Source organism: Toxorhynchites rutilus, chromosome 2 (assembly GCF_029784135.1).
Source record: "Toxorhynchites rutilus septentrionalis strain SRP chromosome 2, ASM2978413v1, whole genome shotgun sequence".
Lineage (NCBI taxonomy): Eukaryota > Metazoa > Arthropoda > Insecta > Diptera > Culicidae > Toxorhynchites > Toxorhynchites rutilus.
The window spans coordinates 314,713,257-315,279,118 of NC_073745.1; the positions used below are offsets into that span (position 1 = coordinate 314,713,257).

Consider the following 565,862-nt stretch of genomic DNA (forward strand, 5'->3'; position numbering starts at 1 on the left):
ACGCCTAATAATACGTCTCGATTGTACTTTGAATGGTAACACGGAATAATTTTCTTCGATGAAAGATCCCTCGGCCAGAACGGGATTCGAAACCGAAACTCCCATCACGATATGTGAGACGCTAGCCACTAAACCATGGGAGCCACCGAAATAGCTCTTAGTCTGATTAGAATCACGAAACACCAGCCGACAAATATTATCTTTGTGAATCGACATCTCTGCGGGTTGTTCCGTAGTTTGATATTGTAGAAAAACAACTACAACAACAGCTTCTATTCGGTAAAGATAATAATTTGTTTAATGATATCTTCGAGCGAAACAAAGTTGAACACCAAGTCATTTACGCAACTGCCAAGTTGCTGATGTGTTCAAATATATCGCCATCAGCTTCTATTATCGTTGAATTTTACTATGGAGATTGCGTTCGTTATTTTAAGCATTATATTATTACTAAGTCCGCATGTGAATGCTAACCAAACATGTAAGGAAAGTTAGTGTTCGATATTTTTCAGAATAAGTTATGAACCACTAAGAACATGAATATTCCCCAGAGCGATACAGCATCGTCTGCTACTTGGCCAGCTGGTCCGTGTATCGGGACGGATTGGGAGCATTCAACATCACTGACATAATACCATCGTATTGTACGCATCTCATCTACAGTTTCGCCGGACTGAACTTGGACGGTGGGATAGATTCCCTAGATTGGTACAACGATATCAACGTGAACAGTTTGTATTCGTGGCGGCTTAATCGGTGGTAGATTTAGTGATAAAATATCTGTGGAATATTTCAGAGGGATACAATAGGATTATCGAACTCAAGGAGGAGAATCCTTGTTTGAAAGTATTGCTTGCCGTTGGTGGATGGAATGAAGGCTCGGAAAAATACTCTTTGGTAAGTGATGAGCACTCCAAAATTCTATAAGCCTACGAGAATAATTTTTACCCAAGATGGCGGAATCGGAGGACACACGAAATGCTTTCGCTGATCATGCGTTGAAATTTATTGTCCACTTTGGGTTCGATGGTTTGGATGTTGATTGGGAGTATCCTACGATGGTTTGTACTCTGAGATATGTGTTTGAAAGGTTCATTGATGTTATGAATTGTTTTATTCAGCGAGGTGGTCTACCCGATGACAAGAATAACTTCATCCTTCTTCTTGAAGCGTTACGTACGAAATTTCAACGCCGAAAGAAGCTCCTCTCCATTGCAATAAGCGGGTCAACATCAATCATGGAAGCAGCCTATAACCTTACCGCCATCTGTAACATATTGGATTTTATCAACCTCATGGGTTATGACTATAGCCAGAAGAATAAATTAAGTATAGACGCGCCCCTCTATCCAGAATCTACTGCAAACCCCGATTCCGTAGATAATGCGGTTTCCTACATCCGTAAAAGTGGATGTCCGTTGGCGAAAGTGAATCTTGGTATTCCAACTATGGCCAAAACGTATACCCTTAAGCCTGCACACGTAGGGCGTTTGCTGCCGGGGGTTGATGCGAAAGGGCCTGGTCGTCCGGGACCTTACACTAAAATCAGTGGTGTTCTGGGGTACAATGAACTGTGCAGTATGATCAAAGAGGAAAAATGGAACACAAAGATGCTCTGGAACATTGGAGCTAAGATTGCTACCCAAGGCGACCAATGGGCGACTTTCGATGATGGAGAAACTGTTGCAGAGAAGGCAAAGTATGTGATTGGAAAAGGGCTGGGAGGGGTTATGTTCTGGACAATCGATACGGATGATTTTCATGGCGATTGCCATAATAGGGTTTTCCCGATGGTTTTATCCGCTAACAGAGAGTTTCGTTATACTGTTTAATGGTTTTTGATATCACGTATCGTTAATCCTCTGTCATCATGACCAATGAAATATATTACTCTTATAAATAAACCAAGCGTTTTTCATTATCATTCGTAACATAACTGTCCACATTGAAACTAATTTCGTGAGATATGTCTCAATCGTGCGCTCTAGATTCGTGTCAGTGGTTTACACACACGAGATTTTTTGCATATTATCAGCTCGTTTCAAACGATATATGAATCATTGAGATACATTGATTAGCATAATATAGTACTGGAAGTGATAGCTGCTAGATTGCTTTTGAATGAAAACGGTAGTCAAAATTTGTGTGTTTTATTTTATTTAGTTTTGCGGCGTATCATGCGTACGTAATCCACCTGCGCTTTAGGTTTCGTTAGCCTTGAATCCAAATCGCATTCAAATGCACGTTTTCAAGGTGCACTAAATACTAATAAAAATTACGCAAGTAATACTACCTCGCGTAAATTATAGAACAGAAAATTTATGAAATTTCAATACTTGGTGAAGTCCATTTGAGAAAAATAACATAAGAAATAGAAACTACTTAAAATCACAATTTTTATTATAATAATACCAATTTAAATTACGGCCGATTTTTTTTAAAGGGCGTGATCGAAATTATTGGTCTGTCTTTAGAAAAACACGTAGTTTAAATTCAGATGTCTGATTAAAATAAGATGTTTGACAAAGTTGCTGGAAAATTTATAAACTATTTAGGAAAAATAACATTTTATGTGCACTGTTAAAAATCTTACTCAAAAATTTAATTTATTATTAAAAAAATTGTAGATTTTTTTATATATATTTTTATGCTATTTTTTCTAAAAAGTTAAACTTTTTCAAACATTATATTTTAATCAGACATCTGGATTTGAGTTCCGATTTTTTTCAAAGATGAACCAATGACTTTGAGCACGCCCCTTTGAAAAAACAGTTGCAATTTAAATTGGTCATTTGATAGAAGAAATTGTGATTTTTGTTATCTTTCATCATATGTACCAAGTTTCAATAAAATCGAAGAGGGTCGCGTTAAAATTTGTTGCTTTTCGGCTGATTGGCCACGGAATTGCTCTATAATAAAAAGTACGCTTTTTTCGAGTTGCATTTATACCCATGATGTTTTTCCCGAGTTAGAATATTTCTAGTAGGCTATTGTGACATGTTTAATCACTTTTGTCTCAAATTCCGAACACCATTTTTGTCACTGACTCATATTCCGGACACTTTTGTCTCAAATTACGAACAGCAAAAATGCAATTTTAAAGAAAAATCATAGCTTTTAAACTACTGGACCGATTCATATGATGAGTATATCAAATTAAATTCAATTGGCTAGTCTATTCGGGAAAAATATTGGGCTCGCAAAAAAAATGGATTTTGTTTTTGTAATTATTGATTGTATTTGTTGTTTTATAGTTCACATGGTTTCGGGACCAAGGGCGCTATATCGGTATAGATACCTGTAAATGATGTTAAAATGAAGTCTATAACTCAAAGAATGTCAGGGTATTGAATATCAAATTATTTATGACATTGAAGTTCAGTAAATTCACATTTAAAAATGAAGTGTTCGCAATTTGAATTATGCGTAGAAACTTGATTCATATTCCGAACACCAAGTTTAATGAAGATTCCTGCATAAAATATCATTTTATTTCATCCATTCATTGTAGATTCTTACCATTTCTAGCATTTCACATGAAAACAATAAAACTACAAAAACTGAAAAATTAACGATGCTCGTTTTTTACAGAATTTGCAAACGCAAACATTTTATTATTGGTTTTGACTGTCATTTTTTTGCAAATGCTTAATACTATAAATTATAGGCTGTATCGATAACTGTAAATGATGTTAAATTGAAAGCTATCACCTAAAGAATTTCAGAGTTTTGATTAATCAATTATTTATGACATAAAAGTTTAGTAAATTTACATTTAAAAATTAAGTGTTCGGAATTTGAGACTGTTCGGAATCTGAGATAAAACGGTATTTCCTTCACGATGTTCCCTATCACGCGAGAATTATATGCGCTGGAGTTGCCATTCTAGTTAGTAAAATACTGGGTCATGCAGACTCAATCAAATCTATTTTTCAAGTGCCTTTTGCCTGAAAAAAAAAATTCTTGTAACTTTTTCCTCCATGTTGTCTGTGACACGCTTGAGTTTCTCAAAACAAACATCCTCGTTTGGCAATTACCGGTGCGAAAAAGAAAGTAGTAAAATGGTAACCATGATAACTATGACCGGTGCGAAGATGGGTTGCTATCCAAAATAGCAATGATTGAAGTCGTGAAATTACCACCGTTTATAGCAACTCACCGGTGGGGATGCTCTAATATGAGTGAAGCATGACAAAAAGTCCGTAAAAGTAAGATAAATAAGTTGGAAAGGCACTTGAAAGATACAGCAAGGTTTTGCATGATTTTGACGCTTGCTGAAGGTTGCAATTGTAAAAAATCGAAATGCTAAAGTTTATTGCAAAATGCACGTGGTCGGTTCTCTAAATTCGATGATTAATTTTTTTCCATACCTTCATTGGCACATTGTCCCAGAAAATCGGTTTTCGACTAAAAATGTTTCTCGAGATGACACCAGATCTCGACGTTTTGTGCATTTTTAAGTCATTTGGTACCGATTTTTTTTTCGATTTTCCAAATTTCATGTGCCCCCACTCAACGAGCTTGAAGAAAGTAATTTGAATAAAATATACAATTGTTCACGTATCAACCCGAAGCAACGAAGTTTTTTAACCCGTGCAGAGATCCGATTGAATGAAATTGCATTCATATCGAAATTTTAATTGAAAACTCGAGAGTTGCTAAACATATCCTTTTACAGTTCACGGCGAAAAAATTTTCGGAATGCCTTGGGACATTCGAACGTGAACATGAACGGAGAAATATTTTGACGTCTATATTCACCATTGTTTTCACGTTCACGTTCACCGAAGTCGGTGAACTATGGTGAGTTTACCAACATCTCGATTCCACGGTGGAAATTTAGAATCGTTGTGAAATATTGAACTAATCCACTTTTATCAACATGAACCGCGTTTAAATGTGTTTTCCAACTAGAAAATGTTTCTTCCTATCGTTTCAAGATGTTTTCCTCGCGTTTTATATATATATATATATGGATAAAAAAAATATTAACAAAAAAGTGTTTGTTCACGTTCACGGTCACGGGAACTCTAAACCTGTCTCAAGCTAAAACTTGGCACAGGTCATTTTTTGGGCCAATTAACAAAATGTACATGGTTGGTTTTTAAAATTCGATGATGATTTTTTTCCATCACATCTATTGCCACCCTAGATCAGTTATATCCGGCAAACATGAAATGTTTCACGTGCCCAAATTTTTCGATCCGGATGGAGCCGGCAGTGCGAACAAAGCGTCGAATGTGGTTGCTTAACTTTTTTCGCCATTGCTGGTGCAAGTCAACTGATAAGGTCGTCGAAAATACGTAGGATTCAAAGAAAATTTGTTCCATTTAATTATCTTTTACTCTCTTCGCCGTCCGAAATTACTACATTTTCTCAAAGCATACGTTGAATTCAAAAATCATAATTCGGTTTTGTTTCAGTTGCTTCGTACGATTCTTGTACAAGAGTCCACATGCATTTCAATCGTAGACTTTTAGATTCAATCTCAAAAGGTGTCGAAATGGTGTTGACATCTGGATACGATATTAGTTTGTATGAGGCCAACTATTCTCTATCAGATTAGTCGGCGCTAAGGCAGTTTTTAATTGCTAAAATTTGTATGAAATTTTTTTCTTGGCGTTATTTACCTGCTAGAAGTTCGTTTTTCTGACCATTATTTGAACTATTTTCTATGAATTTTCAGATATTCTCACCAAAACTTACCATTATAATACAAAATTATCTTCAGACACAATTTTTGTATGATTTTTTTTCACTACGTGCAAGTAAAAGTGATTTTCATTTACATAGAGTACTAATTTAAATTGGGAATAATAATTTTTATTCATAATTTTTAATATAAAAGCGTGTTCATTTCTTCTGCAAACCCATATTGTCATGCCCAAGGTTGCTAGAAGTATATCCTAAGATGGGCCAATTTGCTAAAACCACTCTGCAGTCATCTTGGGAGTCTACTGTGTTTTGTTTGTGAACAAAACACGATACGCTTGTGAACAACCTTGCTTGTGATCAGTCTGTCTCGTTCACGCTTCAAGCAAATAATTCCCCTTCTGCTTTCTTCCGTACTGTTTTCATATACCGCTCCCCTAACCAATTTAGTGACGAAACGGCCTCACCTAGTACCATAAACCCGTCTTGGTCATACCTACTCCCCCATTTAGCTTGAAGCCAGCGCTACACGATGCTACGAACACCCTCGAATGCTGGATGCTCGATGATTTGACGCATCGTGTAGTCGACTGACGAGCTACGAACCTCCAATGTCGAGCGTCGAATATTCGCGATGGAAGGTAATCCGTTCGTTGTGGATTACCTTCCAACGCGAGTGGCACGAGTCAAAGGATTTTTGTCATTCGTTGATTCGGCACTCGATAACATTCGATACACCGCTACACGATTCGTCCGAATCTATCTTTGACAGATTGCTTTGTTTACAAGTTTTAGATGAAGGACCTATGAAATTGATTCATAAAATTCAAAATATTCGGCAAAATATTTTGCAGTTTAATAATGTTGATTTCAAGCATTTTTAATTTACAGCCCGATATCAGTACAATTGCTACGGCAGCAATTTCAATACTCGCATCATCATCCAGTTTTCTAACGTTTTTGATGGTAAATAAAAACAATAAACATTCGATCCAAATACTCGCCGAATGTTTGGACCGAGTGCATTGAATCGAACATTCACTTCACCGTGTAGCAGCACATTCGTCACAACATCTGTCGATTCATCGAGCCAAATGTTTGAGTCCAACATTCGAGTGAAACGTTGGACGAATCGTGTACTGCCGTAATCTCGCAAAGTGACGCAAGCGCCAGAGGGAGAAATTTTCAGTACGAGACTGTTCGTAAAATTGGATGTATAATCAGCATACGCGTACATTTCGAAAATCTGATCTGTACAAATTGTGTACAATTGATTGAAAAACATTGCCATTGGCACGATTTTTGAAAAAATGCAGTTTTTTTTAAAGATATGTTACCAACGCCAGTTTGTTGAGGAAACAGCAAATTTTAATCGCTGTTTCCACAACCGATTGGCGCTCATCCACATGCCACCGTTGAGTGGAGCATGAGGTAGCATCAGAGAGAACACTTCTACACATTTTCCGTCTTTGTAGCATGTGTCGAGCAGGCCAACGTAGTTGAGAACCCGATTGTAACAACTATCGACAGAACCTTCTTTTCCAATCCAAAATGCAATTGAAAACATCCGTGTTGAATAAGATAATGCCGTCCGAAATTATCCGATGTAAAGCAAATACAGTTCACGCGAGGATGTTCTGAGTTCTGTTATAAGATGCGTTTCGATGGAGATTGTAGAAGAGTGCAGCTGTACAGCAAATCCGACATTTACCCTTCGAAACTCTCAGCTTCAATTCATCCGAAAGAGACATTGAGCAAGTGAGCTAAGTGAACATCGTCAAGATGCTTTGTCCCTTGATTGATGTTGTTATTTGAAATTTGTTGTCCCTTCTCGTTCATTCTATGCCATCAGAATGGATTAAAAATCACATCGCATCAGATTCAAATTACGTCACATTATAAGGGAAATGGCACTTGCGCCGCATCACTGTGGAAATGGCGCTTACGCCATTCCGTTTTCAAGCTTTTACGGGGTCATTTTTTCACATTTCTATAAAACTTCGCAGTCGTTTGAAAGGATTTGGTATTCTTTATCGATCTATAACATAAAAAGTAATATGTCAATTTTGGCGCTTGCGTCACTTTGCGAGATCACGGCAGTATAGCGCCCGCATAAGCTTAAGCGTGGAAACACACTAGACGGCTATACCGCGCGATTTTCACAATGACAAGTCGCAGCAAGAGCTTGATGTAAAACACATTCAGCGGCTTTCGACGGTTTCACTATCCGTCATTATTATATTTTTATAGACGGATGCAAGACGAGTCTATAGTACAAGGTACAACTGTTTGGACAGTAAGCGGATAAGAGGGGCGGTACATAAAAACAGAATGATAGGAAACGGAAGAGGAGATGTTTACCTGAGCGAGAGGGAGAGAGAACTTGATCACAAACGTCTGAAATATTGCATTTCTCGACAATTTGGATGAAATACGATTATCCGCAGCTACATGACCAGTATGGCACGTATTGGCTCACCTGAGAGTACATTTGTTATTGCTTGCTTTATTTTCACCTTTCAAAAACGCATTAACACTAATACTCTCACAAAACCGTTGCGGCGCATCATCTCCATGGAGCCACCGCAGCGAATGAGGAACCATACAACAGTGATTTTGGAACCTTATACTTATGACAGACATACAGCTGTACTACCGTTGTACTTCGAAAATTGTATGTCTGTCACCATGTACAGCGCTAGAACCATGCAAGCAACTCGGTACAATCGCTGTACCTGTACCGACCTATTTTACCGCTGTACATGGCTACAGTTGTACTGTGCGCAGCGCCATAGACGGATAGTGGTGGGTAGCAAGACCAAATCGAATCAAAACACTTGGTAAACATTCTTTTCATTGACTTTCTCTTGAGTCAATAACTCAGATTGGAAACATGATTGTTGTGTTTGATAGTTTAGACGCTAAATAAAAACCTTTTTAATTGAAATATGAGGTGAAAATTGGTCAATTTTCTGATTTTCAGTTTGACATGCGATACAATGCACAACCAAAGTATGTCTGTCATGCTACGGGGGTACCTGTACAACGCTGTACACGTACAACGCTAGTACAGCTGTATGTCTGTCCCTGGTATTACACACCCGCCCCGCCTTGTGTGTTTTATATCATACACATTCCATTATCGAGGCTACAGTGGATCAGAGGATCTACAGTGTATTGTGAATGAGCCATGTCACACAGAGCGGGGCGGTTTTGGAAGCGAATTCAATTCGAGAAAAAAACCGTCGCGATATCTGCGGCGGCGAATCCGCCTAATGTGACATCAGCCTTAGGCAGATGTCATTAGGCAGAATCCGAATGACATGGCTCATTCACAATACACTGTAGATCCTCCGCTGTGGTTTTACTCGCGGAATCCGCGGCGGCGTATCCGCCTAATGTGACATCAGCCTTACGGTTCTTACGCTAATGCCGTCAACACGGGTAGAAAGTTACTTCATTAGCTGATATTCCATCGACCGACCCCTTGGCACCGACCGAATGACGTTATCCGAAAACAACATTCATACGAGAATTCATTCAGAGGTGACACACAAAACCAACACACATATCTAGAAGGGGAATTAAAGTTTTCGTCAAACTGCGGGCTGCGAATGTTATCGAATTGAAAAATATCGTCTGGAATTGTGGTTCATTTGTGTGAGCAAGTGATTGGTTCAATCAACTTCAGTTAGGTGAATTTGATTACTGCTAAATTGCAACCGTTCTCGATAGATTGTGAGCGATAAATCGCCTCTGTTTCCACCCGGAGCGACGGGGCAGAAATTAGCCAACCCGTCGATAAGTGCACAATCAAAACAGACACCCAGCCAGCAAAAGCACAGTGAAAGAATATGGTAAGTCTACTGATTTTGTCTTATCTATTCCGTTTATTGTTTTCTGCTGTTAGTGTATTGTAATTAGGCGAGGAAGGGAGGAGAGCAAATCGCACTTATCAGTTTTAAGTGAATGTTCTATAAGCATTGATTGATCCCGTTAGTTGCGGGGAAATTTCTATCCATTGCGTAGTTGCAGTTTAGACGACTTTTTACCATGTACTTTTGGAATGCAACGAATTACGCTAACACAGCAGGGCTTCATCGGAAGGCTTCCTATGCAGAGGAAGTGATAAGAGTGAGTTGATGGTGGATTTGACGGTGTTGCTGGTGATCAAATTTCATGTACTCGATGAGCTGTTAGCAGAGTTCACAGATCAATTAACACTTTGAACTCCAGCCGAACGATGTCACCGACAATGAACTTTCCGTCTGACTCACGTCGGTCTCTGAGGACCGATAGATAAATCGTCTCGCAGTTCAGATTTAGTGTATTTGAGAATCAATAAAGATCGATATTATGTACTTAGTAACGGAATATGTCTAACTAGATTGTTAGAGTTTAAGGCATTAATGCTAGCTCATTTTTTCCTTTATTTATTTCATTAGGCTCAAGTGGATAAAGAGCCATCATCTAGCAATACAATTTTAAACTTCAATAGATTATAATTACCTAAATTATTAACTTAAGTTTAATTAGCCTATAACTACAGAACAACATTTCATTCAAAATGTAATGTTTTCCTTCCTTGCTACGTCGGTAATTATCCTTGTCTGGAACTTGTCTGTACTACTCGAACCTCAGTTTGATTCTTTCATTGCAAAATTGATTACATGATCAAACAACGTGTTCGATGTCATGATATCCTTGACCACAATTGCATGAATTATTCTTAGCAACTCTATGCGACAGAGATGCGCATTCAGCATGGAATGATTGGATATCAATCTGGACATCGATATAATGAAATCTAGAAGATCAAGGTCTAACCCTTTTGAACCAGGCCTTCGTCGAAACTCTGCGAATAATAGAGTATAGCCATTTTCGAAGATTCATTGGTTTTATCAACTGATGTGTAACTGATGTCCGGAAATGGAGAAGAATTCCCGATACGCTATGTGTCTTTCAAAAACTTTGCCATGCATACTATCCATTTTTGCTAGGAATAGTGCAATGGGAAGGAATCCAAATGAAGGTGATTCGGATGCTTTTATCGACAAGAATATTCAATGCATCCCTATACCCAAACTAGCGTTGGCAGAAAAATATCATCTCTGGGAGAAAAAAAATGGTTTGGTTATAGCTTTGATATAACCGCAAAGTTGACGTGGGACTAGCTTAGCTTAGCTATCATTTGTTTGTATTCATTAAATTTTTGATTGAATTAAACAATCTCCGAATTCAATCGAATTTAACATATTTGCTTTATGAGTAAAGAGATTGGATAAATGCCATGCAAGGTCAATTCATGCATTGTGATAGATTATGTTCTTCGTTACAAGTAAAGTTAATGACAGTCCTTTCACGTTTGGTATGATGCCTAGGACAAAATATGTGAACGGAAGAATTATCAAACGATTATTTTATTTTACATTTCCCTCTGAAGTTTGCATCTCTCAAGTGTACGTATTTCTCGAACCGCGAATTTGCTTGATTTGATGAACTTCAGGCACTCAGTGCTAGAAATACAGTGAGCAGAAGATATGAAGGCATATCCTCCAATGCAATCTTCAATAACCGAGCCAAAGCGTTGTGTTCGTACCCGTTTTTGTAATCCGTGTTAGGAAAACACATTTCGGAATGAAAAAAAAACATGCGGGTGAGGAAAGTACCCCCTGCTTGCATATAACAACAACTTTAACTTATACTTTTTATATTATAGAGCCTTGAAAGCTTCATTCGCCTCTAATGTCTGCTGACTGACTGATGATGAATTAAGAGGTTTCAAACTTTTCAATTCATTCGCCTCCAATGTCTGCTAGATTTTCCCAGTTTCCTAAGCTTACCGTGTTAAGGAAACATATTCTTGTCTGCACAAAGGCAAGCGAGTACAAAAGTACTCGCAGTTTGCATTTATTTGCAAAACGATTTTCCACGCTCCTTGGATATAAAGTCTGTGTTAGGGAAACATATTTCAGTCGGAACAAAAATACCCCCGACCTGCATGAATTTGCAATGCCAATTCCTCCAGACACCTTGGTTTTGAAGTCTGTGTTGGGTAAACACATTTCGGTCGGAACAAAAAGACGGGTGGGTAATGTCGGGGACATAACCGGAGTGACGTAGGACTATACAAAGGGGACAGCTTTTCCTAAATATATATTTTAAATATATTGTTTTACCTTCTTCTTATACATGAATACCTACCTATCTACCTGAAATATGGATTAGTTTACTGTTTGCTCTTTATGAACATGTTGGGAGTTCTGGAAAGAACCTTTGGTGTTGTGTTTTTGCGTTTTTTTACAAACTTTCTCATTTTTTTCTCACTGTCTTATAGTTGATTCTTGATTTTTTTCTGAAGGCTTTGTCCTTATTAAATGTTCAACGCCGGGTATCTTTTGGCGTATACACATATCGTACAATCAAAATGATGGCTGTGATAGAGAATGCATAGGTAGTCATCAGCTCATTCACTATCATATATTTCATTATTGAGCACATTACCGTACCTTAAACTGTGGTTTCGGAGACGAATGAATTGTATGATTTGTAGTCTCCGCAAACAAAGTAAATAAAAATGAAAAAGAACTGAGGTTTTGGAGACGAAATCTACGATCTGTCGAGAAATAAACGAGCTATAAGCGTTCTGAAAAACCAACAGTAAATACAGGGACGAATGACCTTCGGATTAAAGTCCTTTGAAATAAGAACAGAGCAGCAGGAAATACATAGCTCATTATGTTGCTCCCTAGTTATGTTTCTATACAATGCAGATATAACGTCAGTCAATTTTCAACATCAGTTATCAACCAAAGCTGAATGATCAATTTAAAAGACCCTAACCACCAATAAGCTCAAAAACAAGCATAAACAAAAAAATTCAGTTCATATTATATGTCATATTATGTCACTTCAGAATGCATCGGTATTGTGAATAACTTTTAACAACTCTTCTTTGAAAGGGTCAATGGCCCTGAAAAGCGCCGTGTTTTACGGTGGCTGGTTTTACCACCAAAGCAGTCTGTATGAACAAACTTTTTCCTTCTTCTACCTGCTGCCGTTTTGCGATTGCGTTTGCCACTCGCTTGTGTTGCTTTGTTGATGTTATGCGATGCGATGTGAAACGATGCCATACAACCACACTGATTTACGGTTTGAAAGAGAATGATATATTTTTCAGCGGGTCCGCGCATTTTGTACTTTAGTGGTACACGCTCACAGGATAGAGACAAATCAGCAGACTAAGCCAAAGGGGCGAGTCCAACGAGACGAACGAATGAGCGTTAAAAGGCAGCGATGGCAAAAAAATATATATTAATATAATATATACTTTCATACTCACATCTATCTTTTATCCATTACATTATACTTCAATCAACTTCCTATTCCTACAGCCAAACTCACCAAGGAGGATAAATTCATTAAATAAACCTCTCCATTTTTCAGCTCTACTATATACCTTTAAATTCAAAACCACTATATTTTATTATCTATTCAAACTGTATTTCATTTCATTTCACCCCACCCCACATCCCACTCCTCCCCTCTTTCCTTCCCATACCACTCCCACCCCCTTCCACTCCACTAATCCCACCCAAATCCTTTCCACTCCTTTCCTTCCTATCCTCCTGAGAAGGGCCTTTTTGTTTTTTTGTTTTTGGAACACGCCTTTCGCTGGGTCACTTGTGCTTCGTTACCGCTTTGGTCCTCGGATCATTAAATATTTACTTCCCTTTACAGTTTATATTAAATATCTTATGAAGCATAGGATCCCTTCCTACCTTCTTCTTGATTCGAAAATCGAGCGGACAGATCTGATGGATGTTATTTTGTTTTTGGTTTCCCTTTCGCCAGTTCCCTCTGGGCTGGGCTTATTGTGGCTCTTCACTGGGCTAGAGGCGAATGAACTGCAAAGTTTAAAGCCTCTTAAAAACAAAGAAGATAAGATAAGATAAAAATATATTCATTACGATTTGTTCGCTCGTTGGATTCACATGCAGTTGTTTCTAACAAACACGAAGGTACCGAAGACTAGTGGAATAGTGGAAAAGCCGCCAAAAAATTCGGCACAGCGCAGAAGAATATCTCAGAAACCGACAAGAAGAAGGAGAAGGAATCATATGCTATCTACATCATAAGGTGCTGAATTAGGATCATTCCGACATCGGTTTTTCATCGAAGGCGATGAGCGTCATGAGCTTCGTCAATGCATCTTTGAGCGTATCGTAGCGGAAGCCTCGCATCTGACCCACTACAATAAGCGGTTAACCATTACGGCGTGGGAAATTCAGATCGCAATCTGTCTGTTGCTGCCCGGTGAACTTGCATGCGGTTTCCGAAGGTACCAAAGCGGTGAAGAAGTATACTGGCACCAAATAAAGATTCGGAAGCAAACCCAAAAAGGACCACAAAATCATCTTTAATCTGAAGAGTTTATTGTTTTGTTATCACTCGATCACTCCTCATCTTGTTCGGCTAAACCTGTTTAGCGATTTCGTTTGCTACTCGCCACAGGATTCACAGTTGGAAAATTTCTTCCCATCCAGCTTGGGACATGTTGGGTCATAATTTGGCCCCCAACTCTATGTTTACAAAAATGTCCAACTAAATATGTCACATTACAGGTCCGTCCAATTAGCTAAATGTCGAACTAAATGTAAATTACTGTACTTTCAATCTGGATGCAATTTAATTGATGAAAATTGAATAATCGAGAAAGTCCCCAACCATCAATAAGCTCAGCACAACTGCTCATACTCATCATATCCTGGCAACAAATTATGAAAAAATCAATTTGTGTTTTATTATTATTTTGGATAATATTTTAGAATGCATTAAACTGTATTTCGTAAACTCTTTTTTGAAAGGTTTAATAGCCCTGATAAGCGCCGTGTTTTATGGAATGGTTCCAATTTAGAAAACTTAGTACTCGTGGTTTTGAAAAAAAACCATTTCGAACGCCCTCGATGCCGCCTTGTTCTGGATTTGCCACCAAAGCAGTTTGTATGAAGAACAATTTTTTTTTCTTCTGCTACCTGCTGCCGTTTCGCGATTGCGTTTGCCACTCGCCACTCGCTGCAACTGCCTGTTGTTGTCTTGATGTCCACCGAACCGAATGTGGTCTGTTCTGAATGCGGGTTTTCTTATCGTCGCGAGCAGTTTTGCCAGCCAACTCGATCACTTCGGCGGCCGAAACTATATAACGGCGGCTAGGTGGACTGGTGCACTGGTACTAACGCGCTCGGCCTAGCTACCCTTGCGGAGCAATTGGCGGATACACCTACGGGGAACTGGAGACCAACACTGTTCGAGCGGGATTTTGCCTTTCCTTCCACTTTTCCTCCTTTGCCATGTCCAGACATGGCTGCTTGTGTTGGTTTGTTGATGTGATGTGATGCAAAACGATGTGGTGTATGGTTTGGATGAGAATGATCGTTACGGAAGGAAGGAAGGAAGGTATTGTATTATAGAGACTTTAAACTTTTGCAGTTCATTCGTCTCTAGCCTTGAGAAAGGCCCTTTGAAAACTCTACTCTATTCTACTCCAGCGCTACCACCTCCGCCCTCTTGCCTTGAGAAAGGCACTCGATCCCTCGCCGTCCCGCTCGTCCAGCAACGATGTTGTCCAGTCGGTGTCCACACAAAGAATGGCTGAAAAAAAATGATCGTTACGGCAGCGGAGCGGGGATTTTTAAGCTGAATGGCTGGCTCGAGAATTACGCATGTGTGAGACTGCGACCAATGTTTCGTTCATATTTTTTCTTTTTCCTTTCCAATCGTGCTTCGTTGTATTTCGCTGCTGCTCTGGTTGCCCGTTTTGGTCGGTACGATTTGAGGAACACAAAATGGACCAATCAAAAATGGGCACATAGTGCATTTGGACAATGCTTGATATTTCACAATTATTCAATTGTTTATCTCAAGAAAAATGAAATGTTATTCGTTATGATAGATGCGTAGATATATTTCCTATTGGTATTTGCAATGCCAATTTCCCCACGCTCCTTGGAGTTGAAGTCTGTGTTAGGAAACACATTTCGAAACACAAAAATCCCCATGCTTTCATGTATTTGCAATGTCGATTTCCCCAAGGTTGCTTGGTTATGATGGCTGTGTTGGGGAAACCGTAAATCAAAACGAGGTAGTTAGGGCGTTTAGATAACGCTTAACATTTTACAGTTATTTAATTGTTTATATAATGAAAAATAACATTTTATTCATTGCGATAGATGCGTAGAAATATTCCCTATCAATTGATGCAAACATCTCTCCGATACAGTAAGAAATGTTCGAGTTATAAGCATTCGGAATGTTTCATATTTTCTTGCATGTTCTGTGTTTATGTTTTCATTTGACCCCCCATATACTCCGGTTAGACGTAGTCCCACGTCAAAATATTTTTCGTGTGCTGAAGGGTGAAATGAACAAATAAAAGCACCTTCATCAAGTGTTTCAAAATGTTTGTATGTGTGGGAGCAGACCTCTCTTTACCTAAAAAAAAAGGCCAAACGATACCAAGCAGGGATCGAATCAAGATCCAAAATATACACTGGTATAAAAAAGGTAGTGCATGTTAAGGTAATAATGTAATTATCAAATATAGGTGTGACGAAAGCCGAGTAGCCAATATCTCCACATTCTGGATGGGCACCCCACCGTATGCCAGTAACTGTCCGCCGGAAATTTGTTCTCTGTTGACATTGTTTAATTCAGATACGCAATACGTTTTCCCCATGTACATTTAGAATCAAATCAAACTCCAAGATATTTGAAACTCACGGATTGAACGATGGATTTGTTGAACAATTGAAGCTGAAATTTGAGAGGTTGTTGCTTCCTAGAAAATACAATCATTTTTGTTTTCCCGGTTGAGAATTCAATACCTAGCTTCAAAGGCCATATTGTTATATTATCTGAGAAAATTTGTAGTAGTCTTTGCAAATCAATAGTTTTAGTACCTGATATAGATACAACATAATCATGCCTCAATATACATTTATCTCCAACAGTATTATCTGTATCAGCAATATAACTTTTGCATTAAAAAAATGGACAAATTTCTGATGCCGATAAAAAAAAAATACAAAATATAATTCAATGAACCAAATTTTCCTTAAATCCTATGTTTGTTGGGCCTTCTACAAAAAAGCATTGACGCGCTTATCAGTTGATTTGCAGCAGTCTTGACAAAAACTGTGAAACGACTATATTCGATAGTTTGTTCGTGCTGCCAATTTCTCCCTTTCTCCCTCTTTCTTCAAGAGAATGGCGAGAGCGTCGTAAGGAAGCCTGTTTCTGATCGTCCGACAGTGCTGAGCCATGCTGAGTAAGAGCAGCAGAAGCAAGAGAGGGAGACCGAGAGCAAGGTAACTCCATCGTCCCGCGCCTTGTAGGGAGATCGAAGCAACCAACCAAACTATGAACTATGAACAAGTACATTTATGCGGAAGCGTCAGTCTAGGCCGGTCGTGTCTAAGCACCAGGCAATCACCAAGAAAGAGCGGCTGAAGATAGACGTTCTACCAAAGCCCGCCAATCCTCCCAAAGGCCCCAGACGTGACCGACAGAAAATTGCTGGGACAAACGGAGGACCTACTCTAATAATTTTGTGGTTAAACAGAGAAGCAACTAATCGCCAAGGTCACGAAAGATCTGAAGAACATACTGACAAATATCTTTTCATCAATCATGGCTAAGGGCCGGTTAACTACCATAAGACTGCCGGGCAGGGTGTTGAATATTTTTTTAGAAAGCTTAATAAATGTAGCATTCATCAAATTATCAAGGAAAATTTAATCCATTGAATTATCTTTTGCTTTTTTTTTCCATCGCCAAGAATCTTGAGGGAGACTCATGTAGCTATTTCTAGAAACGACACAGTTTCCAAGAGAAAAGTAAATGTGCTTTTCGGATTGCAGATTAAACAAAAAATGGTTTATAATTGGTGAAAATCCTTGGCTTTGTCGGGTAGTATTCTTATAGATACTGAGTCAAACGCCTTATTATTGTCTAAGAAAACAGATACGAGGTTCAGAATACGTCTTGAAGGAAGCTGCTTCCTCTCGTGGGTACTGGATGACTCCTTTGCGGTTATCCTCGGTGTCCACTCACGACCTCTTCCGGTTGGGTCGTCTGTTTCAGCGATGTCTCAGATGATCCTCCTCTGTTCCCGAATCACACTCTTAAGAACTCGCGGGACTACAACAAGGAAAGCAAATTCCGACAATCTCGAATTGGAGATCGTCGATTAACGTGTTGACTCGCTCACGGCTCCATCCAGAAGAACGAGTCACTCGTTGCGTTTCCCCCATCAGGACTCTTCGCCCCGTCATGGCTGTCTTTAACGAGCTTTCGCCGAGGAGAGTCATTTCACAAATGACAGCTTATGTAGGAATAGGACTGTGAACTTGAAGTTAGGGAATGTAGGGATAAGGAGATGGATCGGGAACAGTGGGCTCACCATCACCGTCGTGATTACTTCCTCGTTATCCTCATGGATTGTGTTCCTAGCGACAGGATACAACAGTCCAAGCAACAGTCCAGTCCAACGTGCTAATAATCACGTCACCAATTCTGTTCTCAGAAGCGTTACAATGTTTGGAAGGTTTTTCAAACGTTTGAATTTGATTCGGATTCAGGGGCTGAAATATTGCACGAAAGAAGTGCAAGTGAGAATTCAGTAAATGAAAAAAATCACTCGTTAATACCATTTAAAGACGATGTATTACGAGATATGTCCTCTGCAGGGACGAAATCCGAACATACTGTGTTGGTAAAATCTAGAATCCATCGGTCGGTATACTGTTTTCGTTTGTATGATTTTTGTTTCGCATACACCTGACCGTGTTCCAAAGTTTGCTCATAGATGTTTCCTTTGACAAACCATTAACATATCGTCGCCACCAGGGTTCAGCAATGTCATATTCAACTGAGGATAGTCAGGGAACTATGAGGTCATCGGCCTACATATTCAATTGAAAATGAGTTTTTGTTTCTTCCAGCAGTTTCTCTGTCGACATAAATTAAAAGTCATTCGTTCCATTACGTCGCTATCTGATGTTACTTTGTCCGTGTTCGTTCAATTATTCACCGTCAAATGAACTTCACGGCATACTGACGTGAAAGTATTACCAAACTGAATTCGTTTCTCTCTTTTATTCGCAAATTGTGGACGTTAAAATATGATTGTGTACGCGGGCAGCGAGACACATGTCAGGGTGGATCAGTAGTGGTGGGTGAAGTCAAATTGAAACCATTTGCTTCAACTAGAAATGAATTGACGTTAAGAGCGAGGATAACTGGTAAACTAGTCATCTGGGCGGCGAATGCCGAGTTAGTCCTACTCGAAACGAAGTGACTGAGAGGAGAGTCGATTTTCACGTTTCGTCTTCGAAAATTTTGGATCCTGGTTGCCGATAACTGCGTTCTTTGGATCCAATAAAATTTTTGAATTTTTGAATCCAAAAATTCATGCCTGTCAAAATTTTCCATTAAAAAAGTTTTGCGAAAATTTTTGAAAGCAGAAGATTTTGTTTGAGCTTGAATGGCAGTGCTGTAAATCAAACTAACAATGAAATCATATTCTTCGAGAGGTGGGAGTACAGGTGTCGAATTGATGCAGTATATCAGAGCAAATTTCTCCCAGTCAATATTGTGGGTAAGATCGTATACAACTTAGACCAATTTCTCTGGGCACATCTCATTGGCAATAGAAACAAGGATTGGCAAGTGATCGCTATCGTGAGGATCTTGGATTACTTCCCACATACAATCTAACGATAAAGCGGACGAACAGATAGTCAAGTCAAGTGTACTTTCTCTAGCAGGGGGTTTGGATACTCTTGTAGGTTCGCCAGTGTTACAAATTGACGTATTGAAATTATATAAATACATGTAATAAATAATAAGTTAAAATCCTCCCTATCCTTTCTTCAGCCCCAAACACCAATCAACTCCCTGGACGAGCAGGACAAACTGCTGAGCGATGCCATAACGGTGGTGCGCTCGCAAGCATTCCAGATGAAGCGCTTCCTGGACAAGGGTCGGCTGATGGAAGCGATGCGCTGTGCGTCGACAATGCTCGGCGAGTTGCGCACCTCGTTGCTTTCCCCCAAGAGCTACTACGAACTATACATGGCGATCACGGATGAGCTGCGGCATTTCGAACACTACCTGCTGGATGAGTTCCAGAAGGGCCGCAAGGTGCCGGATCTGTACGAGCACGTGCAGTACGCGGGTAACATTGTGCCCCGGCTGTATCTGCTGATCACCGTTGGGTTAGTGTACATTAAAACAAACTCATCGCTGAAAAGAAGCATTTTGAAGGTAGGTAAAAATGGTGTTCACGAATCCGCGGCTCAATGTATTTCAATCTTTTTCCAGGATCTCGTTGAAATGTGTCGCGGAGTTCAGCACCCGCTGCGTGGTCTGTTCCTACGGAACTATCTCCTGCAGTGCACGAGAAATATCTTGCCCGATGCGTTGAGTACCACCGACGAGAACGAGGGAACCGTCATCGATGCGATCGATTTCGTTCTCACCAATTTCGCCGAAATGAACAAGCTTTGGGTTCGCATCCAGCACCAGGGACATTCCAGTGAACGAGCAAGGCGTGAAAAGGAACGTGAAGAGCTGAAGATTCTTGTGGGAACGAATTTGGTACGATTGTCCCAGCTCGAGTCGGCCAGTCTGGAAGTTTATCAACGATTGATTCTGCCGGGTATTTTGGAACAAGTCGTCAGCTGCCGCGATGCAATTGCCCAGGAATATCTGATGGAGTGCATTATTCAGGTGTTCCCTGACGAGTTTCATCTGCTAACGTTGGATCCATTTCTCAAGTCCTGTGCCCAACTGCAGTCAGGGGTGAACGTAAAGAACATCATAATCTCGTTGATTGACCGTTTGGCGCTGTACAACCAACGTAATGGGATCTCTCAAACGACCACCGGAACGGAACCCATCTCAGCTATCCCGCCGGAGGTACAACTTTTCGAAGTATTCAGTGTACAGATTGCGTATATCGTGCAGCTTCGAACGGATATGGCTCTGGAAGACACTGTTTCGCTGCAGGTGGCCCTCGTTAGTCTTGCCCAAAAGGTTTACCCTGATCGGGTTGATTACGTGGATAAGGTTTTGGAGACGACATCACAGATTTTCGATCGGCTCAACATGTCCAAGTATTGGTAACTACTTCTGGCGTCAGATGGGTCGAGATTGACGTAAATCAATCATTTCATTCATTCATTTCAATCTAACAATTTTACGTCAATTGCGTATGTGACGCCAGCAGCTCAAGTTCTGCATCGTACTGCGGAACATTTGCTAAAACGAAACAATTTTTCTACATTTACAGCATTTCACATTCCCTCTCGGTGAACCAGGAGCTATCCCGTCTGCTGCGGCTCTGCGTGGACTTCTACAACAATGTGCTTACGATTCTCCAGCTGCAGTACTTCACCCCACTGCTGGAGAAGTTCGACTACACCTCCCGGAAGGCTCTCTCGCTGTACATCGTTATGAACGTGTTGGAAAATGAGATACTTATTCCCACAGCGGAACATGCAGACAGCGTGCTGACAATGATCTCGCCGTTGATTCGTGACCAAGACGATCAGCCGGCGGATAAGGTCGATCTCGAGGACTTTGCCGAGGAGCAGGGAATTGTTGGTCGCTTCGTTCATTTGCTGCGATCGGATGATCCGGATACTCAGTACAAAATCCTGACCGCTGCCAGGAAGCATTTTGGGCTCGGTGGTCAGCAGAGGATACGCTACGTATTGCCACCGCTGGTGTTTCAAGCGTACCAGCTGGCTTACAAGTACAAATCGATCGCAGCAGAGGATGAGATGTGGGATAAGAAGTGCCAGAAAATACTGCAATTCTGTCACAGCACAATAGCCGTGCTAGCAAAGTCGGAGTTGCCGGAATTGGCCCTGCGGCTGTATCTGCAGGGCGCCCTCTGCATTGGACAGATTGCCTACACGAATCATGAGACGGTGGCGTATGATTTTATGACGCAGGTGAGTAGGTAAACGTTTCAATCGTCTAAGGCAGTGGCGTTCAACCTCAACCTTTGTGTGCTTTGTGCTTTTGGAAATATTACTCGAGAATCAAAATAAGATCGAAAAAAATTATAGGAGGTTGTGTCCAAGATACGACCGCATTGTTGACGTAGAACTACGCTGTAATTTTATATAACCATGCATTGGTGGCTTGAATACGCTACTAGGAATACAGATACTTCTCATCATTTTGCGCTATTCTCAAAAGAAACGCTTTTGTTAATATTACTGGCCTCAAAAAAAGTTGCATTACTCTCTCATGCTCGAGAGAAGCGCAGCTGTCACCCTTAGTGGAGGAATTTTTGCTACTGGTAAGAGAAACCACATCACATACAAAACTCCAGAACGACATTTACTTTCTTGGTGAAAAAACAAGCGAAATAAACTCTTTTTGTTAGTATCAACAACCTCGAAAACAGTAGCAATGCTTCATTATGATCAATATTAGCGCAAATGCAATCCTAGTTGAAGGCAGTTTTGCGACTGGCACGCGAACCTAAATAACTTATAACATTCCAGTAAGACATTCAAGATGCGTGGTATTTCCCAAATATTTTTTTGGAGCATAACCTTAACGCCTGCTTCGCCATAACGTCAGTTTAATGCATTGATGCATTCTCAAAAGCACCAAAGAAGCCGTTTACATTTTCGACCGACGCGCCGAAATCGCCTATTTTGCTGTTGTTCGATGCGGTGTCACACTCGCGAATGCTCGGTTCAGTGCGAGCGCTTTTCACCACACCAACATCGCGTGCATCATTAGATGACGCTTGCCTCGAAATTTCATTGCCCCTGGCAATGCGTTCGTTTTTTGCAGGGCTAGAGCCTGCCTCCCTCTTCTTGCTCATCATACACTACGCGAAACGTCCAATTTATGACACGGGAAGAAAAACACACGATACGAATAACGCCAAAAACGAACAGAAAAAACAAACGAAGATATCCAAGTTGGATTACCACTGGTGGGGTTCAATCTTAGATCGAAGCGCAGCAAAAGCAAAGTGGACTGGATTGCTCAACAGTCCGATGCCGAATGAAAGTTTGCCTCAGCGAGATCCACTAGTTATACTCAAGGCAAATATTCCCCTTCATTCTTCTACTTTTCCTTTGTTCACGGCAACTTCAAATCCTACGATTTCCCCTTCGTTGGTCGTCGATAAGTTGCTCGTTATTGACAGCTCTGTTCGGGAAAGCACACAAATGGACAGAACAAATGTATGGGAAAATGGAAACGCTGAAAGTTTTCATGAATTTTAACCATTTACAAACCAGGGGATTCTAATGTATAGCATATTAAACAAATCTTAGGGAATTTCCGATTCGTTTAGTATGTAAATCGCTAAAATCCGTTCGCGACAAAAATAGTTATTAACGTTAACTTTATTTCATAAAAACGTGACCTGTTTTCTGATTTGGCACCCTTAATGAAAAACGTAGTTCTACGTCAAAAATCCAACTGGCAGTGTTGCGCCGATCCGAAATCTCTGAATTCTTTGAAACTCTGAAAATTCTGAAAATGAAATCTGAAAGTTCAAAAATCGCTACCCGATTTGACACAGGATAAGCTTTAGCGATAAAATAATTGATTGATGCTCTCGAACCAGTTCTGGTCGCTGTTGAACTGCTATGCCGGAAGAACTGCAACCTTTATGACGTCAGCTTAATTATTGCCAGTCACGATGAGTTGTCTTTCAATGTTTTCTGTTCAGTATGTAAGTCAGTTTCGAGCAAAATAATTAATTGTAATGTAAATTATCAATAAAAGCCATTTCATCAAGAAAATGGTTTATTTTAAAGTATTGTTTTTACCGGAAATTTACCGGTTTCACCGGTAATGAAAGGATCATTACCGAGTAACCGGTTATTGAAGTTTTGGCACGGTAATGCAATTCCTAGTTATAACGGTTATCTTTTCAGGTTTCCCAAAAATATCTCTCGGTCACCAGTACAGATGCAGAAAACTTTCCACTAGACCCGCATGAAAATCGACGCGGTGTGTCCACCGAAATTGCACCACTGTGTGCGATAGTTGAGAATTTCTTTCAAGAAACAATAAATTTTACCCTAGTTGTCGAAACGAGAAACTATTGACAGCGTTTTGATTCGGATGATTTGTTTAATCAGTAGTGAAAATTTCATCAAGATTGAACGCGAAAGGCGGGAAAACATTCCGCACGCTCACGTTGATAACTAGAGATGGGCAAACCGTTACTGAACTGATCAAAAGAACTAGTTCACCAAAAAGAGTGAACGAACTGTCGTTCTTTTTTGCTGGACAACAGTTCATATGAACTGTATACCCAGTTCAGAACGAACTGTGTACGGTGAACGATGAACTGATAATACAGTTCAGAACGAACTGACCGCTGACTGAACTGTGTTCGGTGAACGGTGTATAAGAGGAAACGGAAACGAACGAATGATAGATGAATGGTGCTGCAAGGTAAATAGTCCTCAAATGAACGAATGGAAACAAACGATAGCCCCATGAAATAACAAAAATAATATGTCGTTTTCATAAAAAAACGCAACATATTAGAATACGATTGTTTTAAATTGGATTGTTTGATTATTTATCAAATAAAATTGTAATTTCATATTTTGGAGACTATTTAAATATTTCAGTAAGTAAAACAGTTGAAAGCGGAAAGATTCAAACAGTCTTGTTAATCAGTGAAATTCGCGTAGCTAATATGAAATATGTTTTATATTATATCATATTGTGCTCGATAATTTTGAGATGAACGTTCGCGGTTTGGGTACAGTTTTGCTATAGCAGTTGTCGCAATGCATCGTAAGCAAAACAGCACAAAGCTAGTTTGTGTTGAAAAAAAAACGGCGCTATAACGACTAAAACAAAATCAAAATTTCAAAATCAAAGTTTGATTTTCTATTGTGTTATAATTGTTTTGTTGTCTTGTTTTGTTATTTCTAACAAAAATTCGGACGAATAATCATTAAAACATCATTTTATGAATTAACAGCCCTATATAACATCCCAAACTTTTTATACTTGCTTTGACATATCCCTCCAATGTACGAAAGAGTGAGTGTACTGCTCAAAAGAACTAGTTCATTTAAGTGAACGGTTGGTCACTGAGCGGTTCATTAAAGTGAACCGTTTTACCCACCTCTATTGAGAACCCGACGTGGTCACGAGGAAAGATCGCAAAATTCCTTAAAATTTCAAAAAACGACAGTAAGTACCGTACTCAAACGTTACCGAGAGATCCTTACCGGGGATCGGGCGAAACCAATCAGGAACATATGACCGGAATCTACGAGCAAAGGTTGATTCGAGCAGTCCACAACAATCCTGATTACTCCCTGAGGGTTTTAGCGAAAAAACGGCGAGCCACAGTACAGTTCGACGAATTTGTATGCGAGAGGGCTTGCGGTCGTAAGCAAACGCCTCAACAGGAGGCTGAAACAAAACCTGGTTGCTAAAATCCGTGCAAGGAAGCTGCGCGAGGATGTGTTGACCAAGTACAAAGGATGCACTTTGATTGACGATGAAGCATACGTAAAAATGGATTTCGGACAAATAGCCGGTATCAAATTTTACCTTTCCAAGCGCAAAGGGAGTATCGTGGGTAGGTTCAAATTTGTTTACGCATTTGAATTTGCCCGTAAGTTGATGATTTGGCAAGGGATCTGTAGTTGTGGAGAGAAGACAAAGTTTTTTATCATGAATGGAAATGTTCACAAGGAAGAGTGTCTTCAGAACAAGATTTTGCCATTCATTCGATCACATAAAAATCCGATGAAGTTCTGGCCTGATTTGGCAAGTTGTCATTATAGTCGGGATGTTCCGAATGAAGATGGTGGCAGAGTGAAAAATGATCCATCGTGCAATCTCACAATTGCTTGCTGCATTCTGTTCGCCATGATTATTCCAAGCAGATACAAGAGTGATTTATAATTAGGTGTGGAGAAATGAGCGAATGAACTTTTCCATACTTTTGGTAATAATTGCATCCTAAGCTAACATTATTTTTGCCCTCACTCAGTCGGGGTCTTGTTCATACGATTTTATAGTGTTATTCATTGTGTCTGTCCGTAAAAATGATTATGGCTTAAATTATACAGGATTTAAAATTTCACAATTCATTTGTTCATATTTTTGGACGGTCTTTCCCATCCTTAATTCTAATGTTTTCACATTTCGTCGATTTCGTCAGCAACGGGATTTTTTTTCTTGAACCAATTTGCCTTGAAGTTTACCGGATATCCGGTATCCGGCTAAACTACTATTTGTATCATCACTAATAGATACTAATTTCACTTAAATTTTTTAGACCTTTTCTTATACTTAAAATTGATTATGTTTGTCTACGAAAATTATCTTAAATGAGCACAAAAAAGGTTTATAAATACTGCTGGCGATAGAAAATTAGATTTTACGCATTTGCATCAATAACAAAAAAAATTTGCTTCGATATAACGTAACTCGATATAACGTAACGATAAAAAAAATAAAGCTGCCTTATATCGAGGTATAACTGTAGTATAATCCTCCTATATTCGTGCATACGGTCTCACAGACCGGAAAATCAATAATTCTGCTTTGAGAATGCTGAAAAAAATGACTATTAAAACTGAATGAAGCTGAAGAGAAAAAAAATTCTGGAGTTTTTCATTCAAATATATTCTTTTCTTTAAATAAATACTTATAAAGCTTAAAAAGTACACAATATCAATATTACAGAGAAGTTCAACTTTCGGTCTGTGACACCATGCGCGAGTATACGAATTATAGTTCTGCGTGCGAGTACAGGAAGATTAATTAACTCAAGCAGTTATTTACAGATCTCTCAAACGGTTGAGATTCACTCAATAGCAAGTAAATTGTCACTTCCATTGAGAGATGTCTTAAATTCTGCTGAATGCCAAAAGAATTTACTATAATTTCAGTTATAGTAAATTATTTACTACAAATAAAAGCGGAAAAATTAACATCTCGAAAGGTTGCAGTTGCTTCATTAGCTTGCTTGAAGGTTTTTAAGTTTTAGAAGAGTGAATTAAAGTTATTATTCTAAGTTTATTGAATGCTCAAAGATCGTAATCCTCACTATCATTGAAGGAATTTCCTTATACTCCACTATATATGAGTACATATTTATTTATTTATTTACCATCTTTGGTCACAGACCACACAGACTATTTAGACATTCTTAATTCTATCTTTAAAAACTAGTCTACTTATGTTGAAATCAAAAATATCGTGCACATCGTTAAAAAGCCTACAGCATCTATCTAGCGGATTGTTATATCCGTATGTAGTACGGTGCCCTTGAACTCTGAGAAAGGAAGAGCTTCGGAGTTGGCGGTTAGGAACGTGAATATTAATATTTTGCAGTATGCTGCCGCAGTCGATGTTGTTGCTTAGTACGTCGTAGATGAACAGCCTTTGCAGAAAACTACGCCGGCTCGACAGAGTTTGGAGTCCGATGAGCGCGCATCGATGTTCGTAAGGCGGTAGATTGTCGGGATTTGTCCATGGGAGCCGCCGTAATGCACTTCTTATAAAACGTTTCTGGATTTTTTCGATACGTGTTACGTGCACACTGTGATACGGGGCCCAGATCTGCACTCCATACTCTAATACGCTGCGAACCAGAGAACAGTACAGTGACTTCATGGCATGTACGTCGTCAAATTGCGCTGTATTTCTTCTCAGGAAGCCAAGCATGGAGTTTGCTTTATTACACCCATACTCGCTATACGGCCGCTCTTTATACGGCATTTCGCTATAACGGCCCTCTTCAATTCAGGCAAGTTTTCGATTTACGGCCTAAAATGTTTCTTTATAACGGCAAAAAAAACTTTGAGGATTGGTTCAAGAATCACTAAGCAACAAAAAAATTAGGTATGTATTTCATGTAACATGGAATTGTTTCATTTTGACGTGCGACTACGTTTACCCGGGTGTATGGGGGGGGTAAAATGAAAACCTAAACGCAGAACATGCAGGAAAAAATGAAAGATCCAAATGCTTATATCTCGAACATTTCTTACTGTATCGGAAATATGTTTGCATCAATTGAATATTTCTACGCTCCTATCGCAATTAATAAAATGTTATTTATCATTAGATAAACAATTGAACAACTGTAAAATGTTAAGCGTTATCTAAACGCCCTAACTACTTTGTTTTGATTGGCCCGATTCACAGTTTCCCCAACACAGCCATTATAACCAAGCAGCCTTGGGGAAACCGGCAATGCAAATACATGAAAGTATGGGGATTCTTGTTCTCATCGAAATGTGTTTCCTAACACAGACTTCAAAACCAAGCAGTGTTGGAGAAATCGGCATTGTAAATACATGAAAGTTGGGGGTATTTTTGTTTCGACTAAAATGTGTTTCCTAACACAGACTTCAAATCCATGGAGCGTGGGGAAATTGGCATTGCAAATTCATGTAAGTCGGGGGTATTTTTGTTCCGACTGAAATGTGTTTCCCCAACACAGAGTTCAAATCCATGTAGCGTGGGGAAATTGGCATTGCAAATTCTGCAATTCGGGAGCATTTTTGTTTTGACTGAAATGTGTTTCTCCAACACAGATTTCAGAACCAAGGTGTCTGGGGGAATTGGCATTGCAAATTCATGCAGGTCGGGGGTATTTTCGTTCTCGACTGAAATGTGTTTGCTTAACACATACTTCAAAACCAAGGTGTCTGGGGAAATAGGTTTTGCAAATAAATGCAAACTGCGAGTACTTTTGTACTCGCTTGTCTTTGTGCAGGCTAGAATATGTTTCATGGACACGGTATAAGTTGAAGTTGTTGATTCATGCAAGCCGAGGGTAGTTCTACACCCGCATGTTTTTTTTTGCACTCCGAAAAGTGTTTCCCTAACACGGATTACAAAAACGGGTACGAGCACAACGCTTTGGCTCGGTTATTCAAGATTGCATTGAAGGATATGCTTTCATATCTTCTACTTACTGAATGTCTGGCACTGAGTACCTGAAGTTCATCAAATCAAACAAATTCGCGGTTCGAAAAGTACGTACACTTGAGAGATGCAAACTTCAGAGGGAAATGTAAATTAAAATAATCGTTTGATAATTCTTCCGTTCACATATTTTGTTCTTGGCATCGTACCAAACGAAAGAGGACTGTCATTAAATTTACTTGTGACGAAGAACATAATCTATCACAATGCATGAATTGACCTTACATGGCATTTATTCAATCTGTTTACTCACAAAGCAAATATATTGAATTCGATTGAATTCGGAAATTGTTTTATTCAATCAAAAATTTAATAAATACAAACAAATGATTGCTAAGCTAACCTAGTCCCACGTCAACTTTGCGGTTATGTCATAGATATAACCCACCCATTTTTTGTTCATAGATTATTGTTGGTTTTTATGTATGTATGTTGTATGTATTTTATGTTTTACGTTTATGTTATGTCTGTATTGTTGATTTAAATGAAACAAATTTGAATTTTATTTTTGATTCAAATATAAAAATAAAAATAAAAAGATAGAATGAATGAATGATAAACCCTGTTAAATATTTAACAAATTTGGAACCTATCTGATTGAATTTGTATTAGAATAATTGATTCCTTAATTGATTGCGGCCTTTCGCTTTGCGGCCGAATTTTGTGGAACGTATCTAGGCCGTAGAACAAGGTATGGGTGTACTGTATTACATATACAGCGCGGACTCGATTATATACAGTTTTTGATTTTTTTTAACTGTAAATAATCGAATCCTGTACATAATAGAGCCAAAAAATTTTTTTTATTAGTTTTTTTTTGCATGTATTTTTTGTTTTTTGAAAATGACTTGATTTTTGATCAAGTCGGAAAACACCTTTCTCATATGAAAAAAAATAAATTTATCCATATTCTCTCAGGAGGTGAAAGACGATTTTTTTTTCCAAACTGTATATAATCGAGTCCAAAATTGTATATAATCAGATCACATATAATCGAGTCCGACCTGTAATACCTTTCGAATACAGGTTTTTTTATGCAGAACGGTTAATGTTCATGCTTATTTTTTATTTAACATATTTTTTATCAATAGCGTTTTTAAAACTATGTTGTTTTTCGCTAAAATCTTCATTTGTTTCATACTTCTAGACTGCTTATTTCACCTTCAACCATATAAGTGCTCGTCTCAAGACAGTACAAGCAAACCTTTTTCAATCTTTTTTTGTGCGGGGGATAGGGACCACAGGTGATTCTCTAATTTTATTACAGTCCAAAATAATATCCAAAGAGACAAACAAACGAATTGAATAAAACCGTTTACATAATGTAATGTTGTCGTGTCATGGATACAAATGATTTCCCCGATTACTTGATATGTACAGTATTTTACACAAATATATTTTGCTATTATTAACACAAGATTTAAGGATGTTGATTTTATACCTATTTTTACTGAAGTGAGCGAATATGACTCACACAAAAAATTTAAAGTTTTTGCAAAGGAAGTAGTTTCAAATCAAATCAAATAAAGTGTTCAATATCAAAAAAATCATGGAAAACATTTTTCACATATGAACTCTGTTTTCGAAACACATTTTTAATGAGTCAAATTGGCTCGGTCCGTAAATCTAGTGTGAATCTTAATTTGTATTTTTTCATTTTTGTTTCAGGCATTTTCACTTTACGAGGACGAAATCTCCGATTCCAAGTCGCAGTTTGCCGCCATCACTTTGATCGTGTCTACGGTGGAACAGATGTCCTGCTTTTCAGAGGAAAACGCCGAACCCCTGCGTACAAATTGTGCACTCGCTGCATCGAAACTGTTGAAGAAACCCGATCAGTGTCGGGCGGTGGTTACCTGCGCCAGCTTGTTCTGGAGTGGAAAGTAAGTAGAATATCCCTGCAATCTCACATGTGAAAGGTCACTATCAAAGTAAATTATCACAGACAGAGCGGCAACGAGCTACGCGATGAAAAGCGCACTCTCGAGTGCTTGAAGAAGGCCGCGAAGATTGCATCCCAATGTCTGGATGTGGGAGTACAAGTACAGCTGTATGTTGAACTACTCAACCATTATCTATTCTACTACGAGCGAGGGAATACACAGATCACTGTGTCGATGTTAAATCAGGTAAGAGCAATTATTTTCTAAATCGAATTCTATTTTTGGGACTAAATCCATTTTGTTAATAGTTAATCGCAAAGATAAACGAGGAACTCCCGAATCTCGAACCGACAGAGGAGACAAAACAAATCGAGATGCACTATCAGAACACTCTGGCACACATCCGAAGTCGGATGGAGGCCAACGATAGTGGTCTAGAAATTTCGTTCGCTGGGATAACACTGAACTAGGGGGGAGGCATGGCGGTCGAGTCCTATCATGTACTCGAGAGATCGGTTTATATTATCGCTTACAAATTCGAATATCTATAGGAGTTTTTAGTAATGGGTTACACTAAAAACACTAAACACTAAAAAAAAGAGCTAAAAGTTGAATAATTGTTTATCGTGAACACCGCAAGGAAAAGTTAAACGACGAGAAACTGAAAAAAAAATAAAGGCATTGGTCTAATTTTTGAGAAGGTATATCTAGTATCAAATATACATGTATTAGGAACTAAGCTGCAGTTAATAAACATAGCACTGATTTGCAAGCATCGTAAAACGATCATCGCATCTAATTTTATGGTTCTATATTGATGAGAGAAATTGTCCATTTTGAGTTGAATTTATGACGCTCGACTCTATCAATCAATCGCGTGATCATGAAAATATGTAGGGAACGGTAGCCCTAATAATCTGACCGGTGGTCCTGAGACGACCACTCCTTGGACCTGATTTTGGTTTTGATTTTGGTTTCCGTTGGGGTCCTGAAGTCATTGGAAATGTTGGAAAGGCGGCTCATGGAATCTGGGATCGAATTATCTCATATTAAATTTATTGGACCGCCGATTTTGTCCAGCTCAGCGCTACGAAGTTAAAACTGAAGGGTTCTGAAAATATCCGAAAAATATGGACGACACAAGAACGTTGAGAAATTTGTATTTCTTTGTCACAACCAAGAAGAGTTGTTAAAAATGGTGTTCTATTTCTTGTATGGACTATTTATGAAATCATCCATATACAAACCCCGTTCGGTTTTGGCAACACGCCCGAATATTTTGTGTTGCCAAAATCGAACCGTGCCTAAAACTAACGGTTTTTTCATATTTTTTAAAACTTTTTAGTGGCTAAACATATTTAGGGATCAACAAAAATGACCCGAATATTTTAGTTTTTGCTTTCCTCGGGTACACTATGATATACACTGAAGAGTCTACTGATCCGGGGCTAAAGATGGCAAAACATAGAATAACCCTCAGACCATGCGCAAATGCTACGGATACTCACATATTGCCGATGTTTATAATTGAAAAAACTAAGAAGCAATAGGGCTTTCAAAAACGTTCAAATTCCTGTTGAATATGCCGCTTCGAAAAATGCATGGAATATTCGAAAATTTTCCAGTAGAGTGCTAATCGAACCAATGGCCGTTCTTCTTCTTGAAAATTGTACGGCCCATCATTTCCAACATGAGCTGATTTCGGATGACGGTTCGATAGAGGTAAAGTTTCTACCGCCCAACGTGACCCCTTTACTACAGCCCATAGGCATTCAAATTATCAAAACAAGATACCGAGACAAATTACATCTTTAAATCGCCAATAAATTTGACTTTAAGCAACGGATTAATAAAATCAACCTCAAAGACGTTTCTTTTTGGCTGCATGAAGCATGTGGATGTCTCCGAAACAGCGGTTCAACGATCTTGAAAAAAATATAGGCTGGATAGTTGGGACTGCTGCACGAAGATGCCGTTCCTTTGCGTATATTGTTCAATTCCCAGATGGACATGGACAAAGTAGAAACAACGGAATACCCCGAGGAAGAATTTTGTGTTGGTGACGTGAAAATTAGCGCTCTGGTACTGAATAAGGACGACAAAGGCTGCGACGCCATAGGAGATGACGAACGTTTCTTGGATAAACAAGGAGACGAAGATTCGATTTTGGTGGACATCGTACTTCCAGGTCCAGATTGACCCGAACCCACCATGTCGCTCGAGTACTGGCCCGTTTAATCGAATGGGCTGAGGACAAACACTTCGACATGGCTGATATATTGACCCTCGGAAAGATTCGTAATGCTGCGCTGTTTTTGGCACATGTGCCAAACTCGAACCGTGGCAAAAACGAAACGTGCCGAAATCGAACGGGGTCTGTACAACAAAGAAATCATAACAAACCAAAGTGTTTTTTCATAACTACTTAGCATTATATTTTACTCGAATATATTTTATTTGTTCAATCAAATAACCTGTGCATCATCGAAATTTTCTGACCAATGTGGGATTCAAATGAAACACAAGCCAGCGTTTGTTTTCAATCTGTTTTGTTTTTTATTATTTGTTTTCTTCAAATACTGTTCAATTATTGCAGAACGATTAAACTCCCCGTGTACATTATCCAATAAATTAAGCATATGCACGCTCTCTATTCACATTTTCTGAACCCTCTATTCACATTGCTCTCCATATACATATTTTTGAATGCTATTCTGTGGCTTCGATTAATTGTTCCATTCATTTTTCCCCGCTCCAATTAAACACTATGCTCTACCGACCGAGTTGGTGTACAATGAGGGTTTTGGTGTAAATGGGAAAAAAGGGATTCGATAATGGAGGGGAGCGTTACATAACATTTATTTGTTTGTGGTTATTTCCAAGCTTTTTTTTCTATTTCCGGTTGAACGCATCCCTCCATAATCCAATCCTTCGTATTACCATATCAAATGTCGTAATGTTAATATATGCTATCTTACAGAATGTATGTGTGTGTGCGATTACAGCTGGACCCAAAAATGTTATTATTGTGAATATGTATATTTGCTTCACATCTCATGTTTGTATGTATTCTCAACATTCGCAATTATCTCATCGTTCAGCGCTTGAAATGTGAACATGTAAAAATATGAATGAAAATGTGCTCGCCATGGTTTGTCGCTTACTCCAATTAATCACAATGACATGTATATGAATGATTAAATATCAAAAACAGTTTTGTGTATTCATTTGATTACTTTCACATGGCCTTTCTTTCTTGTTTTTTTGATTATACATCGATTTTGAACATTGAATGGGGCTGTGTGTACACGCAGGTACGGATCCGGATAAACCACATTGAAAACTTATGATGGTTTTTCAACTCGAATTTCTGCAATAAGCCAGCTATCTTGAGATTATGTTGGATTGCTTTTTCGTACGTGTATTCGTTTATTTCGTTTTTTGCTGTTTCTTTTTATTGAGTGTTAAATTGTTTGTTTTGTATTTATCGTCCCAGGATGAGTACAAAAATCTACCAATTTGTTGTAATGGATTATAAAGTTCAAGGCAGGACTGGACTAGGAAATGGTCTCTTCTATCGATAATTCGTTTTTCGGTTTTATTACAATGAATTATTTGCAGCATATTATAGTGTAGATGTAGATCATATGTATTTGTATGAATGCACGTTTAATTACTATGTTTGGGAAAAGTTGGTTGCTTGGGTTCATAATATGGACAGGAAAGGTTTATATTGACAATAGAATAAGCACGTTAGACATGGGATAAATCTAAACTAAAAGTGTACTAAACTAAGCAAAATTTTGTCAGTGTTCAACCAACGTTACGCAAGTATAATTATTGAGATCTAAATGTGTCCCATTGTGAAAAATAGACTAAACACGATAAAATTCCCCATGAAACACAGCCAGTTGCATCCAAATCAGTGTATTCTTCGAAGAGTTACGATTAATTGAACATTGAAAAATTTTGCCAGTCTAATTCTTTTTGTCAATTTCCTGTTTATTAAACAAGGCATCAAACGGTATCCTCAAGTAAACGCGCTATAGCATTTCGATGGTGTATTTCACGAGACTTGAACCGTCGCGAAATTGCAGTATTGTTTTCCAATCTAAATTTTCAGACTCTCTCCGTATAGCGATTGCTATACGTGATCAAAATTCATCCATCCGTTTTTAAATCAAATCATACAGGTTATTGAGGTTATCAACGCCGACCTGATATCATCAATCAGACCAACCAGCGTCATCACTGCATACTGTTTCCATCAATTAAAGAATGGAGCAAGCTCGAGCCTGCTACTACAGAAAGGCATCTTCATCAACCTAAATACTGCACACATACTTCGGTGAAATACGAATCGTAGAATCGTAGAAATTAATGCTGTCTACTCGCTAGCTGGATTGTGACTATGATCTTGAATCGCGAATGTCTTATTTATACCGAATGAGTTAAAAACGGGCCTAAACCAATGAATTAGTAAATTTCTTTATATCTTCACTTATTTTCCGTCTCCCTATTTTCGCCAGTTCAGTGTCAATCACCGAAACCAGGGAGGCGACTCCACCTGTATCCTACCTATCAGATTTAGAAACTCATGAGACGCGACAACTTCACTTCCCGTCCAAAGGAAGACGTATACAGAGATTTTTCGACGCAGAATGGAATCACTAATAGATAAATTTAAATCTAAATCCGTGAGATTGGATTGAATTCACAATTGAATCGTTTGTTTGTGAAACCCCATAAGTCCATTTGACGCGCTTGCGAGAAAACGACTAAAAACTGGTTTTCTCAAAATTTTGAGCTGGTCTTCCTTATTTCCTATCAGGTTCGGTTATCATACCCAAAACATATTTGAAACAGCTTTTTTATCAACATGACAGTTTAAGCTCAGAATATAACGTTTTAAAGGAGGTGAACTTCTAAAACAAACAATAAATCAGTGACGTATTTATCGGTTTGAAGTGATTCAATTCGTTTTATGTAGGGGTAGCGGGGGTAATGTGATCTCGTGGGGTAAAGTGGTCACCTGCTTGTTTGTTAGTATAACTATTGACTATTGACACCGTATTGATAGTCATCTTATGTTTGAAGAATTTCATGACTTTTGAGTCACCCTGTACTACAGTAGAGCTGTCGTATGTCAAGATATAAACAAAAACAAAAAACGCTCTCTCGGTAGCCATTCGGCCGTAGTTTTGTGCGTTTCGATCTTAAGGGATTTTCAGTGAATTTAGTTTATTTGACCTGAAATTTGTGACAAGTCAGTCGTTTGGACGACTGTTCACATATTCTAGGGGAGGTGAACAGATATTTTGTTCAATTTAAGTTTTAGAATTTTTTTGTTTATATCAAAATTCTTTACCTATTTCGCATTTCGTTGTTTGGGGGGCAAAGTGGTCAGTGGAGGATTACTACTGACAATGTTCTGTTTCTAAAAGCCTTCTGCTCCTAAAGGGGTCCGTTTTGTGGTTTTGTCCCAGGAAAAACATGCCACCCCAACTAAAACCAAGCCTCATTTTGGAAAACGTTTTGTGTTTTTACTACGTTTTTACATGCATGAGAAAATTTGAATTACGACTCTTGGTGAATAGGCCTAGCTCATTCCATAAATGTACCTACTATTTCAATAATGATTTCAACAAATTTGTCCAAGAAAACACGCTTAAATCTATGTGCCAGTGACCACTTTGCCCCTCACTAAAAAAATGTTCGATTTCTCAACCTTTTTTCTAATAATGAAAAATATACTATTTTCAATAAAAACCGCTTACTATTTTGAACTACAATAAGTTGAGCTACAATATTCTTCGAAGAACGGGAATTTTAGTGGTATGTGGACACAGGAAATGGGCATGTTCCTTAGGGTGACCACATTCCCCCCCAGTTCTCCTACTTTTAATGTTCATAATGTTCGTACCAAGTAAGAATGGGGTTGTTTATAAATTATGCTCTGTATTGAAGGAGGGAGGGAGGCTAACTATGCCTTTCCAGAATGAAATCATATATTGTTTGTCAAGCACAACGATATGCTTATTGCTCAAGGGCCGAACGAATTTCCAACCCGAAAAATACTCAATTTTCCTTATGTTGATCGGTATTTTAACATTTTAAGGACCGCACGTTTTGGGGAAAACTTGAACGCTTCATTTGCAGAGGCGTTTCGTCCGCCTGTTCAAACTGTTCATAGGACAGGTAGACAATCTCAGAATGAAATGTATATTATTTCACATTTGTAACATGGATGAGGAATTACCGAAGGTATATTTTTTGTGATTTCCATATTATCACGAATATCCTTATTTTATTCTCTATTTTGGTGGAACTCAAACCCACCGTGAAGACTATAATCTGATAGTTACATTTGACTTCACCCCAATCCGCGCGCAATACAGCCTTAACGATACAAAATAAGCAGTGATGACTCCCGGTTCAAACCATTCATCTGAACCCGCCGTCATCCAAACACAGTCAACTACGTATGAAACGATCCCTACTACTAATGCGCCGCCTTGCGTAAAAATGACATTTTGGTTCAATATTTCTGCTGAACAAAACCGGTGCAAACGATGGAAAATACACACCACCATTCTTCAGTGTTTGTTCATAGTTGTCATCGTTTCCCTTTCTGTTTCTCTTTCTATTCCTGACGTTATCAAAATTTGAAAGGGCACGAGACCGCGAGAGTATACAGCACCAAACACCCCGATTCATTCATGGTTTCTGTGGATGTGCTGGTATTCTTTCGTTGAGGTGTGGTTTTAATTCGAGCGTTCTTATCGATTTTGTTCATTCGACAACTTGAACCCGGTACATATAGTACACATATACTGTCTGCTTACGTTTCAAAACCTCCGCTGCATTGGTCGGTCATGTGAATGAAATAACTGCGTACTTCGGTCTTAATGCTGACAAAATTGTGGCCCAGAGCTATGATGGCGCTACTGTAATGTCCGGAGATAAGTCTGGTGTGCAAACATTGGTGAAACAACGGTTATTCATTAGATATATCCGCTGTCACGCACACGTATTAAAATTCTTGCTAAAACTTTTTGCGAATATTTTTGCACATACGGATGTTCTATATCAAATTTAGTAAAAAAAAGGAATTAGACGTAGTAGAATTTGTGCGTAACGTGCCTTGCTTCTATAGAGAAGCTCTAAGCAGATCATCATTTTGATAGTACGCTCAAAAATGCAATTGATGTATCTTGCGAAACTATGAATGACAGTAGCGTCATCAATTGTCGTCGTTTATATGAATCGATTATAGACAGAATTATTGACGAAATGACGAAACGGCTTAAGGAACTAGATGAACACAATTTCGTCCCTTTGTTGAATCACGAAAATTTTGCCGACTACGATGTCGCATTACCTACTGGGAATTTGAAAATGCTTATTTCATACCACCATTCGATTAAGCGAAGCTTAATAGTCATTATTCCGATTATCGTTGGACAAAACCTGCATCAAACCTTCTCCGAAACGGCTGGCCAGAATGATACTGACATTGCCTAATACAACGGCATCCGTTGAAAGAACTTTTTTTGTTGTTCGACGGATCAAGAATTATTTGCGGTCGAGATCTGACCAGAAACGGTTATTCGGAATCATGATGATGACTGTGGAAAAAGATTTCCTTTATGAGATAATGTAGATACCTTTATTTTTTGAGGAAACCATTGATAAGTTTTCGCTCATAGTTCACCGTAGGATTCTTTTGTTATACAGGCAAACCTGTTTTTGTACGGGAGATAGGGACCACACAAAAAAAAAGTGTTCGTCAAACAATTCGAAGAAAACTTTTTGTTATTTGGTGGATAGGGACCACATAAAAAAGTCTCCTTAAGAAAATAACCCAAATCCTAATGATTCCATTCGTAATTAACATTCGATTTCTTTTTTTCACTTTCATAAGCGGCCTACTCACTTGCGCAGATCATAAAATAAACTTTTTGCTCCTGTCAATAAGCTCCCACTGACACCTTAAAACAAACAAAACAAAACATAAGAATGGGAATTAGCTGACACAGTCCCTATGTAGAGCGATAAAATACATATCAAAGATAGAAAAAAATGACCGATGACTTCAGTTTTGCAAATACCGCACAAAAAAAGTCGCACCACAAAAATAGCACAAAAAAAATTCGCATAAAAAACCGCACAAAAACTGGTTTTACTGTATAGATAAATGTTGAGAAATAAAAATGTTTAAATGTGTCATCGCAATACTGTTGTGTTATTTCGTGATCCATCCGTAATAAACGGAACGCGAAACACGAGAATTCTCGTGAGCGGTCAGCAATGAGTTAACATCTGGTTATGCGGGATTGGCAGGGATTCAATTGATTAGAGGCAAATGAACTGCAAAGTTTGAAGCCTCTCAAAAACAAAGAATGGAATTCAACTGACCTGGTTTCGATTTCAAAAGCCAAAAAGTACTGCTGTTGGCATCACGTATGTGATTTTTTTCCACCACCACTACCGTTCTACGCATAGTTGTCCCATGTTACTTTTGGATAATTTTCACTTTTCTTCATAAAACGTTGTTTTTATGCATAATCTTACAGAAAAATACAAAAAAACATATAGTTTGTTCCCAGTTTTCCCAGATATGTTGATATTCTAGGCATATCTGTCCAACTATGTATTTATTGTAAATCCATAATGAGTGAATCGGTTCAAGTACAAGAATTTTATGTCACGCTTTCAGCAGTGCTAATGCACTCGTTTTTGGTTTGGAAAAACGAACAACATCAAGTTCAATTGTCATTCTTCGCCGATTGCCCGAAGTAACCAGACGAAGGAAAGTCGCGTCCAAGTTCCGTTATCGGTTACCGCGTGATTGTTGTTTTTTTGCCGCTGAAGAGTTCATTTCACTATCTGGATAGTGAGTGAAGTGCCCTGCCTGCAAGTGGATAAAGGCTTTCATCCTCGGAAAGCCAAGCATTGGTTTTTGTTTTGTCGCTGCTTCGCCGACATTGGAGATTTCGCCGAGTCATCGTGCCAACAGTGACAGTGCGGGTAAGCTTTCACCGACGACTGTGTGTAGTGGTGTCGTAGGCACATTCCCACCACCAACGAGCTTTCAGCACGCTCCCGTTCATCTGCACTGGAGTGCGTTCATAGGTGAATAAGATTGAATATACTGAGAGAAAATATTTAATAATTATAAGTTTTTTTTTTTTTTTTTGTTTTTGTGAATTATTTTATTGTGAAATATTGTTTAAAAAAATACTTAGAATATAAGTGAAAATTTAAAATGGCAGAGAGTGGGGGACCTTCGGATATGGAGGTCTCTGACTCTAGTTCCCTCCTAACAGATAAAAAAAAGTCACTCAAACGTGTTCCAAATACGGAAGATACTTCTTCTGGGGACGAGTCAGCTAACCCTACCAAGCCTCCCTCCAAAAAACTAGCAAATCTCCCATCTGCCCTTAACGATCCCACTCTACCTTCAACCTCGTCTTCTCCCTCTGTTCTTCCCGCTCCTTCTCAACCTTCGCCTTCCCACTCTCAATCCCCGTCCTCGCCTTCCCCCCCTGTTATTCCCACTCCCCGTGTAAAGGTCTATCCAGAAGATGCGCCCGGAACTGGTCCCTGGGTTGTTTTCTTCAGGCCTAAGCCAAATGGAAAGGCGTTGAGAGTCATGCAGATCGCGAAAGATCTGGCAAGGTATACCTCCGTTTCGGAAATTTCGAAGGTTAGACCAAACAAATTGCGAGTTGTCGTGAATGATCGAAAAGACGCAAACAAGATTGTTGTCGATCAGCATTTTACAATTGAGTATCGGGTCTACATACCCTCTCACATAGTCGAAATTGAGGGTGTGATAACCGAAACGGGCTTGACGTGCGAATACATTACGAGTGAAGGTACCGGCCGTTTTAAAAAACTGCCCTCGACGACTGTTAAGATCTTGGGTTGCCGCCAGCTCGGAACAGTCTCCCATGAAGGAGAAGAAAAGAAATTTACGCCGTCCAACTCGTTTCGAGTCACCTTCGCTGGTTCAGCTCTCCCTGACTACGTGATGGTAGATAAATTGAGGTTAGCCGTGCGACTTTTTATTCCAAAGCCAATGACTTGTCTAAAGTGCAAGTCAGTTGGTCACACGGCTGCTTATTGTGCCAATAAAGAACGATGTGCCACTTGCGGAGAACAACATGAGGGGAAATCCTGCAGTGCGACTGAGCATAAGTGTCCATATTGCGGGGGATCCCCACACGTGCTCTCAGCTTGTGAAACATACAAGGCTCGCTGGGAGAAACAGAAGCGCTCTTTGAGGGAACGCTCTAAACGCACTTTCGCAGAAATTTTGAAGGGCGCTTCTCCACTGGCTCAAGAACAACAACCAATCAATACACACAATGTCTTCGCTACTTTGCCAGTTGACGAAATGGAAGCGGATACAGCTAACGGGGGCACGCCGTTTATTTCTCAAGGGAATCCCCGGCGCAAAAATGTGACCACTCCCAAAGTTCAAGGACAAGTCCCTCCGGTGATACCCCCTGTTAGCTTGCCCAAAAAATCGAGTGCAGCGGATAAGCAAAATCAGGTCCCTCCTGGCCTCCGTGGTAATAGTTCACCTTCGAACGACCCAGCACTCGAGGGGACATCAAAAACCCCAACTGTCCCTGTTTTTCCGTCAAGTTCAACTTCCCAATCGGGATTTATAAAGTTGTCTGACCTTGTGGATCAAATCTTCACGTGTTTTAATGTTTCCGACTCCATCAGAACCATTGTCACCGCAATGCTTCCAGTACTAAAGACAATTTTGCAGCAATTGATGCAAACATGGCCCCTCCTTGCAATGATTATCTCTCTTGATGTCTAATTTAAATAGAGAGGTCGGAGATATCACTGTTTTACAGTGGAATTGTCGTAGTCTTATCCCTAAATTGGATACATTCAAATTTCTAATTCATAAACTCAATTGTGATGTTTTTGCTCTATCCGAAACCTGGCTCTCTTCTCAAAATGATCTCTTTTTCCACGATTTTAATATAATACGCTTGGACCGTGATGACAGATACGGAGGGGTACTATTGGGGATCAATAAGTGTCACTCATTTTTTAGAATTGACCTTCCACCTACTGGAGGGATCGAAGCTGTTGCTTGTCATGCAAACATCAGAGGCAAAGACCTCTGTATAGTCAGCTTGTATTGGCCTCCGAGAGCTGCGGTTAGCCGCAAGCAACTTGTTGACATGTGCTCACTCCTTCCTGAGCCACGATTAATCTTGGGAGACTTCAACTCTCACGGAACTGCCTGGGGGGAACAGTACGACGACAATCGTTCATCGTTGATATATGACCTTTGTAACAGCTTCAATATGACCGTTTTGAACACTGGGGAAACAACACGTGTACCTAAACCTCCTGCTAAACCAAGTGCTCTTGACCTCTCGTTTTGCTCGAATTCACTATCGTTAGATTGCAAGTGGAATGTAATCCAGGATCCCAACGGTAGTGACCACTTGCCAATCAAAATTTCTATCACCAATGGGTTGAATTCTTCTGAATCAATAAACATGGCATACGACCTCACAAGACACATTGACTGGAAAAAATATGCGGACGCGATTGCTCTAGCCATCAATTCCAGAGATGGTTTGCCTCCATTGGAGGAGTATAACTTCATTTCTCGTTTGATCTATGACAGCGCGGTTCGCGCTCAAACGAAACCCATCCCAGGTTCCACTATTCGTCGAAGGCCTCCCAATCCATGGTGGGATGGCCAGTGTTCCAAGCTTTATGGAGATAAATCGAATGCATTTAAAGCTTTTCGGAAACGTGGAACCCCTGAAAATTTTCAGAAGTATTTGGACCTTGAAAATCAATTTAAAAACTTGATCAAAGGGAAAAAACGTGCTTATTGGCGAAATTTCGTGGGAGGTTTGTCACGAGAAACGTCAATGAAAAAATTATGGAAAGTGGCTCGAAACATGAGAAATCGCTCTTCATCCAATGAAAGCGAGGAATATTCACATCGATGGATTTTTAATTTTGCACGAAAGGTTTGTCCCGATTCCGCTCCAGTGCAAAGAATTATTCGAGATATACCACAAGATAGGTGCGATCTTGATTCCGAGTTTTCGATGGTAGAATTCTCTCTTGCTCTCCTTTCATGTAACAATTCTGCTCCGGGATCGGATAGAATTAAGTTCAACTTGCTGAAAAATCTCCCTGATGTGGCGAAACATCGCTTGTTGAATTTATTCAATCGGTTTCTGGAGCATAATATTGTTCCAGATGATTGGAGACAAGTACGAGTTATAGTTATTCAAAAACCCGGAAAACCCGCGTCCGACTTCAATTCGTACCGCCCAATAGCAATGCTGTCTTGTATACGGAAATTGTTGGAGAAAATTATCTTGTTTCGCCTTGATCGATGGGTTGAAACGAATGGCCTACTCTCAGATACACAATATGGGTTCCGCAGGGGCAAGGGGACGAATGATTGTCTTGCGTTGCTTTCTTCAGAAATTCAACTGGCTTACGCCGAAAAAAAACAAATGGCTTCAGTATTCTTGGACATAAAGGGGGCCTTTGATTCTGTTTCAATAGAGGTTTTGTCAGACAAATTACAATCTCGGGGTCTGCCGCCTCTATTGAATAATATGTTATATAACTTGCTTTGTGAGAAACATTTGAACTTTTCTCACGGAGATTCGGCAGTAAGTCGGGTCTCTTACATGGGACTCCCCCAGGGCTCATGTTTAAGCCCCCTTTTGTACAACTTCTACGTAAGCGACATTGACAATTGCCTTACACAAAATTGCAGCCTAAGACAACTTGCAGATGATGGAGTGGTGTCTGTCGTAGGATCAAACGAATCCGACCTGCAAGAATCCTTACAAGATACTTTGAACAATTTTTCAACCTGGGCCATTGGGCTAGGGATCGAATTCTCCACGGAGAAAACAGAGATGGTGGTTTTTTCTAGGAAGCATAAACCAGCAAAACCAAAGCTTCAACTTTTGGGTAAACCGATCACTCATGCTATGTCATTCAAGTATCTTGGGGTCTGGTTCGACTCTAAATGTACTTGGGGGGCCCATATTAGGTATCTGAGTAAAAAATGTCAACAAAGAATAAACTTTCTCCGTACAATTACCGGCACCTGGTGGGGAGCCCATCCCGAAGATCTTATAATGTTGTATCGAACAACTATTCTCTCAGTGATGGAGTATGGCAGTTTCTGTTTTCAATCAGCTGCCAAAACACACCTCATTAAACTCGAGCGAATTCAGTATCTTTGTCTCCGTATCGCGTTGGGATGTATGCCCTCAACGCATACCATGAGTCTCGAGGTTTTGGCAGGCCTACTCCCACTAAAAGATCGCTTCAATTTATTATCTCTTCGGTTCTTCATCCGGTGTAAGGTCATGAACCCATTGGTGATCGGAAATTTTGAGCAGCTGATCGAGCTAAATTTTCATTCTGGATTCATGAGCTCATATCATGAATTCGTCTCCATGCAGGTTGATCCTTCTTCGTATATTCCCAACCGTGTTTGTTTTCCTGACTACATCAATTCCTCTGTGCATTTTGATCTGTCCATGAAGCAGGATATCCATGGAACATCAGATTATCTTCGATCGAGGATCGTTCCAACGATCTTCGATGCAAAGTATGGGGATATCAATTGTGATAATATGTACTTTACTGATGGGTCCTCTATGAATGAGTCCACAGGATTTGGAGTGTTCAACGAATTTTTTAGCACCTCACACAGTCTTCAGAATCCTTGCTCAGTGTATATTGCTGAATTGGCAGCGATACACTGGGCGCTGGACAGCGTCGCCTCACGACCTGTTGAACACTATTACATTGTAACGGATAGTCTTAGCTCTGTCGAAGCTATCCGTTCAGTGAGGCCGGAAAAGCACTCGCCGTACTTCCTTGAGAGAATACGAGAAATTTTGAGTGCTTTATCCAGACGCTGTTATGTCATTACCTTTGTCTGGGTCCCTTCACATTGCTCAATTCTGGGTAATGAGAGGGCTGACTCATTAGCAAAGGTAGGTGCAATTGAAGGCGATATTTATCAGCGTCAAATCGCCTTCAATGAATTTTATTCTTTAGTCCGCAAAAATACCATAGTTAACTGGCAACGCAAATGGAACGAAGATGAATTGGGCCGGTGGCTCCACTCGATTATCCCTAAGGTTAGCCTCAAACCATGGTTCAAAAGTCTGGACTTGAGCCGGGACTTTATTCGCACCTTCTCCCGACTCATGTCCAATCACTGTTCGTTAGATGCGCTACTCTTTCGTATTAATCTTGCCGACAACAATCTTTGTGTTTGTGGCCAAGGTTACCACGACATCGAGCACGTTGTTTGGTCGTGCGAGCTGTATCTTGTCGCCAGATCGAATTTAGTAGTCACCCTTCGGGCCCGAGGAAGGCAGCCCATGGTGCCGGTGAGAGACGTGTTGGCTCGGTTAGACCTTGATTACATGTCCCAAATATATGTATTCCTTAAAGCTATCGATCTTCGTGTGTGATTGTCCTTATACCCTTAGTTTTTCCTTTTCCTTTTCCTTTGTGAGAGATCGGATCCCTTCTTAAGAATAAGATGAAATGTAAATACATATTAGATATAAGATAGGTTTAAGAATTGAGTGTGATGAGTGTGATTGAGAGTGTGATTGAGAGTGTGAGTGTGATCAATGTCAACATATCCTCATATCCCCTCCTTTTCCTGAAGAAAATATGTCACCCTTCTAAACTCGAGTTGACCGCGAGTAATCGGTTTCCTATATTATTAACATTAGAATTAAGGAAAAATGTATATATACTAGTAACAATACAGTAAGGAGTTCGGCTCCTTTAAACCTATGTAACTGAGCCTGTAAAAATAAACGATTTAAATAAAAAAAAAAAAAAAGTTCAATTGTCCCATGTTGATATTCCAGGCATAACAGTCCCACCATGAATTTTTAAACCCGTATCAAGCATGATTGATTCAGTGAGGGGATCTCATCACATTTCATTGAACACATAGTACAGTGCTTATAAAAAACCCAGTGTATTGCTAAATTGAAATGTTTAAAGCTTTTGGTAGACAAATATGCGAGAAAACTTTGATTTCGTTTTCCTCAGTTGCTGATTTTGGAACATGGGACAACTATGCGTAGAACGGCAGACCATTTCCTTGAAGTTTATTTAGTAAGAAAACTGATTGAACTGCGAAAACTTGAAGTGCATTTTTTTGTCTATTGGGCGTTTTCCGGTCACTGCTTTCCAACGTAATAGTTGTTTTCTCGCGTAGTTTCTCATACTTTTCTCGACGGGGATGTAGTGGGACACTTTTACGGGAAACAACAAAATGAGTTGTCCAACAAGGTCAATTACAGTTTCCGGGAGATGATTTGCCTCACATATCGTTAGGGTAATGTCGGAACATTTTACCCATGAGTATTTCCTCTGGATGGCTTACCTAATCCATCCGAGGTATTTCTTTTCTGATGGCCTTTGATAACGATGAAGTATTGCAAGTATCAGTCCTGTTCACTTGTATTTTCATCCAAGCAAACCTAGCTACGGGCGCAATCCGCTCCTATTTTCACAGCTGGAGCATCTTTTCCCTTCCTATTTGTGTATACCGTTCCATTGAATTTTGCCCATTTTATGACTCCCGCTTCCGCTATGCTGTCCGCCGAACACCATGCTTCCATTTCGTGGTCATGCCCCAATACGAATCAGAAGACATTCCGATTAAATTGAGTAGCACATGTTTCTTGAGTACGAACCTTTGTTTCCATCGACATGTGTTCTCTTACACAGCCATCTAAACCAAGGGGCCTTACATTACATGGCGTTTGTTCAAATTCTTTACTTACACAGCAAATATATTGAATTCAATTGAATTCGAAAATTATTTCACTGAATTAATAATTTAATCAATAGAAACAAATGATTATTAAGCCAATGGTAGTCCCACGTAAACCTCATCGGCTCGGACGGAAAAACTTGGGTCCATCGCCTATTAGCGCTGAGATGCCACAGTATACCATGAAGACATTCATGCATGCCGGAACATTATGGCGTGGGGGAACATTAAATGCATGGAGGAACATTATCCACCAGTACAGGTGACAATCCCGTACCAGGAGATTGCCCCCCTGTACAGGGTGGGTAAGATCATGGATCAGTACCTCTACGCCCATATCTTTAGGGATGTTATTATGCCATACGCATAGTGGGAGATGCCGCTGAAATGGCAGTTCATGCAGTAGCGATCCGATAATGATGGTTCCAGGATAACAAAATCTACGTCATGGAATGGTCAGCGCAGTCACCGGATCTGAATTCTATAGAGATCAACCTATGGGCGATCGTGGACAGGTCGGTATACGCTGTGGGAAGCTTGTTGGTACGCCATTCCAGTCACCATGTGCCGTATGCGTTATGTCGTCATGCGTAACAAAGGTTACACGACAAAGTACAAACCCTACAAGCTTTTCACGGTATGAAGTTTCTTGTTCTAATTTTTTGTAACCATGAATTTTAAAACCGGTCTTAATTTTTGTCGTGTTATTCTAGTTGTTAAACATGCTTAAAACGCATTTTTAATGGATGACTATTGTTTTAACTACATATGTTATACATTTCTTCCAATAATGCAAATAAATTATTATAAATGGATTGAAGCACTGGATTGGATTATATTTCTCAAAGTTTTGTCAATTTCTTTTTGACGTCGTCGACAACAACCGCTGCGGCACAAATTTTCACCTTCGTTTTTCACCGAAGAACGCATACCCGGTAAAACAAATACCACCTTCATATCTGGCTTGAAATACGTTGCACTTTGACTTCATTTTAACCTGGATATAATGTTCGAATTCACAAAAAATATTGATCGTTCGGAAAAAGTCACCAATAATAAATTCACGTTTTATCAGTCATCCTGCTAACAACCATATGCCAGTAGCGGTAGCGAGTGTAGTATCGTAACCGTTGGCAATCAAGGATAACGTTTCGGGTAGGAAATTTGACGAATGCGTTGAATCCTATGTACACTGGGTTGCCTGAAATGCAATGCCGGTAGCTCTAAACATCACAGAAATTGAGCAAGCCGCGGAGTCGGACAAATCGATTCAATCTGTAGAAGATGGATTGGAACAAAATGTTTGGTCGGAAGATGCTAACCCGTATAAGATATTCGCTACGGAATTGTTCTTTGCCGGTAAGATCTTGCTACGAGGAACACGTATAGTCATACCAGAGGCCTTGAGACTACGGGTATTGGATCTGGCCCATGAGGGTCATCCTGGTATAACAATAATGAAACAGTGGTTACGCGCCAAGGTATGGTGGCCGAAGCTTGACACACAAGTCGAACGGTATGTCAAAAACTGCCGAGGATGCATGCTGGTAGCAGCACATCCTGCACCTGAGCCGATTAAGCATAGAGAACTGCCATCAGGACCATGGCAGCACATAGCCATCGACTTCCTTGGACCACTTCTCTCGGGTCTGTTAATTATTGTTGACTATTTCAGCCGCTATATAATGATTGAAATTTTTACTAAGACAGCGGATTCTAGCGAGACAATCAAACGGCTTGACCCGATTTTTGCGCGGTTTGGCTTCCCATTTTCGAAAACTTCAGATAACGGTCGTCAGTTTTCTAGTGGGGAATTCCAGAAATATTGTGATGGGCACGGTATCGAGCTAATCACCACAAGACCGTACTGGCCGCAGCAGAACGGTGAAGTAGAGCGGCAAAACCGATCTATCTTGAAAAGATTGACCATTTGCCAAGCGACGAACGGTAACTGGATCGATGAACTGAACAAATACCTGTTAATGTATCGTTCTTCACCGCACTCGACCACGAAGAAGACCCCTTCGGAGATGTACCTAAAAAACGCGAATGTACTGAAAAAGTTTGAGGTAAAGAAAAATTCACAGGCACTCTCTTCCAGTAAAAATTATAAAAAAATCATTCGCTTTTGATTACTTCGGATATTATTTTAAACTGTATCGGAATTTCCAAATAATTCTTTTGACGGAAGCTTTGATGATCTTGAAAAGGACGCGTTTGCGTGGTGGTTTTGAAGAAGCTGTTCAAGATGGGTGATTTTTGATTCATTATTGTTCTCGCGGGAGCAATTCACGAGATTTGTGCCTTTATTGCCAATGCACCTTGCGCACTCAGTATTTCTCGCGTAAATTCTTCTCGTGCTATATACAGAGCGGCCCAAAACGATCATATTTTTTCCCCCGGCTTTCCCCCGTTATGTTATCCGCATAAAATCTAAAACTCGTACGTGGGATTCAATCATACACAGCCAATCTCTACATAACGGTATTAAAACTGACGCGGTAAGTTATGTTTAACTCTTTGTGGTCGTTTGTCTGCTCTCAACCACCACAGCAAGAAATCATGCTAATCTTAAATTTTATTCAACCAAGTATCAGTTTATGCTATTCCTAAATGAAGCCTGATGCCTAGTGAACCTGTTCACGAATCAATACGGCGCTCCAATGAGTAATAGTTAACGGTACTCAGTATCAAACAAAGTAGTATCAAATACACACAAGACAACGCACAGTGCGTTGAATGCATAGAAATGTGGGACAAAAATCATAACAGCAGAATTTAGTCATCATTACACTTTGGAGTGATGGAAAAGATTGTTCATAATTCAGTACTACTGTTTGCATAATTGTCTCATGTTAATTGAATAATCGCATAAGTGTCTTATGTAATCCGAATAATATTATGTAAATAAATCTTTGTTTGTTAAAAGAAAAAAGTGAAAAAATTACATTAAAACACTCTGTTAAGCCAATACATATATATAGTTAACACGTTGAGCCCAGCGTCGGCCGACGTTGAGCTTTTTGGTAGGAAACTGCTGACTGGCTGGGACTGACAGTAATAAAATAAAAATATATACGGTTTGTTTTCAGATATTTTACAAAATGTGACCACTTTCTAGTCGAAATTGCTCCCTATTTTTTATTTATACAATACGTGGCTTTGGGAACTGGGACCGACATTGATATTGTACAAACGCTCTTGATGCGCGAAAAAATCGGGGCTTAACGTGTTAAAAAATAAAAAAAGGTTTATTTTCCACAATCTTGCATGTATCACTGCTTTTTAAACCACCATGATGAAAAGACGCCAAAAAATTAAATGCACCAGTCGCACCATGATTAAAAGACACAGAAAAAATAAATAGAGATTTCTTAGATTTTCGTTATTGTGACGCATACGAAATTGTATGTCAGAAGAAGCTACTAGGGTACAAGCGGCCTGTGGGCCGCAGGTTGGGTATAGCTGCTCTAAACTATTCTCTGTATGTTATTCCTGACAGAACATGGTAAGTTTGAACAAGAACTACTGCCCCAAGGATTTATTTGAATATTGTGGTGCATTAAAAATCACTGCAAGTTCTTCTTCAATGCCAAACTCTAAAAGTTTAAGACTATGGGAAAAGCCTTGGGTTGTAGAGGGTTAATGTACGGAGGAATACGTTTTATCAAACACTCCTCTTCGTGCATTTTGGGATCCATAGATGTCACAAAAGCATGGGTTTGTCCGCATCTGCAAATACCTTGCTTTCTTCCGAATTTATCGGCATATATCGACCAGTTGATTTATAGAACTTTTGTCCGAGTAGCTGCCCATAACTCATCATCATATCTTCACGTACGTTCCGTCCTTTTGTACTTCGTAAAAATCTAATTGTACAACTTCCGGCAACCGCTTTTGGCCAATAGATAATATCTCAGTGTCTTGTTTGGTTGCTCAATGACCCGAAAAGATGTAAATTCTTGTCGCAGACAAATCATTCTGATGGTACTTTGGCTGGCATCGAGTTTCTTGGCGGTATCGTAATCCGACAGCCCTGGGTTGGCCCTAATCGTTCTCAACACCCTCAAATGTAGCTTCCAATCGATTGAGTCATTGCGCCTCTCGGTGAGATATACCATCAGAACTTCAGAACAGAATGGGATTTATTAAACTAAAAAAGGCACTTACCGTTGATTAGTGGGCATGATAAATCTCTTCACTAATTTAATGATCGATAATCCGACCTAGCATTTTTAAACGATTAAGCTTTGCCGAAATTTTATTTGCTCTATCTATGTCGATCTACCATCCCCTTTTATATCATCGGAACTCGGTCGAATTATCGAAGGAATCGTATGTATCGCCTAAAAATGTTCGGGAATGGATTCTAGGAAGAAATTGTTTCGATGACTTGCGGTCCTAGCATTTGCATGTACGTGTGTTCGCAATGGCGTTGTGTTGTGTGTGCCTTTGTTTTTGTACCGTTTCATTTAGATTACAGAGTGGGACAGAGGAAATGATAAATAAAGCGCGGTAAAAAATAAAAACAGATGAAATGATGTATACATTTATTACATTAAAATGGCCAAGACTATGACTCTCGATTTGTTCAGTAGCATCAAATAAATGCTCGCTAATTCTAATGTACGATAAAATACTAATCACCAAAGATTGAATATAAGGAGTGGACTGTAAAACGCAGGAATATAAAACTTAGAATATTTTCAGCGTAAACTAAATAGAAAGAATATATAAAAAATCGTAGGAAAATCGTATATCTTGCTCACTTAGCTCGATTAATCACCTAGTGTTAAAAATGATTTGCGTTCTCCGATATTACCGAACGAGTTTTGATTCGCATAAAAAGGAACCTAAGCCTAACTAATCTGTTTGAGGAAACCAATTTTGTCCGTTCAGTTTTGTTTTTTTTTGCTGCTGTTGCTGCTTATCTAACTAAATAAAATTGCAATCGAGATTCGTCGTTTGCTAAAAACTCTAAAATAAAGTCGTCCCGACGAAAAGTGTTTGCTTCCCAATCACTATAAAGTAGACGGCTTAATTTACAGTACGTGCAAGTTCTCACAGCTTTTGGACTTTGAATCGCGTGCCCAGACGCGTCCGAGCAGTCCCTTCACCTTCAGGCTGGCCGAGGTGCGGGAGCCACGATACTTGCGGGGACTACTGTGGGCACTGCCGGGCGGCGTTTCGGCAAAGCCAGCGGCAGTCGGCGTCGCCGACACCGGTGTGCTAGGATTGGTCCCACCGCCGATGCCGGACAGACAGATGGCGCCACCGAGGGGCGAGCAGGCACGTCGTTTGGACTTGCGGATCGAGCGCTTGCGGAAGAGGTCTCTGTTGGTTGAATGGAAAGAAGAATATAACGACTTAAACAGAAAACTCTGACATGTACACTAACCTGGATTTCTCCGGATTCTCCAGCTTCAGTCTAATTTGCGAGAGTAACCCGACTAGCAGTTCATCCACATTGTGATTGATTCCAACAGAGGTTTCGATAAACTTGCAGTCGTATTGTGTCGCCATTTGTTTACCGTCTAAAAAAAATGCAGAATCAAAAAAGCTACTTGAATTCGCTGACAAAGATACCAAGATCTTCTCTGTACATACCGTCTGAAGTAACCATCCGGCTGCGGGCCAGATCTGCCTTGTTTGCCACCAAGATGACCGCCTTCTGGGCGATGTTTTCCGTCGTCCAAAGCACCTGGAGAATCTGTTCCGCTATCAGGAAGCTACTTCGATCCGACGAGGAGTATATCACACAGTAACCGTGGGGATCATACGTGGACATACAGTTTTCGGGCTGCATAAATGCATGTTGTGAATGGTCTTGTTAAATCATTGGAGTAAAGAAATGCAAAGGGAAGCCTACCGTCATTTCCATATAGCTGTGATCGATGAACGTCAGCTCGGATTCTTCGCCGCTGAGGAGCACGGAAACGGTTTTCTCACCAGAATCGTCATCTGGAAAAAATTTAAAGTAAAAGAGATGAAAATTTGTCACTAAATGAAATCAGTGAATTAGAATTAGTTCGTGGATTCCATAAAATGAAATAGGATATTTATATTGGTTTTAAAACTACTGGATTTTTTCTCAAACATTCATTTTTAAGGACTGTGAAATATTTTTCTAAGATTTAATAAAGGTTCTGATGCAATGTGCGAAGGTTACTATTTTGGTTTGGTCATTTTTTATAGGTACCGTTTTGTCTCAAATTCCGAATACTTAAGCTTTGATGGACATTAAACAGTGTCGCATTACTCAAAATGGTACTCTTTCGCGAAATTAAATTGATTTTTGGATACAATAGAGCCTTCTTTTTCATTTGACTACAATAAAATTTATTTACAACTACATATTCATGGTAGGGGGTCTCCGTAGCCACATTGGTTGCGCGTTCGCTTAGTAAGCGATCGATCGTGAGTTCAAAACTCAGGGCCCTCATTGACCATCTTTGTGTTGTTACAGAATAGCTACGTCCACGCAACAATCATAGCGATGGAGATCGATCCACGGTCGAAATAAGATCGATTCATCCATACAACTGCTCTGCTCTGCCAGACACATCGGGCTACTGTTCTATAAATAACTCAACAATGATCAAACAACTGTCTCCGCTGTCCGGTGGTCCAACTGGATAATGGAAGAACAGAAAGAATACCCTTACGCCTAAATGGCTACTGTGTGAATGTACCACCATATGTAATGGTATAGAAGGAATACTGGCGAATGGCAACTGTGTAATGTGCTAATTATAGATATGATAACCATGTGACATGTACACGATTAAAATTCGGCTCTGTTACAGCTAAAATACTAATGAGCCTTAAATAAATAAATGGGATAAAAAAAAATACATATTCATGGTGAAAAACTAAAAATATGTTTAATCACTTTTGTCTCAAATTCCGAACGCCATTTTTGTCACTGACTCATATTCCGAACACTTTTGTCTCAAATTCCGAACAGCAAAAATGCATTTTTTTAAATCATATCTTTTGAACTACCGGACCGATTCATATGATCGATATATCAAATTAAAGTTATTTAGCTAGAAAAATGTTATTCTCGCTAAAAAATTGGATTTTTCTTTAGTAATTATTGATTGCACCAAGGGCGCTATAACGGTATCAATACCTATAATACCTATAAATGATGTTAAAATGAAATCTTTATCCAACATAATGTCAAGGTTTTGCTTATTAAATTATTAATAACATTACAGTTCAGGGAATTCACATTGAAAAATGAAGTGTTCACAATTTGAATCATGCGTGAAAACTTGATACATATTCCGCAAACTAATTTTCATGAAGATTTCTGAATAAAATATCGTTTTTTCATCCATTTATTGTAGATTCGTACAAATTCTAGCACTTCACATGAAAAAAACAAAACAAAATAGTTTAAAAAACTACTAAAACTGAAAAATTAACGATACTTGTTTTTTACAGAATTTGCTAACGCAAAATTTAATCATTGGTTTAGACAGTCACTTTTTCGCAAATGCTCAATATTATATATTACTAGCTGACCCGGCAAACTCCGTCCCGCCCAAAATTTATTTTTCGTTTTCACATCCACGTTTTCTTACTAAGCGCTGTTCATGGGTCCAATCGCAGAATTATTCATTGATTGATCTTCTAATCTACCCTTTAAAATTACCTTTTACTATAAAATTCTTAGTACTTCTACCAAAACTCGACATTATAATATCAGATTACTTTCAGACACAATTCTCGTTCAAGATTTTTCAACCACGTGCAAAATAACATGTTTTTCCGTTACGTTACATGCCAAATTTTTATTTATGGTTTTATTTGCTTGATTTCATTTGTATGTCAGCCCCCTTAGAGAGGAGGGTGGAGTGTCTCACTACCGTAAAAACATTTATTGTGCCCTAAAACCTCCACATGTCAAATTTCGTTTCATTTGCTTGATTGATTCCCGAGTAATGCAGAAATTTTTGTTTAATTTGTATGGCAGTCCTCCCTTAAAGAAGGTCACAAACTGTCACGAAAACTTTCCCCGGCCCCAAAAACCCCTACATAGCAATTTTCATGTTGATCGGTTCAGCAGTTTCCGAGTCCATAAGAATCAGACAGACAGACAGACAGACAAACAGAAATCCATTTTTATATACATACAGCCATTCCATGCCAAACCGATATAGTGTCTCTCAAATTGTCGTCAAAAGGGGTAGTTTTGTTCTTTATCGCAAATCATTAGAGTCGTATTTATTTATTTTTTGTTAGGGTGACCATTTCCATTTTAGGGTTGTCCGAAAAATCCATTTTTTCGCATTTTTGCCAAAAATGATTTTTTTTTAATTCATAACTTTTGAACCACTGTACCAATTCAGATGTACGACATATTAAGTTAAAGCTGGTCTTTTTTGGAAAAATACTACAGTTGCAGAAAATTTGAATTATATTTTCGTTGAAAAACCTTAAGGTAAAAAACCTAGAACTTGTTTTACGGTGGTTAGGCTGGTTAGACACTCCACCCCCTTCTCTAAGGGGAAGCTGCCATACAGATGAAAGACAAATTTCAGCATGATCCGAAAACTGATCAAATTTGTGAATGAAAAATAATGAAGAGTGTTCGCGCGCAACCGTTTTGAATTTCGGATACTTGACAGTAAAAAACATATAAATTTGAATTCAAACACAGAGCTTTACGCGAACACATATATTTAGCTGACCATGTACATTTACCGACCATACCATTCAGAATCCCTCTATTGCTCTTTTGTCCTGTCTGCTATCTACCATCAGCTGTTCTATTTCTCAACGAAATAGCGAACAAAGGTAATCTCCAAATTCAGAGAAATGAGCGCTGTGAGTGGTCCTCGCTCAACCTGAAGCATACCAAGCGATACTGTGTGGGTAATAGGAACACAGTATCACTTGACCATTGTGGATCACGTTCGTTCGGGATACTCGAAACTATTCTGGCACGAACAGGGAGTTTACTGCCATACAAATAAAACATACATTTCTGCAAAATTCAAGAACTAATCAAGCAAACTGAACCAAATTTGGCATGTGGAGGTTTTAGGAGGCAAGAAACATTTCTAAAGTGGTTCAACACTCCTCCCACCTTTCTGAGAGGGGGGGGGGTTGTTTCTATGATTGCATGACACCCCTCCCTCCTCTGGAATGGAGAGGGGTCCCATAAAAATACTACACATATTTCAACCAAACATGACAATTGAAAATCTTCGGAAAACTCTGAAGGAAAAAGGGAAAATTCGGAAAATTTAATTCCCATACTACAATTACATAGTGACAGGTGCTGTTAGTTCATTTGATGTTTGCGCTAGCGAAGTGGATCTTTGTTCGAAACTGGAAATGGTTTTTAATGTGATGAAACGCACTCCTATATCTTCTTCTATCTATAATAATAAAAAGTATCGCCGAATGTGTTGATAAGAGCAGAACTCGAAGAAGGAATTGTCCGAATTAGGGCTGTCTTTATTCTATCATATTTTCTGTATAAAACATTTATTCCATGTAACGGAGAAACATGTTATTTGCAAGTGGTTGAAAAATCTTGAACGAGAATTGTGTCTGAAAATAATCTGATATTAAAATGATGAGTTTTGTTAGAAATACTAGGAACTTTATAGTAAAAGGTAAATTCAACGGGGTCGATTAGAAGATCGATCAATGAACAGTTCTGCGATTGAACCCATGAACTTGATCATAGTAAGAAAACTGAATGTTTGAAGGTATTGATAACAAAAAAAAAACAAATTTAGGGCGGGACGAAGTTTACCGGGTCAGCTAGTATGTAATAAAAACCCTAACGTAATTCTACATCACCTATGCGGTGACAAAAACTTCCTTTATTTTTTTGTGTATATTTGGCAGGTATGGATATAGGTATCTTCATACAGTTAGATGATGCAGGAGTTACATTTTACATCGCTAGGCGATTAGGATGTACCTACAAAAAAAGTTTAATCAAGATTATTTTTCGTGTTTTTTTATTTGGTATAAAAATATCTATAACCTCAAATTTTTACTCTCTTATCCCCATCCCGCTTTTTGTTTTTGATAATAATGATAGTTAGAGTAAGAACACACTGGATGGCTCTCCCGCGCGGATTTTGCAATGACAGACCGCCGCGGAGCCTCGATAATGGAATGTGTATGATATAAAACACACAAGGCGGGGCGGGTGTGTACAGTTCCAAAATCACTGTTGTACGGTTCCCCATTCGCTGCGGTGGCTCGATGGAGATGATGCGCCGCAACGGTTCTGTGAGAGTATTAGTGTTTATGCGCTTTTGAAAGGTGAAAATAAAGCAAGGCAATAATAAATGTACTCTCAGGTGAGCCAATACGTGAAAACCACTCTGCGGTCATGCAGCTGCGGATAATCGTATTCCATCCAAATTGATGAGAAATGCAATATTTCAGACGTTTGTGATCAAGTTCTCTCTCTCGTTCAGGTAAACATCCCATTTTTCTTTTCCCATCATTCTGTTTTTATATACCGCCCCTCTAATCCGCTTACTGTCCAAACAGTTGTACCTTGTACCATAGATTCGACTTGCATTCGTCTATAAACATATAATAATGGCAGATAGTGAAACCGTCGAAAGCCGCTGAATGTGTTTTACATCAAGCTCCTGCTGCGACTTGTCATTGTGAAAATCGCGCGGTAGAGCCGTCTAGTGTATACAGCGTTGCCAGTGTTCCAGTTTAAACTGGATTCTTCCAGTTTTTTTTTCTCAATCCAGTCATCCAGTCGAACCCTAAAATCTTCCAGTTTTTTGGAATATCGTCCAGTTTTATCCAGTTTTTCATATGTGTGCCCTAGTTTTATCCGTTGTATGTAAAATAAATTTACAATGATAAATATTATCTGTCCCTCCCTCTTCCTATCCCTCATGTAATTTTATTTTCGGACATTTATCATTCGATCTTGGATCGATCTCTCTTTTCTGCGACAGGCGAGGTTGTAAGTCGGTTCTTTCCATTTTGTTCAATCAGTCGATGTTTTGTCGAAAATTCCGAAACGAATAGCTTTCCCGAATGGTGGAAACTTTTAAAACTACTTTAAAAACAGCGTATCTCAACTCAACCATTAATCAATGAATCAATGTGCTATTCTGTGTTTCAATTCTTATAAATATCGGATGTTCCAAACCATTCTGAAGTTCAGACCAATTGATCTACCATTCCATTCGCGACTGGTAAAATGTTCATAGAAAGAAAACTAATAATTTAATTATAAAGAAAAAAATAAATAATTTAATTAATGCAAACAAACTCCCCTAAATAGCTAATGCATACTTTGTATAAAATGCATGTGAACCATAGTGTATATTTTACAAGAAAGCATACTATGCATATTTTTTCAAAAGTACTTTCTCGAGCTAGAGGAAATATTTAAGGGTTCCTCATCTTGATCTTGATACCGAAATTTGGTTTGTACAAGGCTAATATAAGATGTAAATTAGTTATACAGTAATTACAGTTACAGTTTTATGAACTACATATAAATACTACACGAAGCATAAAAAAATCTATTTCTCAAGCATTGAAATGGGTGAAAAAATCAATTTAGATAAATCATAGGTCTTCCTAAAATAAAAAGGTTTTACAGGATCCAGTTTTCTTCCAGTTTTTTTAAGAGCAAACTTCCAGTTTTTTCAAAAATATTATTGGCAACCCTGAGTGTATATCTAATCATATTTGATACGGAGAAAAAATCATAAAATGTTTAACTCGAAGAAAAAAATACAATTCCCATGTTTTACAGTGACATCGTGGTTGGCGAGAAGACGGCATTGAGCTTCGTGCTTTGTTGGGGTGATACGAAAATGATAATAAATTTTCACGTGTAATAACGCACTTTGAAAATGAAAATAATTTTTCCGTATCAAATATGTGTTCCATGTGATAGGGTTATTTTTTTATGCAAGTGATGAAAGAATCTTGATCGATATTTGTGTCTGATAATATGTCTTATTATTGCAATGATGAGTTTTGGTGGAAATATTATTAAATTCACAGCAAAATGGTACAGTACGGATCAATACTACATGTTTTAAGTATTCAGATAATGCCAAGTTATAATTTTCATTCAAATTTTTACAATTTGAAACTGGCTTGCTAATATGATAGGGGAAAATTGTTTCATGCCAAGGTAGATGAGATGGCGACACTGTACCTTCGTCATCGCGAATTGGTTGGTTGATTATTTTTTCAACTATAGAGAATTTAGACTACAACGTTCATTGGCCTATAGCTTTTTTAAAGGCACATTAAAATATTAATCAATGAGTGTTCATTATTTATTCCTCATAGAAAAATATTTCACATTTCAAAACATCGAAAGTCTCTGCCATCAATTTTTTAACTGAGTCGCTCAATGTGTACGGAAATACTGTTAACATTGATTAAATCAATCTCTGCTCCTTGAAATGCAGACTCCCTCTCAACTCTTCACTCGCTCGAACGTGAATATAGACTCTCATCCTTCTCACACTTTTCACCAGGCACCCGAGACCGATTGACGGTGGTGCGGCTCAAAACAGATTCTTCTTGGAAAGAGTTGATGCCGCGGATGCTGCTGTTGAAATTGATTTGACATTGTTACGTGCAGCAGCAGTATTGGCGCGGTGCCCAGGAGCAAGTTTTTGCTTGGGTAATGAATTTCAACCAGATGATAAGGGTTTGCCAGTTGATTGATTGATTTACTTATCTTCCTCGATGGGATATTACCGAGTGGGCGAACGAGTCGCAATTCAGCTGACGAGCTGGCGGAAATGTGCAATTTAGACGACAGCTTGAGCGATGATACGAGTATAAAGGATAATCTAATTTTTATTTGAATTGTTTCTTCGTTGCTAGTACGATGATGCAGGTTGATGGTAACGAGGCATTTTTGGCTCTCGATATTTTCATAAATATCCGTGCTAAACTGTCCAATATTGACACTCATTTTCGGTCCAATCATTTTTAGTACACATATTTCCGTGATTTAGCGGTTAGCAGCATCGGTGTTCGTTTGGACTCGATTCCGCGTTACATTACCACGCTGAGAACATGGATACTTCACCATGGAATGTCATGCCATTGAAGCACACGAGAAAATATCCCGAACCTAGTTGTGTACTTTCTCGTAAATAAGATAGGAACGTCTTTTATGGCCGGAACAGGCGCACGCTCCGAGCCGTTAATGGCTAGAAACAACCGAGGAGGTTCGTAAAATTTGACGCTTTATTATATTGTGCAGACGGTACACGAAGAGTGCGGGGTGAGGGGTAAGAGGACATGACCGTTCCGTCAACATCTTAGATGATGCTTCGAGATTCACTTCACCAATTAATTCAACCTAATTAAATATTTCATCGCTTTTTTTATCTTCATCTTGGAGACCTCTCCATTGTAATGAGGAAAGATACATCGCGATAACAAGTTGTGGGGGTGGAACTGCGTTGATAGAAATTACATTAATAGCCTCTTCGGAAATTGTGCGCTGGATTCTGAAGTGCCTCCTTCAGATTGAACGAGTTTTTTTTCCTGTGGAAATTTCTATCGCGTCGTTTTTATTTGTTGAAGAACAAGTAGATATAGGAACAATATTGTTTTACATTCATCAAATCGATATTCACTATCTACCATGCGTCATGCGTTCGATTAATTAGGACCGTTAAAATGGGGTTCAATCATCGTTTGTAGCTTCCGGTCAAATATGATGAAATTACCACCACTTGAAAGGATAATTTCTTATTACTTCATGCGGACAGTCGGCAACACCAGGTATCTGTTCTACGATTTCTGGGGGCAAACAATTTCAAGTTTTCTACTCCATCGAATACAGTTCTCAAAATGTTTTCAATACCATCATCTGCTCCCTCCACTTGGATCGTAATGTCACAATGATAATCGCAATCTGAAAACAAGAGGTCTGATCAATCGAAATATTAATAATTGTTTTATTTTTCTAGTTGAAGAAAATTTATCCAATTTCATGCGGCGAGTTCATAGTTCTCCGATCGGACGACTCTGAGGCGAATCGGTTGGGTTACGGTTTTTGTGTACAAATGGTATCGAATGGACTATTCAGGAACAGGTTTTTGAAGAAATAGAATAATTTTTTTCTCCAAGCAAGCGTTCTGGCAAACATTTCCATTGATAGCCAAACTGCTAGACTAGAGACCATGGGGCTCAGATTCCCATTTCAGATGTGGCAATGTACAGCATCACTTTTCGTTCAAACTTATATTGAAAGGGCCTGACTGGGTAAGGAAATAAAAATTGCACCCAAACCAATCCACCAGTTCTATGGAAACTATTGTATAGGTATGAGTTTTTTTTTTATTCGAGATCCACCATCCAGAATCTTCCGAGAATTGCGCGGTACATTAAATTTTTCATTAAATCTTTGACTATCCGCAGTTTTTGTATTGTCCTAAAATCAAAGGTTTAGACTGTATAAATAACTTTAAAGACTGTATAAATAACTTTAAAGGGTAGTCACGTAAAAAGTGCCACCAAACCTTATCACCAGCATTATGGAAAATACTGAAACCGCTTTTACGCGGATTTCGGATTTTACGCAACACGTATCAACCGCGTAAAAAGGTCAACCGCCATCCTCTATAGCAGGGACGTCCAAACTTTCAGGCATTACGGGCGACTTATTGTCCAAATGTTTAGTCGCGGTCTACCAACGATGACTGTTTCAAAAAGGCATTAGAAAATGAATGTAGTACTAGACAATAAAACATAGTTTTGAACCTTCTGTACTCACGCGCAAAATCATAACTCTTCTGTCACAGACTGTGCGTGTCTCTGTAATTTAGCAATTTTATTTTTTTTAAAGCAAAAACAGATGTAATAAAATGAAAAAACTCGAGAAAATATTTTTCTTTTACTTCATTCAGTTTCAATAGTCATGCAATTCAGCCTTCTTGAAGCAAAATAATTGATTCTCGGTCTTCGAGACTTAGACTGTGAGAAGGTTAATTAAAAGAAAAACATAGGTCATAATTACGGTCAATTCAATGGTAAATTATTTTATAAAATAAAAATGATCGGTTACTAAATAATTGATAAATATTACTTTATTTTCTGTAAAGTTTCATCAATCAATATCGTTGATTTCTTTTAAGAAGATCGTCATTTATGCACATGTTTTCCATAAAAATACACCCAAGATGATTATTATATTCCTCAATTACCTAGAGGTAAAGGGTCATCCATAAGCGGCTTGACAGTTTTGTGTATTCGTGTGAACGAACCATTAAAACATTTTAATGACCTGTTAATGTCAAAACGTTAGTCAAAATCAAAATTTTCATCAAAATTACTAGCGAAATTCGGTTTCAGTGGTTGCAACTTTAAGAGCGCTTACTCCAAATCTTGGCCGCAATAATCGTCCCAGCCGGCAGGCTTTGTATAGTTTACTGACCAAATTTGAGTGCCAACGAGAAGCCGCCCTGCACGAAGCAACCAAAATATCGCAATCGCAAGTAGTGAATCCATCCGATATGACCCAAATCAGTCAATTGCACGGCGTTCTCAAGAATTGGGTATCTCCCAAATCTCATTGTGGCGTGTTTTGCGAAAAGATCTTACGTTACATCGTTACTCAGGAACTAAAGCCACTTGACCATATGAAGCGCCGAAACTTCTCCGATTGGGCACTGACAAATCTTGAAGAAAAAGATGATTTTTATCACAAAATCATCTGCAACGATGAGACTCATTTCTGTCTAAATGGCCATTAATAGTCAACAAGCAAAATATGCGTTTTTGGTCAGACGTAAACCCAATTGTGCTTCAAGAAATTCCATTGCATCCGCAAAAATACTGTTTGGTGTGGTTTTAATGCCGGAGGAGTGATTGGCCGTATTTCTTCGTCGATGAGAATGATCGTCATGTTACCGTCAATGGAGTGCGCTATTGCGACATGTTGGAAGACTATTTTTGACCAGAATTGGAAGTTCCTAACATCAATGATATGTGATTTCAACAAGACGGTGCCATTTGCTACACAGCGCACGTTTAAATGGATTTATTGAAAAGTAAATTTGATGAACGTTTTATTTCGAGAAATGGCCCCCTTCGTCATACGATTCGACGCCATTGAATTTCTTTTTATGGGGCTATGTAAAGTCACTAGTCTATGCCAACATGCCAGCAACTTTAGAAGTGCTCAGAGACAACCAGAATAAATTTCAACACACTATTTCAAAAAACCTGTGTTTTTTTTTCTTAAAATTACAAGTCCTTAATGAAACTACCGTTCTGAATCATATTTCGGACACTTTGTTCTAATATGATATGCTTGATGCACTGATGAAATAACTATAAAATCAATATAACAATTGCTTCTTTAGAGTAATCCCTTGGTTTCACTTCATTTAAGAATTACATTTGGATTATATATATATAGTAATATATCCTATATATTACATATATAGGAAAAAATCCATCCAAAATCCAAAATCCACTCATTATTGTTTGTGTTTGACGTTTGATTTTTTTTTTATAAATGGTGTCCGAAGTTTGATTCTTTTTCGCTTGATTTGAAAAGCATTTTATTCGATGATTTTTTAATGTTATCAATCAAATAGGTACCGTTCTGAATCATATTTCGGACAACATCATATTTCGGACACTTTGTTCTAATATCTTGAAATGCTTCATGTACTGATGATATAACTATAAATTTAAAGGGTGTGTCACATCAAATTGCATCACGGAAAAAACGCTGTAGAAATTTAATTTTTAGGAATTATATCTTCAGCTTTCGCTTATAATCAGATAAGAGTGTATAGATCACGTTGGCCATGCTTCACTGTCAATTTTTCGTAAATTTGGAAAAATGTCGTCGAACGAAAAAGAGCGTCGTGAATTAATCCTGTGCACTCATTTCGAGAATCCGGAGTTGTCACATCGGGACATTGGTAAGATGCTGGGAATCGTCCAATCCACGGTCAGCAGAGTACTAAAACGATACTTTGAGAACCTAACCATCGACCGGAAGGTGAAGAACGGCAAAAATGGATGCTCCGTCAGTGAAAAAGATCACAAGCGCGTAGTTAAGCAGTTTAGACGTGATCCGAGAAGTTCGGTCCGGGATGTCGCCAATAAGCTGAATTTGTCAAGTTCATTCGTCCAGCGGACCAAGCAGCGGGAGGGCCTGCGTACATACAAGGTTCAGAAGGCTCCTAACCGCGACGAAAAGCAAAACATGGTGGGGAAGACGCGAGCCCGGAAGCTGTACACCGAAATGCTGACGAAGCCGCATTGCCTGGTAATGGACGACGAAACCTACGTCAAAGCGGACTTTCGTCAGCTGCCGGGCCTGTTGTTCTTCTCCGCAGAGGATAAATTCAGTGTTCCGGAGGAGATTCGCAAGCAGAAACTATCCAAGTTTGCCAAAAAGTACATGGTGTGGCAAGCGATCTGCTCTTGCGGAAAGCGGAGCGCCCCCTTCGTGATGACCGGCACGGTTAACGGGCAGGTTTACCCTCAGGAGTGCCTACAGAAGCGCTTACTACCACTATTGAAGCAGCACGAGGGCCCGACCATTGTCTGGCCGGATCTCGCTTCGTGTCACTATTCAAAGGACGTGTTGGAGTGGTACGAAGCCAACGGGGTCACCTTCGTGCCAAAGGAAATGAACCCGCCCAACGCGTCGGAGCTTCGCCCAATAGAGAAATATTGGGCGATTATGAAGCAGGCCCTCCGGAAGAACCCAAAAGTTGTCAAATCGGAGGCGGACTTCAAGAGAAAATGGATTTCTGTTCAAAAAAAACTACAACCTGACGTTGTACAGAACCTTATGGACGGGGTAAAGAGGAAGGTGCGAGCATACGGGCTTGGGCTCGAAGTATGAATAAAAAGAAAATGCCAAAAGTTGTTTAATAGTTTTTATTTTACTGTCTAAAATTTTCAAAAGGATCGGTTTACTGGGCGAATTTCTACAGCGTTTTATCCGTGATGCAATTTGATGTGACACACCCTTTAATATCACAATTGCTTCTTTAGAGTGATCCCTTGGTTTCACTATCACTTCATTTGAGGATAACATTTGAATTATCACATAGTAGGAAAAAATTCAACAGCACCACTCATTATCGTTTGTGTTTGGCGTTTGTTTTGCGTGAGCATGTAGAATTTACCCGTTCATAAATATTCAAATTTCTCCCGTGTTTCATCAGTTCTCATCATCGTTAACAGTTTACAGTGATTGCTTGGTAAGTGTTTCACAGTTGACTATAAAATATAATCAAGTGTAATGTAATTTTCGTCCATAAAATTACAAAATAAAGTGTCCGAAATTTGATTTAGTTTCCGAAGTTTGATTCTTATTTGCTTCATTTGAAAAGCATTTTATTCGATGATTTTATTATGTTTTCAATCAAATAGGTACCAAAGTAGAAAGCTTGAAAGCATATTGAACTAATTTATTAAAAATATCTACCAAATAATACCTGTGCATAAAGTTTAGATATGTTTTCTGCATCTTATGCCTTAAGTGTCCGAAATATGATTCGGAACGGTACCAAAGTAGAAAGCTTCAAAGCATGTTGAGATCTGTTTTCTGCATCATATGCCTTAAGCGTCCGAAAAATGATTCAGAACGGTATCTATCGAAAATATTGGTCTCTTTTTTGTGAATTCTATCGAAAAGTCGATTCGATCCTCATAACTATCACACCGAACAAATTTTTGTATTTTTCAAATCGATAGAATTTTATCGAATCTAGTTATTTCTTCGAATTGCCGAAATGTTTCCTAAAGCAAAACATCAGGAATGCAACAAGGAAACCAAACAACTCGAAAAGTTATGCTGACAACTTTCACCTGACTGTATCTATAACAGCAAAATAGAGCTAACGAGCAAAATTCAGTTCAACTTGAATTACATAACAGTTCCCGATATTCAGTTTTAGAAATTTCCAATTTCTCATTCACTAGTTGCTCTATTCGTGACTATATTTCTTGGAAGAAATCTGCACGATTGACTCACATTATACTGAATTCTTTTTTTACGCGACTGAGGCGTACGCGCAAAAAAAATCACGTAATTTCGAGTAAATTGCGTAATTTTGAGAGAATCGCGTAAAAAAAGATTGCCCCATCACAGGTGCACTTTTAGTTTTAAAATTAAAGTGACAATACTTCATCAAAACTCGCAATCGATGTCTTCAAAGGCGATGTTTTCTCCAAAAATTTAGTTTTTATTAATCTTAAGGTTTCGAAAATCAATATAAACAGAATTGTACTTGTTTCTGAATGTTTCCTCCAGAATTTTCAATTGTTCATTTAACAAACGATATGCGTGGAGAAAACATTGTTTAAATTGTTCCTAGTGACAATTGTTTGCTTTATTACAAGTTATAGTCGAATAACTGAATGTGTTAATTTTAATTAACTAACAATCTGAATGGAAATATAGAAATATAGAAAATATGAACAAATATCTACTTCTTCAACTAATATGTTTTATTGAGATTAGCAAAAGGTGATATAGATCAAACTAATGGTCGTAGTGGTTCAATTCTCCTACAGAAGTGGTGTTTACCTTATAAAATGATCACGACAAAAGGTGTAAGGATATTTGATCCTTTGCGTTTGGAGGTGACACTATCCTAGCTGGCGGACGCCTATGAATTACTACGCGGGCGACCGGTAGACCGCGGACTACCTTTTGGCCATCCCTGTTTTTGAATTTCAAAACTCTATTTTGTTTTAATTGAGTCTTTTTTAAATTTACTCGTGTTTTTGTGGTTTTTTGTGGTATTACACATAATATACTTTGCTGTATCCTTATGCAAGATGACTACCTTCAGCTGTAATGAGATTGTACTGCTGTCCGTTCTCTCTCTCCCTCTTCTCTCTCATTCTCTCATCTTCTCTCACTTTCTCTCTCTTTCTCTAGCAAGGCGATGCTGCGCACACATTCGTACTAGGCACTAGTAAAACTCGTGCTCACTCACTGGTGGATCACACCATTGAGAAAAGATGGCGGTTCCTTCGCCTGAAGGAGGCCTGGATGATAGCTCAGGACTTTTGATACTTTTTGGTCTTGTGGAAGACCGAACCGTTTAGATGTGGCACAGGAAAATTGAAACACTTTGGAAACTTCTTACATAAACTGGATTATTCACGCGATGTAACATGCTAAACGGATGGAAATAGAATGGATATGCTGTTGTCGTAGTGTCGTACACCACACACTGCCTTTTGAATGGGAGGGAATGATTTGGATAGGAAAAGGGATAGCGACGGACATTGAAAATTGGAAATTCGGAACACTTGCTCAAACTTCGCGCTTTGGTCGCGAACACTCACTTGTAGGCAATGAAATTTTTTTTGTAAAATGTCAATGTCGCTATCAGCAAAAGACGACAAAAATCATCTTGCCTATGGAAAATTACTCTCCTCTAAGATGAGGAATCGTCTAACTGGAAATTAAGTACATATGTTAAAAAAACCTTTGCTTTCTTTACACATTAAAAAGGGGTCAAAACGCATCGCAATTTATGGATAAAAATACCAAAAAAAATTTAGACTGTGGAAGATAGGAAAAAATGGTTTACTCAATCCTCAAAACATTATGAAAAATGCTCACAAATATAAATTTTTCTATGATTTGTCGCGGTATATCATAGGAGATGAACTTTGAGTATTATTTTCTTATTTTAATTTCCAAACTTTTGAGAATATCGTGGAAATAACGAAAATGGACGTTTTTCACCATAGCTCTTATAGTGAACCACATAGCGATTCAAATAAAACTTAAATTTTTATTTTGATATCCTATACAATATTTAAATAGTACTGGTAATATGGTTCGAGAGCATTTTCACATGCATGTCAGAACTTTGAAATTCACGAAAGCAATAAAATTATAGATTTTCAAATACAAATTAGAGCAGTGTTGCATTTTCAAATCGAAAGAAAACTGTTCAAAATTTCAAAATACAAAAAAAAAGAATTTTCGATGATTTTTTTAAAATAATAAATACTAGCAGATCCGGCGAACCTTGTCAATCCCAAATTTTTTTTATATGAAATTATTCAAACATTCACGTTTTATAACTGAGCGAACGTACGTGGGTTCAATCGCAGAACTCGCCATTGATTTATCTTCTAATTGGCCTTTTATTCTAATGTTCCTATTGCTTCTACCAGAACTCGTCATTTTATATCTCGTATAAATTTATTTTCAGACACAATTTTCGATTAATATTCTTGATTTACTGGCAAAATACATGTTTCTCCGTTACATGGAATACATTTTTGATACAGAAAAGTAAGTGTACTTTTTAATTTTTGTTTTCAAAACGCGTTTTTTCACCCGAGAATTCGTTGCTATTTTCGCTTCACATCAACGGAACACGAAGCTTAATTCCGCAAACACGGAATACAATTGGGCTACCAATGATGTCATTGTAGAACACATGGGGATTGTTTTTTCGAACTTTGTTCCAAAGCATTTCGAAGATTTCAAAACTTTCCCCGCTACATAACATTGATCTTCGGGCAGAGACGAGTACAACAAAATAAAGACGGCTTAAATTGGACCATTCCTTCCTCGAGTTTTGCGTTGGCCTTCCAATTTTATTTATATAGATAGTAAGGGATAGATTTCTTTTTACTTCCTTCCTAGATAAGCCCTTTGTAATATAAGCTGTTTATAATCATGATTTGGGATGACACCGTAAAGCCTATTGTTATGGTTGACTTTAGAAAATGTTGTTTGGAAAATAATATTATCTTTCGCACTTAGCAGCTCGTAGTTTTGTGTATCGTGCTATAAACTCGTTTGAGGGAACTGGTGCAGTTTAAAATCGTAACCGTCCGTACGGCCGAATGCAACCAAAGTCGAGAAATCTAACGATTTTGCTATACTTCCTTACGGCCGCACTGAAGCGAAAACGTAAGAAAAAGCCAAAGCGCGAGATACATTTTTGCGCAGAATAGTTGAAAATGTCGGCTAAATCGTATCAATCAAACATCTTCAAAACCATTGTCAAATTCCACGTCACACCAAGCACAACCATCCGGCGATAATGCCGATTTATAATGGTCACTGTTTCCAGAAAAAATCACCAATAACAGCACGAATCCCTACACAAATCTGTGTTAATTGCTTGGACGAAGTCCGACTCCCAATTAGTGAAAGGATTTGATGGTGAGGAAATTTTATTCGGCATGGTCAGAACAACGCAATTCTACGATTTCGTGAGCTCTGTTAACAATTTATGGTCGACATGTACGCGAAAATAGAGAGCAATCGATCGTAGTCGATCCTACAACACAATCAACAAAAGCGGCGTGAGGACAAGACGCAAGACGCTATCATGAGCAACGCCGACACTGCCTTTGCTTTTGCCAGGTCAAAATGCAATGCATCCGGTTGGTTTCGGTCGCACATATAGCTGGATGTATTCGGTTGAATGGAAGAAGCGAGAATTACCTCATACACACATTTTTGATTAGTTAGTCGTGTAGTCGACAAAGTACGTCCTGAGGAAATCGATAGTGTAATCTCCTCAGAAATTCCAGATTTGTCTACTGATGAACTACTCATCCGTATTCTGAAATCGGATCGAGTCAGAATTACCTGAACGGATTGCGTTTTTGCATTCTGTAACCCGTTCGACTCAAGTCCAATTGAGTTGTGCAAGTGTTGCAAACTTGCCACGCAATTCAACATAGACAACATGTAGCTTCGTGCTCCATTTATGTAGAGCAAAAATGGTAATGGATTTTCGGGCTCAATAAAGACGCATTAGACCAAAAATTATGAATGAAAAATAGTTCTACATATCAAATATGTGTTTTATGTAAAAAAGTAACACATTCTCTACAGGTGGGGAAAAATTATGAACGAAAATTGTGTCTGATGATGATTTTATTTTTGAAGAAAGTTCTTGTGAAAATGCAAGAAAGTTTTAAAAAATAATTAAATACGGTCAGTATTATGTCTTCTATGTTTTAATTAAACGACATCAAGTAATAATTTTCATTCAAATGTTGACAATTTAAATTTGTTTTCGGGTCTGTCAGTATGATAAATCGTAAATTGCTCCACAAATACGGATTAATTATTTTGAAGTTTGTTTAATGGCAAGGCAAGGTTGCAATAAGAATGCAGAAGTCGATTTCGATAAAGATAGAAATCAAACATGTCAGTTACAATAATGAAATACATTGAATCAGGAAACATCATACAAACTTCCGTTCAAATTTTTTCATTCGCTTTTATCGATCACATTCGATTAATTTTATAGATCGTTATAACATTCCAACACATTTGACCTTTAACGAATGAGCCCATTTTTCTAGAACGATGACCAGTTGGTCGACGGATTTTTAAGAAATTAAGTGCTTAATTTCCAGAGCGAGAAAAGGTGCTCGGAAAGGGATACTCCAGATCACACTGCATACATAAAAAAGGCATAACCTAACAGAATTCCTGAAATATAACGGAATGCCGCATGTATGGCGGCATTCGATTTTTTTTAGAATATTGGCAAAGTCGCGAGTATGGCGGCATTCGTTCGCTAAGTATTAATGTTTAGGAGTTTTAACCCACATTTCTTGAAAAGTTTTTCAATGTAACTCCTTAATTTACGATAATGATGTATTTGGAAAAGTTGTTAAAAATTATATGCAAATTCATAAAATTTCATTAACATGACGGTATAACACGACAAAAATATTAAAAAAGCCTATTTACTATACAGACAATAAATTAGAAATGTTTTATTCAAATATCTCGAGAATGGCTGCATTAAGAAGGGGATTGATGAAGAGCTTTTTTTGTTTTAAATCACATCAGGATTCATAATTTGTGGCTAAAAATGATTGTTAACGTACAAAAATTCGAAGTTACGAAAATTCATAAAAAATCGATGTTCCACAAAGATCGTCAAAAATGGTTTTACCATCTTGGACTAATTTTTTAAATTTTCTATATGACTTCTATTTTACAGTTCTGAATCATATTTCGGACAGCTTCATATTCGGACACTGTTTAATCACAAAGCGTTTCTATGGTGAAAAGACACTCCTCTCCTCTCTAAAAGGAGAAGAGGGGAGGGGTCTGTCTTTATTCTATCATATTTTCTGTATCAAACATTTATTACATGTTACGGAGAAACATGTTATTTGCAAGTCTTTGCAAAAATCTTGAACGAGAATTGTGTCTGAAAATAACCTGATATTATAATGATGAGTTTTGGTAGAAGTACTAGGAATTTTATAGTAAAAGGTAAATTCAACGGGGTCGATTAGAAGATCTATCAATGAACAGTTCTGCAATTGGACCCATGAACTTGCGCTTAGTAAGAAAATGTGAATGTTTGAAGGTATTGATAACAAAAAACAAATTTTGGGTGGGAGGAAGTTTGCCGGGTCAGCTAGTACATATATAAATAGAATATAAATTATCTGCTCAAGAACCCATCATGATCGTGATCGATGACCGTACATTTTGTAATTATTAGCTCAAAATATATTCATAATCTTGCTGTTTCAGTGCTCTCCCCGAATGGCATTTTGATTCCATTTCGCTAGCGTAAATGCTGATTACTAGAGTATCCCTGTCCATTTATACAATCATGCTCTGTGACCGGACGTAATGTTCTACGAGTAATTTAAGTGCGCAACAACTGAACTTCAACCTTCACTGTAATCGGACAGACTTGACCGGTCGACCGGTCTCAGAATTAATTCTGTCAATCGATGTGATAGGCAGCTCGCATCAGAAAGCCATCACTGTCATGTAATGTAACACGAGGGTGGTGGAAAACAACGGAGCTTATAAGCAACAGAGAGGTCTATTCCCCTGCCATCTCCTTGTTGAGCTTGTTATGAATATGGAAACACATTAAAGCAAATGCGATCTCCTCTGAATTTGTCTGGGAAGCTCAGGTGCATTAATTAGACCAAAGTTTTGAGCCTAGCAAGACCTGGAAAAACTAAAGCGTAATTAATTTATAGATAATTTTTACAAAAGTGGACATTGGAAACATTCATGGATTAAGATGTTGTCAGACACCACGCGTCTCCATTGGTCCAGTTGTATTTTACTTCACTAATGGAGATGCGTGGTTGTTGTTTTATCAAAAAGTAGGATATCATGTTTTTGAAATATATTTGTGAAAAAGTTTGAATTTTCAAAGTATATATCTACACAGTCACTTCGTTATCGGCGATGTCTTATTCATTACATTTTGGAAAAAGTTTGCTGTTGTGATTTAAAATATTTAAAATGTTGGTTTAGGAGAATAATTCGGGATCGTATAAAAAAAAAAGAAATTACTCATACTTTTGCGTTTTCGTTAAGTTGCTGTTAGTTTGCGTTTCGTTGATTTTATATGAGAATGTGGTTCAATTGTTTCAAGCCATTTCAACGATACATTTACGACACAGTTGGCATCATAAAGTATCATTCAGTTAAGGTTAGGTATTTCAGTTCGCCACTTGCTATTCCAATAAATGTGATGAACCAATGATGAGGATTCAGTTCATTAAATTCACACTCGTGGCTCGAACATGATGTAGAAAGCAAATTTATTGATTGATTAATGGGGATTGATATAAATACCACCAACGGTTAAATTCACAATAAAATACAACTTGAATCGAAATGGAATTCAAACATCAAAATTCTAGAAACAGGTAATTAAATCCAGTGAGAGTGTTTCCCTTTTTTAAACTACACCAGATGTTAATATTTTCAGATACTATTATTAAAATTATTTTTTGTAATGCAATTGCAATTTATTTGTATCGAACGAAATCGTTTCATCGGAATGACAATCCCCACAATTATGGGATCATTCCATCACAAGTATTGAAAATATCCAGTGCACATATCATCAACCATCGTCAGCCAGATACGGAGTGTGGAAATTACACAGAGAGGAGACATAATTGAATTTAGTTTCAATTATCTTATATTGTGCTTGAGCTGAACTCATCGCTCATATCATTTCTTACCGTCTACCCAGACAGCCTCAATGGAAATCCACCTGTTCAGAAGCTCATACCATAAGTTCAGTTTTTCTCGGCGTATTTTCTGTTATTTTATATCTGCCTCTATTATTCTGTATAGTGCATATAAATACAATATAAGCGTTGTTTTTTTCTATAATTGAATTTTGAAATATCCTATTCATTCTGATCGCAAGAGACAAAACTTGGTATGAATAGGTTAATCCGTATGAGTTATTCAGCAAGCAACATAAAAACCGTCGATTGTGATACGAAAAACATCTATCAACTAAACAATAATAGAACAATGATGGGTAGAATGCAATGGAAATTTATCGATTTTTCTCATCTATCTCTATCTATCTATATATATAAAAATGGAGTGATGTCTGTCTGTCTGTCTGATTCTTATAGACTCGGAAACTACTGAACCGATCGACATGAAAATTGGTATGTAGGGGTTTTTGGGGCCGGGGAAGGTTTTCGTGATATTTTGAGACCCCTCCCCCATCTCTAAGGGGGGGCTGCCATACAAATGAAACACAAATTTCTGCATTACTCGGAAATTAACCAAGCAAACGAAACCAAAGTTGGCATGTGAAAGTTTTAGGGTGCAATAAATGTTTCTATGATGGTTAGACAGTCCTTCCCCCACTCAAAGGGGGGGCTGCCATACAAATGAAACACAAATTTCTGCATTACTCGAGAATTAATCAAGCAAATGAAACCAAATTTGGCATGTGGAGGTTTTAGCATGCAATAAATGTTTCTATGGTGATAAGATACTCCTTCCCCCTCTCTTAGAGGGGGCTGCCATACAAATGAAACACAATTTTTTGCATTACTCGGAAATTAATCAATCAAACGAAACCAAAGTTGACATGTGAAAGTTTTAGGGTGCAATAAATGTTTCTATGATGGTTAGACAGTCCTTCCCCCACTCAAAGGGGGGGGGGGGCTGCCATACAAATGAAACACAAATTTCTGCATTACTCGAGAATTAATCAAGCAAATGAAACCAAATTTGGCATGTGGAGGTTTTAGGATGCAATAAATGTTTCTATGGTGTTAAGATACTCCTTCCCCCTCTCTTAGAGGGGGCTGCCGTACAAATGAAACACAAATTTTTGCATTAACCGAGAATTAATCAAGCAAATTAAACCAAATTAGGCATATGGAAACTTTAGGGTGCAATGAATGTTTCTATGGTGGTTAGATACCCCTCCCCCCCTCTCTTAGGGGTGGCTGCCATACAAATAAAACACAAATTTCTGCATTACTCGAGAATTAATCAAGTAAATGGGCGGGACGAAGTTTGCCGGGTTAGCTAGTATATATATAAAATGTTCTGTTCGTTTGTGTACGCGTCAAAAACTCGAAAAGTACGAAACCGATTGAGCTCAAAGTTGGGCACAATATTCAATCCACTGCAAGGAGTGTTGCTACAACATAAAAAAATGAAAAATTCAATTCAACCATGCAACCATCATGTGCCACAGCAACGCGTGGCATGGTACACCTAGTAATTTATAGAAATGCAACTCCCGATGGAAGAAGTATTTTTTTCTCATACCACTACAGTCAATCATATGAAAATTATCGGAAGCCCATTATACCCAATCATCTGAATCCACATTAGAGCTTGATTAGATCATAATTGTGATTCCGATTACTGTTCGAATATTCTATTTCATCCTGTTCTTTGATCTCAGTGCATCGAATCAATCGTGATTTACCCACCCCGGAATAATTCTCTCGTAATCGCTCACGATCGGTGAAAAGTTTAATCCCACCGCATAATGTTATACAGGACACGTCGAACAAAGCCTTTTGTTCTCGGGTTTGTTTTCGTTGTGGCGCGAAATTATGCTCCACTAACTGCTCATCCTCAGTCCCCTCATTCAGTCCTAGCCTTCAATCATTATCCCCGTTTGTCATCGTTTGCGCGGCGGACGTTTGCATAGAAATGTGTGTGTTAACACCTGTTACATGCAGATTAGATGGTCTTCTCTGGGATCAGCGCGGTTCGGGATAAAAGTGTTCATATCCATTGTCACGTTGTGGAAATTAATTATGCTATATTGTGTCGTGTGGATAATTCTCCCGCCGGTGGCGGTAAATTAAGACGCGTTGTTGGCGGTAATTGGAAATCTGGGAATATTCATTATTCTGTAGGTGAGAATCACAACTTTTTAAAGGTTGCTTGTTCTCAAACATTTTAAAAATATGGCTCCCAAATGTGGTGAGATTCATCATTGTGATAATTAATTACTGTTATTGGAAATCAATTATCTCGGTTCAGTTGCAGTTGCAGTTACATTGGCAGAATGCAGTTTCCGAGGCTAGGTTCGTTTTCCGACAGTATGTTACATCTGGCACACATTGATAGCACTTTGAAAGCATGGGCATTTCCAGGCAACGAGCCAATCGGTATCACAACACAGCAAATGCTATACCTTCAACCGATACCAACTAATCCATACTAACTTCATACTCATTCGCTCTCAATCATATCCTGATTCGGTGGAACTGTTCCAGTTCCAAAACTTTCAAAAGAAACACAAAACATGCAGCCCCAAATACAGCTAATTTTCAACCGAAGGTTTCCAAGCAAAGTTCGATTCAAACAGTTTCACTTGTTTCTGGAATTGTTTATCGTATGAAGGTGAGGTAAAATCGTGGCAATGTGTTGCACTAATAGCGATTGAACTTTGGGAAATGAAATTTCCACCGAACATGTGTTAGGGTTCTATTTTTCCAGTCATCGTATGGAATCTACGTTCCTATGTGCTGCGCCCCTCCTCGTGAATGAAACGCATCGTGGACCCAAAAAGGCATAAAAAAAAATCGATTCGTGGCATTTTTGCATTAAAAGAGGAAGACCTTCACCGTAACGTTATTAGAACAATATTTTGTTGCAGCGGACAGCTAATGACATTTTTTGCGCAGTGCCCCAAGATGGATCATCATCTTTTTCAACAAGGCCAATAAATATTTGTGTTTTCTTTATACTTAAAACTAGCTGACCCGGCAAACTTCGTCCCGCCCAAAATTTGTTTTTGTTATCAATACCTTCAAACATTCACGTTTTCATACTAAGCGCAAGTTCATGAGTCCAATCGCAGAACTGTTCATTGAGAACCGAACCGTTGAATTTACCTTTTATTAAAAAAGTCCTAGTACTTCTACCAAAACTCATCATTGTAATATAAGATTATTTTCAGACACAATTTTCGTTCAAGATTTTTCAACCACTTGCAAACAGGTTTCTCCGTTACATGGAATGAATGTTTGATACAGAAAATATGATAGAATAAAGACAGGCCCCTCTCCTCTTCTCCCCTTAGAGAGGGGGAGGAGTGTCGAACCACCATAGAAACATTTATTGCATCCTGAAACCTTCACATGTCAAATTTGGTTTCGTTTGCTTGAATAATTCTCGAGTAATGTAGAAATTTGAGTTTCATTTGTATGGCAGCCCCCCCTTAGAGAGGGGGAAGCGGTCTCGAACTATCATGAGAACCTTCCCCGACCCCAAAAACTCCTACATACCAATTTTCATGTCGATCGGTTCAGTAGTTTCCGAGTCCATTAGAATCAAATAGACAGACAGACAGACAGAAATCTATTTTTACATATGGTGGACGAAACCGATGTTTCGAACAAGCAAAACTATTTTGCTGCATTGAAAAAGCTGGACCCTCAACAACACCTCCGGAACCTCGTTGAGCATATTCCAATGCGCTATCAGTTAGTTATCGTGGGCAAAGAGGTTAGACACTCCTCCCCCTCTCTAAGAGGGGTTGCATACAAATAAAACAAGAATTTCTGCAAATGAAACGCAAACTTCTGCATAACTCGAGAACTAATCAAGCAAATGGAGCCACTTTTGGGATGTGAGGGTTTTTGGGTACGAGAAATATTTCTATGATGGTAAGAAATCTCAACTAAGTATTAATAAATGACGCTAGTTAATGCATACGTTGAGACGGCACAAATTCCACAGGGAACGTTAACGCCATTCAAGAAGATCAGAATTTTTTTAGTAAAATGTAATTCTAAAGGGTATATTAGTTGATCAATCAATGAATAGTTCTGCGATGTGACCCATGAACGTGCGCTTAGTAATAAAACGTGGATGTGATAACGAAAAATAAATTTTGGGCGGGTCGAAGTTTGCCTATAAATTCTTCAATTCAAATTCAAGTCGAAACTGTGGGGTGGCCACACCATTGGTTTGTCCGGGACGATCGGAATAATGCTGCTGTTTTCTTTGTAGTATGCTTCGAGTTGTTATTTTGCTGGAAGGTGTAGTCCCATTCAGCATGGATTCTTTCAGGTTTTCGCACAAAACGTCGATATAACCATCGGCAGTCATAATACCGTCAATCTGCGCTTAGTTTCTCACCCCAGTTCACGAGAGACAGCCTCACACTATGATGCTTCCACCACCGGGCTTCATAGTCGGTTGTAGATGCCGATCCTGGAGGCCCTCGTCGTTTTTCCGCCACACTCGGAGTCACCTTTTCTTGTAAACCAGCCCGAACTTGGACTCGTCCGACCAAATAACGCACTTCCAGAACTCCAGTGGCTTGTTGACATGGTCCCTCGCAAACTGAAGTCGTTTCCTTTTGTTGGTGTTGCTGATCATCGGTCGCTTTTTGGCGAAGTAGCTCTTCAGTTCCCGTTCCACCAAGCGTCGTCAAATGGTGCGATTGGAATGGTCCAGATACAACTTTTCTTAAATCGCCCGAATGGCCATTCGTGGATTTTTCTTTATTTCCCGGATGATTTTCGTGTCCATTCTTGTACTAGTATTAAAGATACATAATATCTATCTATCAGTCCTTGGGAGATATAACTGTTTTTCTGGGGAGACTATCTCAAAACTAGTTTTTCAACTGAAGTATAATTGAAATTAAGAAGCACATACGAACACATTTAAATTTAAATTAAAACAGTACTATAGACCGTTCCAGAAAGTATGGGCACACTTGGAAATGACTCTAACATGCGTATTTAACGTTTTATGAAGAAACTTTATTCAGCAAATATGTTCTCTATTATCTCTAGATACAAAAAATAATAACAAAACCTTCATTTGATTAATCATATCCAAGATGGCGAACTTTTCCTCGTTCGTGCGCCATAAGATTTTGCATAGATGAGTTTCCGGCGCTTGCGGCTGCTTTCTTCCAGTCTTTTTGAAACTGAGTCACTGTAGTCGATGGCTTAACATGTTTCCTGAGGTACGCCTTCACTAGAGCCCAAAATGTTTCAATTGGGCGTATTTCCGGGCAATTTGGAGGATTCATGTGCTTCGGAACAACATTGACCTCATTATCTTCAAACCACTGCAGCGTAGCATTGGCGTAGTGGCAGGATGCCAAATCTGGCCAAAAAACTACGGGATCCTTGTGTTGACGGATCAGAGGCAGCAATCTTTTTTGCAAACACTCTTCGATGTATATTTGTGTATTCAAAGTAGCAGTTGTGACGAAAGGTTGGGAAAATTTACCACACTGACATATTGCTTGCCACACCATGGCTTTTTTACCGAATTTTTCGGTATAAATCGATGTTTCCGTTTCCTCAAGACTTTTCCCTTCCTTTACCGTATAAAACTGCGGTCCCGGCAATCCATTATAATGCAGTTTTTATTCTTGCTCTTGCTCTTGTCGTACAACTTTCTGGCCCTTGGTTTCACTGATGCGGCTTGTTGTGGACTTCTCTTTGGCTTCTGTTGCTTCCTGTATGTCTTTAGGCCAAGTCTTCCCTTAGCACGCACAACATTTGAAGTAGATGTTCCCACTTTTTTTGCTACGTCGCGTACCGATGCCGAAGGTTTGGTAGTAAATACTTCTTGTATCTTTTTGTCGAGTTTTGGGTATACTGGACCACGTTTCCGGCCAGTTTTTGGCAGATCCAGAAAGGAATTCTCCTCAACATACTTACGGATCGCAGTTCGAACAGCTTTAACGCTTACGCCTTCCTGTTTCGCCAGTTTTCTCAGGGACAATCCAGGAACTGTAATCCATTTGTGCACAATTTTTTTACGATGTTCTTCGCATTTTGAAAGGATGTGATAAAAATCGACTGTATTTGCACCGAAATGAAGCAGAGAGTGTAAACAAACGGACGTATCCAAACACGGTCACAGAAAATTATTTACAATTGAACGGCAGCGTTCTTCCAGTGTGCCCATACTTTCTGGAACGGTCTATAAGTCTCAAAATTCTAAAAAAAATCAAAATTTTATGAATATATAGATTTTTGTACCGCGAACACTGCTGAAATTCTGAAAAAAAATCACAAATATCAAGAAGAAGCGTATAAACACATTCTAAACCTTCAAAATTCAACTTGAAGTGAGATCAGCAATCATTACGTTTTTGTGAGATTGCCTATGACATCCGACCCTCTGATAAGCAGCTTGCGAAAATGAAAATCTAAAAAGGTCTAATTGCTATCACTAACTGCAATAAAACTACCGCAAAATAACTCAAATTTGAGGTATGATAATGAGATAGAATCGGAAATTGATTTATATATTAATATAATGCAAATAAACATCAATAGTAGATAAAGTATGAAGAAAACAGAGTAAAATTGAGTAAATTGCGCTGTAAAAATTGGTATAAAAAGTAATGTTCCCGAGAGTTCCCGAGTTCGAAAAGCAGTTTGCCGAATACTTTGAACCCTGATGAACAAAATGACGTTGAGTATTGATGCACAAACGTGCACATTTTTGAAAAATTTAATTATTAAAAGTCACATATTTTTGCTTTGTAACCACTGTACATCGCAATGGTGTCAACAAGTGTCGCAAGAGAAATCGATCAAGTCACTTACACCCCTTGCATTCTGAGCCCCTCAATTATAGTTGGCAACCCTGTTTATGTCAGATGTAAACAACCAACTGTTAACACCGAGGGGTGTATCGATGAAGAGAACACTGTAAAACAAATTTAGGTAAGTGGATTTTCTATCTCATGCCCTAAAGGTACCCATTTAGAAACAAAAGCCATTCAGCGTAGGGATTGTTAACCGGTTTTACCGTTACCGGTTTTAACGGTAATACCGGGTAATTTTCCATTACCGAATTACCGGTAATTTTACAATCGATAACCGGTAATTTCGGTAATTTTAATTTTTACATCATAAGTAATATATCGCTTTAAAATATTACTCTAAAATATAAATAAGAACGAAAAATCCAACTAGCAGTGTTGCGCCGATTCTACGACCTCCGACATATTGTTCAAAAATAGCTGCTCGATCTCGATACTCGATGCCCTCGAACCAGTTCTGGTCGCTGTTTAACTGCTATGACGGAAGAACTGCACCCTTTATGAAACTGACGTCGGATTGCAATTTATGCTAGAACAGCTATCTGCATTCTGCTCGTGGTCTTGGCACAATTAATGATGACTTCGGCGTCTTCTATCAAACTTCACGTTGAACAAGCAGGCATTTTAAATCGTTCGTGATTTGATTAAATTTGACGATTATGGTATTGGTTCAGTAGCTGGATAATAGGAGGGAAACCCCCACTGGAAGATGCAGAATCTGTTGAGCATCAAGGAAAAAATTGACGATTGCAGCAATCAAAGGTATCACCGTCCAGCCCAAGCTCAACGTCTATAAACGGATTGATGAAAATCCTCAGACATGTTTTTGTACAGAGAGCATCAGAGGCAAATACATGGCAATGGTATTCGATGCTCTTCGTACTGTACGCCTAACATCATTGGACTCTGAACGTCCGTTTTCCTCTTCTGGAAATTTCGGTAGAGGGAAATCAGGGTAAACCCGACACCTCCTGATTTTTCCAATTAGAAGACATTTTTTGCAAATTTTCCGATGTCCCCTGTACTGCCGTTCTACGCATACTTGTCCCATGTTCCAAAATCAGCAACTGAGAAAAACGCAATCAAAGTTTTCTAACACATTTGTCTAGCAGAAGCTTCAAGCATTTCAGTTTAGCAATACACCGGGTTTTTTATAAGCACTAAGCTATTGTTTAATGAAATGTGAAGAGATTCCCTCAATTGAAGCAATCTAAGTGGATTAGGGGCTTGAAATGCATGGTGGGACAGTTATGCGTAGAATATCAACATGGGACAGTTGAACTTGATTTTGTTATGCATAAAAATAATCTTCTATGAAGCAAAAGTGAAAATTGTCAAAAAGTAACATTTGAGAACTATGCGTAAAACGACAGTGTCATAGCATAAAAAAGTATACATAATTGGTGCCGTAGCGAGTGGCATCGGTATGTAGTATATAGTAATGTAGTATCCCTAGTATCAGTACTGGCTTAAAAGTCGCAATCGTATATGTTATTTTCTTGCATACCATAAATAATTATAGCAAATATTATAAAGCATGTACCAATCCAGCATTCTACCTCTTTCATCGACCAACCATTGTAGCGAATTGAAGTTCTGTTAAAGTTCATTTGTTTGAAAATAAGTTCGTTCTTGAAAATCAGAAATGAGTGCATTAGCGCTGCTGAACACGTCGTACGCGAGTGATGAAAGCGAAGTGGAAGGTGATGATGTCCGTCCATCTGGGCTGGACGCTACAACGGATGACCATATGCGTCAGATTTCCGACCAGAATACGCTGAGCTTAACTCTGATGACAGCTACGTTGGTACATTGAGTAGAAAACGAAAAACGAAAAAAGAAATTAAGCGTGAGGATTCCATTAAAAAGCATAGGTTGGCGCACAAACGTATACTACAAAAATGCGATTGTCCAAAACAGTGCATTACCCTTTTGTCGAAAGATGACCGAACGAGCATCAACGAGTTGTTTTGGAAACTTGACGAGGAGGAACAGAGCAGTTTCATACAAACTTTTGTACAACCTGTTATTCCGGTTAATCGACGCAAACGCTGTAGTACTCATATGATGGAATTACGCAAGAAGAAATCGTACAAATGCAATCTTCCCTCATCCGCCGATGACCAAATTCCTGTATGTCGAATGTTCTTTTTGAACACACTTGGTTATAGCAAATATTGTGGGTATGTATTCAACATATTTTAAAAACACAAGCTATAGTTAGATAATATTTATTTTCCTTTTTCTTTAGCATCATCATATACCGATGTATCAACCAACCAAAAAATAGTGAACCTTATCATTCCGAACGTGGCAAGTACATCAGGTCAGATGAAAAGCGGAAATCTATCAAAAAACACATTTTGACCTACGGACCGTGTGTCTCGCACTATCGTAGGGAACACGCCCCAAATCGTTTGTACTTGCCATCCGACTTGTCACAGAAAGCAATGCACAAGCCATGCCAGTCCTGTGAGTTATTCACTGTTCTCCCGTATACTCAATGAAATGAACATCTCATTTGTTAAATTGGGCCACGAGGAGTGCGAGACTTGTGTGTCATACGAGCAGCATAAGAAGCTCAATGACGAGACCGAATGCAGTAATGAATGTACGCTTTACAGCGGGTACAAGCAACACATAGAGCATGTGAAGGTAGCTCGAATTGAGTACAGAAAGGACGGAGATGAGGTCACCACAAACGAAGTGGTGATGGCAGTGGATCTACAAAAGGTACATAATTTCTTTTATTCTTATTATCAAAATTTTGTCTAATATTTTACTTTCTGTACTTTATCATAGGTCATTCAATTGCCTAGGTTGGATGGATTAAAATCTATCGTGTTTGCACAGCGGATTCTGGCGTTTAACCAAACGTTTGCACCAGTTGGAGCATTTACGCGAACGTTTCCGGTTGTTGCATGTCTCTGGCCTGGGTCAATCAGCGGCCGTACTAGCAGTGATATCACCAGCTGCTTCCATGCGGTTATTTTAAAATACGGGCATCTCGACCGGATTACGTTTTGGCTGGATAAATAATTGTTCGGCGCAGAATAAGAACTGGAACTTTTTCCTACATCTTGTTCCCATATTGAACGACGATAAAGTTGACGTCAAGGAGATTGTACTGAAATACTTCGAATCCGGTCATACGTTCATGGCGGCTGACAGTTTTCATGCTGCTGTTGAAACTGCCATGCGACACGACCGAGTAGAGGATTTCGAAGATTTCAAAAAGGCTGTTGGAGGGGCCAAGAAGCGCGTCGATGTGATGGACATGCAGAGCATAATTTTTTTTTAAACTGAAGTTGCCGTTACTCAATACATTCTCAATAAATTAAATTCGCGGCCATATATTGAGAATATTAGACGGGTCAGAATTGCTAAAGGTCGGTATCATATCGTCTATTCTGATGTTGTTGACAGCGAGCAACTGAATTATTGTGTTTTGCTATCTAAGAAACAGCGAAAGATGCTTGCAGCTGGTCACTTTTCGTTAGATGGCAGCATGAAGTGGCAAAAAGCTCCGAGAGGAATTCGAAAGCAACGGAAGAAATTGTTATTGGCAGCAATACTTGCAGTTGTTCCAGAAGCCAAGAAGGTTTTTTTCGAGAACATGCCAACAAATTAATGCTTATATACTTCTTCATTTACAATGCGTTTTATTTACCATTTGATAGAGCTTAAAATGATAGATCTCCTAAAAATTTTTTTAAAAAAACTATGCCAAAATATTTCAATGTTTATTATGCTGCCGTCACATTCAATTTACACATTACACTTCCATTAGATTATACCAATTGGGGCTATTCATAAACCACGTAAGTTCATTTTCAGTCAATTCAGTCCTTCTCTTCTTCTCTCTTGATGCATACATTTCTGGATTTTTTTTACAAATCGTATACTTTGACCAAATCTCCTCTTTTCCTGAAAGTGTACGTGGTTTATGGATGACCCTTTTCTTTCAAAAGCACTCCTAGCAGTTTGTATTATTACATGAATAATACACATAACATTCCTGTACTTGAATCGATTCATTTATTATAGATCTACATAAAATACATAGTGGGACAGTTATGCCTAGAATATCAACATGGGACAATTGAACTTGATGTTGTTTTTTTAAATACTAGGAACAAACAATAAGGTTTTTTGTGTTTTTCCGGAAGATTTTGCATAAAAAACATCGTTTTATGAAGAAAAGTGAAAATTGTCAAAAAGTAACATGGGACAACTATGCTTAGAACGGCAGTGTACACACTTGTCATTTTTTACGTTTCGATTCACCCTACAGCTGCGGAAGTCGTTTCACTGTCAAAACAAACAACACAACAGGAGCGGTCAGCAAACAGGAGTTAGTCCGTGTAAAATTTCGCTAGTGGAATTTAAGTGTTTTTGTCGGAAATTTAGGGAAATTTGGGGATACTTCTGTGAGCCTAATTCATCTTAGATCATTGTTCAGTGTATTTTATGAGACAGTAGGTGGTTTTGTTGATTATCGATGATGGAAAACGTTGTTTTGAAATTTCGAGCCCATTGAGGGTAAACCCGACACCTTCAGTCAGGGTAAAACCGACACCTGATTTGTGTTCCACTGACAAGAAAAATGCGTCCTTGCTTTTTGTAGATGTCTTGTGTTTATATTTGGAAGACAAAACGACAGAACTGGATTGATAGAACAGTCAAAACCAACGTTGAACAGGGCTCAACGCTCATCGGCACAACCCCCGTGGTTGTTCACCAACTCAACTCAAAACTCTCGTGTTTACTCCGGACCAGGAGTAGGAATTTGTCCATCACATGCTTATTGTAACAATTTTACATTCGTTTCTCTATTAACCCAACAGGGTGTCGATTTCACCCGCACTCTCATTTATTTCACCTAAAAACATCAGTTTTTGTATTCTATCAAAACTCGAGTTCTATTGAAAAAATAATCAACAGATACTGGAGAATAGTTCATGAATAGTTGAAGTTCTGTAACGATTTGAAGTCGGAGGAACATGGGAGGTCTTGGAAATATGTGGGAATCCTTAGGGTGTCGGTTTTACCCTGATTTCCCCTAATGAGATCGGATTTAGATTAGAAGACGATAAAATTAACATTATTTGTGTCCCTTAGTGTTAAGTTAAACAACAAACTAAGTTGCAAAATCCTGCAAAATGTTTTCTTGTAAACTAATCATTATCAATAAAAGCCGTTTCTTCAAGAAAATAAAAATAAAGTATCAAAGTATTGTTTTACCGGTAATTTACCGGTTTTACCGGTAATGAAATGTTCATTACCGAATAACCGGTTATTAAAATTTTGGCACGGTAATGCAATCCCTAATTCAGCGTAGTTGTCAATTTTGATTTATTAGAATACACATTGTCATAGTATTGAGCGGTTGTTACGAAAACAGTACCGCCTGCAAATGTCACATCATTTCGAAATTCATTTGCAATGCATGTTCACTTCAATAATGGTTACCATCCTCCCATCGAATGAACATTGAATTGGTTTTCAATTTTCTCAAAACAAAAGGGCAAACGCTCCCTTCGTTTCCCCAAGCACAAACAAGCCAACTGGAAACAATTGTTCCCCATATGCGCCGCTTGCAGTCTAGCAAGCAGCTCGGACAAGCTCCGAACCGATTAAGCCCTGGATTGATGTTGTAAAATTCATAGCCCGAGATGAGGGCATAATGGAAAGTGTCAACACAATCTGCATTTTCATTCGAGCGCTCCCTGCCGCTGCCACCTCGAGCGTTACTGAACCGGTTCCAGGACACGCACGAGCAGGCTGGGCGACCCACCGAATGCTGGAACCAAGCCAACGTTGAGTGGATGTCATATTTTATCCTGGCTTTGGTGTGCCCTCCGCATGCACCCATCACACCCATTACACCAACCCAGTATACCAACATAGAATTGTTTGCATATTACAAACCAACATAAGCATCCACCCTCAGTTCTCACCTACGGCTGAAGTTAGTGGATGCAGGTGTAAAAGTGTAAGCATAGAACAACATAAAAAGAATAATTATGAGCACACGGCTGCTCCTACTAGGACAACACAATGGCACACCGCTTGTCACAGTGGCTTGTTTGCATTGATGCTGTTGCCACATTGCACTCAACGCCCTGACTAAAAATGCTCGCACAGGTGAATGTGAGCAACGGAGAAAGGGCGGAGTTAGTTTGAAAATAATGATGATGAATTTGGATCCATGTTCAAGATAAGTTACTCAATGCTTACAGCAATTGGAAATTTCAAACGTTCAATTTAGTCTCACACTAAGCCGATGCTTCTGACAGCTTTGGACGCGTTGGCATTCTTCAGAACAAACTTTCCATACGATGCAATTTGCATGAATAATAAATTTTCCATTACACAAAGCACACCCCCACGTCCAGAGATACCACCACACATTTTTCGAGCGAACGGGCATTTAATTCTGCAGGTCGACAGGAGATTTGGCGGATCATGTATGTATGCATGGCGGTGTGACTCTGGAGGCAACATTGTGTAGCAGAAGGTTGTTTTTCCCCCCGAAAACAGTGACGCTCTATTTGCCATGAGCAATGTATGCTGTCAGTAGCCAGTAGTGCATATCAGTTCCTGAATTATTCTGGTCTGGATGTCCCATATATTACAAACAATTGGAAGGTCGTTTTCAGGACCACCTGAAGGCCACATCACGTAACGATAACGGATTTACGTGTGTGAACAAACGTGAGGAATGCTTCAGTGGCCAAGATTTATTGTTTTGAAATTTAATGGTTGTAACAGGAAGGTCCGTTCTTTGGCTTTGATTGCCGCCAAAATTTGTAGAATGGAAATGCACAGAGTAACTAGTTCCAAGTGCTAGCAATTTGAAAAACTGTTATTTTATTATTTTTACAATTTCCAGCGACACTCCCAAGTCTCGGATTTCATTTCGAATGTTCGGCGCATCCATCTTTTTCATTGTAGCTTATCGACTTGCATCAGAGTATCGATACACTGGGACCTTCGAGCACTGATCATACCCTGCAAAATACCCGAGTTGAAGTATTCCAATGTGTTAACGTCCGGAGGTTAAGCGGGAAATTATCAAACACGGATTGTTGTTTTTGGTTAACACGCAACATATGGAATCACACCGAGTCCTTCTGTAACATCTACCTTTTCCGTCCGAAATATCCACGTACATACAGCTTCAGGGCATATTCAAGAAGATGCTCCTAGTACACGGCGAAGTCAATCACGATATTCGCGATCTCAAGTTACCAATGGACCAATGGCAAGAGTGGTAACATTAGTGAATTAAAATCAGTCACCCAATAGTAGATAATTTTTATAGCTTGCATTTTTTCTCAATTTGTATACTCTAACTGATTTACAAAATATTGTGCAGCACGACTTTGATCATTTTGAGAATTCGATAAAAGGCGCAAATTACAAATTTTCCAAGGATATCGTAACATCTTTTTCAGACCCATTCCATGCACCAGAGCACCAAATTCCAAATCTAGTTTTAGTAGAAAATTGAGAACGTTATATGAATAATCACTAGTTGTATCAAAAGCTTTTTGGAACAAATTTAATTTTTATGCACCAATCTTTGAGAGAGGCGAGTTTAAAAAACTACATAATTGTATTTAAAATATTTTGGGTTTTCACTATTTTTATGTTTCTTGAGATATCTCTGCAAATGCTTAACACGATGACTGCCACGTCAGTCATCGGTGACTGACACCGAGCTTTCCGTTCAGGCCGCGTCAGTCACCGGTAACTGACAGTATAAAATACGATGATAATAGCAAAAAAAATATTTTTTTTTCACAGAAATCTTACTGCTTCCGAGCAGAAATACCTTCTTACGATAAGAAACGATGGCACTAAAACGTTAAAAAATTTTCATCGAGTAAATTCTAATTTTCCAGTATTGCGTTTCGCATTGCTGTACTACGATATATGCGGGTAGCCTGACGGGAAAGTCGCTGTAGAACCGCGTGGCACTCAACGTGTTAACCAAACTTCAATGTCTATATACCATTGAATGGGTGATTAAATGTTTGTTTGAAGAGCCGTAACCTACGTTTCATTTTGTAATTTATGATAAACAAGCATTTGAAAAACAGGTATTTTGAAACGTCACAAAAATAGAGCATTTTGTTAGTTTATCAGATGAACATAGGTTCAAACATTTTTATACTTCGGTTTCTCTGAGCAAACAATGAAGATCAACAACCCACAAAATTTGGTTGAGATCGGTCCACAAATAGTCTCCAGAAGTTGTTGTCAAGTCCACAAAAAGTGACATTCCATTCCAGTATGACGTAACAACATTTTAACTCGCTACAAACACTTGTTTGCGTTTTCATGAATAAAGTACACAAAATTAAACGATGCTATAGTAAAATTAAGAAAATTTCCAACAAGAATCATCAGTTGGAGAATATTTTGTAGTTAGATTGGCTTGTTGTCAGTCAAATACTTTTGTGACGTGGCAACACCTGACTTTCTGCTTTTTTGGACTGTTGAATATTTTTATATTGATTTAATTAATTACAGTTCCGTCTCAAAACATACAAATGATCTTTCTACTATGTTTTATCAACAATATATGAACGTAGATTACATAATATTTATAAGATATAATCTTTTTCCAACTTCTGGTTTGCTGATGGTAGTATTGAATGCTAAAAACATAAAATACACATACGATAAGGGCTTACCAGCGGAAGTCGAATATCATATTCCGATGCCATTTTGGAATCGAGGATGGTGACTTTCGGTTCGTTAATAAAAAAAGTAAAAAAAAAAATTAAGTTAAACGGTTTAGTGTACTAAAAGCTAGAAAATAATTAGGCAAGTAGCAGTTAATAGTTATCACATCCCTTCCTTCATTATTCTAGGGCAATGATGAGACTAACATAGTCTCTAGCTTTTAGTACACTAAACCGTTTAACTTAAAAAGTTTTTTTTACTTTTTTATTTTCTAGTTTTTAGTACATTATCTGTATGATTAGTATACTTCTCTACAATAAAACCATTTGATGATGTATTGTATTCTATTAGTCAATTCATTTCATTCGATACCGATATTGAGGGGATTACAAAAAAATACACCTTTTTGAATTTATGTTGTTCATAATGTAGTGTGTTCTCCACGTCAAGCCATTCAGCCATTTTTTACCGGCGGCAAATTGGATTTTTCAAGATAATGGAATACACAGTATTATAATGACAGCAGAGATAAAGGTTTGTTCCGAATTTCAGATCAAAAAATCAAAAGGTCAAATTTTTATTAATGTATAACAACCCTACAGACATTCGAACATACATACGAACAGGCCAAGTTCAATGAAACCGTTTAAAAAAGTAATTGGCTATTTTGTTACAGCGGCCATCTTGGATTTGAATTTTCTTAAATAGCTGTGATCTACTGGTCAAGCTCCTTCACTTGATAATGGCGTTAACGTTCCCTGTGGAACTTTACCCATCTCAACGTATTTACTAATTAGCGTCATTTGCTAATACTAAGTTGAAATTTCTTAAGCCAAATAACACGCCTTGAATGTATTCCGAGGGGCAAGCTCTTGAATACGTGTGACCACAGTGCAAGTCGAAGGAAATTTCTTTGACGAAAAATCCCCCGGCCAGAACGGGAATCGAACCCGAACACCCGGCATGATAATGTGAGACGCGAACCACTCGGCCACGGGTGCACAAAAAAAATCATGAAATACGCAGTTTTATAATGGCTGCAGAGATAAAGGTGTGTTCCAAATTTCAGATCAATCGGTCAACAGGAAGGGGTTCAAATTTCTTTTAATGTGGTTAAGCGCTACAGAAAAACATGTTACAAACATACAAATTACAGGGCAAGCTAAATAAAACTGTTTAAAAACGGATATAAAAGACCGGAAATGGCATGAAATCCCACAATACGATCGTGGATGGTAATGTTGGCATATATCCATGGGGCGCGAAGAGGAATAAAAAATAATATTGTTTGATAGTGAGAGATAGGATTTAAGTGAGAGGGAGATAATGTTTGAGTGGAAAGACCTTAGCATTAGAGTGCCGTGTGTGGAGTTATATAAAAACAGTGCTCATACAAATGCACTCGCAAACATCAACGATCAAAGTCAACGTCAATGTCAAAGTCATCTTCAACACGCAAACATAAACGCCCTTGCACAGGTATGTGCGCGGATGCATACAAAGAGTTTATCAAAAGTATCTGATAGCAAAATCAAATGCGTTCCCCCTGTATTGAGCGCCACTCGATGAACCAGGATTGTGCTAGTCATTGATGGCAAGCGCCAGAGTGAACATGTTAAACAATCACGATCAGGGTTGCCAACTATAATTTTAAAAAATCAGGAAGAATGAAAATAAAGATCAGGATAAATCAGGAGAGCTCATATTGGGTTGTCCGAAAAGTTAATGTCGATTTTAGGGAAAACAAAAACATCATTTTTAATCTGTATCATGTATCTTATCATTTAATTTTATAACCATAGTTCTGTTTCACAATCATTCGCATTCTTTCACACAGGTTAAATATTCTATCCTCCCAGAACATGTTTGCTTCCTCGTCGAAAACTGCTGCGAACCATACATGTAAAAAGCAGGATGCTTGGTAGTAGCTCATTATACAGAATCCATTCCAAATCCCACCAGAAACAGAGTATATCTTTCTTCGGGCGAAGACCGAATATGTAAAAGAATTAATAAGTATGGTATAAATCAGGGGTGGCCAAGGCGTAGTCCGCGGTCTACCGGTCGCCCGCGTAGCTTCTTGAAGGTGCCCGCCAGGTGATCTTGGATAGTGTATCTTACTATGCATCACAACTGACGTATTTATTATTATCTCTTCTATATTTTGATAACATCAGTGGAACACGTCAAATAACATTTTTAATTGCACATTTATTTCAATTTTACAAACAAATACCTGTTGTGGTTGCCAAATCTGGATAACACGATAAAAAAGGTGGTAATTCAAATGGCAATACGTATAATTTTATTATTATGGCGATCGACTGCTAGCGATGTACATTAGCTCGATGAAAGTGGAGTTTTTAATTTTTTATTCATCCTTCAATTGTTCTAACAACGTCATATTTTTTCCGCTGATAATAGATGTTATACCTCTCTGTAATTAGGGAGTATAACACTCTACTTCTGTGTCCTTGAAAAAAAAATCTTTATAAACATACAAACATACGATTTTCTTCAAACATTCTTCGATATTTAGCTTTAAGACTCTGAATAAAATAATGTTTTACCTATCAATTCTATTTTAATCGATAATTAATCTATTTCTATAGAATTATTTTCATTGAATAAGTATTACTATTATTCATGTTTTTCTTTTAGTTTAAACTTTGTTTCAATTTTTGATACTAGATACATTTTCTAATGAATCATTGATACTGTCATCGTTGGTAGACCGCAGTCTGACATTTGTTCAATTAGTCGCCCGCAATGACCAAAAGTTTGGCCATCCCTGGTATAAATCATCGCATAAGCGGAGATGCTTGTTTCCGAAAAAACCCTATAGCATCACTATAGTCATTTGCAGAGAAATCAATATTCAAATTTTCACTGAATTCATTGTCCATGCTTTGAGATGAATCTTTTCTAAACAAATGAAAAAAGCATATCAGCAGTGGAAGACTTGTGGAATTTTTCCTAATTTTTATGATATTTAATACGATTATAGATATATTTACCATAGTCCCATCATTAAAGTTGATTCTACTTTGAATCAGACGAACAAATTGCATACAAAATCTTTTTATATTGACTGTGGATTGAAAAAATTTCTCTTGAATAATTTTACACTCTGAACCGTATTTCTACATTAATATCTCTGGGGATACATCTACATACACATTATCCTCAATAGAGCAATGTTGTTCCACAAACTTAATCTTCTAATTTCATAAATTAGAAGCTTTTGTACAGCTTTGCGTCTAGAAAATTTGCAAGATTGTAAGATGCATGAATACCAGTATATATATTACGAATAACGTAAAGAGTACAAAAATCAGGAAAAATTAGGATCATTTCACAAAAATCAGGATAAATTGAGTGTTCGTCAGGATATCAGGGAGCGTGCTAAAAAGTCTGGGAAATCCTGAAAAATCAGGAAGGTTGGCATCCCTGATCACGATATAAAAACTGGAGGTCGGTTTAGGACCACCCTGACTTTTCCCAAATAAAGACATACCGTGCATTACAGGTGACAGGTAGATTCAATTTATATAGCTCATTCTGATGAACACACCATAAACAATTAAAATTGCCTTGTTTCGCAATGTTTCAAAATCTAAAAGAACAGAACTCATTTTGCACACAGGTCGAATATATTTCTTCTCTGTTTTTGAAGGAATGAAAACGTAAAATGGCGCTAAAACGCTAGAATGAAGAGAGCCAGAATTATCAAATTGTACCATATTATCAAATTGTAAGCGTTAGGACATTTGACACTATTGAAAATTCAGCAGGAAGCACCGTTCCTAAGATACAAAGGAGGGTAGGTTCTGGACCAACGGTTGCGTTAGGACCACCTTCCCCTATAGGATGGACTTTTTGAAGGGGAAGGTGAGATCTCAGAGGAAAGTAAGAAGTATTCAGAGTAATAAAAAAACATAAAAAATAGTATATCGCATGATACAATACGATGGAATTCTTATTTGATACAACTTATTGATTGTGTGACGTGACAACGCTTCGTGGAGACTGTTTATTCGCACAGAGCGCGTTGTCACGTCACAAAATGCATGCAGTCAAAATGTATGTTCTTGCGAGTTTTTTGAAAAACTGAGTATACAGGAATCTATGTTCATCTATCATTGACAAATCATAGAAAAAAGTTCGTTTGTATGTTTTGAAACGGAACTGAAAATACAATTTCAGTGTTCAAAAGTCGAAACCCGCAAAAAGACAGGTGTTGTCACGCCACAAAAGTATTGGGCTGGCAACAAGCGAATTCAACTGCAAAATATTCTCCAACTGAAGATTATTTTAGGAAATTTGCTCAATTTCACTTTAAAATCGTTTACCATTTGGAAATCGTGTGATACATACATGAAAACGAGAAAAAACCAGTTTTTAGTGAGTCAAACCGTTGTCACGTCACGCTGGAATGGGTCATATACATTTAATGAAAATAAATACCTAGGAGCTTTCACTTATAAAATCAATCATAAAAACGAGCCGTAAATAAAAGAAAAAAAGATTTTTTTTGACAGCGGTGGGATTCGAACCCACGCCATTTCTGACTGGTGCCTAAAACCAGCGCCTTAGACCACTCGGCCACGCTGCCTCTCGGGAGCCCCGGAATTTAAGTGTCAATAAGTATCGCGCGCAATATCGTAACTCGTATACTCACAGACTGTGGTCGTATGAATAAAAAAAAGTATTTACTTATTCTGCCCGTTTCCAAGTAAAGTAAACTTTCCTAGTATTTACTTGAATCCGTATGAATAAAAGTTTACTTTACTAATTTGATTTTCGAATTCGAACATTGTTTTTACTTTGTCAAACATCTATCAACTGATTGTTTAGGTTTCGTTTCAAAACGTTTTTTTGGACAAAGCGTGAATTCGCGATGAAAAAGGAATAGTGTCGACGTCTGGTGGCGACTTTCAATTAGGGACCATAGTTTGGGTCCCTATCTCGTTAGTGTAATACCTATCATATTAAAAGACACGAAGCCAGTTTTCAAATTTGAATGAAAATGTTCACATCATATTATTTTATCACTTAAAACGTTTTTTTTCCGACTTTTATTTAACCCTTTGTCTATACATTTCCAACATCATTACTGAAACTTTTCACTATAATATAAAGTTGTCTTCAAAAACAATATTCGTACAAGAGTTTTTCACCACCTGCAAACAAAAGTGTTTTTCATTTAAACAGAATGCCAAATTAGTACGGAACATTTTTTTACGCTCCCCTAAATTAGTAAACGAAGCTCAATGCCATCAATACGGATCGTTAACTTGTATTGTTATTAGGCCGTATGAATAAAAACAAAATTCACCTTTACTTTACTTCATTCGAGCAGTCGAGCAGTGAGATTAAGTTTTTAATACGTTTGGTATCAATAAAAGAAACAACAAAGTGTTTACTTTTCGAAAATGGATGTTTAGCTTATTTCGTATGAATAAAACAGCATTCATCAAGTATTTACTTCGTTATTATCAAGTATGCTCATGAGCATACTTTGGATCGAAGGTGTTTTCATTCATTCGTTCTGATGTCATATCCGATTTATGTTTAATGCTGCTATCTTGCGCTTGAAGTTAAACAAGTTAACGATCCGCATTGATGGCATTGAGCTTCGTTTACTAGTTTAGGGGAGCGTAAAAAAATTGATTGATTTTCAGGCGGAATGAACACGTTTTTCAAATTTAAATTATGAATGAAAAATAACCTTTCCGTACCAATTTGGCATTCTGTTCAAATGAAAAACACTTTTGTTTGCAGGTGGTGAAAAAATCTGGTACGAATATTGTTTTTGAAGACAACTTTATATTATAATGAAAAGTTTCAGTAATGATGTTGGAAGTGTATAGACAAAGGGTTAAATAAAAGTCAGAAAAAAGTGTTTAAATGTAAGTGATTAAATAACATGATGTGAACATTTCCATTCAAATTTTATCATTTGAAAACTGGCTTCGTGTCTTCTAATATGATAGGTATTACACTAACGAGATAGGGACCCAAACTATGGTCCGTAATTGAAAGTCGCCACCAGACGTCGACACTATTCCTTTTTCATCGAATTCACGCTTTGTCCAAAAAAAAAAACGTTTTGAAACGAAAACTAAACAATCAGTTGATAGATGTTTGACAAAGTAAAAACTATGTTCGAATTCGAAAATCAAATTAGTAAAGTAAACTTTTATTCATACGGATTCAAGTAAATACTTGGAAAGTTTACTTTACTTGGAAACGGGCAGAATAAGTAAATACTTTTCATTCATTTCATTCATACGACCTATTGTGTATTTTAAGACGTTATTGGTATTTATTTGAAGAAAAGGATATAATTGTATAAAAAACTCCAAAAGACTTCATTTAGTTTTAATAGTCATTTAATTCAGCCACCTCATTTACTCTCGGTCTGTCAGACCTATGCGCGAGTATAGGAAGGTTAAGAAAGCATCATGGCAATAGATCGTATAAATACTGGCATCCGTGTGGAATAATTGAAGTGGTTTTTTGATTTCGTTGGTGAACATTATTCTAAATTACTGATGCATGCCACGATTCCTGTCTACGGACCATGGACAAAAAAATGCCTTGTTGTACTATGCGATTTATTTGAAAACCCATTCCTCAAACTATGATTACGTTTTCCAGAGAACCGTTAGTAACCTTTCAAACCTTTCAAACATTTATTGGCCATGTAGAAAGAGGTGATGTATCTGCTCCTGAAATTGCTGGCAATTTTGATGATAAAGGGGAAGAAGTATTTTTGGCTAGTAAGGTGCAAAGTGTTCTTAAAAGTTTTTTTTCGATTCAGATGGATTACGGGAGTCTAATTTCATAGAACTGTGGAAAATTTTTACGATTCTCGTTGAGGTACACTGAAAAATGGAGGGCTTTAAGAGAAGTCTAGGAGACGGACAACACTCCTGAATTGGCAGAGAATCAATGAAGCATTGATATAAATCTTCCTGTTCACATAGATGGTTCCTGTTCGCATTTTGGTTGATAAGTGATTAATTAATAAAAGAATTAGAATGAGATGAAAAAAAGAAACAAAGAATCCGTGCAAGTAACAAATCGTTGCGTGCCAGTATTTTTAGAAACAAATTTCAAATTTCAGAGTGTAAGAAATTCGTGAAACTTATTGATCATATTTTGTGTCTGCCTAGCAGTACCGCATCAGTTGAAAGGATGTTTCGCGATGAACGATACTTGAACAAGGGTCGGAAGTCTAAATATAATTGTCAAACAAAACATTGATCTGGAATATGACAAGTTTTATCATGAAATTTCTAAAAATGATATAATAATAAAATACAATATTCCAAACCTGAACTATTTGGTTAGCCTATGCTTCATTGATTCTGGAGTTTGTGGACTCAATATATTCTGCTTTGACGGGATCGCTAGGTCGTTCCACAGATCAGCTAACGATTCCCCTGCATACTGAAAATGTTTCGTTTTCACTTCCGGATCACTTGTTTTGAGGTTTTCTTCCAAGTGAGATCCGTAACGATCATGAAGAAGTGTTAAACTTGAACTGCAACGTACCATATCCAACTGCTTTAGCATGACGTAGGTATTCTAGCTTTATTCTGCATCCTGGGATAACATATGGAATAGGATTATGTTTGGCAGTCTCGACAAAATTATGAAATAAACGTAAAATAAACGCGTTATTCGAAATGCGTTAATCGGTGCCTGGTTATTGGTAGCTGTTAAGCCTATTACAACAAATGCTTTATCATATTGGCTTAGGAAACATACCCCGTTCGGTTCCAAGATCGAAGTTGCTGAAACATTGAGTGGCGCATTGATTTAATTAGGAATAAAGGTGGACTTTTGTTACGTAACGATTACGGCTACACCCCGCATCTGTACACCCCCCCCCCCCATATCCCAATAAGTAACACAACCTCAAATCACCTAATTTGTGCATGATGCCTTAAGTTTTAGTTTGGCACATTACACCATTGTCTGAATGATACCGCAGTTGACAAAACCATGTGATTTCATCATATAGTAATAGTAAAATCATTTCATTCCTAGTATTCCTAGTCATTCCTAGTAGTATTGATCGTTCTTTCCATAATTAATGTAACAACTACGAAAGCACGTAGGTTGACTATGAATCAGATGCAACCATACTGTACTTGAGATATTACAGAACAAAAGTGCCAGGAATTATTTTTAGAAGACGCCTAAATTCTACAATAACCAATCCTGAACAGCTCAAGCCTCTTTTGTCCATAAGGAGAAAATGGTCTCGATCTCCGAAGGAAATAAAGATATTCTTTTTACAAAAATCTATACAAATAAAAATGGAAAAAAGCACAAAACCCGAGAAAGTAATGATCAGATTTGGGTCGGCTTTATTTTGTTGTATTTGTCTCTGTTCGTAGATCAATGTTACGGAAAAAATATCGGAACATTTTCGGAAAACTTTGAGAGAAAGTCGCAAAATTGAATTCCCATATGTGATAACATTACATCGGAATAAACTTTGTTAGTCTATGCAATGTTTGCACTAACGAATATTTTGTTGTTCATAAAAGGAAATAGACTCTCAGGTTTAATAACGCATTTTTAAAATGAAAATTATGATTGAAAATTTACTTTTCTGTATCAAACATGTATTCCATGTAATGAAGAAACATGTTATTTGCAAATGAATCAAGAATCTTGAGCGAAACTTGTGCTTGAAAATAAATGTATAGTTCAATGACGAGTTTTGATAGAGGTACTAGGCAATTTATAGTAAAAGGCAATTGTAAAGGGTCAATTAGAAGATCAATTAAAAAGAGTTCTGTAAATAGTATAAAAATCTATTTTCTCAATACCAAGTGTTTGAGTTAGTTTTTCAAATTGACGTTTTTAAGCCCTTTGGTGAATGAATTGAGAAAGTCTGAGAGGAGTCCGAGAAAGCCTTTACAATTCAAAACATCATCACCGTTACACCAATAAAATCGAACACACTTCTAAATTCCCTAAAGCTGTCTTTCAGCGAAAAGTTGTAAACATTGCTTTTGATTACTTCGAATATTATTTTTGAATGCATCGACATTTTTTTAATGACTTAAGAGTGTTGAAGAACTTTTGGTGCTCATGAGAAGAACCGATGGGTTTGCCTGGTTTTGTGGAAGCAGAATTCGCGTGTGGTCCGAGGTGTTTACATATTTATTTCCCCACCACCGTTAACTGTTTGATAACGTTTAAAATCTTCAACTTATGCGTATGAATAAATCATACACAACCAATCTCCACATAACGGTCTGGAAACTAACGCGGTCGTCCTGTTTCACATTTTTCTTCTACTGTGCTCCTGTCTGTCAGTGCAAGCTCTGCATTATGCTTTCTTTGCTCATATTCTGAGGATGCATTCTAAGGTGAAAAATTTTGCACGTTCGTTCAATACGGTAGCAAAGAAAACTAAGGTCGACCAGGGCGAGTACAATATTTATAGTGCTTTCACGGTCATTCGACGACATGCATCAACCGATGATCAATTTTTACTTCGGTGGACCTTCAAGCATATTTATTAGGCTGTCAAAAAAGTCCTGCGGTATTTCCGCGAGGTGTCGTTGTAAGCGCGTAGTTCTAGTTGTATTCATTGTATCGAGTCATACTGTAGCTTGTTGGAAAGGTATTTTTGCGCGCTATAATATAGTCCTTAACAGTGTTTTGTTTGGTTAAGTCGCTCGTGAGTTATAGTGTCGCAAATATGGAGCAAAATAAAGAGAAAATCCGACATATTTTACAGTACTACTATGACAAAGGTAAAAATGCATCTCAAGCTGCCAATAAAATTTGTGCAGTTTATGGACCCGATACAGTTTCCATTTCCACCGCACAACGATGGTTTCAACGTTTTCGTTCTGGTGTAGAGGTCGTCGAAGATGCGCCACGCTCTGGAAGGCCTGTCGTCGAAAATTGCGACAAAATCGCTGAATTAGCCGAGAAAGACCGGCATAGTAGCAGCCGTAGCATCGGCCAAGAGCTGGGGATAAGTCATCAAACCGTTATTAACCATTTGAAGAAGCTTGGATTCACAAAGAAGCTCGATGTATGGGTGCCACACACGTTGACGCAAAAAAACATCTTTGACCGTATCGACGCATGTGAATCGCTGCTGAATCGCAACAAAATCGACCCGTTTCTGAAGCGGATGGTGACTAGCGATGAAAAGTGTGTCACTTACGACAACGTGAAGCGCAAACGGTCGTGGTCGAAGCCCGCTGAAGCGGCTCAGACGGTGGCCAAGCCCTCATTAACGGCCAGGAAGGTTCTGCTGTGTGTTTGGTGGGATTGTCAAGGAATAATCTATTATGAGCTGCTTCCCTATGACCAAACGCTCAATTCGGACCTGTACTGCCAACAACTGGACCGCTTGAAGGTAGCACTCATGAAGAAGAGGCCATCTTTGATAAACAGAGGCCGCATTGTCTTCCATCAGGACAACGCCAGGCCACACACTTCTTTGGTGACGCGCCAGAAGCTCCGGGAGCTCGGATGGGAGGTTCTTTTGCATCCACCGTATAGTCCGGACCTTGCACCAAATGACTACCACCTGTTTTTGTTCATGGCGAACGAGCTAGGTAGTCAGAAGTTAGCCACAAAAGAGGCCTGTGAAAATTGGCTATCCGAGTTTTCTGCCAATAAGGAAGCGAACTTCTATAACAGGGGTATTATGAAGTTGGCATCTCGTTGGGAACAAGTCATCGAACAAAACGGCGCATATTTGACTTAAAACAGATGATTGTAACTAATTTTATGAACAAATGAAAATTCAAAAAAAATACCGCAGGACTTTTTTGACAGCCTAATATATATTTGTGTGAACTCAATAGTTTGATTTTGAAACAGTTTTTAAATTTAAATTTCGGCTCAGTAAGTAACAAATATCACTCATATACTTTTTGTCTTTCGAAAGTGATTGTCATACCACTTCGTTCGGCCAGTAAAGAGGTATTTTCACTCAAATCCTTGCACCCCAAACGTAACACTCTCGTTTTCAAAATTTTGAACTCACACTTCAGTATAGATGCAGCAATGATGTAGTCAAAAACTACAAAAGCACTCTCCACCAGATGGCATGAAAATCGACACGGTGCTTGTTCTGAACGAAATTACACCAGCAGCAGTATGCGGTATCAATTCATTAATTGTTTCGGGTAAAACAGCTATATCTGACATCAGCAATGAGAAAGACTGCTGCCTGCTAGCTGGAGCGAGACTGTGACTTGATTATTGATAATCGTCATGGTTTGAATTAAAAACGCTTCTCAGTTCATTCGAATTGAGGCCAAAAGGCCAATTTGGAAAAATTAACCAAACTCTCGGCCATGAGAAAGGCTCGCTGCCGTCTGGTCGTTAGCTGGAGTACTACTGAATCGTGAAGTAGCGGTGTATCGCAAGCAAACCTGTGTTCCACTGATTGCCCGGTTAGTTAGAAACATAAGATACGATCCATTAACAATGCCCGACCAATATTTAGCAAGTGCCGGACAGCAAACGTTTGCCTGGTGCATTACGTTTGCCCGCCTTATTTTTGTTTTGAAATAAAATACCGCGCCACAATATTTCTATCCTACTACACTTTTTCTGAGTGGTTGTTTCTGTTGCAGTCGTTTTCTGCGGCGATTTATTCCAGGAACCGGCTATAAGAACACTTGCTGTTTTGGTCGAAATTAATGTGGCCCTCACCAAGTCCATATTACAATCGTTTGAACCTTTCTGTATGGCGCTTGATAAAATCTTATCCATATCCTAAGCATCACTTGAACAAAACTGTGCTCAGAACCTGTCGATGTTTTCGGAAGCGTATTGTACACATTATCGATGAATAATTCAAATAAATTTAAAAAAATAAAATAATCGTGTACAAGGATCGCAAAGGAGTAGAAAATGGTCAATACCACCATCTGCGCAGTGTTTAAACGTTTCAAGGAACGTTTGTCTGTTTCCTGGAGGGTTCAATCAAGACGTTCAAGTGGTACAGTGGATCGGAAATTGCGTCAGAACGCCATGAAGGCTTTCGAAGCGACTTTCCAGGACTTTCGAACGTGGAAGTGGTCAACCAACAGTGCAGATAACGGATTAGATGTCATTCAGAAAGGGATGATCCCCGAACTGCCCGGAATACCGCCCAATTGATATTTGTTTGGGTATCATCAAAGCTAAACTGGAGAAATGAAGTGAAATGGCTAAAAATCCTACTTCAACGGCCAAATACTGGAACAAGCAGCCGATGAGATTGACCAGTTCGAATTTTCATTCAAAAGGATTAAAAATCGCAAAACCCGTTTTTTCACGTAGGACTACGTCTTTCATTTCTATATAGGGGGGTCACTCTACGAAAAATGTAACGTTTATTAAGAGTTTTCAAATGCATACTAAGCAGAATCGTTCTTAGGATATATGTTATAATATACACCATTAGACGGCAAATTTATCCAGCTTTTTTTTTGTCTGAGGCATCAAAAGTGGAAATAATAAAACAAGTGAGCAATTTAACAAATAAAAGAGGTATGTTTTGCGAGCTGATGCGAAGGTAAATCATGTATTATGCATTCTTTCTTCCTACTTCGTTCCCATGATTGTTGTATGCAACACAAAATTGTTTGCAATAATTCGTTCTATCAAATAAATTAGCAAGACCGTTTTCGAATGTAAACATGTTGAAGTGATCAGATGTAAGATATCATGCATCACTCAAATTTCATGCAAGATTTCATCAAAACAACGAGGAAAGTGTCATCCATACTGTGATCGTTCGTTAATGGGGCCGGAATTCAATTATCGAATTTCACTCGCTAACTGGACTGCAAAACAGCAAAAGTAAAACTTCAAATTGAAGATGACATCTATTATTGATACATACTTGCTTTGCAGTCGAGTTAATGTACGCCCTGTTATAGATAAGTCCAATTGAAGATAGTCCAGTTAGTGAATGACTTCTGTATATGAAGGGGTGACGAACATCTTAAGCCAGTGTCTTCCGCGTTGCGGCAACATGGGCAATTATACAGTGAAAAATGATATCAATACTAGGAGGATGCCAGTGAATATTATGCGAGGACTTATTGAGAGCGACATTACATTGCATCACAAAAAATGGAACGCACTAAAATATTAATAATTTTCATGACTCATATTCATAATTCTCAATGACTCAATTTCTTCTATGATAGATTGAACAGTAGAACTAATACGACTTGATTTTGATAGTCTGTAAACGAACATTATTTCACCAAATAAAAAAACTACTGCTACTGCCTTAGAATAAGACTAATAATATGAATAAGAATAAGAAATCACACTACCAGAGTTACCCATCAAAATTAAAGCAACTTCATGTTTTCATGTGTATTTTACCTCAAAATATCACGAAATTGTAAGTATTTCTCGTTTCTGCTCCATAAACTTCATATTCAATGTAATCAATGGCGATATATTTTTTTTATTCATTGATCCACATATACTTTATCTGTTATGTGTTGTGTCACACTGTTAATCATTAATCATTTTCAATTAGACAGTTGAACTGCCTGAAGCTTATTTTCTTTTTTATGTTCATTCCAAACCATTTGACGATTTGAAAACAGTTCTCAACAATCACTTTGCTTTGCGGAGCCACTAAAGATTGGTTCATACAAAACTTAATTCTATGTTTAGTGGGATTCGACCGATTACTCGCGGTTTACTCGAGGTTAGAGGGGCAACAAAAAAAAACCCGCATTCAAACCAAAATAAGTACAGAAAATTTTCTTCTAATAAACTATAACGTTTTTTAGTGATCTAAATTTTGTCGCACTGCCGAAAATATTTCCAGCTTCCAGCAGCTTTCGAATAGCCATTATAAATTTATTAGTGTGAACCGTGAAAATCACTGTTCAATGTCACGAGTTTCGAAAGAGATTCTAAAAATTTGTGACAATCTTGTTTAAAAAAAATGAAAATTTTAATCAAATTTGAGTTGCTACTGTTGAAAATAATTCAATAACTATTTTCACTTCCATCCCTTGTTGGAAGCATTATCGTTTTGACTAGTGCTTTCCTTCAAATAGGTGTTTTTGAACAATCAGTTTACGAAATAATATGACTGTGGGTTGCGATAAGTTTCAAATTAATCACTTCACTCGGGTTTATACTTTCAAACATTCTGCCGGTTTTCGGGTGGAGTTTCTATCGCTTTATGTTGTTCAAGGGATTTTAATCCATCCGCATTTCACTGTTACAAATTAACGATCAGATTTAGTCAAGGTCTCAAGGCTGAATAACAATGAATAACATCGAACATTGAAGCATGCAATTTGGAAAGAAACTTTTACTTACCTATACTGGTGTCGTAAGCATGCAGGTATTCAGACGTCATAAATTGCGACACTAATGAACTTTTTCCGACAGCGGCACCACCCAACATAAGCACCCTGTGTGTGTGTGTATTTGCGCCCGCCAAAAAGTACACCCAAAACAGCGAAACCGGAAGCAACGATCGATACATACACCGTGTCCGTTTAACGCCAAGGTTGGGCCGATATGAAATGAGAGGAATAAATCATTATGAAACGTGGGAATAGTTTTCAGCCACTTTGTAGCAACACTCATCCGATGGACTCGGCTGTGGCAAAGTGCTCTCACCTAATGCACACAGGATACTCACTTGTACGGACCTGACGCTGGGTTCGAGGTGCTGCTCTCCCTGCTGGACGCGAGGCTGCATGTGGCTGAAGTTCGGGCGGAACCTGCCCCCACCGCTGTCAAGTGCTCGGTGCTGCAATGTATAACACAGACACACATATTTTAAAATGCACTTTTCAAACCATCTCCGACCGTCTGTGTCGTTGATGAATTCAATTAATTAAAACTGTTAATTAAATCTGTTTCATATGCTCGCTTTTGTAATGTACGGATATGTGTAGTGTGTTTATGTGCGCCTAGGGAGAATATTTTAACACTTCCTCTTTTCTGACTGTATATCAGTTTTCAAAATAAAAATGTATCTCTGTATCCATCTGGGATTCATCCATTAAGCAAATTAAAACTACTAAACCAAAATCCCATCATCAACAAAGGCATCAAAAGGTTTCTTCAGTTGTCATCTTTTGTCTTTTTGGTGACAAAGGAATGTATTTTTTTATTTTGTTTCCGTTGGCAAGATGGCTTTCCTCCATTGTCTCTTTACTATTGGAACACCGAATTTTCTCCATCCATTACGAAAATGTGTTCTTTCTTCTGTGGGGAAAACGGTCCTTTATTAAACGTTTACCGTGCTTTAATAACTTTAAAAGCCGCTTTATTTCGACAGGAAATTAAGCGAAGCCAACGTTTTCTCCCATTGCTTTTGTTCCGTAATCCTCTCAGATAATTGAACGTTATTGGACTCGGTAGAAGTTGAGCGACGGAAGGAGGATGGTACATCAACGTGGCTCAAAGATTTTTTTCAAAGCCAACTTTTTTAATTACTCAAAATTTGTGTTGTATTAAGATGGAGAGGGCGAGAGAAGAAAAAAGATCCTAATGATTTTAATTGTAAAAGAATGTACTGACAGCTTCACATCCCGGAGAAGAACAAAAAAATCTTCTCTCTGTCCCTTTGCCGTAAAGTAAATATTCCAGTTCAAGTATTTTCCGGGAATTAAACATCATACTAACCTGGAGTTGGAACTGGCGACACTGGTATTGGATTTACTGCGACGACTTTTGAGAGAATCGCCTCGATTTACAACTCCTTTGCCCGTGATGGAAAAGTGCCTCAGTCTGTAGTATTCCTCTTCGACACCGGTGTTTGGCATCGATGCCACCCTGAAAAATTGAGAAAAGGAAACCATATGATCGATAATTTATTTTCTGTATATATCTTAAACATTTAATGTCTATATTTTGAAAAATAAACTCAAAATTCAAAATTATGAGTCACGTCATTTAGAAATATAAAACAGTGAGACAGGGACAACACTATTCGCTAAAGCTAAGACATCGATGTACATCGGCACGCTCCAGCAGGACCAACTCAACGGATCTGTCACGGGTGGCAAGCGAATAGAAGGAATGTCAATCTGCTAGGGAATGATTAGTCACCATCGCATTTTGACTAATTATTAGCTGATCAGTCGTAGAAAGAGTATTTCCGGGAAATCAGGCCCTTCGTCGAAACTGAATCCACCGCTATCCAACACTATTCGAGAGTAAATCGTCAGAAATCTGCGATATTTCATTGTAAACCTTAACATTGAGTCGAACACCGATCAGCACTGTCCGAAGTACCGAATGTACCTCGACAAATGCAGAGAGATCAGCAAATTGCTCATGAAAAAACGCAGCATAACCTAAGCTGTCTACTGGGCCGATCAGAAATCGACCCCTAAGTCCCCAGGGCAATTCCGCGGTTACCACCTGATTTGACAGCACCGCCAATAGCTCTAAAGCAAAGTCACATGGCATAAGTGATGGGAATAGAGCTGTCGGAAGTTAAGGGGTGATGAATAAACATGATCAATAAAAAGTAAGGTAAGCCATGTGTAGCATATGACAGAGAGTAGTAGAGGTTGACAAATTCAAATCTTCCTGTTTAAATGAACAAAGGAAGGTAGTCCTTCAAGTTCCATTAAGTCGCAACCAAAAAGGTGTCAACAGCCAATGGAAGTAGCCTTCTAAATTCTGGAAAGGTTGTTGTCGTCTATATTCTTCAGAGAAGAAGCTAGACAGTGGCGTAGTGTGGAGGGGGGGGGGGTGCGATCAACACAACAAAACAAAAAATCCGTATCCATAGGGTTGTAGACAACTCTTTGGGCTTTTGAGGACAATATGATTTTGCTAAGAATCTACAATGTGTGACATTTTTAGAACTGTTTAATCTGTTCACTCGCTTTTCGCAGTTCCAACTGATCACTGAGAAATGTTCCTGAGCGTTTTTAAAGATTGTCGCAAGCTCGATGGAGTGGGACGAGCTGGACCCCCAACACCTTCGGAACCTCGTGGAGAGTATGCCAAAGCGTTGTCAGTTGGTTATCGAAACTAAAGGGGGTCATATTGACTAATAATTATTTGTTTTATTATTTTTTTGAAATAAACCATGAAGTGGATTTTTTTATGTCATACCCTAAAAGTTCCCCTTTTAGGAACAAAAGCCATTTTTATTTTTCTAAAAAAAATTAATCAACGATACTGAACTCTACTAGTTACGTACTTTTACGTAGTATTGACTGGAATACCGAAAAGTTCGAAAAAAAATTGATATTGGAACACTTTGATTTTGAAGGGGGGAGAATTTTTTTTGCGCCCATCACTTTATTTTTTTCAGACGCACATTGGTATTTTGGATCTCTAAAAGGTTTACTGTACGTTGCAAAACTATTTGTTCGTGTAAATCAAGGGAAACACCCGGGTTTTCCGATAGCGATGATTATATTTCAATCAGCTTTAATCATCTTCCTAACCTCTATTGTCAATCACTTCTATTCACGTAGAATATAAAGTGTTTTGATCTTTCAAATGTAGAATGCTGTAATTTTAATATTCACTCTGTTGGATACAAAATTATACAACTCGTAATAAAGCTGTCATACTCGTAATAAAACTGCTGTCGGAGCAGTCATATCTGTTGGAAAACATTTCGTGCAACGACTGTGGAAATTTGAGGATGAAAGGGGAAGGAAACTGGATTGGGATGACACATTTCCCACAAGTGCAAGCAAGGCAAAAATTCCAAAGACAACTTCCTATTTTGAATAGCATAACAACTGACAACGTTCAACGTTTTGGTCCCCAATTCAATCACCATTCAGCTTCATGCGTTCTCAGATGCTTCGGGGAAAGCATATGGTGCCTGTGCATACCTAAAAAAGTTGCAATTCACATGGCGCAACTAAAATAATATTGCTTTCGTCGAAATCAAAGGTAGCACCGTCAATCCATTCCACGACTAGAATTGTGTGGAGCGTTGCTAGCAACGCAGTTATCGGAACAGATTCTAGCGGCTGTCAAACTTAGCCCAGCGGTATATTACTGGACTGACTCAACATGCCTTTTACAATGGATAAGGGCAACTCCGTCTACATGGACAACTTTTGTAGCCAACCGAGAAGCGAAAATCCAACAGATTGCTGAAAATCGTCCTTGGAATCATGTTCCTGGATGCCAAAACCCCGCCGACCTCATTTCAAGAGGTGTACTTCCCGAAGGCACTTCAATCCACCTAGCGCCCCACATTTTGGAGGTTTGTGGGAGGCAGCGGTAAAATCGGCAAAAATCCATCTCATGAAAGTTATAGGCGATACGGTATTGTCCTTCGAGGATATGAGCACGTTGCTGGTTCAGGCTGAAAGTTGTCTGAATTCGAGACCTTTGATTTCAATGTCCGATGACCCAAATGAACTGGAGCCTCTCACTCCAGGACATTTTTTGATAGGAACTAGTATGCTAGTTCCAACTACCGGATACGAACGTCAGCGAAATTCCAATGAACCGAATAAAGCAACGGCAAGCCACCCAGAGGATATTGCAGTGTTTCTGGAAGAGATGGAGATCGGAGTATTTGGCACAGTTGCAGAAACGTACAAAAAGGTGTCAACCACCACTTCCCATTGCTGTAGGACAGTTAGTTATTGTACGCGATGAAAACTTACCACCAACTCGATGGAAAATGGGTCGTATTGTCCAATTACATCCTGGTATGGACGGAGTCGTCAGAGTAGTTATTTTGAAGACAGCTACCGGCCATTTCAAAAGATCAGTGGAAAAAATATGTTTATTGCCTCCAGCCAGTCATCCTCACGATATTGAATGAAATTGCGATCAATCCAGTTTTGCGAGAGAATTTTCTTTTCAGAAATGTATCATTTCAGCGCGGGCGATTTTCAAAACTGTTGAAAGTAAAGATGACAAAATAACGAGTTCAAAAAAAGTAATGGTGAAAGATACCATTATATTTAGAGTAGTAAATTGAGGAACCCTATGAAACCTAGAAGAATATGAAGATTGCTAAACGCAAAGAAGCGATGAAAAATGTAAAAAAAATAGGAAGGTGGTGTCCGAGCACCGATCGCATTGTTAACGTGGGACTTCAAGGCTAAAATGAAGGTACCATTGAATCACGCATCAAGGCCACCAAAAAATGAATAGACAGGTACACATATGCCAACATTCTATGTAAATCAAAAGCGTTTTTTTAAGTTTATAGCAAACAAACGTAGCAATGATACACTTTTTTCAGCTCCAAAAACATCTTTTATTTTTATTTGGTGTTAATGAAAAGTAACGAAAGGAGATACGGTTCATTTCTGTTTATGTAGGATTTGCCATCTGTTGGTTTCTTAACCATTAGAGACTATTGGAGAACATATTGTGTTTGAGAAAGTAATCGAAAACCGGTATCGCACAATAAAACTTCATCATTAGTTACCCTGCTGAAAACTCGGAAAACAAATAGTAATGACCGTGTAAAAACAATTTCTCCCTCTTGAAGTTATAATTAACTCATTGAGAAAGGGTTCACAACACCTGCAATTTACACGTTCTAACTAGGTTAGCTAGGTGCTATTGTTCTTTTTCCTCTGGGCTCACCACAGGGGTTTCCCATAGTTCCACAAAATGACCGGAAGGTGCTAAAGTGAAGCCACGTGTACGTGCTGTATAATTTGCTAATTCATTATAGCGGACCACGCCATTGCACTATGTACCGTATGATTTAACACATCTAATGAACCGTTTCGTGTCTGGAAAAGCTACAGACAGCGGAACGGAGCGACCGCAATCAGTAGCGAGGAATGATGAAAGATGGATAATCAAATCGGGGAAAAAACTTCATGGTGGGTTTTCATTTTCATGATAACTTTTTCCTGGGTCCGATAAAGCATATCGCGTGACGGAATGGGAATAGACCATATCCGGTGTTAATAAAAGTTTGTTTATGGCTGAGCAGAGCTTTCTGCTCACACACGGTCGAGGCAAACTCCTGCTGAGAATCGTTCTATTTCAACTGATGAGATCTTCATCTGTCATTCACGCATGTCAATTCGTACTAACCTGGACCGCTGCTGGGGCAAACAGAGTTGATTTGGTCGACCTGACGCTCGGCTGCCGGGTGTTTTGACGGACTGTGACCGGCTGTGATGTGGACTCCCATACCTGGAACGAGAAGAGAAAACAAAAGCCGGTCAAGTACAGAACAGTAAGTGCAGAACCCCACCGTAAAGCGGATTTATTTCCCACCAGAGGCAACTTCGTGAAGATTAATAGGTTGTTCGAAGTGTAATTTTCTCGGTTAGTGCAGTTTTCCACGCAGGTGTAATGTGAACGAATGGCAAAAGGAATCATCCTCGGGAGAGATAAAAAATCTAAAGAGATTGTAAAATATGCACTCGTAAGAAAAAAAAAAGCATTTCAACCCAGTGAAGAGCAACGATAAATATGGGATTACATTTGCACTTTTACAGCATATATTTTACAACGTTTTTTCTTCGGTACTATGCCAACGATGGTTGTACCTTCTTGTCTTCTAATTTTACGAAGGGTGTAATAAGTTGTTTTATTAAAACTTTAATTGCTTGGTGACACAAATGTTACGAAGATAAAGAAATTAAACAAAAAATCAATTCAGTTTTTATTCCCAGAAAGCTTCGAATGCTTTTATTACATCTAGACAAAGCAACGGTTCTGTGTGGTTCAGATTCCTAATCTATATTGATAAGAAGGTGAAGATTGGGCAATCGGATCTTCAACATGGAACAGATCAATTTTCAAGAAGTAAATGTTAATAAATGCTATTTATACAATTTATACAGGGTCCGTCATTCTCAGGAACAAATGCAAGATTTTTAATTACATTTTTCAACATGGTCCACAATGAGCTCAGCAATTATGTTGCTTCACTGAGTAAACTTTTCTTTACAACTCCTGACTGTTCATTCGTGTTGATGAGAAGCTATCTGAATAACAAACGTATTGCCTCTCTTTAGTGCAACAAGTTTTCACCTCCAGTTTTTCACCGAAGAACATAACTCTCACCGCAACAAAATATCTTCTTCACATACGGCTTGAAATGTGCTGCACTTTGCACTTGTATTTCTAATCCGGAAACAATGCTCGAATTTACGAAAATTGAATGATCGATCGAAAAAAAGGCACGAAATATTCCAAACACACTCCTAAATTCACAGAAGCTATCTCCCAGTTAAAAATTATGGAAATCAATTCGTTTTTTATTACTTCAGAATACATCGAAATTTCATTAAAAAAAACAATCCTCTACAATAAAAGTTACGATTCGGTTATTCAACGAATACGCATAACACTTTGTACTTCTGGTACATATCGCGATGAAATGCTCCTCAGATTTGCTCAAAGCTTTGATCGATCGGCTCAGAAAAACGGCTGACGTATCGAAGTGAAACGTTTTCAGAGGTTTTTCGGGAATCTAAAAACTACCCTTCTAACATTAGTATTAACTATTAAGCTTACCAATTTACAGTTCATTTCTAAAAACCTACAAGATACCTGATTTTGACACTTTTTGTAAATAAATGTAGAAAATTTCAATAATATTAGGTTGGGGAAAAAGTTATCCATTATTTCCTCGTTGGCTGGCTTTGGTGATCAATATCTCGCGTAGTATCGATCATTCAATTTCAAGTTTAGGCTCGTTGTAAAGTTGGCACTTCACACCAAAGAAAACTTTTTTGTTGTTTTGTGTTTGTTCCATTCAGTTGTGAGTAACAGGGTGGTAACAATGGAGGTCAACAAAGAGAAAATTCGATACATTTTTTACTTTTCATTTTATAAATGCGAAAAAGCAAGCCAGCCCGCTGTTAATCATGTTTTTGGCGCCGATGCTGCAACAATAAAATACGTGCAATTTGGTTTATTAAAAAAAAAAAATTTTTTTGTATAATAAACTAAATTCAGATCTCTAATGTCAACAAATAGACCGTTTGAAGCTAGCGATTGACCAGAAACGCCCAGAATTTACCAACAGAAGAGACGTTTCGTTCTTTCAGGACAACGCAAGGTCACACAATTCCGAGGGCTTGGTTGAGATGTTTCAATGCATCCACCATATCCTGGCACCAAGCGATTACCACCTTTTTCTCGCATTGCAAAATTTCCAGAGTGATAAGAAATTGGGATCAAAAGTTATGAAGTTACCTTTAGAATGGCAACAAATTTTACAACAGAACGGTGCATATTTGACCCAAATCGGACAACCCGAAACAAAAAAAATTATGGATAATTTTTTCCCCAATCTAATATAAGCATAGTATATTTTTATACTAGAAACATAAACCTTTGGAACTGGAACTGTTGAATTTGAATTTTAACAAAGTTACAACATTTCGAAAATCGTTCAAAAAACTCGACTCGTGTTCTTCTAATTTTTTGTCGAGTGTACAGTCAGTCAATCGTGAAATTGTAAAGTTGTTAAGGTGACATTTCACACTAAAAAAATCTTTTGCTGTTTCTGTTTCCCATCAGGACAACACAAGACCACGCGTGTCTATTAGTCGCCCGGCAGAAACACTGGGAGCTTGATTGGGATGTTTTATTCCGGACTAGGCACCAAGCGATTACCACCTTTTTATCGGATTGTCGGTCCCTATCCCCCGCACAAAAAAGGTTTGCCTGTAGAATCTTCCACCGGACACCCTATGTTCCTACTGTGGGACACAATTCGGTTCCTCTACGGGTGGCGATGAATGGAACCGGATTATCGATGCCACTCGTAGGGGAGCTGCGGGTAAGACGGACAGTGGGGGTATGATGGACAGGTGGTTGATTTGTATAGTTGCATTATGAATTTCAAATTTCTGTTGATGGGAAACCCTTCTACATGCTATTCTATAATATTTAAACCATCCTATGACAATGAATACTGATCAAAAGTGGAATAGAGAAACAAAAACCGAAAATTGCAAAAAAAAAACAGTCACATCCAATGTATGAAGGAAAGTGAAGGAATGAATATTCAACTCTTTTTTTATATTGCTTTTTCTTGTTCTATTTCAGTTACTGGACGCACAAACACTGAGAGAGAGTGAAATTATTCCTCTCGCGAGCAATAAACCTCTACGCTTCGTATATTATGAACCTGTCCATATACCCCCCCACTACATGTCCATTATGTCGGAACCGATAAAAATGTTCTACCTTTCGGCTTGTTTTAATTTCAGTAAAAAAATGGATTTTTATAAAACATTCGGCCAGTTATTTCGAAAACCAGTATATTGAACTGTAAGAAACTGCTTTTAAATTTTTGAAAACATGAGTTTCCAAAGATACAATTGAAGTTTTCCTTAACATGTCCGTCTTACCCCCATCTTACCATTCATCTCCCATCTCGATCAATAAGGTTTCAAATCGTGAGGTTTTCACATGTAGTATAATTTATAAAAGTTCCTACACGATCTAAGACGTTTCGTTCTTAGGGGGACCATATTGCCCCTATCTACCATATATCGTTTTTCACACGAAGGAAGTTCTGAACTCAAAATAACGAATCAATCAGGCGTGTATGCTAAATTTTGTGATTGACTGTATATCTCGAATGAATCCGTGCCAGATTGCACTTTTATATTCCATTTGGGAACAAAACAAAGGTGAGCAAGTAAAACGACTCTTCATTGCTACTCGAGATGGAATCTATTCAAGTTACCACGGAATGGGCCATCAGTGTCTATTGATTTTAACTAAAATTTTAAATCCTCTCTACATCCGTCCACGCGGTTATTTCCACATTACAATTAATTTGAATTTTCAAATACAGAGCGCGCATGGCGCGCAATGCGACTGCGCGTCGCGCATTTCATTCACTCACCCACAGCAGGAATCTCTTCGCTGGTTCTTTCTCGCTCTCGCTCACATTCGCACGTCGGTCGGGTCGATCCACTGAACCAAAATTATGTAAACGTCAAACGTGTTGAAATTTGCTTCCGAAGTGAACCAGCTAGCTTGTTTTGTGCGAGGAAGAAAGGGTTTCAGCTGCTGCAGCAGCAGCTGAGAAGAAAAGTGTTTTTCTTAGTCTAAATGCCCAAGCTTGGGGTGATTTAGTTTCGTGAACGCACTGGAGAAGGATTACTTGCGTGGATTGGGGCGAAAAGTGAACGATTTCATGGATTTCGGGACGAACAGTGTGACCTAATCGCGGTGGTATCGATTTGAAGGTGAAAGTGTTTTTTTTTTGTGGTGAAGTTTGAATCGGGTAGTGGGGGCGAAATAAACAAACATTTCCTGGTTGAGTTAGCGGATTATTACAGCTGCTACTGCTGCTGTTGCTGTTTGGAAATAGCTCAACAAACCAAAGCAGGAAGTAAGTTCGAAAATGCGATCTTTTTGTTTCGCATTGCGAAGTATGTATGAAATCGTAAAATCGAGGAATGGAAAGTAAACTTAGCTTAGGAAAAGAATATTTTACGTCATAGATTTAATCCAATCCCAAGATTATACGAGCAATTAAAGTCAATTAAAATGCTTACAGATTATATGTATTTCATTCGCAGACCACCAAGGAAGCGAAATGTGCTGAAGCTAGAAGCCGCAAGCTGGTGAGAACATGGAGCACAAGGGTCGCAATTCGCTGGCCATCGGAATCGATTTCGGAACCAGCTTCTCGAGTGTGGGTGTGTATCGCTGCGGTAAGTTCGAGATAATCACCAATGCGTCGGCAAGCCACCGGATCCCATCCTGCGTGGCATATACCGACAAGGAGCGGTTGGTGGGTGAGGACGCGTTAGCGCAAGCCGATCGGGATCCTGGCAATGCGGTGCTGAATGTGAAACGGATGCTGGGTGGGGATAAACAAAGGAAGCTGCAGGTACAATTCAAGGGCGAAACCAAAGGTTACCATCCGGAGGAAATATGCGGAGTGATGCTGGCCAATTTGAAATCGATGGCCGAGCGGAAGCTCGGGCAAGTGGTGGGTTCGGCAGTGATTACGGTGCCGGCGGGATTCACCGATGGGCAGAGGCAAGCCATGCTGGATGCTGCGGCGATAGCCGGAATCAATGTGCTGAGGCTGGTTAATGAGCCCACGGCGGCGGCAATCTCGTTTGGGATCAACAAAAAAGTGATCGGTGAACAGTTTGTGTTGGTTTGTTCGCTGGGCGGAGGCTACCTGGATGTGACCATTCTGACAATCTACAACGGGGTGTTCCAGGTGAAGGCCACATCCGGTGACACTCAGCTGGGTGGGACGGATTTTGATGACCGATTTTTAGCGCATTTCTGCAAGGAATTCAACCGAATACACTCGCGTGACATTTCCTCGTGTAAGACGGCTTTGAGGAGACTTCGGAAAGCGTGTGAACAAGCCAAACGGACACTTTCCTACACCAATCGGGCGACAATCGAGATCGAAGATCTCTTCGAGGGGCAATCGTTTTCTTCCATTCTGAGCCGCGAATTGTTCGATGAGTTGACCCGGGATCTGTCGGATAAGGTTATGCTTCACGTGGAGACGGCACTGCGCAGAGCGAGGAAGGATCGATTTGCCATCCACGAAATAATGCTGGTGGGAGAGTCCTCCCGGATACCGAAGGTGCAGGTGATGTTGAGTGAGTTCTTCGACCGTCGATCGCTTTGCAGTTCCATCAATTCGGACGAAGCGGTTGTCGTGGGGGCATCGATTGCGGCGGCTATTTTGAGTGGGGAACAATCGGCGGAGATACAGGACTTGCTGTGGCTGGATTTGGTGCCGCGATCGATTGCCCTAGTGTCGGAAAGTGCGATCGAAGGTTCACCAAGGATATTGATCAGTAGAAATTCGACGGTTCCCTTAAAGGTGAAGCATCGAGTGAAGAGTTTTCGTGAAGCACAACTGCTGTACGAAGGGGAAAGTGCCATTGTTAGTGATAATGTGATGCTGGGGAAGTTGATAATCGAGGGGTCATTTGGGGATATCGAAGACGTGGGGCTGTTGTTCAGCACCGACACGAACGGAGTGCTCCACGCCGTTGTCGAGGGGAACATTGAGCTGAAAGCCACCCTGGACAAAGGAAGACTTGAGAGATTCGAAATCGATAGGATCGTTTACGAACACAAAAAGGTTCTGCTGGAAGCCGAAAAGCAGGAGAAAGATGCAGAAGAGCAAGAATCGCCAAAGGAAACGATTACTAGCTTGAAACCGCTTGATTTAGATGAAAAATTTGGTACCTGGGATCGATTCAGCGAATGGCTTCACTGTATTTGTATAGTAACGTTTGATCTGGAGCTTGGCCAAGCCATGGAATTAATCTACCCAAAACATGTTACACTCACCGAGCAGGAGAAAATGAATATCTGCTATTTGGCATTTCCGGACTCCAATTCCGGCTGCATGGGAGATTCCCAGTTCCACATTAGGTTACGAGTTTCGCCCGGGTCAGAATCTTCTGCGCTTCGCAAGGAGCATTTCGACTTCAACTGCCATTGCCTACCGGTGCATCGGGCCGATCCCGGACACTTCTGGGGGTTCGTGTACTTCCGCCAGATCAAAGATGCCACCCTGAAGCGAGGTTACTTCCAGAAAAGCTTAGTTCTACTCAGTCGCCTTCCGTTCGTCAATCTGTTCTATGAAATTTGTTCCTTGATCGCTCCCTCGTTCTTCGCCAGCGGCGAGCCAACGCTGGAAGCCGTCTGTGACAATATTTGCCACTGGCCATCCCTGATGGCGGGTGAGAATCTTTCCCTGCACATTCTAGGCAGCGTTTACGAGGTTGCTTTACCAAAACAAAACACCAAAACACCCATCAATGAAAAAATCAAATCCGACACTCCAACATCTCCGGGCTCGCAAGCTCAAATAATCGCATCGGTCCACGAGATCGACATCTTCAAGAGTCTCCAGTTTTTCCTGCCACACATTTATCTGCTCTGGGAGCTTGTCCTCACCGGTGAACCCATTGTCGTGACCGGCGCCTCGCCAACCGATTGCGCCCACATGGTCCAAACCCTCATGAGCCTGATCAGCCCACTGTCGTACTGCGCCGAGAGTCGCCCCTACTTCACCATCCACGACACCGAATTCAAAGAGTTCACCCAAAGCAAAACCGCCGGTCACCCACCGATCATTCTCGGCGTAACGAATCCCTTCTTCGCGAAAACCCTCCAACACTGGCCGCACACAATTCGCCTGCAGGACAGCGTCGAAAGCCAACTGCAGCAAAAGCAAAAACAATCACCCCTTCCCAGTGGCGGCTGCGCGTCTTCGACCTCAACTTCCTCCGACGCATCGAGCACTCCCCAATCTAAGCTGTCCAAAATCAAACAAATCACCAACAAACTCCTGGATTCGTCCCCCGGGGTCTACACCCAGTACAAACCTTTCGTCTCGAAGGATAAAGCCTTCATCAAGAAGATCCTGCTCGGCATCAAAACCGAACGCCCCCCGTCAGTACAATCCGCCCTCCTCCGGCGTCATCTGCTCGAGCTAACCCAAAGCTTCATGATCCCGCTCGAGCGCTACCTGGCCTCGCTGATGCCCCTCCAGAAAGACATCTCACCCTTCAAATCCGCCCCCCTGCCGAACCCCTTCAAGCAGGAGGACTTCCTGGCCACCCTCGAGGAGTGTGGCCCCCAGCTGACCTCCACCTGCAAGGGTGACTGGGAGGGACTCTACCGGCGGTTCTTCTCCTCGCCCAACTTCAAGGGGTGGTACGAGACGCGGTATCACGAACTCCAGCAGACGCTCCAAGCACTGCACATGCAGACCCTGTCCGAGTCCAATCTGACCGATTGGGTCAAGGGTAAGCACGAGGTCGAGATCGTCGATATGATCCTACGGCTGAAGCAGAAGCTGACGCTGTGCAGCAGTGCGCAGATGAGTGCCCTGCCGGTGCCGCTCAACACCAAGGATACTCGCGAGCAGCTGCTCCGGCATCTGGAGAGCATGAAGCGCTGCCTTCCGAACGATCTGAAGCAGATTTTAAACAATATCTGAATAGTTTTTTTAAAGAAAGATTGTTTTAATTCTAAATGAAATATACAGCTAAATAGGGTAAATAATAATATGAAAGGTTTTTAGTCCAAGTGTTTGTGTTATTCAATTCACAATATCACATTCTCTTGTGTTCGTTCGCTATTCCAAATGAAGTTGGACAAAGTGGCAAAGGACTGTTTACTTAGTGGTAAAAATTTCATCAGGAGTGATACACTGGTTGAAAAGTTATGGAACGTGAGAAAAAAAATCTGCAAACTCACATTGAAACCCTGACCGGAGGAATGATCGCCAAGTCTTTCCAATTTCCTAAATCTATTGTGAATACCGTACTCAAAAATTACCGGGAAACATTGACGTTGGATCGCACAAAGCATAACAAACGTAGAAATGGAACATATGATCAGAACCGACGAGCGAAGATCATCAGGGCTGTCCGAAATAATCCTGGGATAACTAGACGTGATTTGGCGAGAAAGTTCACTGCGGTTCACAGTACAGTTCGACAGATTTGTATGCGGGAGGATTTTGTTTTGTGCCACGTCAGCAAACATCCCAAAAGGACGCTGAAAAAGAACCTGGTTGCCAGAAACCGTGCAAGGAAACTGTACGATCACTTTCTAACCAAGTAACGGTGTTAAAAAAAAATAAGTTTCATTTCAATACCTTTCTGTAAAAAAGTGAAGCGCGTGATTTTTTATCAGCGAAGAATTGCTCCCTGTGCTCCCTAAAAACGGGATGCTCGTTTTTTTTGCTCGGGTGCTTTCAGTTCGATCAAAGATGGGGTCGGAACAGTAAGCACTTCGCGAACGTGTTGTACAGTTCTTCGAAACGCGTGAAAGTCAAGGAAGTAGACCACGAAAATGTACCGGTGAGTACTGTTTACCAGATCCTGGCAACCCAAAACGTCGAGCGGAAGACCGGTAGTGGCCCTCCGGTGAAGATCATAACGAAAAAGAAGAAGGAATCTCCGAAAAAGCTGTTCGACAACAAGGACGGTACGAGTTTGCGTGACACCGGCAGAAAATTTACCTGCTCCCATTCCTAAATCCACATAACCAGAAGAAGACTAGGTCGCCAGAGTACACGGACGAGCAGATAGCGACCGTGAAATCTCAGTGCCGGTGGATGACGAAGAATTATCGAAAGAGTCACACATTCCCGGCAATGATCGATACAATACCAGCGACAAAACGCCCACTTCCCACTGGGTGAAGTAAAAATGCAAGCGTAAGTTTGAGAAGAAAGTTATGCTGTACATAGCAATCTCGGACAAAGGGATTTCAAAGCCCTGGTTTAACAAGCAGAGCGGACTTGCCATCAACCAGAAGGTGTAGCAGAAGGAGTGCCTGGAGAAGATTCTGGTTCGGTTCTAAAAGGAGCATCATTCTGATGGAAAGTTTGTCTTCTGGCCGGACAAGGCGTCTTCCTATTACGCCAAGAAGCCGTTGGCGTACCACGAGGAAAAACAAATACCGTACATACCCAAGGAACGGAACCCGAACAACTTGTCCCAGTGCCGTCCGATCGAGGATTTTTTCGGCTCCCTCAGTGCCCTATTGTACAAGAATAATTAGCGTTCCACGGACTCCAAGCAGCTTACCACGAGGATCGGAATGCATCCGGAAGATGGATGTCAGTGCCGTCCAGCGCTCTTCGGAGAGCATCTCCACCAAATTGCGCCGTACGATTGAACACGGCCCCTTTGCCAATATTCACTGACTTTTTTTTGAAGAACAACCGTTATGTTTTTAATTTGAAATACTGAATTGCTTGAATTTTTTGACGTAGAACTACGTCTTTCATTAAGGGTGCCAAATCAGAAAACACGTCGCATTTTTATGAAATAAAGTTAGTGTCAATAACTATTTTTGCCGCTAGCGGATTTTGACGATCTACAACGAATCGGAAACCCCCTAACATTTGTTGACGTGGGACTACGTCTAACCGGAATATATGGGGGGTTAAATGAAAACCTAAACACAGGACAGAACAGATGCAGGAATACATGAAAGAATGCGAATGCTTATAACTGGAACATTTCTTACTGGATCGGAAAGATGTTTGCATCAATTGATAGGGAATATTTCTACGCATCTATCGCAATTAATAAAATGTTAATTTTCTTTACATAAACAATTAAATAACTGTAAAATGTTAGGCATTATCTAAACGCCCTAACTGCCTCGTTTTGATTGGTCCGATTTACAATTTCCCCAACACAGGCATCAAAACCAAGCAGCCTCGAGAAAATTGGCATTGCAAATACATGTAAGTCAGGGGCATTTTTGTTTCGACTGTTTACCTAATACAGACTTCTAAACCAAAGTGTCTGGGAAAATCGGCATTGCAAGTACATGCAAGTCGGTGGCATTTTCGTTCCGACTGAAATGTGTTCGCTTAACAGACTGCATGTTTCCCGAACATGGTCTTGGGAAAATAATTTACTAGGAACCTGGGACAATCGTGCAGACACTAGAGGCGAATGAACTTTCATGTTTAAAACCTCTATAGTATAAAAAGTAGAAGTTGAAGTTGCTGATTCGTGTAAGCCGGAGGTACTTCTGCATGTTTTTTTGCACTCCGAAAAGTGTTTTCCTAACACGGAATTCAAGAACGTGTACGAATATAGCGCTTTGGCTCGGTTATTCAAGATTGCATTGAAGGATATGCCTTCATATCTTCTGCTCACTGAATTTTTAGGCATACCATTTGATGATTAGACAAAATGTTAATAAACATTTGCTGCGATAACGCCTATTGATTAAACAATATGCGTTCGACGTACATGTCAAAAACGAAACTGAGTACCTGAAGTTCATCAAATCAAGCAATTCGCGGTTCGAGAAGTGCGTAAATTTGACAGATACAAACTCCAGAGGGAAATGTAAAATAAAATAATCTTTTGGTAATTCTTCCGTTCACATATTTTGTCCTAGGCATCATACCAAACAAAACGAAGAACATAATCTATCACAATGCATGAATTAACCTTACATGGCATTTCTTCAATCTTTTCACTCACAAAGCAAATATATTGAACTCAATTGAATTTGGAAATTGTTTCATTAAATCAAAAATTTAATCAATACAAACAAATGATTGCTAAGGTAAGGTACCTTTTTTCCCCCCTGTTGGGCGTGAACCACTGCTAACTATTTTGGTAGTTCAGAATAATGGACGCAAAGTGCCACGTCAACATTGCGGTTATATCATAGATATAACCCACCCTTTTTTATGCTATATATGACAATCCCCTGATGTGTAACGGGTTCTAATTGATGAAAACTAGAAGCATTTTCAATTTCCCATACATTTGTTCTGCTAATTTGTGAGCTTTCGTACCCATGACAGCTTAGCTAAACCAGTTGCTTTAAGGTGAAGGTGGACGCTAGCCAGTGTAGTAAGTATTGGTAAACCCACGTGTAAAAATGGGGTAATAGTGTTTGTGAGAGAAGAGCAGAGCACACGTGCGAATTGGAACTCTTTTGGTATCAACAAGTTCTTCCGCATAGTAACTCGATGTTTATAATTCCTTAATATTTTCCTTCGTTGATCGTATTGTTTTCACATACTCACGTTGGAGAGCCTTAACCCTTCTCTTCGTTGGCCGAGGCATTTTGATTGAATGTAATACTTTTCCGTTTACTGTTTTTGAAAGTATGGGCAGCCGTGGCAGTGTTCCGAGCTCTGATGACATTAAACGCTATGACTCAGGAATAACATTTTATTGAGTGGTTTTTATAGCTGTTTCGATTATGTTGTCTGGCATCAGTGTCGAAAAATAACGATGCTTTCACCAATACAAACACCATTGCCGAAGATTGAAAAATGAAAATTTCATTTTCAGAGCAATAGCACGAGTTTTCCGACGTTTTTCACTATACAGTGCGACAGCGGATGAAAATTTAATATCTTGTGAGTAATCGATTAGAGTTTGGTTGATATTACTTGATGGGAAGTGTGCGAAAACAATCATTTTCTTCACACTGTTTCGCAAAATTATTGATTTTCGGGCGAGGGGTAAGGGAGGGAGATGAATGAAATGAGCGCCATTGTGGCAGCCATTTGTGGCTAGCTTCCACCTTCACCTTAAGCCATCGATATATGGCTTTGAATGCGTACGTGCGTGAATCTTAACCCATATATACAAATAGCATCGTCGCTACGTTGGATTAGTATCTGCTCACGTGTGCATTGGCCCTGTAGAGATGTAACAATCACCTAATATGTTGATGCCAAATGGACGATTGCTTTTTGGTGCAAATTTTGCAGCAGCGATAATAAATATAAACAAAGAGGAAGGTAGCGGAAGATGTCGCTGCATTATAAAATAATATTCGATGTTATAAACAAGCGACTTGAATAAAATAACAGCGTAGTTCTATGTCAACAATGCGGTCGTGTCTTGGACACAACCTGGTATAATTTTTTGACTTTTTTTTTCTATATCACTGAAGAAATTCTCATTTTTTATTGAACACCCGTTCAAATGAGTACATTCCATACCAAAATATTTTACTTCTTATATCAGGCATGTCCAAACCAATTTATGGTACCAAATTAAAAATTAGGTATCCTTTACTATTTTCTCCAGCTAAAGAAAGTATTTTTGGAAAAAGTCACAGGAAGGTTGTGTCCGAGACACGACCGCATAGTTGACGTAGGATTCCGTTAGGCTATCTGTTGATATTGAATATGTTTGAAGAATTACATCGTTAAACTTTTTGATAAAGATTTGATTTTAATGTCTCTATTAGGGAACACATTTCGGTAGGAACAAAAGTGCCCCCTACTTTCATGTATTTGTAATGTCAATTTCCCCCAGGCTGCTTGGTTGTGATGACTCTATTAGGAAACACATTTCGGTGGGAACAAAAGCTCCCCCTACTTTCATGTATTTACAATGCCGATTTCCCCCAGGCAGCTTGGTTTTGATGTCTCTGTTAGGGACCTGCCGCATGTATCGTCAATTTCGACCAATCAGAAGTGGGTATTTCCGTTAGGATAGGGGTTGACATGTTTCAATTGTTCGATAGTTAGTTTCATGACATATATTATTTTCTTCAATACAAAAAATTGTTATGGAGTGCCGAAATCGAATGACGCAAAAATTTCATCAATCCATCATGAAATGACTGAGCAATAAGCGTTTGAAATTGGACAGTTTTCACGGTGTGCTCGATATTCGATTTTCAATTTGTACCCCAATATGTTCCCGAAAGACGTCAAAGGACAACCACATTGAGTTGCATTGGTGTGGTTACATTGCTTCGTTCGAATTCGCCAGCCTCTATCGAACAAAATTATTTGTTTATCTTTGTTAGTTATCGTACAATCAAATTTTCGTGCGTACTCCGAGCCAATGTCACCTTAGCCTTAGCAGGGGCGTGGATTTAACTGTTTGACTGGATTGAGGAAAAAAACTGGAAGAATCCAGTTAAACTGGAGCATTGGCAACGCTGGGAGTAACATACTTGATATTTTGTATGGACGTTGCATATCGCCACTCAGTTCAGTTTCTGACAGACCAGTGTAGAGATTCGATATGAGACTGCTAAGTTAAATATTAATTTGAAAATGTTTCTTGATCTCATCACATCACATTTCAAATTGGGATCGTTGGTTCACCTCATCTTGTATGCAGTGGCGATATATATTATTCGCGATAAAATACTCGCGAAAGTCTATGGACAGTGCAATCGTTGCGGTCATACTGGACATCGACCCTCCGCTTGTTTTTTTTTTATTAAATCGCTTATTTTTACAGGCTCAGTTACATAAGTTTAAAGGAGCCAAACTCCTGACTGTATTGTTACAAGTATATATAAACATTTTTCCTTAATTCTAATGTTAATGGTGTAGAAAACCGATTACTCGCGGTCTACTCGAGTTGAGAAGGGTGACATATTTTCTTCAGGAAAAGGAAGGGATAAAAAGATATGTTGACAATGTTCACTCTCACATTCACACTCACATTCATTACACTCAATTCTTAAGCCTATCTTATATCTAATATGTTTTTACATTTCACCTTATTCTATTGTTAATAAGAAGGGATTTGATTTTCGCGAGAAAAGGAAAAGGAGAATATAAGGATATAAGGACAATCAGACACGAAGATCGATAACTTTTAGGAAGACATATATACATGTAATCAAGGTCTAAACCAGCCAACACATCTCTCACCGGCACATTGGGCTGTCTTCCTCTAGCCCGAAGAGAGTTTTCTAAATTCGATCTGGCAACAAGATACTCCTCGCACGACCAAACAACGTGTTCGACGTCGTGGTAACCTTGGCCGCAGGCACAGATATTGCTGTCGGCAAGATCAAAACGAAATAGTAGCGCGTTTAACGAACAGTGATTGGACATGAGTCGGGAGAAGATGCGAATAAAGTCCCGACTCAAGTCCAGACTTTTGAACCATGGTTTGAGGCTAACCTTAGGGATAATTGAGTGGAGCCACTGGCCCAATTCATCTTCGTTCCATTTGCGTTGCCAGTTAACGATGGTATTTTTACGAACTAAAGAATAAAATTCATTGAAGGCGATTTGACGCTGATAAATTTCGCCTTCAATTGCACCTATCTTTGCTAATGAGTCAGCCCTCTCATTACCCGGAATTGAGCAATGTGAAGGGACCAGACAAAGGTAATGACATAACAGCGTCTGGTTAAAGCACTTCAAATTTCTCGTATTCTCTCAAGGAAGTACGGCGAGTGTTTTCCGGCTTCACTGAACGGATAGCTTCGACAGAGCTCAGACTATCCGTTACAATGTAATAGTGTACAACAGGTCGTGAGGCGACGCTGTCCAGCGCCCAGTGTATTGCTGCCAATTCAGCAATATACACTGAGCAAGGATTCTGAAGACTGTGGGAGGTGCTAAAAAATTCGTTGAACACTCCAAATCCTGTGGACTCATTCATAGAGGACCCATCAGTAAAGTACATATTATCACAATTGATACGCCCATACTTTGCATTGAAGATCGTAGGAACGATCCCCGATCGATGATAATCTGGAATTCCATGGATTTTCTCCTTAATGAACATATCAAAATATACAGAGGAATTGATGTAGTCAGGAAAACACGAAGTAGTCAGGAAATATACGAAGAAGGATCAACCTGCATGGAGATGAATTCATGATATGAAGTCATGAATCCAGAATGAAAATTTAGCCCGATCAGCTGCTCAAAAATTCCGATCACCAATGGGTTTATAACCTTACACCGGATGAGGAACCGAAGAGATAATAAATTGAAGCGATCTTTTAGTGGGAGTACGCCTGCCAAAACCTCGAGGCTCATGGTATGCGTTGAGGGCATACATCCCAACGCAACACGGAGACAAAGATACTGAATTCGCTCGAGTTTAATGAGGTGTGTTTTGGCAGCTGATTGAAAACAGAAACTGCCATACTCCATCACTGAGAGAATAGTTGTTCGATACAACATTATAAGATCTTCGGGATGGGCTCCCCACCAGGTGCCGGTAATTGTACGGAGAAAGTTTATTCTTTGTTGGCATTTTTGACGTGGGACTACGTCTAACCGGAGTATATGGGGGGTAAAATGAAAACATAAACACTGAACATGAGGGAAAAAAATGCAAGATTTCAAATGCTTATAACTCGAACATTTTCTACTGGATCGGTGAGATGTTTGCATCAATTGATAGGGAATTAATATACACATCTATCACAACTAATAAAATGTTATTTTTCATTAGATAAATAATTGAATAACTGTAAAATGTTAGGCGTTATCTAAACGCCCTAACTGCGTCGTTTTGATTGGCCCGCTTTACGGTTTCCCTAACAAAGACTTCAAAACCAAGCAGCGTTGGAGAAATCGACATTGCAAATACATGAAAGTAGGGGGAGCTTTTGTTCCCACCGTAATGTGTTTCCCTAACACAGACTTTAAATCCAAGGAGCGTGGGGAAGTTGGCATTGCGAATACATGCAAGTCGGGGCATTTTTGTTCCAACTGAAATGTGCTTCCTTAACACAGATTTCAAATCCATGTAGCTTGGGAAAATTGGCATTGCAAATTCATGCAAGTGGGGGGCATTTTTGTTCCGACTAAAATATGTTTTCTAAACACAGGCTTCAGAACCAAGGTGTCTAGGGATGTTGGGATTGCAAATTCATGCAGGTCGGTAGTATTTTTGTTCCGACTAAAATCTGTTTTCCCTCTAAAGACTTCTAAGCCAAGGTGTTGCAAATACATGCAAACTGCGAATATTTTTGTACTCGCTTGCTTTTGTGCAAACTAGAGTGCGTTTCCCCAACACGGTCTCGTAACGTAAATATATTGAATTCAATTGAATTCGGAAATTGTTTCATTCAGTCAAAAATTTAATCAATACAAACAATACTAAGCTAAGGTAGTCCCACGTCAACCTTACGGTTATATCATAGATATAACCCACCCATTTTTTACTCAGATACCTAATATGGGCCCCCCCAAGTACATTTGGAGTCGAACCAGACACCAAGATATTTGAATGACATAGCATGAGTGATCGGTTTACCCAAAAGTTGAAGCTTTGGTTTTGCTGGTCTATGCTTCCTAGAAAAAACCACCATCTCTGTTTTCTCCGTGGAGAATTCGATCCCTACCCAATGGCCCAGGTTGAAAAATTGTTCAAAGTATCTTGTAAGGGTCCTTGCAGGTCGGATTCGTTTGATCCTACGACAGACACCACACCATCATCTGCAAGTTGTCTTAGGCTGCAATTTTGTGTAAGACAATTGTCGATGTCGCTTACATAGAAGTTGTACAAAAGCGGGCTTAAATATGAGCCCTGGGGGAGGCCCATGTAAGAGAACCGACTTACTGCCGAATCTCCGTGAGAAAAGTTCAAATGTTTCTCACAAAGCAAGTTATATAAGATATTATTCAATAGAGGCGGCAGACCCCGAGAGTGTAATTTGTCTGACAAAACCTCTATTGAAACAAAATCAAAGGCCCCCTTTATGTCCAAGAATACTGAAGCCATTTTTTGTTTTTCGGCGTAAGCCATTTGAATTTCTGAAGAAAGCAACGCAAGACAATCGTCCCCTTGCCACTGCGGAACCCATATTGTGTATCTGAGAGTAGGCCATTCGTTTCAACCCATCGATCAAGGCGAAACAAGATCATTTTCTCCAACAATTTCCGTATACAAGACAGCATTGCTATTGGGCGGTACGAATTGAAGTCGGACGCGGGTTTTCCGGGTTTTTGAATAGCTATAACTCGTACTTGTCTCCAATCATCTGGAACAATATTATGTTCCATAAACCGATTGAATAAGTTCAACAAGCGATGTTTTGCCACATCAGGGAGGTTTTTCAACAAGTTGAACTTAATTCTATCCGATTCCGGAGCAGAATTGTTACATGAAAGGAGAGCAAGAGAGAATTCTACCATCGAAAACTCGGAAGCAAGATCGCACCTATCTTGTGAAATATCTCGAACAATTATTTGTACAGGAACGGAATCGGGACATTCCGTGCAAAATTTAAAATCCATCGATGTGAATATTCCTCGCTTTCATTCATTGAAGAGCGATTTCTCATGTTTCGAGCCACTTTCCATAATTTTTTCATTGACGTTTCTCGTGACAGACCTCCCACGAAATTTCGCCAATAAGCACGTTTTTTCCCTTTGATCAAGTTTTTAAATTGATTTTCAAGGGATAAATACGTTTGAAAATTCTCAATGGTTCCACTTTAAATGCATTCGATTTATCCTGATAAAGCTTGGAACTTTGGCTATCCCACCATAGATTGGGAGGCCTTCGACGAATAGTGGAACCTGGGATGGGTTTCGTTTAAGCGCGAACCGCGCTGTCATAGATCAAACGAGTAAGGAAGTTATACTCCTCCAATGGAGGTAAACCATCTTTGGAATTGATGGCTAGAGCAATCGCGTCCGCATATTTTTTCCAGTCAATGTGTCTTGTGAGGTCATATGCCATGTTTATAGATTCAGAAGAATTCGACCCAATGGTGATGGAAATTTTGATTGGCAAGTGATCACTACCGTTGGGATCCTGGATTACATTCCACTTGCAATCTAACGATAGTGAATTCGAGCAAAGCGAGAGGTCAAGAGCACTTGGGTTAGCAGGAGGTTTAGGTACACGTGTTGTTTCCCCTTGAACACTGGGGAAACAACACGTGTCATATATACAACGGTCATATTGAAGCTGTTACAAAGGTCATATATCAACGATGAACGATTGTCGTCGTACTGTTCCCTCCAGGCAGTTCCGTGAGAGTTGAAGTCTCCCAAGATCAATCGTGGCTCAGGAAGGAGTGAGCACATGTCAACAAGTTGCTTGCGGCTAACCGCAGCTCTCGGAGGCCAATACAAGCTGACTATACAAAGGTCTTTGCCTCTGATGTTTGCATGACAGGCAACAGCTTCGATCCCTCCAATAGGTGGAAGGTCAATTCTAAAAAAAGAGTGACACTTATTGATCCCCAATAGTACCCCTCCGTATCTGTCATCGCGGTCCAAGCGTATTATATTAAAATCGTGGAAAGAGAGATCATTTTGAGAAGAGAGCCAGGTTTCGGACAGTGATATCTCCGACCTCTCTATTTAAATTAGACATCAAGAGAGATAATCATTGCAAGGAGGGGCCATGTTTGCATCCATTGTTGCAAAATTGTCTTCAATACTGGAAGCATTGAGATGACAATGGTTCTGATGGAGTCGGAAACATTAAAACACTTGAAGATTTGATCCAAAAAGTCAGACAACTTTATAAATCCCGATTAGGAAGTTGAGCTGGACGGAAAAATAGGGACAGTTGGGGTTTTTGATGTCCCCTCGAGTGCTGGGTCGTTCGAAGATGAACTATTCCCACGGAAGCCAGGAGGAACCTGATTTTGCTTGTCCGCTGCACTCGATTTTTTAGGCAAGCTAACAGGGGGTATCACCGGAGGGACTTGTCCTTGAACTTTGGGAGTGGTCACATTTTTGCGCCGGGGATTCCCTTTGGAAATAACCGTTGTGCCCCCGCTAGCTGTGTTCGCTTCTATTTCGTCAACTGGCAACGTAGCGAAAACATTATGTGTGTTGATTGGTTGTTGCTCTTGAGCCAGTGGAGAAGCTCCCTTCAAAATTTCCGCAAAAGTGCGCTTCGAGCGTTCCTTCAAAGAGCGCTTCTGTTTACCCCAGCGACTTTTGTAAGTTTCACAAGCTGAGAGGTCATGTGGGGATCCCCCGCAATATGGACATTTATGCTCAGTCGCACTGCAGGATTTCCCCTCATGTTGCTCTCCGCAAGTGGCACAGCGCTCCTTGTTGGCGCAATAATCTGCTGTATGACCAACTGACTTGCATTTGTTGCAAGTCATGGGCTTTGGCACGAAGAGTCGCACTGGAAGCCTTAATTTATCCACCATAACGTAGTCAGGGAGGGCGGAACCAGCAAAAGTTACTCGAAACGAGTCGGACGGCGTGAATTTTTTTTCTTCCCCATTCTGGGAAACTTTTCCTAGTTGCTGGCAGTCCAAAATGTTAATTTGCTTCAAAGGGAGCTGTTTAAATCTGTCATCTCCCTCTTTTATTATTTCGCTCGTCAGACCCGTTTCTGTAATCACCCCCGCAATTTCTACGTTATGGCAGGGCACATATACGCGATATTCTATTACAAAACGATTGTCGACAACAATATCGTTAGCGAGCTTCCGATTAGCCACGACAACACGCAGTTTGTTCGGTCTAACCTTTCTAATTTCGACCACGGAGGAATAATATCTTGCCAGATCTTTAGAAATTTGAATGGCATTTAGAAATTTTCCTTTTGGTTTGGGCCGGAAGAAAACAACAAATGGGCCTGATCCAGGTGAATCTTCTGGATAGACATTGACACGAGGAGAGGAAACAACTGAGGGGGAGGACGAGGTCGATTGTTGAGCGGGATCAGGAACAGTAGGACTGGGAGGCAAGTTCGGGAGTTGATCGGAAGCGGGAGCAGGAGATTGAGGGGGTGAAGAGGAACGGTTTGCAAATTTTCTTGAGGGGGGCTTGTTTAGGTGACTTAACTCTCCCTCTAAAGAGACATCCGAGGGGGGAACGCGTAGATATGGAGGGGTAGACAGTGGATTCAATCTCCATGTCAACGGTTCCTTCTTCATCTGCCATTTAAAGTGCCAGTACACTTTTTAGTTAATTTTTCAATTTTTTTTTGTTTTTTCTTTCTTAACCTAATAAAATTATTTATACTTATAATGCACACCACAACAGTGCGGATAATCTCCAACGCGTATCAATCCTTCGGTGCAGCTGAACCGGTGTATCGCACCACAGCACGATAATGGTGTCGATGACGAGAGGCGATAAATTCACCAGCACACAGCACACAGCGCCCGCGCTGCAGGCCTTCTTCCTCCTGCTTGTTGTGTCCGCTTCAATGCAATCCAGTTACAATCTAGGGAATCCCGTTAATGCGCACAATCACTTGACCAGTCACGAGAATAACGGTATCACTTCAACGATACACGATAACGAAATATATGCGTCCGGCGGCTTCGAACTTAGGAAGACGAATGTGACCCTCCGCTTGTTCGCATCGTTATAAATTTTGCCGAATCTGTCGCGAGCGAGGCCATGTTGAATCGGTTTGTTCCCAGCTGACACCACTCGAGCGATGCCCTTATTCCGGCTTCTGGGGAGTCCATCTAATGGAATTTGACGTATGTTGTACGTTGCTTATTACACGAAAAGAAGGCGTTCGTCCAAATGTCCCGCATGCGGGAGCAAAAGTCACCAGATATGTGCATACCTGAACCGAAGATGTGGCCGATGTCGCGTGAGAGGACACATCGCAGTTGAATGTCAGGGCTTTCGACTCTACGCGAAAATCGTGCGGACGACGAAGATAGTTTTATTCGTTCATTTATTTTGTCATTTTCATTCAGTTCTTTACACTCTATCCTCCGCGCATACGGTCTCAGACCGAAAGTCAATAAATTAGTTTTGATGCTGAATTAAATAACTATTAAAATTGAATGAAGCTGAAGAAACATATTTTCTGGAGTTTTTTCATTTAATTATATCTTTTTCTTTGAATAAATATCAATAATGCCTATAACTGCACAATAACAATATTTCAGAGAAACGTATCGTCTGTGACGTCGTGCGCGAGTAGGGGAAAAGGGGGGGAACTCGACCACCTATGCAAATCACCTAATATTTCCAAACCAATACGGTCTAAATAAAAAATGTCACATTGTATACTAAGCTACACGTGTTTTCTCTCAATCAATATTGTTTAATCATTATATCAAGCTTTAAACTACCAAATATATCATAAAATAAAAGAGATGAGATGGACATTAAAATTTGATACAGGGTGATTTGGACCATCTGTGGGGTGATTTGGTCCAGTGTGTGTTTCATCGAAAAAAATATACTTATGTTTATGTAAAGTATTTTGGGATAATGTTTCAATCAGTAACAGTGTTCTGGGATCGATACCAGGTGTCTTGGCCAGATTCCAGACCAGAAAAATTGGATTGAGACCATCTCGAATTCTGCATGGATTTTTTCACTGTTCGAGCATTTTTAAACAGTTTCGATGCTTGGTCAAAGAAAATCCGTTCTTGATGGCCTGCGTTGCTCTTTCAAGCTCCTCCTTCTTCCAAAGTTGTCTGCCCATCCTCTTTTTGTAATTCAGCGGCATCTGGAATCAATTAGACCAAAAAAACCTCAAATCTGTAGGACCAACTCACCCCACAAAAACGTGTCCATGTCACCCCACACAACATGCAAAAATTAAAATTCATAAATTTCATTTATTTTTATCAAAATTCAGTTTCGTTGCATCAAATTGTTCCTCTTCTGTAGGCGAACAGAATTTTACTGTACAATACACGAAAAGTTTGTATTATCAGCGAGAAAAACCTTAAAACCCCGATCAGAAAATTCACAATTTTCGACAATCAAAGTGCCTGCTATGTTAATGCTACCACTTTCTTCCACCTGTCGATTTTTACCAAAGTTTTTTTACGTTAGTTACATACGGTTCATTAATGGAAGAAGATGACATTATAAAAAATCCAAGTTAAGCCGTACTTTTTGAGATAATGGGGTGGTTCAAATCACCCCGTATGTTCAACTCACCCCGTGTTACCCTATACGAGTTATGATTTTGAGCGCGAGTACGGGATGGTTAATTTTGATTCTTTGTTCGAACACTATTCCATCTAAATTGTTTCTAATAAAACTATGCTGCAGAAATACGGTTGTTTATTTCTACGTATGTAATTTGTTTGACCTTGAAGCTTATCACAAATGAAATCTGCAGCCATTTTGATGGTGGCAATTCTCAGATCAACAGTATACAGTATATGCCAAGGAGATGTATTCTTAGGCAAGTTTTAAGTGCTTTAACTTCGTTGAATACTATTCGTTTTCAATTCATTTACAGCTACAGTTTTATGTACCGGCGACAATGTTACTTGGAACTTGCGCAATTATATAGAAATCAAAGACAGTCCTTCGTCAAAAAGAAGAACAATTTATTTTTGTAATAGAATTTTATTGTATTTAAATTAAATCCTCACCGAGGAAATGGAGTTCAAAAAATGTGTATCAATGCCCAAATGGCACGGAGTATCAATAGGATCTTCACTGTTGGCGCGATTTTCCGGTACAGTCGGAAACCCGGACATACGGCGGCTATGTGTCCTTTTACGTTGCATCGGACACATCTCCGGTTCGAGTATCTGCACGACGTGTGGTCCCTGCTACCACATGCCGTACATCTGGATGAACGCTTGCCGTTCGTGAAGTAATCTACGTAAAACAGAAGAAATAATATTTGCCAGACACCGGCGTAAGGGCTTCGCTCGTCCGGTATCACCTGGGGACAAACCGATTTGATGTGGCCTTGCTGGAGACAGATAGTGCAAACTTTGAAACGATGCCGGCAAGCTGATTGCCGATGTTCAGCATGACCGCAGCGATTACACTCTCCATCGGCAATCGTGTAATTGAAGTTTCTATCCCATATTATGTACACCGCCGCTGCGGAGATGATCCAAATTAAAATAATTGAAAGGTACTTTTCAGTATCACATCGGATCCCTACACTGGTCTAGAAGAAAATGAATCTAGTTGCGAGGCGTAGTAGATTAAGATTGTTTTTCAACCCTTCACAATGAAGAAAAGTTTGCGCGAATGTTTGCGTATTCTTTCCGCCAACCAATCAGAACAAAGCACAGGATCACTTCCGAAAAAGCGAAAAAAGATACGAATTCACGTTGTTTTGACAAGGTATCGCGTTAAATACAAGGTACTATATCCCCGACAATGACACTTGCGTGAGGTCACTTATATCGGTTTTGTAAACAAACGCTGGAATCTACGAGTGTAAAAGTTCAAGCGAATGCAGTGTAGTAGCGTTGTAAACAATGTTTTTCAATGTGGTATGTGCGATTCACATAGCACGTTACGGAGAAGAACGTCTACGCTCCGTCAACGTCTCCACCAATTCACACATGCAGTCAAGGCTTCCACCAGCACCGTCACGTCAAATGCCAAACGAATGATTTATTTAATTTTATTCATGGTGTCGCCACCTACAACAATTTTAAATTGCAATGCCCTCTTTCAAATCAGCATGCCTAGAATCAGTTCTGAATTTTGAAAAATTCAATGAGAATCATTGAATTGAATTATTTAAATGCTTAAACCCCGTAGTCCGACCCTTATGCAACAATAATAATAAATAGAATAATTCTGTCAACTAGTCGCGAATGATTTTCACTCCGAAATTTGGAGCTAAGAGATATGTTGGCATAAAAGTCACAGGAGGGTTGTGTCCGAGACACGACCGCATAGTTGACGTAGGATTCCGTTAGGCTATCTGTTGATTTTGGATATGTTTGAGGAATTACATCGTTAAAGTCTTTCATGAAGATTTTGTTTGGTTGTTGGGTATTGTTTGTTCACTCCACCAGTGTTTACCGAGTGATTATGACAAAAGTATGGTAAGCAATAATTGGGTGGTGCGTATGAGATAGAAGATGCCAAAATGGAATGAAATATGATGAAAACCGCCTACATTTGTGCTAAATTTTTTACAATACACAATCGGTCATTGATATGAAATTTCACGAGGCAACCAACATTTAAGTTCCAAATTTACATTATATTTGCTAGAATTAATCGTATCACTCACCCTACTTGCAATATAAAAATGCCTCCGGCTTGCATATATTTACAATGCCGATTTCCTTCGGGCACCTTAGTTTAGATGTCTCTGTTAGGGAACACATTTCGGTAGGAACAAAAATTCGCCCTACTTTCATGTGTTTGCAATGTCGATTACCACTAGGCAGCTTGGTTTAGATGTCTCTGTTAGGGAACAGCCGCATGTGTCGTCAATTTCGACCAATTAAAAGTGGATATTTCCGTTAGAATAAGGGTTGAGATTTTTCAATTGTTCGATAGTTAGTTTCATGACATATATTATTTTCTTCAATATGAAAAATTGTTATGTAGTGCCGAAATCGATTGACGCCAAAATTTCATCAATCCATCATGAAATGACTGAGCAATGAGCGTTTGAAATTAGACAATTTTCACGATGTACTCGATTTTCGATTTTCAATTTGTACCCCAATATGTTCCCGAAAGACGTAATCCTACAGTAAGTTACTTATAAAGCGATATGCTAAGGCACCACTCAGTGTCGCATGGGAGTCGATTTTGACCAGTAATTGGACATTTGCGACTGGTGGCGACTTTCAATGTGGGACCATAATTTGGGCTCCGAACTCAATGTTTACAAAAATGTCCAGCTAGAGGTAAAAATGTCTAATTAAACGTGTTGCATCACAGATCTGTTCAATTAGCTTAATATCGATGTAGATGCAAATAACTGTACAACCAAATCAAAACAAAACCTGAGAAACAAAGCCAAGACAAAAAGCAAACGAGCCGTCCGTCTCCGTCAATTATTCTTTTCTACAAACCCTGCCGGTCGTTTTCGTTGAACGTATGCTGACGGGGCGTTACGTTGCTGGTGTATGTGAATGTTTTCATGAGAATTGCATGGTAGAATCATTGACGTATCGTGACGTGACGGGACGTGAACGTGACGTGTATGTTGTATGTGAATCGCACTTTATGCTTCACTCTACGTATATAATTGTTCTATTCTGCAAAACAAAGTGAGACAAAGTGACAAGGTAGTCTGGACTGACTAGTGCATCAGTAACAGTGAGGCTGTGACGTGTTATCTTTGCGAGCATCGTGGAGCGGTGAAATGAATTTACCTAAATAAGTTTATTTCTTTCGTATTTTAGTTAAATGTATACATTTAGTTATTGCAGCGTAAAGATAATCTATTTAGATTTTCTTTCTAATCAAAACCTAGGGTTGTGGTTCGGTAATTCGGATGTTGGCTTCCTGAAGTTCGCTGTAGCTTTCCGATACCTCCTGCTGCAGTGTTTGAATTAAGCTATCAGAACCGGCCGAATCGCTAGGTTTATCATTAGAGATGTTGATGGTGCTGCTCCTGATTTCCTTTGACGGAATATCCCTCTCGGGATAGTCTTGTTTCGTTTTATTAGAAAACTGTACCGATTCCACGGATGTTACGGATATTCTTACTGGATTTAACTCTTGTTTGATGTCAATCGAGACCTTTCGGCGAGCCGTTCGGTTTTGATTCTCCGAGGCATGAGAATCGTTGGCCTTTCTGACAGTAGGAACAGCTAAAAATAAACTGTTTTGTGTACTCTGGATTTTTTTAAATTTACCTGTTGGTATCAGTTTTCGGCGATATTGTACTTCCAAACCAACGATATGCTTGAAACAATCTGGACTGAAGTGAACCGAGCAAATGAACATGTTTTTGGTATTGCTGTTTAGGTCTTGTCCGAAGAATCGAAGCCATTTCTTCCGAATGGTCACATACCTCGGGAATCGATGAAATGATAATTTATGGGATAGGTTTTCATAATTCGAGTTGGACTCGAGCCCGGCATCGATGATCGAACGCTCACGCATCCGGGTGCCATACATCGAGCCATAGAGTTGTCTGAAAATGAAAATATTTATAATTCCGTCGCAGTTGAGCCGCCGCTCAGGGCACTAATTCCGAAAAGCCTTTAACTTTAATGGTTCACTAACTCCTCTATCTCACGTATTATTAGTGTATTTAAAAAAATTGCAAAACAAGTATTATATGCAACAAAAAAAACCTTATTATGAATTGCTTTGCGATCGCTGCTTTTCGTCAAAGCTAAGACGTCATAGTTGAGAGGGTATAAGTGACTCATGTCGCTACCCACTTCGAGTCCAGATTACTTTGTCATATGCGTACCCTGGCAAAATTTCAGCTCAATCGGACATAATTTAGGGGTTTCGCAAAGCGCTCAAAGTTTTGATTTTGTGACCCTCGAAAATTAATCGCTACTTTTCATGCAATTTAAAGACATTTGGAGTTTAGGTTTTTTTTTTTTTTTTGAAAATCCCGATTATATGTACCTTTGGTGATTTTTGTGTTTTCAGAAAACTCACATTTCGACGTCTGCGACATTTGAAAATGAAGAACGATTGAGCCAATATTTTGCATAGGGTATTGACGAACTCACGTTAGATTAACAACCAAATGGAGTAGCGAGTAAAATTATGACGTTTGTTTTGTTTGGTTTGAAATTTGTTTGAGTTTTCTGGAAAATTCAGATTTTGTCGTAGGACTACGTCTTTCATTTCTGTACCGGGGTGTAAGTTCAAAGTTTCGGAAACGAGAGAGTGACGCTGGACTGCAAGGTTTTGAACGTTGATACCTCTTTACCGGCTGAATGGAGTGGTATAATAATCATTTCATCCGAAAGAGAAAATGTCAACGAATTATATTATTGTCACTTATTGGTCCAAAAAATCGTTTCAATAGTTTAAAAATTGCTTTGAAAGCAAGCTATTGAAATCATAACACTCTAGCTCATTGATGATGATTGGTGATCGCAATGTGTTCCCGAACACGGACGCAAAATCTAGGCACCTGGAGAAGCCGTCATAGCGAATACATGCAAGCTGTGATTCGTTTTGCTCGCTTGCATTAGGGTATGGTGACATTGACTCGGAGTACGCACGAAAATTTGATTGTACGAATAGAAACAAACAACTTTGTTCGATAGAAGGTGACGAATTCGAACGAAACAAGGAGAATGCAATGTAACCACACCAATACAACTCAATGTGGTTGTTTACTTTTACTATTACATACAATTCGTACGACCACTTTTCTGCATCCAGTGTCACCGCCGCCTTAGTGTTTGGGAAACCATAGCGGACATACGCAAGGCGTGAGTACCTCCACTCGCATCAGTTTCTGTTCTGCTTTCGCATGGAACAGTCATGAAAAATTGGCGATCTAACGTACAAATCTACACCTAGGCGGCGCTGCGGTGAAAGTGATGATGGTTTTAAATTTTGCAATATGAGTTTATGGAAGATTTGTAGTTCTTTCCATAAATCACAATGTTATAGTCATAAAAGATTATTTGATTGCGATGAGTTTGGAAGAAAATTAATTCTGCTCAATTTTATATATAACATGTTATTTTCTTACCTCGTTCAGTAGTGAAAATTGTATAAAAGTTGACAATGGTTGAATCAAAATAGGAAATTCGAGAGCACAATCAAAAACAAGTTGAAAAATGCATGGTTCCTGCATGTTAGAACTACCTTGGAAAGTCCGGAAGTAAAATATACCTGATTTGTTTCTGAGTTTTAGGTTAGCTTATCATCATTTTCTTAGTTCAAAAACAAAATCCAGATATCTCACCGATCGTTTGCGTTTTGCGTTAGATCGCCAATTGCCACATCACGATAGAAACGAAATGAATTTTATGCAAGGTTATATAGACTTTATTTCGTTTTCACCGTGATATGGCGCCGTCAGTTTCTATTCTGCGTATGGAGTGATCATGAAAAATCTCGTGTCATTCTTACGAAAACAAAAATGAATCATATATCAAACATTTTCAGTTGCTTTTACAAGGCCACTCAAATTCCATCGGTTCGTTTCGGGAAGAGTTGAATTTTATGCTAATAACAATTCCATACTTATACTCATCTATACACAATAACAAGAAAAACTTTCAGCAATCTTTCAAAATATTCATTCATTCATGCATTAACCCTTTCGTTACGAGCGTCGTCTATAGACGACATCCGCGCGACGAGCTGTGTGTACGAGCGTCGTCTTTGGACGACAAGAAATTCATACTGTACTTCGATCACACCAGCGCGATGTGCATACTTTTCGGCGCAGTGCTCCTTATAGGGGTAGCACTTTAGCGGAGGACACTGCCGTAATGAAAGGGTTAAGAATTGGTTCAGATCCAATTTCAAATAAATGATTGCTGAGCGAACGGTAGTCCTACGTCTATTTTGCGGTTATATCACAGATATAACCCACTTCTTGTTTTTTCTTCCAATTTCCCGGTTAAAAGTATTCATTCTAGTTTGCCAGGATTCACTCACTCTCAAGCTGGAGAGGATACAATATCGTTGCTTGCGTATAGCCATGGGGTGTTTGCATTCGATGAGTCTCGAAGTCTTGGTAGGAGTATCCCCACTTACTCTTCGGTTCCCAGAATCATCCTACATATTTTTCATTTTTCATTTTTTATCTGCCCATGCGTCAAAAAATCCATGGAATCCCAAAAAAAAAAATGGAGTTAGATCTGATAGAATGTTCTTCACTAATAAACGGGTCCACTGGCTTCGGCATCTTCAATGAATATTCCACTGCCTCTTTCAAACTCAGAGATCCTTGTTCCATGTATGTCGCTGAGCTGGGTGCTCTTTACAGATACAAACGACACGGGCCGAAGATTGTGCAGGCCACTGAACATTCACCAAGAGCTGAAGATGATCAGAATTGAGGTCCAATAGAAGGTGGATTTTATAATCTTTTAAAATATGTGAATCCGTAAAAATATACTATAAAACTACTATAAATAATGAAAAAGACAATTTTATTTATATTTTTGAACATTCGAATACCTGATTTGACACAGGTGCGCTGAATTAGAGCATTCAAAAAAAAAATGGACAGGCCATGATAATATGTTCGACAGGACTAACCAAAATCATTTACCTTATAAGCATTCAAAATCTTTTATTTTGGTTTCACATACAAATGAAACACATGAAACACATATTGAAAAATTTCGGAAACCCATGAAGGAAAATGAGAAAAACCGGAAAATAGAATTCCCATATGTACTACAATTACCTCGTGATAAGGGTTGTTAGTCCATTTGATGATTGCGCTAACGAAATTGATCTTTGTTCGAAAGTGAAAATGGATTTTCAGGTGAAAAAACGCACTCCTAAATCGTCTTCTATCTATATAAATAAAAATGGATCGCCAGATGTGTTGGTAAGCGCAAAAGTTCTGCGATTGAACTCTCGAACGTTTGCATAGCAAGAAAACATGTATGTTTGAAAGTATTCACATCAAAAAATCAATTTTGGGCGGGATGAAGTTCGCCGGGTCAACTGTGCTAAATGATTCTAGGGAAAGACCACCTCGATGAGGAAATCGCAAAATAATTTAATTTCGAAACATTGTAAATATTTGCTTGACAAAAGTCTCCATTGGAGTGCTGCAAAGCTTCAGCAAAATCCGGCTCAAACACTTGAGGGAAATAATTTGTCGCGCGAACAAACAATTCATCCTAATCCAATTGATTTTCAGCGGTTTAATCAAATACACTCTCTCTCCGTTGCTCATTACTACTGTGTTAAATTGCCCTCTACGGACATCAGGAAATCGGAGTACCTCTGAAATCAAAATACAAATCTAAATACCGTCTCCGGTACACTTGACTGCCATCGCCCGCTGCTTGTCCTCTCACCGTTGGCTTTGTAGATCCGAACGGACAAAGTCTTTCATCGTCTTGCTTTTATGGAATCACTTCTTTTCAATTTCCGCCGCCCCAATGGATAGCAAATGAACATCAATTCCCCCGTATTGGATCAAACGACGTGGGAATGAAATATTGGAATCGGTTGCCAAGGATGCTACAGATGAGAGTACCGGTGGGGACACGCAAAAAAAAAAGATTATTGATGGATGTTTGCAAATAAACAAATTGCGCGTGGTAAAACATAAATGCACTCCTGCTGCCACAGTCGGTTAATATCTATTTTTGTGCGAATGACATGTAATCAAATATGCACACTTTAGCCATTTATCTCTGTTTGATGACGGATGGCTAGAACTGATGTTTGATTGAGAGGTTTGCGTACACAAATAGTTACAATAATCGATCTAATCAGTACATATAACGGAATGAATAATTAACATGATGAAGTACATTGTCGACTGATGACGCCAATCCCCGGAACCGACCGGTGAATGTGGGTCATATTCCACAGGGCGCAATCGGGTATCAACGGGAACAAAAACCATAGACTGGTTTAATTAAATTAATTATTATACAAATCCGACATTGAGCGTTGCGTCAGGATCGATCATCCTGCCGCCAGATAGTAAACAGTTGAATGTGGTCATTTATTTGCGGACGAATAGAAATAATAAATATATGAACGTGAAAGAGGTAATTGATTGCTGACATGTTGAACAAGTGATAACAACATCAGTAACGAGTTGTTGCCGTTTATTCGATAAGAGTATGACCAGCGAGCATTGGCTCTGATGGCCGAATGGTGGATAGCGGTGTCAATGCTGAGAAAAAGAGAAATGAGAGCTTAGGGTTCGATGCATGCTAAAAAACATTCTTCGAAATTTTGGTATAAAAAATGTTTGAATTTATAATAATTCGCAAAATACAATCATGGCAAGTTTTTCAGCAATCAAAACATCGCAAGAACTGATGAAAATCATTACCAAAACATCTCGATTCGGTTTCAGAATAAAAATGAAATTGAAATGCTCGATACACTCGATACGATTAGTAGATTTTCCACAGGTATCTGAAACCATCATTCATGAGCATCTGGTGAAGCTTGGTCACGTAAATCGGAATGATACGAGGGTCACTATTTATATTTCGGGAATAGGAACAAAAACAAATAGTTAAGCTGCGAATATATTTTTATTGTTTTTTCAAAGTACTCGCCACGATGATCGATACACTTTTGCATGCGCTTAAACCAATTTTCAAAGCATTTATTCCAATCGACACGAGCCTTTTTTTTGAGCGATTGTCAAATTATGTGGGATCCAACGTGAACATAATTTTCGCACAACTAAATCATGTAAAATCGCATATATGCTGGTGGAACTAATGCTTAGGGATGCCTCAATCTCACAATAGGTTACATGACAATCTTGCTTAATCATTTCGTGCACAGCATCGATGTTTTCTGGCACTACAGTCGATTTTGGACGACATTCACGAAACTCGTCGGACAGCGAACTACGACCACGATTGAATTCACTATACCAGCGATACACAGTGGTTTTTGATGGAGCTTCATCACCAAAAGTCAAATTAAGTTGATTGACGCACTCTTGTTATGATAATCCACGTCGAAAGTCGTAAAAAATCATCGCACGAAAATGTTCACGATTCAGTTCCATTTTTTTGCCGAGACCAAACATTCAACTAAATATAAAATAAACAAATAGCGTCCGTATGACAAAATGTTCTGAGTACGTATATCGTCAAAAATGTCAAACTTTACGATGGAACCGTCAGATGGACTCACATGACATCAGTGTTGCCAATTCCCGAAATATAAATAGTGACCCTCGTATATGAGTTCCGCATAATTTGGTCGAAAAAGATTTCATTGAATGCATCTCCATCCGTTATTCACTTTATAAACTAAACGCAAACATGTCGTTTTTGTTAGAGGTGTTCTCGTGGTGACCTTCTCAGGTTTTCCAAACATAACTCTCGGTCGTCGCGATTGGAGTTCTACGAAGCGTACGCGCGATGAATAACAGAACATATCGCTGGGTCGATTGCCTTCACGATTGAAGTTACAAATACGGAGTGCGCGCGACGAATAACGGAAAACATATATATCCGGTCCGATTGATCGATTTAGTTCTCAGGTTTCCATCGCCGCGATTAGGGTTGAACAAGGACTACACGTGTTGAATATATTTTTGGTATCATTGGTTTTATAGGAGTTCTCTCGGTTATCTTCTTAGGTTTCCCAAACATAATTCTCCGTCGTTGAATTTGAAGTTCGATAATAACGCACGATGAATAACGGAATATTTCGCCGGTCCGAATTATTTTACAGATATCGTTATCGTTAGGTAATAAAATTCCATTTTCTTCCTTAAATAAATTCACGCGCCCCAATATACTTGATCAGCAAGCTTCGATTCTGGGACCGAAAGACGTGCGTTTTCTGAACCACCGATGATGTGGTGAGATCGAATATAATCAAGACGCTTGATCTATACTGATCGGTAGTTTATTTGAAACTGACTGTTCTTAACATTTCGTGCCCTATTTATATGATTGGTACCATAGTCATTTGAATGTGGAATTGTTGTATGGGTTGCGTCTTTTCGCCATAAACAATTACACTTTTAATAGCGGGTTCGTTTCCATCTGCTCCGGTCGTTTAACAATTTGCTTGTTCGTTTGTTGTGATTATCTATATGTTGTTTTGTTGTGTTGTTGTATTTTGTGATATGATAAGTATTATGTGCAGTATCAATCTAATCAATGTTCTTTACAGGTGATTGTTTCTGAAGCCAAGGTAAGTGACAATAAATATTCATTGAAAAATAATGCAATTATCCATCTTCTATTCTAGGCACGGATTCCTGCGGCTAATTTCGATTAAGTCTTCACATTGTGTTTTTTTTGTATAGTTGTAAGTAAAGTGTATAGTTGTGTAATATTTTGTTTTGTGAATAAAGTGTTTTTTATAAATAAATTCTGTGTATGTTTTCAATGCTTTCCGTCTCGGCCGTACCATTGGCCTTGATAAAGACGGTTTGGATATAGGATTACACTGGAGGAATAACACACTTTAGGAATTTACTAACGCAGAAATACTAACTTAATAACGGTCAGATTACTATTGCGATGCTTCGCACACATAAGTTGAGTGTGGAATGAATGAATGGATTGGGGATTGATTCGTATTCGTGCTTATGCGTAGGACTTCAGAAAACGCTTCCAAATCCTAAAGTTAGAGGCTCTTAAAGAGGCTTTTCAAAGTTGAAACTAATTAAAAATTATCTGCAGTCATTGATGCTTAACACGTTGAACTCCGACCAAGCTAGGGGTTCAACAAAGAATTTTCCGTTTGGCTCACAAAGGCCCGATAGATAGGTTCGATGCTGAAGCTGATTCTGAAGTTACTGATTATGACGCCAGTCGATTCTCATTTAACTCAAATACCTTGCATAGCTATAAGAAAACCATCATAGATAATCACTAAATCATGCTACAATTTCAATTTCACGCGATCGTAACTGTCATTATCAGATGATTAAAATATCAACCCGATGATGAAGCGTCTATTAAGTCGGTACACACACAGGAACCGGCTTGCTTTGACAAGAGGGTGACACATTTTACAACGTTATAAAACTGCTCTCGAGAACGCAAACCCCCCAACTGTGGCTGTATGACGTATGCACACACACACACACACACATACTCAAACCCGTGAGACTCATCTATCAGATGCTGCAGGGTTGCATCGCGAGAATTTTCACTTTCCTAAGTTATTTATATCCACATATATTGTCGCGTGTGATACACTTTTCATTCGCCCGCAGTTTTTTGTTGTTCATTCTTCAGTTTCGGGTTGAATAATAATGGATGACGAATTTACGACGCGGACGAGGATTTCCCTCTGAATTGGGCGGGTTTTACGAGGTTTAATTATGAACAATGAATAAAGAGCGTGTAATGACGGGGATAAATTCGAACGAATATTTTAAACTCGGTAGTAAACGTTGGTGTGAAAAGCGGGCGGGAAATGCAACGTGCGAATGGATGGGAAATGTTTCGTGTTAGTGTTAATAACAAGACTCGTTTCGAAGATGGAAACATGATACGTGACGACAGCAAGCGATTAGGAAACCGTCTAACAGTGAACCGTTCCACATTTCAAATTAACATTCTGTCTTAATGTTTTGTGGGGTCAGAATATTGAGTTTCATTTTCTAGCAAATAATTAGCAAATGAACGAATCCTAGAAATTTTTTTTTATCAAAATCTATGTTGTATCTTTTGCGTTCACTCAACAAATATAATCCGTTTTGTCATGATTCAATTCATATCGCGCATTTACATCTGTCAGTAGTTTTCCGCCCAAGATTTTCCGGCAATCGGTTAAAGTGAAAATGTGCTGAAAGTCGTTTTCCCCAGAGCGATCTCTTTCCATCTCGGAATTGCCGAAATGTTCACACAAACACAGCTTTCCGCTCTATTCAAGCGCGAAACGAACTGAGAATGTCAATCGAGTTGTCACTTACGGAAAGGTTTCCGACACGGTAAGGCATATGAAAATCATATTGTTCTTTGATTGGCTGCTTCAAAGAATCCGGCGAGAATTCGAAGAAATACGTACCTCTTTCAACTCGTCTGTCCCGTGACAGTGCTTCTCAATAGTTCATTCCCTTGGGTGGAAACGAACATACACAACGGTTGCGATTTTTCCAATCTGTGTGTTTTTTTCCATCGTGAACCCACTTTATCCGGAGGAAAAAAAGTCCACCATAACCCGCAGAATGCGATCCACTCCAATGGCCGACCAGTCGTAATGTCCCGCTTTTTACACACAGCTCAAGCTGAGGATTTGTCCTCGCAGTTCCGCTTCAATCAAATTGAGTTTAAAAGTTAAGGAAGGACTTTCCATTCCCCTATTCGCTTCCACATCAAGATAGGGGCCTTGAAGTTGTAGGATGAATTGGGTTGTGATTCCTTGCTTTGGCCATCGTGGCGGACAGTTTCCTACTTGTTGGGATAATAAATAATTGACTGGGTACTGGGAAGGCCTACTGCCAGACATGCATTATTCATTCCGTCAAATGGCCCTTGTGAAATGGGCTAAATGGTGGATTACGAGAAAAGATACTGTGAATATATTATATTTGTTTGTTGTTTGCTTTGTTTTTGTCAACTGGGAAATTTGAATTACTCACTGTGAGTGTAAATCAGAAACAAATAGGTATTTTCTATTGTGCGATTTTTTTTCGGAACGTTGACATGTTTTTGTACCGCATTAAAGAAATTATATGATGAAAATGATAACGATCTTCTTCCGTAGTCATCATTACCACGTAGTGTCTAATGCATTCACAAAAATTTGAGGTTAAAACAATTTTGAGGAAGACCCTTTTTGTGGACGGCTGAAATTCAAAAATCAGCAACTGAGAAAAACGCATTCAAAGTTTTCTAGCATATTTGTCTACCAGAAGCTTTAACCCATTCTAGGCCAAGCGTTCGAAAAGTCGAACAGCAACTTAATCATTTTTCATGTCTTTAAAAGACAACCATATGGTAATGTTTTTGCACCAAAGGATAGCTTAATTTATTAGCTACCACTTACTATCTAGTTCATCCAATTTTGTATAACTTTATTGGGCAATAAATTCTATTTAAAGCAAGTATGTTTGGAAGGTGTTTCCAATTTCAATTAAAATCTATCTATCTATCTTCTATCTTCTATATATATAAAAATGGAGTGATGTCTGTCTGTCTGTCTGATTCTTATAGACTCGGAAACTACTGAACCGATCGACATGAAAATTGGTATGTAGGGGTTTTTGGGGCCGGGGAAGGTTTTCGTGATATTTTGAGACCCCTCCCCCCTCTCTAAGGGGGGGCTGCCATACAAATGAAACACAAATTTCTGCATTACTCGGAAATTAACCAAGCAAACGAAACCAAAGTTGGCATGTGAAAGTTTTAGGGTGCAATAAATGTTTCTATGATGGTTAGACAGTCCTTCCCCCACTCAAAGGGGGGGCTGCCATACAAATGAAACACAAATTTCTGCATTACTCGAGAATTAATCAAGCAAATGAAACCAAATTTGGCATGTGGAGGTTTTAGGATGCAATAAATGTTTCTATGGTGATAAGATACTCCTTCCTCTCTTAGAGGGGGCTGCCATACAAATGAAACACAATTTTTTGCATTACTCGGAAATTAATCAATCAAACGAAACCAAAGTTGGCATGTGAAAGTTTTAGGGTGCAATAAATGTTTCTATGATGGTTAGACAGTCCTTCCCCCACTCAAAGGGGGGGGGGGCTGCCATACAAATGAAACACAAATTTCTGCATTACTCGAGAATTAATCAAGCAAATGAAACCAAATTTGGCATGTGGAGGTTTTAAGATGCAATAAATGTTTCTATGGTGTTAAGATACTCCTTCCCCCTCTCTTAGAGGGGGCTGCCGTACAAATGAGACACAAATTTTTGCATTACCCGAGAATTAATCAAGCAAATTAAACCAAATTAGGCATATGGAAACTTTAGGGTGCAATGAATGTTTCTATGGTGGTTAGATACCCCTCCCCCCTCTCTTAGGGGTGGCTGCCATACAAATAAAACACAAATTTCTGCATTACTCGAGAATTAATCAAGTAAATGGGCGGGACGAAGTTTGCCGGGTTAGCTAGTACCCAATAAAATACAAAAATATGTGAACTTTTCTACAGTATTACTTTGATAAAAGAACATACATTGCGATATAGGACATAAATCATTCGATTGGGCCTCCTAAAAGAAAATAACAGCCGGGAAAATCGAGTGTTCGAAAAATCGAACGTTGGCCATAACCAACATTTTTCTCTTCTTAACCAATACCAACACATCTAACCTCCGCAGCGCATTTTGGTTTGTTTACTTTCGAAGACGGAAGATTTTCATTTCTTTTTGCATTTTCAATTGTGACTGTTTGCAAATACCGATTAATTTAGCAAATATTATTGAAAATCTGTACGATTTTTTGTCCGTAATAACTTTAAGTGATTACGGCCCGTGTGTTCGTGTGTGCAGGTACTGGAGAAAATGATCAGTACGTGTAACGCAAAGTACGTAGAATAAGAAGGTAGTCTACTCCCTGCTTCGTTCAAGTCGTGGTAGCCAAGAAAAAAAGCAAAAAATAGTAATAAACCATCGATTGAATTCATATAAATTTTTTTTATTTTTTAAATTTTAACGCAAGAACTGTTTCAAAATATGTTTCGAAATGATGAAATAGCAGTTTACTTAAGTATTTTAAAATTTGAAACAGTAAAATTATCGCACCTGTACTATAAAAATAATGCAAAACCGATAAACAAATGTGTGGAGAGGTTATATTCGATTAGTTTATCTCATTCAAAATTATTCTGTTCCGGCATCGCGGGAGGTGGTACTTCAACATTTTGCCGAAGTAAACAAAAACTGTTCAGTATGAAATCGATAAAAAATTACATAAAACCTTACTTGCAGTAAAAAAGTGGTACACTATCGTGTTTACCGTCGGGTTCACTTGCGATTGTGTCACTTTTTTTAATTTTTAGAACTTTTAAAATCGGGAAATATTTAAAAAACTTCGGAACTTCGAATAAATCGAGGATTTTTTATTACTAACATCGTTGTGTGTGTAATACATGCGCTCTCCGTGTGTATACACAGGAAATATCACTTACCTTCTATTCTACGTACTTTGCGTGTAACGAGGATTCTAATGAGATTGCCGGTGTGAATATTCTCCCGCCGGACCGAATAAAAACCACTCAATTCTCAATGCCTTTTTTTTAGAATAATTTTGGTACTTTGCAGATTTTGGAAAATTCGGGAAATTTCGATTTTTCGGGAAAAGGATAATTGGGAAGAAACGATTCTTAAGCATAAACATTTCTTCAAGGCCAACAATAAAAATAACAGCAAATGCTTTCGTTTGAAAGAAAAAACCTGCCAGTAATAAGTTAAAATTACATGAAAGAAGAAATGTCACATCTCACCTTAGGGGGATTAATTTAAGTTTATACTTAGAGACCTCCATCCTCCTGTGCTTGTTCGTCCCGGAATGTAAAATTGATGCATTTATGAATACCGTATATTTGCTAATTGAAACGACTTTCAGTTTGCAGTATATTTGTACTTGCAAATAAAAAGTGCGGGTTTCGGCCAATGTTCGATTTTTCGAACAGTCATTTCCCGGAAAATGGAAGATGGGAAAAAGCGTCAATAATCAAAATTACACTAATGGCTTTCGCCAAAAAAAAAATTTAACAGCTTGGTCGTTAATGAATTAAGCATTTCGATTTAGCAGTACATTGCGTTTTTCATAAGCACAGAACTACTGTTTAACACGTTTGTCGCCCAACGCGACGTTTGTGAGTTTCTTGCGGAGCCCAACTTGCGGAAAAAATAATTAAATGAAGATCAAACTTAGTTTGTAGACAAGTTTCACATAATCTAGCAATATTTTTTTAAATTTGAAGACGAATTGACAACAATAACATGCCAAAGTCATATTATATGGGTTCCGCAGAAAACTGCAGCACAAACCATCCATGCTATAAATTAATAAAAAAGTATAGCATAAACATTATAATAATATGGTTATGATTTTATTAACTTTCTACATATCCTATAGTTACATTTAGATGCCTATTCTATTCGATTCCTTTTAAAAATTTTATTCAATTTGAACGAGGAAAGAGTTACTTATATCTGAGTTACGAGGCGACGAAAGTGTTAATGGAATGTGAAAAGATCCCTTCATTCGAATCAATCAATTTTGGTTACAGGCTAAAAAATTCATGGTGGGACAGTTATGCCTAGAATATCAACATGGAACAATTGAACGTGATGTTGGTTTTAGAAATACAAACAATAAAGGGCCTTGCCGGGCAAGGGAGTAAAAAGTGCTCCCAAAACAAATCACCGATATATATTTATTTATATATATATATATATATATATATATATATATATTTCTTCACTGTAGATAACAAATTAGCATCTTATTAGCAATTTATGATTGTTTGGTTTTATTCTAGGATTTATTCACTCAATAGAAATTTTCAAAATGTATTGGTGAGCAACCTAATTCGTTCCGTTCCACAAGATTACTCAAGGTGCTTCAAATATTCGACGGCGACAGCTGATTTTTGCTGAATCGTGAAGTCTGTCAACCAAATATTGTTTACAAGCGTTTGAGTTTTGCACAACAAGCCTTTTTGCGTCGAATCGTTACCGGGGTTGAAAAATGGATTCACTAAGACAATCCAAAACGCAAAAAAACCTATGTAAAGTCCGGCCAACCAAGAGAATCAACGCCAGAGTCGAATATTCACGGTGCCAAAGTAATGTTCTGTATTTGGTGTGATTCACCATGAGCTGCTAAAAACTTGGTCAAACGACTTCTACAGGCAACAATTGACCCTCCTGTACTCGCGTGCAAAATCATAACACGTATACTCGCGCACGGTGTCACAGACCAAAAATTGAACTTCTCTGTAATGTTGCCATTATGTATTTTTCAGGCTTTATTGGCATTCATTAGAAGAAGAGGGTGTGATTGAATGAAAAAACTCCAAAAACTATGTTTTCTTCGTCTTTATTATGTTTTCATAGTCATCTAATTCAGCCTCCTTTAAAGTAGAGTATTTTTTGATACTCCAACACAAATAACGACATTCGAATTTTCCACTGTTATTAATTAAAAGTAAGCAACTGGATATAATTCATGGAAGTATAAAGAGCTATAAAATAACATAAAAACGTATTAATCGATTGTGGTTCCATTGGAGTAAGAATCAGAACATAGCATAACTGCATGCTCGAAACAAATTTTTTTTTACATTTCATGCAGTTGTTGCGTGTTTTTCGGGTCTTTTATCGAAGAGAAGAATGTATAACGTCGTTCTGGATAACTATAAAGGTTCTGGAATATAAAGTTTGCATATTTCTAATATTCTTTGTTTTCTTGGTGAACTAAGAATTGAAGCCTTTTTCTAGATGGGGCATGAAAAGATGATATAAAAGAATTTCTAGGAACTTCCTTTTCTTTTTATTGTTTTATTGTCGATATTGTCTATTATAAAAAAGTGTCCCCGAAACTGTAACTGTTAAAATTTACCGTAAGCTACCGATTAGTTTATAGTTTACTGTTTACAATTCTTCCACAAGTGAAATTCTTCCACAAGTGAAATTCTTCCACAAGTGTGTATATGTATGACCATTATATTTAGCGAATAACTATACTAAAGTCAAACATTTATATTTTGCTTTTGAACGTAGGAATCTAACGACGAATATATCGACGAATAGTTAATATATGGATCCGTTCAATCCAGTTACAAAAGGGACTGAAATAAAATAAGAATAGTCCGGTAATGATCTTATGCATTATATTCAATAAATATTCCACGCCACTAACATTTATTTATACAATTCATTCAACAATATTCTAGAATATGAAAAAATGCACTTGTCCAAAAAAGTTACTCCTATATTCGCGTCGGTGTGTGAGACCGAAAGTGTTGAAAAAGTGGCACACGTCCCCTTTGTACCAACACATGCGATACGCTATACGATGACGAACGACGAATAACGAAGCTAGAGAAAATCGCAAAGTCGTAGTGTTGATATTTTCTGAGAAATGAACGAATTATTGATTTCTCGGTCTGACAGACCAATGCGCGAGTATAGGAGTGTTAGTGCAAAAAAAAAACGGAACGAATTAAGTTGCAACTCCAATATAAGGTCTTTTTGTTCATTTTTAGTTTTTGATTCGCGTGTCCCCTTCTTAACTCTGAGCTATTTGGTCAGCCTAGAAACATGCGACATATTATAGTCACGTATTCTAATTTCTACAGAGTGCAGATACACTGGAAAAAGATTGCGATTTCCAGTGCTCTAATTTTTCATATTCATGTACATAAAATATATTACTTTATTCATTTTTCATTGAATTGAATTTATTGTAATGAATTGTTATGGAGTACCCAAATCGATTGACGTAAAACTTCCGCCAATTCATCAGGAAATGACTGAGCAATAATTGTGAGTGCAAATGCCGCCACTGCAAATTTGCTTCTTCGATTTCATTACACTGCTCGATTTTCACGTTCATTTTGGGTGAACGTCTAACGTTATGCACAATGGATTGTACGTGAAATTAAGCCGTCGAGGCTTGCTTATATCCTCATTGGCCTTTACTGAGCTTCAATTTTTCGTTTCATTATCAATTCATTGACCTTTACTGAGCTTTCAATGGAAACATCAAATTTGACGATTCTTTAGTCTCTACCAGGGCGCGGCATAGTCATAGTCAACTGAGGATAGTCGGCTGACTAACCGACTGACTATATCGATAGTCAGTCGGTAAATGACTTTTGACTCTTCACGCAGTTTCTCCGCCAAAACGAGTCGGGCGTTTAGTCGCTATCTCCCTCTACCGACTCGACTGTATCATTCCATTCTTCCCAGTCAAATTGTCCTCATTGCATTTTGAAGTGGCTTCCCCCAAAACGAATTCGTTCCTCTCTCTCTCTCCCATGCATCTTTGCATGCATCGATGTTTGAGTTCACCGTGGTTTGACAAACGCTACAGGTGAGCTAGATTTTCTCGTAGCGTACATGAAAACTACTCACACGTATAAAATGTGCTATTTTGCACGCCTAATACTAACTAATTGTTCGATAATTAGTTTCATGGCATATAATATTTTCTTCGATGTAAAATGTTGTTATGAAGTGCCGAAACCGATTGACGCAAAAATCGTATCAATCCATTTTGAAATTCGATTTTCGTTTTTCAATCTGTACTCCCAATATGTTCCCGAAAGACGTAATCCTACGTCAAAATTTTGGTGTCAATTAAATTCCAGTAGTATTTTGATTTTAATGTTCGTTATATGAATGTAAAGAAGCAAAGTTACAAATGTTCTAATTTTCTGAATGTGAAAAAAAGTCTACATTTGTAATTAAATATTGGTTTTTCGTATTTATCCATTCTAACTTCTAGAACGTTCAATGAACCTTCTTGGATGGTTTATCGAAAACAACATCAGATGCTGAAAGTTGAATCACAAACTTCGAAGAAAATATTCAGTGCTGGATTTTGCTCCAATTCGTATCATCGAATAAAAACAAAGCGATATCTTTCACACACACTCGAGAAAACAACAACGTAATAGCACGATCCCGTCGTCATGAATCGTTCATCGAATGGGTTAAATATATCCGTGGAAGAAAAAATATCATCAACAATCCAGACGCAACAGGCCGACTTTTTTCCCGTCTGATCCCAAAACAACTCCGCCGAAGTGTGAAGAATCTTTTATAACCGTTCCGGAGAAAATGTAATGTTATTACAACTGGTCAGCAGAAGAGAAATGACTATGAAAATCGCATTTGGTTGCAACAGCAGCAGCAACGTGTTTAATTAAACCGCGAAAGATATGGTACTCGGGTATGCATGCGGACCACAATTCTGATGATGCTGACGGACGACAAACACAACGTCTAGGGCGGAAATGGGGAATAAAAAAAAGCGAAAAGTACTATCGCATTTTTTGTGCCAGCTCGAGAACCGGAAGTCGCTATGACAAACATAAATCATATCAATAAAGTTACTCCCTCCTGAGGAGCCATAAAAAGGACCCGTGCAAATGCGACCTGATGGTTCGAATGGTGGTCCCTAATCGACTCCGGGGAGCTTCAGGGAGCTGTCGTACCTAGTGCATTTACTAGCTTCATAGGCAAAAACGTTGCACCTCGCCATGCTATAATATAATATCGGTCGTTAGAAGGCGAAACGAATTTTCCTCTTTTCTGAGAAGGAGGAAAAAAACGGTTTAGCCTGGAGAAAATGGCGCCGGCACGAGCTGGAGTGCCAGCGCCGGCACGAGCTGGAGTGCAAACATTGAACGATGTAAGTTAAGTGCCACATGATGCAATTTTAAAGTGCTGGAACGAGGTTAGTTAGTGTGAGGATTATAAAAGAAATGATTGCCGGAGAAGCCATTCTCCCTGATGAGAGATAGAATCGTCCATTCAGCTGGGAATGGAATGATAATACTTTGAAAACTAATTTATATTAATACTATTCAAGTGGTTCTGTCACTATATAGAACAGTTTGATTGCAAGTGGCAGCTATTGGTGAATTGGCTGTGGAAATTGCTACGGAAAAAAGATGCAAACTTTGTACTCTGTCCTGGCGGAGGATACCGGGGGCTACAATTGAATCCGATATTCATCATTCACTCACCTCATCTCGAAATCCTTGATTTCCTCCGTCGTCAGCGTGTTCGTGACGTCGAGCAGTTGCCGCATGTTTTCCTCCCGCTGTTGCTTTTTCTTGCGCGAAAGCTCCTTGCCCTGCTCGACACTTATGAAGTCACCCTCGTTCTTAAGCAGAATCGTTTCCACCGATGAGTAGTCCAGACTGAGCGAGGGCTGCGGAGATTGGGAAAAAAAGGCAAGAAGAGTGTGAGAGACGAACGATACATATTTATTTTTCATTCTAGCTTAAGAGTGGCTGCATAAAGAGGGAAACATGGCAAGAAATGCAAAATAGTCTGTGCAAACTTTGCAAAGTTTTTTGATTGTCGTTATCGTGGAGGAGGTGTGTGCAAAGTTAGCAAAAATGAGTTACACAACCTTAAACATTGTTGGGATGGGAATATACTCCGTGTGCATATACTGATTCGGAGAGTTTTGAACTCGAGATCGGATAGAAAACTTTAGAAATGTTTTGCGAGGTCAATAAAAACGGAGAGCAGAAACTTAAAAATAAAAATGTTGTTGAAATTATGACTCGACCCACAAAATTTTTTCGAAGAAAAATATGTATAGTTTGGTTATTTTTTTTATGCAAAGAATCTTTCAATCATATTCATACAATGAAACATTATTAATTTAAACTTCCACTCTACCAAAACCAAAAGCCCTGCTTTCTACTCAATACCCACCATCAAGTACAACAGTCTCGTCCGAGATGAAAAATAGAAGGTGGGAAGATTCACGGGTTTTGGTTGTGTTCAACTTTGATTGTATTAGTAGCCAGGAAGATAGGAAGTTCACATATCAGGCATACCAGTCAGTTACTCAAATGGTACAAAATTGAATGTGTCAACGAATAACGTTGAAAGAGGATATGCAGAAACTAATTACATATTTCAAGAAATATTTTTCGTATTACATTCATCATTCAAAAATAAAACAGAACATGTCACGAAATAAAATGTTTGATTTCTTCTTACATAAGAATTAGTATTCTATTGTCTACTATGTTTGGATTTTAGATCAACTTCATGGAAGTTTATCTCTTGCCTGCAATTGTAATTACTTTTTTCACAATTAGGGTGCTGAACACTTTGTTCGACTAAAGCTAGGACGCAAGCGGAAAACTTCTCGTTTCAAACTAGGTCATACGGAGTCAATCAAAATTATTTTCCAAGTGCATTGCACATGAAAAAACTTGCAACCTTTTTTCCCATACACTGTCAAATGTTTCTCCGTCAAAGGAACAAACGATTCTGTGATTATGACCTTGTTCATTTACCTTTTTGGCCAACTTATCGAGAAGTAAAATTATGTTTAGAACATCTCAATAATACTAGAAGGGCCTGGCCGGGTAAGAGAGTAAAAAGAGCCCCCAAACCAAATCACCAGCTGTATGGCAAATATTGTATAGGATATTAAGAAAGAAATTTTGGCGGTTTATTTGAACCCCTATGTGGTTTGACGTAGGATCTATAGTGAAAAACGTACTTTTGCGTTTTTTCCACGCCATCCTCAAAAGTTTCGAGATTAAAATTTGAAAAAAAACTGAATGTGCATCTTACTACGGTGTATCAAGAAAAATAATGAAAAAAAAATTATCAAAAATTGAAGTACTAAAAAATATTGAAACATTGAAATTTTTTTTTTTTGGGATTTAGAGATTCAGTACTACTCTAATTCATATTTAAATGTGTTCCTACGGCTTTTCTAGATATGTGTGATTTTTTTCAGATTTTTTTCAGTGTTGCACGGCACAAAAAAATATTTTTTTTTATATTTCCAAAGGGTCTGGCTGGGTAAGGGAGAAAAAAGTGCCTTCAAACTAAATCACCAGCTGTATGGAAAATATTGTATAGACTACTAAATAAAACATTTTGGCAGTAGTATATTTCAGTCCTTATATGGTACACCATAGGATCTATGGTGAAAAATGCACCTTCTCGTTTTTTTCACGCCATTCTCAATAGCTTTGAGACAAAAATATGGAAAAAAAATACTCAAAGTACATCTTACTAAGGTGTATCGATCTATATTTTCAAACAATCTCTTCATCAAAAAATCAAATATTAAAAAAAATAAATTAATTTTAATTTTAATTTTAAATTATTTTTTTTTGTTCTGAGATTCAGTACTACTCTAGTTTGTATTCAAATTTCTTCCTACGTCTATTTTAGGTATATGTGATTTTTTTTTGAGAATTTTTAGAGTGTTTTTCGTGGTACAAAAAAATTATATATATTTTCAGGCATTTCGAAATTTTGAAAAAAATATTACTTTGAGACCCACTCTGCTCTAATTTTTATTTAAATGCATTCGTATGTATTGTTTTTCCACATATAGCGTTTTTTTTCCTTGAAGTTTTGAAAGGATTGCGCGAAAAAAAATATTTTTTGGCCTTTGGGAATTTTTAGCTTATTTTGAATTTAAAGACCCAGTACTACTCTGATATTTATTTAAATTTTGTTTTTTATATATCTAAATTTTGTCGGTATATTTAGAGCATTGGGATGTACAAAGATTTATTCTCATATCATGAAATATATGAGATTATCTTTACATCGGATTTAGATTGTTTACCAAATTCATAGGAGACAGCAGTACGATAGAGCTCTGTGAGAAAAAATAAAGTCCTTGTGGAAAGATCATTCGGATTAATGAGAAAAACACTTAAATACATCCAAATTATTATTATTTCTTTTATTTTAATCTTACAATTGAAAACCACGAATACAATAAAATAATCAGTTTCAAGAAAATAAAAATAATAATGCAGATGATGGAGAAAATTATGCTTGTGTCTCGCAATGCTCTTAAACATTCAAGAAAAAATTGCACCACATGTAGAAAAAAAAGACACATACGAACGCATTTAAATAAAAATTAAAACAGAACAGGGTCTCAAAGTTATATTTTTTTTCAAAATTTCGAAATGCCAGAAAATATATTAAATTTTATTGTACCGCATATTTATTTTTTTTAATAATTACATTCTTTGATGAAAAAATTGTTTGAAGATATTTATCGATACACCTTTCAGTATTTTGCATGGTGCATTTGGTGCATTTTGGTGCATTTTTCACTGTAGATCCTATGGTGTACCATATAAGGACTCAAATATATGGTACTACTGCCAAAATGTTTTATTTAGTACTCTGTACAATATTTTACATATTTACGGGGTCTCCGTAGCCACATTGGTTGCGCGTTCGCTTAGTAAGCGATCGATCGTGGGTTCAAAACTCAGGGCCCTCATTGACCATCTCTGTGTTGTTACAGAATAACTACGTCCACGCAACAATCATCAGCGATGGAGATCGATTCACGGTCGAAATAAGATCGATTCATCCATACAACTGCTCTGCTCTGCAAGAAACATCGGGCTGCTGTTCTATAAATAACTCAACAATGATCAATCAACTGTCTCCGCTGTCCGGTCTAACTGGATAATGGAAGAACAGAACGAAAACTCTTACGCCTATATGGCAACTGTGTAAATGTGTACCATATGCAATGGTATAGAAGGGAATACTCTAACGCCGAAAACATGGCAACTGTGTAATGTGCTAATTATAGATATGATAAACATATGACATGTACACGATTAAAATTCGGCTCTGTTACAGCTAAAATGCTAATGAGCCTAAAATAAACAAAAGGGATAAAAAAAATATATATATTTTACATACAGTTAGTGATTTGGTTCAAAGGCTTTTTACTCCTTACCCAGCCAAACCCTTTGGAAATATTTTTTTTTGTACCGCGCAACACTGAAAAAAATAACACATATCTAGAAAAGCCGTAGGAACACATTTAAATATGAATTAAAATAGTACAGAATCTCTAAATAAAAAAAAAATATCAAAAATCCAATATTTTTTTTAGTACTTCAATTTTTGATAAAAAATTGTTTTGATAATTTTTCTTGTGACACCGTAGTAAGATGCACATTCAGATTTTTTTTTCAAATTTTTATCTCGAAGCTTTTGAAAATGGCGTGAAATAAACGAAAAAGTACGTTTTCCACTATAGATCCTACGTCAAACCACATAGGGGTTCAAATAAAACGCCAAAATTTCTTATTTAATATACTATACAATATTTGCCATAGAGCTGGTGATTTGGTTTGGGGGCACTTTTTACTCCCTTACCCGGCCAGGCCATTTCAGTTGCTGCTTAAATTGTCAGTTGGGCCCTTATGATTTTCAACGCTAGCATTGATATAACCCCTTCCCGTATTATTTAATACGTCACACATCAAGTGATTTCACTACTCTACTGAGCGTTCCTGCGCGCTATGTTATGCAAGTACACACGAGTGAGACTCGATGTTGTACGGGAAAGAGTTGAGAAAAAAAACTAGTTCGTTTATTTCATTTCATCACTTTTAATAACAAATATTTCCTATGTAGTGAACTATTATAAGAAAAGTTACGTACATAAACAAAATCTGTGACGTCACAGATTTAAAATTTTTTCACCTTACATTTTCCATCTCGAGTCTTGTCGACTTAAGGCTGATTTAGACGATGCCAGCCAGCGCTCTAGTTGAAGTATCCAGTGAACAGAGAACAGACACTCTGTTCAAGTTCGAGGCCAATTACTTGTTCGATACTGGTACAAGTAACTTGAACAGAGCGTCTGTTCTCTGTTCACTGGATACTTCAACTAGAGCGCTGACTGGCATCGTCTAAATCAGCCTTTAGAACAGAACAGAACAGAACAGAACAGCAGAACGCTAGTTTGCTTTGAACTGTCTTTCGCTTTAAACCGTTTTTTAGAGTCGTCTTCAAGTGTCCCTTGAAAATGGCATCATATTATAGGGACGGGCGGAGCTTTGAGGCGTGGAGGTGTTGTGATCTTTGGACACTCCAATCACGTCTTCTTCTTCTTCTTTTTGACTTTAAGAGGCTTTAAACTTTTCAGTTCATTCGCATCTAGGCAATCACGTTATTTTCGGCATTCCATTTCATCGTCTTTTTTAATGCTCAGGAAAGTCAGTAGAAGTTCCTCCAGGCATCTCTTGACCTGTATGTTCTGGTAGATAATCTCGGTGGCGATGAAAATATCGTCTTTCCAGTTGCAGATGGCTTGTCAAACAGGGATTTTTTGGAGAACTTGGATAGTTTCATGGCATTGAGGATGTTGTCCACCTTTTCCCTTCCCGACGCAATGGAAAAACTCCCGACCCGGGAGCTGCACTTTTCGTCATATTTATATAACGACGTAATCGAACTTGTAAGCAAATCCATACACTGCTTCCGGGATCGTTGTTTGGCCGTCGTGTTCTGTCTGTAGTCGCGTTTCGGCAGGTGTATGGCACGATTATCGCTATCTCACTCTACCTACCGTCACCGCCTATCTCACTATCCCTCTGCTGTTCATCATCGACATCACGATATGTCAGATGGTGGTAATTTGGTAATTCGCGATGACAGCAAATAGTGTCGACGTCTGGTGGCGACTCGTTACTCGTTAGTGTAATCTCTATCAGATTAGAAGACATGAAGCCGGTTTTTAAATTTTTAAATTTGAATGAAAATTTTCACATCATGTTATTCAATTACTTGAAACACGTATTTCTGACTTTCATTCAATCATATGGCTATACAATTCCAACATCGTTATAATATAAAGTTGTCTTCATAATCAACTTTCGTATGAGCTTGAACTTGAGCTTGGATAGACTGTACAATTCGTAGTTGCTCTCCGTGATCTTCATAATCAACTTTCGTATGAGACTTTTTCCCCACCCGCAAACAAAAATGTTTTTAATTTGAATAGAATACTAATTTGATATGGAGAAGCTAATTTTCATTCATAATTTTAATTTTGAAAACGTTCATTCCTACTTAAAAAGGGGTATTCTTTGACGCTCCTTTAACTATTAAACGAAGCTCAATGCCGTCAACGCGAATCGCTGTTTTGAAGAAGACAAATACTTCTGACGTTTGAGATGTTGGCACCAAAAACATGGCGGGTGCCATAACGATGCGTTTCGGAGTTTCCATCTTCAGCCTGGTGTGCTTCTCGGCCCGCAGCACCGTTTTCTGTGAAACTCCAACAATTTTGTCGATCCTTCATGCGAATACTTTGACGTTATTTCGAGAACCGAATAGCAAACGTCAAAATAAAAAAAAGGAATCATTCTACACGCATACAGCTATAAAATGAGAGGTGTACATTTTTTTCTTTTAAATGTACACTGAAAAGTAATACGTCAAACTGTGAGTATCGTGAATTGAAGTGCCCGACAAGAACAAAAATCTATGTAAATAAAAATGGAAAGCTAAATCTGCTCGTAAGCGAAAAACCCGAAGAAGGGATGGTCCGATTTCAGCCTTCTTTATTTTGTTGTAGGTATTTGTCTCATCTCGTAGATGAAATGATTTCATTGAACGTCAAATTTTAGCAAACGATTTCATATTATTTAAACTACATCGTTTATTGAATTATTGAAGTGGTATTGAAGATCCTCCAGACAACTCATTTTCATTGAGTTTTTCGGACTTCGTAATCTCATGTCATGTTTTGTGCCGGAACAGTTGACAGACCATAACATCGATGCAATTTAGCACTGTGAGGAATAATCAAATCTACTCATAAGGGAAGCAAACTTTTTGAAAACGATCGTTCATGGCGTTTTGAATATGAGTCCGAAAGTGAGCATCCTAATTCTGAATAGAGGTCTTTCCATCTTGAAATTAGTTGAACTCCTCAATTGTTTTTCTCAGTGTATAGTTTCTCTGTTGTGTTGTGTTTCCTCCTAATGTTTATTAATTGGTAAGGCCAAATATTTATGAATAAACAAATTATTTGGCAAAACACTCCACGCATCGACATTTTGGCTTCGGCATGCGAAATAGCAAATTGTGCGGAATTCGAAGGCCGGTTATAGTTTGGAAGTACCCCACGCAATTATATACACAATTCGAGTCTTGCTCTGATTGAATTTGTTATGGAGTAATTTTACCCTAAACAACTGATTGTTTTGTTATATTTATGCGCAAAAATTGTATAAGCTAGTTAAACAGATTGATTTTTTAAGAACAATTTTATTTTTAGACTGGATTGAAATTTTTATTATTCATGTCGGTCCAATTATTTATAGTTTCTGTGGACGAGAAGTCTCATTCATTTGTATATTCTTGAATTAATTGTGTGAAGTGTATTCCATTGGATTAAATAAATAATATCAGAACAGTTACGCAGATAAATCCAAGGCCTCTGACGAGCTTCCTCACGTTTTTGTACAATAATTAATCTTCCTCCAAACCACCTTTCAACTACAGTTGGTGCCAATCCAGCGTGCGCAACCATCCCCCCCGACCGTTGTCAGTCGATCAGGTGGCGCGGCGACAAAAACGCACCTCCGAAACGGGCAATTGGAAGCGCATTGCAGTGCAGATCCAATTCCGCTTTCCAACCGAGCATTCCCATTATCTTCAATCTAGCGCGAAAAGTGCTCTGGTGCGCCAAATTTTCAACGGCTCGTTATTGCGTTTGTGTACACATAAACTAACCGTGCTTTTTCCCATGAAATATAAAATAAAGTCGAAGGAATTTTCTCCCATTTGTTGTTTTTTTTTCCTCCACTGCTACAAGCGGGAATGCTGTTATTTGTTTTTGGTGGTTCGTTTTTCGATCACCACCGTAGATTTCCGGTACCATTGTGTTTTTTTCGGATGCCGGTGGCGTTGTGTTTTTGTTTATGATTTCATTTTCCCGATTGATGTTGAAAATTTGTTTAACTCCCTGACGCAGCTTATTAATAATTAATCAAGACGGTCCCACGTGAATCTGGTTCGACCGTATGACGCACATTGGAGAGGTATCTTATCCTCCCATCTGCTAGCTATGGTATTATGTTTCCTTCAATTCACACATTGCATTATTCTACGTTAACTAACAACTAACAGCCGGCAGTGGTTATGCAGGTTTGCAAAGTTGTTCCTTCCAGGGTGAGATTTGTATTGCGCAAAACTTTGCCTTCAAATGCACGTGAGCAAATCGCATGCTATCGCAAGCACAAGCAGAGGCATCCAGCCTTGAAATCCATTGGAACTAGATGAGAAAAACGAGGTCAACATTCTAGAAGCCATCAGACGGTTTTGTGAAGTTCAAATCGTAATGTCAGATACACGATTCGTTTCTCCGCAACTTTGAACTGTGCGTTGAACAGAGTGAAAATTCACTATCCCGCTTTCCCCGAAGTCGGGTTGTTTGTTCACGGGGGTGTAAACAGGTGTGTTTTAGGCGTTGGATTCGCATATCGTTTGCGTTTGTCTAAGATTCGGTTTGGCAAGCATAGCAAGGGTCCTTCGCAAGCAACGAGCAAATTGTGTTCAACAAAAGCTAATCGTTCAACTGATTCGGGGGAAATCTGGTTGCAAGTACATGGTTGTGCCTCGTGCTCAATGGTTCCGCAATGGGGAATTAACTAATAAATTTTATAAACCCAGAACCAGTGAATCGAAAACAAATAATGTTTTACATCATCGTATCATGTATTCAGTGTTTTCTTAAGTGTTGCTTCATACCAGAAAAACTTATGCGGCGGTTGTGATTGGATCAACCAATGTATTGTATCCAATGTATTTAAGTGGAAATTTGCATCTAGAGCACAACAGTTATTCTTTAGACGAAAATTGTCTTCGACAAAGTTGTTACATTTAATGGAGCGCTCTTTTTAATGTTGTCAAAAAAAATATCTAACTTTCTCATTTTGACAGATAGAAGTAAACATAGTTCGACAATGTTGTAGCCCCAGTTATTTTAAACAACTTTGTAGAACAAAGATTTTTTTACGTAGGACTACGTCTTTCATTTCTATACCGGAGTGTAAAATCAAAGTTTCGAGAACGAAAGCGTTACGCCGGAGACCGAGATTTTGAGCGTTAATAGCTCCTAAACAACTGCACAAAATGGTATGATAAACACTTCATTCGATACATCAAATGTCTACGCGTTGTATACTTGTTACTTTCTGATCCAAAAACTTGTTTCAATAGTCTTAAAATTGCTTTCAAAACAGGCTATTGAAATCACCAATCAGTATATAAGCGAGCGCCGTTCGGAAATCCACTCAGTTCTAATTAAACAGCGATTGGAGCATGTTGTCGCTATTGTGGTGTAGCTCTTCGTTTATCATGAAATCGCGGATGAACTGTGTCACCAAGATCCTGTTTGTGCACCTTAGGTCAGAAGGGAATCCATCAGGAGGAGAGTGATGCCACAAACGGTTCCCCGGGAAGATCTCGAAGCAGCCGCTACACACACACACACACATACACGCGCGGAATTCTTTCCGTTTGGATGCCATTCTGAAAAATCCGGAAAATAATCTGCCAGTTCCTCTGGGAATTTAAAAATACATTCATGTGAAAGAGTTTATTTAAATGTTTTCTATCCATGTAATACTGTGACCAAATATGTTTCAATCAAGTGCTATTAACAGATGGTTATCGAGTTAGCATTAACCACTGGTGGGCTTCCAGTATCGAGGAAAATGTGGAAATATCTAATCGTTACTGAAAATAATCTGCCAGTTCCTCTGGGAATTTAAAATTACATTCATGTGAAAGAGTTTATTTTAATGTTTTCTATCCATGTAACACTGTGACCAAATACATTTGGTTTCGTGATTTTTCAATCAATCGCAATTAACAGAATAGCTTCTGAAGATTATTCTTCCCCATCAGTAGGATATTTCCGTATCCAATATTGGATGCATAAAACCTTGTGCCTCCAACGTAACGCTCTCGTTTTCGAAGTCCCCCATATATTCATTCATTCAGAATGAATTCAGATTCAACTTCAAACAAATGATCTCTAAATGAACGATAGTCCTACGTCACCCTTGCGGTTATACCATAGATATAACCCACTTCCTGTTTTTTGTCTATCTTTTAAGGGTTAAGTCGAAAAAATCGATTTTTTTCTTTTGCTCTTTTGGGAAGCTTATGCGCTCAGAAATGTTGTCCTAAAGGGTTTTTCGATATTTGATTTCGTTGGAAAGTTACAGCCAAAAGTATGAGGTCACCTCAAGGGATATAGTGTTGTTGTACGAATTTTTAAACGCATTTTTCTCGAAGCCATGCAGCGATACCACCAGCAAGGTACCGATTTTCAGACAACATCTACACATCCAGCTGTTATTCGTGCACTCAAAAAATAGAAGCTCATATATATCCTCAAATATACCTTAAACAAAAACCATAATACCGGAACACTTTACTTTATTACTAACATAAAAAAAAAACACGAAAATTCATTATTTTTATTCATTATTGGGAAAAAAGAAGAGAAAATTGATTTTTCGAACCATCGGTTAACTTTGAAAAATCATAACTAAAAAAAGAAAGCAAACGCCTCTCTGGTTTCGAATTATGTTATGTGAAAAATCCTCAGCTTTCCAGAAAAGAAATATAAAAAAATATAGCGCCTTTGGTCCAGAGATCATGAAAACTATAAAAAACCAAATTTTTTTTTTGAAAAAAGTCATGTTTGGCAAAAATGCAAAAAATGGATTTTTTCGGACCACCCTTAAATAAAAATGGTCTCTCTATCAAAAAAATTAAAAAAAAATACGGGTCCAATAGATTGCGATAAAGAACAAAACTACCACTTTTGACGAAAATCTGAGAACCATTATTTCGGCTTGGCATGGAATGGCTGCTATGCTAAACTTTAGCTCAATCGGACTTCATTTAGGGGTGCCTCAAATCACTCAAATCACAGTTTTGATTTTTCGTTCCTAGAAACAATTTCGAGGGAGAGGGAAGGAGAGCTGTGAATGAAATTAGAAAATGGAAAAAATGTTTTCGATGTCAAATGACTTAAAAATGTATAAAACGAAATGTGAGTTTACATGGGCCTCCCTTAGGGCTCATGTTTAAGCCCCCTTTTGTACAACTTCTATGTAAACGACATTGACCATTGCCTTACACAAAATTGCAGCCTAAGACAACTTGCAGATGATGGAGTGGTGTTTGTCGTAGGATCAAACGAATCCGACCTGCAAGGACCCTTACAAGATACTTTGAACAATTTTTCAACCTGAGCCGTTGGGCTAGGGATCGAATTCTCCACGGAGAAAACAGAGATGGTGGTTTTTGTCTAGGAAGCATAGACCAGCAAAACCAAAACTTCAACTATTTGGGTAAACCGATCACTCATGCTATGTCATTCAAATATCTTGGGGTCTGGTTCGTCTCCAAATGTACTTGGGGGCCCATATTAGGTATCTGAGTAAAAAATGCCAACAAAGAATAAACTTTCTCCGTACAATTATCGGCACCTGGTGGGGAGCCCAGCCAGAAGATCTTATAATATTGTATCGAACAACTATTATCTCAGTGATGGAGTATGGCAGTTTCTGTTTTCAATCAGCTGCCAAAACACACCTCATTAAACTCGAGCGAATTCAGTATCTTTGTCTCCGTATTACGTTGGGATGTATGCCCTCAACGCATACCATGAGCCTCGAGGTTTTGGCAGGCGTACTCCCACTAAAAGATCGCTTCAATTTATTATCTCTTCGGGTCCTCATCCGGTGTAAGGTTATGAATCCATTGATGATCGGAAATTTTGAACAGCTTATCGAGCTAAATTTTCACTCCGGATTCATGAGTACATATCATGAATTCATCACCATGCAGGTTGATCCTTCTTCGTATATTCCCAACCGTGTTTGTTTTCCTGACTACATCGATTCCTCTGTACATTTTGATCTGTTCATGAAGGAGAAAATCCATGAAATTCCAGATTATCTTCGATCGGGGGTCGTTCCTACGATCTTCAATGCAAAGTATGGGCGTATCAATTGTAATAATATGTACTTTACTGAGGGGTCCTTTATAAATGAGTCCAAAGGATTTGGAGTGTTCAACGAAATTTTCAGCACCTCCCACAGTCTTCAGAATCCTTGCTCAGTGTATATTGCTGAATTGGCAGCAATTCATTGGGCGCTGGACAGCGTCGCCTCACGACCTGTTGAACACTATTACATTGTAACGGATAGTCTTAGCTCTGTCGAAGCTATCCGTTCAGTGAGGCCGGAAAAGCACTCGCCGTACTTCCTTGAGAGAATACGAGAAATTTTGAGTGCTTTATCCAGACGCTGTTATGTCATCACCTTTGTATGGGTCCCTTCACATTGCTCAATTCCGGGTAATGAGAGGGCTGACTCATTAGCAAAGGTGGGTGCGATTGAAGGCGACATTTATCAGCATCAAATCGCCTTCAATGAATTTTATTCTTTAGTCCGCAAAAATACCATCGCTAACTGGCAACGCAAGTGGAACGAAGATTTTGGCCGGTGGTTTCACTCGATTATCCCTAAGGTTAGCCTTAAACCATGGTTCAAAGGTCTGGACTTGAGTCGGGACTTTATTCGCACCTTCTCTTGGCTCATATCCAATCACTGTTCGTTAGATGCGCTACTCTTTCGTATTAATCTTGCCGACAGCAATATCTGTGTTTGTGGCAAAGGTTACCACGACATCGAACACGTTGTTTGGTCGTGCGAGGGATTTGTTGTTGCCAGATCGAATTTAGAAAACTCTTTTCGGGCCGGAGGAAGGCAACCCAATGTGCCGGTGAGAGATGTGTTGGCTCGGCTAGATCTTGATTACGTGTCCCAAATATATGTTTTCCATAAAACTATCAATCTTCGAGTGTGAACGTTATTACATCCTTTTCCCATCCTTTTCGTTCATTGCGAGATAGCGGTTCCTTTCATTAGAATAAGTTGAATTGTAATACATATTAGATGTAAGGATAGTTTTAACAATTGAGTGTGAAGTGTGAGTGTGAATGAGAATGTGAGTATGAGTGTGAACATTGTTACAATCTCCTTACACCCCATCCTTTTCCTAATGAGAATGTGTCACCCTTCTAAGCTCGAGTCAACCGCGAGTAATCGTTTTCCTATTTTATTAACCATAGAATTAAGGAAACATGTTAATATATTCTAGTTAAAATATAGTTGAGAGTTTGGCTCCTTTAAAACTTATGTAACTGCGCCTGTAAAAATAAACGATTTAATAAAAAAAAAAAGAAATGTGAGTTCAGATGTTATCTCGAAAAAAAAATTTAGCCGTACCTTTTGGGACTTCGCCTGAGTGACCAAAAAATCAAAGCTTTGAGTGCACCCCTAAATCATGTCTGATTGAGCTGAAATTTTGTACAGGTAATTATTTGCGTCAATAAAAAAAATGTACATGGTCGGTTCTTTAAATTCGATAATTATTTTGTCCGCACCACTCAGGCTAAGTCACAGAAGGTCGATTTTCAGCCAATTTTTTTTTTCGGAAGGACACCAGATCTCGACGTTTTATAATTTTTGCACTCCGCAAAACACCTGTTTTAAACGCATCAACCGCTTCTTCTGGCATCGGTAATCGTTGACCACGTAGTTTATTCAAGATGTTTGGGAACAAAAAGAAATCATTGGGCACCACATCAAGACTGTAGAGAAGACAACCCATTAAATCTATGTTCCAATAGGTGCAATAGGTTGTTTGAGCCGATGTGTGAGAGCTCGGGCCCTGATGTTAAACGCAGCTTCCAATCGTAAGTTCCTCTACGATGCGTAGTTTGATCCATTTTAACGACTGTTCCTCATTCCAGAAAACATTAGTGGACATCGTAAACGGTATTTTTTAGCCGATTTCAACGATTCCTATGTTTTCCTACGTGGTCAAGCCCATTTTATTTCTGATGTGAATGTCCAAAATCAATTTTCTTCTCTCTGCTCCCATAATTTTCGAATAAACAAAATCGACTATAACTAGGTTTCCACCACAAAAAAGTAACGGTAACAGTCTCAAGACCAAGTAATGTCAAAACATAATAGAATCGAGTACTGATGGTACTGTGGGCGCTCCAGTATCAAAGTGCTTAATATTTACAGTCTATCGCAAAATTAGGTATACTTCTCATGTTGTCTTTTTAAGTTTTTCGGGGTTAAAAAATGCGACTCATATTCATCGTAATATTGATCCATTTTACTTTCATGTAGTGATAAGAAAAAAATTAAAATTGTCATATTTCTACTTCATATTTAATATACAAACGAAAAATCTCCATGTAAGACGTGGCAAAATTGAGTGTACAATTTAAGTTTTTCTTAAAAAGAAAATTAAAATCAGTTCAACAAATTCTACACAGTATAATCCGTTGAAAAAAACTTCGTCAGGTACAGTATTTATTGAAAAAAAATATATATAAAAATTCTACAATAAACTTTTCACACTAAATTATCCGTTCGTATAAAACTTCGTCAGTTACAATCTTCGTCAAAAAATTTAAAAAAAATTGTTCGGCTGTTAAGAAAACACAGCTTTAATGTGTGAATTACAGTGCCTTTTAAATTCTGTAAGTGTTGTTGCACATTTAATATGTCTTGGCATCGAGTTGAAAACATTTATTCCTTTGACGAACAACGAATTTTGTGAAGAAATTAGGGGTTCTCAATTCATTCGCGTTTCTAGTGTTATATTTATGACAATCACTTCCTCTTTCAACTCGATCACTCAAATATCGAGGCAGCAAACCGTTAACTACTTTAAAAATGAACACCATAGTTAAATAAACAATTCTTTGCTTCACGGATAACCATTGCAGAGCGTCCAGCATCAAAGATGAGGAAGTGAACCTATTACATTTAAGAATTAATCGCATTATTTTATTCTGCATGCTCTGTAACCCCGATAATTGTGTGTCATTGGCTAAAAATAGAACGGAAGAACAAAAGTCCAGATGAGGAGAGATGATTGATTTGTACAGTAGTATTTTGCTGTGAATGGTCAAATCGTTTTTCAATCGACATAAAATTCCATACTTTTTGGCAATTTTCTTGATGACAGTGTCAATGTGAGTGTTGAACTTGAGTTTGTCATCAATAATCACGCCAAGATATTTAATTTCCTGTATGCTGCTCTCCGGACAGTATCTGCGTTGACAGGTCTTTCAATGATGCCGGCCACTTCGGTAGTCAATTTAGGAATGTTTGTTATAGGGTTCTTTCGCAATGCTCGCATAATTAGGGGTAGTGAGGGCAAAGTGGTCACCTGCTTGTTTGGTAGTATAAGTATTGACTCATGACACCGTATTGATAGGCACCTTATGTTTGAAGAATTTGATGAATTTTGAGTCACCCTGTACTTCAGTAGAGCTGTCGCATGTCGAAATATAAATAAAAACAGAAATTGCTCCTTCAATAGCCATTCGGCCGTAGTTCTGTGCGCATGGTATCTATATAGAAATTACTTTGATGTTTGAAGTGGTCATAGGTGCATAACGACTTACAATGTTATGTTTATTGAAGCTAATATATCTCATCACATTCTGCTCTTGAAGAGGTTCCTTTTGTGACTTTGACCCTGGAAAACTATGCCACTCCAATTAAACCATGCCTCATTGTACGGAACGTTATGTGTTTCTTACAATGTTTTTGTATGCATGAGAAAATTTGAATTGAGACTCTAGGTGAATAGACCAAGCTTATTGAGCTTGAGCTTGAGCTTGGGTAGACTGTACAATTCGTAGTTGCTCTCCGTGATTGACCTGAACCAACCAAATTGCACAAAGAACACACAGAATGACGCTTGGGACTAGCAAATCATTCTCGTTGTGCAATTTTCGGTGATTCGAGCTTTAAATGGTCCATAACGACGCCGGCCACGTCCTTACAGTCACCAGGGGAAGGAAAGGAATGTTAGTATGATATTTATCGCCTGAAGGCCAGAAGAACTCTCAACTATTCGGCGAAACAAGATTTGAAGAAAATGTATACTCTTATCGGACCGGTCATGCATTTCGTTATTCATTGTTCGTAGTACATAGATATTTTTCCTGACCTGAGAAGGTCATACACAACTCCTTTAAGAACTCTAAAGAACTGGAGAGTAAAAGAATTAAATGATTGAAGAATGAATAATTAAACAATTAAAAAATTAGAGAAGGAAGAATTACAAAATTACAACGTACATTACAATGATTATTTATTGTTTATTATTTATGACACGTACTTTCATCGAAACCCAATCGCAACGTAGGAGAGATATCTTTAGTAAACCTGAGAAGGTAATCGAGAGAACCCCAGACCGGAAATTTATATCGCTGATCATCGCGAGTTTGAACTCCAGTAGAACTCCAGTTGCGATGGCGGAAAGGTATATTTGGGAAACCTGAGAAGGTAACCGAGAGAACTCCCCCAAATGATTCGCACTGGCGATATATTCCGTTAGCGACGGCGGGACGGAATTGATGAATTGAAAATTAAAGAAATGAAGAATTAAAGTATTTAAGAATGAAGAGTTAATGAGGAAGTAATAAACACATTCAAGAAAAAAAAATTACGGAATTGAGAAATTAAATTGGAGAATTGAAGAATTAAAAGATTAAACAATTATGCAACAAAAGAATTTATATAATGAATGTATACGAAAGAAATAAAACTTAGCTGACGCCACTGCATGCTCGTGAATTATTGCTTTGGTTTCCGATTCTGTAACGCTCTCTTCATCTCCACCTTCTCTGTCCACAGTTTCTCACGGATTATGTGTCTCTGTGTGGATCGCTGCGTACAAACAGGTTCTCCATATGAGAGAATGAATACAAAAAACACCTCTCATGCAGCTTCCTGCTCAGTCCATCCCTGTCGATGATTCTTTCGGTGTGATACAGTCACAACGACATTATAACTTCGCACTCGATACCGAAAAAAAACTAACACTCAAACGTTCTCATGCCCTATCTTCTGTATTCCGAAATATGCATACGCATATACAAAATAAACACGCGATGAAAAAAACCAACATGTCGTTACCAAGCAGACAACGGACGCGACCACACCAACATATTTTGCATTTACCATTTACATGAATTATTTTTTTTTTTTATTAATCAGTTTATTTTTACAGGCTCAGTTACATAAGTTTAATGGAGCCAAACTCTTAACTATATTTCATCTAGCATATATCAACATGTTGTTTCCTTAATTCTATGGTTAATGAAATAGGAAACCGATTACTCGCGGTCGACTCGAGTTTAGAAGGGTGACACTTTTTCATTAGGAAATGGATGGGATGTAAGGAGATGTGTGTTTACACTCGCACTCACATTCACATTCACATTCTCATTCACACTGACACTTCACACTCAATTCTTAAAACTATCCTTACATCTAATATGTATTTACAATTTAAGTTACTCTAATGTTAGTAGGAAGGGAACCGATAGCTCGCGAAGGACGAAAAGGAAGGGAAAAGGATGTATGAACAATCACACTCGAAGATCGATAGCTTTAAGGAAAACATATATTTGGGACATGTAATCAAGGTCTAACTGAGCCAACACATCTCTCACCGGCACATTGGACTGCTTTCCTCCGGCCCGAAGGGAGTTTTCTAAATTCGATCTGGCGACAAGATACAACTCGCACGACCAAACAACGTGTTCGATGTCGTGGTAACCATGGCCACAACCGCAGAGATTGCTGTCGGCAAGATTAAAACGAAAAAGCAGCGCGTCTAACGAACAGTGATTGGACATGAGTCGGAAGAAAGTGCGAATAAAGTCCCGACTCAAGTCCAGACTTTTGAACCACGGATTGAGGCTAACCTTACGGATAATTGAGTGGAGCCACCGGCCCAATTCATCTTCGTTCCATTTGCGTTGCCAGTTAACGATGGTATTTTTACGAACTAAAGAATAAAATTCATTGAAGGCGATTTGACGCTGATAAATTTCGCCTTCAATTGCACCTACCTTTGCTAATGAGTCAGCCCACTCATTACCCGGAATTGAGCAATGTGAAGGGACCCAGACATAGGTAATGACATAACAGCGTCTGGATAAAGCACTCAAAATTTCTCGTATTCTCTCAAGGAAGTACGGCGAGTGCTTTTCCGGCCTCACTGAACGGATAGCTTCGACAGAGCTCAGACTATCCGTTACAATGTAATAGTGTTCAACAGGTCGTGAGGCGACGCTGTCCAGCGCCCAGTGTATTGCTGCCAATTCAGCAATATACACTGAGCAAGGATACTGAAGACTGTGTGCGGTGCTAAAAAAATTGTTGAACACTCCTGAATCCTGTGGACTCATTCATAGAGGACCCATCAGTAAAGTACATATTATCACAATTGACACGCCCATACTTTGCTTCGAAGATCGTAGGAACGATCCCCGATCGAAGATAACCTGGAATTCCATGGATATCCTGCTTCATGGACAGATCAAAATGCACAGAGGAATTGATGTAGTCAGGAAAACAAACACGGTTGGGAATATACGAAGAAGGATCAACCTGCATGGAGACGAATTCATTATATGAGCTCATGAATCCAGAATGAAAATTTAGCTCGATCAGCTGCTCGAAATTTCCGATAACCAATGGGTTCATAACCTTACACCGGATGAGGAACCGAAGAGATAATAAATTGAAGCGATCTTTTAGTGGGAGTACGCCTGCCAAAACCTCGAGGCTCATGGTATGCGTTGAGGGCATACATCCCAACGTAATACGGAGACAAAGATACTGAATTCGCTCGAGTTTAATGAGGTGTGTTTTGGCAGCTGATTGAAAACAGAAACTGCCATACTTCATCACTGAGAGAATAGTTGTTCGATACAACATTATAAGATCTTCGGGATGGGCTCCCCACCAGGTGCCGATAATTGTACGGAGAAAGTTTATTCTTTGTTGGCATTTTTTACTCAGATACCTAATATGGGCCCCCCAAGTACATTTGGAGTCGAACCAGACACCAAGATATTTGAATGACATAGCATGAGTGATCGGTTTACCCAAAAGTTGAAGCTTTGGTTTTGCTGGTCTATGCTTCCTAGAAAAAACCACCATCTCTGTTTTCTCCGTGGAGAATTCGATCCCTAGCCCAACGGCTCAGGTTGAAAAATTGTTCAAAGTATCTTGTAAGGGTCCTTGCAGGTCGGATTCGTTTGATCCTACGACAGACACCACTCCATCATCTGCAAGATGTCTTAGGCTGCAATTTTGTGTAAGGCAATTGTCGATGTCGCTTACATAGAAGTTGTACAAAAGTGGGCTTAAACATGAGCCCTGGGGGAGTCCCATGTAGGAGACCCGACTTACTGTCGAACCCCCGTGAGAAAAATTCAAATGTTTTTCACAAAGCAAGTTATATAACATATTATTCAATAGAGGCGGCAGACCCCGAGAGTGTAATTTGTCTGACAGGACCTCTATTGAAACTGAATCAAAGGCCCCCTTTATGTCCAAGAATACTGAAGCCATTTGTTTTTTTTCGGCGTAAGCCATTTGAATTTCTGAAGAAAGCAACGCAAGACAATCATTCGTCCCCTTGCCCCTGCGGAACCCATATTGTGTATCTGAGAGTAGGCCATTCGTTTCAACCCATCGATCAAGGCGAAACAAGATCATTTTCTCCAACAATTTCCGTATACAAGACAGCATTGCTATTGGGCGGTATGAATTGAAGTCGGACGCGGGTTTTCCGGGTTTTTGAATAGCTATAACTCGTACTTGTCTCCAATCATCTGGAACAATATTATGTTCCAGAAACCGATTGAATAAATTCAACAAGCGATGTTTCGCAACATCAGGGAGGTTTTTCAGCAAGTTGAACTTAATTCGATCCGATCCTGGGGCGAAATTGGTACAAGAAAGGAGAGCAATAGAGAATTCTACCATCGAAAACTCAGAATCAAGATCGCACCTATCTTGTGGTATATCTCGAACAATTTTTTGCACAGGAGCGGAATCGGGACAAACCTTCCGTGCAAAATTGAAAATCCATCGATGTGAATATTCTTCGCTTTCATTCGTTGAAGAGCTATTTCTCATGTTTCGAGCCATTTTCCATAATTTTTTCATTGACGTTTCTCGTGACAAACCTCCCACGAAATTTCGCCAATAAGCACGTTTTTTTCCTTTGATCAAATTTTTGAACTGATTCTCAAGGGCTAAATACGTTTGAAAATTTTCAGGAGTTCCACGTTTCCGAAAAGCTTTATATGCATTCGATTTTTCTACATAAAGCTTGGAACATTGGCTATCCCACCATATATTGGGTGGCCTTCGGGAAATGGTGGAACCTGGAATGGGTTTCGTTTGAGCGCGAACTGCGCTGTCATAGATCAAACGAACATGAATTATCCAGGGAATTGAAACAAATTCCACTGGATCCCTCTGTATCTAGACAGAAAGCACATGTTCACATTAAATTATCACATTTTTAAACGAAACACCAAATAAACACCGTCACTTGCTACGAGAAAAGATAGAGCAATAACGAGCACGTCTAGTCCGCACCGATGCTCAACCCGAACTCCTCTAGGTGAATAGATCAAGCTTATTTCATACTTTTACCTACTAAATCGAATATGATTTGAACAAATTTGGACGAAAAAAACGCGTAAATGTATCCCATTTAGCTTGATATGTACGAGTGACCACTTTGACCCCACTAGGTGACCACTTTACCTCCAAGCCAAAAAATCGATTTTTCACCTTTTTTTTTTTCTAATGATGGAAAATGTACTATTTTGAATTTCTATAGTAAAAGCCGTATGCTATTTTGAACAACAATGAGTTAAACTATAATAATCTTAGAAAAACGGGAATTGTAGCGGTAGGTGGGTGCTGAAAATGGGCATATTCCTTAGGGCGACCACTATGCCCCCACTTCCCCTACTCGTTCATCATCAGAAGACAGGATACGTTTGTGTGTTCTACTTGGGAGATCTTCCTTCGTATTTCCACTTGTTTGTGATTTTATTTGCTGGAAAATGAGTTCTTTCGACTATATCTGCTATTTCCTGCAATGTATATCCATGACAATTCATATTTATTGGCATTGTATGTGTAACAATATCTATTTCTTTCATCTAACTTGCCATGTTGATAACAAAATGCAAACATCAATCACTGATGAAAAAAGTACGCTAATTCGAAAATAAACTTGCTTGCTTAATTTTTTTTCGGAAAAATTTTAAGGGCCGTTTAAGGTATACACTTGCGATGGCTAGAATAGAGATTGTTTTCAATTTTTAGGAATATACAATTAGCAAAAAACTTTTCTCGGAATTTTATTGCAGCTAGTCAAATGTGTGAGTAATAAATATGCACCAAAAGAATCAATGTATTCAAAATATTTGATACCAAATAAATGGAAAGTGACGTCAAGTAGCATTTGTACACTCAATTTTGCGATAGACTGTATATCGAACGCAGTAGCAATCAATGGATGGTAAAATAACAAGAGCATGTGTTATGATTGCAACGTAATATTCATTCCCTAATTAAATGATATGGTATTTTAAATTAAATATTATTTCATCCTTCACCATCATTCAGAGAGAACCTCCTAGATTTTCAAATAAAATCACAACTATATAAATTAATCCGAAACGCCTCCGCGCCGATGAGTACCCGAAAGCCGTTCGCCGAACGCCGAGCCAAGAAGCCGAATTTTGGCCCGGCACCGCGTGAATCACTTCTCGCGAAGTTTGGCCATTTTTTCAACCGGTTTCCCCATAATTACTCGATAATGAAGAAGGACCTAAATCCGCTAGCCGCCGGGTCGGCCAGAAGAAAGTCGCTCAACGAAGCCGTCGAAAGGAAAACATGACACTCATCAAAGTGAAGTACCTTCTCGGAAAATACTCACCGTTAATGCCATCGTCTGTTTGGCCTCGATCTTAAGACGTTGACAAGGGGGGCGAGAGATAGAGGGAAAGAGAGACGGAGATCTACGCATACCATCTGCACACCCATTCAGAGGTTACGTAGCCGACGTCAGCGTCATGAATATTTTCAATCTCATTTGGGGTTTCCCCAAATCAATCTCTGCTGGGGGATCATTTATTTTTCATTTATTTGCTCGTCACTTCGTTTTTCGCTTTGGTCGTGGAACGTAAAAAAGAATTAACACGCAGGAAAAAAAAGGATTTTTTTGTCTTCCGTCGCTTTGTTTTGCTATTTTAACCGTCACTAGTAACAATTTGGCAGCACGCTGCGTTTGTTTCAACTTTTCCGCGAAGACCGACATCGGATTGATCGGTCAATCAGAAGCGGGTGGGGAAAATTGGTTGGAAAATGATGCTGTGTATGTGTGCACGAATGTATGTGGGTGTGCACTATGACTGGCAGCCGGTGACGTAAACGGTAATCGGATGGCGGTCGACAGGCGAGTTGAAAGTGCGGTTGTTGTTGATGTTGTGTTGTGGGTGCAAATCTATTTCATTTCGTGTTTTTTGCACCCTATAAATCATGGTCGGGTATCGCGTTTTTTTCCTCTCTCTCTGTTTTCGTACGAGTTCGGTGTAAACGGATTTTCGTGTGGTGATTTTGCGTTTGCCAGCAACTTCCGATTCCGATGTGCGCGAGAGTTTTTTTTCTGTACTTCGAAGGAACGATTATAGCTTTAGGTATTTCCGCACCAGGGAGGCGTAACGACGGAACGACGATGAAAAAGACTGATTCCCAGGAACACTGTAATTGCATTCTGAAACTCGCCGGTTTCTCGCTAAATAACGATATGCAAAGGTTCTCAACGATGAAAGGTTGGAATTCGATTTAGTTCAATCGAAGCAATATTCGATCTACCCGGAAGGTTGTCGGGATCCAGATTGCGGAATCGAAAACTCTGAAGGGTCACGACGTAAACTGATGGAATTGAAATAAGAAAGTTGCTTGTAGTGATTTATGTGTTTAAATTTTGGTCTGTTTTTGCGCAACAATTTGGCAGATTTCAATACACGTAATCACGTTGTTATGTGCGTATTTCTCCGGCCGTTAAACAACTATGCCCGCACCATCCGTCAGTTCTCACTCTGAGCGCAAAGTTCCGGTACAGAATGAGGTTAATGGATAATTTGCTGGGGAAGAATACAGGCTGTTTCTTTCTATTTGGCGTATCGGAGCAACATGCCTGGGCAATATTTTCTGGACGTTGAACTGTACAGGTGGTATACGTTTTCTTGAGGCAGGTCAATTTCTTGTGAAAACAGAATTTGTACTGCAAATGACCGCCCAAAGTTGTTATCAAAGCAAATTGTTCAACTTTTTATTGTAATTTTCGGCCAATCGTTTTCGGACAACCAACGATCAACTGTTAATGATCAACTAGTATTATTTTTATTATTATTATAGAATCAACCTAGTGAGCGAACTGTTCAAGCCATACTTTGCACGATTTTTACTCTATCGGACATAAAACTACGGTGATACAGACATGTTGAGAAGAATTTCAATTGTATCTTTAAAAACATGTGTTTCCCAAAACTTGAATGTAGTTTATTACAATTCAATATACTGTTTTTCAAAATAATCGGCTGAATGTTTTACAACAAAAGTGTTTTTCAATGTTTTTTTTTATACAAAACAAGTTGACCTGTTAAACTTCGTCCTGCCCAATTTTTTTTGTTAACAATTTACTAAGCGCACGTTCATGAGTCCAATCGTAAAACTGTTCATTAATTGATCTCCTAATCGACCCTTTTTAAATTACCTTTTACTATAAAATTCCTAGTACTTCTACCAAAAGTCGTCATTATAATATCAGATTATTTTCAAACACAATTTTAGTTCAAGATTTTCCCACCGCTTGCAAATAACATGTTTCTCCGTTACATGGAATAAATGTTTGATACAGAAAATATGATAGAAAAAAGACAGCCCTAAATCGGAACATCGATTGTCATTTTTGATGTTTTTGACATCTGACATACCTTATTCGAAATTTCAGAAGTTTCATGCAACCACAATTTTTTTGTGTTACAATTTGTGGATTTTGTTCCTACGAACTTTTCGAACAACGATATCTGAAGCTAGCAAATATCGTTGATTGATGAAGAAAAAAAATAGAAGAGATCTAGGACACGACCGCATGTTTGACGGAGGACTACGAATTAATGTTATTCAATCTGCTTGTTTATCATTTCGGACATCATTTGAAAATGCAGCGAAATTGTATAAACAGCAGTTTATTATTTAAGTTAAGTTTTTGTGATGCTGAAATGATTTGGTTTTTGGTGGTTTAGTAAAAAACAATATCCTTTCGCAACAGAAATAGTTATTAACGTTAACATTATCTCATCTATCTCATTGAGTTCAATTTGATATGTCGATTTTCTGAATCGGTCCATTATTTCAAAAGTTATACAGGTCGGACTCGATTATCCGGGATTCGACTATCCGGAGTTTTAGACTCGATTATCCGGAGTATTTTATTTTTCATTTTCGAAAATTTTGAATAATTTGTATAATAATTCCATATTGAATAGCTAAAGCCCTTTCCACTAGTAGAACACAGTTGTTTGTGAATAATGCAAATCCAAGATGGTGGCCACTACAAAATGACGGATTTCATATTTTCTCAGAATGTGTATCAAATAGAAGGGCTTGACTAGTAGAATACAGTTATTTATGAAAAATGCAAATCCAAGATGGCGGCCACTACAAAATGGCTGATTACATCTCAGAACCTCATCAATATCGGTATCAAATGAAAGGGCTTGACACAGTTATTTATAAAAAAATGTAAACCCAAAATACCTAATTTTCTTCGGAATATTTTCATGATGTACTGTATTCTATTAGTCAAATCATTTCATTTGATACCGATATTGAAGGAATTGCAAAAAATACATAGTCGACCATTTAGTGGCGGCGACCTTTTTGAATTTATGTTGTTTATTATGTTTCGTGTTTGTTCTCCAAGCCAATTCAGCCATTGTTCAACGACCGCCAAATTGAATTTTGCAAGATGATGAAATACACAGTTTTATAATGATTGATATAATTCCGAATTTCAGATCAATCAGTCAACGGGAACGGGGTCAATTTTCTATTAATGTGGGACAACCCTACACACATTCAAACATACATAGAAACAGGTCAAGCTGAATGAAACAATTTAAAAAGTAATTAGTTGTTTGGGGACTGCGGCCATCTTGGAAATGGATTTTTCATTATCTGCTATGTTCTAGTAGTCGAGAACTTTCTTTTGATACCCATATTGATGAGGTTTTGAAAAAAATGTATATGGCACCATTTTGTGGTGGCGGCCATTTTGGATTTGCTTTTTTCATAAATAACTATGTTCTACTAGTCAATTCCTTTCATTTGATATACATTCGATACCCATATTGATGGGATTTTGGGAATTTTGAGAAAATGTGTACATAATCCGCCATTTTGTAGCTGCCGCCATCTTGGATTTTCAAGATCATGGAATGCGCAGTTTTATAATGACACCAGAGATAAAGATATGTTCCAAATTTCAGATCAAACGGTCAACAAGAAAGGGGTTAAATTTTTATTAATGTGGTTCAGCGCTACAGACAATGTTACAAAATTATAAAGTCACAAACATACAAACGGGTCAACCTGAATAAAATCGTTTAATAAACAAGTGCAATTCATTTACGTTTACCGAGAAAAAATTGGTTTTTTTATGACTCGATTATCCGGAGTGAAAAATAAGTCAATACTCCGGATAATCGAGTCTGACCTGTATATTTAAAAAAATCATTTTTGGAAAAAAAAAAGGTGAAAAAAGATTTTTCGGACCACCCTAAAATGGAAATAGGCACCCTAATGACCCATTAATGAGTAATAATGAGTAATAAACCGGGTATTTTATATATTTTGCGATAAGGAACAACACTACCACAAAATCTAAGAATCACTATATCGGTTTGACATGGTATGGATGTATTTTATTATTTACCACTCTTATTGACAGACATAACCTACGACGAAAATTATTAAAAAAAGCCGGTGCTGCCCTGCTATGTTATACCTTGTTCCATCTGGTCATCCTCCTATTTTTCAAATTTGGTAACTTTTGAACAGTTTGAACGATTTTTGATATTCATACAGCAAATGAAATCTATTTAGATGAAATAATAATATAAGTAAAAATAACTTTTTAAGTAAAACGGTTTCTTTTTGATTAAACATAATAACATTAAACATACAGATAATGTAACAAAAGCGAGAAAATAAGAAGGCAAGTAGCAGTTAGCAGTTAACATACCCCTTCCTTCATTAATCAAGGACATTGATGAGACTAGAATAAAATCGCGGGGTATATGATGAAACCATTAAATGCGGAAATCCAACCTGCCCCACGATTTTATTTTAGTCTCATCAATGTTCTTGATTAATGAAGGAAAGGGGAATGATAACTGCTAACTGTCACTTGCCTAATTATTTTCTAACTTTTAGTACATTATCTGCGCGTTTGATGTTACTATGTTAATATATATTGTGCCATTTTGTGGAGGCAGCCATTTTGGATTTGCATTTTTCATAAATAACTGTGTTCTACTAGTCAAGCTCTTTCATCTGATACCCATGTTGATGGGGTTTTGGAAAACTCATTTCGATGAGGTTTTGAGAAAATATGTGATCCGCCATTTTGTAGCCATCTTGGATTTTCAAGATCATGAAATACGCAGTTTTAAAGTGACTGCAAAATAAAGGTGTGTTCCAAATTCCAGATCACTCGGTCAACAAGAAGAGGGTCAAATTTCTATTGATGTGGAACAGCACTACAGACATGTTACAAACATACAAACAGGGCAAGCTAAAACCGTTTAAAAATGACAAAATGTGCCTTATTTGTCATGTTCTATGCTGGAGTTTTAAAAATCAAAAGAAACAACAGCATCGAAGAATGCTTAACACATGTATTTTTTACATTCCCTTGCGCGTTGTTTTGAGGAAAAATTATATAAGTCATAATCAAGAAAAAAAAAATTCAGATGCTTGAGAGAAATGAAGAACACCAAATTTGTCGATAATGAGAAAGTATACATGGTTTGAACAAAATCGGAATGATTTATTCCGTTTGATCCTCTTCTCATGAAATTGAAAAATGACAGATTCATTTTCACAAAAAAAGACCTCAAGGTTTCAATGACGATTTATTGAATCCAACGATGAAAGTATTATGTGTTACAAACTGTGTACATTTTCAATGGCCAATTTAGGGAGGCACAATTAATTACTATTTTTCGAAGGAAGTGATTGCAGAGGAAACAAAATTATAAATGAATAATTTTTTTTTAGTCATGTTTGAGCCATAAATCAAGATCAGAAGCATAAATGTGTCGATCTGTTATTCTGTGACATAAAATCAGTTTACTTTCTTATATAAATCGAACCATATTATCATGTTAAAAACCATTCTATGCAATTGAATTGTTCTATTGCTTGTTCGTGAAAATATCGAGTTCTAGTGACAGACTAAACGCACAACTGAATTCTGCAGAGTAAACCTCGGAATTTCATTCATTTGGCAACCAAAAACTTTCGATTGGTTCTCGATTGCGAACCCGTAACACCCTCTACCTTTAATATGACATCAAAACTGATTCATACCATCGCATCCAGAAATGTTGTCACTTTCTTGAACAGCCGGTTCATGTTCTCCCCCAGTCGGTGCTGTTGACGCGGAAATGTATCTGACATCCAGCGATCAACTATAATTTATCAAAAACACGTTTATTTTACGCGAAACACATGCCGCCTCATTCACACGCCGGAAACACCAAGGAACATACACTATCCACAATTAAAACGCACGCGTCTGGCAAATTCATTTGCCGCGTGGTCCAACGATAACCGTTAACACAGAGGCCTGGCACTTTTGCGGCCCGGACGGAGAACCCACACGTCTGGCTCTTCTCCCCACCGGAACATTAGAAAACATACAGAACCAAACTAATTTGCAGCCGGCGGTTCCCCACGAAAAACGACTTTCTTCACGAGCTGTGGCGGCGGTGCTGGAAACGCTCATAAAAATAATCACACTTTGAGGAATCTCACCATTCCCGGAGCGGAATGAGAAATGGCACGACCAAACTGTAAATAAACACCTTCTATATATTCCCGCTGCCGTGATTTATTCGTGTTTTCTCCTTTCTTGTGTCTAATTCGGATGCGATCACTATCCAGCACCGATTTCGTAACTAGATACCACTCCCGGTTGGATGCACACCTCGGTTTTTCAAACATATGCGATCTTCTTTTTTGTTATTTCCACATGACATAATTAATGAAGATATTCTACAAACGCAAATCGAACGACTCTTCCTGTCTCACCACTTCAAAGACCCGCGAACTCGCCGGAAAGATGGAGTAACTCGAAAGCAGATACCGGAAACTCAAAGGCCAGACGCGATCAACAAAAACATAACTCAAACGGGTAGGTAAAAGGGACAAAACTACGTACTTGCTGTACGACTATTGTCGCCCGAGGTTGCGTACAAACTGCGCCGTCCATTGGGTTGGGAGTAACATTTATAGCGCCGGTCGCCAACGCGCCTGCTCCAACGACTTCGACCGAACGCAGTCCAGCGCAAGCCGAAGCGTTCGACGCATGCGTTTTTCCGTCGACGGAGGAACCCGCCACCACCGCCGTCGTCGTCGTCAGATCATCGCCTAGGGAAGAACAGCAGGAGGTTTCGGCGAAATAGTCAACGCGAAGATCGGGAAGCCCACCGCCCATTTTCGTGCGTCCTTTCGTCGAACTGTCAAACTTTGATGGCATCATGTCGAACTTCGTCGCGATCTGATCGAACTTGGACAACCGTTGGGGCGAAAGTGGTTGCTGGTTTTGTGCTTTCTTCTTTGGCGAAAACGCATCGATTCGATCCTTTTTGTTTCGCTTGGAGGAGGTTCGCTCCAGAACATCTCGCTCTTGTTGCGTGAGATAGGTGTACTGTTGGAAAATGGAATAGTGATCGCTGAATATTTCCGATTCCATCACTCCCCTCGAAGGTGACTCGCAGTAATCGTCACGATCCCGCTCGATGGGAAACTCCTCCTCCACCGCGAAACATTCCCGCTGAATTCGCTCGTAATCGATGGCTTCGCGATCGAACGGAAACATGGTCATATTTGGGTCGTAGTTTTGACCTTTGCTACAGCTGACAGCCGGAGCCGAGTTCAACGCCTTTCCACTTTTGTGCTGCTGTTGTTGTTGCTGCATGAAACGATCCTTTCGTGATTTGTACGGACTGATGCGCTTGGTTGGCGTGCCGCTCATTTCGACCACTTTTGGACGGTTCTCCTTGTTGGCCTCTTTCCCGTGGGCATGCTCCGGAGTGGTGTGTTCAACGGCCGGTGATACCTTGGGTGGCATGCGACGAACTGGATTCGGTGAGTCGTCAAAGTTGAACATCGTCTCGTGGATGTTGGACTTTGAGGATATGCGACCCGTGGCTGGTGTGCCAGGTTGATCGAATGGAAAGCGAGTACTCGAGGCAACGGGGGCAGTGCGGGGCTTCGGGGAGGTTTTCGGTGATTTGGTCGGTGAGAGGTCCTCGAGTTCCTGGAAGGTAGAAAAAGAGCCATATTAGTTCGATATATGATTGCTGTGTTTTGGATATTTTCGTCATATGTTGACAATCAAATTCATTCACCATTACCTGATTATCAAAGATTTAATGATTTTCCACGTTGCTCCAAATACACCCTATTATTATTTGTTGTCTTATATGATTTTAAACAAGTTATGTAAGTAATATAGTTATATATTTTTTTGAATGACAATTGGTCGGGGATCTGTCAGAACGAACCAAGCGCCATTTTTTTTTCAAAATTGGTTTACTTACACCACTGGAAGCAGAAATTGATAATCTATCGACAATAAATAACCGTGTCATTCAGACAGCTGACAACGGCTCCACAACGAAAATTATGTGTAGCAGGCTACGGAAAAGAACATGGCATCGGATGATGGAGATCGTTTTTTTTTCAAAAGGGCAGTTTTTCCTATTCGTCCGAATCTTTATCAGATTTTTCTGTTTCGGACAGCTTCTGGGAACAGTTGTCGTTGGGATCTGTTAAGTAACATAATCAAAGGGCTGTCCTGAAGTGTAAAATAATGTTGAAAGGACTGATCTGAATTTTTCAAAATCACGTTCCGCCATAACGAACCAAGTACCGTTTTGTCTCATATTCCGAACAGTCTCAAATTCCGAACACTTCATTTTTAAATGTAAATTAACTACACTAAAATATCAAACATTTGGAAAAAAGCGACAGTCAAAACCAAAGATAAAATGCTTGCGTTAGCAAATTGCGTAACAACAACCGTCGTTAATTTTTCAGTTTTTGTAGTTCTTTCAATTTTTTGTTTGCTTTTTTTCATGTTAACATATTAAGGACCGCACGTTTTGGGGCAAACTTGTACGCTTATTTTGTTCGGATTCCACGAATGAGATCGTTTCCTTCGGTGTGGATAAGATGAAGGCGAGCCATCGGTAGGCATTGTTAGATTCTTGGCAAACCAAGGATTTAACCCTCACGTGAGCGGTCCGCAATATGTTAAGTGCTAGAAAAGGTGAGAATCTACAAGAAATGGATGAAAAAAATGATATTTTATGCAGAAATATTCATTAAAACTAGTATTGAAGTAGTGTTCGGAATTTGAATCAAGTTTCTTTGCTTGTTTCAAATTCCGAACACTTCATTTTGAATGTAAATTTACTGAACTTCAATGTTATAAATAGTTGAATAATGAGAGCCTTGAAATTCTTTGGGTTTTAGGCTACATTTTCACATCATTTACAGGTATCGATACAGCCTTTAATTTATAATATATAGAATTTGCAAAAAGTGTTTTTGCAGTTGTTTCAACTATTTTGTTTGCTGTTTTCATATTAAGTGCTAGAAAAGGTAAGGGACTATAATAAATGGATGAAAAAAATTATATTTTGGGCAGAAGTATTCCTTATGATTAGTATTGAAGTAGTGTTCGGAATTTGAATCATACATAGAAACTTGATTCAAATTCCGAACACTTCATTTTAAATGTAAATTTACTAAACTTTAATGTTATAAATAATTGCATAATGAAAACCCTAACATACTCTTGTATATAGGCTTCATATTGAAATTAATTTCCAGTTATCGATACTGCCTATAATTTATAATACTAAACATTTACAAAAAAAGTGACTTTCGAAAACCAGTGATAAAATGTAGAAAATTCCGTAGAAAACAAGCATCGTGAATTTTTAAATTTTTTTAGTTAAAACTATTTTGTTTGCTGTATATATGTTCATTCGGTAAGAATCTCGTTACGAATCTGCTATAAATTGTAAAAAAAAACCTTCATGCTGAAATCTGTATTAAAATTAGCGTTAAAGTAGTGTTCGTAATTTGTATCAGGTTTCGACGCATGAATCGAATTTCGAAAGAAAATATTTGATCCACTATTTTCCGGCAAATACGGCGATAGTTCACAAATTGAGGTACAAGGACAATCCAATTCTGGAGCAACTATATAAAAAGACCATTTTTTAACAAATGTTTGCGAGCGCTTTCCTTACAAAACGCAGGTCCCAGGTGCAAACCAACGAGAGTAAAATTGATTTTCTTAGCCAGGTTTTCAACTAAAACCACAATAACAAAACCGGGGTCCTGAAGTGACAGGTCGAACTCGATTATATACTGATTCGATTATACAGCCATTCCATGCCAACCCGATTTAGTGGTTCTCCGATTTCCGTGAAAAGTGGTAGTTTTATTCTTCATCGCAAAATATCAGACCCGTATTTTTTATTTTTTGTTAGGGTGACCATTTCCATTTTAGGGTGGTCCAAAATTAATTTTTTTTCATTTTTTCCCAAAAATGACATTTTTTTTTTCAAAAAACCATAACTTTTGAACTACTGGATCGATTCAGATGATCGACATATCAAATTAAACCAGTTAGCTGGTATTTTTTGAGAAAATACTACATCTACAAATTTGAAAAATTTGATTTTTTTTCATAATACGTAAGGTAAATGATTTTGGTTTGAACATGGTTTGCCCACTTTTTTGAATGCTCTAATTCAGCGCTCCTGTGTCAAATAAGGTATTCGAATGTTTCAAAACATATGAATAAAATTGATTTTTTCATGATTTACATTAGTTTTATAGTATATTTTCACGGAATCAGATGTTTTAAAGGAATATAAAATACACCTTCTATTTGTGTCAATGCGCCTCCCATTCGAGCTAACTTTTAATCGATCACCAGATGATTATTTGGCACGTGTTCAGACCTTTTCTGGATTATAACACTTACAAATATTGTAAACATCATGCTTGCACATGATTTGTATCAGATTTACATAGATTTAGATTTATATTGCAACCATTAAAATAACGCATTTTGATGAACTCAATTCTGATCATTAGTTGTCCAATTCAATAATGTTATTTTGTCCACATGATTTCTATGGCAACCGCTTGGCAGTTTGCTTGTTGTGTCCTTCGCGCGTAACCGAGATAAAGTTTTTCGGTGTTGAGTGTGTTAAGGGTAACACCTTTAAAATGCCCAAGAAAAGGCAATATTCTGAAGAAAGCCTAAATTATGAATAGATCAATATGATGACAGTAAACTCAAGCAATGATAAATGCAACATCTACTTGAGAATTCGAATGTTTTCATTCAAAAATGGTGATTTCTAAAATCGGACAAACCATGATCATTTTATGGACAAACCATGATCAGAGGTGGTCAGACCATGATCATAATTCCTCTTTAAGGAAAATCGTTAAAAAAACATGAAAATTTGAATAATTTCAACACCTTCTGGTAGTATTAGCAACTAGAGACAAACAAACCTAAACTCGTATCGATTATGTGTGATTTTCATGAAGAAAAATCTATTTGCATTCACTAGTTGCGTAAAAACACCCCAAATCGGACAAACCAAGATCATTTACCCTATTTGTTTTTTATAGTTTTCATGGTCTCGAGACCAAGGGCGCTATATTTTTTTATATTTTTTCTTGAAAGCATAACATGTCCTAAAATCAGAAATGTGTTTTTTTTTATTTTGAATTATAATTTTTCAAAGTTTATCGATGGTCTAAAAATCATGTTTCCCTTTTTTCCAAAAATGACGTTTTTCAAAAATTCATAACTTTTGAGCTACCTAACAGATTTGGATAATCGACATATTAAATTGAAGTCAATGGGCTAGTCTTTTCTTCTTCATAGGAATATCGAACGAAGACTAAATCATGTTAACTTTGAAATATAATAACTCAAAAACGATAAAAAAACACACCTCTGATTTTTGGGTATGTTATGTAAAAATACTAAGCTTTCAAGAAAAAAAATATAAAAATGTATAGCGCCCTTAGTCCCGAAACCATGTAAGCTATAAAAAACGAACACAATCGATAATTACGAAAGCAAAATCCAATTTTCTAACGAGTTTGCGAGAGATATTTTTCCACAAAAGATTAGCTTATTCGCTCAAATTTGATATATCGATCATCTGAATCGGTCCAGTAGTTGGTCGATTTTCGGCCAATTTTTTTTTTCGAGATGACACCAGATCTTTACGTTTCATGCATTTTTAAGTCATTTGGTGCATTGGCTCTCTTTTAAGAATATAGAACACGCGTGGTTCTTTCTTAATAGCTACGCACCGACTCCTTTATTTTTTCCGAATTCAAAAGATGAAACTTACCATTAGCCTATTTCCTTCTACCTGATTCTGAGTTTTATCTAACGGTGTGAAGTAAAACCTAAATAAGCGAATACATGTGTAAAGTGATAGGGCATCGGGTTTTCCCTATCTTTGTTTATATCCAGTATTGAGACCTGCATCCGGTCGTCCTATGTGGCTCTTGTAACATTTATGGCCTTTTATTATTGTCGATAGCAAAAGAGGGCAGGATCACTGGGCAGCAACTTTGAGGGTAAGTAAGGCAGGTTTCCTATCAAGTAGCGCTTTTCGGAATGGTGACGCGATGCAGATAAGTAAACTAATTTTATTTCTCCATAATTTCACATCACATTTCTATTTAACAATTCACAATTCAGTACTTCAATAAAACTATTTCACGAATTATTTTTCAGGTTCACTCCCAGCAGCTGGACTTCATCGGTCAAAACCGAACGGCAAAAAGAGACCCCGTATACGATTCAACAGCCTTTTATAGATGTTAATTGGCGGAACTGAAAATTTTTATTTCCTGGTTACTTCGATTGATTTTGTCGTGTTTTTTTGGAGCTTGAAGGTTATAAATTTTCTTGCAAACGATGTCGATCATTTCATACAGATGGCTCTGCATTCGTTCATCGAACAATTATCTTATGTTAAAACTCGAGCCTATCGTAAAATTAATATTTTCATTATGACTCATAACGATAATCCAAACGAAGGATCATGCCGGTGTGATTCATTGTTTTTGTTTTGTTATTACTAATGGCTGAAACTAATTGCTAATGATCATTTCGACATTATGAAAGGAGGGCATCACAGTTATGCTTACTTCTTGTAGGGGCGTTGCATTGGCATCGAAAAAAAATTTCGATTTTCCAAATTTCCTTTACTCCCCCTTGGAAGATTTTCGTGGATAAAAATTAAAACCTTGAGTACTTTGAGGCCCGGCTAAATCATGTCCGATTCAGCTGAAGTTTTGCACAGGTCATTTGTTTGGGCCAATAAACAAAATGTACATGGTCGATTTTTGAAATTTGACATGACCATTTTCGCTGCCACCCTAATGTACATTCTGTAAACCATGAATTCTTCGTGAAGCTGGTTCCCGATTATCAAAACAATGTTGATATTGATTACATCCTGATCAACGACGAAGAAGGGGGGTATCCGTAGCCACATTGGTTGCGCGTTCGCTTAGTAAGCGATCGATCGTGAGTTCAAAACTCAGGGCCCTCATAGACCATCTTTGTGTTGTTACAGAATAGCTACGTCCACGCAACAATCATCAGCGATGGAGATCGATCCACGGTCGAAATAAGATCGATTCATCCATACAACTGCTCTGCTCTGCCAGACACATCGGGCTACTGTTCTATAAATAACTCAACAATGATCAAACAACTGTCTCCGCTGTCCGGTGGTCCAACTGGATAATGGAAGAACAGAAAGAATACCCTTACGCCTAAATGGCTACTGTGTGAATGTACCATATGTAATGGTATAGAAGGAATACTGGCGAATGGCAACTGTGTAATGTGCTAATTATAGATATGATAACCATGTGACATGTACACGATTAAAATTCGGCTCTGTTACAGCTAAAATACTAATGAGCCTTAAATAAATAAATGGGATAAAAAAAAACGACGAAGAATCTTAAGTTTTTCTAAACTATTTTCATTTTTCGATTTTTCGATTTTGGTAATGAATATATACTATATATCAAATTACTCAAAAACCGTTACAAAATACTAATGCGTTGTGTAATAATATTTTATTAATAGTTATCATGTACTTGGTTCGCTCTGACTTCAAAGATAATGAAGTTTTGCGTGCCCAGCAGCTACATCATTTTGTTTTTGCCTTATTAAAGATTCCGAATCCGAAATTAACAAAGATGTGTGCTCAAAACATGAAAGAGAGGATGTTATTGAGAAAGACTTTATTCTATAACCAATATTAAAATAACCAAGTCTTTCTCAATTTCTCTGTCCATAGAAATTTATGGGACAATAATACTGTAGGTGACATTTATTGACTTGGTTGAACATTTTTTCAAAATTATCTTCGATCATAATATTTTAGAACAACAAAGAAAAAACCATGTAAGCGTAATAGAAATGCAGGCAAACCATACACGAGGAGGAGGGATTCCGATGTGGATCAGTGGATAAGTGTTGCAAACGTTAATTATCAATAGAAAAAATGATAAGAACGAAAACAATGTGAAATGGCTGAGTATGGAAGTCATTTTTGTGGTGGAATCCAAACCTGGAATACTTATTTTTAAGTATAGTCACGGCCCAGATGATCCATTCTTTGAGTTATACTTGAGGAAGAGATGAGGAGGTCCTTCTCCTTCTTTAGTCAAACCAAAATGGAGCATTTACATCAAAATGAGCACAGCATTTTTCGTGCGAAATACTATGACATACAACATCTGATTAAATATGTACCTCCTGTAAACCACGAATTCTTAATGAAGCTGTGTTATTTTACAGACATTCATAGTCTCAGTGCTTTGAAGATATCCTGCTTGTAACACTTGAGCGATATGATAATAGATTTGATCAGCCACGGATTAGTGGGCGCCCGAACTTCAAAATGAAATATCTCAAAATAATGTTTTTGGCGCTTGGTTCGCAGAACCAAGAACCGGCAGAACCCCGACCAATCAATGTCGAGAAAACACGCAGTTCGATATTCCGCCTAGTTACAAAGATAATATGCAACAGTACGGGTTGTGGTTACCAAAAAATATATATTCGAAACAAGGTATAATCTGAGGTTTGACCGGAGTTGATCTCATTATAGGACTCAAAAACTTTCACGAATTTTATAAACACCGATCTCAAGAGGCTCACAGTTCACAAATACTTTTGTATTTTACAGAAGTTAAACTATTCATGTTAAACAGTTCTTGACACTTCGTATCTCGATCATCCCTTGTCTAAATCTTCCAGTAGATCGGGCTGTATCTGTGAAACTCCACCAAATGATCTAGCTGATCTCGCATCGTTGTTTCAGTTGTTTATTATGTACGATGGGTTTCTATAGTTCCTGAATCAGTTGTCTTATTTGGAAGTCGAAACTTTTTAATATGTTCTTTGTGGATATTGTACCAATCCAAGACTATCCATTGATTGATTCTCTGCTTAGCATTTTTCAAGGCAAGATAAGGATAACCATCACCTGATTATCATGAGATCTTGATCAATATCATCCCATCAGTATATAAATCAACGGTTGGTTGCATTCTACGTGGAATAATCTCTAACTAAAGCTTTAAGTCACAGTTAACCAATGGGTGCCCCAAAACATGAATGCGTGAGTGCTGAGAATAAAGTGCGATTCACATACAACATCCACGTCACGTTCACGCCCCGTCACGTTCCGTTACATCAGTTATTCTACCTAGCAATTCATATGAAAACATTCACATACACCGGCAACGTAACGAGCCGTCAGCATACGTTCAACGAAAACGACCGGCAGGATTTGTAGAAAAGAATAATTGACGGAGACGGACGGCTCGTTGGGTTTTTGTGTGGGCTTTGTGTATCGGCTTTTGTTTCGATTTTGGCTGCATTTTTTATGCCAACATATTTCCCAGTTTCAAATTTCTCAGTCAAAATCAATTCACGATTAGCTGAGAAAAACAGTATATATATTATTATTGATAAAAAAGGGTCGGGACTACAGGTTTTAGGCATTTAAATAATATAGTTCAATGATTTTCACTGATTTTTTCTAAATTTAGGACTGATTCTAGGCATGCTGATTTGAAAGAGGGCATTGCAATTCAAAATTGTTGTAGATGGCGACACCATGAATAACATTGAATAGATCATTCGTTTGACATTTGACGTTACGGTGTTGGTGCAAGCATTGATTGCATGTGTGAATTGGTGGAGACGTTGGCGGAACGTAGACATTCTTTTCCGTAACGTTCTATGTGAATCGCACATAAGACGCATCGTCGTCGTATAAAGTGCGATTCACATACAACATACACGTCACGTTCACGTCCCGTCACGTTACGATACGTCAATGATTCTACCATGCAATTCTAATGAAAACATTCACATACACCAGCAACGTAACGACCCGTCAGCATACGTTCAACGAAAACGACCGGCAGGGTTTTTAGAAAAGAATAATTGACGGAGACGGACGGCTCGTTTGGTTTTTTCTGGGCTTTGTGTCTCGGCTTTTGTTTTGATTTGGTTATACAGTAATTTACATCTACATCGACATTAAGCTACTTGAACAGATCTGTGATGCAACACGTTTAATTAGACATTTTTACCTCTAGTTGGACATTTTTTGTAAACATTGAGTTCGGGGCCCAAATTATGGCCCCACATTGAAAGTCGCCACCAGTCGCAAATGTCCAATTACTGGTCAAAACCGACTCCAATGCAACACTGAGTGGTGCCTCAGCATATCGCTTTATAACTAACTTACTGTACTTTTTATGCCAACATATCTCTTAGCTCCAACTTTCGGAGTGAAAATCATTCGCGACTAGTTGAAAGAATTATTCTATTTATTATTATTGTTGCATAAGGGTCGGACTACGGGGCTTAAGCACTTTGCAATGTTTGAAAGACTTTCGTCAGTGATGATGGAACAGACGACGAAACAGTACAGAAGGCCATATAAAAGGAAACTGTACAGCATTTGTCAATACTTTTTACAACAAGTTTAACTTAAAACAATTTTTTCCAAGATTTCCGACTGGTCGTGACGAAAGTTTCGGATCAATTTCAGAACAAACTCGTCGATAGATGATCGATCATTATTCTGATACGCGGTATAAGCGTTACAAGTGTTGCTGTCTTTTGCATAGTATTTATGTGAATCTGGATTTCCTACTATGCTGCTGATGGAAACAAAACACCGTAACAGAGTGGATATCGAAGATGACATGAGATGTGATTTTCGAAAACGTTCTCAAGAATTACGATTTTGGCGGAAATTCAGTTGCAGGTGTCATATTGACTTGCCAAACTTTATATACCTTTTTTGTGATTAGATACAAGTATAAAATCGAATTTGTTGCGAATCTAACTTGAAATCCGTTTATATTAATTCATTATTTTACTGATATACTACAGACTTTCTTACAAAATACTGATAGGGTGGAGGCACTGGGATTAATTTTCGTAAACGGGGGAATGGAGTAAAAAAGGTTGAAAACCACTGGCCTAACCTCTTGATTATTGGGAAAAATAGCTGTTGAATAAAATTTATGTAACTGCTTAGAAACATTGATAGGACCAGGTTAACTACAGAGTATGAGCTCGGTACCTATTAGTTGTATTCTTTTCATTGGAAACTATATCATAGGGATATCCACACCAAGCTTAACATTGTGTTTTTTTCTGACCCATTCGCAAACTAACTCAATATTCGCGAGGAAATTCTTAGCTGTGGGGTGAAGAACCGATTTTTTTCTTTAGTTTCCATCCTCTTACTTCGGGGGAAAAACATGTCTCTCCGTAAGAACAACAAAACAAAGGCTCAACATTCACTTCAAATTATAAACACCAAGAAACAGCTGTTCGCTGGTTTATTCTACATTTGGGTATCCTTTTTCTAGCAGTTCGTATTTGTTCAAGCACATCAGCCCACAATATATCTGAATCATTTCATCGCGTTTTGTCTTGCCCTGCTGTTTAACCAACAAGTCATCCTCTGCTCATTACCGTCAAGACACGCAAATGCTTCATTATTTGTTTGTGAGACGGATGATTTTTTCCTGACGCTTCGTGCTCGCAAGGCTATAGGTTTAAACTGGGTATTTTTTATGATATCTCATTCCCGATACACACACACACGTTCGCCTTCCCCCAAAGCAAATACAATAAGCTACAGCTTTTGTTCTTTTATTGTAACAAATTTAATGAAAACAACATAGAATACAAATTGAACCTAGCATTGCGCTTGCTCTGCGCGGGGTCCATACATAAGGGAGCACAGCATCGCCCCGGGTGTATTACTAAGAAAGAGGATACACGACAGGCTCATTTGCAATACGTTGGAAAATCATGATTTATTCGTCCGACGTGTGGACCTAAACCCCCTGGCTTTGAGCGCCTGTTTGCGTATGTGTCGCTCAAACAGTTCGCGATACGGATGACGGCGATGTTGAATTGGTAAATTTCACCGTAAGTACACATTGACAAACCTAATTATCACGTGCGTACTTTGCGATGGTATCGCGAGCACCCAAAAAGCAGAGCTTCTCCGAGCTCTCGGAACAGCGGAGATCAACGGGAACGAAGAACAAATAACAGCGCGAAAAAACGCAATTTATTGCTTTATCACATCCGGTGGTTCCTCTGAAGTTGACACAAAGTAATTGAATCTTAACTACAAAGAAAATCCATCCATTCGCAGATCGTATGTGAGTGCAAGGTCTTCAAAGAATAATTATGAGACGGAGTGAAGGAGCTTCTGTATTGATCCATATGCCGTTGTATTAGCTTCAGAGTGGCTCTCTAGGAAATATTAGTAAGTGAAATGCAGTTAAAATGAACAGAGGTGGTAAAATGAACCGGTGTTTAAATTTCGATAATTTAACTCAAAATCAATTGATACTTCTTGATTATCCAATTCTTAGTACATATGAAGTTCATTGAGACATCCTGTTATACATGAAACTGTTGAAAATAATAAATAAAACATTAGCCATTCGAATATAATTTTACGCACATCGTATAAATGGAACTTCTCTTGAAATTTCTTATATCCGACCTAATATCTTCTACAAATCATCCAAATCATCCATCACCCAAAATTGATTTTTAGCTCATGTTTTTCATTCCGATTCATTACATTAAATGAGCCTAAAAATATCAGAAAATGTCATTACTTTGCAACATATGTACACGACCCAGACCGAGATGGATATAGATCTCATTTCCTCCTCCTTTTTAATCTTAGAGAACACTTTCTAGCTTCATTTTGTAATGAGGTGTAATATTGTTACGCATTTACGCAACAGCATCATTAGCTATGTGGATAGCGTGGTCGTATAAAACAGCCTTGCATTCCAGCCGGCCTTGGTTCGATCCCCGTTTACGTCGTTTGAACTTTTTTTTTTGAGTGCAATCCCAAAAAAGATGAAACAAGAAAAAAAGAAAGAAATGTCTGCATTCCATTCATAAATTTTAATAATAATTCTATTTTGATTACTTCGGAAATTTTTTTAAAATGCATCGAAATTTTTAAAATAATTCTTCAGCCGAATGTTTCGGTGGCCCTGAAAAGGACGCGTTGGCGTGGTTTTGTAGAAGCAATTAAAGCCGGGTGCTTCATGGTTCATTCTTGTTCTCGCGAGAAAAACACACGAGATTTGTGTACTTATTGCCAATTCACGTAGCGCATTCAGTCTGTATCGCAAAAGTTTTTCTCGGTGCGTCCCGAGGCGATTACATGTTGGTTCCCCCACAATCGTTATTTATTTGCTAAAACATAAAATCAACAACTCATCCGTGTGATTCAATCATTAACAACTGATCTCCACATAACGATATGCAAACCGATCCTGTTTAGTACTTTTCCTCCACTTTACTTCTGCCCATCAGTGCATGCTCTAAACTATTGTCATACCACTTCGTTCGGACGTTAAAGTGGTATTGACACTTAAATCCTAGCACCAGGGTTGCCATAGATTTTTGTCCCAGAGTACAGAAAAGTACAGTTTCCTATGATTGTTAAACTCATAATACGTGGGGCTGGTCAAGCTGATGAGAAAGAGACTCGATTTCAAAGATTCGAGCCTCCAGATTGGCGATGTTAAATCCTAGAAACTTTCCCAATCTAACAAGTATCAATGTAATAATGGAATTGTTTTTGGGTCTCTACGATGAGGATTTACAGGAGCTGGAGAACGGATACCGTGTCCCAAAAGTGAAATTGCTCCGTGATAACATCACTGTTGTAAAAATACACATGTGCGTGATTAGCGGACTAATATCGAATGCCTGAAATGAAATGAAAATTCGATGATTTCGATGACTCGTTTTTAATGTTCTTACTATGAGTCATTCCTTGGTACCTGTGGAGTGAACCAATTTTGATTATAACAATAACAAAACTAAATGTCTAAATCGGCTCAGATGATCGTGTCATGTCCCCAGTACAGATTAAAATGTGGCCACACTGCCTAACACCCCAAACGTAAAGCTCTCGTTATCGAAATTGGAAACTTACAACCCAGTACAGATGCAGAAATGATGGGGGGCAACATACAGAAGCAATCTTCACCAGACGGCATGAAAATCGGCGCGGTGCCTCCACCGGATAAAATTGCATCACTGTGTGCAATATCTATCTTCCATTCTTTCTATGTATCGAACAAAACCATTGTGTCTGGTATTACCACTGGTAGCGAACGAGACCGTGACTATGCCCTAGTTATTCAATGGAACTGCAGAAGTATTATACCCAAAATAGATTCACTGAAATTTTCAGTGAAATAAATTCTGAGTTTTTTTTTATCTGTATTATAGTGACTTTCAACTCATTTGGCTGGTTCGTCACTTTCCCTTCCATTTTTGGAAGAATGTCGGGAGTGAGAATTGAACTCGTGACCTTTAGCGTGAGAGGCATGAATGTTACCACTACGCCAGATCGCCTCCGAATTTTGACGTAGTTTCTATTTGTGAAACCTGGCTTTCTCCTGATGTGGATTTGAATTTCCACGATTTTAAAATTATCCGTCTAGACCAGCTGTACTCAACCCGCGGGAAAGTTGATAATTTGAATAATAATGATCATGTTCTGAATTATAGAGGATCTACAATTTCATAGATTATTCGCATCTAGCCTTGAAAAAGTCCAATCTGAAAAATTGAACCAAACTCTCGGTCTTTAGAAAGGACATTTGGGAGGTCTCGTTGCCGTCAGATCGCTAACTGGATGACAGATGAACCGTGATTGCTGTGAAATTTCGAATAGCTTAATACATCATAAATGGACTTAATAAATTGAAAACGGATGGTCCACATTGTCCGTAGAATGAACACCGAATTTGCTATTTCTGTTTCATAAAAACGTGCCCTGTTTTCTGATTTGGCACCATTACTAAAAGACGTAGTCCTACGTCAAATACAGTCATTCCATGTCAAACCAAAATAGTGGTTCTCTGATTTTTCTGAAAAGTGGCAGTTTTATTTTATTTTTATTAGGGTGCCCAATTCCATTTAGGGTTGTCCGAAGAATCAACTTTTTCCTTTCTTTTTTTTTTTTTTTTCCAAAAATGACTTTTTTTAAATTCATAACTTTTGAGTTACTGAACGGATTCTTAAGATCGACATATCTAATTAAAGCCAAATATTATACTTCCCAAAAAGTTGGATTTTGTTTTCATATTTCCCAACCCGATATAACGGTTCTCAGATTTTCGTCAAAATTGATAATTTTTTTTCTTCATCGCAAAACATTAGACCCGTATTTTTTAATTTTTTTATTAGGTTCCCCATTTCCATTTTAGCTTGGTCCGAAAAATCATTTTTTTTCCAATATTTCCCAAAAATGTCTTTTTTCAAAAAATTTTAAAATTTTGAACCACTGAACCGATTTAGATGATCGACATATCAAATCAAAGCCAATGAGCTAGTCAATATATATGAAAAATTTCATATATATTGCCAATATATCATGGAAAAATATTGAGCTCGCAAATAAAATGGATTTTATTTTCGTTATTATTGCTTGTAATCGTATTTTATTATTTTGATGGCTTTGGACTAGAGGGCGCAGTTTTTTTTCATATTTTTTCTTGAAATTTGATTTTACATAACATATCTCGATATCTGACTTGCTTTTTCACGTTCTATAGAAATGATTTTTTAAAGCTATCCGGTGGTCCGAAAAATCATTTTTCTCCTTTTATCAAAAAATTACTTTTTGCAAAAAATCATAACTAAGTCAATGAGCTATCCTTCTATGAAAAAATATCAGACTTGCGGGAAGATTGGATTCTAGTCGCATCACGTCTAGTCACATGTGAATATTGAACGAAGACTCAAAACATGTGAAATTTGCAAACAAAAAAAAATAATACCTGTCTGATTTTCGGATATATTATGTAAAAAAAACGAAGCTTTCCAGTAAAAATATAAAAATATATAGCGCTCGCTATCTTTTACCGAAAAATAATATTTCTTCAAAGAAACTCATAAGTTTCAATTTGATATGTTGATCATCTGAATCGGTCCAGCAGTTCGAAAGTTTTGAATTTTTGTAGAGGAAAAAGGGGGGAAATTTGTTTTTCGAACCATCTGTTAAGATAGGGAAATCATATCTCAAAGACGATAAAAGCATCTCTGATATCACGATATGTTATCCAAAGATGCTAGTCCAAAGCCACGAAAACCAATAAAAAAAAAAGACTACAATCTATAATTACCAAAATAAAATTCATTTTATTTGATGAAAATCGGCGCGGTTTAATATTTTTTTAAAAAGGAACCACTATCACTTTTTACGAAAATCTGAGTAGCATTATATATGTTTGGCAAGGAATGGCTGAATATAGGTAATGATTTTTTGAGGTTTCGTTAAAATAAAGCAGATGGGCCAAACCAGAAGAGTTTGCCGGGCCGCGGGTTGGGTATGGTGGGGCTAGAATATTCTTCGAAAAACGTGGGTTGTAGCCGAATTTGGACGCCGTAAAGGGTTTATTCCTTAGGGTGTTCATCACCTCCTCCCCTAAAGCTTCTTCTTTCTTCTTTCTTCTTTCTTCTTTCTTCTTTCTTCTTTCTTCTTTCTTCTTTCTTCTTTCTTCTTTCTTCTTTCTTCTTTCTTCTTTCTTCTTTCTTCTTTCTTCTTTCTTCTTTCTTCTTTCTTCTTTCTTCTTTCTTCTTTCTTCTTTCTTCTTTCTTCTTTCTTCTTTCTTCTTTCTTCTTTCTTCTTTCTTCTTTCTTCTTTCTTCTTTCTTCTTTCTTCTTTCTTCTTTCTTCTTTCTTCTTTCTTCTTTCTTCTTTCTTCTTTCTTCTTTCTTCTTTCTTCTTTCTTCTTTCTTCTTTCTTCTTTCTTCTTTCTTCTTTCTTCTTTCTTCTTTCTTCTTTCTTCTTTCTTCTTTCTTCTTTCTTCTTTCTTCTTTCTTCTTTCTTCTTTCTTCTTTCTTCTTTCTTCTTTCTTCTTTCTTCTTTCAGTGTTTCAAATTGAATTCAACTTAAATTTAAATAATGTAATATGTAATTTGGAATAGCTGCGACAATATGTACGATACTTAGAAAACCATTCGACTGTGTTTCGACTAATTCGACGCGTAACTGTTCATTAAAGTACAGGTCAGATCGCAAATTCATTTTCAACGTTAATTTTCGTATTCAATACATAGTCGAATCACAAAAAAGCTATTTTTCTATTAATGTTTGACTTTCATACATTAATGAAAAAATTGTTTTCTTGAGATTCGATTATATATAGGATTTGAAAATAATTGTTGAAAAAAAATGGTCGACTATATATAATCGAGTCCGACCTGTATCATCTAGGAAAGTGATACACTGCCCATGTTTGCATAGGAGACGTAATCACCAACTCCATTAGGGTTGGGAAAACGCAATTTTTTTGCCTGCAAGCGCAACCATGCAAATTTTCAATGAAATAATCTGTCCAGTTGAAGGATATTATCGGCAAAAAGAGGGTCTAGGAGATTTTGCGGATTAAAACATATTTTTTCCATTTGGAAAACGCTTACGTCTATTTATGCGGACAATCAATCGTTTCAATGAACATTTGTTCGCATAGCTAGACGTTATCACCAGGTGGCTCTGTCTGTAGCGTTAGGATTTATATTTTCGATAATAATCAAAATGTCTCCGTCGGTAGTTTCAGTTGTTACCGGAAAAAATCAAAAAGGTTTGGAAGAAATTTAGAGAAATGTCTGGAAAAGGTGCTCTGGATTTGTTGCGAGTTTATGATAGTACTATTTCCTGAATACTCTGGGATATGATAAGAACAACAGGTTCGTGTTTTTCAATCAATTGAATTTGTAAAGGCAATCTGCAATGTTGGCAATATCACGATCAATCGCATAAAGATGGTGGAGTGACTTACACCAACGGTATGAGTAAATGCTGAGTATGTGGAATAATTCGATGTCGAATCCGTGGAGTTATAATGCTAAGAACCAATATTATTTTAATTTTACTACTGATATGATTGTTCCATTATCTACTTGAAGATTCAAATGTAAAAATTTAGGTAGTTATAACATTACAAAACACAATTGCTTCTCTTTGTTCAACGCAGTGCAGTGTACAGAAAATAGTAATTATATGAGCAGCGTTCCAATGGTTTCTTTCTATTCATCTATTAGGAAACACAAAGTAATAAGACACTATCGTGACAGGCATGTCTGGACTCTACAAAGAATGTGATTCAAATGTAGATTTAGCTTATAGCACATAATACTTATAATTGTTGATTTTCGAAAGATGTATGAAAGCTCTATGGAGCTACGTCTGTTATGCGAAAAAACAGTGATTTTTCGGAAACGTTTTTTCAAAATTGCCTCCTATACAAACATGGGCAGTACAGGATCGGTATACAAAATTAGAAAGTGTCAGTAAATATTTTTGGGAAAGAATAGAAAATCGAGTGAAATGTAATGAATCTGTAAATCTTATAAGGACTCATTCCATAAATACGAAAAAATAGACGGGAGATGCTTCCCACGTTCTATCTCTGCATATTAACCTCTAATACTTTAAAGATAAACTGAAAATACAAAAACACAGTTCGAGAAATTATGTATCATTCCTTTGATTTGATATGCCATTAATTTGAAGTACCGTGCGGTTGAAATTCTATGATCTCTCTTCATCAGTCACTCCCAGTTGTGTACCACTACTGTTTAGTCACTGTAAATCTCAGCAAATAGCACTATTTTCTACCGACGATGACACCCGGACTACATTCTAACTTCAAAGTCTGTTCCGCGGGCGATGCCTCAAAAACGCTTGTAAAACGACCAAATTTATCTGCGAAAGTCCCTCGGGGCGCCGCGCGAGTGTGGGTGCCGGGAATAATTCTTCTGGCCAATGGAAGCGGAAAAACTGAAAACAAACAACGGCTCAACGAAAACTGACACTAGTTTAATTAATTCAAACCAAACAAAAATCTGTCTTTCAGACTTTTTCCTCCATGTTTCCCACTGGATAAACGCGAAACAAACCTCTGGCCGTTGCTGCCACCGCCGTCGTCATCGTCATCATCGTTGACGTGTTTTTGTTTTTGAGTCGTATTTTTTCCACGTGATTTACGGGACTTAGTCCTCCCGCGAAGGGAGGAGACGAAACGAAATCTCTGCATATTACCATGATTAATGATGGTGAAAAGTTGTACTTCAGTTATCGAAACGATATTTGTCGTTAAACTCCCATTAGCGTAATTGAATCAAGAGTTTTGTTTCGCTGCGATGCTGCGCTGAAGTTTTACGGCTTGTTGATGAACGTCTATTACTGTTGGCTGTCATGCATTTCTGCGGCCTGTCAGATAGCACCAACGAACTCACAAGAAACACTATTGACCACTGGGGGGAGGCGATGGCAATTATTGTGAATGGGGAGGAAGCTGTGTACGAAAATCCCCCCCTCTCAGCATGACGTGGGTGTATGGATGTCTCCTTTGTGGTGATATACTTGCGGCATCCGACCGCTCACATATGACCACCAACTGTGAAGCGTTAGCTGTCTGCTGACATTTTCCGGCAGTGATTTCTTGCCTTTAGCCGGCAAAAGTCCTTTGCATCTCCCCTATCCAGCGAAATCGAGAGTAGTCAGTTAATGAACTCTCGCAGCGAGCGGACAACTACAAAGAGTGCAAAAGTAGTGGATGAATAACTGCTGGCTGGTCCGTAAATCTTGCTTTGCGTGGAAGCACTGACATGTCAGTCGCTTCGGCAAAATAACGGTGGGAATAAACTGTAACCCGAACTTTTTTTTGCTGAGAGGGCTTTGCCCTGTCTGTCTCCCGGTGGGTTCTTAATGGGACTGCGTGGGGTAGGATTTTGCCTAGGATTATCTCACGTGCACAACGGGTCTTTGATGAGGGCGTGGATTCATGTGCTTCGGTGTGTGACAAAAACATGTCACTTTAAATCTGCTTTATGTCGCTAAACAAACTAATGGAACAGCGTGGAGTTCTACAAAAGTTATTCTTACCCTAGCGATTATTTTATTCATTCATATAAATATGTTATGAAGGTCTGATATAGTAATTCTAATATTCATTTCAGTATGGTAGTGTGTCAGGCTAAGATAGTCGGTTTTTCGTTACGTGAAACTTAGAACTTGTTCATTTCCTGTACATGTGAATAACACACCTTCGATACTTTCAGTTGCCATTCGTATTCGCTCTCGTGCGCGGCTCTGTTCTGATGCAACAAGCTCCTAGCTTTGTTGACGGTTTTGACCTAGAGTCGAGAAACGATTTTTCATAAACGGTCATTCTCGCGATGTTTCATTTTTATCACTGCAACTGTGTGCATCTATTAGAGGCGTGTTTGATCCTTGTTGAATGGTGATGCACGGAAGATGACTCTCGTTAAATACTCAGTGCAATGCGTGCATTGATATAAAGAAATAAGTTGCGGCATATGATCAATTAGTGTATTGTTCTCGCAAAGGCAAGAAAGAATCGTTACTTCTCGAAATGAAATGACAAAACCACGCATTAAACCTTTTCAGGGTCCCCGGAAATTTTTACTGAAGAATTTTTATGAAATTTCGACATATTCGCAAATAATATCCGAAATGATAAACCAATAAATTTAAAAAAAAAGATTGCCTTGTCCTACGTCCTAAGCGGATATGTCTCGGATACAACCCCTCGAATTTTTTAGCTTTATTGGTATTTATTTGAAGAAGAGAGTATAACTGAATGAAAAATGTCCAGAAAATATGTTTTCTTCATCTTCATTCAGTTTTAATAAAGCCTCTTCAAAGCCTAATTTAGCCTATTCAAAACATAGTAATTTTTGATACTCCAACACAAATAACGAACTTCGACTTCACTGTTATTAATTGAAAGTAAGCGACTGAATCGTGCTCCCGTGGCCGAGTGGTTAGCGTCAAAACCTAACATGCCGGGGGTTCGGGTTCGATTCCCGTTCTGGTCGGGGAAATTTTTCTTCAAAGAAATTTCCTCTGACTTGCACTGTGGTCACGCGTATTCTAGAGCTTGCCACTCAGAATACATTCAAGGCGTGTTATTTGGCATAGAAATCTCAACTAAGTACTAATGAAAATGACGCAAGTAATACTACGTTGAGACGGCGGAGTTCCTCTAGGAACGTTAGTGCCATATAAGAAGAAGAAGAAGCGACTGAATATAATTCATGGAAGTATAAAGGGCTATGAAATAACATAAAAACGTATTTATCGAAATAGATTTCATTTGTAAAAGAATCAGAACATACCATAACTGCATGCTCGAGACAAACATATTTTTTACACTTCATTAAGTTTTAGCGTATTTTTTTGGTCTTTTTTGAAGAGAATAATGTATAACGACCTTCTAGATAGTTACCAGATGATAAGGGTTCTGGAATTTCAAGTTTTCCTATATCTAGTATTCTTTGTTTCTGTGTTTTTGGTCAACAAAAACTTAATGCCTGTTTTTCTGATGGGGCACAAGAAGATGATATAAAAAGATTTCTAGGAGCTTCCTGCGACTTGTTTTACCGTCGATATTGTTCAGCCCATATATTATAGAAAAAAACCCGAAGCTGTAACTGTGAAATTAGCCATAAGCCACCAATTAATTTATAGTTTACAGTTTACAATTCTTCCGCAAGTTCAATCCTTTCATAGGTGTGTATATGTGTGACCATTCTATTTAGTGAACAACTATACGAATGTCAAACATTTGTACTTTACTTTTGCACGTATGAATCTAAAGACAATTGTATCGACGAATAATATATGAATCCGTTCAATATGGTGAAAAAAGGACTAAAATCAAAAAAGAATAGTCCGAAAATGATATTATGCATTATACTTAATAAATATTCCACGCCACTGAGATTAATTTATACATTCTATTGAACAATATTCTAAAATAGGATCGCGTCGGTGTCTCAGACCGCAAGTGGTTAAAAAGTGATACACGTTCCCTTCGTATCAACTCATACGATACGCTAAACGATGACGAACAACGAATAACGGAGCTTGAGAGATTCGCTTTGTCGTAGTGTTGATGTTTTCTGAGAAATGAACGAATTATTGATTTCTCGGTCTCTCAGACCTATGCGCGAGTATAGGAGTGTTAACCGTCATGGTCTTTTGTCGAAATTCATCGAATATGCTGAACCATTTACGGTTGAAGCATAAAAATGATTCCCTGGTGGAGGAGGAGACTGGGAAGAAGAATTCAGGGTCTGTCGGAATAAAACGCGGACTTGAAGAAGGTGGTCTTAGCTCCCGTTCTAAAATAGTAGTATTCAAATTCAGAGTGCCAAGGAAAATATACCGTACCAGTGGTCAATGATTCTATAAATATACTTCCTTTGAACTAGTAGCTATAGGGACCAAACAGAAATATTCAAACAAATCAGTTATTTAAACAACATTCGAAGAACAGGTAATTTTAAACAGAAAAAAAATATGTTGGCGCAATAAAAATATTGTGCATCATTTTCATGGTGTGCTCTTATTCAATTGTCCTCAAAAAATCATGAAATGGTAAATTTATCAATATACTGAAATACCACTTCATTCAAAAACCATTATTCTGCACCATGTTTATTTCAAAATTATATTTAATGTAACTTTTAAAGTTATGACATCATATTTTTTTATTATAAATGTCTGTTCTTTTCGATTACAAGATATAAATATTCGCTCGATTAATCGAATTATTCGAATGAATCGAATATTTAAAAATGACCCCACGATCTTCCCGGAATCTTCTCGACGCTGGATGGCGGTTACTCCGATGTCTCCGATGTTTTTCGATGCTGATATTCTCTTGTTCGCCTTCTCTTCTCCTCCTGATGGATCGGCCTTTCTGCGCTCCCTCACAGTTCCAAACAAACTGAATGCGTTTCAGGTCAGGTCAGGTCAGGCCAGGTAATGAATCCCTCGATCCCTCGCCGTCCAGGTCGTTCAGCTCGTTCAGCTCGTTCAGTAACGATGTTGTCTTGTCGATGTCCTCACGAAAAATGAATGCGTTTCACCATTCTTTTCTTTCTTTGTTTTTAAGAGGCTTTAAACTTTGAAGTTCATTCGCCTCTAAAAACGTTTAACCACCAGAGTATCGCTTAAGTATGCTTTTTGTCCGTGCTTGGATCGAGAGAAGGTGTGGTTTACGATGGCAATTTGGGAGGCCAACTAGAGGCGAGTGAACTCTCTGAGTTTGAAACTTTCAGCGACTGAGCAATAATCGATCGAAAATTATATGATTTTCGCAATGCGAAACATTTTCCGTTGCGCGCGCATCCAATATTGGATACGAAAATATCCTACTGATGGGGAAGAATAATCTACAGAAGCTTTCCTGCTAATTGCACTTGACGATAACGATAACATCTTTCCAGATTCTCCTCGATACTCGATGCCCACCAGTGGTTAATGCTAACTCGATAACCACCTGTTCGTTGCACTTGATTGAAAAATCACAAAAACAAATGTATTTGGTTGCAGTGTTATATGGATGGAAAACATTAAAATAAACTCCTTCGCAAAAATTGTATTTTTCAATCCCAAGGGAACTGGTAAATTATTTTTTTAGCAACGATGACATCTTTCCGGAATCTTCTCGATGCTGGATGGCAACCAAACGAAAATAAGTTCCGCGCGTGTATGTGTGTGTGGTGGCTGCTCCGATGTCTCAAGCGGAACCGTTTGTGGCATCACTCTCCTCCTTATGGATTCCCTTCTGGTCTAAGGTGCACAAACAGGCTCTTGGTGACACTGTTCATCAGTGCTTTCATGATAAACGAAGTTAGCTTCATCATAACAGCGACAACATGCTCCAATTGCTGTTCAATTATAATTGAGTGGATTTCGGTTCTAGTTTTTGAAGAGACTTTAACCCAAAGGTCATTCGTCCCTAACTGAGTGGATTTTCGAGCGGTGCTCGCTTATGTATCGATTGGTGATTTCAATAGCCTGTTTTGAAAGCAATTTTAAGGCTATTGAAACAAGTTTTTGGATGAAAAAGTAACAAGTATATAACGCGTAGACATTTTATCTTCCGAATGAAGTGTTTATCATACCGTTTCGTTCGGTTGTTTAGGAGCTACTAACGCTCAAAATATCGGTTTCCGGCGTAACGCTTTCGTTTTCGAAACTTTGATTTTACACCCCGGTATAGAAATGAAAGACGTAGTCCTACGTCAAAAGAGGTTAGTATACATACATATATAAATGCACTAATTGGTTTTATTTTTCAGGTGCAACCGTGTATCTGAAGCGATAAACAAGTGAATTAAATAAAATAATTTCGTAGTAATATGTCAACAACTAACCAACAAATTCTATTGAAGAGTAAATTAATCAATTCCATGTTTTTCTATGATAACATCGGAGTGCTACATATTAAAAACCTACTAGGTTTGTTGAAAAAATAGCAGGAATATTGAAATTTTGCGAGATTAGGAAACCTGAGGCCTGTTGCATAATCGAAATTTCCCTAATAATATTGGTCTTCCATCTTGTAACTTGTAAAATCCTGTTGCATAATGAATCTAGAAGTACAAATCTACAAGTCTAACATTACAAGTTGCTTACACTAATATTCAATTTACAAGTGAATGTTGCATACACAAAATACAAGAGCAAATTATTAGTTTTGACAAGTGGACATTTACAAGTTGTTGTTTTTAAGTTCGATTTTTCGTTTCAATTCATTGGGTTCTAAAAATGTTTTAGATGAATCGAGTGATGAAGAAAGTTGTGTTATATGAATAAAAATGATAACATAATAGCCAGTCAAATCTAGAATGTTAATATACGTAATCAAATAACAAATTTTTGTATCTCAAATCTACAATCGACAAACAAATTAGAGGAACAGACTGCGAAGTCGAAAATTTTGAATGATTTTTGAAATGCTGTAACTTCGTGAAAAATCAACGCATATCGATGAAATGTGCATCATTTTGAAGCTACAACTTTTAGCTTTCAGAAGTTACGAAGCTGAAATATCACGGTGTGAGAAGATCCTACAAGAACGTTCTTGAAACCAAATAAAAGCTGGTTGATAAGGTTAATTAGATTTGCTGTTGATTCGGTTAGCAAAAAATTGTGTTAGTCCAGGATATTCTTGAAAAAACAAAGAAAAATCGATTTTTCATTTCTTATCGATATTGCCATCTACAAACATCAAGATAAAAATATGTACGTAAAATATTCTGAAAGCTAGAAGTTGTAGCTTCAAAATTATTGACATTCTATAGATATGTGTTGATTTTTCACGAAGTTACAACATGTCAAAAATTACTTAAAATTCCCGACTTCGCACTCTATTTCTCTAATTTTTTTGTCGAGTGTATTTCTTCATGATTCATAATTCATGTCATGTCCATTCGGTTCTTCATCATTGGCGTCAATCTTTGGCATTAGGATCCTGGAAGGTCGTGCTTGAGCCCCAAATAATAAATTTTCAGGCTTATTAGATGACGTAGAACCGGAGGTAGAAGTATCTTTTGCAATTGTTTTTTTTTTATATGAAAATTTAATGCAAAAACAATGAATGTAATTTTTGCCTCATGGCAGAATTTCCAATTTTCAATTGATTCTGCATATTCACTTATGCTCGACCACTCCTTGTTGTGTATCTCTTTTGTTAGTGTAGCGAAAAATGCCCAAACAATATGTCCTTTTGCTCGCAAATACCTTCCAAAACGCAGAGCTTCAATTTTATTGACCCGGCAAACTTCGTCCCGCCCAAAAATTATTTTTCGTTATCACATCCACGTTTTTTACTAAGCGCTGTTCATGGGTCCAATCGCAGAATTATTCATTGATTGATCTTCTAATCTACCCTTTAAAATTACCCTTTACTTTAAAACTCCTACTACTTCTATCAAAGCTCGGCATTATAATGTCAGATTATTTTCAGACACAATTCTCGTTCAACCACTTGCAAATAACATGTTTCTCCGTTACGTTACATGCCATGGGGGAGGAGTATCTAACCACCATAGAATCATTTGTTGCACCCTAAAATCTCCACACGCCAAATTTGGTTTTATTTGCTTGATTTATTCTCGAGTAATGCAGAAATTTGTGTTTCATTTGTATGGGAGCCCCCTCTTAGAGAGAAGGGTGGAGTGTCTAACCACCATAGAATTATTTATTGCACCCTTAAACCTCCATATGCCGAATTTGGTTTCAATTGCTTGATTAATTCTCGAGTAAGGCAGAATTTATTGCTTCATTTATATGGCAGCTCCCCTAAGAGAGGGGGAAGGGTATCTAACCACCATAGAATCATTTATTGCATCCTAAAACCTCCACACGGCAAATTTCGTTTCATTTGCTTGATTAATTATCGAGTAATGCAGAAATTTGTGTTTCATTTATATGGCAGCCCCCCTTTAGAGAGGAGGAAGGGGTCTCAAACAGTCACGCAAACCTTCCCCGGCCCCAAAAACCCCTACATACCAATTTTCATGTCGATCGGTTCAGTAGTTTCCGAATCCATAAGAATCAGACAGAAAATAACAAAAAAATCTCATTCAAAACAATGACACGACTGGACTTTGACAGATAAAAGATGCATTTCTAATAAAATAATGGTGCGTTACCAGTAAAACAATCGCTAATATTATTTGTCCGATGTAAGATTATTATGCAACGCAAAGTAGTAGCACTTGTTGTTTCTAGACTTGTAACTTGTAACTAATGTTATTAGGATGATTATGCAACAGGACAATGTTTCTAAAGATAGGGGGTCTTCGTAGCCACTTGGTTACGCGTTCGCTTACCAAGCGATCGATCGTGAGTTCAAACTCAGGGCCCTCAATTGACCATCTTTGTGTTGTTATAGAATAACTACGTCCACGCAACCATCATCAGCGATGGAAATCGATCCACGGTCGAAATGAGATCGATTCATCCATACAATGCTCTGCTCTGCAAGACACATCGGGCTGCTGTTCTATAAATAGCTCAACAATGATCAATATCAACTGTCTTCGCTGTCCGGTCTGCTGAACAATGGAAGAACAGAAAGAATACCCTTACGCCTAAATGGCTACTACTGTGTGATTTACCATTATGTAATGGAACAGAATACTTAACGCCTAAAATGGCTACTACTAACTACTGTGTAATTTACAATTTATAGAAACATAAACATATGTACATGTACACGATTAAAACCCGGCTCTGTTACAGCTAAAATGCTAATGAGCCTAATAAATAAATGAGATAAAAAAAAAATGTTTCTAAATTTATTTTATCATGTTGTTATACATTGCTCACTTTGTCTAAACGTGTTATTGGCCAAAAATCGTACTATATTAAGGAAAATGAAACGAATTTTCAGGGATTTCTCAGTTCCTGTACGTGTGGTAAAAACGGTAGTAAAAACGTGTGAAAGACCCATGTATTGGCGTTGTCATCCTGTAAAATTATTTCGCCTTGCCTGTTCTGCCATTCCGGTCGTTTTTCCTCTAGTGGTCTGTTCAAATTTATTATTTGTAGTCAGCAGGGATGGTAAAAAATCACATTCAACGATCAATGAATAAGTATATCCCTCTAGTCGGATGTTTTTAAATCACCCCCAAGCAGACGAGGCTCTTTTATTCTTCATATGTACACAGAGAGAATACTTGGAACGGTGAGCTACCAAGATCTCAAAAAAGCAATATGAGAGCGGAATCCCAACTGCTTGCATTCTCGAAGCATTACTTCTACTACTCAGGTTTTATCGTGAGTGCAAGCCACAAACGATTAATCCCATTCCATAGAGCGGATGATGAGTTCTTGATCGGAAAGTGTAACAAGAGACGATCAACTGAAATCTTACGACACTCATCGAGGGATTTTTAATTCTCTATTGCACTGTCCGCAGTGAGTGGCTGACTCAGTCTCGTGTCGATTTTATTTTGCTGTCGTCTCCCGCCCGATAAACAGCAGACGGGAAATGGATGCAATTGATTAATTTTATTACCAGCAGATTTGGGCGAATCTCATCCCGCCCAAAATCGTTTTTAGATTCCAATAATTCTGAACATTCACATTTCTCTCCAAATAATTTTTCCAACAGTAATTCAATTAGTGACTTCACGAAACACCTTTCGAATTCGATTGAATTTCAGACCCTTTTTTATTTTGTAGATAAAACGGATCACATATTTGATTAATTCAATTCTGTGTGGTTACGTTCTTCGTTGCGAATAAATGTAATGAAATAGTATGGACGTATGATATTCATGTATCGTGGACTTCCGATATATGTGGCAGTAGATTTGTCGAACGACTAATGTTTTTTTATATCCCTTCAAACTTGTTGCATCTCTCAAGTGTACATACTGCTTTGACCGCAGATTTGCATGGTAGAATCTGGTTAATTTCAGGTATTCAGTCTTCATATTGTCGAATGAATACTGTTGGAACAATAGGTATCGCAGCAAATGATTATCAACATCTTACCTTATCATCAAACGGTATGCGAATAATTTCAGTGAACTGACGGCATTGGAATATATGCTTAGTGAGGACCACACAATTATTATCAGAGCGAATAAACGTCCGACTGGAAGTCATGAACATCAATTCAATGTGCCCAAGATAAATTTATCCTTTGAAGGTCATTAACCTTTCTAAAGATGATCAGATGGAATATATTCCAATGTCGTCTGGAATAACCTGTCCAACACCTTATGATCGTAATATTGTTTTTGCTATTATTCTGATGTTTCATAACACGGCACTCTATTGATTATTCGCCGAAAATGAATAAAAAATATCCTTGAAGTTAGCCTACGGTTTTAGTAGCAGTGCAATATGGTGAGCCAGTCTCAGGATAAGAAAACATTTAAAAATAAAGCTTTTTTTTTTGAATGAATCAATAGTAAAACAAAACGTCAAAAAATATTCAGCTTTGTGATAGCAGATAATCATTTTCCATTTGAGTTGTATGAGTATTCCATTCCCCCACAAACTGTGGATAGTCTATCTGCATACAAATTATGTAGAGTGCCACAATCCAAAAAAATTATGAGCAAATATTTACGTGCTTAAACAAAAAAACACATGTTGACATATTTGCGCTAATTTATGTTTTTTTATTAATTCAAGGTAATCAAGGTCTTTTCTAGACACCAGTTTACTCGGCCCCGAAAAAAGTGGTCTGTATTTGGGCAGGCGGAAAAATATATCTCGCAAGACCACGTGTTCGATGTCGTAAAAGCCTTGGCCAATAACGCATTTACATTAACTCATAAAATTAGTGATTTGAGAGGGATTATTGTTTGTAGTCTCTTGATTAATTTAAACACCATCTGAGAAATCCTCCGTGAAACATGAAAACATTAAAGTCGTCCTATCTGCTGTAGCGCATTTTTTTTAATTTACCCAGTTTCATCGAAGTAAACGCGCTCGGAAAGGAAAATTGAACGCCCAGATGAGAGAGCGAGAATCGTACGTCATAGAGACACTCATTCCCATGGAGCAAATTCTTGTTAGGAGTTGAAAGCAAAACGAGGAAGGAGAGTAACTCAATTATTCGAACTAGTTTCAGTCTAGCAATGCTTTGGTCAACTCAGAGTTACCAAGAGAAAATCATTTGGTTATGATGGGTGAGGATTAATAGTTAGTCGCAGTTTGCACAGATTACGATCTGTGCAGTTTGCGATTAATCGTAAATCACATCATGCTCCCTTGTTTTCCATCCTTGGTAGTCAGTATCGTTTACCAGTGATAATTCAGACAGTTGATGTTTCCAATTGTTTGTCTAGAATTTTCTCGACGGCTTTCCATGTTCTTATGATTCAAAATTCAAAATCATTGCTTCTGAATCGTTCAAACCATTTTTTCACAAATGTTCACCGGCGAAACATGTTCCTTGTAAGATTCTATACGCATACGTTGACTATCAGCTGCACCATTCTTTAAGAAAAAATTATAATAAAACTTCTTGTAAATGGCATTTTTCCTGTACAATCGCCTATTTCAATGTGTAACGAAATACAATGCTCGGAAGCTGAGGTGTCCACCTTTCAACGACAATATATATTGCCAACTTCAACATGAAGCCAACAGTGCGATTTCTACACATATTATGAATCCGTAAAACCATATTTGTACATAGCCAATTTCCTAAAAAGCATCGATTTCTTCATAAGAAAATGGAAATCTTTGTTATCAAGAAGTATACCCCAACATGTTGTAAACTGTGAAAGTAATTTCGCGATGGTAGTATAGAATTCCATTAAGAAATATATCGTAAAATCTCCTAAAAACACAACATACCTCTCTGTAGTAACCTGGCTTAATTATACCGCAAGGTGAAGTTTAAAATTGATTTTCCCACTCCAATCGCCGCTGAAATCGCGCATCATTTGCTTCGAGTACAAAACAAGAGGATTCATCAACGAGAGGAAGCGAAACGGTATGTTAAAACGAGCAGAAACTGTTGTTTGCGATGCTTCAACCGTGTATTGTACCTATCAGCTCCGCCCACACACAAACACCCGGGCGAAAGGGAGGACGAGGTGGAAAACTTTTCAATGGCAAAATAATGATATTAATTACTGCGAATTTTCCCGGTTTACCTTCTCCGTAACAAGAGTTACTGGCGCAGAGATTTGGGTCATTATCGTTACGAAAATTGAAATAAACCCTCTCACCCGAAAGGTGAAAAGCAGAAATGTTAGAAGCAAAATATTCTCAGAATTTTGCATAGAAATAGCGAATGTCTTGATCTTGGTGAAAAAAAAATCTGATTCTGATGAGACGATGTAGCTGCTAAGGCGAATCCAATCATCACCCAAGGGCGATTAATGCGTTCGTAGCTGAACAAACAAACAGGGAAAATTCTCAACTTAAAATCCTCGGAGTCATCTGCGGCGGCGGCAGATGCAGAGTGAATGGCTGCTTTCATTATTTTTTTTTTGCCATCCGTAATTTATGTATCAACATGCATTCAACCCCTTTCCGCCGCTCCCGCCGAGGCATCGACATTAGCCGACTCGCTGTTTTTCAGTCTTTAATTTTCCTTTCATTTTTCACCATGATGACAATCTAAAAATAGAGCTAAATAGTGAATGACGTCACATGCTGGCGGCCCAATGTACTTCATAGCTATGCTGAATACTACACACCACACTCATCGTATTGCTTTCTGGCCCTTCTAAGTACCCGCCAACACTCCTTCGTTCCGGTTCTCGTCCCTTGTGTGACCAACAAGATTTTCCGCGTTTCGTTTCAATGTTTCTGTTCTGCGAAGCCAACGGTTCTATTAATACCCCAGATGACTCGTATTTATAGCGAACACTATTTATAAAACTCATCGTTCGTTTGAAAACAAAAGAAAGTAAAAAAAATATAACACACATTGAGATTGCAACACAACCATCTTGATTGCCAACATACATGTAGCGTTGCACATAAGAGCGCGCCGGCAGATTAACATGTTGTCCCCCATTACCCCGCGAGGTTTTGTTTTCCCACTCACCTGGTAGCTGATCAAAAGTGGAGTATCTGGTCCATTAATTACGGTGATGTTCTCTTCGTCGCCTTCGCCGAAACTTTGGTTCATCACGATACTAGAGCTTTCGTCGTCCAACGAACTCAGCAGGGGGTCACTCTGGCCGGAGGTGTCACCTGTTGATGATGAAAACAAATTGTCTAAGCTTCGTAACATGATTGTGCAAAGTGAATCCGGGCTTGTGTTTTTTAACGTATGTAGAAAACGGTAATGTGTGTTTTATATTGTTTGAGAAACTTGTAAAGATGGCACAATCGTTACTAACCTCTCACCAGGTGTAAGAATAGATATCATTCTCAATTTATGAATGAAATAATATAGAATTATTGGAAGGCTAGTACTAATTTGAAATGTAAACATTATTTCAATGGATTCTAGAAGCTGCAGCATATTTTCATCCTGAGATTTTTTAAGTGTTTGTAATAAATCGTCCTAACCATATCTGAACTCCGAGCATTGTAATACGAATATAACAATACGCTCACATAACTATTATTTTATCTATATATAAACCAAGAATTGTTCTTGAAAATACATACTAATCGATTGTTTTTTGGTAAGTAAAATACTGTTTCAAGCAATAAAACCGGTTTGTTTTATTCTATAGGTTTTTTTTCCAAAAAATATATTTTTAACAAGGTTCATATGGCGTTAGCCTGACGGGGCCGGAGTTCAATATTTTGACAGTTTTTCTTATTATCTATGTTAGTAATACGATTACTTGCGGTCGGCTCGAGGTTAGTATTACAAGTGTTCTCGTAATTGGGATGTTGCTGTCTCCAATGCTCTGTACGTGTGCCCGACACGGGATACTTCCTATTGGGATGCAGCTGACCATTAATCAGCAACGCCCCCCTAGTATGTACCCCATATCTAGCGTGGTGCGTCTTCTCGACTCGAGGAATCCAGGATAGAATGGTCACTAGCCGGCGCAATCATCAGCTCGTGTAGAGTTGTCATGAGCGGTACAACCTTTGGCTCTTGTTGAATCATCAGTGGACTGCACAACCTTTGGCCCGCGTATCTGAAAGAGTGTGTTTGTTTGTTTATTTATTACCAACAGGCTAGAAACCCCAATGGTAGTCTTAGTATCTAAATTAACTTTACATAAATATTGCATTAAATTACAAAATTACACTAAAAATTTGCATTGCCTAGTAAGTTGTCCAAAGTCAAGGTCTAAAAAACATTAAAAATTTACGCTTAATACAAATACGGGACAGGTTAAAGTCAAACATAGAGACTACACGGTTGAAAATGCGCAGCAGACCTGTAACAGCACCGTAAGCACCGTAGTTAGTTCGCCGGGTGGGAAACCAGAGAAGTGCAGCATTCCGAAGCTGCCTTGGCCGAGCCAGAAGATTGATCCTTTGGAGAATGGCAGGACAGTCGATTCGTGAGGTTAAAACGTCAGATATCACGATGGCTCGGGCAGTGTTCCGACGCATTTCCAGAGTGTCTAAATTGATTAGCTGACAACGGCTTTCATAGCTGGGAAGGCTATACGGATCTCGCCACGGCAGTAGACGCAAAGCGAAATGGATAAACCGTCGTTGCACGTTTTCAATGCGGTATACACTGTTCTGGTAGTACGGGTTCCAGACGACAGAGCAATACTCCAGTATGGAGCGAACGAGGCCACAGTAAACAGCCTTCAGACAGTAAATGTCTGTAAATGATTTCGTCGTTCGAAAGATAAAACCAAGTTGTCTCGATGCCTTGTTGACAATATATGCGATGTGATCCTTGTATGTAAGTTTTGCATCCAGGAGCACACCAAGGTCGTTAACGCACTTCACGCACTTCACTGTGTGTATGTATTGCCGCGACTAAGTAAAAGTTTATAGATCGGATAGGATGGATATGAAACAGGGACACAACGAAGGAAACATCATTAAACGTTGACATCGGCGTTTCTGAGGAACAGGTATAGATGAAGCAGAAGATCAGGATCCCGGCTACCTAAGATATCCCGGACGGGGATATCCGATTATCTGCCTTGTGCTCTCAGTGCTCTAGAGAGCTGAGAGCGAGCAGCATGGAACCGGATACACGACCAGACAACATGCTCGATGTCGTGGTAGCCATCGCCACAATCACAAAGATTGTTTGCTGCGAGCCCAATGCGATAGAGATGCGCGTTTAGGTTGTAGTGATTGGACATGAGCCGAGATATCACGCGAATGAAATCACGACCTACATTCAATCCCTTAAACCAAGCATTCGTCGAGACCTTAGGGATAATCGTGTGTAACCAACGACCGAACTCATCTTCACTCCACATGCGCTGCCAACTAACGAGTGTGTGTTGACGAGGAATCTGAAAAAAATCATTATAGGCAATTTGCCTTTCAAAAAGTGTGCCTTCTGAAGCGCCCACCTTAGCTAGCGAGTCCGCTTTCTCATTAGTATAGGTTTGGTGGAGGAAATTCTACAGTTTAAAAGCCACGTGGATTGCGTAATGAATAAATGCGTGACCGGACAAAAAACAGCAAATGAAATAAGAGCGACAGAAACATATGTAGAGAAAAATGCTTTATATTACGCAAGCCTTCTAGAAATATACTGACGTAGAAAATCACGGTCATCGAATAAAGCAGACGCGAGAAAAACATCATGGGTATAATTTCTGCACGGTAGAAAGCCCAACTTTTATTATTAATTTAATTTAAGCGATAACAAATACAATGTTGGTTCGGTAATGTGGCAGATTTTCTTTATAGAAAAATCGTTTAGCGCACAATCTTAATATTAGAAACTAAACTATGAAGTAATATTTTTAATATTTTTATTAGTAAATTTTTCGTAGTTTGTCATAGTGAAATTTGTTCAGAGGTCAATATAATGGGAGCAAAGGCCCAGGCTGCTAACATGACGCGATCCGAATCGACCGCCGACCCGCCGTCGGAAGCAGCGGTCTCTCGCACGCAAACCTGTATTTCACTGATTGCCCGGTTAGTCTGAAACATAGGTTTGTCCTGTATTTTTTTTTAATATAATATTCATGACTGGTGAACACTAGTGTACTTTAGAAGATGCCAATAAGTTGAACAGGAAAGTTTTTTTCTTCACTGAACTTTTAACACTACACCAGATCGCCTCCACTAAATAGGAAAGTACTAAACTCGAACATGATCTCATGCTGTTTGGAGTTTGAGCAAAAATGGTGGTCTCGGAACATGCATACATATATATATATAAACTAGCTGTACCCTGCCACGCTTTACTGTGGCACATTGTGGTTGCATGGTTGAGTTGAATTTTTCATTTTTTTTAATGTTATAACAACAATCCTAGATGTGTTTGATTGTTTTGTATATTGTATCATAGTTTGAGCTCAATCGGTTGCGTGCTTTTCGAGTTTTTAATGCGGACACAAACGAACAGAAATTTTATATATATATATAGAGATAGATGAGGGAAATAAATTTTAAATCACTTAGAAACACAATTTCAGTTCATGATTTTGTCAAACGCGAGGAAAAAAGATGTTTCCTTCACATAGAACACATTTTCATTACTGCGTAGTCGATTTTCATTAGAAGCTCAATTTCAGAAATGCACTCTAGTCATATATAAAATCATTTTTCTTCCAATTTTCCAAATTTTTATGCCGTAACAACACTCCTTGAAGTGGATTGTATATTGTGTCCAACTTTGAGCTCAATCGGTTCCGCACTTTTCGAGTTTTTGACGCGTACACAAACGAACAGAACATTTATATATATATAGAGATTGCTGCGAATATGAGGCTAATTAACACGTTCATTACCGCGTCACCCAGAAACGGGAGCCGGATGTATTCCTTTGGGGGCCCGGTACACAGATATGGATGACATTTTCTCGTTCAAATTGAATAAGATTTGAATACTTTTTATCCAAAAAAAAAACCAAAGTCTTGTCCACCGTGCCGTGATAGCAGGCGTAGGTATAATAGACTACTCTTTCGAAGCTTCAAAAACTTCATGAACTTTACGTTTCTTAAAAGCTGGCTTCCCAGACATCCATTTTTGAGCACATTGTGCATTGTCGATATCGAAACATTGAGATCAACGGTCATTTTACGTACAGAGCGTTGTGATTTTCGTTAATTTCGCTCCCTGATGTTCTCAAACATTCGCTCAGTTCTTGCTGAACGTCTTATGTCGGATATTTCTTGGTCATCCAACGAGGAAGTTTCATGCTACCTCCTTATGGTTCGATAAACAAAATCACGCTTCACTTCTAGGTTTTTGAATCTTATGAAAATAGTTCCTCGGTGCACTCCTCCAAAAAAATGTTTTCATCGCTACAGCGTGAAGCTTTTTCACCGTTGATAAACAATAATCGAACAGATTTGTCAATAGATTGTGTAAGCATTGCGCAAGATTACACCAATATAAAGATAGTGTATGCGCCGTTGCTTCACCACTACAATGAAATACAAAAAGTGTATTAGAATATATTGGGTACCGTTTAGGAGATTATTAACATAAATCTGGCGAAATGAAAACCTAGATACCTTATGCTTTGAAAAAATATTGTTCTTTCGTTTGTTTTGGATCACTTATGCCCATTCACTTAGTTGCAAACAATACTTGTTGGAATTTATCGACTGGTTGCTTATTAGAAACTAATAATACAGAATTCCTTTCCAATCCCCTGGACACAAATAATAATTTTCTCCGAGTGATGAAAGGCTTGGGATAGCTTGTGAGGTTTTATTTCACAGGCGCACCAAACAGTGACTTTTGGCGGATGCAATGGCCTCTCAACAATCACGTGTGGATTTTCTGAGCCCCATATACGAAAATTTTGGGTGTTCACATAGCCACCGAGCTCGAAATGTGCCTCATCGCTGAAGAAAATTTGATGCGAAAATTCAGCATTTTGCTGCTGTTGTTCGTTCACCCAATCGACGTATGCCCGACGCATTCCATGATCACCACGCTCTAATTATTGTACCAGTTGGACCTTATATGGATGTAGGTGCAAGTCCAAATGCAAAATTCGCCACAATGATGTGTTTGACAAGCCCAATTGCTGAGCACGCCGTGGAATCGAAACATTCGGGTCATCCTCCACACTGGCAGCAACAGCAGCAATATTTTCGGCCGAACGCACATTACGATGATACACAGGTTTCACAATATCCGCTACGGATCCAGTTTGTACGAATTTACGCACTACATTAGCGATTGTGTGCTCTGTAGGCCGTCCATGACGACCAAAATCCGTCCGTAATGCTCAAAAAACATTTGACGGTTTTTCATAATTTTTATAGTATAATTTAACAAAATTAACACGTTGTGCGATGCTAAAACGATCCATATTGTAAAATGGCAGACATTCAACTAACGATATGACGCTTTGGTGCACAGCTATGTCAAACGGTTGTCAGCGCAGGGCTGTATACTTTCGGAAGCCCGAAATGGAAAACCCTGTATATTCCTTGAGTACAGATAATTTTTCTCGAACAGCGTCTCGATTTGATTATCATCAATGGCGGAACGCACCAGGACCTGGAAGCGTATTCCAGAACAAAGAAGAGCAACGCTGCGTTCCGTGAACCCATGAAAGAATTTGTCGTTCGTATTCTATTTTCCTTGGAAGTTTTCAAAAATTGAAACGAAGCGGTTATCACATCAAAAGCGGAAGCTTAACCAAAACTCGCATTTAAGAAAACAATATCGTGTGCTTTTAATACTCAGCAATTCCAAATGAAATCGTCCTAAAAATGCAGATTTTAAAAACTTGTATTTTTGATTCCAATGAAAGTGTGTATTCCGTTTGAGTTGGAGGAAATACGAGTTTTTCACAGCAATTGGGATTTTTTTGACTCAAGCGTAACTTCTGAAAAGGGCGTATCGATTTTAGTAAGAGAAATCTTTGATAATTTATATCTCAAAAACTATGATTCGTACCAAAATAGTGTCTTAGAAAGAGTTATAGAGTATTGATGGTTGAATATAAAAAAAATGTACACTGAGAAAAAAAATAGTACTCTTTTTTTTATTTACAAAATAAAAATTCAATTTGCAATATCCAAAATACATATTTTGAAATTTTTTTTTATATTTTTCATACAAATAGAGGTCATGCAGAAAAAAAATTAAAAAAATGGGCCCAAGATGGTAAAACTATTTTTGACGAGCTTTGTGCGAATTTTTAGGAATTTTCGAAACTTCGAATTTTTGTATGTTAACAATCATTTTAGCCAAAAATTATGAATCCTGATGTGATTTAAAATAAAAAAGGTTATTATCTCCTTCTAAATGTAGCCATTCTCGAAATATTTAAAAAAATAAAGGGTGTGTCACATCAAATTGCATCACGGAAAAAACGCTGTAGAAATTTAATTTTTTGGAATTATATCTTCAGCTTTAGCTTATAATCAGATAAGAGTGTATAGATCACGTTGGCCATGCTTCACTGTAAATTTTTCGTAAATTTGGAAAAATGTCGTCGAACGAAAAAGAGCGTCGTGAATTAATCCTGTGCACTCATTTCGAGAATCCGGAGTTGTCACATCGGGACATCGGTAAGATGCTGGGAATCGTCCATTCCACGGTCAGCAGATCACTTTCGTGCCAAAGGAAATGAACCCGCCCAACGCGCCGGAGCTTCGCCCTATAGAGAAATATTGGGCGATTATGAAGCAGGCCCTCCGGAAGAACCCAAAAGTTGTCAAATCGGAGGCGGACTTCAAGAGAAAATGGATTTCTGTTCAAAAAAACTACAACCTGACGTTGTACAGAACCTTATGGACGGGGTAAAGAGGAAGGTGCGAGCATACGGGCTTGGGCTCGCAGTATGAATAAAAAGAAAATGCCAAAAGTTGTTTAATAGTTTTTATTTTACTGTCTAAAATTTTCAAAAGGATCGGTCTACTGTGCGAACACAGCGTTTTTTCCGTGATGCAATTTGATGTGACACACCCTTTATTTCTAATTTCTTTTTTATAGTAAATAAACCCCTTTTAATATGTTTGTCGTGTCATACCGTCATGTTCATGAAATTTTATCAATTTGCTTATAATTTCCAACAATTTTTTTGATTGAAGTTTTAGCCACTTACAACAAATGTTGTTTAGATGAAATTCCCACGAAATATACTAAACCGTACCTCTAATGTGTACTTTGAGGATAAAATTATGAATAACAAAAATAAAAATTCATAAAGAGATAGACACATGAAATATTCAGAAATGCATGTTTGTCTTTTTCGAAATGCTTTTTTAAACATTAAAATGTTTGCGTCAAAACTACCACCCATCTCCATTGATTAATCAAGACTCACTGGATCAATGGAGAAGCATGGTGGACATTGTTTGCCATTTTTTCTGACCAACTCAATTCAGGATGCGGACTAAATAAAAAAATATTTGTATACAATTTTCCGATAAAGAATAAAGGTTTGGAAAATTTAGACATTTGTTTTTATTTTAAAGTTGTTCGTATCAAAACTACCATGCATCTTCATTGGTTAAATGCAGCTGGACTGCATCAGGTGAGACTCATAGCAGCTATTCTTTAATATTTAAGTAAGAAAATTAACTATCAGGCCAACTCCATTCAGAATGGTAAACCTAAGGGGTTAAAAAAGAATTAAATAAAAATACATGTCTAACATATGGCATTAAAAAATATAGAAGGTTCGAAAGAATTCATGGGTTTTTGTAGAGCTTTTTTCATGGAATTGCTGATAGGATATTATTGAATTCTTTGACAGTGTACAAAAATTAAATTGAATTGCTGAACTTTATCCGAAACAATGGATAGTATTCGAAAATATTGATGATATTTAACAATTAAGGTTTTCAAATTTGACACAAGCCCGGATCCCTCGTTGTGCTGCAAACAGACACAATTTACTCACCCAAATCGATGGAATCGTTTGTCTCCGTGTCGGTGGTCGTGGTCACGTTGGTCACGTGGGTGGAAGCCGAATCGGTAGAGGTGTTTATTGTGGCTTCGGACGCGGTTGACGAACCCATAACCACCACTTTCGGAACCGCAGCAGACTGGGAGGATAACGACGAGCCAGCGGTCCCGGCGGTGCCCAGCACCGTTCCGGTGGCAGTGGCTCCGGATCCAGCTCCGCCAATGGTGGCCGATTTGGGTGATTTGCTGATGCGTGCCTTCTGGAAGTAAAATCTCCGCAGAGCCGTACTCGGGTTGGTGTGCGATGACGAGGACGACGAGGGGGGTGTGCTGACGACAGTGTCCGCCTCCGAGGAACCACTCGAAGTTGTTGGACTCGCCATGCTGGCCGCAGCTGTTGCTGTCGGTTGCCCGGTTGCACTCGGACTGCCGCTGGTGATATCCACCGGTTGTTGGGGCTGCGTGACGGACACTGTCATTGCACTGTGGTGTGGCACTGCAAATGAAGGTGGTAAGGAGAAATCCTGATTTATTGCGAAGTAATGGATTGTTATAGATTATTTGACAACACAAACAGACAAATTGAAAAGGAGTGAAATGATCTATGGCAGCACAAAACGTTGGTCGAGGGCTAAATTGTTTGATTGCGATTGGTCATGGTTTTCGGCCGGCTTTTATCACAGACAAACCAGCCTTTCCGCAATAAAAGAGACCGGACAAAGAGTCAGCAGTCGTCTGCTTTGTGATAAAAATAACACATTGATGCCCAAGCTGCTACCATACCGGGAGAAAAATAGCAGAACGAGATCTGTTGAATTTGGGAGAGAAAAAAAAACATTAAGGACATGTTGGTTATATAAAGTGGCTTCGTAGTTTATCGCAAAAGAGACTGAAATGATGCTTGAGTGAAATTATTCACAGCGAATATATTTGAAATACAGATGTATCTCAGATACGGATGGTGCGGGAACATTAACACTTGCCTAGAAATCGCACTAAAGAAGACCATAATTTTCATTTCATCAGAATCCTCACGAAATATGGCTGATCCAATGATTTCGGATTCTTAAGGTATGTACTGTTTATCACTGTTGATAATCGAGTTATTTTGTTGGGTGTATAATAACAATAATAATAAAACGAAAATAAATAGAATCCTTATTAGGGAAAAAAGAAGGTAGGCATGGTGATAGTTGAGTTACCAATCAGACAGTCAAAAAGAGACCGAAACAATAGTTTGATCTGTTAACCATCCTATTCCAAATTATTAGCAATCGCACTAAAGAAGACCTTCATTTTCAATTTTATCAAAATTCTCGCGAAATATGGCTGATCCTCTGATATTGGATTCTTAAGGTACGTACTGTTTATCACTGTTGATAATTGAAGAGTGATAAACAAAGTAATATTTGTATCGAATTTCAACCAAATATTCGAAAAGTGTCGAATATTTGGTTCCGGTTAAACAGTGTATTAGCATCTTCAGTTTTGGGCTTTGAGAAGCTGCATATTTCTAAACCACTGTATCGATTGTGAGTCTTCTACAATTTTCACTGTTCATCTAATTATTTTGTTGAGTCCTAGAATCCTTGTCCGAAGAAAGAAGCTAGACATGCTACTAGTTGAGTTACCAATCAGACAACCAAAAAAAGACCGAAAAAATAGTTTGACCTGTTAACCATTCTATCCCGAATTATTAGCACATCATTTAACTCCCACACAAATACTAATGGCCGGTAAATCTACAGCGGATAGGCCAGTCTTGCGTCGTCCGTACCCACGTTTCGTTATGATGGAGCCGAGTCACGCAGCAGAAGCAGTGATTGATATTATTCAATTTTGGGAAAGGCGAAGCATCACATCGCTCGAAAATAGAAAGGAAACGCAACGTGCCGCCGACCACCCCCCCCAAAAACCTAGTGTTGTCTGGTCCCTTGTTACCACAATGTAGAAGCCAGGAACGGCGCTGAATCGCATGTTTGGTATTCATTAGGAGAACAAAAACACAACAACGGAAGACTGTCCTGTCTGCTTTTCAACACCTTGCGAACGAAATTTCATCAAAAGTCAAATGGAGACAGATAACAGGGTCATTTGTTGATATTTTGGGTGATCCTCTTGACAGGGGGGTTTTGTGTGCGGTGTTTTTTTTTTCTGGGCGAAGACATTACCTGCGGTTTTCCGTGGCGTGGAAGGGGGTGCTGGAGTTGGAGCCGGTGATCTGGAGTTATCTCCTTCTCGTGGGTGACATCGGGAAGAAGACGCGCGTTCGACACTTTCAGTCTGGAAAGAATCAAATTAGAAAGCAGAAAAAAATACGTTAGCACAACTTTTCAAACCATATTATTTCATGATGATTTTTTGCTTCTCTCGTTCCGTGGTTGATTTCCTACAAGATGTTGGAATGCGATGAGAAGCACCGCATGTCTCGCACCGGTGTTTATTTACCGGGATTTATAGAAATATTCCCATGTTGGTTATTTATCCAGAGTTCTGCTTTGATCAGCACGACGCGAAAAGATTTCTTCTGGACAATATGGTGAAGATAGTCGAGTTGAAACATACAATAAAAATCTTGGGTGTGATGCATCCTGAGGTGCGCGTCAGTGCGCAAATGATTTCATTGTTTTGCCAATGCGAGAACGACGCTCTAATTGATGAATGTTTACAACAACTCCATCACTTAAGTGTGCATTGTTATAATCCGTTTACTCAGTTTTATTGGCCGGTGTGGGCGTTACTATTCTGATAATTGTTTACCAACAAACAGTCTGCTACGCAATGGATGCTATATTTAGGGGCATGTATCGGGTTTCGTGTTCGGACCATAAATCAAAAGTTTTTATTGGTGTGCTCGGGTTTCGACTTTAAACGCGATCAACGAGTGAAAGAAGATTTCGAATTACCAATTACACAACAAGCAAATGAAGACATGCTCTTCATCGATTCTATGAAACGCATCCAAATCGAGCTAAATATAAAATGAATTGGAGACTAAATATAATTCTAGATATCGATGGAAAACAACAAATGACGATAGTTAATTACTAGTAGCATTTCACATTGAATTCATGTAGGAATGGGAGGGGTAGGTGTCGGTGTTATAGTAAACTAAAATATTATGTTTCAATCGTTCATCAACCCCGATAATCCGTGGATATTCTTTAACATTGTTCAATTTTGATTCCAATTTTACAATTTTATTGATGAAATTGAGATTCTCTTTATAAGGGTAACACACTTACAGAGTACAATACAGGGCCTTTAGATAATATTCCGGTGACTGGTGACACGGTTAGTGCTCGCTTTTGGCATCGGATGAGTGTGGCAGTTGGTTTGGTGAGTTGTATCATTTGATTTATAGACAACTAAGAGAAGTTCAAAACAGACATTCGAGCAAGCAGCTTATTTTGACTGACTTTTATATTTTGACTCAGAGTGCATGAATTTTTCTTCTATAAATAAGATTAGTGGTCCCAGCTTGTTAAATGTATCTATTGAATATGATCCTGTAAGGATGGAGATTGATAGTGGCTCTTCTGTATCAGTGATGAGTGAAAATTTGTTTGTTTCAAAACTCAACATTCCCTTGGTGAAAAGATAAAAATAATTAGTTGTAATTTACGGTTCCAGGTTAAAGGTTTCTGGGAAAGTTGAAGTTATTGTTGAATATAAAGGGAAGAAAGTGAAATTGTATCTTTTGGTTATTGACTGTGATTACCAGTTCATTCCTTTGCTGGGTAGACCATGGTTGAAGGATTTTTTTTCCCAACTGGAGACATTTTTGGTGATTCAGTACCAATCAATTATATTATAGAAAACTAAAATAACGCACTAATTGCTGGAATAAAATTAAAGGTTTCTGACGTTTTTGTTAAGAATTTTTCTGTACAAGTAAATAATTTTGAAGTCGATTTAGTTATGAAAAATGACATTACAACTTTTAAGAAGGCAAATGACGTTCCCTATCTTGAGGGGAGAAGGTCTTAAATTGTTTAGATAAATTGGGGAAAGATAACGTTATAATTCCTATTCAAACTAATGAGTGGGCATGCCCTGTGGTTGTAGTTGTCAAGAAAAACAATGATAAAAAATAAGTAATTGACTGCAAAGTTTTTATTAACAAGGTCATTATAGTGAATGCCTATCCATTGCCAGTTACTCAGGATATTTTGCTAGATTAGCTGGAAATAGCGTTTTTTGTGCGTTAGATTTAGAGTACACACCTATCAATGTCAGAACGCTCTCGAACGCTTTATGGTGTTTAAAGATATTAAAGAATATTCTACATATAATATACTGCTACAGGGCAGTCTATTATTTGTAAAATAATTCCGTGAGAATAAAATATATTTTCCAGCAAGTAATGGATCAGGTTTTGTATGACATTGAAAATCTTGTTGCTGCTTGTGATGTTTGTGCAAGTATGCAATTGTTCCAAAGCAAAGCATTACTTCAAAGTGGATCCCTACTACGAGACCATTCAGTAGAATTAATAAACATTTGAGTAGTTTTAAGTTTTTGCTAGAGCCTGGTATGCTGGATTTAAGCTCAGATGATCAAATTAATCCTTTTCTATTTAATTATAGAAATTATAACATGGCATTAAAGAGTAGTTTCCCTCCTAAAAGAAATATTTAGTTATACACAAAAATGTTGATCGATTTGATCGAAAAGTATAAGCAATTGGTGGTACCTCATTCGCCTGATGATGCTTCTAAATCTAATTTTTTTTTGATAGTCATAGTTATGTTTATTTCATGTTTTTTTTCATACAATAATTATTTCAGCTTTTTAAAAATAAAAGCTTATTCATTTATGATTAAATAGAAGTTTAACGCATTCACATCAACGTTATTGTCAGCCTTATTCACGAAATTAACATAATTTATTGTTGTTTTTAGGAACATTTTCCGTCTATTGTGTTCAATATTTTTTAGTGTTGGACGCATCACTTCATCGAATGATGGTCTCTGCCAACCACCAAGTGCGGTAGATAACTTTCGTTGAATGAAGGTCCACGCTGCTGCCACACGCGGGCACTCACTATACTTGTGTGCAATAGTCTCCACTGCCGCATTACAGTGAAGGCAGTTAGATCCATTTGCACGCTGCATGATGTTCAACAGTCTTCGGTGTTCCACTTTTTCATTCACGAAAAGGTACATTGAGCTTCTTTGGCTCGAGGATAGTCCTGTCGACGATATATTTCTCCACACTTGACGCCAATTCGTTGCTGGGTAATTTATTTCCACTCTTGGAAGTTCTGTTTTCTCAATAAAGAAACGGTGGATCAGCTCACTGGATGGGTTTTGTTGGAGTGAAAGTGGAAGGAGGGGTACTTGTTTCACTATTTCTCTTAGACAAGGCATATTTGCTATCTGAGGATTTGATCGAGTTCGGATGAAATTATAAAATGGCATCGAGTCGACCTCTTGAAGATGTCGGTTGATGAGCAGCGCTTTGCATTTAAACGCTGGTAGCTGCAAGCTCAATCCACCGTTTTCTTTACTACGCGCTAGTTGCTGCATCGGGACACGTGCTGGTAGACTTCTCCACAGGAATGACCCCATAGCAGACGTGATTTTTGCTATGTGGACATTATTCGGTCCAATGTTTGATGCTAGATACCACATTCTCGATGACACAAACGTATTTAGCAGAGTCACTTTTTGTGTAAGTGTGAGAGCCCGAAGCGAGTGCAGCCAGATATTTTGCGTTATACGCGCAGCCACCGCATCCCAATTCAGTTTAATCATTGCTCGTATTGAATTTGTAAACATTATCCCCAGAATTTTTATCACCATTCCTGTCTGAAGCCACGGCACAACCAACCGATTTTCGTCGATCATTCCCACATCAATCGCAGTCGTTTTGTGTCTATTCAGTTTCGCACCTGCAACCGATTCGAACCGGCTGAACAACTCATTCGTGCGTTCGATTTTATCTGTAGATGTCGCAATTACGCTGATGTCATCTGCGTAAGCAACACATAAATCGCCGTCACAGATTCGCTTTAGTCGTGTGAGTAACGGATGGAGATAGAGTACAAAAAGTATCATTGACATCGGATCTCCTTGCCTCACCGATCTTTCGATGGGAAATTCTTGTGAGAGGTGTCCGTTTATTAACAAGCGTGACGTGGCACGCTCGGAAATACGTTGCATAAGGTTGACGAAGCTCTGGTTTACTCCAAGAGCTAGCATCGTACGGTGTAGGAAACGATGTGAGACCCGATCGAACGCGTGGTCTAAATCATAGGAGATTAACTTCCCTCTACTTTTTCTCGCAGTGAGTTCGGCTATCCGGTCTTTTATTGACAGCGTGGCTTCGAATATCGAGCGGCCAGGGTTGCAGCTCTTCTGCGCTTCGCACGGTAAACGATGATTTCCAAGCACGTGTTCTAGTCGTGTTTTCATTATTCGACCGAGGATTTTAAAATCCACATTTAACAGTGTTATCGGTCGGTACGCTTTTGCAGTATCCTCTCCGCTCCGTTTTTTTACGAGTACGATGGTTCCACTTACGAACTCTACGGGCAGATCGGTGGTCATAGCTTCGTTGAGCACTAGATTTAGCTCTCTATGTATCACACCAAAAGCTCTCTGATACAGTTCTTTCGGTAAACCATCTGCACCGGGCGATTTCTTTGCTGCCGAAGTTTTTATCGCATGGAGTATCTCGGCGGTGGTTATGTCTGCCATCAACGCCGTGTTTGCTTCGTCATTTTCAGGAATCGCTCTGTCACATTCGAACCTATCGCCCCCTTCTTCTCTTCTTTCTGTTGCTGTGTAGAGTCCTCTAAAATATGCTAACATGTGACTCTCGATTTGTTCAGCGCTTTGCAATGAATCGCCTCTCTCGTTTTTCAATTTAGTGATGGTTGTTTTTTTTCGTCTTCGTTCTCCCAGCTGGTATGTGGAGATGCTTTCGCCAGCTACCATAGTGTCGTTGATTCTCATGAAGCTTTTTGAGAATTCACGCTGCAGCGTCAGCATTTGAGCTTTTATATGATTTATCGTGTTTATCATGGCGGGATTTCGAAAATATTCGTCATATGCGAGACGCAGCTGCACGTATAATCGTTGATGTTTTGTCTGGAATTCGTTGTAGACTTCTCGGGACTTCCAACGAAAGAACGCTTTGATTTTTGGCTTCGCGCAAGCTAGCCACCATGTTATCCAGCTGGGAAAGTTTCTTCTTTGCCGAGTCCAGAACTGCCACCGAATCTGAAGCTCGTTGATGTTCTCATTTGAAAGAAGATGAGGGCGGAGGCACCAAAAACCCCGGCCATGTGCATTGCCGAGTTCGGGGAGGCAAATTCGCGCTGTAAGAGCTTTGTGATCTGTGAAAGAGCATACATGAGTGGCGGCGCTCCTCAGTTGCTCACAGAGTCCATTACTGACGTACATGCGATCGAGCCTGGATGTCGCATTATGGGTAATATACATGGGCGCAGGGGTTGTGGGATAGAGCCTAACCCAGATATCGTGCAGCTGTAGTTGCCGCACCGTCGCTTGTAGAGCGGGACTCGTGTTTAAGTGTGTGGCGTCGTTTGGTCGGAGTACGCAATTGAAATCTCCGGCGAGAATCACGTGCTCGGTGTTGTGTCGGAGATAGTATGCGATCGTACCGTTGAAGAAACGCTCTCTCTCAGCCCGCATGGCTGTTCCCGATGGTGCGTATATATTGCAAGTGTCGTGTTTTGCACTCTCAGTGCGATGAGGCGTCCATCCAGGCTCTTTTCGACATGCGAAAATTGGATGTGTTCTTTTACAGCTATTGCTGTCCCCCTTCTGGCGTGGTCCACATTACACACAATTTTATATCCTGGGAGAGTTAGGCGGCTCGCACACCGCAGCAATAAGCAACTAGCAAACTGCAGTACACAATATGCAACAGGAAACATATTTTGTTGTTCTTCGCATACCAGAGCAATAAAAACCCCTGACATTATGCAAACAATCGCCTTAATGTACGAAACTTGTCAAAATATGAGCGATAAGTTGCTATTCAACCGACACGCCGTGTTGCTAGCGACATGTGTTGCTCTGTAAAGGCGACAGCGATATCGTATTGCGTCGGTGTGCGAGATCAACAAAGATTAAATGGAAAAATCCATTGGTGATAATATTGCTTATTGCATGTTGACAGTTGCTAGTTGCTCATTGCTCCGGTGTGCGAGCCGCCTTAGGTGCTCGTTCTCCACCTCTTGAAGAAAGACGATGTCAAGTTCCATCGTGCGAACAAAAGTTCGGAGAGCGTCAAGTTTGGTCTGATTTGTTATCGTGTTTATATTAAGCGTCGCGATGTTATAGCTGACGAAACGACTCATTTTTGTGTCGGTTCACCCCGCTCGTCGTCGCTCTCTTCTCGCCGTTTCTTACCCGGCGGTCGTGTTCGAAGTGTTCGATTACTGGCTGAGGTGGATAACGAATCAGTTTCGTGGCCATCGGATTTGCCACTAGCAGTTTTGCGTACTACTCCGCCACTAGCAGGGGGTCTTTGAACCTGTATAACGTTCAGTGACCCACAATCCGTTGGCTGAGTCGCACTTAGTAATGCGGGAAAAGCGGATATATTTGCGGTGAAGCTGGCGCTTCGGCTGGTACTTGAAGTCGACGAAGTATCTGTTTCGTTACCGTCGTGTTTCTCGTTGTTAGATTTTTGAAATAATGCGCTGCTAGTATGGGGTCGTTGAGTTTGTGCCTCGTTCCATGACCCACTTTCCGAACGCTGAATTCTGCTAGGTGAGGCGTGTCGTGCCGATTGGTCTGATTCCACATCTACGGAGCTCGAAGGGGGTTTCAGTAGCTGTTGTTTTTGTCTCGGTGGTGGCATCGAGTTTGCAGACTCTGACAGTCTTTGGTTTAGTGTCGGCAACTTTGATTTTTTTGTTGCTCGCGTTGCTGGGGCAGGCTGTTTCGCAGCATCAGCATAAGATTTCTGCACTTGCAGCTTTTTGTTCTGGGCGCACGTAACTCCATTATGTATGAAGTCGCGACAGTGACGGCAGGTTTGTTGTTGTCCGAAGTACGACAGGAGAGTGCGCTCGCCATCTATCGTTACCCACGACTCAATGTTCCGCTTCACTACCATCTTCGCAACACGGATACCAGTGGCTATGCCCGGGAAGTATAAATCAGAGCCGCATATTTGCTCTTGTACGGATATGACCTCCCCGAAGTTGCTCAGGAATTCAGCAATTTTTTGGATGGTGACTCTCTCGGACAGATCGAATATTTTTACCTCGACTGCTCCATCCTCCATCGTAATGCGTAGACGGTACTTCTTCCCATCTGTATTTACTTCGTGTTTGTTATCGTTTTCATCGCAAATTTTCTTCGCTAGCTCTGGACTGACGACCTTTACGAATGCGCATCCTTGTGTTCTACTGCACTGTATACGTGTGACTTCTCCTTGCTTCAACCCGAGTACTGTACCACAGAATTCGTGAATTCTTGGATAGTCTGGTTTCTTTGGTAGGTTCGCATATTCAATGCGAAACGTGTTCTCGCGGCGGTTCATCACAGAGTCGCCTCACGCGATGACACACAACGGCTCACCGTTGCAATGTGAGAAAAACTTGTATTTACTTCGAATATAGTTTTAGATCGACCTTCGTGTAAGCGATATCAAAGCGCGTCTGCTCAGCACGAAAGTTGAGCGCTAAGTACTAGTCTAATAATAACAATCATCAACATGAACTTTACATACGCAGATGCCTGTGGATACCGTGTGGTACAAGCATAACATTCCGCATTTACGTGAAAAATGGATTAATAAATCATTTTTAAAACAATTCTCTAAAAAGTTTTCACAGATCACGATTGGAAACGAGATGACTATTATCGTTCATCCAACGCTGTTCAGAGTCGTTAAGGATACACAAGGAACATCAGATCAGCCCAGGCCGTCGTTGAGATTGGTCGGAACTGGTTGGTCAATACCGATTACCTCAGAAAGGAGAGAAATGATGTTCGACAAACGCCGGTTCGAAACGAGAATCAATCAACAGTAAATGGAAGCAGAGAGAGAAAGTATCAGCCTGAATCGGTAGTACTAACTGGCCTATCAAGGCGTTCGAAGAGAGTGAAGAAGCCAAAAATAGAAAAGAAAGTGTGGAGGCGATCTGGCGTAGTGGTAACATCCATGCCTCTCACGCTAAAGGTCGCGAGTTCAATTCTCACTCCCGACATTCTTCCAAAAATGGAAGTAAAAAGTGACGAACCAGCCAAATGAGTTGAAAATCACTATAATACAGATAAAAAAAAAAGAAAAGAAAGTGAACATGAACATTTTTGAATTATTGTTCTTATTTCTGGATTTTTGTAAGGGGGAAGAGCTATTGTATAGTGAATTACAATTTAGATTAGTTGAATTTAAGAGTGTATTCGAACATTTATTAAATGAGTAAATTGTATAGACACTTTAGATAACTTTAATTATTCGTGTATTCAGCATTCGACGAGATAAACATACTGCTGTCAAAGCAGTTGTTGAAATAAAGTTCTTTCCGACTTCGATACCCAAACAAGTCACACGTCTTTTTATTATACCCAGAAGAATTTGACAAAGTATCATTTAGTAGTTTCCCTCGGATTTCCATCGGTGATCCAGAACACAATAGAGTGGTGATTGTGGGTACGTCAACCATGCATATTGGGGCAGTATAGTTTTCCCATATTGTCCGAAATTCAGCAACAATTCATTCTCAGGGAGAGACTGAAAACAACACATAATTCCACTTCAATAATTTTTAATTGGTCGTAAATGATGATTACACAAATGAAAAGTTGTGAGGACTTCTAATCTTAATTGAAAAAGATCATTCGTAAAAGTGGAAATCATGGGTGAGAAAATAATCTGTCTATCGAACAGTGGAGCAAAGCAAATTTGGTAAATGTTCTCACAATTTTATCGTCCCGATTCTTTGCCAAAGATATTTTAGTATCTTTTTTTATTTATTCACGTACATCACGTATTTTCGAAATTTCACGAAAGAAGGGAAACATGGTTGAGAACCAACGATGAGATCAGTCAAACTTAACAATTTATAATTTCCCGATAATGTCAAAGATGACCACAGTCCAAGTAATCTGAATTAGCCTTCGCCAAGCGAATATGGTTCTACGAGACGTGCGGACAGCAAAATGTTGACATCGATGAAGTGAATAATACAGGAGAAGGTGATATTAGAGATTTGGTTTTTTTTTATCTCATCTGTTGATTGATGATGATGATGGTCCCGCCACCTTCCCCTACAAAGGTTTGAGCAAGACGAGTTATCTAGAAGATAGTTTTTTTTCCTCAGCTTTGAAATCAGTTTAAAAAAATGAACTGATTTTACTTACAGATATAAACTCAAAAAATATGTTATTACATTATCAAAAGAGAAGCTAATACTCAGTCTTGTCCGCCACAGAGCCGATACGATCCCGACTTGGCCCTTGCAGCCAATTGGTCCACCAGAGCATGAGTTCAAACGCCAGTCTAGTTTTGGATAGACAATGAGTACCCCCATACAGAGATGTCGAGAAATTTTCCATCACGAAAAAATCCTAGACCGGCCCTCATAAAACTTTTATTTTATATCCTTTATATCTGTGCGAGGCGAGCGATGCTCAAACTTTTGTACACTACTTTTATTTTTTTTAACTACTACAAATGAAAACAACAAAAATAAAAAATAAAAATAGTCCATCATCACCATGATCATGACAAACATAAAACTGCTGAATACAATTTTAAAAAAATAATATTAAAAAAACAACAAATTCTGTATTCTGTGCATCCGTTTAAAAAAAACTTCGTAGTATTCATTGAAAAAAAAAATATATATATATATACAATTACTACAATAAACTGTTCACACTAAATTATCCGTTCGTATAAAACTTCGTCAGTTACAATTTTGTAAGTGTTGTTGCACATTTAATATGTCTTGGCATCGAGTTGAAAACATTTATTCCTTTGAAGTACAACGAATTTTGTGAAGCACATGACAAGAAATTAGGTGTTCGCAATTCATTCGCGTTTCTAGTGTTATATCTATGAAAATCACTTCCTCTTTCAACTCGATCACCCAAATATCGAGGCAGCAAACCGTTCAATACTTTAAAAATGAACACCATAGTTAAATAAACAATTCTTTCCTTCACGGATAACCATGGCAGAGCGTCCAGCATCGAAGATGAGGAAGTGAACCTATTACATTTAAGAATCAATCGCATTATTTTATTCTGCAAGCGCTGCAACCTCGATATTTGTGTGTCATTGGCTAAAAATAGAATAGAAGGACAAAAGTCCAAATGAGGAGAGATGATTGATTTGTACAGTAGTATTTTGCTGTGGATGGTCAAATCGTTTTTCAATCGACATAAGACTCCATACTTTTTGGCAATTTTCTTTATGACTGTTGAACTTGAGTTTGTCATCAATAATCACGCCAAGATATTTAATTTCCCGAACACGATCAATTTTATTTTTATCAGGCTCATTTAGCAATTCAGCTGTAACAGAGCCATAAATTCGGCTGTCGTTTTTTATCTCATAGTTTTTGTAGCTTTTGTGGTATATTACACATTAGCTATTTAAGCGTAAGATTAATCCTATCTTATCGATACACATGTCGGCTCTTTTTGTGTAAGAATATATCTATTGTTCGAATGTTTACAGTTTAACCATAAACAGCGGGTCTGTTGATATGAGGCATCCATTGTGGTGTTATTAATAGTATCAATTACCGATGCAGCAGACCGTAATGAGAGGGGTAAGGGACTGGGATTACCGTCACAGAATGATTGTTGCGTGGACGTAGTAGCTAGAATTAAACACAAAGATGGTCAATTGAGGGCCCTGAGTTATGAGATCATGATCGTTCGAATAGTAGCGGATACGCAACAAATTAGGCTACGGAGGCCTTAGGAAATTGTTGAATCATAGAGAGAATTGATAAAGGTGAAGGGGCTGTTTCAAACTATAGTGCTCGGTATCACTTCTATGATATCTCACAAAATTGAACTGGTTGAGGACCCCTGTCTGGAAGATCCAAAAATAATGAATTAATACAGCAATATTATATCCCTTGAGGTTAGCTTTCTCGGTGTTAGGAAGAGGACTGTTCCAGTTCATCAGGTTAGGATTAGTAGCACGATTTATAAACAAAGGGCTAGAGTATGGTGAACTGGAGCCGAATGTATGTATCTCAAAGATGCAGTAGCATCTTTCAAAAAATGAAAATGTCAGTGTTTCATAACTATAGAACCAGATGAAAAACTATCATTCCTTTCAAGATTAACAGAAATTTCGCATGAATTATAACAAGATTTTCAAATATTAGTTCTCAATCCTTTCAAACGACCAGTTCGGCGTGTTTTCAACCAAGTAACGGCATGTGGAAGTTTGTATCTCGCTCCACTCAGAGGTAGTTGCCCGTTTAAGTTTCTTAAAACACTCATACAGTCTGTGTGTTGCCATATTGTCTGTGTGTTGCATCTATCATTCGTACGATCACTACTTATAAGTTGTCGGTTGGGTTTTGAGATGGTAAATAAGTAGGGTTATGAACTCCTGACTCTTCATTCGTGTTGATGGAGAAGCCATCTGAATCAGCCGTATTGAAAATGTCGAGTTGCGTTCCATATGAAGAGCGTTCGCAGCATTCACTGCTTTTGTTTTTGTTTTGAAAATAAAAAAAGTCAAAACACATCGTTTGCCTGTTATGGAGTTATCTCGAGAACCTTAAGGGGATATTCTAGTGTAGAGACACGAATTTCAGACGGTTTTTCGAGCTCCGTAAAAAATAAAACAAAGAATGTTTTCACCATCCATTATATTATTATTTGTTCATCTCTCTTTCAACATTAAAACCAAAATTGGACGGAGAAAAAATATTCATTATGAGAATAGTAAGAGCTGATGAAGTGAAGTGATAAAAAAAAAAGTTGTGCCATGGCGTACACGATTCCAGCCTTTCTGGTTAACTGACACAAACAATCGAACAGATTCTGAATCAGTAAAGATGCCGCTATCGCATGAACTTCGAACAAGTCAAAAACATCATTTGAAGAATCAAAAACGGTTTTAAACGTTTTTTCTTACGTTTCCCGATTTTTTTAAATATAGTAGAATTTGAGAAATATCATTTTTTATAGGTTCCATATAAATTCGACATAAATCGGTTCAGTAGAACTTGAGATATCGTGTATGCCAGTTTGAAAAAAAAATTGGTCTCGAGAAAAACGTGTTTGAAGTTCATTGTTATGGCCGTACCAGGTTAGATACCGCATCACTAAAATGGCTCTAACTTGGTAAACAATATAATTTTCGATTAGTCTTTTCAAGGGTATGTTCTTGAATGCCTGCTTTTTTTTATTGTATTATGTGCTGCGATTCGACTAAAGTCGACCTTTGCATGGATTTCATTGTCCATCAGCAATACCCGCCGAGTTTGGTTATCAGCTGATCGTACAACTTCCAGGTACGAGGACTGGTGATAGTATTCTGTAAGGGATCGGTTTTGCATTCAACACACTGTGTGTAGTCTTATGTGGGTGACTACTGATACTACTTTTGTTGATACTGAGTATCGTTATCTATTACTCATAGGAGCACTGTATTGATTCGTGAGCAGATTCACTGGACATCAATCTTCGTTTAGGAAAATCATAAACTGATATTAGGTTGAGTAAAATATAAGATTAGCATGATTTCGTGCTATTTCGTGGCTGAGAGCAGACAAACGACCACCAAGGGTTAATAAGCCACAAAGTTTGGAGGAAAAAAGAAAAAGTAACTCGGATTTTCAACAGCAAAAATAACTCGGATTTTCAACAGCATCGAAGTCGTAATGTTAGTGTTGTGCATGAAGAATTTTGTTCACTGTTTAAAACGCGTTATCGAAAAAAGGTGTGAATCACATCGAAAATGTCCTAAAATTGGCTTTATTTTCGTTTTTTTTTTAAAATAAAAATCGCTTCATTTTTGTAGAAGTTTTTCTTCTTTCCTCTCAAATGATATTTTTTCACGTTCGATCTACAGAATGACAGAATATAGGGAAACTGTGGGTCTGCGGACAAGTTAAGAAGAACTTGAATCTGTGAAAAAATACGTTTTTCTAAACTTGAATGCAGTTTATTGCAGCTTATTTAATATACTGTTTTTCAAATTAATCTGTCAAATGTTGCACAAAAAAAGTGTTTTCTAATTTTTTTTATTAGAAAAATCGACCGGAAGGCTGAAAACTTTCTGTAGTGAAGGTAATGCTGATGGGTAATATGATAAAAGAATCGTATAAGTTTATCATTCGCTAGAGGAATTTTTTTTTCAATTATGGTATGATTTCCCTAATGTCCGTTAAGTGTTGAAAAACTGAAGCCCCTAGAAATGATATCGTGCATTTCACATACCACAGTACATGTTTATCCCTCATCCCGCTACTGGCAGCTGCCCGTTTCATCCCACAAGTGCAAAAAAACAACAATTATTCAAATTGTTTACTCTAAAATGTATGTATACAACTATTGCGGAACGGGTGTCTAAAAATAATATACAGAGCCTGTATTAAATGTAATTTTTACCAATTCTCCATCCTACTTCATAATCTAAAATTAACGAACACAATTTTTTGATAACCAGCTCAATAGCAAATTTTTTACTAGCTTTCATTTGGTTCCTAGAACGTTTCTGTGGTACCTTTCCATACAGAGATATTTCCGTTTGAATGTTTGAGATATTTATGTCTTTGATGATGAGTAATTCAAAAAGTAATGATCGCACCGAAAATCGCAAGGCAGTTTTAAAAACACCAATAATTCTGTATACAGTCAATTTATTGCTTTGATGAATAAAATACATTTTTCGCATCGATTTCAAAAACAGTGCCAAAAACAGTTTTTGTTTTGGTAGTGTTTTAGAAATTCATCTGTAATTTTGCAAATATGGCAGTAAGTATAAATGTAAGCGGGTAAATTTGTAGCCTCCAAAACACCTGTGAACGTTTCATATTGATACGTTCTGCCGTTTTTTCAGGCGATTTTTCAAAGTTTAGAGTAAATTAGAGGAGCACTTCATCGCAAATTGTACCAGAAATACAAAATGCTGCGCGACTCTCGGAAGAAATAATTCGTAACATTCGTTTTCATGCGGAAAAAATGGATTTTTAAATTTCTTCCCGATATTGTCTCCCACTGCATCTACACACACCAAGATAGAAATATGTTCGTAAAATATTCTAATACATTAAAGTTGGTGCTTTCAAGTGATGTATTATATAGACCATCTGTATGCGAGAATCACTCAAAATTTTCGACATCGCACTCTCTATTTTTTTTGCAGAGTGTACAATGATGGTTTTGATTTGTTGTTAAAAATCGGCATGAATTTTCTGGACAACCGAAGAAATGAAAAGGGCAGGGATATTCTATTGTTGTGTTTATGGAATTAAATGAAAATATAGAAACAAGAACAGATCGGGGCTGTGGGTGGTCGATACAGCAATTCCAATAAAAAATCCTCAAAAACAAAATAATGCTGTGTTAATTCACTAAAATCAACAAACATTTTTTTCATATCATATCAAAAATCCATATATGTATTTATATTGTCCATTTAGATACAGGACGTACACGATTATATAAGTTTCCAATTTCTTTTAGCTGTATATAATCAAGTCATAAAAAAAATGTTTTTATTTGTTTTTATGCATATCTCTGTGGTTTTTTGATTTTTTTTTAAATTTAAGAAGAATTTAATTTTTGATTCATCTCCTCAAAATCAGAAATCGTCATTCTCACATGAAAAAAATAAAATTATCAAGAATCTCTCAGAAGGTGATAGTCGATCATATTTGATGAATCAAATTCTTCTACGCATATGGTGAAATTTAAACATTGACAGAGCTATTGATTTTATTAATTTTTCCGGGATTTTTTAGTCTTAACCTGGCTCTACATAAAAAAGAACACTACGTAGAATGATTCAGGAGCTTTAATTTAAAATATGAGAAAATTTAATACAGGATATAGTTGTGAAACATTAAAATTTTTAGATTGAAATAACATGTTGGAAGTGAAAAACTTAAAAGATAGTGGTTGTGAAGGTATTATTATCAATTTTATCCCAAAAATTCATAATAAACATGGTTGTTTCTATCAACCAAATTAAAGCAATTTGTGTTTTGATACCGAACTTTTATTTTTCTTTATTTCTCTGCAATATCATTCTAAACAATTCCGGGTGAGAATTCAATCAAAATCTTGAAATATCACGGTTTTTACTGTACACTTTTTTTTACTGTTTACTTTTTCATGATTTACAGTAGTTTTATGGTATATTTTTACGTATTCACATATTTTAAAGGATTGAAAAATACACATTCTATTGGTGTAAATGCGCCCCTCATTTGAGCTAACTTCTAATCAATTACCAGATGATTATTTGGCACGTATTCAGACCTTTTCTGGATTATAACACTTACAAATATTCTTAACATCATGCTTGCACACCATTTGTATCAGATTTACATAGTTAAACCATTAAATTGACGCATTTTGATGAACTCAATTCTGATCATGAGTTGTCCAATTCAATAATGTTGTTTTGTCCACATGATTTCTATGGCAACCGCTTGGCGCGCTACAGTTTGTTTATTGTGTCTTTCTCGCATAGAAGAAATAAAGTTTCTCTGTGTTGAGTGTATTGAGGGTAACACTTATAAAATGCCTAAGAAAAGGCAATATTCTGAAGAAAGCCTAAATTATGAATGGATCAATATGATGACAGTAAACTCAAGCAAATGTAACATCTAATTGAGAACTCGAATGTTTTCATTCAAAAGTGGTGATTTCTATAACCGGATAAACCATGATCATTTTTTGGACAAACCATCAGAGGTGGTCAAACCATGATCATAATTTATCTTTGAGGAAAATCTTCTAAAAACATAAAAATTTGAATAATTTCAACGCCTTATGCTAGTATTAGCAACTAGAGACATGGGGCTTTTCAACAAACCGAAACTCGTATCAATTATATGAGATTTTCATGAAGAAAAATCGATTTGCATTTGCATTTTGTAAATCGGACAAACCAAGATCATTTACCCTTTATTTGCTAATGAAGATTCTTTTCACTCAGAGTAATCGATGAATATATTTACTGAATACGTTCAAAAATATGGAGGGCCATGACAAACTAGCTGACATTTACGTTTCAATCATTTCGAACGGTTTTCAGTATTCATTGTCCACAAAAATGACTGCCGAGTTGATCATGGATATAACAACACTCATCAAATCGAGACTTTGAAAGAACCGTTCATTTCCATTGACAAGAAATGTTTTGCAAAATTGTTAATGTACAATTATTATGATGAAATGTATGTAAATAAGAACTCCAAAACTCTCCTGAGACATGGTTTCCCACCACAACAATGGCTTGCTTGCGATAGGAATCTTTAAAAAAAATGCTTTCGTTGGAATGATGTGTTTCAAAATTGCGACGTAACGCAGTGAAAAGTACGTTAATGGATCAATTTTTTATCTTTTCATTTCCACAATCGATTCGATTGTTATCATTCCCCATACGGCAGCACTTCGGCAGCTTCGGTATGGTACGACGGAATCGCAAAGGTTTTGCAGAAAAAAAGAACCACATCTGATGGGAGTACAAGAATTGCAACCGACAACATGCAGTTCACTCGAAGTACATTGACTATCATTGACGTTGTACAGATGTTGAACAGAAGAAAGATAGTGCATTAAGAAAATTGAGTCAGCGCATTTTGCGCAGTTTCCTGGATGGAACATGGCACTATCTATTGCACCTACTTGCGCCAACATGGAACTATCTATTGCACCCATAAATAACACGACTAACCATAAATCAAGCAATGTTTTCAAATCCCGTAGAGCAGAAAGGGGGAGACTTTCCCGAGCCTCGTTGCGTCCATCGCAGCCAATATCTATTATCTTATCAGCGCTCGGCCACTTGTGTTGGCCACTTGTAATTGTCAGCCAGTGACACACTATATCAGCCATCAATTACGTCTCACTCCAATGGGTCACAAACAACCAACTATCGATGTCGGAGGCATCGGAATTTTAGTTCGATACGAAGCGATCGACCCGGCACAGTGAGTGTTGTGTACACGGTTACAATCCCCTGCCAGTTGCAATTGCGGCGCACGATAACAGTTCCGTTTTCCTCATCGCTGTCTTCCGGCAACAAAATACAACCGGAAGAAGAAATTTCCCCCGTGGGAAATCTGGGCCCGGTAACGCTTGGAAGGGAATAAATCGAAGTGGTTTTTGTGTGACGCGGAGAGAAGCCGGTACAAGCTACCCAGCCGACAGAACCGACCCGGGGGGAGGAAGCAACCGTTAAATCACTTGAACAATTTATGAAAATTTGCCCAAGTGGAAAACTCAGCAATTTTCGATGCGAAAGTAAATTCGATTGGAGCGAAACAGGAAGAAGAAGAGAAAAAATCCTATTGAAGGTGTGCATTGTTGGCCGGTGTGACGCTCCTTCCCGGAATAGAACCAATAGAAAAATCGGTCGGATACCCAAGAAATTTTTGTGTGTTCGGTACAAAAAAAAGTGCGTTTGAGTGAAGCAAAATAGGCATAAATTTAAATAAAGGAACTGAAGAGTCCCAACCTCTCTTGAGAGGGGCAGAGTGGTGATGTTTATGATCCCGCTTCTTTTGCTGGCGGTCTTGATGGCACCGGATTTGCTCCATGTTCACGGTTGGTTTGTAATCAGTTGCTTTGGTTAGTCACAGGAAATCGAGGCCGGATGTAGCGAATGAATGTATTTAATCAAATAATTTACCTTTGATTTCTGATTTCCGGTGTGTTAAATCCACCGGAAAGCACTTTGTTCGGGACGGAGATTATGAGCGGTTAACTTACATCGAACCTAATGGGAGCGTGTGTACTAATTGTTGTTTGTTTCAATTTAATACGTGTGGTCTATATAGATTCCTTTCTCATGTATCATTACCAATTGATTGTACAACGTAATCTATCCATTCGTTTTATAAACGCAAACAGTTTATGCATATCGCATATTAAATCGGTGGATTAACTATTCGAAGCATAAAAACTATCATCGGCGGCAAATTGTTACATTCCAAACTGTTTCATACGCGTATGTTGTTCTGAAAGAGACGATAAAAGTATCGAAATAAATGGCGACTCTATGGCTCTATTTATCACGCGCATCAAAAATTGAACAAATCGTTTTTAATGTGATGAAAGAAATACTATTTCGAAAATTGGCGTAATTTTTCCACGAATTTTTAATTTATTCTAAGGTTAGCCTGTTTAAAACATCTCGATTTGAGCGAAAAAATGAATGCTTGCATAATTTGCGATTAACACTGCTGCTGACTAAACGGATTGTTACATATTAAAAAAGTATTCGTGAAGTGTTTGTAAATAATTTCAATGGATGAGATCATTGAAAATCATTGAAAAATTTTCATACGCCATTTTGAAGTGTAATTCTCGATTGCTGCAATTATATAGACAACCCGCCCATGGCTTCAATGATAAGTGGATGTCGGCTCATGACAAATCTATTCAACATTGACGATTATTTATACTTAGTCTTATCAGAAGGTCGTCTTATCTGCGAATATATAGTTGGAAATATATTTTTTCTGTCGTTAATTCATGCTTGATACTATATAACGCTAGCTTACCTGACGAACTACGTCCTACCCAAAATTGTTTTTTTTTTTGAAAACATTCAAACATTTATGTCTGCTTATCAAGCGATCGTTCGTGGGTCCAATCACAGAATTGAATGATTTATATGGCAGCTTTATCTTTGAAAGGGGACAGGAGTGTCGAACCACCATAGAAACATTTTAGGCCCTCTGAAATCTACAATTTCGAAATGCCTGAAAATATATAAATATATATAATTTTTTTTGTACCGCTAAAAACACTCCAAAAATTCTGAAAAAAATCACATATGCCTAAAATAGACGTAGGAAGAAAATTGAATATTTGAATAAACTAGAGTAGTACTGAATCTTAAAATAAAAAAAATACGGCCACATATTTTCTCAGAACCCGATTCATATGGGTATCAAATGAGGTGCTTAGAATGCAAGGGGTGTAAGTGACTTGATCGATTTCTCTTCATCAACTTTTTCTTCAGTTAATAACTCAACTGCAAAAACGTTCCAATTTGAGTTTGCTATAGAATCCGATAGACGAGGTTCTGACCTATCTTCCGCATTGTCAAATACAGCTGCGAATGTATTTGCAGCTAAATTATGGCCAAAAGAGAAAGTCGATGTAGAGCCCCTCAAATGAAAGGGCACATTAATAGAAATTAGACCAATAGGAACTGACCGAATTTATAAAACACCTTTATCTCTGGTGTTATTTTAAAACTCAATATCGGTTTTAAAACTGCTTATCTCGAGAAATCCAATTTGGCCACGGCTAAAAAATAGCTGATTCCAAATAATCTCAAAAAAAGGTTGATTGAGATATGTGTATCATACGAACGAACTTGACTTGAAGAACAAACTATGTATTTTCTGCAATCCACTCAATATCGGTATCAAATCAAATTATTTGACTGATAGAATACAGTACAATGGTTTTATTGCAGAGAGAATAGTCGAATAGAACAAATAATGTACTAAAAACTAGAAAAAATAAATAAGTAAAAAAAACTTTTTTAGCTAAACTTAGGGCACGTTGGATATCCATTATCCACAATTAGCGACATCATCATATGTCCCACGATTTTATTTTAGTCTTATCAATGCCCTAGACTAATGAAGAAGAGTTGTGATAACTGTTAACTGCTACTTGTCTAATTATTTTCTAGCTTTTAGTACATTATTTTGTTTGATCACAATTAAACCGTTTAACTTAAAAAGTTTTTTTTACTTATTTGATACAATGAAGCATTGATTATCATGGAATATCAACAAGGAATTATTTAAGGTCTTTATATCAGTATTCATTTTATTTGATTTTAATGTAACATCAAATGGTTCGAAGGAGTTTGTGCGTAAAATTTTAAAAATAAACGGTCAAATAAATTTGGATTTAACTTGATTTCCGCCTGCAAATGTGAGATGGTGGAGTGAAAGACTTTAGTTGTCATTACTAATGAATTATGTACTTATTTCTTAGTTATTTGCGTAAAAATAATATTTTTGCTCTGTGAGAAATGGAACGCGATAAAGTATATTTCCCGTCAATTTCACTACTTTGATTTGAGAAAAGCTGTAGCAGCAGGTCATCGATCACTCGGAAAGAAGAACTGTGGAGAACAATCTCCATCGCATTTAATATGTGAAAGCGGTTTGGACGATTCAATAGTAACAATGACAAACCACACTTCAATTACATCCTACACATAGAGGTTAATGGGGACTTTGGAGGCTTCGAGCCCTTTATTTTTCGTGTTCGGTTTTCTTTGTCCGTGCTTGGTCTATGAATTGTGGGTTAGTGGTTTTTGATTCCGTATTCATGTCCATTTGTTATCGTTGTTGAATTTATTTGTCTGGTTTATGTTTTCGTTGTCCTAGTCTGTGTCTTACCTTTCCCTAGTGGTTCGATATAGTAATTTTTATGTGAATCGTCTGTTTGTTGGATAATTTTGTTTGTATAGTGGTCTATCGGTAAACTCTCCTTTTCTTAATCATATTTGGTTTATAGTCCGATGTCTCTTCACAATACTTCCGGGGATCCTCGGATATACCTTCTGGATATTCATTTTTCTGTCACCTTCTCGAATGAACACCGGGTCCACCTTGTATCGTCAGGTACTACCAGTCTTAACACGCTGACCGTATGACTCGTTAAATTTACGTTTGTAAATTCGTAGGCCACCTCACTCACTGACAGAGAGCTGATGTGAACTCTCGATTACTGATGTGAGCTTACGATAAATGAGAATTTTCTTACAGCGCACGTAGTTCTTGTTTGCGGTGCGTTATCATCTGGGTCTCTTTCCTTGCTCCTGATTTGGCTCCTTAACGATTCTTCGCGTCTTGTTAGGGTGTCCCATAGGTTTCTTCCCCTACTCATTTAACGAAATGAGTACACGATATTTGTTGTTTAAGGTGGATTTGTTATGCTATATATGAACCGTTCTGTTCTATGTTCTTCTTCAATCTTGTAAGAAACCTTATTATGCCCATTTTCCCGTAATTGGTAAAGATTATTTGCAAAACATTCATCTAAGTGTGTTTTTATTTCGATAATGGTTTTCAAGTTTTTCACGGAGAGATTTTTTTCAATGAGAGAATCAAACTGTAATAAATTTTACCTTGTCATAAATATATATTTTTTTAAACCCGATTTCCTCCTAAGAGAGGAGCTTAGGAGATTTTCGAGGGTCAACAAATCATAAGTTTGAGCGTTTTGAAGCACCCCTAAATCATGTCCAATTGAGCTGAAATGTTGCACAGGTCGAAACATTGTGAATCAGGCTATGTTGCAAAGAAGAAGCCAAAATAAATAAAAAAAACAATAAAAAAGAGTAATTTTGGAAACCTCTTCAAATCAACAGAACCCGTTCGTGATTAGAACGACTCCTATTGTTATATCGACCCTCATCATTCGGCATGAGTCGTATTTTCTGGTTTAGATCTCGAGTAAGACAGGAGTTCCTGAGCAGTTGCTGACACAACATAAACCCTAAACACGCATGCAATCGGTTATGCTAGTACGTTGCATATGGTTAGGCTGGTATGAGTTGTGAATATGTGGTTAATAATAATAAGTGGTTCAAACTCTTCGGAAAGAGCCTCAAAAACATTCAGAACGATTCAGGACTAATTCTAACTGTTGACTGAATCTGTTTTTATGTGTATGACATCGAAACCAAAGTCCAATCGTCATAATGAAAGCAGCCTAGATAATATTATTAAGATTATATACAGACTCGATAATATATGATTCGATTATACAGTGATAGACATTCGTTTAGCCGCACTTGAAAAAAAACTTACAAAACAACTAGGAATGTTGGGGGTCTTCGTAGCCACTTGGTTACGCGTTCGCTTACTAAGCGATCGATCGTGAGTTCAAACTCAGGGCCCTCAATTGACCATCTTTGTGTTGTTATAGAATAACTACGTCCACGTAACCATCATCAGCTATGGAGATCGATCCACGGTGGAACAAAGATCGATTCATCCATACAACTGCTCTGCTCTGCAAGAAAACATCGGGCTGCTGTTCTATAAATAACCCAACAATGATCAATATCAACTGTCTCCGCTGTCCGGTCTGCTGAACAATGGAAGAACAGATAGAATACCCTTACGCCTAAATGGCTACTACAGTGTAATTTACCATAATGTAATGGAACAGACCATCTAACGCCTGAATGGCTACTACTTCTACTGTGAAATTTACAATTTATAGAAACATGAACATATGTACATGTACACGATAAAAACCCGGCTCTGTTACAGATAATGCTAATGAGCCTGATAAATAAATAAATGGGATAAAAAAAAACTAGGAATGTTTTTTTATCGGGAAACTTATTTGCTGTAGTGATAGTATATTTAAGTCACTTTCATTAAAAGGACGTGCGTCACAATCACACACACAATGCGGCATTGGTGGATATAAACATTCAAACGTCGTTTTTCCCCGAGACGTTTAGCCGCAGGGCATAAAAATCGAGTTTTCGCATAATCACCAAGCCTTTATCTGTGTTTTTTGAAAAAATACTTGAGAATTTTCAATTTACAAGATAAATATTAGATGTGCAACGTAAGAAGTTTGTCAGATTATTGATTTACGTAGAATTTAAAGAAATGGCGTAAGGTATTCTATTAACGGAGGAGGGGCGAAAAATAATAAAGATATTCAGTGAACAAAAGTTTTCTAATCGCTCGATCGTAACAAAAATTGGTCTATCTGAGAAAGTGGCACGGAATTTCTTCAAATAGTGCCAGAAATATGGGATATAACGACCAACAAATGGGAACACCAAAGTAACTTGGCTTCTTAAAGGTCGAATAAGACACGAAGCAACCAAGAAACGATGTCCTGCTCATACATTAAGGCAGAATCGGTTGTTTCAGTAACGAAGAGGCATATTGCGCCCATCTTGAATGAGTCACCAAACATCATGTGGAAGAAACCTCAAGGGAAGCCGAAACTGACCGCCACCCATAAGCAGAACCATCTCATTTTCGCTCGGCAATACATGGAATGGAAGCTTCTCATTTGTTTCATTTTAACCCGAATGAACTCCGAAAAGTATCTTCAATTACTGGAGGATTTTTTTTTTTGATTGGCCATATTGGGAATAACGCTACCGAGGATGTCGTTTTTTCAGCAGGATTATGCATAGATCCACGTTTCCAAGCAATCGAAGGCATGTTTTGCTGAGAATGACATTCCACTTCCGCAGGTCAATTCACTTTTTGTTTTCTAAGTAATTCAAATATGTCTAATCAGGGTGGACATTCGTTTAGCCGCATCCTAAAATTTCAATAAAAGAAAATTTGTGCGGCAAATTTCGAGTGCCATCGGTAGCTTATTTTAGTATGTCCACCTCCATTTCGGATCACTTTGAAAACTCGATTGGCATCGAGTCAGACAGGTTTTAAAGTGTTGCCATATTGATTATAGCCCAGCACTCCTGAATTACTGCCTTGAGGCTGGAAATGTTGTCAAATTGTCATCCGTTTGCATAGACCATCTCGGAGGAGATTCTCCATAGCATCTATATGGGATTGCAATTGACTGCAAGCATGACTCGAAATTTGCCGCACAAATTTTCTTTTATTGAAATTTTAGGATGCGGCTAAACGAATGTCCATCCTGATTCCACATATTTGAATTACTTAGAAAACAAAAAGTGAATTTATACTTATTTTTAGAATGAATTCGATGAAAATAAACAATCATCGTCTTTTATGAGCAAAACGGTACAAAGAATTTACTTTTATTTTAAAATATTGAGGAAAAATAGGGTGCGGCTAAACGAATGTCAACCACTGTATACAATTTTGGACTCGATTATATACATCTTGAAAAAAAAAGTTTTTTTACTTTTTAAATATGACTTATTTCAAGAAAAAATAAACCTTTCAACGTTCAGGGGTAAAAGGGGTAAAAATAGTTATTTTTGAAGATTTTGCTTGAATTTTCACTAGGAATTGTTTATATTGATATTGCAGCGAAATTAAGAAAGATAGATGTTTGGTGTCGAAGAACAAATTGTAGAGCGATTAGAGAGAATTCGTTTAATTGATAGAAATAACCAAATTTAATATAGGTTTTCAGGATGAAACTAATAATAACACTTTAAAAATTCCAACTTTTAAGATTTCACTTCAAAATTTTATTTGAAACCACTAATTTAGAATTTTTGTCATTTAATTTTTTCTACTCCAAGTGTATCTGCAAGTTACATTACTTTGAAACGATCGGATATGGTTTGCTGAACTACTCCATGTGTATCTGCAAGTTCTTGTTGCGTTTGTGATAAATCTTGATCGAGTAAAGCCTCCAATTCTTCATATTCAAACTTTTTTGGCGGTCCCGAACGTTCTTCGTCTTCCAAGTCCAAATTAACATTTTTAAACCGTGCAAACCACGCTCCCGTGGCCGAGTGATAAGTGTCCCACATTATCATGCCGGGGGTTCGGGTTCGATTCCCGTTCTGGCCGGGGGATTTTTCGTCAAAGGAATGTCTACCAACTTGCACTGTGATCACGCGTATTCTAGAGCTTGCCACTCCAGAATACATTTAAGGCGTGTTATCCGGCATAGAGATCTCAACTAGGTACTACTAAGAAAAATGACGCAAGTAATATCTGCGTTGAGAAGGCAAAAGTTCCACTGGGAACGTTAATGCCATCCAAGAAGAATTTAGATGTTCCACTACTATATTCTGTACTAGATTTTCTCATCTTTCAAATGGTAATCAGAATCGTGTTCCATGGCGTACTTTTTAATGTACAGCCAGTTTGAGGCAACAGAGTCCGAAACATAAAAAAAAGTTCTATAACTCTGTCATTGTTGAAATTCAAAAAATGCGTAGATTTTTTTTTCATCAAATATGATCGTCTATCACCTCCTGAGAGATTCTGGATATATTTATTTTTTCCATGTGAGAAAAGTGTTTTCTGATTTTAAGGTTAAAAATCTATACATCTATAAGAATGGATTTCTGTCCGTCTGTCTGATTCTTATGGACTCGGAAACTACTGAACCGATCGACATGGAAATTGGTATGTATGAGTTTTTAGAGCCGGGGAAGGTTCTTATGATAGTTCGAGACCCCTCCCACCTCTCTCCCACCACTCGAAAACTAATCAATCAAATGGGGCATGTGAAGGTTTTAGGGGGTACGAAACATTCCTATTGTGAATAAACACTCCTACCCCTCTCTAAGAGGGGGCTGACATATAAATGAGGCATAAATTTCTCCATAACTCAAAAATTAATCAAGCAAATAGAGTCAAATTTGGCATGTGGAGGTTTTAGGGGCAAGGAACGATTCTATGGTGGTTTGACACTCATCCCCCTCTCTAATGGTAACTCGAAAACTAATCAAGTAAATGGAACCCAATCTGACATGTGGAGGTTCTAGAGTGCAATAAAATTTTCTATAGTTTCTATGTTTCTATATAATACATATATCTCAACCAAACATATTTCAACCAAACATGACAATTGGAAATTAGGAAAATTTAAATTCGTTCTACAATACATAGTGACAAACCAATGTCCTTGAAAAAAGGTAATGAAGATGGTCGAGTTTCGAGCGACATAGCATGCGCTGCCATAACTATTTCGCAAATAGTGACGTCAGTCGTTGTGTTTACCTTTGATTGCCCACCGCATCCATGTAAAAATGCCATTTTCAGGAAGTAATTTACCAATTAAAAACGTACATTTTTTTAGAGTTCCCGCTGAATATAAGGCTAATGTGATAACGTGCAGTGAATATTTGTGAAATGACGTCGAAAAATACGGATAAAAGTGATATTTCCATGTGCCAGTTTTAACTCCCCCACGTTCATACAAACAAACGAAGTTTCATTATTTTAACGTTATGAAGTTGATGTTTCGAAGGCTCTCAGTGTCGGTGTGTATGTTGTGAGATAATAGTCGCCAATTAATCAAAATTTCACCAAAATTGTTACTGCTTTCGAGAACTAAGCATACGACTGCTCTTTGGACCTTTTTACCACATGAATAATTGAACTAAGCCACGATAAAATTGTCATCTGTTAAAAACAACCAGTTGAATGATTTCATGAGAATTTTGGCTCAAATTATCATGCAACCGTAAGTACTTTCAACATTGTTTTGTTTCTTCCATATACATTCCATATTGAATGCGAATGATTACGACACGATATTTGGCTTGCCTATACAGATACACTTCGCCTACTGCTCCACCTCTATATGTACCTCATTGGTGACAAACATTGTTAGTCCATTTGATGTTTGCGCCAACGAAATTGATTTTTGTTCGAAAGTGGAAAGGGATTTTAATGTGATAAAACGCACTCCTATATCTTCTTTTATCTGTATAAAAAATGGATCGCCGAATGTGTTGATAATAGCAAAACTCGCGGAAGGAATTGTCCGATATATGGGTTTTTATTCTATCATATTTTCTGTATCAAACATTCATTCCATGTAACGGAGAAACATGTTATTTGCAAGTGGTTGAAAAATATTCGAAAATTGTGTCTGAAAATAATCTGATATTATAATGAAGAGTTTTGGTAGAAGTACTAGGAAATTTATAGTAAAAGGTAATTTTAGAGGATAGATTAGAAGATCTATCAATGAACAGTTCTGCGATTGGGCCCATAAACGTGCGCTTAGTAAGAAAACGTGAATGTGATAACGAAGAATTAATTTTGGGCGTGACGAAGCTTGTCGAGTCAGCTAGTATATGCATAAAAAACGTATGAAAACATATTTTTTTTGACTCGATTATATACAGGATTTGATTATATACAGTGAAAAGAAATCCGAGACTGTATATAATCGAGTCCGCGCTGTACCATGAGTATTATCTGGAAATTACGCTCGAAACGCCTGGACGCTAGTTGTCACATCTCTGCGTGTGACGAACCTTTAGTCCAGCAACCTTGCATCGACTTTGGTGAGCCGCACCCTATTAGCTGTCATGTGAAGAAAAAATAATCAAATCAGAAAAAAATGAAAATCAGCTAGCTTCTGCAGGTAAAATAATTTTATCTTGAATTTCTTCGAATTTGTTAACAACATTAATGAAAAAAAGTTTTTCGTTGCATAGTGCGAACATAGGACGTCACTAAACGTGAGTAGGTAAGCCGAATTGAAAAACATGTAAAAAAAACTAACCTATTTGTATTTATACATGAAGGGATTTTTTAACTTTTCTTTAATAAAGTTCAAAGAACCGGAATTCTGTTTCGTGCTGTCGCAACACTAGTTGTGTGACAGAACAATCAGTGGACGTTTGTAAATGGTGGTGGAAGCATCGTATCAACTGTCCCACAGTGAAACAAAAAGAATTCTCTTACCTCTTAAGTTGAAAGGGGGTAGTATGCAGCTGAAACGATACTAAAAACTATAATAACGCTGAATCTTAACTCTTTCATAATCTGGACCCAGGATAATTTAGATTAATGTTTAATGTTGAGATCTCCAATCTAAGGTTAGGTATTAATTGCATTTCAATAATATGGACGGTATTTTGTTGGTATCGTATTTCCGGAAATATCAGCATCCAAGAGTCCTGGATTAAATCGAAATTCTTCTTAATATCGAGAAGCTGCATCACGACGTGTACTCCAAATGATATTCACGGAAATGTTTGAGGACACTTCAGATGATAGATTCGAATGATTCCAACGATTTTGCAAACATTGAACCTTTCATAATTAACTATTTTTCCGACGTAATCTGTCACAATTTGTTGAAACAAATTTTTCAAAACAGAATATACTGCAAAAAAATATTTCTCCAATGGGAGAGGATATCTGTCCAAACGGTCTGCTGCAAAATAATTCCAGAAACGATCACTAGAGGCGCTGCTCAATAATTAATTCTGCGTATCGCTTTTGAATTAATGAGAATGTACAATTTTAATATTTCTGTTACTTTTAAGCTCAAGTCTCGTTCGACATCAAGCAGGGAGCGTTCATGCTACAATAAAAAATCTCTATCCGTTGAATTGAAAAAATGCTTTTGTAATTTTCAAAACGTCAGAAATTGTTAATTTTCAATTGTTGATAACTTTCGCATTACTTTTGCTAATTAACTAAGATTCACTCTTGAAAAACAATATATCAATTAACGAAGTCAAATGTTGTATAAAAATTGTTGTTTTATTTTGAACTATGAAAAACCATCATTGAAACCTGTAGCTTCAAAATGTTATATATATATATCATCTACAGGAGTTCATCCGTTACGATGTTATAGCCTCTGGAATATTACTAAAATTTTCAAATGTTCAGCTTGTTTCTCATTTTTTTCTTGAGTGTAGATAATGTGATGAATAATGTTTAAACCCCTAACTACTCCCTTGCAGATCCACTTGGATTGCATCAAGTAGCATCAAAGAAGAACCCCTTCCCAGTATTTACATGCTGTCTAAACAAATCACTGCTCTCACGCTCATACGCTACACACTGATCACAAGATTTAGAACCGTGTGAATATAATAAAACATCATCACATAAATTTTACGGCCCATTTGAAACCCATCAATCCGCTTCCCGTCCGGTTCGGAAATTGATGAGCCGTAAAAATTATTTCACAACACTGTTGTTGTTTTTTCTCAACCATCCCGAATACGTGGAAACCGCAATCCAGAGTGGACGTGAACCCTACGCACGGGTCGTCAATCGCCCCAGTCGTTATCGATAAGCATACGATGACACAGTGACAGTGTTTTCAATTTGAAATGCTGCGGACTGTGGAATGATAATATGTTGTGTTTGTATTTATGTTCTGTTTTTTTTTCTCGGTGAACAGGTCTGCGGTGCTTCACGTGCAGCGTGACGGCCAATTCAGGTGATAAAAATTGCATCAACGATCCAGCCAATCTCGAGGGACAAAGCGTTGTTAACTGTAACCGGAAATATTGCACCATTCAGCGACAGGAGCTGTTGGTAGGTTGTTTAATGAGGTAATAAATGCGTGGGATCTCTCCCATAATGTTGAATTGAATCTTTTGTTACTTTAACAACGAATGCTATAGTCAACAATTAAAGTCTTTTTCGAGAATCTCAAAATTCAATTACCAGAACCCATCAAACACGGCTTCGCTTCCGACAGAATCCGCAAAGGAAGATCTTGCTCAAGTGATTGAGTCTTGTGGTCCGCTTGTCATGTTGCACATGGCGGAATAGATCCTCCCCCTCATGAATATGAAAGAATCAACCTAACTATGTGATTACGGATATCACTCTCGGTGTTGGAAGCACCGAAAATCGTCAATAATGAAATTCAATAGAAGTGTTCAACTCGCGAGAAGCACGCATTATGCTGTCTACTCACGGGGCTATATCAACAACAAGCTTACTCTCATTCACACGCATCTTCCACGTTTCCATTTTATTTTCTCCTTGACAGGATCCACCCGAGAAACTGAACACATTCCTCCGGGGATGCGAGGAAGCTCCACTGGTAAGTTGAATTGCTTTTTCCTGGAAATGACACCTCGCTCGAGAGGGAAAAACATTCACACCACTCACCACAACAGCAATGGTGTTTTTGTCTGTCAAAGTTTGGCTTTTGACGGGGGGGAAAACATTCATGATATGAGAAAAAAATGCCACAATAACAAACGAGGAATTAATATGAGCGTGTTTTTTTTCAGTACTTGAATGACGTAATCGAAGATTCCACATTTCGAACCTATTATCGTTCTTGCTCTTCTGATTTGTGCAATTCCGGTAAGTTGTTTAAGACGAGTACTTTAAACTTTGATACTTTAAACAGTCGTTTAACTTTTCTCCAACAGGTGATGGGATTGAAAGTTCGTATGGATTAACCGGGCATAATGCTGGTGCTTCGGAAAATCTTCTCGTTCCCGGGCTTCTGAATAAATCAGTACGAGTGGAAGGATGTATAATTACATTATCATTGTTGTTGGCGGTGGCGATTCTTGTTACTGGTGAAATAGATTTGTTACATTAGAATAAAATTTTCATCTAATCTAAAAGAAACTCCTTCTTAAAACTTATTCAGTGCATCAGATTTTCACTACACTGAAAAAGCTCGACGAAACCAAATGTTTAACATCGCTTACGAAACTTCGAGTAAGGTAATAGTTTCAGGCTATGAATTGGCAGAAAAAATATGTATCATCGAGGAAAACAAGTCACAGACAGAATTATCATCACTAGTCACTACATTTTCCCATTTTACTCTGTTGCTGAAATACACTCGACAAAAATAAGAGGATGTCACTTGAAAACGTCGATGTCGCACTTTGCTTCCCTGATTTTTTTTTTGTCGAAAGACGGGAAGTCTGCTGGAATTCAAATCCACATCGGGAAACCGTTTTTTTCGCTTTGAAGCATAAAAATGAATCTCTGTATGTTCTTTTCGATAGAACACGTTCGTTACAGGTCTCGACAGAAATTCTGTGAGCAGTAAAATTCTGCACAAATACTTTTTTCAACAATTTTTCACGGGATGGTTGTTTAACTTGCATGTCTCGGGCAATTATTCCTATCCAATAGTAAATGGTTCCTTCCGTTGAAGTTATATTACAATATATACCACGTGAGCATTGAAACATCTGAAACAATGTGCTCGCTCTTAAGCTTTTACAAAAAAGAGATAGGTTATATTGAAAACATAACAGAAGAGGCGTAAGATTATACCGACGATTGTCAATTCAAATAATTTGTTTTATTTTCATTCATTACATTTTTCAAAAGATCCCGAAATTTCACTTATAACTTATTAATTTTTTCCCATGTCACATATTGTGAAAGAATGAATGGTTGACTCGAAAAATTAACTTTTTATTTAAATTTGTGATTCTGGAAAGAACTGAGGATGGGATAATTCTAATACTCTGGGAATCTCTTTCTCGATTTGTATGAGAGCAATAATAACATTTATCGACATCGTTTGTGTGACAACTCACTTCAACAGTCAAATACAAATTAAGTACTAAATCATTCGTGAATAATCTCCCGACTGTTAGTCTTCTTTTTTGGTTATATTTAAAATACCGCCTTCTTTTTCTTCTTCAATTTTGCCCGGAGACTTCAAAGAGGCGAAAGAGTATACATAATTTTAATTATTGTAATAGGTGGACAGACATATTTTCAATCGGTTGATGAATGCATCTCTACGATCTGTCGAGAAATGTTCGAGTTATAAGCGTTCCGAAAAAGTTAAATATGTTCCTATACTATACATATACAATGTAAGCTAACTAAATGCTTGTACTGAGCGGCGTGAACCATTTTCAAAGCAGCGAAGCAATAAGGTTTTCAAAGTTAACAAATTCACTTAATATTCAGCATTTACATGTTAACTCTTGTGCACCCGTGACCGAGTGGTTAGCGTCTCACATTATCATGCCGGGTGTTCGGGTTCGATTCCCGTTCTGGCCGGGGGATTTTTCGTCAGAGAAATTTCCTTCGACTTGCACTGTGGTCACGCGTATTCTAGAGCTTACCCCTCGGAATACATTCAAGGCGTGTTATTTGGCTCAAGAAATCTCAACTAAGTATTAATAAAATGACGCTAGTTAATGCATACGTTGAGACGGCAAAAGTTCCACAGGGAACGTTAACGCCATTCAAGAAGAAGATGTTGACTCTTTTTTTTTTATTTACAAAAGTTAACTCTTTTTTTATTTACAAAAAAAACTTTGATTTGCAATATCTAAAATACATATTTTTTATTTTTTCATATAAAATAGAAGTTGTGTAGCAAATTTAAAAATAATCCCAAGATGGTAAAACTATTTTTGAAGAACTTCATGGAGCATCGATTTTTTATGCATTTTTGAATCTTCGAATTTTTGCATGTTAACAATCGTTTTTAGTCACAAATTATGAATCCTGATATGAATTAAAATAGAAGAGCTCTTTATCAATATCCCTCTAAATGCAGCAAATTTCGAGATATTTGAAAAAACATTTCCAATTTATTGTCTTTTTCAATTTCCAATTTTTGTTCCTGAAATTTTATGAATTTGCTTATAATTTCCAACAACTTTTCCAAATGCACCATTATGGTAAAAGTATATGTTTAGGAGTTACGTTGAAAAGCATTTGATTTTTTTTTTATTAAAAAAAATAGTTTATTTATTAGCAGTATTTACATCACAGATTTTTTTACATGATTAGTTATTTAAACTCAAATAGAATTCCATTTCGTTGACATCAATTTCATGATTATTATGAATATAATTTGTGTATTTGATAAGAAGCGTTAAAATTTCAGTTTTTTGTTCTGGTGCTACGTTGCCTAGTACCGGCCGCATGAGTTCATCAAACGTTAGTTTCTGCCACCCGTTAAGTGCTGTTGTGAGCTTTTGTTGCATGCGCCTCCATGCTCCCATTACTCTGGGACACTCAGAAAATTTATGCTTTATCGTCTCGATTTGCGTCCGGCAGTGCTGACAATATGGGTCGTTAGCTCTCCCGATGATGTTCATTAATCTTCGATTTTCTGTTTTCTCATTCACTAGAAGATAAAGGTGACTACGCTGGCTCGACGTTAGACTTTTTGTAGAGATATTTCTCCAGATTCGTTTCCAATTTAAACCCGGTTGGTTTCGTTCAACTCTTGGCCGCTCAGTCTGTTCCAAATAATAATCGTGTATTTGATCGCTTGTGGGATTTTGTGTTATATGGTGCGGCAACAAAGGTATTTGTTGATACATAATTTTCAGACACGGAAATTCGACAGAAGGAGTGTGATTTAGAAGCAGAGAGGATTGGTAAAATGGAATAGAATCCATCTCTTTCAGGTGACGATTAATAAGTAGCGCTTTGCTTTTTATCGCCGGTTGATGACATGTGGGTTAATACAAAACGTAGCGATAAGTATTTTGTTCGTTGAATTGCTCACTTGTTTTACTTTTTCTACTGTAGATATTTAAAATTGCTGAATCAATTTGTCGTTTAGTGATATACATTATAAAATATATCGTAAGAACGATTCTGCGTAATATGCATTTGAAATAATTTTTTCGTAGAGTGACCCCTCTATATAGAAATCAAAGACGTACTCCTACGTCAAAAGCATGCATTGAAGCTTTCCGCATATCTTGCCACATACACGGCCTAGACCGAGAAGGATATAGATTCACGTTTATGCTCTCCTTCATTTTATAATGAGGTGTAATATTATCACGCATTCATGCAACAGCACCAGAGGCTATGTGGATAGCGTGTAAACAGCCTTGTCTTCCAACCGGCCTTGGTTCGATCCCCTTTGACATCGTTCGGACTTTTTTTTTACACAATCCCAAGCTGACGTTCAGTCTCAGAGAAAGAGACGTCTGCTCCCACACCTACGAACATTTCAAAGCTTTTGAAAAAGATGTTTTTTATTTCTTTCATTCACCCTTCAGCACACGAAAAAGTATTTTTTTCTGCTGAAAATGAAATGGTTTCTACCAACGCTAGTTTGACTGTAGTAGGCGTTGTTGGTCCAATTGAAATTCGCATTGACGTATTTATCTTCGTATTCCGTTGGTTTGAAGCGAAAATGGCAATGGAGAATCTTCTTCCATGTGTACTTTTCGTGTTTTTATCCATACAGAACGCAGAATTATCTCGTCCATGAAACGGCACAAAGGGCACTTCGGCATATTTTATCGTGCTATTCACCATCCAATGACTAATCGTCATCATTCTGCCATCATCACAGCAATTGTATGATGAAGTGAACAATCAATACCCTACACTCAAACTTAACGGTCTTTCCAGGGCCACCATTTTTTTTTATCGATAATGGAGTATTTCAAACACATTAAAAATCAATATGCAACAAATAGCATAACGCAAATCTACGTCAACTGTGCGGTCGTGTCTCGGACATAACCTTCCTGTATTTTTTCAACAAGATTCATTTTACATTAAAAATAAATTTTTCACAGTTTTGAGCTGTTACGAACAAAACTGCTGCAAAATTCTATACCGGAAATTCGAGCACCTGCATTCTTATGTAAGCTTTTCAAAATGATTATCGACTATAAAAAATCGTGAAATTAATTGCGTCACTTTTGTTCATTATTATTGTTTGGTTTATGATTGATATATTCACGTAGGTGACGTCCAAATTGAACCCCTATTGAACTGACAAAAGCCAACATGTCGAGTTCCCCACAGACATTTTTTTGCCTGATTTGGGTTCCCCACTGACAGTTCTGCTTGAGAGATGTTAGCCTCAATCATAGCACCCGGCTGGATATATTATATCAATATATATAGGTGTACCGGTAAGCTTCTTCGGTTTTACAACAGATGGCGTAACTTGATTATTATTCTAGTGCATAAAATTTCCAGACATTTGTTGGAAAGCTACTGTTTTTTTGCCACTTCGAATATGTCGAATTTCGTACCAACGAGAGTGTTTTTGCGGGGCGTGTTACTTCATTACTTGAATATGGAGAAAACAGCTGCGGAAGTTCATCGCATTTCGGTGGAAGTTTATGGTGAACATGCTCCAACTGAGCGAATGTGTCAGACGTGGTTTGCAGATCCGTCACAAACGCAACAAGAACTTGCAGATACATTTGGAGTAGCTTAGCAAATCATATCCATTCGTTTAAAAGCAATGGGAATGATCCAAAAGATAGGACATTAGGTGCCGTATGAATTGAAGCCAAGAGACGTCGAACGCCGTTTTTCACGTGCGAACAACTGACCCAACGGCATAAAAAAGGGTCCATTACGACAATCCTAAACGGCGGGCAACGTATGGATACGCCGGTGCATCAACATCGACGGCCGCGCGGAATATTCACGCCCAGAAGGATATGCTGTCTATTTGGTGGGACCAGCTCGGTGTGATGTACTATGAGCTGCTAAAAGCGAATGAAACCATTACGGGGAGGACCTCTACCAACGACAATTGATGCGTTTGAGCCGTGCACTGAAGGAAAAACGGCCACAATACGAGCAAAGACACGATAAAGTTATTTTTCAGCACGACAATGCTCAGCCGCATGTCGCGAAACCTGTCAAAACATACTTGGAAGCGTTGAAATGGGAGGTCCCATCTCCAGACATTGCTCCGTCCAATTACTACCTTTTTCGATCGCACTTCTCCAATTTTGATGAAGTCAAAAATTGGACCGATTCGTGGTTGCCGACAAACCGGCCGATTATTTTCGCAAAGGGATCCGTGAATTGCCAGAAAGATGGGAAAAAGTTGTGACTAGCGATGGGCAATACTTTGAATATTAAATTTGTAACAATTTTTGCAGAATAAAGCATTAATTTTAGAGAAAAAACAAAGAAACTTACCGGTACTCCTATTAGCATAACACTCAAGTGATAAGTTTTACAATAACCAGTTAATAATTTCTTTCATAGAAATGCTACTGACAAAGTTTGTCCGGAATTTGAATAATGAAGAAATACACAAATTTGGAATAAATATAACTTGATTTTGTAAAATTCTATGATTCATAACACACATGAATGCCCCCTAATGCTATATGTCAAGCGCTTATGTGTGCGGATTTCGATGCACTACGGTATTCGGCGAGCACACAGTTCGCGAGCACACATGCCGGTGAATCCTATGATAGGAAGTCTTCCAAACAAATCAATTCCGTAACAATATGTTTTATTTTTCTATGCTATAATTTACTTGTAATTTTTATCCGGGGAAATGTCTTTCTGGTAGATAGAATTTGGGTGGATGACATGCGGATGATTGGTATAACTGAAAAAGCATGTACGAACAATATCGATACTAATATCAAATTGTGAAAATTGTTAATGTTAAGAAAATACACCGATATAAGAAAAAAATATTAGTTTTCTCGGAAAATAATATTCAGAGTACCAACCAGTTAAAATAGTCGTTCAATAGTGCAAATATTGTAAAACATGTCTGGATGGTGAATAGAGATTGGCATTCTGCTCTCCTCAATATCTCAAGCATTTTCCATATACTGTAGCGGAAAAGTTACTTGTCTTTCTATTTGAATTGCAGGTTCGGAGGAAATTGAAATTGGAATTCCGTTTCCTTGAAACCATGAAGCGTCGAAACCATTCTCTATCCGATTGTACACAAAACTGACTATCTTTTACAACACTTCACAGCAGATGTATTTAATTCTGGAAAATAGATCGAGTGAATTTGTATTCCCAAGGTTTGGTATCACTGACTGCAGATGATTCCTTTCTTAATCTAGCCGACGGAAGACACGAAAAATAAAATAAACACCTAGCTGTCTGGTTTTGGTCTTAGTTCTACACGCAGTAATACTCTCAAAAATTATACTCCAACTTCTCTAAACAACTAACATACGAGTGATAACGAAAAGGAATGCTCAAAACCACCGCTGAATATCAGGATCAACTTCTTTTCTTTGTCAATGGTTTTAATACACAACAGATATACAAAATTATCCCATTGCGGAGGGAACACATAAAATAAAATGTTCAACTAGCGCACCGGTGTTATCCGTGCATAGCATCGCCAATTTACTCCCCATTTTGTGCTGCGCCACGAGAGATCACCAAGCAGTATCCTCGGGCAGAACAGGAGGTTCACTGTTTTCCCAAATAAAAGTAACTGTTTTCCGTGGGAATATTTGTCCGGAAAACAGCTGGCATTTCATTTACTTCGTTTTAAACAGCAACGAACCGCGAAGGAGCGGGCTGCAGCCTGACTGAATCGACGACGACATGACTCTAAACGGGCTCTTTCTCCTGATACTGAATGAATATTTGAACAGAAGAGCTCGTTATCCGCGTATAAAAGTGTTAGACGGGGTGAAATGTTTTTACGTTCGTTCTTCGCGTAATTGAGTCCACCGGGAGCTGAGAGCCTTCGATAATTAATCTCTGCTGACCTTAGCGAACGCCGTATCTGTCGTTAAGATTGGAAATGAACGAATGGCGTTCAGTATTGAGTGACAAGTAGAGTGGAATCGTGGGAAAAATGAAATCCCAACTTCGCCTTGAGGGACATTTAATAAATTTTATTGCACCTTTCTAAAGATAGCGTTCTCGGCGTAACGTGTTGCAATTACAAATATTCTGCGGGATTCGTGGAATGTCAAATGGAAAATTATCCACCTCAATTAGATAATTGGATTTCGAAACCAGAATTGGATCACTTTATTTTCCACAAGAAGTACTCCGGCGTGCCTCAAATAAAATGAAAAGAAAAACCAGATAGTCACGGACTGTACACATCCTTGAATGTGCAGCCTTCGCGAAGCACAACCATGAACGGCAATTTCCACTTAAACGCATTCTGTCCGCTCCATCGCCACATAGCCGCACAAATTTGCCAGGGAAAGCACAGAAACCGCTGAACATTAAACACACCTCACTTTCATTCACCCGAGGCAAAGATATTTATTGTCTAATGCTCACTCCGGGGAATCTCCACGTTGCGTTCGCTCCATCGGTATGCCACTTTTTTGTGTGAAAAATTATTTGTGGTTTTATCTGTGCCAAACCTATACAATCACAATCGAACCACTGGGAAAAACAAAATGAGCGTTCTGATTAACAGTGGACTGCTGATTTGGGGGGTTGGAATGGAGGGTGGAGAACAGAAAAACATAATCCCAAGTCGGAAGGACGACTGTTCGTCCCGGGCACTGAGGGAGCTGTTTGGGTGGGAAAACAGCTATTCAGGGTAAAATTCTACTGCAATATCCATTTGTGGCAGACTCTGGATTTTCACGTTGATTACATGCTGTTGCTTATGGGACTCTCTGGGGTGGCTTTTGATTATTACCAGGAATGGACGATTATATGGTTCTAGACGACACACATGTGCCTAGTAGATTAAAGCAAAAGCTGGACGTATTCAGTTCGAGTCGGTTTCGGACAAAATTCCATCAAGTCAAAACACATGAAAAACTTAGTCAAGGTGAATAAGCATCGATGGTCGTAAGTCTACCACTCCTCAGCGACGTAATAAATCAAGCTGGCTATCTTCATTTTCCGCTACCAAATGATATCATTACTCTTCGGGTTTTCTTCGGCTGCCACTGTCGATGCAGCCGCCCTTCTGGGATTGTGGTGTGTACTTTATTGCCCACCCATATAAAATATCCTGCACATAAAGTAGCCTTGGTGATAAGTTTCGACCCTTGGCTGGAAAGCCCGCACAGAAACAAATTTGAGATAAATCCTAGCATCTAGAGGGAACCAATTTATGCGTTGCCAGGTGTTCACTACTAGACTCCCCCGAAGTGTCATAACACAAGACGAAGTCGTTGGACCTAAATGAGAATATTAGATTTAGTTATGAGAATTTTGGTATTCCTCGGTGGTCAGATCCTCCATATAGTGATCAGAAAGAATCTTCAAACTCCCCAGACGCTGAACCCAATTTTCGACGGTTTTCAAGCAAAAATCCCGATACTGCCGCAATTTCACGTTCGATATTCGTACGAAGTTCATCAATCGTCGCTGGCTTGTTGGCATAGACCATAGACTTGACGTAGCCCCATAGGAAATAGTCTAACGGCGTCAAATCGCACGACCGAGGCGGTCAATTGACTTGGTCATTTCGTGAGATAACACGCTCATCAAACTTGGTTTTTAATAAATCGATTGCTAAATTCGCTGTGTGGCTTGTGGCGCCGTCCTGTTGAAACCATATATTGTCCAAGTCCATATTATCCAATTCGGGCCAAAAACATACGGTTATCATTGAGCGGTAGCGATTCCCATTCACAGTAACATGCCGGTCTTGATCATCACCGAAGAAGTACGGCCCAATGACGCCGCCGGAGCATAAATCGCACCAAACCGTATTTTTTTCGGGATACAATGGTGACTCATGGATTAAGTATTGATTGCTGCCTGACCAATAACGCATATTTTGCTTATTGACGAAGCCATTCAGCCAGAATTTCATAGAAAAATCATCTTCAGCCCCGTCGCTGAAGATGATTTTTCTATGAAAATCCGTACCTTTTTTATTTTGTTGCTCAGCCCAATTCACGAACATACGATGCTTCTGGTGGTCAAGCGGTTTCAGTTCCTGCTTCAATTTGATCTTGTAATGTTATACACCCATAGTTAATTTTTAGCATATGTTATGGCATCCCGATTTATTACATTAAATGAGCCGAAAAATAACAGAAAATGTTCTACTCCCCAATACGTGTATCATTTGTATAATATATATATATGCTACAGCCAATATAAGCGAGCGAAAAAAGAGACACATTTAAATGAAAGCATATGAAAGCTTTTCGTATAGTTTGCCAAATACACGGCCCAGGCAGACAAAGTTATATTCTCGTTCATGTTCTTCTTCATCCTCTTAGAAAACATTTTCCAACTTCATTTTATGATGAGATGTAATATTATCACGCTTTTATATAACAGCACTGGCAGCTAATTGGATAGCATGGTCGTGTGAAATAGCTTTGCATTCCAGCCGGCCTTGGTTCGATCCCCATTCCCAAGTGAAATGAGAAAAGAAAACAGAAAGAGATGTCTGCTCGCATACAAACAAACCTTTTTTTAAGCTTTTAAAACAGCTTATTATTTGCGCATTTGATTCTCCAGCACACGAAATTGTATTATTTCTGCCAAAGATGAAATGTTTTCAGCCAACGCTAGTTTGGGTGTAGTAGATCTTTTCGGAAAATTCGCTTGAGAGCGACGTGTGAGAGACTGATTTGGGTCTTCCTAAATTGATGCGCTAGCGGCAGCAATATTCTCGACACTACGGGCACTTCTTTGTCTCATTGCCACGAGAACAATTTGTACTGTGCCTGTGGATTCAAATTTTCCCACTAAACGCTCAATTGTTGATCTAGCAGGACGATTATGACGACCATAAAATGGGACGTAGCGCTCTTTAAGTTAAGGCCATTGACTCCGAATTTCGTTAGAAAATTTTAATAATCTCGACTTGTTGTTGAATCGTATATCTTTCCATTATGAAAATGCAAACCTTACAGGAGAGCAAGGATGGAAATCAATCGATCGTGATTCGATCCATGATTAATCGCAAACTGCACAGATCGCGATCTGTACAAGTTTCGATCAACGATTAATCATCTCCCCTCCCGAAAAATGATATTCTCTTTGTTACTCTGAGTTTATTAATACGTCGCATCAATGGTTTGTGTGCAAATCGCAGCAGTAATTTGCTCCACGAAGGCAAGTGTTTCTATGGTATACGATTCTCAGTATCTCGCCTCTCCGCTCAGGTTATCTTGCCACAACCCGAATGTTACCGAATGTAAAATTGAGTCTCCGAGAGCGTCTTTGCGGGCGAGACGGGAGACAGGTGTGAAACAAAATTGACGCTCGTGCCCTCACGATAAACCATGGATCATATGAGCAAAGCTTTAGGAGTGCAAACAGTAATGATTCCACTTCCATTTCGCTTTTGTGAGATTTTGGTAGCTCTCCGTTTATAGTGTTCTCTCTATGTAAACATGGAGAAAACGAAAGCATTGCTCGTTGCTGGTGACGTCAATAAATCTGACTAGTGTTATGCGGGCGTTACACGATTCGTCCAACGTTTTACTCGAATGTTGGACTCAAACGTTTGACTCGATGAATCGACAAATGTTGTGACGAATGAGCTGCTACACGGTGAAGTAAATGTTGGATTCAATGCAATCGGTCCAAACAATCGGCGAGTATTTGGATCGAATGTTCATTGTTTTTATTTACCATCAAAAACGTTAGGAAACTCGATGACGATGCGAGTATTGAAATTGCTGCCGTAGCAATTGTACTGATATCGGGCTGTAAATTAAAAATGCTTGAAATCAACATTATTAAACTGCAATATTTTGCCGAATATTTTGAATTTTATGAATCATTGAGCGTCCAGCATTCGAGGGTGTTCGTAGCATCGTGTAGCGCTGACTTTATATACCTATTCATTGATCGCTCGAAGCGATTTTGACGTAGGACTACGTCTTACATTAAGGGTGTCAAATCAGAAAACTGGTCACGTTTTTATGAAATAAAGTTAACGTTAATAACTATTTTTGCTGCAAACGGTTTTCAACGATTTGTACACCAATCGAACCGGGAATTTCCTAAGACTTGTTTTATATACTATACATTACAATCCCATAGTCTGTATATGGTTTAAATTGATGGAAATTGGAAGCATTCCCATTTCCCCTTGCATTTGTTCTGTCCATTTGTGTGCTTTCCCGAACAGAGCTGTCAATAACGGGCAACTTATGCAGCCGCTAGAATAGAAACAACGAAAGGGGATAGCGAAAAAAGAGTATTTGTGAAGCAAGCTCCACCCTTGCATAATGAGTAAGCTGTCGCTAGCGTATAACTATTGCATCTCCTCCGAGGAAAATTCGCAGAATCTACAACTGTGTGCATCTTTTAGACGTGTTGGATGCTTGATGAATGGCGATGCACGGAAGATGCTTCTCGTTATATACTCAGTGCAATGCCTGCATTGATATAAGGAAACAAATTGCGACATATGACTTTAGAGGCGAATGAACTGCAAAGTTTAAAGCCTCTCAAAAACAAAGAATGGAATGGAACATATGACAAATTAGTGTATTGTTATCGCAAAGGCAGGAAAGAATCGTTGCTTCTCGAGATGGTTTTACAAAACCACGCAAGCCATTAAACCTTTTCAGGGTCTCCGGAACTTTTCACTAAAGAGTTATTTATGAAATTTCCACGTATTCGCAAATAATATCCGAAGTAATAAATCAACAAATTAAAAAAAAAGATTGTTTAGTCCTACGTCCTAAGCGGTCGTGTCTCGGATACAACCCTTTGAACTTTTTTCCATCATTGCAGAAGAGAAATATTAAGAGAGCGGGAAAAAATATGGAGTCGTCTTATTTCTTCTCAATCAACGGGTAGCCAGTCTACTCATCTCATCACTCTGGAACTCTGCTCAGATCCTCTCTGGGCGAAGACATGGATCCAATCGCAGAACTCTTCATTGAATGATCATCTAATTGACCCTTTACAATTTCCTTTCACTATAAATTTCCTAGTACTTCTACCATAACTCATTATGATATAAAATTATTTTCAGACACAATTCTCGTTTGATATTCTTAAATTACTTTCAAATAACATGTTTTCTCCGTTATACGAAAATATTTAAACGAGGGCAAAAAATTTAAACGAAGCGGTTTTACATCAAGAGCTGTATTGAAACCCGTACCTTAGAAAACAATGTCGTGTATCAAAATATTACAATATTCTAACATGCTTTGGAGCCGTCTTCGTCTTGCCGGGAATCATGATTCTCTAAAGCCCATGAAACTAATACGATAATCATGTGCGTTACCCTCAGAATACACAATCATCTAAGATCAACGATAGAAAAATAGATATTCGATTGTAAAGCACTATCAGACAGCTCAACCCTTTTATTGATAAAAAAATACTTTTCTTGGAAATGCAGATTAAATTTAACGTATTGTTGAATACAGAAGTGAGTGTTTTGTTTTTCAAAACGTTCAGTTAACGAGTCCACATGTATATTATCAAAAACCCCTCTTTCCTCATCGTGAACAAGCTTGAAATTTTTCGTAATCCCTATCCCCCCTAAAGTGGTCTACATGGTATGTGGACCGCCCCTTAGTAGTATTTCCTAAATTAAAACCAAGGAAATAAATGAACATTGTTATTTCTGCTCTCTGTTATAAATTATAAATTATTAGCCAGCCTACTTATTACTATATAGTATGTTTAAATTATTGTTGAAGACTGCTGAACATAGGTCAGTAATCTTAATGCGTCGCAACAATGCCCACTGAGTGACCTTACCCCACAAAATAACCACACATTGTAATCAAAACACACCCATGTTCAGTAGGATGTCTCCATCCGAAAGACACCCATTATGCAACGCCGAAGCCCACCGGCTTCACAGCCCAACATACATATACTCGATGCGCATCCAAATGGAAAGCAAGGTCACAACTTTACACCTAGCGTTGGATCGATCGCTCGGGGTACCGGGACCATTTGCAGGGTTTAACCTTCCGTAACGATGGTCCCGAAATTTCAATTATTATTTAGGCGACAGAAAGGATTCCCAGCTCAGTCCGCCCCCACGGTGTTGATGTTAACCCAGGGCATAGGAGTGTATATGGGCGGATTAAAGTATCTTATCCCCATGCAAACGTACTGTTTCGCATGTTACCGAGCTTTTGGTGTTTTGTTTTATTTGAACAGGATGGTTTTAATTCAGAGCGAATTGGACGGATACTTGATGTGGAAGTATATTTAGGTGAGCATCGCAAACAAAACTATGGAATTCATCACTAGAGGGGGAGTAAAAAGCTCGCAGATTGTTAAATGTTAATGATATGAACACATACGAACTTACATATCCAGAGGTTTACATCGCCACAAACCATTACTAGCTTTCTCCACGCAACGGAAACATCAACAGTTTTTCCCCTGCTAGCACCTGTCATTACCTCCAGCAAGGTGATGACATAGGGAATTCTCTCTCTCTCTCGTGTGGCCCGTTGGGTTTTCCGAGAACATTTATTCCCTGGCTTACGAGGATTTGCACGATCAATAACTACAACACAGGCGAGAACGACGAGGAGCAAAAAATTGAAGGGTGTTAGAGATTAATGATAAAGCTAGCGTTCTGTTAAGACTGAATATGGATCAACTGCAGGGTTTTAGTCAGTGGGGAAAGCAAAACGAAATTGATATATACCATACGGCGGTATCGTTTGCGATAATCTGGGGATTTAATAATTTTTAAGAAGCGCTCTAAATGAGTGCGGACAAAGTTTGTTACTGTCATCATAGAACAAATATTAGTACTGGAATTTCAATGAGACAAACGTGGGTTAATAAAAAACGGGACCATTCCCCAATTCATCGATCAATGGGCTCATACACTGCGTTTCACATCAATAGAACCACAAATTTTTTCTGAGTTTCCAGAGATTTGTGAGAAGTCGGTTGAATTGAAGTTTATAGTGTAGAATACAATAACTATCTTCATTTATAAGATTGGCCATTCGAACTTTATTGTTGTGTTCAGGCGCGAAACAAAAAACTAAAATTCCAATGTTTCATAACTATAGAACCAGATAGAAAAACTCTCACTCCTTTACAAAATTAACGCCAATTTAACATGAATAACGATAAGTTTCTAATTCGTAGGTAATCCATTGATAGAAAGCGGTTTGAGCAACTCGTAGATCTGTTTTGCGGTTTCCCGCACTTAAATAACGTGACAGTTGCCATCGCTTCTCGTACAGACCGAACTTTATCGTTACTAGGAAACCGAACAAGGACTAATAAAGGGTGTGTCACATCAAATTGCATCACGGAAAAAACGCTGTAGAAATTTAATTTTTAGGAATTATATCTTCAGCTTTCGCTTATAATCAGATAAGAGTGTATAGATCACGTTGGCCATGCTTCACTGTAAATTTTTCGTAAATTTGGAAAAATGTCGTCGAACGAAAAAGAGCGTCGTGAATTAATCCTGTGCACTCATTTTGAGAATCCGGAGTTGTCACATCGGGACATCGGTAAGATGCTGGGAGTCGTCCAATCCACGGTCAGCAGAGTACTAAAACGATACTTCGAGAACCTAACCATCGACCGGAAGGTGAAGAACGGCAAAAATGGATGCTCCGTCAGTGAAAAAGATCACAAGCGCGTAGTTAAGCAGTTTAGACGTGATCCGAGAAGTTCGGTCCGGGATGTCGCCAATAAGTTGAATTTGTCAAGTTCATTCGTCCAGCGGACCAAGCAGCGGGAGGGCCTGCGTACATACAAGGTTCAGAAGGCTCCTAACCGCGACGAAAGGCAAAACATGGTGGGGAAGACGCGAGCCCGGAAGCTGTACACCGAAATGCTGACGAAGCCGCATTGCCTAGTAATGGACGACGAAACCTACGTCAAAGCGGACTTTCGTCAGCTGCCGGGCCTGTTGTTCTTCTCCGCAGAGGACAAATTCAGCGTTCCGGAGGAGATTCGCAAGCAGAAACTATCCAAGTTTGCCAAAAAGTACATGGTGTGGCAAGCGATCTGCTCTTGCGGAAAGCGGAGCGCGCCCCCTTCGTGATGACCGGCACGGTAAACGGGCAGGTTTACCTTAAGGAGTGCCTACAGAAGCGCTTACTACCACTATTTTAGCAGCACGAGGGCCCGACCATCTTCTGGCCGGATCTCGCTTCGTGCCACTATTCAAAGGACGTGTTGGAGTGGTACGAAGCCAACGGGGTCACCTTCGTGCCAAAGGAAATGAACCCGCCCAACGCGCCGGAGCTTCGCCCAATAGAGAAATATTGGGCGATTATGAAGCAGGCCCTCCGGAAGAACCCAAAAGTTGTCAAATCGAAGGCGGACTTCAAGAGAAAATGGATTTCTGTTAAAAAAAAACTACAACCTGACGTTGTACAGAACCTTATGGACGGGGTAAAGAGGAAGGTGCGAGCATACGGGCTTGGGCTCGAAGTATGAATAAAAAGAAAATGCCAAAAGTTGTTTAATAGTTTTCATTTTACTGTCTAAAATTTTCAAAAGTATCGGTCTACTGGGCGAATTTCTACAGCGTTTTTTCCGTGATGCAATTTGATGTGACACACCCTTTATTTGTCATTTATAGATTACATGGTTAAAAATGAAGGGTGCTATATTATTTATATTTTTTCTTGAAAGTTGGTATTTTTTTACATAACATATTCAAAAATCAGAGAGATTTTTTTCGATTTTGAATTATGATGTTTCAAAGACCGTGATTCTTCCAATTTGGGACGAAATGCCGATGGAAGTCGTGTCTGCGACGGGTTTGAATAACGTTTGAAGCTGTCAAAAAGATTAAAGACGGTGTTATTCCGAAACATATGTTGTAAATTATCAACCGGGGAGCTGATAAGCCATCATCTTTTAGTTAAGCCTTCATTTTTTTGCTGAACTTATTCACTTTCATTAACTTAATCCATCTTAATCAAACCTAACCAATTACTTATGAATTTAATGAATGCATTTATTAAATATTTGTTAAAATTAATAAAGCATAACAAACATTCTGAACATATTAACAGCTGTTTAAATTGAAAATTGCGGTAATTTCGTATGATTAAATCATCACTCAAGTTGAGGTGTTCATTATGCGCAATAAATCGTGCATTACCCGCACGCCAAGAAGTGTTTAAAAATAAAGAAAAGAAATCCTTCCGTGGGAAAAGATTATTCAATTTTTAAGATTGTAATCATAAATAACTACCGAAATCCATAAATCGTAGATAAATCTTATTAGATAAATAAACACAGAAGTGCTGTGGAACGATTTTGGTAGCTAACATCATGCTTCACATCATCCTCGCATACATCCCTTTACCAGACATCGCACGAATGTTATATCCTTGTAAATCCAGCTCATGACAACATCGCTTAGAACCTACCGGATGTGGAACATCGAGGGGTTGTAATCAGTCTTCAGATAGTGGCCTGCTTTTCCCATTCCCTTTTCCCCCCGGAAGAGGCTGAACAGTAATTCCCGTGTATAGCTGACCAACATTCTCATCAAACTTTTTCCGAAGCCGCTATGGAACGGTTGGATTCTATTTTTGTTCTCCCACTTTATGATTCACCAGTGGCACCAGTAAGGGGAGAAAAACATGGAACACCCCAAACTATACACCACCATTGGCTATTAGCACAGAAGCACGAAAGCGATTAGTGGCGGCGTTGATTTGGAGCAGTTCCGGCTCGAAACAGGGCTCATCAATTTGTGGCCTGTCTCGTTTGGCGACGTATATGGTGATTAACACGAACCTTTTCTTTATCAGTTTTTCGGTTTACTTTTTCGACTAAACCAAGGACGCCTGGAGGAGTGGCCGAAGAATAATGTTCTCCGGTTATATATGGGTGACAAGTTTTTGATGGCCAATCTGTCATCCGGTGGAGATGACGACCATTTATCGAATTAAAAGTTAGACTGAAAAAGCCAACGCAACTATGTAAATAAATTTGTCACTCCTTGGGCGAAAAGGTTCTCCGTAATCCGGACAATGTCTGCTTCGGACATGTCTTCTAACCCGTATTCAATTATCGTTCGCAATCAACCACTCTCATCCAATCAGAACTGTGCTCGTTCTTTTGACACTTTAGTACGGCTTTTGAAAAGGGTTTTGTCAGAATGGGGCACAGAGTGTAAATATGCACATGTCAGCGTGTTTGTGCGTGCGGGGGTGAGAATTTGAAACACCGACCATGATGAAGTCTCTGATGTGGCGACGAGGAGAGAATCCTGGGTAAACAGGAAATCACCCCGTTTCTGAAACTGTGATGGAAGTGAAGGTGAATTCCCATTTCCGCTGGCCGCTCGGAAGCGATGTTGGTCAAAGCGGAGGCACGGCGAGCGTTCCATTTGTTGGAAAATGGAGCCCCATGTTGATTGGCATTGTGTCTAGCGTGTGGGGGGATGCATGTCTAGACTCCATTAGTGTCCGATGATTGTAAATTGAATTGTAGCGTTCACCGTTTTATGGATAGGGCATTATAGAGGCAGAAATAACTTGCCTCTGATAAAAATGTTGACATTCCCATATATTCAAACCAAAGCAATAATGGACGAATTCATTTCGGAATTTCAATTTACACACGAATACATTGAATACGCAATATATGTTCGCGTTTTCGTTGAAATGCAAATTCAGTTTGGTATCGCATCCTTCCAGACGTGACACATTTATCGCCAGCATAACTGTCGTCTGCCGCCCCTCTTCTTTAGACTTTCCTTCCCTACTGACTAAGCTTCTTTTCTTCCAACTTACACCACAAAGAGCAATATGTCGCTTTCCGGTCAAACCGGGCACAGTGACTGGTGGTTGGGTAGAGTGGATCCGATTGCCATTCTTCGGGTGCTATTTTTGCAACTAACATGCATGCAATCGGAAGAGTCAAAGTGCAATTTCCCTCAGCCTTTTGAAAAAGTTTCCTAAAGTCGATACAAAAGGGAAGGAAATACTAGAGAGGTATATCGATTCCTGTACCATTCGAGTCGAACGACTCTTGGCTCGAAAAGTTTCATTCTTGTTTGGCCCGTTCACAACTGGCGAATATCCTACTTGGACTCACTCTTGCCTTGGTTTTCTTGATTCTTTCCGACGAGAACAGAGCGAAGACTTCGATTTGGCAGTTGCCCATTTTAGGTCCCACAACAATTGGCGGCTATAAGGATAATTTATGATACAGACAGACACTGAAAACTCATCAGAGTTTGAGATGGTGCTTTGGTAGCTTGAGTAGGAATGTACAATTTTAATGTTGCTCTACATGAATCAATGGAATTCAACAACATCCGACCTTTGATGTGATCACGAAACCAGACTTGCTATTGGTCACCATGTGGGTCATTTGGATAATTTCAAAGAGGTTGTCAAAAATAATGCCAGGAAATAATGCTAGGATGGAATCAAGTGTTACTTTTTTTATAATAATCCACTACATACAGAAAGTATTGTTATCAAGGACAAAAATAATCAAATTAATAAAATTAAACGAACTACATTTTTTCCATCAATTAATGCAAACGTTCAAAAATCATATGAACCTAAATAACATTTCAGCAGGTACTGAAATTTCAGTATTATTGAAGTGTTCAGAAACAGGGGTTATCCAGGGGTTTTCAAAAACTGCTTGATGCTTCGCCAGTGCTCCTTTTTGAAACCCTAATTTGAAAACAAAAAGGTGGAAGTGTAAAAAATCATCCTTAGAGGATGAGGGATGAGGCCATCAAATGAACATTCCATCATATACCGTTACAACTGAGAAAAAAAATCAGTATTGCAAGTGATACGTAAAATGTTTTGGCTTTAAAAAGTACTTAGCCGAGAAAAAGATCTTAGAACAGTGGCTAAATATAATTAAATTTCAATTTTATCTAATGTTCTATTATTTTAAAAGCCAGCATTATATTATTTGAAATTTTATCCCATAAAACAACTAATTTTAACCTCATGAATGTTGTAGATTTATTTCATTCGAGTTCATCACAAAAGCAAAACAAACATGATAAATACATAATTCTTAAATGAATATACTTCGATTGTTTGTTCTCTTTTTCTTGATTTGTTCCGTGTTTATTCTGCGCTGTGTGAAAGATCGTATGAAAAAAAGCGCTTCAAATCGTGACAGTAAAGTATTATTTGTATTAGTATGTATAGCTATTGGAACTGGTAATGAATTTGAGTATTTATTTATTCATTTTTGGTAAAATTCTGGTTCGGACTAGAAGTAAAGGGTGTGTCACATCAAATTGCATCACGGAAAAAACGCTGTAGAAATTCGCCCAGTAGACCGATCCTTTTGAAAATTTTAGACAGTAAAATGAAAACTATTAAACAACTTTTGGCATTTTCTTTTGATTCATACTTCGAGCCCAAGCCCGTATGCTCGCACCTTCCTCTTTACCCCGTCCATAAGGTTCTGTACAACGTCAGGTTGTATTTTTTTTTTTGAACAGAAATCCATTTTCTCTTGAAGTCCGCCTCCGATTTGACAACTTTTGGGTTCTTCCGGAGGGCCTGCTTCATAATCGCCCAATATTTCTCTATTGGGCGAAGCTCCGGCGCGTTGGGCGGGTTCATTTCCTTTGGCACGAAGGTGACCCCGTTGGCTTCGTACCACTCCAACACGTCCTTTGAATAGTGGCACGAAGCGAGATCCGGCCAGAAGATGGTCGGGCCCTCGTGCTGCTACAATAGTGGTAGTAAGCGCTTCTGTAGGCACTCCTTAAGGTAAACCTGCCCGTTTACCGTGCCGGTCATCACGAAGGGGGCGCTCCGCTTTCCGCAAGAGCAGATCGCTTGCCACACCATGTACTTTTTGGCAAACTTGGATAGTTTCTGCTTGCGAATCTCCTCCGGAACGCTGAATTTGTCCTCTGCGGAGAAGAACAACAGGCCCGGCAGCTGACGAAAGTCCGCTTTGACGTAGGTTTCGTCGTCCATTACTAGGCAATGCGGCTTCGTCAGCATTTCGGTGTACAGCTTCCGGGCTCGCGTCTTCCCCACCATGTTTTGCCTTTCGTCGCGGTTAGGAGCCTTCTGAACCTTGTATGTACGCAGGCCCTCCCGCTGCTTGGTCCGCTGGACGAATGAACTTGACAAATTCAGCTTATTGGCGACATCCCGGACCGAACTTCTCGGATCACGTCTAAACTACTTAACTACGCGCTTGTGATCTTTTTCACTGACGGAGCATCCATTTTTGCCGTTCTTCACCTTCCGGTCGATGGTTAGGCTCTCGAAGTATCGTTTTAGTACTCTGCTGACCGTGGATTGGACGATTCCCAGCATCTTACCGATGTCCCGATGTGACAACTCCGGATTCTCGAAATGAGTGCACAGGATTAATTAACGACGCTCTTTTTCGTTCGACGACATTTTTCCAAATTTACGAAAAATTGACAGTGAAGCATGGCCAACGTGATCTATACACTCTTATCTGATTATAAGCGAAAGCTGAAGATATAATTCCTAAAATTTAAATTTCTACAGCGTTTTTTCCGTGATGCAATTTGATGTGACACACCCTCTATTTCGAAGATTACTGGAAACAGTTGTTTATGGTTTCATTTATTTCAATGCTTTTCTTTATATCCATTGCTTTCTTTTGCACATTTCTCGGTATTCCATTTTTTAGTAATATTCAACAAATATTTACACAGGTACCATGCTCCAAACGTTGTCTACCTCAAAAGAGAAGTTCTCTTTTCTCCAATGTACGTTTTAGGTTCTGTTATTATCCATTCACTCATCCCCTTAGGCTAGGTACACAAACTACGTAACGCTCAATATGCGGATTTTGGAACCCCTCTGTTCAATCTCTAGAAAAACTTTCGACAAATTCATAGAATTTCGAACAAGCAGAGATGAAATCCAGAGAATATTAATGCTCACATCTGTTGGGATTGGTGCTTCCAAGCCATCTGGCGTTTAGCTGAGAGGAACAGGAGTTGGTATAAATTGATGTTGATTTACACAAAAGTTCTAAAGGTTCCGCGCAACAGTTCCTATCGTTTTTGCAAAAAAAAAGTACTGGGACTTCCTTACGAGACGAGCAAATCAGCACGAGCTCCTAAGACGAGTTGGCATGAAGTTCGTAAAAAAAAGTATGACACAAAAAATAAATATTTAGTGGTTAATGTGATCTCTTTTGGCAGATGCTTTGGCATTCTTCCGACTAGGTTTCAGAGGATAAAAATCGTGCTTTTCAAAAGCTTTTGCAGAGCTGTGAAATAGTTTTTCTTGTTTGCCACACCTGTTCTGTCCACCTCATTGTCGAGGACAGCTTCAAGAGTTTCAATTAGGTCCAAATCGGGACCCTGGAGTGGCCGTTTCATGGTTCTTAAGAATGTTTGTTTCGCTGTATGTTTTTGATCATTATCCTGCTAGAAGGATTGTTTATCTTGCTGTCTCATTTTCAACATCGACACTTTCAGGTTTTCGCATGGTATGTCGGTATACCCCTCTGTCGTCATAATTCAATTGATTTGTGCCAAAATTTCCACGCCAAACCATGATCAGTACCAAATTTGATACCTCTAGAATTCAAACCATTATCATCCTTATCCAAGTCCAAATCTTACTCCAGCTAGTAGACAGCAGTCTTTATCAATGCTAATGTCAAAAAACAGTTGTTTTGCTCGATACCAAGGATGAATGGATGATAGATGTCGCAAACAGTGATGCAATTTTGTTCAGGTACCGCGTCGATTTTTATGCTGTCTGTTGGATAGTGCTTCTGTATTTTTGCATAACATCATTTCTACATCTGTACTCGAGTGTAAATTTAATGTTTCGGAAAAGAGAGCGTTACATTTACAATGCAAAGATTAAAGCGTTGATACCTCTTTGCCGGTTGAGAGAAGTGGTATGACAATCTCTTCAGAAAGATAAAAGGTGTATGATGTTTGTTACTTATTGACCCAAAAACTTTTTTCATAGTTGAACGAACGTGTAAATTTTTTCGCCTCAGCTTGCACTGACAGGCAGAAGCAACGCGGGAAAGAAATACTAAATAGGACATACCGCGTTAGTTTTCATATCGTTATGTGGAGTTATGTTAGTGCTATATGATTGAATCATACGTACGAATTGGTAATTTTGTACATTCGTACATTATTTTATCAAATAACACCAGTTATGGGGAACAATTATGTAATCGCCTCGGGCCTCACAGTATCTAACACGAGAAAAATATTCACAATTCATGCTTGATGCGCTACATGCATTGACAATGTAGCGCATTAAGCATGCATGGACACAAACTGCTTCTACAAAACCACGCAAACCCATCGGTCCTTTTTAGGGCCACCAAAACTTTCGACTAAATAAATATTTATTCTAAAAATATCGATGCAACCCAAAGTAATAACCGAAAGTGAATTTATTTCGATAAATTTTTGCTAGAAAAGAGCTTCCTGGATTTAGGAGCGGGTGCGGATTTCTTTGTGCCCGCCTTAGAAAGCCTTGCTGCCGCTCCCATCTGGTTGCTCGTAGAATTACTGATAAATCGTGAATTACTTGTTGGTGACTTTTTCAGGTCGATCAATGAATTTTCGTGAATTCGAGCAATGTTTCCGGGTTAAAAGTGACGTCAAAATAAAGTACATTTCAAGCCGGATGTGGAAAAGGTATTTTCAGCTATTCTTCAGTGGAAAATTTGTTCCGCAGTTGTTGTTGTCGACGCCGCCACTCGGGTGAACATTTTTTATGAGGTAACTTTTTGAAATTCGAGGTGACTATTTCATTGGCACCCTAGTGTAGCTCCTCTGAAAAAAAAGTTTGAGTACCAATGTGTTCGGGGTTGTCACAACAAACTAATTTTCACAGCAGCAATTTTCGTGTTTCGCAGCATGAAACTAAAATTTAATTTATTAAATTATTTTATTTCTTTTATTTTCAGGTTCTACTTATATTTTACATTTTCTTTATTAATTTTACAATTATTTTATTTTCAGGTCTTTCAGGATCCAGCGGCTATTTTGCTATCAGCGGCTATCAGAACATCGATTGGTCAACATTGTTCCATTCAATTATACAATTTTTAAACATTAAGGTAAATGATTTCGGTTTGACCAGTCGAAAATATGATCACGGTTTGTCTACGATTTGGAATGCTCTAGTTCAGCGCACCTGTGTCAAATTAGATATTCGAATATTTCAAAACATATAAAGGGTGTGTCACATTAAATTGCATCACGGAAAAAACGCTGTAGAAATTTAATTTTTAGGAATTATATCTTCAGCTTTCGCTTATAATCAGATAAGAGTGTATAGATCACGTTGGCCATGCTTCACTGTCAATTTTTCGTAAATTTGGAAAAATGTCGTCGAACGAAAAAGAGCGTCGTGAATTAATCCTGTGCACTCATTTCGAGAATCCGGAGTTGTCACATCGGGACATCGGTAAGATGCTGGGAATCGTCCAATCCACGGTCAGCAGAGTACTAAAACGATACTTCGAGAACCTCACCATCGACCGGAAGGTGAAGAACGGCAAAAATGGATGCTCCGTCAGCGAAAAAGATCACAAGCGCGTAGTTAAGTAGTTTAGACGTGATCCGAGAAGTTCGGTCCGGGATGTCGCCAATAATCTGAATTTGTCAAGTTCATTCGTCCAGCGGACCAAGCAGCGGGAGGGCCTGCGTACATACAAGGTTCAGAAGGCTCCTAACCGCGACGAAAGGCAAAACATGGTGGGGAAGACGCGAGCCCGGAAGCTGTACACCGAAATGCTGACGAAGCCGCATTGCCTGGTAATGGACGACGAAACCTACGTCAAAGCGGACTTTCGTCAGCTGCCGGGCCTGTTGTTCTTCTCCGCAGAGGACAAATTCAGCGTTCCGGAGGAGATTCGCAAGCAGAAACTATCCAAGTTTGCCAAAAAGTACATGGTGTGGCAAGCGATCTGCTCTTGCGGAAAGCGGAGCGCGCCCCCTTCGTGATGACCGGCACGGTAAACGGGCAGGTTTACCTTAAGGAGTGCCTACAGAAGCGCTTACTTCCACTATTGTAGCAGCACGAGGGCCCGACCATCTTCTGGCCGGATCTCGCTTCGTGCCACTATTCAAAGGACGTGTTGGAGTGGTACGAAGCCAACGGGGTCACCTTCATGCCAAAGGAAATGAATCCGCCCAACGCGCCGGAGCTTCGCCCAATAGAGAAATATTGGGCGATTATGAAGCAGGCCCTCCGGAAGAACCCAAAAGTTGTCAAATCGGAGGCGGACTTCAAGAGAAAACGGATTTCTGTTCAAAAAAACTACAACCTGACGTTGTACAGAACCTTATGGACGGGGTAAAGAGGAAGGTGCGAGCATACGGGCTTGGGCTCGAAGTATGAATCAAAAGAAAATGCCAAAAGTTGTTTAATAGTTTTTATTTTACTGTCTAAAATTTTCAAAAGGATCGGTCTACTGGGCGAATTTCTACAGCGTTTTTTTCGTGATGCAATTTGATGTGACACACCCTTTACATAATATTGTCTTCTTCATGACTTACAGTAGTTTTATAGCATATCACCGATTCACGTGTTTAAAAGTATTATAAAATCCACATGCTATTGCTGTCAATGCGCCCCTCACTTGAGCTAACTTTTAATCAATCACCAGATGATCATTCGGCTTTTCTGGATTATAACACTTACAAATATTGTAAACATTGTAGCACGGTACTGATTTCGACTTTTGGAAGCCCCTCGTTTCGTTATTTTGAATTTCAGATCCAATACAATCTCTCCTGTGTGGATCTGGGATTCTCTCTTCTTTCTATGTATTGGATGTTTGGCAACGCGAGTGCCGCTCCCGATTTTAGATTTGAGCAACTAGCCATAATGGGTGCTGGATGTGACTGGGCGGCTGTTTTAGCCAAGACACCCACATACCAACACTCCGAAAGACTCATGCTTTCTTTTTTTTTTGCTATTTTTTCATTTGGATATTTCCCCCAAATAGCAGAGTCTTTCGGCGGGGTTTTCTTGTTCTTCAAATTTCAAAACCCGGCGAGCGCTTCGACTTGAACTCTGCTCGGGAGGTTAAAGGGTATCGCCCGCGAATGCTTGAATGCGCGACCAATGAAAGCGCAGGGGAATTTCGGTATGAATACAAAATAGTTAACATCGTTAACTATTACGTAATTCCGGTTCCAATGAATGTCTCGCTGATCTGAGGATCTTGAGATATGCTTGCCATTCCGACTTCGAAAGTGAAAAAGGCAGGAGCGGATTAGTTTGTTCTGGTGTCGCGAGTTGAAATCCGAAGGTAGATTTTGGTGAAAGGCTACATGTGCTAGTCAGTATGATAAAGTTTCATTTTGTGATTTTTTTTATTTTCATATTTAGAATAGTAATTAAATTTAGTCCAGTAGTTGTTTTCCGTGAATTTAACTCTCCGCTTGTGTCCCCATTGAGCGGAACTGAAGGTAAGCTTCGGCATGTGACATGTGGCTAGCATTAATTTTAATTGTGGCCTGTGTGTGGTGTTCTTTTGACTGTCGTGTGTAGGAAAAAGCCGCTTCTGACCCACGATCGGAGATTGGATTTCCGCCACCTTGTCCGTCAATTCTAGTGGCCGCGCGGAGCGCAAACCATCACTCGCGCATCCAGGGAAGGCGCATCACGACACATCTACGAGTCGAACGCGCACTCAACGCCTACGGACTTACCATTCATCGCCTGGCGTGGAACGGCGATAAGGTAGATTCTCCACGTAAAACCTAGGTAGTGTGAGTAGAAAACTATTTTTACCCAATTTAATAACATTCGCATGTGGGGTTAAAAAGCTAAGACAGAAAACCACACCACTAACAAAGCCACACAATTGTCACAAAATTTAGAAGTATAGAGCAATACCGTCAGCGTGCACATGCTGCTCGCTAGCAAGAAGGGTTCACACAAGATGGAGAATTAGACTCGATAGTAAGATCGCTGGGCTTGAATTCCAGGGTCCGGTGTTCGAAACCCATATGAGGATTTAGTGAAATAAATTTAGTAACCATTATTTTTCGTTATTTGTTGTGATGATTTCGTATGTAATATAGATGTGAATATAACCTAGATTCGTGGGAAGATGTGGAGAACTTAATAAATGTTTAAGGAATCAATGTAATTTGAAGTAGACATAAATGTTGTGCATTTACTGGCTAGCGGTAGCCTAAACACCCGATACAATTTTCAGATAGGTCACGAGCCCAGGGTTGGGGCTCCTCTTCTGTTGTGGACAACTTTTCAACCCCCGCACCTCGTCCTCTGAAACTTCAAGGTGGGTGGGTTTGGCATCATTGCGTAGGTCCAATGATGAGAATTTTGGCATAAACGGTGTTCATTGGAAACAACCGTATTGCCTCTGTTGCCTGAATTGTGGAACGCGGACAAACGGTGTCGCGGGTCCTTCTTAGCGCAGAAGAGTCGCGGAAATAACCGGGTTTGTGAGAAAAAGGACAAACCCGCCCTCAGTGGGTGACTCATTGCCGGGCAAGTATAAAACACGGCGGTCGGTCTCCCTCGCGGGAGTGGCGCTTAAGCCGACCGCTTATCTGCGCAAAATCCCCGGTCGCGACGAACTCGCGCGCTTCCCCGGCGTCGCGGGTTACAACATCATGCTTGTATACCATTTGTATCAGATTTACTTGGCTAACCAGGCAATTAATGCATTTCGATAACCTCAATTATGATAATGATTTGTCCGATTCACTAATGACCCATTCCAGCGTGACGTAACAACGTTTTGACTCACTAAAAACATGATTTTTCTCGTTTTCAGGTATAAATCACACGATTTCCAAATAGTAAAAGATATAAAAGTGAAATTGAGAAAATTCCCTACAAGACTCTTCAGTTGGAGAATATTTAACAGTTGAATTCTCTTGTTGCCAGCCCATCACTTTTGTGACGTGACAACACCTATCTTTTTACGGTTTCCAACTTTTGAACATTAATGTTGTTTTTTAGTTCCGTTTCAAAACATGCAAATAAACTTTGTTCTATGATTCGTCAACAAAAGATGAACGTGGTTTCCTGTATATTCAGTTTTTCAAAAAACTCGCAAGAAGTTTGAAAAAATCGGCATGCATTTTGTGACGTGACAACGCACTCTGTGCCTGGTTCATCGAGTGGCGCTTACTACCGGGGGAACGCATCTGATTTTGCTATCAGATACTTTTGATAAACTTTTCGTATGCATCCGTATGCATGTACGAAAGGGCTTTTATGTTTGCGCGTTGAAGATGACTTTGACTTTGATCGTTGACCGTTGAAGTTTGCGTGTGCATTTGTATGTGCACTTTCTTTGTCTCTAAATCCACACGGGTCTCTCTAAGTTCTTACCACTCAAATATTATCTCCCTCTCTCTTCTGCTCACTTTCAAATTTTATTCTCTTTTTTCATTCTTCTTCGCGTACTCATGGATATATGCCACTGCTACCATTCACTATCCTATGTGCGATTTCATGCCATTTCCGGTTTTTTAGATCCTTTTGAAACGAACCGGAAGTCACAATCGAAACAACAATATATTCTATATTCTGGAATCTTCGCTCATATATTGTTGACAAAAAGTAGAAGGTTCATTTGTATGTTTAAAGCGGAATTGAAAATACAACATTAATGTTCAATAGTCGGAAAAAGCAGAATGTTAGGTGCTGCGACATCCCAAAAGTATTTGACTGACAATAAGCCAATCTTATTATAAATTATTCTCCAACTGATGATTCTTGTACGAAAGTTTCTCAATTTTACTATAACATTGTTCAATTTTGTGTGATTTATACATGAAAACGTAAAAAAATGTTTGTAGTGACTAAATATTGTCACATCACGCTGGAATGGATCGTACTTTTCGTGACGTGACAACTTCTGGAGATAGTTGTTACTCCTCTATTTGTGGACCGATCTTAACCAAATATTGTGGGCGGTTGACCCTCATTGTTTGCTCATAGAAACCAGAATATAAAAATGTTTGAACTTAGGTTCATCTGATAAACTAAAAAAATGCTCTATTTTTGTGACGTGACTACGCTTTAAAAGACTTGTTTTTTAAATCCTTGTTTTTCATAAATTACAAAATCAAACCTAGATCTCCAACGGCTCTTCAAACAAGTGTTTAATTATCCATCCAATGCACAATGGTCCAGGAGATGTATTTAAGTGGAAATTAGCTATCTAAGCTCGACAGTTATTCTCTAGACAAAAACTGTCTTCGACAAAGTTGTTACAGATGATAGTTTTGATGTAGAATTTAGTTAAGTTATAAAAGTTAAAGCAGAAAAATCACGTTTTTTCATGGTCACCCTAATGCAACTTAGAAAAAAAGAGTTAAATCGATTATTTTAAAAGATAGAAAAAAGCTTTGTTCTACAAAGTTGTTCAAAATAACTGGAGCTACAACATTGTTGAACTATGTTTATCTCTATCTATAAAGATAAGAAAGTGAGATTTTTCATTTCATCGACACTTTTGGTCACCCTATTTTTGATAACATAAAAATGAGCGCTCTATTATATGAAACAATTTTGTCTAAGACAGTTTTTGTCTGAACAATAAATATCTCCCACAAAGTTGTTTTTAGTGCCTTCTATCTGAGTTGCATTAGGGTAACTATGAAAAAACTGTTTTTTTACTCTAACTTTTATATTTAAAATTCTACATCTACATGGTCTTCGTACGACTTTTAGAGCATATCAATACCAACATTTTGCGATACAGAACATGTCTTAATCCTGCTCAAAGTTATTGATGGGTTTTCACCCAAAACTTATGATTTCAATTTTAATTTACTCAAACACAAAAAATAACATAGTTTTGAAAATCACATATTAAATAGAGTGAAATCTGTTCTTTCAAATTCCGTCAACAAACATTTTTTTTGTTTGCCCCAGTGTGCTCCCTTGGCGGAGTGGTTAGCGTCATAACTAACATGCCGGGTGTTCGGGTTCGATTCCCGTTCTGGTCGGGGGAATTTTTCGTCAAAGAAATTTCCTCCGACTTGCACTGTGATCACGCGTATTCTAGAACTTGCCGCTCAGAATGCATTCAAGGCGTGTTATTTGGCATAGAAATCTCAACTAAGTACTAATAAAAATGACGCAAGTAATACTGCGTTGAGACGGCGAAGTTCCTCTAGGAACGTTAGTGCCATTGAAGAAGAAGATGTTTGCCCCAGAAAGAATGACAAACAAATGAAAAGAGCGTGTTTTTTGAGAAGAAATATCAATAGCTTTGAGTAAAGTTGAGATATTGACAAGTTCTGCATCGAAAAATGTTTGTATTAGTAAGCTCTAAAAGTCTTTCGAAGAAAGTTGGCATGTAAAATTTGAAATATAAAAGTTAGAGAAAAAAATTTTTTTTTTCATGGTGACCCTAACGTAACTTAGAAAAAAGGCGCTATATCGGTTATTTCAAGAGATAGAGAAAAACTTTGTTCTACAAAGATGCCTCAAATAATTGGAGCTACAACATTGTCGAACTATGTTTACCTCTATCTATAAAGATAAGAAAGTTAGATTTTTTATTTCATCGACAATTTTGGTCACCCTATTTTTGACAACATAAAAACGAGCGCTCTATCATGAGTAACAATGAGTAACAAGAATAACTGTCAAGCTCTAAATGCTAATTTCCACTTAGATGCATCTCCTGGACCATTGTGTAATGGTATATGGACATTGAAGTTTCGTCAAACGAGTACAGAGATATCTCAAGAAACATAAAAATAGTGAAAACCTAAAATATTTTAAATAAAATGATGTATTTGCTTAAACTCGCCTCTCTCGAAGGTTGGTGCACAAAAATCAAATTCGTTCCAAAGAATTTATGATATAACTAGTGGTTCTCCAAATAAAGTTTCCATTTTTCTCCTAGAACTAGATTTGAAATGAAATTTGAAATTTGAAAAATTTGAAGCCTCATGGAATGGGTCTAATGTTGTTTTGTCCACATGATTTCTATGGCAACCGCTTGGCGCACTGCAGGTTGTTTATGGTGTCCTTCGTACATAGCCGAAATAAAGTTTCTCTGTGTTGAGTGTGTTGAGGTGAACACTTTTAAAATTCTCAAGAAAGGGCTATATTCTGAAGAAAGCCTAAATAATGAATGGATCAATATAATGACAGTAAACTCAAGCAATGAGAAATGTAAAATCTACTTTTAAATTCGAATTTTTTCATTCAGAAATAATGATTTCTAAAACTGAACAAACATGATCAGAGGTGGACACACCATGATCATAATTCTCTTTGAGGAAAATCTTCAAAAAACATAAATATTTAAATATTTACAACACCTTATGGTAGAATTAGAAACTAGAGACTTAGGACTTTTCAACAAACCCAAACTCGTCTCATTTATATGTGATTTTCATGAAGAAAAATCGATTTGCATTTGCTGGTTGAGTTAAAATATCCTAAATTGGACAAACCAAGATCAATTACCCAACCAATAAATTCATTTTGGAAATTCTTACGATTTCTCTGTAAATTCCTCCTTTTTTCGTTATTAATACCCTTCCAACAATGTTCCAACTCAATCCACCTGTTTGCTTTTTGTTTATATTTTCCATTCTTTCTATACTGTTTTTATTCACTTTCACATCCCGTCGCAAGATGCAGAGATCATGCAGGTAGGCTTAGTTGACTGTGCGTGACGATGTGTAAAAATGATCCAAACGATCTGGATGAAAGTATTTGCTTCGTAGCGTTGACAATTTTAACGGCAAAAACTGACAACCTTCTTAATTTTTTGTAGATTAGATTCACCCAGGTAATTTTTCACCGATGTACAAAAGTACTTTTAAAGGGCGAACACGAAATTATTGCGACACATTCAACAGGGCATAACTTTTTTATCATTGGGTAAAAATCAACCAAATTTTGCACACTTTCTCATTGATGTGTCATGTCTACATGCTGTCAAACTCGAAGTCATATTTTTCGATTCAACGAAAATGGAGGTGAACCAACGCGAGTCGAGAGAACAAATTCTTTCCAAACACCTGGAATTTCCTGACCTGTCGCACCGGCAGTTGGGAAAAATGTTGAACATTCACCATTCAACCGTCTCCAGAGTGTTGAAGCGGTTCCAGGAGCGGTTGACGTTGGACCACGGCAAAGGAGCTGGAAGAAAACCGGGACCGGAGAACAAAAAGACGGAGGGAAAGGTGAAGCGGATGCTTAAAGCAAATCCCAACGTCTCAAGCCGTGATTTGGCTAAAAAGATCGGCATGTCGCAGAGCTACGTCCAGAATGCAAAAAAGAGAGCTGGACTATATACATACAAGGTACATAACTTCCAAAACCGCGATGAGCGTAAACAATCGACGGTTAAAACTCGGGCACGGAAGCTCTACGAGAAGATATTGGCAAAATATGGCTGATGTGTGATGGACGACGAAACGTATATAAAAGCCGATTTTAAGCAAATTCCGGGGTTGGAGTTTTTCACCGGCAAGAGCAAGTTCGATGTGGACGACAAAGAAGAAGAAAATGTCGAAGTTCGCCTCCAAATATTTCGTTTGACAGGCCATTTGCTCTTGCGGACTGAGGAGTGAGCCTTTCGTGACAAAGGGCACAGTAAATGGCGAGATCTACAAATCTGAGTGCCTCGAGAAGCGCCTTTTGCCGTTCAGCACGACGAAGCTCCGCTATTTAGGCCAGATTTGGCATCATGCCATTATTCTAAAAGTGTCCTGGAGTGGTATGGGGCCAATTCTGTCCATTTTGTTCCAAAGGACATGAACCCGCCAAACTGTCCGGAGCTGCGGCCAGTGGAGCAGTACTGGGCAATAATGAAGCGGGAACTTCAGAAGAGCAAGAATACAGTCAAAGACGAGAAGGACATGTTAAGAAAATGGAAAAAAAAACTGAGAAACTGGTACCGGATGACACTGTAAAGACTTTGATGGAGGGCATCAAGCGAAAATGCGTTCAATTTTACACTCAAGGCTCCATCGATTAACTTTTCTTTTGATTTTTGAAGTAAATATATGTATAAAACTACCCTAAAATTTTGGTTTGATTCTAAACATTGTAAGAAAATTGCAATAATTTCGTGTTCGCCCTTTAGAACTGTTCTACACAGTTTATGAACTTCGGGATCTTTGTACATCCGTTCCATTCAATTTTCCTCTAACTTTTGTTTTTTGCTGAATAAAAATTACAAAATTTACCCGTTATCAATAATAAAACCGGTATTTTCGGTAGTACAATCACGAAGGTTCTACCGGTTTTTGGTAACGATAAAAAAAGTATTCTAAACATCAGACTACAAATCCATAATGTACTGTGTACCGCACGACCCCCCTAAGAACAACGCCACCGTAGGTCCGAGGTATGGCATGGCCCGGGGTCATCGATGTTGGTAGATCTTCTTTCTCCACCCGCACACGAATAAAGCGAATGGGAGAGAAAAATACGTGCCAAAAAAAAGTGCTCCCGGGCATTTCGTGATAAGCAGAACCTTCAAACTGCAAATAATTTTGCTTCTCGGCATTCCCCACGCCACGAGATATGACCATTTTCATCTCTCGCTATCGTCTTTTCCAGGAATCGAAATTGAGCCAGCGAAAAAGTCGGGATTAACAGCCAAATTCTTCATGCTGTTGGATCTCTTCTCTCTCTCTCATCTAAATTAGTTTCCAGCAATTTTGAAGTTGATTTAGCGCCATTGCAGCAGAAAAATTCGACTTTATTGGATGAACGCAGAAAAATCATTCATCTTTTCGAATTCGTGTCTCGGCACTCGGGGAAACTTTTCGCGAATTCCACGAACTGTTGGGCTCATCATTTACAATTTTCAAGTTTTCTGAACGACCAACGGCGTTAATGTAAATACCAAACCACTCACTGAATGTCATAACCGTCAGTCAGCCCCAACCATCCAACTGTTTATGCTGCGTCTTTCGGTGCGGGTGTGATGAGATAAAAGGGATTATTCGAAGAAATTTGCCAGAAAAAAGTGCATTTCTTTCCAGTTTGGGAAGGCTCGCGAGCTGCTGCTGAGCCGTATCGTTTAAATTTATTATGTTGTGGTAATTAACAGTCTTTTGCATGATACGCTTTCGATAACTTCATTTGGAGTACTTGATCGTTTGAAGTAAACAGTATCGATATAAAATTTTGGTGAATGTTTGTTATTATTTATGTTGTCAGTAACAGGAAGAATCTTGAATTAATTTCGGGGAAGCCTATCACAGACATAAGGCGATGCAACACAGCATGAATTCTTATGATTAAAAATCTAGCTGCCGTTATTTAAACAGGCTCCAGAACATTTTGAGATACCTCTCTAAAAACCAAAACTGTTTCGGATGAATAACATAACATTTTACGCTTGCTCTCCCATGACCAAGTTTTCTTTACCTGCGTAATACCTTGACCGACATTCGATGGAGTGTAGCGGTTACAAAATCTCATTAATCTCAAACGAGCAACCGTCCTTTTCCACCAGGCAGGCAATCTTTCTCTCAATTGACCTCTAACAGTGATTGATGGATGTTGTGAAATCGGCACAGCTATGCGCGAGATATTTTAATGTAATCAATTTACGTGTAAATTCGTGTAGGCTGACGCCTATTGGGTCGTCATATGCTTCGATTGATATCCTTCCTGGTTCGCGCTCGGCTTGAAGATGTTCGAAACGTCTGTGCTGAGAGGCGATTTTAATTTCCCATTTCGAAGGATGTGGGAGAGCAAGGTTTTTTCCCTTTGATATTATTGATTCGAACTCCCGAGCCAACGACCGACCGTTTGAGTGTGCCAAAATCAGGACGACATATTAATGGTTCTGAGGGCAAAATCAGTCACGGTTGGGCAGAGAGGATGCTATTTTTATTTACATATCCTTACACACCCTGATCCGCCCCATATGACCGTGTTTCCCTGGATGTTTGCATAATAGCGGTGTTGCTATTGTTGAGTGCTTCGGTTTTCATTAAACTCAGAAGGATGTGTTGTGAACAGAGAACAGTCGTATAGCTTTATCGCATTGAACTATGCAGTGTTTTCACAGGTTGTTTGCTTCCAAATCGATTAAGGAATGGTTCAATGGTTCCACCGAGGTCACTGAACTGGAAAAACGTGTAAGTTAATGGTAAATTCAAACTTAGTTTCAACCGGAGAAATGTTCTATTGTTTCTGTTGGAAGCCCTTCTTTAAATTTAAATGCATTGTCTAATTAGAACCTCATTACAGTTAACCTGTTTATTTTTTATTTAATACTCTATATCACATTTCACAATAATCAATTTCAGTGACGGCTCTTATATTGGAAAAGTTATAAATTTTGAATGCGCAATTTAGTGTGAATTTAAGAGCGAATGAACGAAGTTATGAAGTTAAACGAAGTTGTATTCAACTGCACTCCATTATCATAAATCAAATTGAATGCAGAAAAAACGTTGACCTGATTTATGCAACATTCTAGCAAAAATATCACAGGAAAATTGTAATGTGGTTTCAATGAATTTAATAAAAAAAAAACTCTAACTCATAAGCTATGATATCTATAAGTTTTTTTTGTCAGGAATAAAATGTAGGAAATTGTTTCAATTTACATTAACAAATATCAAACAATTTAGGAAAAAAAACAAAAAAAAATTGAATTCATTTATCTCAAAAAGTATTATTATTCAAAAATATATATATATACAGTCATTCCATGCCACACCGATATAGTGGTTCTGAGATTTTCGTCAAAAATTGTAATTTTCTTCTTTATCGCAAAACATTAGACCGGTTTTTTCTGAAAAATAATTTTTTCCCACTTTCCAAAAATGACTTTTTTCTAAAAATTCATAACTTTTGAATCACTGAACCGATTTAGATGATTGATATATCAAATTAAATCCAATGAGCTATATTAAATAATATAGAACTTGCAAAAACAGATGGATTTTATTCTTGTATTTATTGATTGTAATCGTTTTTTATTGTTTCCATGGCTTTGGACTAGAAGGACCTATATTTTTTTATATTTTTACTCGGAAGCTGAGGATTTTTTACATAACATAGAAGGATCTTAATATCAGAGATTCACTTTTTTTCGTTCTTGAAATATGATTTTTCAAATTTAACCAGTGGTCTGAAAAATCATTTTTTCATGCCAAACCTATTGAGTGATTCTTAGATTTTCTTGCAATATAGCAGTTTTGTTCTTATCGCAAAATTTTAGACCCGTATTTTTTATTTTTTTATTAGCGTGTCCATTCGCATTTTTAAGTGGAGGCGATTTGGCGTAGTAGTAACATCAATACATCTCACTCAGGTCATGAGTTTAATTCTCATGACATTCTTCCGAAATGGAAAGTAAAAGTGACGAACTAGCCAAAAGTGTTGAAAGTCACTATAATATTCACTATTAAGTTAATATCACTCAAAGGAAAAATCACTATTCTAAAGGAAAGCCCATAATACAGGAAAAAATTGCTCTTCTGGTTGACCCGCCTGGCCTTTTACAGTTTTGTATGCGAAAACTTATGAAATCATCTAAGAAACCAAAGGTGAGAATAATGGAGTTTGACACATTACACATTCACACATTAGTTAGTTGTCTAGTTAGGTAGTGTTAGTAGATTAAATATATTCAATTCAATCATTAGGGCTAGTCCTGTTTACGTTAGTGAATAAAAATGGAAATGTGAATATGAATATGAAATCATAACCAATTTTTTGACATAAGACTACGTCTGATACGTCTGGTAATTGTACCAAATCAGATAGAAGCTTTAAGCTCTCTCAGTTCATTCACCCCTAGCGTTGAAAAAGATCAATTTAAAAAAATCAAACTAAATAACTCGGCCTTGAGAAATGCCATTTGGAAAGCCATGCTGCCGTCCGGCCGCTAGCTGGATGACTGATAAATCGAGGATGATTTATTTGTGATTTCTTTCAATAAATTTTCGTGATTTCAATTATTGTTTCCGGGTTAAAAGTGACGCAGGGTATTTTCAACATTGAGAGTTGTGTTCTTCGGTGAAATACTGAAGGTGATTTCGTTTCGATGCTATTGCTTTGGCCTCCACCGCCACCGCGCAATAAATTCGGTTCGGATTTTCTGTTGCCGTTCTGCTTCTTCTGAGATGTTTCGTTCTACGTTGGAGATGTAATTTTGCTAAGTGATTCTGAATAACTACTTCTATATTCAAGAAATTCCATATTTCAGTGCTCTAGACAGCGAGCAATCAACAGTACATGTTGATGCTTAGAATTAATTTAATAATCTACTCAAATCGCGTCGTGAAACGTTCGCGCTCCATTTTGTGAAAGCATTCAGTTATCGGCCTTTGTCATTGCTATTAAATATTTGTATCAATCGAATTTCTTTAATGGATGTTCTCGCCGGCAATAATTTCGTAGTTCTATGTTAACAATGCGGTCGAGTACTGAACATCACCTTTCATTTTTTTTGCGGCTCACGACACCATGACTAACACGTGATTGTGGCTCCTATCAAAAAAAAAAAAAAAGGTTGAGTACCGCTGATCTAGACCAGGGTTTTTTCAAAGTAGTCGATATCGACCCCCTGGCGTCGATTTCGGTTTCACAGGTGTCGACAGAAACGAGGGTTTGAATATCGACCCCTTTAAAATAACACAAGTTCTTATTTGAAATATTTTAGATGCTCCATAAGTTGTGTTACGTGAACCACCCTGTTATAAGAATGTTCACATTTGATCCTGTAAAATTTTATGAAAAAAAAACTGTATATCTGTATTTTAGCAAAAAAAATCTGTATCAAAAAATTAACGTAAAAAATGGAAAGAAAGATTTATTTTCATTTTGAATTCATTGTTCTCACTTATGGTTTACTTAACACTATGGTTACGCGTCATTTTGACGCATTTCGAATTTTATAAGAAAAATTACTAAAATCGGTCGAATCTCCACATATTCCACTTTTATGCATTGATCGAGGTAAACATATATTGATGTCTATTTTCTTTTTTCTTCCTTCAAATTGACGCGTGTTAGTAAAGATTGGTATATAAGACACGTCCGAAGATTACAGATTATTGGATATCCATGCAGATTTTATACAGATTTTGTAACAAAATAAACTAATTTAAAAATATTTGGCCAGTTTACGCAACAATTAACAAGAGGCAGTGAAGGTATGGAAAAAAAATATTATCGAATTTCAAAAACCGACCATAAACAATTTGTTTATTTGCCCAAAAAATGAACTGTGCAAAGTTTCAGTTCGATCGGACATGATTTAGGAGTGCCTCAAACCGCATAAATTTTTGATTTTTTTATCTTTGAAAATCTTCCAAGGGCGGGCAAAAATTTTTTTTTGAGATGACATCAGATCTCGACGTTTCATGCATTTTTAAGTCATTTGGCATCGAAAAAAAAAATTTGATTTTCCATATTTCCAAATTTGATTTTTTAATATATTATGTAAAAAAAGGGGAAACATGTTTTTTCGAAGCATCGGTTGAATTCTAAAAATCATAACTCAAAAACGAAAATAATACATCTTTGATTTTTGAATATGGTATGTAAAAAAAACCTCAAGATTAAAAAATATATAACCCCTAAGCAAATATATCCCGAGATGGAGGCGATATGGCGTAGTGGTAACATCCATACCTCTCACGCAGAGATCACGAGTTAAATTCTCACTCCCGACATTCTTCCAAAAAATGGAAGTAAATGTGACGAACCAGTCAAAATGTGTTGAAAGTCACTATAATAGAGAAAAGAAAGAAGAATATCCCGAGATCATGTAAACTATAAAAAACAAATTCAATCAATAATTATGAAAACATAACGCAAGTGTATTATTGTTTACACTTTGGCTTTAATTGTCGATAATTCAAATCGGTTTACTAGTTCGAAAGTTATGAAATTTTGAAAAAAAGTCATTTTTGGAAATAAAGGGGGAAACTGATTTTTTGGACTACCGATCAACTTGGAAAAACTCAAAACCGAAAAAAAGGCTCTCTGATTTTTTTGATATGTTGTGTAAAAAAACCTCAGCTTAAAATATAAAGATATATAGCAATCTTGGTTCCAGAACCATGTAAACTATCAAAAAACACTCAATAAAAACGAAAAGTTTAATGCGAGTTTAATATTTTTTCAAACAGTTATTTTTATTTACTGAACTAGCTATTTGGCTTTAATTTGATATATCGTTCATCTGAATCGGTCCAGTATTTCAAAAGTTATTATTTTTTTGAAAAAAGTCAGTGTTGAAAAAAAGGCGAAAAATTGATTTTTTAGATCACCTTAAAATAGAAATGGGCACCCTAATGAAAAAAAATAAAAAAATACGGGTCTTATATTTTAGAATACGGAAGAAAACTACGAGTTTTCTTGAAAACGTGAGAACCACTAGATCGGTTTCGCATGAAATGGCTGTATAAATATAAGTTTAAAAAAAAATCCAATATTTTTGCGTGAAATTCAAGACTTTTTTCAATGTGCTTCGGATTGTCCGATTTGGGTCAAATATGCACCGTTTTGTTGTAAATTTTTTTACCATTCTAAAGGTAGCTTCATAATGCCTCTCTCATAAAAGTATTGGTCCATATTGACGAAAAACTCCAGCAAAAAAAATACAATTTTCTATTGATCCCAAATTTCTTTCAATCAGGAAGTGCAATCGCTTGGTGCCAGGTCCGGACTGTATAGTTGATGCATCGAAAAATCCCAATCAAGCTCCCGGAGTTGTGTGGCCTTGCGTTGTCCTGATGGAACACAACATCTCTCTGTTGGACAATTATGAACGTTTATGGTCAATCACTAGTTTCAAAAGGTTTATTTGATGACAATGAAGATATGAATTTAGTGTATTGCATTAGAAAAGATAAAAAAATAAAAAACAATAAATATAAAAAATGCCGGCGCCGGCTAGTGACCATTCTATCCTGGATTCCTCGAGTCGAGAAGACGCACCACGCTAGATATGGGGTACAGACTAGGGGGCGTTGCTGATTAATGGTCAGCTGCATCCCAAAAGGAAGTATCCCGTGTCGGGCACAGGTACAGAGCATTGGAGACAGCAACATCACAATTACGAAAACACTTGTAATACTAACCTCGAGCCAACCGCGAGTAATCGGTTACATATTACTAACATAGTTATAAGGCAAACATTGTAGAAATATTGAACTCCCGGCCCCGTCAGGTTGACGCCATATGAGCCTTAATAAAAATATATATTTTGGATAAAAAAAAAAATATATAAAAAAATAAATTGCATGTATTTTACTGTTACAGTATAGACACCATAAACACCATTCAGAATTTCAGCGGTCTGGCTTGCATTTTTGCCTTTATAAAAGTAAAAATGTAAAATGTACGGAATTTTCTCTTTGTTGACTTCCATTGTTAACTCACTACTAAATAGACCAAACAAGAAACAGCAAAATCTTTTTTTTTTTGTGTGAAATGTCACTTTTGCAACGAGCCTAAACGAGAATTATATGATCGATATTGCGCGAGATATTGATCACTAAAGACAGTTACCGCGAAAATAATGGATAACCTTTTCCCCAACCTGATTCAAATAGCCCACAGTTTTCTTTGAACAGTTACAGATAATCCTAATTTTGTTTAAAATCTAGATATCGATATGGGGTAATCAACAAAGTTTTAGATAATATGTATTAAAATATGGACTTTTGCCAAAAACGTAAATTTTACATTTATTGTAGCATTTGAAATACGAAATCGATTTTTAAAGTGATTTTTGAAATCTGTGGCTATGTTAAAAATCAATACATGAATATGGGATGTACATCATTTTAGAGCTTTAACGTAAAACAAGTATTAGAACATTCAACGCACATATTTTGATCTTGATGAGTGTAAAAGGAGTAAACAAAAATATCAGAAAGGCATCAACAATCGAGTTATCGCACTTAGTTCCAATTTTTTTGTCGAATGTATACAGCATTTTTGCATGGAGCCTTCAAAAAAGTTAATGTATCATTCTTGTGTGTAATTTTATGAACAACGAAAGACTTTAAACAAAAAAAAGAATTAGTTGTATTTACTTACAAAATAAAACATGAAAAAGCTGTTGATAGAAAAAATCTTTTCCTGTAGAACTGCCCAACTTTCGATGTATGGATGACTTCTTAGTTATTGTATTGGCAAGATAAATTGCCCACTCAATTTTTTATCATTTCATTAATTTTTTTGGTTAATATAACAAGTAAGCAAATCGTAATAATTTTTTAAATTTTATTTATTATGTTCTTCTTGAGTTTCATCATTTTTGATAAATGTTTTTCGCATAAAAAAATTGTATTTCAGTAAAATCAGTGACAAAAAAAAATCCAGATCAGTAAAGCTTCAAATAAGCTTAACAGAAGGCAAACAAAAACAATAATTGATATGACCTCCTTTAGCCTTCAAGGTCTCCTGTAAGCACTCCACAAAATTTTTTAGGTGTTATGGGTTCAGTTCCTCCCACGCGCGCTCTAGAGCTGCAAAATAATATTAATTGTTGAGGATGGCCCACAGGTTTTTAATAGAATTAAGATACGGGCTTTTTGAGGGTCATTGGTCATGCGCTTTGGATCGTTATCCTACTGAAAAACAAAGCGCTCTTCAAGACCCATCTTTATGACGGAGATCTCGAGATTTTCTATTAAACTGCTCGAATTTGAACTCGTTTGTCCACATAATCGTTTTTCAGTGGTCCAGCGGCTTATTAAATTGCTTTTTGACGAATTCGTAATGAAAGGCCGTTTCAGAGTCATTCTGCGGCTGAGCCCATGCTCTTTGATGCGACGACGATGCGAAGCCGAAATCTGAAGCTCTTCATGGATCTGCCGGATGTAACTTTCGGTTTTTTCTTTACTTCCCAGATTATCTTATCGTCTTTTCCTGCATCTGTTTTGGGTTTCCTTCCTCTGCGTGGGCGATCCACCACCGAGCCGAACGTCTTCAGCTTCTTAAGAATTTTTCCGACTACTGTTTTGCTGATGTCGTACTTCTTGTCAAACAAACAAAAAACAAACTTCCAGTGACAAACTGTTTTTTTCAATGAGAAAAACTTTTATTTTTGTCACTGCAACAGGAATGAAACTTTACAATACATAATAAATAAGATTTTAAGAATGAGTACGATGTGTTCACTTTTTATTTTAATCAGAAAAATGACAGAATTTAAAAAAGTGAGTGGTCCCTTTATTATTTAAATCCCTTGAATAATTTTTTTTTTTTAGAAAATGGAATTTAGATCTTAGAAATATTTTTTTTCCATCGTAATATCATTCTAAGCTTGTAAGTTATTTTTGATAAAAATTATAACAATTTCCTTCATTTCATTCTTTAACAAATTTTGTAGAGCTTAAGCTTTTGGTAAAGTTTGCAGAATTTATTAATTAAGTCGTCTAGTTTTTTTTTTAGATTTGAGTATGCAGAATGCTTAAATGCCCAATGTTTTTACACCCACAATGTTTCAGCAGTCACTTTCTTTCCTGGTATAGTCAAACCGAATCATCGCTCAGAATCAGATAAAATTGTTTATCTTGTGCTGGTGTGGAATATTCTAAAACATCTCCGCGCATTATTTTGCTACGATTTGGTGTCGATTCTCTATTCAAGATGTCAAATACGTGCCCTCAAATCCACCAAAATGGTATCTTCGCAAACATGACGGCGGCGAATGGAATCAAACAATATTAAACAGATTGGATAAATGTTAACCAAACTTGTCTCGGGAAGATCGCTGTAGGGAGATACCAAATATTGTCACGGACAAGAATTTCTCTCACCCACGAAGCCAATATCCTGGTGTCGCTCACGTAGCTCTTCATTTTCCATCGTGTATGCTATTGGCACTAATTACTGCCAAATTATGTTTCATCCCTATATAACGAAATTTCTGGTGGTGGTTAGAAAAGCGAGAGTAGTGATTAGCCTACATAATTACGTAACACGCGCGGTAGGGAGCAACTAAGTGGCTAGGAATAAGGTTTTCCCAGGAAATGTTGTTTAGATGGAATCAACTATGATGATGAAGATAAAGATAATAATGATAAGGGTCTCTCAAACCTTCCCAGCAAATTTTGAGTTTCACGAATAAAATAACCTATCAAGCAGACACACAGATAACGCACCAAAATTTGACATTCCCGAATGATTCGCAAAAAACCACAACTCAACACCACTGATTTATTTTTTTCTATTCCATAAACCCTTATCAAATATTAATAACTGTTATTAAACTGATTAGTTCTAAGCCGGGATTTCGATTTCAAAACATTGTATGCTCACAAAAATGGGAAAAGCGCAATTTTTTTATTGATTTACTATTTGTAAATAAAAATGCTCAAGGTATTGATGCAGCTTTCTTTTAAAATTTCTTAATTCACCATTTCGATCAAAATCCCAATTGATAATTGATGTTTGATACAATAATATAGTGGTGCAATAGAAAACGTACTGAAGAAAACCATTGCTTCTGTCTCAACTCCTCACCAATCGTGTCACGACGGTTATATCACACAAATTCGCATAATCATGCATCACCCGCTCGGCATTGAACCACATGAACATAGTAAGATACGATTTGGCTACCGAACGTACCTTCTTCATATCCCTTCCACACGCGGATAGGAAGCGGCGAGCTTAACTATTCCTCGTTACAGGTGGTGAAACACATGGGATACCGGGAGTGTGTTGGGTGGCGGGGGGAGGTGGCGTTTAAATGATTCATAAAATATTCAAACCCCCCGACGCGGGTAAATAATTAACGACGAATTAATGCGGAAAGCAGCCGCCCGGTGTCTACACTTCAAAGGCTTTACGGCGTTGCTGTTTTCATGGGCTGTTGAGTATCAATTGGAGAATGTTGAACGATTGCAGCCGGGTGAACCGGTAATAATAATTCGTTTTTCAGTCATACGCGGACAATGAAACGATTCAATTACCAACATCAATAATATTAGCCCTTCCGTGTGAATTAAATTGGGCGTTGCAATTGCCGGATTTTGGAATAATGTAACAAATCAGGGGCTGTTAAAACGTTTCATTATTTGCATACCATCGCTGCCCTTTAAGATGAAATCGAGAAAAAGGCTATTTCCGGAAGGAGTGTTCAATTTGTGTTTCTGTCTTTTAATCTATATACCAGTGGTTATATGGAGTCACATTGGGTATGATTGGGTATGAACGCGAAGAAGCAATGTGTTTTAGGATCATGATCTTCTTAAATATCCGCAAAGATCCACAGAAGAAACTCGTAACAAGGGTGCTGTTCATCACCATATAACAGTTACCAGAATACACAGCTATAGTTTGATAATCATAAAATGTATAACCTCGAACATAATTTATTGAAAGGACGATGTCGATTGAAGCATTTATATTGGGTAGTGTCTTGTTTTGTAAGTGAGTTAACTAAACTTAAAAAAATCTTGTAAGTAAAATTGGATGGCGATGCACACTTTGAGAATGTTTCAACAATTTGAATCAAAATTGTGGAAATGAGAAAATACTTCAATTGCTCAGAGAGACAATCAAAAATATTATTTAAGACAAAATGGCGACCGTTTGAAGAAATGAAATTGATTTTTTGCACGTTTTTATTACAATTTCAATATTTTAATAATAGTGAAATTAAAAATATTTTATTGGTTCATACCAGTCTTCCGAAAAACACTTGGTCGGTGCTAAGTCAGACCGAACCATGTGACATTTTTATAATTTCGAGAAAAACGAACATAAAGATTAATGCTCTGCAATTTTCAAAGCATTTAATTCTTTCGTTCAATATTGTTCTCAGAAATGTTGGCTGCTCTCTGGCAATACTTTAACGTATGATAGTTGTAAAAAAACATCAATTATCATGCCAAAAAAGGCAGTTATTTGGCAGCTATACGTGCATGGTCCACTCAAACTGAACCAAATGAAGCATTTTTTGAGGGATGGTTCACTATGACTGAACAATTTCGAAATATTTTTCAATCAATTAACAGTTGCGAGTCAAAGTGTGCCATTCTGCTATGAAAATTGCAGAATGGCACACTGCAGTTTGAAACTGCATAAACATTTGTTTGTGTTCAGCATAATAGTCTCTGCCATCTACTGCTGGCAAGAATATGATTGCACGGCAAACATGTGAAGCATAAACTTCCCATTTTCAATCATCTTAGACAGTATTCGTCAATAGAATCGTCAAATTTGAATTCATTGTCATCGCTACATCGTACTCTGAAATAGTACATTTTGCGATCATTCACGCTGAAGACCAGCATTTTTCACTGATCCGTTCAGTCGGAGTGGACCAAGTTTATTTTTTAATATACTCAGAATGTGCACATTTTACACTAACGGGTTCAAGCACATTTCAACAAGGTATCCTTCAGCTTCAAGAAAATGTTTTGTTGGTTTGAATTCGGTGCTTGGATATTGTTTAAATTCAATATACAAATCATTGTCACATGGTCCACTCTGTCTGCACATGATTTAGAGCCATTTCGCCATGGTAAATGGTACATGGTCCGCTCTGACTGCATACTACACTGCGTTTCACAACTATAGAACCACTCATTTTTTCTGAGTTCCCAGAGATTTGTAAGAAGTCGGTTGAATTGAACTATATAGTATAGAAACTAATAACTTTCTTCATTTATAAGACCGGAGGATACTGTTCGTTTAAGCGCTTCACATCACTCATACTGCTTGTAAGCTGCATCTACTATTCGTCCGATCACTTCTCATAAGTTCCTTACAGAGTTTTAACTTGATAAACAAGCTGACCAGGCCAGAATCTGAAGCTCCTATTTATTAAACCATGCCATGATCTTCCGGATTTTATGAATTGATGCCAAATTACCCAATCACCTCTTTTTTTTTTTTTTTTGATGCAAAGGCAGCAGTAAATGATTCTAAAGTACTTCGTTGTACTTCTGACTGTTCGTTTTTATTGATGGTAAGCTATAAGCTCTTCCCAAACCATCAAAATGCCGACTGCAAAGTTACGATTTGAAAAATCAATTACACGTTCCGTAAATTCTTCCAGTATGAAAAAGTTCTCTCCAAGTTTAATTTTATTTTATCAGAGAAGTTCTCCTGAAATAATGAATCCATGGGATTACCACCCACATTAGTTTTTAGACACACATCTTTGGAAACGGGATTTTTATGGTTTGGGGAGAATTTTCTCAAAGAGGCCTGGTTACCATCGACACGAATGAACAGTCAGAAGTTCAACGAAGTACTTTAGAATCATTTACTGCTGCCTTTGCATCAAAAACAATGAGATAATTGGGTAATTTGGCATCAATTAATAAAATCCGGAAGGTCTTGGCATGGTCTAATTAATAGGGGGTACAGATTCTGGCCTGGTCAGCTTGTCTATCAAGTTAAAACCCTGTGAATAACTTATGAGTAGTGATTGGACGAATAGTAGATGCAGCTTACAAGCAGTATGAGTGACGTGAAGTGCTTAAACGAGCAGTATCCTCTGCGTAGAACGAGTTACACACTACAACATAACCCAGCTTGACCGAAACCACCCCGAATGGGTTATTTGAACTGATTTAAAACTAAAGATGACCTACAAATAAGAAACTTATTGTAATTCATGTGAAATTGACGTTAATTTTGAAAAGGAGTGAGAGTTTTTCCATCTGATTCTATAGTTATGAAACACTGGAATTTTAGTTTTTTGAAAGTTTCGCGCCTGAACACAACAATATAGTTGAAATGGCCAGTCTTATAAATGAAGAAAGTTATTGGTTTCTACACTATATAGTTCAATTCAACCGACTTCTTACATATCTCTGGAAACTCAGAAAAAATGAGTGGTTCTATTGTTGTGAAACGTAGTGTAGAGCTCTCCAATTAAGCGCTTATAAGTTAAACAAGCCGGATAAGGCATAATCATGTACAAAAATTATCTTGTTTTTTTTCTTTTTTGTGTTACCACCAGATTCTAGTAGCTCATGATATAAATTCAATTTTCTCGGAACTTGTTTGGTTTATCGTCGAAAAGAATTATTTTTATAAGCCAAAATTCAGGTCCCTTACCCTGAAAAAATCATAATCTGAAAGTGCAATATCTGATATCGGGTACCTAGCTAAACGTCAAAAAATTATCAATGTCAAAGTGACATGAGGTTTGGAGTATCCCTGGCGGAACGCCTATCATATTGGCTTGACTATCACAAAGCACCATCTTTCAATGGATACGTGTTAAAATTTGACAGCAATCGGTCGATTGGTTCGTGAGTTACAGCATTGAGAGTGAACCAACTTTTGTTATTGTGAAAAAAATGGGAAAATCACAAATCAATGAAAACGATTGCTTGAATTGGGCTTCGAATTGCTTCTGCACCCACTGTATTCTCCAGATCTGGCCCCCAGAGACTATTTTCTGTTCACTTACCTGAAGAGAATGCTCACTGGCATGAAATTTAAGACCGATGTTGAAGTGATTACCGAAACTGAGGCCTATTTTGGAAAAACCGAAAGAGTACTATAAAAATGGCATCGAAAAGTTGCAAGATCGCTATAATCGCTGTATCGCCCTCGAATGCAATTATGTTGAATAATAAAATTGAATTTTGCAAAAAAAATAGTTCTACTGTGTTACCTCATAAACTTTTTAGCCGAACTGTTACCTTTAATTCGTCCGGTTTGAATCAGTATTTGTTGGAATTTATCGCTTCATCGATTTTTCGGCAGACCTGCAATTTGTCGTGAGAATCAAGTGATGGTACTCACACAAAGATAATCAACAAATTTTGTACTACGATTATCTTTGGTGACCATCCCAAAGTCAGTCCAATAGTGTGAGAAGAGTATTATCACAACACTAACGCATGGTGAACTTCTACTTGACAGTAGAAATCCGAGCTCCTTGGTGAGTGTCCTGTCGCTGAAATGTCAGAATAGTGCGACACTCAAAAGTCTAGCTGATGGTTTGGTTTTGGCGATATTCACAACATTCGCCTCTTTGTGTTCGTTCTTTGTGACTAGGGATGCCAGATGTGAATATACAGTTTCATTTTAAATACCATTTGAAGAATATTGTGTTTTCAGGCATGTATTTTCTTTTCAACTTTTCAGACGGCCTTAACGTTTTTAACGGCACTTCGCCGACTCTACGTAGTAATACACGTGTCATTTGTATTAGTACTTAGTTTGTGGAATAGCACGCCTTGCCTATCCCCTCTATTCCGGCTCCCGATCGGTTTTGAAATAAGCAAAATAATGCATTTTGTAACCCGTTCGACTTCGATTTTTTTTACCAAATTTGTTTCTCATCATTGCAAGGATACTAAATTTTCAGACATGTTCGCAATTTTACTGATATTTAATGTCCTGTCTATCCTGTTGCAAACTTATATTTTCAGTTGCAGACTACAGGGATATGATATTTCTTCTCTTTATGACTTGTTTCCCTGCGCTTAAAACCCCTTTTTTCATACATTACTTTGCTATTCTCGCGGTTACAAAAGTATCTGCATCTCAGATTTCATCAACATTTCAGATTTTTGTCGAAGATTTTCAAAAAAATCATCTGGCATTTCTGGAGGTGATGCATTTACTCTGACAAAGGCCAACACGAATACAACAAGTCACCAAGTATTTTTGTATTATACATCAAATATTATAACGCAACTTGCGCATCTGATTAATCTTCGCTCCCAGGGAGACTTCCCGCATCTCATGTTATATGGTCCTTCCGGGCCAGTAAGAAAACTCGCATCATGTATCTGCTGTGGAAACTTTACCAACCGGGCGTGGAACGGCTACGCAATGAAATAATAAACTTCACAACGCCCTCGAACCGGAAGGTGGAAATCAGTACCATCAGCAGTAGTTACCACATCGAGTTGAATTCATCGGTTACCAGGATATATGACAGGGTGGTCGTGTCGGATTTGATCAATCAAATTGATCCCAGCGGGTAGAGTAAATATGAGACTCGTCTTGTCCGTGGTGGATTAGCTGACCAAAGATACCCAGGATGCGCTGAGAAGAACCATTGAAAAGTATGTGTCTGGGTGCAGATTGATTTTGTGCGCCAATTCTACTTCGCGGGTTATTCCCGCGGTGAGAAGTCGTTGCTTGGGAATAAGGGGGCCGGCTCTATCTTAGGAGGATATCTTTATAATTTTGAATGTAATATTGTCATTTGTTTGTTTCTTGAATGTAACAACACTATTTGCATTTCAGCACATTCCTTCGGAGAAAAGAATTACGCTATCCTCATGCTGGAAGCTTGCAAGGTACAACAGTAACGGTCAACTAAGAAGTACCGGAAATTGACTGGCAAATATTCCATCGAGAAACCGCCAATCAGATTGTCCTCGAACAAAGTACACAGAAGCTGGAGGGGGTGAGCGAACGGCTATACGAGCTGCTATTTCAAGGCGTTCTATCGAATGTTATAATCTGTGGATTGGTACCGAATCTGGTTAAAAATTGCGATATGAGTCTGAAGACGCAAACATTGAATTTTGCCGGGCATTATGAACACTGGATGCAGCAAGGAAGCAAACATATATTCCATCTGGACGTGTTCGTGGCGCAGTTTGTAACACTGTATAAGAAGTTTCTCAATAAAGCCTCAATGGAAGTGGATGATTTTTGAGCGATTCTTTGAGATCGCAATTTTCTTTCGTTTTATAAAAAAATTAAATTTTTGTGTTCATCTCACGTTTATTAACTAAACTTCAATAGTTCTGGTAAGGCTTAACTCAATTTTTCTTTCATTTTATAAAAAAATGAAATTTTTGTATTCATCTCACGTTTATTAACTAAACTTCAATAGTTCTGGTAAGGCTTAACTCTAAATAAAAAAACGCCTTGTCGGTTTTCAATCGGATCATTTTCTTGATCCGCAAATAATTATGAAATGGTAAATTTTGTCAATATACTTAAATACCATTTCATTCAAATAATGGTTTTGGCTGCACCATGTTTATTTTAAAATTATATTTAATATAACTTTTAAAATTATGACGCCATAATCTTTTTTATTATAAATGTTTGTTCATTTTAACTGCAAGAAATAACCACTCGAATACTGAAAGACAATTGTTCGAATGAATCGAAAAATTTAGACATCTCTAACAACAACAACAACTTCTACTTCAACAAACACATCTAAACCAAGGAAAGTGAAGTGGAAGGTAAAACGTAATGTCAGAATTGCCGTTCGGACGTATCCCGTAAGTTTGAATTTATTTACATAAATGGTATCCAAACAACACTAAACATTGGCTACAGTTTCGTCGGCACAGTTGATTGCCGTTATGAACCAGCACAAAAAACAATGCTGCAAATTATGCACCATGTCGGTACCACGATCAAAGCATTCCCTGAATAAATCATATCACATTAGCCGAGCCAGCTGGCGGAAGCATATGCATAAAGGGGACTAGGTTACTATTTTCAACGACAACTTTATACTGCTTCAAATACCTTCGACGAAATTAAATGTAACCATACCAACGTAAGTAATAACATAAACAAATCCAAACCTTTCGTCTTGCCATTCCTCATACGTCTTTTCTAAATAGTGTAAATTACGAGTCACCTGTTAACTCCACCTTCTTGATCTAAACAACCGTCGCGATTATCAAAAATGATTGGAACTGTCTGATCACTCACATTTCTACTACCATCATACGCCACAACCACCGCTCTCGTAACGTAAAGTTGTAAACAGAGCGATCGGCAGTGAGAGGCATTGGAACCAACCGTCATTTGGTAAGGTGTCAGAAACAAAAGAGTGAGTATCACTACTGAATATTTGGATCTAACGTGCCGTGAGAGGAATTGAGTGACTATGGTCAGCTTTTTTGTGAAATTGACGGTGATGGATTGCAGCTCTGTTGTTCGGTAGAAGCTCATGATACTGAATTTATCCCCAATCCCCATTCCCATATCCAATGTAAATGAGCTCCGCCATCTAAACGTAGAATTATTTACGTCATTTTCTTTATTAGTACTTGGTTGAAATTTCTATACCCCACACAGTGAACTAAAAAATGATCGAATTGGTGTAGCTATCTGTAACCAAATAATTTTTATCTGCACAGACTATGTGAACCCATATGTGCGGAAAATCTTCCTCCAATGGAGTCCACACCGATCCTTGATTTAATTAGAAACTAATCAGATTTCTCAAAATCCCATCGTTTGGTTGAGTGCAGAACTGCACGACAACTTCTACCGTCAAATGGTTTCCACATACGGTGATCGGTCCTTGATTTGATGCAACTCCTATCCAAATTCACTAAAATTACTCCACATCCAGTTCTAGAGAACGTAAAATGTGGTTACTGTATTGGATAGCGAGTGCGCAGGCATCTCTATTAGGACCGAATCAGTTTGTCGTGACTCACTGACCTCACTCAAGACAGTTGATGTCAATAGAGTAGGAACATTGCTGCGTCTTCATATGTGTTTATTCATGTCACCGTATCTCTTCTGTTTTGCCGGCAGACTCCGGCAGGATTGCGCAATTCATCTTGTTTCCTATCATCACGCTCATATCCGGTGGCTGGATTCGAACTTCCCGGAAGGAAACTTATGCCTGGTGCATGTGAACCGGTACGGAAGAGATGTAAATTATATTGAATCAAGTATAAATATTCATAGGCCGTAAACAGAAAATAACGCAATGTTATGTAAACTGAAACAGACAGGCGTTTCTCTGGTAAATCTTCGCGTCGATTTGTTTTCGACGCAAACACCGAGGACAATTTACTGATATTTGGTGTTTCAGCCCACATTAAAATGTACAATTTTCTATGTTGTTTATTTGTTCATTGACAAAATGTCTGAGTTTACTAACGAAGCCTGCGCTGGGTCATATCTTTCATTTATCTTACTTCTTTGAATTGTATGCCACTCCATCGGAATATACGTACGATTCAGATTAATATCCCAATCCCAATAGTATTTCGTATATGATTGCTACCGGCAGAAAATCCTTTTAAAGTACACGAACACAAAGTTTGATTTAGTTGAAACCAAATATCACTCCCCCACCCACACCCTGCGTTTCAAAACCAACCCCCCGGCAGTGTATAACTGCTGGAATTGCTTGTTTGTAATCATCCCTCCTCTCTCGACTTTCATCTTGAGCCTACGATCCGCTTCCGTTGACGACACGATGTTTGCCGGCTGTTGCCGTTCGATTCCATCCGGGATGAACGAGATGGGAAGGAAATGTGATTTCCGCCCACATAGTGGGGGAGAAAAGAAAAAATGTAATTTCACAGGATGGAGTGGGGCTTTAAATTGTTGATGCGATGCGATGCAGCCGACGAAAATGGCGACAAAAGTTGAAGAAAAATCATCAAACCGAACAACAACAACAAAGCAAAAAAGACGAAATACAATCTTTATCACGCTCGTGTGCAATTAAACTTTTATTTGTCGATGCGTCATATCTGCCAGATTTTCATAACTTTTTTATCATTCCGCCATTCGGTAACTTATTCGAAGACGACGCGAACAAAAATAATAATTTAATAGTCAAACATTGGCAACATTTGACGGGTGCCACCCATATTTCCATTCTTCCGAATCGTGAAAAACGGATAAGATGATGTGAAAGAGTGTTTTATTTGTCTTTTGATGTCAACACGCGTCTCAGTGAGAACGTTGTGAAGCCTTTTGCACAATTGCACAATCCAATCAGGCAGAAGTTGGGAACGAAGTTTGTTTTTGATGTGTCGAAGAATACTTTGTGGTGGGAGTTATATCCTAACACCATTTGCATGAAACATTATGCTAATGGTGTTAACTAAAGTGTAGTAACAATGGGATTTTCGCAGCACTTCGGTGAAGATACAATTTTAGAATCGCATTAATTCAATTTAATAAACTGAATAGTTGATCACGTAATGCTGACTTGTTGTATTTTAATAAAAATAAGTTGATGGGTCTGAGCCTAGGGGTACGGACGGGATCTTGACATAGGGCTGTGGTTGTATGTAGTAATTGCATTTGAACTGAGTTTTTTTTCATTGTTCAATATCTGTATTTTTTTCTTTTCGATACATCAAAAGGAAGCCCTGAAAAAAAAACGTTTACTGTATGGACTTGTATCCTTTAAAAGGGTTTGATGATATAACGTGGTAGGATCCGAACCATAATCCGGCGCCTGCACAATAAAGTCCAAATTGCCAGTCTTTTAAATGAAGATAGTTATTATGTTCTACACTATATACTTCAGTTCATCCGACTTCTTACATATCTCTGGAAACTCAGAAAAAATGAGTGGTTCTATAGTTGCGACACGCAGTGTACGTATCGATTAACATTGTAGGCAATAAGATTACTCGTTGCGTCAGGAAGGAAAACGAGTGGTTAGTACAATCGAAAAGACATACCCATTTTAATCGTCAAATTGTTTAAATTTTTCACTATTTTTCTGTTCGTGTTCGAAGTAAAAAATTGCTGGTTAAATTTCCTGTCTAATGGTATACAATGTGTTGTGTATGATGCAATAATGAATTTGAGGAATATGCGTTTGAAAACTTTTAATGAATCGTGAATTCGTAGAGTTACCCCCATATATAGAAATGTCAAAAACGAGAGTTTCCGTAGCGTCTGTTTTCTTTCCATTTTTTTAGAGACTGGCCTTTATTTTCGATTACCAATTCATTCAAATACCCGAATGTAACATAATGCGATAATTGGCTGCCGATCCTAAATAAAAGGAACGTGGGCAGCAAAAGTGGCTAAAAATATTTTACTGAATATCCTCCGTCAGTGCGAAAGCTTTTTCTTTGCGTGAGACCAGACCAATTGCTTCGTTGGAAATATCACCTTCCTTTACTTTGCGCTTTCTAATTATAGGAATTTTTAAGAGTGCTTATTCTAATTGTGTTTCCTTTCGACGTAGGACGCAACGGTATGATGAACACTTCATTCGAAAGATAAAATGTCTACGCGTTAAATAGATCCAAAAACAAGAAGTGGGTTATATCTGTGATATAACCGCAACATATCTGTGATATAACCGCAAGGTGGACGTAGGACTACCGTAGGCTCGGCAATCATTTCTTTGAAATTGGATGTGAATCAATTCTTAATGCATGAATGAATGAATGTTTTGAAAGATTACTGAAAATTTTTCTTGTTAGTGTGTGGATGGATGAGTATAAGTATGGAATTGTTATTAACATAAAATTCAACTCTTTCGAACTTGTTGGTGGTCCCAAAACGAACCGATGGAATTTGAGTGACCTTGTAAAAGCAACTGAAGATGTTTGATACATGATTCAGTTTTGTTTCGTGAGAATGACACGAGATGATCACTTCATACGCAGAATAGAAACTGAGGGCGCCATTTCACGGCGAAAACGAAATAAAGTCTATATAACCTTCCTATATAACATATACATTCATTTGGTTTTATCGTGATGTGGCAATTTTTCATTACTGTTCCATGCGAAAGCAGAACAGAAACTGATGCTATTGGATAGCATCAAGGGAACACCAAGCCGAATGTGTAAATGGGTGCGAATAGTTCTTCGCTCGGACGCATTTTATTCAGTTATGATTCATCTGACATCTGTAGTCTTAATGAATAAAATTTCTACACCAAGGCTATTATTAAACAGACGAACTGGACACTCTTTTTTTGAAGCAGCAGGATGTCTCGCCGAAATCGAATAGGTCCTCCACCAACGTGAATGTTCGGATAATCTTTGACAGCGGTTCGTTGTATCCAAACAAGGTACGATGGAATCTATTTTGCAGCAAAGATCGCTGACGAAGAGCTCGTTGACCAGCACGAAGGTCCAATAGTGAGAGTAACTGAGGAGAATCAACTTCTCCATTCAACAGTTTTGATACGTAAACCGCTTGTTGTATTCTGCGCCTTCTCTCAAGGGTGTCCAGGTTTAGAAGCTTGCATCAATCCGGGTAGGCAGGAAGATTCAATGGATCGCGCCAAGGTAAATGACGCAAGGCCAACCGTATGAATCTTCGTTGTACACGCTCTATTCTCAAGGTCCAGAGAACCACATTTGGTGTCCAAACAACGGAGGCAGTTTCGAGAATTGGTCGTACTAGTGCACAATATACTGACTTCAAGCAGTATGGATCAATAAAATCCTTCGCAATCTTCGAGATAAATCCGAGCTGTCGGTTAGCCTTAGCCATCATTGAGGTGTAATGAGCGTTGAACGTCATTTTTGAATCCAGCACGACTCCAAGGTCAGTAACTTTTTCAACCCTACCAAGCAAAGCACAGATGCAGTAGACAAACAGCAGCGGGATTTTCGAACGATGGAACGTCATAACGGAGCACTTTGGTACGCTGATGATAAGTTTGTTCAGATGGCACCAGTTAACAAACACATTCAGCAGATTTTGCAAACGTTCGCAGTCTTCAGCTGAGCGGATCACGCAGAATATTTTTAGATTATCAGCATACATGAGTTTGCAGTTCAACGCTAGTTTCGCAGAGCCTAAGTTGCTTCCTTGAGGCACACCAGACGAATTGCTAAAGCTCGAGGAAACGCAGCCGTAAATTTTGACGCGCAGTTTGCTTCCCGTCAAATAAGATCTCATCCACGACACGAGCATTGCAGATCAAAGACGTGACAGTTTAGCCAAAAGTACATTGTGGTCGATCCTGTCGCGATATTCACACGCAAACAATTTTTCACGACTGTTCCATGCGAAAGTAGAACAGAAACTGATGCTATTGGATTGAATCACGGGAACACCAAGCCGAATGCGTAAATAGGTGCGAATATTCCTTCGCTTGGACGCATTCACATGCAAACAATTTTTCATGATTGTTCCATGCGAAAGCAGAACAAAAACTGATGCGAGTGGAAATACTCACGCCTTGTGTAGGTCCGCTATGGTTTTCCAAACACTAATTCAATCTGGCAAAACAAATCACAGCTCGCATGTATTCGCTATGACGGTTTCTCCAGGTGCCTAGATTTTGCGTCCGTGTTCGGGAACGCATTGCGATCACCCATCATCAATGAACTAGATTGTTATGATTTCAATAGCTTGCTTTCAAAACAATTCTTAAGCTATTGAAACGATTTTTTGGACCAATAAGTGACAATCATATAATTCGTTGACATTTTATCTTTCGGATGAAGTGATTATTATATCACTCCATTCAGTCGGTGAAGAGGTATTAACGTTCAAAACCTTGCAGTCCAGTGTCCCGCTTTCGAAACTTTGAACTTACTCCCCGGTACAGAAATGAAAGACGTAGTCCTACGTCAAAACTTTTTGCAGTAATTGCTTTCAAAAACAGGCTATTGAAAACACACAAATCTATATAGAGGCGGTCGCACGCTCGGAAATCAACTCAGTTAAGGCGAAGGTGGAAGCTAGCCACAATTGGCTGCCACAATGGCGTTCATTTCTTTCATCTCCCTCCCTTACCCCTCGCCCGAAAATCAATAATTTTGCGAAACAGTGTGAAGAAAATGATCGTTTGTACACACTTCCCATCAAGTAAAATTATTCAAAATCCAATCGATAACTCACCAAATATTATATTTTCATCTGCCGTCGCAATGTATAGTGGAAAACGTCGTAAAACTCGAGCTAGTGCTCTGAAAGTTAACTTTTCATTCACCAATTTTCCGCAATGGTTTTGTTTGTATTGGTGAAATCATCTTTTTCGACACTGATGTCAGACAACATCATTGAAACAGATATAAATATCACTCAATAAAATGTTATTCCTGAGTCATAGTGTTTCATGTCATGAAAATCAATAAAATAAAATTGTGTTGATATCAATACAATTATTATTCTTACGTTTAATTTGTCTGTAATGTAAGTTTTAGCAACTCTAATATTGGTTAAGAAAATTGTATTGCTGAGCTCGGAACTCTACCATGGCTGCGTATGCTTTCAAAAACAGTAAACGGAAAAGTATTACATTCAATCAAAATGCCTCGGCCAACGAAAAGAAGGGTTAAGGCTCTTCAAGGTGAGTATGTGAAAACAATACGATCAACGAAGGAAATATTGAGGAATTATCAATATCGAGTTACTGTGCGGAAGAACTTATTGATAACAAACGATACAATGTATATATATATATATATATATATATATATATATATATATATATATATATATATATATATCTATATATATATATAGGCGCTCATTCTCGAATACACTTCACGGTGGAAACAGAATGAATCGTATCCGCGATGACAACGAGATACGTCATTATAATATCAAATTATCTTCACATGATATTTTTGTATGAGATTATTATATCACATGAAGAAAACAAAATTTTCCACTCACAGTTAATTTTCATTAATGATTTTTTGATTGAAAAGTGCTAATTCTGAAAACTCATTATTTTCTTCAACACTTCACTTACTCATAAAACATAGTTCAATGGTGTGCCGTTTATTTCATTTCCACCGTGAAGTGTATTCGAGAATCAGGCCCATATATATATATATATATATATATATATATATATATATATATATATATATATATATATATATATATATATATATATATACTAGCTAACCCGGCAAACTTTGTCCCGCCCATTTACTTGATTAATTCTCGAGTAATGCAGAAATTTGTATTTTATTTGTATGGCAGCCACCCCTAAGAGAGTAGGAGGGGTATCTAACCACCATAGAAACATTCATTGCACCCTAAAGTTTCTATATGCCTAATTTGGTTTAATTTGCTTGATTAATTCTCGGGTAATGCAAAAATTTGTGTTTCATATGTACGGCAGCCCCCTCTAAGAGAGGGGGAAGGAGTATCTTAACACCATAGAAACATTTATTGCATCCTAAAACCTCCACATGCCAAATTTGGTTTCATTTGCTTGATTAATTCTCGAGTAATGCAGAAATTTGTGTTTCATTTGTATGGCAGCCCCACCTTTGAGTGGGGGAAGGACTATCTAACCATCATAGAAACATTTATTGCACCCTAAAACTTTCACATGCCAACTTTGGTTTCGTTTGATTGATTAATTTCCGAGTAATGCAAAAAATTGTGTTTCATTTGTATGGCAGCCCCCTCTAAGAGAGGGGGAAGGAGTATCTTATCACCATAGAAACATTTATTGCATCCTAAAACCTCCACATGCCAAATTTGGTTTCATTTGCTTGATTATTTCTCGAGTAATGCAGAAATTTGTGTTTCATTTGTATGGCAGCCCCCCCTTTGAGTGGGGGAAGGACTGTCTAACCATCATAGAAACATTTATTGTACCCTAAAACTTTCACATGCCAACTTTGGTTTCGTTTGCTTGGTTAATTTCCGAGTAATGCAGAAATTTGTGTTTCATTTGTATGGCAGCCCCCCCTTAGAGAGGGGGGAGGGGTCTCAAAATATCACGAAAACCTTCCCCGGCCCCAAAAACCCCTACATACCAATTTTCATGTCGATCGGTTCAGTAGTTTCAGAGTCTATAAGAATCAGACAGACAGACAGACATCACTCCATTTTTATATATATAGATGTTTTCTTTTTTTTAATGTAAAGGGTGTGTCACATCAAATTGCATTACGGAAAAAACGCTGTAGAAATTTAATTTTTATGAATTATATCTTCAGCTTTCGCTTATAATCAGATAAGAGTGTATAGATCACGTTGGCCATGCTTCACTGTCAATTTTTCGTAAATTTGGAAAAATGTCGTCGAACGAAAAAGAGCGTCGTGAATTAATCCTGTGCACTCATTTCGAGAATCCGGAGTTGTCACATCGGGACATCGGTAAGATGCTGGGAATCGTCCAATCCACGGTCAGCAAAGTACTGAAACGATACTTCGAGAACCTAACCATCGACCGGAAGGTGAAGAACGGCAAAAAAGGATGCTCCGTCAGTGAAAAAGATCACAAGCGCGTAGTTAAGCAGTTTAGACGTGATCCGAGAAGTTCGGTCCGGGATGTCGCCAATAAGCTGAATTTGTCAAGTTCATTCGTTCAGCGGACCAAGCAGCGGGAGGGCCTGCGTACATACAAGGTTCAGAAGGCTCCTAACCGCGACGAAAGGCAAAACATGGTGGGGAAGACACGAGCCCGGAAGCTGGACACCGAAATGCTGACGAAGCCGCATTGCCTGGTAATGGACGACGAAACCTACGTCAAAGCGGACTTTCGTCAGCTGCCGGGCCTGTTGTTCTTCTCCGCAGAGGACAAATTAAGCGTTCCGGAGGAGATTCGCAAGCAGAAACTATCCAAGTTTGCCAAAAAGTACATGGTGTAGCAAGCGATCTGCTCTTGCGGAAAGCGGAGCACCCCCTTCGTGATGACCGGCACGGTAAACGGGCAGGTTTACCTTAAGGAGTGCCTACAGAAGCGCTTACTACCACTATTGAAGCAGCACGAGGGCCCGACCATCTTCTGGCCGGATCTCGCTTCGTGCCACTATTCAAAGGACGTGTTGGAGTGGTACGAAGCCAACGGGGTCACCTTCGTGCCAAAGGAAATGAACCCGCCCAACGCGCCGGAGCTTCGCCCAATAGAGAAATATTGGGCGATTATGAAGCAGGCCCTCCGGAAGAACCCAAAAGTTGTCAAATCGGAGGCGGACTTCAAGAGAAAATGGATTTCTGTTAAAAAAAAACTACAACCTGACGTTGTACAGAACCTTATGGACGGGGTAAAGAGGAAAGTGCGAGCATACGGGCTTGGGCTCGAAGTGTGAATAAGAAGAAAATTCCAAAAGTTGTTTAATAGTTTTTATTTTACTGTCTAAAATTTTCAAAAGGATCGGTCTACTGGGCGAATTTCTACAGCGTTTTTTCCGTGATGCAATTTGATGTGACACACCCTTTATTCTGAGACTCGTGTCAGTGAAGCGCCACACAGTCTGATAAGTGAATTGATCTTTTTACGTACAAAGATCAAAACAAACGAAACAAATTGTTCTTCTCTCACAAACACTATTACCCCATTTTTACACGTGGGTTTACCTATACTACTATAATGGCTAGCTTTCACCTTAACCTCAAGATTTCGAGGCGGTTGATGTACGTTCGGTGGAATGAGTTTCCCTAACACAAACTTCAAAGCCAAAAGCCACGGAGCCTGGGGAATTCGGCATTGCAAAATAGATGCAATCAGTGGATACTTTCGTACTCGCTTGCATTTTTGCAGACCGGAATATGTTTCCCCCACACAGGCTTCGGAACCAAGGAGTTGAGGAAATCGGCATTGCAGATACATGCAAACCGGCATGTTGGCAAAATGTTGATAACCATTTGCTGCGATAACGTCGATTGATTCAACAATATGCCTTCAAAATACATGTCAAAATTAAAACTGAGTGCCTGAAGTTTATCAAGTCAAGCAAATTTGCGGTTAGAGAAGTACGTACACTTGGGAACAGGGTTACCAGGTGATTTTCTCAGATGTCTTAATATGGTACGAAAAATACGTACGAAAATGTCTTCAAAATCATACTACTCGTAAAAAAAACTAAAATTCATTATTCAATTTTGAACAAGGTTGATAGGTTATTCTATGTAATTAATATTGTTATGTAGCAGTAATGAATGTTTAGAAGTGATAATTGACTTGATAAACCATTAATTGAGTGGATATCGTCTCAATTATTCCACAAAAACGGAACCATGAAATTTGTTTTATTAGTGTGGGCTGATGTCACCATCCAATTTCGTTATAATTTTCAATGTCTGCCCTGTGAATGTGAAGGTGTAAATATAACTTGTGGCCACTTGTTTTGTAATCACCAAACTTACAACACTGCCTCTCCTAAATTTACTACCACTAATTTGGCAACTTGGTTTTGGTGAGATTACAATCAATGTTCACTTGAAAACAAATTTACTAAAATCTTCCAAAAATTTTTTTTGACAAATGAGGTGCAAACTATTCTAGCATTAGCAAATTCCTCCCTGTTCAGATAGATTAAAACATTTTGATGGATGAGCGGATAATAATTAAAAAAAATTATGATTGATGAGATAAAATGGTGGGAAAATTATCCGTTCCCGTTATAATTACCGAAATTTTACCTGGAATTTGAAAAATTTTATGATAAAATTTCCGAAAATCATATTCTCTTCCGTAAAGTTACTTCTTTATCTAAACTGAGTTGAAAATGTCGAGTTCCGTTGCTAATAAGCTCCACATGCGGGAAGTTTTGATTTTATGTATCCATCAGAAGAAATGTGCATATAAGGTGACTCAGATAAATTTTATAGGGAACGGTTTGGACGATTTAAAAATGGTTATTTTAGTGTTAAAGTCAAAAAATTGATCCGCTTATGCGACCAGACACCAGAGTCGATTATATTCCATCATGATAACGCTCGGCCTCATGTTGATGTTCATGTTAATAACGGTTTGAAAGAAAAGGTGTGGGAAATTCTGGTTTACCCGCTTCATAGCTTCATAGCTTACCCCTTTCGACTACCAATTGTTTCAAAGGAGTGAAACGCATTGGAGCGCATTGAGTGAAATATGCTTTAATCCAAAGCAGGGTATCAAACATTGGCTGGATTCGTTTTGGCTTCAAAAAATTAACGCTTCTTTCGCGACGGAATCCGATGGGGAAAAGAAGTGGTTATCGATGACCAATATTTTGAATAATGTTTTAATTCATTTCAATATTCAAATAATAATGTTTTTCATGCAAAAACGGGAAGAATTAAGTTGCATACCCTATATGATAATGTAAAAGTTTTCATGGCTTACGTGTCCCATTTTTATTCCTGAGACTGTTTGGTCAGCCGGATATCCGCCGATATTAGCTATCTGTTCGGATTCCGGATATTGGAAAAAAAACGACAATTTCTCATTAATACAACATATGTCATAAAAAATAGCTCATTAGCTAGCTGGCATAGCATAGCACTATCATTTATCCATAATCAAACATAAGGTTTGATTACTGAAATATCAGATTTTTTTTCAAAATTCAATTAATACTTACACTTAACTTTTATTTACAACTTAACTCAAAATTAACCAGTGGTAAACTATATAAATAAATAATGAATTTTCAGAAGTTGATGATGACAACCGATTACGCTTTGCTTCGTACACCAGACCAACTTCAGAAAACAGTCTTCGCTGTAATACTACTGCAAGGAGCTGAAAGATAAACACTAGCAATTCTTACCCTCGACTGACTGCTTAGATTTTAATGACCTCCAAATTTGAGAATCGTTATTGTGATCGATTCTAAATTAGGAACTCAGAATGGAAAGGATGTGAGTGATTTGATCGATTTCTCTACATCAACTTTGTCTTTACTTTCGTGTATAAGGTTTGATTCAGTTTCGTCTCTTTTGTTTCATTCAACAGGTCTTTAAAACGACGATGAGCTTTCAGAAAATTCGTCGCAAGATATTTTATATAGGGTAAACGATCTTGGTTTGTCCGATTTAGGGTGTTTTCACGCAACTAGTAAAGGCAAATCGATTTTTCTTAATGAAAATCACATACCTATAATCAAGACGAGTTTGGGTTTGTTGAAAAACCCCAAGTCACTATTTGTTGATAATACCAAAACGCGTTCAAATTATCCAAATTTTTATGTATTTTAACGATTTTCTTCAAAACGAAATTATGATCATGGTTGGTCCAACTCTGATCAAGGTTTGTCCGAAAAATGATCATGGTTTATCCGGTTTTAGAAGTCACTACCGTTTCGTCTCAAATTCCGAACACTTATGCTTTGGTGGCCATTAAACAGTGTCTCATTAATCAAAATGGTACATTATCGCGAAATTAATTTGATTTTTGGATACAATAGAGCCTTCTTTTTCATTCAACTTTAAAAAAATTGATTCACAAATATATTTTCATGGTGAAAAACTAAAAATTACACTAATCACATTTTTCTCAAATTCCGAACACCATTTATGTCACCGATTCATATTCCGAGCACTTTTGTCTTGTTTTGCTGTTCGGAGTCCAAAATGCATTTGTTTAAAAAATTCATAACTTTTGAACTACTGTACCGATTCAGATGATCGATATATCAAATTAAACCGAATTTTGTGGAATATTTTACTCACAAGAAAATTTGATTTGATTTTCGTTATTATCGATTGTGTTCGTTTTTTCTAGTTTACATGGTTTCGGGACCAAGGGCGCTATATATTTTTATATTTTTTCTTGAAAGCTGATGAGTTTTTACATAACATATCCAAAAATTAGAGGTGTGTTTTTTATCGTTTTTGAGTTATTATTTTTCAAAGTTAAAAGTTAACATGATTTAGTCTTCGTTCGATATTCCTATGCGACCAGACGAGATCTATGCGAAAAGGATTCCATTTTTTGCAAATTAAATATTTTTTCAAAGAAGACTAGCTCATTGACTTAAATTTAATATGTCGATTATCCAAATCTGATAGTTCAAAAGTTATGATTTTTTTGAAAAACGTCATTTTTGGAAAAAAAAAAGAAAAGGGAAACATGAGTTTTAGACCAACGATTAATTTAGAAAAGTTATAAGTTCGCCCTGTTACTTCAGGACCCCGGTTTTGTTATTGTGGTTTTAGTTGAAGACCTGGCTAAGAAAATCAATTTTACTCTCGTTGGTTTGCACCTGCGACCTGCATTTTGCAAGGAAACAGCATGCAAACATTTGTTAACAAATGTTCTTTTTATACTGTTGCACCAGAATTGGATTGTCCTTGTACCCTAATTTGTGTACTATCGTTGTATTTGCCGTTAAATAGTGTTCAAACATTTTCATTCGGAATTCGATTCATGCGTCGAAACTTGATTCAAATTGCGAACACTACTTTAACGTTAATTTGAACAAAGATTTTTTTAACAATTTATAGTAGATTCGTAACAAGATTCTTACCGAACGAACATATAAACAGCAATTAAAATACAAAAATCGAAAAATTCACGATGCTTGTTTTCGACGGAATTTGCTAACTGGTTTTCGATAGTCACTTTTCTTGTAAAAGTTTAATATTATAAATTATAGGCAGTATCTATACCTGTAAATGAATTTTAAAATGAAGCCTACAAACCAAAGAATGTTCGGGTTTTCATTATGGAATTATCTATAACATTAAAGTTCAGTACATTCTCATTCAAAAATGATGTGTTCGGGATTTTAATCATACGTCGAAACTCGATTCAAATTTCGAACTCTACTTCAATACTAATATTAATAAATATTTCTGCATAAAATATCTTTTTTTTTCATCCATTTAATGTAGATTCTTACTTTTATAGCACTTTACATGAAAACAGCAAACAAAATAGTTGAAAAAACTACAAAAACTAAAAAAAATAATGGTGCTTGTCTTTCACGGAATTTGCTAACGTAAACATTTTATCATTGGCTTTGAATATCACTTTTTGCAAATGCTGGTCTTATTTTACGAGGGTACCGCGTAAAAAAACCGCTTTAATTAGAAAATCCGCGTGAAAAAACCGCGTTAATTGGAAAATCTGCGTAAAAAAAACTCGTAAAAAACCGCGCAATAGAAAACCGCGTAAAAAAACTGGGTGTATAGGCTAAATCAATGCCTGTAAATGATGTTAAAATGTAAATTATACCTCAAAGAATGTCAGGGCTTTCATTATTCAATTATTTATAACATTAAAGTGTAGTAAATATACATTCAAAAGTGAAGTGATCGGAATTTGAGACAAAACGGTATTTTTGAATGAAGAAATCCGAATTTAGCAACTAGCATTTCTTATTGCTTGAGTTTATTGTTATCATATTGGTCCATTCATTATTTTCTCATAATTTCTTCAGAACTTTTCCCGTGTATTTTAGAAGTGAACACTCAACACAGAGAAACTTTATTTGTGCTTCGAGCGGAGGACAACAAAATAAAACAAACTGCAGCGCGCCAAGTGGTTGCCATAGTAATCATGTGGACAAACTAACATCAACGCATCGGTCAAACCATGATCAGAATTGAGGTCATCGAGATGCATTAATTACATGATTTAGGTATATAAATCTAATACAAAGGGTGTGCAACCATGATGTTTACAATATTTGTAAGTGTTATAATCCAGAAAAGGTTTTAATACGTACCAAATAATCATCTGGTGGTTGATTAAAAGATAGCTCAAATGAGGGGCGCTTTAACACCAATTGTAGGCGGACTTTATAAACCTTTAAACATGTGAATCCGTAAAAACATGATCATATTTTCGACTGAACAAACCAACATCATTTACCTTACTCCAATAAGAAGTTCAGCAAGGCTGTTTACGTTTTGAGAACTCCTAAATAATTTGACTTGATCCTCGAGTCTAAAATGATTGCAATTAGGCCATTCAGATCTTCTCCTAAGTAGTTGTATCCTTATCAGAAAAAAACTGTTGAAGTTTCCTTACAGGAAACTTTATACCTTCTCCTTCTCATACAGAGATTTAAGCAAGACGAGTTATCTGAAAGATATTTTTTCAAAATTCAAATCAGTTTAGCGAACACAAAAGAAACGAACTGATTTTATTTACAGATATAATTTCTAAAAATTGCAATGTCAAAAGACATGCCAATACTCAGTCATACCCGCCACAGAGCCGATACGGTCTCGACGAGGCCCTCGTAATCAAGTGGGCCACCAGAGCATAAGTCCAACCGCCAGCCTTGTTTTGGATTGACAATAAATATCCTTATTCAGAGAAATCGTGAAGATTTCCTTTGCGAAAAATTTCTAGACCGGCACTTAAAGAACTTTCAATTTTATATCCTTTATATCTGTGCAACGCGCGCTACATCCAAACTTTTGTAGACCACTGTTATTTTGACGTAAGATTACGTCTTTCGGGAACATATTGGGGTACAAATTTCAAATCGAAAATCGAGCCATCGAACAATTGAAAAATCTTAACCCCTATCCTAACGGAAATACCAACTTCTGAGTGGTCAAAATTGACGACACATGCGGCGGTTCCCTAACAGAGACATCAAAACCAAGCTGCCTGGGGGAAATCGATATTACAAATACATGAAATTAGGGGGAGCTTTTGTTCCCACCGAAGTGTGTTCCCTAACAAAGACATCAAAACCAAGGTGCTCGGGGGAAATCGGCATTACAAAATATATGCAAGTCAGGGGCATTTTTATATTGCAAGTAAGGTTAATACTAGCAAATTAAATTTAAATTTAGAACTTTTATGTGAAATTTTATATCAATGACTGATCGTGTATTGTGAAAAATTTAGCACAAGTGTAAGTGTATAATTGTATATGGTGGCAGTTGTGTTAAAAATGACTTAATATATGAAACGGTTTATTTCAATTTTCATAAATAAAAACCAAGGTGTTTTTCCGCTTGAGAACTGATCGTTCGGTTCAAGCTGTCTGTTTTGTTTTGTTCATTTTCACCCAACGAAAGTTCATACGACGAGAAAAGTTGGAAAAATTAAGAAATATTCGAAAAAGTGATTTACCATATGCTCTACATATAGTATTAGGTGTTGTTAGTCCAATTAAAATTCACATTGGGATGAATAAACATTCAGGAACTAAAAGTTATAAAATAAAATTACCTTTCCCATTTCAAATATGTTTTCTCTATATTAAAGTAACATGTTTTTACTGATGATAAAATTGATAAATTTATTCGGTATTCATAATTATCTTATATTGTGCTCCCGTGGCCGAGTGGTTAGCGTCATAACTAACATGCCGGGTGTTCGGGTTCGATTCCCGTTCTGGTCGGGGGAATTTTTCGTCAAAGAAATTTCCTCCGACTTGCACTGTGATCACGCGTATTCTAGAGCTTGCCACTCAGAATGCATTCAAGGCGTGTTATTTGGCATAGAAATCTCAACTAAGTACTAATAAAAATGACGCAAGTAATACTACGTTGAGACGGCGAAGTTCCTCTAGGAACGTTAGTGCCATTGAAGAAGAAGAAGATGAATTATCTTATATAACATTGATGAGTTATTTTTTCTATTTTCATCCATACATAACACTGGAGGCGTCTCGTCTAGGGTCACAGAGGGCGGTTTTCATCATATTTCATTCCATTCCATTCCGGCCTCTGCTGTCTAATACGCACTATCTAACGACTAATTACCATCCTTCTGTCATCATCGCTCGGTTGTAAACACTGGTGGAGGGAACAAACAATACCCAACAACCAAACAAAACGGCCCTTTTCGGGGCCACCAAATCATTATCAAAGAGTTAAATTCTTAAAACATATCCAAAATCAACAGATAGCCTAACGGAATCCTACGTCAACTATGCGGTCGTGCCTCAGACACAATCCTCCTGTGACATTTTTTTCAACTAATACAACCATAAAAATGACGGAATAAAAATAGTCCATCATCGCCCAGATCATGACAGACATAATAGAGATCAATATAAATTAAAAAATTATAGGAAGTTGCGCCCAAGACACGGCCACTTAGTTGACGTAGAACTACGCTGTTATTTTGTTCAAGTCGCTTATCAATAACTTGAAATCGTCTAAATCCGTTCGCGGCAAAAATAGTTATTAACATCAACTTTTTTTCATAAAAACGTGACTTATTTTCTGAATTGGCACCCTTAATGAAAGACGTAGTTCTACGTCAAAAAAGATAATTGAAAAAAATTAAATAGTCATAATATAATCCGTTCAAAAAAACTTCGTCAGGTTCATTGAAAATATTAACCCTTTGCGGTCGGAATTAATTTCCCTTGAAAGAGATCTCTCATCTTTCCACGCTAATAATATTTTGTTCATACCGAGTACCGTTACCTATTATGCATAGAAACTCCGTATACATTCGTAAGAATGTTCCCTGGACATTAAAATTCGTTTAGAAAAAAATGTAAACTATTACATCGTTGAATAAAGTATTTAATTTAAGTTAAAACAATAAATAAAAACAAACTATAAATTATCCGTTCGCATTAAACAAAACAATACATCTTTTAAAAGGATATCCATTCGAAAAGGGAAGTTTATTCATAGTTCATTATTTTTATGTAAAAAATGTAATCCTTTATTCACTTTATTCATACATGCAGTGTCTCCCAGTTTCGCAAATAAAGAGCCGAATATCCGGCTGCCGGATATCCGGTATCCGGTATCCGGCCAAACTACTATACGTTTCATCACAAATTGTTAGATGTTTTCTAGATTTCACGTTTTACTAGCTTCGTCTTTAACAATACCAAAATGACAGCTAAAATAATAATTAATTAGAATTAAGAATTAAGTAGAATTAAGGAAACATGATAATATATTTTAGTTAAAATATAGTTAATAGTCTGGCTCCTTTAAACCTATGTAACTGAGCCTGTAAAAATAAACGGATTGATAAAAAAAAACAATAATGATATCGCTGTGTGTTTCATATACCAAAAAAAGCGTCTCGGCAACTCCATCAATTTTTCATGGGGCTTGATCTGGATTTCAAGTTTTCGTGATCACACCTCTTTTTTCATCTTAGAAGTGTCAAAACCACTTGACTTATACCGTTCTGAATCATATTTCGGACACTTTGTTCTAATATCTTGAAATATTTAATGCACTGATGAAATAACTATAAAATTAATATCACAATTGCTTCTTTAGAGTAATCCCTTGGTTTCACTATAATTTCATATGAGAACTACATTTGAATTATAACATAATCGGTAAAAATCTGACAACACTACTCATTATCGTTCGTGTTTGACGTTTGCTTAGCGTAAGCATGTAGAATTTACCCGTTCATCAATATTTAAATATCTTCCGTGTTTCATCAGTTCTCGTCATCGTTAACAATTTACTGTGATTGCTTGGTAAGTGTTTCGCAGTTGACTATAAAATATAATCAAGTGTAATGTAATTTCCGTTTAAAAAATTACGAGATAAAGTATCCGACATTTGAATCGAACTTTTTCCCTACGATTCATATTTCGGACAGTTGAAATTGGTAATACTATAATGTGAGTTTTCAGGCTTATTATGGATGCGAAGCGTAGATTCTTATAACGCATCAAAATATCTTGAAATCATGTATAAATAATACACATGTTTTTCAGCTTCAGACCAACAGATAGATATGAGGGAAGTTGAATAATTGGTAAACAATGTGCAACTGGATGAACTTCTAACAGAAGAAACCTTGAATCCTTCCTATGTTGCCGGGTATCCTGGTAATTCATCAACTCATGGTAGAAGTATGCCTCACGTTACTCTTGCAGTGGCCACAAGCGAGTCCTGGGATATGTTGTATGAAAAGTAGAACCTGCTAAGAAGTTTATTGAAATGATGAAGCGCCAAAAAACTTGAGGAAAAGAAAAGGAAAACTAAGTTGAAACGGGAAGAAAAAGAAATCCAAACATTAGCTCAGCTGAGAAAGCAAAAAGAACAGATGGACCAGAAAAAAAAGCAGAACAACTGAAAAAGACGAAAAAAAGCTGCAAATTCAAGAATTAAGAAAGAGATATTGGTACAAAAGGATAATGACAAAATAGATGTAACTAGGTAATAAAAAAAAAAGAATCATGCTCTGATGCCTTCAATTATTTTATTAATTTGAACAACAAATAACCTAAATTCAAATATATAATTATCATTGAAGCAATAAAGCCTTACGGTATTTTAAACCATGAAGCTACAAAGAAACATCAATAAACGGCAAGCATTTTGGGGAAAATAGAAAATATCATAAAAGAGGTTGTTGAAAATTATTTCAAGCCAATTAAAAAACCATTTGATAAAGTTCTATTACAATTGAACCAGCCATCAATGGTTGTAGACAATTTTTAAGTCATTTGTGTGTGCATGGAAGGTTGCAACACACATTAAGACAGGCCAAGCCGTTGTTATTTTTGGATGTTTGATCATTTTATAGTATCAGTAATTGTACAGAAATCTAAATTGTGCTTAAAACCATAAGAAACCGTTATGCAAACAGAGTGTCCGAAATTTTAATTCAGTCTGTTCGGAATTCGATTTTTTTTATAAATAGTTTCCGAAGTTTGATTCTGTCTCGCTTCCTTCGAAAAGCATTTCATTCGATGATTTTTTATGTTTTCAATCAAATAGGTACCAAAGTAGAAAGCTTAAAAGCATTTTGAACTAATTTATTAAAAACATCAACCAAATAATATATGTGCATAAAGTTTAGATCTGTTTTCTGCACCATATGCCTTAAGCGTCCGAAATATGATTCAGAACGGTATTTGACTTTTAAAAAAACATAGTTATAGAAGAACATTGCGTTCATCCTTAACGGAACAATTCCACCATATAAGACGCGTTTATGGCGACAGTTTGGGAATATGTAAATGTTTACCAAAAAAGTATATTTTATTATTGATTTGAATATATTGTTGATTTGTCCTGAGATCTATCGTTTTATCAAAATAATTTTAACATTAACTTTCGAAATTCATTATCCAAACGATTACAATAAATCCGTAACCAGTGTTTGAATAACTATTTTAAATGTAAAAACAACAAGTTTAGAAGAGATCAGAAATCATAACACCAAAACACCCAGAGAAAACAATACTTACATTTTCAGGACTGGAAGGGTTAGGGAGTGGGCCCGATCTGCGGAGACGGGCTAGGGCACTCCTGAGACCTTCCGTACTGCTATCTTTGGCACCCCGTTGGAAAATATAACAACCGCAGAGTAACAGTTTGGCGTTTTTTTCTGGCGAAGATGCTATACCAACTACAGAAGTTTGCTGTCGCAGCAAAGCCTCAGGACCAACAACAGCAAATCGCAGCGCGCGGGAGCGTCTCCCAGACGCGGCCGCCTGCACCGGTCGGATCTATTCCTTGTGGAGCGATTTGTTTCCACACACTTTTATTTTTATTTTTCTTCTTCAACTGCAAACTTTGACGAACTTTTCCACTTGTATTTGAAGGTATCACCTTCGAAATCACTGCCCCGAGGGGAACAACAACGACTATTTCTAACTTGTGCACTTTTTTCTTGTAACCTTCTCTCGGTCGACGTTATCTGCTTTCTTCACGCCTTTTCGTGTAGTAAATGCTGCACACCTTGGCTAAATGCAGCCAGGGGAAATCAGATATCGCTGCTTTTCCCGAACGATGGACAGTCAGCTCAAACGCGCCAACCTCCGAGATTGGAGCGAACTGGAAGGTGGCGACGTGCAGGGTGAAGCTTGAGAGAGCGTAAACAGTCCCTCCTAGTCGTTTCCGGTGAATAAATGGAGGAACCCAAACACAAGAAAGTTAGAGAAAAAGCTTAAGACAGAACAGACACAGCGGAGATAGAAAGAGAAATGGCGTATGGCGTTAAGCACGTAAACAATACCACATCGGACCCGGAGATGCTACTTCCTGTCTTCCACCTCATGAGTCGAAGCGAGAAAACAACACACTTATCTTAAGCGAAGAAGTTTTCCCGTGTGCTTTTTTTCTTTCGATCATCGCCACGTGTTTTGCTGGAGAAATGCATCCCTTTTTTGGACTCTCACTCCATTGTTTTACAGACGAAGTTTGTTCTGAATATAGCTGCTGGCGGCATTTCTGCGTTGGCTCATAACTTCCAGGATGGTTTTCTCGGGTCTGGCCGAAAGCGAGGAGCGCAGCATGCAGAATCGGTAGATGTTTTAGCCTTCTTTTTTTATTAGCGAAAGTTGATTCGACGGAAATGGTGCTTCAAAACTACATAAAGCGCTGTTTTGTTTGCTGATCAAGCAAAAGTTATGCTTTTCTCCGCTGAGGTACAGCTTGTTACAGTTGTGTTGTAAAACGAACGAACGTCTACAAGAGAGAAAAAGGCAAACATTAGGTGGTTGTTTCAAAGGTGATTTATTATGTATTTTCTTTTAGAGTTTGTTAAAGTTGCAATACCTGATACCTCTTGTATCACGAAAGAAGTTTTTTTAAATGAAAAAGCTATCGACTTTTCAATGCTTTTTATACAGACGAAGAAAATATTAATCCCACTGAAGAATGCGAACGAAATTATACATCACGAAACTGTTTTATTTGTTATTCGAACTCTCGTTTTTAAAGAACACAAACTCAGTTGTGTAAATCCGGAGGTGCCTCTCTGAGTAATTGTGTTTCTTAAAAACACAATTATAGTATCTAATCATTTTAATGATTTACGTGTTTTATTTTTCGAATCATTTAACTTCACTAGTTTCATGGTGTGTTCTGTTTCAGAGGAACCAGTTATCCATTTACCCCACCTCGATTCAAAATTTATATTTGAACTTCTTGCAGTCGTGCATCAATCAATTTCAAATCAAATGAATCAAATTCTTTTTCGGTGCCCTTTTTTACTCAGGCACTAGATCTGACGTACTTAATTACTTGTAAATTCTATTATATCTTTCATTTCCAAACTTGGGTTTGCAGCTCTGGACAAGACTTTGGACAAGTTTTCGATACAAATAAATCTATGAATCTTCAGGGCAAAAGCTTATGAAAATGCATTCACATAAAACCATGCATCGATGACTCTGTTCCTGTAATGTGTTGGCCCCTAAGATCTTCAGTGGCATAGAGGCAACAGAGATTTCATTGAAAAGCTGAAGAAAAACGATCCAATAACTCCACCGACCCATTCTGCACGTTACACGTACAGAGATGTCGATTAATCCGAACAATCGAATATCTGCAATTGTAATCGACTTTTTTTTTTGTACCGAATAATGCAAAATCAAAATCAAAATATGCCCTAAGAGCTATTTTATCACTGTCCTGCTGAAATAGCTTCACTTGTATTGCTTTTGTGTCGTAGCTTGTAGTGGTCCTAGTCAAAGCGAAGCTACAGAGAGGATCTTCATTTTCCATCTTCGAAGATTTCGGGCCCTGCATCGGACACGGAGAAGAAAGGAAACATAGTTATCGCCCCTTTGCAGATTATTGCAACAAACGGAAATATAAAGAAAGTCATTTTCGAGATTTCTATTCCTGTTGCCAATTACTATTTCGAAACGTTTATTGTTGGCTGGCGGGTCGAAGTTTGAAATGTTCAATCAAAAAGCGCCCAGCGAGAGTGTAAACAAATCCTTATGAAGCGTTACAAGATCGTTATATTCAGTCTACGGTGATAAAAACCATCATGGTGTGGAGTTTTTCATGAGGTTGAGTGGGACAATTTATACGAATAAGGAAATAATGACAGCTGATGCCATCATTATCGACAATCCGCTAGATCCACCGAAAAATTATTTTAAGCGCATCACCAATAAATTCAAGGACAACAACAAGATCGATTTTCCTTATTGGATAATGTGGATGTTTTATGATAAAATTTCTAGAGTTCGAATGAATGTTTAAGATGCCTGTTTAAACAACTTAAAGGTTAACCTAAAACTTCAACTTCAGAGTAACAGCAAATGTTTCACGACATTTCCATGAGATTTATTGGTTGCGCGTTCGCTTAGTAAGCGATCGATCATGAGTTCAAAACTCAGGGTCCTCATTGACCATCTTTGTGTTGTTACAGAATAACTACGTCCACGCAACAATCATCAGCGATGGAGATCGATCCACGGTCGAAGCAAGATCGATTCATCCATACAACTGATCTGCTGTGCAAGACACATCGGGCTGCTGTTCTATAAATATCTCAACAATGATCAATCAAATCCCGCTCTAAATTATTCTCGAGCGGTTACCGGTCCGATGTCGACCGAGCGCCATAAAGTGCTACAAAAGTGCCGGAATCTAACCCCGTCTTGCCCCCCGCAAACAACACGGCCTATATTTGCAGTTGTAGTGAGTATTTGTACTGAGCGAAACGGCATCACTGCAGAGATTGTCCTTTCTCTTTCTCTGAACTTTCATTCAAAACACAACAGAGAATAAATCGAGAGTCAAATTCGTAAGTATGGATAGCTTTCATTTTAGAAAATGTATAATCAATTCCTAATTTAATTCCAGAAAAACATTCAATTATGTTGAGACAAAACGAGACAACATTTGGATTCAAATATGTGTAAATGTTATTGGATGATGAAGGTAACGATGACGTGCATTATGTTTCCGGAAATTTTTCAATCCATGTTTACAGCTCCGGTGAAGTATAGCCGATGAACTCAGGCCAACGTATATTGCTAAAATCAACTTCATCACGAACATAACAAAGTTGAAGTCGTGTAATTATGACTAGTTTATTTTTTATTCATATGATGTGAATACTATTTTCCTAATTTTATTCCAGAAATAAACTTAAACATATTACTGCCGAGTGCTCCCTTGGCCGAGTGGTTAGCGTCACAACTAACATGCCGGGTGTTCGGGTTCGATTCCCGTTCTGGTCGGGGGAATTTTTCGTCAAAGAAATTTCCTCCGACTTGCACTGTGATCACGCGTATTCTAGAGCTTGCCACTCAGAATGCATTCAAGGCGTGTTACTTGGCATAGAAATCTCAACTAAGTACTAATAAAAATGACGCAAGTAATACTACGTTGAGACGGCGAAGTTCCTCTAGGAACGTTAGTGCCATTGAAGAAGAAGAAGAAGATATTACTGTCGATGCCATCGGAGGTGTTGCTTCTTCCGTTGTAGATCACGAGTGTGATGAATGTTTCGATGAAGATATTTAGTTGCCGCTTTCGGGATATTACGGATATTAAACTCAACTGCCATCTCGATATCCCAAATTAGGAGGGAAACAGAAACCAGTAACAAATATGTACGAATTCGCAAACTGCACCGAAAAAAAACTTCTGGAAACCGTTGACGCTGGGAACGGTTGTAATGGACCGGACGGAAAGGCTATGGGGAAACATTATTCATTATTCATTATTATTCAAACCTTATTTCCTACTAGTTACTACATTAGTTATTACTCAATTTTATCATCGGGGAACGTTTATCTTTAGATGGCTCACAACAAATAATTCTCAATCCGTATAGCGTATTCTTATACAGTACTAGAGAAGAGAATAATGCATAACAAAAATACATATTTGTAAACATCTTCATTTATATATTTTGTTTAATTTCATGAGATCGAATAGATCCATAATAAGGGACGAGCAGTTTTGCAATCGGCCGACGTTGTGCCAGGTTGGCACAACTTTGGCTCGTAGTTGGTTGTCAAGTACGAAGGATAGGTCGATAAAATCATTGCAAAATGGCACGACATCGGCACTGTTGTCGACACCATTTTCTGGGACTAACTGGATAATGGAAGAACAGAAGGAAAACTCTTACGCCTAAATGGCTACTGTGTAATTGTGTACCATATGCAATGGTATAGAAGGGAATACTCTAACGTCGAAAAAATGGCAACTGTGTAATGTACTAAATATAGATATGTTAAACATGTGACATGTAGGGGAGATGGGGATAAGACGGACATGTTAAGGAAAACTTCAATTTTATCTTTGGAAACTCATTTTCCAAAAATTTAAAAGCAGTTTCTTATAGTTCAATATACTGGTTTTCGAAAAAACTGGCCAAATGTATTATAAAAATGTGTTTTTCCATGTTTTTTAATGAAAATAAAACAAGCCGAAAAGTAGACCATTTTTATCGGTGCGGGTATAATGGACATGTAGTGGGGGGGATATGGACAGGTTCATAATATACGAAGCGTAGAGGTTTATCGCTCGCGAGAGGAATAATTTCACCCTCTCAGTGTTTGTGCATCCAGTAACTGAAATAGAACAAAAAGAGAAAGCAACATAAAAAAGAGTTCAATATTCTTCCCTTCACTTTCCATCATGCATTGGATGTGATTATGTATGTGACTGTCCATTTCACCCCCCTAGTGCAATTATTCCAATAATTTAAATTTACCACTTACGAATGAATTTACTTTTCCGCACATACCTAATATCGCTTCTCTGTCAACTCACAAACTGAAATATAACCATCAGCGAATTCAATTCTGCAATTAAACCACTCAAAATGCTTAATATCGAAGCCGCAAAAATTACATCCACTCGCGGAATCATGTTAGACTTTCGGTTTTTGTTTCTCTATTCAACTTTTGATCAGTATTCATTGTCATAGGATGGTTTAAATATTATAGAATCGCATGTAGAAGGGTTTCCCATCAACAGAAATTTGAAATTCATAGTGCAACTATACAAATCAACTACCTCTCCATCATACCCCCACTGTCCGTATTACCCGCGGCTCCCCTACATGATTAAAATTCGGCTCTGTTATAGCTGAAATGCTAATGAGCCTAGAATAAACAAATGGGATAAAAAAATTCCATGATATCGGCTGTTGTCATGTTGATAATATAAGACGCTTTCAGGAATTCAATCAAATATAGAGCTTCAGGATGGCATAACACATATATTTTTCTTTGGCGATGATTTTTTTTGGGTCAGCTTCATTTGACTTCGCCGGAAGAATTTTTGTATTTCGAGTTCTTAATACATGTCCATTTTTCTTATCCAGTAATGATCCACTGCGAAGAACTTCAGACTGTTGTGAACACTAACTATTTCGATAATGTGATCCCAAATACGAACGATATAACGGAACGGAATGGATGATATTCGCTATAGGGTAAGCTATTTTTTAAACGGTTTTGGAACACACCTTTATCTATGTAGTCATTATAAAACTTTGATTTCATGATCCTGAAAATTCAAGATGGCGGCCGCTACAAAATGGCGGATCACATATTTTCTCAAAACCTCATCGATATGGGTTTTCCAAAACCCCATCAATATGAGTATCAAATGAAAGTATAACATCTCAGCTGAGTAGCACTTGTGATATCTTAGAATAAATAAACACACGACGAGATGTTTTCTTCATGTCTGTCTCTGACTCTGTCTGACTGTCTGGTTTATTTACATGTCTCTGCTTAAATACTAGTTTACACTTATTTTCTTAACTCTACACAAAACGTAACGTAATTTACTGGGCGGAGCATCGCACAGGGAAATGGTACAAGTAGAAAGTGAAAGGGATAGAACGAGGACGGAGAAATGTTCTTGTGCTTGCAATTGGGTTTCCGCCTTGCACGCACAAGCATGTCTCAAGTAGGTCATTGAAATAAAACACTGACGCTTGCGTCGTGTGACGAATTGTACACACGGTTCAAGTATCATGTTTACTTCTTTGGTGGGAATGTTGTTTCTGCGGTCATACATTGTTTGGTGGGTGATAAACAATTTCTGACCTGTGGTTAAGGAGGGTTTGGGATCTCGGATAATTGAATTTCAGTGTGAAATGAGATGAAACATTTGTAATTTAAGTGTTGGAGGAGGTCTGTGGGAAAGTTCAATTGTGGAAGGCGTAGTGCCAGAAAAGGGCTTCACTAATAGAACACAGTTATTTATGAAAAATACAAATCCAAGATGGCTGCCACTACAAAATGGCGGACTATATATTTTCTCAAAACCCCATTTATATGGGTATCAAATGAAAGGGCTTGATTAGTAGAATTCGGTTATTTATGAGGAATGCAAATCCAAGATCGCTGCCACTACCAAATGGCGGATTACATATTATGTCAAAACCCCGTTAATATGGGTATCAAATGAAAGGGCTTGACTGGTAGAACACAGTTATTCATGAAAAATTCAAATCCAAGATGGCTGCCATTAACAAATGGCGGACTACATATTATGTCAAAACCCCGTAAATATGGGTATCAAATGAAAGGGCTTTACTAGTAGAACACAGTTATTTATGAAAAATACAAACCCAAGATGGCTGCCACTACAAAATGACGGACTACATATTTTCTCAAAACTTCATTAATATGGGTATCAAATGAAAGGGCTTGACTAGTAGAATACGGTTATTTATGAAAAATGTAAATCCAAGATGGCTGCCACTACAAAATGGCGGCTACACATTTTCTCAAACCCTCATTAACCCTTTCAGTACGGCAGTGTGTTCCGCCGAAGTGCTACCCCTGTACGGAGCACTGCGCCGAAAAGTATGCACATCGCGCTGGTGTGATCGAAGAGCAATATGAATTTCATGTCGTCTAAAGACGACGCTCGTACACACAGCTCGTCGCGCGGATGTCATCTATAGACGACACTCATAACGGAAGGGTTAATATGGGTCTCAAATGAAAGGTACTGACTAGTAGAACATGGTTATTTATGAAAAATGCAAATCCAAGATGGCTGCCACTACAAAATTGCGGACTACATATTATGACAAAACCACGTTAATATGGGTATCAAATGAAAAGGCTTGACGAGTAGAACACAGTTATTCATGAAAAATGCAGATCCAAGATGGCTGCCAGTACCAAATAGCGAACTACATATTGATTAGTAGAACACAGTAATTTATGAAAAATGCAAATCCAAGATGGCTTCCACCACAAAATGGCGGGCTACATATTATGTCAAAACCCCATTAATATGGATATTAAATGAAAGGGCTGGACTAGAAGAATACGATTATTTATGGAAAATGTAAATCCAAGATGGCTGCCACTACAAAATGGCGGCTACATATTTTCTCAAAACCTCATTAATATGGGTATCAAATGAAAGGGCTTCACTAGTAGAACACGATTATTTATGAAAAATGCAAATCCATCAAAATCCTTCCAAATGGCGGACTACATATTATGTCAAAACCCCATTAATATGGGTATCAAATGAAAAGGCTTGACTAGTAGAACACATTTATTTTCTGAAAAATGCAAATCCAAGATGGCTGCCACTACCAAATGGCGGGCTACATATTTTCTCAAAACCCGATTAATATGGGTATCAAATGAAAGAGCTCCAATTGTAGATCACAGTAGATCATGAAAAATCCCGCAGGGCATTGATAAGACTAAAATAAAATCGTGGGGTAAGTTGGATTTCCATTATCCACAATTAGCGATTTCATCATATGTCCCACGATTATTATTTTAGTCTTATCAATGCCCTAGACTATTGAAGGAGAGGTGTGATAACTGCTAACTGCTACTTGTCTAATTATTTCCTAGCTTTTAGTACATTATTCTGTTTAATCACAATTAAACCGTTTAACTTAAAAAGTTTTTTTTACTTATTTTATTTACTTTTCGCTGGGTAGCTGAAACATCCAGTAATTGAAAAAGAGAAGAATTTGCGATGCAATTTGAGTTCCTTCTCAGGGAGTTATACGGAACGAAGAGAGGAGAAAAATAATTAACTGATGCGCTATAAAGCTGAATTATATAAACAGTCAATTAATCCGGATACCATCCAGCTTCACTAGTGCATGGTGAATTTTCCGACAAATGCCACCAATTTGAACACGAATCAGATTAGGTTTAAGCTACTAACCATCAGGAAATCTCCTCAAATAGAATTGTAAATGCTAATGGATTTCCAATCTCTGTATTATCTCACAATGCTCATTCATGTATGTTAATGTTAAGCCGTCGGAAGTGACTGATAAATTAAATTAGTCTCTGACATATTATTGTTTTGAAAATACACACCGTTCCAGGAACGTAGAAGGGAACAAAATCACCCAAATGTACACAAAATTAAAAGCTATTAGTACGGTTATCGGAATAAATTATTTCGGAAGGCACAACACGGTATGTCGGCAGTAACTGATGCTAACGTGCGACTGACTTCAAACTGAAATCGGACAGCTTTGGATAATTCTAGTCATGATTCGTGGGGTGAAAACATGAAACAGCTTTTAATCACATCGGCTGGTGATAATTCGCAGAACCATTTTTATCTGTTGGATTGTTTGTTTATGATGAACAACTTAAAAATTTTATGTATAGGATATCTTCTTTCAATCCACAATATTGATGTACCCAATCGATTCTCCAGCATATTTATTCAGTTGGTATACGATTCCAATATACTGATTTCGAAATCTGACACGAATGTAATTAGCAGTCCTGTCTTCAGTATCAATATAACCTTGTACGGAAATTCAATCGGTCTCCCATCGAGATTGTCGGTGACATTTATCCCCAGCGCTAGGTTCAGTCGAATTTGCCCCTTCGCGAAACACCAATCACATTCCGTTCAGTTCCGGATGACATATTTCTTGCTTATCATGGCATTCCGGAGAGTCGTTCGGCTTCAATTGCGTTGTCCCCTTGGAAGCGTACGGCTTCCAACTTCGAGGATAGCTCTTTTACACGCACTGTAAAGTTGAAAGTTTTATGAGAACGAATATTTTTCTCCCAAGATAACACTACTACGTCTTCGGGAATTAGGAAAGCATAATTTATAAGATACATACGGAACGAGAAGTCCTCAAACTTAATTACACGATGAAGGGCTACCATATGGCTCAAAATGGTAGTTTAGAATTAATCATCTCCTGATCCTTTTCAACTATTCATAACGAAAATGAGCAAGACAGCATTTTACATGCAGCTTAATCTGAGTCCTCGAGTATTATTCGCAGTATCTGAACTCAATTTTTGATGAAGCAACAGCAGTATCAGTAAATCTGAAAAAGTAACCCGCCGTTGATCGTCCACGAAACGCTTTCGAGAGTGCATAAATCAGGACACGGTTATCTCTCCCCCTACTTCCACTTCACCTTTCGTTGTGGATAATTCCGTTATCGTTGATCTATGTGCTCTCTTTTGGAAAGAAAAAACCTCGCATCATTTTCTTGCTCCCCCAAATTGGGCACCAAAAATCAACCACCAGAGAGAGATAAAAGTTAAAACATTCAAAATTGTTTATTGGCGAGTGATACACAACAAAATTTGTTTCAGAAGCAGTAAACATAAATTACCCATATTTTATTTTTTTTTTCCGAGAAGGGGAAGCAGACTCCGGTCCAACGAATGATGGAAGACCATCATTCTGCAAAGAAAAGAATTTCAATCTTTAACATGGCGCTCTACTGCACAGCCCTTTGGTTTTTTCACAGGCGAATAATTCTGACAGAACCGGACAGGACAGGTTGAGGAAGTGCACGGGAACAGCACACAATATTAATGGGGTTCGTTAATTTAATTAGGAAATTATGGCGAAAGTGAGTAAGGCCAAAATGTAATTAATAAATTAAATCTAAACATTTCCCATCTCGGGCTCGGAACGCGAACGCGAGCACCTTCGTATAGCACCGGGTATGCCATCACAGAAGTGCAAGCCGCCATTATGACTAAATAACGGCCTTGATAGTACGAAGAGCGGAGAGACGGGTGAAATGTCTCTAATTTCAAGGTTGGGAATCATTACCGGAAGTTGCTCTTGTTTAGAAGAGGGTAGGTGTGATTTCAATCCGATTCGCATCTCTGGCATTCCGGGTAACATCGTGTAATGTCAGCGGTTGGGGATTTGAAGAACAGCGTAAGGATTAACATATCTTCCCAAATAAATTATTGACATTTTGCGTATGAACCTTGAAGTTGAAATGAAATATTGCCCAGCGACCGCTCGAATTGCCGCCCGTCTTTTGCAAAACATCAGCTCCGGCAACATTACCCAGCGACAATAAATCAATTATTTATTCCGTTCCCATTCGTCCCATTGAAATAAGGAAAAATGATAAGTATGATTCATAGCTCAATGGCAGACGCTCAATATTTTTCTGTGTATGTGCCCTTAGTCAACAACTCTAGCTAAACATGTCACATGATGAAGCACATCCCCGGAATAATGTGGGACAAGGATCATCTTTGCATTTAATCTTGCACTAAGGGTAAATGATTGCTTTATAATAGGCTTATTGAAAATTGCGTGCAAAACACCCGTTTTTCACAACCTAAAATAAATTTTTAACAGTAGGATAGGGTGGGGCAGTTGGTTATTTTTGAATAAATTTGCCTATAACTTTGTAGTACGAAGTTTTGCTTGAATGTTATGTACCACAATGGAGCTTATCTTTTACCCTTTCAATGAAAAATAACCAGAGAATCAATAATTTGATATATTTCTTTTATTTAACGTCTTTATATTTCAGAATAAATTGATCAACTAACCCCAAATATGGGGAAAGTTGGTCAATAATAGGCATGCTTTTTTGAGCAAATAATAAACGTTTTAACATTAGAAGTTTCCTTCACCATTAAGGGGAAGAGAGTACCATTAATTAAATTAAAAACAAAAAATTATAGGAGGTTGTGTCTAAGATACGACCGCATTGTTGACATAGAACTACGCGGTTATTCTATATAAGTCGCTTATTTATACCTTCGGATATTATTATATAATGCTGTGAAATTTTAGAAACAACTGCTTAGTAGAATAATCTCTGAAATGTTTTTTTATTGTAGAACTAGCTAACCCGGCAAACTTCGTCCCGCCCATTTACTTGATTAATTCTCGAGTAATGCAGAAATTTGTGCTTTATTTGTATGGCAGCCACCCCTAAGAGAGGGGGGGGGATCTAACCACCATAGAAACATTCATTGCACCCTAAAGTTTCCATATGCCTAATTTGGTTTAATTTGCTTGATTAATTCTCGGGTAATGCAAAAATTTGTGTTTCATTTGTACGGCAGCCCCCTCTAAGAGAGGGGGAAGGAGTATCTTAACACCATAGAAACATTTATTGCATCCTAAAACCTCCACATGCCAAATTTGGTTTCATTTGCTTGATTAATTCTCGAGTAATGCAGAAATTTGTGTTTCATTTGTATGGCAGCCCCCCCTTTGAGTGGGGGAAGGACTGTCTAACCATCATAGAAACATTTATTGCACCCTAAAACTTTCACATGCCAACTTTGGTTTCGTTTGATTGATTAATTTCCGAGTAATGCAAAAAATTGTGTTTCATTTGTATGGCAGCCCCCTCTAAGAGAGGGGAAAGGAGTATCTTATCACCATAGAAACATTTATTGCATCCTAAAACCTCCACATGCCAAATTTGGTTTCATTTGCTTGATTAATTCTCGAGTAATGCAGAAATTTGTGTTACATTTGTATGGCAGCCCCCCCTTTGAGTGGGGGAAGGACTGTCTAACCATCATAGAAACATTTATTGCACCTTAAAACTTTCACATGCCAACTTTGGTTTCGTTTGCTTGGTTAATTTCCGAGTAATCAGAAATTTGTGTTTCATTTGTATGGCAGCCCCACCCCTTAAAGAGGGGAGAGGGGTCTCAAAATATCACGAAAACCTTCCCCGGCCCCAAAAACCCCTACATACCAATTTTCATGTCGATCTGTTCAGTAGTTTCCGAGTCTATAAGAATCAGACAGACAGACAGACATCACTCCATTTTTATATATATAGATTTGTTGACGATAATTGATTGATGATTCATTCATGCCCTCGCAAAACAATACACTAGCTGATCGTAAGTCGCAATTTATTTTATGTCAATGCAATTAAAATTTACCTCGAACGCTTTTCTTTTTTTTTTGCCTTTTTCGCAATTTTGTTTAGTGTTTCCTTAAAGGAATCGCACTTCTAGGCATCGTTCGTACAACGTAAACCAAGCGCCAAACAAGCGTTCGCCGTAGCATGCATACAGAGCCATACATTGGTGGCTTGAAACTACTAGGAATATAAAACATTTCTCATCATTTTGCGCTATTCTCAAAAGAAACGCTTCTGTTAATATTACTGGCCTCGAAAAAAAGTTGTATTTCTTTCTCATGCTCGAGAGAAGCGCAGCTATCACCCTTAGTGGAGGAAGTTTTGCTACTGGCAAGCGAAACCACATACAAAATTCCAGAACGACATTTACTTTCTCGGTGACTAAACAAGCGAAATAAACTCTTTTTGTTAATAACAACCTCGAAAACAGTAGCAATGCTTCATAGCGCTAATGCAATCCTAGCTGAAGGCAGTTTTGCAACTGGCACGCGAACCCAAATAATTTATAACATTCCAGTAAGACATTCAAGATGCTTGGTATTCCCCAAATATTTTTTTTAAGCACAACCTTAACGCCTGCTTCGCCATAACGTCAGTTTAATGCATTGCTGCATTCTCAAAAGGCACCAACGAAGCCCTTATGATGACGGAAAACAAACAATGTTAACTGCTTGGAAAAAGACTGAATTATGCCACACAGCGTGTACCTTGTAACACCCATCGTTGCATCATTTTGGTTGCTGCCTGGGTAACGGCGTTTACATTTTCGACCGACGCGCCGAGGTCGCCTACTTCGCTGTTGTGCGATGCGGTTTCACACTCGCGAAGGCTCGGTTCAGTGCGAGCACTTTTCACTGCAGCAACATCGCGTGCATCCTTAGATGACGCTTGCCTCGAAATATTATTGCTCCTGACAATGCGTTCGTTTTTTGCAGGGCTCGAGCCTGCCTTCCGCTTCTTCTTGCTCATCATACACTACGCGAAGCGTCCAATTTATGACGCGGAAAGAAAAACACACGATACGAATAACGCGAAAACCGAACAGAAAAACCAAACGACGATATCCAAGTTGGATTACCACTGGTGGGGTCCAATCTTAGATCGAAGCGCAGCGAAAGCAAAGTGAACTGGATTACTCGACAGTCCGATGCCGAATAAAAGTTTGCCTCAGCGAGATCCACTGTTTATACTCTAGGCAAGTATTCCCCTTCGTTCTTCTACTTTTCCTTTGTTCATGGGGACTTTGAATCCTACGATTTCCCCTCCATTGATCGTCGATAAGTTGCTGGTTATTGACAGGTCTGTTCGGGAAAGCACACAAATGGACAGAACAAATGTATGGGAAAATGGAAACGCCTCAAGTTTTCATGAATTTTAACCATTTACAAACCAGGGGATTCTAATGTATAGCATATTCAACAAATCTTACGGAATTTCCGATTCGTTTAGTATGTGAATCGCCAAAATCCGTTCGCGGCAAAAATAGTTATTAACGTTAACTTTATTTCATAAAAACGTGACCTGTTTTCCGATTTGGCACCCTTAATGAAAGACGTAGTTCTACGTCAAAACAGTTAACTAATATTATGTAGCAAGTAAAAAAATAAATTAATGAAAATTTCTAATTATCATAAAGGGTGTGTCACATCAAATTGCATTACGGAAAAAACGCTGTAGAAATTTAATTTTTAGGAATTATATCTTCAGCTCTCGCTTATAATCAGATAAGAGTGTATAGATCACGTTGGCCATGCTTCACTGTCAATTTTTCGTAAATTTGGAAAAATGTCGTCGAACGAAAAAGAGCGTCGTGAATTAATCCTGTGCACTCATTTCGAGAATCCGGAGTTGTCACATCGGGACATCGGTAAGATGCTGGGAATCGTCCAATCCACGGTCAGCAGAGTACTAAAACGATACTTCGAGAACCTAACCATCGACCGGAAGGTGAAGAACGGCAAAAATGGATGCTCCGTCAGTGAAAAAGATCACAAGCGCGTAGTTAAGCAGTTTAGACGTGATCCGAGAAGTTCGGTCCGGGATGTCGCCAATAAGCTGAATTTGTCAAGTTCATTCGTCCAGCGGGAGGCCCTGCGTACATACAAGGTTCAGAAGGCTCCTAACCGCGACGAAAGGCAAAACATGGTGGGGAAGACGCGAGGCCGGAAGCTGTACACCGAAATGCTGACGAAGCCGCATTGCCTGGTAATGGACGACGAAACCTACGTCAAAGCGGACTTTCGTAAGCTGCCGGGCCTGTTGTTCTTCTCCGCAGAGGACAAATTCAGCGTTCCGGAGGAGATTCGCAGGCAGAAACTATCCAAGTTTGCCAAAAAGTACATGGTGTGGCAAGCGATCTGCTCTTGCGGAAAGCGGAGCGCCCCCTTCGTGATGACCGGCACGGTAAACGGGCAGGTTTACCTTAAGGAGTGCCTACAGAAGCGCTTACTACTACTATTGAAGCAGCACGAGGGCCCGACCATCTTCTGGCCGGATCTCGCTTCGTGCCACTATTCAAAGGACGTGTTGGAGTGGTACGAAGCCAACGGGGTCATCTTCGTGCCAAAGGAAATGAACCCGCCCAACGCGCCGGAGCTTCGCCCAATAGAGAAATATTGGGCGATTATGAAGCAGGCCCTCCGGAAGAACCCAAAAGTTGTCAAATCGGAGGCGGACTTCAAGAGAAAATGGATTTCTGTTCAAAAAAAAACTACAACCTGACGTTGTACAGAACCTTATGGACGGGGTAAAGAGGAAGGTGCGAGCATACGGGCTTGGGCTCGAAGTATGAATAAAAAGAAAATGCCAAAAGTTGTTTAATAGTTTTTATTTTACTGTCTAAAATTTTCAAAAGAATCGGTCTACTGGGCGAATTTCTACAGCGTTTTTTCCGTGATGCAATTTGATGTGACACACCCTTTAGTTGTTGAAAATTAGTCAGGCAATCTTGTCTAACGATTTCGTCTCTCTTCCACTTTGTGGCGAACCAGAGATGCCAAATTTGAAGACATTTTGTCAAGACATTATGAAATATGTGTAGATATTTCAGTATGATAGCGTACGCGGATTATTAAAAGATATTATTTCGATGAAATTCTTTCTATTGACCGAAAATTTCGTCAAAAAAGTAGGGCTTTAGTCTCAGCGAACGAAGCATATTGTCTCTAGAAGACATTAGTTCATTTGCGCTCGAAAATTCGAATGATTTTGACATTGAATTTCTATTATTTTGGGCCTACTATACAACAGATTAGCGACCACTTCACAAATCGAAGGTTTTCCGGTTACATACCTTTTCTACAATTAGTTTCATGGATATGGTTTGAGTTACAACCAAAATTTCAAAGCTGAAATAAACAAAAAGAGTTTCACAGTTCACAGTGCACAGTTCCGTTTTTGCGTGAAAAATTTTCCTCCGATAATATGGTGAAGACATTTTCTCGTACCATGTCAAAAGTCACCTGGCATCCCTGCGACGCACAACCGCTTCCATTCTTGCCTGCATTTGTTTTGATGACATTTGTACCGTTCGCTCCAAAGTATATAGAAATAGCCTCCAGGCAACATTACTCAATGCATTATTGTCAGCTCTGATATTCAATGTTAGCGTTTGTTATATTTAATGAAAATTTTACAGTAAAAATATAAATATGACAATTATATTGCAAGTGTTTTGAGCGGTCGTTGTTTCGTCACTCTCGACACTGGGTTTAGCGGTAAAACATATGCTTTCTATATTTGTTCATAGCTTGGGTAATGAAACACGGCATACCTGAAAATTTTATATGCGTTGCCCTCAAACGAGCAATTTGTGTGACAAACTAGCCCCTCTATATATGAAAAAGAATATTCATGAAAATTCAATAAAAATAATTTTTCAAGCGATTTCCATTAACAATTAAAGCTAATACGAACAATAAGCCTTTGTTTTACGTTTGAGCCAATTTTGTTCATGGTTATTAACCAGTTTTACTACACATTTTACAATGCTCAAACCGTGAATGATTTTTGGTAAAAAAAGTTTTTCCAATTTGCTCATTTTATTGCATCAGCAATTCGCTATTTTTTATCCATAGATCGCCAATTTTTTGAACGCTCAGATTCCAAGATATCGTCACTGACCATCTAGCCCCGCCCTACCCTATTAAGCATACTCATCCTTCGTATGAACACACTTAGAATCGCCAAATGTAAAACTCATTTGTAGGCTTCGCAGATATGGGATAAACATATTCTGTGGTATGAAAAACACTCGATATAATTCCTAGGTTGATCAATTCAGTTTTCAACATTTAACAAACATTCGAAATGAGTCGATACCTGTTCGTCTTACCCCCACAATATGCCCATTGTACCCGCATCACTAAAAATTGTCATCTTTCCGGTCTATCTGACGTAGGACTGTTAAAAGTGCCAAATCAAAAACACATTTTTTATAAAATAAAACTTGCACAGTTTGTACGCTATCGCTAGTGTATAAATATTGCATTTCCTCTGAGGCAAATCGTCAGTCTCTTTCTATACCCAAAACAACGAATATCACTTATTCTGCTCCTTTCTTGCCATCTTCATTTCCCCTCGAGCTGTATACGCGAGTGAATATTTCACTCGCTGTGCATCTGGCGTTTCAATCAACACAATGAACCGAGCCATGGCAAAGCATGCGTAATCGTATTGTTTTTCACCACATTGTGTGAGGAAAAAAAAGCTCGGCCATCATCGCCGGCTAACGGGGCAAATATGCAAATATTGCCATTTTTCTCGTTTTTATGGATTGCCAAAGATATATTGAAGTGGTTAAGGTATTTGAAGTATCGGTGGATAACGGTGGAATAAATATTTAATCGCGTGTGTTTGTATCAAAAGCGAAAAAGGCCGCGGGGAGCTCGATAAATACTCAATACACTTCGTGCAATTATATAAAGAAACAAATTGCGACATATGACCAGTTCGTTTATTGTTCTCGCAAAGGCAAGATAGAATCGCTGCTTCTAGAACTGTTTCTACCAAGCCACCCAAGCCATTAAACCTTTCGAAGAGCACCGATATTTTTCGCTAAAGAGTTATTTGAGGGGCTTAGAATGAAAGGGGTGTAAGTGATTTGATCGATTCCTCTCCATCGACTCTCTCTTTTGGTCATAACTTAGCTCCAAACTCATTCCCAGCTGTATTTAACAATGTGGAAGATGGGTCAAAATCTCATCTATCGGATTCTATAGTAAACTCAAATTGGAACGTTTTTGTAGTTGAGTTATTAACTAAAAGAAAAGTTGATGAAGAGAAATCGATCAAGTCACTTACACCCCTTGCATTCTAAGCCCATTTATGAATTTTCGTTGCATTTTTAAATAATATCCGAAATGATAAACAAGAAAATTAAAACATAAATGTCCACAAATACTGGCTTAATTCTTCTTACCGCAAATTTGTGTTTTTAAAAAAATATTTCATTCATCATCTAAATTTATATTATTGCCTTAAAAATAGGCTCCTTCTGAAGCAATACACTTTTTCCAATCCAATCGTCGAAATACTTTTTATATATTTAAGGATTGCCTTCATTTCACGCAGTGAATTCATTTTCATGTCTTCACTACTGTCATGACGGGTCCCACCAAGCAGAAATTTGACATAGGAAAAAAGTCACACGAAGTCATATATGGTGGGTACGATGCTTGCTCAATCAAATTCATGCCATTTTTGGTCAAAAATACGTTCACAATGATCGATCGATGAGCTAGTGCATTATCGCGGTGCAAATTCCAAGTGCCATCTTTCCACAAATCAGGCCGTTCAAGACGAATTTTCTATCTTAAACGCCTCTTTACTGACCGTTTGACCCTCCGGAAGGAATTCCAAATGGACAACATCATATCAAAAGTAAAATAAAAGCCGTAAAATTCATGCCCTTGAAAATACAATTGTTCTGTCCTTTCAAAAATTTTTGTGACCTTCATACTGATAATCAAAATAAAATTATGTTTGAATAGAAATGTGAAATTTTTATTCCATTTCCATACACTTATGAAGGATAAGTCAATAAATTGGGAAATAGCATTCAAAGATCAATTCTTTGGTACCGATTTAATCAGTGAGTCGATCCCTACGTCGTTTCGAAAATCGATCTTTTTCCAAAGATCACCCAATCCTAGTTCAATGCACTTTATTGAACCAGCCCTTCCCTATAAATAAAAAATACCAGTAATGTTCAGTTCACTTCCGAATCCACACAAATTTCACAGTCCTCATAGTTATAAAATATTTAGTCCGCATCACCTGACGATATAATTATTACTGGTCACCACAAAAGCAACGTAAACGAATCAATTTCAAAAAATCAAAAAGTCATTTCACTTTGGAAACAATTAAATATTGCCGAGAAAATTGCACAATTCATGTATCTTTTCCACCTTATGTCACAAATCGCTTACAATCGCTGGATGTTTCAGTTATGGGCCCTTTCAAGCGAAAGCTCTCAGTTTCCCAGAACGATTGGCTACTCAACCATCCTGGAAAAATTATTTCTATACACGACCTTTCAGGTATAGTTGCATCGGCTTATAATGCTTCTTTCAATCTGAGTAATATCCTAGCTGGATTCAAAACGACAGGTTGCTACCCGTTCTCAAGAAAGGTTTTTTCGGACAAGGATTTTTAATGCTCAAATAATTTCACCTACTGGAGCGGAGGTAGCAACTGACTCATCGGGTAATACAACAATGCTGCAAAACATTGCGTCTAGAGCACAGATAGATTTTACTTTGGCAATTTTGTCCCCGAAAAATGTTGAACCTTTTCCAAAAACTTCACCGCGGAAAACCACCACTCGAAAACGGAAGAAAGCAAAATCACGAATTTTTACTGACTCTCATCGCAAGCAGTTTCCTTTCAGACAAATACTGATAAACAGAAAAATGCAGAATATGCTGAAAAAAAGAGGAAACGGAAGTAATTGTTGATAAACGTAAAATTTTAATTTTTTGTTGTTGTCCGAAAGTGCCCCAGGACTGTCCGAAACTGCCCCACACATGGGGCACATTCGGACAAAAAGGCAATTTTCAAAAATTCGAATAAACCATTCGTAATCGCATCAACGCACACCTCTAACACGCTCATATGATACATTGATGTCCAAATGACAACCAGGATGAATTCAGGATTTTTTTTAAGTTTACAAAAAGTATTAAAAATCAAGGAAAAAAAAGTGTCCGAATGTGCCCCCCTCTCCCCTACATTTAAAAACATCAATACAAGAAAACCTGAGAATGTCGAGTTTTCCTGTTAATATTGGAATATATATCTGTTTTTTTCATAAGTTTACTATTGAAAATAGACAGGATTAATAAATAATGTTTCCCGTATTTTGGGACCAACCCGTTTGATATTCAGATCAGTTCATATGAAAATCATTTTTTCTAGGACGGTTTTTGGAATTTTGAAGGAGTTAAATTTACCGGTTTCTGAACAGTTACAAATCTTAATTGAAAATCAGTGGTCGCCAAAATCCTACGTTAAGTTTGTAGCACGGTACTGATTTCGACTTTTGGAAGCCCCTCGTTTCGTAGTTTTGGAATTCAGATCCAACATAATTTCATCTGTGTGGATCTGGGATTCTCTCTGTTCTCCATGTATTGGATGTTTGGCAACGCGAGTGCCGCTCCCGATTTTATATTTGAGCGACCTGCCATAATGGGCGCTGGATGCGATTCGGCGGCTGTTTTAGCCAAGACACCCACATACCAACACCCCGAAAGACTCATGCTTTCCTTTTTTTGCTATTATTTTCGTTTGGATATTTCCTCCAAACAGCAAAGTCTTTCGGCGGGTTTTTCTTATTCTTGAACATCCAAAACCCGGCGAGCACCTAGACTTGAAATGTGCTCGGGAGGTTAAAGGGTATCGCCCGCGAATGCTTGAATGCCGGACCAATAAAAACACAGAGGAACTTCGGTATAATTACTGAATAGTTAACATCGTTAACTATTACGTAATTCCGGTTCCAATGAATGTCTCGCTAAACTGAGGACCTTGAAAAATGCTCCTCCATTCCGTCTTCGACCGTGGAAGAGGCAGGGCGGACCAGTTTTTTTTGCATCGCGAGTGGACGGTAAGAAGGTACCGTTGGTGAAAGGCTACACGTGCTAGTCAGTGTGCTAAAGTTATTTTTTGTCCTTTTTTTTCTGTTTTTTTGTTCCTTGTTTAGTTAAATTAAATTGTTCAAAGTTTTCCCAAGAAATCAGGAGAAGCTAATTTCCCGCTTGTGTCCCCCTTAAGCGAAATCAAAGGTGAGCTTCAAGATTCATGTGGCGGATAATAAATTAATTGTGGCAAATGTGTGTTGTTTTCAATCTTTGTTGGATGTAGGAAGGAGCCGTATCCTGACCCCACGATCAGAGATTGGAGCTTCGCCACTACGACCGTCAAATCCAAGTTGCCGCGTGAAGCGCGAATCGTCATTCGCGCATCAAAGGAAGACGCAGCACGGCACCACTACACGTCGTATGCGCGCTCAACGTAGACGGATCACTACATACGCCTACGGACTTACTATTCATCGCCTGGTATGGAACGGCGATAAGGTAGATTCTCCACGTAAAACCTAGGTAGTGTGAGTAGAAACCTTTTTTTTACCCTAAAATAACATGCGCATGTAGGGTTAAAAGAACCAAAGAATAAAACCACACACAACTAACAACGCCACACAACAATGCCACATGCAATAGAAGCGTAGAACAATATCGACAGCCCGCACATACTGATCGCTACCAGTTCAGGGTAACACAAGTTGCGGAATTAGGTTCGATAGAAAGATCTCTGGACTTGAATTCATGGGTCCGATGTTCAAACCCCAAATTTAGTCCCAATTATTTTTCGTTAGATGTAGTTTTGTTGTAATCATGCCGTATATAAGACAGATGTTATGACATAGATTTGTGGGAATAGTTGATGTTGTTAAATTAAGTGAATAAATGTTTCCGTGATTAGTTTAGTGTTAATGTAAAGTAGACGAGACTTTGTGCAATTTACTGGCTAGCGGTGTAGCCTAAAAACCCGATTAAGTTTCCTGATAGGTCACGAGCCTAGGGTTGGGGCTCTTCTTCTGTTGTGGACAACTTTTCAACCTCCGCACCTCGTCCTCTGAAACTTCAAGGTGGGTGGGTTTGGCATCATTGCGTAGGTTCAATGATGAGAAGTTTGGCATAAACGGTGTTCATTGGAAACCGTAGTGCCTCTGTTACTTGAATTGTGGAACGCGGACAAACGGTGTCGCGGGTCCTTCTTAGCGCAGGTGCAAGTCGCGGAGCAAACCGGGGTTTGGAACGAAGGAAAAACCCGCCCTCAGGTGTTGGGTGTCTCATTGCCGGGCAACGCAAGAACACGGCGGTTGGTCTCCCTCGCGGGAGTAGCGCTTAAGCCAACCGCATACCTGCGGAAAACCCCCCGGTCGCGACAAACTCGCGCGCGCTTACCCGGCGTCGCGGGTTACAAGTTTCCGTCCGTGCCTCTAGGCCTAGACCTTTCTTATTTTTGGGATAAAATTCTATTCATGCTGCATCCCGTTCGTTTACAGTGAAGTAAGTAAAATTCAGGTTTCGGATTCCTCTAAATTCCTTATCGTTACCCTAAATATCATTTCGACCGCAAATTCCTCAAATATTTGTCAGAATTCGTAGAAAAAATAAGATGAAAATGTACACGAATAAATTCGGCTCTGTTACAGCGGAAGTGCCAAATGAGCCTAAAATAAAAAAAACAGATGAGAGAAAAAAGAGGTTCATAGTCAGGCTTATACAATAAATACATTTTTTGTTGTTACGTATTTATTATGAACTTGAGATCATTCACTGCTTTCTATGGAATTTTAATTTTTTATTTTTATATTTTTTTTCCGGAAGAGAGCTTGTGTGAATCAGGAAGTGTGTTCGGAATTATGTCGCGTTCGAATCGTTCGCGTCCTTCAGGGCAAACATGCATTCATCGGGCCTTGTTAGTGATACCAAATTATTGTCTTAGAAGATATATTCTTAAATTGATAAAATGTTTATTTTCGTTCGCAATAACTTCGCAGTCCTAAGTGAACAACGCAATCGTACATATTAAACCATCCTTCTTGTTTTTATAGTTTTTCATTGAATAAAAACTGAACGAATAACATATCACCCTGGGAAGAAATCTTAGCCGCCATATTCGCAAGACATCAACAGTTTGTCAATTTGGATTTGAACTGCTAGTAATAATGTACATTGAGTAATTTTTCCTAGTTTCGGTGCAGCCTACCAATTGATATGTGTCAGGAAATGGAAGGATCTGTTATTCGAATTACTCCTCCTTGCATTACCAGTCACACATTTTAGTGTCTTCCTACCGAAGCTGCTGAATTGGCTTCCTGCTTGAGGGTTTATATGTCGCAACTGTTAATTATTATTGTTATTGTATTATTCGTTCGTCTTTTTTCTTCCATAGGGTTATTTTTTGTGATGAGTGGCTGAAACAACAGGCCCGGGAGAAAATATCAGCATCCATCACGACAGCATCCGAACTCGTGCCCATTGGCAGATGGAAGCGATTTCATTCCGACCAATAGATACTTCTCGTGGGAATTGTTTTGTAAACGTGCCAAAGCTTGTAGCTGCGTTCGTTGCGTTGGCAGTTATCTTGAATCACTTTGGCTGGATTGCTTTGAACAAAGGTCAATGTGTTACACAATTCGCCGTGACTGTCGAGAAGCATAAAGTTCGATCAATATTATGACCAAATTAATTAAACCAAAAAGACTGCAGTGTTCTTGTCTCTAAAATGTGCTGCAATTATCGATAAGAATTATAGTACTACAATGCATTAAAACAGCGCCCGAGGAGATGCCATTGGAATTAATGGATACTCGGAATTCAGGTTTATTTTCACTAAATTCTCGAGATGCTATCAGAGCCAATACGTGCAAAAATTTTCTCATGGAGATTTGGGGGGAAAATACATGAGAAACGTGGTGCTCAGACCCAGACAGCACCCTCACTTTTGACTTCTGTTTTTAAATAATTTTGTGTATATTTACATTTCGCTATGAAGACGTGAAGATAAAGAAATCTTGACGAATTAAAAATACCCACTTATTTCTTCTGGTATACTATCTAGGTCATAATGCGCGATTTTAAAGTAATCCAGAATCAGGCTAGGAAATTCGAACGAACAACTTAACTATGCCAATTCATCCGCATTCAACCATATCCAAACGGCTAACTGAGCATTTTTGCCAGATGAGCTAAATCTGGATCATTCGAAGCATACCGCCAACTGCAACTGTGTACATCCTGGGGCAACTGTCGTCCCTTCAAAACAACACAATGTAAACTTCAGTTCCAGTTTAACGGGGGCATTAGAATGCCACAGCCAAGTACCGGAAAGCGTTACCTTGGTGCTGAGTGCGATTTTTTTATATTTTAACTCCCCGAGGGAAGACCTATTTATACATATCATCTATCTGATGGAAGGCTGTGAGTGCATTTACGCTTCGCAGCAGCTTTCTTCCACCGGCAGGAGAAAAAAAAACGCCGGGGAAGTTGGCAAACATAGTGACGACGGGTTGCCTTCCTTCCTTTGTTCTTTCAGCCTTTTTGCCTGCCAGCCATTCCCTGCCGCCCATATCTTCCGGTGGAACATCAAAGATGAAAGGTTACACAATTAGTATTCATTATGTTTTTGATGGAATTACTATCTCAAGCTTATTATGCTTTGGGTGATATTTATATCTAATCTGAAATGGTAAGTGACCATTGTGGGACCACAAGCAAGACAAGGCCTCAAACAAATCTCCTGAATTCGTAGCAATCATGTCAAATCATTAGCTGTACGACGGAAATCCAAAAAGCGGAACGAACGATGAAAAGAATTTCGTTTGGGCTATGCATGATAAGAGTCAGTGGCGGAAATTTATTATGTCTGCAATTACAATATTTTGCCACTACGATAGCGTGACGGGACGAAATGTTGACGGGGTTCATCCGATAACTGTCAAAAGTTGCGCGTCTGTTTTCCGAGGTTTTTTCAGCTGATGTGTCCAATAAAATAAAAATTACACGGGTACGGCAAAGAGGGCGAGTTACGAAACAATAAAATACTTTTGCTTTGAAGTGTTATTTTATCAAGACAAAAAACTTACGCTACTGGACAAAGGAAAGATCAACGAAAGGATGCAGGAATAGGTTCGTTCTTAATTGAGTAAGAAAATCGTTTTCGTTTATAAAGTATCCATCACAAACTTCAACGGAAGGATTTTTAATGTACCTCGTTTATCTTTTATCCAGTATATTCCAACTTTCACTTCTAAACAAAATGTTTTGAATAGGGAACTTTGAAGACAGGATAAAGTGCGATTCACATACAACATCCACGTCACGTTCACGTCCCGTCACGTCACGTTACGTCAGTTATTCTACCATGCAATTCTCATGAAACCATTCACATACACCGGCGGCATAACAACCCGTCAGCGACCGTTCATCGAATACGACCGGCAAGATTAGTAGAAAACAATATTTGACGGAGACGGACGGTTCGTTGGGGTTTTGTCTGGGCTTTGTGTCTCGGCTTTTGTTTTGATTTTGGTTGTATTCTTTATGCCAACATATCCCTTAGTTCCAAATTTCGGAGTCAAAATCATTCGCGACTAGCTGAGAAAAATAGCCTATATATTATTATTGTTGAATAAGGCTCGGGACAACGGGGTTGAACCATTTAAAAAATAGAATTCAATGATTTTCGTTGATTTTTTATAAATTTAGTACTGGTTCTAGGTATGTTGATTCGAAAGAGGGCATTGCAATTTAAAACTGTTGTAGGTGGCGACACCATGAATAACATTAAATGAATCATTCGTTTGACACTTGACGTGACGGTGCTGCTGCAAGCATAGACTGCATGTGTGAATTGGTCGAGACGTTGACGGAACGTGGACGTTCTTTTCCGTAACGTTCTATGTGAATCGCACATAAGCCGGGAACTGCAAGATCCGGCGATAAAGTAATGAGTCGGTGTTGGAATAAAACATTTATTTGAATCGCTATGCTACATAAATGGTAAGCATTTCTCTCTTTCATTTATCGCTTTCCTGAAGATTGTCATATTGATAAAACTAATTTGCGTCCCTGAAGATAAATTGTTTTATCTAATTCAACTTGTTGATCGAATTCGCTTGCAATTGTGTAATTTACACAATCTTCTAAAAACTAAAAAGAACCTGTACTGCCGTTCTACCGCATAGTTGTCCCATGTTCCAAAATCAGCAACTGAGAAAAACGCATTCAAAGTTTTCTAGCATATTTGTCTACCAGAAGTTTTAAGCATTTCGGTTTAGCAATACACTGGGATTTCTATACGCAGAAGACTATTGTTCAATGAAATGTCAACAGATCCCCTCATTTGAATAAATCAATCTTGGTGGGACGGTTATGCCTAGAATATCAACATTGGACAATATAACTTGAAGTTGTTTTTTGAAATAGTGGGAACAAACAATATCTTTTTGCGTTTATCCGAAAGATTATGCAGAAAAACATCGTTTTATGAAGAAGTGAGTGATCTGCAATACTTTGCAGAATATAAATCTCATTGTTATTAGGAATTCGCTAACAAGGTGTACACGTGTCTGTTAAACTTTTTTGTTCGAGAATTTGTTCGTTCCTCCAAACCAGAAATGAGTGCATTAGCCCTGTTGAAAGTGCGACATAAAAATCATGTACTTGAACCGATTTATTTAATATGGATCTACAAAAAATGTATGGTGGGACAGTTATATATTTAATATCAACATGGGACAATTGAGCTTGATGTTGTGTTTTTTTAAAGCTGCAAACAAACTATAACTTGTTTTGTGTTTTTCCGGAAGATTGTGCATAAAAACATCGTTATGAAGAAAAGTGAAAATTGCCAAAAACTAACATGGGACAACTATGCGTGGAACGGCAGTGTACCTTTACAAATTTTCTAAGATGCTTGACGATTTCCCGAAATATTTCATATTAAACGTTATTGGTTTCCATTGGAATTCTTATCATGTAATCGAATGTTCTACAGAAGAAAATCCTTATTTTTGTTCTTTCCATACTCCGAATTCAGTACCAGTTGCTCTTTAAGGGCAAGCTTAATGACACAAACCACCGCTAAGAGTGAAAAATATCAGGGTGTTGATTTTTGACTAGCAAACAGACGACAGGAAGGATTGACTTGTCTCGTTCTGTCGTTTCTAAATCTTAGCCAAATACTAGTTGATAAGGACGCCTTTATTCTTCTGATCGCATGTTGCTTCTGGATTGTCACTCTGTGCCTATGCCTTTTTAATTATGCTACTCTGCTACGTTGGCTGGTAATAAAATTCGTTAAAAAAATGTCGAAAAATACACCGATTGAAAAGCCATAGGAACCCTTACCCATCCTCATGAATATATTATGGGTTACTTTCCCGCGTACCCTGTTTGGGTCGTGCGGAGCATCGCCGGATAGTTATATGTTTTCGTGCAAGTTGAAATGGGAGGAACTCTAGCATCACGCAGGCTGTTCCACAGCTCGCTTTGCTGATCACGTATGATGCGATTTTATTATGTCTACCAAAGCTTGATTCCACTATCAGCTGGTGCGATATGTGGCTTCAGGTTTTGCCTACTAGCGTGAAACATTTTATGCCAAATTTTCCGGGATCTAGATGAAACCCAGTAGAAAGCTCACGAGGCACATGAAAGGATAATGGAAATCGCAGCAAATTATATTTCACCTATCCGACTTTTTGTCAAAACGAAGATAACAATTAAGGAATTATTGGTATTACGTATTATTTTTTATATGCAATTCAATTTAGCTCTTCATTGAAGTGAAATTACATGATTTCTGTCAAATGAATGAATATGTGTACTGTAAACATGTGGAAGAGATAACTGCGAACTATAGAGTAGTGCGGGGCAAAGGTGCGCACCTAACTGTTGTCGTCCAATGACTCTTGAAATAAAAGCAAATAAAATTCAGTTTGCTGACCAAATTATAACTATATATTTTACCTTCGAAACGTAGTACAATAATTTCTCGAGTCTTGTTTGTAGTTGGACAAAAACCTATTCGAATATAAAATGACGAATGCGTACTTTTGCCCCATAGTGGGGGCAAAGGTGCGCACTTATTGAATTGTACATCTGAGGTAACTTGTAACAAAAATAAATGCTTTATCTTTACCAGCGGGAGAAACATCATTACTAGAGTGTGTAGGCACCATCCACTGGGAAGGAAAGAGTGTTGTATGATGTTTTGTGGGTGGAGAGAATGGGTGTTATGGTCGAACATATCACGTGGGAACTGGGAAGATGGGAAGATGTTATCGGTCGTTGGTTACACACGATTATCCCTAAGGTCTCGACGAGTGCATGGTTCAAGGGATTGAATGTAGGTCGTGATTTCATTCGCGTGATATCTCGGCTTATGTCCAATCACTACAACCTAAACGCGCATCTCTATCGCATTGGGCTCGCAGCAAACAATCTTTGTGATTGTGGCGATGGCTACCACGACATCGAGCATGTTGTCTGGTCGTGTATCCGGTTCCATGCTGCTCGCTCTCAGCTCTCTAGAGCACTGAGAGCACAAGGCAGACAATCGGAGATCCCCGTCCGGGATATCTTAGGTAGCCGTGATCCTGATCTTCTGCTTCATCTATACCTGTTCCTCAGAAACGCCGATGTCAACGTTTAATGATGTTTCCTTCGTTGTGTCCCTGTTTCATATCCCTCCTATCCGATCTAAAACCTGCCCCTTTCAGGTTTTTTTCTTAATTTTTTACAAAAAATTCTAATTCCATGAAACCTACAACATTTTGGTCAAAGAATAGCATGGAGGAAATTGTTTAAATTTTCTTTAAAGATACAATTTTTTTCAAAAATTACAATGAAAAAAAAATCTAAATAATTTTTTTTTATTTGAATGTTATTTTTTATTGAAAGCTTGAACAGTTTTCTATACACTGCGTTTCACAACTATAGAACCACCCATTTTTTCAGAGTTTCCAGAGATATGTAAGAAGTCGGTTGAATTGAAGTATATAGTGTAGAATACAATAACTATCTTTATTTATCAGACTAGCTATTTCAACTTTATTGTTGTGTTCAGGCGCGAAACATTCAAAAAACTAAAATTCCAGTGTTTAATAACTATAGAACCAGATGGAAAAACTTACACTCCTTTACAAAACTAACGCCAATTTAACATGAATTACGATAAGTTTCTATTTCGTAGGTAATTTTTAGTTCTCAATCAGTTCAAATAACCTCGTTCAAGTTCTTCAAATGACTCATACTGCTTGTAAGCTGCATCTACTATTCGTCCGATCACTCCTCATAAGTTCTGGACAGGGTTTTGATTTGGTAAACAAACTTATCAGTCCAGAATCTGAACCCCTATTCATCAAACCATGCCATGACCTTTCAGATTTTATGAATTGATGCAAAATTACCCAATTATCAAATTGTTTTTGATGCAAAAACAGAAATGATTCCGTAAATGATTCCGAAGTATTTCATTGCTGTTCTGACTGTTCATTCGTGTTGATAATAAGCTATCTAAACCAGGCCTTTTTGAGAAAATTCTCCTCAAGCCATAAAGATCCCAATTTTTTTTTTTTTTTTTTTTTTTTTGATGATGATGGCCCACCTCATATCACTACAAAGGTTAAAGCAGGACGATTTATCTTATAGATCATAATTAGGTTTGAAAATATCAAGAGACCAGTACTATAAAAAAACAAAGCGAACTGGATCTGTTGCAGGCATAAATATCTATTAATAGAACAGTAAAAATAGGCACAAACTGCGAAAAAACAAACAATGGACCTATCCATATGGACATTGACGAAGTCATAGTCTCAACTTCAGGCCCAATGTTTTTTCTAAGGCATGTCAAGAAAATTTCCAACCCGGTAAGATCCTAGACTGATTGGGAATTTAACCCAATATCTAAAATTTCCTACTTAGAACATAAAAGAGATCTGCTACAATCAGAAATAATCGATATAACCATCTGATGAAAGATAGTTTACGACAATTACGAATGAGCTATCCCAATTACAGCTTCCACTCCAGACCATATAGAAAAATTTAATCATGTGTCAGTGTTCATTATTAATATTCGTCTAGGCTCACCAAACGCACGCGAGGCTCAAAATTTCGTAGACAACGCTCGTTTTTTAACAATTTACAATTTTAACAAATTTAACAGTAAAAAAAACATCATCATCATCATCAGTACGAACATGACAGTTTGAGATACCTGTAAATAAATTTTCTAATTTCAATTAATATTAAACATAAATAAAGCATTTGACAAAAAAAATTACGAATACCTGTTAACAAAACATACTCTACATCTCTGCCATTGTTGCCGCTCGTTTTATTTCAATGGGCATCGAATTGAAACAATGTATTCCTTTGTATAACAACGGGTTCTGCGACCTTCTGAATATAAAGTTAGGTGTTCTTGCATCATCCGCGTTTCTAGTATTTTTCAAAGCAACGAGCCCAAAAACTAATGTGGAAGTCAATCCCACGGGTTTCACTATTTCAAGAGAACTTCTCTGATAAAAAGAAATTCAACTTGACTGATTTTTTTCATGCTGGAAAAATTTACGAAACGTGTCATTTTTCAACGCTTAACTTTGCAGGGGGCAGTTTGATGGTTTGGGGAGAATTTTATTAAAAAAAACCTGGATAAGATAGATTAGTGATATGAAGAGATACACACTACAACATGGCGCAGCTTGGTCGTAATCACCCCGAATGGTTTGTTTGAATCTGATTGAGAACTAAAGATGACCTATGAATTAGGAACTTATCGGAATTCATGTTAAATTGGCATTAATGTTGTAAAGGAGTGAGAGTTTTTCCATCTGGTCATAACTATAGAACCAGATGGAAAAACTGGAATTTTAGTTTTTTGAATGTTTCGCGCCTGAACACAACAATAAAGTTGAAATGGCCAGTCTTATAATAAAGATAGTTATTGTATTCAACCCTTTATATTTCAACTGACTTCTTACATATATCTGGAAATTCAGAAAAAATGAGTGGTTCTATAGTTTGAAACGCAGTGTATTTTATTCTCTGACCAAAATTTTGTAGTTCTTATGGTTTCAAAGTTTTAAGATTTTTTTATGAAATGCTAAACTTTTTCAATTTTTTCGAAAAGAAATATCTGAAAAATTTTAAGACCTACAAAATTTTAGTAAAAAATGAAATATAGGGAATAATATTTCATAAAAAATGCAAGAAAAATATTAAAATTACACTGAAAAAAAAATTTTAAATTTTAAATTCATTTTTCCAAAAAAATATTTTCTTAAATTCTGAACGAAAATTATATGAATAGTACATACAACTACCAACAAGTCTCCCAAACATCTGAAGAAGGGCATGGATAAAGGGAAAAAGTTTTTTGTTAAGCTCTGAGACAAACCAGCCCAGGAGGCTGAAAGTCTCAAAAATAAACAGTGTTTGCCAAATGATCCACTCATTGAAAAAATCGCTTTCGTTCGTTCAAATATGATCTTTCAGGAAACATTTCCCCCAGCGGTATTCTATTGTTATGTGTTGCAAATCACGACACAAAAGAGAACGAGACAACTCTGCATCGGCTCGCACTTCATTGCACACCAGCATGCAAGCAAAGCTATCATATACGCTTTCGGTGCAGAAAGCTTATTTTCTTCTTTGCCTCTAACATATGCATACCGACCTCTCCATGCATCATGAAACAGCAGGATCGTACGGACAACGCAAAGCGAAAGATTCATATTCAGCTAATGTAGAAGATCCTGATTTTTAAGTCTCAGAGAGTGCAAACTATATGATTATTTAGCTCGATAGAGGCTAAGGGAAGGGTAGTCAGATTATATTTTCCATTTTTAACGCCTCTATCCCTTGAAATGTGTATATTCATATAGACCGCATAGTTTTACTAGCAACACCGCTCCAGTGAGAAGCAAAAACTCTCGCGTTTTATCTCTTTTCCCATTCGCTGCTCTCCGCAAATGGTGACGTAATGATGACGTAATTTTTCTTGTATCATTTATTGCTTTGCACTTGTCTGTGCAGTGGGTTTCGCTATAGTAAAATGGGACGATATATGCGGTTCAAACTTGTATGCAGGCTTCGAAAATGGTATGCGATGTTTGATACAGATCGGATATGCAATCAACAGTCTTCGTTCCTCTCTCAGTTTAATCACTAAATATTACACAAGTGATTACTGACATTCATACAAGTATCTGAATGATCCTCTCATATTTGGTTATATGTTCGTGAGAGTTTACTTGCATGACACATTGTGTATCATTCGATTTTGATCGAAATCCAAACACTGAAAATAAAGAATAAAACAAAAGGTTTTTTGTTAACAAGCATGCGGTCCTTTCAACTATTTACCCTCAATCAACATTATGAAGGGAAACATCATGAGAAAGGTTGCCTTCACCTTCTAGTTGGATTTTTTCATCATTATCTACAAACTCTACCCAAACATCATCAGAATAAACTAATACAAACTATGTTTCTGAATTCTTTATTATGCTTCGGTATAACGTACAATCCGATACAACGTACGATTTTGAAAGTGAAATGTCTGGAGGCGTAGTGGTAACATTCATGAATCAAAGGTCACGAATTCAATTCTCACTCCCGACATTTTTCCAAAAATGGAAGTGAATGTAACGAAGCAGCCAAAAGTGTTGAAAGACACTATAATAGAGAAAACAAAAGTGAAATGTACGTTATATCGAAGTTTCCCTGTACATAACTATTGTAATAAAAATCGGAAACAGTAAACCAAAATTTTTATTCTCTCTATTTGTTCCAGGATTTTTCCAAGAACTCTCTCCGTCTATCATTCTCCATCTATCATAAATCCTAAATGGAGATTTAACTCTCTCTCTCGTTCGATGGCACACCATTTGTGGTGTAAACTGCTGCACGTTTCGAAATATACTGAATACTCTCCACTTTTTTTTTTTCACTTAAATTCTTTTCATTTCTTAATTTGGTTTACATTATAATATAATACTACATTTCAAGTGATCAACCTAGGGTTCTACATCTTTAAGTTGAATACTCTCCACTGCTAAGTAATAAGCGTTCGAAATTGGACAATTTTCGGCATGCGACCGATTGTTCGTTTATCAGTTTTTACCCCCAATATGTTGCCGAAGGACGTAATCCTATGTCAAAATTAACAGGGCACCAAATCTTATTCCAATGCACAAACCGTGATGTAATATCGAACCGAAAAATTTTAAGATATTGATTCCCATTATGCCCAAAGAGAATTTCAAGGTTAAAGGACCAACTTAAGCACATTAATAACGTTGAATATTTGACCATTCATCGATTATTAAAGTATGTGTGGTTATAGAATATAACCAATCAATATTTACCCAATAAAACATGTCAATAATTCTATGATGTTGACGTAATAAAAGGAATCTTTTCCATAGTTAATTATTTTTTAAAAGGCAAAGGATATTTCCCCAATTGGTGGCTCTGACCATTGATGGAAATCGATAGCTCAGGAATTTACACTATAATTTTGAAAAAACTGGCTGAATTACTTAAACAGTAGAATAAGAAGCACATGGATTAATATTGATTTATTTCATTTATAATGATACTATATCCCATTGTGAGATTAGATCTGCTTCACAGTTTTTCGCTAATAATCCCGTTCCATGGCTGAAGTTCTCCAACTCTCGGCTGCACCGATTCTTGCCAAGTCTTGGTCCACCTGGTACAACCACCTCGCTCGCTGGGCTCCTCTTGATCTTGTTTCTATCGGATTCGAATGCGAACACCATCTTAACAGGGCTGCTGTCCTGCAATCATGCAACATGCCCTGCCCATCGCACTCGTCCAGTCTTGGGGACTTTCCGGATGCTGGGTAGACACGACTTCCATTGACTATGCGTCTTCGAATTTCACGGCTGTTGTTGTTGTCAGACCCCCCTGCTAGCATGTATTTAGTCTTAGACGCATTGATCCTAAGCCCAATCAGCCCTGCTTCGTGTTTCAGTCGGGTATACATGTCAGTTACCGTCGCATGTGTTCTTCCGATTATGTCCACGTCGTCGGCGAAGCGGATAAACTGACTAGACTTCTTGAAAATCGTGCCCCGCATGTTGAAGCCCGCTCTCCGCATAACACCTTCCAGCGCCTCGTTGAAGAGCAGACAAGAGATTCCATCGCCTTGTCGAAGTCCCCTGTGAGTCTCAAATGATTCCGACAGGTCACCTGAGATTCGCACACTGCACCGCACACCGTTCATCGTTGCCTGAATCAGTTTTGTTAGCTGTCGGGGAAAGCTGTGTTCGTCCTTGATCTTCTATAGCTGTCGTCGGTCGATTGTATCATATGCGACCTTGAAATCAACGAAGATGTGGTGCGTAGGGACCTGATACTCGCGGCGCTTTTGGAGGATTAATATTTAACACAACTGAATATATTTCGCGATGAAACTCGTTCGAAAATTGGGTATGAAATGAAGGTTTTTCATGTTCGTTTATTTACTTCTTTAGCTGTTCGGGATATGCTGCTTGTGTTGGTGTCATACACCACACGCTGCGTTTCGATGGGAAGGGAGTGGCTTAAAAGATTGGAAATTCGGAAATTAAACTACCTTATGGAATACTTGCTCTTCGTTCGCATTATCGGTCGCGAACACCAATAAAAAAATCGATTTCAAGATTTCTGTTCCAGATGCTGCTCACTACCGTTTAGCCATGCCTTAAATCTCTGCATCGTATTTTACAACCGATAGCCACCCGATGAGCTACCAGCAGGCACTTTAAATGAAATGCATTCCAGCAGAGCACCGCCGCGGGAGTGCCCCCGAGAGTGGTTTACTATCGCAATCGAAATCAATTACAATGCAAACGGTTCCATCGAGAAAATCCCCCAAGCTTGGCTTCGCTCTGACGTTAGCATCAAACGACTCCATGCTGGGCGATCAAAATGTACGTAATGGGAGGAAATTGTCAGCAAAATGTTTGTGGAAAATGGTTTCGAGCGTTTTTGAGCAATGAAAAAAGCTGCTAATAATTAGACCTTTCTAGATGATTATTATGTTTGTATGTTAGTTGCAGGAATCGCAGAGTGTACCTTCTTTCCCTCGATGGCATGAATGACAAATAGAATCCATTCACTTTAGTTGGGGTGATGGTGGTGGTACTTTTATGGGAACGCTATACGATCGAATCTGGCGCACCCTTAACGACCCGTAGCACCCACTACGCCCACAAACATATGGAGAAGGCGTGTTATTATGTACCCACCATGATGTAGTCGGATGGCAGGGAGCCGCACCGGAACTTAGTCAATGACTTGAACAAACAGCCGACACGATACGTGTTCGTGGAAGAAAATGTGCGCTTATCAAATCTGGCAAACTATAGATTCGAGGTTGGGATGAAATCAAACAGGGGTGAGCTATCCTGGCGCCATAAGTGCTTGCGAGTGATACGTACGTACCTCTTGCGGAATGGGTTAATGCCTACGCGGGTCGATTTTTATTGAAATTGATACATAGCGGAAGACAAGGCGTCTCCAGGAGTTCGATGTTTAGAAAAATCAATAGATGGTGGGGTGGCAAAACACACGTCGTCTCAATAGAAAATAATTGCTCTCTTATTGTGAATTGATCTATATTTTAACGGGACATTGAGTTTGAATACCCATTTTTGCACTGCAACATTACGTTTCCATACAAGTCCGCACACAACATCCACACTCAGAACAGTCCATGAATGGTCGGAAAAGCGTTTTCCCATTTTTTCATGCTTCTCTTATCCACGCGTTATCATCCACCACACCAAAACCCTCAGACGTCTAGAGTTATGCTTCCGATCGCTTTTTGCTCTCGAATGAAGCTTCAACCCCTTTTTCAAGCAGCTTTGTATTACATCGCCCCTTTTAATGTGGGAAACAGCACTAATGTTTACTAGTAATTGACCTACATTTCCTACAGAGAAAGAGAGAGGGATGCAAGTTTCACACAGAGGCTAGTGAATGTTGCTCCACTTTTATGATGGGAAATGTTTCGACTAGGAAAGAAGAAGATTTGTTTTTTGAACTTTCCACTGAGCCTAAGACATCGAGTTATTTGGACTGTAAAGACTCTGTTCTCTTTTTGCAACAGCAGTGCCTGTGAAACAATCGTAATAATAAAAAGAGAAGAATGGTTTTTGTTCGTCTGATATGATTGCTTCTTGTGTGATACGATGGCTACCAGTGCTCCAGAGGAGCCCTGGAATAGCTCTGAAATATATGTCGACAAACTAAAAAAGGGCGATAATTTACTACTGACTATAAATTATCTGCATGTGAAGCCAGTGCAGTTTACCAAGAACATATAACTCACACGTAGCAGACCGATTAGTGACTGTTGAAATTAAACTAGGGAATTCAGAGGCTATCTATCTCAGACTTAAATAATCATTTTCAGCCATCATTTTCTTCACTTCTTCGATGCTAACTTCACAACTTTTTTTTGAGTTTACAGGGATATGTAGGAAGTCGGTTGAATTGACGTATATAGCGTAGGATATAATAATAATCTTCATTTATACGACTGGATAAGACTTATAAGACTTCTCATCCAAAAATTGCAATGTTCAAAATAGTTTTTTTGAAAATCTGCTATTGGGATGCAAACGGGATACACAACCATTTGAATGAAATTAAACTATTCTTGAACCAACACGACATTGGCGTTTTTCTCATCAATGAAACTCATCTGACGGATCACTACAACATCAGTGTCACGGGATATGATTTCTATGGTACAAATCACCCGCACGGGTCAGCAAGAGGAGGGACTGCGGTCCTCTTCAAACGAGATTTTCCACACTATTCATGGCACCGTCACAGTACTCTAAATATCCAAGCAGCGGCTGTGTGCATCGAGAGTAAATCAGAGAAATTAGTACTAACAGCACTCTACTCTTCACCGAACCACCACCCTTCGGAGGAGGAACTGAAAGACTTCTTCTCACTCCAAGGGCACTTCAACGCAAAACACACCTTTTGGGGATCAAGGCTTATTAACACTCGTGGTTGCGTATTATACAACGTTATCACTGACTCTGGCTGTGACATTGCATCATGCGGCGAACCGACACACTGGCCAGAGGATCTCGCACGACTTCCGGACCTGCTAGATTTCGCTGTCACAAAAAATATTATGAGTAAACGAATTAGATCGAAGCTTCTTCTGGACTTATCATCTGATCACTCACCAATACTCCTGGAATACTTCATAGAAAAGGAAGTGAAGCAGACGTCATCGAATCTTACTAACTTTTCAACGAACTGGACAAAATATAAGACATATATCTCCTCTAACATTCTCGATCTACCTCTGAATAACGAACATCATCTCGAGAACGCAGTTAACCAGCTCAGTGTACTCATGAAGAATACTGCGAACATAGCTACCCCACCTATGAAGACCCAGAAACACAAAAAAATTATTACTGCCTCCCACATAAAAGCAGCAGTTGCAGAAAAGCGACGACTAAGACGTATCTGGCAAAACAAACGATCGCCAGAATCTGAAAACCAATTCAATATGGCACAACGTAAATTAAGAAAGCTATTACAAGACAAGAATGATTAAAAATTCCATAATTACTTAACTGAATTGTGGCCTCATTACTCACTAATTACTAATTACTAATTACTAATTACTAATTACTAATTACTAATTACTAATTACTAATTACTAATTACTAATTACTAATTACTAATTACTAATTACTAATTACTAATTACTAATTACTAATTACTAATTACTAATTACTAATTACTAATTACTAATTACTAATTACTAATTACTAATTACTAATTACTAATTACTAATTACTAATTACTAATTACTAATTACTAATTACTAATTACTAATTACTAATTACTAATTACTAATTACTAATTACTAATTACTAATTACTAATTACTAATTACTAATTACTAATTACTAATTACTAATTACTAATTACTAATTACTAATTACTAATTACTAATTACTAATTACTAATTACTAATTACTAATTACTAATTACTAATTACTCACTATGGAAGGCAACTAAGAATTTAAAACGACCTCAGTTACAGGTCCCGCCGTTTAGACTGCCCTCTGGTAATTGGACCAGAAATGACGATGAAAAAGCAGCAACTTTTGCAAACCATCTTCAAAAAGTTTTTACTTCGTATCAATCGGGACCTAATCAAGAAACTCTCGAATTTTCTGGTGCTACAAACCAAAACAAACTGAAAATCAAACATCGGCATCGGTGTGACATGTTATCAAAAATCATATCAATGTGAAAAAGTCACCCGGTATCGACCACATCAACGGAAATATGATCAAGGAACTACGTGACCTAGCAATTAAACATCTCACGATTTTCAACGCAATGACTCATATAGGATATTTCCCACAAGCATGGAAAATTTCGACCATCATTATGATTCCCAAGCCAGGGAAAGACGCACAGAAAGTGGAATCTTATAGACCTATCAGCATCCTTCCAATCTTCTCAAAAGTGTTCGAAAAAATTATCCTAATAAAATCAGCGCCCGAGATTGAAAGATTAATCCCGAATCATCAATTCGGATTCCGAGCAAAACATGGCACTATTGAACAAGTGCACCGATTGATAGAAGAAATTCGTAAAGTATATGAAGGCCGCGGATATTGCTCAGCGCTTTTTCTTGATGTAGTTCAAGCATTCGATAAAGTCTGGCACGAAGGACTGGTCTATGAAATTAAAAATATGCTACCACAAGTATATGAAATTATGCGTTCTTTCCTACTGGGAAGAAAGTTTCATGTTCGATATAACCAAACACTATCGAAAGAGCGAGAAATTTATGCTGACGTTCCTCAGGGCAGTGTTCTTGGGCCAGCTCTCTATCTCATCTACACAGCTGATCTCCCGAGCGCGCGGAACTTAATGACTACAACATTCGCAGATGACACAGCTATTCTCAGCAGTCACAAAAACAGAACGATTGCTGCACGGGATCTCCAGGAACACATAACGGTCGTGGAAAAGTGGCTTCAAAAATGGAGAATTGAAGTAAATGAAACAAAATATGTCCACGTTACGTTCACGCTTAACCAGAACACATGCCCACTAATCAGGTTCAATGGATCTGTAGTACCCTAATCGACTGAAACTAAAAATCTCGGTGTACACCTAGACCGCCGTCTAACCTGGAAGAAACACATAGAAGCAAAGAAAACGCAATTGAAATTGCGAGCAAACCAAATATATTGGCTAATCGGGAGGAAGTCGAAATTAAAACTGGAGTTCAAACTACTTCTGTACAAATCTATGCTGAAGCCTATTTGACATTATGTATGTCTACTTTGGCAAACAGCTTCAGCAAGTAATATCGAAATCATCGAAAAAGTACAAAATAAGCTGCTAAGACAATAAAAATTACTGGCGCCCCTTGGTACATCCGCAATAGTGTCATACATCGAGACTTAAGGATGGCGACGGTTAAAGAAGAACTTCATAAAACGAGGAGAAAATATGCGGAAAAGGTGAAGAATCATCCAAATCCACTAGCAAGGCGACTCGGTCAACCTATGGTAACACGTCTGAAGAAAAAAACCTTAATTATTTGAACGTGATCAAACGTTAGTGTTGTGCTCCAGCACACATGTGAAATTTTAACTGTAAGAATAGATAACAAACGTAATATCATGTTAGAACTAAATGCATAACCAAATATTGTTATTTCCATATCAGGAATAGCTTGAGCTTGAGCTTGGGTAGACTGTACAATTCGTAGTTGCTCTCCGTGATTGACCTGAACCAATCAAATTGCACAAAGAACACACAGAATGGCGCTTGGCACTAGCAAATCATTCTCGTTGTGCAATTTTCGGTGATTCGAGCTTTAAATGGTCAATAACGACGCCGGCCACGTCCTTACAGTCACCAGGGGAAAGGAAGGAATGTTAGTATGATATCCGCCGCCCGAAGGCCAGAAGGGTCGCCTCTATAGCGTGGTTCCCTAGCGTTTCTCATGGGAGGGACAATTGTTAGTAGGGAGGGTAAAAATCAGGATTCACTGAGGTAAGTGATGTGATTTCCTAAACACGAATTATTGAACACTCGACGAAACGAAAATCCGAATATCTCATGTGTCACTACCGCATAAATTATCTTTAGGTATGCTGAAAAGGAAAACCTGTAAAATTTATTGCAGCATCTAAATATTCTATTATTTATAGCACGTATTTTTATATAAATCCAATCGTAATAGAGGTGTGTTAACTGTGGGAAACTTCAGAAGGTAACCGAGAGAACTCCTCTAAAACCAATTAATTCGGCGATATATTCTGTTAATCATCGTGCGTACCTTTAAAGAATTAAAAAAAAGAAATAAATTAAAGAATTAACGGGCACGCACGGTATCTTCGTAGCAGGAACTTCTTGTCTAATTTATCCAATGAAAAAAATTCAATTCGCAAAATTGTTGTTCGATACAAAAAATCTAGCACACCTATGGTGAATTCTACACCACTTTGGTTACTACTAATATACACCAGTTTCGCGCAACGCAAATATGCACGCACACCAGCGCCGCACTCACGCTCGAGATACGAAAGACAGTAACCTACACACTCGATTAGCAGCACATACTGCTGTGGTGATAGTAACACAACTTAAATCACACGATGCGCTATTGGTACTCACACACATTTTGCACATTAACATATTTCAATAATGGTGAACTTATCATACTGAGCAACTATGCTCATGAAAACAATCAATCTGATATGCTTTTTCTCGTAACACTCTGTTATTTCCCCATCAGGAAGATTCAATAAACGTATGTATGGAAAAAATAAGACTGGCCAATTAAACGTTATTATTGTTTCCAGGCGCGAAACATTCGAAAAAGTAAAATTTCATTTTTTCATAACTATAGAACCAGATGGAAAAACTCTCACTCCTTTACGAAATTAACGTCAATTTCAAATGAATCAGAATAAGTTTCTACTTCGCAGGTCATTTATAGTGATCAAATAGTTCAAATAACCCATTAGGGGTGGTTTTGACCAGGCTGCGCCATATTGTACAGACGGTCGGTCTTATAGTACGCGGCGTTGATTTTCAAATTTTTTGTCGATAAACTCCAGTGGGAGCTTCCAACGCCTGGATACGGCCCCCCAAACCATCACCGACGCGGTGCTCTGGAACCGCAGGATGCTGACCAACATCGACGCCCACAGCCGATCATTTCGGATATTGTGTAGCTATTGCAAGACAAAGAGCGTGCCACGAACTTATCAATGAACCTTGCGTTTCTTGTACGTCTTGTAACCCAGGTCCCCCGTCATGATGATGTGGGCAGTCCCGACACATCCAGGTCAGCTGCGGTCTTCCGGTTCGAGCGGTTCATTTTTCGACGAAGCCGTTCCCTCACCATCTTGATGGCTGCTGGTGTCCTTGTCGAACGCGATCACCCGGATCACGCACGGTCCTTCAAACACTGGAATATTTCGCTGGGTCGCTCACCTCTCCCAAACAACTTTACTACGACGTCGCGGTACTTCTTCATCGTACGCGGTAAACAAACAACAAATGACAGCAAGTCGACACCGTGCGCTTCGCTTAGTCTATATATGAGGCTAAAGCTGACATCAATACCAATACACAGAATGCACATGGTGCGCACCTACACAACGATGAAAAGTTGTATTCGAACTTTTTGAACATATAAACAAACATATAAATAAAATTGTCTTTTTCATGATTTACAGTAATTCTATAGGATATTTTTACGGATTCGCATGTTCTAAAGGTTTATAAAGTCCACATTCTGTTGATGTGAATGTGCCCCTCATTTGAGCTAACTTTTAATAAACCACTGTTGGCGATACACCAATAAGAAGAAAGTGAGTAAGCTGATTTCCGAGTCATAAAATGTATTTATACGAGTATTAAAAGTTTCCTAGAAGTACAGAGAATTATGGTAAGTAATGAGTACAAACATTTACAAATCAGTTATCTTACGTTCAGTATTCTTACTCCTTTCCTCTACTTCTTCTTGATATTCGCACTTGCTATGATTCTGTGGGATTATTTCTACTGTAAATATTGTTTTTTTTACTAATTTAATATCTTTTCTCGTTTCAGATTTCTACTCTAACTTTCGCTGCTTTTTGAAACAAGCCAGGAATATATATGGCTCTCGAAGTACGCGATGATTGCCGAACACGTAATTCGTCGTTTTTATGGATGTTATGCTAGGAATTTTTTTGTTTAGACTTACAATTTCAATTTGTTTCGGGTATACAATTTTAATAATTTCAATATTTCCTAAATCTGTCAGTGGTTGGGTTAACCGAACACAAATTGAACTTGAATTGGAAACTATTTCTCTTGATAATTCAAATATTAAAAATGGAATTAATCACACCACGTGCTCGCAACATGAGAATTCAATTTTTTTCTGTTTCTAAAATCACCACCAAGCTACTTGGATGACGTTTCACTAACCGAGAGCCCGTCGTGTCATCATGACATTTCTCGCGTGTTGACTGCAAGGCTATCTCGATTCAGTGATGCCACACGTACAGATTGATCTGGAATGGTAAAGATTTTTTCGCTATTTTTGGTACAGGTTCTGTACGGTACAGAGTACAGATTTCCGTTAAAAAATACAGATTGGTCAGATTTTTTTCCACGAGTGAAATTTCTTACATTTGGACAAAGCAACATTGAGGTACATGACGACTTTAACGCCGCAGTATCGCTTGGTGCGACTGATCATGACCTGATCATTTACAATGCAATGCTTGATCAGTTTCATAAGGACGAAATTCCTTACAACGATCGTCCAGGCTGAAAAATCTGAATTCACGATGCTACATGAAGAACATCGTGACGGCAGCTCGAAAATTTTCATAAATGCAAAAAGTATCAAACACACGAATGACTTGCAAATGTAAATGTATCATTTGTAGTAATTAAAACACCTTTTTTCATACTTATAAATTAGTTTTTTCTCTACAACGAATATTTTCGATGGAACAGATTTTGGGAAAAAAACGTACAGATGGGAAAGATTTTTAACCCCTCTGGTACAGATTAAAATGTGGCAACACAGGTTGGAATATTGAACCACCAAATTACTAGGAATTTCTATTGCTTGTGGGTTTTCTTCGATTCCCGTTTAAGCGATCCAACAAATGACGAAACGACTTACAACTTACACAACATTTATTCACAAGGTATTATATCGAATTGTACAATTTAATTTTACTCAACAGCTATTATTCTTGTTACGCAATCTGCGTGCGCGCTCTATTTCAAATCAACGGTTCCAGATGTTGCAAGAAAATATCGTTTTCAAGTCAGAGACACACTAGAGGGATGAAGATACAAAAAGAAGATAATAGGTTCGTCATCCTTAAAAAGAAAATTGAGCTGAAAGGGGGAGAGAAAAATTGAATCGCTATTCGCTATTAGGAGACTAAAAGTTGAGAATTAAATCAATCGAAATCAATCTAGCTTGAATTTATTCCGTTTTCGAATTAGTTGAAGGTGAGATGGATGTACAGATTTATGTATTTTGAATAGAATTTAAATTTATTCTTTGCGTGAATATCAAAGGCAGTAGGTGAAAATTAGCCCGTGGAGGAGACTCAATGTAATCATATTTGTTATAAGTTTTTTTTAACCATCACACTAACGGATTATAGTTGGTTTATTTGAATTGAAAATCCTCCCTTGTCCAATAATTATATTTGTAGATACTTTTTGGGTTACCATATTTCAAGATCAATAACCATAATCCTGCAAGAATTGGCAACTCTTGTACGGAACGTTTCAAATGGATGTGTGATACGAAACATTGATATTTTTCGAGTCTTCGCGTGATTTCTTCTGGAGGAAATTGACCCTAATCCAGCCAACCATCATCGCAGTAAAAATAATGCGAACAGAAACCATCTTCACTAACGATAGGCCCCTCGGGCAGAATTATGAAGCTGTCCACGTGGTATGTGGACATCCCCTCACTGCTTTTCCAAGGAAAAATAATTCCGACCAATTCGGTACCCATGCCCAAATTCAATACGGCAAAGGGTTAAAACTGAATGAAATTAAAGAAAAAATATTTTCTGCAGTTTTTTCATTCAGTTATATCTTTTTCTTTAAATATATACCAACAACGCCTAACAATACACAATAGCAATATTATAGAAACACGCACAGTCTGTGAGTATACGGGTTACGATTTTTCGCGCGAGTACAGCAGCATTAATGTGGTCAGCGAGATTAAAACCATCGGCGATACCGAAAACAACCAGAAGCAATTGGATAATCCGGAAAGTGTCGTTTTATAAATTAGGTTATGTCATCAAATCCTTCTAATCTCTTGTGCCTCGACATCACACCACAGACAACGGTTCCATTTCCATCTTTCCTAGTAGGGTAACACGGGGTGATTTGGACCACCCCTTTATCTCAAAAATTACGGCTCAACTTGGATTTTTTATAATGTCATTTCCTTCTATTGTTGAACCGTATGTACCTAAAGTAAAAAAAACTTTGATAAAACTTCGCAAGTAGAGGGAAACGGTAGCATAAACACAGCAAGAACTTTGATCGTCAAAAAATGTGAGTTTTCCGATAGTGGTTTTAAGGTTTTTCACGCTAATTAAACAAACTTTTCGTGTATTGTGCAGTTCAGTTCTGTTCGCCTACAGAAGAGTAACAATTTAATGTATCGAAACTGTAAGTTTGATAACAATAAATGAAATTAATTGCATTCTAATTTTTGCGTGTTGTGTGGGGTGACATGGACACGTTTCTGTGGGGTGAATTGGTCCTACAGGTTTGAAACTTTTATTTGGTCTAATTGATTCCAGATGCCGCTGAATTACAAAAAGAGGACAGACAACGTTGGGAGAAGGAGGAGCTTGAAAGAGCAACGCAGGCCATCGAGAACGGGTTTTCTTTGACCAAGCATCAAAAGTGTTTGAAAATGTTCGACCAACAGTGAAATGATTCATGCAGAATTCGAGATGGTGTCCAACTTTTCTGGTCTGGAATCTGGCCATGACACCTGGTATCGATCCCAAAACATTGTTACTGATTGTAATATTATCCCAAAATACTTTACATAAACATAAGTATGTTTTTTTCGATGAAACACACACTGGACCAAATCGCCCAGCATCAAATTTTAATGTTCAAAAATCATCTCTTTTATTTTATGATATATTTGGTATCTTGAAGCTTTATATAATGATTAAACATTATTTATTGAGAGAAAACAAGTGTAGCTCAGTATACAATGTGACATTTTTTATTCAGACCGTATTGGTTTGGAAATATTAGGCGATTTGCTTAGATGGTCCAAATTCCCCCCTTTTCCCCTAAATACTGACACTCCATGGTTCTCTTTGTTCGCGCCACAACGCTGATACCGGAGTCTTTCACCACATCCCCAAGCCACACTTGCTTTTTTTGCGAGGATCTGAGCGATGCGGAACGAGGCAGGAACTGCTGCCAGCATAGCTGGATAAGATAAACTTCATTTCGCGCCACCCAACGATACGATGCTTTTCCCGATGGCGAGAAACCGGACGACCTTCTGCTGTGGGTGGGCAAAACGTGACTCGCAAGGAGACGATAGCGATACGTCTGCCGTGTGCTGCATTCTGCTTTGCTTCTTTGTGGTTTAATGCTCTAGATGTGTGTGTATTAAAGCGTCCATCCACTTCGAATCCAGATCCGTACAACTGGTTACATAAATCAGTTTACAAACAGTATTTAGAAAACTTTGAATATTTGTTTATCAATTAAAATCGGAATTCGAAACACACTTCAATACACCAAATATATCCTTCGAAGTAGATAACACGGACTAAGAACAAATACCCTCTGCCCACCGTCCTGGCAAAAGGAGTCTGTTTTCGCAAATTACTACCAAATTACAAATTATCACAGAAACCTGGGTATGATCAGACATCTCTGAATTGAGGCTGCCGTTCGACCATACCATTTTGCATTGTGACATGGATGAACAGATTGTCATCATTTCGAACCCGACTTTACATATAGAGGGCCACTCATACAGAATCGATACCTGCCAGTAGTTTTTCCAGAAGATCAGAACGATAGCGAAAAGTATCCTTCGGATCCGGCAAACTATTATTATTTTAATCATCCAGTTAAATCCTTCGAACGGTTAATGAACCGTCATCATCATCATGTGCTACTTCTCGAATAACAAAATTGATCCGATAAACTGTTTTTTTCATATTCTTTCCCTATACATTTTCCGCTATTCGTCAGAAAAATATATATTCATAAATCCACTGTAGGCTTACTAGCGTTTGTATAACACTCTGAATAGAAACTATGGAAGGAAACATGACTTGCAGTATTCAGCCCAAGGTCCACACAGTTTAGCGAAAGACACAAGTCACTGAACCCGAAGAATTTATAAGCCATTTGTCGAAAATGTATGAATGTGGGCAAGAACATTTGTCAGGAAAACACATGTCATTGTCAAAACTAATGGTTCCGGTAAATAACTTTCAGAAAGTTTCTTCATCATATATAACTATATTCGCCAATTCCACGCGACATAAATATTTCTCTGAATGCCCAGAAATCGATGCAATCAAGAGTCAAACAAATACATAAAGGTAGAGTTCCAGTTGCCACTGTTCCAAAAATATCTTCCGCCAAAAAAATAAGGTTTCGGAGAAAACACAAAACGCACTTTCCATACCTATCGCTAAGCCAACCCTACTGAGTACCATATCGGCAACACGATAGGGTAAGAGCTCTGTATAGAATTGATTTTATTTCTTACCCTTTGCTGCGTAAATTTGAAGCTGAAGCTGACGCGCGAAAGGGGGATGAAATATGGCACTCATTTCGAAGAAGAAACCGAACAGGATTCACTTACCCACCGAAGCGTACCTTTCTCTGCTGAAGGTGACAACATGACATGCGAGGGAAAATGACTAAGAAATTAAGTCATGCATTTTTAATACCGAGAAATGTGTAGAAGTTGCCGGTGTTCTAGGGAATTGTCATCTGGGCTGCACGCGAGATGAAGCTGTGCGAAGGAGCTCTTATAAGATAGGTAGGGTGACTGACTGAGGAAAGCAATTTTTTCCGCGCGCGTGTTTGTGTTTTTTGTGTGCTATGTGTTTTTCTTTCTTCGGAAAAGAGATGCTGCACGAATCAGATATTTCCGATTAAAAACTGAATTGTACCAGGAACAAGAATAACACGATTATGCTAAAAGAGTTTACGTATCTTTTCTGTGTATTGCGGGCGGTAAAAATGGAAAAAAATATTCAATGGATTTTGTTTGCTCTTCGATTTTGGCCCGTTGATTATGGGGTTATGATATAAGTTATTAAGAAAACATGGAATAAAATCAGACAAAGTGTGAACCCTCTTCGATTTATCCGAACTAACTCTGAGCTTCAGTGGCATGAATCACAACCCAATGTATTTTCTATCTGAATTCCAGTATTGTCGTGAATTCTGTGTGTAGCAAAGTGGGTTAGCTCCAAATGAAAAAGATATGTTATTGTTGGAATACTGGCCAAGGTGTGAGAATTGTGGTACATTGTTGGTCCAACGAAAATGCCAATTTTTTTGTCAATTAATTAATTTTCAACACTTTACGAAACTATACCTTTTTAAAGACACGCAAAACTTCGAAACTTTAGTCACGATATCCAGCTGCAATACACATAAAATAATAATTGATTGATCTAGTATCGAACACAATCGAACAGCATTAAGGATTGTAATTCTGTTATACATGAAAGTTCACCATTAATTTCAAAGTTATAGGTATACTAATTGAAAATGAATGTTCGCAAAACTAGCTTGCCATAAGTAAATGTTGGATCCCTCTCCCGCTAATGCTCGTGACCAGGGTTGCCAACTAAAATTTTAAAAAATCAGGAAGAATGAAAATAAAAATCAGGATAAACCAGGATAGCTCATATTGGGTTGTCCGAAGAGTTAATGTCGATTTTCGAGAAAACAAAAACATCATTTTCAGTCAAAGCATAATAATTTGATTTAATATATCAGTTCTGTTTCACAATCTTTCGCCATCTTTCACACAGCTTAAATATTCTATCCTCCCAGAACATGTTTTCTTCCTCGTCGCAAACTGCTGCGAGCCATACAAGTGAAGAACAGGTGGCTTGGTAGTAGCTCATAATACAGAATCCATTCCAAATCCCACCAGAAACAGAGTATATATTTCATGGTATAAATACTCGCATAAGCGGAAATGCTAGTGTTTCGCCTGGCCTTTTGATCGTTTATATTTTTTCCAAAAAAACCTATGGCATCACTACAGTCCCTACTACAACAAATCAATATTCAACTTTTCACTGAATCCATCGTCCATACTTTGGAATGTATCTTTACTTGACAAATCTAGATAGCATATCAGCAATGGAAGACTTGTTGAATTTATCCTAATTTTTATGATATTTAGTACGGTTATAGATATATTTACCATAGTTTAAAGTGACCAGATGGTCAGAGGTCTAACGCGGGACACAAAAAAAACAAAACGTTATCTATATACGTTTTGTGAACAGAAACCATAGTTTAGAGAGTCTCATTTTTTCGTGCAACTCTTAACATGTGTCCTTGCAATTAAACCTGATCAGTATTATTTCTTACATGTATCTGCACTCAGTTGTGATTTTTCGGTGGTTTGGATGTTGTTTACGCCTGAAAATCACTCACTCAGTCAGAGCGTTGAGGTCTGGCAAGCACGATTCAAATTCTACAATTTTCTTCCAATTATCGAATGGAATGCTCGAAAATTCCAATCCATTTTTCATCGATTTTAGCGTTAACGTATGCAATAAAAAGAATGGACTAATTTCGGATGGCGATGAAAAAAAACTACAAAAGATAATGAAATCCGGTGAAAGAAGTGAAAAACTTCTTTTCGTGCTCATAATGAAAGACAAGACGTACTTGATGCTTGAATTCAACGAATGGCAGGGGACCGAATACTTCACGTTCCTCAGGTAAGCGATGGCGACGAATATATCTCCCACATCAAGTTCTCGAAGAAGGTCATTCTCTAACAAACGAGAAGGGAATGTCCAAGCCGCTCTTCTTTCGAGTCATATGGTGAACTGGGAGATATACAGTACGAAGTGCTTGCCGGAAGTTGCGAAGGTGATGTGGTCTTCATGCCGCACCTAGGATCTGCCCTTTATGCCAAAAGATCACTGGAGGATGGATCGGCTGGAGATACACCTTTTCGCGAAGACCGCCAACCTTCCCAACATCCCCCAGCTGCGACCGAAAACTTTCGAGCGAATGGCCAAAATGGAGAGATAGCCAACCACCAAAGCCACGAAAAGGTAAAAGAACACGCCGACATACATCTTTTCATCGACCATGGTTGAGGTTCCGGCCAACTTCCGTAAGGCCGCCAAGCGTTTAATTTACGATACTTCATCAAACAACCCTGCCTCTTCCTGTCCCGTATACACTAGTTTTTCCGGCTTTTTTAACACGTTAAGCCCTGACCGAGCTAGGGGACTAAAGATGAACCTTTCGTCTGACTCACGTTGGTCCCTTCGGATCAATTGGGGACTTTCATAAAAATCATTTTCTAATTTTGTTGCTGTCGTTTCCATTTGACACTCTCTAAACAAAAACCCCACTGTCGGTGCGATGAAACCAGCTCAACGTATAATCTTTGGATGCATTGGAAGCTCTCTTGAACAGTCTGCCAAATAAGAGTTTTTTTTTGAGGTTCATGCATTTAATAAAATCAACATGATCAAATTGTAACATTGAAATATATTGATATCGCGGGACATTTTCGTTTCTTTTGCCAAATGCGGGACGTTTCGCGGGACGTAATCTTACGCGGGACATTTTGTTGAAATGCGGGACTGTCCCGCAGTTTACCATAGTTACCATAGTTTACCACCATTAAAGTTGATTCTACTTTGAATCAGACAAACAAATTATATATAAAATATTTTTATATTGACTGTGGATTCAAAAATTTTCTCTTGGATAATTTTACACTCTACATACACATTATTCTCGATAAAGCAATGTTGTTCCTCAATCCTAACCTCGTTGTAATTTCATAAATTTGTCAGACAATCTGGTATCATGGAATTTTCTAGCACTGTTTTGAAAAGCCACAAAATAATTGAGGGTAGAGATAAAAAAAAGGTAAGTACAGCTAGTGCAAACCGGAGAACTATCATGACAGAAAACATTGGCATGGAAACCAGTATATTTATTACGAATAATGTAAAGAGTACAAAAATCAGGAAAAATCATGATCATTTCAAAGAAATCAGGATAAATTGAGTGTTCGTCAGGATACCATCCAGACAGTCACTATAATACAGAAAGAAAGAAAAATTGTTGTGAACTGACACAAAAAGCGGGCCAACAATTAATCAAAAGTTTCGCATCCATCACGCACCGGGCGCACATCAAAAATATCTTTCATAAAAAATACATTTGAATAAAACCCCGATAAATTTTCTATTTGATATTTTGTTTACTCTTTTTTGAATATTTCTATGTACTCTATCCGAACTACTTTGTCCTTTATGTGCCTGAAGAGTTGGGACATAAAATTTTCGCTCATCTTTCATAAAAGCCCAATGGTTATTTTCAATTGCAAGATCATCTTGAAAAATGCGGAAGGAATTGCATTAAGGCAATATTCTAGTCTAGAAATTTGAAAAAAAAAATAATATAAAAATATCTTCATATTTCTGTAGTTTAGGCATTCCAGAATGTACCCTATAAAGAATTTATCAAAAATCCGATGTAACGATTTGCTGCAAAAACTCCCTTTCTTTTATGCCGTTTGAGCAGTTGTTCGCATGGAAAAAAAGATGTTCGACGTCTCGTAACTTCAATTCATACGGCACCCAATGTCCTATCTTTCGGATCATTCCCATTGCTTTTAAACGATCGGATATGGTTTGCTGAGCTACTCCAAGGGTATCTGCAAGTTCTTGTTGCGTTTGTGATGGATCTTGATTGAGTAAAGCCTCCAATTCTTCATCTTCAAACTGTTTTGACGGTCCGGAACGTTCTTCGTCTTCCAAGTCGAAATTACCACTTTCAAACCGTGCAAACCACGTCTGACATGTTCGCTCAGTTGGAGCATGGTCACCATAAACTTCCACCAAAATGCGACTTTTCGCAGCTTTTTTCTTCATTTTGAAGTGATGAAGTTACATTCCCCCCCCCAAAAACACTCCCGTTGGTACGAAATTCGACATATTCGAAGTGGCAAAAAACATTATTGTTTACGCTTCAACTTTTTGACATATACTGAAAAAGACGCGCAATGACAGTAGCTTTCCAACGAATGTTTGGAAGTTTGATTCACTGGAATGGTAATTTAGTTACGCCATCTGTTGTGAAATCGCAGAAACTTATCGGTACACCTAAATCAGAGATGTGTACCCCTTCGTTTTTGATTAATGATTTTTCAAAATTAACCGAAAAAACAATTTTACCCCTTTTTTCCACCACAAAAAATCAAAACTTTGAACTACTACACCTATTTAGATGATCGACATATCAAATTAATGCCAATGAACTAGTTTCAAAAAATATTACAAATTGGTATATCGATCATCTGAATTGTCTTGGCAGTTTAAAAGTTATGAATTTTGGAAAAAGTCTTTTTTGGAAATGAGGGGAAAAACAATTTTTCGTACTATCGGTTAATTTTGAAAAATCATAACTTAAGAACAAAAAATAACGCCCCTCATTTTTGGATATGTTACGTAAAAAACTGAGGTTTCAAGAAAAAATATAAAAAAATATAGAGTCCTTGGTCCCGAGACCATGTAAACTATACAAAACAAATACAATCATTAATTACAGAATCATAATCCAATTTTTTTTTCTAGTATAATATTTTTCCAAAAAAGATCAAAAGGCCAATAGGCTTTAATTTGATATGTCGATCATCGAAATCGATTCAGTAGTTCAAAAGTTATGAATTTTTAAAAAGAAGACATTTTTGCAAAAAGGGGGAAAAGTCGCTTTTTCGGACCACCCTAAAATGGAAATGAGCACCCTAATAAAAACAAAATTTAAAAAAATGCGGGCTCAATGTTTTGCAAAAAGGAACTAAATTACCACTTTTCACGAAAAACTGAGAACCACTGTTTCGGTTTGGCATGGAATGGCTGTATATGAAAATCAATTTGTAGATAGACAGTATGGCAGAAAAATGTTATCCATTTGTGAAATTTCTTAAATTTGAACACAGCAACATTGGGGTACATGACGATTTTTACGCCGCTTTTTAGGCGCTTGATGCTGTTGATCATAAAAGCATTTACAATGCAATGATTGATCAGTTTCATAAGGACGAAATTCCTTACAAGGATCGTCTGAAAGGATTCGCTTCGGACGGTGCGACGTATGTTTTACCCCAGGTCAACAGATTGAATCGTTTGTTCCAGGCCGAAAACCCTGAATTCACGATGCTATATGAAGAGTTGAAAGATATTTATTTGATCATTCTCACTAATATCTGTGAGGAATCCTACGTTGTTTCAATGTCCAATGTTATTAAATATGAAGATCATTCGAAAAGTGACAAGAATTTTAGGGTGGATCAGCAGCGGAAGAAATTATCAAAACAATGGACAGCAAAAGGCAGATCATCTCAAAGGATATTTGTAGCAGTTTTTTTCCGTGGAGCTGATCAAACAAATGAGAAAAAGATTCGATTTTGAGGATTCGAAGCTCAAGTCTACAATAATATTAAATCCCAGAAACTTTTCCAATTGAACTAGCATTAACGTTGTATTAGAAGCGTTTTCAGTATTCTACAATGGAAATGTACAAGATGTGGAGAATTATTTATGTAGCCTAAAGATAAAATTAAGATAAAAAGGAAATCACAATTTCAGAAACGAGCATGTGCAGGGTTGTGACAAAATTTGGATGCCTAAAAAGAATTGACGGTTCGCTCGCCTTCTCGGGGCTTCAATGCCTAGTTCGTAACGTTCTCACTATGCATCACTTCTCAACAACTGTCAAGCGATTTTTTTCTGAATATAATCAGAACAAAAAAAAAGCTTTGAAATCGGCTCATGTCCTTGGGTACCAAATTGACCCCGTTGGCTTCGTACCACTCCAGGGCATCCTTTGAATATTGACACTAAACCAGATCCGGCCAGAAGATCGTAGGGCTCTCGTGTTGCTTCAACAGAGGAAGCAAACACTTCTGTAGACACTCCTTGAGGCCCGTTTACAGTCTCGGTAGTCACAAACGGTGCACTCCGTGCGCCACGTGAGCAGATCGCTTGCCAAATCATGTATTTCTTGGCAAACTCTGCAAGTTTCTGCTTCCATACTTGCTCCGGAACATCAAACTTGTGCTGAGCGGTGAAGAACAGTAGCCCCGAAAGCTGCCGGAAGTCTGCATTGACGTAAGTTTCATCATCCATGATAAGACAACGAGGCTTCGTCAGCATCTGGGTGTACAGATTCCGGGCCCGTGACTTTCCCACCGTATTTTATCGTTCGTCACAATTTGGAGCCTTCTGCACTTTGTACGTATGCAGACCCTCCCGGTCTTTGGCTCTCTAAACGAAAACTCGGACAGATTACCCTTTTTGGCCACATCCCTGACCGAAGCATGGGGATCACGCTTAAACGCTTTCACGACACGCTTGTGATCCTGTTCACTAGTAGAACATCCATTCTGACCGCCTTTCTTCTTTCGTTCGATGTTCAGAGTTTCGTAGCAGCGTTTAATCGCATGACATGAGAGTTAAGGATTTTCAGGTGCTTGCACAAAATCAATTCGTGATCATTTTTTTCCTACTTTCGAAAAATTGACAGCGATAAAAATACAGTGTAAACAATACACTCTAAACTACTTCTACTCATATTTTCAAGACAACATACCCAATGTGTAATTGTCCACAACGTTTTTTCCGTGATGCAATTTGGTGTGAAACACCCTTCGCTTGTCTAAAAGGGATATGTTTATACAATCATTGACCACTAATACGATAGATTTGCCTTGGCACTTTGAGCTTTTAATGGAAAAATCTTAAATATCATGAAAGTTCGAGCAAAGAGTCAATCCAAAATTCTGAGTGGCACATCAATTTCACCATAAGGATGGTCATTTGTGAATTCTATCAATATTGTCCTTCTCGACAATTGGGTCAGGTCCTATCCAAACCACAATACTTCATTTTGGCTTTTTCCAGCAGTTTCTCCGTCAACAATCATCAACAGTCATTAGGACGTTTAGTTGCTATCTCAAATGCCAAATGACATAAAACGTCGCATAAAAGCATAAAACGTCGAGATCTGATTTATCGCTGGTGCAACTACGCAATTCCATTTGATAACTTTACGCAGCAAGTATGAAAGTCGTTTTAAATGTGACATTCTCAGATGTGTTCAACAGCTCTGACTGTGTCGGTGCTTTGTCCTTTGTACCTTTAAAAGATTGAATGGCCTGTTCATAATGGAGACTGCAACAGAACAGTCAGGACGAAAAACGTGATAAAACGCATAAGGGAGCAAATTAGACGAGATTCAGCAAGATTTGGTCGTTAGAAGAGGAAACTACAGTAAATGCCTGGAAAACGGTGCACAGGATCCTTGGAGAGAACCATAGACTTAAATGGTAGAAGAAATAATCAGTATCATGTACCATCGATAACGTGTCAAAACCAAGTAAAGAAGCAAAAATCTGTTGGCCTGGCACGAAGAATATGGTATTTCGTTTTCAGATGAAAGAGCCTTTCTTCTTCAGTGTGTAAGGGGTGGAACGATCAAGAATTGGATTAGTTTAGGTGTACATTGCCAAAACCTCAACACCCTTCATTTTTGTAGGTGTGTGCGTGTGGAATGATTCCTCAATTTCAATTTTGACGTTTACTCTTCAATTCTAAAAGTGGCATCCAAGCTAGAGGAGCAAGATTTGAAAATTTTGTACTGATGAATTTACATCTCCGAATCGATGGAGATATTCCTGGAAGCAGCCATTACCTGAAAAAACTGCATCAGAATAATGACCCGATGCAAACTGACCTCACCGTGCGGGGATAATTGCTCTATAATGTCCCAATCAACTCAAAAGACCTCCGCAATCATCGGACTTGAACACTATCAAGTATCTATGGTGGGAAATCAAGAACCACCTGAAGAATAAAAATCCAGGGAACAAAGCGGAACTCAAAACGACGATTACGGGACTCTGGGAGGTACTTCCGTCTACAGTGACCAGAAATCTCACCTCGGTGCTTGCAGGAAGTGCTGGACGCCAAAGGGTATACTAGGGGATTGATTTTTGTTATCTGTTAACATTTCTAAACTACGTGGGCCCTCAAGCTGGGTATCGAATTCTCTACGGAGAAAACTGAAATGGTCGTTTTTTCTAGGAAGCACGAACCCGCCCAATTTCAGCTTTACCTATCCGGTAAAACGATCCAACACTCTATGTTTTTCGAATACCTGGGTGTATATTTCGATTCTAAATGTACCTGGGGGAGACACATTGCGTATTTGAAACAGAAATGCCAGCAAAGAATCAATTTTCTCCAAACAATAACCGGAACATGGTGGGGTGCCCATCCAGGAGACCTCATTCAGTTGTACAAAACAACGATATTGTCAATGTTAGAATATGGCAGTTTTTGCTTCCGATCAACTGCCAGGATTCATATTCTCAAGCTGGAGAGGATACAATATCGTTGCTTGCGTATAGCCATGGGATGTTTGCATTCGACACATACGATGAGTCTCGGAGTTTTGGCAGGAGTCCCCCCGCTTACTCTTCGTTTCACAGAATTATCCTACAGATTTCTCATCCGTTGCAAGATCATGAATCCATTGGTGATTGATAACTTCGAAAATCTACTCCAGCTGACTCCTCAGTCAAGTTTTATGTCTTTATACCATGAGTACCTTACCCACGACGTGCACCCTTCACCAGGCATCTCCAACCAAGTTTGCTTCCCATACTTTTGCAATTCCTCTGTCATTTTTGATCTGTCCATGCGACAAAAAATCCATGGAATACCAGATCACCTACGCTCCAATGTTATTCCGTCGATATTTTCGGAAAAATATGGGAAAGTTGGATCTGATAAAATGTTCTTTACTGACGGTTCATACATAAACGGGTCCACTGGCTTCGGCATCTTCAATGAAAATTCCAGTGCCTCTTTCAAACTCAAAGATCCTTGTTCCGTGTATGTCGCAAAAATGGGTGCGATATACTATGCTCTAGGGATCATTGAAACACTGTCCATCGACCATTATTTTATTTTTTCAGACAGTCTCAGCTCAATAGAGGCAATCCGCTCAATGAAAGTTGATAAGCGCTCATCTTATTTCCTAACAAGAATAAGACATCTATTGAGTGTTTTGGTCGAAAAATTATTCAAGATTACCTTAGCATGGGTTCCCTCTCATTGCTCGATTCCGGGGAATGAGAAAGCGTAGCGAGTCCGCTAAGGTGGGCGCTTCAGAAGGCACACTTTTTGAAAGGCAAATTGTCTATAATGAATTTTTTCACATTCCTCGTCAGGACACACTCGTTAGTTGGCAGTGCATGTGGAGTGAAGATGAGTTCGGTCGTTGGTTACACACGATTATCCCTAAGGTCTCGACGAGTGCATGGTTCAAGGGATTGAATGTAGGTCGTGATTTCATTCGCGTGATATCTCGGCTTATGTCCAATCACTACAACCTAAACGCGCATCTCTATCGCATTGGGCTCGCAGCAAACAATATTTGTGATTGTGGCGATGGCTACCACGACATTGAGCATGTTGTCTGGTCGTGTATCCGGTTCCATGCTGCTCGCTCTCAGCTCTCTAGAGCACTGAGAGCACAAGGCAGACAATCGGATATCCCCGTCCGGGATATCTTAGGTAGCCGTGATCCTGATCTTCTGCGTTCCTCTGAAACGCCGATGTCAACGTTTAATGATGTTTCCTTCGTTGTGTCCCTGTTTCATATCCCTCCTATCCGATCTATAAACTTTTACTTAGTCGCGGCAATACATACACACACTCTTTACAGATACACGGGCCAAAGGTTGTGCAGTCCACTGATGATTCAACAAGAGCCAAAGGTTGTACCACTCATGACAACTCTACACGAGCTGATGATTGCGCCGGCTAGTGACCATTCTATCCTGGATTCCTCGAGTCGAGAAGACGCACCACGCTAGATATGGGGTACATACTAGGGGGGGCGTTGCTGATTAATGGTCAGCTGCATCCCAATAGGAAGTATCCCGTGTCGGACACACGTACAGAGCATTGGAGACAGCAACATCCCAATTACGAGAACACTTGTAATACTAACCTCGAGCCGACCGCGAGTAATCGGTTACATATTACTAACATAGATAATAAGAAAAACTGTCAAAATATTGAACTCCGGCCCTGTCAGGCTAACGCCATATGAGCCTTGATAAAAATATATATTTTGGAAAAAAAAAACATTTCTAAACTAATTTCAATTTTCTTTTTAACAAAGACTTGAACTGTACACTCAATGTTGTCACGTCCTAATTGGATATTCTTTGTTTGTATTTTAATCATGAAGTAGAAATGAGATCAGTTTAATTTTTTTCTCATCACTAAATGAGAGTAAAATAGATCAGATCGAATTTAATTGTTTACTTTCTAACCCCGAAACCTCAAAAATAACAAAGCAGCACGAGGTGTATACTCAATTTTGGGATTGACTGTATGTCCTGACTAATCATCCCGGTTGTGATGAAAATATACAGCTTTATTCTTGTTCACGGCCGTATCTGGCTTTCATTCGAACTACTCGATTCGAACATTTTCGGAAAAGACATTTTTATTTTCGTTCGAATCCGTACGAATGAGACTTTTTTCGAACGTAATAATTTGGATGTGATCAGAGCACTTCACTTTTTCCAAACAATTTGAATCCTAAATCAGTGGATGTGAGATATCTTGAATAACCGAATTGACAACCGACGTCAACAATTCTTTTTCACACACCTGAAATTAGACGATTTGCTTCGTGCTTCGAGCGAAAACAGGAATACGAATGGACAGAACTTTTGAACGTATTTGATTAGAACGAAAACAAAAATAAGGGTGATAGTCGGAAACTGGCACGATTATGATGGATTTTTCTTCCATGAATTACGAATGTTTTTTGTGCTATTTCGCTGTTCCAGGTCAATCACGTAGTGTAAAGGGTGGAATGATTAAGATTTGGTCATATTAAATTAGAAATTAGATTTTGTCGTTTGCTGGAACGTGATGGTGGTGCCCAAGTATACCCTCTCCCAACCCCCAGAGCATTGATACTAGATATATTTTGGACCATCGTCAAGCAGAACTGGAACCAGACACAATCAACGGCGGTAAGCGAAAGATAGCTCAAAGCAAATGCGGCGAACAAAATCGCCGATGTACAAAAATTAATAGCGGATGTTAAGTGAAAGATATAGCTGTTCGAATTTGGCAAAGCGGAAGCGTAGATGAATATTTTTCATTTGTTTGATATTGATTAAACAATTAAAGAAAAAAATAAGATAAGAGATTTTTTGATAAAAAAAATTAACACATTGAATTCCATGTCTGTCCCTGGGTACTGACATTGAAATTTCCGTTTGATCCGTGCTGGTCCCTGTGTGTCCCTGAGTTTCCGCGAGACAATCGGAGACCGCCAGAAGCCGAACGGCGACTGCCTGTTGATAAGATGGCGGAAAATGTGTCGAGTGTCAGCCCACTTGATCGCTATGCCCGTGTTGTCAGAACTGGGCATGCCATACATCTTCTCTCCTCTCCGAAAAAAAAGAATTGAAAAAAGACGAAAAGAACAAATGCATGTGGATTTTGTTTCAGTGTATATTCCTCCACAGAAAATATTTAGCTCATATATCACCTTCGGGATATATGAGCTAAATGATGACGTTTATCTAACAAAATATCAGGTCAAGTTCTGTTCTCCATACGGTCGTCCCGAGCACGTATTTGTTATGCGCGGTCGTCCGGATCCGCAAATAATGAAACCCCATATAGGTCCGGATCCGCGGAACTGAAAACCCCATATTGGTAGATACTTTGGTGCTGCCTTAAATGTACGTGGGCACTGGGCATACCCTGTGAGAAACGGCTCTTCCAGGGAAATATAAAAAAACTAAATTTACGGAATTCTGATCTACTAAGAGAACTTAACGACTTGTTCCAAGTAATTGCAGTCCTAAGTCAAGTTCCCGTCTACGTCCTTGGGCATAGATTTTTGCCCTTTTCGTCTGTACACAAATGCCCCAGCTGGCAAAAAAGAATGGGTCTATTCATCGGAACGTGACGGGCGATGGAAAATATATTCATTTCAGCAATCCATAGGAAAGAAACGTTTAGGGACTGCTCCGCCATGCATCTATGTCGACGACTCGGTCAATTATTCTCGCTGCGAAGGCTATGTTGATACTTTGGTGAAAGCGGGTCGATGTTATTTGTTAACCTCTTCTCGTATTATTTAATACGTCACACATCAAGTGATTTCACTAGCCTGTTAAGTGTTCTAGCGCCCTATGTTATTCAAGTACCCACTCGTGGGTACTCGATGTTGTACGGGAAAGGGTTAAGAGCTGTTGAAAACAAACGAAACCATTATTAAGAAACAATACCGGATTCAATTGATGGTATAGCGCGAAAAACAGCCACAATGCGAGTAGAGACCATTCTAAAGCATTACAATACCCGCCCTCAGGTTGCCAAACTCGTTCAAACTCGTTAAAAAAAACCTTAAAACATTCGATGGTAAATGGCTGGTCAGCAGTTTCACTCGCATGGAGACATTTAAAAATGCCCTTATTCGTGGATAACCTAAAAAGATGAAGACTTTTACCTTAACGGTAATTAAGCTCTGTCATAAAAACGGGAAAATGTTGCAGCATTATTTTTTATAACAAAGTCGCATTTCAATTACAAAAATGCGTAAAAATAAACTGGCTAATATTTCACCACTTTTCTGGCGTTCTGAAAACGTTTTCGTCTTTTGAGGCGATCTATGAATAGACTAATTTTTTGCTTCATCTTCAGATGCTTCACTGCATTTTGATTTAAAACAACACAGCATCGTTTGTTGTGTTTCGTTGACATAACATATTGCATGGTTAGATCACAGCGAAATGTGCTGAGATTTTCGAAATACAGTAAAACAAAAGTAATACATTAAAAAATAGAGTATTGAACAGTTGCCCTTCTATTGATGTTCTTCAAGGAATTAAAAGTATCAGTCCTCACACACAATTAACGCTGATATCAAATCGGGTACTTGGAACACACTTTCATCGTTTCAATTCCGTTCGTTAGGATTAGATGAAAAATCGATATAAACGCTTTCAACAAGAATATCACCCTTGAATCAATCGATTGAAAGCATCCAACTGACACTGAAAACCCCTATCTGAAAAGTTGGTAACAGACGGTTACGTTTCTGCTGGCACGGCTCAAGATTCACATCCTCCGGCTATCATTGCGCTGAATTCCGTCGCAATAATTGAAAATAATAATGTGACCGAACAACGACAGGAAAAAGTAGAGCAAGTAAATAAAGCATCTCTCTTCCTCACCTTTCCTCCTCGCTTCACTAGCATATGATTTTTTTTCGCTATGCCTTTTTCGTAACACTTCCGCCAAACACCCACATAACTTGTTTACGTCTGCATATTTCACCGTCGTCTATTCGTTATCTTTCCCGCTGATTGTGCGACCCTCGAAAGCCGTCCTCCGGATTCACCCCGCTTGATTGCCACCGTTCATCCTTTTTGGTTTTCACAGCTTAATTCGATTTTCGTTACGAAACGCTTTTTGCACCACACGGATTCCATTGATTTCGAGGAAAACGAAATCAAATTCACTCCATTTGTTTTTGAATAATTACCAACAATCAATATTAAGGAGAATGAGCGTGGAAATGGTGTACCACAAATACAGCCGCACAGCCGGATTGGCTGGTTTGGGCTAACTTTCCCAGCTGTTTTCCACTCGATTCTACTGACACTGGTGAAGATTTCCTGTCTGGTTGACTCGCACTAAACCGCACTCAAAAAAGACACTCTTGCTTCACACGACACAGGTATAACTTTCACGTGGCCCTATTGCACAATTGTGCACCTTCAACATGATTATGTATTTGATGCATACAAAGACATCCTCCAGGACATCCGTGACCTTTTGTGTATCAGATCCAAATGGGTAAACGAAAAAACAAAAGTCTACACTTCCTCGAAGGCAGCTAGAATACACAAAGCCGCTTAACTTCGAACGTTCGGAGTTATTTTTTCCCGATCGATGATTGTCTCCGTTTGTCGGCAGACGCGCTATATGTGAGTATTTACCACCACCTGCGCTCAGCACAATATAACACTTCCGCTTTGCAGGAATAAAGGGGAGAAAACTCCACCTCGCCACTCACTCCTTGTGAAGCCAACTTTCACGTTAGTTGTATTCCTATTTTTCTACCAGAACCGCTCTGTATGAAACTCCACCAAAGACTGGAGCTTTGGCTTCCTGATCGATGCCTTTATAAAGAAACCATATCCCTGCTGGAAAGCTTCCGCAGGATGCTCTTTACTGAGCGAGATTCTCGTCGTTCGTCTGACAGCTGATCAGCACGCGAGTGAAAGCTCGCTCTGTTTACTACCCAAACTCAGTGCGGACTCGATACGCGACATCCCACACTCCGGCGCGGAGAAACACGTGGTTTCTCTGTGGTATGTATCCTGCTTTTACGCGTATTTCTCCGGCCGTTCGGTACATACGAGCGGCTGCTGCGGAGCGGGCCCCATCTCAGCGTGACACATTTTCCCTGTAGTTTCGAGCGCTGGAATCGATAAAACGAGAGGATGTTTTGTCGGATGCTTTTCATTTCAAGGGGGAGGCAGTGCGTCCTTTGTGACGGTACCTAGACTACGCTTACAGTGGTTTAGAGGATTACGCTGTAACGACACGTTACTGAGGATACTATACGTAAAATTAATTTATACGCCGGTTAAGCTGTGGGTAGGCGATCATTGTTTGTGCGTGTTGTGACCTACTGCGGCTGGAATAAGAACAAATTGACCACAATTACACACAGAAAAAAATACCTAATAAGATCGCTGAGCTTTACTTACGTATTATTAACGATTTATGTTACACATTTTGACATTTTTTACAGTTTTAACAGTTCTTAACATCATAGATATAGCCCAGCCACCTTCCTAATGCCAAAAAGGCTTCCTAAGGCCAAAAGGATACCAGTTTCTACCGAATGCACGTAGCTGCCTGTAACTGTCAAATAATCGCGTAGCTGCGGAGGATTGGATGTCGACCAATTCCTTCTCGATGTTCAACATTTTTAGTGCTTCCAGCAGTGTGTTCGAATCGATTCTACTTCAAAAGAAAAAAAATCCTGGGTCTCTCTCAAGTGTCATAGTTTTCTCGAGTTTCACAGTCAATAGTTGATACCTGGAGACTTCGCGACCGCGGAGCTCCTCCAGATTTATGTTCAATAAAATGACGACGAAGCTGATGGTGAAGGAAGGAAGGAAGGTATTGAATTAGAGAGACTTTAAACTCTGAGAGTTCATTCGTCTCTTAGCTGATGGTGACTTATCCGTTCCACCTTTCTAAACAAATTAATCTGTTACTTTAGCAATGATACAAATATAGCCGCGAAGGCGTTTTTCAAGCGTACTTCGTTCTTCACGTGTAGAAAATTCATTGAAAAGATTTTTTTTTTATAGTATAGAGGCTTTGTCAGGTGTTTGGGTTGAAATTGTTCGGTTTATTCGATGAAGAAAACGCATAATTTTCGGGATAACCTTAAAAAATTTTATCCCGTTTCCCCATAATACCCGTTTTATTCTTCATTTAGCCCATCTCTCATGCAAATTGTGGACTTCTTTCCTATAAAACTATAGAATACGGCGAGTGCGATTTCATTACGTCCTTCACGGCTTTAGTGGTGTGCAACGATGGATTATCAGGCTGTAATGTTACTTTACCGTATCTTCAGGCCCATTCCTATCTTGTTTCCACCAAGGCAAAGTTTAAAATTTATCATTTGTTGTCGGTAGCTATCTGTATTCACTGTCTTACTCGGTTTTAGTAGTCGAAATAAATCGATTTTTCATCGTCTGTGACAATCCAACGCCCTATGTTTGTGGACCCATTTTCCGAGCTTCTGGATCTTTCACATGACTTTTACACAATGGCCAATTGCTGTTCGAGACACAATCAATGTTTGTGTTGTGTCTGCATCCAACAACTCCTGCATTTCCTCGTCCTTGAACCTTTTAAACCATATTTCATAAGTTTTCACTGCTGGATCATTTTTACCAAAAGCTTCCACTAGCAAACGATATGCTTCTACCACTTTTTTCTTTAGATAAAAAACAAATCAGTGAGTCCAGCAAATGCACTTTATTCGGAGTGTCTTCAATTTTATATGCTGATCATCTAAATCGGTATAGTAATTCAAAAGTTATGAATTATTAAAAAAAAGGCATTTTTGGAAGAAAGGGAGAAAAAATTATTCAGACCACCGTAAAATCGAAATGATCACCCTTAAGAAAAAACACTAGAAACTAGGGGTCTAATATTTTGCGATATGGAACAAAATCACCTCTTTTCACGAAAATTCAAAAACCACCATATCGGTTTGGCATGGAATGGCTGTATGAAATTAGTGAACAATGTATTTTAATTTGATGTTTTTATAAAAAAAAATATATTTTACAGTTCTTCTTTTATGAAATCTTTAGAGACAGCTTTCAGATACGTGGCTACTTTAAGTTTCACAGTACACTTTATTCGATAAGTTTCTCTGTATCATTTTGTAGTATTATATTTAAATATTTTAAAAAAAGAAAAAACTATGGATGGGTTATAACCATGATATAACCGCAAGGTTGACGTGAGACTGTCGTTGGCTTAGTAATCAATTGTATTTTTCTATTAGCAATAATCCCACCTCGGATGTTCCTCATAGGGTACGATATCGTCGCTGCGCAGAGCTATCTTTTGTGTGTATTGATTAAATTGTTGATTCAACTATTGAATGAATGAAACTATTTACGAATTCAATTGCAAACAAATCCCAATCTAAGTCAATTCATGCATTATGGTAGTAGTTATCGAAGCAAATAGTTATCAAAATTTTGCCTAATCATCAAACGGTATGCGTAGAAGTTCAGTGAGCTGGCGATATCTTCCAATGCAGTCTTGAATAATCGAGCCACAGCGTTGAATTTGTACCCGCTTCTGTAGACCGTGTTAGCAAACGAATTACGAAGTGTAAAAACGCATGGTGATATAAAAGTATTGCGACTTTAATGTATCTGCAATGCCGATTTCCTCAACTTCTTGGTTTCGGAATCTGTATTGGGAAAACACACTCCGGTTTGCAAAAATGCAAGCGAGTACAAAATTATCTATTGCATCTATTTTACAATGCCAATTTCCCCAGGCTCCATGTTTTTTAAATCTGTGTTAGGGAAACATTCCAACTTGCAAGAACGCCAACGAGTACAAAATTTCCCGCTGCTTGCATCTTATTTGCTATACCGATTTCTACAGGCTCCATGGTTTTGAAGTCTGTGTTAGGGAAACATTCCGATTTCTAGAACCGAAAGCGAGGACAAAAGCACCCGCAGCTTGCATCTATTTTGCAATGTCGATTTCCCCAGGCTCCACGGTTTTGAAGTCTGTGTTACGAAAACATTCCAACTTGCAAGAACGGAAACGAGTACAAAAGTTCCCGCAGCTTGCATCTATTTTGCAATGTCGATTTCCCCAGGCTCCATGGTTTTGAAGTCTGTGTTAGGGAAACATTCATCCATTCCAGCGATCGTACCTCAATCGTTGCGCAATCATAACTGAGTGGATTTCCGAGCGGCACTCGCTTATATACCGATTGGTGTTGTTTCAATAGCCTGTTTTGGGCTTTTTAGGGCTATTGAAACATGTTTTTGGATAAAAAAGTAACAAGCATATAACGCGTAGACATTTTATCTTTCGAATTAAGTGTTTATCATACCATTTCGTTCCGTTGTTGAAGAGCTATTAACGCTCAAAATCTCGATGTCCGGCGTAACACTTTCGTTTTCGAAACATTGAACTTACACCCCAGTATAGAAATGAAATACGTAGTCCTACGTCAAAAATCCAATTACAGCTGAGTCTGACGATTTCTTTATGCACAAGAGACGACTGACTTGCGTAGGTGATATCCTTGGTTTATGCTGAGTACCGTTGATTTGTATGTGTAACAATGACGAAACCCTAAAAAATCATCACCTGATTTTTATGAGAACAACGAATTTCAGTAATAGTGCCAAATGAGAAAATGGCACGTCTTTATGAATTAGATATAGCTGATGCAGGATTCGTTTTACGGAGCATATAGAAAATAAAAAATTATCACAATTTAAGCTTCGCCAGTTTTTAGTTTATTGAACATAGACAAGTCATTCGTTATTCGTTATTAAGATAATAGTTTCACTCCAGTAGAGAGCAATCTTTTCCAATGCTGATGTCACAAAAAACGGTTTTGCTCGATAAAAAGGTAGAATGGAAAATGGATACCGCAAACAGTGGTGAATATTGTTCGGTGGAGATACCGAGTCTATTTTCATGCCGTTTGGTGGAGAGTGCTCCTGTATTTTACACCACTTCTTTTCTGCATGTTTCTTTACTGGGGTGTAAGTTTGAAATTTCGAAAACGACAGCGTTACGTTTGGAGTGCAAGGATTTTAATGTTAATAACTCTTTGACGGATGAATTAAGTGGTATGACAATCATTTCAAAAGTGATGCTACTCATTGACCGCAATACTTGTTTCAATAGATCTGCTGTGAAAGAAAATTTTTGAAATCACAAAAATCTATAAATATTAGTACCTGCTTGAAAATACATCTAAATCAAGAATGGTCAGCTACAGTTATTACTTTGCTACCAAGTTGAATGGACGTGCAAGATTTTTCACCTCAGAATAAAGTCTCAGAATATGTACGGAGTAATCATAGTGCAGAGCCTGCACAGACGGGAAGATCGGAAAAAAAAATAAATAGGACGTACCACGTCGGTTCTGATGTCGTTTGGTGGATGTTGCTTGTGTATTATTGAATCAAACATCTTCAACTGATTCTACAAAACCACGAAAACCTTTCGGTCGTTTCCAAGGCCACCAAAACTTTCGAGTTGTTTCAAAAATATCAATTCATACTAAAACAATATCTAAAGCAATAAGAAGCGAATGGATTTTTAGAATTTTTTGCTAAAGAAAGCTTCTATGCTATGGGTGAGTTCAGGTTTATTGATGTAATGTTGATGATGTTTTGAATTGAGGCTTTAAACGTTCCCAGCTCACCCGCCTCTAGCCGTGAAAAATAGCAATTGTGAAAATTTGAGCTTCGGTAGACTGTACACTGCAGACTGAATGACGTTTGGGAGTAGCAATTGTGCATGTTCCGGTAATTCGAGCTTTGAATAGTCAATGACGACGCCAAACTCCAAACTCATGGCCTTGAGAAAGGCTATTTGGAAAGGCCTCGCTGTCGTCTGCTTGCTAGCTAGATCACTGAAAAATCTTGTATTTGTTTATAGTCACATTTTCCAATCACGACGATTAGACCACGGCTTCTTTGGGTGATGTTGACGAAGAGGAACACAATTAGCAATAGCTTGATTTACTTTTTCGTAATCAACTGCGTCATTTATACTGGTTGCGATTTCGAGGATTTGCCAGTCAATCTCAAGAAGTCTCTGACGCTATAGGTTGTAGTCAGCACGATTGAAGTCAAGGCTTTGTAGATCAATGAAATCCACGAATACTGTGGGGAGTTGTATTTCAATAGTTAGTTCCAGAGCGGGATGATAACGATCGAGCTCGATCAGTGGCTCAGCTGCATTGCAAACGGTACATCTATTTATGATATTATCATTAACCAACGCAAAGACAAGAATACGGGAGTTTTTATTAGCAATGAGATTGATTTGAGTACGGCCATTTAGGCTGAGTCCGTCCAGCAAAATTAAGCAAGATGGTGAGAATCGTGATTGCAGAGTATCGATGATCGGAAGGTGGTGTAGTAAGCTTGACCAAACCAGATTGGATTGGTTGTGTATCGCATACAGGTGTAGGATCTAGGCAAACGACAAGATACGGCGATGAGAACACCACCACCCCGGGATTTAGTACTATTTTTAGGGCTTTGATCGGTTCGAAAAACGGTGTACAAGCTACCAAACAGTTGCGTAGATTGAATTCGGTCGTCGAGCCATGTCTCGGTGAGCAGTATGGCATCGTAAGAGTCCCGTGCAGCAAGGAAGAAGTCGTCTATCTTAGTGCGTAGACCTCTAACGTTCTGGTAATAGGTCTTCAATTGATGTTCAGCTATGACCTGATCATTCACGACGGGAGCCTGTTGTACCACCTCGCTGCAAACCACAGACACATGAAGGACAGAAATATTGTTGCTGCTTGAGTACTTGCCTTGATTGCAGACTGGAAGTCCCCTTCTCCTATTCCGTGCACAGGTCCGAGACGACTTCGACTATTTTCATCAACATACGGCGCGACTGTGACGGATGTAGAAGGGACTTGCAAAATGCTTTGGGTTGTGCGTCTCGGAGATGACCGGATGAACTCGTCAACATGGCAATACAATCTGTGTTCTCTCAGTTGCTCATTCAATGCGAATACGGGACCGTACAATAAAGTATGATTTACGTCTGATGTTCGATATCCAAAAAAAACGAAAACTGCATCGCAAACCCTGCCTTAGTAATTCTTCAGTAATCCAGAAATGCATAAAAGAATGGGTCTATTAGCGAGGAGCATGCAATATATTTCGAACGGTTGAAGCAGTTTACACCGCCACCCAAAGGAACCCGAAAGAGAGGCCGAATAACCTTCATACGAGTTACATCAGCAGCAATTTTCATTTCACAACGGATCGGTTTTCTTGGTGAGAACGGATCTCCTGATTTGAGCTGTCTATTTTCTTGTATTAGTCTCCGCCCAAGTACGGTTCATGAAGCTAGAAAAAATGGAACAGTCAAGAAAAATTTGGAAAAACTTATTTCGCATATTTTCTGTCCTGGGATCGTAGTAGGTGTTGTTGTTCCAATTGAAATTCGCGTTGACGAATTTACCTTCGTGTTCCGTTGGTTCAGTTGGTTTGAAATCGTAATGGAGAGTGTATTCATTCACCCTTCATATGGTCGGTGTTAAGTCAGAGCGGACCAAGTCGTAAAATTAAAAAAATCGAGTTATTGATTGCATTAGATTGAACATTTTGTAAGCTGCATTCCACATTTATCGGATTCGGAAAATCACGCGTACAACAGGAATAAATTATCGAAATTGTTTTGAACGTTCAATGAGAACCCTTTATCGCACCAAACTTCAAGCTCGTTTTTCTCGAAATCGTAAAAATGTCACATGGACGGCCTGACTTAGCACCGACCATATATACTATTCATTATTTTATCCATACAGATCACAGGAGCTATCTGCTCCACGGCCACATTGGACAGTTTTCATCATATCTCAATCCACTCCGTCATCTTGTATCGTAATATACTCGACATAAAAAATAGAGGAGCAGAGTGCGTGGTGGAACTTTTTAAGTGGTATTTGTAACTTCGTGAAAAATCAACGCATGAAAATTTTAAAACTTCAACCCCCACGTTTTGGAATATTGTACGAGTATATTGGTGTGTGGGTGTAGTGGACAAAAATATCGAGAAGAATTGAAAAATCGATTTCATTCTGTTTTTCATCCCCATCTCGAAGATACTCTTGTTTAAGGATCTTATAGTTGGGCTCCAATTATAAAAAAAACAGCGCTGTTTGCATTTAGAAACGAGGTGAGTGGACAAGAAGATGAAGAACAAGAATGCATGAACCCCAGTGTAAAATGTAATGTATAAAGAAAAAACTAATATAGATGTTGATATTGAAAATTCCAATTTTTTTTTTCCGTCAAAGCAGCAAATGCACGGTATACGGAATTTATTGATGTTTTCTAAACTGTCGGTTTGTCGGACTTTTACTTATTGGATTATTCATTACCAAAGACGAAAAGATAGTTTTTCATTCAATCAAATATATCCCTATAGATCCTTCAAACCGTCCTTGAAATGACACTAACTAATACCACTAATAAGGTTAATTGGATTTACTATTAAATTATTAAGAAATACATTGTGTCTACAATAGCTTTTAAAAGCAAAAAGAAGTCGAGTTTTTATTTCTTCTCGCTATCTTGCTGCTAGGATTCAATTTGGTATTCTGAAGCTCTCCCAGTTTCATTAGCGTTTTCCGCTAACAGAATCCCAAACGTTCCCCCAAGTGGTAGCAACAATTTGGTTCATTTCGTTCCCTCGGAAGTCTTTCGCTTCCGTGAGCAAACTCGCGTTAAGCAAGTTATTAATTAAACAAATTAAAACATTCTGCTAGAACCACTTTTGTCACCTGCTCCGTGGAAATGTTTCCGAGAGCATGAAGACAGCACTTCCAGGAAAATCGTCGAAGCGTCGTTCCAGGAGAGTTCTGCCGCGCTGTATCCTGCGTGGTCGTATCTATGGTTGCCACGTTTGTTTGATTGGCTGGTTCATTGGGTTAGAGGCAATAAAATCCCACGGAGAGATGATAATGTAACCTCTGAGTTTCCCGCAGTTGGTCTCGTAATTAGAGAAGTTTGGTCGTTAATTTGATTGGTTGCTAATATCAATCAGTTTGAATCGGGTGAGAACAACGATCGTTTGACTGTTATCGACATTATATAAGGAAATTCAATTGTTTCGCTTGATGGAGCTACTTAAAATATCGTAAGCGAAGATTTTCTCTCCAGTTTTCCTATTAAAAATCATGAACAGAACAGAGAATAGGAGCGCCCGTTTGAGCTTGTGTCGAAACGGTGTTATGTGCAGGAGCACTCAAAAACAAAGTAATAAGCATCGTGTTTATACATGATGCTGTTGCCGATGAAAAAGCAAAAAAGAAAATGAAAAGCCGCGTAACCTATTTCCTAGGAAACGACAGTTTTCATTATGGGTAGGTGCAAAACAGATCTTCTTTGTGGATGATGATAGTAATTCTTGAAGGGGATAGCAAACGATGAAAGGTGAATGAATGAGCTGCTGTGGAAGCGAAGAGAGGGTGCATTTCTGGGTCCTGGTTGACCTAGAAATGGGGAAATGACGAGAGTAAGAAAAAACTAAATGAAAATTGTTCCCGACAGGCTTTTGATATGAGCCATCTAAATAAATAGCTGTGCGAGCCGGATATATTTCATAACGCAATACATATTAACGGGAAACATTTAAAGGTTGGTAACTTTCGTATTACTTTAAGCTATAGTTTAAATAGCTGTACCCTTTTTGTGGGCGAACATGTAGGTAGAATTTAAACCTTGTTCTGCAAGTTTTTTTTTATCTGGACTTCAGAATGATAAAGGAATCTTGGCTTGATTAACGGTTAGATATGTAACCAATAATTCTATATTAAGACATTCGCCATGAACACACATCGATTGTACGAGATTGTTCTGTTGGTTGTACTATTCGTGGAACTTGATAAATAGAGCAATTCCACGCTAAATCAGCCGGTCGCTATCCCGACCCTCTCCGTTTTGTTATGAAACTTGATACATATGATGCCAGCTACCCAAAATAACTATTTTCATTATCATATGAACCCATTTGAATCACGGCTATTTTTTTAAACGGGCGTATTCAAAATCATCAGTATTTCTTTAAAAAAATCGTAACTCGATATGATAGCTGTTAAGATCGACAAAGATGTCTTTTTAAAATATGAATGTTGTTGTTTGACAATCAACGAAACACTTTGAATACACTGCTAGAAAATATTATTCAAAATTATCACAAACTTTCATATCTCAAAAGATTTTATAACAAACTAGCTAACCCGGCAAACTTCGTCCCGCCCATTTACTTGATTAATTCTCGAGTAATGCAGAAATTTGTGTTTTATTTGTATGGCAGCCACCCCTAAGAGAGGAGGGAGGGGTATCTAACCACCATAGAAACATTCATTGCACCCTAAAGTTTCCATATGCCTAATTTGGTTTAATTTGCTTGATTAATTCTCGGGTAATGCAAAAATTTGTGTTTCATTTGTACGGCAGCCCCCTCTAAGAGAGGGGGAAGGAGTATCTTAACACCACAGAAACATTTATTGCATCCTAAAACCTCCACATGCCAAATTTGGTTTAATTTGCTTGGTTAATTCTCGAGTAATGCAGAAATTTGTGTTTCATTTGTATGGCAGCCCCCCCTTTGAGTGGGGGAAGGACTGTCTAACCATCATAGAAACATTTATTGCACCCTAAAACTTTCACATGCCAACTTTGGTTTCGTTTGATTGATTAATTTCCGAGTAATGCAAAAATTTGTGTTCCATTTGTATGGCAGCCCCCTCTAAGAGAGGGGGAAGGAGTATCTTATCACCATAGAAACATTTATTGCATCCTAAAACCTCCACATGCCAAATTTGGTTCCATTTGCTTGATTAATTCTCGAGTAATGCAGAAATTTGTGTTTCATTTGTATGGCAGCCCCCCCTTTGAGTGGGGGAAGGACTGTCTAACCATCATAGAAACATTTATTGCACCCTAAAACTTTCACATGCCAACTTTGGTTTCGTTTGCTTGGTTAATTTCCGAGTAATGCAGAAATTTGTGTTTCATTTGTATGACAGCCCCCCCCCCCCCTTAGAGAGGGGGGAGGGGTCTCAAAATATCACGAAAACCTTCCCCGGCCCCAAAAACCCCTACATACCAATTTTCATGTCGATCGGTTCAGTAGTTTCCGAGTCTATAAGAATCAGACAGACAGACAGACATCACTCCATTTTTATATATATAGATAGATTGGTTATAACTGTCATTCCTAGGGTAAAACGACATATATAGTCTTTCATATAGAACTACATGTAGATTCCATGTTTTATGTTATTTTTCATAAATGGTTACGATTTCGCAAAGTAATGAAATTTCATAAATTTTTAAAATTTTATATCTCCATTTTGATGAGTCCGACACGACACCACTATAGATCCAACCTTGTTAAAATGGTAGGGGATTCTAATAAAAATATCCAAGGGAACGTAAATTCAGTTTTGGAATAAGATTTTTTAACAGTGTATTCAAAATTTATATTTTATGGTTTTGATTTTATTATTCTTCGAATTCAGTCGGAACTATAAAAAAATAAAGGCTGTTAATTAGTGATAATTTTCTTGATCTATTTCATTCAATTTCCTCTCTCTCCACGAATACCTTTATTCTTCACTCCACGAATTTTGTACAACAAATTTTCTCATTTTTCACAAAAATATCCATCAAAACATTTTTCAACTTCAATTCATTTCCAATAATTTCTCCAATATGGCGAATATTCTATGCCATCTCGAAATTCATCAGATAACAGTCACTTTCATTCTTAATGTCGGCGTTCTGGAAGGTGCCATTCTAAACTTCTTAGCGAAGTATCTGTGAGAAGCCACCAGATATAAATTGTAAGTGCACAATTTTTTTCTACATCGGCGTTTCCGTCAATAATCAAAATCAAAATTACACCAATGGCTTCCGTAAAAAAAAAGTTTTACAGTTAATGTAACTTTGGGTATTGGCATTAGCCAAAACCTTCATTTTTGTTTCTGTAAGTGATTCAATCCAATGCACAATGGTCCAGGAGATGCATTTAAGTAGAAATTAGCATTTAGAGCACGACAGTTATTCTCTAGACAAAAACTGTCTTCAAAAAAGTTATTACATATGATAGAGCGCTCATTTTTATGTTATCAAAAAAAGGGTGACCAAAATTGCCAATGAACTAAAAAATCTAACTTTCTTATCTTTATAGATAGAGGTAAATATAGTTCGACAATGTTGTAGTCCCAGTTATTTGAGACATCTTTGTGGAACAAAGTTTTCTCCTATCTCTTGAAATAACCGATATAGCGACTTTTTTCTAAGTTACGTTAGGGTCACTATGAAAAAAACGGTTTTTTGCTCTAACTTTTATATTTAAAATTCTACATACAAATTGTCTTCAGAAGACTTTTAGAGCTTACTAATACAAACATTTTACGATGCAGAACTTGTCAATATCTCAACTTAATTCAAAGTAATTGGTATTTCTTCCCAAAAAATACGCTCACTTCAATTGTTTGTCATTATTTCTGGGACAAACATAAACAAAGTTTATTGACGGCATTTGTAAGAGCATGTTTCACTCTACATGGTGTGTGATTTTCAACACTATGTTATTTTTTGTGTTTGAATAAATTTAAATTGAAATCATGAGTTTTTGGATTAAAAAACATCAATAACTTAAAGTAGGATTAAGATATTGACAAGTTCTGCATCACGAAATGTTTGAATTGTTAAGCTCTAAAAGTCATACGAAGACAGTTTTGATGTAGAACTTGAAATATAAAATTTAAAACAAAAAAAAAGCATTTTTCATGGTCACCCCAATGCAACTTAGAAAAAAAGCGCTAAATCGATTATATTATATTATAAGATAGAAAAAAGCTTTGTTCTACAAAGTTATTCAAAATAACTGGGGCTACAACATTGTTGCTATGATTATCTATATCTATATCTCTATCTATAAAGATAAAAAAGTTAGATTTTATTATTTCATCGACAATTTTGATCACACTGTTTTTGATAACATAAAAATGAGTGCTCTATCATATGTAACAACTTTGTTGAAGACAGTTTTTGTCTAAAGAACAAATATCTCCCCCAAAGTTGTTTTTCGCGCTTTCTATCTAAGTTGAAAAAACGCTTTAACTTTTATATTTCAAATTCTACATCAAAACTGTCGTCGTTCGTATGACTTTTAGTGCTTATCAATATCAACATTTTGCGATGCAGAACTTGTCAATATCTTAATCCTATTCAAAGCTATTGATGTTGTTTACCCAAGAACTCATAATTTCAATTAAAATTTACTCAAACACAAAAAAACAACATAGTTTTGAAAATCACACATTATATAGAGCGAAATTTGCTCTTTCAAATTCCGTTAACAAACATTTTTTATGTTTGCCCCAAAAAGAATACAGGGAAACTTCGATATAACGTACCCTCGTTATAATGTACCCTCGATATAACGTCACTCGATATAACGTACATTTTACCTCGATATAACGTACACTTTTTCAAAGTGTAGAGGAAAATTTTTTTCAATATTTTTTTTCTGATAGAACTATGAATTATCTGTATTGTGATGCTAAAACAAGTTTTGTACCTTCAATCAATCTCGAGATACAACTGGTTTTGTGATTCCAGATTCTAAATGAATCAAGCTTTAATCAACAGTACGAAGCGAAACATGATGAGAAAGGCTGGCTTCGTCTTCTGATTGAAGTTATTCATTAACTTGACTAAAACAGCAACACAATAATGTGTTATAGACTACGTTTGTGAGCTTTTATGCTATTTGTGAGCTATTATGCTTCGATATAACGTACAATTCGATACAACGTACAATTTTGAAAGTGAAATGTACGTTATATCGAAGTTTACCTGTATAAACAAATGAAAAGAGCGTGTTTTTTGGGAAGAAATATCAATAACTTTGAATGAAATTGATATATTGACAAGTTCTGCATCGCAAAACGTTTGTATTAGTAAGTTCTGAAAGTCTTCCGAAGACAGTTTGTATGTAGAATTAGAAATATAAAAGTTAATGCAAAAAAACAGTTTTTTTCATGGTGACTCTAGCGTAACTTAGAAAAAAAGCGCTATATAGGTTATTTCAAGAGATGGAAAAAAAACTTTGTTCTACAAAGATGTCTCAAATAACTGGGACTACAACATTGTCGAACTATTATTATCTCTATCTATAAAGATAAGAAAGTTAGTTTTTTATTTCATCGACAATTTTGGTCACCCTATTTTTGATAACATAAAAATGAGCGCTCTATCATATGTAACAACTTTGTCGAAGACAGTTTTTGTCTAGACAATTTCCACTTAAATAAATCTCCTGGACCATTGTGCAATGATATTTTCCTACATCACATTATGCGTTCTTTTATCAAAAAAATACTGTAGGAAAGTTTACACATTTTTGCATTTTATTAGGTTGTTTTGACGTGGGACTACGTCTAACCAGAGTATATGGGGGGTAAAATGAAAACCTAAACACAGAACATGCAAGAAAAAATGAAAGATTACGAATGCTTATAACTCGAACATTTCTTACTGGATCGGAAAGATGTTTGCATCAATTGATAGGGAATATTTCTACGCTTGTATCGCATTTAATGAAATGTTATTTTTCATTAGATAAACAATCGAATAACTGTAAATTGTTAAGCATTATCTAAACGCCCTAACTACCTCGTTTTGATTGGCCCGATTTACGGTTTCCCCAACACAGCCATCAAAACCAAGCAGCCTAGGGGAAATCGGCATTGTAAATACATGAAAGTTGAGGGTATTTTGTTCCGACTGAAATGTGTTTCTCTAACACAGACTTTAAATCCATGGAGCGTGGAGAAATATGCATTGCAAATTTATGCAAGTCGGAGGCATTGCAAATTCATGCAGGTCGGGGGTATTTTTAGTTTCGACTGAAATGTTTTTCCCTAACACAGAATTTAAATACAAGGCGCATGGGGAAATTGGCATTGCAAATTCATGCAAGTCGGGGGCATTTTTGTTCCGGCTGAAATGTGTTTCCCCAACACAGACTTCAGAACCAAGGCGTCTGAGGAAATTGGCATTGCAAATGCATACAGGTCGGGGGTATTTTTATTCCAACTGAAATGTGTTTACCTAAGCCAAGGTGTCTGGGGAAATCGGCATTGCAAATACATGTAAGTCGGGGCTATTTTTGTTCCGACTGAAATGTGACTTCAAAAACAATATGTCTGAGGTAATCGGCTTTGCAAATAAATGCAAACTGCTTCTGTACTGGTTTGCCTTTGTGCAGACTAGAATATGTTTCCTCAACACGGTCTCCTAAAGTTAGGAACCTGGGAAAATCGTGCAGACACTAGAGGCAAATGAACTTTAAAGTTTAAAGCTTCTATAGTATAAAAAGTGGAAGTTGAAGTTGTTGATTCATGCAAGCCGGGGGTACTTCTGTACCCGCAATTTTTTTACACTCCGAAATGTGTTTTTCTAACACGGATCACAAAAACGATTACGAATACAACTATTTGGCTCGGTTATTCAAGATTGTATGGAAAGATATGCTTTCATATCTTCAGCTCACTGAATTTCTACGCATACCATTTCATGATTAGGCAAAATGTTGATAACTATTTGCTGCGATAACACCCATTGATTAAACAATATGCGTTTGACGTACATGTCAAAATCGAAACTGAGTGCCTGAAGTTCATCAAATCAAGCAAATTCGCGGTTCGAGAAGTACGTGTACTTGAGAGATGCAAACTTCAGACGGAAATGTAAAACAAAATAAGCGTTTGATAATTCTTCCGTTCACATCATACCAAACGTAAAAGGATTGTCATTAAATTTACAATAAAAAATTTAACCAATACAAACAAATGATTGCTAAGCTAAGGTAGTCCCACATCAGCCTTGCAGTTATATCATTGATATAACCCACCAATTTTTGACGTGGGACTACGTCTAACCGGAGTATATGGGGGGTAAAATGAAAACCTAAACACAGAGCATGCAGGAAAAAAAATGAAAGATTCCGAATGCTTATAACTCGAACATTTCTTACTGGATCGGAAAGATGTTTGCATCAATTGATAGGGAATATTTCTACGCATCTATCGCGATTAATAAAATGTTATTTTTCATTAGATAAACAATTGAATTACTGTAAAATGTTGAGCGTTATCAAAACGCCCTAACTGTATCATTTTGATTGGCCCAATTTACGGTTTCCCCGACACAGCCATCAAAACCAAGCAGCCTTGGGAAAAACGGCATTGCAAATACATGAATGTCGGGGGTATTTTTGTTCCGACTGAAATGTGGTTCCCTAACACAGACTTCAAATCCGTGGATCGTGAGGAAATTGGCATTGCAAATACATGCAAGTCGGGGGCATTTTTTTCCGGCGGAAATGTGTTTCCCCAACCCAGACTTCAGAACCAAGCTGTCTGAGGAAATTGGCATTGCAAATCCATGCAGATCGGGATTCTTTTTGTTCCGACTGAAATGTGTTTGCCTTCAAAACCAAGGTGTTTGGGGAAATCGGCTTTGCAAATAAATGCAAACTGCGAGTACTTTTGCACTCGCTTGCCTTTGTGCAGACCAGAAGATGTTTCCTTAACACGGTCTTCTAAAGCTTAGGAATCTGGGAAATCGTGCAGACATTAGAGGCGAATGAACTTTCAAGTTTAAAGCCTATATAGTATAAAAAGCAGAAGTTGAAGTTGTTCATTCATGCAAGCCGGGAGCCCGCATGTTTTTTTGCACTCCAAAAACAGGAAGTGGGTTATATCTATGGTATAACCGCAAGGGTGACGTAGGACTAGCGTTGATTTAGAGATCATTTGTTTGAAGTTGAATCCATCCTGAATGAATGGATAAATAAATATTTGGGTGACTTCAAAAACGAGAGCGTTACGTTGGAGGCTCAAGGTTTTTCATGTTATGCATCCAATATTGGATACGAAAATTTTCTACTGATGGGGAAGAATAATTTTCAGAAGCTGTTAAGTGATATTTCGAAATAATATGTCCAAATATATACCTCTATTCTCGTACATCTGTATACACCCCTCGGCATGATGTTCATTCAATAGACAAGTGTTCATCTGAATATTGTATTCATCTTGAGGAACGTATGTCTTTTCTACGTCACTTATATTTCCCTTGCGTGTCACCCTTTTCAAGCTCTCTTTCCCGTGGATTTCATCAGCAACGGATCGTATCTGTGTAACAGCTATAAAATATCGTTCATTTTGGTCCTTCGAACCGGATCGGTTCACGGTAAGATAAATTACTTGTTAATTAGTAGCCTTATAGGTAGTGAAACAACATTTTCAAGTTAAACGACACACGGGTCGGCAAATTGAATTGCTTTGCACATAGCATTTGAATGCAAAAAACTTTCATCAAAATGGCGTCAAACAAGCTGAAAAATGGAACGACAATCGGGTCGACGTTCGTTCAATAAGACACATGGGTCTTTTCTGAACAATTTCGAGATGGAGTTTGGGCCATCGGGGCTAAATCCATCTATATTCTTGCAAATGCGACATTGCTTCAAACATGTGGGTTTGATGAAAACGAAAATTCAAGCCAACGGGGCTAAATATATCAAAATCATATTTGAGCTCACTGGGAGCAGCGTAGAACTTGTGTGTTCGTGAATATAAAAATCGACATTCGGGTCGGACTTTGATATCAGAGGTTGTCCCAGAAGGAAACGCTCTTTTCCGGAAAGATAAAATGGCGGCTCAAGCAACAAAAAATAAAAGTAATCATTTCATTCGACAGGTTAAATCATGGCGGAAGTCGACGACGTGGAGGTTATTGTTACGGTTGCGGATGAAGAGGCTGAGCAGTCAAATTCTTCAGGAGCAGTGCTGCTCATCACGCAGGATGATTTTAATCGGTTAATCGTACAGCGAAATCACGCCTGTACCAGGATAAACAAAATTATTGAAAACGTCTCGGCGTTCCAACACGATACTCTGTCGTTGGAAACAAGGCGCGAGATGCTCAAGAACTGTTACCAGAATTATGATCAACAGCAAACAGCACTGGAACAAATTGTACCCGACGAAGCAAATAACCGAGACGAACTGGAAATCAAATACATATCGGGACTTAGCGAATTCGAAAGGATCATAAAAAGCAAGAAAACCAATGACACGGCAACTGCGAGCCATGATACCGTGCGCTTGCCAACTATAAACTTACCGGTCTTTTCGGGATCCGGTGAAAGTTGGTTAGAGTGGTTCGATAAATTTAACGCTCTAATTCATCTGCGCACCACATTAGTCACAATTCAGAAGTTCGAATACTTGAAACTCTCGTTGCGTGGATCAGCACTGGGATTGATTGATTCACTGCCCACAACGAAAGCAAATTACGAGGTTGCATATGACATGCTGGTGCGACGCTACAACAACCCTAAGCTACTCATCCAAAAACATACTCGAGATCTGTTCGAACTCAAGGCAGTTGACGTGGAATTAGCTGATGGACTGAGACATCTGTTCGATGGAGCACGAAAACACATGCGCTGTCTTCAAATTTTGAAACAACCGGTGGAGTCGTGGGATACGATCTTGATTCATCTGATGACCAATAAACTGGACCCAGCCACCCGTCGTGAGTGGGAAGCTGTCTCTTCAGGAACAGTACCTGCATCGTACAGCATGCTGGAAAATTTCGTCACGGACCGCTGTCAAATGCTAGAAGCTATACCTTCAAAGAAAAGATCTTATGTGGAAAGCACTATTCCTGCGAAAAGGGTTAAATTGGAAGGACGGGCACTGACAGTCACAAAACCATCGCAATTATGCGCAACTTGCAGAGGGGAACACTTTCTTGGAGGCTGTAATCGGTATCGTGCAAAATCTATCGACGAAAAGCTGAAGATGATCAAGCGTTTCGCACTGTGCTACAATTGCCTCAAGTCAAACCATACTGCAGATAAATGTCGAAGCGGAGGCTGCTTCAAATGTGATGGGTAGCATCATACATCCATCCACCGAGAGAAGAAAGAAAGTTTCTATTACAATGACAACCCACCAGATAAGCATCATCAAGAGAAAAGTGAGTAGTTCTTGTAGATTCCGTTTATATTGAGCGATAGACGAATAACTTTGTTTAATAAATATTTATACAGAACAAATAACGCAGACTTATCCATCGACACAAGCATCCATCCTCCCTACGGCTATAGTATTGGTTCACAGTCTTGACCGTGCCCCAATATTGGGTCGAGTCTTATTAGACTCAGGCTCACAGTTCAACTTCGCTACGAAATCGCTGATGAACCGTTTAGGAGTACCAACTCAGACGACCAAAGTTAACGTGTATGGCTTTGGACAATGCAAACAGCCAGTTCACGAAAGAGGTTGGATTTCTATCGAATCACGCGTGTCCGATTACTATAGGACAATACCAGTGCTAGTATCGGACAATGTAATCGGGAGCATTCCCTCGAAGGATTTGAACACAGACAACTGGAATCTTTCAGACGTAAATTTAGCGGATCCTGATTTCCATTTAAGTAGCCCAGTTGACATACTATTGGGAGTTTCGATCGTATTTGACATCATTCGAAGTGGCAACAAAGACATTGGTGAAGAACTACCGCGTATTCAAAATACGGCACTTGGGTGGGTAATTGGCGGTGGTAGGGCATACATAAAGGCAAACACCGAAGTATCAATGGTAATCAGTGGAACCAAGAACAGTTTCGTTCCTATTGAGTGGACTGAAGAGAAATCATTGTGCGAGCAATTGTTCGTAGATACCACCACACGCACAGAAGACGGCCGTTTTATAGTGCGACTGCCACGAAAACCCAACTCTGATCAACTGGGTGATTCTAAAACCTTGGCTCTAGGACAATTCTTGAAGCTAGAAAAAAGGTTTGAAGTGGATCCTTTGCTACATCAACAATATAGCACTTTTATTTCTGAATATTTAGAACTAGGTCACATGTCCAAGGTAAACGAAAAGGACTTAGACGGACTGAATGGCCCTGTGTTTTATAGTCCTCATCACCCAGTATTCAGACCTGAGAGCGCTACCACAAAATTAAGGGTAGTTTTCAATGCATCTGCAGCTTCTTCTAGTGGTCTATCACTGAATGACGTTCTAATGACTGGACCCATGATTCAGCAGGACACCTTCAACATTCTGCTCAGATTCCGGTTTCCCAAATACGTGTTGATTGCGGATCTCGAAAAAATGTTTCGACAAATTCTGGTCCACGAAACAGATTGTCAGTTACAGTACATTCTGTGGCGATTCTCTAGCGAAGAAGCCGTATCCACATACCGGCTCAACACTGTAACATATGGTACATGTTCGGCACCATACGTTGCAGCGCGATGCTTAAAACAAGTAGCAATTGAATCTAAAGCTAGGTTTCCGCAAGCTAGTAGTGTGATTGAAACAGACTTTTATATGGACGACATGGTGACAGGTCTCGACGATCTAGACGAACTAATTGAACTTAAAGAAGAAATTACAGCGATACTAAACGACGCTGGGTTCAAACTTCACAAATGGAATTCAAACTCATCTGCGTTAGTACCCGATGATAGGAAAAAAGATGAGGTAAAGATTCTAGGTCTACGATGGAACTCTAAGGTGGATGTTTTTGGGTTTCAAAGTGAACTTCAAATGCACACTAAGATCACAAAACGTAACGTGTTGTCAGATATTCAAAAGATCTATGACCCACTCGGAATGCTCAGCCCACTTGTCGTGCATGGTAAGCTTATAATGCAAGATATTTGGTCACAAAAATTGGACTGGGATGAACCGCTACCAGAGGCGATAGCAGACAAATGGAGATGGTTCTGTGTTCAAATATCGGAAATTCATAATATCGTATTTCCTAGGCGCATAACGACATCGGAACCGAGCCATAAAAATATTATTGAACTGCACGGGTTTTCGGATGCGGCTAAAAGAGCATATGGCGCAGCAATTTATGTGAGAACCATTACAGAAAATGGTGCTCAAATTCAACTACTTTGTGCTAAATCACGAGTTACGCCGACAAGTGAGAAAAACACGGATGAAAATACTACAATCCCCAGAATGGAGCTGAGAGCTGCTTCACTCTTGGTGCATTTAATGGAGAAGGTCAAAGCAACAGTGCATGTTAAAATTGATTGGGTATATTACTGGACAGACTCTACTGTCACATTGGATTGGATCGCAAGCCCAACGAAGCGACGGCCACAGTTTATAACGAACAGAGTAAATGAAATCAACGCGAGAACCTCAATAAAAGACTGGTACCATGTTAGCTCTGGAGAGAATCCTGCGGACCCTATATCTAGGGGTTCTTCAGTGAAATTGTTGGCCAAAAATTCGTTGTGGTGGTCCGGTCCTGATTTCCTATTAAACTGCAACCAACTATGGAGTCATAGTGAAGTGGAACAGATAGACTGCTTCATAACACGGAATACAGAAAGAATATCGGAACCAGATGACATTGCAAGTCCGATAAGGGATTATACCTTACTCGAGCGCTATTCAAGCATAGGAAAACTGCAGCGAGTGGTGGCATATTGCTTAAGGTTCAAGAAAAATTGTTTTTCGCGTGACAACAGAAAAATCGGCTCACTGGCAATGAATGAGCTAAAGGATGCTCTGAAACATATCATCAAGATTAGTCAGAAGAAGAAATTCACCTCGGAGATTCAACAACTCACAACAAACAAAAAACTGAGTAATTCAAGCTCGTTGTTAACGCTACGACCATTTTTAGATCAAGATGGTTTATTACGAGTTGGTGGTCGCATCCAGGCAGCTGGTCTGGATTATGATCAACTGCATCCAATCATCCTACCAGCCAATTGCAAATTAACCTTCTTGATTGCTGTCGACAAACATATATCGCATCTCCACATCGGACCTCAATCATTGTTATATACAATAAGATTGAACTACTGGCCGATCCATGGAAAAAACTTAGTAAGAAAAGTTGTTCACCGATGTTTAACATGCTTTCGAAATAACCCTCAATCACTTAAGCAAGTAATGGGAGAGATCCTAAAAGTACGATTAACACCAGGTAGACCTTTCCAAACTTGTGGTGTTGACTTTGGCGGGCCATTCACGATCAAGGAAAACTTTATACGAACTCAGAAGACTCTCAAAGTATATGTTGCGCTGTTCATTTGTTTACGTACGCGTGCGGTTCACATAGAACTGGTAAGCAGCTTGTCAAGTCCCGCCTTCATTGCAGCTCTCAGAAGATTCAGCAGCCAACGAGGTCAAGGCTCTACTATTTTCTGCGATAATGCTACCAATTTTGTTGGCTCTAAGAACGAAATTCAACGTTTAACCGAGCAATTTAAAGAACAGATTGAACCTGAAGTGCGAAAATGTTGTGCAGTCGAAGAAATCGAGTGGAAGTTTATCCCACCCAGGTCTCCAAATTTTGGGGGCATCTGGGAAGCCGGCATAAAAAAGTGTCAAACATCACATGAAACGGGTCCTAGGTTCGACAATCCCCACTGTCGCGGCCTGGACCACATCAAAGGAAAATACACAATGTAATTTTCAACACTTTATTTAAATCTAAACAAAACTTTAAAGTTACAAAACAACAAACACCATTTAACAATAAAACACTAAACACATTTAAATCAACACTCATCCTGAATCCGCAACTGGAAAAGAATAATAATTAACGCATCTACATATTTGTTTATTAATCGATACTCACCTTTTCATCGGGAACAAAACATAAAACATTATTTGTACAACACACAATAATCACAATAACACTTAGTTTGACAGAAACAATATTGCTATAAGAATCAAAGCTCAATTGTTATGGCGAATATTCTAGACGCAACCCATACAACAACTGCGCTATTCAAATGACTATGCCAATGGTATAAATAGGGCAAGAAATGTACAGAACAGGGTCAGTCACAATAAACTCATCGATCAGTATAGACAGGATACTCTACTCAACTCTAAACTACAATCAACTCATCGGAACTCCACTCAGATACCCCTCTGGGCGGAGACATTTTGGCGCTGTAGACAGGATTAACTCTGTAATCCTGAAAATCAAACCACAGTCGAAACATGGAGCGACTTCGAAGAAGACGTTTTGCGGTGGAACGGCGGTTGCAGAAAATTGCTGCAAGAGTCAACGTTTTGGACTGCTACTCAGCCAGCAGCGATTATCTCAACACTGAGCGAGACAGTTTGAACGAAGCATTTGGAGACTACCTGGTCATCTTCGACGAGCTACTGGAGGAAGGCAGCGACGATATCTCTACCTTCGAGCCAGTGGAACACAAACGCAGAGCGCAGGAGCTGTACAAGTCTACAGAGGCCACGATTGATAAGCGACATCGCATTGCCTACCACAGCGACAACGTACCAGCTATCTTCTCGGTCCAACTGTTGAATGATTCATCGGCATCAGATGAGTTTTCAACTAATCCGCTTCAAGAGCCTCACCATCCAATGGATTTGCCGCAATCTACAATTTCGAACGTACTAACGGAAACAACGATGGACGAGCGATATCGCACACAATGTTGGGACGATTCACATGCTATTGGTTCGGCCTCGTTAAATAGAAATAACGATGAATCTTCTGCAACACATCAGCCGTTAGATACGCTGTCACAATCTTCACCGAATACAAACGAGTCAACGGGCCAGCGAAACCACACTGCCCTCTATCATGATAGCGTGGCACATTCAGCTAATGACGAACGCATCCATGATACGAGTTCTACTTTCTGCATCATAATGGATACGTGACATTGAATGGAGGTAGCGATGGACCAGCGAAGACGCTCAGCCTACCATCGAGACGACGCACGAACGACTACAAAGCACCAGCATATTCCCAGTCAGGTCGGTAATCCAACAAGCTCAACAAAATCAACTCAACGGCATGCAGGCAGACTCACATCGTATAGTAAAGTTTCTGATCCTGCATGCATCTTGGTTTACGAGCGACGGAGAACAACCACCGCTAATCACTACAAATCAGTAAAGGCAGCGATGGACAAGCGATATCACTTTGCCTTTAATAACACATCAACAAATCTCAACATGTTAACGGAGATAGCGATGGACGAGCGATCGTTTAATTCTCCATCAGGACAACGCATTGTACACATTAGCATACCCACAGCAGAGAATCAATCGGTCAGGACCTATATCGTCAACGATGTTTGCAATTGATCCAGGTGGACAGAAACTCGTATCAAAGAAATCAACGCAACTTATTTCATCGAATCGCAACGGAAGTCAAACTCTACACAACTCAGCAGCAACATATCGTATCGACCATCGCATCGTAAAATTAAGCAAATCCTATATCGATTCATCACGGCGGGCGGTAGCCACCCAACTGGACACTCAAAACATCGACAACAAAAGTCAGTAACAAGGATCAACTTCCTAATCCTGCATGGTGGGCGGCAAATATCGAGCATGGAAAATACCAAAATACCCTATCAGCGAACATGAAACGGACATCAAACCTATTACAAATACTCATCAACGTATCAGAAATCAAGAAAATTGATACCCAATTTTGATGGGCGGAATGTCGCGGCCCGGACCACATCAAAGGAAAATACACAATGTAATTTTCAACACTTTATTTAAATCTAAACAAAACTTTAAAGTTACAAAACAACAAACACCATTTAACACTAAAACACTAAACACATTTAAATCAACACTCATCCTGAATCCGCAACTGGAAAAGAATAATAATTAACGCATCTACATATTTGTTTATTAATCGATACTCACCTTTTCATCGGGAACAAAACATAAAACATTATTTGTACAACACACAATAATCACAATAACACTTAGTTTGACAGAAACAATATTGCTATAAGAATCAAAGCTCAATTGTTATGGCGAATATTCTAGACGCAACCCATACAACAACTGCGCTATTCAAATGACTATGCCAATGGTATAAATAGGGCAAGAAATGTACAGAACAGGGTCAGTCACAATAAACTCATCGATCAGTACTACTCAACTCTAAACTACAATCAACTCATCGGAACTCCACTCAGATACCCCTCTGGGCGGAGACACCCACATATGAGGAGATGCTAACGCTACTTAAACAAATCGAAGGATGTCTAAACTCAAGACCTATTTCTCCATTATCTACGGATGCACGCGATCCTAATCCATTGACACCAGGTCACTTTCTAGTTGGCGGACCAATTACAGCCATCCCCGATAAACTTTTTTGTGAGACATCGTCAACCCGATTGACAAGATATGAAGAAGTGCAGAAAAATCTTCAGCTCTTCTGAAATAGATGGAGAGTTGAATATCTCAACAACCTTCAACAGCGGACAAAAAAGTGGTCTTCGAAACAACCGGACTTATTGCTTGGACAACTGTGTCTAGTAAAAGACGACGCGTTACCAGCGAATACTTGGATTACGGGACGAGTGCTCAAACTTCATCCTGGACCGGACAAGCACATTCGTGTAGCTACTCTGATTACGGCAAAAGGTGAAATCAAAAGATCGATAAGTAAGCTTTGCCCTCTACCAATTGAAGAAGACGTTGGTGGGGGTGGAGTATGTTAAGTGATATTTCGAAATAATATGTCCAAATATATACCTCTATTCTCGTACATCTGTATACACCCCTCGGCATGATGTTCATTCAATAGACAAGTGTTCATCTGAATATTGTATTCATCTTGAGGAACGTATGTCTTTTCTACGTCACTTTTATTTCCCTTGCGTGTCACCCTTTTCAAGCTCTCTTTCCCGTGGATTTCATCAACAACGGATCGTATCTGTGTAACAGCTATAAAATATCGTTCAGAAGCTTTCCTGTTAATTGCGATTGATTGAAAAATCACAAAACCAAATGTATTTGATTGCAGTGTTATATGGATAGAAAACATTAGAATAAACTATTTCGCTTCAATGTATTTTTCAATTCCCAGGGGAACTGGCAGAGTATTTTTCAGCAACAATTAATTCTTTTCAGATTTTCCTCGATACTCGAAACCCACCAGTGGTTAATACTAACTCGATAACCACCTGTTAGTAGCATTTGATTGAAAAATATTTGGTCGCAGTGTTACACGGATAGAAAACATTAAAATAAACTCTTTCACATGAATGTATTTTTCAATTCCCAGGGGAACTGGCAGATTATTTTTCAGCAATGATAAGTTCTTTCCAGCCCTCCAGTGGTTATTGCTAACTCGATAACCACCTGTTAATAGCACTTGATTGAAAAATATTTGGTCGCTGTGTTATATGGATAGAAAACATTAAAATAAACTCTTTCGCATGAATGTATTTTTCAATTCCCAGGGGAACTGGCAGATTATTTTTCAGCAACGATGATAGCAACGAGGATTCCGCGCGTGTATGTGTGTGTGTCGGCTGCTCCGATGTTTCAAGCGGAACCGTGGCATCACTCCTGATGGATTCCCTTCTGGCCTAAGGTGTACAAACAGGCTCTTGGTAACACCGTTCATCAGCGCTTTCATGATAAACGAAGTGACCTTCATCACAACAGCGACAACATGCTCCAGTCGCTGTTCAATTATAACTGAGTGGGTTTACGAGCGGCGCTCGCTTATATACCGATTGGTGATTTCAATAGCCTATTTTGAAAGCAATTTTAAGGCTATTGAAACAAGTTTTTGGATGAAAAAGTAACAAGTATATGACGCGTAGACATTTTATCTTTCGAATGAAGTGTTCATCATACCATTTCGTTCAGTTGTTTAAGAGCTATTAACGCTCAAAATCTCGGTCTCCGGCGTAACGCTTTCGTTTTCGAAACTTTGATTTTACACCCCGGTATAGAAATGAAAGACGTAGTCCTACGTCAAAAGTGTTTTCCTAACACGGATTACAAAAGCGTTGACTCGGTTATTCAAGATTGCATTGAAGGCCTTCATATCCTCTGCTCACTGAATTTCTACGCATACCATTCGATGATTAGGCAAAATGTTGATAACCATTTGTCACATGTCATGTCAAAATCGAAACTGAGTGCCTGAAATTCATCAATTCAAGCAAATTCGCGGTTCGAGAAGTACGTACACTTGAGAGATGCAAACTTCAGAGGGAAATGTAAAATAAAATAATAATAAGAACATAATCTATCACAATGCATGAATTGACCTTACATGGCATTTATTCAATCATTTTACTCACAAAGCAAATATATTGAATTCAATTAAATTCGGAAATTGTTTCATTCAATCAATACAAACAAATGATTGCTAAGCCAAATTGTCCCACGTCAACCTTGCGATTATATCATAGATATAACCCAATCATTTTTTATTAGGTTATGTTAGGTCATGTACTTTCCGCAAATAGTTGCTTTAAGCGGACCATAAACGTTCAATATTATGGCGCAATATATATAATTATTCGTATAGGTTCTCAAAGTGGTCGATATCGACCCCAGGGTTCTACAAGATACTGTATAAGCTGTGCTACGTCCACCAAGTTGTTATAAGAATGACTAATATTTTAGTGGAACGTTTTAATTTTGAAACTTGTATTAATAATTATTAATTACACTTGATATTTTCTGAATTTTATGTCTGTTTATTGAAGAGAAAATGATGTCAAGTTTACTCACTTAACCAACAACAAAGTTTTTGGGGGTCGATGGTATCACTTCGTTTTGGTAAAGGGGTCTCTTGCCCAAAATAGTTTGAGAGTCCCTGGTCTAGGTGCTTCAATATTGCACCTATACGATCAATTATATTGCACAAACCAAAATATTCAATATTATTGATCAATAATATTGAACGTCTATGGGACGCTTTAAGCCGAATTTATTGCCCAAATAAGCTATACAAAATGAACTTGATAGTAAGTGGTAGTGGTGGTAAACTTAGCTATCACCAGAACTCAAATCCTTACCATATGGTTGCTTTCCAAGCCAATGAAAAATTTTGAATGTTGCTGTTCGATTTTTCGAACGCTTGACCTGATATATGGGCTAGGGTAGAAAAATATTGATTGCAATTAGCACATGTATCAATACTTTCACTATCATGATATTTATCATGCGGCATTAAGTGCGACACACATACAACGTAACGTCTATGTAAAGTCAACGTAAAGGGTCGTAATACCATTTTTTCCAATTGACCAGTAAGATTTGTCGAAATTAATAATTGAGGGCACGTTGTATGTATATCGCACTTTATCTTTGCCATATATTGACGGTTACCTATTTATTTTCATTTAATAAACCGATATTGAAAGAGTCGATTAAACATCTCTAAACGAAAATGTGCTTGAAGCTTTCACATATGAGCTTTCTCCGCAATGGACGCAACATTGTGTACAAGTTATAAACTTTTCTTAGGAAGCGGCAAGATGATGCAGGTTTAGGGGAAAATCAGGTTGTATAGGAATAAAAATCACCATTTCTAATTTTAATTAAGCACATTGCTTCTCTGAAACTACATTTTCGAAAGATTACTCGACTGAACTTATACTTATGTATAGTGTTGAGGTTTCAAAGAAAGGCTTAACATTTCTTCGGCATAAGCTCCTATTAATTGTGTTGCTTACCGCCAGTTGACATAAGCTTCTTAATGTTATGTGTGACTATCAGATGCCACTGTCTCGGTTGGACGCAGGGATGCCAGTTGAAAAGACATATTTAAATACAGTAAGTTACATTTAATGCGACACGCTTAATTGGACATTTTTATCTCTAATTGGACATTTTTGTAAACATCGGATTTGAGGGCCAAATTATGTCCCACATTAGAAGTCGCCACCAGACTTCGACACTTGCCACTCTCATCGCCAATGTTCAATAACAGGTCTAAATCGCCTCCAATGCGACACTGAGTGGTGTCTCGGTATGTCGTATTAAATATAAATTATGGGGCCTAGAATGCAAGGGGTGCAAGTGCCTTGATCGATTTCTCTTTATCGACTTTCTCTTTTGATCATAACTTAACTGCAAACACATTCCCAGCTTATTTGACAATGTGGACGATAGGTCAGAACCTCAATTATCGGTTTCTATGGCAAAATCAAATTGGAACGTTTTTGTGCGCAGAGTTATTCACGAAAGAAAAAGTTGATGAAGAGAAATCGATCAAATCACTTACACCGCTTGCGTACTAAGCCCCTCAATTAATATATTCAAGCCATTGAATTTTGTGAATACCTATGTCGGATCCCTGATGTCGATTTCATCCCCATTATCTACAGTATGAGCTTCTGGAAAATGTCCGAAAATTTGTAATCATATCCTATATGCATTATCAAACTTAAAAATTTCAAAGACTATCTACGACGCGTGTGCGTGTTGAAACCAATATAAGTACACCCAAACTAGCGTTGGCAGAAAACATGTCATCTTTGGCAGAAAAGATGCCATTTCCTGGTCATGAGAGTCAAATGAGCAAATAATGAGCTATTTTGAAGCTTAAAAATGGTTTGTATGTATGCGTGCAGACATCTCTTTCTGTTTTCTTTTCCCTTTTCCATTTGGGATTGTGCAAAAAAGAAAAGTCCATTCGACGTCGTCAATGGGGATCGACCAAGGCCGGCTGGAATGCAAAGTTACTTAACGCGACCACGCTATCCATATAGCTGCCAGTGCTATTATAAAGGAGCTTGATAATATTACACCTCATCATAAAATGAAGTTGGAAGGTGTTTTCTAAGCTGATAAAGAAGAACATGAACGAGAATATATCTTTTTGTGTGTGGGCCGTGTATTTGGCAAACTATACGAAAAGCTTTCATTTAAATGTGTCTCCTGTTTCGCTCCCTCAAATTGGCTCTAGCATATACATTATACAAATGATATACTTGTATTGGGGAGTAGAACATTTTATGTTATCTTTCAGCTCATTTAATGTAATGTAAATCGGGATGCCAGAAAATGTGCTAAAAATTAACTTTGGGTGTATACACAAATATACCTTTCTTACCATTTACTTACGACATTTAATGGTTAAAATGAATTTTAATTGGCGATCTAACACAAAACGTAAACGATCGGTGAGACATCTGGATTTTGTTTTTGAACTAAGAAAATGATGCTAATGTAACCTAAAACTCAAAAACAAATCACGGATATTTTACTTCCGGGCTCTCCAAGGTAATTTTCACATGCAGGAATCGTACATTTTTCTACTTGTGTTTGATTGTGCTCTCGAATTTCCTTCTTTAATTCAACCATTGTCAACATTTTTATAGTTTTCACTACTGAAAGAGGTAAATAAATAACATGATATATACAAAATTGCGCAGAATTAAATTTCTTACAAACTCATCGCAATCAAATAATCTTTTATGATTATAACATTGTAATTTATGGAAAGAACTACAAAACTTCCATAAGCTCACATGGCAAAATTTAAAACCATCATCACTTTCACCGCAGCGCCTCCTAGGTGTAGATTTGTACGTTTGATCGCCAATAGAAATTAATTGACGAATTTACGCAAAGCTGAATCAGCTTATGCGACATCTACATTAGAGCTCAGAACTACAAAAGTGAGGGTGTTTGTTTATTTTACGCACTGAACAGCGAGATTCGGTCGTGATTATTTTGATTAATTTATATTTGAAATCATTTTAGCCATTAAATGTCATCAGTAAATGGTAAGAAAATTATATATTTATCTATTTACAATGGTCTCAACACGATTTTGGACCAAAGTCATAGATAATCTTCGAAATGTTTATGTTTGATAGTGAATATAGGTTATGAGTACTGACTTCCGGACATTTTTCAGATGCTCAAACTGTGAATAATGACGATGCAATTGATATAATATCAAGTTGGTTGATACCATTGATTATGCAGGGGCTTCCTTTCGACCGACACAAGAAGGATCTGCAATATTTGAAGCGCAACAAATACCATCCATCATTTACCTACACTGGAGAAATAGTTTAGTAAAAGCAGCTACCAAATCTTTAGTAGCCAAAACATTGGTAAAATATACAAATGTTTTGTAAATATTACCAAAATTGCGTAAAAGCGATGTCAGACGCAATGAACGTTCCTACCAGAGATTCGTAGATTTTACTTCATACCATTAGTAACTTTGTTTTTTTGTCATTCCTAACATCTGTGATGTGCGCACTTTGCAATCGCCATTTCTATTTTGGAGATGAAGCGATTCGGAGGTAAGCATTTTGTTGATGTTACGTTTCATTACATATATACATATTTAATATTATTAACATATGTATTTCTTTTCTTCATAGAGACACGAGAGAACAAAATGCGGATGAAACGTGCTGGTGCTACCGACACTCCCTAAATAATGCAAACTAGAGCGATGCAGCAGGAAGAGTATTCTAAGTATGTGAAGTTAAATGTAATCAAATAGAATTTTTTAAATTAAAAATAATTATTAAAAAACATTTTTACTATCCCTGATGATTATCTCTCCCAAATGAGAAGCAAAATTTTCACTGTTATTGCACCAATGTTGGACCAACAAATCGAAGTTTGTTTGACGTTCGTGCCTACCATTTTTCTTTCGTAATATGTACCAATGATTAGTAGGGTAGAAAATGACTAGAGAATAGGTAACATGTACCAAAAAATTCGTCGTATTTACTAACTATTAATCTCAGTGTAGTGAAAAATGTAAATTATAATACTTGTATCGAATCGTTCGTCATATGTTATGAATGAAACAATGTAAAATGATGATTTTCAAACCTTTTCAGCGTAGAAAGAATACTTGAATCCGAGAAATTTTCAGAAAATTTCAGATTTTTCAAAACAAATCAAACCAATACCAAAAAAACAAAACATCATCATTTAATTCGCTGCGCCATCATTTCAACCAGAAAATCTAACGTATATTCGTCAATTTGGAGACATTTTTCTATTTTCCGACATGAACCAAGTGCAAAGTAAAAAAAATGAAAAGCAACATCGAGATTCGAACCAGAGACGTCGCGATTATTAAATCTGCATTCAGTCACCACTTCTTGACCCACTGCAGACATACAAAATTAAATAAAATTTGGGTCTTGTTGTGATGCGTTACGACATTCATACAAGACAAACGTGTGGTTGTACCTGCGACAAGCAAAACAGTAAACCTGCGGAGCAAAACAGAAGTGAATCGTGAAATATGGAAATGTAATCGTTTATAACTAGACGTGATCACCAGGTTGCTTTGTCTGTAGTGTTAGCATTTACCTTTCCGATAGTAGTCAAAACGTCTCCGCCGATAGTTTCAGTTGTTTTCGAATAAAATCTAATAGGTTTGGAAGAAATTCCAATGGACTAACCATCACATGAAGAAATTGAAGATATTGACAAAAAAAAACAACTGAAAGATGTTTTAAGTCTTCATTCAATTTCATTGACCAGCTTCAGCTACAAAAATCACAAAAGGATTTTATAATTTAAAAAGTTTTGGCTCTAATACCGATAGACAAACATGGCAGTTGGATTAATTTGCTAGAAACTCAAATAGATTAAAATTCTAATATCAGTTGTATTAGATTAGCAAATAAAGAATAAAAAATGGAATAAGTTTAAGAAAATATCGATGTGTTTTATTGAACTTGGGTTATGTTGCCACAGCAGCCGAGAAAACAATAACCTTGACGAAAGATCCTTTTCGATCAGAGGAGGCCGACACAAATTTCGCAAAAGCACGTCAACTCCGAGAGCAATCTTTCAAACGGTATGCTGGGTAAAGACTTGCGAAACACTTTTGTTAATTGTTAGAACCATAACCGGCATTCGATAAATGCTAATAAGATAGAGAGGAGTACTTCGGTGCATATCTACTATATCCACTGAATTGTAAGTTATTAGCAGTACTTAACCTTAAACCACATTAGTATTATACAATGTTAAATTATAGTTTTGAAGCTCATCAAAAATAAAGCAGTCAGAAATCATTGTCCTGCTCACGATTACTTCATCGATTCGCAACAGGTTAAGTATTCAAAATAGATGTTCGCAAAGTAAATTAAACAGCAGAAATTTGCAATAAAATTTCTATAAAACAGCTGTCTAAATCATATCTTCGGCTGGATACCATGATAAAATAGGCTGTTCATTTATGTAACTGATTATTATAAAAATAAGTGAATTAAACTGACTGATTATTTAAAGTCTGATTTTTCTTACTTACACTAACGTTATGAGTAAATGTTGAGTACGTTGCATTATTCGATGTCGAATTTGATGAGTGATAATGCCAAGAACCAATATTATATACAGTCAACTCTCCCTAACTCGATATCCAAGGGGACCATCGAGTTAGGGAGGTATCGAGATACAGAACATTTATTCATTTTTTTTTATTAAACACCTTTCTCACATAAAAAAAAATCCAGAATCTCTCAGGGGGTTTGATAAACGGTTATATTTCACGGAAAAAATTGTACTACGCATATGTTCGAATTTCAACGATAACAGAGTTATAGAACTTTTTTTTTTGTTTCGGACTCTGTTGCCTCAAACTGGCTCTAAATTGAAAAGTACGCTACGTAAACCGATTCTGTTGCTTTCATTCGAAAGATGAGAAAATTTAGTATAGGATATAGTAGTGGAACATCTAAATGACTGGATTAGTGAATGTGATTTTACATTTTGGAAGTGGAAAATTTTAAAGTTAGAATTTTTTTAAATATGTAATTATTGATTTTATCCCAAAAAATCACACTAAACTCGATTGTTTCTATCAATCAAATTAAAGATTCCTAACCACTCTATAATTTGTTCTTTGACGCCAAACTTCTATCTTTCTTAATTCGCTGCAATATCGATATAAACAATTCCTGATAAAAATCCAATCAAAATTTTCAAAAATCGCTATTTTTAACCCCCTGTTCGTATTAAAGGCATTTAAATTTCACTTTAATGTTGAAGGGTTAATTTTTTTCTTGAAATTATTCATATTTGAATTATAAAAACTGTATATAATCGAGTCTTAAATATTATATAATCGAATCAAATATAATCGATTCCGACTTGCATAAGGAACTAGGTTGACAAATATTGATTAAGTATGTTATTTTAACTAAATTGTAGCGACCGCACAAGAACTGTTCAATCACAAAGAAATGTTCAAATAGTTTCACAGGAATATTTTTAGTTGATTTCAATATTCCGGACATATCCTTCAGATGTGATTTAACGTTCGAAGGAGTGATTTCGACAGAATCATCTGAACCTGCCTGAATATTCTCAAACTCTATAGGACTACTATCTTCAGCGTGTTTCCCAGCTTTTTCAAAACTTTTCAATATGTCGGTATCTGGCATCAGATCACAGCAAATCACATTTTGGCCCTTTTCGCACTAATCATTGAAGGACGTTGAGCAATCGAACGGTGCTGTACTGTCGACATCAGCAAGCTCACGACGCATTAATTATGCCAGCGAAATATCACTATCAACATTGATCCATTTCTCAAAAAGCATTAAGGCCATCCAGGCCTTGGTGTTGCTCTCGTATATCACTGGTAATGGCTTCTTCTTTCTGAAACATCGTGGGTTTTTACTCTTTCCGTTGACCAGCAACGGTAGTTTATCGCTTCCGTTCATGTTGGCTGTGCTTTAAAGTTGAAAATTCCCAGTTTCTGGACAAATTCGCAAGCCATATCCCGAAGAATAGAACCTGAGAGATCTAAATTATTCTCTCAGGCTTGATAAAACAAAAATTCCATTGACCGCTCCAGCTTTTTGACCAACCTTATATGCTTTTGGTCTAGATTCAATTTTCCATTCCGATTCTATTTTTTCTTCTGCTTGAATAGTGTTGATACCGTACTTTGTGCAATACTGAAATCTTGTGCAGCTTCAGACCCCTTCCGTCCATACTTTTTGACCTGCTCGATGATGCTCAAACGTTGCGCAATGGTTAGCGCTTTAATTGTTCGAAAGGTTTTTCGGGGTTTTCCATACAAGAAATTTCTTGATGACACGAACACTTCGTCTTCACTTTCAAGAGCAATTGAAATCAGAGTTAATAACGCACAAAAACATGTACGCAAAAATCACGCGAGTTAGGGAGGTGAAAATCCTTGGAAAAATGAATCAAAACCCATCGAGTAAGGGAGGCATCGAGTTACCCACTCTACATTGTTGTGCCGGATTGGTCCGACCAGATGGTGTCGACAACGGTACCGATATCGTGCCATTTTGCAACGATTTTGTCGACCTACCCTTCGTATTCGACAACCAATTTCGAGCCAAACCTGTGCCAATCTGGCACCGCGTCGACCGATTGCAGTACTGCTCAACCGTTTTTATGGCTATATTTCTTTATAATAATTTGGCGTATACTATTCGCAGCGATTATACGGTCATCAGTAAACTCCCGAAGGCTACCAATTTTTTCATCGGAATCGCAGTCGGCTCAATCATTTTTGTCGCTTTCGTTCCCTCTAGCAGACACACCTAACTTCGTGGGCAATCATGACAGCTGAGATGGATGAGTTTTTTTTTTCTGAAATGAAATTAAGAGATCGAAATTTATATCATAAGTAAAAATTAAAACCAGTCATACTTACGGTTATTCAACTTGGTTACGTTCGTGTTGAAGTTGTTGTTGGTGATTATGGTGAGATGAGCGCTTTGGTCTGATCCCAAAAACAATATTTTACCGAAGCTGCAAACTCCGTTTTCATTCCATTCAGCTATTTTTTCATTTTCATTTATACATTTCTGCTGTTGCTGCTGCTTTCCTTCCTTTGACGCGATATATAATATCAACAAAAACTAGCTGCGTTCACCACAAATTCGCCTGTATTTTGTCTCCGTGTTGTTGGATTTGTTTCTGAAATTAATTCAAGGAAACATCATTTATATTTGAGGGGCTTAGAATGCAAGGGGTGTAAGTGACTTGATCGATTTCTCTTCATCAACTTTTTCTTTTGTTAATAACTCAACTGCAAAAACGTTCCAATTTGAGTTTGCTATAGAATCCGATAGATGAGGTTCTGACCTAGCTTCCGCATTGTCAAATACAGTTGCGAATGTATTTGCAGCTAAGTTATGACCAAAAGAGAAAGTTGATGTAGAGAATTCGATCAAATCACTTACACCCCTTTCATTCTAAGCCCCTCATTTTATAATTGAACACCAAAATTATCCTTACTTACAAAATTTAGCTCTCGAGTCATTCTCTGTTATGTTTTGAATGACAGTTTTGAGAGAAAGAGAAAAAGCAATCTCTACAGTGATGCCGTTTCGCTCAGTACAAAAAAAAATGCATACAATTATAGTTCAACTATAGACAGTGCTGCCTGCGGGGGCAAGGCGGAAGTAGATTCCAGCACTTTTGTAGCATATTACTTCGTTTCGGTCGATATCGGGCCAATGATTGCTCGATTATGTTTGGAACTGGGTATGGAAAGGAAAATACTTGTAAAATCGAGGGTGCCATGAAATTCATCGAGTTAGAGAACATATCGAGTTACAGAACATCGAGTGAGGGAGAGTTGACTGTATATTCTACTACTGATTTGATTGTTTCCTATTTGAAAATTCAAATGCAGAAATTTAAGTCGTTACAACATAAAAAACCAAATTACTTCTCTACGTTCATCGCAGCGCAGTGAACAGAGAATAGTAATTATATGAGCAGCGTTTCAATGGTTTCTTAAATTCATTTATTAGGAAACGCAAAGTGATAAGATACTATCATAGAAGACATGTTTGAACTCTACAAAAAATGTGATTCTAATATAAATTTAGCTTGTAGCACATAATACTGGTAATTGTTGATTTTCGAACGATGTATGAAAGCTGTATGGAACTACGTCTGTTATGCGGACAAACAGTGATTTTTCGGAAACGTTTTTTCAAAACTGCTCAAATGTTTACGAACAAAAAATTGTTTGTTCGCATGTTGAGCATACGTATTACGTTGTGTAGAATGCGTAACAGCGAAAAAGTCGATTTTGTTCATTTTGTCGTTTACGTCTCCTATACAAACATGGGCAGTGTAGTTGTGGGATGCAATAAATTTTAAAAAAAATCCTTATGAAATACCTGGCTTCGAATTTATTCATTTTTTCAACAGGAGTCGGAATCAGAGTCGGAATCGAGAATCTTTTCTCCAACTCCACATCCCTGTTTATAATCTTGTGGGCAAAAGTGGGCAATTTGCCGGGTAGGTGCATATTATACCTATCTTCTCTATATGATAATGCTGATATGTAATGTTCGATTTCATCCCTAGGCATACCAGTGCTGCCAAAAAATTATGGTAAAACATATACGAGTATGTTCTGTGAACTGTAGAAACACTAAGAAATACGCCTAACTCAATTATTTTGAAGTAAACCCTGGACATTCAACAGATCCCATAGAATAAAGGTGACCGGGGAAAACATGCAACACCGCATATGGGTGCTTGCAGGGAAACCCAAGAGAGCCCAACACAAACAACGGTAACACGTGCGTGGTCGTCTCCACGGAACTTCAGCTCGATATTCAGTTGTGTGTTGTTTATTCGCAATTATACGGGAGTGGACCAAGCGCGAGTGGCTTGGTGAAGTGTGGCGCACGTGGGTACGAAAACCTGTCCACACGGCTAGTGGGTGGACGGACTCAGCTCAGCGACGGAACGAAATGGATTGACGCTCTTTTTTTCGAATGGAAACAGAGAGAAAATCAACAAACCCTGGAAAAAAAGAGAGAATCGCTGTTGTTTGGAAGGCACTGAGGGAAACCATCATCGGAGCCAACCCCAAACCCACACGATAAACATGACGACGACCACGGAGACGAACAAGGGTACAGAGGAGGAAAAACAAACTTTAGACCCATCGCAAACCCAGAGCAAGAGCTGCTGTTGAGTCAGTCGCTAATGCGCCGTTCGAACGCGACCATCTGGAAGCCCGAAACGCGATTTCGTGGTGTTTTTTGGGAGTGTAGCCCGCGTGCGATATGCTGATATGCGCGAAAATGTGTTAATGATGTGACGAAAGCATAGTTCGATTAGTGCATTAAATGGGATATTTTATGAAGGGTAATAAATGAGAGGAAGTACTCTCGCCGCAAGAGGAAGCAAGTGGCAAAGTGTCCGTTGCCAATTGTTTTGTGGTCATGCTCTTTATGTGGTTTGCTGGTACGGCATTGTCAATGGAGTGGAATCTATTGGTGCATTTCCCAACGATAATATCGGCGTATCGTTTTTTATGTTTCGATTAACAACGGAGTGGCGTTACATAAAAATATCATTAACAGCTATCGATTCGTGGGTGTGAAATGAAAAAATAAGTGTAACGAAACTCATTATGGAAATAACACATGAGTGCATTAACATGTGAGAGTGATCTGTGTTTGAAGTGAAACAACATATAGCGTGACAGAGGAGAAGACAACAGAATTCGTTAGCGCGGTGGGTTTTCAATTGTGGCTGCGGAGGCGTTGATTGATGATTAATTTTGTCCGGGAAAGAAACATGGCCAAAGATTGGCACCACCGGGAGAACCGGTTGTCACGCCAGAGACCACCTCCGCGACTTATGGCGTCAGCTAATTCTCACCGTCGAGGTAGTAATGTCATCGTTAGTTCGAGGCATCAATCAAGGTAATTATAGCTCACCATCTGTAGTGACTTCAGCGGTTTGTGGAGGGTACTTTGTTAAATGGCCATTAAACCATCGACTAATCGGTGATTTGCCGGATCACCTGGAGCGTTTGTCATCAAATGGTTTTCTGTGTTTCAAAGTAATCAAACATCAAAACGGATTAACCAAAAAATTTAATCAATTCAGTGTGTTACACACACTTCTCCGGTCTCATAATAAACTATTCCACCTCATAATACGTCGTAAATTCACACGTCCATCTAGAACCATCATTAGGGGGCCATATAACACAAGTTTACGACCTAACAAATTTTCCCAATTCACCCCAGTTATAAAGTCATGATTCGCCTTCGGGTGGATGAGATGAAATCAACTAAGATGCATTTGAAGCCCTTACATCATCTTGATCAATCGACTTGTAAGGGTTACCCATGACCATGTCGGTTCTGTTATAATCCATCGCCATCTAGGAATCTGTTATCGATACAACTCAATCATAAAACTGTCGCTCCCTATCACACCTCCGGTGAGAGGATAGAGGATAACAGAAAGTTCAAACCTTCCCCAACCCTCCACAAACCCGTCGACCGGTTATTATTGGGACACGTACAATAACAATGTAGTTTACTGTCACATTCATCATTTCACCTCCGTGCCTTGCGTTTCTTTTATTATTATTGGTCGCTTTCTGGGGATACTAAAGCACCCATAACTATGCAGATGCGTGTGTATGTATTCATCACAAACTGCGGCCACTCTCGTCGCGTTCGTTTTTTTTTATCGGGAAGGGGATGCAAGGAACCGTGGTTTTCGAGGGAACACCTACGTACGAACCGCGCACAACGCCGGGCAACACAAAGGCTGGCACTACGCGACGCGAAACATTTCAAGTTTATTTCATAAAACCACGATAAGTTTCTTTTATTTATTTTTGTATTTTGCTGCCGGTCGAGTCCGAACCAAATCTGAATACTCGTCTCACACACGTTTGCGTGGGCTTACATCGAAATGTGAAAATGATTTTTTGAAACAAACTGCAACAGCTAAAATTGTGGCTTGTCAGAAGCCCAGCGCGTTGGTTGTTATGCACCTCGAGAAGGGTGCTGTGTGGACCAATTTGTGGTTTGGCACCGTGAGGTCGCCAATAACCCACGCGCCCTACGATCCGGTTCGAGATCGGTCCATGGTTTTCTCCCGTCGAGATATAATAGTGTTTTATCTCGTGTAGCTTCAATTACAAGGAAACGTTTTAAGAATATTTTTGTAATCTTTTATAACGGGTCTTTCATTAAGGCGCCGTGCTCAAATCACGTAACGCGAGAAGGATCAAACTATCAGCCGTAAAATTGGCTGCAGACTGCGGGGGATCTAAAACTGATCAATTATTGCATTATAAATACTTTTATGATCAGCAGCGATACTGCAGCGTAAAAGTCGTCATGTACCATAATCTTGCTTTATTCTAATGTAAGAAAGTTCACGCGTGGAAAAAATCTGTACTTTTTGACGGAAATCTGTACCCTGTGCCGTACAGAATCTGTACCAAACATAACGAAAAAATCTATACCTTTCCAGATAAATCTGTACGTGTGGCAACACTGATCGTCAGTTTAGCGATCAAGTGGGCTGGCACTCAGCACATTTTCAACCATCTTATCAGCAGGCAGTCACTGTTCGACCTCGGGCAGCTCAGGGACACACAATTTGGCGATCCTGCCAGAAGCGTGAATTGAACGGGCAATCGAAAACTGCCTTGAACCGAAATATTTTCAGGGGCTCTGCGTGAGAATCAAGTGACACTGAAATTGCACGTTTCCGAAGTGCATTTATTAAAATATAGCAAGGTAAAAATAGATAATTTTTTTTAAATAAGTACGAATCGGGACGACCGTGCGATGAAACTGTATAGTTAAATTGGATAAGCGCGGATCGAGACGACCGCACAAACGGATACGGCTCGGGACTACCGTATGGATACAGAAGAAAATGGAAAGAAATGCGGATCGGGACCGACCGTGCTGTGTAAAACTGGAAGTAAAATTATTTTCGGATCCGAACGACCGCGCAGAACAAATACGTGCTAGGGACAGCCGTATGGAGAACAGAACTTGACTCGATATTTTGTTAGATAAACGTCATCAATTATCTAATAAATCCCAAAGGTGGTTAAAATGATTTATGTGGAGAAAAATACACTGAAACAAAATCCACATGTATTTCTTCTTTTAGTCTTTTTTCAGGTTTTTTTTCGGAGAAGAAGATGTATGGCATGCCCAGTTCTGACAACACGGGCATAGCGATCAAGTAGGCTGGCACTCGGCCGCGGAAGCTCAGGGACATGCAGGGACCAGCACGGATCAAACAGAAATTTCAATGTCAATGTCAGTAAAAAAAAGTTAACACATTCCATCTCTGTCCCTGGACATGGAAATCAATGTGTCATCGTATTTTTTCTTCAATTGTTCAATCAATATCAAACAAATGAAAAATATTCATCTACGCTTCCGCTTTGCCAAATTCGAACAGCTATATCTTCTACTTAACATCCGCTATTAATTTTTGTAAATCGGCGATTTTGTTCGCCGCAGAACACTAATTTGCTTTGAGCTATCTTTCGCTTTCCAGCGTTGATTGTGTCTTATTCCAGTTCTGCTTGTCGATGGTCCAAAGTATCTCTAGGGTCAATACTCTGGGGGTTTGGGAGAGGGTTTATTTGGGCACCACCATCACGTTATAGCAAACATCAAAATCGAATTTCTAATTTAATATGACCAAATCTTGATCATTCCATCCTTTACACTTCATGATTGACCCGAAACAGCGAAATAGCATAAAAAACGTACTTAATTCTTGGAAGAAAAGACGGGTGGGTAATGTTGGGGACATAACCGGAGAGACGTAGGACTACACCAAGGGGTGTCCATTATTCGAATATCATGGAGCACAGATTCAAGAATTACCAACCTCAGCACACGACAAATTGTTTCGTATTTGAATCTAAACACTCAAACGCGGTGCCAATGTTGTAGGGGTTATTGTTCAGCCGGCAACGCACACACACAATGGCAAGCATATCGTAATAGGAATTATCTGGTATCGTGATAAAATTTGGTTTTGCCTTCCTCATGAATAACTGTGCTCTACTAGTCAAGTCATTCATTTGATACCCATATTGATTTGTAATTTTTTTTGCTTTTTTGTGCTTTGAGAAAATATGTATCCGCCATTTTGTAGCGGCCGCCATCTTGGATTTTCAAGATAATGAAATACGCAGTTTTATAATGATTGCAGAGATAAAGGTGTGTTCCAAATTTCGGATCATCGGTCAACAGGAAGGGGGTCAAATTTCAAATAATGTGGTACAGCGCTATAGACAAGCGTGTTACATACAAACATGTCACAGCTAAATAAAACCGTTTAAAATTCCAGCATTCAATCAAATCGAGCGCGATTAGCCTCTCCTTCACTCGGCGCGACGCTTCCAACGCTTTAAACACACTTCGATAAGCTCTCCTGCTCCACATCGCATAGAAACTCCTGTCTCTCCGTCTTGCGGTATCGCATCGCATTTATCCCCTGCAAATGCAGCGATATCTCTTATGCTCAAAACCAATCTCAAGATAGCGTCTTTCCTGCTTGGCGTCCGATGATAGAATGTGCCCAAGCACCACCATCGCTCTCTTTATATAGCCATAAAGTTAACGTTGTAGCCTATATTTATTTATAATCTCTTTTTTGTCCCCCACGTTCACCTTGTCCATACGTTTCGCCCGTACCCTTGGTTGTTTGTGATGAATAGCTGTTCGCTGCGGGAGCGCAGACAAAATGTATGGGAAAGTAGGGAATTCTTTCTTCCAATGTTTCATCAATTTTAACTTTATATGAGCTGAGAACCCGTAATGTGTAGCATATAAACAATTGCTGAGGATATTTTCTATCAATGTGTCTAGTTGGAACCAAAATCCATTCATTAATTGAGGTGGTACTAGCGTTCAAAAACTGAACACTTTTTCACACTGAAATATTGAAATAGGTCCCTATATTGAACGGTTAGACGTAAAAGGTGTGTCACATCAAATTGCATCACGGAAAAAAAGCTGTAGAAATTCGCCCAGTAGACCGATCCTTTTGAAAATTTTAGACAGTAAAATAAAAACTATTGAACAACTTTTGGCATTTTATTTTTATTCATACTTCGAGCCCAAGCCCGTATACTCGCACCTTCCTCTCTACCCCGTCCATAAGGTTCTGTACAACGTCAGGTTGTAGTTTTTTTTGAACAGAAATCCATTTTCTCTTGAAGTCCGCCTCCGATTTGACAACTTTTGGGTTCTTCCGGAGGGCCTGCTTCATAATCGCACAATATTTCTCTATTGGGCGAAGCTCCGGCGCGTTGGGCGGGTTCATTTCCTTTGGCACGAAGGTGACCCCGTTGGCTTCGTACCACTCCAACACGTCCTTTGAATAGTGGCACGAAGCGAGATCCGGCCAGAAGATGGTCGGGCCCTCGTGCTGCTTCAATAGTGGTAGTAAGCGCTTCTGTAGGCACTCCTTAAGGTAAACCTGCCCGTTTACCGTGCCGGTCATCACGAAGGGGGCGCTCCGCTTTCCGCAAGAGCAGATCGCTTGCCACACCATGTACTTTTTGGCAAACTTGGATAGTTTCTGCTTGCGAATCTCCTCCGGAACGCTGAATTTGTCCTCTGCGGAGAAGAACAACAGGCCCGGCAGCTGACGAAAGTCCGCTTTGACGTAGGTTTCGTCGTCCATTACCAGGCAATGCGGCTTCGTCAGCATTTCGGTGTACAGCTTCCGGGCTCGCGTCTTCCCCACCATGTTTTGCCTTTCGTCGTGGTTAGGAGCCTTCTGAACCTTGTATGTACGCAGGCCCTCCCGCTGCTTGGTCCGCTGGACGAATGAACTTGACAAATTCAGCTTATTGGCGACATCCCGAACCGAACTTCTCGGATCACGTCTAAACTGCTTAACTACGCGCTTGTGATCTTTTTCACTGACGGAGCATCCATTTTTGCCGTTCTTCACCTTCCGGTCGATGTTTAGGTTCTCGAAGTATCGTTTTAGTACTCTGCTGGCCGTGGATTGGACGATTCCCAGCATCTTACCGATGTCCCGATGTGACAACTCCGGATTCTCGAAATGAGTGCACAGGATTAATTCACGACGCTCTTTTTCGTTCGACGACATATTTCCAAATTTACGAAAAATTAACAGTGAAGCATGGTCAACGTGATCTATACACTCTTATCTGATTATAAGCGAAAGCTGAAGATATAATTCTTAAAAATAAAATTTCTACAGCGTTTTTTCCGTGATGCAATTTGATGTGACACACCCTTTAGTCCTACGTCAAAAATCCATCATAATCGTGCCAGTCTCCGACTATCATCCATATTTTTGTTTTCGTTCGAATCAAACACGTTCCTAAGTTCTGTCCATTCGATTTCGCTCGAAGCACGAAGCTCATTCAAACAAATCGTCCAATTTCAGTTGTGTGAAAAAAATGTTGACGTCGGTTGTCAATTCGGTTATTCAAGATATCTCACATCCTTGCACTGATCTAGGTTTCGAATTGTTTAGAAAAGGTGAAGTGCTCTGATCACATCCAAATTTTTACGTTCGAAAAAAGTCTCAGTCGTACGGATTCAAACAAAAATGAGAATACCTTTTCCGAAAATGATCGAATCGAGTCGTTCCAATGAAAGCCAGATACGGCCGTGAACAAGAATAATGCTGTATATTTTCATCACAACCGGCATCATTAGTCAGGACATACAGTCAATCCCAAAATTGAGTATACACCTCGTGCTGCTTTGTTATTTTTGAGGTTTCGGGGTTAAAAAGTAAATAATTAAATGCGATTCAGATTCATAGTAAACTCGATTCATTTTACTCTCATGTAGTGATGAGAAAAAAATTAAAATGATCTCATTTCTACTTCATGCTTAAAATACAAACAAAGAATTTCCAATTAAGACGTGACAAAAATGAATGTACAGTTCAAGTCTTTCTAAAAAAGAAAATTGAAATTAGTTCAGAAATGTTAACGGATAACAAAAACCAATCCCCCAGTATTCCCTTTAGCGTCCAGCACTTCCTGCAAGCGCCGAGGTGAGATTTCTGTATCGTAATCGTCGTTTTGAGTTCCGCTTTGTTCCCTGAATTTTTATTCTTCAGATGGTTCTTGATTTCCCACCATAGATACTTAATAGTGTTCAAGTCCGGTGATTACGGAGGTGTTTTGAGTTGATTGCGTCATTATAGAGCAGGTATCCCCGCAGGATGAGGTCAGTTTGCATCGGGTTATTATTCTGTTGAAAGTAGTGATCACAAGGGAGACCCAATTTCTGAACGGGGCACTGCAGGTAACGTCTCAGGAAAATCAATTAAGCCATCGTGTCCATCGCCGAATCGATAAACTCCATGGTTCCAGTTCCAGAAGCCACCAATGTACCATACATCAACTTACTACCGCCGCCGTGTTTTTCTGTGAGAACCAAATGCTGAACCTGGAGCACCGATCTTTGTGGCCTCCGCAACATCTGTCTCTGTCCGTATGAAAAAAAAGGTGTTAGATCTTCAAATAAGTGTTGGTTGTCACAAGTAAATCGAAGAAATCCTCTATAAAATTCGTAAATAGTTTCCAGGCTTTCCTATGATTAAGGAGCCCAAACTTGTAAACTAATTTTAGTATTTCACATGAAAATAAGAATATATCACATAGACATGAATTCCCAGTCTGCGGTTTTACTGCAGTATTTTTATTTTGGACAATCCTGACCCGTGAATCAGTTGGCGATCGCCATCAAAAGTATTACATTCAGACATAACACCGGACATTTTCGAGAACGAGCATGAAGGTGATTCGACTAGCAAGGTGCAGCAAGACAACAACTTCGAAAGGGAGATGAATAGACTGATACTAGATATCGCCAACCGGATTACTAAATATCAAGAAGAAGTAAACTTTCACTTGAAGCAGTTTTTGCTCCCCTAACTTGGATGCCATCTTGAGAATCGAAAAGTGAACGTCAAAATTGAAATTGAAGAATCATTCCACACGCACACACCTACAAAAATGAAGGGTGTTGAGGTTTTTGCAATTTACACCTTAAATTATCCAATTTTTGATCGTCCCACCCCTTACACACTGAAGAAGAAAGGCTCTTTCATCTGAAAACGAAATACCATATTCTTCGTGTCAGGCCAAAAGATTTTTGCTTCTTTACTTGGTTTTGATACGTTATCGATGGTACATGATACTGATTATTTCCTCTACCATTTAAGTCTATGGTTCTCTCCGAGGATCCTGTGCATCGTTTTTCAGGCATTTACTGTAGTTTCCTCTGCTAGCGACCAAATCTTGCCGAATCTCGTCTAATTTGCTCCCTTATGCGTTTTATCACGTTTTTCGTCCTGACTGTTCTGCTGCAGTCTCCATTATGAACAGGCAATTCAATCTTTTAAAGGTACAAAAGACAAAGTGCCGACACATTTAGTCCGCAAAAATACCATCGCTAACTGGCAACGCAAGTGGAATGAAGATGAATTGGGCCGGTGGTTTCACTCGATTATCCCTAAGGTTAGCCTCAAACCATGGTTCAAAAGTCTGGACTTGAGTCGGGACTTTATTCGCACCTTCTCCCGACTCATGTCCAATCACTGTTCGTTAGATGCACTACTCTTTCGTTTCAATCTTGCCAGCAGCAATCTCTGCGTTTGTGGCCAAGGTTATCACGACATCGAGCACATTGTTTGGTCGTGCGAGGTGTATCTGGTCGCCAGATCGAATTTAGAAAACTCCCTTCGGGCCCGAGGGAGACAGCCCAATGTGCCGGTGAGAGATGTGTTGGCTCGGTTAGACCTTGATTACATGTCCCATATATATGTTTTTCTTAAAGCTATAGATCTTCGTGTGTGATTGTCCCTACATCCTTATACCCTCCTTTCCTTCCTTTGCGGGTAATTCGTCCCCTTGCTATAAATAGTAGAATAAGTTGAAATGTAAATACACTATAGATATACGAATAGATTTATGAAATGAGTGTTCATCAACATTGTTACAATTTCCTTATATCCCATCCTTCTCCTAAAAATATGTCACCCTCCTAAACTCGAGTACACCGCGAGTAATCGGTTTTCCACCTTACTAACCATAGATGTAAGAAAAATGTTTATATATATATAGTTTTAAAATTATATTTAAGAATTCGGCTCCTTTAAACTTAAGTAACTGAGCCTGTAAAAATAAACGAATTAATAAAAAAAAAAAAGTGCCGACACACTCATAGCTGTTGAACACATCTGAGAATGTCACATTTAAAACGACTTTCATGCGTAAAGTTATCAAATGGAGTTGCGTAGTTGCTCCAGCGATAAACCAGATCTCGACGTTTTATGCATTTATGCGACGTTTAATGTAATTTGGTATTGACGAAAAAAAATTAGAATTCATGTACTCTTCTCTTGGAAGATTCTCGATGATCAAAAAATCAAAACATTGAGCGTTTTGAGGCATTGAGCTGGAATTCTGCAGAAGTCATTTGTTTTTGCATCGGTAAACGGTACTATTAATAACACAACAATGGAAGCTCGATATCAACAGTTCCGCTGTGTATAGTCCAACGAACAATAGAAATATTCTCACGCCTAAATGGCTACTGTGTAATAGACAAGAATGTGTATCGAAGAGAGAGGAATACTCTTACGCCAAAAAAGGCTGCTGTGTAATATACAACAAAATTATCGTTAGATAAAAATGTACGCTCTGTTCAGTTGAATTGCTAAAATGGGCCTAACAAAACAAATGGAATAAAAAAAATCACAAATCTGTCACTTTTTTTTCAATACTAACAGTCCAATCACTGATTTAGGCCAGATATTCATGATACAACCCTCGTAAATTCAATAGTTCACACGAGAGCATCAAAATTGGTTTACGTAACATAACAATTCGATCATCAAATTACGAACCCTTGAATAATCAATCACAATAAACGGAACCCAATATTATTTCACGTGGGGTCGGTCATTACTTGAGGAATAATATGACAGAAGGTTCAACACTCCACAGAACCATAAATCTACTGTTAGTTGCCACCCCGATCGCGAATGCTGCAATAAACATAGCATTATGAGCTTACACAAGTCTTAGCTGAGCCATGTTAACCAACCAGCTTGCATTGACTTTGCCTCTACATCATAAGCTTGCTCGCTCGCCCAACAGAGATAGAGAGCAAAAAAAAAAAGTTGTCATCAATGCCTCATGGCCGCCAGCGCTAGAGTTGATGCCCGCGAGTGGCACTTTTGACGACGACGATGTTGATGAAGCAATGCAATGTAGCCCTATCCGATCGCACACCGAGCAACACCCACGCGACACTCAGCAGTGTATTAGCCATTAGTTTGCTTTATTTTCACCCTATATTGGCACCGAACCGGTCGGAGGCGCCGCTGCTGAACCCGTGCTGGGCGCACCACCGCCGCCTAATGGTACCTCAGGCTTCAAGTTTTTGGTATATCATTCATAATTCTCGCGAGAGAGAGACAGAGAGAGAAATGCGTGGGGGAGATAGGGGTAAGACGGACATGTTATGGAAAACTTCAATTGTATCTTCTAAACTCATTTTTTCAAAAATTTAAAAGCAGTTTCTTACAGTTCAATATACTGGTTTTCGAAATAACTGGCCAAATGTTTTATAAAAATATGTTTTCCCATGTTTTTTACGGAAAATAAAGCAAGCAGAAAAGTAGAACATTTTTATCGATGCGGGTATAATGGACAAGATGTGTTGGGGGGTAATGGACAGTGTCCATAATATACGAAGCGTAGAGGTTTATCACTCGCGAGAGGAATAATTTCACTCTCTCTCAGTGTTTGTGCGTCCAGTAACTGAAATAGAACAAAAAAAAAGAGCAAAATAAGAAAAGAGTTCAATATTGTTCCCTTCACTTTCCATCATGCATTGGATGTGATTATGGATGTGACCAGGGAGAATGAAAAAAACAAATCAGGGAAAATCAGGATAGTTCATATGAGGTTGTCCGGAGAGTTCGTACCCATTTTTGAGAAACAAAAGTATTATTTTTTGAATTTTATATGCACAGTGTTGTTTTGCAATCAATTCAGGAAGTTCTGATATCTTTCAGGTAGCCAAACATTATCTAATTATGGAAGCTAATTTGTCCAGTTGCGAGCAGTATTTGTGGGAATGTATCGACTGGTTGCTTGGTAGAAGCTCACAATACAGAATTCCTCTCCAATACCACCTGAACCAGATCATATTTTTTTTTCACGTGAAGTCAGTCTGATTGTTTTAAATGACCTGTTTTCATGACCCGCCACAATTTGCTTTAAAAAAATCGATGCATAGATGAAACTCACAAGTCGTAACGATTTACGTAACCATGTTTCAACCGATGCACATGAACGGAGATTTTAAACATATGAAGTGTACCTGCTAATTCATTTGTCGTGTCTCACTGATCGTTCTTACAACTTTTTGCTTTACAAACAATTTAATATATATTCTTCAAGAAATAAAACACTTTTTAATAATAATTACAGTTTAATAAAAAAAAAAGATGCTTACACGTTCTTACTTCTAAAATTCTTGTACATTGGATGTTATTTGCTGCGAACATGTAATGAAACCTGTATCGTTTTTATTTAACTGTACATAATTTTTGGTCGCTAATATTCCTTTCATCGTTTCCGTTCCAATTCTGTTTCTACTCTTCGTTTTATTGAGATTGAATTGCGAGAACCTTCAGGCATATGATTCTTATAGATTATATTTGTTTCACGTCAATTTCAAAATTCAAAAAATGTCGACACTGTACCTTCGAAAATGCGAACAGATAGAGTATAATCGAAAGGAAGAGTAAGCATCATGTAAGCGCGGACCAGAAAACTTTTTAATGTAGACTATTATGACAGTTCTCATACACAACCAGCAAAACTCCCAGTATATTTATATGGATTTTTTTTCTGAGCAAAAAGTAAAAAGTAAAAAATGCAAAAAGCAAAGAGTAAAAAATCAGGGAAAATCAGGATCATTTTATAAAAATCAGGGAAAATTGAGTGTTTGTCAGGATATCAGGGAGCGTGCCAAAAAGTCTGGGAAATCCTGAAAAATCAGGAAGGTTGGCATCTCTGGATGTGACTGTCCATTTCATCCCCCCAGTGCAATTATTTCAATAATTTAAATTTACCACTTATGAATGAATTTACTTTTCCGTACATACCTAATAACGCTTCTCTGTCAACTAACAAACTGAAATATAACCATCAGTGAATTCAATTTTGCAATTAAACCACTCAAAATACCTCATATCGAATGGTTTTTGTTTCTCTATTCCACGTTTGATCAGTATTCATTGTCATAGGATGGTTTAAATATTATAGAATAGCATGTAGAAGGGTTTCCCATCAACAGAAATTTGAAATTCATAATGCAACTATACAAATCAACCAGCTGTCCATTATACCCCCACTGTCCGTCTTACCCGCGGCTCCCCTATGTTCGGGAGGGAGTTGGTTTTCATTTTCATACATTGGGAACACCAATTCCATTAACAATAGGGCCGACCTCGAGATTCGGTCTACTCGCACTAAATTGGCGGCGGAAATTTTTACACGGTTTGGGAAGTTTGTGTCAGCATACGTTTGTTTAGTTTTCGATAATCAACGCGTTGGGTGGAATTTCGCAATTAGAATTTAAATTAGTTTGAGTTCGTAATACGCAACCAGTAGAACCACTTCAACATGATGGAATGAATAAATATTCTGTGACAGAGAAGATGATATGAAAGTGAAAACACAGTTGAACAAACAAAATCCTATGTTCTTCTGGATATCGCACAAAATTCAAAATTCCATCCTATCATATTACTTTGTCCAAGCACATAAACTATAGCTTAGTGAAGTTAGCTCATTTGCTAAGCACTGTGTAAACCTTTCAAAGTTAACTCACGTTACACGCAATGTTTGTGATAGATGTGGGCAACCACCTCGGTCAAAGATATAAAATGTGCATCGAAAGTCTCTGTTGTGTGCGAAGTCGCGACATGACTCCAGACGGAAATAACCCTCTGCTGCCTACGCACGCTTTAATCGTCGCTGTCACAGTTTGTGGTTATCGTGCAAAATTTGAGACGCCGATCATATTTCGAATAAACTTCGATTTCCGGCGGCTTGATGAAATATAAAAATCTAAACTAAACGTTTTCAATCATTGCTTCACTTAATCAGTTGTTTATTTTGGCCAAAGACCAAAGCACCAACCGATGAGACATGCCGATGGAGCAGATTTTGTGATCACACCAAACACCACATCCACTAAATGACGCGTAGGCGTTGTGATCAGAACGTAGCGAACTTTGTTGACACCCACAGCCCGCAACTTGCAACCGCAAGCAGATCTGAACGTCGAAACAAATGCTAGCCATCGAATCTACATCACAAACCAGACTCTGGAGGTGCGAATGGCGGATGGCGAGCTTCATTACGGAGAATGGAAGATCATGTTGACATGGCGTTCAGGGACATGCGTAGGATGACCGTAGCTTGACCGAAAACGGGCTGAGTGCTCACAAACGAGTGGTGTGTATGTGTTTGCAGTAATACAAGCCATTCGATTAAACTGATATTGTCTGAAAATCTTTTCCGAACAGCGGCCACCGTGTCAATGCTGTAAATTCCCGTAACTTATATTCTGAACAGAAACATGTTGATACTGTGCGTTTTTTGGATTTGGAGACAGATTACACTTTGTGTACACGATGTTATTTTTATACAATTGTCCATAACTTATTATGGAAATGAAATGAAATAACGCAATTCTGCAGAAACATAAAGTACTGATTTTACGCTGTAGATTCTGACATTTAGAGTTGACGGAATCACGAGGAAATTGTACACAATCATCTGGCAAACCCAACATTATTGCGTAGAGCAGTTGGAAAACAGCTCGGAATAATGTGTATTATCATTCCTAAATTTCAATGTTTTTATCATTTTTGGAATTTGTTGGCTTAAGTGTGTGCGTGCGAGTTGTATCTAAAGTGGTTCAATGATTTTGTTGATAAATTCCTGACTAAATCGTACATTCTACTTCGCTTTGGCTTTACTGCACAAAGAACATTTCAGAACATCCTTTCAAGAATCAGCGCTCTGTGATCAAGATTCGCCATAATCTTATCGTTGCACCGGACATTCTAGGAGAAACTTGTAGAGATTATATAGTTGATCTAAAACGAAGAGTTGGGGTAATGATCCTCAATGCACCACCAATCAGTTGAATAAAAGTGCAGAATGCAGATCACAGTGCTTTGCACTTGATACTTCGTTGAGACGACGAAGTTCCTCTAGAAACGTTAGTAACATTGAAAGAGAAAATGTATTTCTCTATGGTGATATCATCAAACCATACCAAAAATGCTGTCACATTCCAGTCACATCGAAGCCCACAGCGTATAGTGAAGGACTCCATCGACAAGCAAACTTCCAAGAGATATTGACGAATTTACGCAAAGCTGAATCAGCTCATGCGACATCTACATTAGAACTCGGACCACAAATTTGAGGGTGTTTGTTTATTTTACGCACTGAACAGCAATATTCGGTGGTGATTATTCATTTTATTTCAATTTAGATTCATTTCAGCCATTGAATGTCGTCAGTATATGGTAAGAAAGTTGGAGTTCTGTATATTTACGATGGTTTCAACACGCTATTTGACCAAAGTCATAGATAATCTTCGAAAATTTTAAGTTTGATAATGCATACCGGTTATTGATACTATGGATAATTGCGATGAAATCGATAACATATCAAATTGGCTGATATCATTGATTATGTGGGGGTCGATACGAGAAGGATTTGCAGTATTTTTAACGCAAAACACCCTATTCATCGTTTACTTAATTGAAAAAAATTAAAGTTACAATACTTATAACAAGCCATTCCTCGTAATATACATAGCACATTGTAAAATGATGATTTTCTAACCTTTTCAGCGTGGAAAGAATACATGAAACCGGGAAATTTGAAGATAAACTCTGCTTTGTCTAGAAAATTTGAACGAATTTCATACCAAAAAACAAAACACCCTCATTTTACTCGCTGTGCCATCTGGTTGTAAATCCAACGTAAATTCGTCAATTGAAGTAAAAGTAAAAGCAGTAAAAGCGGAATGGAACTCGACCTAGATCCTGCAAACAACTTTTTTCGCATTGCAATTAAGATTTTGTTGGCGATTCTACGCTTAGAAACAACTGAACTCTGAATAATTTATCTTGTAAGCATTGCGAGAACGTTGACAATTCCCAGTTCTGTCCATTTGAATATGTTTTGTTAACTACGGCACAGCTCACTTCATTATTTATTCTCTCATGGGCTCGGAAAGACTGTTTCAACTTGGTCATCAACACCTGTAAAATGGAATAGCGAATTGCGGACACGAGAGGTTGTCTTGGCGAACGAACTTGCTTTGATGATAGAAGAATATAGATGGGGAAGTTTCATGGGTTAGTATCGGTGCTAATCCTCTACTTTTAATTCTCTTTCCAGCTTTGCAGATTTCAACAACATTTCTTCCAATCTCTTATCAATCTTTCTTCCAATGTCTAACTTCTCAACTGGTGTGTCGTTTCTTTGCTCCGGAATAAGTGCCCGAGTCTACCCAACCTCTCCCCCAGATTCCTCTCCCTATTCCCTCTGATTTCTACCGGAAGAACATCTGTCAATACTGACAGATATTTTTTTCGCCTCATACGTAACCTTCTCGGAGCAATGTTGGGTTATTACGTTTACAAACATTCAATTTGGGCATTTACATTTATCGACAATTATACCAGTCAAAACAAAGCTAAACTTGACTGATACACTGAACAAAAAATATATACACAAACAATTTATAGTGACCGTTTAGGCTCTGATCGTTTTTGTCATAAGCGCATTTGTTATCTTCGATCAATACAGACCATCATGGAACACACATTACAAAGCCTCAGCACAACTAATACACTGCGTTTCACAGCTATAGAACCACTCATTTCTTCTGAGTCTCCAGAGCTATGTAAGAAGTCGGTTGAATTGAGTGTAGGATATGTACTCCCGTGGCCGAGTGGTTAGCGTCACACCTAACACGCCGTGGGTGGGGTTAGGGTTCGATTCCCGCTCTGGTCGGGGGAATTTTTCGTCAAAGCAATTTCCACCGACTTGCACTGTGGTCACGCGTATTCTAGAGCTTGCCACTTAAAATGCATTCTAGGCGTGTTATTTGGCATAGAAATCTCAACTATGTACTAGTAAAAATGACACAAGTAATACTGCGTTGAGGTGGCGATGTTCCTCTAGGAACGTTAGTGCCATTTGAGAAGAAGAAGTGTAGGATATAATAACTATCTTCATTTAGAAGACTGGCCATTTGAACTTTATTGTTGTGTTCAGGCGCGAAACAATAAAGAACTAAAATTCCAGTGTTTCATAACTATAGAACCAGATGGAAAAACTCTCACTCCTTTACAAAATTAACGTCAATACATGTCTCTGAATACTTAGAAAAAAATGAGTGGTTCTATAGTTGTGAACCGCAGTGTAAATTCTATTGACTTATTTTTGATGCAGAATTACGTCTTCCATTAGTACTAAATCAAAAAATATATCACGTTTTAATTAAATAGTTTTCACGTTCAGAACTATGTTATGCTGCGAACAGATTTTGATGATTCGCATCCCAATCGAATTAGAATGTTTCTAGGATTTGTTTGATATGCTATAATAGTTCGGCTGAAAAGTTTATAAGGTAAAACAATTTTTTTTTGCAAAATTCAATTTTATTATTCAACACTAGCTGACCCGGCAAACTTAGTCCCGCCCAAAATTTGTTTTCTGTTATCAATACCCTCAAACATTCACGTTTTCTTACTATGAGCAAGTTCATTGGTCCAATCGCAGAACTGTTCATTGATCGATCTTCTAATCGACCCGTTTAATTTTGTATGACAGCTCCCACTTAGAGAGGGGGTGTTAGTCTAACCACCGTAAAAACATTTATTGCACCCTTAAACCTTCACATGCAAAATTCGGTTCCATTTGCTTGATTAATTCTCGCGTGATGCAGAAATTTGTGTTTCATTTGTATGGCAGCCCCCCTTAGAAAACCTCAAAATGCCTAATTTGGTTTCATTTGCTTGATTAATTCTCGCGTAATGCAAAAGTTTGTGTTTCATTTGTATGGCAGCCCCCCCCATAGAAAGGGGGGTGGAGGGTCTAACCACCATAGAAATATTTATTGCATCCTAAAACCTCAATATGCCTAATTTGGTTTCATTTGCTTGAATAATTCTCGAGTAATGCAGAAATTTGTGTTTCATTTGTATGGCAGCCTCAATATGCCTAATTGGGTATCATTTGCTAGATTAATTCCCGAGTAATGTAGAAATTTGTGTTTAATTTGTATGGCAGCTCTCCTTAGAGAGGGGGGAGGGGTCTCAAACTATCACGAAAACCTTCGCCGGCCCCAAAAACCCTTACATACCAATTTTAATGTTGATCGGTTCAGTAGTTTCCGAGCCCATAAGAATCAGACAGACAGACAGACAGACAAAAATCCATTTATATATATATATATATATAGAAGATAATTTCCTTCGAGGGCGATACAGCGATTATAGTGATCTTGCAACTTTTCGATACCATTTTCATAGTACACTTTCGGTTTTTCCCAAATAGTTCTCAGTTTCGGTAATCACTTCATCATCGGTCTTAAATTTCTTGCCTGCGAGCATTCTCTCCAGGTCTGCGAGCAGAAACTAGTTGCTGGGGGCCAGATCTGGAGAATACGGTGGATTCGAAAGCAATTCGAAGCCTAATTCATGCAATTTTGCCATCGTTTTCATCGATTTGTAATTTTCCCATTTTATACACAATAACAACATTTGCTTCAATCTCAATGCTGTAACTCACGAACAAATCGACCGATTGCTGTCAAGTTTTGACACGTTTTCCATCGGAAGATGGTGCTTTGTGATAGTCAAGTAGATTTTTGCAAGAGGCGCCATCTAGACTTACGAACTTTTCAACCGTAGTGTTACATTATGATGTAATTCCCTAGTACGCATAGATCTAATTCATTTCCTTTTCCGTGCTTACCTACCCATGCCATCGTAAGCGAGCAATACTGAAGCAATGAAGCACAGGTTTGTTATACCAATCTACGTGAATCTCGCATTAATTGCCCGCTAGAAATGCAAATGCAGTGTTACTGTACGGAGAAAGGGGATACATCATCCACATTGTTTGCCGCAGAACGCAGTTTACGTTGAACTGCTTCTCGCTTCCAACAATTTTTGTCTGGGTCTTCTTCAAGTTTTAATTGAAGATGGTCCAATATTTCTCGATTGGGCGGAGCTCTGACGTTTAGGAAAGGGTTTTTTCCTTGACGTTATGCACGTTGTTGGTGGCATATCACACCATTGCCTTTGTTCCGTAATTACAATCGTTTTTATTCGTTTTCAATGTTGTTTGTGGACTCGCATATCTTATACAGTTGAAATATTGACACCAGAAATGTTGATAATAGGAGTACCATTGAATTTATCCAATGCTGAGGCTAAAATACCGTAAATGAGTACCGCATTAATTGTCATCGGTAGAGGTCCCCCGTAATGGTTTCATTCAGTATAAGCAGCTCATATGTAGTACACCACACCCAGTCCCACCAAATAGACAGCATAACCTTCTGGTCGTGAATATTCCGCGCGGCCGTTGATGTTGATGCATGGCCGGGGTATTCATACGTTGCCCGACGTTTAGGATTGTCGTAATGGGCCCACTTTTCATCGCCAATAACGATTCGATGCAAAAAGCCCTTTCTTTTATATCGTTGAAGCAGTTGTTCGCATGGAAAAAAAGATGTTCGATGTCTCATGGCTTCAATTCATACGGCACCCAATGTCCTATCTTTCGGATCATTCCCATTGCTTTAAACGATCGGATATGGTTTGCTGAGCTATTCCAAGTGTATATGTAAGTTCTTGTTGCGTTTGTGACGGATCTTGATCGAGTAAAGCCTCAAATTCTTCATATTCAAAGTTTTTTGACGGTCCGGAACGTTCTTCGTCTTCCAAGTCAAAATTACCACTTTTAAACCGTGCAAACCACGTCTGACACGTTTGCTCAGTTAGAGCATGGTAACCATAAACTTCCACCAAAATGTGATAACTTTACTCAGCTTTGTTCATATTGAAGTAATGAAGTAACACTCACGTTGGTACGAAATTCGACATATTCGAAGTGGCAAAAAGCTATGTTGTTTACGCTTCAACTTTTGATATACTGAAAAAGACGCGCAATGACAGTAGCTGTCCAACGGATGTCTGGAAATTTGATTCACTGGGGAATATTAATCAAATTAAGGTATCTGTTGTAAAACCGAAGGAACTTACACCTAATATTTCAATGTATACGTGTAAGCAATGTTCATACACCAAATGAACCTCATATCTCTGGTGTATTGTAACATAAAGGATTCCATTCCATATTTTCTTCGATCAACTCGAGATGTTGAGTTATAAATAAATAGCAATAAAATTATCAAATATAGACACATTCAAAAGAAGATCTTTGACATTAATACCCTCATCGGTTCAAAGTAAGGTATAATTTACAATGCAAAGTTAACAATACTGATTCAATAATGTGCTATACCGGAGTTGTCACCAACAACGTATTGGATCAGAGAGGAGCAACAATGAATTCCTCTGTCTAATGATTTTCCAGAAGACATTTCCCCCAGTGGCATTCGTTTGTTGTTACATGCTGCGAATCACACACGAGAACGAGAAAACTATTGTTTGACACACATTCGCTGTATGTCGCAACACTGATCCAGTTCTTAGTTTTTAATTCCTCTCCCATTCGTCGCTCGCCGATGACCGAATGAGAACTTGTCTATGCAGCAATTATTCACGATAGTCAAAAAGAGATGATGTGTGCGTTTCAAACTTCCATGCGGTCATTGAGCGTGGTGTCCATTTTTAGGTTCAACTCGGATGTGCAATCGACAAGCTTCGTTTCTTGCTTCGATTATTCACTTAGTACAACAAAAGCGAATATTCTCCCTCTGTTCAAGTATCTGAATCATGCAGTCATTTTCGCTTATATATTCGTGAATGGTAAGTAGCATGACACATTGTGGTTTATTGGATATTGACAGTGTTTCAAATACAGTGTATCCCTATCAGGACTTGGCATCAATGATGTCAATGTTTCTATTTTTTATGGATTATCCAGGATTTTTGGAACATTCACTGATAAGCATCTATTTTTGTCCGATTTTTCTGTTTAATCCTCCTGACATTATCCTACTGCTACGCTTTTTTCATCCCAGAGCATGGATGATGAATTCAGGGAAAATGTATATATCGATACATCTGCAAATGCATCAGAAGGTGCTGTAGTTTTTCGAGGCAGAACATTAGCAATCAGAAGACACGCTGATTTTCTTTAAATCTGCAATGATATATGTGCGAACATAGGACCTCTAGAATAGAATATCCCACTGACTTACGCCAGTACCGAATTATGCACATTGTAACACATCTTCTAGAGAGCTTCCAACGGATGACGTACAATATGAACAGCCCGATGGGCCATCGTTTCGGCTCGTTTGTGTTATCACACCCTCAATTTTAACTACGGGAGATAAAATGTGAAGGCGGTATTCAATCGTGAATCGCTGGTCGACAACCACCTTATTTGCGTGCTCACGGTCAGCCACGACAAATCGCAGTTTGTTCGGTCTAACCTATGAGATTTCAATCATGAAGGTGCACCGTAGTATATATATTATACAAATTATATATACAAATTCAAACTTCAATTACTTTACATGAGATATCAATATTTTATTGGCTGTTGTTTTGAATGAAAGGTAATATAATGTTGATCAGTATATGTTTCGGAATAACATCGCCTTTAGCCAGCCAGTTTCGTCCAGCTTTAAACGTTTTTCAAATCGTTACCATCGGTATCTCGACCCAAATTCAGAGGATCATGGTCTTGAGCTGGACCAAAGTAGACATCTCTTGCTATTTTACCTTCGATAGTATGTATGACCATGCGAGGTAATCCAGAAGGGTTTAAATCTGTTGAACCAGTCGGTCAAAATTTCCCGACGCCAATTCTGCACCAGATTCGGAGTATGGAAAAGCGCTCCGTCCTGCGTGATGATGATTCCGGTTCAATGTTTCCATGCTTGGCTTTCCGATATTCTACAAAACATCCATTTTATAATATGTAGGTTGATTTTACCCCTTTCTCAATAAAAGCAAATGGTAATTTGCGGCTTTTGTAAATATCTCCTAAGAACATCGTGGAAGCAGCGCTTTAGAACCGTGGAATGTTTCTTTCAGTATTTGGGGTACTCCTCGAATTATAGGCCTACAATCTATCGTTTGGGATTTTATCTTTGGGTCTTAACTACCGTGCCGTGATAGTAGAGGAGTTGCAATTTAACACATTGCGGACCGCTCACGAGATTTCTCGTGTTTCACGTTCCGTCTGTTACGGATGGATTACGAATTAACCCGTGTATTCTACACTTGAAAGTTAAATCCTTGGTTTGCCAATAATCTAACAAGGCCTGCCAATGACTCGCCTTCGTCTCATCCACATCGAAGGAAACGATCTCATTCGTAGAATCCGAACAAATAAAGCGTTAAAATTTGCCCCAAAACGTGCGGTCCTTAATGTGTTAACCCGTTTCTTCTTCGAAACTCCATGACTTTTACGTTTCTTAAAAGCTTTGCATCCCAGGTCATGTTTGAGCGCATTGTGCCTCGCGAAACCGGAATGTTAAGATCAGCGGCCATTTTAGATACAAAGCGTTATTATTTTCATATAATCTCACGGTTCCTCCAACTGGTTCGACAAACAAAATCACGCTTCGCTACCAGGTTTTTCAAAATTATGAAATCAACGCTGACAAAAACTTTTTTTTCGTCACAGAATGAAATTCTTTCATCGTTGGTAAACAATGGATGCATATAACCGAACAGATCTGTCAATGGATTGTATAAACAAAATGCCAAATTAGTTTATGCATTGCTGCTTAACACTACAGCGATGTAAAAAAGTGTGTGATTGAAGCGTCGAATTGTGTACCGCAAACATTATTCGTCGGATGTTTTATTGCATTACTTTTTCCTAAAGTAAAGTGCGGCTGATAATCAACATTTGCTTGTCGTAGCTTCCATAGAATAAATTCCATCGCTAAACATTTTTGGAAAGTGGTTTAAACAATTCAGAAGCAAAAGTGTTGATTCGGAATATAAAGAACACGGAGATACAGCGAAAAAATTGCAAGACACGCAACTGGAAGCACGGTTGAACAGTACCGACTACATGTAATTCTTTTGAACAGGGTTCTGAAAGAAGAACAACCAGAACGGGAGAATAGATACTACAAGATTATTTACCAGATTATTTACCCTGATCAGCTGTTCATGGATTTGTCAGAATAAAAGAGAAAGTGTAAACTGGGAGGTTCGATCCACCCGCCATATTCCTCAGACATTGCTCCCTTAGATAACTATTTATTCCGGTCCATGGTATAGGCCCTTTCTAGAGAGTTGATTATGAAGAAATCGAAAATTGGCTTGATAACTGAATCGCTTCAAAACAAACAGATTTTTATCAGTGTAGAATCTACGTATTGGATGAAAGATTGACCAAGGTGGTGGTTTCCGATGGATAAGATGCATACTTTGAATAAAATATCACTAAGGTTTATGTTTCAAGCTTTTTTATCTAAAAAAAACCGTGAAGTCATACTTGAAGCTTCATAAAAAGAAATTGACATTTAATCAAAAGTACAACTTTTCCTCATATTCCAGGCAGCTTACTCAAGGTATTTTAAGTGACCCTCGAAACACTCAAATTTTTGGCTTCTCCGGAAGTGGTGAATTGTTGGTTCATCATCCGGAACAAATAGTAGTCAATGGTTTGATGAACCTTGTGAGTATGATGATTCCTTCAAAGTTTTTGCAACATTTGGTCGAACTCTTTCGCAAAAACAAAATAAATTGTTATTGCACAAACATTGAGATGAGCACAAAAAAGTATGTTGTTTACACTTCAACTCAATGACTCGTACTAATTTTCGATGGATAATTGAATGAATATAGGCTTACAAATAAATATGGCAACAACACGGTGCTAATTACCTTCTTAGTGTTGTAGATCTCTTCAAATATATTTTTATACCCAATACATCCCTATACTATTTTCAAAAAGAAATCCAGGGAAATTAAATGATATTTTAGGACTGATCTAAAATCATTCCATGTCAATTTAGCTTTAAATTGTATTTTCTGGGAAAATGACTGATGCATCGTATTTGAACATCAACTGCTACTGCCGAACTCCCTGCAAGCTGTGAAAGTGGGCTCAATGAGCAAACAAACGCCGCTACCTTCAGAAGAGGTTAACAAACAGCGTGAACCATAATAAGTCCTACCGAGGCGACCCAACGTCAGGATTGTTAATGACTGGAGCAAACACTTCTGGAAATTTTCTATAAACACACATCCGCAGCGGCTGGGACTGTTCAAGACGGGAACAGTTTCACCACCGAGGAACTTTACAATAATATAGCGAAGAAAGTGAACTGCTTCTCCTTCTGATGGTGTGCTGACAGTGGTCTGTAAAAATTGTTGTGTAGGAACTCTATTGCTGTATTTTTATTAGCTTATGAAAAGAAGCTTCCCAAAGTTTGTACTATATGAATGCCCAAGAACAATTACTCATCTTCCCCGACAGAAACCGAAACACCCCCCGGTTCTAGTCACCCATCGACGGTTTTAATGAGCACATTGTCCAACCCGGTGGTTCATAGAGGGTCGAGGGCCTAAATTAAACATCCGGACATCGTTTGTCATGTACTCGACTTCGAACAAATGGTCGTATTCATGCAAGCGAACCGCAGGGGAGAGACGACCCAAAACAGAGTTCCATGCCGCCCGGCGACCGGCAAAACGCATGCAGAATTGATTACAAGCGATTGACTGCCGGCTTCCGATGGCCGTTTTTGTGTGCGCCAAACGTGCGTTTTTATGCGCATACCCCATACAGCATAGCATGAACAACAAGAGAGGACAGACGAAAAAAAAACTACTTTATGCTGTTCCTCGATCAACGAATTTGTTTGTGTAGCTGAATTTGAATAAAGTTTTTACGCTGGCTCTCCTCCTCCGCTTCATTCATTCGTTCAACATTTCGTTCTCTCGTTTCGGCAAGTTTGCTTCCACTCTGGTGCTTGCTGGTGCATATATTGAAATGTTCTGTTTAATCAGCTTTTCACCTCGATTTACACTCCACGTTTTTTTTTGTTGTTGTTATTTTGTTATGGCTTTTTTGGTGGTCTCTTGCTGGATCCGACTGGTTCATTTCCGTACAGATTGATATCGCTTCACAACCGGTCTTGCTGCTGCTACCCATGCTGAACGATGATGAACTGTTTGATCAGGTTGCAATGATCTTTTTGTTTCTCATCGTTTTGAATATAAAAAACAGAAATTGTTTCAAAATCCTCTTTCAAGATTCTACGATTCCCAATATTTTCCAACTATTGTTTGCGAATTTTGATCATTGTTGCCACCTCCTTTAACTTCTCACTATGGACATGTAGATATCGGATCGCGCGCATTTCGCTTGCGATTATCATGTCTACATTAGAAATTCATGTCACGACCATTCGCGAACAGCCTCTAAGTTAAGTTGCTCTAGATTGATGATAAATTGCGGTTAACTACTATGGCTAGACTACAGCTGAGCAATGTTTCATTGTAGGTGGCCAGGATAGAGCAACGTAATGTTATCCGAGGAACGTGTTTGGGATTCGGTTGATTGGGCTAATTTCCAAATGATACTGTCGCCTGGTATTGTGATGTTGTTCGTTGTGAACAGAAAAAGACAGAGATTGAATTCATTGCAATAGGACATAAGAACGATTTCATGAGGTTGTGTACCTAATTTTCGAACAAATTTTAGAAGAAAGTTTAATACTATCTGAATAAGCACTAGTTATAATATGAATTCTTCGAAACGAACTTAATTTTTATGCACCAACCTTTGATAAAAGCGTGTTTAAAAAACTACATAATTATATTTAAAATATTCCAAGGTTTTGCAATTTTGATGTTTCTTGGGATTTCTGTGCACTTACTCAACCAAACTCCAATGTCTACATACAGTATTGGAAATAAAAAAAGTAAACAACTGGTATCTTTTGTTACTAGTAACGATTAATCGAATATTAGAGCAGGTGATTTGATCATCCCTACATAATCTAGTCAGAATACCGAGATGCCTCCTAAGACCTCAGTTCACACAGATCGCCTTAATAGAGTTAAATCCGCTGTAAACGGGCAGATTTACTCAAGGAGTGTCTACAGAAACGTCTGCTTCCACTGTTAAAGTAACACGAGAGCTCTACGATATTCTAGCCAGATCTAGCTTCGTGTCACTATTCAAAGGATGTCCTGGAGTGGTACGATGCCAACGGGGTCACTTTCATACCCAAGGACATGAAGCCCCAAATGCACCGGAACTAAGGCCCATCGAAAAATACTGGACTACCATGAATCAGGCACTTCGGAAGCATCCCAAGGAGGTCAAATCTGAGGAAGACATGAAAAAAGTTGTACAAAAGTGGAGTGAAGTTAATCCTCTGCCTCACTTTTGGCAATCGAAGATGAACCTAAACACGTGTAAGAAAAGCAGTTGTCAAAAATTAACAGAACATTCAAAATAGCCGTACTTGTCAGTATAAGTGAGAGACGTTAGTACCAACATAATGCCACAAAAAATCTAGAATCGAATATACGTAACCCGCGTAAATTCGAAAGTCGCGATACTTTTTGAACAGACCTTGTATATGCCAAAAGCTCACTAATAGGTTATATTTTATTGTCTGAAAATTCGAAAGGGATCGGTCAACTAGGTAATGTAATACAGCGTTTTTTCTGTGATGCAATTTGAAGTGGGACACCATTTAGATATCGTATCACCAAAATGGTAAATAATGTGATTTTCGAAAAGTCCTTTCGCGAGGGTATATTCTTGAAAGTATAAACCGCAACGACAGGCGAACCTATATTAGTTCAATTATCTACCTCTGACTTCGCCTAAAATCAACATTACATACGTGTGTTTCAATCATAAACAATCACATTCCTTCTAACTTTATGAAACATCTTATTTGTATTCTGAGGAGATTTTTTTTGCACGTCTGTTCAAAATGGTGACAATAGAGACCTTTGGGTTGATCAGGAAGAGTACAATACACTGAAGTCGCTTTTTACGTGGTTTTAGGAATTTACGCGGTTTATTTTTACGCGGATTTCGGAATTTACGCGGTTTTTTTACACGGATTTCGGGATGTACGCGGAACGTATCAACCGCGTAAAAATTCAATACGCTTATTGATGTGACTTGTGACACGAAATAAATTTGTATTGTACCACTGATTTGTAGCTGAGAAATGAAAGGAGAAACAGATATCATGATTGTAGCATGCAAAAAAAATCAGTAAATCAATTGTTAATGTGGGGTGCATTTTAAACTAATAATTCACTGTTTGTTAGCTTCTCACTCGGATTTTGAAAATGACCGATTTATTTTTACGCGGATGTTGGAATTTACGCGGTTTTTGTTTATGCGGCAGGTATCCCCCGCGTAAAAAGCGACTCCAGTGTATCTATTTCGTTTCTATTGCCAATAAATTACATGCATCAACTGCTGTCCAATTATGACAGAGATAAAATTTCAAGCAGGTACCTATATTCATAATTTTTTTGTGATGTCAATAGTTATCTTTTAAATCAGTTATTGAGCTATTGAAACAAGTTTATGGCTCCGTAAATAACATATATCACTCGTATACCTTTTATAGTTTGGATCATACCACTTCGTTCAGCTCAAAACCAAGTATATCAAACGTAACGCTCTTGTTTTCTAAATTTCAAACTTACACTCCAGTACAGGAACGAAAGACGTAGTCCTACGTCAAAATAACGCAAGCATATGAGGCAGTTAATCGAAAAACATTAGTGCCTTTGAGGACAAAACATATGTTCTACTTGCTTACTTTGTATAAATCTGAGAAAATTTTGTACCCCGTTAACTACTGACGTGAGTAATACGTCATTTTTTAAGTAGAAATACTTTTTTCAGTAAAGGTTGCCAAATCAGAGAACATATAACGTTTCTATCGTTTCTATAGTCTTCACGTTAAAAACCTCGTTTGCTAAGCACGGATTTTGATGATTTGCATACTAATCAAAACGGAATGTCTTTAATATTTGCTACCCTATACCCTTTACCCTACACATTGCGATTCCCAAATCCATATATCGTAAATTTTGAAGCACACCCATTTCTCAATGCATTTGCTCGGTGTATTTCAGGGGCTTCCTTACCCTGTCGAGCAACTAATGTATCGGTACACCAAAATCAGGCTGAATCCTTTTTTTAAATCCCATTTGTTCATTTATTTAGGCTTATCGACAGTTTAGCTGTTACAGAGTTACTTGTTACTTGTTACTTGTTTATCGTACTTGTTACTTATTTATCGTATCTACACAGTGCATTCAAAAAGTTCCGGGACTATTTTTTAAAACAAAGAAAAAACGAGATACTCAAAAGATTAGATATATTAGTTTTCTACATATAGGCCTTCTCTTTCCACACAAATTTATGAACGTTCGTAGAGGAAGGCGCGTTCAAACTGCTCAGCCGGTATGGAGTTCATAATACGCGTCACATTTCGTTCAATGTCTGGAACATCGCCAAAACGATCCCCTTTCATAGCGTTCTTTAGCTTGGGAAGCAAGAAAAAGTCTGCCGGGGTGAGGTCCGAAGAATAGGGGGGATGGGTGATGATAGTTACCTTTCGTTTGGCTAGAAACTGCGCTACCAAAATCGAGGTGTGCGCGAGCGCATTCTCATGAAGCAAAAACCATTCTTCAGATCGGTACTGGTCGAGCCGCACGCGCCTCATCCGTGCCAATAATCGTTCCAGGTCACTTTTGTAGAGGACTGCATTCTCTGTTTGCCCTGGAGGCACAAAATTTGATGGCGGCTCTCTGCTCCATAGTTAAAATTGTGACGCGACAAAAAATCACTGCGATACTCTTATCAACCAAAACTAGCTACTGAATGGAGATAGCGGTTCACGGTAGAAACGGTAGCTGGCCAGAAGTTGGCGGAAAGTAGTTCGCGCGTTGGAGCAGAGAGAGAGCCACTTCCCGATTTTGGCGCGCGGTAGTCCCGAAACTTTTTAAATGCACTGTGTATACATATGGTACATTACACAGTAGCCATTCAGGCTTAAAAGTATTCCTTCTGTTCCATTGTTCAGTTAGACCGGACAACGGAAACAGTTGATATGATCATTGTTGTGTTATTAATAGCACACCAGGCCGATGTTTCTTTTTACAAGCATAGCTTGCATGGATGAAGAGAGGCCAGGACTCAGACCGTGAATCCTCCATCGCTGATGATTGTTCCGTGGACGCAGTTATTCTATAACAACACAAAGATGGTCAATTGAGAGCCCTGAGTTTTGCACTCACGATTAATCGCTAAGTAAGCGAACACGCAACCAATGTGACAATGTAGACCCCCCAAAGTAAAATGAAGTTAGAGACAATTCGTTAATACATGATCATATAACTGTCAAATTTTCTCCGCTACTAGGACGATTCACGTCGTTGCGATTACGAAATGCGCTCAACGCAAACGACTTCGCTTAGATTTGACTAACTTGAACCGCCCATATAGTCGATTGCTGCATATTTTCCGATTCATACACATAGTTTCACGATTTACAATCCGTTTCGATCTTTTTGAAGCACTCCTGATATTTTTTAAGGCAATTGTTTACATCAATCGGTACTAGTAACTATTAGTACCGCCACCCGCTGACTCAAACCTTCAATCATGCTACAGAAACCACCTTTTTACCACCAATTGAACTCCATCCCATCATATATCACGATTACATCTCATTCCTACACTCTACATGTGCTCCGAATGGCATCTAGTTGCCATTCGGAGCTGCTCTCCTCCCACAATAGATCTTAATCAACCGAGGAGCGCTGTGGGCAGACAACCCTCTAGGATTCTCCATTCGTACAAAACGTCAAATCAACCCACTTATCCTGAGTGAAACCGCACTCGGCAACTCCGAAGGCAACCGGCTGTCAGAGCCCCGACAGTACCCCGGCAATCCTCAATCATTGTCATAGGCTGCGGCATGACGGGCGAAATGCAACGACCACGGATTGGCGAGATTGTGTGTTGGCGGAAATATCGCTCTCCTGTTACATTTCGAAATTCGATGTATCATCCGGATTTGCCACAGGCCACAGGGCGCACACCGCCCAAGCCCAAGAAGTCATCTGCGATGACAAAACTCTGACAGGCGGACACTCGACAGGACGAGGACGAGGGATTCGGGTTTTACTCAAAGCACATACCCACAATGAACACAACCGAGAAGGGATACGAGACAGTCACTGATTTGAATTGCAAAACTTTACAGGGTTCGTGTATTTACACTTCTTTCGCTGCGAGTGCAGCGACTCCTTGCTCAAGAAGTTGTTCCCAGTCGGATTAACGGTATGCGGAGGCGAGACGCGAGTTGCGCCAAACAATGGGATTGATTAATTCCGCTTTTTCCTGTTCCTCGTAGGGATGCAACTCGCGGCAGCGATGATCTCTTTTCAATCACCAACGGCAGTGCTCCCCGCCTATGTCGTGCCCCTGGGCAGATTCGCGCGTCCACATTGGGCGCTCAATCCCATACACGTGAGTGAGCATTTGCAGCATCAAGCCAATTTATATGAGCCGATCTAATAACAATAGAATAAAATTTACAATTACGACCAGTCGGCAAACATTTGCACTTCGTTGGAGGCATCCATGTGGGCAGACGGTTTAAGCAGGCGTAAGAATTGCACACACACACACACACGAGATGAAACATGAGATGAGAATAGACGATACGTAGGATCGAACATGATACTTTCCTCTTGTGCCTCGCTCTCGAGATGGTAAATTGGAGCACAGAGAAGAGCTTAGCAACAATTTCGGAATTGGCCGTTTCTCTCGGAAACATTTGAATTTAATTTCATCCTCCTTGCCAGCTAATGTCATGCTTGATCGTTGATGTTATTGTGTGTAAATACGATCACCTACGCAACTACCAATCCCTTTCCGTAAGACAACAAAACAAGCAGACGCGAGGCACCCAGAAGTGTGGTTATAGACATTTTTCTTCCTTCTCTTCAGTCCACTCTGAACGTGTGTCCCCACGGGTCTGCTCGATCAACCGTTGGTTGCATCAAGCATAATTTATTGGCCCTTCCCTCTGCAGCAATTTCAACCGAAATTCTACAAACCTTCAGACCCCACTTTTACAGAATCTCTTTCCTGTTTTTCTTCTTTCACTGAGAAGTTATAACGATAGGAATAAATAATGAAAACAAATATTGTGTACGCCTTATCGATCGCTAGCGATACTCGTGTAGGCCCTTGGAGGAGAATCTGACGGGAAGTGTCACCAATAAATAATATCGAACCATGTTGAGGCCAGAGATACAGAGGTGCTTGCACGATGCCAGTTGCGTGTGATCCTTCCATTCCAATCGTTCACATATGATTTTTTAATAATAGTTTTAAAAAACGACTAGAAGTTTCGTAGCCGTTATTTTCGAAAATGATATCGGTCGATTTTGACGAAAGACGTCTTTCAGTAAGGATGCCAAATCAGAAAATAGGTCACGATTTTATGGAATAATGTCAACATTAATAATTATTTTCACTGCGAATGAATTTTGATGGTTTGCATTCCAATCGAATCGGATATTTCCTTTGAAAATTTTATATTTATATATTTCCTTTGAAAAATCTACATTTTGATTTCCCATTCCGTAAACGGTGCAAATTAACGAAAATTTAAAACGTTAAATTTTTCAACGGTAGGTGACAATAAAGCAATGCCACGCCAAATCTGCCATTTTTTTTTAAACCTTCAACATATACTGGCCACTACTCATAAGCATTATAATATTAGCTGACCCAGCAAACTTCGTCCCGCCCAAAATTTGCTTTTTGTTATTAATACCTTCAAACATTCACGTTTTCTTACTAAGCGCAAGTTCATGAGTCCAATCACAGAACATTGATTTATTGATTGACCTTTTCATCGACCCCGTTGAATTTACCTCTTATCTCGATCATCTGCTCTTCTTATTTGAACGCTTCTACCAAAACTCATCATTATAATATCAGATTATTTTCAGACACGATTCTCGTTCAAGATTTTTCAACCACTTGTAAATAACATGTTTCTCCGTTACATGGAATAAATGTTTGATACAGAAAATATGATATAATAAAGACAGACCCCACCCCTCTTTTTCCCTTAGAGAGGGAAGAGGAGTTTCTATTCACCATAGAAACGTTTCGTGCCCCCTAAAATCTTCACATGCCAAATTTGGATCCATTTGCTTGATTAGTTTTCAAGTTATGCAGAAATTTGTTTCTCTCTTGTATGACAGCCCACCCTAAGAGAGGGAGGAGGAGTGTCGAACCACCATAGAAACATTTATTGCATCCTAAAACCTCCACATGCTAAATTTGGTTTCGTTTGCTTAATTAATTCTCGAGCTATGCAGTTTCATTTGTATGGGAGACCCCCCTTAGAGAGGGGAGTGGAGTGTCTAACCATCATAGAAACATTTATTGCACCCTAAAATCTCCATACGCCTAATTTGGTTTCGTTTGCTTGATTAAATCTCAAGTAATGCAGAAATTTGTGTTTCATTTGTATGGCAGCCACCCTCAGAGAGGGGGGAGGAGTGTCGAACCACCGTAAAAAAATGCATCCTAAAACCTTCACATGCCTAATTTGTTTCGTTTGCTTGATTAATTCTCAAGCAATGCAGAAATTTGTTTCTCATTTGTATGACAGCTCACCCTATGAGAGGGGGCAGGAGTTTTGAACCACCATAGAAACATTTATTGCATCCTAAAACCTCCACATGCCAAATTTGGTTTCGTTTGCTTGATTAATTCTCGAGCTATGAAGAAATTTGTGTTTCATTTGTATGGGAGACCCCCCTTAAAGAGTGGGGTGGAGTATCTAACCACCGTAGAAACATTTATTGCACCCTAAAACATTCACATGCCAAATTTCGTTTCATTTGCTTTATTAATTCTCGAGTAATGTAGAAATTTGTGTTTCATTTGTATGGCAGCCCCCCCTTAGAGAGGGGGGAGGGGTCTCAAACTATCATGAATACCTTCCCCGGCCCCCCTTGCATACCATTTTTCATGTCGATCGGTTCAGTAGTTTTCGAGTCCATAAGAATCAGACAGACAGACAGACCGGCCCGGGTTTTTCAAATTTCTAAACTAGAATCTCTTGGAATTGAAGATCGTCAATAATGGAAACTATTCTTCAAAAAAACATTTTTTTATGGATGATATTTTTCCACCATGTTCCGTAATGTTAGAAATCAAGGTAGAATATGAAATTCATCTTATATCATTTTTTTTCCAAAATATATATTTTTATCAAAACTCATATGGCGTTAGCCTGACGGGGCCGGGAATTCAATATTTTGACAGTTTTACTTATTATCTATGTTAGTAATATGTAACCGATTACTCGCGGTCGGCTCGAGGTTAGTATTACAAGTGTTCTCGTAATTGGGATGTTGCTGTCTCCAATGCTCTGTACGTGTGCCCGACATGGGATACTTCCTATTGGGATGCAGTTGACCATTAATCAGCAACGCCCCCTTGTCTGTATCTTGTTGAATGATCAGTGATATGCCCTCCTTGATTTGATGCCCATGAAAACTACACTAATGAGCGCAAAAAAAATCGACTCCCATTTGAATTAAAAAGTGTTCCAAAATTACCTTTTTTGTCCCATCTTTTCGATAATCCAGTCAAGTAGGTAATTAGGTAATTAGTAGACCATTTTGCCATTTTATTTATTTGATTTATTTTATATATATTTTTAATATATATATTATATATTGATTAATATTTAAAAGAAAACAAAAAATGAATCTTGTTCTTAAGTGGGTACTTTTAGGGTATGACATGAAAAAATCTACTTGCGTAATTTTGCAACCCTCGGTTTTGACAGCTGGTTGTTTACACTTGACATCTCACCACAAATTGATAGTCTAGGTCTCTCTTTTTATAATAAAATTTGATTTTGAGGCAGAAATAAGAATGAGTCGGGAAAGACGGACACCTGGGGTCCATCTTATGTACTCGATAAGTTTAGGAGGTCTTCAAATAGGCCTTTTTTATCCCTTTTGTTTATTTTAGGTTCATTAGCATTTCTAGCTGTAACAGAGCCGAATTTTAATCGTGTACATGTCACAAGTTTATCATATCTATAATTAGCACATTACACAGTTGCCATTTTTCCGGCGTTAGAGTATCCCCTTCTATACCATTGCATACGGTACACATTTACACAGTAGCCATTTAGGCGTAAGAATTTTTCCTCCTGTTCTTCCATTATCCAGTTAGACCGGACAGCGGAGACAGTTGATTGATCATTGTTGAGTTATTTATAGAACAGCAGCCCGATGTGTCTTGCAGAGCAGAGCAGTTGTATGGATGAATCGACCTTATTTCGACCGTGGATCGATCTCCATCGCTGATGATTGTTACGTGGACGTAGTTATTCTGTAACAACACAAAGATGGTCAATGAGGGCTCTGAGTCAAATAGGCCTTAAAATTATCGAATAAAAGGCTAGACTAAAATCACTTGAACTCATCTTCTTCTTTTTCTCATTTTCATGTCTAAAATAGCTTCCGACATTCAGAATGACAAATTCGGATAACGTTTCAAAATCTTTTTTAATCTCTGCTGATTCGTCCATGATATCTGGATGTACTTGCAAAAGTAGTTAAAAATGCCTCAAAATGCTTTTTTTTTTTTCAAAAAATGCCTTTTTCTCAAAAATTCATAACTTTTGAACTACTGAACCGAATCAGAAAATCGAAATACCAAAATAAAACCCAATGAACTAGTCCTCTATACTTGAAAATTTTTACCACCCTAAAATGGATATAGGGAAACACAGTTTTTTTTTCGATTCAGAATCTTTATTCTGTAGAAACTAACTTGATATGAGGGTCGTTCAAAAAATAAGTTTCAGTGCCTCAGAAATCGCGAGAAAATGAAGTGAGGACAAAAAAGAAGGTGATTTTCGTAATCTACGTTTTATTTTCTATTTTTCTACATAATCGCCGTAACGTTCGAGGCGTTTTCCATAGTGTGGCATGAGTTTTTCTATTCCGAGCGCGAAGTGCGTAGCGTCCAACTATTTGAAGTACGATGTAACTGCGTCACGAATTTCTTCAGTGTTATCGAATCGTTGACCACCGAACGCCTGTTTCATCACCGGGAATAAGTGATAGTCGCTAGGGGCGAGGTCTGGGGAGTAAGGAGGATGCTCGAACACAGTCCATTTGTATTTTTTCAATTGCTCTTGAGTTACGCGAACAGAATGGGGCCGCGCATTATCGTGAATGAGGAAAACTCCTTCGTCTCCTGGCCGTTTGTTCTTAATCAGTCCAAAACTTCACAATGGTACGGTAATGAAACAGGCGTTCGGCGGTCAACGATTCGATAACACTGAAGAAATTCGTGACGCAGTTACATCGTACTTCAAAACGTTAGGCTGATGACATAGTGAATGCGTTTGCGAGAGCCAACGCGTTTGCGTCTGCTTGCGTCAAAGCACTTTTGATGAAAATGTATGCGAATCGCGTCTACCTGATATAACGAACGCGGCGCGAAGCGTTGCGAACGGGCCGTCAGACGCGGGGAAGCAGTTCGAGTTGTGTTTTGACGCGTGTAAACGCTAGAGGTGCTTCGACTGGGCAGTGTTTTGTTTGTTTTGTTTTGCTGAGAGTGTTCGGAAATGGAAATCGGTGCGGAAAATTTAATTTATTCCGTGTTTGCGAAGAAGCCCTTGTGGGATAAAAAACAACGAAACTTTATCGTAACAAATCGGTTGTGGAAAAGTTGTGGAGAGAAGTTTCCACTGAGCTGGGAGAAGATGTTACTTGTAAGTTGTAAATAAAAATATTTTATGGCTCATCCAAACAGTGTATTTACTTTTCAACGGATGCTGCTAAAAAAAAGTGGAAAAGTCTCCGAGATACCTTCGGAAAGGAGTTGCGGAAGGTTCCGGAAGGAAGATCCGGTGACGCAGGCCCACTAAATTTTGAGTCCCACACTTCCTGGCCCTACTACGAGTCGATGCTGTTCCTCAGGCACCAAATGCGGCCCCGGAAGTCTGGTGGAAATCTCTCCGCAGCTGATGGGGGAAATAATAAAGACGGCGAAAATGAGGATGATACTCAGGAATGCCAAGAGATTGGAGGACAGGATAGTGTTGCTGGTTCCTTATTAAAAATAAAATCAATAGTGCCCGGAGAGGCAAAATATTCCTCGTCCGACGAATCCATTTCGAACACTGCGAATAAAAAATAACAACAACACAAACAAGCCCCTACGATCAATGTTTACATCAAGAACGCGCGTGCAAACGCTTTTGTAGCGTTGCCTGAACGGTCTTGGCTTTCTTTCATACAACTAAAACTCGACCAATCGTTTTAGCGTGCAACTGTCGACTCTTTTATTTTTCCGAAATTAATTCTACAAACTAATTCTTCTACCTTCGAATTTCTGGGGAGGCGCTTGGAGTTACCCCGCTATATCTGCCGATAAATAATTATGCGCCGAGTAATCAAAAAATGTCCCGCGTGTGTTGAACTGCCACGAACCGAGTGGAAACTTGAGATTTGTTTCACTCGCACAAAAATAACAAAATTGATGTACGTAAAAAAAATGTAGACTCGGTAACAACATAATGTAATTAGAGAAGTGTTAGATTTTCGACAAGGGTGATGCACTTTTGGATCTTGACGACAAAGCGCAAGTGTGCTTCAATGAAATATGGAAAAATGGAGCGAAGCATTCTCCAAGAGTCTCTATAATGATGTCTGAAGCGATTAGGGCCGCTTCACTTTCACTATGTCATAGTTCGCGTTGTAATTCGCGTTTGTTCAATTCGTTTTTCCGCAACGCTTCGCTTCGCGTTTACTATATCATCGGCCTTAGACGCTACGCACTTCGCGCTCGGAATAGAAAAACTCGTGCTATGAAAAATGCCTCGAACGTTACGACGATTATGTAGAAAAATAGAAAATAAAACGTAGATTACGAAAATCACCTGGTTTTTTATCCTAACTTTATTTTTCCGCGATTTCTGAGGCCCTGAAACTTATTTTTTGAACGACCCTCGTAGTTAGTGTACCAAAAATTTAGAGTTCGTGTCAAAATTATTAACAAATTCTATCAAATTCACCATGAAAAATTGGTTCATAAAATACGACTAGTGTCCATCCTTCCTGCAATGTCCGTATTTATATCGATTTTCTTGAAACAGTATTTTGCATTTCTCAACAATTACCCGTAAGATGTGAAAAAAATATCAAAATTTATGGTTCTGGTTATAAGGCAATGAAGGCATTAATGATTTGAACATCTGATTTGTGAAGCGTTCACTTGCCTCTCTATTAACTAGAGATGTGCCTTCCGCTCATGAGCTGTTCCGAAGAATCAACTCTTTGAAGTGAGTTGACACGGAACAGCTCGCAACAAAAAACAAACAGCTCTTCAGCTCACTTTGAAAGTGGTGCAGAAGGGAAAAGAGCTGTAGAATTTCAGAGAGTGTGTTAGCTGTAAGATTCAAACGAACTGACCGCCTCTCGTTATTCGTGTTATGACATCAGTTCAGTTTCATTTGTTCCTTGGTTTTTTAACTGTTATATTCGAGGTTGACGGCGTTAAGCTTTGTTCACCAGTTTAGAGGGCGTCAAAAACAATAATTGACTTTCAGGCAGAATGAACCCGTTTTAAAAATTAAATTATGAATGACAATTAACATCTGTGTATCAAATTAGTATTCTATTTCATTGGAAACTACTTTGCAGGCGGTGAAAAAATCTCAAAAGAAAATTGTTTTTGAAGACAACTTTATATTATAAAGAAAGGTCTCAGTAAAAATGTCGGAAATGTATAGACAAATGGTTAAATAAAAGTTCGGAATACGTGTTTCAAGTAATTTAATAACATGGTGTGACAAAGTTCATTAAAATTTTAGCATTTTAAAACTATCTTCTAATCTAATGAAGATTACACTATCGAGTTTGGGATCCAAATTGAAAATCGCCACCAGACGTCGACACTGACAACTGAGCTGAAGAGCTGTTCATAAAGAACAGCTCTTTTAGATGAGCTGAGCTGATCTGAGCTGTTCGTCATGATGAGCTGGATTGCACGCCTCTACTATTAACTATTATTCCTGAAACCTAAAAGTCTAGAGAACTCTAGTGATAGTATTTTGGCATTTTAGCATCTCTTTTGTCTCTGAGGATTCGATTATCCGGAGTGAAAAAATTCAATACTCCGGATAATCGAGTCCGACCTGTATATGAATGTGGTCGGCATCGTCATTGAAATCCAGGAAATCCAGTTTTGCTAACTTTTGCAGAAATGGAGCAATGATAACGTGATGAATAATCTTGGAGGTCAATCCACCATTAGTTTTTATAAACTGACGTACACGACATCTCAACTTTTACTGAAGAATAATAGAATACTCATCTAAGGGCATTCAATTGTGGTATACAAAGTCGGTGATCATGACCCCTAGGTAGTCTCCATCAATTCATCATTCTGGCAAGCATTAGTTCAAATTATGCAGACCCAAGCTAAAGAAGCGACATAACGCTGTGAAAGTGCAAAGCTAATTTGGTACGCAAACGATTCATGGTTGCTCAAATTAGTTGCTCTGATAGATGATTTTGTCGACTGAAAGTAAACGAACAACGCGATAAGCTTCTCGAATTGAACAAAGTTTTTTGTAAAAAAAATTGCACAATTTTCAGGCATTGTTCAGGTGTTAGTCTACTCATGATGAAATGACAAATCAAACTAAATACAAAACAAGTGACTGCTTTCAAAACGGCGCATATATCAAAACGCGTTGACAACTAAAAATTCTATTTCTCTAAAAACAGCCATTACAATTACTTAAGGATTTTAGTATCGATTGGAATGCCTTTCATTAGTCAATGTGAAAAATATCTGATTCCAACTATGAAACACTTTCCTCAGCATAAAATTCAGGCAGAAAACCAGAATATCAAAAGACCTCAACGTACGTAGTAATTACAAACCTTATGAACCAACCCCGAGGCGCATTTATTCCACTCATGTATTCGCAACGTTCGGCCAACAGCAGCTCGTAACTGTAACAACGCACGCAAGTGACCAGGGTACAAATAGTGTCAAACAGTGCACACAGCATTCCATCTCCGCCTATTGGCGCTGCAAACTGTATTCGTTGTGCGCATCAAAACCACTGAGAACGCAATTCAAAAAAAAAGATCTTTAAAGTCCAACCAAATACGAATCCGTCCGCCACCTGTGCACCTGTTCTGCGAATCTTGGTCCCAGCCGGCTTGGACCAATGTCTGTGCAGAGATTCAAACGCCCAGATAGTGGAACACACAAAAATGCGGTCTGTGTGAGCGGGAATGTTAATTTGTCACTCGCCCCCGACGGGTGTGTGTGTGTGTGTGTGTGTGTGTGTGTGTGTGGGAAGTTCCTACTGTCAACAGTGTCCCAAGCGTTCAATTTGGAGCCAATTTTAAGTCACTCTTGCGAAGACGCCACGCCGCGAGATTGTAATCGGGTGGAGAGAAAACACGTTCCATGATTCTGGCTGCAGTAAATTGGTTCAACTTTTCGAATCGGTTTGCGCAAGGCAATGCGAAGCTTTAGATGACAATTGAATTGAATTATTGCCAACCAGTTTGCTGGTTTAAATGTTTTTTTCTCTGGCAAAACAGTTTCTTGAGTCACGATTAACACCTATATTTCACAAGTGGATATGGAAAGTGTATTGTGTTTCAAAAACTGCTCAAAGTGATCCATCATTTATTAAATCCCATCAAACGCGAGCATTTGTAAATGTTTCCCTGTAACCACATTAGACTCCTTCTGTAGTATGTTTTATTTTCTAGTGGCAATTAAATCCTAAATCGATATCTTTTTCTTTTCTATTTTTGATCGAAACGGTGAAATGAATCTCGAGTGATTGATGGATTTTTATTATCGTAGATTTTGGTCCAGGTTTTTTGCTGAAATATTTCAATCTACCGCTCTGATATAAAGCAGAATTGATTACCTCATAAAAGAGGAAAATAAAAACATGTTCAAAACATCTACTTTTTTTCGAAAATATAAATACAATTGAAAAATTGGGCTCACATCCAGGCTTGATTTATGATTTGTTGTTTTCATTTCGTTGTTGGGTCGATTTGCATTGATTAATTTACTAGACCCAGTAAAATTTGTAAAATAAGGAGTCCGAGAGTCGAGGAAGCTGAACCGCTCCAAAAACAACTAACCACCATAGCTCCTCACCGCCAGCCAAGGCTCGTTTCGGTTGCTATTATGGAGAAGACGGCAGCTGAGTGAAGCAATCGGTTTGAACCAACATAAATTACCGCTAAATTATGGGCTAATTTGAATATTTCAAATTCCAAAGTGATGTTCACACACTGGCGGCTGTATTCCCGATCTCTAGGCGGTCTCATGTGTGTATAAAATGATAATGAGGCGTGTTCAAATGCTCTAGTCGACTAGAAACCGTCCGCAATGCATTGCGTATGCTTATGTTAACACAAATCTTGTGGGTGTCAGCTGAAGAGGATGATAATTACACTAATTTATTAATCGCGTGGCGGCAATCGAAGATCTACAATCAGCTGGTTGTCAAACACACGTGAAAACGAGCCTGGTGTGTGCATAAATCGCAACCTCCCCAGTTACCGCGGAATCAAGATATGGTCAGCGATAAATCTTCATTTACACCAATGGCACAACGCCTACCCGAAGTGAAAGGTCCCACACTTGGCTTTAATTCGAACGCGCCTCTTCGGGACCATTAATATCGCTCCTTTTCATTATCGCTGTTATAAATTGACACCATTCTCTAGTGGACAGTGGACGGGACGACGAGGCGAGAGATCGAAAATCGGTTCGTGTCCAGCTGAGAGCGATAAAATGCATAATTATACAGAGGTTAATTTGGAGTCTCGATTTATCACGATCCTCCCGCGGTAGCGCCTTTGTTTTACAGTTATCGAGAAAGGGAGGCGAGAAAAAACAGGGAGAAAAATAATTTAAACAAACACACGTAATTAGTTACCATTAATAATTTTATTTATCACGGCGCGAGAGATACGCGTTTCTCCGCATCTTCATTCCGAATGAATTTGGAACTATTAACTCTATCAAAACAATCGTTTCGAACACACGATGCATATTAAAATCACGGCAAACGATCACAATAAAACGGGACAATCGCAAGCCAAATTTAGGAATACCCGCCGTGACATCGTCGTACATGGTTCTAGGCTGGGGCTTGAATGCAAATTACCCAACCATAGATGTGGATGGTACTATAAAATATTACAATTGATGAAGTTGGCCTATCAAACGTTGATAGAGCGTGAAAGAGGCCACAGGAACAGCGCCAAAGTGGAAGATAGTTAAAGTATTAGTCGAGCCCTTGCTTTTGGAGGAGAGGTAGAACTCGACCTCACGATATGTCAGCAAGAAAAAACCCGAAAAGCTTCCTCCATACCATCTTCTATATGGTTCTCGGTGGCTAAAATCCATTTTGCGTTGTTGTGTAATTATGAGAATCGGAGTTGATTTATATTCGTCTCTTGATTTCGACTTTCTAATAAGAATAGAATATTTCATCAAGAAATGGAAAATAGAATCTGAATTCTGAGGAATAACTCATTGTGCCTAGAGCGATCACTATTTAGAGTAAATGATTTATTTCGAAAAAAAAAGCTGGCATCTGGCCCATTTCCCTCGATAGTTTGGAATGCCTCTCGAGTTTGAAAACTGGAATCCGGAATGAGATATGTGAGATCTAAATTTTCGCATCAGGATTCTGGAATCTATTACTGGGATTTATGTTCAAAAATCGAAATCTTAAGCCTGGTATTACGCTACGAGAATTTGAAATCAGTTTTTTTAAATCGAATTATGGAACCTGTAAATGAATTATGCACCTGTAATTTGACTTCTAAATTCTGAAGATCTAAAGCTGAATATTGAGTCTGTAGTCAGGAATCTGAAATCTCCAATACAGAAATCATAAAATACACAAAATATACAATTTAAAATTGTACTCCAAAAAATCCAACACATTCTTTTGCGTATGACTTTTTATTGCATTTTATTGATGAAATATTGGGGCATTTAATAGTAATATGCTTCAATATGAAACTGTTATGAACATTTGGAATCTGTACGAGGGCAGTTCGATAAGTTCTTAGCCTACAAAAAAAACAAAATTTTAGAAAAGTGGCGATTTATTTCTCAACATAGTCTCCTTTTAGCTCGATACACTTGACCCAGCGATGCTTAAACTTCTTTAATCCATCTAAAAATACGTTTTCTCGAGGTTTACTAAGTGGGCCTCCCTGGCGGCGATGACCCCCTCATTCGACTCAAATTTATGCCCGGCGAGTGACTATTTTCAAGTTTGGAAACAAAAAAAAATTCGCACAAGGCCAAATCTGGAGAATACGGTGGATGGGGCAGCAGTTCATAGTGCAATTCGACCAATTTGGCCGTGGCGAAGGCGGAGGTGTGAGTCGATGCGTTGTCATGGTGGAAGAGCAATTTTTTCTTCGCCAAATGGGGCCGTTTTTTCTGCAATTCGGCGTCGAATCAGCCCAACAAATCGGCATAACGGGTGTTAAATAAAAAATGAGAATTTACTCAACTCAAACTCAAATAAAGAGCGTAAAATATTCTTTCTCCAAGAAAATTGCTCTTTGGGCTCCCTAGAAACAGTAGGCGCGTTTGGTTGTGCTAGTTTGAATTTAGTCAAAGCAAAGATGGTGTCGAAACAGCATGTGCTCCGCGAACGCATTGTACGGTTCTACGAAACGCATTTCCAGCAAGGAAAAAAGTTCACGGTGGCACATTTTAAGAAAGAAAATGTACCTGTCAGTACGGTATATCGTATCCTGGGTTCCCTGAACGTAGAGCGGAGTACACGGAGGAGCAGATTGAGACGGTTAAATCACAGTGTCGGTGGATGACCAAAAAATACCGCGGGATGTCTTTCGTTCTGGACGACGAAAGCTATTTTCCGCTGTCCAAAACGCATGTTCCAGGAAATGATAATTACTACTCCAGCGACAAGTCATCCACACCGCCTGAAGTGAAATACAAGTTCAAGCACAAGTTTGAAAAAAAGGTTATGTTGTACATCGCCATTTCCGACCGGGGCATTTCAAAGCCTTGGTTTAAGCCGTGCGGTCTGGCAATCAACCAACAAATCTATCGAGAAGAGGGCCTCGATAAAATCCTGCTGCCGTTCCTGAACGAGCATCACGCGGATGGGAAGTACGTCTTCTGGCCGGACAAGGCGTCTTCCCATTACGCCACGAAGACGCTGGCGTATCTTGAGGAGAAAAAGATACCGTTCATGCCGAAAGATCGTAACCCAACAAACTTGTGCCAGTGCCGCCCAATAGAGGATTTCTCTGGCTCACTCAGTGCCCTAGTGTATAAAAACAATTGGAGGGCCAAGGACACCAAGCAACTGACTACAAGAATTCGGAATTGTATCCGGAAAATGGACGTAAGTGCCGTACAACGTTCTTGTGAGAGCATCGCGACAATGTTGAGTCGAACAGCAGACCCCGCCCCTTACTCAAACATTCACTGACATTTTTTTGAAGAAAATACATTATGTTATTAATAAAAAATACTGAAATCGATGAAAAAAAATTTGTTTATATGTGATTGAAAAAATTCTCGTTTTTTATTTAACACCCGTTAGTAGAGCCCTGTGACCATTGTGTTGTTCTACAGGTAATCGATGTAGATCCCACCTTGTGAATCCCAGAAAACGGTGACCATCTCTTTCCGGCCGGTTCGCCTTCTTCGGAGCACGGAGTCTACTGTTTCGACTGTTCCTTGGTCTCTGGTGTGTACCAGTGGATCCATGTTTCGTCGACGATTACGAAATGACGCAGAAACTACTTCGGATTGCGCTTAAACAGTGTCAAACACTGCTCTGAAGTGGTTTCACGGTTGCGCTTGTAGTCCATAGTGAGCAAACGAGGCACCCGTCGCGCCGACAGCTTTCTCATGTACAAAATTTCATGCATGATATGACCCACGCGGTCTTTTGAGATGCCTAGTGCTTCAGCTATCTCGCGCCTTTTCAATCGCTGGTCTGCCAATACATTTCAAGAATAAATTCATCCAATATTAGATAAAAGCAATTCAGCATGATCCAAAGAAGTTATGGAAAAAAAATCAAAGCATTATGTAATCCAGGCGGCAGCAAGGATATCGACATTGAGTTTGACGGTAAAAATGAAAATATAACTGCAGAGAAACTCAACAATTTTTTCACTTCAAGTGTGGAAGAAATCCACAATGGTATTGTAGCCTCATCAAACTCACTGAATTTTGTTTTCCCTGGTCTGTCTTCACAACATGGAAACTCTTAGGAAGGTAGTAATGGATTTGAAAAACTGTGCAGGTGTTGAGAATATCAATAAAACCGTATTAGTAGATGCATTTGATCTAATCAAAGAAAATCTACTATATATCATAAATGAATCGATGCCTCGTGGCGAATGCCCTCATAGTTGGAAGAAATCTGTTTTCATACCGATTCCAATAAACCCGGAATCGTCCAAGCCAGAAGGCCGGAGACCAGTTAATATGTTGCCATTATACGAAAAGATCCTCGAAATCGTTATCAAAGATCAACTGTTGGAACATATAACGAAAAATGGAATTCTGGTGGAGGAACAGTCAGGATTCAGGAAAAACCACTCTTGTGATACGGCTCTCAATTTATCACTCCTGAAATGGAAACAGGCTATAGAAACGAAGAAAATAGTATTGGCTGTATTTATTGACTTGAAGAGAGCTTTTGATACAATAGATCGAATGAAATTACTTAATTTGCTTTCCAATTTTAATGTAACTGGACTTGTATTGAACTGGTTTGAAAGTTACCTGGAAGGGCGACACAAATCACTATTTACAGGGACAGTGAATCATCGGCGGGCCCAGTGGATCTGGGTGTACCTCAAGGAAGTGTTCTGGGGCCGCTGCTTTTCTTGCTTTATATGATTGACATCAAACAGGTGTTAAATGACAGTGACCTAAACTTGTTTGCTGACGACACAGTGAGATTCATTGTTGCTGAGACATTGCAAGATTGCTACGTCAAGATGAACCGTGAACTGCAAAACTTAGGCGAATGGTTGAAATGGAAAAAACTTAAGTTAAACATTAGCAAAACAAAGTATATGATAGTATCGACACGCAATGTTGACAGTGATAGTCTTAGTATAACTATCGATGGGCAAACTGTGGAAAGAACGACATCAATCAAATATCTTGACGTTATTCTTGACGAAACGCTGCGCTTCGACGAACATATAATATACTATAAAGAAGGCAGCTCAAAAATATGGGGTGGTTTGTAGAATTAATCGATTCTTGGCCTTTGAAAGTAAAATCACCATCTACAAAGCATTAATCGCTCCACATTTCGAATATTGTGCATCTGTGCTATTTCTCGCCATGCGCTTGATATTGAGATGCGATCGACTTGCTCCACGAAGATTTATGCTTGAATGCCTACAATGGATGTCAGCGTAACAAATATTGCACTCTTACGTTCATATATAAGATGATCAGCGGTATGACACCAAACTATTTACAAAACACGATAACGTATGGAAGAGATATGCACCGATATAACACGAGACAAGCAAGTGACAAGAACCATGAACTTTTGAACGTCATCTACCCAAAACTCACTTTTTTTATAAAGGATATCGCCGGTATAACACATTACCAAATGAAACAAAGACAGCAACAAGCCTTCGAATATTCCGTAGTATTTGTAAAGAGTTTTTGAAGCATGATTTAGATTTTTGATCCTGCATATAATTATTGTTAGTATGTAAGATGACGAAGTTTTAACGGATATTTGTATTTTCTTATCTTTAGACCATATTGATGATGGTTATTTGTTTTCCTTTACCTGTAGACATCGACTTAAACAATACTTGTGAAATCTTCAATGACTTGAGCCCGCGCACGTTAGCAAACATAAACAAACTTGAGATAGAACATATGCAAAAACAATTATTTGTTGAATGATTCAAATGGGTTTAATGTGGAAACCTGAGGTAAGCTTGGGATAGCTCAATCGGAATACTTGTAAATTCATCTTCTCAACAGATAATTATATCAAGACTTTTCTGTGTTGTGGCAGATCTCATTGCAGATTCAGGTTGACACGTTTTTACCCCAGGTTGAATATAGGGCTTGAAGTATCGGCTGGAATTAGGCTTAGGTTTGCTCAGCTGTCTGGTCTCGAAAATGATTAACAGACCGTTGTCGGGTAGTGAAGCGGGAATTCCTTTGTAAATTCAAGGCTAATGCTGACATAGGTATTGGGTTCAATTCCTGATCGGTCAAGGATTTTTTAGGGTTGGAAATTTTCTTGACATGCCTTGGGGTATGTAAAGTAATGGGCCTGAAGTATCGGCTAGAATTAGACTTGGGTTTGCTCAGCTATTAGAACTCGGAAACAATCGCAATTGCAGGCCGTGGCCTGGGATCTGATAAAGCGGGATTTCCCTTGTAAATTCATGGCTAATACTGACATAGGCATTGGGTTCAATTATCGATCGGTCTTAAGATAAAGGCTTGAATTGTTCTTTCGATTAGTAATCTATGTCTGCGGGATAACCAGTCCGTTTTCTTTTCAATTTAATGTGCTCACTGGTTAGTACTGGTTAGTGGAATCAGTTTGTTCACAAACCGTTCACTCGCAATCAGTTCGTGGGAAGAACTGCCGTTCTTTAAAAAAGAACGACCGTTCGTTCACTCTTTTCGGCGAACTAGTTCTTTCGTACCGTTCGTGAGCGGTTTGCCCATCTCTAACTAGAATATCTTGTGAGTAATCGATTAGACTTTAGTTGATATTACTTCATGGGAAGTGTGTGAAAACGATCATTTCTTTCAAACAGTTTCGCAAAACTATTGAATTTCGGTCGAGGGGTAAGGGAGGGATTCGAACGAAATGAGCCTGGCCTGAGTTGTGGCAGCCATTTGTGGCTTCCTCCCACCTTCACCTTTATGTTGGACGCGCGACAGGTAGATTTGTTATTTGTCATTAGATTTGTTTTTTGAATATTTTTTTCACCTTGAAAAATTAAATGGAATGCTGCCTCGATGCTTCCACGATCAAATTGAATGAGGAAGTGTTGGATTGGGTTGAAAATTAGCTTGACCTACCTTGGGATTATATTTTTTATATTTAATCAAAATGAGCGGTACTCAGAAGAAACATATTCTAGGCTACTAAGCGGCAAATCACCACTTAGACTGTGAATTCCATAAAACCTGTTCATCGAACAATAACCTCAAGATAACGATTGTTCTCGTCTACTTATTATTTCCCACGAATGATATTTCCGTTATTTAAATTTATGTAAATTTGTGAACAAAATAATGAAACGAACAACCCAAAACGAATCCTGCCCGTCGAAAACTCTACACGATTTTGACAGTTCCTTTAAATTTACGTATATTTTATGGAAGTGCAATTATGAAATACCGTTCTGAATCATATTTCGGACAACATCATACTTCGGACACTTTGTTCAAATATCTCGAAATATTTAATACACTGATGACATAACTATAACATTAATATCACAATTGCTTCTTCAGAGTAATCCCTTGGTTTCACTATCATTCCATATGAGAACTACATTTGAATTTTAACATAATCGGCAAAAATCTGACAACACTACTCATTATCGTTTGTGTTTGACGTTTGCTTAGCGTGAGAACGTAGAATTTACCTGTTCATAAATATTTAAATTTCTCCCGTGTTTCATCAGTTTTCATCATCGTTAACAGTTTACGATTACGTTGGATGGGAGTCCCATTAAATTTACTAATCCTGCCAATATTGCTACAACCAATAACTCATCTATTCAACTCCTTAGTGCGATGGTGTAAATTTCCAAATGGATGGAAATATGCAAAAATAATTCCAATAAAAAAGAAATCAAATGCAAACTCACTTTCAAATCTACGTCCCTTGGGGGTCTCCGTAGCCACATTGGTTGCGCGTTCGCTTAGTAAGCGATCGATCGTGAGTTCATAACTCAGGGCCCTCATTTGACCATCTTTGTGTTGTTACAGAATAGCTACGTCCACGCAACAATCATCAGCGATGGAGATCGATCCACGGTCGAAATAAGAGCGATTCATCCATACAACTGCTCTGCTCTGCCAGACACATCGGGCTACTGTTCTATAAATAACTCAACAATGATCAATCAACTGTCTCCGCTGTCCGGTGGTCCAACTGGATAATGGAAGAACAGAAAGAATAACTCTTACGCCTAAATGGCTACTGTGTGAATGTACCATATGTAATGGTATAGAAGGAATACTGGCGAATGGCAACTGTGTAATGTGCTAATTATAGATATGATAACCATGTGACATGTACACGATTAAAATTCGGCTCTGTTACAGCTAAAATGCTAATGAGCCTTAAATAAATAAATGGGATAAAAAAAAATCTACGTTCCATCTCAATCCTTTGTGCTTTAACAAAAGTCTTTGAAAGAATTATCAGAAAGCAAATTTGCTCATATATCATCGTGCTGGCTATAGTACCAAAACAGCCATGCTAAAAGTAATTGATGATATTGCTGTTGTGTTAGACAAAAGTAATTCGGTAGTTATGATTTTGTTAGACTATTCAAAAGCATTTGACACAATATCGCATGCTTGTTTATGTAGAAAATTAAGTCATAATTTTGGCTTTCGTGTTGAAGTAGTCTCTTTGATAAATTCATATTTGAAAAGTCGTCAACAAGCAGTATTTCATGAAGGAAAGCTTTCTTGTTTCTTGCCTATTACGTCCGGTGTACCACAAGGGTCAGTACTGGGGCCTATTTTTTTTTCGCTTTATGAGAATGATTTACCTCAAACATTGAAATACTGCAATATACACATGTTTGCTGATGATGTGCAACTATATTTCGACTGCACCAAAATTCAGTATCGAACAAATAAATGTTATACTCAACGAGGAACTACAGAATATAGCCAACTGGTCTAAAGCAAATGTAATGCAGATCAATGCCTCAAAACCAATGCTCTGTTCATATCACGCTGCAGATCACCTGCTTTGCCAGAATTGTTTTTGGGACAAGAAAGAATACGTTTTGCCGTGCAACTAGTTTAGGAGTCAACATTGATTCCAGTTTGTGCCTCTTTCAAACTCAAAGATCCTTGTTCCGTGTATGTCGCAGAAATGGGTGCGATATACTTTGCTCTAGGGATCATTGAAACACTGCCCATCGACCATTATTTTATTTTTTCAGACAGTCTCAGCTCAATAGAGGCAATCCGCTCAATGAAGGTTGATAAACGCTCATCTTATTTCCTAACAAGAATAAGACATCTATTGAGTGTTTTGGTCGAAAAATTATTCAAGATTACCTTAGCATGGGTTCCCTCTCATTGCTCGATTCCGGGGAATGAGAAAGCGGACTCGCTAGCTAAGGTGGGCGCTTTAGAAGGCACTCTTTTTCAAAGGCAAATTGCTTATAATGAATTTTTCCACATTCCTCGTCAGTATACGCTCGTAAGTTGGCAGCGCATGTGGAGTGGAGATGAGTTCGGTCGTTGGTTACACACGATTATCCCTAAGGTCTCGACGAGTGCATGGTTCAAGGGATTGAATGTAGGTCGTGATTTCATTCGCGTGATATCTCGGCTTATGTCCAATCACTACAACCTAAACGCGCATCTCTATCGCATTGGGCTCGCAGCAAACAATCTTTGTGATTGTGGCGATGGCTACCACGACATCGAGCATGTTGTCTGGTCGTGTATCCGGTTCCATGCTGCTCGCTCTCAGCTCTCTAGAGCACTAAGAGCACAAGGTAGACAATCGGATATCCCCGTTCGGGATATCTTAGGTAGCCGTGATCCTGATCTTCTGCTTCATCTATACCTGTTCCTCAGAAACGCCGATGTCAACGTTTAATGATGTTTACTTCGTTGTGTCCCCGTTTCATATCCTTCCTATCCGATCGATAAACTTTTACTTAGTCGCGGCAATACATACACGCACTCTTTACAGATACACGGGCCACAGGTTGTGCAGTCCACTGATCATTCAACAAGAGCCAAAGGTTGTACCGCTCATGACAACTCTACACGAACTGATGATTGCGCCGGCTAGTGACCATTCTATCCTGGATTCCTCGAGTCGAGAAAGACGCACCACGCTAGATATGGGGTACAGACTAGGGAGCGTTGCTGATTAATGGTCAGCTGCATCCCAATAGGAAGTAGCCCGTGTCGGGCACACGTATAGAGCATCGAAGACTGCAACATACCAATTATGAGAACACTTGTAATACTAACCTCGAGCCAACCGCGAGTAATCGGTTACATATTACTAACATAGTTGTAAGACAAAAATTGTCAAAATATTGGACTCCCGGCCCCGTCAGGCTAACGCCACATGTGCCTTAATAAAAAATATATTTCGGAAAAAAAAAAAAAAAAAAAAATTGATTCCAGTTTCAACTGGGATAGGCATGTTTTAAAGCAATGTGGTAAAATCTATGGAGCACTTCGATCCATTTACCCATGGGCTTATTACTTAAATACAGATACAAAACTCAAGCTATTCAAGTCTCTGATACTTCCTTATTTTATGTCTGTAGATTATCTATTGACTAATGTATCAGCAGCTGCAATTTATAAAATCAGAGTTGCTTTGAACTCTTGTGTGCGTTTTGTATACAAACTTAACAGATTTTCTCGTGCCACTCATCTGCAGAAGAACTTGTTGGGATACTGTTTTTACAATTTCCCAAAAGCTAGGGCAGCCATATTCATTAATCAGCTCATTACTACTCGCAAACCTGAATATTTATACAACAAACTGTGTCCATTTCAAAGCGCTCGATTACGTAAATTCATTATACCTCGATACGAAACTGCACAATATAGTAGATCATTTTTCGTAAGAGTAGTTGTTCACTGGAATGTACTTCCCCAGGATGTATCCAATATATCTAATAAGGCAGCATTAAAAATTAAAAGGTGTCGCGAAATTTTCTAGTTTATAATTTTTTGTATTAGTTTGTTATTTTTGTACTAGTTTAGATTTTTTTGTCTCAATAATTCGTGGCGCACTTCATGTATACTTATTTTTTCGTTTGTAACCAAAAAAGTCAGCAAGTCTTATGTTACTGAAGTATAAATAAAATAAAAAATAAAAAAAAAAACAGTTTACTGTGATTGCATGGTAAGTGTTTTGCAGTTGATTATAAAATATAATCAAGTGTAATGTAATTTCTGTCCAAAAAATTACAAAATAAAGTGTCCGAAATTTTAATTCAATCTGTCCGAAATTTGATTTAATGTCCGATGTTTGATTTTTATTCGCTTCATTTGAAAAGCATTTTATTCGATGATTTTTTTATGTTTTCAATCAAATAAGTACCAAAGTAGATGGCTTAAATGCATATTGAACTAATTTATTGAAAATATCAACCAAATAATACCTGTGCATAAAGTTTAGATCTGTTTTCTGCATCATATGCCTTAAGCGTCCGAAATATGATTCAGAATGGTATAAGCAAGAAGTGCCATCCAGCATATAAAACCAGTTTTCAAGTTATACTTCCAACATATACGAAACGATCACCGTCTTTTCACATTCATTAAATTTCGTTTGTAATCCGTAATATAGCAAACATATTCCATTCAGCGAACAAGAGAGAATGACATTTGAAAGAACATAGAACTCGAAGTGATACAATGTTGGCAATTTGTTCAAGAAATCGATATTGGTCGGTATTGACACCAGTTTCGATATTATTTCCTTAATTTTGAATAGAATGCATGAACGTTATATCTAAATGGATGCAAGATGTGGTCGTTTATATGACCATTATCATCGATTTATATGGAAAAAAAATGTATCGTCGGTTGGATCGATAGTGAGAACTTTCTCATATGAAAACACGACAATGAAACATTTATTCTTCATTAGGTAAATCGAACAAAATCTGTCTGTTATCAGCGGTCGTTACATTCTTGCTCTGTTATTTCAAAAAGTCCATAGACTTCCCCGAGGCATTTGCCGATGTATTACCTAGATGTTGCGAATAGTTTCATCATAGTTACCCACCTGCCTTCCACAGATGTTGCCTATAGAATACGTAGAACGATTAACGAGATATACAGTGACCAAATTACATCCTAGAGTGGCAAAAAAATCCCATTGATCTTTTTGGAATTAAAACAACACTTTTGTTAATATTATTAAAAGTAAATGAGCCTGTGAATTCCACACATCGAGAATAGTGAAAAAAATAACAAACATCGAGGCCCACAATTAAATGATGAAGCATGTAGTACCTGTTTCCATTTGCATTGTCATATGACATTGTACACAGAAAAAACGTCTATGAAAGCAAACATATTCAAATGTTAATTTTTGTATCCACCTCCGCGGAATTACAACGCCCTAATTAGTCGGGAGCGAGCTCGCCGCATGAATTGAAGATAGCGAATTGTTGAATGAATCAGTGCCGATGGATGACATAATAGCTCACCGGATGTTTGACAGTGTCACTTTTCATAGAATTCATACACTCACGCATCGTTTCACATTGGCATGCCTATTCAAAAATCGACCAGAACCACTGTTATCAGCATACCACCACACCGGAAACTGACGGCAAATAACGACAACATTTCCTCCTATTACTCATCTTGTTTTGGGTATGGCGTTTGAGGTTTCACAACACCATCGCAGATATCGAATATCACGGTTCCGTGACATAAACCGATGACATAGCAAACTGCATCTCGGATGTAGCCATGATCTATGCAGATACTCAGAGATTACTGTAACCGATCTCGGGTGTGGTGTTATCACATTACAAACCAAATATAGTGCTTTTCAAAGCTGCCAAGTCGTGCCATAGCAGACCCGTAAAAAGGTATGTTTCTGTCTCAAATATTGCACCTATGTCACTCATGCCCTTCAATTCGAAATAGTTGGCTCAACACCGAAGAGCAAGCATGCAGCTGACCGTGGCGAAATACTTATGGTTTGCATCGTAAGAACTATGGGAAACTCATTTGCATCGCAAACTTCTTGATCGAGTTCACAGAAGAAGGTGCGAATCACAAACACACAGCACATCGCGTCTCATGGTCCTCCACAACACCATGTTCTCTATCTCCAGATGGTAAATAAAACCTGAACCGATGGAGCACAAAGTTGTTCATTCCCATCTTAGGAAACGAAAACTGTGACTTCGGAAAGGGGGACAGAAAAAAGTAAAAGGGGTTCGAGTGAGAATGGCGATTTTGAAACGGTTAGAAATGAGATCTGCAGCGGCTTATCTCAGCTGTTTCACGAGCGATAATTATCACCAGATTTGGGACAGTTGCGACTGTCCGTTTTCGGCATTCGTCCAAGGTTGGGTTTCAAAATTCAATAATTAATTGGTAAAATTGCAATTTATTGCTCGTACAAAATAGGATTTAGGACTTTCTATCACAATATGCATAGTCTCATTTATAAGTCTAAGCGTTACACTTGGAAATATCGGGCAGTTCCTTGCCCTTGCATTTCTTCTGCCAAACGGACCAGCCGTTGAATCCGTACTGCATCTGGATTTTCTTCACGCAATCGATATCGTTCTTCAAATCGTCATCCAAGAAATCTAGAACGAAGCGTACGATAATTAGTTATTAATAATTAATTTGATTTGTTGAAACGGATGGGACTCACCTTCGCACTTCATATTGCACTTGCCGCCCTTGCGGCCTTCGCGGCACCATTCTTTACTGTTGATCTGAAAGATCCCATAGCTGCTGGTAAGATTTGGCAATTTGTTGATCTTCGTTGTGTTCATGCCACTCTCTGCGTTGGCCAAACAAATCCAGTGACCGTAAAAGGTCCGAGAAATACCATTCTTGCCTAGCTCTTTGGCCAGGTCACATTTGGAGAAGACCTTCGCCTCGTTGAGCACCGAGAAGACGGTGAGGTTGAGGCAGATGATGATTACGATCAATCGCTGGATGTTTGCTATCATTGTGTGTTTCCTGTAAATAGAATTTCTAAATATATAATATTTTGTTCTAAAATCCATACGTATCACAAAACTGAACTTGAAATTTTATCGAAATAAACTTGATAAAAATACTTTAAAAATAACATTTAATCGGACAATTTGTAGTAAAAAATACACCTTATCACGTTGAGCCCCGCATCGGTCGATAGCGATGATCACTGGGACTGACATTTACCGTCAAAAAATAAGATTAAATAAGGTCCTAAACAATTCTCTTCAATAGATTCCCAAAGCATCGTCATGAATATTCGATTGGGAATTATTGTTTTATTTTGTTTTGAATACAGAAGATATACAACACTTATGACCATTTGAACATTGACAAAGGTTTAGGCTGGTCTCATTCATTTTGACTAATTCTCTACTATCATATTTACATATTCAATACATGTGATGTAATAAATAAAAAAAAAATCAAATAATACCTCGTTCATTCATAAAAAATAAAATAATTAGTGAGCCTCACAGTTGGAGGGCAAAGAGATGAATCAGATAAAACAACTCACGAAAAACATTCTTATTCCGGTTTAACAATGACAACTATAATACGACTCACTCATCATTTATGACAAATAAATTGAATATTCAATACATGTGATGTAATAAATAAAAAAAAAATCAAATAATACCTCGTTCATTCATAAAAAATAAAATAATTAGTGAGCCTCACAGTTGGAGGGCAAAGAGATGAATCAGATAAAACAACTCACGAAAAACATTCTTATTCCGGTTTAACAATGACAACTGTAATACGACTCACTCATCATTTATGACAAATAAATTGAAAAATTAAAATAGTAACTAATTACAATTTTGTGTTATCTATTTACAGGTACGGAAAACGTGTACAAACTGTGGTTGCTTCTGCGGGTGATACTTGAAGGTGTTTTGCTCGCCAATCTAGATTAAGCAGTCATAGAAACAAGAAATGCCAATAGCCGTATTCTATTTTTTAGATATATTTTTGTCACACAACAGATAAATCAAATCGATGTGTTTATTCAATTCGAGTAGAAAACACTCTCATCACATATGTCGACACAATTCGCCTAAATGAATGCTTTCGGATGGACAAAGTGGTTACTAACAATGATTCCTATGTGTGCTTTATGTCGACACCGATCGCTTGTTTACGAATAGGCGAACCAGCTGAACGAAACGAGGACATTCTTCACGTTTCACGAATGCAATGTTTGCACTGTAATTGAATTGTTCTCCAGTTTGGCTAAATTTAAAATCAGTAGGTAAACAAGATAAAGAGTGGAAATGAAGGTATTTCACCGTTCATACACACCAACGTGATAATTTCAATTTCATTCGAATAACATACTGCGCATCACTGAGAATCAATTAGGATAACACGGGGTGAGTTGGACATACGGGGTGATTTGGACCACCCCTTCATTTCAAAAAGTACGGCTCAACTTGGATTTTTTATAATGTCATATCTTAATATTGTTGAACCGCATGTACCTAACGTAAAAAAACTTCGCTAAAATTCGACAGCCTAAAGGAAACGGTAGCATGAACACAGTAAGCACATTGATTGTCAAAAAATGTGAGTTTTCCAATCGTGGTTTTAAGATTTTTCCCACTGATTAAACAAACTTTTCGTGTATTGTGCAGTAAAGTTCTGTTCGCCTAAGGAAGAAAAACAATATGATGCAGCGAAACAGTAAGTTTGATAAGAATGAATGAAATTAATTGCATTTTAATTTTTGCTTGTTGTGCGGGCTGACATGGACACGTTTTTGTGGGGTGAATTGGTCCTACAGGATTGAGTTTTTTCTTTGGACTAATTGATTCCAGATGCCGCTGAATTACAAAAAGAGGATGGGCAGACAACGTTGGAAGAAGGAAGATCTTGAAATAGCAACGCGGGACATCAAGAACGGATTTTCTTTGACCAAGCATCGAAAGTGTTTGAAAATGCTCGAACAACAGTGAAAGATCCATGCAGAATTCGAGATGGTCTCAATCCAATTTTTCTGGTCTGGAATCTGGCCAAGACACCTGGTATCAATTCCAAAACATTGTTACTGATTGTAATATTATCCCAAAATACTTAATATAAACATAAGTATGTTTTTTTCGGTGAAACACAAACTGGACCAAATCACCCCGCATCAAATTTTAATGTCCAAATATCATCTCTTTTATTTTATGACATATTTGGTAGATCGAAGCTTTATATTATGATTAAACACTATTGATAGAGAGAAAACAAGTGTAGTTCAGTGTTCAATGCTACATTTTTAATTTAGACCGTATTGGTTTGGAAATATTAGGCGATTGCTTAGGGGGTCCAAATTTCCCCCTTTTACCCTACGCTTAATAACTGAAATAGTGGTAGAAGATCATAACTGTTAAGGTGGCCGTACACTGTTTGTCCGCAGGTCAAATATTTGACATTCTTTGACAGATAAAGTTTGGTTTGAAATTTGTACAAATACTATTTCGTTTATCAGCCTTCAATTATCAACAGTGCCAAACAATGTCAAACATCGAACATAGAAAAAATTCGACTGAAAGTACCATAAAAACCATGTACCGACAAGTCTGGCGAATATATTGGGCATCCAATAACTAAATATCTGCTTGTCATGTTTCGTGCCGAATATATTTGATCAGTACACGTTGATTAAATTTTATCTGTTCAAAAGAGTGAAATGTTTGACTTCGGCCAAACAGTGTATGAGCACCCTCAAAAAACTTATGATTATATGACTTATAACATTTCTGTTCTTTGAAATTTCTTCCTGAATTCGTTCAACTGAATTTACCTTCTTAAACTGCTATACCAGTATTTAGACACTAAACCACTTTTTTTTACTTTCTTACTTTTAACTTTATAACTGTAATATCATTTCGAGCACAACAGGGATCTTCTAGAAATCACAAAACTTAGTGGAAGCTACGCTGATGTTTAAATTTGGTTGATCGAAACAATAAAAGCTCATCGAAATTTTGGGCAAAAATAACGAAAGCCCCTAGCAAACCACTTACTTTAAACTTTTTGACCTACGTATTATTATCTAATTTTACTAACTGCGGAATAGAGTGGCAACTTCACTTCGGAAAACGAAAATCGCGGATAAAGCAATAAAGGGTTTTAAATAAGGAGTCGAAAAATATATAGTACATCATTGAAACCCGGGGCGGGTGTCATAGGTGTGTCCCCTCCTATGAACATTTGTTACTTTTTAGTTTTAATTAAAAAACAAATTTAATGAATGAAAAAAACTTATTTATTATAATATTCAAGAAAAAAGAATAATAAATCACAGTATATCCACGCGTCTCGACTTAACAGCAGCAAATTGTCTGATCACATCGTCGATGTCGATAGAGTTAACACATTCACTTTCTATTGACAGCAAAGCCAATCCATTTAGGCGTGCCTGCTCCAACGTTGAACGTAAATTTTTTTTTTATTTAAACTTTGAAAAACTTTGTCCACAGAAACTGCTAACAAGAGCTCTTTTTCCGAAACATCGTCGTAGAAATTTACCAGTTTTAAAATTGGCGTTGTCAGTTCGCTGTCCAATGCTGATAACATGTTCCGAGCTTGGATTGCTTCAAACATTTCGAATACTTGCACTCTTAATTTTTGCTGGAAAATTTCAATGCATTCCAACATTCCCGTTTTATATACCTTCTCCATTGTTAGCCCGGGTCCGGATGATCTTACGCCTATCTTTCATCTAATAATCTAATCTCTGCCTTTCTAATCTAATAATGCCTTTTGAATGGCCTTTTCGGCTAGATTATTCCTTTCATCAGTAAGAAAAAACTTAATCTGCACTTTATCTGGCCACGACGTTATCCAGATATAATCTGTTGGTTTGCAGATAGTTCTGCGCAAGATCTACTTCACGTAGTACATCACACCGGAAATTCAGATTACACAGAAATGTGAAATTACAAACTGCTGGTAGAAGGGACCGTGCACTTGATCTAGTACTCAAGCTTTCGCTAGGCTCGCACAACACTTCAATGGCTGTGATCTGCCCATCGTTGTTTCCATAGAGTGGTTTCACAGCATTTTAATGAACACCCCATCGTGTTAACCTTTTTACTGTAACACCAGTGTGGTTCAGAAGCACATTCCAGCAATGAGTAGAGACTGCGAAAAACGTGCAAACAGCTTCAATAGTTCAAAACATGTCACGCACTGTGGATTTTCAGCAAAAGCATGTTGTCCACATAAATTCAAGACCACTACTTGCCCCGATAAATACGGCTTTTGACGTAGGACTACGTCTTTGATTTCTATATAGGGGGGTCACTCTACGAGAAATGTAACGTTTATTAAGAGTTTTCAAAGTTTTCAAAATATTACGCAGAATCGTTCTTACGATATATGATATAACATATATCATTAGACGGCAAAGTTATCCAGTATTTTTTCGCCTAAGACATCAACAGTGGAAATAGTAAAACCAGTGAGCAACTTATCAAATAAAAGAGGTATGTTTCGCGAGCGAAGCGATAGTAAATCATGTATTATGCATTCTTTCTTTCAACTTCGTTCCCATTGTGTTCAACACAAAATTGTGTGCAATAATTCGTTTTATCAAACAAATTAGCACAACAACCTAATCAGATGCAAGATTTCAAGCATCACTAAATTTTCATGCAAGATTTCAACAAAGCAACGGGAAAAGTGTCACCCATACAGTGATCGTTCGTTAATTGGGCCGGAAAATCGATGCACTTATCGAATTTTACTCGTTAACTGGACTGCAAAACAGTTTGCAATACTTGAAGTATTGTAAGTACTGACATCTATTATTGATACATAACTGCTTTGCAGTCCGGTTAACGTACGTCCAGTTGAAGATAGTCAAGTAAGCAAATGGCTTCTGTATATGACGGGGTGACGAACTCCTTAAGCGAGTGTCTTTCGGGCTGCGGTAACATGGGCGATTGTACAGCGAAAAATGATATCAATACTAGGAGGGTGGCAGCGAGGACTTATTGAGACCGGCATTACATCGCATCACAAAAATTAAACGAAATGAAATATTAATAATCCTCATGACTCATATTCATAATTCTCAATGACTCAATTCCTTCTATGATAGATTGAGCAGTAGACCCAATACGACTTGAGCACGAATTACGCGAAAAATGTGAGTACTGAGTTAACAAACGAACGCGATTCGCAAGAAAAAAGTGACGCTTGGTAGGCAGATTAAAAAACTCATTCGTACGAAAACTAGAATAGGCGTTTCGTTCGAATGGTTTAATTTTTGAAATTTCGAATAGATGGCTTTTATTCGTACAAAAACAAGAATGAGGGTGATAGTCGGCAAATAAACATTATTTCACTGGAAAATCGTTAGAATTTTCAACTTGTTTTTTGTTTTATCCCCATAAACATCATTAACCCTCTACAGCCCAAGCCCGCCTTTAGACGGGCTTCGCGGATTCTCTTTTCAAATTATTCAGACATTCCCACTAGAACGTCTTTAGAATATTTTCATCTATCACACGTACATATTGTTTTTATGCTGGCAGCTTTCTGCTAGGAGTATTTTATGTTGAAAATCGTAAATTCGAGATAAAAGTGAAGTAGGTTTTTTTTAGATAAATGAAAAACTTGAGCGGTAGAGGGTTAATGTAATCAATGACGATATATATTAGGCTGTCAAAAAAGTCCTGCGGTATTTTTTTTTGAATTTTCATTTGTTCATAAAATTAGTTACAATCATGTGTTTTAAGTCAAATATGCGCCGTTTTGTTCGATGACTTGTTCCCAACGAGATGCCAACTTCATAATACCCCTGTTATAGAAGCTCGCTTCCTTATTGGCAAAAAACTCGGATATTTTCACAGGCCTCTTTTGTGGCTAACTTCTGACTACCTAGCTAGTTCGCCATGGACAAAAACAGGTGGTAGTCACTTGGTGCAATGTCCGGACTATACGGCGGATGCAAAAGAACCTCCCATCCGAGCTCCCGGAGCTTCTGGCGCGTCACCAAAGAAGTGTGTGGCCTGGCGTTGTCCTGATGGAAGACAATGCGGCCTCTGTTTATCAAAGATGGCCTCTTCTTCATGAGTGCTACCTTCAAGTGGTCCAATTGTTGGCAGTACAGGTCCGAATTGAGCGTTTGGCCATAGGGAAGAAGCTCATAATAGATTATTCCTTGACAATCCCACCAAACACACAGCAGAACCTTATAGCCGTTAATAAGGGCTTGGCCACCGTCTGAGCCGCTTCAGCGGGCTTCGACCACGACCGTTTGCGCTTCACGTTGTCGTAAGTAACCCACTTTTCATCGCCAGTCACCATCCGCTTCAGAAACGGGTCGATTTTGTTGCGATTCAGCAGCGATTCACATGCGTCGATACGGTCAAAGATGTTTTTTGCGTCAACGTGTGTGGCACCCATACATCGAGCTTCTTTGTGAATCCTTCTTTTTTTTATTTAAATCGTTTATTTTTACAGGCTCAGTTACATAGGTTTAAAGGAGCCGAACTCCTTACTGTATTGTTACTTGTATATATACATTTTTCCTTAATTCTAATGTTAATAATATAGGAAACCGATTACTCGCGGTCGACTCGAGTTTAGAAGGGTGACATATTTTCTTCAGGAAAAGGAGGGGATATGAGGATATGTTGACAATGATCACACTCACACTCTCAATCACACTCATCACACTCAATTCTTAAACCTATCTTATATCTAATATGTATTTACATTTCATCTTATTCTTAAGAAGGGATCCGATCTCTCACAAAGAAAAAGGAAAAGGAAAAACTAAGGGTATAAGGACAATCACACACGAAGATCGATAGCTTTAAGGAATACATATATTTGGGACATGTAATCAAGGTCTAACCGAGCCAACACGTCTCTCACCGGCACCATGGGCTGCCTTCCTCGGGCCCGAAGGGTGTCTTCTAAATTCGATCTGGCGACAAGATACAGCTCGCACGACCAAACAACGTGCTCGATGTCGAGGTAACCTTGGCCACAAACACAAAGATTGTTGTCGGCAAGATCAATACGAAAGAGTAGCGCATCTAACGAACAGTGATTGGACATGAGTCGGGAGAAGGTGCGAATAAAGTCCCGACTCAAGTCCAGACTTTTGAACCATGGTTTGAGGCTAACCTTAGGGATAATCGAGTGGAGCCACCGGCCCAATTCATCTTCGTTCCATTTGCGTTACCAGTTAACTATGGTATTTTTGCGGACTAAAGAATAAAATTCATTGAAGGCGATTTGACGCTGATTAATATCGCCTTCAATTGCACCTACCTTTGCTAATGAGTCAGCCCTCTCATTACCCGGAAATGAGCAATGTGAAGGGACCCAGACAAAGGTAATGACATAACAGCGTCTGGATAAAGCACTCAAAATTTCTCGTATTCTCTCAAGGAAATACGGCGAGTGCTTTTCCGGCCTCACTGAACGGATAGCTTCGACAGAGCTAAGACTATCCGTTACAATGTAATAGTGTTCAACAGGTCGTGAGGCGACGCTGTCCAGCGCCCAGTGTATCGCTGCCAATTCAGCAATATACACTGAGCAAGGATTCTGAAGACTGTGGGAGGTGCTAAAAAATTCGTTGAACACTCCAAATCCTGTGGAATCATTCATAGAGGACCCATCAGTAAAGTACATATTATCACAATTGATATCCCCATACTTTGCATCGAAGATCGTTGGAACGATCCTCGATCGAAGATAATCTGATGTTCCATGGATATCCTGCTTCATGGACAGATCAAAATGCACAGAGGAATTGATGTAGTCAGGAAAACAAACACGGTTGGGAATATACGAAGAAGGATCAACCTGCATGGAGATGAATTCATGATATGGACTCATGAACCCAGATTGAAAATTTAGCTCGATAAGCTGTTCAAAATTTCCGATCACCAATGGGTTCATAACCTTACACCGGATGAGGAACCGAAGAGATAATAAATTGAAGCGATCTTTTAGTGGGAGTACGTCTGCCAAAACCTCGAGACTCATGGTATGCGTTGAGGGCATACATCTCAGAGCAATACGGAGACAAAGATACTGAATTCGCTCGAGTTTAATGAAGTGTGTTTTGGCAGCTGATTGAAAACAGAAACTGCCGTACTCCATCACTGAGAGAATAGTTGTTCTATACAACATTATAAGATCTTCTGGATGGGCTCCCCACCATGTGCCGGTAATTGTACGGAGAAAGTTTATTCTATGTTGGCATTTTTTACTCAGATACCTAATATGGGCCCCCCAAGTGCATTTGGAGTCGAACCAGACCCCAAGATACTTGAATGACATAGCATGAGTGATCGGTTTACCCAAAAGTTGAAGCTTTGGTTTTGCTGGTTTATGCTTCCTAGAAAAAACCACCATCTCTGTTTTCTCCGTGGAGAATTCGATCCCTAGCCCAATGGCCCAGGTTGAAAAATTGTTCAATGTATCTTGTAAGGGTTCTTGCAGGTCGGATTCGTTTGATCCTACGACAGACACCACTCCATCATCTGCAAGTTGTCTTAGGCTGCAATTTTGTGTAAGGCAATTGTCAATGTCGCTTACTTAGAAGTTGTACAAAAGGGGGCTTAAACATGAGCCCTGGGGGAGGCCCATGTAAGAGACCCGACTTACTGCCGAATCTCCGTGAGAAAAGTTCAAATGTTTCTCACAAAGCAAGTTATATAACATATTATTCAATAGAGGCGGCAGACCCCGAGAGTGTAATTTGTCTGACAAAACCTCTATTGAAACAGAATCAAAGGCCCCCTTTATGTCCAAGAATACTGAAGCCATTTGTTTTTTCGGCGTAAGCCATTTGAATTTCTGAAGGAAGCAACGCAAGACAATCATTCGTCCCCTTGCCCCTGCGGAACCCATATTGTGTATCTGAGAGTAGGCCATTCGTTTCAACCCATCGATCAAGGCGAAACAAGATCATTTTCTCCAACAATTTCCGTATACAAGACAGCATTGCTATTGGGCGGTACGAATTGAAGTCGAACGCGGGTTTTCCGGGTTTTTGAATAGCTATAACTCGTACTTGTCTCCAATCATCTGGAACTACATTATGCTCCAGAAATCGATTGAATAAATTCCACAAGCGATGTTTCGCCACATCAGGGAGGTTTTTCAACAAGTTGAACTTAATTCTATCCGTTCCCGGAGCCGAATTGTTACAATAAAGGAGAGCAAGAGAGAATTCTACCATCGAAAACCCGGAATCAAGATCGCACCTATCTTGTGGTATAACTCGAACAATTTTTTGCACGGGAGCGGAATCGGGACAAACCTTCCGTGCAAAATTCAAAATCCATCGATGTGAATATTCTTCGCTTTCATTCGTTGAAGAGCGATTTCTCATGTTTCGAGCTACTTTCCATAATTTTTTCATTGACGTTTCTCGTGACAAACCTTCCACGAAATTTCGCCAATAAGCACGTTTTTTTCCTTTGATCAAGTTTTTAAATTGATTTTCAAGGTCCAAATACGACTGAAAATTTTCAATGGTTCCACGTTTCCGAAAAGCTTTGAATGCGTTCGATTTATCCTGATAAAGCTTGGAACATTGGCTATCCCACCATGGATTGGGAGGTCTTCGGCGAAGAGTGGAACCTGGGATGGGTTTCGTTTGAGCGCGAACCGCGCTGTCATAGATCAAACGAGAAAGGAAGTTATACTCCTCCAATGGAGGTAAACCATCTCTGGAATTGATGGCTAGAACAATCGCGTCCGCATATTTTTTCCAGTCAATGTGTCTTGTGAGGTCATATGCCATGTTTATAGATTCAGAAGAATTCGACCCAATGGTGATGGAAATTTTGATTGGCAAGTGATCACTACCGTTGGGGTCCTGGATTACATTCCACTTGCAATCTAACGATAGTGAATTCGAGCAAAGCGAGAGGTCAAGAGCACTTGGGTTTGCAGGAGGTTTAGGTACACGTGTTGTTTCCCCAGTGTTCAAAACGGTCATATTGAAGCTGTTACAAAGGTCATATATCAACGATGAACGATTGTCGTCGTACTGTTCCCCCCAGGCAGTTCCGTGAGAGTTGAAGTCTCCCAAGATTAATCGTGGCTCAGGAAGGAGTGAGCACATGTCAACAAGTTGCTTGCGGCTAACCGCAGCTCTCGGAGGCCAATACAAGCTGACTATACAGAGGTGTTTGCCTCTGATGTTTGCATGACAAGCAACAGCTTCGATCCCTCCAATAGGTGGAAGGTCAATTCTAAAAAATGAGTGACACTTATTGATCCCCAATAGTACCCCTCCGTATCTGTCATCGCGGTCCAAACGTATAATATTAAAATCGTGGAAAGAGAGATCATTTTGAGAAGAGAGCCAGGTTTCGGACAGAGCAAAAACATCACAATTGAGTTTATGAATTAGAAATTTGAATGTATCCAATTTAGGGATAAGACTACGACAATTCCACTGTAAAACAGTGATATCTCCGACCTCTCTATTTAAATTAGACATCAAGAGAGATAATCATTGCAAGGAGGGGCCATGTTTGCATCAATTGCTGCAAAATTGTCTTTAGTACTGGAAGCATTGCGGTGACAATGGTTCTGATGGAGTCGGAAACATTAAAACACGTGAAGATTTGATCCACAAGGTCAGACAACTTTATGAATCCCGATTGGGAAGTTGAACTGGACGGAAAAACAGGGACAGTTGGGGTTTTTGATGTCCCCTCGAGTGCTGGGTTGTTCGAAGGTGAACTATTACCACGGAAGCCAGGAGGGACCTGAAGTCCAAGCTTCTTCAAATGGTTAATAACGGTTTGATGACTTATCCCCAGCTCTTGGCCGATGCTACGGCTGCTACTATGCCGGTCTTTCTCGGCTAATTCAGCGACTTTGTCGCAATTTTCGACGACAGGCCTTCCGGAGCGTGGCGCATCTTCGACGACCTCTACACCAGAACGAAAACGTTGAAACCATCGTTGTGCGGTGGAAATGGAAACTGTATCGGGTCCATAAACTGCACAACATTTATTGGCAGCTTGAGATGCATTTTTGCGTTTGTCATAGTAGTACTGTAAAATATGTCGGATTTTCTCTTTATTTTGCTCCATATTTGCGACACTATAACTCACGAACGACTTAACCAAACAAAACACTGTCAAGGACTATATTATAGCGCGCAAAAATACCTTTCCAACAAGCTATAGTATGAATCGATACAATGAATACAACTAGAATTACGCGCTTACAACGACACCTCGCGGAAATACCGCAGGACTTTTTCGACAGCCTAATATATATTTGTTTACCGATCCCGATCCCGTTTACCGATGTTATGTGTTACACTGACATTCATTAATAATTTTCAGTTAGACAGTTGAACTTCCTGTCAGAAGGTAATTTTGTTTATTTTTGTTCGTTTCAAATAGTTTGACGGTTATTAGTGCCCTATTTGGAGTTTCAAAAAAAGTTTAAGCTACTTAGCCTTTTCCACCCCAAAGCGAAAAAAAACAGGAAGGATTCTTTTATGTGGTCATTTCCATTTTCAATTTTGACGTATTGAACAATTTCAGACATTTGATCATCGTGCGATGCATCAAAAGTGCGGTCGAACATAATCCCATAATATTTCGATGATTTAATAATCGAAATTATTTTCTCCTTTAAATGGCCCGCCAGTATCTCGTTTGAACTCGTTTGTATCTCGGGAGAGAGAGATATGATACATGTTTTCGACCGCAATATCATTATATGCTCCTTTAGAACTGGGTCGTACTTAGTTAGCAGTTCTACTAGTTCTAGAAAATTTCCCCTGTTTAACGAAGATTCATCCTCCTTGTGTCCTCGAAAAGTAAGGCTTGCTTTGCAAGGACCGGGTTTCGGACCTACATAAGCACCCCATTGAGACCCCCCCTCCCCTACACTACGCCGCTGTTGTGGATGAAACCGACACCATCTGACTTTTCCAGTTAAAAGCTTTTTGACATAGGACTATGTCTTTGATTTCTATATAGGGAAGTAACTCTACGAAAAATGTTAAGTTTTATTAAGAGTTTTTAAACGCATATTACTCAAAATGGTTATTGCGACATATGTTGTGTTATATTAGCCATTAGACAGGAAATTTATCCACATTTTTTTTTGCTTGAAAAATGAACAGTGAATATTGTAAAAAAGTTAACATTTTGACGATTTAATTGGGTATGTTTTCTTTCGATTGCACTATCCACTCGCTTCCTCCACGACCCAACGAGCAATCTTTTTGCCTAAATTCGGGAGTTAGCTCATAATGTGAGTTGATGCGTAAAATGAATTATTCTCCATTTACCGATAATAGGCATTAATTTTATATTATATTGTACGTTGTCCAATCAATTTGTGCTCAATTCATGTTTTTATTGTGTAGGTCACAATTGACCTAACAATTTGTATAATTGTGGTCCAGGATGTCATAATATCGAGTATGTTGATGCGTTATGTGAAAATGCAATAAATGAATTTAAATGGCTGCCACGTAAATCAGATTATGATAGCTTGAGTAGTTGCAATCTTACAGGGCTATAAAGTTATTACAAACAATGTTCTGGACAACGTGGTAACGAAGAAGATAATGTGATTTTTATCTATAATATGCTTTTGTAGTCATAGATTGATTTGACTCAGGATTATATTTATGTAGGTCTTAACTATTTAGACTTGTGTTTAAGAATGATACATGATGACTCTTTGTCGTCTTCTGCATGATTGAATATACAGAAAAAAGGGTAGTAATGGCTTTAATGATATTTTTGGGTACATTTCTGAACAGAATGCGGTACCGAATTCTACCACGTTATGTCATCTAACCCGTTTAAAAGATACAAGTACATACAGGAAACGGTTTTTCCAGGACATCCATTTGATATATCAAAAGAGAAAAAAATACAGATTTTGAACAATGAAAAACTCAATTTAAATGCGATTACTACACATTATCACAGTCCTATGTGAGGATCCCGTTCGTTCCCCCTAGGCTCAGACCCATCAACTTTTTTTCGTAAATTTTCAGATGCCCTTGTACACACTTGGCTTTTTTTACATTTTGAGTCACCATATAGCTGCTGAAACTGCGTTTCTATCAAAACAAACAACAAAACAAAAACGACAACAACTGGCTGTTTAGTTTTCCACGAACCAAAATGATGATGAACTATTATAGGAAGGGCATGGCCGGGTAAGAAAGATAAAAAAAGCCCCCAAACCGAATCATCATTAACTAATATGAAATTTTGGCTATTTTTCGAACCCCTATGTGATTCACCTTAGGTTCTATGGTGAAAAACGAACTTTTCAATTTCTTGCATTCTGAATACCTTCGAGATGAAAATATTAAAAAAAAAATTATAGTGCATCATATTGTGGTGTATCGAAAAATATTACCAAAAAAAATTCAAGCACCAAAAAAAATCTTGAAATTTTGAAAAACATTTCTCGCGTAACTTTTGAAAAGGTCCTATGTAACAAATGTAAACAAATCGAGTTAATGGATGCACGCTATTAGTTTTCAATCATTGAATGTATTACAAAAACAATCGTTCACGTATCTATCTTCTTCATCTTTTTGTCGCCGATACAAAAAATATCCAATGTACAGATTCTAATTTTAGGCACCCGGCTGTTACTTCGGCCGCCACTTTCCTCCGACGGCCGAAACGTCCGAAGTAACAAAGCAGTCAATACAACTCGCAGTCGTACTTCGGTCGTTTTGGAATTTGTTTCTTACAGGTGTTGTTATCGATTTCAGTGCAATTCAACGAGTGAAAACAATAATAATCAGTCTTTAGAACGAAATGCTGATATTTGGATTGTTGTTTATTAGTTAGTTTCAAATTTTTATAGTGCAACGTAATATGTCCAATGTGCAAACGCGGGCAGTCAAAACGTCCAATGTAACATTTTTCGCTCCGAGGCTTCAACTTTAATCTCAAATCACGGAACAATAGTTACAATTGGTTTTACGGAGTTATTCTTGACAGCTAGTGGCGAAAGCAGCGATAAAGAATAATAGCTTTTAAGACAATTCGCGAAATAATGTTCGGGTCTTCAACTCCGTTTTTCTCGAGTTGACGAAAATGTTACATTGAACCTTTTCAAAAGTTACGCGAGATTTGTTTAGATTATTCTTATTCGAATGTATGTGTTTTTGATGAATGATTTTTTATAATGCTAGAGCATTGTGTGGTTCAACTTTTTAATGATTTGAAATTTAGGATTTTTTGAATTAAGTTTCGAGACCCAATACTGCTTTGAAATATGTTCGCACGTGATTTTTTATTATATGTGATTTTTTTCCAAAATATTTCGAGGGTTGACCGTATTCTTTCCTATCTTTCACCGTCTGCATTGTTTTTTAATATTCATGAAATCGACGATTTTATTGTGTTCGTGGATTTAAATTGATAAGACTAGACATACCGACATCTGATCTATTTGTAGAATTATCCGATTTCGTATTTTTTGGTATTGTTCTGGTTTAAAATTCTTATTTCTAATTGCGATGCAATCCGTTCATTTTGACATCCTTTTCAAATGTTCAGCAAAAGAATTTTTATTTTTATTTTAAATATATATACTTTATTTCCAGTGAGAAAATTCCTCGTGATTTTTGTCGGTTTTTGCGGATAGTGTGCAACAGCCATTCCATGCCAAACCGATATAGTGGTTCTCAGATTTTCGTGAATCTACCACATGATTTGTTCTCTATCGCAAAATATTAGACCCGTATTTTTTTATATTAAGCTGCCCATTTCCATTTTAGGGTGCAGGAAAAATCAACTTTTTCCCTTTTTCAAAAATTCATGACTTTTGAACTACTGAACCGATTCAGATGACTGACATATCAAATTGAGGCTTATCACTTTAAAAGAAAATTACACTAGCGAAAAAAAAATGTTGTTTTCGTAATATTTTTTTTATCAATTCGTTTATTTTTACAGGCTCAGTTACATAGGTTTTAAGGAGCCGAATTCTTAACTATATTTTTATAACTATACTAGCTGACCCAGCAAACGTTGTTCGGCCATAAAAATTATTTGTTGTGAATATATTGGTTGTTAAATAAAAAACAACTAATGTATTGTAAGTGTGTTTAAATGTTTTAACGATCTACACATACGTGAAAGCTCGTGACTATTGTGTTCATACTTGTGTTTGACACACCGAGGAATAGAGCGATTATTACCGACAAAAATTAAAAAACACAATTCGATGTATTTCATAAACGAATCCGACATGTATGTTCTTTTGAGCACAGAGCAGATCCAAATTTAATTACTATAATTTTTGTTTCAAAAGCGTATATCATAACAATTTACGCTTCACAGAAATGGAGCTCAATGAGGGCTATACCGCATTGCGTTTCAAGGTTGCACAATCCGTCGAAGTCGAACAGATGACAGAATGCGATATTGCTATCGAGTCGGATAATCTGACTCGATCGGATTTCAGAATACGGATGAGTAGTTGATCAATAGACGTATCGGGATTCTTTGAAGAAATTATACTATCGATTTCCTCAGGGCGTATTTTGTTGACTATTTAAATTAAAAATGTGCATATGATGTAATCCTCGCTTTTGCTATCCAATCGAATACTTCCAGCAAGGTGTGGGACCGAACAAGTATGATGTTGTAATGAAACTCACTCTACATTTCATTCATTTTTTGTCTGAACACACGTGCTGTAGTTTCATGACAATGCATGCGTTTAGGCCTGGCAATAGCAAAGGCTGTACCGGCGTTGCTCATGATAGCGTCTATCGTTCGCAAGTAATTGTACGTTGAGATGGTGAACGTTAGGAACATTAGAAACGTTAGTACCATTGAAGAAGAAGATGGAGAGCGTCGTTTGAACGGTGTATGTCAACGATAAACTCCAGATTATTGTTTCTTTTTCGAATTACAATTTCTCGCATCACTGTGCTGTCGCTACCATGACTCGAGCAATGTTTTAAACAACATGCACATTGAATCTATACATGTATTCTCCAGTTGTTTTATTATAACTGATGACAATGACGTGATTGTTACCTTGCAATCCGAGCATGTGTGATATGAAAAATTTCCATAATTCATTATGTTTATTGAAAAAGTCTTCCAGCTTCCGCCGAATTAAGGTTATTGGTACATGTGTGGATGAAAGTTCGATGAAGCCATCTGTAGCCATCTGTCGTTTAACAAGGTGAATAAATTCGTTCGCTTCGGAACACGAACAACGGGTAATTTATTTGTATATTATTTATACGAAAATACTGAAATCGCGATTAAAAATAAGAGGTAGGGGTGAACCTTTGAGGTTATATGTATGCCATTTTGTGCTAAATTTTAGAAAAAATAGAAATAAAAATTATAAGGATTTTTTCTGCATAGGGTCACCCTAATCGGTTCTAAACATACGGTAATCGATAATCTAGCAGTATCATATATAGTTTACGTCCTATTCTCATGCCTACCAACTTTCTCGTGCATGATTTCGTGAAAATTGGTCGAGCCGTTTTCGAGGAGTTCGACCACGATCATCGTGACACGAGATTTTTATATATATAGAGATATAAACAATTTCCTAATTCTATGGTTAGTAAGGTATAAAATCGATTACTCGCGGTTGACTCGAGTTTAGAAGGGTGGCATTTTTTCAGGACAAGGATGATACATATGGAGATTATAAAAATTTTGATTTTTTTCCAAAATATATATTTTAGTTAAGGCTCATACGGCGTTAGCCTGACGGGGCCGGAAGTTGAATATTTTGACAATATTTCTTATTAGCTATGTTAGTGATATGTTACCGATTACTCTTGGTTGGCTCGAGGTTAGTATTACAATTTATTGTCATAATTGAGATGTTGCAGTCTCCAATGCTCTGTCCAATGCCCGACACGGGATACATCCGATTGGAATGCAACTGACGAATAATCAGCAACGCCCACCTAGTCTGTACCCCATATCTAGCGTGGTACGTCTTTCTCGACGTGTGAAATCCAGGATAGAATGGTCACTAGCCGGTGCAATCATCAGCGTGAGCGGTACAATCCTCAGCTCAAGATGAATGATCAGTGGACTGCACAACCTTCGGCCCGTGTATCTGTAAAGAGTGTGTGTATGTATTGCCGCGACCAAGTAAAAGTTTATAGATCGGGTATGAAGGATATGAAACAGAGATACAACGAAGGAAGCATCATCAAACGTTGACATCGGGGTTTCTGAGGAACAGGTATAGATGAAGCAGAAGATCAGGATCACGGCTACCTAATGTTGGTGATCAAACTCAATTCTTAAATCTATTCGTATATCTATAGTGTATTTACATTTCAACTTATTCTACTGTTCATAGCAAGGGGACCAATTACTCACAAAGGAAGAAAAGGAGGGCATAAGGATATAGGGACAATCACACACGAAGATCGATAGCTTTAAGGAAAACATATTTTTGGGACATGTAATCAAGGTCTAACCGAGCCAATACATCTCTCACCGCCACATTGGGTTGTCTTCTTCGGGCCCGAAGGGAATTTTCTAAATTCGATCTGGCGACCAGATACACCTCGCACGACCAAACAACGTGCTCGATGTCGTGATAACCTTCGCCACAAACGCAGAGATTGCTGCTGGCAAGATTGAAACGGAAGAGTAGAGCATCTAACGAACAGTGATTGGACATGAGTCGGGAAAGGTGCGAATAAAGTCTCGACTCAATTCCAGACTTTTGAACCACGGTTTGAGCCTAACCTTAGGGATAACCGAGTGAAACCACCGGCCTAATTTCGTAATTATTGATTATATTTGTTTTTTTTTTATAGTTTACATAGTTAAAGATAAAGGGCGCCATATTTTTTAATTTTTTTAATTTATTTTTTTGAAAGCTGAGGTTTTTTACATAACATATCTAGAAATCGGAGAGGTGTTTTCTTCCGTTTTTGAGTTATAATTTTTCAAATTTAACATTTTTTCAGTCTTCGTTTAATATTCCCATGCAACAAGACTAGTTCTATGCTACCAGAATTTTTCCGCAAATGTAATATTTTCTTTTTAAAGAAGACTAGCTCATTGGCCTCAATTTAATATGTCGGTAATCTATCGGTAGGATTTAAGAATAATATGTTCCAATTAATAACTTTTTTTTATTTTTTTATTCATCGTCATCCGAAATTAGTTATTTTTTTTTAAATGCAAACGTTATGCTGCAGGAAAACTGATTGCTTTCGGGCGATTCTAAGTTAGTAAGTTGATATATTTTATTTGAAAAGGGGAGAGAATATGAAGAGTATGAGCAAATATTGAAAATCAAACACAAAGATCGTTAGCCCTAGGCACAAGACAGATTTGGGACAAGTTATCAATATATAATAAAGTTCCGACTCTAAGCCATACGATCAAAACCACGGTTTGTGGCTAACCTTAGGGATAATTGAGTGGAACCAACCCGATCCATTGTATTCATCTGAATATACTTCTCTCAATTATTCGAATATTAGTTTAGCAACACTTCGCTATTAAAAAAAATGAAACAGATCATGATCGAAATATAAGAGTTTACATCTTCGCATAATCCAAGTTTTGTCAGATGGACAACATTATGTGGTAAAGCTTTTATCATCGAGTGATATAAACTCCACATAAAGAACTCTTATCATTCGTTTCAAATTAACATGTATATTTTCACTCAGAAATTCCAGAATCAATAATTTGCGAAAAGCTGTCAAAAAAAATACGTCTTTTTTGGATTCCCCACTGATTAAATTGTAAGTAACCATGCTCACCGGAGATCGAGATCTCGAGGCGAATGCCACGTTGGATAAATTGATACGATAGTCACACTTCGCTGCGCGATGTGAGAGGATGTAATGTTTATTTTATGACAATTTATAATGAAAGGACCTTATCTTTTCATCTAAATATAAGTTGTAATCTTCAGCGCGATCTGTGTGGCTCACTCAAGCGGTATGGGGAATCCCAAAACCGCAATTCGATTAAGTGAAACAAAAAAATCATTGAGTGCACAGCTACCTTTCCAGCTGAGGCGGTGTTCTATTTGAATTTCAACACAGACACCACTCGACACATGCCACTTCCCTACGTGCTTCTATTCCAAGTGTACTGAACTGATTTAAATGTTGATTTAACTAAAGTCTCGATGCTAATGCGGGATAATTAATACAAGCCAAGTTCTGTGAGCAGGCGACTGTTTTGACACTTACCTGAGCAACATTTGACACTTGTTGAGCAATTCACGTTCACGCCGTGCAATTCGTGCAATTCCGAATCGTACAGCTGTTTCGATTTCACTTATAATTGAACCTGTTCTGAGCAAAAACTTTATTTTCCATTTATACTTATTGCACTCTTTTCAAGCGGCTCAAGTGATCTTATTTGCGATTTTCGTTTGCTTTCCTTTCCTTTCCCCTCCTCACAATTAGTACGAGTTTACGATCCCTAATTATACTCGTGAACAGACGCGATTACAAGATACTACTGCTGCTCAATCGAAAGTGAAGATGATAATGACTCGCAGCCGATGGCGATGGTGTCCCTTGTGTGTGTTTTTTCGTTCTCACGCCGCGTTCTCTCTGGTATTTCCGCGGCTGAGCAAACCACTCTGCGCAAATCGAAAAACCACGCGCACGCGGCTCTCTTTGAAAGTGAGACCCGAGTGTGTTTACACACAGATCGCAGAAACAAAACAAACAGGCAAACAAAAAAAAATCGCGACAGATACCGGTGAGCCGGTTAAACATGAAAACAACAGAACCGGAGTCTGAGATATCATTAAGATGTCTACCTCACGCGGTTTGCAACGCCACGGTTGAGATGTTTGTTTTTTGTCTGTTCTAATAATATTCGTTGATATTCAGCTTCAATTGACTTACCATGTAGTTTTAACATGTGATAAGGATCAAGACCACCTTTCCGGCGGGATTTATGTCAGTACAATATGATTAATGAGTATAATGTATTTTTTTCGATCAAATGCGTCGTGCTGCGTCTTTTGTTATTTAATAATGGTGCTTGGGAGTAACAGCTACATACTACATTCGATTTTAAGATCATATCTTCTATACAGCATCATTTCGCATATAGACCCGGTCCATGATGTGGATCTCCAACCACGTGTTTATAAATGTTTGCTAATTCCCAACCCAATTGAGCCAACCACCTCGTTGGTTGGCTACCTTCTCTCGTCTCCATAGAAGTCAATGCACAAATAACAGAACTGCCACCGGCATTCTAGAAACCTGTCCCTCCCAACGCACTCGTAAAGTCTTGATCATTTTCGTCGCAGAATATGGTCAGGTCTTCACATGACCTGGTCGATAAGAAAAGAGTGATCCCCTAATCACCAATCACAGTACGTTCTACTCTGAGGGTACTTTCACAGTCCTTGAGGGGAGGAGAACGAATGGATGTTAACGCCACGATGTTTCGGAACATCGATGCTATCTGAGGATTGCCGACCATCGATCCAGTCGATTTATGTTTCGGTTTGTAGTGGTGATCTCTTAGTGTAACGATGCTGAAGGCTGTGCTTGGAAAAAAATGTTAAGTTCGGCATACATCATAGATACAGTGAAATCGATGAGTATTAATCCGTCTTCGTTGGTTTTCGCAACGAAAGTACGGATTCACAATCTGTCCGAAAAATTCGGGCACTCGTAAGGAAGAATAGAGACTTGCAATTCCATGTCCCGAGTTCCTAATTTCTATAACACCATATATGCTTCCTGCCCTCAAAGGACTACCGTTTTGATTTTGTGCTTGGGTTAAATTCGATTGACTTGTTTTGAATCTCACTGCAAATTTTCATATTAGGCTGTCAAAAAAGTCCTGCGGTATTTCCGCGAGGTGTCGTTGTAAGCGCGTAGTTCTAGTTGTATTCATTGTATCGAGTCATACTATAGCTTGTTGGAAAGGTATTTTTGCGCGCTATAATATAGTCCTTGACAGTGTTTTGTTTGGTTAAGTCGTTCGTGAGTTATAGTGTCGCAAATATGGAGCAAAATAAAGAGAAAATTCGACATATTTTACAGTACTACTATGACAAAGACAAAAATGCATCTCAAGCTGCCAATAAAATTTGTGCAGTTAATGGACCCGATACAGTTTCCATTTCCACCGCACAACGATGGTTTCAACGTTTTCGTTCTGGTTCGTCGAAGATGCGCCACGCTCCGGAAGGCCTGTCGTCGAAAATTGCGACAAAATCGCTGAATTAGCCGAGAAAGACCGGCATAGTAGCAGCCGTAGCATCGGCCAAGAGCTGGGGATAAGTCATCAAACCGTTATTCACCATTTGAAGAAGCTTGGATTCACAAAGAAGCTCGATGTATGGGTGCCACACACGTTGACGCAAAAAAACATCTTTGACCGTATCGACGCATGTGAATCGCAACAAAATCGACCCGTTTCTGAAGCGGATGGTGACTGGCGATGAAAAGTGGGTCACTTACGATAACGTGAAGCGCAAACGAAGCCCGCTGAAGCGGCTCAGACGGAGGCCAAGCCCTCATTAACGGCCAGGAGGGTTCTACTGTGTGTTTGGTGGGATTGTTAAGGAATAATCTATTATGAGCTGATTCCATATGGCCAAACGCTCAATTCGGACCTGTACTGCCAACAACTGGACCGCTTGAAGGTAGCACTCATGAAGAAGAGGCCATCTTTGATAAACAGAGGCCGCATTGTCTTCCATCAGGACAACGCCAGGCCACACACTTCTTTGGTGACGCGCTAGAAGCTCCGGGAGCTCGGATGGGAGGTTCTTTTGCATCCGCCGTATAGTCCGGACCTTGCACCAAGTGACTACCACCTGTTTTTGTCCATGGCGAACGAGCTAGATAGTCAGAAGTTAGCCACAAAAGAGGCCTGTGAAAATTGGCTATCCGAGTTTTTTGCCAATAAGGAAGCGAGCTTCTATAACAGGGGTATTATGAAGTTGGCATCTCGTTGGGAACAAGTCATCGAACAAAACGGCGCATATTTGACTTAAAACAGATGATTGTAACTAATTTTATGAACAAATGAAAATTCAATAAAAATACCGCAGGACTTTTTTGACAGCCTTATATATATAAAAAATGGATTTCTGTCTGTCTGTCTGTCTGATTCTTATGGACTCGGAAACTACTGAACCGATCAACATGAAAATTGGTATGTAGGGGTTTTTGGGGCCGGGGAAGGTTTCCGTGATAGTTTGAGACCCCTCCCCCCTCTCTAAGGGGGGGCTGCCATACAAATGAAACACAAATTTCTACATTACTCGGGAATTAATCAAGCAAATGAAACCAAATTAGGCATATGGAGGTTTTAGGCTGCAATAAATGTTTCTATGGTGGTTAGACTGGAGTTATAACACATGAAATTGATAAAATATATAAAACAAAGATTTCATTTCGATTATTGGATCCTCAAGGACACTGAAACGTAAAATCCAAAAAACATTTCCAATCTAACAAGCATCAAAGAAGTATTGAGAGCGCTCCCAGGATTCTACGATGGAGTTTTATAAGATCTGGAGAAGAAATTGCGTACACTAAATGTAAAATTGGTGAACAAAAATTTGATGCCTAGTAGTACCACTGCGTACGTTTTTTTCTGAATCTAATCAGAATAAGAATAAGCTTCGAATTCGGCTCAGCAACGATACGATAAACGCAATTTTAAGATCAAAAGATTTCATTGAACATCGTGGAGGCAGATCAAACATTATATTGATGTATAAGCTACGTATAAGCATTAGGGTGCCAATGAATGTATGGGAAAAATCGACCCTAAAATTTCAAAAAGTTACCCTATACAAAATGTTTTCTTCCTCGAAAAAACATCCTATGCCAAATATCAGCTCATAGTCGAACACCAGATGCTATCCCTGGTCATTATGCACAATGCACAACGATACCTCATATCCATATCGCTAACCTGACCCGTCCCACAAAAATTGTTGCCCCTCTAACCTCGAGTAAACCGCGAGTAATCGGTCGAAAGCTACTAAACATAATTTTTTTTGTTAAAAATCAACTTTTTAAGACGCAATTGCCAAAAAAATTATTTTTACAATTTTTTTTTCGAAATAACAGTAAATCTCGACGATTAATGCAATTTTAAGACATTTGGCACCAACATTTTTTTTTTTAAAACGCCGGTGATCTTTTGTTTTCAAAAAAAACTAAAAATTTTACGTCTGTGACACTAATAAATGAAGTTCGAATGAACTAATATTTTTCAAAGTGTATATTATCGTGCAAATCAACATTTTGCAGCAAGTTCGGAATGAAAAATCGAGATAATTATTTTTTTGGTACCAAAAACCATACGTTTCGTTTCCGTTTCGTATTCCGAAAAAGTCCCAGAGTGTCGATTTTTGACAAAAAAAAATGTGTCGAGATGACAAATGCAATTTGATGTTTCATGCAATTTTAAGACATTTGACATCAATATTTTTTCCAAAACCCCGATTTCCTTTACTCGAGGTGGTGAACATTTTTTATGAGGTAACTTTTCAAAATTAGAGATGACCATGTTGATGTACATTTACAGCAAATGTGTTTCTAGTAAATAAATGTAAATATGAAGTTAGTAAGTAAATGTAAAATTTTTTAGGAAATGAATGAGTGTTTTTTAATGCTAATAAAACAGATTTTTTCATCAACAAAACAAGATACAAAACAAAACAAAACAGATATTTCCAATGGTACAAATTTTTGAAAAGTTTGTGGTTTTCTGTAACATACGCCAATAATATTGTAGTATTCAAAATGCTTCAACGATTTATGACTGACTATTTGTTCCAAGTAGTCAGATACGCTTAGAGTCCAGGCGATATACTACTGTTGAATCATTAGTACAAATAGGAATTGTATTGAAGGAAATAGTTACATGCTGCACATTCACGCCAAATGTGTACATCAGTTTGCTAAACTGTAAAATTGATTATCCAATCAATAACAACGTTTATTATTTATATGCCCAAAATAATATAAATACGAGAAATGAACGATATTGTCCGACTGTCCAGAATATTTTATTCACTCTAATTATTTCTGATGCAACTTTCACTCGGACAACTATTATTACAGAGGATTTGTTTTGACTACAAATCCTGCTTGAATGTGGTCGACGAACCAATTTTTGTGATTGAATGCCAGTGTGCTACCATTCGTTATATTTCTTTGTATTTCAAGAATATTGCTGCCATATCAGTTTAGGTCCAACAAGAGTCGAACGTGGTCGTTCGGATCTTCTGTAGGAATAATCCAAATTTCGAATCCAAATCATATATATTTTCAATGATCTTCGAATAAACGAAGACGTGATCATCATTCGCCTCTCAATTCCAGCAGCTGGAGATGTCGGGTAGCGGTTTCTGTTTACATTTGTTCACCCATCCTTTCCAGTGGGAGAATCCCTGATCTTTGTAGATCAACTTGGCGCACTCGATGTCATCGGAAATGTCATCGGTTAGGAAATCTTCATAAGAAAAATAAATACAACAGATGAGTTCAAAACCTGATTTGATATGGCGATGTACCTTCGCAGTTTTTATTACACTTTCCGCCTTTGCGGCCAACACGACACCAATCCTTGCTGTTTATCTGAAACATGGATTGGAAATTTAGATTACTCTATAACGAGCCTAGCTAAGAATGTTCGATTACCTGAAATATACCATAGCTGGTGGTAAGATTATCCAGCGCAACTTTTTTGGACGTGTCGGCACCACTTTCGGCGTTGACCAAGCAAACCCCTGCAAATTTAGTTGCATTAACTGCTCAAAACACTAGCCCACAACCAGGTTTCTTACAGTTCGAAATCAATGTCCTGGAGATTTGGTGACTGTCCAGCTCTCTCGCCAAGGGGCACTTCTGGTACACCTTCGCCTTCGCAAATACACCGATGGTCAAAACGAGCAGCAATATAAAACATCCGACAATTGCCCCACTTACGCGATAAGCCATGTCACCGAAAGTACTTTCTTGATCTCTAAATCGCACTAGACTGATTGATATTCACGGCTCACTCGTAATTGGCTTCGGCTGTAAAACAGATAGTTCATTTGTTAGAATATATTTGCAAACAAAATACAACCGGCACTGTGTGCGTGTGTATGTGTGTTGTGATTATAGAAACGTGCTAAATGCCCCTTTGACCCGACGACGTCAAGTCTTTCCGCTGAAGCAATAACAATTTGCACTTGTTTTGGCACCAACTGAATGAGCTCCGGGAACTTGGCTAGCAGTGATCTTAATCACTGCTAGCCAAGTTCCCGGAGCTCATTCTCTTAACGATTCGAGGGAATTCCGATTGCGTCGTACAATTCGGTTTGGGTTCAACCAGAATCGATTAAAATGCGTGTAAAAATAATCTTGTATTCATGGAAGAGAGAAGATCCCGTTGCAAAATTCCGAATCTATTGATATGATGTAACTGAATCATGTTCCACGACGTATCGCGTTGATGTACGTTGATGTGTACAAAGCGGAAGAAACGTAAATTTAATAATGATTACACGCACTTCTTTCGGGTTCTTCCTCTAATCACGAGGTTTGTTGGTATCACGTGTAATCAATCACTCAGAACCCCTAATATTTCAAACAGCCTCAACTTCACAGTTTTTGGTCACTTTTTCACACTTCAAAATCAATCTGAACAATGGTTCGGCGCGATCTTGCCTTTGGGTACCGCACTCCGATGACGATATTTGAGGACTAAGCGCCACGTTGATTGTTTGCCGGTGTGAACTTGAACTTGAACCGGTCTTGTGCACATCACGCAACACGATAGCAATAATACAACCATGAGCCATGGGAATCACGGTGCAGTGTTGGGAACAAGTCAATTACTGATCGTCTACTACTGATTGACCTGTAACAAATAAACGGAGAGAAATTTTAATTGCATCGGTGACGTCGGATAAAACGCATTTAGAAGAATAAAAATAATATTATAATTCGGTTCGTTTCAATATTTGCAAGAACAGATAAATGGTGATAATCAGACACTTCACAATACAGGGTGAACTCGATTTTATAGAGTCTCCAATTCGTTTTCACTGAATATAGTCCGAAAGTCAAAAATGATTTTTTGGACCATCGATTAACTTTGTTGAAAAATCATAACTCAACATAATTCTGGTTTTGACATATGTTATGTGAAAAATCCTCAGCTTCTCAGAAAAAATATTAAAACATATGGCGCCCTTGGTCCCGCGACTATGAAAACAATAAAAACGGAATCAATAAATAATAACGAGAACAGAATTCGAATTTTCTGCAGGCTTTAATTAATGGCTTCAATTTGCTTTAATTTGATATGTCGATCATCTGAATCGGTCTAGTAGTTCATAAGTTATGAATTTTTGAAAAAAGTCATTTTTTTGAAAAAAGAGGAAAAAGTCGATTTTTCGCCTAAAATGTAAATGATTACCCTACTGAAAAAATAAAAGAATACGGGTCTAACGTTTTGCGATAAATAACAAAACTACCACTTCTCATGAAAATCTGAGAATCACTATATCTGTTTGGCATGGAATGGCTGTATACATTTTTTTTTGTTTTTTGAATATAGAAGAGTTTAATTTTTGTTTCATTCAACAAAGGTCAGAAAACATCTTTTTCACATAAAAATCATATATAATAGGAGTACCGGTAAGTTTCTTCGTTTTTTTCAAAAATTGATGCTTTATTCTCCAAAAATGGTTACAAATATAATATTCAAAGTATTGCCCATCGCTTGTCACAACTTTTTCCCATGCTTCTGGCAATTCACGGATCCCGTTGCGGAAATAATTGGCCGGGTTGTCGGCTAACCACGAATCGATTCATCAAAATTGAAGAAGTTGCATCGATCGAAAAAGCTAGTAATCGGACGGAGCAATGTATGAGAATACGGCGGTTGGAATAGGACCTCCCATTGCAGCGTTTCCAAGTATGTTTTGACCGGTTTCGCGACGTGCGGCCAAGCATTGTCGTGCTGCAAAATAACTTTATCGTATCTTTGCTCGTATTGTGGTCGTTTTTCCTTCAGTGCACGGATCAAACGCATCAACTGTCATCGGTAGAGGTCCCCCGTAATGGTTTCATTCGGTTTTAGCAGCGCATAGTACACCGCACCCAGCTGGTCCCTCCAAATAGACAGCATAAACTTCTGGCCGTGAATATACCGGGCGGCTGTCGATGTTGATGCATGGCCGGGGTATCCATACGTTGTCCGACGTTTAGGGTTGTCGTAATGGACCCACTTTTCATCTCCAGTAACGGTGCGATGCAAAAAAAAAATCTTTTATGCCGATGGAGCAGTTGTTCGCACGTGGAAAAACGGCGTTCGACGTCCCGTGGCTTCAATTCATACGACACCCAACGTCCTATCTTTCGGATCATTCCCAATGCTTTTAAACGATCGGATATGGTTTGCTGAGCTACTCCAAGTGTATCTGCAAGTTCTTGGTGCGTTTGTGACGGATCTTGATCGAGTAAAGTCTCCAATTCTTCATCTTCAAAGTTTTTTGGCGGTTCGGAACGTTCTTCGTCTTCGAAGTCAAAATTACCACTTTCAAACCGTGCAAACCACGTCTGACATGATAGCACAGTTGGAGCACGGTCACTCTAAACTTCCACCAAAATGCGATGACTTTCCGCAGCTTTTTTTTCTTTATATTGAAATAATGAAGTAACACTCCCCGCAAAAACACTCTCGTTGGTACGAAATTCGACATATTCGAAGTGGCAAAAAACTATGTTGTTGACGCTTCAACTTTTTGACATATGCTGAAAAAGACGCACAATGACAGTAGCTTTCCATCGAATGTTTGGAAATTTGATTCACTGGAATAATAATCAAGTTACGCCATCTGTTCTAAAATCGAAGAAACTTACCGGTACACCTAATATATTCAGAGTCATTTTGAACTATTGTATGCAGTTTTAGTCATTTATTGAACTATCTAAAATGCGATATGACTTCATTGCATATTATAATGTCATTAAGCCACAGTAAACGCTTCTCTTTTCCCTAGCAAGCAAAGAAACTGTAATATTGAAGCGGTAGAAAACCTTTAGATAATTCATGTTACTACAGTGGTACACATTTTATTTTATTTTGCATCGTTTCCATGGGGTACTAAAAAATAACTAACTAAACTAAAAAACTAAGAAAAAAAACAAATGCGTTAGTTATGCGATATCATATCCTGATATTTAACTAATAAATAATCATTAGATTCTAACAGATCTTCAAAGTCTTTATATTTCTTCATTTAAAAGTGCAATATAGCTAGAACAATTTTACATGAGCGTTTAGAATCTATTAGATTTTATTTGAACTGAATCTAATGTTAACTATATCAATCTGTACAAAATGTTAAGAATTCAATATCTTCTATTTTTTCCAGATTCCACGCAATCCTGTACGTATTCGCCTCTCTAATGACAATCACAACCCAGGGAGCCGAGTTCATGACAGCGGGAATCGCTGGTGGTGGTCCGCCTTCATACATCAACACCCCTTTGGAGAATCAGAACTCCTCATCCACGACAACAGTGCTCGGTTCAGTCAGAGATCACTCAATGCAGCATCTAGTTAATGACAGCAACACAAACCAAAGAGAATCGGAAAACGCTAAGCAAGGATTTGGAATCACTTGGAATGCAATGAAGTACGTCAATAAGGGCGATCAGGGTAAGAAACGCTACGAGAAGAAGCCACCCGCGAAAGGTGCGATCGTAGATATGGCTGATTGGAAGTGTCCTAACATCAGCCAAAATTCCAATCTCGAGTGTGGCTGTGATTTACCACACACGCTGCGATGTCGGGGTGACCTCCACGGATTGGAACTGATCGCCGAAGGACTGAGAGCTTCCAGATATTCGGTTTCGCTGCTCGATTGTACCCTGAAGAATGTGACAGTTATCAGCGATGCGAATATTTTCGAAAACGTTTCCCTGCAAGGTTTGGTCATATCTTCCGGTGAGATTAAACGTGTTCATAGGTTGGCCTTCGGAGGAATGAAAACTTCATTGCAAGCATTGGGTTTGCCCAATAACGCACTAGCATCGGTCCCAATGCAATCACTCGCGTCGCTACCAGCACTAGATCGTTTGGATTTATCGAACAACAGAATCAAAGCGATCCAGAACACGGACTTCTTCTCACTGACGAAGTTGTCTTACCTGGAGCTGAGCGAGAATCAAATATCACTCATAACAACGAAAAGCTTGCTACCCTTGCGGAATTTAATCCACCTCAAACTGAATGGCAACCGACTCGGTGAGTCCCCGGAAAGCTTGCTAGCACTCGAAGCGTGCCTAAATCTGAGAGAGTTGGATCTTCGATCCAACACCATTCGAGGACCGTTGAGAAATACCACGCTTCCCGTCATCAAGAGCCTAGAGATTTTAAATTTGGACAAAAACTCGATAACCAGTATTCAAAACGGAGCTATCGAAGGTTTCTCCTATCTTCAAATGCTCTCGCTTCGATACAACCAGATCGATGTGCTGCAAGATCACGCCTTCTCGGGGCTGGCTTCGCTACAGGTTCTGGATCTCGGCCACAATGGCATCGTTGCCATATCTGGTTCGTCTCTTAAGCACTTGCCGCGGTTGATAGTCCTGGATCTCACCCATAACTTCCTGCGTGCTTTGACAGCAGATATCGTTTCGCCGCTCCCTTCACTCAAGGAACTCCGTCTGGATGGAAACGACATCTCTATAATCGCCCAAAATGCTCTCTACAATGCGCTGCAGCTCCACAGTCTCTCGCTGGAGAACAATCCGCTGGCATGCGACTGTTCGATGAAACCCTTTGCCGAGTGGCTTGCCACCTCACAAATCGCCGCTCAGGATGTTCTTGGAGCCGTCTGTGCGACTCCGCCACATTTGGAGGGGGCAGCTTTGCTGCAAATAGCAGCGGAAACGATGAGCTGTAACGGAAATGGGAAAGACAAGTCTGATAAGAGTGTTTTCAAGACGATTGAGGTTATACTGAAGCTGAAGAACAATATGTCTTACGTGAAGGATATCGGCACCGAAGTTCAGCTGAAGGGCATCAACTTCACCGATGAGAGCGACGTATTTCTGTACTGGGGGATGCAAACGGATGACTACTCATGCCGGTTTGTGTACACCTTTCACGATGATGATCCGGAGAATATTCTGTATAACTCGGAGGTAGCTTGTGATATCGATTCGTGAATGATTGTGAAACTGAATGTGTGCTTTTGTTTCTTTGCAGGTGTCCTGTAAGCTGACACCCGAGACGGCGAACGCTACAGATTACATCTTCATAACCAAACTCGTTGGAGCCTACGATCTGCAAAGTGAATTGAGGTTAGTAGCGAGTAATTCAACCGGTGAGCAGATGATTTTTACCCAATTTCATCCACAGCTACAAGTTCTGCCTTATTATGAAAGAAGACATATCGAAGGACGAATATCTGGGAGCATGTAAAACGGAAATCCTCCCGGCGCCATACATCAACCGAGTCAAATCCAAATCCATAAAGAAGGAATTGTTTTCCGGCAGTGGAGTCCGCTCGAGAAGCAGTGGTGCCAGCGAGAGTGACATATCGGATCTCTCGCGAATGGCGGAAGCTTCCCGACAGGACGACGAAGCGGACGATGCCGGTTCGTACTACGATGAGGTACTGCTGAGTCGTATGGCCGATGATCCTGAGCTGGCGCTCAACCGAATGCGACTGGAGGAAGCGGCTGCTGCGAGGCTTCCCTCGGTTGGCGTTAGTCGAATTGTGCTGGAAGGGCTGGCGGCCATCATTATAGTTACGAGCCTAATGGCTTTCATTTGGGGCTTCATCAGACTGAAAGCTGGCCGTAATAATATCCCCTCGATGAGTACGTGCTACGCGGTCGACGCCAGGAGAGCAACGCTACACGATGTAGAGAGCAGGAGTCGGTACTTTAAGCTACAGGCAACTACTAGTTTATGATAGGCCATAGGACTATGAATAGAAAAAGCACTGTTGATTCGAACTAACATTCCTAATCCGGAGATGATAATTTGTTGAAAGTTGTTTTAGGATTTTATTTATTTATTTCGTAGTTCTGATGCCCAGTTCGAATAGTGTATATTCAGATTTGTAAATATGTGCAACGTTACTGTAATTAATGCTTAAGTGTTGGGTTAAGTTTTTCGAACGCATATGATATAGAAATAAACTACTAATTGTTACTCACTGTGCAGCAAATGCTAGATTTCGAAGTACACCTATTGTGCCATTTTGTAAAACAAACTCTTTGTAAATAAATACAGACAATAAATCAACATATTCCACAATATGACAGAAAACTGAAGGGAATTTACATTCTTCGTCGATTACTTGAAGAGCTGGACTTATTGTTGTCATGTTCACTACGGGTATCGAGCTGATGATTCGAATGACCTGTGCAACCTAGTGTCATCTTGAACCTTCTGGGACTCGGCCTGAGTGGCAATGAAGGTATGGAAAAAAAATAAGTTATCGAATTTATTGAACCGACCATGTACATTTTGTTTATTCGGACATGATTTAGGGGAGTCTCAAAGCACTCAAAGTTTTAATCTCGTGGCCACTCAGGTCCAAAAGGTCGATTTTCGGCCTAAATTTTTTTTCAGGATAACACCAGATCTCATCGGTTTAAGCATTTTAAAGACATTTGGCATCGAAAACATTTTTTCAATTTCCCTAATTTCATGTACTATTTCATGTAGGGGAGAGGGAGGCAAGATGACGTATCGGTAATTTGACCCGTTGTAATGAAGGTAGCGCCACCTACTTTTTACTGAAGATGCATCATAACAAGGTCAAACTTCGTACTCAGTAACTCTACCGAAAACGTTATCACAAAAAAGTGAAAAATAAAAATGAGAAAAATCGTGATTTTTATTTTTTTTTTTCCATTTTTTCAAATTTCATTATCCCCTTTATGAGAAAAGTTAAAATTTCAAAATAATTTTATACATGAAAAGGTACTCTATTGTACATAATCTGTTTGTTTCCGGCGAGTTTCAATAAGGATTTTTTTTCAGCCAAATTTTTTTTATTGAAAAAGTCGCTTGGGGGCAAGTTGGCGACCTGCAACATTATGTTAATTTTTGGTTTTTTTATTGCAGATGGTTAGAACTTATAGGCGAAAAAGAGACCAATATTGGTCGGACAACAGTTTGGAGAATGTTATGAAAGCTATGTAAGAAGGTTTGTCTGTTCTGGGTGCTTCAAAACAGTTCGGTGTGCCAGAACCAACTTTGAGACGCTATCGACGAAAATATCCAGACATGGAGGTTAGATTTTCAATTCAGCCAGAAAATACCTCAGCGGCTCGATTAATGGCGTTCAATAAAGAAAATTGTGACTTATTTTTTTTCGAACTTTGGGAGATATACGAGCTCAGTATCGTTTTCCTGCGTGTGACATTTACAGTGTTGATGAAAATGGCATTTCCACTCCACGTGGAAGCAAGATGGCGAATTCGACGCTATTTGCGCAAAGCTTTTGGGTGGACAAGTTTTTTAGTTTTTTTGCCCATCCAATAGATAATATGATAGAAAACACTTCAGGCTATATGAATCAGCATCAACATTAAAAAAAAAATATTTCAAGATCCAGGGCTCGCCAAAGCTTAACGTTGCCAAGTTGCGTCCCTCTCCCCTGCCTTGGGAGATTTTCGAGAGCAAAAAATCTAAACTTTGAACGTTTTGAGGCACCCTCGAGTTGAACACAATTTGACGCTAGTAATAATTTTACTAAAATCATCAAAATTAACGGCAATGTCAGTGAAAGATACAACGTCTCTTTCAACAGGGCGAATAAATGTTGGTAATCTTTCAACTAACCAATGTCTCTGGTTGAAAGCAACCATAGTTTTCAGCATCGGTTTTCAGTTAAATCCCGTAGTACAACAGGAAACTTTTCTATAAGAATCCTCTCAATAGAAGGTCCAAGAGAAAGAAATCGTGTGTTACCCTGCTCAAGGAGTTTAGCATCATGTTCACCGACTAAATAACAAAAACTCTTCAAGTTTTCTACACGAATCGTGTAAATATGAAGATCTTTATAAAGTTTTACAACGGAGCTTTCAATATCGATTGCATGTTGAAGACAGTTATGTGAAATCTCTACGAATCAACAATGTAAATCCCACTTCATTCAGCAGATGTTCATTCGATTAAAATTATTGAAAAAATGATAATGGAATATTAAGGAATATAAGAATTTTCAGTATACTCAAAATACGATAAAAAGACGGGACAATCAAAATCGGTCGAAAAAACGGTACGTTTGGTCAGCCTAATTATGATTGAAAAGTGCAATTGGCGTTATTGTTGAGCTGTAGAACGAAATTTAGGAACAGCATAATCGGTTTAGTCATAGGATCGCATAAATGATGGCTAATTTCGATGGAAGAACGTGAATTTGAAGCAGAAAGGAATCAAATCCACGAGACTGCTTTCTTGAATGGTTACAACGAAGGGTCATAAACAAGATCCTCGGGAAACACAAAAGGAAAAAACAACGCCAAAACGCTACCACACTTCAACCGCAGAAAGAGGAGATTCAGAGGATCAGCCTTCCGTCCTACTCGAAAGTGACAAATGCCATTCAAGGAGTCCTTAAACAACACGAGTTTCAAACAGCTTATAAGAGCGCTCATACACTGAAAGACCTTCTGTGTTATCTCAAGGATAAAATCTCGCCGGACGAAAAGTCCGGTATTTACGAAATTCCGTGTAAATCATGCCCGGCGGTGTACATTGGCCAAACCCGTCGTAAGCTAAACGTACGTTTGAGGGACCATAGAAACGCCGTGGAAAATAAGCAACCCAACGAATCGAGTGTAGCAGCACGCTCTACGGGGCTTAATCATGAAATTGACTGGGACAACGCGAGACTCAAAAAGTGTGTCAGGAAGGCCTTCCATCTAAATTCATGAGAATCCATGTACATTCACACTACTGAGCTGCCGCTTATGAATGAGTTTGAAGATCCGATTACATCGAATTTATTCAACTTGGTCAAACAAAACATCCAGTGATTTCATCTTTCTTGACGTTTACTATACCAGTACAAAGCTGTTTCTTTGTGTTGTAATCAGTCGGACATCGTCCCGTAGATGGCCAGCATCGAATCCGAAACAGGTCGACTAAAAAGGTAAATTTACCAACCTTTTTCAATTTTGTAAGAACCATGAGTGTTGTGTCCTGTCGCGTTCCGCGTGTTGTGTGTTGGTGGGGCCAGCTGAGTGTGGGTTACTATGAGCTGCTAAAATCGAATGAAACCATTACGGTGGACCTCCACTGAAGGAAAAACGACCACAATACGAGCAAAGACACGATAAAGTTATTTTGCAGCACGACAATGCTCGGTCGCATGTCGCGAAACCGGTCAAAACATACTTGGAAACGCAGAAATGGGAGGTCCTATCCCACCCACCTTATTCTCCAGACATTTCTCCGTCCGATTACTACCTTTTTCGATCGATGCAATATGGTCCGGTTGACCAGCACTTCTCAAATTTTGATGAAGTTAAAAATTGGATCGATTCGTGGTTAACCGACAAAGCGTCCAATTATTTCCGCAAAGGGATCCGTGAATTGCCAGAAAGATGGGAAAAAGATGTGACTAGCGATGGGCAATACTTTGAATATTAAATTTGTTACCATTTTTGCAGAATAAAGCATCATTTTTTGAAAAAAAACAAAGAAACTTACCGGTACTCCTATTGCGATTAGCAAATTGATCATGGTCATACTAAACTTTGAGCGAAAAGAATAATATGAGCTCTTCAAATCGCTTAATATTTCGCTTAATATTTCGCTTAACAACTGCTTCCAACGAAAGCAATCTCATTGCGTTCAACATTTCATAAATCAAGGTATCAAGGTATGTATGTATCTTTGCTGAGAATCTGTAATTCTGTATATATAAATTCTGTATCTGAAATTTTGCGAAACATCTGTAAAATACAAAATTTTCTGTATATATGGCAACCCTGGGCATGTGGCCACCTGTATTTCAGGCAGAAGTACAGGCAGTCATTGAGTGTGCAACAATTTGTCTAAGGCGCAACTATAGACATGCAAACATATGCATTTCTATCTGACAGTCAAGCTGCGTTGAATGCATCGGAGTCAGTTACGTGTATTTCTAAATTTCTTTGGGAGTATGTTTAACTTCTTTAAGAGGTGGCTAGAAAAAGTACAGTGAACATATCCTGGTTTCCTGGGCACTACGGAAATGAAGGTTATGAAAAAGCAGATTTGTTAACTAGACGTGTCATCACAACTATTCCTAGGACCAGAACCATTTTGTAGGGCCCCTGAATGTACTCTCAAAATGGAATTAAAGAACTGGGACAAACCAAATATTGTAGACACCTGGAAACATAGTACAGCAGCCCGGCAGGCTACATCATTTATATCAGCATGTAAAAAAGTAACCGAAAAAATTATCAGTCTAACAAAAAAGATCTATGCACTTTTAGTGGTCTACTGATAGGGCATTGTCCAAGAAAATACCACCTTAAGAAGCTATGTAGATTGGAAGATGATACCTGTCGCTTCTGTAACCTAGGAAGTGAAACCTCGGACTTATTGATAATCAATTGTCAGCTTCACACCAAGGAGAAGTAGTAAGTTTTAACAATTTGATTGCCTCGTCATACCAAGTAATAGATAATGAACCAACTTCCTCGCCTCAACAACTAAATGTAGTTGAAATTTTGATATACTGCCAAAATTTCAATCGTATTAAAAGTCCACTTAAAATGAAAGAAATCCAAATTAATATTCTGAATTCTTCTTTCTCGATAATTATCCCAACAGAGACAAGTTTTGATGATAATGTTAGAAGCTAGGAAGTATTCGGAAATCGTTTTAATGTCTTCAGAGATGACCGTAATCTTCACAAATCCCATAAAAAATCTGGAGGCGGCATCCTTATTGCTATTAATTCATTAATAAATTCAGAACATATTCCAACAACAGAATTCAACGAGTTTGAGCAAGTGTGGGAAAAGAGCACTAATTGCAGGAGAGATACATATATTTACATCTGTGTACTTCCCCCCTGATCGTACTCAAATTAGTTGTTATCAGAAAATTCTTTGAAATTGTAGTATCACCAAGAGCGTTTTGCATGGACCGGAAGAGATGATAACCACTTGGAGTCAGGTCCGGACTATACGGAGGGTGCAATAGAATATCCCATCCGAGCTCCCGTAGCTTCTGGCGGGTCATCAATAATGTGTGAGGCCGAGCGTTGTCCTGGTGGAAAACAACACCATTCCTATTGATCATTTCTGGCCGCTTCTGGTCAATCGTCTGCTTCAAACGGTCAAGCTGCTCACAGTAGAGAACCTCTGTCTGGCCATAGTTGAGCAGCTCATAGTGAATGATTCCCTACCAATCCCACCAAACACACAACAAAACCTTCCTGGCCGTCAATCCGGGCTTGGCGATGGTTTGGGCCGGCTCACCGCGCTTCGACGACGCCTTTTTTCGCTTTAGGTTGTCGTATGTGATCCACTTTTCATCACCAGTCACCATCTTCTTCAAAAATGGGTCAAGTTCGTTCCGTTTCAGCAGTGCATCGCAGGCGTTGATTCGGTCTAAAAGATTTTTTTGCGTCAACTCGTGTGGCACCCATACATCCAGCTTTTTTTGGAATCCAATCTTCTGCAAATGGTTCCAAACGGTTTTATGGTCTATACCCAGTTCCTGGCCAATCGAGTGAGTGCTCACATGCCGGTCTACTTGGATGATTTCAACGATTTTATCGGTTTCCACGACGATTGGCCTACCAGTACGGGGTGTATCTGCGACAGCCACCACACCAGAACGAAACCAACGCTATGCTGTGCGAATAGTTACAGTATCGGGTCCATAAACTACACGAATTTCTTCGGCCGCCTTCGTTGCAGTTTTACCTCGCAGGTAGTAAAAACGTAAAATATGGCGAATTTCTTGCTTGGTGGACTCCATCTTTGACGCGCTATAACTTGAGACTGAAAAGGACAATCTCAACACTGTCAAAACGACACTTGTTGTTAATTTTATTTGTTAATGACGTTTACATTTTTCTTAACAGTGTTAAGGCACTTATCTACGCAGATAATATGAAGCTGTATATGGAAATAAAGAATGAAGAGGACTCTCAGACACTCAAAAATGAAGTTGATGTCTTTTATAATTGGTGCACTAAGAGTTTATTACAGCTCAATGTTAGGAAATGCACTTTAATGACTTTTACAAGAAGAAGAACACCATTGAACAATGGTGTTAAGCTAGGAAATGAACCCATCAATAGATGTCAACGAGTAAGAGACTTAGGCGTGGTCTTAGATAAAAAACTAACTTTCGTTGATCATTATAGTACAATCATCCATAGAGCAAATACTATGTTTAGCTTCATCAAACGCTTTAGTTACCATTTCCACGATCCGTACACAATAAAAACATTGTATATTACATTCGTCAGATCAATTCTCGAATACTGTAGTATTGTATGGTCCCCCTTCATAACTTCACACGAAGACAGAATTAAAGCTGTACAAAAACAATTTTTATTATTTACACTTCGTAAACTAGGCTGGTCTTCATATCATCTCCTCCATATGAGGTACGTTGCATGCTAATCAATATGAAAAGCTTAAAAGAACGTCGGAACCCTGACATGATTCTATTTATTATTGACATCATATCACAACGAGTGGACTCAGAAGAAATATTGGGAAACCTCAATTTTTACGCACCGATAAGCACCTGAGAAACCCTAACATTTTCTACATAGATTACCGAAGAACGAATTATGCCAAATATAGTCCTATTAATCGCATGATGAGCCTCTGGAACGAGCACAGTGAAATAATTGATATAACCATGTCAAGGCCAATGCTTAAAATCTATCTGAATAGAATAAGATATAGTTAAACTTCACTGCAATATTTGGAAAGCATATTTAGTCTACACTGGTTTGACGAAATAAATAAATAAAAAAAATTTTTTTTTGATTATGTAACATGCTAAAATCCTCTTTTGAATTAAACGGATAAATTTTCCAGCCAGCTCTCTTTACTTTTCATAGTTTTAAGTAAGTAGTTTTAAGTAGTATTAAGAATGTATCGGCCTACAATTTTGATTGACGACAATAAATAAATAAATAAATTTATTATGTAATTGCGAAGCTTTTTTTCATAGATGGCGCAATTTATTTGATAATGGTTTAATGCAACCCTCAGATATTTGGATAGCTTCCCCGAATAAGGCAATAAAGTTCATTCGTGCTATAATACCTTATTGGAATCATGCCTATAGGCAGCAAGTAGAAATCACTACAAATAATAGCGATACGACACCCTGATACGGCTAACAACAAACAGGGGCCCGCAAGAATAGATCGAATAACTAGTCGTAGTGGAAAATGTACCCAACAGAGGAAAACAACAATAAATAAATATAAAAAGAAAGATGGTAAATAAATCAATTCCAAACTAAACAAAAACAATATAATAAATATACACACCAAAAAAGTTTGTATGTACCAGTAAAAATATCGTTAACATTTTGACTCTTTGAACCTAAATTACTGAGCCTGTAAAAATAAATGACTTTATAAAAAAAATAAAGGGAATTCATTCAAATGAGCAACAAGAAATATGTTTTCTACGAACAGAGATTCGTGTATTTCGGTGAGCAAAAATGATATGGCAAAGAGTAGCTTTCCTAGTATGCTTCAGCTCTCGCAAACTATTATTCTGTCCAACGTGTCAACTTTGTTCAAATTATCACACATCTGCCAGCCCAGTTCAGTCGAATCTCGAACGAAATTATGTTTAACCTACCAAGTGAAACATTGATATAAATGTACATATAAATAATAGTCTCTATATCCCTAAAAGATAACATTTCCGTTCAAAGGACTAGGATGCACGTCTTTAGCTCACTGTGGAGATGACGGTTTTGCCTCTACCTTCGCTATGAGCAGGGGCGGTCGGTCCGGTCGTCGGAGTGGATCCGTTCGCACTCCCATCGGCGTTTGGCGGCTGACCCTCGACCGGTGGCGGAGGCTGCGGTGGAACCACCATCTCCGGTACAAACGTTTCCACCTTGGGGTAGTGCGCCGGTAATCGTATCACCTCTTCGTAGGATGGCGGTGGCTCGAGTGGTGCTACAATAAAAAAGATCGCAATTAAATTTGTACCGATACCCCCAATACCAATGCTTACATATGTGGCTGCCGGGATAGATGCTCCCGTCGTCACCCACGAAGGCTGCGTTTGAATGTGTGACGGACGTTGTGAGAGCTCGGCCGTGGCCATTTCCGCCCGTCGGATGGTCCGATGTGCCCAAACAATCGTACATTGTGCCGTACGGGGATCGGTGCAGGTGGTGTTGCTGGATTGACATGATGTCATACAGATTGGATCCGATCTGTACCACGTGAACCTGCTGGGCCGCTTCTTCCATCTCGGCGAGTCGTTTTGCGCGTGCTTTCTTACATTTTAGGACGATTATCAGTAGAGCCCAGGCGAGGACTAGTATCAGGTATAGGAATATGATCATGATTTGTATCTGGAATGGGAGGTTCAATTTGACATATTAATTATTTCATACGCATCGGAAACAAGCTGATGTGTTACTTTGAATAACAAAAACAAAACTTATTTCATTCAGCCAGCGTCTACAACTATCGTTTTGTTGAGTTGTGCAAATATTTAGGGATACGAATAAATATCCGTAAAAATTACGTCTATTAAAAATACCGAAAAACATTGCAACCCACCCGTATTTTGCTAAATTGGGAAATGTTGAGCAAATGTTAAACGGAAGATAACAAAGAATGACAAGGGGAGAAATTGTTCAATAAAATGACCGGTCTCGTTGACCAACTGAACCAAGGTATTTGAAGAAAATTTCGGGATTTAATCAAAACAAATCGAAATATTTCCATTGGTTTAACTGAAAATTATTTTAATATTATGGAAGCTAATTAATACAGATTCAATCTGAAACAAATTTCAATATAAGTTTTCAATTTATGGTTATATGGTTATCTAATACATGCGCGTTTGACACTTGTTTATGGCCCAAAAGTTGACATAAATGTGATGCTATATTGACGTACCATCTATTCCCTAAATTGGCATTTCGTACTTCAACAACTGGTATTGTTTTTTATTTCGATGTGCAATGACTTTAAGTGTGAAGTTTCAGAAAACTATATTTATTTGAACTCGTTTGTAACCTTTCGTGATTTAGAAACCATTTGTAACATTCTTGTTATACTGTGTGAATGCAGTTCTAATCAAATAATTCAAATCAAATAATTAAGATTGTAAAACGTGATACATGGGATATTCGGACCTACCCGCGCTGTCAAACTTGCTTGGAGGAAGTTGGAGATCGAGGCCATCCGGAGACACGAGGTAGCCCAGAACAGGTGAATGATGGTGATGGATACTTCAAGTTATCATCACATCGCCTGTCGTAGCCGTTGCCGTCACCTCTGTTGCTAATAACTAGATTCCAAAAAGATACATAAACGGGGGCTACAATCAAAACTTTGTCGACTTAAACGTGACACTGTTCTTTTAATGGTGCATTTGAAAAATCTGAGCACTCCTTATTTTGTAGGTAGACCGATCCCCGATGGGAAATGGTGGAGGCACTCGAGTTTGTGGGGCATATTACTTGCTATTACTTGGTTGTTTTAAATTTGTTATAATTTGGATGAAAACGCCTACATGATGTTATTTGATTACGTTGAACACGTATTGAAATATTTTTTTCCATAATTCCACTGAAACTGAACAGAATAATATAAAATAATTTTCAGGCAAAATTTTTGTTCAGTATTTTTTCACAATTTGTTACTCTATTACATAGAATGCATATTCGGTGTTCATCTCACCAGAAAATCCATTATCATTTCCGCTTCCCAAGGACATCACACGAAGCTCAATACCATCAACGCGAATTTTGACTTTGACGTTTGCTCTTCAGTTAGCTTTGTAGCTTTCTTTTGCGTGTGTTTAAGGTGAATGTGGAAGATATCCAAAAATGGCTGCCACAATGGCGCTCATTTCTTTCATCTCCCTCCAGCACCCCTCGCCCGAAAATCAATAATTTTGCGAAACAATGTGAAGAAAATTATCGTTTTCGCACACTTCCCATCAAGTGATATCAACCAAACTCTAATCGATTACTCATAATATATTAAATTTCCATTTGCTGTCGCACTGTATAGTGAAAAACGTCGAAAATCTCGAGCTAGTGCTCTGAAAGTTAAACTTTCATTTTTTCAATTTTCGGCAATGGTTTTGTTTGTATTGGTGAAAGCATCGTTATTTTTTCGACACTGATGCCAGACAACATCATCGAAACAGCTATAAAAACCACTCAATAAAATGTTATTCCTGAATCATATCGTTTCATGTCATGAAAATCAATAGAATAAAATTGTGTTGATATCAATATAATTATTATTTTTACGTTTAATGGGTTTATAATGTAAGTTTTAGCAACCTTAACATTGGTTAAGCAAATTGTATTGCAGAGCTCGGAACACTGCCACGGCTGCCTATGCTTTCAAAAACAGTAAACGGAAACGTATTACATTCAATCAAAATGCCTCGGCCAACGAAGAGGAGGGTTAAGGCTCTCCAACGTGAATATGTGTAAACAATACGATCAACGAAGGAAAATATTAAGGAATTATCAACATCGAGTTACTATGCGGAAGAATTTGTTAATATCAAAAGAGCCCCCATTCGCATGTGTAAAAAATAAATTTGTTCACGTTACGCTCACGTATAATCAGAATTTTACTTTTACTTTAGTATTCAATACAATGGCTTCCTGTACTACTACAATGGCTTCCTTCCATCTTCACCTTAATCTCAATTTTCTATGCTTACCAACGAGCGTGGCGCTCACACTATCGTAGACCTATAACATTTGTATGGGTGAAACACAAACTCATTGCAAAATCCAATTGGAAATCAAATACAGCAGTCGTTCGATAATTGGGCGAGAAAGGAAGCCCAGCTATCGACTTTTGCTTGCTAACTGAACCGGCTTGTAAAACGTCAAATAAAATTGAAGGAAACTTCAATGAATTGTTGGATTCGCGTTGATCGTGAAATTGGATAAACAAAAGGGTTCCACTGAAAGTTTTACATAAAGTGCGACAACAGATATGGAATATAATTTGGGGGAATTATTTTCCTGGAAGTTAATGAATGTTTTGTCATGTGAAAAAAATCTCAATTTTTATGATATTCGCATTTGAATGCCTCTCACAGCAAATCTTCAAATTGAATATAACGTCAATTTGCGTTGACATAATTGACGATTCGTCCTCCAATTTTATCTGTTTCAAATATGTATTTTATATGATAGATTAATAGTTTTTTTACAACTTTCTAACCAGTATTAAACGAAAATTGTGTCTGATAATAATCCCTATCTTGACTTTAAACAGAACTAGGTTTAGGTTTGGGTTTTGTTGTAATTTTTTCGAAGAAAATAAAAAAAATGGTTGTTCTTAGAAAAACTTTTTTCTTGTAGAAGTCTACATGTGTATGGATGACTTGTTGGTTATTGTATGGACTATTCATATACGAGGGCGGTCCGATTAGTACTTAGCCTCATCGCCCGATGGTGTCAATATCGCAAAAGAGATTACTTATCGTGTGGTACATTCTCGTTTACGGCTACTGTCAAAATTTCAGCCGAGTCGGACTCGTAGTTTTCTTTTGACCGTGTGTGGAAGCGGGCGTGTCCGCGGATTCTAGAAAAATGGAAAAAGAGTAATATCGGTCGGTGATTCGATTCTTATTTTTGGAAGGAAAACCGCGCAGCGAAATCAAAGAGCGATGGCGACCGTCAATAATTGGTTTAACGAGTTTCTACGTGGTCGCATGTCGGTTTTTGATGAGCCACGCCCAGGTGTCCCGAAAACGGCTACCACGGAGGATAACGTGACAAAAATCCTAGATCTCGTATTGGCAGATCGCCGATTGAAGGTGCGCGAGGTAGCTGAAACAGTAGGCATCTCGAAAGACCACGTGGGTCATATCCTGCATGACATTTTGGGCATGAGAAAGCTGTCGGCGCGATGAGTGCCGTGTTTGCCCACTCCGGATAACAAGCGCAACCGTGAGACCACTTCAGAGCAGTGTTTGAGCCGGTTTAACCGCAATCCGAAGGAGTTTCTGCGTCGTTTCGTGACCGTCGACGAAACATTCACTGGTACACACCAGAGACCAAGGAACAGTCGAAACAGTGGACTTCACCCGGCGAACGTGCTCCGAAGAAGGCTGTCCTATCGGTCGGAAAGGTGATGGCCACAGGGCTCTACTATGCCGAATTATTGGGCCGATTCGACACCGAATTGTAAAAAACGGCTCCATTTGGCGAAGAAAAAAATGCTCTTCCGCCATAACAACGCACCGGCTCACACCTCCACCTTCGCCACGGCCAAATTGGTCGAATTGCTACCCCATCCACCGTATTCTCCAGATTTGGCTCCATGCGACTTTTGACGTAGGATTACGTCTTTCGGAAACATATTGAGATACAAATTGAAAATCGAAAATCGAGCACATCGTGAAAACTGTCCAATTTCAAACGCTTATTGCTCAGTCATTTCATGATGGATTGATGAATTTTTTGCGTCAATCGATTTGTGCACTCCATAACAATTTTTTATATTGAAGAAAATAATATATGTCACGAAACTAACTGTCGAACAATTGAAAAATCTCAACCCCTATCCTAACGGAAATACCCACTTCTGACTGGTCAAAATTGACGACACACGTGGCGGGTCCCTAACAGAGACATCAAAACCAAGCTGTCTGGGGAAAATCGACATAGCAAATACATGATAGTAGGGGGAGCTTTTGTTCCTACCGAAATGTGTTCCCCAACAGAGACATTAAAACCAAATCATTATCAAAGAGTTTAACGATATAATTCTTCAAACATATCCGAAATCAACAGATAGCCTAGCGGAATCCTACGTCAACTATGCGGTCGTGTCTCGGACATAACCCTTCTGTGATTTTTTTTTTGTTTCCAAACATGAAAAAGTCACTCGCCGGGCAGAAATTTGAGTCGAATGAGGAGTTTATCGCCACGGAAGTCTACTCGAGAAAACGTATTTTTCAGATGGATTAAAGAAGTTGGAGCATCGCTGGGTCAAGTGTATCGAGCTAAAAGGAGACTATGTTGAGAAATAAATCGCCACTTTTCCAAAAAAAAATTTTTTTTTTGTATATATTTTTTGAGAATTTAAGAAAAATATTTTCATGAGAAAAATTCATTCTAATTCAAAAAAACATTGTCAGTATATTTTTATCTAAATTTTTGTTTTCATATTTTTAAATTTAAAATTCAAATAATTTCCTACAATTCCTCCTTTGATCAAAATTCGTCGTTCTAATAGTTCTTGGGTTGGAAAATTTTGTAAAAATTTAAGAAAAAAGTTTTGGTCCTTTTCTAAAAGTGGTATATGTTAAGATTTCAAGTATGCAAAGTTTCTTAAAAAATATCACGATCATTCAGACATAATTAAGTGCATGACGAATGAAACACTCGAGGTACTCGATAAAAAAGGAAAGTCACTGGAAAGCTTATATTAGAACGTGAATAGAAAAAATCAGTAAACTTTTTGTGGAACACAAAACAACTGTGAGATTGTTCCTTTTATAATTCTACAAAATTCGCAGTAAATATCAATGTACTCCAAATATTTAATCAAAACATGCTCGAAAAAAACAGCCAGATAAGTTAGCGTGCTTAACACTATCATTTCAACGACTAGGAGCGAAAGTTTCTACTAAGCGATAGAAGTTACTAATACTGTATCAGTACGGAAGCATTTTATTCCATAAAAATTCGTACAGGCTAAAAATAGCACCCGACCCAATACATCACAAAAAAAACTTATCACACGCTATGATGGATCTCTGTAAATATCAGCTGAGCTGTAACACAATGTTTGACATATTCCATTCGCATCCATCGCGGGTGATTATTATTCGAATAACTTTGCTATTACGCAGGTTGTGACGCCGTTCGGTCAGTCTGTCAGTCAGCCCCCTTCCCCACCAGTGCTGTACATAATCGAAATATGATGAAAATGTACATTGCTGGATGTCTTTCGGCCTCTACCACCGCCCCCCACCCTTTCGGTTTGGGGTGTTGGTGCTGTTGAACCTTGACGTACGGGAAATCCATTACCTGTTGACCCCCTTTCCAACCAATGGAGACGCACGGTCGGTTCTCTCGTCGCTCCCTATCGATCCGGTTACAATTGGTTAGGTGGAATTATTAATGGTGCGAACTCATTTCTCCACAGCTCGAACTTTCACCGGAATATACGGTGAACATGGAATGGTTATATATGTATATTGATTACTGAGAACACAACAAGACAATAATTTCAGAACGCGGTATCCTTTCGTCACACGTTCCTATTCATTAGTCCGTAGGTGTTGCATGTTTGCTCCGGAAAATGCAATATCACCTGGCGATAGAAGTTACCCCCAGAAAGGTGTTGAAATTTTATCGATCAAAGTGATAAGAAAGAAAGGTCTTGCCTAGGCATTCAATTCCGGAAGGTAATATAACAATACTGTTTCATTCATGCTAACAGTATTATCAACTCCGTTTTTTCGAAGCCGCATAATATTTAAGTTATACTTTGAATAGGTAATTCAATTCGCTCACAGGTGTAAATAGTCACAACAGGGCATTCGAACACTCACAAAACCGAATGCAAGGACACGTGCACACATTTCGAAATGCCAGATGTGAGTGATCGGCTCTATTCCTTTGATTCCACCTGGAAACAGCTGTGTATTTCTCCACCGGAAAGGTCGAATCCTGTCTATCCTCACAGTGGGGGCAACTGACCACCACCAATAGCAGCACACGCGAACCGTGATGTCCACTACTTACGAGGGCCAAACTTCTCGCTCGGTTTGCCGATTATGTTGATTGCTGTTGTGCTGGCTTGGCTTAGCCGGGGGAAGGCACCACACTTTTATTCGTTATGCAAATTGGCTTAGTAAATTTGCATAAAGCACAGTGCACGAGAAAATCTAATGGTATGCTTCACTTCTGATAACCTTGGGCAGATTTTCGTCTTTGTGTTTTTCTGCTTTTTGAGTTGCAGCCCAGCGATTCGTCGTTTGATAAAAACGGTAATTTGGAAAAGGTTCAACTGAAGAAAAAATCGATTCTCTTGGGCGCTAGATTCACAAGTAGTCAATCTTTCTGTCGTTTCTCCTGTGGTGTTACCACCCAACTTAACACATTGCGGACCGCTCACGAGTTTTCTCGTGTTTCGCGTTCTGTCTGTTACGGATGGATTACGGAATAACCCGTGTTTTCTACACTTGAAGGTTAAATCCTTGGTTTGCCAAGAATCTAACAAGGCCTACCGATGGATCGCCTTCGTCTCATCCACATTGAAGGAAACGATCTCATTTCAGGAATCACAACAAATGAAGCGTTCAAATTTGCCCCAAAACGTGCGGTCCTTAATATGTTAAAGCTGTATGATTGTGACGGTAACTTCGTTCGGTGAGAACTCACTTTTTAAAATATATTTGATTATTATGGAGTAAAATGAAAATCCTTTAGTTCCGAAAACATTAATCATACTAAATGTACAGTTGTGGTTCATAATTGCTTGTGTCAATCAATCGTAGTCTGTCCTGCAACATAATGATATGTAAAATAACTCGGAAACCGACAATATCGAGTAGTATATCCCCAGGGTGGATATAGTACACGGAAAGCAATATGTAAATAACAGATAACGTCGACTCCTTTGCTATCACGGATGCTCTGCATCACCACTCTCCATCGTCGATGTTTTTAATTGAGCTTCGGAAAGAAATACAACAGTAATGAAACTGGAAATGTGTATCTCCGAATTTGGATTATTGGTAACCAGAGCTATATTTTTAGAAATCAAAGTTTTTCGTTATAAGGTGAAATTAATGTGAAGGTGTACGGACAAACAAGACAAAAAAAAGCATAATTCCCGTTGTTGGGTGCAAAAAATTTCCCAACGCGAAAAAATACCCTATGCAAAATTTCAGCTTAATCGGACTCTACTTAGTAGATGTTTCAAATACATCAAAGTTTGAGTTTATTGAAAATCGTAAAATCACTCAATATCACATGACGTAGGGGTTTCAAAAAAAAATTTTTTGTGCTAACAGTTCGACTGAAAAGTTCATTAGGTTGACGTCTAGATGGCGCCTCTTGCAAAAATCTACTTGACTATCACAAAGCACCATCTTTCAATGGATACGTGTCAAAATTTGACAGCCATCGGTCGATTGGTTCGTGAATCACAGCATTGAGAGCAGGGCTCTGCATAGTCATAGTCAACTGAGGATAGTCAGCTGACTATCTGACTGACTATACCCATATTCAGTTAGTAATGAGTTTTGGCTTCTTCACGCAGTCTCTCCGCCAAAACGACTAAACAGCCAGTATGGCATTTGGTCGCTATCTCCCCCATCGACTCGACTATATCATTTCATTCTTTCCAGTCAAATTGTCCTCATTGCATTTTGAAGTGACCAAAACGAATTCGTTCCCTTCTTTCTCTCTCCCATGTACTCGTGCATGCATCGATGTTTGATGTTTGAAATGGGTGGGTTATATCTATGATATAACCGCAAAGGTGGCGTGGGACTACCTTAGCTTAGCAATCATTTGTTTGTATTGATTAAATTTTTGTTTGAATGAAACAATTTCCGAAATCAATTGAATTCAATATATTTGCTTTGTGAGTTAAAAAGATTGTATAATTCAGTCGGAACAAAAATGTCCCCGATTCTGCATGTATTTGCAATGCCAATTTCCTCAGACGATTTGGTTTAGAAGTCTGTATAAGGTGAACACATTTCAGTCGGTACAAAAATACCCCCGACCTGCATGAATTTGCAATGCCAATTCCCTTACGCTCTATGGATTAGAAGTCTGTGTTAGGGAAACACATTTCAGTCGGAACAAAATACCCCCAACCTGCATGAATTTGCCATGCCAATTTCTCTACGCTCCATGGATTTGAAGTCTGTGTTAGGGAAACACATTTCAGTCGGAATCAAAATACCCTTGATCTTAATATATTTGCAATGCCAATTTCTTTAATGCTGCTTGGTTTTGAAGTCTATGTTAGGGAACACATTTCGGTGAGAACAAAAATCTCCATTGTTTCATGTATTTGCAATGCCGATTTCGCCAAGGCTGCTTGGTTTTGAAGGCTGTGTTGGGGAAACCGTAAATCAGGCCAATCAAAAGTTAGGGAGTTTAGATAACGCTTAACATTTCACAGTTATTCAACTGTTTATCTAATGAAAATAACGTTTTATTAATTGCGAATTGCGAATTAAGAAGCGTAGAAATATTCAGTATCAATTGATGCAAACATCCAGCCGATCCAGTAAGAAATGTTCGAGTTATAAGCATTCGGAATCTTTCATTTTTTCCTGCATGTTCTGTGTTTCGGTTTTCATTTTACCCCGCATATACTCCGGTTAGACGTGGTCCCACGTCAAAATAGCGTCAGTGTGTATACGCTGTTTCGCACGCTAATACTAACGCGAGGACCTTTATAGCACACTTGATAAAAGTCTAAGTTCGTTAGTTTGAGTTCGCGATGGGTAGACAATAAACCGTCCATTGATGGGGTAACTTCTTTTTTTGCATCAGAAATCATGTTTTCGTTCCTCTTTATATTGGTGTAAAAATAATATTGCGTACGCGGGTATGAATTAGTGTCAGGGGAAATGGAAGTGTGGATTGAAGTCAGTTGAATGAAGAGGCAGATTTGCATGCATTGGTCGAGTCAGTTAAAATAACCACTGACTGGACTAGTTCACCAGTCATCCTCGCTAGTCAACGCTAGTCAATTCATTTTCTAGTCAAGTCACTTTTTGTTGCCGGCGACTGCCGAAGCAATTCTAGTCGAAGCGAAGCTACTGAGAGTAGAGTCGGTCCTCATTTGTCACCTTCGAAGATTTCGGGCCCTGATTGAGAGTGAAGCAAGTTTTGTTATTGTGAAAAAATGAAAAAATCACAAATCAAAGAAAACGATGGCAAAATTGCCGTGTTCTCAAAATCTGGCCCCCAGCGACTAGTTTCTGTTCGCGGACTGAAGAGACTTCTCGCTGGCATGAAATTTAAGACCGATGTTGAAGTGATTACCGAGACTGAGGCCTATTTTGGAAAAACCGAAAGAGTACTATAAAAATGGTATCGAAAAGTTGCAAGATCGCTATAATCGCTGTATCGCCCTCGAAGACAGTTATGTTGAATAATAAAATTGAATTTTGCAAAAAAAAAATAGTTTTATTGTGTTACCTTATGAACTTCTCAGCCGAACTGTTATAAATATTAATTCAATTGTAAATATGTTAATACAAATTACTCACAAATACTGGAGCAGGCAATTGATGAAAAATTAAATCAGGTTTATAAAATGAAACTGGTGACATTCTTTCTACAGTCAAATCTTCTCCAAGGGGACCATCGAGTTAGGGAGGTATTAAGATACAGAACTTTTCTTCATATTTTTTTTTGTCATAAATTGTCATATATTAGGGTATGAATGGTATGAATTTGAATTTTTGATTCATCTCCTTAATGTCAGAAAACACCTTTCTCACGAGAAAAAAAAACTATGGATGGGTTATACCTATGATATAACCGCAAGGTTGAGTAGGACTACCTTTGGATTAGTAATCATTTGTGTTTTTTCAATTAGAAATAATCGTACTTCGAATGTTCCTCATTGGGTACGATATCACCGTTACGCAAAGCTGATAATTAAATTATTGATTAAACTAGTGAATGAATGAAACAATTCACGAATTCAATGGCAAACAAATCCCAATTTAAGTCAATTCACGCATTATGGTAGTGGTTATCGCAGCAAATAGTTATCAACATTTTGCCTAATCATCAAACAGTATGCGTAGAAGTTCAGTGAACTGGTGACACGAAGGGGCATGCAGTCTTGAATAACCGAGCCAAAGCGTTGCATTCGTACCCGCTTTTGTAGACCGTGTTAGCAAAACCCATTCCGGAGTGTAAAAATGCATGGGGATATAAAAAGTACTGCCGAGATCTGGAATGCTGATTTTCCCAACTTATTGGATTCGGAATCTGTGTTAGGAAAATATTCCGATTTGCAAAAGAGCAAATGAGTACAAATGTACTCGCTGATTGCTTCTATTTTGCAATGCCAGTTTCCCTGTGTGTGTTAGGGAAACATTCAAATTTGCAAAAGCGCAAGCGAGTACAAAAGCACCAGCAGCTTGCATCTATTTTGCAATGCCGATTTCCCCAGGCTCCATGGTTTTCAAGTCTGTGTTAGGGAAACATTCCGATTTGCAAGAGCGCAAACGAGTTCGAAAGTATCCGCTGCTTGCATCTACTTTGCAATGCCAGTTTCCCCTGGCTCCATGGTTTTGAAGTCTGCTTGTATCCATTTTGTAATGCCGATTTCCCCAGGTTCCATGGTTTTGAAGTCTGTGTTAGGGAAACATCCATCCATTCCTGCGATGGTATCTCAATCGCTGTTCAATTATAACTGAGTGGATTTCCGAGCGGCGCTCGCTTATATACCTATTGGTGATTTCAATAGCAATTTCAATTTTAAGGCTATTGAAACAAGTTTTTGGATCAAAAAGTAACAAGTATATAACGCGTAGACATTTTATCTTTCGGATGAAGTGTTTATCATACCATTTCGTTCAGTTGTTTAGGAGCTATTAACGCTCAAAATCTCGGTCTCCGGCGTAACGCTTTCGTTTTCGAAACTTTGATTTTACACCCCGGTATAGAAATGAAAGACGTAGTCCTACGTCAAAATATTTTATATAATCGAGTCCAACATTGTATATAATCGAATCATATATAATCGGGTCCGACCTGCATAAGGAACTAAGCGTTAACAAAGAAAATATTGATTAAGTATGTTATTCAAACTAAATTGTAACGGTCACGCAGGAACTGTTCAAGCACAAAAAAAATTATAGGAGGTTGTGTCCAAGATACGACCGCATTGTTGACGTAGAACTACGCTGTTATTTTATATAAGTCGCTTGTTTATACCTTCGGATATTATTCTATAATGCTGTGAAATTTTAGAAACAACTGCTTAGTAGAATAATCTCTGAAATGATTTTTTCATTGTAGAATCAGTTGACGATAATTGATTGATGATTCATTCTTGCCCTCGCAAAATAATCGTATGTCGCAATTTATTTCATGTCAATGCATTGAAAATTTACCTCGAAGGCTATTCCGGTGGCCTTTCTCGAAATTGACATATACTCGGCTACAGTCGATTATATACATGTTGCACCATTATTCCATATCTCATAACTACATCAATATATCTTTGGCACCGCATGTAAACAACAACAATGACAACACTTGCAAGTATCAAATATCATGCTACATGTTATTTAGTATTGCCTCAAAGGAATCGCACCTCTAGATATCGTTCGTACAAACTAAGCGTAAACCAAGCGCCAAACAAGCGTTCACCATAGCATGCATACAGAGCCATACATTGGTGGCTTGAAACTACTAGCAATATAAATATTTCTCATCATTTTGCGCTATTCTCAAAAGAAACGCTTCTGTTAATATTACTGGCCTCGAAAAGAGTTGCATTACTTTCTCATGCTCGAGAGAAGCGCAGCTGTCACCCTTAGGGGAGGAAGTTTTGCTACTGGCAAGCAAAACCTAATCACATACAAAATTCCAGAACATTTACTTTCTTGATGACTAAACAAGAGAAATAAACTCTTTTTGTTAATAACAACCTCGAAAACAGTAGCAATGCTTCATTATGATCAATATTAGCGCAAATGCAATCCTAGTAGAAGGCAGTTTTGCGACTGGCACGCGAACCCAAATAACTTATAACATTCCAGTAAGACATTCAAGATGCTTGGTATTCCTAAATATTTTTTTGGTGCACAACCTTAACGTCTGCTTCGCCATAACGTCAGTTTAATGCATTGACGCATTCTCAAAGGCACCAAAGGCACAATAAACAATGTTAACTGCTTGGAAAAAGACTGAATTATGCCACACAGCTTGTACTCTGCTGTAACACCGATCGATGCGAATTCGCTGATGAGTTTGTCAAGAGCGACCGCCTTCACTACCAGCGGGGGGAGCTTGATTTTGGTTGCTGCCTGGGCGTTTACAATTTCGACCGACGCCTACTTCGCGAGCGCTTTTCACTGCACCAACACCGCGTGCATCATTAGATGACGCTTACCTCGTAATTTTATTGCCCCTGGCAATGCGTTCGTTTTTTGCAGGGCTCGAGCCTGCCTTCCTCTTCTTCTTGCTCATCGCACACTACGCGAAGCGTCCAATTTATGACGCGGAAAAAAGAACACACGATACGAATAACGCGAAAAACGAACAGAAAAATCAAACGACGATTTCCAAGTTGGATTACCACTGGTGGGGTCCAATCTTAGATCGAAGCGCAGCGAAAGCAAAGTGAACTGGATTACTCAACAGTCCGATGCCGAATGAAAGTTTGCCTCAGCGAGATCCACTGTTTATACTCTAGGCAAGTATTCCCCTTCATTCTTCTTCTTTTCCTTTGTTCACGGAGACTTTAAATCCTACGATTTCCCCTCCGTTGGTCGTCGATAATTTGCTCGTTATTGATAGCTCTGTTCGGGAAAGCGCTCAAATGGACAGAACAAATGTATGGGAAAATAGAAACACTTAAAGTTTTCATGAATTTTAACCATTTACTAACCAGGGGATTCTAATGTATGGTATATTAAACAAATCTTACGGAATTTCCGATTCGTTTAGTATGTAATTCACCAAAATCCGTTCGCGGCAAAAATAGTTATTAACGTTAACTTTATTTCATAAAAACGTGACCTGTTTTCTGATTTGACACCCTTAATGAAAGACGTAGTTCTACGTCAAAAAATGTTCAAATAGCTCCACAGGAACATTTTCAGTTGAGTTTAATATTCCGGACATATTCTTCAGGGTTTATTTAACGTTCGAAGGTGTAATTTCAACACAATCAATTGAACCTTCCTGATTATACTCCAACTCGATAGGACTACTATCTTCAGCGTTTCCTCTGTTTTTTCAACAGTTTCCAGTATATCAGCATCTGGCATCAGATTACAACAAATTTGGGGTAGGACAATGTCCACGATTGTCCACGGAGAGGAGGGAGGGAGTATAGATCGAGTCCACATGGACAGCAAGAATATTTTTTTCAATACAACCACCAGTGTTCTGATAAAAATATACGTGGTTCGGAATATTTCAGGAGGTGATAGAGGATCATATTTGATGAAAAAATGCTACGCATTTGGTCTATTCTCATCTAGAGTTGTTGAACTTTTCTTGAGTCGAATTTTATGTCTTGAACTGACTCTAATTTAGAAAGTACGCTACTTAAAATAATTATGCTCCTCATTTGAAAGATAAGAAAATTTTACGTAGAATGTAGTTGTGAAAGTTTACATATTTTTTATTAGGTTATGTGAGGTTATGTATTTTTCGTACATAGTTGCTATAATCCGAATTTATTGTCCAATAAAAATCGCAATGCGACATCGAAAATTTCAATAATTTTTGAAATGCTATAACTCTGTTATAAAATAATGCATTTGTCAGAGCAACAAATGGACTTTGTATAGAATATTTTCAAGTTTGCAGTGGGCAGATTTGACCATCGATTTTGCGGTTCATTATTTCATGAAATATCCATGATTCAAAATTGAAGGATAAACGGATCATTCGATAGTAGAAAATAGTTCTACTGAAACTTTCCATGAATCAAATGAAGGCGAAATAATCAGGTTGAGTGGATTGTTATTGTGAATATATTTTAAAAATTTATAGAAACTTTGAAAGCAAACGTTTTATCTTTTCTTGCAATGTCTTTTGTCTACAACGCATATACACATTAAACTAAAATATGTACGTATGATATCTATAAACGAGAAATTTGTAGTTTGAAAATGCTGATTTTTATGTCTTCATGTTATGATTTATATCGAAAGTACAGGCGTTTCGACATCGCTTAGAAATTTCGACCCTTTACTCCTCAAACCTTTATCAAATGAAGATCTTTAGATATCAGTGCATGGTCTCTATTCCATCTTTTCTTTTTTTGAAATTCTTTTTATATGAAAAAAAATCTATGCATTTAAAATTGTTCTGTTTGTTTTTGTACGCTTCTTAAACTCGAAAAGTTCGCTACTGATGGAGCTCATATTAAATAAAACATCAATATAAAATCCACTTCAAGGATTTTATATTTTTGCTCAAGATCAATCTTTGGAATTGTGTGATGTAGATTCGGGTGAGGATTCTTCAACTGTATATTGCGCTTTTCCGTATTGGAATACTAGATATCCAAAGCGTATTTGTATTGCACACAATCAATAAAACTTCCCTCATCCGATTGAGAAATAGCCTTCCGTACCTCATAACACGTTATATTTTTGTCAACTGATAAGTGCATGTCAAGATAGACAGCGATAATCAACAAATAAAGCAAATAAATTGCGGTTGTCGGCGTGATTCAATCATATTGCAAACATTTACTGATGGAGTCACGTTTTCAGCAAGTTATTGTGATCACGAGTGAATTTTCACAGGGTTCACGTGAAAATATTGTTCCACCTAAGGAAAAACTTGTAGGAAACATGGTACTAGCAGTAATATCCATCACTAAACGCTCGGTTTTCCCATCTTCCTGACAGCATTTTAATTCTAAGATTTTGATTGGACCCCTTTTTTGGCATATTCATAAAAAATGAAAGATCCGATCGGCCAGAGTCATTGATCAGTACAAATAATAATCGAATATCTGATGAATACGGTTGACAGAGCAGGACTTACTCTTCAAATGTTTTCGATCTTTGTATGTATCAAATTGCATAATGTGTGCTTTAGTTGAATAGAGTAGTGCAGTAAAACTCCCCGCCAATACTCTTCTTCATTGATACAGAAAGAGGCAAATTGCACAACATGAGAATGTTGTTTACGATTCAATGAAATGACATACACTAAACTTTTATCATTCTCATAGTAATTCCCAATAGATAGAATTCCCACCTTATACTTCGAAGTTCTTGAGGTCCCTACATTTCAAATAAAAGCTGAAAATGGAGTTTTTTTTTACACTAGAACTACCAACCGGTCAAAATGACCGGTTATATAATTTGTTTTGTATTGAAATTTATTTTTATATTTTTTAATAATGTTATTACTTTTTCTAAATTCATGTATTGATCAATATTATAAATTATTTTGGTTTCTCACTTCAAATTTTTCTGATATACATATGTAGTATACCTATTTATACCGACCGGTCAGAATGATCGGTCGTGATTTTTTATGTTTCTAATTCCAAAATTGCTTAGAATCAACGTCAATCTACCACAACGGTGTCAGCCAATCAAAATTTCCGGAACAATTACTGCTCCTAAGCCACAAAACTTGGGAAATTTGTAGAATTTTGTAATATATTGTGATGCAATTTTATTTTCTCATTGACAATTGTTGTATACGGTAGAAATAGGTAAAATTGAAATTAGTGCAGTTGAAAAACCCACAATATAATGGACAATAGAGTTGATCTAAAAAAAGTTACAATTACAGTGGTTTGCAGTGTAAGTAAGTTTTGGATATTTGTATTACATTGAGGGGAAAATAACAATATTCTAAATATATATTTTTATCTAGTTATAAAACTTAACCCAAAAATGCCGAGACTCCCGAACATATCTAGTTTTTTTATAGGACGTAACAGACTCAGGAGAAGATTTTTCTGATATCGATCAAGGTGTTTATGAAATCAAACTCTTAAATTTTACCAGTATCTGGAATATAGATGATCAATCCTAAGAAAAAATGTTTGTTTCCTCAGAGAGCAATAGTAAAGAGAATCAATTTACGTAAACCAACAAGAATGTTGATACTGTTGTCATCTTCGGATGAGAATGACCATCAACATAGCAATAATTTATGCTGATGAAAATATCTGCACAAAAAACTGAATGCACTTCATGAAGGATATAAATAAACAGCATTATCAAATCAATAATTGGAGGGTAGAGTGTTTGTGTATATGTGAAACTACGTAAGTATATGTGCTGAAAATTTACCTACTAACATTCGAATTTACTGCAATATTTGCAAAATTACAGAGGATTTTCTAAAACACTATAAAAACCGTGACACTTTTTGAAAATTGATGCAAAAAATTCAAATTATTTTTTTCGTCAAGTCAACAAATCAAAACTACCTCTCCGTTTGCGATGCGATAATTATTTATTAAATTATTTATCATCAAGGGGTAATTTTTCATCCAAAAAAATATATCTTTGTATGTAAAGATCCTTTTGACAACTAAACATCACACCGGTCAAAATGACCGGTTTGGTAGAAATAGGTATATAACAACTGTCGGTAGTTCTAGTGTTAAAGGTATGCCTTAAAAACACTATGTTCAAAGCGTTAAAAAACATATGTTCGAATTTCGACAAAATTCGACAAATTATTATAATTAAAAAAAAGACAGGTGGGTAATGTCGGGGACATAACCGGAGTGACGTAGGACTATACAAAGGGGACAGCTTTTGTTAAATATATATTTTAAATATATTGTTTTATTTTCTTCTCCTACGTGAATACCTACCTATCTACCTGAAAAATGGATTAGTATACTGTTTACTCTTTATGAATATGTTGATGGTTCTGAAAAGAACCTTTGGTGTTGTGTTTTTGTTATCACTCGTTCGGTTCCCATCTTGTTCGGTTAAACCTTCCTGTTTAGCTATTGCGTTTGCCACTCGCCACAGCTTTCACAGTTGGAAAATTTCTTGCTATCCAGCTTGTGACATGTTGTTCAGTAAATTACATTTAATGCGACGTGCCGGAGAAACACTTTGCCACTCACTGAAACTAATTGTTGCCTTGATGAGCGCCGAACCGAAGCTGCTCTGTTCTTGATGCGGGTTTTCTGATTGTCGTGAGCAGCTTTGCAAGCCAACTCGAGCACTCCGACGGTCGAAAGTCTATAATCGCTGTTAGGTATACTGGTGCTCCGGTACCAATCCGTTCAGCCTAGTTACCCTTGCGGAGCAATCAGTGAATGCGACCAACAGGGAACTGGAGACCTGCACGGTTCGAGTGAGACTTTGCCTTTCCCATAACTTGTCCTCCTTTGTTACGTCCACGATGCCGATGACGTACAACCACACGGGTATACGGTTTGAAAGAAAATAAGATATTTTTTTGGGGTCCGCGTGTTTTATACTCTAGCGGTGCACACTCACAGGATAGAGACAAATCGGCAGACTCAGCCAGAGGGGCGAGTCCAACGAGACGAACGAATGAGCGTTAAAAGGGAGCGATGGCAAAAAAATACATTCATAGAGGCGAATGAACTGAAAAGTTTAAACCCTCTTAAAGCCAAAAAGAAGAAGTAGAAGAAAATACATTCATTACGATTTGTTCGCTCGTTGGATTCACATGCAGGCTAAAAAGGGTCCTTTTCAGGATCACAAAATTATCTTCAATCTAAAAAGTTTATTGTTTTGTTATCACTCGATATCCCCATCTTGTTCGGCTAAACCTTTCTGTTTAGCGATTGCATTTGCCACTCGCCACAGCTTTCACAGTTGGAAAATTTCTTCCCATCCAGCTTGTGACATATTTTACAGTAAATTACATTCAATGGCACGTCGCATTACCACCACTCAGTATCGGATTGGAGGTAATTTTAACCTGTAATTGAACATTTGCGATGACAGTGGTACAGTGTCAACTTTCAATGTGGGGTCATAATTTGGACCCCGAACTCTATGTTTACAAAAATGTCCAACTAAATATGTCGCATTACATGTCCGTCCAATTAGTTAAATGTTGAGATAAGTGTAAATTACTGTACTTTCAATCTAAAAGCAATTTAAGAATTGGTGAAAATCAATAAGCTCAGAACAACTGCCAAATTCACATACTCATCATATCCTGGCAAACAAATTATGAAAAAATCAATTTGTGTTTTATTATTATTTTGGATATTGTTTTAGAAAGCATTGAACTGTATTTCCTAAACTCTTTTTTGGAAGGTTTAATGGCCCTGAAAAGCGCCTTGTTTTATGGAATGGTTCCAATTTAGAAAACTTAGTACTCGTGGTTTTGAAAAAAACCATTTCGAACGCCCTCGATGCCGCCTTGTTCTGGATTTGCCACCAAAGCAGTTTGTATAAAGAACAAACTTTTTTCTTCTGCTACCTGATGCCGTTTTGCGATTGCGTTTGCCACTCGCCACTCGCTACAACTGCCTGTTGTCTTGATGTCCACCGAACCGAATGTGTTCTGTTCCGAATGTGGGTTTTCTTATCGTCGCGAGCAGCTTTACCAGCTAACTCGATCACTTCGGCGGCCGAAACTATATAACGCCGGCTAGGTGGACTGCTGCACTGGTACTAACGCGCTCGGTCTAGCTACCCTTGCGGGGAACTCCAGATCAACACGGTTCGAGCGGGATTTTGCCTTTCCCTTCACTTTTCCTCCTTAACCATGTCCAGACATGGCTGCTTGGATTGGTTTGTTGATGTGTTGTGATGCGAACCGATGTGGTGTACGGTTTGAATGAGAATGATCGTTACGGCAACGGAGCGGGGATTTTTAAGCTGACTGGCTGGCTCGAGAATTACGCATGTGTGAGACTGCGACCAATGTTTCGTTCATTTTTTTCTTCTTCCTTTCCAATCGTGCTTCATTCTTCTTCTTCTTTCTTTGTTTTTAAGAGGCTTTAAACTTTGCAGTTCATTCGCCTCTAAAAACTTCATTCTATTTCGCTGCTGCTCTGGTTTTGGTCGGTACGATTTGAGGAGCACAAAATGGACCAATCAAAAATGGGCACATAGTGTATTTTGACAATGCTTGCTATTTCACAATTATTCAATTATTTATCTCCAGAAAAATGAAATTTTATTCGTTATGATAGATGCGTAGATATATTTCCTATCAATTGATGCAAAAACCTTTGCGATCTATTGAGAAATGCTCGAGTTATAAGCGTTCCAAATCTTGCATTTTTTCCTACTTGTTCAGTGCCTAGATTTCCATTTCACCCCCTATATCTTCCGGTTAGACGTAGTCCTACGTCAAAAATCGAGCTGCTTATCAATTACAAAATTTTCTGTTATTCAAAAATCTCGAAAAAACTCTAACTCGATTGCCTGTTGTCCAAATGCAATCGCTACCCGGCTGCTTTCTGTGCAGCGATAAGGAAGTGTTTCGCCTACTCGTGCTAATCGTTATCTCCCAACGGTTTTGATAATGTTCCGACAACATTCCAATCAGCAATCGCTTCAATCTGCACTCATAACATTTGCATTTGTTATTGTCGTCTCATCGATTTTACAACGAAAAGTTGCAGCCTCATTTGCAAAATGGGAGCTCCAAGGTTTATTTGTTTACAAAACCAAGAGCATTTAATAACGACGCCAATTCGCGTATGCATGACGCAATGATGTCGAGTCGAGCAGATGATTTAGAATGCTGAGTAGAGACATGTTTGTATACTCGGTCGCATTGAATATTACCTCGGGAACCCCCGGAGAGCATCCGCTGAGAAATGATAAGGTTCGCTGAAACAACTAACTGAACGGTTGGCGTAAAAATTTATACCCCACACAAAAAATAAATAATAATATTCCAATAGTTCTGAACAGAGCAGCATAAAAATGTCGCCGCAACATCCATAAAAAACCAACCCCTAACTAATTAGCTCTCCGTGTGAACAGCGCACTATTCACCCTTAAGATTGTATATAAAGCACAGCGATAATGATGAATAACGTTACTATTCGCGTTGCTATCTCCAAATACTACCTTGAACCTCACCTTATCAGTCGTGTATCCGTTCGCGGCTATTAGTTAGACTATTTCTCCCAGAGGCATCGTTCTTTCCGTATCCGGCCTAGCCTACGGGTGTCAACAAAGCGTATCGACAACGCTTTTGAATGTAGAAAATAAGGACACTTTTTCCCGTTTTCCTTTTCGTTATCACAATGACTCACACTTCACACTGCGACCATCATTCCACCAGAGGTATCAGCATATCAGATCACCAACGGATTTAGCCGTTCTGGCAACTATCACATTTCCGTTTTTTTTCGCGTGCTGCTCAAACCCCTTGAAAACAATTCAGTTCCAAATTTCGTATTCAGCACACCAATCGCGTGTGGATGCACTCTATCAGCTCATCAATATCTTCCGCTACTTCCGCTCCTTGAGATCACTAACGACACAACGCGACGAACGAACTGTTCGAAACTGTCATTTAAAGTTTTAGTTTTTTTTTTGCTCTGTCTTTTAAATTAATGACAAGCACCGGCGAATCAGCAGCATTCAGCCATAGTAGTAAATACGATGGCGGTACGGTTTGGTACGGATGATGTCGGTTTTTGAATAAGTTACAACGAGTACTCAACTCGGGGCCACTACTACTAGGCGATGGAGAAGGCACGTCACTACTGAAGAGTGTCTCGTTTCAGACTGAGAAGAGCAAGCACAAAAAAAACTCATACCAACAACATAAAAAAACACGTCGACTGAACTGTTGGACTCCAGGGTGGACTCAATAATAATGCGGCGCTATTGGACGGTGGGGATACTTCTGTTCTCGTGATGAGCCGCGATGAACAGCAATCATAAACAAACAACAAATACTCAGGGGTCTTCGTGGCCACATTGGTTGCGTGTTCGCTTACTAAGCGATCGATCGCGAGTTCAAAGCTCAGGACCCTCAATTTGACCATGTTTGTGTCCCTATACATTAACTACGCCCACGCAACAATCATAAGTGATATGAAGATCAATTCACGATCGGAGTCCTGGCCCTCCGCATCCACACAAACTCTGCCTGCGACAAGAAACATCGGGGTGTTGTGCTATTAATAACACACACAATAACACAACAATGATCATATCAACAGTCTCCGCTGTTCGGTCTAAATGAATAATGGAACAGAAGAAAAATACTCTTACGCCTAAATGGCTACTGCGTAATTTACCCATTGTCGGCTCTGTTAGAACTAAAATGCAAATGACTAGCAGAAAGAGGAGAGAAAGAGAGAGAGAGTGAGAGAGAGAGAGAGAGAGTGAGAGAGAGAGAGAGAGAGAGCTAACACATACACACTCTGATTTCTCTCGTTCGTTGTTGAGCATAGAGGCCACGAAGAAAATCCTGAATTTTAGTTACCACCCGTTAATGCACTGCGTTTCACACCTATACAACCACTCATTTTTCCTGAGTTTCCAGAGATATGTAAGAAGTCGGTTGAATTGAAGTGTATAAGGTAGGAGATAACAACTATCTTCATTTAAAAGACTGACCATTTGAGCTTTGTTTTTGTGTTTAGGCGCGAAACAATCAAAAAACTAAAAATTCAGTGTTTCATAACTATAGAACCAGATAGAAATACACATGGTTGCTCGTTCGCTTAGCAAGCGATCGATCGTGAGTTCAAAACTCAGGGCCCTCATGGACCATCTTTGTGTTGTTACAGAATAACCACGTCCACGCAACAATCAGCAGCAAATGGAGATCGATCCACGATCGAAATAAATCGATTCATCCATACAACTGGCTCTGCTCTTCAAGACACATCGGGCTGCTGTTCTATAAATAACTCAACAATGATCAATCAACTGTCTCCGCTGTCCGGTCTAACTGGATAATGGAATGGTATAGAAGGGAATACTCTAACGACGAAAAATGGCAATTGTGTAATGTGCTAATTATAGATATGATAAACATGTATGTGACATGTACACGACTAAAATTCGGCTCTGTTACAGCTAAAATACTAATGAGTCTATAATAAAACAAAAGGGATAAAAAAACTCTCACTCCTTTACAAAATTTACGTCAATTTCACAAGAATTACAATAGGTTTCTAATTCGTAGGTCATCTTTAGTTCACAATCTGATCAAATAACTCATTCGGGGTGGTTTTGACCATGTTGCGCCATGTTGTAGTGTGTAGCTCGTTCTACGCAGAGGATACTGCTCGTATAAACTCTTCAAATCACTCATACTGCTTGTAGCTTCATCTACTATTCGTACGATCACTCCTCATAAGTTTTTGATAAGGCTTTGATCTGATAAACAAGCTGAACAGTCGAGAATCTGAAGCTCCTATTCAATAAACCATGCCTTGACTTTCCGGATGTTATGAATTGACGCCAAATTACTCAATTATCACAAAACAGCAAACAAACCCAATTGGAAAAAAAACAGAAGTAAACGATTCTGAAGTATTCATTGCACTTCTGACTGTACATTAGTGTTAATGAAAAGCTATCTGGACCTATCCGTATTTTCCCCAAATCATCAAACTGTCGCCTGCAAAGTTACGAGTTGAAAAATTACATGACACGTTCCGTATGGTCCTTCAGTATGAAAAAATTCTATTTAAGTTGGATTTCTTTTTATCAGAGAAATTCTCCTGGAATAGTGAAACCCAAGGCATTAGGCTTTCACATTAGTTTTTGGACCCGCAGCTTTGAAGATGGAATTTTTATGGTTTGGGGAGAAATTTTCTCAAAAAGGCCTGATTTAGATAGCTTACCATCAACACGAATGAATAGTCAGAAGTGCAACGAAGTACTTCAGAATCATTTACTTCTGTTTTTGCAGCAAAAACGATTAAATAATTGGGTAATTTGGCAATAATTCATAAAATGCGGAAAGTCATGGCATTGTTCAATGATTAGGTACTTCAGATTCTGGACTGATCAGCTTGATTAACAGATCAAAATCCTATCAAGAATGTATAAGGAGTGATCGTACGAATAGTGTATGCAGCTTACAAGCAGTATGAGTGATTTGAGCAGCTTAAACAAGCAATATCCTCTGCGTAGAACGAAATACACACTTCAATATGGCGCAGCTTGGTTAAAACCACCTCGAATGGGTTATTTGAACTGATTGAGAACTAAAGATGACCTATGAATTAGAAACTTATTGTAATTCATGTGAAATTGACGTTAATTTTGAAAAGGAGTGAGAGTTTTTCCATCTGGTTCTATAGTTATGAAACACTGGAATTTTAGTTTTTTGAAAGTTTCGCACCTGAACACAACAATAGAGTCCAAATGACCAGTCTTTTAAATGAAGAGAGTTATTATATCCTATACTATATACTTCAATTCAACCGACTTCTTACATATCCCTGGGAACTCAGAAAAAATGAGTGGTTCTATAGTTGTGGAACGCAGTGTATTAGGTTGGGGCAAAAGTAATCCATTATTTTTGGGTGAAATTCAAAACTATTTTCAATATGCTTCGGATCAAATATGCATCGTTTTGTTGTAAAATTTGTTGCCATTATAGAGATAGCTTCAAAATGTCTCTATCATAGAGGTCTTGGTTCTTATTGACGAAGAACTCTAGCAATAGATTTTTAACAATCCTCTCTTCGTCCCAATTTCTTATCACTCAGGAAATTTTGCAATGCGAGGAAAAAGTGGTAATCGCTTGGTGTCAGTTCCGGACTACAGGTCGGACTCGATTATATATAATCGCAATTTCACTTTCAACGTTAATTTTCGAATCCAATATATAATCTAATCACAAAAAAGCTATTTTTCTATTAATGTTTGTCATTCATACATTAATGAAAAAAAAAGTTTTCTTGAGATTCGATTATGTATAGGATTTGAAAATAATTGTTAAAAAAAATGGTCGACTATATATAATCGAGACCGACCTGTATATGGTGGATGCATTAAAACATCCCAATCAAGCTCTCGGAAAAGGGTGACCTCGTGTTGTCCTGAAAAAAACATCTTCTGTTGGCCAATTTCGAACGTTTCTGGTCAATTGCCTTATTTTAGTGTATTACACTAAAAAAAATTAAAACAATTTTTGTTTAGTAAAAAAAATTGAAAAATAAATTAAGTTGCACGTATTCTACTGTTGCAACACAACACCATCCACGATTTCAACGGCCTAGCTAGCAATTTCGCATTTATAAAAGAAAAATGCCAATGAGCGCCCTAATATAAAAATAAATAATGTTTTGCGATGAAGAACAAAATTACCACTTTTGACGGAAATCTGAGAACCACTATATCGGTTTGACATGGAATGGCTGTATAAAAAATTCAGAAGCCTCTCCTCAATTTCTCGCTAAGAAGCTTAAACACCTCCAAAAAGCGTCAAGCGATCAAAAGTGCCCCTAAAAGCGGTCTGATGAACCTCAAAATAGCCCAGAAAGTTTTGGCGAAATTCGAAAACGTTTTGGACTACATGTTTACACTTTGAAGGCCATGGTGTTTTGGCCAAAAATTTCGTAAAAACCTGGAGGGTCCAATGGTTGATTCTTATACTAGATGATTCCAGGAACCCATCTAGCATAAAATTTCATCCCCATCTGCCATAGAAGGGTAAAAACTACCAGTGTGTAGTACTGCACACGCGACCCCAACTCAAGGTGAACGAGTTAAATATCGATAAAAATCCGTATAAAACAATTAATTTTTTCGAAATTACATTTTTTATAACATTATTTCAAACTCGTAAAATGTCTTCTATTAAAACAATCCAGACATAAAAAACTCTTTGAAGCATTTCGAGAAGTGATTGGTAGAATAATACAAGCAGTGATACCAAACTATGAGATCGAAGTGTCCTACTACACTGCGTTTCACAACTATAGAACCACTAATTTTTTGTGTTTCCAGAGATAAAGGGTGTGTCACATCAAATTGCATCACGGAAAAAACGCTGTAGAAATTTAATTTTTAGGAATTATATCTTCAGCTTTCGCTTATAATCAGATAAGAGTGTAAAGATCACGTTGGCCATGCTTCACTATAAATTTTTCGTAAATTTGGAAAAATGTCGTCGAACGAAAAAGAGCGTCGTGAATTAATCCTGTGCACTCATTTCGAGAATCCGGAGTTGTCACATCGGGACATCGGTAAGATGCTGGGAATCGTCCAATCCACGGTCAGCAGAGTACTAAAACGATACTTCGAGAACCTAACCATCGACCGGAAGGTGAAGAACGGCAAAAATGGATGCTCCGTCAGTGAAAAAGATCACAAGCGCGTAGTTAAGCAGTTTAGACGTGATCCGAGAAGTTCGGTCCGGGATGTCGCCAATAAGCTGAATTTATCAAGTTCATTCGTCCAGCGGACCAAGCAGCGGGAGGGCCTGCGTACATACAAGGTTCTGAAGGCTCCTAACCGCGACAAAAGGCAAAACATGGTGGGGAAGACGCGAGCCCGGAAGCTGTACACCGAAATGCTGACGAAGCCGCATTGCCTGGTAATGGACGACGAAACCTACGTCAAAGCGGACTTTCGTCAGCTGCCGGGCCTGTTGTTCTTCTCCGCAGAGGACAAATTCAGCGTTCCGGAGGAGATTCGCAGGCAGAAACTATCCAAGTTTGCCAAAAAGTACATGGTGTGGCAAGCGATCTGCTCTTGCGCCCCTTCGTGATGACCGGCACGGTAAACGGGCAGGTTTACCTTAAGGAGTGTCTACAGAAGCGCTTACTACCACTATTGAACGAAGTGGTACAGTGGAGTGGTACGAAGTCAACGGGGTCACCTACGTGCCAAAGGAAATGAACCCGCCCAACGCGCCGGAGCTTCGCCCAGTAGAGAAATATTGGGCGATTATGAAGCAGGCCCTCCGGAAGAACCCAAAAGTTGTCAAATCGGAGGCGGACTTCAAGAGAAAATGGATTTCTGTTAAAAAAAAACTACAACCTGACGTTGTACAGAACCTTATGGACGGGGTAAAGAGGATGGTGCGAGCATACGGGCTTGGGCTCGAAGTATGAATAAAAAGAAAATGCCAAAATTTGTTTAATAGTTTTTATTTTACTGTCTAAAATTTTCAAAAGGATCGGTCCACTGGGCGAATTTCTACAGCGTTTTTTCCGTGATGCAATTTGATGTGACACACCCTTTATGTAAGAAGTCGTTTGAATTGAACTATATATTGTAGGATAAATATAACAACTATCTTCATTTGAAAGACTGGCCATTGAACTTTTAAACATTAAGAAAACAAAAATTCCAGTGTTTCATAACTATAGAACCATATGGAAAAACTCTCACTCCTTTACAAAATTAACGTCCATTTTACATGAATTACAATCAGTTTCCAATCCGTAGATCATCTTTAGTACTCAATCAGTTCAAATAACCTATTCGGAGTAGTTTCGACCAAGCTGCGCCATGTTGTAGTGTGTATATCGTTCTACGCAGAGGATACTGCTCGTTTAAGCTCTTCAAGTCACTAATACTACTAAGCTGCATCTTCTATTCAGACGATCACATCTCATAAGTTTTTGATAGGGTTTTGATCTCGTAAACAAGCTGATCAGTCCAGAATCTGAAGCTCCTATTCATTAAACTATGCCTTGACTTTCCGAATTTTATGAATTGATGCTTTGTTTTTGATGTAAAAACAGCAGGAAATAATTCCGAAGTACTTGTTTGCACTTCTAACTGTTAATTTGTGTTGATGGTAAGCTACATAAACAAACTTTTTTGAGAAAATTCTACCAAAACCATGAAAATCTCATCTCCAAAGCTGCTAAAAACTAATGTGGAAGCTAATGCCATGGGTATCACTATTTGAGGAGAAATTCTCTGATAAAAAGAAATCCGACTTGAATAGAATTGCTTCATACTGAAAGGACTTACGGAACGTGTCATTTAATTTTTCAACTCGTAACTTTGTAGGCGGCAGTTCATTGGTTTGAGGAAAATATTTTCAAAACGACCACGTTCAGATAGCTTTTCATCAACACCAATGTACAGTCACAAGTGCAACAAAGTACTTCAGAATTATTTATTTCTATTTTTGCATCAAAAAACACCGTGATAATTGGGTAATTTGGCATCAATTCATAACATCCGGAAAGTCAAGGCATGGTTTATTGAATAGGGGCTTCAGATTCTTAACTGGACGGCTTGTTTACAAGATCAAAACCCTATCAAGAACTTATGGAGAGTTGTCGTACGAATAGTAGATGCAGCTTCCAAGCAGTATGAGTGATTTGAAGAGCTTAAACGAGCAGTATCCTCTGCGTAGAACGAGATACACACTACAACATGGCGCAGCTTGGTCAAAACCACAATCGACCAATCAGAATGCGGGATTTTCATTTAAATAATGCATGAAATTTTTCAGTTGTTCGATAGTTGAGTTTGAGTTTAAGCTTGAGCTTGGGTAGACTGTACAATTTATAGTTGCTCTCCGTGATTAACCTGAACCAGCGAAATTGCACAAAGAACACACCGACTGACGCTTGAGTGTAGCAAATCATTCACGTCCGTTTGGTCACATCCTTACAGTCACCAGGAGAAGGGAAGGAATGTTAGTATGATATTCACCGCCCGAATGCCAGAAGGGTCGCCTCTATAGCTTGGTTCCCTAGCGATTATCGAAGAAGGGATAGTTGTTAGTGGGGGAGGTAAGAATCAGGATCCACTGTGGCGAGTGATGTGCTTAGGAATTTATCAATTTATTTCTTTGCATAATAACTATGGATAACAGCTATTACAACCATCCTCCTTAGGGGCTTTGGGCCCTCTGCTCTGGTTCTCAATAGTTTCAGGTTGTTTTTCGAACATGCTACTATAGAGATCCGTTTTTACAACAATACATCCAACTTTTTTTTTCAACAGTAAGAAGTGGGTAATGACAAAATTGACGACGTCCCTAATGTCAAGCCGAAAATCGAGTACCATAAATAATAATATACGCTATGTTTTCATCTAGAAAATAAACAGAGTCCGCTAACAACAAATAAAAAGTCTAAAAACCACCCTCACTAGACGACAAACATCACACACCCCCGCTAATTCAACCGCCAGGCCACTATCCATGGGGCCGTAAACCCTGATACTAGAAGAGCGACGGTTAGAGAAAGCTAGTGCTAGTGCCATACCGCCGTGGTGCCTTTCCATTTCGGTGGAGTTCTGTGGTGGCGCACTTGCTCTGTGCTCCGTGGTTTGTGGTGGTGTAGTTCTTATCAGCCCCGTGATCAACTCGTTCACTCTCCCACTGTTGTCACCATCGGATCGATTGTCAAGCGGTGAGTGTTGGCCCATGGTTAGATACGCGGAAAGAATGAATTGCTGGGGAATAAAGTACATAGAGTTGTATGGTTGTAATTATAAATTTTCAATAAAACTTTTCACGCCGACTTATGCCAATTGTTCTCTGCCTAGTCACTTTTGTCAATAACGCATTTGGTCTGATAATTGAAGTACACTTCAACGTAAACATTATTATTTCAAAATGATTTCAAAATGACTGCTTGATTTGGAAAAGTATACAGTTAGAAATGAAACTATGGCACTGTCGGAAGACAATGTGTTTCCTGCATCGATGCAGAAACTTGAGCCTATCAGATTCTAGTTTGAAGTTGTTAACATTCATATTAGATATTGTCCATTGTTTTGTCTATTAATATCTGACCTTTGATACAGAAAAGATTGACTGATATGAGCGAAATATAGCCCATAAGCTCGAATTCACAATTCCTTGAATTTGAGCTACAAATTACAGGCAAACCTGTTTTTGTGCGGTTCCCTTTTTGCGCCATTCCTCGTTTGTGCGACTCTTTTTGTGCGATTTTATTATGACATCGGGTCTTGAATCACACAAACCAATCGCACAAATCATAAAATCGCACCTAAACAGTCACACAAATGAGAAATCGCACAAAAAGCAACCGCACAAGAACAGGTTTGCCTGTAAGTCATAATTCAAACATTCTCTGTTTTGGTAGACAGAACATATTTCAGAACGAAAATCGAGAATTTTGTCGTTGTCACCGAAAATAAATCGATTTTCTGGGAAAACCAAACTAGGTTATGTTTGTACATTTTTATCTCATGTTTATATCATCCAGCGAATCGACAAATATACACGAAAGGGTAATTTCTGAATGATTGAACCTAACGAGAGGGCAAGTCCTAGTTGCACGTTTTCGTGTCTTCGAACCTAATAGGCGTTATCACACAGATCTAGCTACTGCTGGTTGGATCGTGTATAGGTAATAACCTCACCTGTTTGAATCTATTTATACAACCGTTGACACGCTGTCCATACGACCGCAAATGATTTGGGATTGTTTGAGATGTTATCGTCGTATATCGGATAAATTATATTATGTAACAGGACAATACCTGGTTCTAGAGCGGTGGTTGGTAGCACCCAGTAGTAGCTTATGTATAGGGGAGAGGCGGGCATATTTGGACACTTGTTTTTCTTTGATTTTTAATATTTTCCGTAAACTTATAAAAAAGCCTGAATTCTTCCAGGTTGTCATTTGGACATCAATGTATCATATGAGCGTTTTAGAGGTGTGCGTTGATGCGATTACGAATGGTTTATTCAATTTTTTGAAAATTGTCTTTTTGTCCGAATGTGCCCCATGTGTGGGTAGTTTCTTACAATCCTGGGGCAATTTTATGTTTATCAACAATTACTTCCGTTGCCTCTTATTTCCAGCATATTCTGCATTTTTCTGTTTATCAGTATTTGTCTGAAAGGAAACTGCTTGCTATGAGAGTCAGTAAAAATTCGTGATTTTGCTTTCTTCCGTTTTCGAGTGATGATTTTCCGCGGTGAAGTTTCTGGAAAAGATTCAACATTTTCCGGGGACAAAGTTGCCAAAGTAAAATCTATCTGTGCTGTAGACGCAATGTTTTGCAGCATTGTTGTATTACCCGATGAGTCAGTTACTAGCTTCGCTCCAGTAGGTGAAATTATTTGAGCATTCAAAATTCTTGTCCGAAAAAAACATTCTTGAGAATGGATAGCAACCTGTTATCTTGAATCCAGGTAGGATATTGCTCAGATTGAAAGAAGCATTATAAGCCGATTTGACTATACCTGAAAGGTCGTGTATAGAAATTGTTTTTTCAGGATGGTTGAGTAGCCAATCATTCTGGGAAACTGAGAGCTTTTGCTTGAAAGGGCCCATAACTGAAACATCCCGCGGTTGTAAGTGATTTGTGACATAAGGTGGAAAAAATACATGAGTTGTGCAATTTTCTCGGCAATATTTAATTGTTTCCAAAGTGATTGATTTTTGATTGTTTGAAATTGATGCTTTTTTGCTAGCTTTTTCAAATGTTCCAGAACATTGAGAAGCATTGAGAAGTTTTCCCGTTATGCAACCGTTAGTTGGGAAATTAGCAAAGACAATGAACCCAGTTGGACCACCTGTGAACTAGAATCATGAAAACGTTCTATTCGAAGCTCTTTCCATCTCATCTTCGTTGATGCTGGTTCTATTGGTTTTCTTTTTGTAGTTTCGAACCATCATTAGGTCTGAGAATCAGACTAAATTGATGTTTGGTAATAAACAACAATCAGACACAAATTTTATGAGGTACTAGCTGACCCGGCAAACTTCGTCCCCCCTAAAATTGGTTTTTTGTTATGAATACCTTCAAACATTCACTTTTTCTTACTAAGCGCAAGTTCATGAGTCCAATCGCAGAACTGTTCATTGATTGATCTTCTAATCGACCCCGTTGAATTAATCTTTTATTAAAAAAGTCCTAGTACTTCTACCAAAACTCATCATTATAATATCAGATTATTTTCAGACACAATTCTCGTTCAAGATTTTTCAACCACTTGCAAATAGCATTTTTCTCCGTTACACGGAATAAATGTTTGATACAGAAAATATGATAGAATAAAGACAGACCCCTCTCCTCTTCTCCCCTTAGAGAAAGGGGAGAGCGTTTATTCACCATAGAAACGTTTCGTGCCCCCTAAAATGCCCCCTCCCACCCCCTAAGAGAGGGAGGAGGAGTATCTATCCACCATAGAATCATTTATTGCACCCTATAACCTCCACATGCCAAATTTCGTTTCATTTGCTTGATCAATTCTCGAGAAATGCAGAAATTTGGGTTTCATTTGTATGGCAGCCCCCTATAGAGATGGGGGTGGAGTGTCTAACCACCATAGAAACATTTCTTGCACCCTAAAACCTCCAGATGCCTAATTTGGTTGCATTTGCTTGATTAATTCTCGAGTAATGTAGAAATTTTGGTTTCATTTGTATGGCAGCCCCCCTTAAGGAGGGGGGTGGAGTGTCTAATCACCATAGAAACATTTATTGCAGCCTAAAACCTCCATATGCCTAGTTTGGTTTTATTTGCTTGGTTTATTCTTGAGTAATGTACAAATTTGTGTTTCATTTGTATGGCAGCGCCCACTAAGAGAGGAGGGAGGAGTATCTAACCACCGTGAAAACATTTATTGTACCATAAAACTTTCACATGCCAAATTTCATTCCGTTTGTTTGATTGATTCTCGAGTAATGCAGAAATTTGTGTTTCATTTGTAGGGCAGCCCCCCCTTAAAGAGGGGGGTGAAGTGTCTAACCACCATATAAACATTTATTGCATTTTAAAACCTCCACATGCCAAATTTCGTTTCATTTGCTTGATTAATTCTCGAGTAATGCAGAGATTTGAGTTTCATTTGTATGGCAGCCCCCTCTTAGATTTTCATGTCGATCGGTTCAGTAGTTTCCGAGTCCATAAGAATCAGACAGACAGACAGACAGACAGAAATCCATTTTTATATATATAGATTGATTTAACAGTGTCCTAATGTGCCCCACCACCATCCGAAGACATAATCATAATTTGTCTTCATTTTTTCGGTGAATGATCTTTTTCCTGGAGAACCTTAAAATATTTTTATTCGGAATGATCCCCGATTCTACCCATTTCACCTATCTCTCAGGTTAATTCTGGATTCTTTTCCCATAACACTTTTTTTTTTGCTGCAACGAAAACCAATCGCCGATCAATTTTTCGACAGCTTTATATTCGGTGAAGTACTGCTTTGCAAGTGCATGTCCAATTGAAACAAAATGGTGATAATCTGACGGGGTCAGGCCTGGAGAATACGGCAGGTGCGATAACGTTTCCCAGTGAAAGGTTTTTATTGCGTCCATCATGGCTTTACTGATATACGCCGATGCGTTGTCATGCTGTTAAATCATTTTACTGTGTCCACGGGCCCATCTGGGTCTTTTTTCCTTGCAAAGTTTAAATTTATTATTTACTAGCTGAATCGACGAACTTCGTCCCGCCCAAAATAGAGTTTTTGATTTGGATACTTTCAAACATCCACGTTTTCTTACTAAGTGAACGTTAGTGAGTCCAATCATTGAACTCTTCATTGTATGATTACCCTTTGACCCTTTACAATTTCCTTTTACTATAAATTGTCTAATACTTCTACAAAAATTCGTCCTTATAATATAAAATTATTTTCAGGCACAATTCTCGTTCAAGATTCTTCAAGCATTTGGAAATAACATGTTTCTCCGCTGCATGGAATACATGTTTGATACAGAGAATATTACAAAATGAAGACAGCTCAAATTAGACCATTCCTTCCACACCAACACATTTGACCTTTCATATTTGTTTATATAGATAGACAACAATCAAACGGATTAAAAACGCTTAGCTAATTGTAGAACATATGGGAATTCAGTTTTCCGAATTTTCCGATTTTTCTCTCCGCTATATTGATCTACAATGAAATATAGATGACTCAAATTGAACCATTCCTTTCTCGGGTTTGGCGCTTACCAACACATTTTTTATTTATAGGTATAATATATGGGAATGCGTTATTTCGCCTGAAAATCCATTTCCACTTACGAAGAAAGATCAATTTCGATAGCGCAATTATCGAATGGACTAACTACGCTTATTATGATGTAATTTTTGAACATGTGGGAATTCAATTTTCCGAATTTTCTGACCTTCCTTCGGGATTTTCCGAAAATTTTCCGATTTTTCTCTCCACTATATTAATCTACGGGAAGAGACGAATACAACAAAATACAGGAGGTTTTTTGCGCTCAGTATTCCCGAAATTGCGTTGAAGAAGCAATTCACAAATGGTTTTGCAACGCCCATTTTCCGAACTTTTGGGTCATTCTCATGACAATCCCAAACGATGGCCAATTTGTGTTCGGGACACATTCAGTGGTCAGTGTTCTGTCAATTGTTGTTGTGTTTTGTTTGGATCTGCATCCAAAAACTCCTCTAATCCAAATATATGAGATTATCTTTACACTGGATTTAGATGGTTTACCAAATTCATAGGAGTCAGCAGTACGATATAGCATTGTGAGAAAAAATAAAGTCCTCGTGGAAAGATCAGTCGGATTAATGAGAACGCTTAAAAAATCCAAATCATTATAATTTTTTGCCATTTTAATCTTACAATTGAAAACCACGAATACAATAAAATAATCGATTTCAAGAAAATAAAAATAATGCAAACAATGAAGAAAATTATTTTTGTGTCTCGCAATGCTCTTAAAAATTCAGGAAAAAAATTACGCCAAATGTAGAAAAAGAGACACATACGATCGCATTTAAATAAAAATTAGAACAGTTCTGTGTATCAAAGTTATATTTTTTCAAAATTTCGAAATGCCACAAAATATATAAAATTTTTTGTACTTCGTATTTAAATTTTTTTTATTATTAGATTTTTTGGTGAAATAATTGTTTAAAGATATTTATCGATACACCTTAGTAAGATGTAATTTCAATATTTTTTCTTAATTTAGTCTCAAAGCTATTGAGAATGGCGTGAAAAAAACGAAAAGGTGCATTTTTCACCATAGATCCTATGCTGTAACATATATGGACTCAAATATATAGTTCTACTGCCAAAATGTTTTATTTAGTATCCTATACAATATTTTCCATACAACTGTGATTTGGTTTGGGGGCACTTTTTACTTCCTTATCCAGCCAGACCCTTTGAAAGTATAGAAAAAAAATGTTTGTACCGCGCAACACTGAAAAAAATCACACATATCTAGAAAAATTGTAGGAACACATTTAAACATGAATTTGAGTAGTACTGAATCTTTAAATCCCAAAAAAATAAAAATTTCAATATTTTTTTTGATGATTTTTTTTTTGATAATTTTTCTTGATACACCGTAGTAAGATGCACATTCACCTTTTTTTATCAAATTTTTATCTCGAAGCCTTTGAGCCGTGAAATAAACGAAAAAGTACGTTTTTGACTATAGATCCTATGTTACACCACATAGGGGTTCAAGAAAATCGCCTAAATTTCTTATTTAATATCCTATACAATATTTGCCATACAGCTGGTGATTTAGCCAGGCCCTTTTCATAAAAAAAACTACCAAAAAAAATGACACTGAAAAAAAATATTTTACAAATTGGAATTCATTTTTCCAAAAACCTATTGTTTTAAATTTCTTAAAAAAAATATGAGCATACCTTACAATTTCCAATACGTCACCCATACATCGAAAGATTAACATTTTTACAAGAAAAAGTTTTCATGACTTATCCTAACTTTGTTTTAAGTCAAGATAGCAATTTAGTGTATTTGACAATGTTTTAGATCTTATGAAAATGTGTACTCTTGTCGAACACGTCCTCTTTCTGTCTTTTATAGTTTTCTGGAATATATGGTATGAAGAATCCTGGAAAAAAAATTCTCGTGACATTTTTGAGTGTTATTCCTCGCCCTATTTTTCGGAAGGAATCAATGAACTAGAGCAGCGTTGGATGAAGTGTATAACTGTGTTGAAAAATAAAGAGGTTTGCTTCAAACGATTAGGTAGATTTCGGACGGACTTTTCTAACGAGCATCGACTCCTTAACACTCCTATACTCGCGTGAGAAATCGTAATTTGTATACTCTGGACTGAGCGCGTCTCTATGATATTGCTATTGTGTCTTTTTAGACGTTATTGGTATTTATTCAAAGCAAAAGATATAATTGAGTGGAAAAACCCCAGAAAATATTTTTTAATTAATTTCATTCAGTTTTAATAGTCATTTAATTCAGCCACTCCATTGATGCTCGGTCTGTCCGACCTATGCGCGAGTATAGGAAGGTTAAAGATACATTTGGGTAGTTTGGGAAGCACAGTGATGAACAGCACATATTCAGTTTTCCACATATAAAACTATCATGTAAATTGTGACAATTGCTTCGGAGTGCACACGTGTGAGGAAACGTGCGCCTCCCATTCGGAGACTCCCACCCGCAATAAGTTGATAGTGCGTACCTCCGTCACAGTACTCATAAACAAGTTATACCGATATGCCGACAAATCAACCGGTATTGAAGAGGTAATCACGGCAGCTGCAAAATTTTGTGATTTCCTGATTCAATTATTAATAGCGGAAGCAGAAAAAAACGAGCAGTACCGCCGCGTATGTGTATAGGATGGCATGAAAAAAAAGAAAAATCGATCGATCAAAACCCTTTTTGCATATTATAGAGTGGCGGACAATGTTCCTGCTACATAGTCGGAGTGCTATGCATAACAATCGTATATATTTGTTTCTTTCAGTGTTTGGACACAACATTAATGAGGTTTAGGCTGTTCATTGGTCAGCGTCTACAAGCAAAACATAATACCCCACTAAAATCGACGTTCAGATTATTGAACTCATGTGAAATAATGAAATAATAAGTTGATTGAATTAACTAAAATTGTCAATTTTCTTTGGCCGCACATTCCTTTGGTCATTCTAGATTCACTCAACCACTGAGAATTGCTCCCAATTGGTGGTGACCTATCATAGCGACATTCACGAGAGAAAATAAAAAAAATCCGGCGACCGTTGGCTCCACAAAAAAAGGAAAATGCTGCGTATGATTGTTTTTTGTTTAACCTACTGTAGGCATTTTATAGCCAACGCTGCTGCGATGGCATTAATGAAAATCCCCGCATTCAGCGGCAGGTGATTTACGGCTAGTAGACTTTAATGATGTCAAAAGTGTCGCCATGTCCTGCCTGCTCGTGGCGTTTTGTGTGTGTCCGTGTATTTATGGGGGTGGTGTGTTGCAAGCAGGGAACTGTTTTGTGGAGGAGCGTTATGTTCCTTGGGTGTATAAATTGAAGTAAACTTTTGGTAATCACTTTTAGGTGCTAATTTAGGTTTAGGTGCTAATCTCGGCGTGATTCTTCTGTGATCGATAAACATATATTGAATGTTGTTAAGATAATGGATTGGATGGTGATTCAATAATACCCGAAATTGTCATCAGTCGAACAATTTTCCTTATAGAATGAATAACAGTATACCACAATGCAGAATGGTCCAGGAGATGCATTTAAGTGGAAATTAGCATTTAGAGCTTGACAGTTATTCTCTAGACAAAAACTGTCTTCGACAAAGTTGTTACATATAACAGAGCGCTCATTTTCATGTTACCGAAAATAGGGTGACCAACATTTTCGATGAAATAAAAAATCTAACTTTCTTATCTTTATGGATTGTAGCATGGTACACAAATTCAGATATGCCGGCCCCTTGATTCTGCAAAGCTTTGGAACTGCTTCTTTTGGGCAACTATCCACAAGAGGCATTTGTAGGGTTCCACTGAGTGCTCAGACGTCGATAGAACTGGGATGACAAAACTCATTCCATTCTAGCGACGCGGCACTCAGTATTTCTTCTTCTTTCTTTGTTTTTAAGAGGCTTTAAACTTTGCAGTTCATTCGCCTCTAAAAACTCAGTATTTTCTTCTTTGTTTTGGAACATGTCTTTTGTGGGAACGTTGAGCTGCATCCTCACCCAAAGGGGGAGTGAAAGAGCTGTTCCTGTTTCTGGTTTGAAACTCTGCAAAAGAGCAGGTGCTTTGTGCCCAAATATGGGTTGGACGGAAGGTCCGGCAAAATCAGGCCCTTGGGATTAAAGGTGGATGACCTTAATGATTGACGCAATTGTTGCGCGCGATAATTGGCTTTAGAACGTTATGTACTTGAGCACTTTTGTGGCAATTACATAACTACGACAAAATTGATCTAGCGCCTGACTGATCTGAGGATTTTGAAACTCTAAGCGGTCACTTTATCCTGGATCGTGGAAGAGGCTGGACCCGGCGGACACCGCCAAGAGCCTCGGTGTGTTAGCGTAGGTCAGTGAGTCGTGGCTTATTCTGAACAAGCCAGTCCTAGGATTTTTTGTTAATTTAATGGTTTTTTTTCCCACGTAGAAACTTTGAAGTAGTGGCTAAGCTAGTGGCTCTATAAGGAGAAATAGGGAGTGAAATCGTGCTCATCGTGGTGAAACTCTCAGGTAACATGTGCTTGCTTTTGTTCCGTTATGATTTGTGTGCTGACTTTCCACGTGGGTGGAAACACATATCTATTCTGTCCAACAGCTGCAAATTCCCGACACACCGTATTCAGTTAGAGCCGCTCCAGACCCCACGGCGCTGCGATAAGGTGCCAGGAAACCATAGCCTGAAGCCTGAAGAGTGCGAAGCGCTGGCAGGGAACAGTAACAGCAACGACGACGACCGGCTTAAGCGGGAGGAAACCCCGCTGATTCAAGCATCAGCAACGTCCACGACAGCGGAAGAAGCTCCGCTAATCCAAACAGCAGAGAAAGTTTATTGGACAGCGCACTCAAAAGGTCGTGAGTAACAAAACCAAAAACTATTCCATGCGCATGACGATATTGGTGCCGGTACGGTCGTGAAAACATAAGAGTAGCGATCGTAGCCGAGCGAGTTGATCGACCGGGATCATTGGCCCCCATGATGATAAGGTTACCCGGTTCCGAACCCCAAATTTGACGAAATTATATATGATCATATACAACGAGTGAATTTACCTACCACGTACGTGTTGAATTGAATTGAAGTGAGATACCGAAATCCTAGGTCGCAACGATGGATGTTTCCGCTGCATGAATATTAAATGGTTTATGAGATACGCACACAAATAACAACCACCCACCCCAATATAATACAAATGAATGAAGTGTGTGGAGTGAGACGACGAATACTGTTGGGTGAAAGGAGAAAATAGATGGAAATGAGCACGGGACAAAAGCACGATTGATTAGGTGAAATTACTTGAGAGATGATGAATTAATAGAGAAGTTTAGAAAGGATTAAGAGCCAATCGAAGGATAGTGTAGTGAAGTTTAGGGAAAGAGGGGATAAATGGAGAAAAAGGGGAAATAAAGCAGTTGATTGATAAAATAGGAAATAAAGAATTGTAAATATGAAATGTTGAAAATTACTACCAAATATATGCATTTTTGTTTTAGAAGCTGGAAATTTAGTTAAAGCTCTTTGTTGTTTTGTGGGAAATTTATAGTTCCTGGAACTGGTTTGTGAAGGCATCACGATTTTCGAGCCTTGTTTTCCCCATTGGTCTTTTTTGGAGATTTTTGCTGGTTCCGGTTACCCAAGCGAGAAGGGAATACGGAGACCGTTGGTATTATTACCTGTGATGATAACGCAGGCAAAAGTGGGATCTATTTTGTCGATCTGAGGTCGATTGTTGCTAGCAACAATTGCCACAGCAATCAGTTCGTTTCCCAAAGTGCTTGGGACGGTCGAACCTGAAACCTTTCTGTGTTTGGGGGTTCAAAGGAAAAAACCTGCCCTTTGGCAGAGTCTCAGCTGGGCACTGAAACAGTGGTGAACGGCCTCCTTCGGGAGTGGCGCTTAAGCCGTTCACTAGCAACTCCCCCATTCATTCATACCCGACCGTCTCGGGTTACAGGATAGAGGCAAAAATAGTTCGACAATGTTGTTATTTAAAACATCTTTGTTGAACAAAGTTTTTTTCTATCTCATGAAATAACCGATATAGCGCCTTTTTCCTAATTTGCGTTGGGGTCACCATTAAAAAAAACTTTTTTTTTTGCTCTAACTTTTATATTTCAAATTTTACATACAAACTGTCTTCGAAAGACTTTTAGAACATACTAATACAAACAATTTGTGATGCAGATTATCTACTTCACTCAATGTTATTGATATTTCATCCCAAAAAATACGCTCTCTGCGATTGTTTGTCATTCTTTCTTGGGCAAACATAAACAAAGTTTATTGGCGGCATTTGAAAGAAAATAGTTTACTCTACATAATGTGTGATTGATTCCTCGTCGATTGTCTGCAAGAGACGGACACGCATTGTTCGTTCTCCGCTACAATACCGAAACTGGAAAGTTTTTTTTTCTCCTCCGCCAAAGTGAGTTTTGGTTCGTTTTTTTTTTCTTTCGCCCTTTCGAGGCAAGTTAAGTGCTGAAGCATCTGGAACAGCGAGGAAGCAGCACCTCTCTAGCGAATTGGTTCCTTTGAACGTCTCATCGGTGTCTTCATCAACATCGAAACAGAGAAGTACAATAACATAGCTTTTGCCGTCGCGCTATAGTGTTTACCTCGTAGCGTGCGGTTTTGTATCCGTAAGTATCCGGATGTCTTGATACGTAAAGAGAGACCGGACAAACTGTGTATAGAAGCACCGATATTTGGTGTGGCAAACAAGATTGTTGACCCCGAGATTTTCAACAGGGAGTACCACATTTACATCCCTTCTCGAGATGTGGAGATAGAAGGCGTAGTCTCCGATGCGAATCTGTCGAAGAATTGAAAAAAGCATCGGGTTGTTTTAAAAACTCGCTAATTGGTGAGCTTGTGAAGATTCTGGATGTTAGGCAACTACATGTTTTTTTTCGGTGCGCTTGTTTGTACAGCGGGTCTACAATTGCACGATTTGTAAAATTTGGGACATTCTTCTAGCCATTGCGGCAACAAATTTCGCTGCGGTAGATTTGGTAAAAAAACACAGTGAGGATTCTTGTACACAAACAGTGGAAAAATGTATCCACTGTGGTGAGAAACCTCACACACTACAGGAGTGCCCAAGGTACAAACAGCACTCCGATAAAGTGAAGCGTTCTATCACAGTACCTTTCTGAAACATGGCTTTCTTCTGACACAGAACTCATCTTCCACGATTTTAACATTATTCCCCGTATTTTTAACCTTTCATTCCCCGTATTTCTAACCGAAAGTACCAAAAAGTCAATTGCATGAAAAGATACTTCACTGATGGGTGTCGCCTCAATGGATCCACTGGCTTCGGTTCCCTGCATTCCTGTCCAAATGCCCATTATCTAAATACCAGTTTACCTACCGATCAGGCAAATCCACAGTAACAGCGCTACACACGCTTGTAACAAAAATTGAAAAATCTCTCTCATCAAAAGAAACCGCTCTATGCGCGTTTCTTGACATCGAAGGTGCATTTGATAATGCTTCATATCTATCAATGGCACAAGCTATGAGAAAAAGTCACTTCAATAACTGCATAGTTCAATGGATCCAGGGCATGCTCACACATAGACAAATCACCTCGGAGCTGGACGGGTCGTCGACATCTGTGATTGCAACGAAAGGTTGCCTACATGGAGGTGTTCTATCACCTCTCCTTTGGTCACTTGTAGTTGACGACCTTCTGATAAGTTTATAGGTAAAAGGATTCGAGGTTGTGTGCTTTGCCGATGATCTAGTCATAATGGTACGTGGCAAGTTCGACGATATATTATCGAACAGAATGCAGATGGCCTTAAACTTTACACAGTCTTGGTGTATCACAGAAGATCTGAGCATAAATCCCTCAAAAACAACAATTATTCCTTTCACCAAAAAGAAAAAACTGCATCTGCAGTCTTTACATCTTGGGGGGGAGGAAATAAAAAGCAGCGCTTCAGTGAAATATCTAGGTGTTATCTTAGATGCCAAACTAAACTTGAACGCACACTTAGATTCAATAATCAGCAAGGCCCACTCAGCCCTATGGGTATGCTCTAAAATGATACGAAGAACATGGAGCCTTAAACCAAAAATGGTTATGTGGGTCTACACTGTAATTGTGCGGCCTAGGATAACCTATGCGTCACTTGTAGGGTGGCCAAAGACTAAGGAGACTGAAGCTACAAAAAAGCTAAACAAACTCCAACGACTAGCATGCGTTGCAATTACTGGAGCAATGCGAAGCACTCCTTCAAAGGCGTTGGAGGCTATCCTTCACCTAATACCTTTGAACCAATATGTTCAGCTAGAGGCTAAAAAAAGCGCTCTAAAGCTTAAAATATGGAAAAAAAATACTAAACGGGGACAAAACTGGTCACTTTAGCATCCTGAATCTCTTACTATTGGACCAGCCTCAGAGATGAACAGTGATTGGATGGAACCAAGGACTAATTATGACATTCCATACAGAGTGATCGAACATTCTCGTTCAGTATGAGATGAAGGTGGTTCCAACGTTTTTCAGGCAGAAATAACTTTAATAATAGAATGTTTAAATGTCTGCCTCAAAACAAAATACAGACATGCTAACATCTGCATATTCGCAGACAGTCAAGCGGCACTTAAAGCTCTAAATGCTTTTGAATGCTCTTCAAAAATTGTCTGGGAATGCATTTCCCTTTTACGGCAATTAAGTCAGATAAGTTCGGTACAATTGTACTAGATTCCTGGCCATTGCGGTATAGAGGGCAACGAGCGAGCAGATGAACTTGCCAGGAACGGCTCAAACTCACCATTCACTGGTCCAGAACCATTATGTGGACTTTCTGACTGTGTGTTGAAAAGTGAGCTGAATAAATGGGAAGACCGGGAAGTGACAGCCAATTGGATGGCTACAAAACTTAAACAGCCAAAAACAGGTATTACGCCGAGTATTAAAATTACTTGACAGCTGCTAAGCCTTAGTAAGAAAGACCTCAGCACATTCACTGGTCTAGTAACAGATACTGCCCGAGTAAATACCATCTTAAAAACATAGGTTTAGCACAAGATGATTTTTTTTTTTATTTAAATCGTTTATTTTTACAGGCTCAGTTACAGAAGTTTAAAGGAGCCGAGCTCCTTACTGTATTGTTACTAGTATATATACATTTTCACAAGATGATGGGCCCTATTCCAGAAAACGAGACGAGCAATTCGTCTCGTTTCGTCTCGGCTTCAGTCACTGTCGAGACGAGCAAAATATCCCATTCCAGTACACGAGTTTCATTGAAATGTTTTATTTGGTAGACTGGAGAGACTTCAGCCAGTTTTTTTCGGTATTATCAGTGATGTCAGATGAGAAAACATGTTTTTGTTTTGAGAAAAACAACAAACAGTTTTAAAATTGATCAATCGATACTCTTTTCTCAGTGCCAAAATATTAAAAAAAAACAACAACAAAAAGGAATAAGTTTCATATGTCTTTTGGTTGCATTGATATTTTTCCTCGAGCATATGGTTTTATCATCAGACGTTTTGTTATTATGGATTTATTGGGGGCAATGTTTGTTCACCTAATCAACGATTTATCAAGAAAAGTTTTAAATCTATATATACGTATTTCCAATAAAGTAGTTGTTTTGAATTACTCATTTTCGTTCAATATGTGAAGACCCTTTTCGTGTCGTGTTAATATATTCAAAACAATCATCTAGCATCCCTGGATATGAGATCAATGTTTACATTTGGTTGTGTTGTTTGGGAGAGGTCCATTTGAAATCTATAAAATCTTGCAATTACTGAATTGAATTTGATGGTTGCAGTTGAAAACATACATTGCTTATGCAATACTAGTTTAGCCGTGAAACAATTTTTGAAGATAAAGGCGGAGCAGAAGAATACCGATGCTTTCAATCAACAAGGTGAACGAACACATCAAACAAACTAGACGATTCGACTGATTCATTGACGAGCGCGGCCAAACGGTCGTCGAACCAGACGAGCTACTCGTCTGTTTTTAGTTGAGCTCGGCTTCTGGAATATGAAAACAAACGAGACGAGCGCTCGTCTGCTCGTCTCGTTTTCTGGAATAGGGCCCGATATTTGTCGCTTTTGTAATGCCGAAAGCGAAACTTCGGAACATTTGCGGAGCTCTAAATAGACGCAGACTTCAACACCTTGATAAAGCTATTCTGGAGCCCAAGGAAATTTGGTCTACGTCGCCGATCAGGATTATGGGCCCTATTCCAGAAAACGAGACGAGCAATTCATCTCGTCTCGTCTCGGCTTCAGTCGCTGTCGAGACGAGCAAAATATCCCATTCCAGTACACGAGTTTCATTGAAATGTTTTATTTGGTAGACAGGAGAGACTTCAGCCAGTTTTTTTCGGTATGATCAGTGATGTCAGATGAGAAAACATGTTTTTGTTTTGAGAAAAACAACAGTTTTAAAATTGTTCAATCGATACTCTTTTCTCAGTGCCAAAATATTTAAAAAACATAACAAAAAATAATAAGTTTCATATATCTTTTGGTTTCATTGATATTTTTCCTCGAGCATATGGTTTCAACACTCAGACGTTTTGTTATTATGGATTTATTGGGGGCAATGTTTGTTCATCTAATCAACGATTTATCAAGAAAAATTTTAAATCTATATATTAGGCTGTCAAAAAAGTGCTGCGGTATTTTTTTTTTTTGAATTTTCATTTGTTCATAAAATTAGTTACAATCATCTGTTTTAAGTCAAATATGCGCCGTTTTGTTCGATGACTTGTTCCCAACGAGATGCCAACTTCATAATACCCCTGTTATAGAAGCTCGCTTCTTATTGGCAAAAAACTCGGATAGCCAATTTTCACAGGCCTCTTTTGTGGCTAACTTCTGACTACCTAGCTCGTTCGCCATGGACAAAAACAGGTGGTAGTCACTTGGTGCAAGGTCCGGACTATACGGCGGATGCAAAAGAACCTCCCATCCGAGCTCCCGGAGCTTCTGGCGCGTCACCAAAGAAGTGTGTGGCCTAGCGTTGTCCTGATGGAAGACAATGCGGCCTCTGTTTATCAAAGATGGCCTCTTCTTCATGAGTGCTACCTTCAAGCGGTCCAGTTGTTGGCAGTACAGGTCCGAATTGAGCGTTTGGCCATAGGGAAGCAGCTCATAATAGATTATTCCTTGACAATCCCACCAAACACACAGCAGAACCTTCCTGGCCGTTAATGAGGGCTTGGCCACCGTCTGAGCCGCTTCAGTGGGCTTCGACCACGACCGTTTGCGCTTCACGTTGTCGTAAGTGACCCACTTTTCATCGCCAGTCACCATCCGCTTCAGAAACGGTTCGATTTTGTTGCGATTCAGCAGCGATTCACATGCGTCGATACGGTCAAAGATGTTTTTTTACGTCAACGTGTGTGGCACCCATACATCGAGCTTCTTTGTGAATCCAAGCTTCTTCAAATGGTTAATAACGGTTTGATGACTTATCCCCAGCTCTTGGCCGATGCTACGGCTGCTACTATGCCGGTCTTTCTCGGCTAATTCAGCGATTTTGTCGCAATTTTCGACGACAGGCCTTCCGGAGCGTGGCGCATCTTTGACGACCTCTACACCAGAACGAAAACGTTGAAACCATCGTTGTGCGGTGGAAATGGAAACTGTATCGGATCCATAAACTGCACTAATTTTATTGGCAGCTTGAGATGCATTTTTGCCTTTGTCATAGTAGTACTGTAAAATATGTCGGATTTTCTCTTTATTTTGCTTCATATTTGCGACACTATAACTCACGAACGACTTAACCAAACAAAACACTGTCAAGGACTATTACAGTAAACATTCACTAACTGGGCGAAAAGAGAAGACCACTTATCGACATTCGCGTTTTAACTGGTCCGGCATGTTAAACGTCAAATAAAATCGAGGGAAACTTCAATGAATTGTTTGATTCGCTTAGTTCCTGTAATTGGATAAATAAAAGGATTCCAATGGAAGTTTCGCATTGAGTGCGACAACAGGTATGACATATGATTTGAGAAAATTGTTTTTCTGTAGTTTAATCAATGTTTTTGTCGTGCGAAAATAATGTCAACTTTCATAACATTTAAAATTACATTCGAATGCCCCTCACAGCAAATCTTCCATTTGAATATGGTGTCGATTGTTTACGAAATTGTGCTTTTTAACTGGTCCAAGGACCAGTTAACGTTCGCCCAGTTAAATAGCAGACCAGTTAAACCAGGACCAGTTAGCGAACGATTACTGTATATAGCGCGCAAAAATACCTTTCCAACAAGCTATAGTATGACTCGATACAAAGAATACAACTAGAACTACGCGCTTACAACGACACCTCACGGAAATACCGCAGGACTTTTTTGACAGCCTCATATATGCATTTCCAATAAAGTAGTTGTTTTGAATTACTCATTTTCGTTCAATATGTGAAGACCCTTTTCGTGCCGTGTTAATATATTCAAAACAGTTATCTAGCATCCCTGGATATGAGTTCAATGTTTACATTTGGTTGTGTTGTTTGGAAGGGGCCCTGTAAAATCTTGCAATTACTGAATTGAATTTGATGGTTGCAGTTGAAAACATACATTGCTTATGCAATACTAGTTTAGCCGTGAAACAATTTTTGAAGATAAAGGCGGAGCAGAAGAATACCGATGCTTTCAATCAACAAGGTGAACGAACACATCAAAAAAACTAGACGATTCGACTGATTCATTGACGAGCGCGGCCAAACGGTCGTCGAACCAGACGAGCTACTCGTCTGTTTTTAGTCGAGTTCGGCTTCTGGAATATGAAAACAAACGAGACGAGCGCTCGTCTCCTCGTCTCGTTTTCTGGAATAGGGCCCTATAAATTTTATCAAACAGATTATTCCTGATTGGCACCTATCTCGCTATAGCTTTCAGTCTACTCCTTCATCAATAAGTAGAAGATAAGCTTGAAGTGTAGTATAAAAAGCGGTATACCACAATAGTTCAAAATAATGAACGCAGTGGTTCACACCCAACAGAGAAAAAAACGCCGTATTAAGCTGTGCATTCCATTGAGACATTGAGAGATTGAGACAAGTGAGCGAAAGCGCACGGGAAGTATGTCGGTCTTCTATTTTTTTATTTGAATTATTTGAGTCACATTTCGACGTCCACAAATAAACCATATTTTATTGACGTGGGACTACGTCTAACCGGAATATATGGGGGGTAAAATGAAAACATAATTACTGAACATGCAGGAAAAAATGCAAGATTTCGAATGCTTATAACTCGAACATTTTCTACTGGATCGGAAAGATGTTTGCATCAATTGATAGGGAATATTTCTACGCATCTATCGCAATACATAAAATGTGGTTTTTCATTATATAAATAATTAAATAACTGTGAAGTGTTAAGCGTTATCTAAACGCCCTAACTGTCTCGTTTTGATTGGCCCGCTTTACGGTTTCCCCAACACAGACTTCAAAACCAAGCAGCCTTGGAGAAATCGACATTGCAAATACATGAACGTCGGGGGTATTTTTGTTCCGGTTAATATGTATTTCCCTAACACTGAATACACATCCATGGAGCGTAGGGAAATTGACATTGCAAATTCATGCAGGTCGGGGGTATTTTTGTTTCGACTGAAATGTGTTTCCCCAACACAGACATCGGAACCAAGGTGTCTGAGGAAATTGGCATTGCAAGTTCATACGAGTTAGGGGCATTTTTGTTCCGAATGAAACGAGTTTCCCTAACACAGACTTCCAACCAAGATGTCTTGGTTAATGGGCTTTACAAATAAATGCAAACTGCGAGTACTTTTGTAGAAGTTGAAGTTGTTGATTCATGCAAGCCGGTGGTACTTCTGCACCCGCATGTTTTTTTTTGCACTCCGAAAAGTGTTTTCCTAACACGGATTACAATAATGGGTACGAACATAACGCTTTGGCTCGGTTATTCAAGATTGCATTGAAGGAAATGCCATCATATCTTCTGCTCACTGAAATTATTGCTAAGCTTAGGTAGTCCCACGTCAACCTTGCGGTTATATTATAGATATAACCCACCCATTTTTTTTTATTTTCTTATTTTGTAACTGTCTGTTCCAGTGACCAAGACGTGAATACTTGGTGATTTCTTGTTCGTCCTATCTAATATTATTACGTTTCCTGTTTACTATTACGTTATTGTTTACGTTTCTTGTTTAAATAACTTTGATTTTCATTCGAAAACTAAAACTAAGTATTATAGAGATGGTACACCCTAGTAACCCGTCCGGGTGTCACCCGGTCACATTACGCCACGGCTTCCAATGAGTATCAAACGAAATGAGGGGCTTAGAATGAAAGGGGTGTAAGTGATTTGATCGATTTCTCTACATCGACTCTCTCTTTTGGTCATAGCTTAGCCTCAAATACATTCCCAGCTGTATTTGACAATGTGGAAGATAGGACAGAACCTCACCTATCAGATTCTATAGCAAACTTAAATTGGAACGTTTTTGCAATTGAGTTATTAACTAAAGAAAAAGTTGATGAAGAGAAATCGATCAAGTCACTTACACTCCTTGCATTCTAAGCCCCTCAAATGAAAAAAGACGGGTGGGTAATGTCGGGGACATAACCGGAGTGACGTAGGACTATACAAAGGGGACAGCTTTTGTTAAATATATATTTTAAATATATTGTTTTATTTTCTTCTCCTACGTGAATACCTACCTATCTACCTGAAAAATGGATTAGTTTACTTTTTACTCTTTATGAATATGTTGATGGTTCTTAAAAGAACCTTTGGTGTTGTGTTTTTGTTATCACTCGATATTCCCATCTTGTTCGGTTAAACCTTCCTGTTTAGCTATTGCGTTTGCCACTCGCCACAGCTTTCACAGTTGGAAAATTTCTTCCCATCCAGCTTGTGACATGTTGTTTAGTAAATTACATTTAATGCGACGTGCCGGAGAAACACTTTGCCACTCACTGAAACTAATTGTTGCCTTGATGAGCGCCGAACCGAAGCTGCTCTGTTCTTGAAGCGGGTTTTCTGATTGTCGTGAGCAGCTTTGCAAGCTAACTCGAGCACTCCGACAGCCGAAACTCTATAATCGCTGTTAGGTATACTGGTGCTCCGGCACCAATCCGTTCGGCCTAGTTACCCTTGCGGAGCAATCAGTGAATGCGACCAACAGGGAACTGGAGACCTGCACGGTTCGAGTGAGACTTTGCCTTTCCCTTAACTTGTCCTCCTTTGTTACGTCCACGATGCCGATGCCGTACAACCACACGAGTATATGGTTTGAAAGAAAATAAGATATTTTGTTGGGGTCCGCGTGTTTTATACTCTAGCGGTACACACTCACAGGATAGAGACAAATCGGCAGACTCAGCCAGAGGGGCGAGTCCAACGAGACGAACGAATGAGCGTTAAAAGGGAGCGATGGCAAAAAAATACATTCATTACGATATGTTCGCTCGTTGGATTCACATGCAGGCTAAAAAGGGTCCTTTTCCGGATCACAAAATTATCTTCAATCTAAAGAGTTTATTGTTTTGTTATTACTCGATATCCCCATCTTGTTCGGCTAAACCTTTCTGTTTAGTGATTGCATTTGCCACTCACCACAGCTTTCACAGTTGGAAAATTTCTTCCCATCCAGCTTGTGACATATTTACAGTAAATTACATTCAATGGCCATACTGATTTTAACCTCCGACCGAGTAGGTCACGTTTTTTTCAGCTCGGCAGTTTGGCGTTTTGGACAGCGGACTAGGACGTCTCCCCCTGGCGATTCCGAAGGAGTTAATCTTAATTATTTTTAAGTGGCAGCAGAAGGAGAAGCAGATAGCAACGGCTAGTTTCGACCGTTGGGAGCGGGCGCTTGCCGGCAAACCGGAAAAGCGCGCGCTTTTGCGGCGTCACCGACGCCACGCCCCCTTTTTCCTTTGGGCAGTGGTGCCAGTTTCTCTTCTAGTATCGTAGTGATTTTTAACATAAACAAAAAACCAAAAAGAAAACACGCATTACGGACGGTGAAGTGACTGAAGGAAAACAAATTCAAAAGTTTATTCCCCTAAATTGTTCGCGATTATTGGTGGTTTTTGTAAGAGCTCTATAAAAAAAGTGACAGTGTTTTTCTAGATAATATCCCAAAGTGAAAAGCCCTCATAAGTGTTCTCTCCTTTAAATAATAAATCGATCTGTCGGCTATACCTAGGGGGTAGCCGACAACAGCATGGCTTCCAGTAGCTCCGGGCCTCCGGGAGGCCGGGCTACAAATTTGTACGAGGGTAAACCTACCCAACGTACTGCTCCAAGGTGGGCCGACCCACTGAACGGCAACCTTCAGATCCTGTTACTTCGTGCCACAGGAGAGAACGCGATCCCGACTAACCCGTTCGTCGTGAGTAAGACGATCGCCAACGCTGTAGGAACGAAATACTACACAGCGCGACCGCAACGGGACGACAAAAAGAGGACGCAGTATATCCTTACGGCCAAGGACGAGGATATAATCGGTAAGCTCCTTTTAATCAACAAATTGATCGATGAAACCCCTATCGAAGTAATTTACCACCCTACTCTAAATCAACGTAAATGCGTTGTTACTTGCCGTGATGTAATTGACATCAAGGAATCCGAACTGGTGACAGAGCTTTCCGATCAAGGTGTGATCGATGTCAAGCGAATCACCAGGAAGGAGAATAACATTGTTATCCCAACCGCTACTCTCATTTTGACAATTCGTGGAACTGTTGTTCCCGATTTTATTAACTTCGGATTTATTCGGGCTGGGACTAGAAATTTCTATCCCAACCCAATGCAATGTTTCAAATGCTATAAATTTGGACATACGAGCAAGCGATGCAAACGCGAGAACCCGCTTTGCCGAAATTGTGGACAGGAACATCCAGAACAAAAGGATGGAATTAAAACCTGCAATGCTTCAGCATTTTGCTTGAATTGCCAAGGGGACCATTCCTCTTCGAATAGGAAATGCCCCGTATGGCAAACTGAGAACAACATCACAAAAATAAGAATCGACTATGGTATCTCCTACAAAGAGGCGAAAGAAAGATACAACGGTCAAAATAATGGACCAACTGTTGCAAGTGTTCTGCAAGACAGACTCTCCAACTTGCAAAAGCCAACACCCAGCTGCAATTGCAAATGTAACTGCGCCTCGGCCGCTTCGGCCTCTTCTAGCCGCGAAAGCACACCCCCAATTGACACTACAATCGATACCTCAATGACAGAGTCGACAACTGATAGCTCAACAACTGAATCCGAAAACGAATCAGTCATTTCAATGGACACTTCTGATGTTCCAAACAAAAATAAAAATAAACGGAAAATGGCGAAAGGATCATCTTCTGATTCAGATCAAAAATCTGAAGATGAAATCCAAAATAACAAGGACAAGAAAAGAACAAAAAACGAACAAAGAACTACACCACCAACAAATAACAACACAACACCAACAAAAAACAACAACAACACACATCAAACAAAAAACAACAATAACAACAACAGCAACGCACACTCAACAAAAAACAACACAAACACAACAAACACTCCAAAGACTTCTACACCAAACAAAAACAACACCAATACCTCAAAGAAAGCTTCTCTTTCCAAGGGTAAAGGACCATCGAACTAATTCTCTTTGAATAGTTCAAACATACACACAATTAAGACTTAGGAATTAGAGTTAAAAACACCAACACATTCACTCCAACACAGAAATTCGGGATACAATGGAACATCAGAAGTATCCGACGAAATATTCTAGAACTGAAAATGCTTATTTCAAACTCTAATCCCACAGTCATAGCCCTTCAAGAAACTATGACTCCAAACAACTTCGATAAACACTTCATCTCAAAATATATCACATACTTCAAAGAGGGTCCCAACCCCTCAAAAAACGGAGTTGCAATCGCAATCAAAGATGGCACTCCACATGATCTTCTTCCCATTACCACTGATCTTCAGGCAGTGGTAGTGCGCATTAAACACCCCTTTCCAATCACCGTCGTTAGCATCTACATCACTAATGATTCCGATCCGAACACTCTACGCGGCCAACTGGACCATCTGTTCGCCCAACTTCCCGCCCCAATCATGCTTATGGGTGATTTCAACGCCCACTCATACGCCTGGGGAGGTGCATACCTCGATCGAAAAGGATCCATCATTGAGGATTTCATATCCGACCATTCTCTTCTCCTTCTTAACAACGGCCAACACACCAGAATCCATTATTCTGGTACTACTTCAGCCATCGATCTCACTATAGTATCAGACAAACTATCTTCAAAACTTTCTTGGAACATCCACGATGATACTTGCGGAAGCGATCATTTTCCAATCTTCACTTCCTTCGGCCAAACTTCTCCAGAGTTTTCAACAAGGCCAAGATGGAAATTTGAATACGCTGACTGGGCTGGCTATCAGTTTGACATTGAAAACCGCCTCTCCGCTAAACGAGATTGGACAGCCAAGGAATTCTCCAAAGTTGTCCTAGAAGTTGCAATGGTGCACATCCCCAGAACCAGTGGCATCCCTGGCAGGAAATGTGTCCCATGGTGGTCGCCTGAGCTGAAGGCAGCGATCAAAGGTCGACGTAAGGCCCTACGCAAATTAAGAAAGGCCCATCCGGACAGCCCACTGAGACCCACTCTGCTTGCAGAGTTCCAAAGGGCTCGCAAAGAAGCTAAGACTGCTATCAACACAGCCAAGCACAACAGTTGGGTTAAATTCGTCAGCGAAATTAATCCCAACGCGTCAACAAAGGATTTATGGAGTAAGATTGGCAGGCTTCATGGAAAGAAAAGAAGCAAAGAATATAATCTTCTAATTAACGGTCAATACACCAATGACCGGAAAATCATCGCCGAGGCGTTTGGAGATTTCTTTGCTTCCGCCTCCTCCAATCAAAACTACGACCAAACCTTTCTAACCCACAAAACGGAATGCGAAAGAATTCCCATCGATTTTCATACCGATGTGGAATTTGACTTCAACAAAAACCTCTCCCTCAAAGAGCTCGATTGGGTACTGAACAAAGTCAAACAAGGATCCACAGGACCTGATGACATTAGCTACCCTATGCTTAAGAATCTACCCCATCTCGGGAAAAAAGCACTTCTGAAGCTCCTCAACAAAGTCTGGGACAGTGGAACCCTCCCCAGTTGCTGGAAAGAGGGTTTAATGATCTGTATCCCGAAACCAGACATGAACAACCATCTTCTTGACAATTTCCGCCCCATCACTCTCCTAAGTTGTGTTGGGAAAGTCTTGGAAAAAATGGTCAATCGACGCTTAACGACTTTTCTAGAGTCAAATAAGCTGATTGATCCCAGACAATTCGCCTTCCGTGCGGGAAAAGGTACAGAAGATTGCCTTGTAGCAATCGAAAAAATCCTAGACGACGCAACTGAAAAATTACACCACATTGATATTGTTTCCCTGGATTTATCCAAGGCCTTCGATCGGGCATGGAGGTACCCAGTGCTGAAAAGCCTTTTCGACTGGGGGATTCGTGGGAGATTAGGTCTCTTCGTTAAAAGTTTTCTAGAAAACCGGTCTTTCAAAACCGTTATTAACAACCACCAATCTTCTCTAAAAATCCCAGAAAACGGCTTCCCACAAGGCTCAGCACTTTCACCAACCCTCTTCAACATTGCCATGCAATCTCTATTCGAGATTATCCCGGACCATATAAAGGTCATAGTCTATGCAGATGACATCACTCTTATCTCTACGAGCTGCTTCGGCTTAATTCAGAGAAAGAGGCTTCAAAAAACCTTAGACTCCATCCAAAACTGGGCTCTAAAAACAGGTTTTAAAATTTCCCCGGAGAAATCCAAACACATACATATCGGAAAAGCTCTCAGAAGGAGAACCTATCTTCAGCTCAACAAAATCCCGATCCCTACAATGAGGACATTGAAAATACTAGGGGTTACTTTCGACAAGAAACTCAACTTCCTATCACATTCCCAAAAGACCAAAATAGCCACCAGAAAGAAATTGAACATCATCAAGTCTATCGCAGGCAACCTAGCCTCTGGTCATAGAAAGACGTTGCTAAATGTTGTAAATGTTTGGTTGGTCCCACAAATCCTTTACGGAATAGGCACCTTCAGCCGTGGAGGGGACAGGGTGTTAAACACCATTCAACCAATTTACAATAAAGCAATTCGGCTCGCAATTGGCGCTTTTCCCACCAGTCCTACTCTTGCTGTAATGGCAGAAAGTGGGCAACTTCCCTTCACCCACCTGGTAACAAAAGCCATCACGAATAAAGCCATCCGTCACTTGTCACTCCCCGAAAGCGACCACAATGTCCCATTAATACATAGAGCTAAAACATGGTTCAAAAATCTCACGAACAAAGATCTTCCCGATATATGTGAACGTTCATCTGCGACGGGAAGAAATTGGAACGTCAAACCGCCGAACATTAACCTTGAACTTCTCAAGACAGTTCGAGCGGGAGACCCTTCTCCAAAAGTCAAAGCCTGCTTCAATAACCTCGTTGCATCCAATTTTCAAATCAACCACCAGGTATACACAGATGGTTCAGTCAGTGCCGATGGAGTTGGATGTGGAGTCTTTGAGAGTAGATACACTGGTAGCTTTTCTCTTCCACCGCAATGCTCCATCTTCAGTGCGGAAGCTTTCGCCCTTTTAATAGCTACCCAAGAATGCACCCATGAGTTTCTTCCTACCACAATATTCTCAGACTCAGCTAGCTGTCTCCACGATCTTCTGAGTGGAAACAGCAAACACCCATGGATTAAGCAAACAGAAGAGGCTGCTTCAAATAAAAACATCTCCTTCTGCTGGGTTCCTGGTCACTCAGGAATCCGTGGAAACACAGCCGCCGACATACTGGCCGGCAAGGGCAGCAAAATAGATCCCCCAGACATGCCCTGTCCTCCATCTGACATTGTCCGCTGGGTAAAACAGCAAGTCCGTGAAAGCTGGGACATAGGCTGGATAAACAGCCGTCCCACTCATCTTCATAAAATTAAAAATTCCACTCTCCCTTGGGATGACCGCCTCAATAGTAGGGAAAGGCAAGTCCTTACCCGTCTTCGAATTGGGCACACTAACTTCACCCACTCACACTTGTTCTGCAGAGCCGAAAAACCCCAATGTGCTTGCAACGAAGCTCCGGTTTCCGTTAGCCATCTTTTACTTGAATGTCAACATACCAAAGATGCTCGAGTCCGACACAACATAGGTCAGAGTCTCCGAGATATCCTCAGTAGAGACGAGACCCAAGAAACCAATTTAATTGCGTTTCTGAAAGAAACCGACTTCTTTGGTAAAATCTAAACCGAAATACTAAATACCTTGGAAAGTGCTTATTAAAGTTCGCCACTTCACAGTCATGTATGCGTGTTTATGTGTGTATACACATGTATGTACGGGTCGGAAGGAAGGTATTCATACATGTATATACACGCATTCAATAATATTAAATAACAAATAATATAATATATACTTTCATACCCACATCTATCTTCTATCCATTACATTATACTTTAATCAACTTCCTATTCCTACAGCCACACTCACCAAGGAGAATAAATTCATTAAATAAACCTCTCCATTTTTCAGCTATACTATATACCATTAAATTCAAAACCACTATATTTTATTATCTATTCAAACTGTATTTCATTTCATTTCACCCCACCCCACACCTACTCCTCCCCTCTTTCCTTCCCATACCACTCCCACCCCCTCCCAATCCACTAATCCCACCCAAATCCTTTCCACTCCTCTCCTTCCTATCCTCCTGAGAGGGGCCGTTTTGTTTTTTGGCTTTGGAACACGCCTTTCGCTAGGTCACTTGTGCTTCGTTACTGCTTTGGTCCTCGGATCAGTAAATTTTTACTTTTCTTTACAGCATATATTAAATATCTTATGAAGCATAGGATCCCTTCCTACCTTCTT

The 565,862-nt window shown here is 38.5% G+C and overlaps 10 protein-coding genes, 1 long non-coding RNA gene, 1 other non-coding gene and 1 pseudogene across 18 annotated transcripts; 6 read left to right on the forward strand and 7 right to left on the reverse strand.

The window, feature by feature from the left end:
* Positions 1–363: 363 nt before the first annotated feature.
* On the forward strand, positions 364–1,832 carry LOC129769505 (probable chitinase 2). Its single transcript, XM_055771824.1, has 5 exons — positions 364–490; positions 552–731; positions 797–897; positions 954–1,061; positions 1,122–1,832. The coding sequence occupies exons 1-5, from the start codon at positions 412–414 to the stop codon at positions 1,830–1,832; spliced, it is 1,179 nt and encodes a 392-aa protein (XP_055627799.1). The 5' UTR covers positions 364–411.
* A 7,347-nt stretch (positions 1,833–9,179) lies between these two features.
* LOC129769518 (vacuolar protein sorting-associated protein 35) lies at positions 9,180–31,356 on the forward strand. Of its 3 annotated transcripts, none has more exons than XM_055771845.1 (7): positions 9,180–9,509; positions 19,588–19,977; positions 20,035–20,834; positions 21,005–21,671; positions 30,343–30,557; positions 30,620–30,803; positions 30,866–31,356. In XM_055771845.1, the coding sequence occupies exons 1-7, from the start codon at positions 9,507–9,509 to the stop codon at positions 31,025–31,027; spliced, it is 2,421 nt and encodes an 806-aa protein (XP_055627820.1). In that variant the 5' UTR covers positions 9,180–9,506; the 3' UTR covers positions 31,028–31,356. The 3 variants fall into 3 exon arrangements, with proteins under 3 accessions (XP_055627820.1, XP_055627818.1, XP_055627819.1); XM_055771843.1 differs by lacking the exon at positions 9,180–9,509 and adding an exon at positions 9,600–9,786; XM_055771844.1 differs by lacking the exon at positions 9,180–9,509 and adding an exon at positions 9,601–9,786 and having other exon boundaries at positions 20,035–20,828.
* A 19,580-nt stretch (positions 31,357–50,936) lies between these two features.
* On the reverse strand, positions 50,937–380,960 carry LOC129764372 (uncharacterized). Of its 2 annotated transcripts, XM_055763369.1 has the most exons (15): positions 380,053–380,960; positions 319,677–320,898; positions 220,287–220,398; positions 218,111–218,611; positions 210,221–210,369; positions 179,338–180,438; positions 151,068–151,255; positions 107,976–108,077; positions 103,605–103,754; positions 102,613–102,723; positions 102,285–102,379; positions 52,271–52,362; positions 52,009–52,201; positions 51,800–51,935; positions 50,937–51,735 (listed from the first exon to the last, which is right to left on the reverse strand). In XM_055763369.1, the coding sequence occupies exons 4-15, from the start codon at positions 218,592–218,594 to the stop codon at positions 51,444–51,446; spliced, it is 3,093 nt and encodes a 1,030-aa protein (XP_055619344.1). In that variant the 5' UTR covers positions 218,595–218,611; positions 220,287–220,398; positions 319,677–320,898; positions 380,053–380,960; the 3' UTR covers positions 50,937–51,443. The 2 variants fall into 2 exon arrangements, with proteins under 2 accessions (XP_055619344.1, XP_055619345.1); XM_055763370.1 differs by lacking the exons at positions 179,338–180,438; positions 210,221–210,369; positions 218,111–218,611; ... (1 more) ...; positions 319,677–320,898; positions 380,053–380,960 and adding an exon at positions 178,485–179,283.
* Trnal-uag (transfer RNA leucine (anticodon UAG)) lies at positions 92,474–92,553 on the reverse strand. Its single transcript has one exon. It is a non-coding gene; the product is annotated as a tRNA-Leu (tRNA).
* On the forward strand, positions 111,872–115,940 carry LOC129764371 (protein DENND6A). Its single transcript, XM_055763368.1, has 2 exons — positions 111,872–112,251; positions 112,442–115,940. The coding sequence occupies exon 2, from the start codon at positions 112,495–112,497 to the stop codon at positions 115,855–115,857; it is 3,363 nt and encodes a 1,120-aa protein (XP_055619343.1). The 5' UTR covers positions 111,872–112,251; positions 112,442–112,494; the 3' UTR covers positions 115,858–115,940.
* On the reverse strand, positions 130,385–131,257 carry LOC129764373 (uncharacterized). 2 transcript variants are annotated; one of them, XR_008741124.1, is made up of 2 exons: positions 131,019–131,257; positions 130,385–130,953 (listed from the first exon to the last, which is right to left on the reverse strand). It is a non-coding gene; the product is annotated as an uncharacterized LOC129764373 (long non-coding RNA). The 2 variants fall into 2 exon arrangements; XR_008741123.1 differs by having other exon boundaries at positions 130,385–130,958.
* Positions 237,164–250,283, forward strand: LOC129767056 (uncharacterized). The gene is made up of 5 exons (XM_055767671.1): positions 237,164–237,866; positions 249,117–249,253; positions 249,717–249,770; positions 249,964–250,039; positions 250,108–250,283. The coding sequence occupies exons 1-5, from the start codon at positions 237,803–237,805 to the stop codon at positions 250,281–250,283; spliced, it is 507 nt and encodes a 168-aa protein (XP_055623646.1). The 5' UTR covers positions 237,164–237,802.
* Positions 380,961–383,311: 2,351 nt separating the features above from the next.
* LOC129772255 (U4 spliceosomal RNA) lies at positions 383,312–383,483 on the reverse strand (annotated as a pseudogene).
* Positions 383,484–399,201: 15,718 nt separating this feature from the next.
* LOC129767058 (uncharacterized) lies at positions 399,202–402,019 on the forward strand. The gene is made up of 3 exons (XM_055767672.1): positions 399,202–399,237; positions 399,325–401,406; positions 401,921–402,019. Exons 1-3 carry the CDS (start codon positions 399,202–399,204, stop codon positions 402,017–402,019), a joined length of 2,217 nt encoding a protein of 738 aa, XP_055623647.1.
* A 15,981-nt stretch (positions 402,020–418,000) lies between these two features.
* On the forward strand, positions 418,001–502,508 carry LOC129765436 (uncharacterized). The gene is made up of 4 exons (XM_055765759.1): positions 418,001–418,727; positions 499,592–501,368; positions 501,433–501,527; positions 501,586–502,508. The coding sequence occupies exons 1-4, from the start codon at positions 418,573–418,575 to the stop codon at positions 502,142–502,144; spliced, it is 2,586 nt and encodes an 861-aa protein (XP_055621734.1). The 5' UTR covers positions 418,001–418,572; the 3' UTR covers positions 502,145–502,508.
* LOC129765437 (lysozyme c-1-like) lies at positions 470,581–490,724 on the reverse strand. 2 transcript variants are annotated; one of them, XM_055765760.1, is made up of 3 exons: positions 490,410–490,724; positions 470,874–471,202; positions 470,581–470,805 (listed from the first exon to the last, which is right to left on the reverse strand). In XM_055765760.1, the coding sequence occupies exons 1-3, from the start codon at positions 490,418–490,420 to the stop codon at positions 470,666–470,668; spliced, it is 480 nt and encodes a 159-aa protein (XP_055621735.1). In that variant the 5' UTR covers positions 490,421–490,724; the 3' UTR covers positions 470,581–470,665. The 2 variants fall into 2 exon arrangements, with proteins under 2 accessions (XP_055621735.1, XP_055621736.1); XM_055765761.1 differs by having other exon boundaries at positions 470,874–471,187; positions 490,410–490,720.
* Positions 495,196–496,907, reverse strand: LOC129765438 (lysozyme c-1-like). Its single transcript, XM_055765762.1, has 5 exons — positions 496,718–496,907; positions 496,007–496,238; positions 495,861–495,949; positions 495,734–495,797; positions 495,196–495,672 (listed from the first exon to the last, which is right to left on the reverse strand). The coding sequence occupies exons 2-5, from the start codon at positions 496,158–496,160 to the stop codon at positions 495,533–495,535; spliced, it is 447 nt and encodes a 148-aa protein (XP_055621737.1). The 5' UTR covers positions 496,161–496,238; positions 496,718–496,907; the 3' UTR covers positions 495,196–495,532.
* A 7,351-nt stretch (positions 502,509–509,859) lies between the features above and the next one.
* Positions 509,860–531,877, reverse strand: LOC129770035 (uncharacterized). Of its 2 annotated transcripts, XM_055772622.1 has the most exons (4): positions 531,162–531,877; positions 511,559–511,709; positions 510,417–510,762; positions 509,860–510,358 (listed from the first exon to the last, which is right to left on the reverse strand). In XM_055772622.1, the coding sequence occupies exons 2-4, from the start codon at positions 511,601–511,603 to the stop codon at positions 510,126–510,128; spliced, it is 624 nt and encodes a 207-aa protein (XP_055628597.1). In that variant the 5' UTR covers positions 511,604–511,709; positions 531,162–531,877; the 3' UTR covers positions 509,860–510,125. The 2 variants fall into 2 exon arrangements, with proteins under 2 accessions (XP_055628597.1, XP_055628598.1); XM_055772623.1 differs by lacking the exon at positions 511,559–511,709 and having other exon boundaries at positions 531,162–531,867.
* Between the last annotated feature and the right edge of the window lie 33,985 nt (positions 531,878–565,862).

Coding starts and splice junctions, on each gene's coding strand:
- LOC129769505 (XM_055771824.1), top strand. CDS start 412: ATGGAGATTGCGTTCGTTATTTTAAGCATTATATTATTACTAAGTCCG. Junction 898..953: donor GCTCGGAAAAATACTCTTTG/GTAAGTGATGAG, acceptor TTTTTACCCAAG/ATGGCGGAATCGGAGGACAC. Junction 1,062..1,121: donor ATTGGGAGTATCCTACGATG/GTTTGTACTCTG, acceptor TGTTTTATTCAG/CGAGGTGGTCTACCCGATGA.
- LOC129769518 (XM_055771843.1), top strand. CDS start 9,706: ATGTACTTTTGGAATGCAACGAATTACGCTAACACAGCAGGGCTTCAT. Junction 9,787..19,587: donor ATGCAGAGGAAGTGATAAGA/GTGAGTTGATGG, acceptor TCCTTTCTTCAG/CCCCAAACACCAATCAACTC. Junction 19,978..20,034: donor TGAAAAGAAGCATTTTGAAG/GTAGGTAAAAAT, acceptor ATCTTTTTCCAG/GATCTCGTTGAAATGTGTCG.
- LOC129764371 (XM_055763368.1), top strand. CDS start 112,495: ATGGAGCACAAGGGTCGCAATTCGCTGGCCATCGGAATCGATTTCGGA.
- LOC129764372 (XM_055763369.1), bottom strand. CDS start 218,594: ATGACAGTGTCCGTCACGCAGCCCCAACAACCGGTGGATATCACCAGC. Junction 52,202..52,270: donor ACAGCTATATGGAAATGACG/GTAGGCTTCCCT, acceptor GCATTTATGCAG/CCCGAAAACTGTATGTCCAC. Junction 51,736..51,799: donor GAGAATCCGGAGAAATCCAG/GTTAGTGTACAT, acceptor TTCAACCAACAG/AGACCTCTTCCGCAAGCGCT.
- LOC129767056 (XM_055767671.1), top strand. CDS start 237,803: ATGTTTATGATCCCGCTTCTTTTGCTGGCGGTCTTGATGGCACCGGAT. Junction 237,867..249,116: donor GGATTTGCTCCATGTTCACG/GTTGGTTTGTAA, acceptor CTCGGTGAACAG/GTCTGCGGTGCTTCACGTGC. Junction 249,254..249,716: donor TTCAGCGACAGGAGCTGTTG/GTAGGTTGTTTA, acceptor TCTCCTTGACAG/GATCCACCCGAGAAACTGAA.
- LOC129767058 (XM_055767672.1), top strand. CDS start 399,202: ATGACAACCCACCAGATAAGCATCATCAAGAGAAAA. Junction 399,238..399,324: donor TAAGCATCATCAAGAGAAAA/GTGAGTAGTTCT, acceptor CAAATAACGCAG/ACTTATCCATCGACACAAGC. Junction 401,407..401,920: donor CACAGTTTATAACGAACAGA/GTAAATGAAATC, acceptor GACCATTTTTAG/ATCAAGATGGTTTATTACGA.
- LOC129765436 (XM_055765759.1), top strand. CDS start 418,573: ATGATTAATTTTGTCCGGGAAAGAAACATGGCCAAAGATTGGCACCAC. Junction 418,728..499,591: donor AGTTCGAGGCATCAATCAAG/GTAATTATAGCT, acceptor TATTTTTTCCAG/ATTCCACGCAATCCTGTACG. Junction 501,528..501,585: donor GATCTGCAAAGTGAATTGAG/GTTAGTAGCGAG, acceptor TTTCATCCACAG/CTACAAGTTCTGCCTTATTA.
- LOC129765437 (XM_055765760.1), bottom strand. Junction 470,806..470,873: donor GTGCAATATGAAGTGCGAAG/GTGAGTCCCATC, acceptor GCTTCGTTCTAG/ATTTCTTGGATGACGATTTG.
- LOC129765438 (XM_055765762.1), bottom strand. CDS start 496,160: ATGGCTTATCGCGTAAGTGGGGCAATTGTCGGATGTTTTATATTGCTG. Junction 495,798..495,860: donor CCAGCTATGGTATATTTCAG/GTAATCGAACAT, acceptor TCCATGTTTCAG/ATAAACAGCAAGGATTGGTG. Junction 495,673..495,733: donor GTGTAATAAAAACTGCGAAG/GTACATCGCCAT, acceptor TTTCTTATGAAG/ATTTCCTAACCGATGACATT.
- LOC129770035 (XM_055772622.1), bottom strand. CDS start 511,603: ATGGCCTCGATCTCCAACTTCCTCCAAGCAAGTTTGACAGCGCGG. Junction 510,763..511,558: donor AAGCAAGTTTGACAGCGCGG/GTAGGTCCGAAT, acceptor CTCCCATTCCAG/ATACAAATCATGATCATATT. Junction 510,359..510,416: donor CTATCCCGGCAGCCACATAT/GTAAGCATTGGT, acceptor TTTTTATTGTAG/CACCACTCGAGCCACCGCCA.